The sequence below is a fragment of the Camellia sinensis genome, chromosome 7 (assembly GCF_055761805.1).
Source record: "Camellia sinensis isolate YWXY chromosome 7, ASM5576180v1, whole genome shotgun sequence".
NCBI lineage: Eukaryota > Viridiplantae > Streptophyta > Magnoliopsida > Ericales > Theaceae > Camellia > Camellia sinensis.
The window spans coordinates 151,060,963-151,637,678 of NC_138967.1; the positions used below are offsets into that span (position 1 = coordinate 151,060,963).

The 576,716-nt window shown below is 40.9% G+C and overlaps 4 protein-coding genes, 2 long non-coding RNA genes and 1 pseudogene across 57 annotated transcripts in view; 5 read left to right on the forward strand and 2 right to left on the reverse strand.

Moving 5' to 3' along the window:
* The first annotated feature begins 123,236 nt into the window (after positions 1-123,236).
* Positions 123,237-138,652, forward strand: LOC145795381 (mediator of RNA polymerase II transcription subunit 14-like). 14 transcript variants are annotated; one of them, XR_014336187.1, is made up of 9 exons: positions 123,237-123,644; positions 124,309-125,020; positions 125,123-125,873; positions 126,958-127,054; positions 127,225-127,272; positions 127,523-127,607; positions 128,889-129,035; positions 135,348-135,423; positions 137,586-137,814. XR_014336187.1 is itself a non-coding variant. In XM_082879569.1 (7 exons), exons 3-6 carry the CDS (start codon positions 125,718-125,720, stop codon positions 129,026-129,028), a joined length of 441 nt encoding a protein of 146 aa, XP_082735695.1. In that variant the 5' UTR covers positions 123,237-123,644; positions 124,309-125,020; positions 125,123-125,717; the 3' UTR covers positions 129,029-129,035; positions 138,518-138,652. The 14 variants fall into 14 exon arrangements, 5 of the variants coding, with proteins under 5 accessions (XP_082735695.1, XP_082735694.1, XP_082735693.1 ...); XR_014336188.1 differs by lacking the exons at positions 135,348-135,423; positions 137,586-137,814 and adding an exon at positions 138,518-138,652; XR_014336186.1 differs by lacking the exon at positions 135,348-135,423.
* Positions 137,595-138,742, reverse strand: LOC114265579 (uncharacterized). Its single transcript, XM_082879572.1, has 3 exons — positions 138,618-138,742; positions 137,809-138,079; positions 137,595-137,712 (listed from the first exon to the last, which is right to left on the reverse strand). The coding sequence occupies exons 1-3, from the start codon at positions 138,639-138,641 to the stop codon at positions 137,663-137,665; spliced, it is 345 nt and encodes a 114-aa protein (XP_082735698.1). The 5' UTR covers positions 138,642-138,742; the 3' UTR covers positions 137,595-137,662.
* A 50,148-nt stretch (positions 138,743-188,890) lies between these two features.
* On the forward strand, positions 188,891-210,087 carry LOC114320722 (putative leucine-rich repeat receptor-like serine/threonine-protein kinase At3g14840; annotated as a pseudogene).
* Positions 210,088-227,387: 17,300 nt separating this feature from the next.
* Positions 227,388-478,391, forward strand: LOC114320718 (putative leucine-rich repeat receptor-like serine/threonine-protein kinase At3g14840). 12 transcript variants are annotated; one of them, XM_082879575.1, is made up of 24 exons: positions 227,388-227,630; positions 228,112-228,259; positions 237,843-237,914; positions 240,273-240,344; positions 247,739-247,810; positions 247,914-247,985; positions 249,889-249,960; positions 250,062-250,133; positions 250,225-250,296; positions 250,374-250,445; positions 454,625-454,696; positions 455,008-455,079; positions 455,552-455,617; positions 455,945-456,001; positions 456,088-456,141; positions 456,281-456,321; positions 457,327-457,700; positions 457,856-458,054; positions 475,823-475,963; positions 476,230-476,348; positions 476,442-476,652; positions 476,776-477,013; positions 477,245-477,395; positions 477,796-478,391. In XM_082879575.1, exons 1-24 carry the CDS (start codon positions 227,480-227,482, stop codon positions 478,171-478,173), a joined length of 3,048 nt encoding a protein of 1,015 aa, XP_082735701.1. In that variant the 5' UTR covers positions 227,388-227,479; the 3' UTR covers positions 478,174-478,391. The 12 variants fall into 12 exon arrangements, with proteins under 12 accessions (XP_082735701.1, XP_082735708.1, XP_082735709.1 ...); XM_082879574.1 differs by lacking the exons at positions 227,388-227,630; positions 228,112-228,259; positions 237,843-237,914; ... (5 more) ...; positions 250,225-250,296; positions 250,374-250,445 and adding exons at positions 424,065-424,320; positions 424,781-424,928; positions 450,286-450,357; ... (5 more) ...; positions 454,306-454,377; positions 454,455-454,526; XM_082879573.1 differs by lacking the exons at positions 227,388-227,630; positions 228,112-228,259; positions 237,843-237,914; ... (5 more) ...; positions 250,225-250,296; positions 250,374-250,445 and adding exons at positions 424,065-424,320; positions 424,781-424,928; positions 450,286-450,352; ... (5 more) ...; positions 454,306-454,377; positions 454,455-454,526.
* LOC145795382 (putative leucine-rich repeat receptor-like serine/threonine-protein kinase At3g14840) lies at positions 252,053-257,761 on the forward strand. Its single transcript, XM_082879586.1, has 8 exons — positions 252,053-252,817; positions 253,506-253,562; positions 253,648-253,701; positions 253,840-253,880; positions 255,629-256,002; positions 256,096-256,342; positions 257,185-257,334; positions 257,420-257,761. The coding sequence occupies exons 1-8, from the start codon at positions 252,729-252,731 to the stop codon at positions 257,482-257,484; spliced, it is 1,077 nt and encodes a 358-aa protein (XP_082735712.1). The 5' UTR covers positions 252,053-252,728; the 3' UTR covers positions 257,485-257,761.
* A 21,947-nt stretch (positions 478,392-500,338) lies between the features above and the next one.
* Positions 500,339-504,106, reverse strand: LOC114293317 (uncharacterized). The gene is made up of 3 exons (XR_003640026.2): positions 503,557-504,106; positions 503,351-503,413; positions 500,339-500,673 (listed from the first exon to the last, which is right to left on the reverse strand). It is a non-coding gene; the product is annotated as an uncharacterized LOC114293317 (long non-coding RNA).
* Positions 504,107-576,467: 72,361 nt separating this feature from the next.
* The window catches only part of LOC114280145 (uncharacterized), a 9,435-nt gene continuing 9,186 nt past the window's right edge, over positions 576,468-576,716 (forward strand). For 15 of the 28 annotated variants that reach the window (XR_014336203.1, XR_014336201.1, XR_014336199.1 and 12 more), the window contains exon 1: positions 576,468-576,716. This exon is cut by the window's right edge and continues 5 nt beyond it. This is a non-coding gene — a long non-coding RNA (uncharacterized LOC114280145). The other 13 variants (XR_014336200.1, XR_014336196.1, XR_014336220.1 and 10 more) reach the window with 4 other exon arrangements.

Here is a 576,716-nt window from a genome sequence, read left to right on the forward strand (position 1 = left end):
GTGCAATTTCGGTTGAGCTCCGGGACCATTGTGTTTGGGCCTCCTCACCATTGAAATCTTGAGGGATTTCAGAGGTGAGGATGGTGCCTTGAGGTCCTAGGAAGGAGAGGGCCACCCCCTCTCCTCGTTGTCCTTGAAAATGGTCATTTTAGCCTCTTGAGAGAGCATATTGTTTAGGTTCATGTTGGCCATGCCTTAGCTGATTTTCATGCTTATTATGTCATAATATGCCTCTATTTTTAGTTGGTTTTGGTACACCATGCTTGCTTAGCATACATGCCTTGTAATGCCCTATTGTAGCCTTAACATGCATCTAGGTTTTAACCCTTGTTCAAGCATGCTTTTGGCCTAGCTTTGTGAAGCTTTCGTACTTGTTTTGCCATGTTTAAGGTCTGTTTTTGGTTGTTTTGGTCAACCATAACATGTATTGCATAGCTCCTTTGCATTGTTAGCTTGTAGGCTTTAAGTATGTGAAGTGTTGAGCATGCATTGTTTGATTTATTTCAGTGGTTTGGCACCACTTATAGCATCATTTCAGTCCTCTTAGCATGCTTGTATGCTTGCATTTCATGGCCCCTTTGATGCTTCAAGAGGTTGTGTCCTATGCTCCATGTTTGGTCTTTGTGTATGTTTCCATGTGTAAGTCATTTAGATGCCATCTAAGTGGTCTTTTGGCTTTGTTTTAGCATGCTAAAACTCTGGTTTTAGTCATTTAATCCATGCCATGTGTGGTTGCATTAAGTGTAGTTCAATCCCCCTTGGGCTTGCCTTGAATCTTGGACCATTGTTGCATGCCATGCTTGTTTGCCTTGTTTTCTTAGGTTGCGTACCTAGTTTACATTGCATGTTTGCATGCTCCCCTCCATATCATATAGCATACTAGTTTGCATGCCTAGGTTGCATTCCATCTAGCATGCATGCCTTGTCCCTTGATCTAGTGATAGGGATTGGGCCTTTGTTTGTGTGTGTGCATTGCATTTGAAATCAAAATGCATACTTGGTCTCTTGGGCCATCATGCATCGAAATGTGCGATTGATGGTCCGAGAATCAAGGAGCACACCCCTTTGAGTCATACATATGATAAGAAGTGTGGTTGGTGCATACATTACTTGAAATGCATTGCTGTGCTATGTTTTGCCCTCTGCTGCTGTCAGCTGCAGGTTTCAGCAGGAAAAATTGGCCGGCCGGCAGTGTTGGGTGCCGACCGGCAAAACATGTTTGGCCGAGAACATAAGTTTGTGGCCGGTGACCGTTCTCCATGGCCGGTAGTGTTCCCACTTGGTCGGTGGTGCTCCACAACACTCAGAGAAGCAACCTTGTGAGTTGTGAAATTTTCAGAGAAGCAGAACAGTCAAAGCAGAGGCAACTTGTGCATGGCAGTGACTTTCCGAGTGGAACCGAGCGCGCATTGCATTGCCCCCCCGTTTCTCGAGGCTGTTTACTGCTTTCATTAGATTAGTCAATTTGTTAATTAATTAATTGGTCTGTAATATTTAATTATCTTGTAGGTTAATTAACTTGTATTATTCTTTCGGTCCCTCCGAGCGAGGGCAAATCTGTAATAAGTGTGGGTGCGTGTGTGCATGTCTTCCAACCCCCTCTTCTTTCTCTCTTTTACTTACCTGCTTTTGATGGTTAGTATTAGGACATGTTTACTTTAGCATACCTTATGCTATGCATGCGTGCATCATTCATTAGTATTGCATGCACCAGGGTGGGCGCATCATGCTAACTGCATAAAGTATTTCAAATCTAACTTGAATACATGCTACTTGTGCATTTTCACATGTCATTTATAGACTAGCCGAGCCTACTCTAGTGACATTCCGTATGCGTTGCATTAGGCATTTAAACATGGACTTGGATCATGCATGATTGCTAACATGTTCTTGTTTTGGCACGGAGTACTAGGTGAGCTCTTTATGCTTTAGCATCTCACATGCGTGTGAGTGTTGCCATAATAGCATGATTACCATGAGACTAGATGCTTATGTGATATAAACTGCTTGAATGCCTGTGGGTGAAGGTTGGATTGTTTGAGTTGGAACATCTCGTTGAAGTCCGTGCTTTAGCCTACTTGCGAGTAGGAAATTTCAAACTGTTTTTCAAACAAACAGATATGCAATGCTTCGTTCCAATTTAGGCAATTTGGTCTATACTTGTTTGTTGGGCGCATAACATAGTAATTCTAGGCTAATAACCGGAATAAGAACACATAACATTTTCAACAACGGATATCACGGTTAGTAGAGGCCGATCTTCGGATCGGGCAAGAGGGGGTGCTCATAGCTGACCTTCCCCAATCGTACCCAAGCTCCCGAGCCGAGGCAACTTTGGTGATGACGGACACGTGGCCTTTGGCACCGAGTCAGGGTTTCCTAAATTTCCCAAAATAAAATATTTAGGTGGCGACTCTGTATCTGGCAAAGCAGTCCATGTTTGGCACTTCTTTTCAAAAATCTATTTCTCAAAATGATTTGCCGGAGTTGGACTCTTTGGTTCAGATTAAGAACCGTGACAATTTGAGAGTCCTGAATTGTAGTGAACCCAAAACGAACAGAATGGGGGGGGATTCCCTCCCGGGGCGTTCGGGGACATCTACACATGTTCACAGCCGAGCCTATTAAAATTACATAACGTGTGCGTTGTATTTAGTCATATTGCATTAGTTAGGAGCATGCATGTTTTCTAATCATTTTGCTTTGTTTGGCTTGCCTTGGAGTACTCAGTGAGAATTTATTGTTTTAGCATCTTGCATCGAATGTTTGTGTTGCCATGTCGAGCATGTTTTTCATGAGGCTAATTGCTTAAATGATAAACTATTTGAATTCTGGTGGATAAAGGCTAATTGCTAAAATTGGGATGTATTGATTAAAATGTGCATACAGACTTACTTTTTCAAGTGATGGGCATTCAAAACAATCTTCAAAACAAACATGAAATCAAAGAATTCCAACTTTTGCAAATTATTGTATACTTGTATGCAACACATAGTAATGTTAGCCTAATAACCGGAACAAGAGCATATAATGTAAATAAAAAATCACACCATGATTAGTAGAGGCAGATCTTTGATCGGGCGAGTGGGGTGCTCAATTCATGACTTTCCCCTCTTGTACCTAAATTCTTGAGTCGAGACACTTTGGTGATGACGGATAAGTGGCCTTTGGCATGAGTCATAGGTTTCCTAAATCTCCCAAAAATATTTAGGTGGCGACTCTAGAATTTGGCAAAGTAGTCCATTTTTGGCATTTGATTCAAACATCGATTTTCCAAAAGAATTGTCGAATTTTGACTCTTTTTGTATTTTCATTGTTTCACATTGCACTTTGTGAAATCAGATTCAGAACCACGGGAGTCCGAACTGTAGCTAGTCGTATCCGAAAGAAGCACGAAAAGGAAGCAACACTATCTTAGAAGAGTCTACAGTTACTCTTTCTCTTGATACAACATGCCCCAAAACTTTACTTCAGTCAGCCAAAACTTGCATTTCTCAAATTTAGCATACAATTGGTGCACCCCAAGCAAGTCAAGCATTATCTGTAAGTGTTTCTCGTGTTCCTCCTCAAATGTTGAATAAATCAAAATATCGTCCACAAAGATGATCACGGACAACTCAGTTCATCGTGTCCATAAAGGAAGCAAGAGCGTTGGTTAAACCGAAAGGCATTACTAAAAATTCATAATGGTCATAATGCGTGCGAAATGTCATTTTTTGGATATCCTCCTCCCGAACTCTCAACTGATGGTACCCCGATCTCAAGTCTATCTTCGAAAAGCAATGAGACCCCCTAAGTTGGTCAAATAAATCATCTATTTTGGGTAGATGATACTTGTTCTTAATGGCAACTTAATTTAATTTACGGTAATTAATACATAACTACAACGAACTATCCTTCTTCTTCGCAAAGAGAATTGGTGCTCCCCAAAGTAAAGTACTAGGGTGAATGAAGCCCTTGTCTAAAAGTTCTTGGAGTTGAATCTTCAACTCATGCAATTCTACGGGTGCAAATCTATACGGTGCAATATAAATTGGTGCCATGCCAGGCACTAAGTCAATGGAGAACTCGATTTCCCGGTGGGGTGGCAAACTAGTAAGATTCTTGGGAAAATTATCAGCGTATTCACAAACTACCCTTGGTAATTCAACTCGGACCCCATCACTCACACTATCCAAGAGAGTTGTAAGAAGACAACTATGCTCGCCCCTACCATGAGGGTCGTAAACTGGCAATAAGACTCTATTAGCTCAGTCTCCCAGAAAATAAAAATAGCTACCACTCGAGGTGTACATCATAACCCTCTGACGGTAACAATCAATAATAGCACGATATGAGGACAACCAGTCCATGCCTAAAATGACATCAAAACCTGACGTGTCTAACAACACAAATGCTAAAGGAAGTCGGTGCCCGACAACCTCTATCTCACAACCACAACATCCCCGGTCCAAGTCAACCTTACTCCCAACTGGTGACTGTACCCTAAGTGGAGATGCTAACTAAGCCACCTCTAACCCCAATGTAGAAGCAAAAACAGAAGATATAAATGAATTAGGTTCACCCGTATCAATCAACCCATTAGCTAATGAATTAAACACAACAAAAATACCTCTCATAACAGAGGATTCTAGCAACTGCTTTGGTGCTCTAACAACATACAAACACTTCTGTGGCCTCTGATCAATCTGCTTGTCTCTCAGAGCATAGGCCTGCTGTACTGACTGAGCAGCTCCCGGATTAGCTCGTGAGGCCTAAACTGAATAAGCTTGTTGATGGTTCTAAGTCTACCTTGACTTGATGTGCTAGATACACCTCTCAACTATGGGTAAGCTCTCCTCAAGTGCCCCGATTAACCACACTAAAAGTAAGTAGGTCCTTGCCCCCTACTTTGGGACTGACTCTGAGATCGATTGGGTGGTGGTGGTGGTAACATTTGCTGCCCTCCTTCCTTCTGTGGGTATGAATTGGTCATGTAACTTGGTTGGCCACACTTAAAACAAGTAAAGCTCCCTTGAGCATTCCTCCCCGAGCCTACACTCGGCAATGGAAAAGTAGAGCTAGATTTGCTGTGATTGGGGTTGGGATAAAGAGGTGTCCCTATTCTTCTTGCTAGGTCTAAAGTTCCCCTACGACTCCTGTCCCCTAAACCTCGAACCCCAAAGTCTATCCTCCTCGGCCTGCACTGTAATATCCACATGCGTTGCCGCCTCCACAAGACTGTCATAGTTTCAGATCATATTTCTGGCAACCTTGAAAAAAGTATGCGTTCTCAATCTCTTCTCGAATTTTATGCAACGACGCTCCTCCATTTCCAACAACTCCAGTGCAAACCAGGATAAACTAGTGAAAGCCGCCTTAAACTCAGCCGTAGACAGGTTAAGTTGCTTGAGGTTTTAGAATTCTTGCCTCAATCTCTCCCTAGCAGTGGGAGGTAGGTACTTGTCTTGGAAAGCAATGACAAAAGCTTTCCATATCGGTTCCACTCTACCTTTGGCATACTTCCACCATTGGCCCGCATCTCCTTTGACATAGTAACTCGCTGGAGTCACCTTTAGCTCATTATCATCAATGTGAAACATCTCAAATGTCTTCACCGTTTGCTTGAGCCACTTATCCGTCTACTGGGGCTCAAGGCCACCATGAAAATCATTCGGCTTGGCCAGTAAAAACTCCCGAGTAAGAAAACTCGCCATTGACTCCACGACATTCTCTCAGGCTTGGTTATTTTCCCTCAAAATGTTCATTGATTCTCTCAAAACACCCGCCATCTCTTGGGCTAGGGCACCCATTGCGGCTTGACCCGCTTGTTCTAGGACTCCTACTCGTCCTATTTGCTCAGCCATATTAGCTTGGCTTGCTTGCTCGGCCTCATTAGCTTGGCCGAACCCTTCCTCTTGTACCGAAACCTCATGAACCGGTATTTCATGCACTCCTCGGCGAGGCCTACCGTGCTTCCTGCCTCTACCACCATGTGCTTGACCTCTCCTTGACATACTAATTGAGGATAAAAGAAAACAATTTAGCACACAAACTCATATGTGCTTGCAACTTATCTCACATGTCTTATCACAACAATTCTATACATTTCCATATCACAAAAACACTTAGTTTCACTCCACATAAGTACGTAATCATATAAACATATATGGTTACTCCTTCACGATGAAATTTGTCGCACGAAATGCCAAGAATTCTTATTAGAATGAGTATTGATCAAGTACCTTTCTAATAATACCTCAAGGAATTTAACAGCTGCAAATCATATCCCCAAAGTTCAATCCCATACCCATCTAGTCATATAAACATGTTATCACATAACACCTAAAGCGTGGAACATCTCCTAATTAAGCAAAATGAACTTATTGTGGATAAACAACCACTTCCCATGTGCCACAAGTATTCAAACCCGGTAGCTCTGATACGAAGTTGTCACGCCCCAAAAATTAACACAATATAATTCATCACTTCCATTGTTCAATGTAAACAGAAATAAAGTCTCAATATTGACATCATCCCCAAATCTCCAACATTTGTATTCATTAACCATCAAGAGATTTACAAAAGATATTCCACATGCGAAAATAAATTCAACATTTCTAAAACATGAATCTATAGCATATGGCACAATAAGTCAAGTACAAATTAATGCCCCCAAGGGCTACAAATTCCAAGGCTTATGCCCGGTTACACAAAATGGTTTTTCGAACTCATACATGTAAAGCCCTTGGCGTGTCAAAATAAATACAACAAAAGAATAGAGCCTTGTGCTCTTAAAATATATTCCACACCTCTAACTTGGCGAGATCACCACATCATTTCCTGCACAAAATCCCATATGGTGAATGTAGCTTGATTTTTCGTGCTCCTTTCGGAAGACGAATAGCCCTACAGTTCGGACTCCTACGGCTCTGAATCTGATCTCACAAGTGCAGTGTGAAATAGATAAACATCAAAGAGTCCAAATCCAGCAAATCTTTTGAAAAATCGATTTTGAATCAAAATACCAAAAATGGACTGCTTTGCTAGATATAGAGTCGCCACCAAAATGTTTTGGGAAATTTAGGAAACCCATGACTCGTGCCAAAGGCCACGTGTCTGTCATCACCAAGATTTTCTCGGCTCGGGAACTTGGGTACGAGAGGGGAAGGTCATGAATTGAGCACCCTTGCTCGCCCAATCAAAGATCGGCCTCTACTAATAATGATGTGAATCTTATTTACATTATATGCTCTTGTTCCGATTATTAGGCTAGCATTACTATGTGATGCACACACACACAAATATAGACTAACTTGCCAAAATTGGGGCATTTTGACTTCATGTTTGTTTTGAAAAAGAGTTTGTGAATATGCCACTTGAAAAAATGGGCTTAAATGTACATGAGTCAAACCATCCCAATTCAAGCAACTAGCCATCATCCACAGGCCTTCAAATAGTTTATCATTTAAGCAATTAGCCTTATGGTGAACATGCTAAACATGGCTGTAGACACCCCATTTTTTACCGTCCTCAAGACTTGGCTGTGCTTGCAGGTACACCCAACAACTAGTTTGATTGCTCGCTGAGTACTTGACTGTCGCGGCGGAACGTCACCGGTTCGAGCTTCTCGGACCCTGTATCCTTTTTGCCCTTTTTTTTGGACCTTGACTAGGTCCTTTCAAAGTGACCTTCTTGGTGCACTGCCGACCATGGCATGGCACAGCCGCCCATTTACTTGTGCCTACCGGCCACTGATGACGCCCTGCTGGCCATCAGTGAGCCACTGCCAGCCATTACTGATGGCTGGTACCCCCCTGTCTCAGCTGGTTTTCCTCCAGATCTTTTGAGCCAGCTGGTTTTTAGTTTTCTGCCCTCCATACACGTGTATGGAGGGATGGAGCTCTTAAAAAAGCTTCTTGAAGAAGCTTCTTCTTGCTCCCTTCTATATAAGCAAGAGGGCTCCCTCTATATAAGAGGTTGAACACTTTGACAAGAGAGATAGCTCTCTCTCTCTCTCTATATATTTCTTGCTCTCTCTATATTATTGTTGTTTTAGTCCCTTTTCCTTGCACTTTTGCACTACACCTCCTAGCACAACACCTCCACCACCTATTCCATCACCTTGGAACTGATTTGCAGAGGTTGAAGACTCACCTCCTTGGTCTAGAAGTTTGCTACAAGGGTAAATCCTTATTTCCCCATTTTTTGCATTATTTTGTTCTATACCTTAGCTCCATTTGCAAGCATTTTTGAGTTTTGTCATGAACTGAAAAGTGTCTTATTTTGAGCCCCTCTTGATGTTTTATTAAGGATACTTTTCTGTTTGAGGTCATCTACCTCCTTGTACGCTCCATCTCTCTTTTAAGGCTTATTTTGCATCATATCCTAGCCTTACTTGCAAGCATTTTCGAGCTTTATCATAAACTGAGAAAAGCCTTATTTTGAACTCCTCTTGAAGTTTGTTTAAGGTCTCTTTTCTGTTGGGGGTCATCTCCCCCCTTGTATGCTTGTTTGCATCTTGTTTTGAGCCTTGCTCGTAGGCCTTTGTTTCATGCTTTGTTTGGCCTTCTAGCCACTGAAATCCAATGGATTTTTAGTGGCTAGCATACTTTTTTCGGAGCCAAAATTAGAGGAGGGTGACCCCCTCTCTCCTTGTCTTGTTTGTTGGCCTTTTTGGCCTTCCAAAGGGGCTCTATTTTGCATGTATTGGATTCATGTTTCAGGTGTTATTTTTTGAGTTTTAAGGTCTGCCTAAGCTCTGTCAAGAGCCCATTTTACCATATTTTGTGCCCCCCATGCATGTTTAGAGCAACCCTCTTCAGGGCCTTTCGAAGGGACCTTTTATTGCATGCTTCATTGACTCCTTTCAGGCTCTTTTTGGTGGGTTTTAAGACCCTCATAAGTCATTTCCAGAGTTGGTTTTTCCATGTTAAGTGTCCTTGTTGCATGTGTAGAGTAACCTCTCTTGTAGCCTTTCAAAGGAACTCATCATTCTTGCATGTGTGGACTTCATTTCAGTGGGTTTTTGGGGTTTATTTGACATGCCATGTTTCTGTTTTGGGCTGATTTGGTGACCTCCCTTGTTCTTCATATACATGTAGTGAAAACCATGCTTACTAGCCTATGTTGCACGTTGTTTTAGCTCTTCATGTTAGCACTTTTTGGCCATGCTTGGAACTGATTTGGTGCATGTTTAGGACTGCCTTGGCTCTGTTTTCATGCTTCATGTCCAAATAATGCTTGCTTTTTATGGTTATAGTTCAATGCATTTGCCTAGTTTTGAGTTTCGGGGCCTATTTCATGCATTGGGTGACATATTTCCATGATTCGGGACCATTGAGCATCATATCTCAGAGCTGGAAATTGGATGTTTGTATGCCATCTTTTATCTCTTGCCATGGTTTGGTAGAGTGGCATTTGATGCCTTAGGATCGGTCCCTTGCATCGTGCATGTTTGCATGTGTCTCGGTTGTCTCATTTCCATCATATGGCCACTGATTTGAGTATGGCTGAGGTCCGCTCATATTGGTGTAAGCCCATCGTGCATTGTGTATGCCATTTTAGTCCATTGCATTGCGTATGCTAGGTTGTTAGTCGCATTGTGTATGCCATATAGTTTATAGCATTGTGTATGCTAGTAGCAAGTTACGTCTCATCCTTGCATGTTTGCATGGTTAGGTCACATTGCATTAGGATTGCATGCTAGTTGCATTTGTGCATGTCATTCATATTGCATTGTGTTCGGATTTAGGGTTAGTCCAAACATGGGAAACAAGGGACGTTTCATACTCCGAGTGATGGAACGTGTCTCAATTCTCAGTCGCCGAAGCTCTTGATGATTCATGATAGAGTTCTAGGCTTTACTTGTTGTACTTGTGCATTCATTTTCATATTGATTTGCACAAGTCGAACCTTTGGCCATCATGCATCGGGATGCGTGATTGATGGTCGTGGATCCGACTATACCTCTCCCTTGATGTTTTGAGGTGATTTGGGGTGGCATAGTGCATATACACCCGTGGGAGACCCTCCCATTTCTCTATTTTGTGCTTTGTTGCGGCTTGGTGTCACAGCACACTAGTGCCCGGCAGTGCACCACTGATGGCCGGCAGGCTCTCATCCTTGGCCGGCAGTGCCCTATTGTTGGCCGGCAGTGCCTCTTTCATGGTGAACCCTCCAGCAGTGTTTTGGTAAGTTTCAGCAACAAACACTGGAAGACACCCTGCAAACAGAGCCTCTAAAGAGCAACCGGAAGGCATTCCGAGGTGAGGAACCGAAGCAAGCATGCATACCTTCCTTCTTCGAACAGAGCTGTAGTATCTTCATTTGTTGCTCTTCATTTGTTGCTCTTCATTTTTTGTTTATTAGTTAATTTGTTAATTAATTAAAGTTGTGTAAATAATTAGTTGTAGCTAGTTATTCATTTGGTTTTGTAATTAATTAGCTTGTTAGTTAGTTAATTAGGCGGCCTGTATTACTTATTCGAACCCTCCGAGAGAGGGCCAATTGTAATAAGTGTGCGTGTGTGTGATGTATGTCTTCCAACCCCACGTCTTTCTCCCTTTTATTTACCAGCTTACGATGGTTAAATTAGGGCATGTTTCAATTAGCATCCTTATGCTATGCATGCGTGCATCCATACATTTGTCTTGCATGCACCGGGCTCGGCGCATCATACTAACTGCATTGTATTTCAATTCCAAGTTGAATGCGTGTTAGTTGTAGCATCATCATATGCCATCCATAGATTAGCTGAGCCTACTGTGGTTGCATTCCTGCATGTGTTGCATTAGCCATCTTAACATGAACGAAGATCATGCATGTGATTACTAACTAGTTTCTGTTTTGGCTCGGAGTACTCGGTAAGTGTTTATGCTTTAGCATCCTTGCATGTGTGTGAGTGACTGCCATGATAGCATGCTTACCATGAGGCTAACTGCTTATGTGATATACCTGCCTGAATGCCTGTGGGTGAAGGTTGGATTGTCTGAGTTGGAATAATGCATTGACTGTGAGTTTTAAGCCCACTTGAGAGTGGCAAATCATCTTGTTTTCTAAGCCCACCCGAGGGTGGCAAATCCACGTCTTAAAATAAACAAACATGAGATGTTTTGTTCTAATTCAAGTGATCCAGTCTATACTTGTATGCTGTGCACACCACATAGTAAATTTAGGCTAATAACTAAAATAAGAACGTATAATGTTTTCAAAACTCGATATCATGGTTAATAGAGGCCGATCTTTGATCGGGCGAGCGGGGGTGCTCACGAAGTGACCTTCCCCAATCGTACCCAAGTTCCCGAGCCGAGGCAACTTTGGTGATGACGGACACGTGGCCTTATGCATGAGTCAGGGTTTCCTAAATTTCCCCCAAAATAAAATATTTAGGTGGCGACTCTGTATCTGGCAAAGTAGTCCATGTTTGGCACTTCTTTCAAAAAAAATCTATTTTCAAAAACGATTTGCCGGATTTGGACTCTTTGACGATTCATCGGTCTTGCATTGTACTCTGCGAGATTAGATACAAGATCGTGACTTTGAGTCCTGAACTGTAGTGAGCCTCAAATGAAAAAAACGGGATTTCCCTCCCGGGACGTTCGGGGACGTCTACAGTTTCTAGCGACTCCGCTGGGGACTTAGAGAACTTGACTCGAACTCATGATATCTAGTTTTTATTACACTTATGTGTTTCTTTGCATTGCATTTGCATTGGTGCGCCTAGGACACCATGTTTGTCGTATGATATGCCTGAACGGTTTGCTAGAGGCTCGCTTCGAGAAGCGTGCCATAAGGCTGACCGGTTGCGGGCTCTGCCACGACGGGATCACAAACCCTGGTTTTATCGGGGCACCCTTTTTGACCATTCGACCTAGTGCATATTCGGAATCCATAGTGACCATTCTAAACTAGGGCAGGTTACTTACCCAATCATAGGTTGTTTGAAACTGCCGCGTACACAGTGTAACCCTAGCTCCTGACAAGGTAGGACAGGGAAACCCTACCCCACCATAGGGGTGTTTTGGCTCTCACTTGTTTGTTATGTGCTTTTAGAGTGCGTCTATATAGGGATGCATGTATCAGTTTACAAGTTTGGGCATCAGGCCTGCGGGCACCAGTTCAGTATTTTCAGAATCAGTTATCTGCGGGTATTCGATTCAGTTTTGGGGGCAGTAATTTGGGAATAATGATTAGTGTCTGAGAACAGTGTATTCAGTTTATCAACTGCGTGTTGATTATACCTGACTGTGTGTTGTGTTTATTTACGCTGTTATGCTGTTCGTTTATCTGGTTGTGTATTTCCTTATTACTGCTTTATTTATCTTTTTGCTAGGGTAGTTTAGCACAATTGCTTCAGACCAAGCAGATATTTCCCAAGCACTCTAGACAAGAGGTTGCCGACTCCATCGATTTGAGGATCTGGTCGACGGACAACTAGTGTATCATTCCCTACCCCCGGTTATCAGACGGAGGTCGAGAAGACGCAGTATATCCGAGCAGAGGTTGCCAGAGCAGTGGTTTGCCCCATCAGTGGACAGTCGGGCTGAGATCCCAATTGTTGCCATAGAGATAGACCTGCCAATAGTTCAGGCAGATCAGGATAGCATGGCAGGAACGCCAGGAGTTGAGGAAATGATGCGTCAGATGCATGAGACCATGAGAGCCATACAGCAGGACGCTGTTCGTCGGGATCAGTTTGCCAAACAACAGGCCGAGATCATGGCCCAACAGGCAGAGTTAATTGCCAGGTTGCATCAACAAACCGGGCCATCTGCTTCACACCCAGCTCCTCTCCCACCAGGAGTTCCAACACCCGGGGAGGCACCAAATGTTCAGGGAGATACAGACATCCCGACGGGGCCGGCTTCGCCCCCGATTCTACCTCAATTATCCAAGGCACCTACGCCTGTCAATCAACTGAACTCTCCCTTTGAGTTCGAGGTGGACCATACAGCATTGAAATTGAGCAAGCTTGAGAAGTTGTTCAAGAAATCACAAGGGGTGAAGTCCATCCCAGACATCGAGGACGGATATACTGGTGTGGCTGTGACGCTGCCAGATAGGTTCAAAATGCCACAAATCGATCGCTTCGACAAATCCGGGGATCCCATGGTCCATCTTCGGTTGTTCTCAGATATACTACGACCGATGGGCCTCACTAGACCACATAAGCTTTCACTATTCGGCCGGACCTTGTCAGGTGTGGCCGGCATCTGGTATGCAAAATTAGAAGATGATGTTAAGCCGAACTGGGACGAGATGGCTGAGGTTTTCATTGCACAGAACTCCTATAACACTCAAATCGAGATTACAACCCGTGATCTTGAGACAATAAGGCAGGAGCCTAAGGAGAGCTTTTCAAATTTTGTGGCCCGGTGGAGGGCCAAGGCCTCAATGATGACAATAAGGCCCACTGACAATGACCAAATTTGGATGATTGTATGCAATCTCCAGCCAAAACTGATGCAAAAAATGATTGTGCTCCCCTTCCCTACCTTTTCAGATTTGCACGAGATGGGGGTACAAATTGAGGATGCTATGAAACAAGGTCTGATTGACCAAGACAGAGAACAACCCCGAAGAACCTTCAACCGCAACAACAACACAGGCACCAGCAATGCCGCAAATGCTAGAGCTTCAGAAGTAAGCATGGTCACCACCATTCCCCCTCCAAGACCTATGGCAGCTACGCCTTTCTCCGGCGTGTCCGGAAGCAACACACAAGCCACCAAATACCAACCCAGAAGCCAAAGAACCTTCACGCCTTTATATATGCCCCTGTCCAAGGTTCTAGGGGTATTAATCAGGAAAGGGCAACTAAAGCCCCTGGAGCCGAGGCCGTTGCCAGAAAAACTTCCCCCTTCCCATAATCCTGCCAAATACTGCATGTACCACCAACAACATGGTCACGACACTGACCAATGTTTTAGATTGCGTCATGAGATCCAAGATCTCGTTGACAAGCAGGTGATTGTGCCTCCAGAAAAACCCAATGTCACAACAAACCCTCTCTCACCGCACAACTAAGCTCCACTTCCCAAAAGAATCAACTTTATCCAGACTGGGGTCCTGTCTTATGATCCTAGCATCTATATCACTCCATCCCACCTACCCAAGCCGGAGGTGCTCCTTCCTGACTGCACTAACTTGTGCATGTTGGACATCTCTAGAACCCAACCCGAACCATTGGGGTGACTGTCGAACACAGAACTAGGGAGATTTCAGGGGAGAATGGGATTGTTGAGTCAGAATTTGAAGAATCTGGGAGTTTTGCTGAGGAGGTATACAGTCCGAGTGACTACATTCTACCAGTAGGCCAGGTTGGGCCAAATGTGGAATTGCCGATAGGGGCAGAGCTTTGTGTGATACAGGGAGATGAATCTGGTCAGAGGGTAGATGACTTGGCAGCTGTGGAAGACGACTTTGCTAACCTCTAATTTTTCAATGAACAAGATGCAGAGGGCATGGTAGTCAACTAGTCAGATTTTGAGGAGTCAGCAGAGGTCGCCGGGTGGCTTGATGACCTACCAGATGTCGTCGACGAAACTCAGTTGGAACAGGGCCTGGCAGGGGCAAGAACATCAGTTGTGGCCGGAAGGGTCGGAAATCAGAATGCATCGCCGGAGGGTGCCGGTGCTAAGAATTTCGCTCAGAACTTGGGCATCGTGAATGCGGGAAGTGTTGAACAGCCAGTTGTACTGACGCAATTGGAACAAGAGAGGTTCGGGGATTCTGAGAGAATCAGGAAAGCTAAGGCCCCTAAGGGGATTGAAAGTGCTGTGTGCATGAGGCCAGAGAATACTGCGAGCATGTGGACGAAGAATACTGCAAGTATAATTGTACCGGAGCCAGAAAGATGTCTGTTGGCTGCCGACAGAACGTGGTGGGAAGACGATGATCTATGTCTTGCCCACACGGATGAGGATTGGGGGAGTAGCCAGCCAGACGATACTTGGTACATCGACGAAGTCGATCATATGACTAGAAGCGGGCGGTATTTTAGGCCCCCACATCTAGATCAGTCAGAGGTGTCTGGGAAGGATAAGGAGGTAGAGAAACAGAAAGAGAAGCAACTCGAAGAAGAAGCTATACTGAAGCAGCTGAAAAAGATACAGGCAGACATCTCCATTTAGGGACTGCTTATGGCATCGCGAGTGCATCGACAAGCCGTCTTATCGGCCATGGACAAGGCCAAGCTCTCGATAGACACCACGCCCGAATAGCTGGTGGGCTTAGTTTTTCCGAGAGGAGTTACCCCGATGTTGACCTTCTCCGATAAAGAATTGCCACCTGAGGGTGCGAACCATAACAAGCCACTCTACATCTCTGTGGAGTGTAGAAACAAATGGATTCCGGTGGTTCTTGTTGATACCGGATCCGCCATCAATGTGTGCCCGGCAAGGACTGGGTATGCAATCGGTTTAAAGACTGCGGACTTTGTGCCGACAACCCAGGTGATTCGGGCGTATGACAATACGAGCAGAAAAGTAATGGGGACAGTGAAAATTCAGACCAAGGTTGGGCCAGGACAGCATGAAATAGACTTTCACGTCTTAGAAGGTCCTGCAACTTTCAATCTGCTGTTGAGGCGGCCATGGCTACACCAGGTGAAGGTAGTGTCGTCCACCTTGCGTCAAATCGTGAAATACCCCCATGGGAAGGGAGTAGCCATTGTCTTTGGAAATTCATCGATCCACCCACTGCCAGAAGCATCTACGCCAGTTTTGGAAATTGAGTACGGTATGGAGGATGTGTTCATGTCGGGTTTTAGCTTAGCCGAGGCTCGGGTTGTGCAAAACATCATGGCTGTTAATGAGGGGTTGTATGTTAGTGCTCAATCAGTATACCTCATGAATAACCTCCAACACATCCCTGGGATGGGATTAGGAAAGAGTGGCCAGAAGGGCGTTACTGTATTGGCCGAAGTGCCACACAACCCACATACCTTTGGCTTGGGTTATCTACCCACCAAAGAGGATTGGATAAGGAAAGGCAAGGAGATGGCTGGGAGAGCCAGAGCGAAGCAGGCAGGGAAGCCTTTTGAGTTGATGCACCGGCCCATCCAGGGTACCCTAAACGGACGCTTCATCTGGGAGGGGGAGAACTTTCCGTTTTGTGGCTTCCCAAAGCTGTGGCTGAACGCGGAGAGGAAGCGCGTACCAGGTTTCGAGATCTTCTTTGACCTGCAGTTATCCGGGGATGATGTTGCCGAAGAGCAGACGGACCCATTAGCTAAGGCTAAGCAGAGCGAGAAAGTGGAATCTGAGGAGGCTTGTCTACTTTCAGATCCTCCGATCGAACAGAAGTGCTTGGGGGATAACTTCTCGGTGTCCATGATCGGGAATGAAACGGCTGCGGGCCTACCAGCAAACATTTTGGATGCATCTATCACACCCTCTCTCATTTGGCAGTATGAAGAGGGATTTTCGTCAAGCAGCACCGGGTCAGGTAGTAGTGCCGAAATCTGATTCCTCCGAATCTGTTGAGTCGGAATCAGGTTCTAGCTCGACTGAGTTTGAGTCCGGTATTCCTAGGGGTGATAACCCGGATACCACAGTCCTGTCTAGGTCATCTTTTTCTTTCTCTTTTGAGTCTGTTGTAACTGAAGAATCAGACGATTTGGATGTACTTAATGAGAATTATATAGCTGTGATTTCTGAGTACTTTTCTGTGCCCTTGATTTATTGCATTAACTCAGACTTTCAAAACTTTGATGAAAACGACGAGGAAGAAATTCCTCCGATTTTGCAACGCTTAATTGAGCAAGAGCAGGAGAGATTTGTTAATCCCTTAGTTGATGAAATCACTACTGTGAATGTGGGTACTGAGGAGGACCCGCGACTGGTCCAGATCGGGTCCACGTTGTCTTCGGAGGAACGCTAGCGCTTAGTCGCTTTATTAAAAGATTTCAAAGATGTTTTTGCGTGGTCCTAAGAAGACATGCCTGGAATCGATGCTAAGATTGTACAGCACCGGATCCCTCTTGACCCCGAGGCCCGACCCATCAAGTAAAAACTCAGAAGAATCCGCCCTGACTGGGCCATCAAGATTAAGAAAGAGGTCACCAAGCAAATCGACGCAGGGTTCCTGCTGGTATCCGAATACCCGACTTGGTTGGCCAACATTGTTTCGGGGCCGAAGAAGGATGGCAGGATCAGGGTATACGTGGATTTCAGGGATTTGAACAGAGCTAGTCCGAAGGATGACTTTCCCTTGCCGCATATCGATGAGTTGGTGGATTTTACGGCGGGGCATGCATTGCTTTCATTCATGGATGGCTTCTCAGGCTATAATCAGATAGTGATGGCACCCGAAGATCGAGAAAAGACTGCTTTCACCACCCCCGTGGGGGACTTACTGTTACAGAGTGATGCCATTTGGGCTGAAGAATGCAAGAGCTACATATCAACGGGCCGCGACCACAATATTGCATGACATGATCCACAAAGAGGTTGAGGTGTACGTGGATGACATGATTGTCAAATGCAAAGAAAGAGAGGGCCACTACACTGGCTTGCAAAAGTTCTTTCAAAGGATCAGAAAATTTCGTTTGCGGTTGAATCCTCAGAAGTGTACGTTTGGCGTTACAGCGAGAAAAATGCTGGGGTTTCTGATTACACAGAGAGGTATCGAAGTCGACCCTTCCAAAATCAAGGCCATCTTAGAAATGGCACCACCAAGGACTGAAAAGGAGGTGCGAGGCTTTCTGGGTAAAGTGCAATTCATAAGGTGGTTTATCTCAAAATTAATCTTGACTTGTGAACCACTTTTTGGTCTCCTGAAGAAAGGAACGAAGTTCTAGTAGGACGGTCGATGCCAAGTTGATTTTGAACGGATCAAAGAACACTTACAGAACCCACCCATGTTGTCACCGCTAGAACCGGGGAGACCGTTGATATTGTACCTTCCAGTAACTGAGACTACAATGGGCTGTATGCTCGCGCAAGAATCAGAGGACAAAGGGGAGAGAGCCATCTACTATCTGAGCAAGAAGATGCTAGAGTATGAGACTCGCTACATACCATTGGAGAAGGCTTGCTTAGCCTTGGTATGGGCTACCAAGAAGCTGCGGCACTACCTGTTAGCTCACGCGGTAATGTTGGTTTCACGACTGGATCTCATCAAATATCTTTTCGAGAAACCGGCACTTACGGGTAGGCTAGCTCGTTGGTTGCTGTTGCTTTCCGAATTCAATCTGAAATATGTGACGCGCGAGTCAGTCAAGGGAAGAGCAGTAGCGGAATTTTTAGTTGATCATCCGGTGGAAGGGGGTGAAGCAGTCGAGTACTTATTTCCAGATGAGACCATTTTACATATCGAAGACGAAACTTGGACGATGTACTTTGACGGAGCGTCAAACCAGTATGGGTATGGGATAGGAGTGTTGCAGATAGCACCTGACAATTCCCGTATCCCTCTAGGCTTCAAACTCCGGTTCAAAGGCTCGAACAACGAAGCAGAATATAAGGCATGCATTGCCGATCTAGAAGCAGCCCTGGAACTAAGGGCAAAACGGTTGGACGTCATCGGGGACTCGAACCTTGTTGTGTCTCACGTAAAAGGAGACTAGAAAGTCAAAGAAGAAAGGATGATAATGTATCACCAGACCTTGGACTTGTTAATTCCTCTGTTTGAGAAGCTAAACTTTGCTCATCTAGTAAGAGAGAACAATAGGTTCGCAGATTCACTAGCAACTCTATCTTCCATGATAGACATCCCTTTCGGAGTCCAGATGCGTCCGATCATCATTGACCAAAAGTTTGCGCCGGCATACGAATCCATTGCTGCCACAGATGAGGTTCAGGACGGGAACCCCTGGTATTGCAACATTTGGAATTTCTTGGAGAAGGAAGCATATTTGCCAGGGGCAAATGCCAAAGATAAAAGGGAAATCAGAAGAATGGCCGTTTAGTTCATCATCTGCGGGGGTAAATTGTATAAGAGAGGTCATCTGGGAATGCATAAGCTGTGTGTGGAAGCTGAAGAATCGAAGCGCCTAATGGAGGCCACCCATGGAGAAGAATGTGGGGCGCATATGAACAGGATAATGTTAGCTCGGAAGATCCTTAGTCAGGGTTACTATTGGTCTACCATGGAAGAGGATTGTATCGGCTTTGTTCGGTGATGCCACAAATGTCAGATCCATGCGAACCACATGAACATCCCGCCGTCGAATCTGTACAACATGACTTCGCCATGGCCATTTTCAGTTTGGGGAATCGATGTGATCGGGGCTGTCACTCCGAAGGGGTCGAATGGGCATGAGTTCATCCTGGTCGCGATAGATTATTTTACAAAGTCGGTCAAGGCCCAATCTTCTGCGGTGTTGAAGGCTTCGCACGTTGCAAAGTTTATCAGGAACAACATCATCTGTTGCTACGGGATTCTGAACAAAATTATTTCAGATAATGGTTCCCACTTCAAGAAGGAAGTGATTGATTTGTTAGAAAAATACAACGTGGCTTTTCATAAGTCATCCCCCTATTGGCCGCAAACCAATGGAGCGGTCGAGGCCGCCAACAAGAATATCAAGCACATACTGAAGAAGATGGTAGAAACCTATCGGGATTGGCCAGATAAGCTGCCGTTTGCTCTGTGGGGCTACCAGACGTCAATTAGGACTTCTACTGGGGTGACTCCGTATTCACTAGTTTATGGGATGGAGGCCGTTCTACCTATTGAAATTGAGGTTCTGTCTTTGCGAGTGCTGGCTGAGTGTCAGGTAGCCGAAGCAGATTGGCAACAGAGCAGATTTGAAGAACTCATGCTCTTTGACGAGCGCAGATTGAAAACACTGTACCATGTTCAAGGTTATCAGCGCAAAATTGCCAGGGCTTTTAACAAGAAAGTTAAGTCCAGGAATCTAAAAGAAGGAGATTTGGTGCTCAAGGACAACCTAGCTCCCATCCACGACCCAAGGGGCAAGTTCAGAGCCAATTGGACTGGTCCCTACATCATTAAGTCTATTTGGTTAGGTGGAGCTGTGGTTCTGATAGATCTAGATGGCCTAGAGTTCTCCCAACCAATCAACATGGACAAGTTGAAGAAATATTACCCCTGAGAGGCTCGCTAGTCCGAAAACCTGAAAGAGCGACCTACGCAAAAGTCAGAGCACAAAAAAATTGAAATTATAAAAACTGAGCTCGCAAGGTTGAAAACCCGCACAGGGCGGCCTTAGCAAAAGTTAGAGCGTAAAATGAGAGTGAAAATACTCGAGTGAACCCGAGCCTGAACTACGTAAGGCTTGATTCCCATCTTTGGGATACGTAGGGAACTTCATCCTGAAGTTCAGCCATAAACTTTTCCCTGATCAACTTTGTCCATTTGATCATCTCGGCCATCTTGTCTATTCGGCATTCAAGAGTTCGGTTACGATCTCCGGTGCAGTGCTCTTCAGACTAGGGGCAACTTTCCGTTGCTGTGCAGTGCCGCGGTATTATTCAGACTAGGGGCAACATTCCAGTTGCTGGGATTCGAGGTTGTGCATCTCAGTGACAGATTTCAGGGGTGTCCAGTTCTGATCCATATCGAAAATGGTTTTGAAAAGTTTTAATAAAAGTTGACTTTGTTCAAAATTAATCTTTTTACAATTTAGACCATTTTTGGACCAAAGCGGAAAATTTTCAGTACTAACAACCTTCAATTTCATTGATTTCAATACAGAGTTCTCCTACTCTTTCATACAAATTGAAGTTGTATTTTATTACATTCATAAGAAAACTTGAAAGTACTAATAAAACAATAAATCCAGGACATAGATAAGTCAGGTGTTCCTGCACCGCCTCCCAGAGCTGGTCGAAGCCTCTGATGCCAAAGTGGACCCTTCCTGTGCCTCTTCATTGAGCCAATCCAAGCACTCATCAGACAAAGTGCAACTGAAAGTAGGAGCGGGGGTCAGGAGCTCTCTAGTCCTCCATGCTGCGGCATACCGGGCAAGCTGTGCGCCTCGAACTGGGAATGCAGCAGGGTACTTTATCTCTTTTGGCGGGCAAGTCTGATCATGTCCGAACTGGCACCGGAATCGGAATGGAAAATAAAAGACACAGTGTGTCATGCCAATCAATTGAATCCCAGGTTGACGGGTCATGTTGTAACTCATTGCCGGCAGATTGAGCCAAGGGCAGTGCAAAGCGATGAGGTTTGCAGACAAACTGCACATCCAGTGGTACCACCACCCCTCATCCAGGGCATCGACCAGGCGTTGTCGAAAAAAGTAGCCGCGAGCTGAGTATGCTGGGCAAGACTCCACAATTTGTAACTTGTCCATTAACCACACCCGGGGAGGGATGAAAAATGAGAGAGTAAAGAATAGAGAGATGTACGATGAGAGAAAAGTAAGAAAAGGGTTTTGTGAGAAAAAACCGAGTATGAGGGCTGAGTGATGTGAGTAATACATATGTGAGATTGGGTGGGAAACATTACCTGTAATAGTAGTGGACTCCCCGCAAGCCTAGCTGTCTCCCGACGATGAAAAGCGTCTAAGCCCATCAATGTTTGAGCCAATATCATGGCAATACAGCTCTTGCCCTGCTTCAAACCTTGGGCAACCCCGATCAACCGGGCACTGAATCCTCATGAGCCTGGGGCAAACAAGAAATGAGATAGCAAGCACGTGTCGCCGATAGCCCTGCCAATAATGGTCGCCGCGGTCGCCAGCATTAGAAAACCGACAAACCAAGCTTGGGATGTCCAGCTCCCCATCATGATTCAATGATCGAGCATCATGCAAAGTGAGGCCGCCCATTTGTCCTAGGGCTTGGACGTGGCCAAATCGGAGTTGAGGCAAGATTTCCTCATTACACTCGGATTCCATCAAAGCTTGGAAATCCTCGAAGGTAGGACACATCTCTTGCCTGCCAAAGCTAAATTGCCGGATTCCAAAACCTTGTCGCGGCATGGAGGAAAGGAAGATGCAGTGGAGTACGGCCCAACGTGAATAGTGCATTCAAGCCGAAGCCCCGGAAGTTTAACTTTTTCGAGCCATCTAGAGAAGCGATCCAATTTGTGAGGTTTTGGGCAAGGAGTGCTTCCATTTGGTGCAAATTTGAGCTGAAATGAGGAGAATCCCGAAGCTAGAACTCATATAGAAGATAAGGAAGTGAATGGAGGACAGATGTCGTCATTTCGGAGAGTCTGCCATCGATGGCCAGCAGTGGCTCATCAGTGGCCGGCAGTGGCACACTGATGGCCGGCAGGGCTCCATTGATGGCCGGCAGTACTTCCCTCTTGCTCATTGGCTCCCTCGCTGAAGACCCAATTGTCCGTTGCAGTGGAGTCCTATCCCTTGTGTCTTTCAAGGTCTTGTTTTGTCCTATTGGACTTTGTCGTGTCTTGTTCAAGGCGTATTATTTAATTTTTCTGTGTCAGGTTGTAATTATCTTCCTTTCATTTATCGAGTTGTTGCAATTTGTTTATCGAGTTGTAACTTGCTAGGCTTTGTTTTGTTTATCAAGTTGTTTTGTTATTAGTCAATTCACTACTTGATTAGTGCAATTTGAGCGTTTGGTTTTCAAAACAAAAACTTTGATTTCATTTACATTGTTGTGTAAAGTAATGCGATGCGATGCGTGTACAAACGAAACAATTTTTCAAGAAAAAGGCTGTTTTCATTCCGTCATAGTTTCTTTTCACAAAAGAGATTGGTTTTAAACTAAATCTGCCTAACGCAGTACAATGTGCAAAACTACTACTAAAAAGGAAAATAAAACAAAAGAGGATCAGCATTTGAAGTAGCAAAATGTCCAGATCAGCGCCAGTGGCCTCAAGTGCGGGAATCTGTCCTGCTCCTCTTCCTGGACGAAGGTCCAGGACCTCCACCATCAGCATCTAACTCTGAATCTGACTGTGGACTGATCACCTCCTCGTCAGACTCATCATCATCAGGGGCAGGCCCCCGTGAACTAGTCCCTCATCCTGGTCCCTCTACTACTCGAGGAGGTGCTGAAGGGCCCACCCCTGCTCCTGCTGGAACACCCGATGGGCCTGGCGGCAAGAAAGGAATCTGAAGGAGGGACAATCCACCAAAATGCATTAGTAATCAAAATGTATCAGATGCAAAAAAAAAAATGATGTACTGTGAATAGTGAATGATTTGCAGTGAATATATGTCGTGAGTGGTGTATGGGAACAATGTATCAGATCAATGCAGTGTGCAAGTCGTACAAATGATGGTGTGTGAAGAAAAGACTTCATGGCACAAAGTGCAGTTTGAATAAATTTACCGGAATGCTGTAGATACTGAGTAGGTCCATGCTCGTCTACAGCATCCCTATCGCTGAAGCCGTCATCGCCAGAGACTGACGAGTGTACTCAATGGGAGCCTGCAAAAATGATTGAAATCATTAGTACTCGGCAGAATATCAAGTGAAATCAAATGACTGTACAAGGGATAACAGTGTAGTATATACCGGAGTCGAGCCATAACCTCCGACAAGCTCGTGACCAGCTGGAGGAGGAGTAAAGGGAACCTGATAAATCTCTCTAGCTCGCCCTCGAAGCGTCACAGTAGCAGGCAACACTTGCCATCCGGACCCCTATCTCTCCTCCGGACCTCTCCTCCTACGAGATCTGGTCGCTCCGCCTCTGCCTCTCGTAGCTGGAGCCCTCGCTCCCTCTCCTCCTCGGACACCAGTCAAAGGCGGCATCAGATGTGTCTGAATGAAGGTTGCGTAGTCGCCCTCGGCATGGAAGTAATCTGTCTCCAGCCCTACCATGAACTGGATCACCTGGTCAGCAGATAACACACGTGCCTCCCTTATCGATGATGGAGGCGGCATCAGTACAAATGGGGCAGGTAACCCTAAAGTCTGACGTACAAAGCGCTCACTCAGAAACCAGGCTCGACAGATCGGCCCCTCGAAGAGGATACGGTACTGAGACATAATCTAGGCAATGCGATACTGATCCCGAAGCCCTGACGGAATCACCTCCCATTGTCGCCACGTAATCTGAGAAAGAGAACTAACAAGATGATCAGTCGTCAAATAACTAAGGCGGGTGCATTGGGTTAATTGAAATAATATTATTGCAGACTTACCTCGCGCGCCGCAACTGTGTCAAAATACTGCCGGAAGAACATGAAGCTCTCCCGGGTCCTACGATGGAGTGGACCGTCATATACATCAGAGAATGGGACCGTCACTGCAGTCTCCTCCACCGGATCTGGAGCAAGCGCCGGGAAGTATGCATATACCCAAAGTTGTTGAACAGATGTGATCAGTACAACGTATGAACAAGAGTGCAGAAAGCATAATGTAGAATGCAGTACAGTACATAACAGATGCAGGCCTAGAAAGGCAGACATTAGATCCTGTGTGCAGTGTGCAGCATGTGTGGTGTACAGAAAATGCAAAGCAGAGAGCATGCAGTGTGACAGTAAGTACGGAGAGTACAAATGTTGAACAAAGCAAAAAGTACAAATGCTAAGCAAAGTAATGAAAAGGGGAATTAGGTTGTGCACCTCCCAAGCTCGCCAGTAGCCTCCAACCACCCTTCCACGCATCCGAGAAGTGGAGCTCATGTATCCATAAAGAGTGGTGAGGCCAGCTGCGCCCCAGTTGTAGGAGCGGACCCACAGAAGCACCACCGGGGCGCTCAAGAAGTACAAACCCACGGTATTCCACCTGTTCGAAAACAAGGTGGTACCAAAAAGGAACAGGAGAAAGCCCCTGGCATACTGCTCCACTCCCTCATCGGTCTCAGGATCCTCCTCGCGGAACTGCTCCTCGAACCAAGAGTATCTAACCATACCCGCTCGAGCAAGGGGTGGATGTGCTCCAAGCAACACATCCCATGCAGCCACCCACTTCCCCATGTCGGGATCTAGGGGAATCGGATCACCTCCCACGTCCAGGCTGGTGACCATAGCAAAATCAAAAGGAGTCATGGTCATCTCCCCTGCTGTGGAAAAATGGAAGGAATTGGTGGTGTCCCACCACCTCTCCACAAGAGCCCCCAGGAGAGGGCGACTCGCTGTAACCCGCGTCAGGCTGCAGCAAAATATACCGAAGCCGGTCTCGTTGACAATCTGGCAGACTGCCGCGGGAAGCACATCGTAACAATCTTGAGCGGTCGTAGCGCCGTAGCCTCAGAAGGAGCGAGATCCCTCCTGTTGAAAATACAGTTCAAATCAGATCCGAAGTGTATTGAAAATACAGTTCAGATCAGATCAGTGATGTATTGAAAATACAGTTGCATCCAGAGCAGTGATGTGTCAAAGATGCATTCGAATTCAGAGTAGTGACGCATGAGATGCGGTTGTGTACAGTACATACAGGGCAGTGATGTGTAAAGTATAGTCAAGTGCAGATCAGCAATGTATGAAATACAGTCAGATCAAAGCATGTGATGCAATCAGATCGAAACAGCGCAAGAAATACAGGCGATCGAAAGTAATATTACAGAAAAGCAAAGATGGTACCTCCACGGCAATGGCCGACAAGTGAGACATCGGCTCTCTCAACAAGAGGTCGTCTGGTACGTCCTCATCAAAATCAGTAAAAGTATGGATGCCTCCCGCCACCAGAATGATGTGAGTCTCCGGATGGTACACCACGGGGTCGAAGGGACGTACGTCCAATGGTAACGGCTGAGGCTCAACCTCTGGCTCAACCGCAAACTCTGCCGCTAACTCTACTGGAGGAAGTGTGGGGGAGCCCTCGCCATGAGGCACATCGTCAGCCATCTGAAATGGATACAAAAGAATGATGCGAAAATAAGCAAAAATGAGCAAAATGTTGAAATTTTGAACAAACTCAAACCCTAAGAGAGAGAAAATTCAAGAAAAGTTGAAAAACCCGGGAAAGTGAACTAACTTTGAGAGAAGATTGGGGGAAATGATCCTTGAATGCGGGAAATGATGAAAGAAGCCTCAGATGCAATTTTTGATCGGTTCAAATCGAAGAAAATCAATAATCCTTAGTGATGCAAGGTTGTATAGGGTGTTGGGAAACGTGTAGAACCCGCGAATCTAGAGAGAAGGCACACCTAGGAAGGAAGAAAATTGATTTCTATGGAAGGGTTTGTGAAGAAATGGGTTGGTTTTGAGCCTATTTAAAGACCCACGGCTTAAAAGCCCCTTTTGCCCAAATCTGCCACCAATGGCCGGCAGGGGCACATTATTGGCCGGCAGCCTGTTGTCGATGGCCGGCAGTGTATGCTGATGGCCGGCGATGGCCGACAGTTGCCCCTAGTGACCAACAGCCTCATATCAGCTTTCTTTGCCTATTTGATCTTGGTATGTGTCCCCGGGCCCCAGCAATCCCGAGGTCTGCTCAAAACTTGATTCGAAATGCCTCTGTGGGAACTCAGGAATCACGTCCTCAATATACGATGGTTTACACCAATCAAGGCGCACGAGGTGTATCCTTTTGACGCATCCTAAATCCTCCGGGAGGTAAACCGGAGGTCTCCTTTTAAGATGTCTTTATTAAGCATCTTTCTCTTCTGTTGGTGTCAATTAGCATTCGTCTGTTACAATAAACACTCATCTAGTTCACATGCGTTGTTTTGCATATCTCCAAAATGCATTGTCATGCGTTTTCTCTATCATGCATTGTCATGCATTCTCCTCATCACGCATCGCCACGCGCACCTTATATGCATTGTCATGCATTTCCTTATGCATTGTCATGCATTTTCTCTATCGTGCATTGTCATGCATTTTCTTGTCACACATCGTTATGCACTTCCTTATCATGAGTTGTCATAATTTCCTGCTACACACATTATTTGCGTTACTGCATGCTTTACTTACATGTGTATATGTATTCTTAGGTGGTTACACATTGTATACGTTTCGACGTGTGCTTTACTTACATGTGTTCATACCTTGCTTGCTTACACATTGCATGCGTTTCCACGTATGCTTTACTTACATGTGTTTATGCATCTCACAAGAGGTTACACATTGTATGCGTTACTGCATACTTTACTTACATGTGTTCGTTCCTGCCGTACACATTGCCTGTGTTAATCCCGCATGGTTTACTTACATGTGTTGATGCATCTCACAGGAGGTTACACATTGCATGCGTTACTGCATACTTTTCTTACATGTGTTCATTCCTGCCATACACATTGCCTGCGACAATCCTGCATGCTTTACTTACATGTGTATATGTATTCTTAGGTGGTTACACATTGTATACGTTTCGACGTGTGCTTTACTTACATGTGTTCATACCTTGCTTGCTTACACATTGCATGCGTTTCCACGTATGCTTTACTTACATGTGTTTATGCATCTCACAGGAGGTAACACATTGTATGTGTTACTGCATACTTTACTTACATGTGTTCATTCCTGCCATACACATTGCCTGCGTTAATCCCGCATGCTTTACTTACATGTGTTAATACCTTGCTTGCTTACATATTGCATGCGTTTCCACGTATGCTTTACTTACATGTGTTTATGCATCTCACAAGAGGTTACACATTGTATGCGTTACTGCATATTTTACTTACATGTGTTCATTCCTGCCACACACATTGCCTGCGTTAATCTCGCATGCTTTACTTACATGTGTTCATACCTTGCTTGCTTACACATTGCATTCGTTTCCACGTATGCTTTACTTACATGTGTTCATGCATCTCACAAGAGGTTACACATTGTATGCGCTACTACATACTTTACTTACCTGTGTTCATTTCTGCCATACATATTGCATGCTTTTCCACGTATGCTTTACTTACATGTGTTTAGGCAACCTCCCGCATTGTTATGCTTGTTTTGAATCGCATTGTTATGCACGCGCCTGTGTCGCATTGTTATGCACCCCCTTCCACCCGCATTGTCATGCATCCCCTCACTTGCGTTGTCACGCACTTTCCATTGCATTGTTATGCACACTTCTAACAAAATTGTACCTGTTAAGTTTTGTTTCTCTTTCAGGCACGATATTGTTTGTACGGTTCATTTGAAGCTGGCACGACCAGATGAGCCGCATAGGTATTATATGCACTCCGCGTGAAACGTGGTAACACTTGCATGAGTTTCTTACATCCTTCCTGTCGGAATATGTAGGACTGTTGTTCACCTGCTTAAAACTGTTGCATGATTTGCTTCATTACAGCATTCTTGGCATAATTATAAGTCATGCTCTTGCATCTTGCATACCATTTGAATTATGCCCCAGTCTCCGAGCACATCTCCGCATGCCCATATTGCTTGATTGTCTGAGTCCTCGGCCTTGTCAAAAATGGGTCGTCTCTGGGCTTTGACACTCACTCCTGTCACTTTGTGACTATCGAGTTCTGTCAAAGAGAGGCAACTGTAGACACCCCAGTTTTGACCGTCCTCGAGACTTGGTTGTGCTTGAAGGTACACCCAACAACTAGTTCGATTGCTCACTGAGTACTTGACTATCGCGGCGGAACGTCACCGGTTCGAGCTTCCCGGACCCTGTATCCTTTTTGTCCTTTTTTTTGGACCTTGACTAGGTCCTTTCAAAGTGACCTTCTTGGTGCACTGTCGGCCATTTACTTGTGCTTGCCGGCCACTGATGAAGCCCTGCCGGCCATCAGTGAGCCACTGCCAGCCATTACTGATGGCCGGTACCCCCCTGTCTCAGCTGGTTTTCCTTCAGATCTTTTGAGCCAGCTGGTTTTTTGTTTTTTGCCCTCCATACACGTGTATGGATGGATGGAGCTCTTAAAAAAGCTTCTTGAAGAAGCTTCTTCTTGCTCTCTTCTATATAAGCAAGAGGGCTCCCTCTATATCAGAGGTTGAGCATTTTGACAAGAGAGATAGCTCTCTTTCTATATTTCTTGCTCTCTCACTATATTATTGTTGTTTTAGTCCCTTTTTCTTGCACTTTTGCACTACACCTCCTAGCACAACACCTCCACCACCCATTCCATCACCTTGGAACTGATTTGTAGAGGTTGAAGACTCACTTCCTTGGCCCAGAACTTGCGGCATTGCTGTGCTACAAGGGTAAATCCTCATTTTCCCCGTTTTTGCATTATTTTTCTCTATACCTTAGCTCCATTTGCAAGCATTTTTGAGTTTTGGCATGAACTGAAAAGTGTCTTATTTTGAGCCCCTCTTGATGTTTTATTAAGGATACTTTTTTGTTTGAGGTCATCTACCTCGTACGCTCCATCTCTCTTTTAAGGCTTATTTTGCATCATATCTTGACCTTACTTGCAAGCATTTTCGAGCTTTATCATAAACTGAGAAAAGCCTTATTTTGAACTCCTCTTGAAGTTTGTTTAAAGTCTGTTTTCTGTTGGGGGTCATTCCCCCCCCCCCCCTTGTATGCTTGTTTGTATCTTGTTTTGAGCCTTGCTCCTAGGCCTTTGTTTCATGCTTTGTTTGGCCTTCTAGCCACTGAAATCCAGTGGATTTTCAGTGGCCATCATACTGTTTTGAGAGCCAAAATTAGAGGGGGGTGACCCTCTCTCTCCTTGTCCTGTTTGTTGGCCTTTTTGGCCTTCCAAATGGGCTCTATTTTGCATGTATTGGATTCATGTTTCAGGCCTTATTCTGTGAGTTTTAAGGTCTGCCTAAGCTCTGTCAAGAGCCCATTTTACCATATTTTGTGTCCCCCATGCATGTTTAGAGCAACCCTCTTCAAGGCCTTTCAAAGGGACCTTTCATTGAATGCTTCATTGACTCCTTTCAGGCTCTTTTTGATAGGTTTTAGGACCCTCATAAGTCATTTCCAGAGTTGGTTTTGCCATGTTATGTGTCCTTGTTGCATGTGTAGAGTAACCTCTCTTGTAGCCTTTCAAAGGAACTCATCATTCTTGTATGTGTGGACTTCATTTCAGTGGGTTTTTGGGGTTTATTTGACATGCCATGTTTCTATTTTGGGCTGATTTGGTGACCTCCCTTGTGCTTCATATACATGTAGTGAAAACCATGCTTACTAGCCTGTGTTGCATGTTGTTTTAGCTCTTCATGTTAGCACTTTTTGGCCATGCTTGGAACTGATTTGGTGCATGTTTAGGACGGCCTTGGCTCTGTTTTCATGCTTCATGTCCAAATAATGCTTGCTTTGTATGGTTATAGTTCAATGCATTTGCCTAGTTTTGAGTTTCGGGGCCTACTTCATGCATTGGGTGACATATTTCCATGATTCAGGACCATTGAGAATCATATCTCAGAGCTGGAAATTGCATGTTTGTATGCCATCTTTTATCCCTTGCCATGGTTTGATAGAGTGGCATTTGATGCCTTAGGATCGGTCCCTTGCATCGTGCATGTTTGCATGTGTCTCGGTTGTCTCATTTCCATCATATGGCCACTGATTTGAGTGTGGCTGAGGTCCGCTCATATTGGTGTAAGCCCATTGTGCATTGTGTATGCCATTTTAGTCCATTGCATTGCGTATGCTAGGTTGTTAGTCGCATTGTGTATGCCATATAGTTTATAATATTGTGTATGCTAGTAGCACGTTACGTCTCATCCTTGCATGTTTGCATGGTTAGGTTGCATTGCATTAGGATTGCATGCTAGTTGCATTTGTGCATGTCATGCATATTGCATTGTGTTTGGATTTAGGGTTAGTCCAAACATGGGAAACAAGGGACGTTTCATACTTCGAGTGATGGAACATGTCTCAATTCTTGGTCGTCGAAGCTCTTGATGATTCATAATAGAGTTCTAGGCTTGTTGTATTTGTGCATTCATTTTCATATTGATTTGAACAAGTCAGATCTTTGGCCATCATGCATCGGGATGCGTGATTGATGGTCGTGGATCTGACTATACCCCTCCCTTGATGTTTTGAGGTGATTTGGGGTGGCATAGTGCATATACACCCTTGGGAGACCCTCCCATTTCTCTATTTTGTGCTTTATTGTAGTTTGGTGTCACAGCACACCAGTGGCCGGCAATGCACCACTGATGGCCAGCAGGCTCTCATCCTTGGCCGGCAGTGCCCTATTGTTGGCCGACAGTGCCTCTTTCATGGCCGGCAGGCCACTGGTGAACCCTCCAGCAGTGTTTTGGTAAGTTTCAGCAACAAACACTGGAAGACACCCTGCAAACAAAGCCTCTAAAGAGCAACCGGAAGGCGTTCCGAGGCGAGGAATCAAAGCAAGCATGCATACCTTCCTTCTTCGAACAGAGCTGGAGCATCTTCATTTGTTGCTCTTTATTTGTTGTTTATTAGTTAATTTGTTAATTAATTAAAGTTGTGTAAATAATTAGTTGTAGCTAGTTATTCATTTGGTTTTGTAATTAATTAGCTTGTTAGTTAGTTAATTAGGCGGCCTGTATTACTTATTCGAACCCTCCGAGAGAGGGCCAATTGTAAAAAGTGTGCGTGTGTGTGATGTATGTCTTCCAACCCCACGTCTTTCTCCCTTTTTATTTACCAGCTTACGATGGTTAGATTAGGGCATGTTTCAATTAGCATCCTTATGCTATGCATGCGTGCATCCATACATTTGTCTTGCATGCACCGGGCTCGGCGCATCATACTAACTGCATTGTATTTCAATTCCAAGTTGAATGCGTGTTAGTTGTAGCATCATCATATTCCATCCATAGATTAGCTGAGCCTATTGTAGTTGCATTCCTGCATGTGTTGCATTAGCCATCTTAACATGAACGAAGATCATGCATGTGATTACTAACTAGTTTCTGTTTTGGCTCGGAGTACTCGGTAAGTGTTTATGCTTTAGCATCCTTGCATGTGTGTGAGTGACTGCCATGATAGCATGCTTACCATGAGGCTAACTGCTTATGTGATATACCTGCCTGAATGCCTGTGGGTGAAGGTTGGATTATCTAAGTTGGAATAATGCATTGACTGTGAGTTTTACGCCCACTTGAGAGTGGCAAATCATCTTGTTTTCTAAGCCCACCCGAGGGTGGCAAATCCACGTCTTAGCCTCCTTACGAGTAGCACCATCAAACCATTTTCAAATAAACAAACATGAGATATTTTGTTCCAATTCAGGTGATCCAGTCTATACTTGTATGATGTGCGCATCACATAGTAAATCTAGGCTAATAACCGAAATAAGAACGCATAACGTTTTCAAAACTCGATATCATGGTTAGTAGAGGCCGATCTTTGATTGGGCGAGTGGGGGTGCTCACGAAGTGACCAAGGCAACTTTGGTGATGACGGACACGTGGCCTTAGGCACGAGTCAGGGTTTCCAAAATTTCTCCCAAAATAAAATATTTAGGTGGCGACTCTGTATCTTTCAAAGCAGTCCATGTTTGGCACTTCTTTAAAAAAAAAATCTATTTTCAAAAACGATTTGCCGAATTTGGACTCTTTGACGATTCATCGGTCTTGCATTGTACTCTGCGAGATTAGATACAAGACCATGACTTTGAGTCCTGAATTGTAGTGAGCCTCAAATAAACAAAACGGGATTTCCCTCCAGGGACGTTTGGGGACGTCTACAATGGCAACATCAACATACAATGCAATATGCTAAAGCAAAGAAAAGCTCACCTAGTACTCCTTGCCAAAAAGATGAAAGAGTTAGAAGAAAAAAAAAATGATCCTAACTAATGCAATATGACTAATGCAACACATGCAATATGCAATCTAAATAGGCTCGGCTACTTAACATGGCATATGAATCAATTTGGTAGCATGCGGTCTAAGCACGTATTCAAAGAAGTATTGACTAACAGTGCAAGTTAGAATGATGCGTCGAGCTCAATGCATGCAAGACAGTGGATGTAAGGAATGAGAGATGCTAAACAAAACATGATGCTTTAATCTAACCATCATAAGCAAGTAAATAAAAGGGAGAAAGACATGGGGTTGGAAGACATACACGTTATTACAATTGCTTGCCCTCGCGCATGAGGGTTTGAATAAACTAACTAGCTAAGCTAAAGCTAATTAACTAGCTATTACAAAATGAAGTAACTAACTATTCTAGCTAATTAATAATTACAACACAACACTAATTAACCTAACTAATTATTAATTACAACAAACTAACTAGCTATGCTAATTAATTAAGTACAACACAAATTAACTAATTGGCTAACTATTACAAGTCTAGAAGCGGACGAGCCTCGATAAGTAAATGAAATGCTTATGCATGCATGGATTTCCCCCCAAAAAGCCCACCGTTCTGCTGTTGGAATGCTTCTGTTGCACAGTAGAACATCTTTTCACCTCAGACACTGCTCTGTTTTGCTCCAGAAAGTCACTACTTAATTTGACAAAAGTGGCTGGCAGCCAGAACTTGTGGCCTATCAGCCACAAAAGTTTGGTTCCTCCTGCTATAACCGAAAGCATACAGAGCAAGAACAGGGTATTCTCAAGGTATGTTTGTACACCTTACGCCTCCTTATCATCAAACAGCTCAAAGGAGTGGTAAACTTGATTCACAAACCATCAATTGATGCAATTTCATTGCGTGATGGCCTATGAACCAAAGTGTACAAGTTCAATAAATGCAACAAATAAAGACTCTCAAACCCCCTCCCTATCATGGATTGATCAAGGGAAGTGGTTGACAATGACTCTTGAACCATTCTTATCACGAACAAGTATGAAACGATTCAAGACTCAAGGATTCAATTAACGTCCGATTGAACACAAACCAAGTTATTATCTTGCATCATTTTTAGTTCTCATTTTAATACTCCATTTTAATTACCAACCATTCCTTAGTCAATTAAGTCCAAGAGTGAGCTTTAAGTCCTCTAATGGAAAGGAGTACCAAACCAAGAGTTGTTTTAGGCATGAGAGAAGTGTCATGCCGTTGGTAATGAACCCCCAAAGGAATTAAACCATTAAGCACAATACTTCAATCTCAAGCTTTAAACAAGCAACTAGTTTGAACCAACTTTCAAAGCAATGCAAAAGCCAAGAAAGGAGGGAGGTTGCAGAAGTGATTAGGGGTGAAAACAAGTATGAAAAGCCATAAACAAATGCTATTGACTCAAATAGGTTGGTGGGTAAGGCCTAAACCACCAACCTAGGAGGACTATTACACTACAAGCATGCAATACAAGGCTCAAATGCAATGAACACTTAAAGCAGTCCTAAAACATGCTGGAATTAAGACAAAAATAGCTAGAACAATAAGCTGAAACATTGAGCTATGTAAGCTGGTACACAAAGCATAAGAATGGGAGGCTACCCCCTCCATTTTTGGACTTCAAAACAACATTTTAGCAACTGAAATAACTCTGAAATTCAGTATCAAAAAGCTCAAAAGAAGTTGACAACAAGGTGGGAAACACAAGGGCAAAGGCTAGAGAAGTGAGGTACAAAGAAGGGTGATCCACCCCTCCACCCTCAATAGCCTTAAACCCCAAGTTTTAGCCCAAAAATACAGAGTTTAACCAACCCAAAAATAGTCTAAAACAATACGCAAAAATAGCAAATAAACCAAAGCAAAAAGTCAAGACTTATACCCCTTGAAAAGGAGCACACTTTCCAAGTGTTAAACCAACACTTACACACCCTCAAGAGCTCAATGTAGGCTTAAAAGTACCTCAGCTCAAAGATCACAAGGTTTGGTTTAGAGTGTATAGGAAAAAGCATGCAAAAGCTTAAGAATTTGCAAGAGAGAGAGAGAGAGAGAGAGATAATTTTGCTCCAAAAATGTTCAGCCTCTAAAATGGAAAGGCAAGTCTCCTATATATAGAAAAACATCAAACTCCGTAGAAATATCAATACATACACGTGTAAGTAAGTGCATGCATCTGTGCCAACAGTTGGCACAACTGGCAAAAATATCTGCCAAAACACACTCGTGGCCGGCAGCCAATAGTGGTGGCCGGTAGGTCCCAAGGTTGTTAGGCTTGAAAAACTAGGGTCTTGGTCCAAAACAAGGCAAGAGGTATATAGGGTTTGAAGGCTCAAAGCTGTGGCATTCTGCTGAGGACTTCGAGCACTTGACAAGCATATACAACTTCAACATTAGGTGTGGAAGTGGTGACGTCCAAGTCGTAAGGGCAGTCAAAAATGGGGTGTCTACAGTTGCCCCTCTATGACAGAACTCAAAGTCATGAAATGATGTGAGTGAATGTCAAAGTCCAAAGGCGACCCATTTTGACAAGGCCGTAAGACTTGGACAAACAATCAAGACATAAATTCAATGGTTACGCCCGCAAGCTGCCTACGCATCCCTTTGCAAGCAATCAAACCAGCGCAGTTCTAGGGCAAGATACAAATGATAAGAACGAAAAAAACTTTGAAAGCCGGACTCACATGCTTTGCGAAGCTAGCTATTTTGAAAACTCATGATCATGCAAGATGATGCAAAAAACAACAACAAATATAGTAAATAATAACAAGATAACAACATATGAATGAGCAGCTTCAAGCTTAAAAACAAACATGTTTGATACAAAAAGACCGAAAACACAGTTTAACCATGCCAAAATGTGAGACTAGGAAAGAAAACAGAGCAGGGTTGCGTTTCATGCATCCTGAGAAATTGAGAGACGAACATCGCTCGAGGTCACGCTTCACGTGTCCCGAGATAAAAATGACTCAAGGTCGCGCTTCACGCATCCTGAGATAGAAGAAAAATTGCTCGGGCTCGTGTTTCATGCGTTTCGAGATAAAACATGCCTAGGGCAACGAGTTACGCATCCCGAGATAAAAGAAAAATTGCTCGGTCTTGTGTTTCATGCGTCTCGAGATAAAACACGCCTAGGATTGCTCTTCACGCATCTTGAGATAGAAGAAAAACTACTCAGGCTCGCGTTTCACACGTCCTGAGATGAAACACGCCCAGGGCAGCGGCTCACGCATCGTAAGATAAAAGAAAAATCCTTGGGCTCGCATTTCATGCGTCCCGAGATACAAACACGCCCAGGGCCGCGCTTTATGCATCCTGAGATAGAAGAAAAAAGACGCACAAAGTGAACGAGTGTGATAGATGGACAAAGTGAACGAGTGCAATAGATGCACAAAGTGAATGAGTGCGATAAATGCACAAAGTGAACAAGTGCGATAGATGCACAAAGTGAACAAGCTTACAAATCAATATAGTGACAACACATATTCCATGCAAGATGGATAACCGACGTATGATATTAATTGGAAGCATGTTCTGTGTAAGAAACAAAAGTATATTCTATGCGAAATTGAAAGCATGTTCTATGCACGAGTCAAAAGCATATTCTATGCAAAATTGAAAGCATGTTCTATGCATGAATCATGAGCATATTCTATGCAAAATTGAAAGCATGTTCTATGCACGAGTCAAAAGCATATTGTATGCAAAATTGAAAGCATGTTCTATGCATGAATCATGAGCATATTCTATGCAAAATTGAAAGCATGTTCTATGCATGAATCAAAAGCATATTGTATGCAAAATTGAAAGCATGTTCTATGCATGAATCATGAATGATGCAGGACATGCGTGCAACATAAGTATATGTGAAAATGCATATTCTATGCAATAGAAGAGAACAACTATGCGATTTTGACAGAACGAGCAAAAATGATATTCGGTGACAACCTCCGATTTACCTCTCGGAGGCTTTGGAACATGTTCAAAAATGATACACCTTGTTGATATTGGCATGTCGAGAATGTTTGCGCACCAAAATGCAGTTTCGAGATCCCTTAGAATCAATCCAGACCCAACAGTGAACCTCCAATACACATCTTGGGTAATAGAGGCCCAAAACATCACTAGGAGACATATGAGAACCACCGGCCACCTTTTAGCTACAAAGGAAGACCACCAGCCACTAGTTGGACTTGGTGGCCACAAATGTGGCCTGCCGGCCACCCATGCACAAATCGGGGCAGAAAGGTCTTTTTGCCTTGGGTCATTAAATATACACATTCACACACACACACTCGAAATCTTCACCCTCTCTCTCTAGGTGCTTCCTCTCTCTAGATTTACGCTTTATACGCGTTTTGCAATGCCCTACCCAAACTTTTTTTTCGTAAAACCCTCTTGATTCTTTACACTTTGAACTGATCAGATTTTGATTTCGTCGCTTTTCTTGTAGTTTCACCTCTTTGGGCTTATTCTCCTCGAGTTTCTCTCGGGTTTTACAAACTTTCCCAGGTTTTGACTTTTTTTGCCATTTTCTCTTTCCTATGGTTGACTTATTTTCTCTATTTTTCTTTAGTTCTCACCAATTTTTCACCCACTTTTCAGATGGCAGATAATATTTCTCATGACAGGACTCCTCCTGAAGTTTCACCTCCATTATCACCCCATGCCGAGGTTGAGGAGTCGGTGGTTGTAGGGGCCGGTGAGGCGGCAGAGGACATTGCTGCCGATCTTGAGGCAGAGTTCGCTCCAAAGCTCAAGCCAAAGCCATTACCACTGAGGATGCGACCCTTTGATCCGACAATGTATCATCCTCGGACACATATAGTATGGCTCGGAGGCATTAGGCATTTCAGTGACTTTACTCGTGGCGTGCCAGAGGACCTCCTACCGAGGGAGCCAATCTCCCACCTTTCTTCGAGCGCTACCGAGGTATGAACTCTATTTTCATGCATTCCTGCCTTTCCTTTAACTGCATTTCTTGCACTACCTTTTATCCGAATGCTCTTTTATCACCGTCTTATTCACTTTTTCTCTGCCACAGGGGGACTCCCGCTCTTATAGAGGATATGGAACGACGACGGCGAGAGACTGGTATGATGAGCTCCCTGCCAGGGTCCGCGACATTATTGACGAGGCTGACTTTGGCCTATTCTGCTCTGAGCTCTCACGGTACATAGTGAGCCGGACTCTTCTCAGGGCATTGGTAGAGAGGTGGCGGGACACCACCAACTCTTTCCACATTTCTTCCGCTAGGGAGATGACGATGACTCCTTACGACGTCGCCATGCTCACAAGCATAGGAGTATGGGGTGATCCGATCTCCTTTGACACGGACATGGGCGAGTGGGAGGCAGCATAGATTCACCTACTCGGAATGCGCCCACCTCTATACCGGCCGACCATGGTGAGGTACAATTGGTTTGCCAAGCAGTTTTGCAGGAGCGAGCTTGAGACACCAGAGGAGATATAGTAGTACGCCTGGGACTTCTTGATGTTTCTCCTCGGCACCACCTTGTTTTCAAACAAGTGGAACACCTGAGGCTTATCTCTACTGCGCACCTCGGTGACACTGCCCCAGGTGTGATTTTATGATTGGGGTGGAGTTGGCGTCGCTAACCTCTACGGCTACATGAGCTCCATTTCCTGGATGAGGGGAGAGCGAGTTAGAGGTTACTAGAGAGCCTGGGAGGTATGCACCACACCTTTCTGACTTTTGTACTTTCTGTCAATACCTGTTCATGACTTGCACTTTCTGCTTTATACTTCTGCTTTAATATATGTTCATGCATTGTGCTTTCTGCTTTAATATCTATTCATGCATTATCGATAACACTGCTGCTCTTTCCTTGCAGTTGTGGGTTTATGCCTACTTCCCAACTCTGGCTCCAGAGCCTATGGAGGAGATTCTCCCCGTGGTACTGTATTCACGATGGTTTTGACAACGGGTGTCAGTGTCGGAGCCGCGACAACACGACTTTCTTCCGTCAATACTTCAACACGGTAGGGACTGACGAGGTAACCCAAAACTCACAGCCAATTTTGCTTTACTACTGCTCTGATTCATACTTCGGCAACTGACGACAACTAACAATTTGTACATTCTCTGTTTGTAGATCACATAGCAGCCCTGGGTGACGATGCCGACTGGTGTGAAGGACCAGTACGTTGGGGCTTAGGCCACATCTCACTTTCGGATTTTGCTGGAGGGTCCAGTCTGTCAGGCCTGGTTCCTGAGCGAGCGATTTATACGCCAGATCGTGGGCTCACCAGATCTGGTTGTTCCGATGCCACTCCCAGCATCTATAAGTACAATAGATAGCCTGCCGGTTGATGCGATCATCTAGTTTATGGTGGGCCTAGATGCTGACTTCTTTAGAGGAAAGGGCGACTATGCAACATTCATCCAGACGTATCTTATGCCCCCTCTGACGGGTGTTCACATTGGCAAGGGAGTAAGAGCTCCTGTGGTGGGTAAGGTGACTCGGGTGACCAGGGCCCATACTAGAGGGGCCCCTCCTATTGGGCAGATGACCGGCTGGAGATTTCCACTGTGTTCACATGTTGGCGGCCGACCGGGACAACCTACCAGATTCCGGTCGGGTTGGTAGAGGCAGGACACGGATATATCAGAACTAGAGGTGCACCTCAGGTATGGACTACACTTCATAATTTACACCCCACACTTTCTATTTCAAATATGTTTATTCTAGATATTGATTAGTCAAATGCACTTGTAGGCACCTATTGAGTATATAGAGAGCCTCCTCGAGCTAGTTGCCTCTCTGATCGGCATGGTGCAGAGGAGAGAGACGTTGCTTGGTCGCCACGGTATTCAGGTAATTTCCTTTATTTCAGCATGCATTTCACTACTAACTCTGTTGTGCACCACATTATCATATTCCCACTGATACATCGACACTCCCACTGTAGTCTTCCCCAAACTTCACTAATACACTGCATTGGCATACTGTACTCATACACTATACTCATATTGTACCAGGTTTCTGCATGACGCTCATTCTGCATTCTATGCATGTACCTGATACACACACTGTAGATGATATGTTGACAACTATTTTTCTAGGTTTCGAGGGCACCAGCGGCAGCAACAACGCCTCCTCTAGTAGCAGGGAGGAGAGAGAGAGGAAAACCCCATCACACGACCGAGATGTGCGCCGTGGTCGAGGCAAAGATAGGGGTATCTAAGGTCGGAGCAATCTTTTGGAGCCTGTTTTGAGTGATGATGATGCTGAGACTAGCGACTCTAAGAAGGCAGCGAGTCGACATTCTGAGTCATCTAAGAGCGGAGATGATAATGCTGGCTCTGGGTCAAAGAGCGGAGATGGCGCTGAAACGGGCTCTGAGGCAGGGAGCGGAGATGATACCGACTCTAGCTTAGAGTCTGATTCTAATAGCGGTGCTGATGGAGACAGTGCCCCCGAGTCCCCTTCGAGGAAGAGGACGAAGAGGGCCTCTTGAGCTTGAGATGACTAGCATCGATTTTTGTATTTTTTGCTTAGTTTCTTTTTGTTTAGTAGCATAGCACATGTATAGCTTCAGATAGGCTTTACTTTTGCTTTTGAAACTTGTACTCCTTTTTGTTAAAAGAAAACATGATCAGAATAAAACCTCACAGTTTTTACGAAAAGTGTTATTGTTTTTGCATCATGAGCACCATATTTGCATGAAATGGACATGGAATTGAATTTGAAAATAAAAGCTTGCAATGGCACGATGTTCTTAATCGGGTAATGAGTAGACCAACGACCAAAATACAAAATACAACTCGATAAGCAAAGCAAAAAACAACTCAAATACAAATATACACACTTGCTAAGACCAAAAGACTCAAAACACAAAGATCAAGACAAAAACCAAGCTGCCAACACTACCCAGCACACAAGTGGACGGCAGGCAAGAAAAGGGGGGGCCAGTCACAAAAGGTGGGTTGCCGGCCATAATTAGTGGCCTGTCGGCCACAAATGTGAGTGTAGACACCCCATTAGTGAGTTGGACGTCATCGTTTGAACACTCGATGATCATCCATGCTCGTGTTTATTTTGAGTTTCTGAAGGTCTCGGCTGCGCGCCTTGCCATGAAGCCTCTCAACTTATCTGTTTTATGCTTGGTGGTGGACCAAGAGCTTCTGGTTTTGTTTATGAGCGAAGAGGGTGGCTTGTTGGCCAGCCCGACAACCCATCGGCCAGGCCTCATGCCTATCGGCCTTTCCTTCTTTCCATCAGCCATCAGTGGCGGTCGGTCGGCACCCTTTTTGGCTGAGACCTTTTTATTTGCTTTTGCAGATATTTTTGTGCCAGCTCTGACAGTTGGTGAGCACAGAGCTCATCCTTCATACACGTGTATAGAGGGATTGAACCAAGCCTCAAGCTTGCTCAACAAGCTTAAGACTTGGATTTCTAGAAGAAGGGAGGTCCCTCTCCCTTTCCAGAGGTTCTAAAAATTGGAGATACAAAACATATATATATATATCTCTATATTTCTCTCTGTCTCTCTATATTTGCACTTGTTTGTGCTCAAAAGTGTAATTTCTTCACACTTTTGCACTAAAGTACCTAGTGAAACACCTTCACTACTGAGTTGAGGTTCTTGGAGGTTGCATTTGGGTGGTTTGAGCTTGGTTTTTGCCTCTTAAGTTGCTATTCTAAAGAGGTTCTTCAAGGGTGAGTCTCTTACCTCTTTAAAGCTTTGTTTTCATAGCTTGTTTGGCCCTACTTGCATGCTTCTGTTGGCTTAACTTTCAACTGTAAAAAGTTTCATATTTAAGTGCTTAAAGTGTTGGTTTGAGGCACCTTTGGTGTTAGGGGTGGTCTACTCCCTTTTGTGCCTTGTTTGGCCTTGTTTTGTGCCCTCCTTTTAGGCCTTCTAGATCACCCTCTCTTGGCCATTTAGCCACTGAAATCCAGTGGGTTTTCAGTGGTAGAAAGTGTGTTTTGAGGCACTAAATAGGTGGGGATTGTCCCCTCTCCTCTTCCTTTGTTTGCTTGTGTTAATGGCTCATCAAAGTAGCATGTCTTTCTAGCACGTTTTGGCTCCATCTCATCATGCCTTAGGCCTTATTTTAACGTCATATAGCTCTATTTTGGCTTGGTTTGATTACCTCTTGCATGCTCCTTGTACTTGTAGTGAAATCCTCTTTATGGCCTTAACATGCATCATGCTTTGGACCATCATTCTAGCATGTTTTTTGCTCAACTCCAGCAAGCTTTTCTTCATGTTTTTCCATGCTTAAGCTCTATTTGAAGTTGTTTTGATGATGCATGACTTGCTTTGAATAGCTACAATGCAATCTTGCTCACTAGCTTTGAGGTTCCAAGCCACTAGCATGCATTGCTTGGGCTATTTTCATGATTTAGCATCATTTGCTATGTGATTTCAGTGTGCGTAGTGTGGCCATGCCTTCACATCTTTCACTCTTTCAATGCTTTGGAGGGTTGGTACTTTATGCCTTAAACATGAGCCAATATGCATGCCATCTTGCCTAAGCTTTTGGGCTACCATTTCAGTGTGTTTTGAGTGTTATTTTGCCATAATACAACTCTGATTTTAGTTGGTGAAGTCATCTCATGCTTGGCTTTGGTAGGTGTAGTGTAACCATGCTCATTGGCCTAGCTTTACTTGATGTTGTGGCCCTTCATGCTAGCTTGTCTTGGCTATACTCCATACATTGTTTTAGCATTATTTTGACATGCTTTAGGACTATTTTGGTTGTTCTTGGCCTTTTGAGGCTCGCTTTGTATAGCTGTGGTGTTAATGCCTTGACTAGCTTTGAGTTTTGAGGCATCTTGCATACTTGACTTGAGGTATTTGCATGTTTTGGCATCATTTGGGATGATATTTCAGAGCATTTAGTATTGTCGTACTTCCATGTTTGTCACTCTTTACGTGCTCTTTAGAGTTGCACCTTTATGCCTTGTTGATGAGCCGTTGCATGAGCACATGTTCTTTGCCCTTTTGTGCCTAAGTTTTGGTACTTATTGGCCACTATTTTTGGAGTGTCTTAGGTCTGTCCATATGTGGTTTGAACATTTGAGCATTGTAGTGTAGGCTTCATGTGTGATGCACTTCATTTGCCTTGAGGCCTTAGCTTCTAAAATTGTCATGCATGCATTGTCCGCATGATAGAATCTTGTGCATGTCATTAACATTGGTAGATAGCATGTTGTTTGCATGTTGTTGAATTACATTGTGTCTAGAATCTTGTTGCATTGCATTGCGTTTGGATTTGACGTTAATCCAAACACGAGGAACGAGGGATGTTTCATACTCAAAGTGATGAAACGTGCCTCATTCCTTAGGTCACCAACACCTTTGATCATGCATGATAAGGTGGAGGTTCATCGAGTCCTTATGTGTTATTTGCATGCATTCATTGACATTGACTTGTGTAACTTGGCCTCTTTGGCCATCATTCATTGAGATGTGTGATTGATGGCTTGAGAGTCGAGCACTACACTCCTTTGAGCTTAAGACATGATAAGGAGTGTGGTTGCACACACATTTTCTTTCAAATACACTTCCATGCCTCTGTTTGTGCTCTGCTACAGCAAAAGGAGAAACTGCAGGAAGCAGTGGCCGACCGGCCATCAAGGCTGCCGACCGGCCAAAACGTTTGTCGATCGGCTATCAAAAGTGTTCGATGACCATTATCTTTGGCCAATGGCCATTCCTCTTGGCCGACCATCTCTCAGCATATTCTTAAGGTGGATCAGAAGCATCTGGGAAGTTGGCAAAATTTTCAGAAGTCCAGAAGTGTCCAAACAGAGGCATTAGAGGCATGGTAGTGGATTTGATAGCGAAACCGACCGAGCATGCATATCATCCTTGCTTCCCGAGGCCGTTTGCTTAAATTGACTAATTGCTTAGGTCAGTAGCTTAATTGTTTTGTAATTAATTAGTTAAGTATTTAATTAATTATAATTAATTCGATTTGTAAATAATTAGCTTAGAATAGCTAGTTTCAATTCGGTTTGTAAATAATTAGCTTGGAATAGCTAGTTTCAATTCAGTTTGTAATTAATTAGCTTAGCGTAGCTAGTTAGGTTATTATTCGGACCCTCCGTCGAGAGGGCACAACTGTTGTAACAAGTGTGCGTGTGTGGGATGCATGTCTTCCAACCCCCACTTCTTTCTCCCTTTTACTTAACCGCTTTCGATGGTTAGTTTAGGGTCATTTTCAATTAGCATCCTTATGCTTCGCATGTTTGTTTTCATTCATTTGTCTTGCACGCACTGGGCTAGGCACATCATACTAACTGCATTGTATTTCAATACTAATTTGAATACATGTTATCAAGTTGCATTCACATGACATCTTAGAATAGTCGAGCCTATCTTAGTTACATTTTTTGCATGTGTTGCATTAGGCATTGTTGACATAGCTAGGATCATGCATGATTACTAACTGGCTTCTGTTTTGGTTCAGAGTACACTTTGAGTGTTTATGCTTTAGCATCCTTGCATGTATGTAGGTGACTGCCATGATAGCATGCTTGCCATGAGGCTATTTGCCTAACTGCTATAACTGCATGAATGCCTATGGGTGAAGGTTTGATTATCTGAAATGGAACAACTCGATGATTGTGAGTTTTAAGCCCACTTGAAGTGGCAAAATCATGTTTTTCTAAGCCCACTTGAGAGTGGCAAATCCGCATCTTAGCCTACTTGCGAGTAGCACTTTCAAACCACTTTCAAAAAAAACAAACATGAGTTGTTTTGTTCCAATCCATGTGATTGAGTCAATACTTTTATGATGTGCGCATCACATAGTAAGTTAGCTAATAAATCGGAATAAGAACACATGTGTTTTCAAAAACAACATATCTTGTTAGTAGAGACCGATCCTTTGATCGGGCGAGCAGGGGTGCTCATTTCATGACCTTTCCCCCTCGTACCCAAGTTCGGGAGGCAAGGCAACTTTGGTGATGACGGACACGTGGCTTTAGGCATGAGTCAAGGTTTCTTAAATTTCCCAAAACAAAATATTTAGGTGGCAACTCTGAAATCTGGCAAAACGGTCCATGTTTGGCGCTTTTCATTCAAAATTGATTTTTCAAAACCAATTGTCGGATTTAGACTCTTTGGTGATTTATCATTCTTACATTGCACTTTGTGAGATTAGATTCAGAACCGTGATAGGAGTTCGAGCTGTAGTAGCTAGAACCACGATTCACGCCCTCGCACACGGAGCGGTGTTCGGGCGGTCTACAGTTTCTAGCGACTCTGCTGGGATTTAGAGAAATTGACTCGAACTCATGATATGTTGTTTTGTTTACACTAATGTGCTTATTTGCATTGCAATTGCATTGGTGCGCCTAGGACACCATGTTTGCCGTATGCTATTCCTGAACGGTTTGCCAGAGGCTTGCTTGGAAAAGCGTGCCATAAGGCTGACTGGTTGCGGGCTTTACCACGACAAACCTCGATTTTCATCGAGACACCCTTTTTGACCATTCGACCTAATGCATATCTGAATCCATAGTGACCATTCCAAACTAGGACAAGTTGCTCACCCGATTATAGGTTGTTTGAAACCGCTGCGTGCGTAGTGAAACCCTAGCTCTTGACCAGATAGGATAGGGAAACCCTACCCCTCCATACGGGTGTTTTGGCTCTCACTTGCTTGCTATGTGCTTGTAGAGTGTGTCTCTACAGGAACGCATGTATCAGTTCGCAAGTCTAGGTATCAGGCCTGAGGGCATCAGTATTTGGGAAATCAGTTTTACCTGAGGGTATCAGATCTGGGGCAGTGATTTGGGAACAACGATAAGTGTTGAGAAACAGTGTGTTTAACTTACAAATATCAACTGTGTGTTGTGTTTATTTAAGCCGTTATGCTGTTCATTTTTTTGGTTGTTTGTTTCCTTATTATGCTTTATTTATCTTTTTGCAAGGTTAGGTTTAGCATCATTGCTTGTGACTAGGCAGATATTCCCTAAAGCACTTTGGATCAGAGGTTGAAGACTTCATCGATCCGAGGATCTGATAGACAGACAACTAGTGTTCCTTTCATTACTCCTGGTTAGTAGACGGAGGTTAGTAAGGCGCAGTTCATCAGTACAGCGGTTACCAGATCAGTGGTCTTTATCCACCCCACCAGTGAGTAGTCGGGCTGAGGTTTTCGTTTTTGCTGCAGAGAGAGACATACCTGTTGTTCAGTTAGATCAGAACCTTATGGCAACTATGGAGGAGATGATGCGCCAGCTCCAAGAGACTATGCAAGCCATGCAGTGGGATGATGCCCGCCAGGCAGAGTTTGCTATGCGTCAGGCCGAGGTTGTAGCCCAGCAAACAGAGTTGATTGCCAGACTTCAGCAACAACAACAACCGCAACCACAGCCAGTCGGAGCATCTGCTTCGCATCCACCCCCGCCCCCACCTTGAGTTCCAATACTCCGGGATACCGCAAACGTCCAGGACGATACGGACGCTCCAATAGGGCAAGTTCCGTCACCAGCTCTACCGCAGATTTCAAAGACACTAGCCTTCTCCATGGATACACCTTTTGAATTTGAGATGGACCCAACCACCTAGAAGGTCAGTAAGCTTGAAAAGCTATTCAAGAGGGCTCAAGGTGTGAATTCCATTCCAGACATAGAGGATGGTTACACCGATTCGGCGGTGACTTTGCCGGACCGATTTAAGATGCCCCACGTAGACCGTTTTGACGGTTCGGGCGACCCCATGGTTCATCTGAGGCTATTCTCGGACATTTTGCACCTGATGGGCTTAACGAGACTCCAAAAACTATCACTCTTCGGCCGGACCCTGTCGGGTGTTGCGGTCATTTGGTATGCAAAGCTAGAGGACTCTGTCAAGGGAAGCTGGGAGGAGATGGCTGAGGCCTTTATAGCTCAATACTCCTACAACACACAAATTGAGATCACAACTCGTGATCTTGAGATGACGAGGCAGGGGCCAAAAGAGAGCTTCTCTGACTTTGTAACTCGTTGGAGGGCCAAAGCTTCTATGATGACTACGAGGCCGGTCGACAAAGATCAGATACGGATGGTTGTGCGCAACCTCCAACTGAAACTGATGCAAAAGATTATCGTCTTACCCATCCCTACCTTTGTTGATTCACACGAGATTGGGGTACAGATTGAGGACCCCATGAAGCAGGGTCTGATTGACCACGACAGAGAGCAGCCCAAGAGGGCATTTTCCCATAGTACGAATGCAGACACGAGTAATGCTGTAGCTGCCAGAACTTCAGATGTGGGCATGGTCACCACCACCACTCCAAAAACACTTACAGTTACCCTCTTCACCGGTGCATCTGGAAGTAGCTCACAAAGAGCCAGATATCCACTCCAAGGCCAAAGAACCTTTACTCCACTATACATGCCCCTATCCAAAGCTCTGGGGGTCTTAATCACGAAAGGGCATTTGAAGCCCCTGGAGCCGCGGCCACTACCAGACAAACTTTTTGCTTCCCATAACCCAGCCAAGTATTGTGCCTTTCACCAACAGCATGGTCATGACACCGACCAGTGCTACAGAATGCATTATGAGATCTAGGATCTCATTGACAATAAGGTGATTGGGCCTCCAGAGAAGCTGAATGTCACCACCAACCCACTCCCACCGCATAACAAAGCTCTGCCTCCCAAACACATCAACCTGATCCAAACCTCGGCCATTCCATATGACCCGAGCATATACATCACACCCTTTCACCTACCCAAGCCTGAGGTGTTCATCCCAGACAGCACGAACTTGTGCATGTTGAGCACCTCCCAAACCCAATCTGAACCGGTGGTGGTGACTATCGAAGATAAAATTTGGTCGACTTTGGAAGCAGATGGGAATGTTGATTTAGAGCCTGAGGGGTGTGCGAACTTTGCATACAACCCAAGTGGTTATATCACATCAACAGATCAGGTTAAATTGGAGGTAGAGTTGCCAGTTAGGGCAGAGATTAGTATGGTTCAGGAGGATGGACCTATTCAGGGGTTGGATGATCTAACAAAGCTGGAAGAGGGCATTGCAGATCTGTAGTTCTCCAATGAGCAGGACTCAGGGGATGTAAACTTCAATTGGTTCGATTTGGACGGATCGGCAAAAAATACTGGGTGGTTCAGCGACGAGCCAGCTATTGTTAGGGTGTCTTAGCCAGAACAGGGGCAATTAGAAACCAGAACATCAGTAGTGGACGGAATGGCTGAGAATCAGGGGGAATCGCCAGAGAGCACCAGTGTTAAGAATTTTGCTCGGGATCCGGGCAGTGTGAGTACAGAAGCTACTGAACAGCAAGCTGTACTGAAGCAGTTTGAGCAGGAAAAGATCGAAGATCTTAAGAGGGCTAGGAAGGCCAAAGCCCCTGTGAGGACAGAACGTGTTGTGAGCACAAAAATAGTTACAACGGGACGGGACAGCTGTCTGTCGATTGCCGACGGTATGTGGTGGGAAGACGATGATTTACGTCTTGCCCACACCGACAAAGATAAGGGACGAAACCAACCGGAAGATACCTGGTATATGGAGGAGGTTGACAACATGACTAGAAGTGGGTGGTATTTTAAGCCCCCACATTTGGATCAACTAGAACCGTCCGGAAAGGACAAAGAGGCGGAGAGGCAGAAGGAAAAACTGTTAGAAGAGGAGGCCGTACTGAAACAACTTAAGAAGATCCAAGCAGACATCTCTATCTGGGGACTGCTTATGGCCTCAAGAGTTCATAGACAAGCTGTCCTTTCTGCCATGGACAAGGCGAAACTTTCAATTGACATTACACCCGAGCAGTTGGTAGGGTTGGTTTTCCTGGGAGGAGCTTCCCCAACATTGATCTTCACTGACAAGGAACTACCGCCTGAGGGCTCAAATCATAACAAACCCCTCAATATCTCTATCGAGTGTAGAGAGAAGTGGGTACCGGTGGTCCATGTTGACACAAGATCTGCTATCAACGTGTGTCCGTTGAGAACGGCATATGCTATCGGGTTGAAGCCCGCAGATTTTGTGCCTACGGCCCAGATGATATGGGCATATGACATTACCAGCAGAGAGGTGATGAGGACTGTACAGATTCAGACTCAGGTTGGTCCGGGGCAATGGGACATTGATTTTCATGTCTTGGATGTTCCCGCAACCTTCAATCTACTCCTGGGGCGGCCATGACTGCACCAGGTGAAGAAGGTCTCTTCCACCCTGCACCAAATGCTGAAATAGCCCACGGGAAGGGGGTGGCAATCGTTTTTGGGAATTCTTCAATCCATCCGCCGCCAGACATTTCTGAACCAATTCTGGAGATTGAGCATTGCGCGGAGGATGTGTTTTTGTCAAGATTCACCCTAGCCGAGGCTCGAGTTATACAGAACATTCTAGTTGGTGATGGGGGGCTATACGTCAGCGCACAGTCTGTTTACCTTATGAACAAGCTACAGCACATGCCCAGGATGGGCTTAGGGCCAAGTGGCCAGAAAGGCATCACAGCATCGGCCGAAGTGCCGCATAACCCACACACCTTTGGTTTAGGTTATCTGCCTACCAAGGAGGATTTGATGAAGAAAGGAAGAGAGATGGCCTGGAGAGCCAAAGCCAAGCAGGCCTAGAAGCATGATGAGTTGATGCACCGACCTATACAGGGTACCCTGAATGGATGCTTTGTCCAGGAGGGGGAAGACTTCCCGTTCAGCGGCTTCCCAAAGCCATGGCTAAATGCAGAGAGGCAGCGCTTGTCGGGATTTGAGATTTTCTTTCACTTACAATTGTCCGAGGATGACGTTGCCGAAGAGCAAGCATACCCACCAACTGAGGCTGAGCAGTGCAAGAAGGAGGGTTTCGAGAGCACAGAAATCGAGATAGGGGTAGCACTGGCTTGTCTACTCTCAGATCCTCAGATCGTACAAGAGTGCTTGAGGGATAACTTCTCAGTGTCCATGATTGGGAATGAAGCGGCTGTGGGCCCATCTTCAGACATTCTTGATGCATCCATCACACCCTCCCTCGTCTGGCAATACGAGGAGGGCTTTTTATCGAGCAGCACCGGGTCAGGTAGTGAGCAAGAATCTGATTCCACGGAGTCTGTGGAGTCGGAATCAGGTTCCATCACGTCTGAGTCTGAGTCCGGTATTCTTGGGAGTGATAACCCGGATGCCACTGTCCTATCCAGGTCATTTTTTTCTTTTTCCTTTGAGTTTGTTGTAACAGAGGAATCAGGCGGACTTGATGTTATTAATGAGAATGGTACAACTGTGGCTTCCGAGTACTTTTCTGTGCTTTTAATTTATTGCATTATCAAGACTTTCAAAATTTTGATGAAAACGACGAGGAAGAAATTCCTCCAGTTTTACAACGTTTGATTGATCAAGAGCAGGTGAGGTTTGTAAATCCTTTGGTTGATGAAATCACCACAATTAATGTTCGTACTGAGAAGGACCTGCGGCTGGTCCAGATCGGGTCCGCGTTGTCTTCGGAGGAGTGCGAGTGCTGAGTCGCTTTATTAAAAGATTTAAAAGATGTTTTTCCGTGGTCCTACAAAGACATGCCTGGAATTGATCCTGAGATTGTACAGCACCGGATCCCTTTTGACCCACAGGCCCGACCTATTAAGTAGAAGCTCTGAAGGATCCGCCCAGACTGGGCTCTAAAGATCAAAGAAGAGGTCACCAAGCAGATTGACGCAGGGTTCTTGTTGGTATCTGAATACCCTACTTGGTTGGCCAATATAGTTCCGGTGCCGAAGAAGGATGAAAGAATTTGGGTATGTGTGGACTTCAGGGATATGAATAAAGCCAGTTCGAAGGACGACTTTCCTCTACCGCATATCGACGAATTAGTGGACTTCACTGCTGGGCATGCGGTGCTCTCGTTCATGGATGGGTTTTAAGGCAACAATCAGATTTTGATGGCCTTTAAAGACAGGGAGAAGATTGTTTTCACCACCCCGTGGAGAACCTATTGTTATAGGGTGATGCCGTTTGGGCTGAAGAACGCTAGGGCTACGTATCAACGGGCTGCGACCATAATTTTGCATGATATGATCCATAAAGAGGTTGAGGTGTACGTGGATGACATGATTGTCAAGTCCAAGGAAAGAGAGGGCCACTACATCACCCTGTAGAAATTCTTCTAACGGATCAGAGAGTATCGGTTGCGGCTGAATCCTCATAAATGTTCATTTGGTGTTATAGCAGGGAAAATGCTGGGGTTCTTGATCACACAGAGAGGTATCGAGGTCAATCCTTCTAAAATCAAGGCCATCTTAGAAATGCCACCACCGAGGACTAAAAAGGAGGTGTGAGGCTTTCTGGGTAAAGTGCAATTCATAAGATGGTTTGTTGTAAAATTAACCTTGACTTGTGAACCACTCTTTGGTCTCCTGAAGAAAGGAAAGAAGTTCCAATGGGACGACTGATGCCAAGTTGCTTTTGAGCAGATCAAACAATATTTACAGAACCCACCTGTGTTGTCACCGCCTGAGCCGGGGAAACCGTTGATTCTGTACGTATCAGTAACTGAAATGACAATGGGCTGCATGCTTGCAGAAGAGTCTGAGGACAAAGTGGAGAAGGCTATCTACTACCTGAGCAAGAAAATACTGGATTACGAGACCCGCTACACTCTGCTGGAGAAGGCTTGTCTGGCCTTGGTATGGGCTACCATGAAACTGAGGCACTACCTGTTAGCTCACTCTGTAATACTGGTTTCAAGATTAGATCCCATCAAATATCTCTTCGAGAAACCAGCACTTACGGGTAGACTAGCCCGTTGGTTGCTTCTGCTTTCCGAATTTGATCTGAAGTACATGACGCACAAGTCAGTGAAATGGAGAGCGGTAGCGGAGTTCCTAGCCGATCACCCAATTGAAGGGGATGAAGCAGTTGAGTATATGTTTCCAAACGAGGCCATTCTGCATGTCGAAGAAGAGACTTGGACGATGTACTTTGACGGAGCGTCAAACCAATATAGGTATGGGATAGGGGTGTTGCTGATAGCACCCGACAATTCCCGCATACCTCTAGCATTCAAACTCCGGTTCAAAGTGTCAAACGATGAGGCAGAATATGAGGCATGTATTATTGGATTGGAAGCCGCCCTAGAACTAAGGGCAAAACGGTTGGATGTCATCGGGGACTCGAACCTTGTTGTATCTCAAGTTAAAGGAGATTGGAAAGTTAAAGAATAAAAGATGAGAATTTATCACCAGACCTTGGACGTTCTGATTCCTCGGTTTGAGAAATTGAATTTCACTCATCTGTTAAGAGAGAACAACAGGTTCGCTGATTCATTAGCAACTCTATCTTCTATGATAGACATCCATTTCGGAGTCCAGATGCGTTCGATCATCATCGAACAGAAATTCGTGCCGGCCTACGAGCTGATTGCTGCCATAGATGAGGTACAAGATGAGAACCCCTGGTATTACGACGTCTGGAACTTCTTCGAAAAGGAAGTGTATCCACCAGGGGCAAATGCCAAAGATAAGAAGGCAATTTGAAGAATGGCCGCTCAGTTCATTGTTTGCAGAGGTAAACTGTACAAAAGGGGTCATCTCAGGATGCATAAACTGTGTGTTGATGCTGAAGAATCCAAATGCCTGATGGAGGCCATCCATGGAGGAGAGTGCGGAGCGCACATGAGTGGGGTGATGCTAGCCTAGAAGATCCATAGACAGGGTTATTATTGGTCAACCATGGAGGAGGATTGTATTGGCTTTGTTCGGCGATGCCACAAATGTCAGATCCATGCAAACCGCATGAACATTCCGCCGTCGAAGTTGTACAACATGACTTCGCCATGGTTGTTTTCAGTCTGGGCAATTGATGTAATTGGGGCTGTCACTCTGAAGGGGTCCAATGGGCATGAGTATATTCTAGTAGCGATAGACTACTTCACGAAATGGGTTGAGTCCTAATCTTACGCGGTGTTGAAGGCATCACATATCGCTAAGTTCATCAGAAACAACATCATCTGTCGCTACGGGGTCCCGAATGAGATTGTTTCGGATAATGGTTCCCACTTCAAGAAGGAGGTGATCAACTTGATGGAGAAGTACAACGTGGCTTTTCATAAGTCATCTACATATCGGCCGCAAAACCAGCAGAGCTGTTGAGGCCGCCAACAGGAACATCAAGCACATTTTGCAGAAGATGGTGGAAATCTACAGGGACTGGCCAGATAAACTGCCATTGGCTCTTTGTGGCTACCGGACTTCAATTCGAACTTCTGCTGGGGTGACTCTGTATTCCTTGGTTTATGGGATGGAGGCTATTCTGCCTATCGAAGTTGAGGTTCCATCATTACGGGTATTGGCTGAGTGTCAGATAGCTAAGGCAGATTGGCAGCAAAACAGGTTCGAAGAACTCATGCTCTTTGATGAAAGAAGGCCGAAAGCAGTATATCACGTCCAGGGTTATCAACGAAGAATTGCCAGGGCTTTCAACAAGAAGGTTAAGTCCAGGAATTTGAAGGAAGAGGATCTAGTGCTCAAAGACAACTGAGCTCCCATCCACGATCCAAGGGGCAAGTTCAGACCCAATTGGACTGGTCCCTACATCATCAAGTCTATTAGGTCGGGTGGAGCAGTCGTTCTGATGGACCTAGATGGCCTTGAGTTCTCCCAACCAATCAACATGGACAAGTTGAAAAAATACTATCCTTGAGTGGCTCGCTAGGCCGAAAACTCGAAAGGGTGACCTAGGCAAAAGTTAGAGCATGAAAAATTTGAAATAATAAAAACTAAGCTCACAAGGTTGAAAACCTAGAAAGGGCGGCCTTGGCAAAAGTTAGAGCGCAAAAGGAGAGGGTTAATACACGAATGAACCTAAGCCGAACTACGTAAGGCTTGATTCCCATCTTTGGGATACGTAGGCAACTTCATCCTGAAGTCCAGCCATAAACACTTTCCCAAATCAACTTTGTCCATGTGATCATGTTGGTCGTCTTTGTCTATTCTGCATTCAATAGCTCGGTCGTGATCTCCAGTGCAGTGCTGTTCAGAGTAGGGGCAACTTTCCAGTTGATGGGATCCAGGGTTGCACATCTCAGTGATACATCTCGGACGTGTCTAGGTTTGATCCATATCGAAAATGGTTTTGAAAAGTTTTAATAAAAGTTGATTTTGCTCAAATTAATCTTTTTACGGCTTAGACCATTTTTGGACCAAACGAAAAAATTTTAGTACCCACCACCTTCAATTACATTGATTTCAGTACAGAGTTCTCCTACTCTTGAATACAAATTGAAGTTGCTTTTTATTACATTCACAAAGAAAACTTGAAAGTACTGATTAAAGCAATAAATCCGGGGCATAGTCAAGTCAGGTGTTCCTGCGTCCCCTCCCAGAGCTTGCGGAAGCCTCTGATGCCAAAGAAGACCCAACCTGCGCCTCTTCTTCAAGCCAAGCTATGCACTCATCAGAAAGGGTGCAACTGAAAGTGGGAGCGGGGGCCAAAAGCTCTCTCGTCCTCCATGCTGTGGCATATTGAGCTAGCTGTGCGCCTCGAACTGGAAATGCAGTAGGGTACTCTATCCCCTCCTCCGGGCAAGTCTGATAATGTCCAAATTGGCGCTAGAATCGAAATGGGAAATAAAGGACAGAGTGTGTCAGGCCAATCCACTGAATCTCGGACTAGCGGGACATGCTGTAACTCATCACCAGTAGATTAAACCAGTGGCAGTGCCAAGCAATGTTGATAGCGGACAGACTGCACATCCATTTGCACCATCATCCCTCATCAGAGGCATCGACATGATGTCGCCGGAAGAAATAGTCGTGAGCTGAATATGCTGGGCATGAGTCCACAATCTTCAACTTATACATCAACCATATCTGGGGACGGATGAGAAATGAGAGATTAATGAATAGAGAGGTGTACATGGAGAGAAAAGTGAGAAAAAGGTTTTAAAAAAAAAAATGAGCCTGAGGGCCGAGTGATGTGAGGAATATATGTGAGATAGGGTGGGAAACATTACCTGTAGCAGTAGTGGACTCCCCGCGAATCTAGTCATCTCCTGGTGACAGAAAGCATCCAAGCCCATCAATGTCTCAGCTAGTGTCATGGCAGTGCAGCTCTTGCCCTCTTTCATGCCCTGGGCAACCTCAATCAAGCGAACGCTAGAGCCACCGGTGCCTGGGGCAAGCAAGAAATGAGACAACATGCACAAGCAAAGGGCGTGTTGCCAAAAACCCTGCCAGTCATGATCGCCACGGCCATCGGCATCAGAAAACCAACGAATCAAGCTCGGAAAGTCCAGCTCCCCATCGCGAATCAATGACCGAGCGTCATGAAAAGTGAGCCCACACATCCGTCCTAAGGCTTGGATATGGCCGAAACGGAGTTGGGACAAGATCTCTTCCTCGCGTTCGAACTCCATCAAAGCTTGGAAGTCTTCGAAAGTGGGACATATCTCTTGTCCGCCAAAGCTAAAAACGTGCGTAATCGGGTTCCAACACCTTGCCCCGCATGAAAGAACGGAAGACGCAGTGGGGTGCGGCTTAGCGTGAGTAGTGCATTTATGCCGAAGCCCCAAAAATTCATCTTTTCCGAGCCATCCAAGTTAGCAATCCAATTTGTGAGATTTTGGACAAGAAATGCCTCCATTTGGTGCAAAAACAGTGTTGAAATGAAGAAACTACGAAGCTAGGGGTTTTGTAGAAGATAAGGTGTTAAGTGGAGGACAGGTGTCAACAATCTGGGCACTTTCAACATTTATGGTCGACTGACCATCTTTAGTAGCCAATCAGCTAGTGTTGGCGGCCGATGGCCATTTCTTGTGGCCGATGGCCTCCCCTTTTGTTCTCTGAGCTATTCATGCCTTGGGAGTGTTGGGAACTTATGTCTTGTTCCACTTCAAGTGCCTTTTTGTGACAATTTTGCGAAGTCGTGCCTGTGTTACTTCGATTTGTGTATCGAGTTGTTGTATTTTTGTTTATCGAGTTGTATTTTACGTTGATTGTTAAGTTCTTGTCTTGCTTATGGAGTTGTATTTACATTTGATTGGCATGTCAAGTCCATGTTTTACTTATCGAGTTGTTTTATCCTTTCAGTTGTTAGTTGGTTCACTACCTGATTAAGGCAATGGAATTGGAGTGTGCAATTTTCAAACAAGGTTCAATCTCATTTACATGTTGTGTGATGTGATGCGATGCGATGCTTAGAATGTAAAGCGTAACACTTTTTCAATCAAAAGTTGTTTTCATTCCATCATGATTTCGTTTTGCAAAATTATAAAGCTTTAAAGAAAATAAACCTGCCTGAGGCAGTACAATGTACAAAAAACTACAAGTAAAAGGAGAAATAAAGCAAAAACAAAACATTTGAAATCGGCGCCAGTCGCCTCAAGAGTGGGAACCCATCCTCGCCCTCTTCCTCGATGAAGGTCCGGAACCACCGGCGTCAGCTCCGCTACCAGCGTCTGAACCCGAGCCATCTCCAGCCTCATCTCCAGCTTGAGAAGACTCAGACTGTGGACTTACTGCCTCCTCATCAGACTTGTCATCATTTGGGATAGGTGCTTGTGAACTACTCCCAGTATGAGCACGCCCAGCTCTGCTATGGCTGCGTGCTGAAGTCCGTCGTCCCGCTCTCCCTACTGTTCGGGGAGGTACTGAAGGTCCCGCTGAGGCACCCGCTATGGCTGGTATCTGGAATGGGGCCTGAAAAGAACAATTTGGCAAATGCATCAGTTATGCTATGCGAAGCTGAGTATGGTGTCAAATGCAGTGTAGGATTGCAGTTTGTGAATGTTGTGAGCAGTATATGAACGCCGTGAGCAGTGAATGATTGCTGTGTATGAAGGCCGTGGCTAGTATATGAGATGCAGTGTATCAGAGCCATGAGTGGTGTATGAAGGTGGTGTATCAAATGCAGTATTGATAATTTGATGCGTTAGATCAATATGGAACAGATTACAGAGGGTTTCGGGACAGAAGTTGGAAGAACTTACCGGAATACCATAAATACTGAGCAGGTCCATGCTCCTCTGCAGCATCTCTATCATCGAAGCTGACACCTCCAGAGCCTGCCCAATGTACTCTATCGAAGCCTGCAAAAGTGTTGAGGTAATTAGTAATCTGCAGGATATCAATGGAAATGAAATGAATGATCAGGATGCAAAGTATAGCATATACCGAGGTCGAGCCTCGAACTCCAACAAGCCCATGATCAGCCAGGGGAGGAGTGATAGGTATCTGATAAGTCTCTCCAGCCCATCCTCGGCATGTCATGGTAGTGGAAAGGTCTGGCCATTCCGCCCTCTGTCCTCTCCAGGAACCCCTCTTGCCATGGGCCTGGGTCGCCCTCGGTTCTCCCACTCCTCCCGCTGGAGCTACAGGTCTCTCTCTCACACCTCGGAGAACACTGGCCAAAGGCACATGAGATATGTCTCGATGAAGACGGTGTAGTCGCCCTCGAGCCTGAAGAAGTCAGTATCCCAGCCGATCGTATAATCAATCATCTCCTGCGGGGTGTACGTCACTGTATGCCTCATGTGCGAGGGAGGCGGCATCGGGACTATCTGCTCAGGCAAACCGAGGCTCTGCCCAAAGAAACGCTCTCCCAAGTACCACGCTCGGCAGACCGGACCCTCAAGCAAAACCCAGAATCGGGCAGTCTCCCGAGCGCCTATGTACTGGTCTCTAACTGCGTCAGGCAACACTGCCCAGGGCTGCCAGGTGATCTGCAAATGACAGGATATACAGGTTGTTATCTACTATCAAAAGTGCAATATGAAGTAAAGCTCAAATGAACTGTAAGGTTTGAAGTACCTCTATTGCGCCTACGGTGTCAAAATATTTGCGAAAGAACAAGAAAGACTCTCGCGGGCTCCGCTCGCATCTCCCATCATACCGATGTGAATATGGAACCATGAGGGGCATCTTTACCTCCGGCTCTGGAGCAAGCCTAGGGAAGTAAGCATATACCCACAACTACAGAATGTGAAAGGGCAATAGTGAGTATGTTTATCAGTAAAATAGTATACAGATAAAATAGAAATCAGATAATGGTTTATGGTGTATTGTGTAGTGTGTGCAGTGTATAACCAGTGTAAAGCAGATTGCATGTTACGCAGTGTGTGCAGTGTACAGATAAAGCAAAGTAGAAATGTAAAGCAGAAGGGAAAGATGTACCTCCCAGGCTCACCAGTAGCCTCTCAGCAGGTGCCCGCTCCGGCGAGATGAGGAACTCATATATCCATACAGTGTGGCCAGGCCTGCGCCGCCCCAGTCATAGCGCCGGATGTGAGTAGTGCCCAGCAAGAACATGAAGAACCCCCGGGCGTAGTGCTCGACCTCCTCTCGGGTAGTCGGTATCTGCTCCCTGAACTGGTCCTCGAACCATGAATATCTCATATACCCTGGTCGGGAGAGAGGTGGGCGAATGCCGAGCAAAAAGATCTGGGCAGCATTCCACTCGTCCATGTCGGTGTCGAAAGGGATCGGATCACCCCCTACTCCGATGCCAGTGAGCATGGAGAAGTCAAAGGAAGTCATCGTCATCTCCCCGGCTGTAGAAAGGTGGAAGGAATCGGTGGTGTCCCACCACCTCTCCACTAGCGCGCTTAGAAGAGGCCGACTCGCAGTGAGGCGTGAAAGTCCCATGCATAATATGCCAAAATCGGCCTCGTCGACGATGTGACAAACCTCATCGGGTAACTCCATATACCAGTCGCGTGCAATGGTGTTCCCATACCCACGGAAGGCATGGGAATCTCCATGTGTTCAAAGACAAACAGATGTGAAGCAGTGTCAGTAATACAGTGTATGCATGTGTTCAGAATTGACAGAAATGCAGTGTGTGCATATGTTCGGGTCGACACAGGTATCATATATGAATGTGCTCAGGGTGAACTAGACATGTGATCTACAAGTGTGTTTAGGATGATCAGATAAAGAGTAGTATTGGCTATCCAAGAATATATGACCTACATTACAGAAAGTAGAGGGGAAGAGTATACCTCAACGGCGCCAACGGATAAGTGCAACTCCGGCTCGTATAGCAGGAGGCCCTCCGGAGCACCTCGTGCAAAGCTCATGAACTAACAAATGCTGTCGGGAGGCAACACATGTACCCCGGGCTGGTATGTCGCCGGGTCAAAAGGCCGATCACTGAGCGGCAAGGGCTCAAACTCGGGATCCATCTCCATCTCTAGAGGAGCCCCACCCTGTGGAATGTCATCTGCCATCTCGAGAAGAGTGAGAAAATGGTCGAAGGTATGGAAAATGGGCAAGAATGCAAAAAGTCAACCGAAAGTCAACTCCAAGGAGCGAAAAATGGAAGAAAAGGTCGAAGTGCGGAAGAAGGCACGAAAACCAAGGGTAACTTGGGGGAAACAAACCCCAAGTGAAGGAAATCAAGAATGAGGCACCGGATACACTTTCCAATCGGTTCAAAGTGTTCGAAAAAATGAGGGTTTTGCGAATCGAAAGTTGTGGGAGGTTTGAAAACTTGTGTAAAGCTTGGATCGAAGGGAGGAAAACGATCTAGAGAGAGAAGAGGAAGGATTTCGGCAAAGAGGAAGTGAAAGAATAGGATTTGGAACCCTATACTTAAAGACCCAAGGAAAATGGACAAAACTGCCCCAAATCTGCCACTTTTAGCCGATCGGCCAAATTGTTGGCCGATGAGCTTGTTTGATGGCCGATGGGTGGCTGATGGCTCCCCCTTGTGGTCGATGGACCTTCAATGCCCTTGTTTAGGTTTCTTCTGTTGATTGTTACCTTTATCTCTCAAGGAAATGCAAGAAAATACACTTCTGAAGCTTGAGTGACCTCTGTGGTGACCTCGAACCGTGTCTTCCGTACGCGGCACTCGATACGCACAAGGTGTATCCTTTTTTTTTCCGTATCCTTTTGTATATTACAAGATTCGAAAATTGCTTTTGAATATGTTGCATTACAGTGTTTTTGTCATGTTTGCAAGGTGCGCATTTGTTATACGCCTTTTTCACTCTTACATTGAGCATGCTTCATCTCATTTTGAGGTCGTATCTCAACATTGCGGAGAACATGCCTTTACCATGCTTACATTGAGTATGTGCATCCCCATGTCGTTGCATGGAACATGCGTTTTGCGTCGTCGCCTGGAATATGCATCGTCACGCTTGCATAGCATATGCATGTTGTATTAGATATGTATCCACGATTACATTGCATAGAGCATGCACATTGCATTGAACATGCATTTTTGTTGTTTTGCATAGAATATGCATTTCTCCCTCTTGCATAGAATATGCGCCATAATATTGCATGGAGCATACATGTCACGCACAGTCGTTGCATTGTCATGCGCCTCCTTACCTGCGTTGTCACGAACACTTGTTGCATTGTCATGCACCTCCTTACTTATGTAGTCACGCACACTCGTTGCATTGTCATGCACCTCCTTACTTGCGTTGTCACGGACACTCGTTGCATTGTCATGCACCTCCTTACTTGCGTTGTCACGGACACTCGTTGCATTGTCATGCACCTCCTTACTTGCCTTCTCACGCACACTCGTTGCATTGTCATGCACCTCTTTACTTACGTTGTCATGCACACTTGTTGCATTGTCATGCACCTCCTTACTTGCGTTGTCATGCACGCTCGTTGCATTGTCAAGCACCTCTTTACTTGCATTGTCATGCACACTCGTATTGTCATGCACCTCCTTACTTGCGTTGTCACGCACGCTCATTGCATTGTCATGCACCTCTTTACTTGCGTTGTCACGCACGTTACTTGCATTGTTATGCACACTTTACTTACGTTGTCACGCACATTACTTGCATTGTTATGTACACTCATTGCGTTGTCACACACGTTACTTGCATTATTATGCACTTTTCGGTTGCATTGCTATTCACCCTTCCATCGGCATCATATGCACACATGTTTATCTTGTATTAAAATTGTATCTTGATATAACGTTGAACATGTGTTTCTACTGTATTGTACCTGTTAAGTTTCTTTTTGTGCAGGCACGATATTGTGTGTACGGTTCATTCAGAGAAGTTCTAGTTAAGTTTGACTGCTACCCTTTTCCATTCGCGTTTGACATGCGTTTCGACATACCCTTTCTCCTCTCGCGTTTGACACGCATTTAGATGACTGCGCTTTCTTGCATAGTCCTTCCCCTTTTGCGTTTGATACGCTAGAAAGTCTTTCGTTTGTGACTTTGGGTATTCCCAGTAGTTGCTTTTAGCCTTCTCCGTGTAAGACGCAGTGAGAATTGTATAATTTTCTTACATCCTTTCTGCGTGAGATGTAGTTTGGTTCGTATTTAATTGCTTATGTATGAGTTTGCTGTAGCATTTCTTTGCATAACATCTGCATCTAGATGTTTCATTACAACCCTCTTTGCATAATCATAAGTTATGTTCTGCATCGTGCATGTCATTTGCATCTTGCCCCTGCCTGCGGGCGCCTCTTATTATCTTGTATGTTTGTCCAAGTCTTCAGCCTTGTCAAAAATGGGTCGTCTCTGGGCTTTGACATTCACTCCCATCACTTCTTGACTTTCGAGTTATGTCAAAGAGGGGCAACTGTAGGCACCCCATTTTTGACCGTCCCCAAGACTTGGACGTCATCCTTTGAACACTCGATAATCGTCCATGCTCGTGTTCGTTTTGAGTTTCTGAAGGTCTCGGTTGCGCCCTTGCCGTGAAGCCTCTCAACTTATTTGTTTAATGCTTGGTTGTGGACCAGGAGCTTCTTGTTTGTTTCTGAGGGAAGAGGATGGCTTGTTGGCTAGCCCTACAACCCATCGGCCAGGCCTCAATTCTATCGGCCTTTCCTTCTTTCCATCGGCCATCAGTGGTGGCCGGTCGGCACCATTTTTGGCCGGTCGACACCTTTTTTGCCCGGTCGGCCATACCTTTTGGCCGAGACCTTTTTATTTGCTTTTGCAGATATTTTTGTGCTGTGACAGCTGGTGAGCACAGAACTCATCCTCCATACACGTGTGTAGAGGGATTGAACCAAGCCTCAAGCTTGCTCAACAAGCTTGAAACTTGGATTTCTATAAGAAGGGAGGTCCCTCTCCCTTTCTAGAGGTTCTGAAAATTGGAGATACAAAACATATATCTCTTTCTATATTTCTCCCTCTCTCTATATATTTGCCCTCTCTCTCTATATTTGCACTTGTTTGTGCTCAAAAGTGTCATTCCTTCACACTTTTGCACTAAAGCACCTAGTGAAACACCTTCAATACTGAGCTGAGGTTCTTGGAGATTGCATTTGGGTGGTTTAAGCTTGGTTTTTGCCTCTGAAGTTGCTGTTCTAAAGAGGTTCTTCACGGGTGAGTCTCTTACCTCTTTAAAGCTTTGTTTTCATAGCTTGTTTGGCCCTACTTGCATGCTTCTCTTGGCTTAACTTTCAACTATAAAAAGTTTCATATTTATGTGCTTAAAGTATTGGTTTGAGGCACCTTTGGTGTTGGGGGTGGTCTACTCCCTTTTGTGCCTTGTTTGGCCTTATTTTCTGCCCTCTTTTTAGGCCTTCGAGATCACCCTCTCTTGGCCTTTTGACCACTGAAATCCAATGGATTTTCAGTGGTAGAAAGTGTGTTTTGAGGCCCCAAATAGGTGGGGGTTGTCCCCCCTCCTCTTCATTTGTTTGCTTGTGTTAATGGCTCATCAAAGTTGCATGTCTTTCTAGCATGTTTCGGCTTTATCTCATAATGCCTTAGGCCCTATTTTAACATGATATAGCTCTTTTTTGGCTTGGTTTGATTACCTCTTGCATGCTCCTTGCACTTGTAGTGCAATCCTCTTTATAGCCTTAACGTGCATCATGCTTTGGACCATCATTCTAGCATGTTTTTGGCTCAGCTCCATCAAGTTTTTCTTCATGTTTTGCCATGCTTAAGCTCTGTTTGAAGTTGTTTTGATCATGCATGACTTGCTTTGAATAGCTACAATGCAATCTTGCTCACTAGCTTTGAGGTTCCAAGCCACTAGTATGCATTGCTTGGGCTATTTTCATGATTTAGCATCATTTGCTATGTGATTTCAGTGTGTGTAGTGTGGTCATGCCTTCACATCTTTCACTCTTTCAATACTTTGGAGGGTTGGTACTTTATGCCTTAAACATGAGCCAATATGCATGCCATCTTGCCTAAGCTTTTGGGCTACCATTTCAGTGTGTTTTGAGTGTTATTTTGCCATAATACAACTCTGATTTTAGTTGGTGAAGTCATCTCATGCTTGGCTTTGGTTGGTGTAGTGTAACCATGCTCATTGGCCTAGCTTTACTTGATGTTTTGGCCCTTCATTCTAGCTTGTCTTGGCTATACTCCATACATTGTTTTAGCATTATTTTGACATGCTTTAGGACTGTTTTGGTTGTTCTTCGCCTTTTGAGGCTCGCTGTGTATAGTTGTGGTGTTAATGCCTTGACTAGCTTTGAGTTTTGAGGCATATTGCATACTTGACTTAAGGTATTTGCATGTTTTGGCATCATTTTGGATGATATTTCAGAGCATTTGGTGTTGCCGTACTTCCATGTTTGTCACTCTTTAGGTGCTCTTGAGAGTTCCACCTTTATGCCTTGTTGATGAGCCATTGCATGAGCACATGTTCTTTGCCCTTTTGTGCCTAAGTTTTGTTATGAATTGGCCACTGTTTTAGGAGCATCTTAGGTCTGTTCATATGTGGTTTGAACATTTGTGCATTGTAGTGTAGGCTTCATGTGTGATGCACTTCATTTTCCTTGAGGCCTTAGCTTCTAAGATTGCCCTGCATGCATTGTCTGCATGATAAAATCTTGTGCATGTCATTAACATTGGTAGATAGCATGTTGTTTGTATGTTGTTGCATTGCATTGTGTCTAGAATGTTGTTGCATTGCATTGCGTTTGGATTAGACATTAATCCAAACACGAGGAACGAGTGACGTTTCATACTCAAAGTGATGAAACGTGCTTCATTCCTTAGGTCACCAACACCTTTGATCATGCATGATAAGGTGGAGGTTCATCGAGTCCTTATGTATTATTTGCGTGCATTCATTGACATTGACTTGTGAAACTTGGCCTCTTTGGCCATCATGCATTGGGATGTGTGATTGATTCCTCGAGAGTCGAGCACTACACTCCTTTGAGCTTAAGACATGATAAGGAGTGTGGTTACACACACTTTTTCTTGCAAATACACTTCCATGCCTCTGTTTGTGCTCTGCTGCAGCAAAAGGAGAAACTGCAGGAAGTAGTGGCCGACTGGCCATCAAGGCTGCCGACCGGCCACAAAGTCTGCCGATCGGCTATCAAAAGTGGTCGATGACCATTATCTTTGGCCGATGGCCATTCCTCTTGGCCGACCATCTCTAAGCATATTCTTAAGGTGGATCAGAAGCATCTGGGAAGTTGGCACAATTTTCAGAAGTCCAGAAGTGTGCAAACAGAGGCATTAGAGGCACGGTAGTGGATTTCATAGCGAAGCTGACCGAGCATGCATATCATCCTCGCTTCCCGAGGCCATTTGCTTAAATTGACTAACTGCTTAGTTTAGTAGCTTAATTGTTTTGTAATTATTTAGTTAAGTATTTAATTAATTATAATTAATTCGATTTGTAAATAATTAGCTTAGAATAGCTAGTTTCAATTCGATTTATAAATAATTAGCTTAGAATAGCTAGTTTCAATTCGGTTTGTAATTAATTAGCTTAGTGTAGCTAGTTAGGTTATTATTCAGACCCTCCGTCGAGGGGGCACAACTGTTGTAATAAGTGTGCGTGTGTGTGATCCATGTCTTCTAGCCCCCACTTCTTTCTCCCTTTTACTTAACCGCTTTCGATGGTTAGTTTGGGGTCATTTTCAATTAGCATCATTATGCTTCACATGTTTGCATTCATTCATTTGTCTTGCACCCACCAGGCTCGGCGCATCATACTAACTGCATTGTATTTCAATACTAATTTGAATACATGTTTTCAAGTTGCATTCAGATGACATCTTAGAATAGCCGAGCCTATCTTAGTTGTATTTTTGTATTTGTTGCATTACGCATTGTTGACATAGCTAGGATCATGCATGATTACTAACTAGCTTCTGTTTTGGCTCGGAGTACACTGTGAGTGTTTATGCTTTAGCATCCTTGCATGTGTGTAGGTGACTGCTATGATAGCATACTTGCCATGAGGCTATTTGCTTAACTGTTGTAACTGCATGAATGTCTGTGGGTGAAGGTTTGATTACCTGAATTGGAACAACTCGATGATTGTGAGTTTTAAGCCCACTTGTAATGGCAAAATCATGTTTTTCTAAGCCCACTTGAGAGTGGCAAATCCGCGTCTTAGCTTACTTGTTAGTAGCACTTTCAATCCACTTTCAAAAAAAAACAAACATGAGTTGTTTTGTTCCAATCCGCGTGATTGAGTCTATACTTGTATGTTGTGCGCATCACATAGTAAGTTAGCTAATAAACCGGAATAAGAACACATGTGTTTTCAAAAACAACATATGTTGTTAGTAGAGGTCGATCCTTTGATCGGGCGAGCGGGGGTGCTCATTTCATGACCTTCCCCCCTCGTACCCAAGTTTCCAAGCCGAGGCAACTTTGGTGATGATGGACACATGGCCCTAGGCATGAGTCAGGATTTCTTAAATTTCCCAAAACAAAATATTTAGTTGGCGACTCTGAAATCTGGCAAAGTAGTCCATGTTTGGCGCTTTTGATTCAAAATTGACTTTTCAAAACCAATTGCCAGATTTGAACTCTTTGGTGATTTATCAGTCTTACATTGTACTTTGTGAGATTAGATTCAGAACCGTGACAGGAGTCCGAACTGTAGTAGCTAGAACCACGATTTGCGCCCTCGTGCGTGAAGCAGAGTTCGGGCAGTCTACAGTGAGGATCACTAGATTGCTGACCGCTGGCCTCCACTCACAGCCTTATCTTGTACAAAAGGTCCTCATTCGGGATTTCTTTTCTAGAAACTCATTTTCGCTGTTGTTTCTTCCATAAATGGAGATATGCCTTGTTGAGAAGCTCATGAATTGGATAGCCACTTTAGACGGCATGGAAAAGGTAAATTTCTAGGGTTTTGGAGTAAATGCTCTTTTTCCGTTGAGCCATACCCCACTTTGCTTTCTATTCCTCCATGTCATGGCCCGATGTTGGGACCCAATTACGTATGTATTTCGCTTCGGAACACAAGAAATGTGCCCGACTCTTGAAGAATTTCGGGCATTGATGGAAACCCGGCGCAATGAGAAAATCATACCTTAACCAGTTTTGGCCACGCCCAAGCTTTAGGACAAATGCGTGGGCTCACTTTACACAAGGCTCGATCTTTGGCCCATGACGGAGAGCTAGACATACTCAGCTTGATCCATCGATTTTTTGACATTGGTGACAGGGGCGACTTCCTCTAGTGAGGTTTTCGTCAACATTCCCTCTGTTTATGTATGCTTGCGCATTTCCTTCTTGTCCCTAGTTATGGAGGAACTAGCATTCAGTTGATCGAAATGGCCCAATGTGTGAAAGAAGGTAAAAGCTGCATCAGTTTGGCCCTGGCCAAGAGCCTAATGGGCTTGGGTGATTTTCATCGGTGAAAGACCACCAGTTTTGCGGGGAGTCCACTACTTCTTTAGGTATTGTTTCCCACCTTTTCTCATATGTGTTTCTCACATCATTCGGCACTAAAGCTCTATTTTCTCTCAAAGCCTTTTCCTTACTTTTCTCTCAACGTACATCTCTTTATTCTTTAATCTCTCTTATTTTTCATCCCTTCCCAGGTATGGCTTATATATAAGCTGAAGGTAGTGGACTCTTGCCCTGAGTACTCAGTTCGAGCTTATTTCTTCTGCTAACAACTAGCAGATTTTCCTAACAAGGGATAGTGGTGTAACTGGATGTGAAACAGGTCTGCAGCTAACATTGCTTGGCACTGCCCCTGGCTTCATCTGATTGAGATGAGTTACTGCCTAACTCGGCAGCCTGGCATACAGTTAATTGGCCTCACGCATTGCGTGTTCTATTTTTCCTCCGGTTTAGACGCTAGTTCGGGCATGATTAGACCTGCCCAGAGGAGGGGGTAGAATACCCGGCTTCATTCCCGATTCGTGTTTCACTCTTGGCTAGGTACCTCACTGCTTGGAAGACGAGAGAGCTTCTGGCCTTTGTCCCTATTTTCAGTTATGCCCTTTCTTGCGAGTGCTTGGCTTGAGGCAAACATGGCATGGCAATGCATTTCAAGCAAATGTTTGCACAAACATCATGTTCATGACTCAAAGGAGGATGGTCCTCGACCCTTGGGCCACCAATTGGGCATTTCAATGCGTGATGGCCAAAGAGGCCAAGTTATGCATTTTGATGTCAAATGAAATGCAAACCAAATAAACACATAAGGCCTAACCTCTATCACTTGATCAAGAGACAAGGCATGCATGCTCAATGCAATGCAACCTAGACATGTGAGCTAAGGGTGCAATCATGAGCATGAAAGCAAGTTATGTCTACTAAGAACACAACCTAAACAAAGAAACATGCAAGGCATTTAACAACATGTGCAAGCCAACAAGCATGCAATATGCAATACGAACATGCAAACATGCAAGACACGTAACATATTAAGCAACCAAGACAAAAGGAAGAAAACATGCTAAATGCAATGTGATTCAAGCATGCAACACATGCGATAGGCCAAGTATGCAACAACACACAACGCGAGCATGCAACAACATGCGAATGATAGACTTACACCAAGATGGACAGCTCTCTACTAGGCCCAAAACAGTGGCCAAATGCTAAGGAAATGAAGGCCAAAACACATACAAACATGCATGCACACATGGTCTAACTCTTAGGCATAAATGTGGGAGCCGAATAAATAGAAGAGTCGGAGGATGCGCGCTCCAGAAATTAGATACTATCCGGCTTCATATTGCGTGACCAGGACGCCGAATACGTGAGTAAAACTGAATAGATGGAGATCAGTAGCTCTGAATGAAAGAAAAGGGCAATGATCAAAAAGTAGGCCCTGGCCCTGAGGATAAAAAAGAACAGGTATAAATACAGGAACAACGGTTATAGAAAGGTATGTAAGAATCACTTCACAAAACTGGTAAATAAGTTATCCTGAGCATCTGAACTAACTTGTCCGTCGGAGTGCTAATTCCGGCACCCCCGACCGAAGTGCTTGTACCTTTTCAGGTGGCTAGCTGAGGATCACTAGCGTCTCCCAGGATCCGAAGAGTATTTCCAAACCACTTCCCCACAATTGGCGTCGTCTGTGGCAATACTGAAACACATCCATGGCAGGCGTGACTGAAGATCCTCCGCTAGCCACTGATGAAACCGCACAGAGAGTTGACCTCATTCTAGCAAACTCGTTTGGACCAAAAACCATTGCGGCAAGACTTGCCTCAGACCTCTGCTCATCTTCAAACCCAACGCAAACGACAATACAAGCGACCATGGCACAAGCTAGGCAAACCCAACAGATGTTGGCCAACATCATCGCTGAGAATGAACGTCTTCGTCGCGATCTAGCCTCGGAAATAGCAAAATCCAAACAAACGGTGCCCAAGGCTTCTGAGCGACCCCTGAGGGCAGATCATCTCGAGGAGTTGGCAAAGGATGAACGTCTCCACTAATGCGTTCGAAGGAGTATGGTCGAAACACCTGCCCGTCCGGAGGATGCATCTTCGCTTGACACTGTTCACATGATATACAGCTTTCCGGCAGCCCCGGCCGTGCATGCGGTCCAATCACATCCAGGCCCCCAACAGCAACTCACGCTAGCAAAGCAGCCCTGAGAAACGCCAAGTATCACCTTCGACGATTCTGACTTGATCGGTGTAACACTCCTCCACATCGATCCGTTAGTTGTTGAGCTGCGCATAAACCGGTTCACCGTCGAACGCGTTCTTATCGACCAGGGCAGTACCTCGGAGGTTATGTATTATAAAACCTTCACCAAACTCAGATTCAATGAGTCAGACCTAACTCTGTCTCCTTATCCACTATTCAACTTCAATGCCATTCCAGAGTACCCATTGGATTAGCTTACCCGTTCGAGCAAGTTCCAGAACGGTGGACGTGGAATTCTTGGTCGTCAGGCTGCCATTGCCATACAATCTCAGCATGGGGCGATCGTGGTTGCATACCTTGAAGGCCGTCCCAAGCACCTATCATCAACTGCTACGTTTCCCAATAGAACACGGCATTGAGCAAATCCGCGGATCCCAAAAATCGGCACAAGCATGTTATCTCCTTGCCGCCAGAACGCCAAAGGAACTGCCAGTAAACTCCATTGGGGTGCTGAATCGGGAGATCTTGGACGATGTTGGGCGGTATCGAAATGAGAAGGCCACGGAAGATTTGGACTGAGTTGACATTGATGGCAGCCCAGAAAAGTTCTTCATGATCGGCGCCTCTCTGAATCAGGCCGACAGGCAGCAGCTTATCTCTTTCTTGCACAACAACCTTGACGTCTTTGCGTGGACTCCGTATGAAATGCCGGGAATAGATCCGTCAGTTTCACAGCACCATTTGAATGTCGATCTGAAATGTAAGCCGATCATTTAGAAAGGTCGACGGTCAGCCGCGGAGCACACTGCCGCCGTTGTTGAGGAGGTAGACAGATTGCTTGACACCGGGATAATTAGAGAAGTCACTTACCCTACGTGGCTCTCCAATACAGTGGTGGTGAAGAAGAAAAATGAGACTTGGCGAGTGTGCGTCGACTTCACGGATCTGAACAAAGCTTGCCCCAAAGACTGTTTTCCTCTACCCAGAATCGACCAGCTCGTCGATGCGACGGCACGCCACCAACGTATAAGCTTCCTCGATGCTTACAGAGGCTACCATCAAATCGCCATGCATCCAGATGACCAGGATAAAACTGCCTTCCTCACCCCAAGAGGAACCTATTGCTAAAAGTTATGCCCTTTGGGCTGAAGAATGCAGGGGCAACCTACCAAAGATTGGTCACCGCCATGTTCAAAGAGCAACTCGGCCACACTATGGAAGTATACATCGACGATATGGTGGTCAAGTCCAAAGAAGAACAGAGTCATATAGCCGATCTAGAAAAGACATTCAGCATCTTACGCAAATACAGAATGAAACTGAACGCTTCCAAGTGTGCGTTCGGAATCGACTCTGGCAAATTCCTGGGTTACATCGTCAATCACTGAGGAATCGAAGCCAACCCAAGGCAAGTCACAGCAATCTCGGAACTCGGCTCCCCCCACTCAGTATAAGTAGTCCAAAAGTTGATGGAGATGGCTGCTACACTCAACAGGTTTATCAGCCGGTCTACAAATCGCTGCCGACAATTCTTTCAGACACTACGGCAGGGTAAGGCTTTTGAATGGTCTGCCGAATGTGAAACAGCTTTCAACGGACTCAAGACCTACCTCTGCTCAGTACCTCTCTTGACAACACCCGCCGCTGGTGACCCACTCATCCTATATTTGGCAGTTTTCGATAGGGCCGTCAGCGCCGTACTGTTAAAAGAAGAGGAGGGGGAGCAACAGCCAGTGTATTATGTGAGCAGGGCAATGGATGACGCCGAAACTCACTACCTTCCGCTGGAAAAACTCATCTTAGCCCTAGTCATGGCGGCAAGAAAACTGATGCATTACTTCCAGGGACATAGCATTGGGGTGCGAACAGATTATCCCCTCCAATCAGTACTACGAAGTGCAGAAGCATCAGGACGTGTTTCAAAATGGGCTCTTGAACTCGGCCAATACGACATTCAATTTTTACCTAAAACTGCAATCAAGGGGCAGGTGTTAGCCGACTTTGTTGCCGAATTCACCGACGAGCTCGCCAACCTCAAACCTGATGAAGCTCGACCAAAGGCTGAAGTTCTACCAAAGCCGAACTGGAGAATTTATGTCGGGGATATTTGGCAATTGTACTGTGATGGATCATCTAACCAAAGGGGCAGTGGCGCCGGAGTTGTAATCATGTCTCCAGACGGCGCAGTAATTGAGCAGGCCGTCAAGCTTGGCTTCGAAGCATCAAATAATGAAGCCGAATACGAAGCCCTTCTAGCCGGTCTGCAAAATGCGCACCTTCTGGGCGCTCGGCGTCTGCTTGTGTTTTGTGATTCAAAATTGGTAATCAATCAGCTAAAGGGGGAATACGCGGCAAGAAACGACCGTATGGCGGCTTACGTGAAAACGGCCAATTCCTTGCTGGCAAAATTTGACCATCTCGAATTGAACCAAATAACACGTGACCAGAACACACACACGGATGCCTTGGCGTGCCTAGCCTCCGCCATCAATTCTGAGATCAAGCGGACTATCGAAGTAAGTTTTGTCCCGGAGCAGAGCATTAACCCTCCGAATGAAATCCATGTCAATGTTATAGAATCCGCACCAAGCTGGATGGACCCCATTGCTGCATTCCTCTCCTCTAAACAACTCCCAAAGGACAAAAAAGAAGCACACAAGCTACGAAATAAAGCCTTGCGATACTATCTGGATCCGCAATGAGGGATTCACAAAAAGTCCCTCTCTGGTCCATATTTGGAATGCGTGCACCCTGACAAAGTGGAGGGGCTTCTGACAGAGATACATGAGGGCAGTTGTGGTGCCCATTCTGGCGGACGCTCCCTGGCCCATCGAGCTATAACGCAGGGATACTATTGGCCGACAATGAGAGCTGACGCGGAGAGTTATGTAAAAAAATGCGAACAGTGACAAAAGTTCTCCCCATTAACCCATCTTCCTGCCGAAGAGTTGAATTCTATCACCAGTCCCTGGCCGTTTGCTCAGTGAGGACTTGATATCGTAGGACCGTTGCCCAAGGCCCCAGGGAACAAGCGATTCTTAATTGTCGCGACAGACTACTTCACAAAATGGGTCGAAGCGGAGGTTTTGACACATATACGAGATGCCGACATTGAACGCTTTGTATGGAGAACATCATAACATGATTTGGCATTCTGAGAGCTCTCATCTTAGACAATGGCACCCAGTTCGATTGTGGCGTATATCGAGAGCTATGCAGCAAATATGGCATTCGGCCTTACTTCTCGACACCGGTCTACCCCCAAAGCAATGGTCAAGCAGAAGCCTCTAACAAATCCATCTTGGACGACATCAAAAAGAGGCTGGAAAAAGCTAAAGGCAAATGGGTGGAAGAATTGCCGAGTATATTTTGGACTCATCGTACTACGCCGAGGAGATCCACTGGAGAAACGACGTTTGCTCTATGCTTCGGAACCCAGGCAATCTTACCCATGGAAATCGGCCTCCCAACTCTGAAATCGCAAGTTTTTGACACGGGCCGAAACGACATGATGCTTGCCCTGGATCTGATCCTCATTGAGGAACGAAGGGACCACGCCCTAGCATCCATGGCACGGTACCAGCAGCAGCTCGCCAAGTCGTATAATCAGCGAGTTCAGTTGCGCCGATACACGCCAAGAGAGCTTGTCCTGAAGAAGGTACTTCCAGCCGACCGGAGACCGGCCGATGGAAAATTGGGTCGAAACTGGGACGGCCCCTATTAGATAGAATCCATCGCAGGAACAGAGGCATATCGGCTCTCAGATATGTCAGGAAGAAGCCTGCCACAGCCTTGGAATTCAACACATTTACGTAAATTCTATCATTGACCCGACTTGTGGGCTTGATACTTGTACATGTTCCACCTTTGCAATACAAAGTTTCTTGCTTTCGCCAGCCCGCTCCCAAGCCTTGATTAATTAGGGCCGACCATGCCTATTAAGGCCAATTAAGTCTCCGAATTCAGAGCCCCTTCTGGTGCATGACACCTTAGGGCCGATTAAAGTCTCTGAATTCGGAGCGCCTTTCGTGGATTTCACGATTGGCCAAATTAAAGTCTACAGATTCGGAGCCCCTTTCGGTGCATGACACCTCAGGGCCGATTAAGTCTCCGGATTCGGAGCCCCTTTCGGTGCATGACACCTTAGGGCTGACTAAGTCTCCAGACTCGGAGCGCCCTTCGTGGATATCACGATTGCCCAAATTAAAGTCACCGGGTTCGGAGCCACTTTCGGTGCATGACACCTTAGGGCCGACTAAGTCTCCAGATTCGAAGCGCCCTTCGTGGACATCACGATTGGCCAAATTAAAGTCCCCGGATTCGGAGCCCCTTTCGGTGCATGACACCTTAGGGCCGATTAAGTCTCTGGATTCGGAGCCCCTTTCGGTGCATGACACCTTAGGACCGACTAAGTCTCCGGATTCAGAGCGCCCTTCGTGAATATCACGATTGGCCATATTGAGGTCTCCAAATTCGAAGCCCCTTTCGGTGCATGACACCTTAGGGCCGACTAAGTCTCCGGATTCGGAGCGCCCTTCGTGGATATCACGATCGGCCAAATTAAAGTCTCCGGATTCGGAGCCCCTTTCGGTGCATGACATCTTAGGGCCGACTAAGTCTCCGGATTTGGAGCGCCCTTCGTGGATATCACGATTGGCCAAATTAAAGTCTCCAGATTCGGAGCCCCTTTCGATGCATGACACCTTAGGGCCGATTAAGTCTCCGGATTCGGAGCCCCTTTCGGTGCATGACACCTTAGGGCCGACTAAGTCTCTAGATTCGGAGCGCCCTTCGTGGATATCACGATTGGCCAAATTCAAGTTTCCGGATTCGGTGCCCTTTTCGGTGCATGACACCTTAGGGCCGATTAAGTCTCCGGATTCGGAGCCCCTTTCGGTCCATGACACCTTAGGCCCGACTAAGTCTTCGGATTCGGAGCACCCTTCGTAGATATCACGATTGGCCAAATTGAAGCCTCCGAATTCGGAGCTCCATTCGGTGCATGACACCTTAGGGCCGACTAAGTCTCCAGATTCGAAGCGCCCTTCGTGGATATCACGATTGGCCAAACTAAAGTCTACGGATTCGGAGCCCCTTTTGGTGCATGACACCTTAGGGCCGACTAAGTCTCCGGATTTGAAGCGCCCTTCGTGGATATCACGATTGGCCAAATTAAAGTCTCCGGATTCGGAGCCCCTTTCAGTGCATGACACCTCAGGGCCGATTAAGTCTCCGGATTCGGAGCCCCTTTCGGTGCATGGCACCTTAGGGCCGACTAAGTCTCCCGATTCGGAGCGCCCTTCGTGGATATCACGATTGGCCAAATTAAAGTCTCCGAATTCGGAGCCCCTTTCGGTGCATGACACCTTAGGGCCGATTAAGTCTCTGGATTCGGAGCCCCTTTCGGTGCATGACACCTTAGGACGGACTAAGTCTCCGGTTTCAGAGCGCCCTTCGTGGATATCACGATTGGCCATATTAAAGTCTCTGAATTCAGAGCCCCTTTCGGTGCATGACACCTTAGGACCGACTAAGTCTCCGGATTCGGAGCACCCTTCGTGGATATCACGATCAGCCAAAGTAAAATCTCCAGATTCGGAGCCCCTTTCAGTGCATGACACCTTAGGGCCGACTAAGTCTCCGGATTTGGAGTGCCCTTCGTGGATATCACGATTGGCCAAATTAAAGTCTTCGGATTCGGAGCCCCTTTCGGTGCATGACATCTTAGGGCCGATTAAGTCTCCGGATTGGGAGCCCCTTTCGGTGCATGACACTTTAGGGCCGATTAAGTCTCCGGATTCGGAGCCCCTTTCAGTGCATGACACCTTAGGGCCGACTAAGTCTTTGGATTTGGAGCGCCCTTGGTGGATATCACGATTGGCCAAATTAAAGTCTCCGGTTTCGGTGCCCTTTTTGGTGCATGACACCTTAGGGCCGATTAAGTCTCCGGATTTGGAGCGCCCTTCGTGGATATCACGATTGGCCAAATTAAAGTCTCCAAATTCGGAGCCCCTTTCGGTGCATGACACCTTAGCGCCGACTAAGTCTCTAGATTCGAAGCGCCCTTCGTGGATATCACGATTGGTCAAACTAAAGTCTACGGATTCGGAGCCCCTTTTGGTGCATGACACCTTAGGGCCGACTAAGTCTCCGGATTCGGAGCGCCCTTCGTGGATATCACGATTGGCCAAATTAAAGTCTCCGGATTCGGAGCCCCTTTCAGTGCATGACACCTCAGTGCCGATTAAGTCTCCGGATTCGGAGCCCCTTTCGGTGCATGACACCTTAGGGCCGACTAAGTATCCAGAGTCGGAGCGCCCTTCGTGGATATCACGATTGGCCAAATTAAAGTCTCCGAATTCGGAGCCCCTTTCGGTGCATGACACCTTAGGACCGATTAAGTCTCTGGATTCGGAGCCCCTTTCGGTGCATGACACCTTAGGACCGACTAAGTCTCCGGTTTCAGAGCGCCCTTCGTGGATATCACGATTGGCCATATTAAAGTCTCCGAATTCGGAGCCCCTTTCGGTGCATGACACCTTAGGGCCGACTAAGTCTCCGGATTCGGAGCAACCTTCGTGGATATCACGATCGGCCAAATTAAAGTCTCCAGATTCGGAGCCCCTTTCGGTGCATGACACCTTAGGGCCGACTAAGTCTCCGGATTTGGAGCGCCCTTTGTGGATATCAGGATTGGCCAAATTAAAGTCTCCGGATTCAGAGCCCCTTTCGGTGCATGACATCTTAGGGCCGATTAAGTCTCCGGATTGGGAGCCCCTTTCGGTGCATGACACCTTAGGGCCGATTAAGTCTCCGGATTCGGAGCCCCTTTCAGTGCCTGACACCTTTGGGCCGACTAAGTCTCTGGATTCGGAGCGCCCTTCATGGATATCACGATTGGCCAAATTAAAATCTCTGATTTCGGTGCCCTTTTCGGTGCATGACACCTTAGGGCCGATTAAGTCTCCGGATTTGGAGCGCCCTTCGTGGATATCACGATTGACCAAATTATAGTCTCCAAATTCGGAGCCCCTTTCGGTGCATGACACCTTAGGGCCGACTAAGTCTCCGGATTCGAAGCGCCCCTTGTGGATATCACGATCGGCCAAATTAAAGTCTCCGGATTCGGAGCGCCCTTCGTGGATATCACGATTGGCCATATTAAAGTCTCTGAATTCGGAGCCCCTTTCGGTGCATGACACCTTGGGGCCGACTAAGTCTCTAGATTCGGAGTGCCCTTCGTGAATATCACGATCGGCCAAATTAAAGTCTCCGGATTCGGAGCCCCTTTCGGTGCATGACACCTTAGGGCCGACTAAGTCTCCGGATTTGGAGCCCCCTTCGTGGATATCACGATTGGCCAAATTAAAGTCTCCGGATTCAGAGCCCCTTTCGGTGCATGACACCTTAGGGCCGATTAAGTCTCTGGATTCGGAGCCCCTTTCGGTGCATGACACCTTAGGGCCGACTAAGTCTCTGGATTCGGAGCGCCCTTCGTGGATATCGTGATTGGCCAAATTAAAGTCTCCGGATTCAGTGCCCTTTTCGGTGCATGACACCTTAGGGCCGATTAAGTCTCCGGATTCGGAGCCTCTGTCGGTGCATGACACCTTTGGGCCGACTAAGTCTCTAGATTCGAAGCACCCTTCGTAGATATCACGATTGGCCAAATTGAAGTCTCCGAATTCGGAGCCCCTTTCGGTGCATGACACCTTAGGGCCGACTAAGTCTCCGGATTCAGAGCTCCTTTCGGTGCATGACACCTTAGGGCCGACTAAGTCTCCGGATTCGGAGCGCCCTACGTGGATATCACGATTGGCCAAATTAAAGTGTCCAGATTCGGAGCCCCTTTCTGTGCCTGACACCTCAGGGCCGATTAAGTCTCCGTATTCGGAGCCCCTTTTTGGTTCATGACACCTTAGGGCCGACTAAGTCTCCGGATTCGGAGCGCCCTTCGTGGATATCACGATTGGCCAAATTAAAGTCTCCGGATTCGAAGCGCCTTTCGGTGTATGACACCTTAGGGCCGATTAAGTCTCCGGATTGGGAGCCCCTTTCGGTGCACGACACCTTAGGGCCGATTAAGTCTCCTGATTCGAAGCCCCTTTCGGTGCATAACAGGATAGGGCTGTCACGATCCAAACCCGCCCTTGTGGGTTTGGCACCGTAACCGGCCAGTAATCTGAGATTACCGAAGGCCTGCTTAACAGTAATACAATAATACAGAGTATAGGGGCTGGAGGATGCCAAAACAGTAAATAGACAGTATCCAATGAGCTGTGATAATTTGTATGCAAAAAGACTTTTCATTCATATATATTCAGTCAGACAAAACAGTATGTACATATTTACAATCATTCAGTACAGTACAGTCTATACAGTCGTACAAATCAGATACAGAGACAGACAGGGAAAATTAAAAACACCCCTAAGCCGTAACTTGACAGGCTCGGAACCTCGCATTGAGGCACATAGGTTGGCTTGACAAAACTGGAGTTTACCCCGACGCTTCTAGTTGCGGTCTGGTGCCTGTACACCTACATATATATATAAGCAGTGAGCTAAAGCCCAGTGAATAACACAATGCGTAAAGGGGTTAAGAATGAATGTCCTTACAGTAATGAAAACAGTTCATTAAACCAGTATTTCAGTCATTTAGTCGGTACAGTCATATGTGGTACATCCATTAGCATAACAGTACATGAACAATAGGTCTTAAAAGACCAAGCAGTAAATGATGGCCATCAATCGGTAAACAGTAGTGGTACCAGCAAGGGAACCGACAGAGATCTCTGTAACAGTAACAGTAAACAGTAGGTGCCAAGGATGCCACAATACAGTTCAGAATATAGGGCATACATTCATTCAATTAACAGTATCAGTTCAGAAAGCAATACGGTTCAATTGTTCAGAAGATAGTCATTTTGAACATATCTTTACACAGTTGTTACTCACAGAGTTCTGGGCTACAGTAAAGCTAGAGCGCGTCCCCAGTCGCCAACCCTACACAGTTACAGATTGAACACACACTAAGCTACACAGTTGGGAATTAATAACTTAATCCCTAATTGCCTCGGTGTGTTCTACATCTATATCCTCATTAAGATGCCTTAAACTAGGCCTAAGAATGCCTAGGATGAGATGAGGATGCAAAGATGCACTTTAAAAGCATTTTCAGACTTTTCAGAAAACAGGGGTCACGCTCGAGCGTAGGTTACTCCGCTCGAGCGGACATGCAGACAAAGGTTTCCGCTCGAGCGTAGACTTACTCGCTCGAGCGTTCTGCAAAACAGTCAAAAGTGCTGGATAGGCGAAAATCACGCTCGATTGGGCGCTCGACATCTGCTCGAGCGTGAGACACAATGCCCCGCTCGAGTGTCAAATATTCCGCTCGAGCAGACTTCAAAACAGAACAAAATGCTGGGAGCACGATTTCCATGCTCGAGCGCCAGTCACCTCGCTCGAGCGTGAGTCCAAATTTTGGAAATTCCAGATTTGAACCTCAAGCTCAAAACCAAGTTTTAAACCATAAATTTCGATCCTCTTGGGCCAATTTTCCAGAAAACACATCAAAACTCATACTTTAACATGATTCAAAGCTCAATTTGTAAAATCAAAGCCCAATGGTATTTCAAATAAATCCAATTCAAACCAATTTCCATGAATATGAAGAACGTGCAAACATGCATGAATTTAAACACTTCAAAGCTTCAAATGCTAGCTCAATTGAGCCAATTCTTTCTAAAAACATGATGAAATCATGGACTACTCTTAAAACATGGACATGCATGTGAGGAATGTGAACTACAACCTCAAAACTTCAATATATATACATGCATGCAACAATTAAGCTTCAAGACAACAATTTGAGCCATAAGTTGGCTCTAGTCTCCAACCTAGGTCTAAACCATGCAAGAAACAATTTAAACACAAGAATGAGAAGATGAATTTCTACCTTAAGTCTCCAATTCAAGGAAGGGAAGCTCAAATATGCAATTTCTTCTTCAATTCCAAGCAATTCACAAGCTAAAGTGAGATGAAATCCGACTCTCTCCCTTATCTCCCTCTCTTTAGTCGGCAAAGGCAAGGAATGATCTGAGCAAAAGTGTGCCTAGGTGTATACTAAGGCTCAAATATTGATCATGGTGTAGGCCACTCATGTGGCAAAATGGTAAATAAGGCCAACTATGCAATTTAGCTCATTTTAATCTAATTTAATCGTACCTAATCAGTTTTCAGGTAACTACACCATAAAATCACATAAATTACGATGATCATAAAACACTAATCGGTTTTCGGTTCGGCCGTCGATAAGGCCTTCAATTAGCAGTTTAAACATAAAACTGAACAGATAATTAAACAGTCAACCGATAGACATACAGTTAAACAGATATACTTAGTCAATTCAATTCCATATTTCAGTCAGTCAGTTCAGTAGTTTATTCAGTTCACTTATCAGTCATAATCAGTTTCAGTTTAACGGTAATCAGTGGTTATTCGGTAAACAGTGACGAGGGCTGTTACAAGGGCCGACTAAGTCTCCGAATTCGGAGCGCCCTTCGTGCATATCACGATTGGCCAAATTGAAGTCTCCGGATTCGGAGCCCCTTTCGGTGCATGACACCTCAGGGCCGACTAAGTCTCCGGATTCGGAGCGCCCTTCGTGGATATCACGATTGGCCAAATTGAAGTCTCCGGATTCGGAGCCCCTTTCGGTGCATGACACCTTAGGGCTGACCAAGTCTCCGGATTGGGAGCGCCCTTCGTGGATATCACGATTAGCCAAATTAAAGTCTCCGGATTCGGAACCCCTTTCGGTGCACGACACCTCAAGGCCGATTAAGTCTCCGGATTCGGAGCCCCTTTCAGTGCATGACACCTTCGGGCCGACTAAGTCTCCGGATTCGGAGCGCCCTTCGTGGATATCACGATTGGCCAAATTAAAGTCTCCGGATTCGGAGCCCCTTTCGGTGCATGACACCTTAGGGCCGACTAAGTCTCCGGATTCGAAGCGCCCTTCGTGGATATCACAATTGGCCAAATTAAAGTCTCCGGATTCGGAGCCCCTTTCGGTGCATGACACCTTAGGGCCGATTAAGTCTCCGAATTCGGAGCCCCTTTCGGTGCATGACACCTTAGGGCCGATTAAGTCTCCGGATTCGGAGCCCCTCTTGGTGCATGACACCATAGGGCCAACTAAGTCTTCGGATTCGAAGCGCCCTTCGTGGATATCGCGATTGGCCATATTGAAGTCTCCGGATTCAGAGCCCCTTTCGGTGCATGACACCTCAGGGCCGACTAAGTCTCCAGATTCAGAGCGCCCTTCGTGAATATCACAATTGGCCAAATTTAAGTCTCCGGATTCAGAGCCCCTTTTGGTGCATGACACCTTAGGGCCAAATTAAACTCACCGGATTCGGAGCCCCTTTCGGTGCATGACACCATAGGGCCGACTAAGTCTCCGGATTCGGAGTGCCCTTCGTGGATATCATGATTGGCCAAATTAAAGTCTCCGAATTCGGAGCCCCTTTCGGTGCATTACACCTTAGGGCCGATCAAGTCTCTGGATTCGGAGCCCCTTTCAGTGCATGACACCTTAGGGCCGAATAGATATTCACAGAATCGTTCTTAATTCAAGTCGGTCAATCCATGTTTAAATATTTACGCCACGCAACACAAACCCTGGTAGAAAGTTGAAATAATACGATTAATTAAACACAACACTTTAAGACCGAATACAAACGTTGAAAATAAAAGAAATTCTATTTATTCGGCGCGAAGTCTATTCATTCGGCGCCCTCATCATCGCTCTTCTCAATTTCAAAATCGGAATAAGGAAAGTAGTGGCGATGATACAGGGGCGAGGCCGAATCAATGCCCACGGCTTCGGGAGCTTCCTCGGTTTGAAGGGCCTTGATCCAGCCGTGCTTGAATCCACGATTTTCACTTCGGCAGACCTCCTCGGCAAGGTCTCGATTGGTCTTCTCTATCCCAAGCTTCAGGCTGTCCTGAAACCCCTTTTCATAACTCGAGGTCCGTTGGGTCACTCTCTCAACGACCAATTTAGATTGACCGACTGCCACCGATGCGCTCGTTTGAACATTCTTCAGCTCTCGAAGCTCATGCTTAGCCTTTTCCGCGCGAATCTCCAAACTGCGATTCCTTTCGTCCCTTTTCTCACTCTCACGTCGCGCTTCCCGCAGACGCATGCCGACTTCATGAGCAGTATATAGTCCTTTCACGGCCCCATGTATGCCGTCTCGAAATAGTTCGAAATCTTGACGTCCGACCATCGATTGTTGGACCTCCGGCGGGAAGATCTGTTGAGCAAACTCGACTGCTACACCTGGGTCTTTAATGATAGAATCCGCATTCGTCATTGGTCTATTCCTCACAAAAATCGCAAAACTCAACGATCGTGGCGTCGGATCAGGCTCGATTCTCGGTCGCGGGCGCGGAGAATTTCCCCGTTGTTGCCAGTCCTTTCGGGGCGATACGCTTCGACGACTAAAGGGCTGCTATGTTTCCCGATCCTTGGACGTTCCTCTTCCCATACACATAGGCTCGCTACTGCGACTCATTGCGGCGTCTAATTCAGCCAATCTTCGTCCCTCCCAAGTTGCCTGAATGGAAATAAGTAGGGCCTCTGGCGTGCACCCGCGCCACTTATCCTTCAATGTATGTAGCTCTCCCGAGGCAACGTCAGTAATCCCAAACGTCAAAAGTCGGGGGGCAATTGTCCAGCCCACGAGTTCCGCCATTCGGCTTCCCAACTCCAAAAGCTCGCGCCCGGGCTAAGGCGAGGGCAGATTCACTAAGCTGGTCGGCCATGTTTTCAAGCGCAAGCGCCGATCAATGTGTGCCTCAGCCAGCCCACGAGTTATGCCATTCGGCTTCTCAAGCTCGTGCCCTGCCCAAGGCAAGGGCAGATTTACTAATCTGGTCCACCATGTTTTCAAGTGCAAGCGCCGATCAATGTGTGCCTCAGCCAGCCCACGAGTTCCACCATTCGGCTTCCCAACTCCAAAAGCTCGCGCCCGGACTAAGGCGACGGCAGATTCACTAATCTGGTCAGCCATGTTTTTAAGAGCAAGTGCCGATCAATGTGTGCCTCAGCCAGCCCACGAGTTACGCCATTTGGCTTCCCAAACTCGTGCCCTGGCTAAGGCAAGGGCAGATCTTATCGGCCAAATACCTAAGCTAAGCAGCCGATCTAACCATAACCAAAAGCAATAACATTCATCAACGTCTTCCTTAGCCAGTTGAGCACAACTCTGGAAATTTTATATATTCAAGTTACCGAACAGAAAGCTACAAGATGAAAAATACTAAATTAAAACCGTAAAAATACATTCAAAAAACAAACACTAACTGTTGCAAAAGATGAAAAATACTAAATTAAAACTGTAAAAATACATGAGACATCCTAAAAACTGTCAGTCGGCTGGATCAGCCATCGGAATCAGACTCCAATGGCTCAACATCCACTTGCTCATATGGTATTGGCACAATTAATGAAGCGTTAGCAGCAGCAAGGGCTTTGTGCCAGCCATGTTTGAATCCCTCATTTTCAAACTTGCGGACTCGGTTCACGTACTCGGCGAGCCCAGCATTTTTCCCGGCCTCGAATACTTTGGAAGACTCCAATTCAGCTGATTCCTTCGCCGTCTTCATTTCAGCCAACTCAGCCTCCAGTTTGGAGATCGCTTTCTGGGCCAACTTGAGCGCATCTTCACTCACGTCCGCCTTCCTCTCGACATCCGACCTCAATTGATCCACGCAACGAGCCTTCTCCGTCTCGGCGTCGGCCCTTGAGGCTTCCTTGTCCGCCCTCAACGCTTCGACCTCGGCCCTCCTCCTCTGGCCTTCAACTTCCTCGCGTAAATGACCAATCTGTTTGACGACGTCGCGATGGCGACGGCCCATATCGGCTATCCATCCGACGGTCTGTAGAACAAGAATTTAGAACCATAACTTCAACAGTATTTGGATTAAGTGAAGCTAAGTTCGAATATGTACCAAAAGTGCCGATTGGGCGGCCAGTGCTGTCGCATCTAGATCCGTTTCCACCCGGAAAGCCTCCTTGTCAGATGACAAAGACACGGACGTAGCCAAGCTGAATGCGACTTCTGGATCTTTAAGCGCCGAAGCATCAGAAGAAACTGGCACGTTTTTTATCATCGGCTGAATGACAAAAGGAACGATCACGTCCGATCCCTCTAATCGAGGACGTTTGCCATGTTCTTCTACGCCGGCTTCAAACTCGGCGGAGCATTTCTCTGCCTCGACTTCTTGGCCGGCCAGCACGATCAAGGTAGATTCGGCATCCGAATTTTCCGTCGTCTCCACCTCAATAATGCGGAAGGACTCTGATTCGCTAGCAGGCAGGGAAAATTGAGATGTGGTGGCGGGTGGTGCTTCAGATGGAAGGGCCTCCGCTCTTCGCTGCGCGGCCAACCTTTCCGCATTGAGAGAATCTTCACCCTCCAGAACCGGGATACTTTCCGCCGCCAAGAAGGTCGTATAAGTCAGCTCGTAATGAAGCAGAATGTGGGCCGCCCTGCCCTGTTTCTGAAGACTTCGATGGCCAAAATATTTGAGCGCGACTTCGATATCCGAAAGAATGGCGCCATCAGTTGAAGACAGAACTTTCTTCAAATTTCTCCCTACACAAGCCAAGCCATAACATTTCAAAAAAGAAGCTTTACAACAAAAACGAACAAATAATAAAAGCGAGAAAGCAATCAGCCACCTGGCTCGCTCCTCCGTCTAGGAATAGGGTTGACGTGATCCTCCCTTTCGCCAAATTCCCAGTTACCTTGGACAACAACTATAACATCATCAACTCGTTTTCCAGAACTAGAAAGCATAGTTATCAGCTGATGGTCGACATCCTTGGCCCTAAGGAAGAAACGCCCATGCCGACCAGAAGACTTAGCCAAGGCATAACAATGCCGGATGGCTGGAATGCCAAGGTTAATTCTTAGGCAACGGTTGAGCGCTATAACCCCCATTATGACTCTAAAGAAATGCACATTAGGTTGGGAAGGGATTAAACCCTAATGGCGAAGCACAGCCCTAAGAAACGGGTGAAGGGGGAAACGGACTCCACCCTCTGCAATTGACAAAATAGGAAAGACAATCGTGGTTTCATCCTCCCTCTCCATATCAAGAGTGTCGTCTGCCACAAGTGACAAACGGACATCATCAGGAATGGAGAAATGGCGTTTAAAGCTAGCATTACGATCTGACGAGAGGAGGTCTTTTAAATGTTTCACCATATCCTAGTCTATGAGAATATGCCGAGGAAGGAATAAATCAGAAAGAGTCCTCGAAGCAAGAGAGGAGAGAACTTACAAAGGACGAAGAGGATATCGGAGGAGAGTTTCGGGGATGATCCAGAAGGCAAATCAACGATGAGCATCATAAAATATATACTGGAGAGGACCTCAAAATTTTAAATTGCAATAAATAGACACGTACGAGGGGGCGGGGAGTCGACACGACAATCGAAAAGGGTGCGCTTAGATGTCCGCGGGAGAATGAGGCCAACCGCCGAATTTTGGCTCCAACTTTTAGGAATTCAAAACCAAGCACTCCAGCCAACTGTCGTCGGTGAAATGCTTGGGGGGCAATTGTGGGAGCCGAATAAATAGAAGAGTCGGAGGATGCGCGCTCCAGAAATTAGATACTATCCGGCTTCATATTGCGTGACCAGGACGCCGAATATGTGAGTAAAGCCGAATAGATGGAGATCAGTACCTTTGAATGAAAGAAAGGGCAATGATAAAAAAAGTAAGCCCTGGCCCCAAGGATCAAAAAGAATAGGTATAAATACAGGAACAACGGTTATCGAAAGGCATGTAAGAATCACTTCACAAAACTGGTAAATAAGCTATCCTGAGCATCTGAACTAACTTGTCCGTCGGAGTGTTAATTCCGGCACCCCCGACTAGAGTGCTTGTATTTTTTCAGGTGGCTAGCTGAGGATCACTAGCGTCTCCCAGGATCCGAAGAGTATTTCCAAACCACTTCCCCACAATAAAGAAGCAACTTTTAAGCACACTTGAAAGAGGATAAACATGGACTAATGGAAAGCATAGCAAGCTCTGAAAATACATGAGGAATGATGCCAAATCAACCTATCAATGCAAGCAAGGCATGCAACTATGTCCAAAACTCAAGGTAAGCCAAGGGCCTTAAACCATAGCTACATGAAGTAAGTCCCAAAGGGCCATGGGGACTCAAAACCACCCTAAGGCAGATCAAAACAAGGTCAAAGGCACACCTAGATGGCATCTAAATGGCCTAAGTCTAAGGGCATGCAAAACCATCCAAACATGGAGCATAAGACACCAACCTCTTGAAGCATTAAAGGAGCATCAAATGCAAGCAAACAAGCATACCACAAGGACTGAAATGATGTTATAAGTGGTGTCAAACCACTGAAACAAGCCAAGTAATGTATGCTCAACACTCACACACCCAAGGCTAACAAGCCAAAATGTAAGGTGGCTATGCTAAGCATGTCATGGATGGCCAAAAAAACTCCAAACAGACCTTAAGCATACTAAGACATGCATAAAAGCTTCACAAAGCTAGGCCAAAAACATGCTAGAAACAAGGCTCAAAGCACAAAGCATGTTAAGGCAATTCATGGCATTACAAGACAAGTATGCAAAGCAAGCATGGTGTGTCTAAACCAACTTTAAAAAGTGCTATATCATGGCAAAATAAGCACAAATACTAGCTAAGACATGGCCAACATGAACTCAACAATGGTGCTCACACATGAGGCTAAAATGACAACTTTTGAAGACAACAAGGAGAGGGGATGGCCCTCTCCTTCTTAGGACCTCAAAGCACCATCCCCACCACTGAAATCCCTCTGGATTTTAGTGGTGAGGAGGCCCAAACAAGGTGGTCCCGGAGCTCACCAAAATAGTACAAAATGGGGGCCAAACAAGGCCTAAGAGGTGTCAAACAACCCCAACCACCAAAACAACCTTAAACAACTATTTTAAGAACTTAAAATTAGAACTTTTATATGTTATAAGTTAAGCTTAAAAACAGACGCAAGGATGGATAAAAGCCTATGCAAAAATGGGGAATAAAGGGGTAAAGTTCTTACCCTTGAAGACCTTCTTCAGAAGGACCGCTCCAGCCCCTTCTCTAAGCTTAGATCAACTCAAGAACTTTGAAAATCACTCCTTAGTACCTTAGTAGCTAAAGGAAAGTGTAACTCTAGGTGTTTGTGTGCAAAACTATGAACAAAACACTAAATACACACACAAAGAGCAAAAGAGAGGGAGATATAGAGATAGATAGATACGCAAGACCTAACACCAATTCAGACCTCTGGAACTCATTTTTGTAACCCTTAAGGAGGGAGGAAAAGGCCTCCCTTTATAGAGGATCACTCCTGCAAAGCTTACAAAACAAGCTAAGCAAGAGTGCACCCCCTCCATACAAGAAGGCCTCCCTTTATAGAGGATCACTCCTGCAAAGCTTACAAAACAAGCTAAGCAAGAGTGAAATCCCTCTATACACGTGTATGGAGGGGGTGCAAAGTAGGTGCCAGCTAGCACAGCTGGCACAAAATATCTTCCAAAAACAGATGCACAGTGGTCAGCCAGCCAAAAATGCCAAATTGACCAAATAAATGGTCGACCGACCAAACAAAGTGCCGACCGACCAAACATTTGGCCGATGAAAACAAAACAATGGACGATGGCCTCAAGCCATGGCCGGTGAGATGTGGGGATGGCCAACAAGCCATTCCCTGCTCCTCAAAAGCAAAACACAAGTGTTTGGTGCAAAACCAAACACAAAACAGGCAAGTCGAGAGGTCTTAAGGCAAGGCGCGTGGCCGAGACCTCCGAGAACTCAAGACGAACACGAACATGGATGATCATCGAGTGTTCAAACGGTGACGTCCAAGTCTTGATGACGGTCAAAAATGGGGTGTCTACAGTTGCCCCTCTTTGACAGAACTCGAAAGTCATAACAATGATGGGAGTGAGTGTCAAAGCCCAAAGACGACCCATTTTTGACAAGGCCGAAGACTTAGACAAACACGCTAGACAATAAAGATATGCGCCTGAAGGCGGGGGCAAAATGCAACTGACAATGCAAGAAGCCGAACATAACTCATGATCATGCAAAGAAAGCTGTAACGAAGCATAACATGCAACAGTTTTAAGCAAGAACCAAGCTACATTACAATGCAGAAAGGATGTAAGAGAATTATTCAATTCTCGATACGTCTCACACGAAGAATACAACACCTGTGCGGCTCGTCTGGTTGCACCAGCTTCAAATGAACCGTACATACAATATCGTGCCTGAAAGAGAAAGAAAACTTAACAGGTACGATACCGTTAGCAACATGCATAACAACGCAATCTAAGCGGCGTAACAACGCAAGTGAAGGAGTGTATGACAATGCAACTTATGTGTGACAACGCATAACAATGCGGAATGAATGCAAAATGATAATGCAATATATACAAAACTATGTATAAACAATGCAAATGATATGCAATGCAATTGAAACATGATCAAACCATAAGCAGTTCAAAACCACACAAATATCATAAAGATGATGGAGATACAAAATTCGTCTACCATAGAAAAGGTGCCGACACCCTCAAACCATAATACCAGCAGTGGAATAGGCGCATACACATGCAGAACTATGAGTGTGTAGACGGAACACAAGATACAAGTAATTGGGTGGGATGATATAAGTGGGGAATGACCTGCTGAGGAAAGACTATGATCCTAAATGCTGGATGTAAAACACTACACTAAAATGCAATGAATGAAATGGATATGGCGCGCGACCAAAACATATCTTGCCTAGGAAAGGCATGGACACAAACAAACCACGTTTAACATAGAAACGGTGCCGTCACCCTCATCACTAGGTGCGTACACATAATATCATAACTGTGCTTCAACGCAAAAAGTATGGGCACATACCAGACCAAGCTCAACATGGAAAGGCACAAGCCGTAGATGGAGGTGATGCAGTGAATGCATGCAACTACAATGCAATATATACAATATGCAATGTAATATTTACGATGGATAAGGCCTGCGGTCGAACCGTATCTTGCCTAGGAAAGGCATGGACACATACAAACCACGTTTAACACAGAAACGGTGTCGTCACCCACAACACTAGGTGTGTACACATAATATCATAACTGTGCTTCAATGCAAAGAGTACGGGCACATACCAGACCAGGCTCAACATGAAAAGGCGCAAGTCGTAGATGGAGGTGATGCAATGAATGCACGCAAGCTACAATGCAATATATACAATATGCAATGTAATATTTACGATGGATAAGGCCTGTGGCCGAACCGTATCTTGCCTAGGAAAGGCATGGACACATACAAACCACGTTTAACACAGAAACGGTGCCGTCACCCACAACACTAGGTGCGTACACATAATATCATAACTGTGCTTCAACGCGAAGAGTACGGGCACATACCAGACCAGGCTCAACATGGAAAGGCGCAAGCCGTAGATGGAGGTGATGCAATGAATGCACGCAAGCTACAATGCAATATATACAATATGCAATTGAATGTAATATTTACAATGAAATGCATGACAATGCACTATTTACAATGATGCATGACAATGCATGTTTGTTTTTTGGTTTTTTTTGTTTTTATCTTTTTTGTGTTTTTTTTTTTTTTTTTTTTTTTTTTGAAATGCAAATGATAATGCATTTTTTTTTGTTTTTGTCTTTTGAAATGCGGATGAAAAATGCATGATAATGACAATGCACATGAGACACGTATGACAATGCAAATGAACTGCACATGACAATGCGAGGTAAGGAAGATGCACGACAATGCATGTAAGGTGCGTATGACAACACGTGATATGCATGACAATGCGAGTCAAGGGATGCATGACAATGCAACCTAAGATAAAAACTACCAAAAGCTGTTTGGGTACGACAAACACCAAAGGATTTGCACCTTCAGAGGATTTAAGGTCTCCTAGACCGATATTAAAATGCATAACAATGCAAGTATGATAAGCATGACAATGTGAGTGAAATGACGTATAACTCAACCGGCGTTCACGACAAAATGTTGTAATGTAACGTATGTAAAGCAATTTCCAAGTTTCTCAAGAGACAAAAGGATACAAAAAGGATACACCTTGCACATATTCGAGTGCTACGCACAGAAGACACGGCACAGAGATCGGTTAAGCATCAGAAATGCATTTTCTTGCACTGTGTTGAGCAATGGAGGCCCCAAACCACATAAAAGACCCAAACAAAGGTGTAGGAGACTCACTGGCCATCGGGGGAGGTCACCGGCCATCCGCCAGCCACAAAAAAGTCCATCAGTCATCTATTTGGCCGACCGGCCAACAATGTGGTCGACCGGCCAAAAGTGCCTGTGTCGGGCAGTTTGGTCAATTCGGCACGGGTCTTTAAATATAGGGCTTTTAGCCCTATATTTTCACTTTCCTCTTGGTTAAAAAATAGCCCTCTCTCTCTCTAGGTCATTTCCCAATCTTCTATCCCCATCTTTCGTTGGTTTTCGGGCCCGTTTCGACATTTGATTCGCGAAACCCTCGTCGTTTCGAACATTTTGAACCGAACAAATCTTTGTTTCGGTGTCTTTTTCTCGATTTCTGCCACTTGGGGCATGTTTTTCTCGATTTTTCCTTGATCTCTGTGCCTTTTCCGCACCTCGACCTTTCCGGCCATTTTTCACCCTCCCGGGGTTGACTTTTCAGTTGACTTTTCATATTTTTGCCCAATTTTCACTCTTTCGGCTATTTTCACACCATTCTCGGCATGGCGGATGGTATTCCACAAGGCGGGACTCCTCCAGAGCACGAGATGGACCCTGAGGCCGAGCTCTTGCCTCTCAGTGTCCGACCATTCGACCCGGCGACCTACAGGCCGGCGATTCACGTGCTACCTCCTGATGGTCTTTGCCAGTTCAGGACTTTCGATAGGGGCGTGCCACGAGAGCTTCTTCTGCGCGAGCCAGAGTCACATCTGTCTTATGGCGCTTCTGAGGTACAGTCTTCCCTCTGTTTTATTTTCCGCAATGTAGAACATAACTGCAATAATTGATTATGTTCTTTAACTACTTAGCCCGGATACACCGATATATTACACACTGTAATTCATCTGTGAGCACACTGATACCCGATATCTGTTTGAACCTAAAAGTGTGCACACACACTGTATTTACGCTGAACCACTCAAACACACTAATACATCATATGCTGTAGTTCACTTCGAGCACACCGGCACTCGATATTTGTTTGAATTTGAAAACGTGCACACACGCTGTATTTACGCTGAACCACTCAAACACACTGATACATCATATGCTATAGTTCACTTCGAGCACACTGGCACTCGATATCTGTTTGAATCTGAAAACCTGCACACACGTTGTATTTGCATCAATTTTGACTGTTCTTCAAAACTGTACATTTAATATTGCTTCGCAACTGTTTGCTTTTGAATACAGGGGGTTTCCTATGCCTTCCAAGGGTATGGGAATGTTGCCGCCAGAGGATGGTATATGGAGCTACCGGACGCGGTCTGCCATATTTTTGATCTGGCCAGCTTCAGCACTTTCTACAGGGGACTATCGCGCCTTACTATGAGTAGGTCTCTTCTTGCCGCTCTGGTGGAGAGGTGGTGGGACACTACCGATTCCTTCCACTTTTCCGCCACGGGAGACATGACGATGACTCCCTTCGACTTCTCGATGCTCACCGGCATCGGGGTAAGGGGTGATCCGATCCCCTTCGATACAGACATGGACGAGTGGGAGGCCACTCAGATGTACTTGCTTGGTGACCTACCGCCTCTTGCCCGTCCAGGATTTGTCAGGTATTTGTGGTTCGAGGACCACTTCAGGATTCAGCCAGCCTTAGCTGAGGAGGCGCCGATGGCTCAGGAGGAGGCGGAGCAGTATGCACGCGGCTTCCTTATGTTCTTGCTGGGGACGACCCTCTTCGCCGACCGGGCGAACACTGTGCCCCTCTGTCTGCTAAGCGCTTTAGTGGACGTCACGCGGATCCGCCGTTATGACTGGGGTGGCGCAGGCTTGGCCACACTGTACGGCTACATGAGTTCATCCTCTCGCCTCAGCGGACAATTGCTCGGAGGCTACTGGCGGGCTTGGGAGGTACATCTTCTTTTCTGTTTTACATTTCTGCTTTACATTTTTTGTACTCTGTACACTGCACACACTGCGGTCTACTACACGCTGGTCATATACTGCACACACGGCACACATATAATCTGCTTTACACACTGCACACATTGCACCATACACTTCATATACTGCATAATCTGTTGCCAACTGACTGTACACTGCACACACTGCAAACATGTAATCTGCTTTACACTGACTGTATACTGCACACACTGTACACTCTGCACAATACATGGTTCTACAATTTTTGCTTTATCCTACATTCTGCTTCGTCTGCATTCTGCTTTATCTGATAAGCATACTGATATTTGCTGTGCAGTTGTGGGTCTATGCCTACTTCCCGAGGCTTGCCCCAGTGCCAGATGAGGAGACCCCGCTCGGCATTCTATTCTCCCGCCACTTTGAAGTGAGATGCGTGCGGAGACCCCGGGAGTCATTTATACTCTTCCGCCGCTACTTCGACACCATCACCGCCGCAGAGGTATTTTAGAATTTGCAGTTCATTTAACCTTTGCTTTACATTATTCTTTCGATAACAGTAGATAACAAACTGCATATCATTTACAGATCACCTGGCAACCTTGGGCTCCATTGCCAGCCGTAGTTCGGGAGCGGTATACAGGCGCTAAGGAGTCCGCCCGATTCAGGCTTCTATTGGAGGGCCCGATCTGTCAGGCTTGGTACCTAGGCAAGCACTTCCTGCGCCAGACCTTAGGTTTACCAGAGCAGATAGTTCCAGGTCCACCTCCTATCGACATGAGGCAGACAGAGAGATACCCCCCACATGAGATGGCCGATTACACGATCGGATGGGAGGTGGAGGGCTTTAGATGCGAGGGCGACTATGCAAAGTACGTCTAGACCTACATCATACGGCCTCTGAGCAGTGGCCGTTGAGCTAGAGAGAGAGGCCTGCGGCGCTAGTGGCTGGAGCGGGAGCGAGAGCAGGGACAGGAGCACCTAGGATGGCTCGGGCCCGTGGCAGGAGTGGGCCTCGGAGAGGGCGGAGAGCTAGATGGCCGGCGTTGCCCACGATGATAACATATAGAGGGCAGAGTGGGGAGACTTATCAAATCCCCATTGCTCCTCTCCCGGCTGATCAGGAGCTAGTCGGTTTCTACGACTTGCCCCTGGTATGTACTACTGCATTTTGTACAGTCATTTCATTTCATTTCTCTTGATATTCTGCAGAATACTGATACTTCTAACACTTTTGCAGGCTTCCTCTGAGTACACTCGCCAGTCCCTGGAGTTGAATGCCTCCATGATGGGGATGCTGCAGCGGAGCTTAGACCAGCTGGCCCTTTACAGTATCCCAGTAAGTCTTTCTGACCACCGACTCAAACTTTACACAAACTGTTGTGTCGCACTTATCAACACAGCACTTGATACACGGCCCTCACAGCATTCGTACACTGCACTCAGTCACTGCATTCTGTATTCATACACTATACTCATACACTGCATTCTGTACTGATACACTGCTCACAGCATTCATACTTTGCTTTTGCGTAGCATACTGATGCGTTTGCCATTTGTGCTTTTCAGCCTCCGTTCCAGATTCCTACTGTAGGAGGTGCTCCAGCTGGGCCTTCTGTTCCTGCTCGAGGAGGAGGGCGAGGTGGCACAGTATTCCACTGTACCAAAGTGGGGCGCACTCATGTTGGGAGTAGCTCTCGAGCACCGATCCCAGATGATGACGAGTCCGAGGCAGAGACGGAGGCGGAGGCATCTGAGGAGGAGACCGAAGATGACTCGAACTTGGGCTCAGACTATGGAGGTGGCGATAATGCTCCTGGACCTTCGTCCAGGAAGAGGACGAGGACAGACTCTCAAGCCTGAGACCACTTGACATTGATCTAAACTTTTGTTGCTTTTCTTCTTTTTGTTTTATTTTTTTATTTTTGCTGGTAGCTTGAGTACCTTGTACTGCCGCAGGCAGGTTTTATTTTCTTCGAAACTTTGTACTTGAAAAGATGATGAAATGAAACAAACTTTTTGCCTGAAAAAGTGTTACATTTGTGTATTTCATACATCGCGTCGCATCATATTACACAACAATGTAAATGAGATTGATCTTTTGTCTGAAAATCAAACACTTGTATTGTAATAACCAGGTAGTGAACCAGCTAATGACAAAACAACTCATACAACCCACTGCTCATTCTGAACACACAGCCCATTCTGAACACTGCTCATTCTGAACTCATAGCCCACAGCAGTATATTGCTCATTCTGAATACACGGTTCATTCTGAACTCTGCAAAAGTTGAAACACACTCAGATGCTCCAAAATTTCTTGCTTCGCAATCCGGAACCCAAAAGCTTCAGATAGGTCTAGGTTTTTCTATTCACACTTATCGGGGGTGGACCCTGCAGTTTTATGAAAGAACCAAATCATGTTTTGCACAAATGTGGGGAATGGCACAGCACTCTGAGCACAAAACGATTTGAAGAAAGGGTTTTCAACCAGGTATTGAGTCTACGGCTGAACACAGCGAAAAAGGACTCAACAGAGAAAACAAAAAGGCACTCAACCTAAACAAATCAAGTAACACTCGAGGCGACTCAAGACAAGAATCGAGACAGTCAAAACAAAAGACATGACACACAGACGTGTTATAAAAGACAAGAGACCTCTTAGTTTGCAAGGAGCCAGTTTCTCCGGGTATTATTTCCCACCCTTTCTTATTTGTGATTCTCACATCACTCGGCCCTCAGGCTCTATTTTTCTGAAAAAGCCCTTTTCTCACTTTTTCTCTCAACGCATATCTCTCTATTCTTTAATCTCTCATTTTTCATCCCTCTCCTGGGTGGTTGATGGATAAACAAGAGGTTGTGGGTTCATGTCCAACACTGTTAGCTCACAGCTACTTCTTCCGGCGACTTCTAGTCAATGCTCCGAATGAGGGAGTAGAGTATCTTGATCCATTCCGACTCGTGCTTCGCGCTTGGCTTGATACCTCGTTGCTCGGAGGGTGAGAGAGCTTTCAGCCCTTTACTGTTTGCTTCAGTTGTGCCCTTTCTGGCAAGTATGCTGGCGATGGGGGAAAGACAAGAAGCCTGACTCAACTGTGCCCCTTAGTTCATCATTTTGACCATTTTTTTTATTTTCTACTAAAACAATTTTGACCAAAGTGAGAGTTAGATTAACATACTTGTTCGATTTTTTATTTGAAAATCATGCAAAGCAGGCAACGAGCACTGAAAATTTTCCTTTTTTGGGTCCAAGAAAATGGTCCAGTTTTGGAAAAGATGGAATAATTTTTGAGAAAATAGTCAACCTCAGTAAAAAAAAATCTCAAAAACTATTTTTGCAAATGGTCACTGCTTAACGAGCACAGAACGTACTCTCGAGATGCACAACCTCAGATCGGAGGCAATGGAAAATTGCCCCTTGTTCCAAAGGGCACAGCACGGCAACGGAAAGTTGTCCCTGGTTTGGATGGCGACTCATGGCAACGAAAAGTTGCCCCTTGTCCGAATAACGCCGCAGCATACTGTAGTCAGTCTTCATTAGTGATTATCGCAACCGAACTCTCGGATACAGAGAAGACGAAGATGGTCAAAACCAATATATGGACACAGTCACTTTGAAAGTGCGTGGGGCTGCACTTCAGGATGAAGTTGCCTACGTATCCCAAACATGGGAATCAAGCCTTATATAGTTCCGGTTAAGGTACACTCGTGTATTAACCCTCACTTTTTAGACTCTAACTTTTGCCAAGGTCGCCCTTTGCGGGTTTTCAACCTTGCGAGCTTTATTCATCTTTTCTTTACAATTCTTTTTTTTTTTTTTTTGTCTTTTCTTTTTCAAATCTTTCATTCTCTTTTTTTTTGCATTTTTTTTTTTGTATTCTTTTCTTTTCTTTTTTCTTGCTCTAACTTTTGCCTGGGTTGCCCTTCCGGGTTTTCGGCCCAGCGAGCCTCTCAAAGGATAAAAGTGTAACAAGTCTATGCCAACTGGTTTTAGGATTTTGAAGCCATCTGAATCCAGGAGAACGGCCATTGTATTGATTTGCAGAAGGATCCATCTTCGGCTCTTCGAGCACATCGAACATTTTTGCCCCTAGTTCGAGGGGTGCATCTATTCTAGCTTCGCAAGCTTCTTTTGATGAGGTTTGATCTTCTTGATCTGACTTTCTTGGCCTCTTGTTCGAGGGCTGCTTCAAATTTAGCCACGCAGGCCTCATATTGTAGTTGACCGTTGAACATTCTGAACTAAGGTCCAAGGTTTGAAAGCAAGGGCTCAAGTCTTGAGGCTAAGAGCGATCCTAAGCTGCACAATCTCAAGAGTGATTCCACACAGGTCTTCGCAGGACTGCGCAAAACATTTTGTTTTTAAATTTTTTTTAAGAAAGCGACAAATCGCTCGCGTTGAAGATAGTGCGGAACCAATCTGGATCAAGCCAGGGTCCTTCTCAGTACTCACGTTAACAAACATGATTTCAATCATTAAGGGCTTTGTCACGCCCCAAAATTTGGACAATTAAATATTAAATTAGGACTAAACCCCAATCAATATTCCATCATCCAAATCCTAGGGGTGAAACAAAAAAAAACTAAAACGCCAACTAAGCCATCCACCATAATCTCATTATTAACAAATACCTCAACATTAAGTGCCAACAACTAGTCCAAACAACTTAAATAAAGTACGGTTACAAACCAATCTAAATTATTCCAATGCTAAAGTCATAAAGAGAATAATAAATACATAGACTAATATCAATCCTTAACTCAATAAAACAAAAGAAGTCCAAACGGCAGGTCCAACACTATCGTAAATCCAAGTCACCACCGTAGCCCCAACTAATCCTGAAAATGAAGCTCAGCTGCGCTCAAACAGAACGCACCCGAGTTGCCAAGAGACAAAACGGGTCAGTATACAGGTATACTGGTATGAGTACAAGAATTGACACCCACGTGTCCACCAGACACAAACAAAAAGTATATTATTTCTTGTTACCGAACAAGACAAGTAGTTCCAACCGTACCGAGACGAATGAGTAGTTTCTCGAGATACGGTGGCATTTAGCTTCTTGTCCGTATACAACGAAATATAAATTGCTTATAGAATAGACAATATAGAAATAAAAATATGGTGGGTCAGCCCTGCATAAAAAGTTAGTAAGACCCACCATCCTGCAAAACAAATAAAATTAGTATAATTTAATCATAAGTAACTTGTTGAAACAAATATAAAATTACATCGTTTCATACTTAAATAATTCAAATTGATCAAAACTCAAAGAACGAAAGTTGTACAGAATCAAATTTCCTAAAAGACATCGTGAACGAATTTAACAGAAACTAAACAGGTTAAGATAAAAACTTGATCTAGAAAAATCTAGACGGAATTCAATCGAAAAATATGAAGCTGAAAACGAACAAAAACTGCCATAAGATGATTTTTTTTCCGAAAAAGTTCAAAACATGAAAAGTGTGCAGAATAATGTTTTACTTCAGTTTACGTGAAACCAATAAAAATGAGCTCGTTTCATGGGTTAAAACAGCCTATAAAATCTGCATTACCAGAGTGAATCAAACCGACAATAGCCAAGGTCATCCGATTATAAGTTCTAATTGATCTTTTTAATAAAAAGTTACAACACAAAAGTTGTCCAAAATCACGAATACATGCTTCTCCTCAAATTTCATAATTTATCAAGATCGTTTCCTCGGTACGGTTGGAACTACTTATCTTTTTCGGTAACAAGAAATAATATACTTTTTGTTTGTGTCTGGTGGACACGTGGGTGTCAATTCTTGTACTCATAGCAGTATACCTGTATACTGACCCGTTTTGTCTCTTGGTAACTCGGGTGCATTCTGCTTGAGCGCAGCTGAGCTTCATTTTCAGGATTAGTTGGGGCTACGGTGGTGACTTGGATTTACGATAGTGTTGGACCTGCCGTTTGGACTTCTTTTGTTTTATTGAGTTAAGGATTGATATTAGTCTATGTATTTATTATTCTCTTTATGACTTTAGCATTGGAATAATTTAGATTGGTTTGTAACCGTACTTTATTTAAGTTGTTGGAACTAGTTGTTGGCACTTAATGTTGAGGTATTTGTTAATAATGAGATTATGGTGGATGGCTTAGTTGGCGTTTTAGTTTTTTTTTGTTTCACCCCTAGGATTTGGATGATGGAATATTGATTGGGGTTTAGTCCTAATTTAATATTTAATTGTCCAAATTTTGGGGCGTGACAGGCTTAGCATGCCTCTCTTTCTCTCAATTTGATCAAAGTTTTACAAATTTCGAGGAATTCCTTCCTCTTCATTTTCATCACCACAGTGTTAAAAAAGTTTTGAAAAACTTAGGTCAATGCAATGAATTTGAGGTGCAGAAGAGTAAGTGAGATGCTCCGCCATTTCATTCAAATTTTCTGGCACAACTAGCTCAAAGTAGCAATAGGCACGGAAAACATGATAGCCGCAGTTGTTTCATTCAGATTTCCTGGTTGCAACTGGCTCCACAGCAGAGACAGACTCAAAAGAAAGCAAAAGGATAATTACAAAACATAATAATGATATCCGAGGCAACAACCCTAGAATCACCTGGTTTCTATACAATGGGACTGACTCGACATAACAAGACAGACCCTTAAGCAAAAAGACTGACTGAAGACAATGAGATAGACCCAAAACAAAACAAAGAACTGACTCGACACCCAAGCCAGAAATTACAAAACTGCATTCGCAAATGCTCCCAACAGTGCGTGCCAAACGCCACATCTGAAATACACCGAGCGCCGCCCGCAGGTGGTCCAACCCCTGATCACATACTTGCAGTATCCTCGAAGTCCAATAACTCGGCGGTGACAGACTTTGCTGAGGTAGGTGGGAGGATGACCTCATTGTCGATCAAATCTTGCACTTCGTACCGAAGGCAGAAACAACCGTCGGTGCTGTGACCGGTTTGCTGGTGGTACGCGTAGTACAAGGCAGCATCATGTGTGAGAGGGAGATTCTTTGGGAGAGGTCGAGGCTCGAGGGGTTTAAGATGCCCCTTTTTAGCCAAAATTTGAAATGCCCTAGACAAAGGCATGTAGAGGGCATGAAAGACTCTACGCCCTAGAGGCAGATACTTCGAAGTCTGAGGGTTCTTGCCAGACGCACTAGCGAAAGGGTCGGCAGGCACTGCCTTGGCTTTCTGATCTTTTCTCGGTGTAGGGTTGGGAGCGGAAGGAACTGTTCTGGCATGACGGGGCATATCCCGATTTTCCGCCTGGCTTGAACTGCTTTCGCTTGGAATCGGGAAAGCATCAGCTATAGTTTTAGTCACAACTGTGAATACTTGCTGTTTATTGAACCCCTCGACTTTCAAAGCCTCGACTGCCCACAGCAGTTGTTCAACGGAATCAGCATTTGTTCCCACTTTGTTCTTACCTCTAGCCTCAGCTTGATCGAGGGTTTGGGTTGCTATATCAAAGCGAAACCCGGTGGTTGTTGACATGTCATTGCTATAGCTTGAAACAACCTCAGGTTGGCTAAGCTAGATCACAATTCACCCCAGTAGCGGGGGCTCTTGCGGTATGACATTCCCGGCATATGATGTAGCTGGTGGCGAAGCCGACATTCCGTAAGCGAGGTCAGCCATAGACCTCTGAAGGTCACCAATCATTCCCATCAACTCAAACGTGGTGGGCTCACGAGCTTGAAACAACTAGAGTGTCCAGATCGGGTGTGCGACAGGCGACCTGGGCGGATGCGGTACATCAACATTGGTCTCATCCTACAAGATGATTCCTTGGTCTAATGCGGCTGCCATAACCACAATTTCCTCTAAACTTTGCGTCATCATATGTCCACTGAACTAAACGGTGACTGACGGATCAGACGTCTATCTTGCCTCAGCAAAGAAGAATACCAAATCTCTTACCCCAAATCTCTGAACTGAAAGGGAAAACAGGCAACATTTCAGCCCCAACGGAACAGACACAGGTGTAGCTGAATAACTGTACTCTACTACTGATCACTGTTCCCTAAAAATCACTGCCCAAAAACTGAATCTGATACCCGCAGATATAATCGATTCCCTAAAACACTGATACTGATGCCGTCAGGCCTGGTACTAAACTTGCAAACTGATATGTGCATTCCTATAGAAATACACTCTAAAAGCACATAGCAAGTAAAGTAGAGCCAAAACACCCCTATATTAAGGTAGGGTTTCCCTGTCCTATTTTGTCAGGAGCTAGGGTTTCACTACGCACGCAGCAGTTTCAAACAACCTATAATCGGGTAAACAACCTGCCCTAGTTTGGAATGGTCACTATGGATTCCGAATATGCACTAGGTCGAATGGTCAAGAGGGGGCCCGGTAACAACCGAGGTTTGTGTTCCCATCATGGCAGAGCCCGTAATCGGTCAGCCTTATGGCACGCTTCTCAAAGCGAGCCTCCGGCAAACCGTTCAGCAATAGCAGATGGCAAACACTGTGACTTAGGCGCACCAATGTGCATGCAATGCAAAGAAACACATGAGTGTAGTCAAAACAAGATATCATAAGTTCAAGTCAAGTTCTCTAAACTCCCCAACAGAGTCGCCAGAAACTGTAGACGTCCCCTGAACGTCCCGGGAGGAATGAATCCCCCCCGTTCTGTTCGTTTGTAGGTTCACTACAGTTCGGACTCAAATTGTCACGGTTCTAAATCTGAACCAAAGAGTCCAAATCCGGCAAATCGTTTTGAGAAAATAGATTTTTGGAAAGAAGTGCCAAACATGGACTGCTTTGACAGATACAGAGTCGCCACCTAAATATTTTTTATTGGGGAATTTAGGAAACCCTGACTCGTTTGCCTAAGGCCACGTGTCCGTCATCACCAAAGTTGCCTCGGCTCGGGAACTTGGGTATGATTGGGGAAGGTCAGCTATGAGCACCCCCGCTCTCCCGATCCAAAGATCGGCCTATACTAATCATGATATCTAGTTTTGAAAACGTTATGTGTTCTTATTCCGATTAATTAGCTAATCTTACTATGTGATGCGCACAACAAAAAAGCATAGACGAGATCGCCTAATTTGGAACAAAGCATTGCATATCCGTTTGTTCGAAAAATGGTTTGAAATTTGCTACTCGCAAGTAGGCTAAAATACGGATTTCAACGAGTTGTTCCAACTCAAGCAATCCAACATTCACCCACATGCATTCAGGCAGTAATATCACATAAGCACATAACCACATGGTAAGCATGCTGTCATGTTAACATTCACACTCATGCGAGATGCTAAAGCATAAATACTTACAGCGTACTCCGAGCCAAGACAAAGAACATGTTAGCAATCAAATGTATGATCCAAGTCCATGTTAAATGGAAAATGCATCACAGGCAAAACGCAATCTGGAATAGGCTCGGCTAATCCTAGGATGGCATGTGAAATGCAACAAGTAACATGTATTCAAGTTAGATTTGAAATACTATGCAGTTAGCATGATGTGCCGAGCCTGGTGCATGCAATACTGATGAATGAATGCACGCATGCATAGCATAAGGTATGCTAAATTAAGTATGCCCTAGTACTAACCATCAAAAGCAGGTAAGTAAAAGGGAGAAAGAAATGGGGGTTGGAAGACATGCACACACGCACCCACACTTATTACACATTCGCCCTCGCTCGGAGGGACCAAAAGAATAACACAAATTAATTAACCTACAAGCAAATTAATTATTACAGACCACTTAACTAGTTAAGCAAATTAACTAAGCTAAGAAAGCAATAAAATAGCCTCGGGAAGAGGGTCCAATGCATGCGTGCTCGGGTTTGCTTAAAAATTTGTCACCATGCAAAAGCTGCCTCTGTTTACCCTGCTCTGCTCTTCTAAAAATTGCACAAGTCCCAAGGAACACTCTCTGAACACTGTGGAGCATCACCGACCAAGGGGAAACATCACCGACCATGGTAGAAGGGTCATCAACCAATTATTCAGCTCTCGGCCATCCATCATTGGTCGATCAGCACTTTATGCAGTCGACCAGCCATATTTATCTGCAGAATCCTATTTTGACAGCAGCAGAGGGCAAACATGGCATGGCAATGCATTTCAATCAAATGTTTGCACAAACACCCTCCTTATCATGTTCATGACTAAAAGGAGGATGGTCCTCAACCCTCGGGCCACCAATCGCGCATTTCAATGCGTGATGGCCAAAGAGGCCATGTTATGCATTTTTATGTCAAATGAAATGCATACCAAATAAACACATAAGGCCTAACCTCTATCACTTGATCAAGAGACAAGGCATGCATGCTCAATGCAATGCAACCTAGACATGTGAGCTAAGTACGCAATCATGTGCATGAAAGCAAGTAATGTGTACTAAGCACACAATCTAAACAAACAAACATGCAAGACATATAACAACATGTGCAAGCCAACAAGCATGAAATATATAATGCGAACATGCAAACATGCAAGACACAAAACATGTTAAGCAACCAAGACAAAAGGAAGAAAACATGCTAAATGCAATGTGATTCAAGCATGCAACACGTGCGATAGGCCAAGTATGCAACAACACACAAGGCGAGCATGCAACAACATGCGAATGATGGACTTAAACCAAGATGGACAGCTCTCTACTAGGCCCAAAATAGTGGCCAAATGCTAAGGAAATGAAGGCCAAAACACATACAAACATGCATGCACACATGGCCCAACTCTTAGGCATAAAGAAGCAACTTTTAAGCACACTTGAAAGAGGATAAACATGGACTAATGGCAAGCATAGCAAGCTCTGAAAATACATGAGGAATGATGCCAAATCAACCTATCAATGCAAGCAAGGCATGCGACTATGTCCAAAACTCAAGGTAAGCCAAGGGGCTTAAACCATAGCTATATGAAGCAAGTCCCAAAGGGCCATGGGGACTCAAAACCACCCCAAGACAGATCAAAACAAGGTCAAAGGCACACCTAGATGGCATCTAAATGGCCTAAGTCTAAAGGCATGCAAAAGGGTCCAAACATGGAGCATAAGACACCAACCTCTTGAAGCATTAAAGGAGCATCAAATGCAAGCATACAAGCATACCACAAGGACTGAAATGATGTTATAAGTGGTGCCAAACCACTGAAACAAGCCAAGTAATGCATGCTCAACACTCACACACCCAAGGCTAACAAGTCAAAATGCAAGGTAGCTATGCAAAGCATGTCATGGATGGCCAAAACAACTCCAAACAAACCTTAAGCATACTAAGACATGCATAAAAGCTTCACAAAGCTAGGCCAAAAACATGCTAGAAACAAGGCTCAAAGCACAAAGCATGTTAAGGCAATTCATGGCATTACAAGACAAGTATGCAAAGCAAGCATGGTGTGTCTAAACCAACTTAAAATAGTGCTATATCATGGAAAAATAAGCACAAATACTAGCTAAGACATGGCCAACATGAACTCAACAATGGTGCTCACATATGAGGCTAAAATGACAACTTTTGAAGACAACAAGGAGAAGGGGAGCTCACCAAAATAGCACAAAATAGGGGCCAAACAAGGCCTAAGAGGGGTCAAACAACCCCAAACACCAAAACAACCTTAAACAACTATTTTAAGCACTTAAAATCAGAACTTTTATATGTTATAAGTTAAGCTTAAAAATAGATGCAAGGATGGCTAAAAGCCTATTTAAAAATGGGGAATAAAGGGGTAAAGTTCTTACCCTTGAAGACCTTCTTCACAAGGACCACGCCAGCCCCTTCTCCAAGCTTAGATCAACTCAAGAACTTTGAAAATCACTCCTTAGTACCTCAGTAGCTAAAGGAAAGTGTAACTTTAGGTGTTTGTGTGCAAACTATGAACAAAACACCTTAATACACACACAAAGAGCAAAAGAGAGAGAGATATAGAGATAGATAGATACACAAGACCTAACACTAATTCAGACCTCTAGAACTCTTTTTTGTAACCCTTGAGGAGGGAGGAGAAGGCCTCCCTTTATAGAGGATCACTCTTGCAAGGCTTACAAAACAAGCTAAGCAAGAGTGAAATCCCTCCATACACGTGTATGGAGGGGGTGCAAAGTGGGTGCTAGCTAGCACAGCTGGCACAAAATATCTGCCAAAAGCAGATGCACAGTGGTCGGCCAGCCAAAAATGCCAAACTGACCAAATAAATGGCCGACCGACCAAACAGAGTGCCGACCAACCAAATATTTAGCAACAAAACAATGGCCGGTGGCCTCAAGCCATGGCCGGTGAGATGTGGGGATGGCCAACAAGCCATTCCCTACTCCTCAAAAGCAAAACACAAGTGTTTGGTGCAAAATCAAACACAAAACAGGCAAGTCGAGAGGTCTTGAGGCAAGGCGCGTGGCCGAGACCTCCGAGAACTCAAGACGAACACGAACATGGATGATCACCGAGTGTTCAAACGGTGACGTCCAAGTCTTGAGGATGGTCAAAAATTGGGTGTCTACAACATGCGATATGCTAAAGTGAGTAAAGGCTCACCTAGTACTTCAAGCCAAAAACAATGATAGAGTTAGAATAAAAATGATTGATCCTAACTTATGCAATATAGCTAATACAACACATGCGATATGCAATTTACTAGGCTTGGCTACTAATATGACATATGAATCGATTAAATAGTATGCGGTCTAAGCACGTATTCAAAGAATGTTTAACTAACAATGCAAGCTAGAATGATGAACCGAGCTTGGGTACATGCAATGCAAGTGGATGCAAACATGGAGAATGCTAAACAAAACATGATGCCTAATCTAACCATCATAAATTAATAAATAAAAGGGAGAAAGACGTAGGGTTGGAAGATATACACATTTTTACAACATATCGCCCTCACGTAGGAGGGTCTCAATGAATAAACGAGGTAACTAATTAAAGTTAAGCTAATTAACTAACTATTATAGCAACAAATGAATAATTTAGCTAAACTACTTAACTAATTATTACAAACCGAATGAACTAATTAACTAATCTAGCTAATTAAAATAATTATAACATGAGACGAATTAGCTATTCTAACTAATTAAGTATGAAGCCACTATTTTAACAACAATAACATATTTACAACATGGATCCCAAGGATTGATGGACAGCTCATGCATGAATGCGGTTTCCACTCGAAAAAGCTATTGTTTCCATTACTGAATGCCTCTATTGCACAGTAGAATGCTTGCATTGATTTCCACCTCCAGATTATCTCTGTTCTACTGGGGGAGTATACTGGTGGATTTTACACTGGTGGCCGACAGAGGGCCTGCCATCCCCTGATGGTGGCCTGCCGGCCATTGCTGACTAACTTCCCTGCTGCAACAGAGAGCAAATAGAGTAGGGATAGTGTATTCTCAAGGGTTTGTTTGCACAATTTGCCCCTCCTTATCATTTGAACGGCTCAAAGGAGTAGTAAGCTTGGTTCACAAACCATCAATGGATGTAATTTCATGGCATGATGGTCTATGAATCAATGTGTGCAAGTTCAATAAATGCAATAAAACAAGACTCTCAAAACCACCTCTGTATCATGAAAGATCAAGGGAAGTAGTTGACAATGAATCTTGAACCATTTTCATCACTAATGAGTATGAAACGACCCAAGACTCAAGAGTTCAATTAACGTCCGATTGAACACAAACAAGTTATTATCTTTCTCTTTTTTTTAGCCTTAATTTTATTACTCCATTTTAGATTACCATCCATTCTTTAATCAATTTAGTTCAGAGGTGAATTTTAAGTCCTCTAAAGGAAAGAGTGCTCAAACCAAGAGTTGTTTTGGGCATGAAAGACACATCATACCGATGGTAATGAACCCCCTAAGAGATTAAACCATTAAGCATGACATCTCAATCTCATGCTTAAACAAACAAGTAGTTTGAAACCACTTTCAAAGTAAAAGAAAAGCCAAGAAAGGAGGGAGGCTGCAGAGGTGATTAAGAGTGATTACAAGTATGGAAAGCCATAAATAAATGCAATCAACTCAAATAAGATGGTGTCTAAGGCCTAAAACACCAAACTCATGAGGACAATTACACTACAAGCATGCAAAACAAAGCTCAAAGTAACAAACACTTAGAACCAGCCCTAAAACAGTATAAAAATAGTCCTAAAACATCTTGGAATTAAGCTAACAAAAGCTAGAATAATAAGCTAAAACATAGATCATGCTAGAATAGTAAGCAAGACACAAGGAGGGGAGGCTAACCCCTCCAATTTTGGACTTCAAACCATGATTTTAGCCACTGAAATGACTCTAAAAATCAGTGTTTAAAAGCTCAAAAAATGATAGTGCAAACGTGTGAAACACAAGGTAAAGGCCTTGAGAGCAAGGTGTAAAGAAGGGTGAACCACCCCTCAACCTTTATTGGCCTTAAAACCTAAGTTTTAGCCCAAAAAAACAAAGTTTTTACAGCCCAAAAACAGTGGGAAAAGATGGAGAACAAATGGTGTAGAGATGGTGCAAAAGCAAGAGAAGGTATACCTCTTGGAGAGGAATGAACCCTTAAGTCATAAACCACCAATTTTACACTCTCAAGTGCTTCAAGAGCTCAAATTCAAGCTCAAATCACCTCAGCAAGAAGCTCTCTAGGTTTGGTTTAGAGTTTTTGGGCAAAGGCTATGCAAGTTGCAAGAGAGAGAGAGAGAATTGTAGAAAGACAGAGTACATTTTTGCTCCCAAAATTTCTTATCCCTGAAATATGAGAGGGAGCTCATCTATATATAGAAAAACATGTTAGTATCTCGGAAATATCAAGATAAAAACAACTGGAGCCGTTTGGAAACAGCTGGCCAAAATATCTACAAAAATCTTCCTTTTGACACCGGTGGCCAGCAAAACACTCAAAATGGCCAAATTTTGCACCAATGGCCTGCCACAAAAATCTGTTTTTAGGCCTGACTTCAAACAGGCATATCTCCCTCATTCGAACTCGATTTTAGGTCATTCTTGAGTCTAAATTGAATCCTCGGAAGTCTAGTTTCCAATGGTAGTGTCCTCACATCAAAATTCTAAATGTGAAAAGAGATATGCCTATTTTAGTAAAGGCTTCTTAGTTTTGTTCTAACGGATTGATGCCTAACTTCTCCCCCAACTAGGTTTCTATTCTTCCCTCTTATTTTCTTCAACTCCAAACCTCTAAATAAGATGTTTTAAATATTTTTGAAAGAGTTCACCTCTCTACCATTTATTTCCACTTTGTTCTTACTCGGTTTATCGAAAAGTGCAATATTTTCAATGAAATGCGAGCCTCAGAATACCGTAGATATATTTGGAAAAATATTTTGAAAAAAGAGGGTTTTGTGGTCTAAAATAATTTTGGCCAAAATAGTTTTGGTCCAAAATGGGGTGTAAGGTTGGGATTTAGAACCTCTTCTTGCTGAAGAAATTGAACATTTGTACAACATAACTTTCATCATCGAGTGATCAATCAGTGGCGCCCAAGTCCTAAGGGCGGTCCAAAATGGGGTGTCTAAAGTTGCCCCTCTTTGACAGAGCTTGAAGTCATGAAATGACGTGAGTGAATGTCAAAACCTAAAGACTACCCATTTTGACAAGGCCGTAAGACTTGGGCAAACAAACAAAATGCAGATGTAGTTGGTTAAACCCGAGGGTTGCCTATGTATCCCATTGCAAGGATTCAAACTAGTTTAGTTTAGTGGCAGGATGCAAATGATACACAACTGTAATGAAATCATGCGAATGATATACAATGTAACGAAATAATCAAACCACAAGCAGTGCAAAACCACACAAATACCATAAAGGGATGGAGATGCAAAATCAAACTACGTTTTATGTAGAAAAAAAGTGGGCACAGCCAAATGATGCCTGACACAGGCTAAGTCCTTACATCCTCAATATTGGCCTCAACGCAACATGGATGCATACACATAAGAGAACCATGTTTCAACGTGAAAGGGGTGCGAGCACATACAAAGCTATGTTTTTCGCAGAAAGAGTACAAGTAATTTGGTGGTGTCGATGTCCATTGTTTTAGACCGAGATCCGAAGTTTGTTTCTAGATTTTGGTAAAATCTACAAAGAGCTTTGGGAGCAGAGTTGAGGTTTAGCGCAGCTTTTCATCCCCAGATCGATGGGAAAACAGAGAGAACAATTCAAACACTTGAAGATATGCTTAGACTATGTGTATTGGACTTCAAGGGAAGTTGGGAAGTGCATTTGCCATTAGTGGAATTCGCTTACAACAACAGTTATCAAACTAGCATTGGCATGGCGCCGTATGAAGCCTTGTATGGAAGGAAGTGCAGATCGCCGATATGTTGGACCGAGGTAGGAGACAAAGCTTTGATTGGTCCCGAACTGGTTCAAGTGACAATTGAGAAGATTAAGCTTATCCAGCAAAGAATCAGAACTGCTCAGAGTCGACAAAAAAGTTACGCCGACCAGAGGAGAAGAGAATTAGAATTTGAAGTTGGGGATCATGTATTCCTGAAGATTTTGCCGATGAAAGGAGTTTCAAGATTTGGGAAGAAAGGTAAATTAGCGCCTCGTTACATTGAACCATTTGAAATTCTTGAGAAAGTTAACCCCGTCGCTTACAGACTTGCTTTGCCGCCAGAACTAAGTCAAGTCCACAATGTGTTTCATATTTCGATGTTGAGGAAGTATATTCGGAATCCATTGCATGTGATTGATCATTTCGAGATTGTGATTAATGAAGATTTGGGTTATGAGGAGAAGCCGATATGGATTCTTGATAGGCAAGTGAAGCAGTTGAGGAACAAGTCGATAACGATGGTGAAGGTTGAATGGAAAGAGCATTACGACAAGGATGCTACATGGGAAATGGAAGAATGAATGAGAATCCGACATCCAGAGTTGTTTGTGGGGCAAGGTAACTCAAGTTTGGGGACCAAACTTCTTTAAGGGGGGTAGGATGTAACAACCCTCACTTTATCTTAGTCATGCTCATGTGCATTTGCAAGATCTTTGTCTTGATTAAACTTTCATTTTTCCAGACCTTGATTTTGTTCTGTTTAAGTGTTGCTTGCATGCTTTGTTTCTTGCTTGGTGCGTGTTAAGCCGAGGTCATCTTAAGCCTAGGTCACACCCTTGAACCTCTTATACGTAGGACCATCTTGGAACCACTATGGTTGACATCCACCTTCGCCCTGACATATTGGCCGAGATGTCATCATATAGGCCAAGGTGTGCATCACCTAGGCCAAGGTGTGCATCACCTAGGCCGAGATGTATATCATCTAGGCCGAGATGTTATCATCTAGACATCCTAGATCTTTGATCCCAGCGCTTAGTGATCTTGTTCTTGGACTGGAATGCCCTAGACCGAGGTGTGGCACATCTAGGCCGAGGTGTGGCACAGCTAGGCCAAGTGCTATCCTTCCTAGCCGAGATCATTGAAACCTTCTTGCCAAACCCTGTGACTTGACCCGAGGTCATTGCATGCCGGAGTGCCCTTATCACCTTACTTGTTGTATACACTTTGTCATACACTTGTCTTGTCATTCTGTCACCTTTTTTAGGAAAGCTAACCAGTCGCTGCCACGTGTCCTAGCGGGGGGTTAAGTCAGCCGGCAGAGTTAGAAACATATCATTTGTTATATCTTCGGCTTTGAAGAGAAAGAAGCTCTAGGAAGAGGAGAAGAAGTTCTTAGAGAGAGAAGTAGATTTCCAAGCTTGATCCTTAGAGTTTGAACCGTTAGATTCGTATTCTGAGGTTAGATTCTTGATCCGCTCTTATTGTTCTTTATGTTCATCTAACCACATTACATGACCTAGCATGATTCATGAGCCATGCATTGCTTTAAAGTCCGGTTTTAGAAAGAGAAAATGATGTTTTTGTGTTCTTTAAATAAAACCATGTTTTGATCCGGAAGTTTGTATCAAGATCCATTTTTTTTTTGTTTGTTTTCTTAAGATCTTCAAGTATGGGTACCTAGGTCCATGTTTTCGAACTCATCTCACGAAATCTCAGATTTTGAATAAGGAAGTTGTGATTTTAGCATTCATGTTCTTCATGTTCTTGTCCTTCACGTTCTTCATGTTCATCAAGAGGGAAACCTAGATTTTCCCAACTTCATGTCCCTGAATGTGGTCATCGGGATCATACCTTGGCCGAGAGGTGTGGGACCTCGGCCTAGACCTGGTTGGTACCCAGCATGTTTTCTCGAGATGAGAAACAGAGTTTTAACTCCCCAGCATACGTTTTGCTTTGCCTTGACTTAGTTTTGAAAGAGGTGCCGAGATCATTTGCACTCATGCAAAGTTTGTTTTAGGAATGCATTTCATATCCATCTTTGGGCATCCCTTCCTGTCCTCTTGAAGTGCATTCAATGGGATTTATTATGTGCTTGTAGGCCTTGGATCTTTGCTTGAAATCCCCACACCCGAAGAGCTATGTGAGTGGTATTTTTAATAAAGCTATGTTATAAAGTTTTGATAAAGCTTTGCTTCGTTTTGAAAAAGTATTTGATCAAGCATGAATAATTATCCCTAATTTTTGTATCAAGTATTATATTTGTTTTGATGACATTCTTGAAAAGTCCTTAGTGCTAGGGGACTATAATGCAACTAGTACCCTTGTTTTGAAAGTCCTTAGTGCTAGGGGACTATAATGCAACTACCACCCTCGTTTGAGACATCTCCCTTGTCTTGCCACCGACGGTTTACCGCGTGGGTTTGTCCGGAATGTCATTCCTTGTATTATATTGATGTTCATCTTTTCTCAACCACGAGAGAGTTGTTATGTCAAGTAAAATAACAGGATTTTTAATCTTTCTTATTGCTCTCTTCACCACCTCTACTGCCGGTGGATACTTCCCTGCATATGTCGAGCCTACCACTGGTGCTGTTTGCCCTAAGCATTTGTTTGCTTTGGGTTCATTCTAATCCGAGCCACTAGTTTATACCATCAGAGGAACACAATGAAGATAATGTGTATACGGTTAGTACTCTAAATGTACTCAAGTATTTTTGACTCTTCAAATGAGTAAGATTTCAATTTGTGTTTTAAGATTGAGAGTAGAGGTTCCTCCCCTCTTTAAAAATATGGGGCAATATCAAATAATTTTACTTTTTGTATAAAATTTTCATTGACTCCAAAAAAAATTTATAATAATTATGAGATAAATAAGACGTATTGAAAAAAAAATTGTACCAATTTACAACATGTTGACTGATTTTCTTTGGTATACATCTTGCACTTCAATTTTGTATTTGTGATGGAAAGTGTGAGATGGTCGAGAAATTATAACTTGTTCCGCGCTTCAGAACCCTCACATTCAATTACAAAATATCCACTTATATTAATGGGATCGCGACTATTACATAGTAGATAGTCCCACCAATAAGGTGGTCATCTTACATTTGAGTAAAAGTTCTAAGAGCAATATACAAAATTAGTCCCAAAAGAAAAAAAATTGTATGGATAAAATAATTTTTTTATTAATGCAAAATAAAAGTACAAAAGAGTAGAAAGAGCTTACAAGTAATGAGATGGAGAAATGCCTTGAAAGAAAACCATAGTTTTGATTGGATCAGTGTCAGTGTTAGTGTCATAGCGATCCCGGATTTACCCTTATTGTACAGTGATCCGGACATGTGTCCGTGGATGTTGGTAGTTGATTATTATCTTGTTTACATCCTTTTTACTTTGTATTTGAGTTATAGGATGTGTTGGGCAGGTTTGTTACAGGTTGGTTGAATTTAGAAACCAAAACTAGTTGCCTAGATTTTGACCTGTCCGCTCGAGCGGGGGTTTGGGCGCTCGAGCGGGAATTGCACCCATCTAGTATTTCCTGTGTAGTGTTGGATGCTCGAGCGTGGAGTTGGCCGCTCGAGCGGGGTTGTGTGAGTGACGCTCGAGCGGGGAGTTGGAAGCTCGAGCGGAGACCTGGTTCTATAAAAGTTCTGGGAGTGTGCATCCGCCGCTCGAGCAGGATTGTTGACGCTCGAGCGGGAGTCTGTGAGTGACGCTCGAGCGGGGTGTTTGACGCTCGAGCGGGTCGACTGGGTTTAAGTTCTGTGTTTTCACTTTTCAAATCACTTTTTCACTTTCTCTTCTCTCTCATACTTTTCCAAAAACACCATTGTTGAGCCTCTCACTCTAGAACTCTACCTTCTCTCTAGGTTTTGATCTAGTAGGAGTGATTTGCTCATCTTTGGCCTTTACAAAAAAGTTGTTGATCGTCAAGGGCTACTTTTTAATCTGAAAATTTCGGGATTTGGAGCACGTTGGGTTTTGTCATCTTCTCCCTTGGAGCTCCGAATTTGAGGTAGGGATATCCTACTCCTCTCTATGGATTTTGTCTTTAAATTTTAGTATTTTGAGATGTTGGGGTTGGTTTGGTAATTTGGTGAAAGTTTAGGCTTTTGTGTTATTTTACAAAAGTTGAGGTTTTATTTATAATAAACCTAGATGCATGTTTGGCATAGAGAAATGGAATAAATGTTGAATCATTGATGAAAATGGGACCTAAGGGTTGTAATGTTAATTATGGAAAATGACCTAATTACATTGATTGATTAAATGAGATAATTAATTGTGAGAAATGAGGAAATGAAATGGAATTGTTGAGATTGGGAGTGCATGGGGTTAAAGGGTGTAGTTGAATTGTTTATCACTCACCGAAATGAAATGTTGATTGAATATCCAATTGTGCATTTATTTTCTGTTTAGAAATAATTGCTTTGGGCTATCGGTGGAGGATAGTCGTGATTGTTGTAGACAATGCATGATGATTAGGCAAACGGAAACTAATCAATGGAATGTGTCATGGAATTTGACGATTGATAGAATACATTAACTGTATGTATTGAGTGATAGTATATAGAACCAATGTGTTTGTATACGTTATGTGTAGAGGAGGAGATGGGGGATGTACTCCGCGGTTTAGGGGAAGATAGGGGATGTACCTCTAAACCGGATAGTGTTGGGAGAAGATAGGGGATGAACTCCGTAGATACAGCTCATATGCTTGTCTAGAGAAGTGAAGATAGAGCTCATATGCTTATCTTTGTGAAGTGTGGATACAGCTTATATGCTTATCTGTGAATGTGGGATATTGTCGTTATACATATCTGTTGAGAATGTGGATATAGCTTATATGCTTATCTGTGAATGTGGGATATAGTTTTTATACATATCTGTTGAAATAATGATAGAGCTAACATGCTTATCTGTTGAAAAAGGGAAAATGAAAAGTAACTTGGACTCATAAGTCGTATGACATAAATATGTGATTTATGTGAATGTATCAGTGTTGGCCATCTATCAATTGCTAATCTTTTAGTCATTGTTCATGGTTGGTTTAGTGTATTTCTACTGGGCTGTGGCTCACCCTATATGGGAATATCATTTTCGGGTACAGGTTGCATGCCACCTCCAAGGACATAGCTTTGGAGGCTAGAGGCGGACATACTTTTGTCGTTTTATTTTTGATGTATTACATGTAAATTCAAGCCAAGGGCTTAATGTGTAAATGAGTTAGTACTCTTTTGTTGTAACCAAGTGTTAACTTGGAAAGCTATAAGCCCGTAGGGCATTTTGCTTTTGTTGTTAACATGTAATACTTTTGTAATGAAACTCTGATGAATAGAAGAATGTGGTTATTTCATATGTCAATGAATGTCTTATTTGATGGGTTTAATGTTATTATTTTGAGGGCATTACAACTTGGTATCAGAGCGTACCGGGTTCGAATACTTTGGGTACGTGGGAAGTGATTAGTATCACAATGGGTTTGTCTCGCTTGATAGAGACCTAGATGTAGTGTCATATGCTATGTGCTTAATTGATAACATGCTTATGTGACTATGTGGGTATGGGATTTAATTTCTAGGATGTTGATTGGATCCTTGGGTTTCTGGGAGTCTTGTCGGAAAAGCACTTGATCAATGCTATTTCTAACCGGAACTCTAGTAACGCCTCGGGACTATCATTATCCGGAAATGAAATTCGTAAGTGCTTATGTGTTTATGTGCTTACGTGGAGTGAATTACAGTTGTCCATGCATTAGGATGTGAGTGTTTAGTTTCGGCACATTTATGAATGTGCTAACGTTCTGCATTACCTTTATTAGGATGCCAGGACGAGGAAGAGGTGCTAGGCGTGGTATACCTGCGAGGCAGGAAATACCGTTACCGGAGGAGGTTCCGGCAGTGCAGGAGGGAGTTGGTCAGGCCAATGTGGCCGAGCCAGCGGGTCAGCAGGCCATGGGTGCCTTGGCCAGAGAGATAGCGGGAGCTTTGGGTATTCTTAGAGCTGGGAATCAAGCAGTTGAGGCAGGGCCTTCTTTCTTGAAGAGGGAGTTTTTCCGGTCTAACCCGGATGAGTTTATCGGGGATCCGAAGGAGCCACTGAAGGCTGATGAGTGGCTAGAGCAAATGAGTAAGACGTTCAAGATGCTTGGCATCGAGGACGGAGCACTGAAAGTGACCTTGGCATCCTTCCAGCTGAAGGGAGATGCGGGTCAATGGTGGAAGTACGAGAAGGCTCGTGTTGGTGGTACTTGGGAGGCGTTTGTGAATGCTTTTCAGGAGAGGTTTTTGTCTGCAGCAGCTAGGGAGAAGCTGAGGGATCAGTTTAGCCGGCTTAAACAGCAGGGCTTGTCAATGGCCGAGTTTGAGGCTACTTTTACCAGTCTGTCCAGGTTTGCACCTGAACTGGTGGCGTCTGAGGAACGCCGTTGCTATGAGTTTGAGAGGAAGTTGAGGCGGGGCCTCAAGTTGAGAGTTGGTGGGTCTTACATCCGAGAGTATAGGCACCTGGTAGATGCCGCTGCTCATATGGAAATTATGATGTAGGAAGAGGAGGAAGAGCAGAGGGGCTCCAAGAGGGGCCAGGATGGCCAGGGTGATGGCAGGAGGCAGAGGGGTTATAACCCTCAGCAGCCTCAGGGTGCAGTTTCTAGATCGACCTTTCCAGTGCCGAGTGCAGGCTCAGGGAGAGGCAATCAGGGGGAGTTTGCTTGTTACAAGTGTGGCCAGCTGGGTCACAAGGTTTCAGTTTGCCCGCAGAAGGGTGGGGGTCAGAGAGCTGCTTCTTCCTCAACTAGACCGCAGAGTCAGTGTTTGGGCAGGGGGCAGCCCTTGTCTTGTTATCAGTGTGGACAGCCTGGGCACCTGAAGAGGTTTTGCCTGCAGTTGAGTGCCACGTCGGGAGCGTCTGGTTCCAGGCAGACGCAGAGTTTTCAGCCAGCTCAGTCTGTGCAGGCCTCGAGGGCCAATCCGGGGGCTTCGTCGTCCCAGTCTGTGCAGCAGTCTTTTGCTCCTAGAGGTGAGCAGGTAGACCAGGGGCCTACGGGGCGCGTGTATGCTGTTACCGCGCAGGATTTAGTACCAGCTCCATCGGTGGTGAGAGGTACTTTTCTGTTTTGCAACTCGGTTGCTAATGTGTTGATAGACACGGGTGCATCTCATTCTTTTGTATCTGCTGCATTTGCATCTGTTTTGGAATTGGAGTTAGCACAGTTAGCATCTCCTATTTGTGTAGTGTCACCTCTTGGTGGTGAGTTGATCCTGAAACAGGGTGTTAGAGGTTGTGATATAGAGGTCGCCGACCATAGGCTTCCTTTTCCGTTTGTTGTCATGCCCATGAAGGGTTTTGATGTTATTTTAGGTATGGACTGGCTATCGTCATACCGGGCTGTTATCGATTGCTACCGCCAGAGGGTCACGTTATGTACCTTGAGCGGGGAGTGGTTCCATTTCTTGGGAGACCGGGTTGGTAGAGTTTTTCCACCGGGGTATGATTCGCGAGGGCGAAGCGAGCTTAGTGGTCTACTTGCTAGCTTTGAGAGTGGTGAGTGTGATGAGACCCAGCTTGTATTGCCGAGGGTGGTTTGTGAGTATTCGGATGTCTTTCCCGAAGATCTTGTTAGTTTGCCAACTCACCGAGAGATAGAGTTCTCTATAGATTTGGTGCCCGGCACGGCACCGATTTCTATGGCACCCTACCATTTTGCTCCAGCAGAGTTGGTTGAGTTGAAAGTTCAGCTCCAGGAATTGCTAGATAAGGGTTTTGTTCGCCCTAGTGTTTCATCGTGGGGAGCACCGGCCCTCTTTGCTAAAAAGAAAGATGGTGCCTTGAGATTGTGTATAGACTACCGGAAGTTGAATCGGGCTACGGTTAAGAATAAGTACCCTATGCCCCGTATAGATGATTTGTTTGACCAATTGAAGGGTTCCCGTTGTTTCTCTAAGATAGACTTGAGATCGGGTTACCACCAGTTGAGGGTCAGGGAGGAGGATATTCCTAAGACGGCATTCCGTACGCAGTATGGCCATTATGAGTTTCTAGTGATGCCATTTGAGCTTACCAATGCACCGGCAGTCTTTATGGACTTGATGAACCGAATCTTCCGGGAATTCTTGGATCGATTTGTAGTCGTTTTCGTGGACGACATTCTTATCTATTCACCTTCAGAGGAGGAGCACGAGGAACACTTGAGAGTGGTGCTTGAGTTGCTTAGAGCCCATAAGTTGTATGCCAAGTTTGGGAAGTGTGAGTTCTGGCTGAGGGAAGTCAAATTCTTAGGCCACGTGGTATCCGGGAAAGGGGTGTCTGTTGATGCATCCAAGGTTGAGGCAGTGCAAGATTGGGCACAGCCTAAGAGTGTGTTTGAGATCCGCAGTTTTCTGGGATTGGCTGGGTATTACCGCCGGTTTGTGAAAGATTTCTCCAGGTTAGCGTCACCGTTGACTAGGCTGACTCGGAAGGGAGTCAAGTTTGTGTGGAGTGAGACTTGTGAAAAGTCGTTCCAAGAGCTGAAAGTTAGATTGACCACCGCTCCGGTGTTGATTATTCCGGAGAGAGGGTTGGGTTATGCGGTTTATTGTGATGCCTCACGAGAGGGTTTGGGTTGTGTGTTGATGCAAGAGGGGAAAGTGGTTGCGTATGGCTCACGTTAGTTGAAAATACACGAGAAGAATTACCCTACACACGACCTAGAGTTAGCGGCTGTGATCTTTGCCTTGAAAATCTGGAGGCATTACCTTTACGGTGAGAGGTTCGAGGTGTTCTCGGACCACAAGAGTTTGAAATATCTGTTTACACAGAGAGACTTGAATTTGAGGTAGAGGAGGTGGATGAAGTTCATCGAGGACTACGATTTTGAGTTGCATTATCATCCGGGAAAGGCCAATGTTGTGGCCGATGCCCTTAGTAGGAAATCCATTAGTGATGTAGCTTGTATAGCCATCCGGGAATGGGAGATGTTGGGAGCACTTGGCGAGTTTGATTTGCTACTGGGCGAATCCGTTGAGGCTGCGACCTTGTTTTCTGTTGTTGCGCAGCCTACACTTGTGACACGAGTGTTAGAGGCACAGAGAGGTGACCTTGAGGTAGAATCCCTCCGAGAGAAGATCTCCAGTGGGAAAGTGGAGAAGGGTTTGACGGTGTATCCCAACCTGAGTGTGAGATACCGAGACTATTTGTTTGTGCCGGAGTCTTGCCGAGAGGAAGTACTCCGAGAGTTTCATCATTCGCGCCTTGCGGTGCATCCGGGAGGTACTAAGATGTATCGGGATTTGGGTCGCCAGTTTTGGTGGCGGGGTATGAAGAGAGATGTGGTTGTTTTCGTATCGAAGTGCCTTACTTGCCAGCAAGTGAAGGCCGAGCATCAGAGGCCAGCGGGTTTGTTGCAACCCTTGCCTATTGCCGAGTGGAAATGGGAGCATGTCACTATGGACTTCGTTGTAGGTCTTCCGAGGACTCAGCGGGGTAGTGATGCTATTTGGGTGGTTGTAGACCGGTTGACTAAGTCGGCGTACTTCATTCCTATGCGCGTGAGAGATTTGGTAGATCATCTTGCCGACTTGTATATTCGGGACATAGTGAGATTGCACGGGGTCCCAGTGACGATCGTCTCAGATAGAGATCCTCGTTTTACTGCTAGGTTGTGGCAGAGTTTGCAGAGTGCCTTGGGCACTAAGTTGACCTTTAGTACGGCTTTCCATCCTCAGACTGACGGGCAGTCCGAGCATACTATTCAGATCCTCGAGGATATGCTTTAGGGTTATGTCCTGGACTTCAGTGGGACGTGGGAGAGGCACTTACCCTTGGTAGAGTTTGCCTACAACAACAGTTTTCAGTCTAGCATCGGTATGGCACCGTTTGAGGCCTTGTATGGCCGACCGTATAGGTCTCCAGTGTGTTGGGCCGAGGTGGGTGATGCACCTTTGTTGGGTCCGAAGTTGGTTAGGGAGACGACGGAGAAAGTTGAGCTTATCCGTAGGAGGCTTGTTACAGCCCAGAGTCGTCAGAAATCTTATGCTGACCATAGGAGGAGGCCTTTGGCGTTTGAGGTAGGTGATCATGTCTTTCTGAAGATATCACCTAGGCGAGGCTTGATGAGGTTTGGGAAGAGTGGGAAGTTATCCCCTCGGTTTATTGGTCCTTTTGAGACCCTTGAGAGGATTGGCGAGGTTGCTTATCGGTTAGCCTTACCGCCGCAGTTGTCCGGGGTGCATGACGTGTTTCATGTGAGTATGCTTCGGAAGTATGAGCCGGATCCATCGCATGTGTTGGATTGGACCGATTTAGAGGTAGATGAGGATGCCTCGTATGAGGAGAGACCGGTTCGGGTCTTGGATAGGCGGGAACAGGTCCTGCGTGGTAAGACCATTCCTTTGGTGAAAGTCTTGTGGAAACATCACGGAGTGGAGGAAGCCACTTGGGAACATGAGTTGGAAGTCCGCGAAAAATATCCGGACTTGTTTGTTGATATGTAATCTTGTATTTAGATTTTGAACTATTGTTGAACTTAAGAGCTTTTATATATGTCTTAAGTTGTGAAACATTGAAAATGTTTGGTTTATTGGAACTTGCCTCATATGGAAGTTGAATGGAACATTATATATGTTGAATATGTTGTTGAAATTGGAAAGGAAATGCGTAATGTTGATGCATGTTGAAAGTACATATGTTGTTTACATATTGTGAAATGCCTCTTGTTAAAGGGAGGGGGTGACCGGTAATGGGTCGGATTGTTGAATGTTAAAATGTAACATTGTTTAAAATGGAGGAAAACCTGTTTTTGAAAACTTATGCTTAATTTCGGGGACGAAATTCTTTAAGGGGGGGAGGTTATAGCGATTCCGAATTTACCCTTATTGTACAGTGATCCGGACATGTGTCCGTGGATGTTGGTAGTTGATTATTATCTTGTTTACATCCTTTTTACTTTGTATTTGAGTTACAGGATGTGTTGGGCAGGTTTGTTACAGGTTGGTTGAATTTAGAAACCAAAACTAGTTGTTCAGATTTTGACCTGTCCGCCCGAGCGGGGGTTTGGGCGCTCGAGCGGGAATTGCACCCATCCAGTATTTCCTGTGCAGTGTTGGACGCTCGAGCATGGAGTTGGCCGCTTCGAGCGGGGTTGTGTGAGTGACGCTCGAGTGGGGAGTTGGAAGCTCGAGCGGAGACCTGGTTCTGTAAAAGTTCTGGGAGTGTGCATCCGTCGCTCGAGCAGGATTGTTGACGCTCGAGTGGGAGTCTGTGAGTGACGCTCGAGCGGGGTGTTTGACGCTCGAACGGGTCGACTGGGTTTAAGTTCCGTGTTTTGACTTTTCAAATCACTTTTTCACTTCTCTTCTCTCTCATACTTTTCTAAAAACACCATTGTTGAGCCTCTCACTCTAGAACTCTACCTTCTCTCTAGGTTTTGATCTAGTAGGAGTGATTTGCTCATCTTTGGCCTTTACAAAAAAGTTGTTGATCGTCGAGGGCTACTTTTTAATCTGAAAATTTCGGGATTTGGAGCACGTTGGGTTTTGTCATCTTCTCCCTTGGAGCTCCAAATTTGAGGTAGGGATATCCTACTCCTCTCTATGGATTTTGTCTTTAAATTTTAGTATTTTGAGATGTTGGGGTTGGTTTGGTAATTTGGTGAAAGTTTGGGCTTTTGTGTTATTTTACAAAAGTTGGGGTTTTATTTATAACAAACCTAGATGCATGTTTGGCATAGAGAAATGGAATAAATGTTGAATCATTGATGAAAATGGGACCTAAGGGTTGTAATGTTAATTATGGAAAATGACCTAATTACATTGATTGATTAAATGGGATAATTAATTGTGAGAAATGAGGAAATGAAATGGAATTGTTGAGATTGGGAGTGCATGGGATTAAAGGGTGTAGTTGAATTGTTTATCACTCATCGAAATGAAATGTTGATTGAATATCCAATTGTGCATTTATTTTCTGTTTAGAAATAATTGCTTTGGGCTATCGGTGGAGGATAGTCGTGATTGTTGTAGACAATGCATGATGATTAGGCAAACGGAAACTAATCAATGGAATGTGTCATGGAATTTGACGATTGATAGAATACATTAACTGTATGTATTGAGTGATAGTATATAGAACCAATGTGTTTGTATACGTTATGTGTAGAGGAGGAGATGGGGGATGTACTCCGCGGTTTAGGGGAAGATAGGGGATATACCTCTAAACCAGATAGTGTTGGGAGAAGATAGGGGATGAACTCCGTAGATACAGCTCATATGCTTGTCTAGAGAAGTGAAGATAGAGCTCATATGCTTATCTTTGTGAAGTGTGGATACAGCTTATATGCTTATCTGTGAATGTGGGATATTGTCGTTATACATATCTGTTGAGAATGTGGATATAGCTTATATGCTTATCTGTGAATGTGGGATATAGTTTTTATACATATCTGTTGAAATGATGATAGAGCTAACATGCTTATCTGTTGAAAAAGGGAAAATGAAAAGTAACTTGGACTCATAAGTCGTATGACATAAATATGTGATTTATGTGAATGTATCAGTGTTGGCCATCTATCAATTGCTAATCTTTTAGTCATTGTTCATGGTTGGTTTAGTGTATTTCTACTGGGCTGTGGCTCACCCTATATGGAAATATCATTTTCAGGTACAGGTAGCATGCCACCTCCAAGGACATAGCTTGGGAGGCTAGAGGCGGACATATTTTTGTCGTTTTATTTTTGATGTATTACATGTAAATTCAAGCCAAGAGCTTAATGTGTAAATGAGTTAGTACTCTTTTGTTGTAACCAAGTGTTAACTTGGAAAGTTGTAAGCCCGTAGGGCATTTTGCTTTTGTTGTTAACATGTAATACTTTTGTAATAAAACTCTGATGAATAGAAGAATGTGGTTATTTCATATGTCAATGAATGTCTTATTTGATGGGTTTAATGTAATTATTTTGAGGGCGTTACAACCCAACCACCCCATGTATTCAGTGCCCTCTCAAATGCAGCCATTCTATCCATGTCCTTCATGACTTGGTTCCCTACTTGAATATAATCCCATCTGCAAATCAAATCCAAATCTGCAAATTAAATCCAAACAACTAGATAATTTTGGCCATATTTGTTTCAAGATTATTTGTCTTGGGACTAATGTGAATTTTCACTTTTTTTGGATCATGTTTCCTATCACATGTTTCAAATGTTGTAAGATTAAGAATGCGATTTTTAAATTTTAGAGTACATGGTATAATAATCACAATTTGAGGATATTTTGGTATGTTCCCTCTAATCCAAACCCTCTTAATCTTTTATTTTGTGTCACACCTCCCTATGTTACTCAAATATTACCCTTTATGGGGGATATACAATCTAGAGTGACTGTCAATCTAGAGGTTCATTTTTTATCTGAACATGGATTTCAGAATTGACCATACAAAGTCCAATCCCATAACTTAATCCCAAACAAACACAAGCTTAAGGTTAAAATTACACTTTATACCTCTAAATTATCACTCAAAAGTCAATATCACTTTACCTTCTTCTACTAAAAAATGCTACACTTTCTCACGTTGGACTATCAATTTTGTATCAATATGAATCTTTTGTTAAGGGTCTGACACATAAATTTGCACATGACATCTAAAATATTTTTGAAAGGGAGCAGCTTGTCTCCAGTTCAAAATCGGACTGAACGGTACTGTTCAGCCTATGGGGGCTCACCACGGGTCCTGTTTTGATAATCTGAACTGTCACGACCCCATTTCGCCCCTAGTAGAATGGTGCCATGATGCCTAGTAATTCGTGATTACCAAAGGCCAACTTACAAGGATTCACACACAATCAGAGTATACATATGGGGCTTACATGTGCGGAAGCAATAAATTTAAATCTAATTGGTCCATAAGAGTTGTGCATAGATCAAATGAAATGACATACATCTCAACAAGGTCTTACAACTTGAATACAAATAAAATAAGTACATAATACATCTTAATCAAAAGGCTTCTCAAGCTGACATATACAAAAGAAATAAACTACCAAATCAAGAAGCATAATCTTCAAGATGCTACAAAATATGAATCCAAAAACGTCTTGCAAATAATCATTTAGGCGTCACCGTCTTCTTGCTCGTCATCTACATATATATAAGGAGAGGGTGAGCTTGGATACTCAGTGACTGATATTAGTAATAAAGGTTTGAATGAATGATATCCGAGATCTTTATCAAAACAACACATATAATAACTTGTACAAAATCAAGGGATGAACCAGGTTCAAATAGCAAATGGTGGATGAATGGCTGTTTCTAGGGGCATTATGCTGGTTGGTCTGTCTTGATGATTGGCTGTTTGTCTGAGTTGGGTGGCTACTTGGTGATTTGGCCTTGATTTAATTGCTGAATAGTTTAGAAGTCAACAACTTGTGGACCAATGAAATCCAAGAGAGTGGCTTATGGATATGGGATAACTTGGTGATGGCAGATCTGATATGCTCTGCTGCTGGTATGCTCAGCTGGTGCTATGCTGTTGTTGTGCTATTGTTTGTTGAGGTTGCATCTTGACTGAAGGTGATCTGAGCATGGCAGCTGTTGGTTGTTTTATCTCAGGTCTGGGTGTGTTGATCTGTTTGATATGTTTGCTTTGGCTACTCAACTAGCAGCAGCATTGGTTTGGGGTCTAGCAGCAGTAGTGGTTCAGTGGGTTGAGCTTTTTGGTGTGGTTTAGTGGGATTAGCAGCAGTAGTGTCTCGGCTAGCAGCAGTAGTGACTCTGTGGTGTTTTGGTTTGTTTTCTTTCGTTGGTTTTTCACCAACCCTGGGGTGCTAGCAAATGATAGGATGAGTTTTTTGGTGCCAACCTTGTTGGGATGATTTAGCTCATTGTGATGCTCGTGCATTTCTCTTTTCTTTATTGGTGTAATTATTTTGTACCTTGTACTTGATCCTTACATCAATAAAGTATTTTTTTGCCGATAAAAAAAAAAAAAAAAACTACAAGAGGGGAAAAAAAATCATGGGATGAGAATATTAAAAAAAAAAAAGAAGCTAAAATGTAATCATTATTATATATATACATATTATAATACACTATATTTATAACCTTTATTATTTTCCATTATTAATACATTTTTAATAAGTATCCTAACAAAACCTTTACAATATTTATCATTTATTTATAATCATTTCTTATAAACACCATTGTCCTGTTATTTGCCCTACTAATGATATTACCTTATTAATGATATTACGGACTTCAAATGAATCAACCAAGGAGAGAAGAGTCAACTCATGGGTTAAAATGAATCCATCAACGGCACTATTAATCATATAAATATTATTCTCACAATATTTTTGTGACTGTTTCTGTATAATTTTTTTGTAAAAATATATTTTCCCTTCATTTACTCGCAAAAGAAAAAACTAAAGCCAGTGAAATGATATAACAAACCAATCATAACTTACTATGTAAATGCATTTTACTTCGCTATGCATATGAAAAAGGCCTAACAATACATATGAGTAATCTCTAAGATTAGACTTTAAGAAACCGAGACTCTGAAGGTCACTCTTAACTGATACTACATAGTAGAGCCACTTAATTATGTAGTAGTAAGTCACGGAATCACGCACAGGTGGGGATTCAAACTCACACTCCCGACACTGAATATGATTTGCCAAGGTTTAAAAGATTCATCCTACCAACTGTATGTGCTCACTCGAATGGCTGACCCAAGGAGAGTCTAACTTGGGACATCAATATTTATGCCTTGCATTATCAAATTGCCACACCCCTTTGGGTTCCACTAAGCATATGTGTTAGTTAGGGTCCGTTTGAGAAGGGCTTTTTCGGGCTTTTTTGGCTATTTTAGCCACAAAAGACAAAATAGGCTATTTTAGCCACAAAAAACAAAACATCACATTTAACCCATAATCATTACACTCTTCTCTCACAAAAAAAGTCAAAAAAGTCAAAAAGCCAAAAAGCTCTTCCCAAACCAAGCTTTTTAGCCCAGGCTAAAATAACCAAAAAAGCCAAAAAATCAAAAAGTCAACCCACTTCCCAAACGGAGGCTTAATAGAATGAATTGGATAAGGTGGTAGTAGGTGAGGTTCACCTTCTTGGATGATGCTTTATTATTAGATGGTAATACCACTTGTCAACAATAACATGATACCACCATTACATTGGAAATTTCTCACAAGAAGAAAAAATGACCAGAAAAAATTGTTCCGAATTGCAAATCAAAGTGTAGATTTAATTGGAAAAATTACCCAAAAAAAAAAAACCTAGAATTTGACCCTATAACAAAATAAACTTGAGTTTTTACTTTTCACAATCTAAATTAATCTTTTGATTTATTTTCAATCTAAATCATCTGCCTATTTTTGTTAGATTCAAACTAACAAAAATTGTATTAACTCATTAAACTCAATAGAAAATGATATTTTAGACATTTTATGTATATCTATATTGAGTTTAATGACTAAAATATTATTTTTTTGAGTCAATTTTACTTGATAAAAATAGGCATACAGTTTGAATTGAAAACAAATTAACATATTAGAGTTTAAATTATCAAAATTAAAACTCAAGATTTACGGTGTTATAAGAGTTAAACATATATATAAATATATATTTTCTATTTAATTTTCTTGGAACGGGACTACTGTGCGATTGATTTTCCGTCTTGGATTTAAATTCGGATGTATTTATGAGAGTTCTATCCTCCAATCTCCTACCTATTATATCAATGTCAATTGACTATGAATCAATGTTATTAGCTGTGAATTTCAACTTATGTGTCATCTTCAAGTTCTCTCTCACTCATGATAAACCAATAGGAACCCTTCATCAGCTATTTGTAATGCAGCAATAGAATGGATGTTCAAATGCATGAGAAGCTCTTTTTTCTCTCATCCTTATCATCATCATCTCTCAACATGTTTTTCCCACATATCTGCATTTCACTTCTCTTCATTTACTTAGCAACTTTTGCCTCTGCAGCCACTCTTCTCCTCCTCTTAGGGTTTACAATCTTGAATCTCCTCCTAGGGTTTACCCCTTGCGATTTCAAGCGGTAAATTATCTCTCTGATCTTGAAGTTCATTTTTAATTACAAATTTGTTGTGAGAGATTTGAATTTGAATCCATGTGTTCATTTGATTTGAATATGAATATGAATATGAATTTATAGTTGTCAAATCGTGAAATTCAATTTGTGATGCTATGATGTTGAACTTGAGTGATTGCTTCCTCATGAATTTACTTGAGTTGTTATGTGCTTGTGATCTCTAAGTTTATATTGCAAGGCTTCCTATTCTTGACCAAAACAATGTAGATAGATTTTCATAGTAGTGACTGAAAGTCAGTCACTGCTGAATTTGTTCATAGCAGTGACAGATTTTCTTGCAAGAAACAAGCTTTGTGGCAAATTTGCAACAAATCTTTCTTGCTGGAAATAAGCTCTCTGACAAAGTCATGTGTAAAGCTAATATTTTAGTGAATAAAATTCAGATTTTCAATGCCTAGATAAGCCTCGTTGTTGCTGTTTTTATTATTTGTTTTTGGATAGAAATTGCTTGCATGAAGTTGAATATTTGTGTAGAAAAAATCAAATTTACATGTGTTGTGTTTGTGCCCTGTTTGTGGCTCTTTTTTTTTTTTTTTGTATTATTAACTATTTTGTTTTTGTTATGTTTTTCCCCTGTGTCACCCGTGTAAAAAATGTTGACATTGATCAGATTCAGATGATTGAAGATGTACTTAATTTGAGCTTTATTGACTGTGGAAAACTACTTTCACTTTCACCCAATGCTGTGGGTGCTAATCAGACATCTGAACATGGTCTTCTCTCTGAGCTCAACATCGATGGTTCTATGCATAGTTCTGGAAATCTGCTATCAAGTTTCTCTTCTATTGTTGATGAAGTGTTTGAGCTTGAGAGAGGGTCATCTGCACCTTCTTTTTCTAGTCAGAGTCTCTATTCATCATTTAATGCATCTGCTGCAGCGCATCATGACTCTGTTCCAATGAATTTTCAGAGTATGAAAGTTGGAACCTCCTCACCTAAGCGGAAGGGAGGAACACAAATAGCACAGATCAATAATGCTCCTAAAGTTTCTGGTGGATCTCCCCATTATAAGAATGGCTCTATTTATTCAACTAGCAATTTGAAGGGCATCATGTAGTCTAGCTCTGTGAGTTCACCACCTTCTGGTTTAGGAAGGAGCACAAATTTGAAGAAACTGTCTGCTTCAAAATCTGACCAGGATTTGGCTTCTCTTAGATCTCCACATTCTGCTGATTCTTGTGCTACAGTGGATTTGTCTTCCCTACCAAAACTGACTGGCCCCCGAGTTTCTGCACCAATTATAAAACCTAACGGGCCTAGAACCTCAGCAATTGGATCTTTTAAAGTTTCTGGATCTAGCCCTTGGGCTACAGCTACCATATGTAAGTTACAATGATTTTATCTGTATTAGCTGCGACTTATAAATTTCAATTAAATAGTATTTTTGTAGTCAATTGTATTTGTGACAAATGTGTTACTTTCAGTCGAAGCACCAGATTTTGCAATTGATCCTAGCTCAAATCTTGATGCTGTTACTAGACATGATAGAAGATCAAGAAAGCGTACAGTTTCAGATATGTTGAATGTAATTCCATCACTTCAATGTTTAGAGCTCCAGTTAGGATTTAGTAAGAGAAGAAAAATCATGGATTCGGGATTCAGTCGTTAGACTTCACCACAGTCACTCATTTCATCGGAGATGATTGGCAAAACTGAAGGTTACAGTTATGCAAGTCTCATTGCTGAAGCAAGTAAAGGAAATGCACCCTCTAGCATATGTGCTTCATCTCTTCATGTGGTCAGGCACTGCTCACTTTGTATCAAGCATGCTCGACTATCTAGCCAGATGGATGCACTTGACATTCCATATGTTATCATTCTGTGGAGGCAGATAGCATCAAGAAGTTAGTGGCAAATATCCAAAGGCTCTCCAATGCTAGAATGTTTGCACTTGGAATGCAAAAGCTGCTTGGAGTAAGACCAGATGAGAAACTAGAAGAAGACAGTGCAAACTCCGATGGTAAAGCAACAGCTGGAGCAAAAAGTGCTCTCTAGGCATCTGATAAATTTTTGGAACAGATGAGGAGGGCTTTTCGCATTGAGGCAGTTGGGCTCATGAGTTTGTGGTTTAGTTTTGGTTCGGGAGTACTTGCTTACTTTGTTGTCGAGTGGAAGCCTGGTAAAGAGGGATCTATGATGCATGTTTCTCCCGACCAGCTTTGGCCTCATACCAAGGTTTGTCTGTTTTATTTTCTATGTTTATTGTGTTGCCATTGTTCGAATTTGACTTAATCTCCAACCCCAGAACCAAATACTTCCCTAGAGCTTGGCCATCCCAGATGGACTGAACTGCTTTTCTTTTTCTTTTTTTGTTTGTTTTTGACTTTCTGTTCTTTCCCCCCCTAAATATTTAGTCTAATGGAAATCAACCTACTTCAATTATTTTCCTTTTTTGTTTTTTGAAATGTTACAGTGGTATTTTTTGTATATATATACACTGCAAGATTGTTATAAGGTAGGGTTAAACTTGTGATATGCTTCACAGTAGCCACATGTTAGCTATAGGTTAAGACATTTGCAGTCAGAGTCAGTAAGGAAGCTACTTATGGCCTAAGGTCTCCAAAATTCATCCAATAACCCTCTATTTTGGAGTATTTCTATAATGTATATGACATGGTCCCTAAATTTTTCCAAAATTCTTTTGGTTTTCCTATATTTCATGAGTATTTTTACAGTGTATATGGGATGACTATTCACATATTAATATTATATAATAGCATCAGTGTGTACTGTGGCACCTAAAAAAATATATATATAATATGTAAAAGCATTTTTTTTTTCAAATACAAAAGTCATAGAGGTATTTTTTTTTCATTCGTTGAGGTATTTCTTTTTAAATAAAGCAGCTACTGTGAAAATACTACAACAAAAATGAGGAACAAGGTAAGTTGTAGTTTCCTAATCAGTTAGTTGACCTACCTAAGCAATGCAACTCTCCTCCAAGGAGCCTACTTCTTTACCTCTCAATTTCCCAAATGACCCTTTGGATGTTGTCATTTGTGACAGATTATACTCCAATGGGTGTGAATGATCTAAACATCACTTTGGATAAAGTTATGCCAATGAACCTTATGTAGTAATGCCATTTTATTAAGATATTCTCACCCATTTGGGTTCACCAGTTAAGTTCAAACTAAATCTGGCCAGCCTTATCAGATTGTTTTCGGGTAGCTTTTGCCACCATATAAAATTAATTATCACAGTTTCATGTGGTTAGCACCCAATTTTGGTTAGCTTTTGTCAATTTTGAATTTTTCAGAGCGATGGGTTGTTTCTTTGGCTTCTTTCAAATCAGAGACGAACATCGCCACCCCCAGACTCATCTCGTCTCAGAACCACTCCCTTCGAAGCTCAGAGTACTCCTCTCTCTCTGTCTCTCTGTCTCTCTCTCTCTCTCTCTCTCTCTCTCTCTCTCTCTCTCTCTATCTATCTATCTATCTATCTATCTATGTGTGTGTGTTAAATTCTCTGTTTTCTTGTTCTGAATTGTGAGTTTTGATGTTCGTTTTTCTGTTTCTAAATCAAGAACCTGTTGTATCTCGGAATCCTCTATCATCTCTTCTACTCGCTGATGGTAATTTGTTTTTATTGTATGTTGATTCAATGTTAATTTGATTCTCTCAGATCTTGTTTCATTCCAAAGAATTGTAGTATATATTGAGTTTTTTTTCAGCTTTAAATGGATAATTTCATCATTTGGGGAGAAATTTTTTATTTTTATGTGTTTATATGTTATATTATATGTATACAAAGTAGTCATTTATTTCCTGAATTCTAACTAGTATTTATTTTTATTTTTATTTTGTTCATTGTTAAAATTGAAGATAAAGATGGATTGCCATGTAAGGATACGGAAAATCCTGCCTTGAGGACTCCAGAGCATGGCAACAACAACAACAGGGAGCTCAAGTTGTTATTTGCTATCGGTTTTTTTTTTTTTTTTTTTTTTTTTTTTTTTTTTAAGTAGTTTGAGGAGGTATGATTAGGTAACTAGGGGACACATCTATTCAATATTAAAAGCACACAACTCAGAAAGAGAAATGTTGTCATGCCTTTTTGATTTTCCAAAAATACTGCTGAAATTGTTTACTACAAATTCCATATCAAATTACTGCTCTAAATCAGTTTCAAATTCATGCCATTTTCATCATCATTTATTTAACCAACCAAAACCACCAAAAAATTAGACCTACACTTGCAAATGCTGTGTTTGCACCAACTGCTAGTATTTGATATGCAAGGCCATATCCATGCTTGTGTTCACTGGCTCTTGGTATGCTATTACTTGCTGGGTTTTAGCTCACCCTATTCCTCATATATGTATAGACGTGATGAGGTTTGAACAGTGGGCTTCCTGTTTTGGTTGTGTATACATGTTGTGTGAATACTAGTGCCTGCTCTTAGACTTGTTGGCTTGGAACTTTTTGTTTTGTTTTAGAGCATTGTATATATTGAGACATGTCGTCTCTTTCGATTTGTACTTAATTTATAGATGTTATCATTTGAATTTGTGCCACAAGTTGGTAAATTTAATGTATGAAAGTTCATTTCACATGAGTTAAGCACTTGCTTTGATGGGTTTATTGTATTAGGAATTGGGGATTGTACACGTTTTATATCGGTATACTTTTGCTTTGAATTTGCTTTTCTTCTCTCTCTCTCTCTCTCTCTCTCTATATATATATATATATATATATTAAAAATAACCTTCTGCGGCATACAAAATTATGTCGTGAAAAGTGTAGTAATTTATGACATGTAAGAAAATACTATAAAAGATTATATACGACATACAAAATTATGTTATGAAAAGTGTAATGATTTATGACATGCAAGAAAATGTCGTAAAAGATTATATACGACATACGTAATATGTCATAAACATATTAAAAATAGCATTTTACGACATACAAAATTATGTCATGGGAAGTATGATGATTTATGGCATGACAAAAATGTCGTAAAAAATTATATACGACATACAAAGTATGTCATTAATATTTAATTTATTACTTTTTACAACTTTATCTTCATGCCGTAAATGACGCTCAACTTTCCACGGCATGTCATATAACGGCATTTGTGTGCATGTCGTGAAAGAGTTTTTACAGCATACATTGCAAGTCGTAAAAATTCAATTTTATTGTAGTGATTTATTTATTTGTTATTAATATTATTATTTTACTACAGTGGAAGCTTTGAAGCAAATTGGGAAGACATTGGGAAAGAAGGATTGGAACTTCAGTGGAGAAGCAGATCCATTCAGTTGGGCTAAAGGGACTAGAATAATGTCACCTGTGATCATTGCTCCTCCACCATCTGCCACATAACTATGATGTATGTCTTACTATTCCCTCTCACCCTTTTCATACCTTTTAAAATTTATTTATTTATTTTATTTTATTTTCCTTCCGAAAAATTCTAAACAAGCCATAAACTTGGTAATTCGGGTAACACCACAGGAAAGAATAAGAGTGTTGCCTCTTTTTTTGTAATCAAAATTTATATCTATAGAATAAATTATATTTCTTATTTAAAATTAGAGTGTTAGAGGTTATGGCTTCTTCAACTAATTTCTAAATATATATATATATATATATATATGTATAAATTAATAAATACGTTAAACTTAAAATAACTTATGTCATTTGGTATTTTTGTTACTTTTTGACTTTTGTAATTGTTAAAGTAAAAATCATGTTATTTGATAATTTATTGATTTTTTTTTTTACTTTTAAATAAATTTTCTTTAAAATCTAGCTTTTCAACTTTTTTTTGGGACTTATTTTTGTTTTAGTGAGCCTTTTGGGAAAAAAAGAAAAAAAAAAACGAAAGTCAAATTTTGAACTGAAGCCAAAGGAATTAAGTTATTTGTTTTGATTTTTTGAATTATTTTTTGTATAAAAAAAATTAATATTTAACAAATGACAAAATTAACTTTTAAATTTTTTATTAAGAAAACCAAACTTAATACAACAATATGAATGCAAAAAGAGGGCTTTACCAGTAGGGCCCACGGAAGGTTTTCAGTGAATTAATTCTTGTGGAGAGGGCCGTCCGAGTCCAATCCGCCATTTAAAGATGATTGGAGTTGGTACATGATCCACCATGGCCACACATATTTTTTCTTAAAGGATTAGTGATTTTTTTGTATTATTGAAATTTAATTTTATAAAAATTAAAAATACAATAATACTACAAAGTATTGATTGTCACTTTAATGGCTTATCATAAGTCTCGTTTAAATGATCTGAATAACTGTTTTTTGTAAGTTTTTCATGTATGTCATTAATAAATAATTAAAAAAAAAAAATCGATTTGATATTCGGAATTTATTCATTTTAATTGTTTGTCTCTAAAAAATAAATGATTTATTTTAAAAAAAATACTTATTGTTCATTTTTTAAAGACGCGTGCAATAAAAATATAAATGTTATGATTATCGAATGGTCTTAATTGTTTTTCATAAATGATATATACTAAATATCCTACAAAATTAATGACTTACATTATCGACTTATGGTGAACACCACAAATCCTTCAAATTCAAATTTTAATTTAAAAAAAAAAAACAAATAAAAATGTATAAGAGCACCTTCTTCGACTTGAATGGCTAATAAAAGTAGCCCTTAATCCCATTCTTGATATTAAAAGCCGTACTTGAAAATGTCCATCTAAAAAAATCAAAAGCAAAAAAGCTTTGATGGCCATGGGTCAGATTTGTAGTAATCCGTTCCTCTCCCGTATCATATTAAGGAGAGGACAAATCTGGAGTGGCGGTGGTTGGGCGGAAAGTAGGTTATATTTGCAAGTTAAAGAATGAAAAAATTAATAAAAATTATAAATAATATAATATATTATGAATAATGATTTATATTTAATAAGAATTATAAAATATAAAATAAAAAATAAATGAGTAAAAATTAATATTAAGTATAATATTTTAGTATTTTCATTTTATTATAATAAAAAAAATTAAAGAGTTAATAAATTAAAAGTCTTATTTACAAATGTTATGGTAACTCAAGTCATATTTACGATTTTTTGAACCAATAAGTCCTATTTAGTAAAATTGAGAATATTATCATTCTTTTTCAAATTTTAAAACTAAAAACATTATCAATTTTGCAGAGTATTGTTCGAGATAATTATTTCATTAACTGATAAAAAAAACAAAGTATGAGATTAAACGTTTTTACCTTTCTACTTATTAGTTTAATTCAACTATCCAATAAAATCGAATACATTATCAGTTTTTTTTTTTTTAATTTTAAAACTGAAAACATTATCAGGCTTTTAATTTTTAAAGTTTTTTTTAATCCAGTTTTGCATATCAATGTTCCACCATCATACTCTTTTATAGCCACAAAATTTTTAGTTTTGCAAAAAAAAATAATTTAGTTTTATCAAAAAAAATTAAAAAAAAAAAATTGCACATATTTTATTTTATTTTTTAGTTTTTTTCAATTTGAAAGTTGATATTTTAAAGTTTTGACAATCAAAATAAATGTCAAATTATCATGTTCCTTTGTAAATAATCATAAATGATGAACAATCATTGTTTGAATGGTAATTCCGTCTATTAAAAATTTAATGGGACTTGAAGGTTAAAAGAAATCTTAGTTAGGACTTAATAGAATATCTATATAATAAAGCAGGATGGTTTTTGAATTTATCCTACACATATTTGTCTCACTACGACATTTGGACGACTCAGATTTATTCAAATTATAAAATAACGGTTGAGATATATTTTTCAAAAAATGTCCTACATGTACATTTTATATTTTCCCGTTTCTCTCTCTTACTTTTTCTTTTTCTCACCCGTCATTCTATGATCTCATGATCCCACCTTCATCTCTCTTTTCTTTTTATTTTTTTTTTATTTGCTCCCGTTTTTATTTTTCTCCCTAATTGTTTTTTTTTTTTTTTAATTTTCTTCTTTTTGTTCAATATACTTTACACATATTTCCATATAATGTTTGCATGCCTGTAATACACTAGGACATTACGGGCATACATACAATTTCCATATCTATATAATAAAGCAGGATGGTTTTTGAATTTGTCCTACACACATTTGTTCTATTAGGACATTTGGACGGCTTAGATCTATTCAAATTATAAAATAACGGTTGAAATATATTTTTCAAAAAATATCCTACATGTACATTTTCTATTTTTCCCTTCTCTCTCTTACTTTTTTCATTTTCTCACCCACCCTTCCATGATTCTATGATCCCACCTTCCTCTCTCTTTTCTTTTTCTTTCTTTATTTTCTCCCATTTTTATTTCTCTCTCTATTTGTTTATTTTTTTATTTTCTCATTTTTGTTCACTTATTTTTATTCATATTATATGAAAAAGTCTACGATCCCAGAATTTGGAGCCAGATTTTACTGTGTGTAATAGAGATTAGATTAATGAATTTTATACTCCACAAATTAAATGAATTTGAACAATTAATTATTATTTTTAAATATATTGAATACTTGATAGACTTCATAAATTTAGACCTCGTATGAATCTTCAACATCTATATAATAAAGTAAGATAATTTTTGAATTTGTTTTACACACATTTGTCTTATTAGGACATTTAGATAGTTCAGATATGATTAAATTATAAAACAATGGCTGAGATATATTTTTACAAAAATGTCATACATTACATTTTCTACTTTCCCGCTTCTCTCTCTTACTTTTTCCTTTTCTCACTCATCCTTCCATGATCCCACATTCCTCCGTCTTTTCTTTTTCTTTCTTTATTTTCTCCCATTTTTATTTTTCTCTATTTATTTTTTTTTATTTTGTCATTTTTGTTCACTTTTTTTTATTAATATTATATGAAAAAATCTGCGATACCAGAAATAGGAGCCAGATTTTACTGTGTATAGTGGAGATTCAATTAATGAATTTTACAGTCCACAAATATAATGAATTTTAATAATTAATTATTATTTTTAAATATATTGAATATTTGATAGACTTCATAAATTTAAACCTCCTATGAATCTTCAACATTTATATAATAAAGCATGATGATTTTTGAATTTGTCCTACATACATTTATCCTACTAAGACATTTGGACGGATTAGATATATTCAAATTATAAATCAACATCTAAGACATATTTTCCAAAAAATATCTTACATGTACATTTTCTATTTTCCCGCTTTTCTATCTTACTTTTTCATTTTCTCACATATCCTTTCATGATCCCATGATCCCACATTCCTCTCTCTTTTCTTTTTTATTTTTTTTTATTTTCTCCCATTTTTATTTTTCTCTCTATTTGTTTTATTTTTTTATTTTTTTATTTTCTCCTTTTTGTTCACCTATTTTTTTCATACTATATGGAAAAGTCTACGATCTCAGAATTAGGAGTTAGGTTTTATTGTGTGTAATGGAGATTAAATTAATGAATTTTATAGTCCACAAATTAAATGAATTTGAGCAATTAATTATTATTTTCAAATATATTGAATATCTGATGAACTTCACAAATTTAGACCTTATATGAATCTTCAACATCTATATAATAAAGCAGGATGGTTTTGGAATTTATCCTATACACATTTGTCCCATTAGGACATTTGGATGGCTCATATTTATTCAAATTATAAAACAACGGCTGAGATATATTTTTCAAAAAATGTCCTACATATACATTTTATATTTTCCCGCTTCTCTATCTTACTTTTTCTTTTTCTCACCCGTCCTTCTATGATCACATGATCCCACCTTCATCTCTCTTTTCTTTTTATTTATTTTATTTGCTCCCCGCTTTTATTTTTCTCCCTATTTGTTTTTTTTTTCTTTTTTTTTGTTCAACATATTTTACACATATTTCCATATAATGTTTGTATGCCTGTAATACACTAGGACATTACGGGCATACATACAATTTCCATATCTATATAATAAAGCAGGATGATTTTTTGAATTTGTCCCACACACATTTGTCTTACTAGGACTTTTGGACGGCTTAAATCTATTCAAATTATAAAACAACGGCAGATATATATTTTTCAAAAAATATCCTACATATACATTTTCTATTTTCCCCATTCTCTCTCTTACTTTTTCCTTTTCTCACCCACCCTTCCATGATTCCATGTTCCCACCTTTCTCTCTATTTTCTTTTTATTTTTTTTATTTTCTCCCAAATTTATTTTTCTCTCTATTTGTTTATTTTTTTATTTTCTCCTTTTTGTTCAATTATTTTTATTCATATTATATGGAAAAGTCTACGATCCCCGAATTTGGAGCCAGATTTTACTGTGTATAGTGGAGATTAGATTAATGAATTTTATAGTCCACAAATTAAATGAATTTGAACAATTAATTATTATTTTTAAATATATTGAATACTTGATAGACTTCATAAATTTAGACCTTATATGAATCTTCAACATCTATATAATAAAGCAGGACGGTTTTTGAATCTTCAACATATTTTGTCCTACTAGGATATTTAGATGGCTCAGATCTGATCAAATTATAAAATAATGGCTGAGATATATTTTTCAAAAAATGTCCTACATTACATTTTCTACTTTTCTGCTTCTCTCTCGTACTTTTTCCTTTTCTCACCCATCCTTCCATGATCCCATGATCCCACATTCCTCCCTCTTCTCTTTTTATTTTTCTCTCTGTTTGTTTTTTTTTTTTCTCTCATTTTTGTTCACTTGTTTTTATTCATATTATATGGAAAAGTCTACGATACCAGAAGTTAGAGCCAGATTTTACTGTGTGTAGTGGAGATTAAATTAATGAATTTTATAGCCCACAAATTAAAAGAATTTTAATAATTAATTGTTATTTTTAAATATATTGAATATTTGATAGGCTTCATAAATTTAGATCTCCTATGAATCTTCAACATCTATATAATAACGCAGGACGGTTTTTGAATCTTGAACATATTTTTGTCCTACTATGACATCTGGATGGCTCAGATCTGTTCAAATTGTAAAACAATGGCTGAGATATATTTTTCAAAAAATATCCTACATGTACATTTTTTACTTTTCCGCTTCTCTCTCTTACTTTTTCCTTTTGTCACCCATTATTTCATGATTCCATGATCCCACCTTCCTCCCTCTTTTCTTTTTATTTGTTTTTATTTTCTTCCGTTTTTATTTTTCTCTCTATTTTTTTATTTTTTTTATTTTCTTCTTTTTGTTCAATATATTTTACGCATATTTTCATACAATGTATGTATGCCCTGTAATACATTAGGACATTACGGGCATACATATAATTTTCATATAATTATATAAGCAAAAGCAATATTGTATGTATGGCAGGCACATCTATCTGTCTAGTTATATATTATATAAGCAAAAACGAATTTTCATGAGTTTTGTGGGAATTCAAAAATTTTATAATAAATTTGTGATTTTATCAAATTAAAAAATAAATTTAAATAGTATTGAAATTACAATTATATTCTAATCCTAACACTATTTACACCGTGCCTGCAGGTACGGGCATGCACTAATAAGTTTATAAATTAGAACTTATGTGTAAATGCCTTAAAATTAAATTATATATATAAATATATTTAATAACTATAATCAAGGCAGGCATTGGGTAGAATAGGCTGGGGGAAGTAAAACTTGTTCCTGCTTCACTTCTTTATCAGGACACAAAAAACTCCTGCAAGGCGAGGTAAGAGATGCGGGAGCAGAGCGAGATGGGGGAAATGAATATCCCTAAGCGTTAGTATCCCTTTCTTTATGGCTCACATTAGTAAACTATACCGTGTTTGTCATCGAGTTAAAAAAATTATATATATTTAAACATTTTGTTTTAGTAATCTTTTTTTTTTTTAAATTATGTTAAATTTTTTACTTTTTAGGTCTACTTTGTGTAGACGAATCTAAAAAGTAAAAAATTTTTAAAAAAAATACTGAAGACTAAAAAAAGGCTAAAAAGCCAACTATTTTTTTGTTTTTTTATTCTCTCATTATTGGAGTTTTTATGAAGGGTTTTGATTTTTTTGGGTCTATCTAGTTGAATAGAACGTATAAGTACAAAACTTTTTGAATTCTTTTAAAAGAACTTCACTAATGATGAAAAAAATTAACAAAAAAAAACTAACAAAATAAAATTACGAAAATAGTCAACCTCAACCATCTACTAAATCAAAATGACAATGTGTGGTTTGGTAAGGTGAGTGAGTTGGGTTAGATTGGTTGGGTGATAAAATTGACTAATCAGTTAGGCTGTACAAAACTATATGGAATTAACAAATTTTAACCAACAACCTAACTGATCAATCAATTTTATCACCCAACCAGTCTAACATAACTCACTTACCTTATCAAACCACACATGCTAAATTGATGCGAGATGTCTAGTTTTTTAGCACACTCCTACACATAACCACCCTTGCCAAAAAAAAAAAAAACAATTTCAAGACATTCAAGCCTCAAAATTTTGAGGCCTGAAGCATTTTTCATATACATAAAGTACTATTATTTGCCCCTACCTACACTGCAGGAAAATCGAGAATTAGTGGCGTTTCTAAAACGCCGCAATAGGCTGAAAAAACGCCGCAAAAAGATAAAACAACGTTTTTAAAATTCGTTGCTGTATCTTTGTGGCGTTTCAAAAACGCCACTAAAGATTTTAAACGACGTTTTTTAAAACGCCACTAATTCTTTGCCGCTGTTAACTATGCACGCTAGAGGGGTTATCCATGACGTAATGATGACGACATTTTGCGACGTTTTTAAGAAAAATGCCACGATTGCTCCTTTTTTTATAAAAAAAAGTCAAAATCATAAATAATGATCTTTTCACTTTTGTTCAAACCAAACCTATATCATCCATCACCATTTTCAAAATATATAACCATAATGTGAGTGAGCATTCATTTTTCAATTTTTCATAAAAAAATAAAATAAAATAAAATAAAATAAAATCCCTTAAAACACAAATGACAATACAAAAAAATAAAAATAAAAATTGTTAATATTTTCTCATTTTAATAAAAAAATAAAATAATATTTAGTGTGCTCTCCAAATTCTCTAAAAATAACTTCAAAACTCTCGTCAGCTTCATCAAGTCATCCCATCATCTTCACCAAAATAATGATTGTATACCTGAATCATCCAATTCCATTAACACAACTTCAATAAACTTGAATGGTTGGAAAATCTACATACTCTTGCATACCATGTCAAGAAGGCTAGAAAGATAAGAAACTATGGACCAGCATGACCAGACTAAGAAAGGTAAGAAATTATACTTAAAAAAAAAATCTGGCAAATAGAGAGAGTTGTACCACACCTTTATAAAGAAAGGTAACAGACAAACCTGAAGCATAAATAGAGGATGCTATGAACCTGAACCATGTGCACAACTGCTAAATCTCATTAGTAAATCTTTGAAAAGCATGCTATGAACAGTAACAGAAACCACAGCATTTTAAACGAATCAGCATGCTATGAATGTATACATGTATACGGATCGGTTTCAAACGAATCAGCACCGCATCATCATCAAATCAATCGGTAACTAAATAGAAATTAGATCCCTAGGTGTCGATAAGATGGTAAGATGAGAGGATTTGATATAACTTAAATCTACCTAATAGCTATATGATGTAATATAGCAGTATATGTATATACTTCCTCCACACTGTTCTTCCCAAGCCCTACCAAAAACATTTAGTATCTTAAGGTAGACACCAAATCACAGTACCAAATCATAGTACCTAGTTTTGTACTGGTCTTGCGATTGGCTTAGAGTCCAAATCATAGCAGACTAGAGCCCTACCCTCAATAAAATAAATGAACCCATAATAAGCTTATAAATGTTTTGACAGTAGTAAAACAAACAACTAAACAATGGTATATGATTATTTATTGGCAGATTTGGGTACATCGGTAGACCAAACTCACCTCCCATCAGAACTCCCAGTAGCCAGTAAGAGCTGAGGATCTGAGGCATCAGAAGCAAACAAGGCCCAACCAATGGCAGTGATCCAAGCACCATGTGCCTGGAGAAGTCCAACAAGAAATGCAGCAGTTGAATCCTTGTTTGCTCATAACAGAGAAGCATTGCGGTTCAAGGATTCTCCAAAATGAAATTTTACCAGACTTCCCTCCAACTACAAGTATAGAACAATGATCGAATGAGTAATCCGTAGAAACTGACCCAGTTTCAGACATCCAGTGCATAACTGGTGACCAAGCAACAACAAGTGATGATAGCATTGCACTGCGAGAGGCATATCTATCTGCAGTTATTTGTTGGAGACTGGATCTTTCTGGTATTTTCTTTAGAGGTTTTGCTTTCAAATTAGGCACAGAAACAATTTGACTCAGATTATTTGCTTTCTTATTGTTAGATTTGATCCCAACTACCTGAAGGAAGGTAACAAAAATCAAAAAAACGCAGAATGGAACAAAAGTATACTAATAAGCCAAAGAAAGCAAATTATTAACCCTGTGAAAATATCAGGAACCCTTTGAATAGATGTGGATTTGAAATCAACGGATTTGACCTTAATCATTAAAGGACAACAACTTAAATTTAGATATGATTGTCTACTTATGAATTTCAAGATTGAGTTAAATAGTTTTATCATGATGGATTTGAAATAACTATAAAATTAGTTATTTAAAATAATGCTAAGAATTCTCATTCTAGCTACAAGGATCCTACTAATATATATATATATATATATATATATATATATATATATATATATCTTGTATCTTAACTTATCTTCTTCCATTGTTTTTCTATCTATTTAACCTCAAATCCCTTGATTTTATTTATTTTTTGTGTGACAATTACAGGAATTGAAATCCACAGCTATCCAAATGGACCCTTAAAAGAAGGGTGCTAAATCAATACGAAACAAAGGAAAAGATAAACAATCTTGATAAAAAGCAGTACCTTACGCAACTCCTGATCGTTCATTTCAATCTTGACTAGAGTAACTTTCCATGACTTCTACTCATTAATCCATAATGGTGCCAATCTGACTGAGCTAGCATCTAATGTGACTGATCTAGTATCCCCTGTCATTCAGAATATGCGATGAAACACATGAAGCAAATCATGAATCCACCGGGACATTATATGATGCATGATAAGTACATCAGGATTTGCATTCAAGTGCTAAGGATAAATTATATGAGCACAAATGTTTCATCTTCTTGTTTGCCTACCAGATCAAAACAGAGAAAGAGAGGAACCATTGTATATGCCTAAGAACCAGTCTGGGTCATACTTGATACATACTGCGATATTGTTATGTGCTTTCATAAAAAAAATATCTAAGCCTTTATGTGCTTTCAGTATTGTTATGCTTTACAAGGGCACCAGCTTGAACATCTGCCCATGGTTGAGAGTTAAAAGTGTCTTTATTTGCATATAATTACATTAAATATATATTCCATATTGGATTTACATCTGAAGATCAATGAAGAATACAATACTGAAGTAAATGATAACTTCATGTTAGAAAAAAGAAGGCATAAGCTTATTGATATCTGTAAAATAGAGTAAGTAGAGAAGCATTCTTCAATATGTTTCAGAAGTGCCAAGTTGTCAACACAGTTGGGCATGGGTACACCATGCAAAAAATGTCCAACGTGATGATTACTTCAGGGTATGTTGTACTACATATCACAGATTGTAGCCAATTTTTCCGTTGGGCTTCCCTTTACACTTCATTTCATGGAACCAATCATGTAGATTCTCCTAAATAGAAACAATATTCTTCTCAGCTGGTTTTCCACTAAAAAAGCTTACTTCGTAGTTCATGGCAAGAACAATATCTCTTAAGCAATCATTTTTCCTAACAAAGGCACGCGACACACCTAGATAGGGGTGTGGATTGTGGACACGCTAATTCTTTAATCTACAAACTTGAGAATCTGTAAAATTTAATCAAGAGACACAATACATCATATATTACTCATTCAAAGGGCCATAAAGGTGAGAGCGCACCATGAAGTTTCACCAAAAGACCACTTTCATTTAAACCCATAAATATGGCTTCACCCCACCTGCAGAGTCATATCACAAGCTTGTATATAAGTGACATAGACACCAAAATAAACATAAAAGATAGAATTGAAAGCTTGTTTCCAATAATAACTGCAATCTTAATGACATGGAAATTGATAAAAATAAAAATAAAAATAGGAACCAAATGCATTAATATAAAGGAAACAAGCATGTTCATGATCATGCTTAGAATATTAATTTTGAGACCACACTCAGAATTTGCAGAAGATTCATCACCATTTCACATTCACAGAGATTTGCTCACAGTAAACTCTTTAACTCACCAGATCCACTTCCTAAAATATGTTTTTAAAACAATAAAATATGGGGGCAATATAATCGCTTCCACGCCCCTTGCTATCTCGAATTCTGAATTATCCAATTGTAATCCTCACAACACATTTGGAGAGCCAGTTTCCTTAGGGTGAATAATAATAAACCTTTTTCCAAACCTGATCTACCATGAAATTTACAGATCTATAAAAGCATAAAACTTTTCTCATACCTGATCTACCACGTATCTAATTTCAACCAGATCTAGCAAAAAATAGAATAAAAAAAACGAAGAAAAAAAATTATGAAATCAGAGATCTAGAGAACAGATTTGATACCTTAAGGGCCTGAGGAGCAACGTCCCAACCCAAACCCGGCCTCATTCTGGGACGACGATCCATGTACGCGTGTGGAAACTCGATCATACGTTCCATCTCCATGATCGAACACAGATAGACCAAACAGAGTTTGGAGAGAGATAGAGATTTGCAAAGAGATCGAAGAGAGAAGAAGAGAATCGAAGAATGATAATGATCTGATCTGAAGAACAGATCGAGATCGAGTTCGAGTTCGATGAAGAACAGCTAGAGAAAAGCCCTCAAGCGACAGAGATCGATGAAGAACAGCTAGAGAGTTTGATTGCAAGAGAGAAGAGCGGTGTGTGAAAGAGTGAGATTAGTAAAAGGGGGTGAGATCTGTGAGAATGAGATATGAGTGTAAGAATGAGAGAGACGGACCATGACGGAGATATGAGTGTGAGAGAGTGAGATCTGTTATGTGACTTCTTTTTCTTTTTTCTTTTTTTCTTTTTTAAGTACAACACGGAAACCCCTAAAAAAAATGGCGTTTTTTTGAAACGATGTTGTATAAATGCTGTGGTATGCCAATTTTCTTGTAGTGCTACTTATGTAGATACCCACCCTCCATTTTTTAATTACAATTTCACTATATCATAAAATACCAATTTTATCATTATTCTTAACTTTCCAAAACCCTAACCTTATCCCATATTTACCCAAAGCACCATATACCTCCGCAACTTTAGCCCCTCGTTTTGTTTAATCATATCTTCGACCGCCCTCACCATCCCTCCCTTCTTGTTCACCACCCCTTGCCCCTCCTCGCCACCTCCTCAAGCTCTCACTTCCTACTCTCTCTCTTTATGGTTGAGAAGGGAACGTGATTATCGAAGGTGGGGAGGTAGCAAGGAGATGTGGTGGTCGTTAGGAAGTTGCTATCGAATATGGGGATGGTAAAGGTGGGGTCCAAAGAAATGGGGGTAATGATTAGGATTATGATAGATGTTAAAAAATATATATATATTGAAAAACCATTTTTGATAAGTAAGGGTCTAAAAAAATAAGATGAGTGCAAATAACATCACTCATATATATGCTATAGTTTACATTAAAAAATTACTGCAATATACCATTAATATTCAAAAATAATTTGCCACCACATGGTCAAATAGGCTTCACAAACCCAATCCTCCTTCCGCTTACCTTCACATCTAATGCACCAAAAAAAAAAAGAAGAAAAAAGAAAATTCTATCTAATGAAACACTAAATAGGCATCTTGTTTTTACTTCAGAGAAAACAAAAAAATGTTTCTTTTTAGTAAAAATAAAAATCATGTTTGGTTCACACATTTAAATATATATATATATATATATATATTTGATGAATTGTCAAGATGTGGGGCTGTTAGGGGTGGGGGGCGACGAGTAAGTATAGCCAAATATGGCCATAGATGTGGAAAAGGAAGGAGGGAATACAAATTAGTTTTCAAAACAAGTGAAAGCACTTTTTTTCCATAACTTTTGAAAATTTCATTTTTATTTTGTTGGAAACAAAATCAGCTGTCAAACCTATTTTAATTTTCATTTACAATTACTAACCATATTATAATTAATTTGATTACAATTATGTTAAAACTTTGGATGGAGTTACTTATGGAGAGGGAGTTATATTCAGAACTAGGAATGGAAGAAAAATTGATTAAATCGATTGAATCGGATCAAATTGGTTTGGTTTTATAATTTTATTTTTTTTTTCAATTTTCTGTTCGGTATCAGTTCAAACATCTTGTACACCGAATTAAATTGAAATCGACAACTTCAACATATATTATATTTATATAATATATGTAATAATCTAATAATATAATGATATTAATAAGTATAATAAATTATTAACCTCAATTAATTAACTTTATTATCTCTGTAACCTAAGTTAATAAACTTGTATTATATATAATCTTAATTCTAACTCACTATTCGTGAAATTTTAGTATTTATTAATTTTTTTTGTTTGTTAGTAGTTTTATTAATCTAAGAATTGGAAAGTATTTATTAAATGGATAGATTGAAAATGTTTGAAGTGGTAGACAACTAGCTAAACTGATCAAATCGGATTTGGGGCTGCGTAGCAACATCTGCTGCACACCCAAAATAACGTCGTTTTGGGCTCCAAGGTTATTTCAAAAAATTCCAACGATATTGAGATTTGATCCCTGAATCACTCCAACAAGTGCAACGCTCTTACCACTACACCACTTTGTGTCCTCGTTATTATTAAGGACACATATATTATTTATACCCTATAAATATATAGTACGCAACAATTCCATTTTGGAATTTTTATTGCAGTTCCGTTTTGGAATTTTGTTTTTTTAAAAAATCTTAAAAAACAAAACTACACCATTTAAGATCTTACCATTTATTTTACTCTAATTTATTTTTATAATCTCAAATAAACTCTCAACTATCAATTTTTCAAAACCCTAAAAAGTTTGTTCTCATCAGCCAACCGTCTATCTACCTTCGCCGAACACTTTTTATTACCTTCGTCGGAGACTCTCTATCTCTCTTGCACCATGCTATTCAGGTTTGTACGAATACAACATATTTTCTCTTTGAATGTTGGTAGGCCTCAAGAAAAAAACATATAATTTTCTTCAATATTGTGATTGTGATTGGTTGGTTTTTTTTTTCCTACAGAATGTTATGAGTTATTTTTTTTTTCTCTCTCTTTAGAACTATTGCTTTGGTTATTAATACTAGATGCTAGATGTGTCTACCTTTATTGTTGCCCCTTTGTGCATTGCTTTGTTTAGTCTCTACAGTTTATTTATTATTATTTTTTTGACATCAATGATGTGAACAATAAAATATATAAATAAATTAATATGAAATATTCTAAAATTAATGAATGACTAGATTTAAGATTTTTTATTGTTTAACTTTTATTTCATCTTTTCAAAACTAAGAACAATAATGTTACATCTATCATATTGCTATACCGTAGTATATTTATCATTTTATTTGTCAACAACATATTGTTGTAATGATGAATTTTGTGGAATAAAAAAAGGTGAATCTTAATTCTTTCAATTGGTCAATTGGTGATTGCACTTTGTCAATTTGTTCTCTGCCATTAAATGTTACGTTGTTTTGAGGTTAGAAACATTGTTTTTTTTTTTTAATCAGAAGGCATTATATTCTAGAGAATATGTTATGCTACTTCAAAATTAGATAAGATAATTCTAAAAATTTTAATACTAAAACTTGGCATCTTATTAGATAAGTGGAATAAAAAATAATAAAAATTATAAACAAAGACTAATATTTTATTTTGTTATTATTATTATTTTTTTTACGGTGACATCTATATAAATTTTATGTCATGACAATCTCAAAAAAGCGTACTTTACTTTTATATTTGTTCTCAATTTTTTAGATTTGTTGGTGTTAGAATAGAGAATGGTGGACATGAGGGTTGTAGCAAAGATATGAGGGAGTTGACCAAAGATAAAACACCATGTCTTGGCATGGAATTTCATTCAGAGGAAGTCGCATATCAATTCCTATAATGAATATGGAAGGATTATTGGGTTTGGCATTGTAACAAGCCCGCGGGGGACCTCGCTACAGCTCGGACTCGATTTTTGTCACGGTTCTTAATCTGAACCAAAGAGTCCAAATCCGGCAAATCGTTTTGAGAAAACTGATTTTTGAAAGAAGTGCCAAACATGGACTGCTTTGCCAGATACAGAGTCGCCACCTAAATATTTTATTTTGGGAAATTTAGGAAACCCTGACTCGGTGCCAAAAGGCCACGTATCCATCATCACCAAAGTTGCCTCGGCTCGGGAACTTGGGTACGATTGGGGAAGGTCACTTCGTGAGCACCCCCGCTCGCCCAATCAAAGATCGGCCTCTACTAACCATGATATCTATTTTTGAAAACATTGTATGTTCTTATTCCGGTTATTAGCCTAGGTTACTATGTGATGCACACAGCATATAAGTATGGACTGGGTCGCCCGAATTGGAACAAAACGTTTCATGCTTGTTTATTTGAAAGATGGTTTGCTACTCGCAAGTAGGCTTAAAATGCAGATTTTGCCACCCTCGGGTGGGCTTAGAAAAGATGGTTTTGCCACTATCTAGTGGGCTTAAAACAAATAGTTAATGATTTATTCCAATCCAAATAACCCAACCTTCACCTACAGGCATTCAGGCAGTTATATCATATAAGCACATAGCCTCATGGTAAGCATGCTATTCATGGCATTCACTCACACGCATGCAAGGATGCTAAAGCATAAAACTTACCGAGTACTCCAAGCCAAAACAGAAACTTTATTAGAAATCATGCATGATCCTAAGTATACAGAAATGCCTAATGCAACACATGCAAAAATGCAACTATAGCAGGCTCGGCTATTCTAAGATGGCATATGAAATGCTACAACTATCATATATTCAATTTGGAATTGAAAATACGATGCAGTTAGTATGATGCGCCGAGCCCGGTGCATGCAAAACAGATGAATAATGCAAACATGCTGTCATACTGTATGCTAATTGAAATATGCCCTAATCTAACCATCATAAGCGGATAAATAAAAGGGAGAAAGACGTGGGGTTGGAAGACATACATCACACTCACGCACACTTATTACAGTTATGCCCTCACTTGGAGGGTCCGAATAAATATACAGTCCCGAATAAAAGAATATTACAGTTTTAAATATTACAGTCCGAATAATATACAAATTCTTAATTAATTAATGAATTAACTAAGAAAGCAAATAAAACTGGCGTGCAAGCCAGGGACTGCCTTGCTTCTGATGGATGATGCATGTCCGGATTGCCTTGCGCGGAAATCCACCGGAATGCCCCAATTAGCCTCTGTTTACACCTGTTCTTGAAATGCGTGCCAAGTCCCAAAAAGTTGTTGATTCTTCATTTTGCTGCAACAGAGAGCAGGAAAGGGGCATAGCAATGTATTTGCACAGATATATGCATGTCTCGATCCTCGGGCCACCAATCACGCATACCGAGGCATGATGGCCGAGGAGTCAAAATGCACAACTCAATATAGAATGAATGCACATGAAACTACAGCTAAAACCTAACTCCATCATGGATAATCCGGAGTGTCGGTGACTGGGGAATTGAGACACATTCCGTCACTTGGAGTACGGAATGTACCTCGTTTCCCGTGCCCGGGCTAACTCCTATTCCGAACACGATGCAATATGCATGATATGCATGAAATGCGACTAAGATACAATCCTAACATACACCGTGCTATGAAAATGAGATGCCTCGAAATGCGTGCACACGGGCACCCAAATCGAGAAAATGACAGAATGCAATCTAAGATACAACCTAATATGCACTATGCCATGAAAATGATATGCCTCGAAATGCGTGCACACGGGCACGCAAATCGAGGCGACGGTATATGCAATGCAAGTGTCTAAAATGGCATGGAAAAGGTAACATGGACTTATACTAACATGAGAGAGCCTCAGCCACACTCACATAAGAAGCCGGTTAATGAAAATGAAGTACCTTGAAATGCGTGCACACGGGCACGCAAACCGAGGCAATGGCATACGCAATGCAATGACATGGAAACATGATATGGGCTTATACCAACATGAGTGAGCCTTAGCCACACTCACATAGGATGCCGGTGGATGAAAATGAGGTGCCTCGAAATGCGTGCATACGGGCACGCAAACCGAGGCAATGGCAGAATGCAATGCAATGACATGAAAACATGATATGGGCTTGTGACACCCCTGTTCCGTAGTATGTTAATTGGTCCTTAACATGATGTGATTATGTATTTTGATATGATTTTGTGTTCCACTATGTGAAAATATGTGGTTTGAAATTTTATCTGTTCATCGTAGGAATATCTGTTTGAGTAGTCTGTTTTGGAAATTTAATTGAGGGCCTTATCGGCCACGGAACCCGAAATTGACTACGCCATTGTGGTTGGCATAATTTTTAGGGCCTACGGTGAAATTTAATTGAAATTTGATTCTGGTCAATTTAAACTGATTAAATTGATAAATTAAGTACCCCATTATTTTATATTAAAATATTTGTTAGTGGGGCTTGTTGTATATTTGCATTGCACTCCCCTTTAGCTCTCTTAAAACTCAAAAATCTGAGTTAGACAATTGAGAGGGAGAGAGAGGCCGGCCATGGAGAGAAAAAGGGAGAGATTTGTGTAATTTGGGCTCAAGGCTTGGGAATTTGAAGATCTAGCTCAAGATTTGGCTAGAGCTTGAGTGTTGAAGCTCTTAGGTAAGTGATTTCTTGAACTCTTACTTGTAATTTGTAAGTTCAAGGGTTGTTTGTGATCAAGAACATGTAATGAGTCGATTTTGTTGAGATTGAAGTCTTAGAACTCATGCATGTAAGAAATTACTTTGAATTAGCATGTTTGAGCTTGAAACACATGATTCATGTGGAGTTTTGGGTAAAGCTCATGTTGTAGTCACCAATTGTACCATCTAAGTTGAGAATGATGAGCATCTCCCACATGCATGTACAAATCATGGGAGTATAAGTCTTGAATGTTTGAATTTGAGCATGTTGATGATGGGTTTGAGACAATTTGGGACATGCATGTAGATAATTCATGTAATTGAGCTTCCTAATGTTGTAATCTGCATTAGTAGCATGTTAGCATGTGTAAATGTGTAATTTGAACCATTGCATGCAAGAAATGTAGATGGAAAACTGATTTGGAGCTCAAGAACACGATCTGGGAAACCCAGATTTTTGAGGTCCGCTCGAGCGGGGTAATGGCCGCTCGAGCGGGAAAATCGTGCTCCCAGCATTTTTGCAGAGCTGGATGCCCGCTCGAGCGGGACATTTCACGCTCGAGCGTGGATCTTTGTAGACGGACCTTCAGCTCGAGCGCATCTTTTGTGCAACCAGTACCTTGCAGGCCTTAAGGGTCCGCTCGAGCGGAGAAGCTTACGCTCGAGCGGGGACCCTGTTTTCTGGAATTTTGTTCATGCATTCTGTGATTCGTTTTCCGTTCTCTTTCACTTGTAAGCACTCTTAGGCATGTGTTAAGCATTGTAAATGAGTTAATGAGATAAGAACAAAGCCTAAAGAGGAATATGTGAATTAAAGAACGGATTGAACTGTTAGTGACCCTTTTGTATTCATGAAATGTGTAGGGTCAAGCTCCAGGGCGCATCCACAAACCGATCACTGTGAGTAATATCAATATTTGAAAACTTGTCAATGTCCAATTGTTATTCCCCTATAAATATTATGAGTTGTTAATTGGGATTGTGGACAAAAGTTTGACATGAACGAATGGGCCAAAGGCCGTTTGACATGAATGAATGGGCCAAAGGCCGTTTGACATGAATGAATGGGCCGAAGGCTGTTTTGCCATGAATAGAAACCCGGATGGGCCAAAGGCCAGAATGTCTGGAACTACAGTTACTTGACTTGCATTTCGTATAGTTATATATATTTTGCTGTTAAACAGAAGTATGAATTGGGCCCAAGGCCGTTTGGAGCATGTTGTTCTACATATTGTTATGTAACTGTTATATTTGATATTATTCACTGGGCTATCGCTCACGCTCATTCATGTATTTGTAGGTGAGCCAAGGGAAGTCCAAACCCAGCCCCAGTGAAGTCTGCTAGGAACAACAGGAGTTTTGGGAGAGTCAGCCTTGTGCCTCGCGCATGAGACCATCCTTGCCCTTTTACTATGTACCTATGTTTTGTCTTGTTGGCAAGGACCTAGTGCATGTCTGTACATAGTCTGTTATAGGTTGACTCGTTTTGGACGATCCTGTCTGTAATGAATTTTGTGAAACTGTACTTTTGCTGTGAGTTATTAACGTATCTGAGTATGGTTTGTTTGATGTGCATATAAGCACGGCTCTATGGACAAAGTTTTTAATTTTGCTTCCGTTTGGCCCCCATTAACTCTGTTAGAATACGTTTAGAACAGTTTGAGGCCGTAGGTAATCTCATGATTACTGGCCGGTTACGTCCTTAACCCACGGGGGCGGGTTCGGGTCGTGACAGAGTGGTATCAGAGCACGAGTTAATAACTCACACACTTGTCCAAAAAGAGCAATAAGCGTCTAGATAAGATCTAGGATGCATTCATGTGATAAATACGAGTTTGGAAGCATTGATTATATGCTTAAATGTTTTGTTATGAATAATTATATGTGTAAGTTGTGAACTACTTGCATTACGAATTATCTGGAAATATGCGCTCCTTAGTGTATGTGTACTTGTGTACCTTTGGTATGGAATATAATGCAAGTTTAATTAGATGGTGAGAACCAGAGGTGATGAGTTAGAGGAATCCTCTGCTGCCAGACTGGACAGAATGGAAAGACTGATTCAGGAAATGGCAGAAGCTTTGAGACAGCAACAGGAGTGGCAACAACAGTGGCAGCAACCACATCCGCCACCTCCACCTCCGGCACCACCTGTGCCAGATAATCAAAATGATGATCGGATAATCGCCCTCACCAAGGAATTCAAGAAAATGAAACCACCACAGTTCCATGGTGGACTAGATCCCTTAAAAGCCGAAGCTTGGGTACTTGGGATTGAAAAACTGTTTGAGGTGTTTCCGTGCTCGGATACACAGAAAGTGCTTCTAGCCACCTTTATGCTAGAAGATGAAGCGAGAAGATGGTGGATGTTGATGAGGGAAAGCCACAGAGATATTGATTGGGCGAAATTTTTGGAAATCTTCTATGACAAGTACTTCCCGCAGTGTGTCCGGGACAGGAAAGTGGCAGAGTTCATGGAACTCAAACAAGACAGTATGACTGTAGCTGAGTATGAGGCCAAATTTACTGAGTTGGCCAGGTTTGCACCACACGTAATTGACACTGATTATAAGAAGGCAAGGCATTTTGAAGGTGGGCTCCGAAGTGACATCCTAGAGCGGGTGAATGTCCTGAAATTGGAGACCTACATTGGAGTGCTTGACCGGGCCATCATATCAGAGGCTAATATAGCTAGACAAGCTAAGCCAACAACCGAATGGAGAGGCAACAAAAGACAAGGCTTCTTTTCGAAGAAGAAATTTCTGAAAAAGCAAAACACGGGCTCCTCAACTACCTCAAGTTCTTCCCGAGACACGACTCCCATGTGCAACACTTGTAGCAAAAGGCACCGTGGAGTTTGTTACCGTGCATCGGGAGCCTGTTTTAAGTGTGGGAAACAAGGGCATATAGCCCGAGATTGTAATCAGAATAGTGGGAAGATAGCTGCTAGCTCCACTGCATCGATCCCGAAGCCGGGAAACACTTTGAGATCTGCTACTACTGAGGATACAGTGAGACAAGGGAGAGTCTTTGCACTCGTTCCGGGTGATACACGGAATGCCAATGCCGTTGTCTCAGGTACTATCTCGATATGTAATCAGGATGCTTTTGTGTTAATTGATTCTGGATCAACGCATTCATTTGTGACATATGCATTTGCATCTAGACTGAAAAGACCCCTAGAATTGTTGCCATATTTGTTATGTGTGTCTGCTCCATCGGGGGAATCTGTGTTATGTGACTATATATATCGGTTTTGTGACATGCATATTGAGGATGCTACCTTGTATGTAGATTTGTTGCCCTTAAACTTTAGACACTTTGATGTAATTTTGGGCATGGATTGGTTGACCAAATACTGTGCCACTATAGATTGTGTGACAAAGAGGGTTGTATTTAAACCACCAGAACAGGAAGAAATTGTATTTGTGGGAAATGGGGTAGTACCTCCACCATATTTGATATCTGCAATGAAAGCATGTAAATTGATCAGGAAGGGATGCCAGGGTTATTTGTGTTATGTATTGACTGAACAATCCGTGAATGTTGAATTGAATGATATTCCCATCGTTAGAGAATTCCCAGATGTGTTTCCAAATGAATTACCAGGGGAATTGGTAGACAGGGAGATAGAGTTTACTATTGAAACTGTGCCAGGCACCCAACCTATTTCTAAAACTCCCTACAGGATGGCTACGGCCGAAATGAAAGAATTAAAAGAACAGTTGCAAGACCTTCTTGATAAAGGGTTTATCCGGCCCAGTACTTCGCCTTGGGGCGCACCAGTGTTATTCGTAAAGAAAAAGGATGGTACCTTACGCCTATGTATTGATTACCGGGAATTGAACAAGGTAACGATAAAGAATAAATATCCTTTACCCCGTATTGATGACTTATTTGACCAGTTGCAGGGATCACAGGTGTTTTCTAAGATTGATTTGAGATCTGGGTATCATCAGCTGAAGGTTAAGGCAGAAGATGTTGAGAAAACCGCATTCAGAACGAGGTATGGTCATTTTGAATTCCTTGTCATGCCATTTGGAGTGACTAACGCTCCGGCAGCGTTTATGGACCTAATGAATAGAATTTTTAAAACCTACCTTGATGAGTTTGTTGTAGTCTTCATCGATGATATTTTGATTTACTCTAAAGATAAACTTGAACATGAACATCATTTGAGGATTGTTTTACAAATACTTCGGGAAAGAAAACTATTTGCTAAGTTAAAGAAATGTGAGTTTTGGTTAGATGAGGTTATTTTCTTAGGGCACGTGGTCAACAAGGAAGGAATTTCAGTGGACCCGCAGAAAATAGAAGCAATTGTGAATTGGCCTACACCAACTAATGTGACAGAAGTTCGCAGTTTCATGGGCTTAGCCGGGTACTACAGAAGGTTTGTAAAGGACTTTTCGAAATTAGCTGTGCCTCTTACCCAATTGACACGTAAAGGACAACCATTTGAGTGGAATAGTGAAAGAGAATCAGCCTTTCATGAATTGAAGACAAGATTGACCACTGCGCCAATTTTGACACTACCTTCAGGTACGGAAAATTTTGTGATTTTCAGTGACGCATCTTATAAGGGTTTGGGTTGTGTGTTAATGCAGAACGGAAAGGTTATTGCTTACGCCTCCCGACAGTTGAGGCCACATGAGAAGAATTATCCAACACATGACCTAGAATTGGCCGCAGTTGTTTTTGCTTTGAAAATCTGGCGGCATTATTTGTATGGGGCAAAGTGTGAAGTCTACACAGATCATAAAAGCCTAAAATACTTCTTCACGCAGAAAGAGTTGAATATGCGTCAGAGAAGATGGCTGGAATTGATAAAAGATTACGACCTAAAAATTCAGTATCACCCCGGAAAAGCTAATACAGTGGCTGATGCCCTGAGCAGGAAATCAACGGGAAGTATGGCTTGTTTGCTTACTGAACAAAGGGAGATTTTGCAAGACTTTGAGAAGTCTGAAATTGAAGTGGTAGTGTGTGAACAGGGCGGATTGATAGCCGCTATTACAGCCGAGCCGGCAATTGTTGATGAAATCAAGCAAAAACAGAAAGAGGATGAGTTCCTCAGAAAGGTAATTGATGAATTTGAAGTCAGCCCAAAAGCAGAGTTCAGCATCGAGAATGGAATGTTGAAATTTCGAAACCGAATATGTGTTCCAGTTATTCCGGAGCTAAAGAAGAGGGTCTTAGATGAAGCCCACAGATCCGTATTTGCTATGCATCCGGGTAACAATAAAATGTATCGGGATTTGAAACAAACCTATTGGTGGCCTAAAATGAAGAAAGAGATTGCAGAACATGTGTCCAAGTGCCTTCAGTGTCAGCAAGTTAAGGCTGAACATCAGAAACCAGGCGGTCTACTTCAACCTCTCCCCATTCCTGAGTGGAAGTGGGAACATGTGACTATGGATTTCGTTGTTGGCCTACCTCGGACTTCCCGCGGTATGGATTCTGTTTGGGTTGTAGTTGATAGACTGACTAAATCTGCACATTTTCTGCCTGTCAAAACTACATTTACTGCTTACAGGTTGGCTACTATTTATGTTGATGAAATTGTCCGCTTACATGGAGTTCCAGTAACCATTGTGTCGGATAGAGATCCGAAGTTTGTATCTAGATTGTGGAAGAGTTTGCAGGAAGCTATGGGAACAGAACTAAGGTTCAGTACTGCATTCCACCCACAGACAGATGGGCAGTCAGAACGAACAATACAGACTTTGGAAGATATGCTTCGCATGTGTGCTTTGGATTTTCAGGGGAGTTGGGAAGATTACCTGCCACTTGCAGAATTTGCCTATAATAATAGCTTCCACTCCAGCATCGGTATGGCACCATACGAGGCTTTGTATGGTAGGAGGTGTAGATCACCTATTTGTTGGACAGAGGTCGGGGACAGAGCTTTGCTCGGGCCTGAAATTGTACAAGACACCTCTGAAAAGATCAAGACTATTCGGCAAAGGCTCAAAACAGCTCAAGACCGACAGAAGAGTTACGCAGATGTCCGGAGAAGACCTCTTGAGTATGAGGTCGGCGACCATGTGTTCATCCGTGTTTCTCCAATGAAAGGCCAAGTCAGGTTTGGGAAAAAGGGCAAGTTGACGCCCCGTTATATTGGCCCGTTTCAAATTTTGGAGAAACTTGGTCCAGTTGCTTATAGAGTTGCTTTGCCACCGGGATTTGAGCAAATCCACAATGTGTTTCATGTGTCAATGTTGAGGGGTTACCTCCGAGACCCGTTGCATGTGATTGATTATCACCGGATTGCTATTGATGAAAATATGGAATATGCTGAATGGCCAGAAAGAATTGTTGACCGACAAGTGAAAGAATTGAGAAACAAATCCATTCCAATGGTGAAAGTGGAATGGAAGGAACACTATGGGACAGATGCTACATGGGAAAAAGAGGAGGAAATGCGTCTACGCTATCCACATTTGTTTCCCGACGAAGGTAAGTTAAGTTTGGAGGACCAAACTTCCTAAAGGGGGGAAGACTGTGACACCCCTGTTCCGTAGTATGTTAATTGGTCCTTAACATGATGTGATTATGTATTTTGATATGATTTTGTGTTCCACTATGTGAAAATATGTGGTTTGAAATTTTATCTGTTCATCGTAGGAATATCTGTTTGAGTAGTCTGTTTTGGAAATTTAATTGAGGGCCTTATCGGCCACGGAACCCGAAATTGACTACGCCATTGTGGTTGGCATAATTTTTAGGGCCTACGGTGAAATTTAATTGAAATTTGATTCTGGTCAATTTAAACTGATTAAATTGATAAATTAAGTACCCCATTATTTTATATTAAAATATTTGTTAGTGGGGCTTGTTGTATATTTGCATTGCACTCCCCTTTAGCTCTCTTAAAACTCAAAAATCTGAGTTAGACAATTGAGAGGGAGAGAGAGGCCGGCCATGGAGAGAAAAAGGGAGAGATTTGTGTAATTTGGGCTCAAGGCTTGGGAATTTGAAGATCTAGCTCAAGATTTGGCTAGAGCTTGAGTGTTGAAGCTCTTAGGTAAGTGATTTCTTGAACTCTTACTTGTAATTTGTAAGTTCAAGGGTTGTTTGTGATCAAGAACATGTAATGAGTCGATTTTGTTGAGATTGAAGTCTTAGAACTCATGCATGTAAGAAATTACTTTGAATTAGCATGTTTGAGCTTGAAACACATGATTCATGTGGAGTTTTGGGTAAAGCTCATGTTGTAGTCACCAATTGTACCATCTAAGTTGAGAATGATGAGCATCTCCCACATGCATGTACAAATCATGGGAGTATAAGTCTTGAATGTTTGAATTTGAGCATGTTGATGATGGGTTTGAGACAATTTGGGACATGCATGTAGATAATTCATGTAATTGAGCTTCCTAATGTTGTAATCTGCATTAGTAGCATGTTAGCATGTGTAAATGTGTAATTTGAACCATTGCATGCAAGAAATGTAGATGGAAAACTGATTTGGAGCTCAAGAACACGATCTGGGAAACCCAGATTTTTGAGGTCCGCTCGAGCGGGGTAATGGCCGCTCGAGCGGGAAAATCGTGCTCCCAGCATTTTTGCAGAGCTGGATGCCCGCTCGAGCAGGACATTTCACGCTCGAGCGTGGATCTTTGTAGACGGACCTTCAGCTCGAGCGCATCTTTTGTGCAACCAGTACCTTGCAGGCCTTAAGGGTCCGCTCGAGCGGAGAAGCTTACGCTCGAGCGGGGACCCTGTTTTCTGGAATTTTGTTCATGCATTCTGTGATTCGTTTTCCGTTCTCTTTCACTTGTAAGCACTCTTAGGCATGTGTTAAGCATTGTAAATGAGTTAATGAGATAAGAACAAAGCCTAAAGAGGAATATGTGAATTAAAGAACGGATTGAACTGTTAGTGACCCTTTTGTATTCATGAAATGTGTAGGGTCAAGCTCCAGGGCGCATCCACAAACCGATCACTGTGAGTAATATCAATATTTGAAAACTTGTCAATGTCCAATTGTTATTCCCCTATAAATATTATGAGTTGTTAATTGGGATTGTGGACAAAAGTTTGACATGAACGAATGGGCCAAAGGCCGTTTGACATGAATGAATGGGCCAAAGGCCGTTTGACATGAATGAATGGGCCGAAGGCTGTTTTGCCATGAATAGAAACCCGGATGGGCCAAAGGCCAGAATGTCTGGAACTACAGTTACTTGACTTGCATTTCGTATAGTTATATATATTTTGCTGTTAAACAGAAGTATGAATTGGGCCCAAGGCCGTTTGGAGCATGTTGTTCTACATATTGTTATGTAACTGTTATATTTGATATTATTCACTGGGCTATCGCTCACGCTCATTCATGTATTTGTAGGTGAGCCAAGGGAAGTCCAAACCCAGCCCCAGTGAAGTCTGCTAGGAACAACAGGAGTTTTGGGAGAGTCAGCCTTGTGCCTCGCGCATGAGACCATCCTTGCCCTTTTACTATGTACCTATGTTTTGTCTTGTTGGCAAGGACCTAGTGCATGTCTGTACATAGTCTGTTATAGGTTGACTCGTTTTGGACGATCCTGTCTGTAATGAATTTTGTGAAACTGTACTTTTGCTGTGAGTTATTAACGTATCTGAGTATGGTTTGTTTGATGTGCATATAAGCACGGCTCTATGGACAAAGTTTTTAATTTTGCTTCCGTTTGGCCCCCATTAACTCTGTTAGAATACGTTTAGAACAGTTTGAGGCCGTAGGTAATCTCATGATTACTGGCCGGTTACGTCCTTAACCCACGGGGGCGGGTTCGGGTCGTGACAGGGCTTATACCAACATGAGTGAGCCTCAGCCACACTCACATAGGATGCCGGTGGATGAAAATGAGGTGCCTCGAAATGCGTGCACACGGGCACGCAAACCGAGGCAATGGCAGAATGCAATGCAAATGACATGAAATGGATAGCAATCATTCTAACGGAATTTCAGCACTAAAATATGGGGGAAAACAGTCCCGAAATGAGGCGAAATGACATGAAATGCAAGGAATTGCCCCGAAATGCGAATTTAGGCACCCGAAATGGCCTATAGCTATGCCAAACATGCACAATATGGACATGCAATGCAAAGACAGAAGCTAGACAGTCCCAAAAAAGGCACTTTCACAGTTATAAACATGGCCAAACAGCAAGTATAGATATGGCAAAAATGGTATGCAAGAATAGGGGCCAAGAGAGGGGTAATGAAGCAAGTGATATAAGCAAAATCCAAACTGAAAAATTTCCTTCTACAACACTGAAGAGGGACCAAAAATATGCACATTTACAGTTTATGACAGCCTCAAAATCAGTATACAAACATGCTAGAAATGTGATGCAAAATGGGGCTCAAAAGTGGCTATAACATGAGGTATGCAAAATATTCACCAAACAGCCAAAGACCCTTAATAAAACATGTAGAATGGACCAAAATAGGACTATTTCCAGAACTGTAAAATGGCCAAAAACAAAAGCATGATAGGCTAACTAAACATGCAAGAATGGGGAATAAAAGAGAGATATAACATGAAGTGGCATATGGAGGTCCCAAACCATGAAAGGACCTAAATGAAACATGAAGAATGGATCAAAATAAGCACTTTTTCAGAACTGTAAAATGGCCAAAAACAAAAGCATGGTAGGCTTCCATTGCATGCAAGAATGGGGAATAAAAGAGGAGTATAAAGGTAAGTATAACATGGAAGTCCCAAATGGTGTTGAGCCCTTCTTCAATGTTGACGAGGGGCTCAAAATAAGCCCAATATCAGTTTACAACATGCTCAAAAACAGATTACTCATGAGCCAAAAATAGCATGCAAGATTATGACATATAAGAGGATCAATGAAGCAAGTGTATCATGGAGGGTTCAAACAGGGTTGAGCCCTTAATGAAAAGTGAAAATGAGCTCAAAAGAGGGCCCTTTTCAGTTAGGGCCGGAGCTTGAAACAAAAAGCATGTGGGGCTTACAAATAGATCAAGAAAAATGGTCAAAGAAGAGAAATGTTACTCACCCTTGAAGACTAAGACTTTTGTTGCTTCTTGGATCAATTTGCAGCTCCTTTTGCCTTTGAGAAACCTTCCTTGTTGCTGGAAATGAAGTGGTAATGGTAGAGCTTGGTGGTGTAGAAGAAATGGTGCTTAGGGACTTGGAGATTTTCAAGGAAATGAGAGGTCTAGAGATGGAGTTGTGTATGGAAGCCTCAAGACAAATTTTTCTAACCCTCATAACAAACAATGGCAGCTGGTATTAAGGACCAAAAGGAGGGTGTAAAGGTGGGGGAAAAGGAGGCAAGCTTTCCCCACAAAATATCCCCCGGATTGGGATCTTTTCTGGGGGAAACAGCTGCACAGCTGTAAAGTGTGCATTGAGAGGATCATGGCCGGCCCTTTGCTTTTTCTCCAGGTGGCCGGCCGGCCACACCCCCTAGCCGGCCGGCTAGGGGTCAAAAGGGTCAATCAGATTTAGTGGCCGGCCACCAACAGATGGTGTCCTCCTATGTATGTACAACACAACCCTGTGGTTAAAAGTCCAAGAAAGTGGGTCCAAGGGGTTCAACATTAGCTCGGAAAGAGGGGTTCAAAAGGGTCAAACTGAATTACTGGCCGGCCACCCTTTTTTAGGGTCCTCTCATGTGTGTACATCACAAATATGTGGTTCAAAGTTCAAGAAAATGGGTCCAAGGGGTTCAACATTAGCCCGGAAGTGTGAAAAACGGGTGTCGGAGGGCGTCGGAGGATATATAACTGGTTGCTGCAACAATTACTGGCCTCCCACCCTTCAGTGACCTTCCCGGTGATAAAACAGAGGTACCTGCCAAAAATAAACAAAAACCGTCGCAAAACGAATGTTCGGGGGCCAAAACGCGCAGTTCGGGGTCCCGAAAATGGGCTGTTAAGCACCGAAAGTGGCATTCGGCCACGAAGTGGGTTTCTCAGACCCCAGTGTCCCTCAAAAGGGAGAAAATAAGATGTATGCCAAAAACCGAGGCAAACGGAGATGGTTAAGCGGTCCCGAACCGAGGCACACGGCCAACGGTCCCGAAAAACCGAAAACCGGACTCCGAAATGGGCAAAATGGCCTGTGGCCACAAAATGTAGCCTACGGCCACTGAGAGATGGTCTACGGGACCTCTCCCTTCCCTCAGGAAAAGAAACAAAGAAAACCGAGCCTGGTTCGCAAACCGAGGCAAAGCACAAAAGAGGGTTCGGGAGTCCGGAGGTAGGGCTCACGGCCGCGACTCTGAAACTTCTGAACAAGCACATTATGCAACATCACCAAGCACTCAATCGGTGACGTCTGAGTCTTAAGGTCGGTCAAAAATGGGGTGTCTACAGGCATTAGAAGAGATTACCATAGCAAAAGTAAAAAAGATGGTGCTATGATTAACAGGAAGTTTGTTTGTTGTAAGTAGGGAGAAAAAGAAAAAGATAAACGGTACATGATTGTAAATCATCCTAAACATGAGACAAGAGCAAAGTGCAATGCATTTATGTATGTATCTTTGGATCGAGACTTGTCGAAGTGGATAGTGAAAAAGTTTGATGACAACCACAACCATCCTTTGCATCTTCCTCAGTGCACACATTTGATACCATCTCAAAGAAAGTTATGTCAGGCTCAGGCTTTGAATGTTGATATAGTTGATGGCACTGGTATCTCTTTTAAAGCATCACATGATCTCATTAGTGCCTTAGCAGGGGAAAAACAAAATTTGGGATTCACAAGAGAAGACCAAAAAAGCTACTTGTGTGGAAAAAGACAACGAAATTTGCAATACGGAGAAGCTGGGAGTTTATTAAGATATTTTCAGCAACAAGCAGCTGAAAATCCATATTTTTACTATGCAATTCAATTGGATGTGGATGAGATGATTACTAATGTTTTTGGGCTGACCATGAGATGATTACAAATTATGAACTTTTTGGTGATGTTGTATCATTTGACACAACATTTCGCACAAACAAGGAGTATTAACCACTAGCTTTATTTACTGGCTTTAACCACTTTAGAAAGATATGATTTTTGGTGCCTCATTATTATATGATGAAACTACAGATTCATTTGAGTGGTTATTTGAAACCTTCTTGCATGCAATGTTGGGGAAAAAGCCTACCAGTTTTTTCACAGACCAAGATCAGGCAATTACTAAGGCAATATTTGAAGTCATGCTTAAGGTTTTCCATGGATTATGCACTTTTCACCTAATGCAAAATGCTTTGAAGCATTTAGGGTACTTGTATAAGAGTGGTTCAAAATTTGGTAGTGGTTTCAAAGCTTGTATTTTTAGATGCGAGGATGAACATGAGTTAATTGAAGCTTGGGATTCTTTGCTTGATAAATTCAACTTGTATGAGAATGCGTGGATGAAGAAGACTTGAGAAAAAAGAGAGCAATGGGCGCACGCATACATGAAATACTTGTTCACTGCAGGAATGCGAAGCACCCAACTCAGTGAAAGCCTGAACGCAACATTAAAGAGGTATTTGCAAGCTAATCATAATATTGTTCAATTTTTTACCCACTTCAATCAGATTGTTGTAGATAAGCGGTACGAAGAAGCAAAAGCTATATATAATTCTAGACAACAACTGCCGAGAATGAAATTGAAAAGGTCTCCAATTTTGAACCAAGTTGCGAATTTGTACACCTCTCCTATCTTTGACTTATTTCATAATGAGTTTGACATGTCTCTTTCTTGTCAAGTGAAGCAATGCCATGAGTTAGAAGGAGAAGTTTGATATGTGATTAGCTTGTATGGTGATGATAGAGAGTATATTGTGAAGGGTAATATGGAAGTTAATGAGTTAGGAGGAGAAAAAATTTGTCGAAAAATTCATTGCACTTGTCAAAAGTTTGAAAACATTGGAATTTTATGTGGTCATGCAATTAAAGCACTTAATAGAATGAATGTTATGGAAATTTCTGAGAAATACATATTAGGTTGATGGAGATTAGATGCCAAGAGTGGTGAAATTAAGGAGGAAAAGTTGAAGTGGGTGAGAATGATCCCAAGTTAGAGATATCAGCACGTTACAGGAATCTTTGTCCTAGGATGGTAAAGCTAGCAACTCAAGCATTTGTGTATTAGCCTGCTTATCAATTGGTTGATGAATGGATTAAGGAACTGTGTACAAAAGTGAATAAAATGATGGTATCATTTGATGATTTGGGTGATTGTGGTAGTGGAAGCAACATTGATATGAGTTCTAATCCTAGCTTTGCACGAGTTAAAGGCTTAAAGAAAAAAAAAGGTGGACAAAAGGGTAGGGGTAGATTAAAACCTTGGCATGAGAAGACTAATAAGAGGACAAAAATTATTTCACAACCTACCGGCCTTAGTAAGGTATTGTTCACCTATTTGATTCTAATTTTTGCTTTCTTTTTGACTCATGCAATGTATTGATAAATGTTATAATTTGTTTAGAAAATTGGCCAATCAAGCAACACATTAATTGTTCAAAGTTCCTCTTTATGCCACTCACAGGTTAGATTTTATATTTTATATTTAAATTTTCTTATAATAGTATATTTACTTCTAACAGTATTTTATGAATTAGGATGTTGGGATACCCTATTGGTCACAATTGATGAATTATGGTCACAATCTTTTCAAGCTTGACGATACTAACATTGCGTGCTCATCAAGTTACCCACAGTCTACCCTTTTATCTTCACAACTATCAGTTAATCCACAAACTTCTCAAGTATACAATTTAATCTTGTAATGTAGTTTGTTTTTAATAAAAAAATAAATTGATTCCAATATATTCTCTAACACTTATTCATTTTTATTTTTTTACGGGATGTCATTTGATGAAGGAGAGCTCAATCCCACGGGGGGCAAGTCATTCTTAGATAATGAAACTTTTTTTAAATTTTGTAGTCATTCACAACCTCCCCCACAGAATTGAAATGTAGTATTTTTATTATAATGGTTTTTTTTTTTTTTTTTTTTTTTTTTTTTTTTTTTTTTCCTTGAGACATATTTTGAATATTTCAAATGGGTTTTATAGAATTTTGTTTGAGCCTTGGAATTTTTTTTAGTGTTCTTTTGGATGGACATATTGTAGTTTTTGGCATAACTTGATAATTATTATTTTTTAATTATTGATTTGATGAATTATATTGTTTATTCTTGAAGTAGTCATTTTGTAGTCATTTTGCTTCTTGTTTAGATGAATAAGTGCAAATATATATTGACTTGAGTGGCGTCATCAATTCATAAAAAAATATAAATTAAATTAAATGGACATTATTTATTCTCTCGCTATGAAATTAAGAACCACAAAATAAAGTGAGATGATGACATCCACCTAGTTAGATTTATATACATATAGTTTTTTTTTTTTTTTTTTTTTTTTTTTTTTTTTTTTTTTTTTTAACACTGCACTTGGGTATACATTTGAATAATATAATAAATAGTATATGTGTCCTTAATAATAATGAGGACACAAAGTGGCACCTTGGAGTGGTTCAGGGATCAAACCTCAATACTGTTGGAATTTTTTGAAATAACCTTGGAGCCCAAAACGACGTCGTTTTGGGCGTGTAGCAGATGCTGCTGTGCGAGCTGCACAGTAGCATCTCCAAATCTGACATGCACCTAGTTAGATTTATATATATAGTTTTTTTTTTTTTGGATGACACTGCACTTGGGTATACATTTGAATAATATAATAAATAATATATGTGTCCTTAATAATAATGAGGACACAAAGTGGTGCAGTGGTAAGAGCGTTGCACCTGTTGGAGTGGTCCAGGGATCAAACCTCAATACCATTGGAATTTTTTGAAATAACCTTGGAGCCCAAAATGACGTCGTTTTGGACGTGCAGCAGATGCTGCTGTGTGGGCTGCGCAGCAGCATCCCCAAATTTGATTAAACTGCGCCGAACCGAACAATTTCAATTGGTGCAGTTTGATAGGAGAAATGGTCTATAGCGGTGCTCAAAATAATAAAACCAATATTATCGGTTTGATGAAAAATTTTACCTAAATACTGTCTATACTAAACTGATTACATCCCTATTCACAACCCTCATTGTTCTCAAATGATATATGGCCAATAATTTAGGCCTCTTTGGGAAATATGAAAAAAAGACAGATTATTGACTTATTGACTTATTTAGATTATACCATCTCTCTTCTTTTTAAAAATATTTTTGAAAATAAATAAATAAATAAATTTTTTTTCCTACTTCCCAAAACAAGCGCATACCTATATTTGATAAAAAATATTATAACAAAGCCCACTAAAAGGTGTTTGGTAACCCAAACAAAGAAAAAGAAAAAAAGATAACTTTTTAGGAATATTTACCAATAAATCCCATCTCATAAACAACTATACCAACTAGTCACACTTTTGAAATGTTTATCGGATTAGTCGCACTGGTGGAGAGATTTAGATCTATCTGATCCTATTTTTCAACTTTAGAAGTGAGGCGTTGACACTCATGCCCTTTCCTATTTCATTGGGTTATTTTTGGTGGGATCACCTTCATTTTTGGTAAGTTCATTGATTTGGTGATACACATTTCCACAATTTGACTATTAGGGTTTTGGGTTTTCTGGGGAGGGGTTTGGTGCGCCGTCTGTGTGACGTCGCAGCAGGGGTAGCATTTTCTAGTCATCAAACTCACCATCATGCAGGTATGTATTTTTTTCCCTTCATAATAATGCAGAGTTGTTTTGTTTTGTGGGTAGTCTCAGTTTTTGTGATGGGGTTCTTTGTATCCATGTCAGGGTGTCATCGTTTTTGTTTTCCAAGTGGTTGAGTGGGTTTGAAAGTGTTGTAGTCGATGAACTGAGGGGGGGGGGGGAGGGGGGAAGGGGGGGACTCATTGGATGGGTTGCGTGTATGTTATTAGTAAGGGATTTGTGCCACTGGTTGAGGTCGGGGTTGTCGTAGTCGGGGGAAGTTGTGTGACATTGTCTGGTATGGGTTATGTTGGTGATGTTGTGTTAAATGTATACAGGTAATGGACATGCATGTCATGCTGGTTTGTTGTTACGGTAATACAAATGCCGCCGTCAATTTGCAAGCCCCGTTTCGTTACCATGATCTGGTGAACCATGTGTGTGGCAATTTTTTGGGGTTGACGGCCGATAATGTGTGTTTGTTTTTCAAAATATCAGGTTACAATAACTACACATTGAAGAACGATGTTGATATGGAGAACATGGTCTCACTTGGACGGTCTTTTCGCCTACAATGTCTTGACGTCATCATTCAGTTGTGAGATGTCGAAGATGCCAATAACATTGATAGCCCGCCTCACAATGCACAGACTGTCCCATGTCAGACGTATAGTCCATTGACGAATCAGATGTGGATGATGAGCAAGATTTACTAGCCAAATTTTGTCCTCATGTAGGAAAGGTTTTTTTGTCTGCTTCGTGGGCTAATGGGATTCAATATGTTGGGCAAAGTTTTGAGGGGGGAGCTGCTAAGTTCCGAACGGTTCTTCGCAAGTATGCCGTTGAGTGTGGATTTCGGTTCAAATATGTAAAGAATGATTCCGTTCGGATAACAGTGGTATGCATGATGAGGGAAACCAAAGGATGCATGTGGTCTATACACGCACATGTCTTAAATGGCAATGGATTTTTTTACATTCGTAACTGGAATAGCGAGCACATTTGTGGTGTCGCTGTGAAGACACCCACTTATCCGCATGCTGGGTCTGATTTAGTGTGTGATGTTATATCTGAGAGGGTACGTGACAAACCACTGACATGGCCTACCGACGCTCTCTACGACTTGAAGAAAGATTACGGTTTAGAGGTTAGTTACAGGGTCGCATGGTTAGGTGTTGAGAAAGCTCGCGGGGAAATGTTTGATGCACATTCAATTTTGTTTGACCAATTACGATGGTATAGTAACGTAGTTATGGAGAACAACCTGGTAAGTTATATCAACATTGACTACGACGATCAAAATAATCGTTTCATAAGGTATTTCATATCATTCAAAGCATGCATTGATGGATTCAACCATTGCAGACCGTTACTTTTCTTGGATGGCACGTTTCTAAAAGGGAAATTCAACGGGAACTTGTTAGCCGCCACTACAAAAGATGGTAACAAATATATGTTGTTGCACATTATGATTTTTCTTTTCATTATTTAATATCATATCCACACTTTTGGTCTGTTTCCACACACTTCGGGTGTGGGGAGGCTGTTATGGGTTTGTTTGTGCCATGACCTTTGTAGGCGGGGGTGTGTGTTATGCCACCTGATTGTGTGTTCTCCCATTAAATTTGTTAACATGTTTTAATCAACATTGCTTGTTTTGTTCTTAATTGGGAAAAAAAAGGATTGTTTCCTTTAGTTATCGCGATCGTTGATTCGGAGAACACTGCCAACTGGTTTTGGTTTTGGGACACCTTGCGAATGTGGTGAATGGACATAGAACATTTAAGTTTGTTTCAGACCGACATACTGGATTGATAGAATCAGTACCCATCATATTCCCCACTGCCCGTCATGCATTCTGCTTACAACATTTGCAATGCAGCTTGCAAGACAAAATGCATTACGTGTACAGTTTGTATCGGGCTGGGTTGTTGGCTAAATTCCGAGGGTGCGCAGATTCCTTCCTTTTGAGTAGGCGCCGCCATCAGATTCAACCACATGCTCCAACTGTGGCTGCATTCAACCATAGCTTAGGGAAGTTCATGAAATCCGGATGTAATGTCGCACCGGCATTTTCGAAGGATTTGCCCCCGTATATTGGGCGAATGCTTATTTCTGGTAACTTTTGGGGAACCATTTTCATTCATGCCTATAGCATATGCAAGTTGCTTTTTATCACAACCTGCGTGTCTGTTTCACATTGTTAATTGTTTTCAAATGTTTTTCATTTTTTAATCCACTAGCGGTGCACGTTACGGCGAAATGAGTTCCAACGCAGTTTAGTCATTTAACTCATGGATACGAGATGCACGACATCTTCTAATAACTTAAATGGTAGATAGTATTCGGACTTAGATTATGCAGCAAAGGGCCAAACGTCAATGCAAGGCAGAAGCGTGGCATGGTGTTGTATGCCCGAAGATGGAAGCACATTTGGTTAAAGCGTATAATAAAGGCAAATCGTGGCTTGTGAGCCACTGCAGTTCATATACACACAACATTATCCCTATTCCAACTATTGAAAAACCACCGTTTAACATAGATAATTTTGTCATTCAACCACCAATTGTCAAAAGACCACCAGGCAAGCCCAAGAAGAAATGGATGCTTTCTAGGGGGAACAAGTTCAACAAATTCGATGTGGTCGGTGCCAACGTTTGGGGAATCATAATAGGAAGACGTGCAAGGAACCAATCTAGCATTCAAGGCACCGAAAAAGTTTCCAAACATTTATTTCTAGCTTTCAAATTTTTTCCACACAAATAAAGGAGTGTAACAAACACACCCATTCGGACATGTATGATGCTTACATACCTCATACAGAACAATTTTAATTTCCATATGAACAATTATGGCTTTCCATGTTTCCCTTCAATCTGGTTATACCAATTACCACGTCTTTTCATAGCTTATTTTTAAATTTTGTCCATCCAAATCTGTGTAAACTATTACACATTTATACTGGCACAACTATCGTAAGGTTAACCCGCAATATACATTACCACATCTAACACTGTATTGTCGAATGTATTGTCCCTAAGGAGATCACCACACCTGTAGCATTAGCACATGCACCATCATCCATCCAAAAATTCACTAAACAGCATGCTCCATAAATTTCCTATTTGCTTTTAAGTAAATTATTGTAATAAGGAAATACGTATATACAACAAACTCATAAAACAACTGCAACAAACGCAAACAACATTTTCCCATCCAACAATGCTTATTCAATTTTCATGACGCTGTAACTGTTACACACCCACAACTACACAATTCCCAATAAGGTGCGTACATAATGCCCAAAAAAAAGTACGACATGTATTGCCACGTATAACTGGATGAAACAATAACAACACAAAAACCTAAACAAAAATAAACAACCTTCAAATCCAACACAAAAAAAACTACGGCATAGTGTTCATCCTTTTTTCTAACCAACATGACGCTATAACACAAAAACTTCAATTACAGTCCTTGATTTCATTCACTGGATTATTAACAAAACCATTAACCATGTTTACACGTAAGACGCTGCAGTTAGTGCCTTGCAAAGATCGAGCCACGTCACACTGGTGCACATACTGCCACATTATTGCACAAACAATCACCCCGCAATCAAGCCTGCGTACAAAGCCATTACGTGCAATAAGACATGTTTGCACAATTAACATTATACAAAAACCAAATTCCAACAACTCCTAAAACACCTTGCACTTACGTGTCTGGTTTCTGCTACAGGCATTGTGAGATAGCTTCTAGTGGCTGACTAAAATCGACTTCACTACCTGTCTCATCCATTCCAAACTCACATAAGGACTTCTTCATCACTTTGGACACCCGTTCGTTTTTCCATACATATTACAAAAACAGAAACACAAACCACCAAAAAAAAAAAAAAATCATTATTCAACCACCCCATGCAACACATTATCATCAAAGCGTGTACTCTTTTTTACCAGAAATACAGCTTCATTGTAATGCACGTCTGTCCGCACTGAACGTTGCCTTACTGGATTAAAATGCTTCCAACTACCATCTTCAGTATCATAAACGACAAGCGTCCAGTGTGCGTCATGACAGATGGGGAAATGAATGTATCTGCATGTGCTTCCCTCTGTGACATTCCATGTAACATACTTCTCCATCGCACGAACGTTGTTTTTTTCCACCATTTCCTGCCACACATATGCTAGCCATGTCACAATAAAATCATACACAAATTAAACATACAACATTCGTCCACCCCAAACTTACTAGGCAGATGCTACTAAAAAAATAGGACTTATCCGCGGTCTCATCATTTGCATACATTCTATGTTGTTCAGTTTTAAGCAACTCCGCATAAGCATCAATAACCTAACATGCACCAAAATCAAATCGACCATATTAAAAACATACAGCATACAGTAACCAGCTGCCACTATTTTTAAACATTTACAAATAAGCAAAACAAAACCATCTAAAATTTAATATTTTCTTTAAAAAATAAAAAATAAAAATAAAAGCTTACATTGCCATGGATAGAACTTAGCCTAACAAGGGCCTTCACATCGGTGAAATACACGAACACTCCATTAGTATGGTCCCCCCACATGACGGCCCTACAGAACAACACAGTTGACACACATTAGTCTACCCATGTTTACATAAATGACAACGTAATATAGTACTAACCCATCTCCGTGACGCTCATAAGCAGTTGTGATCTTCGCCTTCTCTACGACCTTCATCATTTTCCAAACACCCAAACGGTTGTTTATACCAAACCCGGACCACTTATTTCCATGTACAACAACTGCATCCACATCAATAATATCATCTCCATCAACAGATGTGTCTTCTCCTCCAACATTGCCTACAACTGAGCCCATTCTTATCCCATGGCTAGCTAATAATGGGTACTCGAACTCAGGCATCTTCCACTCTTTTCTCACTTTACTCTTAATGTTACGCACATAAGACTTCTGGACACCAAACCCCAGAGTTGTCTGCAACACTTATGGTACCACTTTTGTTTTAGAATCATACATGTTCAAATCACAAGGACCATGCACTTGCACCATCCTATCATCCATTCCCAAGTTCAAATCACTCTCCCCAAAAGTATTTACACACAATCCAACTGCACGTAACGATGTCACATCGCTAAAACCTTCACCTCCAACGCCGTTACTACCTGCACCAAACCCCCCAACTTTACAATCAACTTTCACCGTACGAAATACTTGTGTCACATCATGAACATCACGATCTGCCAATTGGTCTTCAAGAATCGCAATTTGTTTACGCAATTCCATGTTCTCCTTCTTTAACTTCTCAACCTCTTCGTCCTTGATTTTCAGAACACACCTAAACCCACCTACTATATGAACAACTTGCATCTCATTCTATCTCTTCAACCTAGATGCTTCAGCTTCAAGCATTGCAATCTTGCTGTCTTTCATTTTGTTATCATTTTCCAGTGCTGATATTACATTGCGTTCCTTTTCGGTAATGGCACCATCCACACCGTCGCACTTTCCCTCTTCATAGGAGCCACGCACAACATTTTTAGAAACATGAACCACATCACCATGCGGCCAATGAACATTCTCCCTATAGTTATCACCATCCTCTTCCCTGCTTTCAATTTTATCCTTCACACTAGACACAACACGATCACTTGTTTTATTTTTCTGGTTCCCCTCTTCAACAAAACTATCACTACCACCTGCCTCTTCCGAAATCCTGTCAACAACATCAGTCACGTCTCCCCCACCCACTTTAATGTCCAATCCCATCACCTCTTGTTCATACTCGAAAGATCTCAACTTGTCGACCTTCACCTATGGAAATCAAACCTAAAATTACATGTCACATTTCTACTTTCACTAACAAGAAACATCCACCGCACACATACCACAAGACTGAACACAAATAACATACCTGAAAACTCACAAGCCTCGACAGATCCACCCCTTGACAACTACTAAGCAATTCCGCAATGTCCCACTTTAAAAACCTGGGAAACATGTTCTCGCTTTTTGGCTGCACTATGTTCGAATGTTCACAAAGCCAGAACTATGTGACAAACAACACATAATGCATACGTTATTCTAACCACGTCCAAAATTTAACAACACATTACCCACAAAAAAAAAAAAAAAAAAAAAACAAAACAAAACAAAACCCAAAAACATAACAATATTTTCCATACAAATCATACCAGCAATACAACCACGCAGCCAGTCACCCTCCCAGGCATGCAATGGAACTCTTTTACTGATCCCATCAATGTTGTTAGTATCGTGCCAGTCCAGTCATGCATTATGACTATAGTCAGGTTGTTGAGGTAGCGAACAAACGCCCAGCTTATAGTTTCCCCCAAGTTGGAAAAAAAGAGTTTCCCAAACATGCACAAAGCTAACAGCTTTGCCGTGTCCTCATCATCGTGTCTTGTGTGGCCACTAGCTGCCTCTAAGAACAAAGTCTTCACCAATTTCGACGTTAGTCGCGAAATGCCACGCGCCCTACGTTGCACAAAATCTAAGATTGGCCTTTGCCCGGGTGACAGATCAATTCGCCTCTTCCCGTATTGTAATCGAAATAGTAGCCTTATGTCGCAGCTACCAAGCTTCAAATTTGACACACCAATGTTGAACGCATTTTCCCAGGGATTATATGCGTATATAATTTTGAAAATAAGGTCGTCACACTTTCTAAAATCGTTGTGATTTAAGTTATTCACATGAATTGCCTCTATCATGATCCAGAACGGCATCCTTTTCAATTTTCGTAAATGTGCCTCCCGCAAATTTACCGAGTTGATAACCTTAACTATCCCAGCTATATTTGACCGAAAGTTCAACCTTGCTTGAGGCTGACGTTGCACACCAGCAGCCACCTTCCCACATTACGCCCAACCCCTTGCGTGACAACTTTAGCCTATTTGAAGAGTATACAACCTTGCATTTTCAGCCCAAGTTTGTTTGACTTCGAACCAATACCCTGCTCAGCTAGCTTCCTTTCACATGAACGCGTCCATGGACTCGTTCCCTCTAGAGACCCTGAAATAAAAATAACACAAACTTTTCAGTTTCATTGCAATTTTCAACATTACAAAACACAAATACAGTGTCACATGACACACATACATCATGTAACACCCACCCACATCAACACATTCCACAAAAATAGAAAAAAAAAAAACACACACACACACACACACACACACACCACATACACTTCAAACCAAACAAGTCCAGCTCACTACCCCCAACCCATTACCACCTCACCCATGACCTGACCCACACAACCCAACACCATTTAACCCAAACCATTCACAACAATCAACATACATTACAGAAATCCACACTACCTACCAACAAATAAAATAAATAAATGGGACCCCAAACATGAAAAATAATTAAAAATGCATACACATCTACACCCTACATCAACAAATAAAGTCATAACATTGGACCCCAAACATCAACAGCAAATGGCATCACACACACTCCACAAATGTCACCCCAAATAGCGACATTAAAAGACAACACATAATCTATTCAAATGGGTCCCCACATACCCATTTCATACAGGAAACAAAACAAATTTGTCACACTACCCCACCCCCCAAATTTGAAGTTCACACAAAAAAAGAAAAAAAAGAAAAAAGAAAAACATAAAAAATTCCACTTCATAACCACTACACACAACACATACACACTTCTACTCAAACAAATCCAAATCACTACCCCCATCCCATTACCACCTCACAACTGACCTCACCCACACAACCCACCACCATTTAACAACAACCAACATACATTACATAAATCCACACTACGTACCAAAAACTAAAGTAAATAAATAAATGGGACCCCAAACATGAAAACCAACTACAAAAACACATACACATCTAAACCCTACAGCAACAAATGAAGTGATAACATGGGACCCCAAACATCAGTAACAAATGACATCACACAGTCCACAAACATGACCCCAAACTGCAACAACAAATCACAACACATAAATTGCACAACTGGGTCCACACAGATGCTTCTAACACATGAAAAAAAAAACAATTATGACTTGTCACATACCTTTACCAACTATAGACACCCCATTTTTGACCGTCCTCAAGACTTGGACGTCATCGTTTGAACACTCAATGATCATCCATGCTCGTGTTCATTTTGAGTTCTCGGAGGTCTCAGCTATGCGCCTTGCCTCAAGATCTCTCAACTTGTCTGTTTTGTGCTTGGTTGTGAACCAAACACTTGTGTTTTTGCTTCTAAGGGAAGATGGAGGCTTTTTTTTCATGCCCTCAACCCACCGGCCAAGGCTTGAGACTATCGGCCCTGTTTTCTTGCCATCGGCCAAGTGTGTTGGCCGATCGGCAATTTTTTTTGGTCGGCCGGCACTTATGTTGGTCGATCGGCCATCTTTCGTGGCCGAACCCTGTTCATCTGCTTTATGCAGATATTTTGTGCCAACTGGCACAGTTGGCATCCATAATTAACCCCCTCCATACACGTGTATGGAGGGATTTGCCCTTTGCTTAGCTTCTCCAAGAAGCTTTGCAGATTGGATTTCTATAAGAGGGGAGGCCCTCCTCCCTTCTCAGAGGTTCTGAAATTAGGGTTAGAAAGCCTTATCTCTCTCTATCTCTATATCTCCTTATCTCTATCATTTGTGTGTGTATTTGTGACCTAAAGTGAGTTTTGTTCACATTATTGCACATAAACACCTAGCATTACACCATCCTTGGTTGCTGAGGCTCTAAGGAGTTGTTGTTAGGGTTCTTGGAGTGGTTTTGATTAGAGAAAAGCGCTGGTGTTGTGTTCTTGAAGGTGTTCTTCAAGGGTGAGCATTCTTGCTTTAGATATCCCATTCTTGCTTAAGCTTTTAGCCCTTCTTTCTTATTGTTTCAATCTTAGCTATTAACTGATAAAAGTTCTTTTTTTACTTGCTTTTGAACTTTGTTTAAGGTCATCTTGAGGTTTGGGGTTGTTTACCCCCCTTAAGGCCCTGTCAGGCCTTGTTTTAGGCCATCCCTTTTGGCCCTTGCTTTGAGCTTTGCATGACCTTTCCACCACTGAAATCCAGAGGATTTTCAGTGGTGGAAAGGTGGTTTTGGTGTTTTAAATAGGAGAGGGTCATCCCCTCTCCTTGTTGTCTTGAAAGCTTGTATAAATGGCTTATGTTGGTAGCTTGTATGCTTAGCTTGTTTTAGCTTCATTTCAGTATATATTAAGCTTTGTTTTGCCATGATATAGCACTATTTTAAGTTGATTTAGACATACCATGCATGCTTCATGTACTTGTCCTGTAATCCCATGATTTGCCTGAACATGCATCATGCTTTAAACCATACTTCTAGCATGATTTTGGCTCGACTCCATGAAGCTTTTAGTCTTGTTGTAACATGCTCAAGCTCTGATTTGAGTTATTTTAACCATGTATGCCATGCTTTGTATAGCCACCATACATTTTAGCTTGTTAGCTTTGGGTGTCCAAGTCATTAGCATGCTTTACTTGGGCCATTTTAGGGATTTGGAGTCACTTACTATGTCATTTCAATCCACATAGTATGCTCATATACTTGCACTTATCACTCCTTTAATGTTTTAAGGAGTTGATGTTTTATGCCTCATGAATGTATCATTGTGTATGTCATCATGCTTAGGCATTTGGGATGCCATCTAAGTGGGTTTTCGGGCTCATTTTGACATGCCATAACTCTGTTTTTGGTTGCTTAGGTCATGCCATGTTTGGCTTTCATAGGTGTAGTGCAACACCTCTTTTGTGGCCTTTTTCCTTCATGCTTTTGGTCCTTTGTTCTAGCATGTTTTAACTTCATTCCTTGCATGTTTTAGGATCATCTTGACATGACTTAGGACTGTTTTGGGTTATGTTTGCCATATGCTCCTTGTTTTGTGTAGCTTTGGTTCAAGTCCCTTCACAAGCCTTAGGCTTTGAGCCTTATGCATGCTATGCTTGATTTGTTTATGTGATTTGGCATCACCCCTAGCATCATTTCAGAGCATGTAATGTTGTCACATTTGCATGCTTTTCACCTCTTTTAAGTGTGCTTAAAAGTTACCCTTTTATGCCTTAGTCTTTAGGCCAATTAGTATGCATGTTTGTATGAGCTATTGTTCTCATTTCCATAGCATTTTGGCCACTGATTTGGACCTATTTGAGAGCTGTCCATTTTGGTTTAAGTGCATCCCTGCATGTTGTTGCATGCTTGCCTTGCATGTTGTCGCATGCTTGTTGCATATTTGGTAAATTGCATGTTGTAACATGCTAGTTCAATTGTGCCTTGTTGCATACTTTGTCCATAACATGTTGTTGCATGTTTAAGTGGTATTGCATTTGGCATGCTTTTGTTAAGTAGCTTTGCATGTTTGCATATCTTGTCCCTTTACATGTTGTCACATGTTTGCCTTGCATGCTTGAATGTCCATGTTGCATTTTGCATGCTTGTCTAAGTTGCATTGCATTTGGCATGCTTGTTACCATTAGCCATGTATGGCATTGTCATTAACATGCTCATGTTGCATTAGTCTTGCTTGCATGCATGCATCTTTTGCCTCTTGATCAATCATGATAGAGGTTTGGGGGCCCATTATGTGTTATGTGCATTTCATTTGATATTGAATTGCACATTCGGCACCATTGGCCATCATGCATTGAAATGCGTGATTGATGGCCCGAGGGTCAAAAATCATACTTCCTTGAGTTCATGACATGATAGGAAGGGTGGTTGTGCACACATTGCCTTGAAAATGCATTGCCATGCTCTGTTTGTCCTCTGCTGCAGCAAAACAGCATTCTGCAGGAAGAGATGGCCGGCCGGCCATCTTCAGTGCCGGTCGGCTACAAATTTATGGCCGAGAGCTCCATTATTGGTCGATGACCAATTCCACATGGCCGGTGTTCCCATACCTTGGCCGGTGACATCCCACAGTGCTCAGGGAGTAATTCAGAAGCATCCTTGAGACTTGCACAGTTTTCAGAGGTGCAGAGCAGTGTAAACAGAGGCAGCATGAGCATGGCGATAGATTTTCGAGCGGAGTCGAGCATGCATGCATTTGTCCTTCGTTCCGAGGCCTCTTTACCGCTTTAGTAGCTCAATTAATTTGCTTAATTAGTTAAGTGTTGTGTAATAATTAATTAGCTAGGATAGTTGATTAATCATTTGGTTTGTATTATTTATTCGGACCCTCCGTCGAGAGGGCGAATTTTGTAATAAGTGTGCGTGCGTGTGTACATTTCTTCCAACCCCACGTCTTTCTCCCTTTTACTTAACCGCTTTCAATGGTTAGTTTTAGGACATGTTTCAGTTAGCATCCTTATGCTCTGCATATTTGCATCATTCATCTGTATTGCATGCACCGGGCTCGGCGCATCATACTAACTGCATTGTATTTCAATTCCAACTTGAATACATGTATCAATTGCTGCATCTTATATGCCATTTTAGGATAGCCGAGCCTATTTCTAGTTGCATTTTGCATGCGTTACATTAGCCATCTTAACATGAACTAGGATCATGCATTGGTTACTAACTAGTTTCTGTTTTTGCTCGAAGTACTAGGTAAACTTTTATGCTTTTGCATCTTGCATGAGTGTGAATGTTGCCATGACAGCATGCTTGCCATGAGGCTAATTGCTTATGTGAGATAACTGCCTGAATGCCTCTGGGTGAAGGTTGGATTACTTGAATTGGAATAATTCATAAAAATTGCGAGTTTTAAGCCCACTTGAGGTGGCAAAATCATGTTTTCTAAGCCCACTCGAGAGTGGCAAATCCACGTCTTAGCCTACTTGCGAGCAGCACCATCAAACCATTTTCAAACAAACAAACATGAGATGATTTGTTCCAACTTAGGCGATCTAGTCTATACTTGTGTGTTGTGCGCATCACCTAGTGATTCTAGCTAATTAACCAGAATAAGAACGCATGTGTTTTCAAAAATGAGATATCATGTTTAGTAGTGGCCGATATTTGATCGGGCGAGCGGGGGTGCTCATAGCTGACCTTCCTCAATCGTACCCAAGTTCCCGAGCCGAGGCAACTTTGGTGATAACAGACACGTGGCCTTAGGCACGAGTCAGGGTTTCCTAAATTCCGCCAAAATAAAATATTTAGGTGGCGACTCTGTATCTGGCAAAGCAGTCTATGTTTGGCACTTCTTTACAAAAATCAGTTTTCCAAAACGATTTGCCGGATTTGGACTCTTTGGTGATTTATCAATCTCACATCGCACATTGTGAGATCAGATTAAGAACCGTGACATTCGAGTCCGAATTGTAGCATGAGGCCCTCAGGGCGCATCTACAGTTTCTGGCGACTCTGCTGGAGAGTTAGAGAACTTGACTTGAACTCATGATATCTTGTTTTTATTACACTTATGTGTTTCTTTGCATTACATGTGCATTGGTGTGCCTAGGACACCGTGTTTTTCGTATGCTATTCCTGAACGATTTGCCGGAGGCTTGCTTTGAGAAGTGTGCCATAAGGCTGACCAGTTGCGGGCTCTGCCACGACGGGAACACAAGCTTTTCTTTTTTACCGGGGCACCCCTTGTGACCATTCGACTTAGTGCATATCGGAATCCATAGTGACTATCCCAAACTAGGACAGGTTGCTCACCCAATTATAGGTTGTTTGAAATCGCTGTGTGCATTGGCTCTCACTTGTTTGCTATGTGCTTTTAGAGTGTGCCTCTACAAGAACGCATGTATCAGTTTGCAAGTCTGGGTATCAGGCCTGAGGGCATCAGTATTTTGGGGGAATCAGTTTTACCTGAGGGTATCAGTTTACAGGCAGTGTTTTGGGCAGATTTCAGTAAATAGTCTTTCAGCTGTGCTCGTATTTGTTCAGGGGAAATCAGGCTGAGATGCTGTTTGTTTTCTTCTTTTGCAAGGTAATCATGGAACTATAGCTTCAGAAGGCTCCAATATCCCCTGGGTACATTGGATTTGTGCTGATAGACTTTGTCAGGTCAGAGATTCAGTTCAAGGGCAATCAGTGTTCCTTCGCCAGAGGTAGGGTAAAAAGGCCAGTCAGGCACAGATCACCAGTTCAACAGTCTCCAGACCAGCGGTCATTATCCACTTCACCTATGCGCAGTTGGGCTAAGATATCTGCTTCCACCTCAGAGAGGGAATACACACCTATTCAGTCAGATCCACAGTTTTCAGTTAATATGGAGGATATGATGTGTCAACTCCAAGAGACCATGCAGGTCATGCAGTGGGATGTTGCCCGCCAGGTAGAATTTACCGCCCGTCAGGCGGAGGTTGTGGCTCAACAAACAGATTTAATTGCCAGGCTTCAGCAGTAATAGCCATCCCAACAAAATGGAGCGTCTGCTTCGTATCCACCCCCACCCCCACCTATGATTCCAACACTCGGGAAGGCAGCTCATGTCTGGGAAAATACGGACGTTCCGACAGGGCCAATCCCACTGCCAATCCCACCTTAACTGTCCAAAGCACCATCTATTCCAGTGGACACGCCGTTTGAATTTGAGGACACGCCATTTGAATTTGAGGTTGATCCAACCGCCTTGAAGGTCAGCGAGCTTGAAAAGCTATTCAAAAGGGCTCAAGGCATGAAATCCATTCTGGACATAGAGGATGGATACACCGATTCAGCCGTGCCCCTGTCGGACTGGTTCAAGATGCCACATATCGACCGCTTCGATGGCTCTGGAGACCCAATGGTGCACCTCCACCTGTTTTCTGATATCCTGAGGCCAATGGGCTTGACCACAGCCCAAAAAGCTATCACTATTCGGCCGAACCATGTCTGGGATAGCCGCAATCTGGTATACGAAATTGGAGAACTTTGTGAAACAGAACTGGAAAGAGATGGCTGAGGCCTTCATTGCTTAATACTCCTATAACACACAGATCGAGGTCACAACTCGTGATGTTGAAGTCACCCGCCAAGAGCCAAAGGCGAGTTTCTCCGATTTTGTAACTTGTTGGAGGGCCAAGGCCTCGATGATGACCATCGAGCCAGTTGACAAAGACCAGATAAGGATGGTTATGCACAACCTCCAATCCAGACTGATGCAAAAGATGATCGTCTTACCCCTTCCCACCTTTGCGGACCTACACGAGATAGGGGTACGATTGAAGACGCAATGAAACAAGGTCTGATTGACCACGAAAGGGAGTCACCCAAGAAGGGTTACACACGCAGTTCGAATGCGACCGTCAGTGGTGACGTAGCTGCAAGATCTTTTGAAGTTGGAATGGTAACCACCACTTCGAAAATAGCCACCCCCTTTGTTGGTGCATCCAATCCAAACCCCCGAACTTCAGACTATCTGCCCCGAGGCAAGAGGGTTTTCACCCCGCTTTATATGCCTCTGTCTAAAGCTCTAGGGGTCCTACTCAGGAAAGGACATCTAAAACCGTTAGAACAACGACCTCTACCCGATCCTCTCCCTCCAAAGCATGACCTGGCTAAGTGCTGCACTTTCCATCAACAAACCGGTCATGACACTGACAGTTGCGTCCGTCTTCGCCACGAGATACAAAATTTGATTGACAATAAGGTCATCGCCGCCCCAGTCTTGCAAAGTCTATCGGCACTGGATTAGTGAACTTGGGGGATAATGTGATGTGATTGGGGGATGAACCACTTACGGGCGGCGCTCAGTTTACTCCAGATGTAGCGTATGGCACGCACTGTTTTGAGCATTTTGTGAATGCTAGTTTTTGTGCTTTCTGACTTGGGTATTGGGTCAGTCTTGTTGTTTTGTATTGAGTCGGTCTTTTCATACTGAGTCAGTCGAGTTTGTCTTGTTGTATCGAGTCAGTCCTGTTTTGTTAGAGTCAGGTGATTTCTGGGGTGTTACCTCAGACATCACTATCTTGTCTTGTGTTTGTCTTTTACACTCTTTTGAGTCTGTTTCTGCCTTTGGAGCCAGTTACGCCAGAAGATCTGAATGGAATAGTAGTGATTTTCACTCTTTTGTGTTTATTTCTGACTTGAGCCAGTTGTGCCAGCAAATTTGAATGAAACGACAGTGTTTTTCACTTACTTTTCTGTGCCTTGAAATCGTTGCATCGACCTAAGTTTTTCAAAACTTTTTGAGCATTGTGATGAAAACAAAGAGGAAGGAATTCCTCGGGTTTTGCAAAATTTGATCATCTGAGAGAAAGAGAGGCATGCTAAGCCCTTAATGAATGAGATCATGTTTGTTAATGTGAGTACTAAGAAGGATCCTGGCTTGATCTAGATTGGTTCTACATTGTCTTCCGCGCAAGCGATTAGTCGTTTTCTTAAAAGATTTCAAAAAATATTTTGCGTGGTCCCGCGAAGACCTGTGTGGAATTGATTTTGAGATTGTGCAGCTTAGGATCTCTCTCAGCCTCAAGACTCAACCCCTTTGCTTTCAAACCTTGAACTTTGATTCAAAATGTTCAACGGTCAACCACAATGTGAGGCTTGTATGGCCAGATTTGAAGCAACCCATGAACTAGGGGCAAGAAAGTCAGATCACGAAGGTCAGACATCGTCAAAAGAAGCTTGCAAAGCTCGATCAGAAGCAGCCCTTGAACTGGGGGCAAAAAATGTCAGATGTGCTCGAAGAGTAAAATATCGGGACATTTCTCAAGCTAACGAAGATCGGCAAGAATGCCAAATCCCAGAAGGGAGGAAAGAAGAAAATATTGCTGAAAGACAACTAAGTTCCTATCTACAACACTAGGGGCAAATTCAGCCCCCATTGGATGGACTTCTATATCATCAGCGAACATCAGCCATTCTTCTGGATTCAGATGGCTTTGAGATCTCAAAACCATTTGACATGGACAAAGCTACACTTTTACCCTTGAGAGGCTCGCTGGGCCGAAAACCCAGAAGAGTGACCCAGGCAAAACTTAGAGCAAATGAAAAAAAAAAAAAAAGGAAAAAGATAAAAAAAAAGAGAGAAAAGGAAAAATGAAGAAAATGAAAAATTCTAAAAAAGCAAAAGAATTGAAAAGAAATGAAAAGAAAAGAAGAACATAGCTCGCAAGGTTGAAAACCCGAAAGAGCGGCCTTGGCAAAAGTCAGAGCGTAAAAGGAGAGATTAAATACCCAAGTGTACCTTAACTGGAACTACGTACGGCTTGATTCCCATCTTTGGGATACGTAGGCAACTTCATTCTGAGGTCCAGCCATAAACACTTCTAAAATCAATTGTGTCCATGTAATGGTTTTGATCATCTTTCTTATTTTTGTATCCAAGAGTTCGGTTGTGACCTTCATTATGAGAACTAGTTACAGTGTGCTGCGGTACTATTCAAACAAGGGGCAACTTTCTGTTGCCATTCAGTGTGCTGCGGTGCTATTCAAACAAGGGGCAACTTTCAGTTGCGATGCAGTGCCATTGAGACAAGGGGCAATTTTCCATTATTTTGGATCTGAGGTTGTGCATCTCAAGAGTAAATTCTGCGTTGGTCGAGCAGTGGCCATTTGCAAAAATAGTTTTTGAGAATTTTTAATGAAGTTGACTAATTTCTCTCAAAAATTATTCTATTTTTCCAAAACTGGAACCAGTTCTTGGACCCAAAAAAGGAAAATTTTCAGTGCTCATAGCCTGACTTGCATGATTTCAAATCAGAAAATTGAACAATCATGTTAATCAAACTCTTATATTGATCAAAATTGTTTTAGTAGAAAGCCAAAACAAAAAATGGTCAAAATGAAGAACTAGGGGCACAGTTAAGTCAGGTGTTCTGTCTTTTTCCCATTGTCACCACACTTGCCAGAAAGGGCACTCTACCTGCTAGAAAAGGGCACAACTAAAGCCAAGAACAAAGGGCTGAAAGCTCTCTCATCCTCTGAGCAACGAGGTATCAAGCCAAGTGCGAAGCACGAATTGGAATGGATCAAGATATTCCATTCCCTCATCTAGACAGATCTGATCATGTTCAAGCTCCCCAGCAGAGCATCGTCAACCGATGTCAATTGCAGATCTGCTGCACATCTAGCCACATCACAACCCCTTTGTAGGAAAGCTCACTATTGTGAGCAAAAGAATGAGAATCTAGCAGAATGCTAGGGGCAAGAGCCCGCAACTTCTTGTTTATCCATCGACCACCCAGGGGAGGGATAAAAAATGAGAGATTGAAGAATAGAGAGATGTGCGCTGAGAGAAAAGTGAGAAAATGGCTTTTTCAGAAAACAGAGCCTGAGGGCCGAGTGATGTGAGAATCACAAATAAAGAAGGGTGGGAAACAATACCCAGAGAAACAGGCTCCCTGTGCACATTTGAGTCTTGTGTTTTATTGTGTTTTGTCTGTCTCGATTTTTGTTTCGAGTCGTTTCGAGTGTCAATAGATGTGTTTAGGTTGTTTTACCTTTGTTTTCCGCTGTTGAGTCATTTTTGCTGTGGTCAGTCGCAGGCTCAATACCCAGTTGAGAGCCCTTTTCTCATTTCAATTTCAAAAATAAATCGTTTTGTGCTCAGAGTGCTGTGCCATTCTCCACATTTGTGCAAAACAGTATTTGCTCTTTCATAAAACTGCAGGGTCCACCCCTGATAAGTGTGAACAGTAAGACAAGGACCTATCTGAAGCTATGTGGGTTCCAGACTGCAAAGCAAAAGAAAAGAGGGAAAATGTGGAGCATCTTAGTGTGTTTTAACTCTAGCAAATTCCGAGACTGCATTCTAGGTGCACCTTCTCAGGCCTCGCCGTTTCTTTGGAGTATGAGTGTATCTCGACCCTAAGTGTAAGCTTGCTTCAAGCCAGAATGGCAATTCAGGCAGCACCTGAGGGTTTCACATGCAGATGTTACCTCTCGCCAATATGAACAGGGTATACCCTTTTGAGCTGAACGTGTTGCCAAGTCCTCTGAGAGGTAAATCGGAGGTTGCGTTTGAATTGGTCTCGTTAAGGCGTGTATTTCCTTATTCAGTAGTTTACTTCAAACATGCTGTTGATGTTGTACTGAAAATGCATTGTTATGCACCGTTCTGCTTACATTGTTATGCACACTCTGCCTGCATTGCTATGTACCCTTTCAGTTGCATTATTATGCATACTCCACCTGCATTGTTATGCACGTTCCAGTTGCATTGTTATGCACCTTTTCACTTGCATTGTTATGCACCTTTTCTATCTTGCGCTGTCATGCACTATACCTGCATTGTTATGCACACCTCCACACTTGCGTTGTCACGCACTTTCCACTTGCATTGTTTTGCACGCTCCTTTTTCGAAACATCGGGATACGTCTCTATGTTTTTCTTTCTTTTTGAAACACCGAGATACGTCCCTATGTTTCTCCTTCTTTTTGAAACATCAGGATACGTCCCTATGTTTCTCCTTCTTTTCGAAACACCGGGATATGTCCCTATGTTTCTCCTTTTTCGGTTAAGAGCATTTGGAATACGTTCCAATGCTTGAGCCATTCCGAAACACCATGATACGTCTCTATGTTTCTCTTTCTTTCTGAAACACCGGGATACATCTCTATGTTTCTCTTTCTTTCTGAAACACCGGGATACATCCCTATGTTTCTCCCTTTTCGGTTAAGAGCATTTGGAATACGTTCCAATGCTTGAGCCATTCTGAAACACCGGGATACGTCCCTATGTTTCTCCCTTTTCGGTTAAGAGCATTTGGAATACGTTCCAATGCTTGAGCCATTCCGAAACACCGGGATACGTCCCTATGTTTCTCCTTCTTTCTGAAACACCGGGATACGTCCCTATGTTTCTCCCTTTTTCGGTTAAGAGCATTTGGAATACGTTCCAATGCTTAAGCCATTCCGAAACACCGGGATACGTCCCTATGTTTCTCCTTCTTTTTCCGAAACACTGGGATACGTCCCTATGTTTCTTCTCTTTTTTCGAAACACCAGGATACGTCCCTATGTTTCTCCCTCTTATTCCGAAACACCGGGACACATCCCTATGTTTCTCCTGCTTATTCTGAAACACCGAGATATGTCCCTATGTTTCCCTTTCTTTGGTTAAGAGCATTCGGAACATGTTCCAATGCTTATACCACCCTTTTTCCACTCGCGTGCCGCGTTTGGACGTAACCCTTTCTCTACTCGCGTGCCGCGTTTGGACGTACCCTTTCTCCACTCGCATGCCGCGTTTGGACAGAACCCTTTCTCCACTCGCATGCCGCGTTTGGACGTGCCCTTTCTTCACTCGCGTGCCACGTTTGGACGTACCCTTTCTCCACTCGCGTGCCGCGTTTGGACGTAACCCTTTCTCCTCTCGCGTGCCGCATTTGGACGTACCTGCACTGATTATGCGCATCGCGCCTTCTTGCACAGTCCTTTCCTCTCATGCGTGTGCCACGCTGAGAGATGCTCTCTTTCCTCTCATGCGTATGCCACACCGAGAGATGCTTCCTTTCCTCTCTTGCATGTGCTACGCTGAGAGATGTTCTGTTTGGGACTCCGGGTGTCCTCGGAAGTCGCTTATAGCCTTCTCCGCGTGAGACGCAGCGAGAATTGCATGATTTTCTTACATCCTTTCTGTTGGAATGTGTAGGACCGTTATCTCTTATTCGCTTGCTTAAAATTGTTGTATTTATTTTGCATAAATGCTTCATTACAACTCTCTTTGCATGATCATAAGTTATGCTTGGCATCTTGCATGCCATTTTCATCTTGCCCCTGCCCTCGGGCGCATATTTTTGTTATCTCGAATGCATGTCTAAGTCTTCGACCTCGTCAAAAATGGGTCATCTCTGGGCTTTGACATTTACTCCTGTCATTGTTATGACTTTCGAGTTCTGTAAAAGAGGGGCAACTGTAGACACCCCATTTTTGACCGTCCTCAAGACTTGGACGTCATCGTTTGAACACTCGATGATCATCTATGCTCGTGTTCGTTTTGAGTTCTCGGAGGTCTTGGCTACGCGCCTTGCCTCAAGATCTCTCAACTTGTCTGTTTTGTGCTTGGTTGTGAACCAAACACTTGTGTTTTTGCTTCTAAGGGAAGAGGGAGGCTTTTTTGCCATGCCCTCAACCCACTGGCCAAGGCTTGAGACCACCAGCCCTGTTTTCTTGCCATCGGCCAAGTGTGTTAGCCCGATCGGCAATTTTTTTGGTCGGCCGACACTTATGTTGGTCGATCGGCCATTTTTCGTGGCCGAACCCTGTTCATCTACTTTATGCAGATGTTTTGTGCCAATTGGCACAACTGGCATCCACAATTAACCCCCTCTATACACGTGTATGAAGGGATTTGCCCTTTGCTTAGCTTCTCCAAGAAGCTTTGCAAATTGGATTTCTATAAGAGGGGAGGCCCTCCTCCCTTCTCAGAGGTTCTAAAATTAGGGTTGGAAAGTTGTATCTCTCTCTATCTCTATATCTCCCTATCTCTATCATTTGTGTGTGTATTTGTGACCTAAAGTGAGTTTTGTTCACATTATTGCACACAAACACCTAGCAATACACCATCCTTCGTTGCTGAGGCTCTAAGGAGTTGTTGTTAGGGTTCTTGGAGTGGTTTTGATCAAAGAAAAGTGCTGGTGTTGTGTTCTTGAAGGTGTTCTTCAAGGGTGAGCATTCTTGCTTTAGATATCCCTTTCTTGCTTAGGCTTTTAGCCCTTCTTGCTTATTGTTTTAAGCTTAGCTATTAACTGATAAAATTTCTATTTTTACTTGCTTTTGAACTTTGTTTACGGTCACTTTCAGGTTTGGGGTTGTTTACCCCCTTTAAGGCCTTATTAGGCCTTGTTTTAGGCCATCCTTTTTGGCCCTTGCTTTGAGCTTTGCATGACCTTTCCACCACTGAAATCCAAAGGAATTTCAGTGGTGAAAAGGTGGTTTTGGTGTCTTAAATAGGAGAGGGTCATCCCCTATCCTTGTTGTCTTGAAAGCTTGCATAAATGGCTTATGTTGGTAGCTTGTATGCTTAGCTTGTTTTAGCTTCATTTCAATATATATTAAGCTTTGCTTTGCCATGATATAGCACTGTTTTAAGTTGGTTTAGACATACCATGCATGCTTCATGTACTTGTCCTGTAATCCCATGATTTGCCTGAACATGCATCATGCTTTAAACCATACTTCTAGCATGATTTTGGCTCGACTCCATGAAGCTTTTAGTCTTGTTGTAACATGCTCAAGCTCTGATTTGAGTTATTTTAACCATGTATGCCATGCTTTGTATAGCCACCATACATTTTAGCTTGTTAGCTTTGGGTGTCCAAGTCATTAGCATGCTTTACTTGGGCCATTTCAGGGATTTGGAGTCACTTGCTATGTCATTTCAATCCATATAGTATGCTCATATACTTGCACTTATCACTCCTTTAATGTTTTAAGGAGTTGATGTTTTATGCCTCATGAATGTATCATTGTGTATGTCATCATGCTTAGGCATTTGGGATGCCATCTAAGTGGGTTTTCAGGCTCATTTTGACATGCCATAACTCTGTTTTTGGTTGCTTAAGTCATGCCATGTTTGGCTTTGATAGGTGTAGTGTAACACCTCTTTTGTGGCCTTGTTTCCTTCATGCTTTTGGTCCTTTATTCTAGCATGTTTTGGCTTCATTCCTTGCATGTTTTAGGATCATCTTGACTTGATTTAGGACTGTTTTGGGTTATGTTTGCCATATGCTCCTTGTTTTGTGTAGCTTTGGTTCAAGTCCCTTCACAAGCCTTAGGCTTTGAGCCTTATGCATGCTATGCTTGATTTGTTTATGTGATTTGGCATCACCCCTAGCATTATTTCAGAGCATGTAATGTTGTCACATTTGCATGCTTTTCACCTCTTTTAAGTGTGCTTAAAAGTTACCCTTTTATGCCTTAGTCTTTAGGCCAATTAGTATGCATGTTTGTATGAGCTTTTGTCCTTATTTCCATAGCATTTTGGCCACTGATTTGGACCTATTTGAGAGCTGCCCATTTTGGTTTAAGTCCATCCCCGGATGTTGTCGCATGCTTGTTGCATATTTGGTAAATTGCATGTTGTAACATGCTAGTTCAATTGTGCCTTGTTGCATACTTGGTCCATAACATGTTGTTGAATGTTTAAGTGGTATTGCATTTGGCATGCTTTTGTTAAGTAGCTTTGCATGTTTGCATATCTTGTCCCTTTACATGTTGTCACATGTTTGCCTTGCATGCTTGAATGTCCATGTTGCATTTGGCATGCTTGTCTAAGTTGCATTGCATTTGGCATGCTTGTTACCATTATCCATGTATGGCATTGTCATTAACATGCTCATGTTGCATTAGTCCTGCTTGCATGCATGCATCTTTTGCCTCTTGATCAATCATGATAGAGGTTTGGGGGCCCATTATGTGTTATGTGCATTTCATTTGATATTGAATTGCACATTCGGCACCATTGGCCATCATGCATTGAAATGCGTGATTGATGGCCCGAGGGTCGAAAATCATACTTCCTTGAGTTCATGACATGATAGGAAGGGTGGTTGTGCACACATTGCCTTGAAAATGCATTGCCATGCTCTGTTTGTCCTCTGCTGCAGCAAAACAGCATTCTGCAGGAAGAGATGGCCGGCCAGCCATCTTTAGTGCCGGTCGGCTACAAATTTATGGCCGAGAGCCCCATTATTGGTCGCGGACCAATTCCACATGGCCGGTGTTCCCATACCTTGGCCGGTGACATCCCACAGTGCTCAGGGAGTAATTCAGAAGCATCCTTGAGACTTGCACAGTTTTCAGAGGTGTAGAGCAGTGTAAACAGAGGCAGCATGAGCATGGCGATAGATTTCCGAGCGGAGCCGAGCATGCATGCATTTGTCCTTCGTTCCGAGGCCTCTTTACCGCTTTAGTAGCTCAATTAATTTGTTTAATTAGTTAAGTGTTGTGTAATAATTAATTAGCTAGGATAGTTGATTAATCATTTGGTTTGTATTATTTATTCAGACCCTCTGTCGAGAGGGCGAATTTTGTAATAAGTGTGCGTGCGTGTGTGCATTTCTTCCAACCCCACGTCTTTCTCCCTTTTACTTAACCGTTTTCAATGGTTAGTTTTAGGACATGTTTCAATTAGCATTCTTATGCTATGCATGTTTTCATCATTCATCTGTATTGCATGCACCGGGCTCGGCGCATCATACTAACTGCATTGTATTTCAATTCCAACTTGAATACATGTATCAATTGCTGCATCTTATATGCCATTTTAGGATAGCCGAGCTTATTTCTAGTTGCATTTTGCATGCGTTACATTAGCCATCTTAACATGAACTAGGATCATGCATTGGTTACTAACTAGTTTCTGTTTTGGCTCTGAGTACTAGGTAAGCTTTTATGCTTTAGCATCTTGCATGAGTGTGAATGTTGCCATGACAGCATGCTTGCCATGAGATTGTTTGCTTATGTGATATAACTGCCTGATTGCCTCTGGGTGAAGGTTGGATTACTTGAATTGGAACAATTCATAAAAAATGCGAGTTTTAAGCCCACTTGAGGTGGCAAAATCATGTTTTCTAAGCCCACTCGAGAGTGGCAAATCCACGTCTTAGCCTACTTGCGAGCAGCACCATCAAACCATTTTCAAACAAACAAACATGAGATGATTTGTTCCAACTTAGGCGATCTAGTCTATACTTGTGTGTTGTGCGCATCACCTAGTGATTTTAGCTAATTAACCGGAATAAGAACGCATGTATTTTCAAAAATGAGATATCATGTTTAGTAGTGGCCGATCTTTGATCGGGCGAGCGGGGGTGCTCATAGCTGACCTTCCCAATCATACCCAAGTTCCCGAGCCGAGGCAACTTTGGTGATGACAGAAATGTGGCCTTAGGCTCGAGTCAGGGTTTCCTAAATTCCGCCAAAATAAAATGTTTAGGTGGCGACTCTGTATCTGGCAAAGCAGTCCATGTTTGGCACTTCTTTACAATAATCAATTTTCCAAAACGATTTTCCAGATTTGGACTCTTTGGTGATTTATCAATCTCACATTGCACATTGTGAGATCAGATTAAGAACTGTGACATTCGAGTCCGAACTGTAGCATGAGGCCCTCAGGGTGCGTTTACACCAACCATCAATTCAGTCGACAGGGTTGATCACTGAAAGTTAGACGATTTCGATTCACCCTCGTCCTCCCCGATCGCCTCAAGTGTGACGATCAAATCGGAAAAATTTTAGAATGTGTCGTCCTAACACTATCTCAGCTTCAGTACATTCCTAGCATCCCCTCTCCCCAAATCACGCACAAAATCTCATTTCAAATTTTTTCCAATTCCGTGATTTAGGGTTTCACACAAATCTGAAATCCTCTCATTCAAAAAGGGATTCGGGTTGTGGGTGTGGGTTGCAGGTGTGGTACAAACAATCTTTCCTGGTGGGTTGTGTGCCATGCCACAACAACCCCACTAAGGCAATAAGCACCAAAAAACATTTAGTGCACTCCTCCGTTATGTGACACCCACAATGTGCCACGTGATTAACCCAACCCAAACATAACATACGTGCACTACACCCCTAATACACATAAGTCATGTGTGGCACACGCACGCTTCCCCAAAACAAACCAACCCACCCCAACACATACTTCAAACGTTCAAAAAAATGGCAAATATGCAATTTACAAAATAAAATGACCAAATAGATCATTACAAAACAAATAGGACTAATTGGTCTACAAGTATAACTTATAGGATTGAATCTTGACTTTGACTTGTATTTTTTTTCATTGCCAACTCAATTTTTTGCAAGTATGGAATATTCTTCATCATTTTAGACGAAATTAACAACGTCAAAGAAGTAAAATGCAAAAATGGTCAAAACCATGTTGGGATTCTTTGCCTATTATTAAACCATAAGAATAAAGTGTTCCAGTCCTTAAACATGAGGGGATAAAATGAATTTTTCCCTTAAAAAAAACCTAACACCCACTAAATTTGATTAGGATAGTCAAATTATTTTAGCCTTTGTTAGGGCGTGTGATAGCATCATAAAGGAGTTGTAGTCATTGTTGTGCAGCTTGCACAACAATAACTATTGTGTAGTGCGTGAGAATTATTTTGGATTTTATTCTAATAATCCGAACCGTTCAATTTTTAAATAACATTGAGTAGAACATACATGTTAAAAATCAAGTTGATCGGATATTGATAGACCCTTCATCGACTTACATTTGTATTCACTTTAAGACTTATATATTTATTTTCTGATATATACAAATGCGTGTTGATGAAATGCCTATCGATATTGGATCAACTTGATTTTTTACAAGTATGTTCTACTCAATGTTCTTTAAAAATTGAACGGTTCGGATCATGAAAATAAAGTCTGAAATAATTCCCATGAGCTACACAACAGTCATTGCTGTGCAAACCGCACAGCAGTGAGTGACCCCTGATCTGAAAAACTGCTCATTCATTACTTGACAACTAGGGAGAATTTAAGGGTTAATTACATATTGTCTCATTTTAGTTCCTAATAGTTAAATTGTATTAATTTGGTTTCTAATGTACAAAAGTATTTTAATTTGGTCCTCAATGTTTAAATTGTGCCAATCTAATTTCTAATGTATAAAATTTTACAATTTAGTCCCCCAATTTAATTCTGTTAATAGACATAAAGATATGGACAAAACTTCAAGTATTATGAATTTAAATTTATATATGCTGCCAAAAAACCTCAAGTTAAAAAATATTTCCCAGTGTAATGTTTTGCTAGTAAACATTCTTTATTTTTTGGGTCCAAATATAACTTAATTTTTGTTGAAATGCAGAGCCCTCAAATCACAGAATCGTCCAGGGACCCTCCCTATAGAGTTTGTCAAGCTCCCCTTCCTAAAAGTGATGTAAGTAAAGGCCTTGTTTGGTTAACATTTGAAAAAGTCACTTTTGAGGTATTAATAAAAAGAAAAGCTTTAGCTGATTTCATTTAATTTGTTTAGCTAACAATTGAGCAGAAGAAAAATTATAAGATACATCCCATATTGAAAGTTGTTAAAAAAATTAAGGAAAAAAAAAATAGAGTTTGACCATTGTAATAAAATGAATCTTGAGTTTTAATTTTATCAATTTAAATTCTAATACTTTGATTTGTTTTTAATCTAAACCATTCACATATATATATATATATATATATATATATATATATTATGTAAAACATGGACATATAGGTTGGTTAGGTGAAAAGATAGGTGACAGATGAACAAATAGTGGGATAACACATGAACAGGTTGATAGCAGGGACACATAGGTGGATAGATAGATAATGGATATATAAGGGTAAAATGATATTTCAATTTATAATTATCTTTCGATTTCAAAATATTAGGATTTATGCATATTGGCCTAAAAAATTTAAATTTGGATTTTTGGTTTAAATGCACAACAACAACAACAACAACAACAACAACAACAATAATAACATAAAATTGATGTTCAAAATAAATAATGGTCCCATCCCATGTTCATAATAGGACTGAAGAGACGAATTCTCATAAAATTAACCATAAATTAAATGGGTGTATTTAAAACGAAAAAAACCTATTTCTTGGCCTCATCTTCTTTTACCACCCATTTTTAGTGCTTTAGTTTTGCAAATCCATCATTGAATTGAAAAAATAGTTTAAACTCTTTTCTTCCTACAGTGACCTCACTCGTAACTACCTTAATAGTACGATCCCTCCACAATGGGGTTCCCTGCAACAAGTAACGCATATGTCTCTCTCTCTCTCTCTCTATATATATATATATGTATGTATATATACACACTCTAGATGTAGGGTGTAAAAGGTTTGGTTCAGTCGGTCGGTGTTGAGGGTAAATTTAGCACTAAACCAATTCTTTCAGTTTTGACAGTTGTGAAACTGATACAAACCCTCTACTACGGTTTGGTTTATCGTTTTTGTTGGTTTGATGTAGAAGACCGATTTATTTGAATTTTTAAAGCGTTTTATAAAAGTTTGTAAAATTTTATATTAAAAATAAATGAAGAAAATGTGTGAAAATTGCTCTAAATATTTCTTTCTCTAGTTTTTATCACAAAAGTATATTATATTAATCAATTATATGATAATGCTCGTAGAATTAAAATATAAAAGGATTTAATTATAATATTTGGTCGGTTCGGTTTGTTTTGGTACAATTTTTTTTAAAAGCGAAACAGACCGTATATTATGAAAAGCAGACCTTTTAGGTTGGTTTCGATTGGTTGGTTTGGTGTCATCAATTTTTCTTACACCCTAACTAAAGGTTCAGCACACCCACATGGGTGTGCTTGAAATTTCCATGCTTTGAAATTTTCATGTGGGTTGAAATTGGTAGTTATAGATTGCATAGCTAGTTACCAAAAAAGAAAAAAAAAATGGGCTTTAATTCTTAGTTACAGAGTGGTAATTGGAGGGTAAAATGTCAAACACCAACTTAGCCTTTTACATATATAGTAGAATAGATAATAGAGTATATAGGTGTGCTTGAAATTTCCATGCTTTGTGGGTTGAAATTGGTCGTTATAGATTGAATAGAGAGTTCCAAAGACGAAGGAAAAAAAAAAGGTTCTTTAATTCTTAGTTACATAAAAGTCATTTGAGAATACATTTCTATGACACGAAAGTGTCGTACACCAACTTAGGCCTTTACCTTCACTACTACCCTATTCTTTCCTATATATGCATATGCACATGGTTTTTGTTTTTGTTTTTTTTTTTTCAATCACTTTTTGTTTTTAAAGGTTTGAATATTGATGTTTTTAGTTCCTTGAAGTTCAATCAGCTATCAGGAGCCCTTCCTCTAGAGCTTGGGAATCTTTCTTAGATAAACAAAATGTAAGACCCCATTTTTGTTCAATCATTTACGAGTTCCATGAACAGAAATAGTCCCTCCACATATAGGGATAAGAATGCGTACATTAACCCTTTCCAGATCCTATAGTGACTAGAGTCCCTTGCACTAGGTTAACTTTTTTCATTTACAAGTTCCATGTCTTTTGGAATATATAATTAGGTTAAAGTTTTGAATAATCTATCAAAACGAAACAATTTTGTGCTAGAATCATGTTGCGTTCTTAATAATATACAACTTTGGCCAACTAAAAGGCTTATTTGCTAGATCTAAACATGAAACTAATGTTTTGAGAATTATCTTCATATCCACCTCTCTCCAACAACTAAAGCTTTTGGGAAAAATTTACCTTGGCACCGAAGTTTAAGGTCAATTGATTTATTAGTTGAGTGCATTTTAATGTTGAAGACGTTTGACATCAAACTATTTTAATGGAAAGCTTCCGGGAACACTTGCAAAGCTTATCACTTTGACGGACTTGTAAGTTTCTTTTCCTATGGGTGATTTTAATATTATGAAAATTGGTTACCCTTTTCCATTTTTGATGAATTGTCAATTAATTAGTCGGAATAATGTAGTTGGGTCGGTGATAACCAGTTTACTGGAAAGATACTAAGTTTAATCCAAAAATGGACAAATCTCAATAAATTGTGAGAGCTTGACCTGCTTTGTTATATTCAATTGTTGTTTAATTTTATAATTTTTTTTGCATTTACATTTCAATTTCTGCTGTGCAGAGTGATTCAGGGTAGTGGTTTTGATGGTCCAATTCCTCTTGAGATTGCTTCTTTGACAAAAATGACTGACTTGTAAGTAAAACCTTCTAATTCCATGGCTTCTACCTATTTCACAATAGTGTATGATTAGTTTTCTTCTTTTCTTGCAGGAGAATTAGTGATTTAAACGGAATAGAAGCAACTTTTCCACCTCTTAATAATATGAAAAACATGAAGACACTGTAAGTTGAGTTGGTTGCTTCTGTAGAACTGTCTTTTAAAGAATATATGATTGTGTTCTTGTTGACTTGAAGTGGCATTTATTTAATTGCATTGCAGGCTATTGAGGAATTGCAATATTACTGGACCCTTACCTGAATATCTTGCAAATTTCACAAACCTACAAACCTTGTTAGTAGATTTATATCTCTTTCCCCCCTTTTCTAGCTGCAATTAAACTGGTAACTAAAGGTTTGCCAATAGTGATGTGACAAATCAATTTAATTATTAAATATTTCTAAAGTTTATCACAACATGTTAATAGAGGGTGTACATATCTCTCCATTTGTGGACAATGCTCTTAAAAATTACTAAGCTAAACAATGGAGGCAATTGATGTGGTGTGATCATTTGAACATGACTATAAACACTTCTCAGTTGGAAGAGTTACGAAAATATCATAGCTTTGTTTGAATTTAAGTCAATTTTAAAGCTTCTTACTTCTTATCTCTCTTGTAGAGACCTCAGCTTCAAAAAACTCAATGGAGAAATACCAAGCAACTTCGAGAATCTATCAACCGTAGAATTCATGTATGGATACCGGTATTTTATACAATTTTTTAAGTTTTAGTTGCTACTTTCACTTGCTGATTGGTACTATTCAAGCTGGATCACCAGCAACATAAATTATGCCAATGAGATATTGAAGTAGAGAACCAATCAATGGCCCAAAGCAACCTAAGCATCCTTAGAAACTAGCAAATTAGATTAATCCAGTGCTAAACCTTCAAAGATAGTTATCTCAAATAAGATAAATAAAGGCTAAGCTAATGGTCAAAGGAGAGGAATATGTTATAGTAGTTTAAATTACATAGGCCAAAAGCAGGATTCCATTTTGCAAGGTCAAGCTGGGATTTAAATTTCAATGAGATAATATTTGAGTTTGAGGGTGCATATATTAAGTTTTCTCTTTTGGAGATGCTTGAATTAGTGTCATTGCTATATATTTGTGTAAGATTGTTGGATGTACGTTTGGGGAAAAAAAGAGGACTAATTCAGTGATATTGGTGTTGTTTAGTTTTATAACTGGAAACTTCCTAAGTGGACATGTGCCTGACTGGATGCTGAAACATGGATTAAACATGTAAGTTATCTTTTAAAACCACAATTTGGTACCAAGTTATCTTTTAAAACCCTAGTTTTATTATGTAATATTTATTTCTTCTCATCCTGTCCTCAAAAAAAGAATTACAATTGTACTCTTATAATTCAGCAAAAGAAACATTGCTGACCCTACTAGCTAATCATTTCAAAACAAAAGGATTGGATCTTATCCTTGATCCCAATACTCGTAGCTGTGTTGGGTCGTGTCACGGTGGGTATTGAAGAGTCCATGTAACATAGATAATCATCTAGAATGCACGAAATATAATTCCTTTATAAATCATGGTGTGAATTTTACATTCAGTGATCTTTCATATAACAACTTTAGCTCTGGGCCTCCAGGTTGTCAACAGAAGAATGTGTAAGATAATTCAAGAATCATTGTAATATTTTAAAAATCTCATGTGCAACTAGCTGGACTCTTCACTTTATGTGTTTTTTTTTCCCAGGAACTTGTTTGCAAGCTCTTCAAACGATAATCTGTCGCAAGTTTCTAAACCTCTGTAAGATTCTTGATCATAATATTTTGCTTCTTTCATAATCTCTTTGAACGTTGCTTTGGTTTCTTTCTTTATTAAATCACTCAAATTATCATATGACATGATGTTGACTAGTTCATGATCTCACAATGTTTTTCCAATGGAACCGTGTCCTTCTTGCAAAGCTTTCAATGCCAACAAAGTAAGATAAATATTGTTATTTCTTTTACATTTCTATTTTGATGTAATAGCTCTGAATAATTTATACTGTTATGAACTATAAAGAAAAATTGTTAGAGCGTGCATTCATACACAAGACATTCAATGGACTTCACATGAAAATGGGAAAACAACAAAATCCTAAAAAGTAGATGCCATACATGGTGAACACACAAAAGTGCTATATATAATATATATTTTTATATCTGTATGTGTAACGCCCCAAAATAAATAGGATAAACCCGTCTCATAACAGGAGATAAAGTTGAAACAAGATACTTTCATTAATTAGAGTTGGTATACAAAAGGTGACACATGCATTATACATTCATAAATGATTCATCCTGAATCTAGAGCATGTGTTATAAACAGTAATGAGAAATGAAAGCTAAACAGATATTCAAATGCCCTAAGGGCTTACATCTTTCCAAGACCATGCTTGGTTATAACAGAATGAGTCAGAAGCTCGATACACACAAAGCCCTAGGCTTGAAAAGAAAATAAATACAAAATGAACAAAAGTGAGCTTCAGCTCCACAGTCCTTCTAAGCTAGGTCCTTGGCGGAGGCATATCACCGGTACCTGAAAATGGTTTTTCCCAAGTAGGGTGAGCCAACACAATATATGAATGTTAACAAAGATATAAATATGATGTGTATATACAATGCTTGTGACTAAATCATTCACAACTCTTTTACAAACCATGTCAAGTTTTATATCACAATTCATGCTATCTTAATTCCTTTTCCAATTCAATTCATTTTATCTCAATTCATGAATTATTTCCATCTATTACAAATAACCAAACTGAGGATACAACTCCAAGGTTCTCAAATCCATATAATCATCACACAAACACTTCCATTTGCCATTTTATAGAAATGTCATCTACGGGATCGGGACCCATGTATACACAATATTTTCGAGACTTTCACCCTAGACAAACATACCAACTTAATTCAATGGAGTCCATCATTTTTCTTCTTCCAAACATGGAGTACATCCCCTTTCTCCTCCCAAACATCATACATATACAATGTACTAAAAATACAGTCATATTCAATGACAACCAATTAAGAGATTAGTTTCATTTCACCTAATCCTCATGCAATTTCTACAATAATCATGGCTATCCTTCACCAATAGCCCAAAACAGATATTTCTAAACAGATGTACAACCTCTAAGCAAATAAATTATCCAAGTTTCCATAGGTGAGAGGTGATACACATCCAACTCAACCATTCATATAAACATTCATCCAATTCCATGTTTCCAATATCAATATCATTATTTATACAAAATAATTATTTTAAGAAGTTTTTAGGGCAAAACCCTATTTTGGTCCAAAATTCCTCCCAAGTACCAAAATCACTAAAATTTTCACAATACACCCAATCTCTATCCACATAATCATCCTTTTGTATTTACATTACAAAACCCCTCATTGACTCCATATCCTAAACCCTAGGTTTGCTCAACATCATTCCAAGTTTCAATATTTGTTACACAATAACAAATAACCATCTCAAAACTCATAGAAAAGTGTAGAAGGTCCCTACCTCAAGTTTAGAAACCTAGAGAGAGAACGGAGACACTTCAAACACGTCGAAATCCAACTCTAATGAGATGAGAATGTAACCCTTGAGATGCTCTATCTTTTTCCCAAAGGCACTAGGGTAGAGAAATCAACGGATCTAGGTGAAAATGTAGAGAGAAGGTGAATCCTAAAGAGATAGGCTCTAGATCTAGGGTTTTGAGAGAAAATAAGATGAAAAAGTGATGTAGAAGGAGGCTACTACGAACTGATATACGCACAGTCCGCTCGAGCGCAAGAAGTGACACTCGAGCACAGAATGCACACTTCCAGTAGTTTTGCAGACGACAGACCAATCGCTCGAGCGCAAGAATGGCAGCTCGAGTTGAACCCGCTCAAGTGCAGAAAGGACCGCTTGAGCCCAGAATACACTCTCCCAGTAGTTTTGCAGACTTGCAAAAGTACTTCAAAACTACTGGGAGTTTACAAAGCCCGCTTGAGCATAAGAAGTACTGCTCGAGCAGAGGAGCAAAATTATGAGCAACAAGAGTTTGGAAACTAAGCAACCAACCTGTCCCAAACGCAACCACAACAATTTCAAAGCCAAATTTAAGGAGATACGACAGACGCAAGATGTAAACAACAATATGAAACCATTAGACCCGAGTCCAGGATACAACAAGAGCCAGGTCAAAACCAGAATCGCTATAACCTCCCATCCATAAACAATTTCGTCCCCGAAATTTCAAATCATGTTTTAAAACTAAGTTAAAACCAATTACAACCATAATGATAACCATTCAATTCCATCACCATGACCCATTCTCCTGTCATTCAATCCCATCAACATGATAAATGAATTCCCAATACTGGATACACAATTCATATTTCCAAAACATATACAATGTTTATAATAAACTCGCATTTCCAAAACATAAACACATATACAATGTTTCCATATTTCATTTACATAACAACAATACAGTACATGATCAAACATTAACAAACAAGTCTGGATATTTTTCACAGACTTCCAACTCACGTTTCCAATGTAACGCCCCCCCCAAAAAAAAACTACAACGAACCCATCTCATAAGAGGAAATATAATTGAATCAACATACCTCCATTCGTCATAATTTAATATACATGAGGGACATATATAAGAAAGAATGAAAGTGTAATGCCCCAATTTTCATGCTCAAATGATAATACAATAGTCATGGCTCTTTAAAGTAAAACTGATAATAAATCCTCGTACTTGCATTACATGATGTAAATAGTCTTCATGCGATAATACAATTAATCCAACAACAATTAGTTAAACCACAAATACCCCTAAGAGTTTACAAGTTTCCGAGGCTTGAGCCTGGTTACACAAAATGGTTATTCAAACCCACACATAAAAAGCCCTTGGCTTGCAATTAGAGTCACAGCAAATGAGCACATTAGGCTCTCTGCACACACTTCCACACCTTCAGTTAGGCGGAATCACCACATCTTTTCCTGCACAAAAATCTCGTAGGGTGAGCATAAAACCTAGTAGAGAATTCTTAACAAAGTATATACATTTTACACAAGTCTCAAGAGATGGAATGCTTATGTCATGCCATGCCTTTTTGAAAGTAAAACACAACTTCATCTTTTGAAAACCAACATGTTCAATGATGTCATGCCATTTCAATTGCTCAACATTTATTCAATTTTATTCGAGGGGCGGTAAATACAACTCTAGTAACCCCTAGGTCAGTGTCTGCAAGTAGACTATACAAGTACTACTAATTTGTCATTTTTACCAGTATCAACTAGAAGGCTCGACACCTATCATCTTCAGCACCTTTCAATTCCTAGGTTGGTGTCTGCAAGTAGACTATATAAGTACTACCAATTTGTCATTTTTACCAGTATTAACTGGAAGGCTCGACACCTATAATCCACACTACCTGTCAAGACTTACCACCGTATTTACCCCAAAACCATTTCATGACAACTTGTTTCTCAACATTCTTTTCTAAATGCAAAGTTTTCAAATCAAATTTCAAAGCTCTTCATTATCAAATGAATTGATATGCCAATGCAATGATTAATAATATAATGCAATATTTCTTCCACTTTCAATACTCCCACACAATATTCCCATTGTGATCAAAATTCTCATTTCAATGCAATTTCACAAGATGAATAAATACTTTTGTTTCAATTCATCCAAGGGATAACCTAATTCCCACATTTCAAACAATCTTAACAATTTAGTCATCTCAAGACTATATTAATACTTTTAAACACAATTTCCAAAACTTCAACAATTCCCATATTCCATGAAAGCATCATTTCTATGTAAATAAATAAACAATTTTCAAACATCATTTATTTTGGCACACCAAATAAATATAACAACATATTCTAAAAATTTTCAACATCTTTCTTAAAAATCCCCAATTTCTAAGTTTTCTCACCAAAAACCATTCATCTTCAAATATTTGAGAAGATCACACCAAAAACATCTTTCTTTCATTAACATAGTTCAAAAATATAAATTTCTATTTTTAGAAGGAAAAATAAACTAAACCCACTTTCAAAATCATTCACCTTCTTGAATCAACAATCCATTTTTCAAAACAAATCAAAGGATGGTTTCGAAAATCATTTAGATCTTGCAAAAATATATATATATATATATATATAACTCAAAGAAAATCCCTACTTCAAGTTTGAAGAAGAAACAAGTTGAAACCCCAAAATCAACGATGCCTAAACTCGATCTCCACCGCACACAACGTAGCCCCTGCCTAAACAACCAACTTTGATAAAGGACTTGGATGTAAATCCCAATGGATTTGGAGAAATCAAAGATCTTGTGAGGTTTTTGGTAGGAAATGTAGAGAGAAGGGAGAGGAAATGTTTTTAGAGAGAGAGATATATACAAAAAAGTGACATTCAATCAGCCCAAAGAGAGAAAAAAAGGAAAAATTCTAGATCTACCTAATTTCCCGCACGTGCGGCCAACACCCCTGCACGTGCAGCCCTTCTTTCCTTGCACGTGCGGCCCCTCTTCCCCCGCACCTCCAACCGTACCTGCCTTTTTAGCAGTGTGCTTCAGTCCCCTGTCCTGTTTTCTACACATGCAGCCTCATCCCCGCGCATGTGCGGCTCTCTCCCACACATGCGGCCCAAGGCCCCGCACATGCGGCCCTGGTTCTCAGCCTGAAATTTTCTCGGTTCAACTCCCGACACTGGACAAACAACTTCGAATGAATTTTGCATTTTTGTTTTGAGGGGCACTGCCCCTCAACCCCGCTAAAGGGCGCTGCCCCCCGGACCCTCGCGAGCTGACTGGGCAGCTCGACCCCCGACCGACCCAGTCGAAGTGGCAAACACATAAAAGAAGGATCGAAACCGAGATCGCTACAGAAAGCTACATAGATCATTATTTGCCCTAGGGGCTTACATCTTTCCAAGTTGTTGCTTGGTAACAACAAAAGTGAGCTTAGCTCAACATAATTTAAAGCCCTGAGCTATACAAAATAGATACAACAAAATAGAAGCTCTTGCTCCTAATCCCTCCAAGCTACTACCTTGGCGGAGGCATATCACCGGCACCTGAAAATGGTTTTTCCCAAAGAAGTTGAGCCAAAACCCAGTAGAAACAATCTAACATAATATATGAACTTTAACAAATTTATAAATATGATGCACATGATCAATGCTCAAAGATAAAATCATTTACAACTCTTTTTCCAAAACCATATAATGCCAAGTATTATATCCTAATCCGTTTTATATCAAATCATTTCATGTCATTTCATATATCCTCAATTCATGAGTCATATCCATTGTTGTCCAGACAATCCAACTGAGACAACAACTTAGTGGCTTTTTTACCACATAACCATTATACACAAGCACTTCAATTTGCTATTTTACAGAAATTTTGTCCGCGGGATCGGCAACCATGTATACGAGCAGTTTTCGGGACTTGCACCCAGGACACACAGGCCAACTTAATTTAATGGAAAAAATAAACTATAGCACTAAAGTGCTAAAAGAAAAGCAAATGTTCGCAAGCAAGGCACCAAAGTGTTAAAAAGAAAGATAGAGCTCAAGTGGAAATTGGGGACAACGTCTACACGTCAAGCACCTTCAAGACGAGTAAAGCATTTTCGTTAAACCACTGTGAGTATTTTTCCCTTTGGGCTTTCATAACTCAGTGCATAGAGTCGAAACTTAGTGTGTGTGTGTGTGTGTGTATGTGTGTGTGCATGGTTGCCGTTCTTGTTGCCCTAAATTGTGGAAATTGGAACTTGAACTAGAAAGGACTCTTACGAACCTTAGAGCCTCTTCCCGTGTTCTTAGACTTGAATATCCATATCCATATCTTGAACCATTAGAGATGGCAAACCCAAATGTCCCGAATGGGCCCAACATGACCCTTAAGGATTACTTCACACCCATTGCATATACATCACCATCATGCATTCAATTACTAGACAACACTACTACTCATTATGAGATTAAGTCCAGCACAATCCAAAGCTCCCATCATTTCATGGACTAGCTCATGATGACCCTCATAAACATCTGTATGAATTTTGGGAAATTTACTTTGCAGTGAGGATCCAGAATTTCACCATGAAGCCCTAATGTTGCGATTATTCCCCTTTTCACTGAAAATAATGATAAATAAGCTCTGCTCTACTTGCCTTAAGCACAGTAATGGTACCTCTGCCAAGTTCTCTAGGTGTTAGCTGGAAGGTGCTAGTACCTCTCATTCTAAGCACAACCAGTTCTTCAAGCGCTAGCTGGAAAGTAATGGTATCTGTCATTCTCAGCGTAGTATACATTTCCAATCATCACAACATGTCAAAAACATAAATAACACAAGTGTAATACATACACATAACATATTCAACTCGACAATGTCATCTTCTACCGATGACCAAGGACAAAACCTCCAAACACTTGTATTTAATACACGTAATATCATACTCCAATTCTCATGAGACTTTAAGTCCAACAACACAACAGATAATAAATAACGTGTTCATAATCCAACCTCATGTTCATTTCCAAAATTCACAAGTGTTATGATTTCCTTCCTTTTTTTTTTTCTTTTTTTTTTTCCAAAAATCAATTATCTTATTTTCCAAGTTAATATACTCCAATCTTTATCCAAAATCCATTCTTTCATTTCACAAAACTAAATCCATGGATATCAAATCCACAACCCAACTCAACTCAACTTAAAATGATCAATCCAAAATAATTTCAATGACAAAGTTAATTCTCCTTTTTGGCTATTAACACATTTACACAATCCATATTAACTAAAAACAAACATTATTCAACTTTACCCCTTTTTTATTTCACCAAGCCAAAATATTAAATTAGGGATTTTTCTCCCTTTCAACATAAACATGTTAGACTACTCCCCAATTAGCCCAAACAACAATCAATTTAACAATCTCATTCACAAAATATCAAACCCTAGATCCCTTTTCATGACTTTCAAAGAAATCCATAATGGATATGATTTTTATGCAATAAAATCTACCACATATTTATCTATAGATGAGGTATTCAAAAGGAGCAAATAAATCCCTACATCAAGCAATGAAGAGAAAAAGCACGAAAATACAACTTCAACGAAAACACGATCCGCTCAGATTAAATGGAAGCCCTTGTCGAGCTCTACGTTTTGGTATGTGGAACTCTAGGGGTCAAAGATGTGTAGAAATAGACGAAATCAAGGCTAAAAAGCTTGAAAACTCAAAAATGGCGGAAGGAGAGAGAAAATGGAGTGAAATGTGAAGAGATTTGACCCAAAAAGTGACTTTTAAAGATATGATTCTGAACAGTTTGCTTGAACGATGAATCGAGGCTTCTAGTATCTCAGGAAATTTTGAAAAACAAACCTGGAAGGGTCTATGGTCCGCTCGAGCGGTGAAATTTGCGCTCGAGCGTACTATGCACCCAACATAAATTTGTAAACTTCAAACAAGCATAACTCTCTCGTCTAGACTCCGTTTAGGGTTGTTCTTGTGTCTAAATTGAAACCCCAGAAGTAAGCTTTCCAGTGGTTCAAACCTTACACAAATATTCAAACTGTGGAGATAAAAAATGATAAAAGAGTGATGACTACTCAATAATAACTATTCGAATTTGAAGTTTTTGATCCAATCTCGCCCAACCACTATTGTAACACCTTAACTAAGGCTCAAATATCGACTAAGAAGGTTCTCCAACAAGATAATCAAAGAGTAAAATATAATTCCATTATAACAGGAAGTACAGAGTGCTACAGGAGAGGTTTGACATAGCAATGCATTAACAGTCTTACTAAAATTAAAGTATATCTCAAATTGAATTTGTGACTACTAATGTTAGGGTAGAGGGGGAAAGGTGTTTGTTAGGCTTATTTTTTATTTATTTATTTTTATTTCTTATAAGTTAGGTTTTGGACCTAATCCACTCCTTCCAGACCCCATCCAATAGGGACTAAATTGGATGTATTTTTTACTCATCCTAGTAACACAAAAAGTTCATTGAACAGACAACCATCCTATGTGTGTCTTTTTTGCGTGTTCTTTCTATGCCTCTAGAGTTTCTATTTTTTTTTTATTCAACTCACCTACTTTTTGATCTTTTTATTTTTACTTTTTACCTACATTTAATGAAGGATAGTATTGTTATACTTTGTGTTAGATCAGTCTTCCTTTTACATAAATTGTGGTGGAAAAGAAACTTTTACTAGAAGTACCAAATATGAAGATGTTTTGGATTCAGGCAGGCCTGTACAGTTTGTCCAACATGGAAGTAGCTGGGCATATAGTAGCACTGGTTGATGACAATAGCTCTAATTCCTTTATAGTGTAAACTACATCAAGGCTCTCTATTAGAAATTTCGAGTTGTATATGGATGCACGACTTTCTCTTATCTCATACTTATTATGGGTTTTGTCTGATAAATGAAAATTACACTGCAAAGCTTCACTTTGCAGAGATCATGTTTACTGATGACAAAACATATAGCAACCTTGGAAGGCGTATATTTGATATTTACATTCAGGTGATTTTAACACCCATATAACTGTAGAAATCTATTTTCACGTGATTTAGAATTTTAGTTTTCATCAATGCTCGAACACCATTTGATATTTTTCATAATTTTTGAAGGCTTACCAAAGTAAAATCATGGCCTTCTAAGCAAATTGTTATAGGGAAAGGTTGAGCATAAGGATTTCAACATTGAGAAAGCAATAGGTGGGGTTAATAAGGAAACCACACAAACATTTACTGTAGTTGTGACTAATAGTACATTGGAGATCTGCTTGTATTGGGCGGGTATAGGGATAACTAGTATCCCCATTAGAGAAGTATATGGTCCTTTGATTTCAGCTATTTTTGTTGGTAAACTGTCCTCTTTTGTACTTCATGTTTCTTCTGTTAATAATTGGAAGTCGAGACACCAAATGTATTTGTAGTTTTTTCTGTGTTAAGATTTTATTGCTGTAAAGGAAATTGATATAGTATGTGCGTAATCTGGCCCGAACACGCAGTTATCAAAAAAAGAAAAAAGAAAAGGAAATCAATATAGATGTTGCAAGACCTATTTCTGCGTCTGTTTTCATTTTCTTTTCAAATGTTTGGGACATCAAAAAAATACCAAAATTCAAAGTTAAAATTGTTCGATTTTATTGATTACTCTCTTCATTTCATAATGAATTACAAGCATTCATAGTTATGTTATTTCTAGAGTATTAGTCCCTAGAAATCATTAAGCAAATCATAGTACAACTCTTCTTCCTTTTTCTTTTTTTTTTTTTAATTTTATTCATGGTCTCTTGTGATATTCTATCAATTGAACAAATTATTATTATTATTTTTGGTAAGGAAAAATTTATTAGAGAAGTTACATGAAAATGATGTCATGCAAGAAGGAACCGGCTTTTTTAATTTACAGAGTTTATAACCTCATAATTGTTTTTTTGTTTAGGTCATCTTACACTAAACCATAAAATTTAAATTAGGTATTCAATCGGGCATGGTTTCGAAGGTTTTAAGAGGTTTCATTAGCAAACAATTGTTTTATTTGTGATGAGAGGTTCCACCTTGTTTTCATGTCCATTGAAACAGTAAAAAATATAGTTTAGTGTTAAATTGGATGCAAGCTAAAATGGTTTTGCATGTCTTTTGTAGAATAGTTTTTACTGAGACTATTAATAATAATGATTAATTCATTTATTTCAACTGTTACAAATTATCAATTTATTCATTTCTTGTCAATTAATTGGGTTCAAATGTTATGCAGATCATGTATCAAAAAATGAAAACAACATATCTATGGGTGTTGTGGTTAGGATTGTGGCTGCTGTAGCTTTTGTTATCATCTTGCTTCTAGGCATTCTTTGGTGGAGGGGCTACCTACTACGTAAAGATACAATGGAACATGGTATTTGCAAACCTTAAAATTGTAGACAAATTCAACTCTTTTACAATCCCTATTTTCATATTTATTATGAGTGCTATGCAATATTATATTCATGTCATAATGTGTCTCAAATTCTTAAAAAATATTTTATTGTTCAGAATTTTGTTTAGATGTCAAACTGTTTAACATACAATACAAGGCATGGCTTCTTTAGTCTCTCTGCTAGGATGCGAAGTGCAGATATTCATTTTGTGGATTAGGTGTTTAAATCCTTCTTGTCTAACTTGGTTTCTTCCATGGATCTGAAGGGTCTTGATTTGAAGATTGGTTCACTTACCTTGCGGCAACTTAAAGCTGCCACAAACAATTTTGATGTCGCTAATAAGATTGGAGAAAGCGGTTTTGGTTCTGCATACAAGGTACTCTACACATGGATTACTTAAACTATCATAATAATGCATGTCGTTTCGTAAAAAAATCCTTCTAATGTACATTTTATCTTAAATTCTAGGGATTTCTGTTAGATGAAACTATAATCAGTATAAAGCAGCTTTCTTCTAAATCGAAGCAAGGAAATCATGAGTTTCCGAATGAAATAGGAATGATTTTTGCTTTGCAACACCCTCATGTTGTAAAGTTTAATGGATGTTGTGTTGAAGGAAATCAATTGCTGCTAGTATATGAGTACATGGAAAATAATAGCCTTGCTTGTGCCTTGTTTGCTAAACTTCAAAGCTTTATGCAACTGCTTTGCATATTAGAGTATCTATGCACACATATTTAAACATGTATTATTTAACTGACTAGTACTTCTACATGGGTTGTTCATTTTGTGGTTTGAAGGCCTAGAAGAGTGCCAGTTGAAACTGCATTGGGCAACAAGGTACAAGATCTGCATTGGTATTGCTAGAGGTTTGGCTTATCTCCATGAAGAATCAAGACTTAAGATTGTTCATAGAGATATCAATGCCACTAATGTGTTGCATGATAAGAATCTCAACCCTAAGATTTCCGACTTTGGTCTAGCCAAACTTGATGAAGAAGATAATACCCATATAAGCACCAGAATAGTTAGAACATAGTGAGTCCCCATGCTTCACATTCACATTCATTATCATTATTTTCATAGTTTTCGTTGTTTTATTTTTCCTCCTTTTTTTCCCATTATTATTGTTTGTAATTACACCAACCTTTGCCATGGGAAACCTTATGGAAATAAAGCTGAGCTATCATGTTTTTAACTAAATTAGAATGAATATGACAACATTTCATTCATATAGCAAATGTGATGTGATCATTGTAAATATGCAGTGGATATATGGCACCTAAATAGGCAATGCGTGGTTACTTGACTGACAAAGTAGGCGTTTATAGTTTTGGACTTGTCGCATAGGAAATTATTAGTGGGAGAAATAACACTAGCAGTAGGCGAAATGAAGACTCACTTTATCTTCTTGATTGGGTATGTTGAACTCGTCCCTTTCTTGTTGTTCTTGTTACTCCTACATCTCCTTTTCATCTATCAAATCAAGCTTGATTTTGGGCCAAAAAAGTAAATGAAAAAAAAATCAAAATGCTACTAATTGCAACTCTATAACATGAGATTGATTAATTTGTGAAATAACAGATACTAATTGTCAAAACTAGAGGAGCATAATTTATGGCATACACTTCTAATTGATGCAACATAACACTGAAAATCTTAAACAAGTTGGGATGTGAACCCAATTTTTTTTATTTTTAATAATATACTAATATAGATCTGTGAAGTCCTCAATTTCCTTTGAAGCAACAAATCTTGTTCAAATCAAAATTCATAGATATAGATACTTCAATTCAATGGTAACAATGTGTTTCTTTTGCTATAGGCACTTGAGTTAAAGGAGAAAGGGAAATTGATGGAGCTAGTGGATCCGAAGTTGGGACTAGACTTCATCGAAAAAGAGGTCATTGTGATGATTAATATAACTATTCTGTGCACAAATGTCACACCAACAATTAGACCAACTATGTCTTCAGTTGTGAGCATGCTCGAAGGCAGAGCTGTCGTTGAGGAGTTGGTTCCAGATTCAACTATTTTTAATCACAAGATGGCGGTCAAGGGAATGATGGTCAATTTGCAGCATAGGCATGAAATAGACATGAATGACAGCTTTTTGAAATGCCGTTGACTGCTTCTTCTACTTCTACTACTCATCTCTACCCGCTCGATTCGAATTCTGATTATTGGGCATACAGTGAATAGAGAAATGGTACAAATTGTCTTGGTTGGTTTTCACTTCCATATTATCATTGCAATATAACAGTGTGCATTTTATTTATTTCTTTTTTCTTTTTGGAATATCTTTACAATAGATGAATGCTTAATACATCTAAAGAATTGTTCATACATTTAAAACCATGTGTTCGAAGTACATTGAAAAATCCTATGTTTTATGCAGTTTTGGACTTTTGGATGTTTTCTTTGTTGTACAAATTATGTGATGGAACAAAACAAATAAATTCATATTTGATAAATTAAATTATAGAACATGAAACATGAAATCATTATGGACATAAATACATATCAAATAAAATATCGAAAGACAAGGAATCAAACCGAAGCCTGTGTGGTACCATAGTCTCCTTAAAACAAATTCACCGCCTCACCGTGGGTGCTGGAGGTATGTCGGCGTCTGTCTCCTAGAATACGACGGTCTAGACCCGCTAATGTAGATGAACTGACAACAATAGCACTCTCTCACACAGGAAGAATATATTATAGGAGCAGACTAACTTGACTATAATATAAGAGCAAAAATTTCCATATTGAACCTAAGGAAGATGGTCTCCTTTTATACACAATGGGGAAGAGATGAGGAGCCTTCCAGCCATGAAGGCTGGCAACAAATGCAGGCAAAACTGCCTAATAACTTCTACAAACTGATGGGACTTAAGTGTGTGAGTTACACACAATATACACATGTGTGTACATATATATCAGTAACCACTTTACAGATTTGGCCCAAAAAGATTAGGTTGGTGGACCACCAATCCAACCCAGCCCAAACCTAACCCGTTCTTTCAAGCCTCAAGCCCAACTCCAAGTCTTAGCCCAAATCCAAGTCCAAGTCCAAGTCCCACGATCTAAGATCCATAATCCACGGACCGCGGACCACAGATCATGGACCCCAGACCCAACCTCAGCAAGGTCCGGTTCGGTCCGGGCGGGAAGGCAACGCTTGGATGTGTGGCAATTTTTGCATAACAAACTTGGACCATAGTTTGGGTCCAAGCCCATCCTTGAAGCATCCATAACTCTCTTCCTTCGAAAAATTTGGATGCTCCAAAGGGCTCATACCCTTTTCAAAATCTTGAGATTTAAATACCCATCAATGCTTTCCTCTGCAATCAATGTGGGATTGGTAGTTATACACAATTCTTAATACCTCATTCATGAGGCCAACTTTATGAGACAAATTTTTATTCAATTCTTATTATTTTTTGTCATTCTTTTTGCGGTGTAAAGATCTTGTTCCAAAGAATCTAAACCCATTTGATCCCACCTCAACTGGTGGTTAGGACCTACTTTATTTTCACGTTAAAGTTACCATAAAACCTTTTTTTTTTCTAACAATCCTAACATGAATAAAAATTGACCGAATAAAGAAAACGGGCAACGTTTAACAGTAATGACTCGGAGAGAGAGTACACAGACTAACTATGCATCAGAAAAGGTAACTGTTGGCCTTGAACCTTTTGTAGCGAAAGCTTATCAGATTTACTGGTTGATTAGTGAACGTGATGTCTTGAATTGTTTTGCCGCTTATGTAAACTGAGACAATAGACCTCACACAGGAGTTAGTCCAATCATTGTTCTTGTTCTCACTGGTGTGTCCGGTATGGCCCTGAACACTAACCTGGTTCAGTGAGTGTTTTTAAAGAATTCGACCTTACCAATTCTTAAAGAAACTGCCCAATTCACACTCACATAGGTGACCTATATGAGGTGTTTCACTATACCAGGTCATTAAAAGCATTAGCTTAACCTTCCAACCCCATAGGAAATCACTGTATAAAGTAATGGGCAAGAGGATTTACCCCTTCGGTGACTCACCCGTTACACGCAGTTAGGTTGTCCCTTGGAATATATATCTTGGGATCTCCAGTCAACTAGGTTGGGTTCTCCATTCTGGTAACATTTACTAAAGGCCTTAGCCCCATTCCTCATGACGACGTTTCTTCTAACTCTTGAGTAAACCCTTTGGTTAGTGGATTTGCAATGTTATCCTTAGACTTTACATAGTCTAGATAGACAACTCCATTAGAGAGTAGTTGTCGTATGGAATTATGTTTACGATGGATATGTCTAGACTTTCCATTATACATATTACTTTATGCCCGACCAATCACTGATTGGCTATCACAATGAATACATATAGCTGGCACAGGTTTCGGTCAACGTGGAATATCTTCAACAAACTGGTGAAGCCATTCAACTTCTTCAATTGCTTTATCCAAAGCAATAAACTCAGATTCCATCGTTGATCTCGATATACACGTTTGCTTAGAAGATTTCCAAGACACGTCTGCCCCTTCGAGGGTAAACACATACCCATTAGTGGATTTGGAGTCTTTTATATCAGATGTCCAATTTGTGTCACTATACCCTTCTAGTACCACTGGGTATCTGATATAATGCAATCTATAATCTCGAGTGTAGCGGAGATATCCCAACACCTGCATAATGAACTTCCAATAAGTAGCATTAGGATTACTCGTATATCTACTAAGCTTGTTAACAGAGTAGGCTATATCTCGCCTTATACAACTCATCAAATACATCAAACTACCAATGACCCGAGAATATTCTAGCTAAGAGACACTCTCACCATTATTCTTGGTCAAATGTGGAATCAAATCTACCGATGTTCTAGACACACTTGTATCTAACTTTCCAAATCTCTCAAATATCTTCTCAATATAATGAGTTTGAGAAAGTATAATTCCACCAGATGTTCTGGTAATCTTAACATCCAGAATCACATCTGTAAGGCTCATATCTTTCATGTCAAACTTAGAGTTTAACAAACTTTTGGTAGTTCTAACCATTTCATCATTACTACCAACAATGAGTATGTCATCAACGTATAAACACAAAATGACATAATCTTTGTCAGTGTATTTAACATATATGCAGTTGTCACACTCATTGATTCTAAACCCGTTTGACAACGTAGCGTTGTCAAATTTCTCATGCCATTGCTTAGGAGCTTGCTTCAAACCATACAATGATTTAACAAGCTTACAGACTTTCTTATTTTGTCCTAGAGCTGAAAACCCCTCGGGTTGCTCCATGTAGATTTCTTTATCTAAATATCCATTTAAGAAAGTTGTCTTTACATCCATCTAATGTATTTCCAGACCACGTAAAACTACTATCACAATCACCATGCAAATGGCTGTTATCCTTGTCACAGGTGAATATGTATCAAAGTAATCCAGGCCTTCTCGCTGCCTGTATCCTTTGATAACTAGCCTAGCTTTATACTTATCAATTGACCTATCAACCTTCATCTTTCTTCTAAAGATCCACTTACTCCCCAAGGCCTTATTGCTTGGGAGTAGATCAACTAACTCCCAAGTATGGTTTTGTAAGATGGAGTCAATTTCACTCTTAATTGCTTCTTTCCACAAAGGACTTTCAGGTAAAGTCACAACTTCATGGAAAGTTCGAGGTTCTCCCTCTAACATATAAGTCAAGAAGTCCATACCAAAAGGACTTTTAGGTGCTAGCCCTTTTACTTCTTCTTGGCTCATCTACTTCCTGAGCTTGATCATCTACTTGATCATATTGTTGATGGTTTTCAAGTTCCTTCTTAGACCTTTGATCCTCTCCCTGGGTTCAATAAGGAAATACGTCCTCAAAGAAGGACGCATTCCTTGACTCCATTATGGTATTCTTGTGTATATCTGAAATTTCAGACTTGTGCACAAGAAACCTATATGCACTATTATTCTGTGCATAACCAATGAATATACAATCCACGATTTTTGGACCTATCCTAACTCGCTTCAATGTAGGTACCACCACTTTAGCAAGACACCCACACATTCGTAGGAAATTATAAGAAGGCTTACTGCCTTTCCATAATTCATATGGAGTTTTGTCTACTTTCTTCTGAGGTATTCTATTTAGAATGTAATTCGCGAAGAGAATTGCTTCTCATCAAAAGTTATGTGGCAACCCAGAACTTATTAACATTGCATTCATCATTTCTTTTAACATTCTATTCTTTTGCTCAACAACACCATTTGATTGAGGGGAGTAAAGCATTGTGGTTTGGTGAATAATCCCAAATTGAACACAAATCTCAGCAAATGGGGATTTATACTCATCACCACGATCACTTCTCAAAGCCTTAATATTTCGGCTCAGTTGATTCTCAATTTCATTCTTAAAAAGAAAAAATTTGTCAATTACCTCATCTTTGCTTTTAAGCAAATACACATAACAATACTTAGTGCAATCATCATCAAAAGTGATGAAGTCCTTGTTGCCACTACGTGATTGTATGACTTTCAAGTCACACTCATCACTATGCACTAAATCTAAAGGCTCTGTGCTTCTTTCTATAGAATGAAAAGAAATCCTTGTTAATTTTGCTACTACAGATTTGGATTAATCTTGAAAGATGGTATGTGATCTAACTTGATTAATCTACGCAAAAAGTCAAAATTTACATGACCAAGTCTACCATGCCATAATTGAGGGGACTGAAGCATATAAGTAGAAGAAGAAGCTTTCTCATTAATTTTTGGGATAAAAGTCATTACATTGAGCTTAAACATACCGCCCCACAGATACCCCTTACCCACATAGACTCCGCTCTTGGTCAACATGACCTTATCAAACTTAAACACCATACGAAAGCCATGCTTACTTAAGAGCAACCTGGACAAGGTTCTTATGAATGTCCAGCAAAACTAGGACATCATTAAGAGTCAACTCTTTTCCTGAAGTCATCTTCAGGACTACCACGCCTTTTCCCTCAAGAGTTGAGGTTGCAGAATTCCCCATGAACAACTTCTTACCATTTCAAACCAGTTCAAAAGTTATGAACTTCTTCTTCTTAGCACAGATGTAGCGAGTGGCCCCAGTGTCCACCCACAATTCCTTCGGATTTGACCCCACCATGTTCACCTCTGTGACGACAGCTAACAGATACATGTCGTCCACATCTTGTGACAGATCATCCATTTCAGCCATGTGGGCACAACTTTTGTTCTATGGAGGGTACTTTTTGTAAGGTTTCTTCTTCTTGCGGTAGTCAACCGTCCGATACCCTTTGCTTCCACAGATGAAGCACTTTCCATTTAACCTAAAAGTCGGTTCTTGTGGCTTGTAGACCGGCCTTTTGGAGACTCCACCTCTAGCCCCTAGCTTTGAGCTTTTTCCTATTGGTGGCTTCTTCTACACCTCCGAGGACTGGCCATGCTCAACCACAATCGCTTTCATATTGGAGCTACTCCATCATTTCTTCATGTTGTCTTCCTTAATACGGAGCCTGACAATGAGCTCTTCGAGTTCTTGAAGTCTTTCCAGCCGTAGGTAGCTTCTTAATCAACGTAGCTGCCTTGAATGATTCACTCAGAAACATTCCCTCTACATGAATCTCATGCAGAATTACTTGGAAATCTTGGACTTGACTAATGACGTTTTTTAAGTCCACCATTTTGAAGTCCAGAAACCGGCCAACAACAAGTTTCTTTGCCCCAGCATCCTCGATCTTATACTTTTTGTCCAAAGCATCTCACAGCTTCTTTGCTGACTTCTTGGCATAAAACATGTTAAATAGTGTATCTGCCAAGCCATTCAAAATATAATTCCGGCAAAGAAAAGTCCGACTGCTTCCAAGCATCCAGAGCCATAAGCTTCTGCTTGTCTTGCTCATTCTCTTCCACGGTTGGTAGATCTTCACCCAAAAACCTCACAAGGATTAGGGTAGTCAGGTAGAACAATATCTTCTACTGCCACCTCTTGAAATTCACTCCCGCGAACTTCTCCGGGCGCTCATGATGATTGAGCGGTCCTCCTAGAACATCAGTTGCAATAGGGTTGACCATAGAGGTCACAACAGCTAGATTGACCATAGAGGTCACAGTAGGGCTTGCCAAGCCAGTAGTCCCGGGCTTCTAATCCCCTCCAATATTAGCAGCATCAGCATCAGCATCAACATTAGTGACAGTTGCCATTTTTGAAAATAACAACAGAATGTCACTATTCTATGTTTTCAGAAATCAAACATAACACAAGAAAATTCCAAAGTTGGAAACTTAATTCAAAACTAGTCTCACCACTTGACCTAGAATCGAACATGGTTAGGAATGTTTCTAGGAAGACTGGAGGGGTCACACCGGTCCCACTTAAAACCCATTTAACCTTAGAGAAAACTTTCAAGAGCATGTTGACTCCTAGTCCATAGGGCACAATTTTTAGAATTAAATTTTCCAATGTATGAACTAGGTTAAAACAAACCAAGTTCCAAACTTACATACAATTTAAAAATTGTTGACCAAATTACAAGTAATGTAAAAAATTGCTACAACAATTACGAGCAAATAAATCTTGCTTCTACAAATAGGTAAATGAATCATAACTAAAACTCAAGCAAAAACTTGCTTTACATATAAGACGAGCAAACCAATCCAATTGAGGATTCTAATTAGTCCAAAAAAATCGTTTCCATGCTTAGGTATTTCTGTTCAACAAAAAGGCTAGGAGTCCAATTTTTTTTTTTTTTATTGCACTCCCAAATTCTATTAATTTGGATTTGTATTTGTTCCATTCCCTTTCGCACAGGTATTCCTACAACGAAAGTGAGTAGAAAACCACAACATAATACAAAGTAACTAATTGAAAGAAGCTTGTATTTAACCCTTCTAGCCCTATCATGAATAGCACAATTGAGTAAAAATTAAAACTCTAAATAAGTTACACAAAAAAAAAAAAAAAACTTAAAACTCCAAAATTAAATTTAAAATTTAATTCACACAATATACATGTAAATAAAATCACAAAACCTTTATAACTCCATATAGCGATTCCGGTTTTCCCTCCATTGTTTATTGTATTCCGGACTTGGTTCCGTGGATGATTGTTGTTGTCTGTGTCGCATTTCCGTCCTTTAATTCTTTGTATTTGAGTTTTGGGATGTGTTGGGCAGGTTTGAAACCGGGTGGTTGTGATTAGAAACAAATAACTACTACCCAGATTTTGGTTTCCCCGCTCGCGCGGGACTTTTCACGCTCGAGCGGGACCTTTTGCATTTGCTCCTCCGCTCGAGCTGCCAGTCAGACGCTCGAGCGGGATTCTTCAGCCTTCAGAATTTTTTTCGCAGGTCTGCAGAAACTGGAAGTGTGCTTTCGATGCTTGAGCGTCCATTTTCACGCTCAAGCGGGAGTCTGTGTCTGACGCTCGAGCGGACTGTATGTATTTCAGTCCGAGAAGAAGCCATTTTGAATCATTTTTCGGCTCTCTCTCTCTCTCTAAAGCATTCCAAAACCCTAGGTTGAGAGCTTCTCACTCTAGAATACTTTGTCTCTCTCTCTCTCTCTATATTTTGACCTTGAATTAGTGAGACCCAACTCTTGTGCCTTCATTAAAGTGTTGGAGCTTCTCAAGACCTCCATTTTCATCCGAATAGAAGTTGATTTCCCCATCTTTGGAGTTCACCACTTGCTTGGTTCATCTTCTCCTTTGAGCTCCGAAATTCGAGGTAGGAATATTATAATCTCCTCTATGAGTTTTAACATAAGTATTGGTCATTTTGTATAAATGGTGGTATTTGGGATTTTTGGGTGAAGTTAGGGTTTGGAATTGAAATCATAAAAGAGGGGTTTTCTATTTTTTGGGTTCCAAGTGTATGTGTGGTCCCTAAAATGAGGTTATTATGTATGATTGATGAAATTTGGCCTTGGAAACAATAATAGAGAAATGGGAAAAATGCCCTAGTTAGGATTTATTGAACCAATTATAAAAATGACAAAATCATTATGGAAATATGAAATTCAATTGAGAATCATGAAATTGGGGGAGATTGTGAATAAATGGTGTAGTTTGGTTGATAAACCGCTCACCTATGGAAAATGTAATACTTTAGCTGCTTGATAGATTTATTTATCTGTCTAGATATAACTGTTTTGGGCTATCGGTGGAGGATAGTCATGATTGTTGTAGAATTACATGATAATTAGGTAAATTGAAACTAATCAATTATGATATGTCATTGAATATGACGGTTGGATTATCACATTGAATATGTGGTTTGATTGATCATTGTATTTGATAACGCGTTTAAATACATTGCATATGTATCTTTGTTTGGGAGAAGAAAGGGGATGTACTCCATTGTGTGGGAGCAGATAGGGGATGTACTCCATTATTTGGGAGGAGATAGGGGATGGACTCCATTGATAATTAAGTTGGCCGCAGTGTCCAGGGTGAAAGTCCCGAAGCCTTTTATACATCTGAATGATGTTGATGAATTGAAGTGTTGATAATATGAGTTGGAGTCTCATTTTGAATTGTTGGTGAATTGAAGTTTTGCCTATAGGAGTTGTAGTCCCATTTAGAATTGTTAATGATTGAAGGGTTGATAATATGAGTCGTAGTCTCATTTTGAAATATTTGAGTGAATAGTGACCCATGCTCATGAATTAACTTGGGTGGATGAATAGAGATAGATTTGAAATATGGATGTACTTGTTGATAGTTTTGGTAAAGGGTGTAATTTGGCTTATAAGTGTTAACCATTTTTCGGATGCTAATGCTTTAGTTATTTCTCATAATTGGTTTAGCATATCTCTACTGGACTTTGGCTCACCCTTCTAGGAACATCATTTTCAGGTGCAGGTGATATGCCGCCTCCAAGGTTGTAGCTTGGGAGGTTTAGAAGGCTGGAAGTGTATTTCTGTATTGTTATTTTTGGTGTTCAATGTAAATCAAGCCAAGGGCTTAATATGTAAAGAGTTAGAACTCTCTTCATTTGTAACCAAGTGTTGACTTGGAAAGTTGTAAACCCGTAGGGCATTTACTTTTGTTGTCAACATGTAATACTTTTGTACTAAATACTCTGATGAATGCAATATGTAATCTTCTATTTTGCTTTATGGATTATTTGAATAGTTGGACTATGTCTTTTTTTTTGAGGGCGTGACACTCCAATACCTTAAATTAAAATTTAATAGGCTAGAATTATGTGGAATTTTATAAAACAGTAATCATACAATAAACATGTGAATGTTTCTAGCAATTAACATGTAAATTATTTTAGAAATAAGATCATGTAAATAATTCTAGAAACATAAACTAAAATCTAGAAAATTTTAAAACATGCAAATCTAGGATCTAACAAACATGTGAAGTAAACCAGAATGTAAAAATATTGAACATGTTGATTATACTAGAAAACTAGAGAATAATTAGCATGTCAATATTAACAAAAAATTTAAGCACTCATGAGCATGCCAGTTATATTATAAAATTATAAAATAAAAAGACATGTAAAGTATGGTAAAAAATGATGAATCATACTCATAAAATAAAATTATACTAGCAACAAATAAGTGTGCAAACTATATGTAGACACCCCATTTTTGACCATCCTCAAGACTTGGACGTCACCGTTCGAACACTCGGTGATCATCCATGTTCGTGTTCGTTTTGAGTTCCCGGAGGCCTTGGCCGCGCACCTTGCCTCAGGATCTCTTAACTTGCCTGTTCTGTGCTTGGTTTTGCACCAGGGACTTGTGTTTTGTGCTTCTGAGGATGGAAAGAGGCTTTTTAGCCATCCTTGAAACCCACCGACTGTGGCATGAAGCCACCGGCCTTTCATTTTTTCTACCGACCAAATGTTTGGTCGGTCGGCACTTATTTGAGGTGTATCGGCATTTTGTGTGGTCGGCCGACCATGAATTTGGCCGGTGGTCTCTTTTTTTGGCCAGCACCCCCTTTTCGCCTTTCTCAGGCATTGTGCATGCCGGCTGTGCCAGCTGGAGTGCACGGACCTGTCCTCCAAACACGTGTATGGAGGAATTGCACCCTTTGCATCCTTTTGGTCTAGCTTCTTGGGGAAGCTTGGACCTTTGTCTTAGCTTCCTCAAGAAGCTTAGACACATGTCTCAGCTTCCTAAGAAAGCCTTGGCCCCTTTGCCTTAGCTTCTTTAAGAAGCCTTGACCCCTTTTGTTAGCTTCTCTTGGAAGCTTAGGCCTCTATCTTGCTCTATATAATGAGACCTTCCCTCTCCTTTGGAGGGTTCAGTAAAACCAGAGATAATACATATATATCTGGTATATACTCCACTCTCTCTCTATATCTCCCTCTCTCTCTTCATTTGTGTGTGTTTGAGGGCCAAAAAGTGTGTTTTGTTCTTAGTTTTGCACTAAGTCACCTAGCATTGCACCATACTTCGACTTTGGAGGTGTTGAGGGTTTGTTCTTGAAGTTTTGAGCTGGTTTTGATCAGAAGAAGGGGGCTGGACTTGCTGTTCTTGAAGTGTTCTTCAAGGGTAACACTATTGCTTTATATTCCCCAATCTTGCATTAGCTTTTACCCTCCCCCCCCCCTTTGCATGCTGTTTTGAACCTTGTGTATAACTAAAAAAAAGTCTTGTATTTGCATGCTTAAGATGTTTCATTAAGGTCATTTCGGTGTTGGGGGTCGACCTGCCCCTCTTAGGCCTTGTTTGGCCCTTTTGTGCCTTCTTTGGTCGAGCTTTGAATACCTTCGTGTGTTGGTCTTCTCACCACTGAAATCCAGAGGATTTTTAGTGGTCAAGAAGAGGTTTTGAGGTCTTGCATAGGGGAGGGACACCCCTCTCCCTTTGTGTCTCTTTTGTCCATGTTTTTTGCTCATAATGGTAGCATGCATGAGAAGTTGTCTTTGGCTCCATTTCAGAGGTTTTTGGGTGTTGTTAGGTCATAATATGCCTCTGTTTTTGGTCGAATTAATGGTCCATTTCATGCATTATACACTTGCCTTGTATTCCCCCATTTTGCCTAGAAGTGCATCTTGCCATTAGACCATCATGCTTGCATGTTTTTGCCTAGCTTTGTGAAGCTTTTGGTCATGTTTCATCATGCTTGAAGTCTGTTGGATGTTGATTTGGTCATGCCTTTCATGCTTTGTATAGTCTCTTTGCATTCTAGCATGTTGGCATCGGGTGTGTGAGTCATTAGCATGCACTATCTTGGCTATTTTAGTGATTTGGAATCACTTATTAGGTTATTTCAGTCCATGTTTTATGCTTACATGTTTGCATTTTGTTATCCTTTCAATGCTTTGAAGAGATGTGATCCTATGCTCCATATATAATCCATTGTGCATACATATGTGTTTAAGTCTTTGGGGCTGCCATATCAGTGGGTTTTGGGGCATATTTTGATGCATAGAAACTCTGTTTTTGGTTACTTAGTCCATGTCATGAGTGGTCATGATAGTTGTAGTAGAATGCTCCTTTTTATGCCTTAGTCTTAGGCCCATTGGTATGCATGTTTGCATGAGCATTTGTCCACCATTTCCACCACTTTCGGCCACTGTTTTGGGGCATGGCTGAGGCCTCCCATTTCAGTTTATGACCACCCTTGTATATAGTTGCATGCTTAGCATGATGCATGTTGCATTACATTAGTTACATGCTTGCATTATATCTTGTTTGCATGTTTGGATATTGTTTAGCTGAGTGCATCACATAGTCTTGTTGTATGCTTGACATGTTCATATTGCATTAGTTTAGCTTGCATGAGTAAGTAGTGTCATGTTGCATTGGCTTAGCATGCTCATATTGCCTTGCATGAGTTGCATCACTTTGCATTGTATATGGCATACATGCATTGCATCTTGTTTGGTTTGGGGTGTCAAACCAAATTTGAGGAATGAGGCGCATTCGTACTTAAAGTGACGAAACACGTCTCACTTCTCGGTCGCCAATGCCCCTGACCTCAACATGATAGGGCATGAGGCATTCATTTCTTTTGTGCATGCATTTACCTTGAATGGCAAACTTGGCCTCTTAGGCCATCATGCATCAAAATGCATAATTGATGGCCCGAGGGTCGAAAGCCACGCTCCCTTGAGTCCATTGCATGATAGGGAGTGTGGCCATGCTCACATTTGCTTGAAAATTCCATGCCATACACTGCTTGCCCTCTGCTGCTGCCAACTGCAGGATTCTGCAGGAAGAAATAGCCGGCCGGCCATTTGTAGTGCCGACCGACCATCAGTGTCCAACTGATGGCCCAATATTTAGCCGATGAGCATATTCCCATGGCCGGTGATCATATTCCTTGGCCGGTGGAAATCCAAAACACTCAGGAGGAAGTACAAAGCAGTTTTGGAAACTTTCATATCTTTCAGAGGAGTAAGGCAGTGTAAACAGAGGCAACAGTGGCATGGTATCGGGTTTCCGGGCGCGGCAAATCGAGCATGCATCATCCCATCATTCCGAGGCGGGGCTACGGCCACCTTCTTTCTGTAATTAATTTGTTGATTAATTAGAAGTTTTGTAATTAATTAGTTAGTTAGTCAGGTAGTTAATTAGTTAAATCTGTATTATTTATTCGGACCCTTCGAGTGACGGCAATTGTGTATTAAGTGTGCGTGAGTGTGTGTATGTCTTCCAACCCCACGTCTTTCTTCCCTTTTATTTACTAGCTTTCGATGGTTAGTTTAGGGCATGTTTAATTTAGCATACCTTATGCTATGCATGCGTGTATCATTCATCAGTCCTGCACGCACCGGGCTCGGCGCATCATACTAACTGCATAGTATTTCCATTCCAACTTGAATACGTGTATCGAGTTGTCGCATCTCACATGCCATTCTTATATTAGTCGACCCCATTCTAGTTGCATTCTGTATGTGTTGCATTAGCCATCTTAACATAAACTAGGATCATGCATTTGATTACTAACTAGTTTCTGTTTTGACTTGGAGTACTAGGTAAGCTCTTATGCTTTAGCATCTTGCATGTGTGTGAGTGTTGCCATATTAGCATGCTTACCATGAGGCTATATGCTTATGTGATATATCTGCCTGAATGCCTGTGGGTGAAGGTTGGATTGTTTGAGTTGGAACAACTCGTCGAAATCCATGTTTTAGCCTACTTGCGAGTAGCAAATTTCAAACCGATTTCCAAACAAACGGATATGCGATGCTTTGTCCCAATTCAGGCGACTCAATCTATATTTGTCATGCTGTGCGCATCACATAGTAAATCTAGGCTAATAACCGGAATAAGAATGCATAATGTTTTCAAAACAAGATATGATGGTTAGTAGAGGCCGGTCTTCGGATCGGGCGAGAGGGGGTGCTCATAGCTGACCTTTCCCAATCGTACCCAAGTTCCCGAGCCGAGGCAACTTTGGTGATGACGGACACGTGGCCTTAGGCAAACGAGTCAAGGTTTCCTAAATTCCCCCAAAATAAAATATTTAGGTGGTGACTCTGTATCTGGCAAAGCAGTCCATGTTTGGCACTTCTTTTCAAAAATCTGTTTTCCAAAACGATTTGCCGGATTTAGACTCTTTGGTTCAGATTAAGAATCGTGACAATTTGAGTCTGAACTGTAGTAAGCCCAAATGAATAGAATGGGATTCCCTCCCGGGGCATTCGGGGGACGTCTACACTATACATGAATTTACTAAACGAAATATGTATTCCTAATTGGCACACCGTCAGAGAACAGATTCATTTTTTTTTCCCCCCTTAAATTAAATAAGACATACAAAGCAAAGAACTAATAGGCACCCTAAGGGAGATATATCTATATCTTATTGGTCAAAGCAATCAAGAATTCGGGAAAGAGAGGCAGAAATAACATATTAGTCTACACAATATTGTGTGTAATAACCAACCTTTGTTTTTTTCTTTTTTCGAACATAAGCCACAAACAGAAGCTTTTTTTTTTTTTAATTATTAAATGATCAACAGAAGCACCAACATTGTAATATACAAAGGACAATTAGAATGTATGACCCGGAGTTCTATTTAGGTGCAGCAGTGGCCAAACAATTTCCTGCAGTGAAGATCTCGGCTCACGGAAAAAATTAAACAGGTGCTATTTTATTGTTTTTATTGTTAGGATCAAACACATCCATAAAATAGTCTCACACACACAGAGCACACAATGTTTACGTGGTTCGGCCCAATGCCTACATCCACGGACAGAAATGAGAATTTTCACTAAAATGGAGCAAAATACAAATACAGAGGAGGAGATAAAATTCTCACTCAACTCACAGCTCTCTCTCTCTCTCTCAAATTTCTGATACAACACAGAGTATACACTACTCTTCACACACTCACTGCTTGCCTTTGCTCTTCACTTCTCTTCTCTATTTATACACAAAGAGAGTGAGAGAGAGGAGACAAACTCACCACCATTTTCTACCTTCTTTAATGGTGAGAGTCACCAATGGCTACAACGGGAAGAGAAGGGAGAAGTGCCCAGCTTAGACCTTCCCTTCACCTGTGGTGGAAGTCCTTTCATGCCATCCTTCATTGACTTTCTCCTTTGCTTGCATGGAGTTGGAACAATAATTGGCCTGCAATATGAAATGAGGATCACCCCTTTCACATGGGGTGATCCAACATTTATAATAGGAAAAACCGAAGTCTATATAGTACTATAGTCTCCTTAAAATAAATTTGCCTTCTCACTGTGGGTGTTGGAGATATGTCGGCGTCTGTCTCCCAGGATACGACAGTCTAGACCTGCTAACGCAGAAGCATCTTCTGTTAGCTTCGACGAACTAACAACAGAAGCACTCTCTCACACAAGAAGAATATATTATAGGGGCAGACTGACTTGACTATAATATGAGAGCAAAAATTTTTGTGTTGAACCCAAGGAAAATGGTCTCCTTTTTATACACAATGGAAGAGAGATGAGGAGCCTCCCAGCCATGAAGGTTGGCAACAAATGCAAGCAAAACTACCCAATAACTTTTGCAAACTAATGGGACTTAAGTGTGTGAGTTACACACAATATACACGTGTGTATATATATTAGTAGCCACTTTACAGATTCGGCCCAAAAAGATTAGGTTAGTGGACCACCAATTTGGCCCATCCCAAACCTCACCCATTCCAACTAGCCTCAACCCCCAAGCCCCAAGATCCACAATCCACAGACCCAATCCGGTCCGGTCCAGGCAGACAGGCGGTGTATGCGTGTGGCAATTTTCGCATGACTAACTTGGACTATAGTTTTGGCCCAAACCCATCTTTAAAGCATCCATGGCTCCCTTCCTTCAAAAAATTTAGATGCCCCAAAGGGCTCATGCGCTCTTCCAAATCTTGAGGTTTAATTACCCATCAATGTTTTCCTCTACAATCAATGTGGGATTGGCAGTTATATACAATTTTCAATACTACATTCATGAGGCCAACTTTATGAAACAATTTTTCATTCAATTCTTAATGATTTTTTGTCTTCTTCTTCTTTTTTTTTTTTTTTTTTTTTTTTTTTTTTTTGTGGTATAAAGACTTTGTTCTAAAGAATCTAAACCCATTGGATCTCACCTCAACCGATAAAACTTTGATTTTTTTTTTCCTCCTCCGTGGATACAAGCATATTATCAAAAGACGTAGAGATTGTGTTGTGTGTGTTTATTTTTTATTTACTTATTTTCTTTACTGTTTTATGAATTGGAATTCGCATAAAAAATGTTACGTATTTTAATAAGATAAATTATAAATACAACTCTTGATATTTGTTGACAATATAAATTTCTTTATTACGTTTAAAAAATTACATTTCACTTTTGATATAACTATTAATTATTAATAAATAAAACAACTTGGAGCCTCGAAGTTCAACCAAATTCCAAATTATAAAAATAGCAATCCTGCCTCTAGGCACTTCAGTTGAGTTTGACCCTATGAGCCAACTGCAAGACTTATTTGGATGATTTCATTTTTTAATATTCTATTCTAAACCGTTATATGTTAATCATCAACGATGAGAGTCGCATTGATTCAATAACGCAGTTATAATAGAATAATACTATGAACACATCCTTATCCACTCATAAATTATTTTAAATTATTATTTTGTTATTAAGATTTATTTTGTACATGGACCTCATATAATCATATTACATAAATTTAATTTTCACCACACAATCACCCATCCAAAAAATTCTAGATGAATAAGTCTGGGATCACTTATCCGTTATAATATCAATGACAAGACTCGTACTGACTTAATAACTGAAATTAGAAGTTTCAACAAATTTATTTAAAAAATATACTACACAATAAATATAAGGGAGAATTATAACTCGGTATATTTTAAAAAAAAAAATTAAATCAATGTTAAAGTTTATAAATATTGATAATTAAATTCATAAACTTTTTCATTGATACGTAATTTTTTGTAAAAAATTCACTAATGTGTAATTTTTTATAAAAATTTCACTGGTATGCAATTTTTCATAAATATAATTTGGAGAATGTACTATATATTTTTAAAACACAAATACATGGTTAAAATTATCTATTTGATTTATTTTTTTATTATTATGACTAATTTATATACAAAGAATTATAAAATGACTGGGTTAAATTATTAAAATGATTATGTAATGGGCCCACAAAACTAAACTGGACAATCTAATTGCATAGTGTTCCCATGAAAATATAAAGGATAAATTATACTGATCTTGTCTAAAATATAGAGAAAGAGCATTGCTAAAGTCACAGAAACTAATGAGAATATTTTGAAATCACAATAATAAACAAAGAAAATTATGAGTTCGGATTTGTTAAAGCTTGAGATCTCAACTTCATGGTAAAGTTGACCCATTATCGAATTGGACGGGGAACAAATATTTTTTGTCTCCGTACTCCTTTCGTCCAAGCTTTGCATTACTCCGAGTGGTGTCGTACAACCTGAAAGCACAGCGACGGTGAGCTGCTCGACGGGTGTGTTGTCGGAAAACTCCTCCGGCGGTCAAGCTAGCACCCTTAGAGAGAGAGAAAGAAGACAAAAGAACAGATAGCTCTAAGGTAACAAGAATTCTGACCTATTGCATAGAGGCGCCGCAGGGTTTATATAGTTTATGCACTCACTTCCTTGCTCATCCTTTCTTGGATACGTGAAAGTACTGTCCTCTCGTCTCCTTACACGTGTATGTATCAATACTGTCAAACAGCGTCGACAAAACAGCCAAACAGTATTGACACGTACGAGTGGTGGGATCTTTCCTTTGCATTCAAATTGGGCCACGTAGCAATTCCTATCGAGCTATACTCAACACATGGCTATTATCCACCCTCATGGTCGTGCTACTCTCAGCAGGTTTAGGTCCGGGGCGTCTAGCTGGTTTCCAATCCAAATCGGCAATGTCAAATCATCTGTACCAACCTCGCCAGATCCTGGCACGCGTCCAGGACCATTAGCTTGGCTGGGCTCTTTAACTTCGATTGTTCTCCTGCTTGGCTGAGCCTAGCTCACTGCGGACAAGTCCCGTCCAATCCATGAGCTCGGTCGATGGCATGACCTTAATTTGACCGAGCTAGAACTTTGGCCCAAACCATGTTCAGCTATCCCAGCTCGGTCCTACAATCCCAGAATTTGGCCCAAGCCCAAGCTAGCTTGACCCATTTACTCGGTGTAAATCCCCCTCTCACGAATACACTTGAACTCGCTTCTATGATCTAAACCGTTCATCTTATATAACTAACTAAGAAAATTATCTATATAAAAAATCAAATTAATGTAATATTGATTGTCGTACCATTAGATCATTTTTATCTATACGACCTACATGTTCTTAAGAATAGATCACTCATGTGATTATTTATATTTGATCAACCTATTTTTTACATGCATGTTTTTCTGAACTTGTCATATGAAATGAATGGTTAAGATCATTGACATGAGTATAGATTAGTCCCATATTAGACCAACTTTGCGTATGAAGTTGAGATTTTCAACTTAACAAATCCTACACTGAACCATAAAATTTTAATTACGTATTCAATTGGGTAACCCACACTTTCAAGGGTTTTAAGGGATTGCATTAGGCATACAATTCATTTATTTTGATGAGAGGTTCTACCTTGTTTTCATGTCCATCAAAAAAGTAAAAAATACAATTTAGTGTTAAATCGGATGTAGAGCTAAAATGGTTTTGGAGGTCTTTTGTAAAACAATTCCTTCTAGGATTAATAATAATGATGATCAGTTCATTTATTTAAAGTGTTACAAATTATCAATTCATTCATTTCTTGTCAATTAATTGGGTTCAAATGTTTTTCTTTTTCCTATCTCCATGCAGATTATTTACCTCAGCCATCAAAAAAGTAGAAACATATATGTGGGTGTTGTGGTTGGAATCGTGGCTGCAGTAGCTTTTGTTATCATCTTACTTCTAGGTATTCTTTGGTGGAGATGCTACCTACTACGCAAAAATACAATGGAATGTGGTATTTGCAAACCTTAAAATTGTAGTACATTCAATTCTTTTACTATCTCCATTTTCATATTTCTAATTTAACAGTTAATTAACAAACATGAATGTCGGTTTAATTGAATTGCCATCAATTGCTTCTTCTACTTCTACTGTTGATCGCTAGTTTCTCAATTTGAATTCTGATTATTGGGAAAACAAAGAATAGAGAAATGGGTACAAATTCTCTTGGTTGGTTTTCATTTTAATATTGTCCTTGCAATATAACAGTCTACGTTTGCTTACTTTCTTTTTTCTTTTTGGAATCGATTTACAACAGATGAATGCTTAGTACATCTAGAGAATTTTTCAAATATTTGTGTTGCAAAATGCACATATAGTATATACTTGTATTTCTAAAACCATGTGTTTCAACTATATTGGCAAATCTTATATTTTATCCAGTTTTGGTCTTTTAGATGTTTTTTGGTCTCTTAGTTTCTCAAACTAGGATTGAAGATTATTGTAAGGTGTCTTGCATTTTTATTGTATTATAATTAGCCTTTTGTAGAGGAGGCATGGCTTACCAAACAGAGCTTATCATAAGTGCATTCTACCCCACTATCACTATGCATATGTGTCAGTTAATAGGATAAGTTAGGTAAGGTGATTATATTTAGAAGGGGAGGTTCAGTTCTGTCACACCCTCAATTTCATTACTCGTATAATTTACCAAATTTCCTTATAAAAATTCATTTCCAATATTATTTATAGAACACAAACTGAATAGAATAAATGAGGTTCATTCTCGCATAAATACAATGATACTAAATATGTTCACAACAATATTCATAGTACATGCCAAAAAGGCTTACATAAAAGATTTCAAAATAAATAATTACATAGAAAGAACCACCTTAATACAACTATCCTTAATCTTTCATTCAAAATTTACATAAGACAAACTCATAATATAATAAATAGCTTCTTGATCTTCCAACTATTGTACCCGACTCTGTCCTTGAAAATAATTAAGCAATATGGGATGAACACGAGATCTAGTAGGGATCTACAGTGATTCTCAATAATAATAATCAATAGATAAATGTAATCATGAATGCTATCAAATGATACATATATAAATAACGTGTCCTCTTATATGCAAAATAGATTTCCTAAATAGATACTCTTTTCACAAAATCCCACTTGACATTTCATAGAGACCTCCTTTGTTAACTCTTTATCTCTTCAAAATTCATTAGAATAATTTCCTTAAGCCTCGTTTCCTTAGATATAGGTTGTAAGCCAATTAATCATTTACTCCTTCTAATTCATATTTTACACTCATTAATAATGCCACAACTCGTCACCTTACCAATACACACAAAACACCAAAAGCATACACAACACAACAAATTTCGCAATCACATAAGGGAATTGTTACACACTTCAAATCTACATCTAACAATTATCACAATCACATAAGGGAATTGTTACAAGAATTCTCAACAATATTCACATGCCAACAACAGGCTTCACCAAACCCTACCAACAAACCACGTACTTTTCTGGGCTTTACGCCGGAAGAAAAGCAGAACCTCTATCAAGCACCACGCTTTACCTGTCATAAGTCGGAAGGAAATGGACCCTTATTCCAACATCACAACCCATCAATTCGTCATGTCACTCATTATTACAACTCATAGATTAAATCAACAACATAATTGCATGACAATGGTAAGAGTTCATCTTTAGAAATAATTACAATTTATTTCCCACGACATTCTTTACTTCTCAACACTAACACCAACTCTTTATATTCAATTACACTACACAATTGGTATCATACACTCCCCAAAGTTTATTAATTTTAATTTTCATTATCAATTCCTCCAACACAACCCTCATACACCATAATCATTCTCACAACAATTAATTATCATCATTTATACTCATCTTAGCCAATCATAAACTTAATTTCAAGAATTTAAGGCCAATTGAAATAATTCATTATTTTAAAAATAAAATCCATAACTGCGGCTTGACCAAAATTAGGGCTTTTTCCTTTAAGGCGCAAAATCATATCTCAATTTGTCCAAAACTTCATTAAGTCTCGTAAATCATAAAGTTAACTCTCTTTATGTGGAAACCCTTAATTCATCTCTATGCTTTTAAAAAAATCCCTCAACATGAGGTTTTTATGCAATACCAACATAACACTCATCTATCTATAAGAACATAGCGAAGAGAAGAAAAGAAATCCCTACCGTTATCAAGAAGAGGAAGAACCCCGAAATTCCAATGTCGATGAAAACACGATACGCTCAAATTGATAGGAAGCCCTCATTGTGCTCTACGTTTTTATATAAGAAACATGGGTGAGAATCTTACTGTAAGGAGATGAAATCTAGGGTTTAATGAGCTTAGAGCTCAACAATGGCTGAAAAAGAGGGAGGGGAGGGAGAAGAATCTGGAAAGAACGAAGAAAAGTGGCCCAAAATGACTTTTCAAAGTGCTGATCCTGAACAGATCGGTTGAGCGAACATTTCATCGCACGAATAGTGAATACAATCTCTCACAAGTTTTGCAGGTCTACAGTGAAAATACTAGGAGCCTCACATCTCCGCTCGAGCGACCACTTGACCTCTCAAGCAGTCACCCTAGACACAGCTAGTCACCCAGTACATTTCCTAAGGTACTCCCAGCACCTCAACCTTATTTCCATTTGTAACCATTTAAGTAAATACTTTCATTTAGCCTCTTACATTTATATTTCATTTACCAAAGTTTACAATGTAAATAAGGAAATACCTCCCATTTGAATTCAAGGAAAAATAAATTAAAAAAAAAATCAAAATCCAATGAAATCAAAAAGTGACTCCCTCAGTTTAGTACAAAATAATTTTCCGACTAAAATTTATAAGTTTGACATTGAAATAAAGTGATTAATACTTCATAGAAAAATTTCATAAAATCAAATTAGACTATGTAATGTATAAGGAACAATTACCACCAAATATTATTTTCAAAATCATAAGTTTTGAAAATTCCAATTTTTAATTTTTCAGACTAAGTCCAATTTTTGACAGAAAACTTGGATCTCGACCCAAAGCGTTACAAGTTCTATTATTCAATGGTGATATCATGTATCAACGATGACATGGTACCACTATTACATTGAAATTTCTCACAGTGAGAAAAAATGACCAAAAAATTGTTTAGAATTTCAAATCAAAGTGTAGATTTTAGGGTAAAGTATGACGATAGTCCATATACTTTATGGGGTCATTTTAGTCCATGTACTTTCAATTGTCTCAATTTTGGTCATGAATTTGTGATTTTGTCTCAATTTGGTTCAATTAATTACAACTCTTAGCATATTTTTTTATATAGAAAATACGCACATATGTATCACGTGCCGTATTTTTAAGAGCAAAACTATAAACTTACTCAACTCAGTTAGTTAACCTTAACCAATTTAGTAATAATTTTCCTAAAAAAATACTAACGATAATATTAATTGGACCAATTTGAAATAAAAATATAAAATTAATGGTCAAAATTGAACTAGTTGAGAGTGTAGGAATCAAAATGACATAAAGGGTACAATAGAGGGACCTCCGGTGTAATTTGTCATAAATTTTATTCACAAAATTTACCAAAAAAATTCCAAAGTTTCATCCCTATAATAAAATAAACCCCGGGCTTTTAATTTTGTCAACTTAAGTCATAGTCTTTTAATTTATTTTCAATCTAAACTATCTTCTTATATTCATTAAACAAAACTGACAAAAAATTATATTTGAGTCATTAAACTAAACAAAAAATAATGTTTTAGACATGTTATGTATATTTGACATTGAATTTAATGATTAAAATATCATTTTTTGGGGGGTCAATTTTACTTAATAAAAATAAAGAGATAGTTTGAATTGAAAACAAATCAAAATATTAAGATTTAAATTGACAAAATTAAAATTCAAAATTTATGTTGCCATACGAGTTAAATCCTAAATTTAAAAAGAAAAATAAATTTTCTTTTTAATGTTTTTTTTTTTTTGGCACGAGACACCTTATGAATGATTATTGGTCTTAGTCTCTTAAATTTAAATTGGAGTGTATTTATTAAATTTCTACCCTCCAATTCTATGTATGTGTCATCTTCAAGCTCTCTCTCTCTCTCGCTCTCTCATGATAAAACAATAGGGACCTTCTTAATCAGCTATTTGTAATGCAGCAATAGAATGGATGTTCAAATCCATAAGAAACTCTCTTTCGTCTCATCATCAACATCATCTCTCAACATGTTTTTCCCACATATCTTCACTTCACTTATTCTCTTCATTTACTTAGCAACTTTTGCCTCAGCAGCCACTCTTCTCCCCCTTGATGAAGGTATGATATATATATATATATATATATATATATATATGTTTATGTGTATCAAAAATATGCTAGATGCACATAATTAAAACACAGAAAGTATACCCAAAAAAATAATAATAATAGAAGAAAATTTGGTGTGATAAAAATTTATTTTTAGTGTGTTTCATACTCTACACTATTTTTTATTTATTTATATTTTTCTGTGCTTAATTGTGTGAATTTAACATTTCCCTGTCTCTCTCTCTGTATATATATATATATATATATATATATATATATGCATATAGATAAATAATAAAAAAAAACTATACAAGTACACAGATTGTGTAGACTAGATTTAAATTTAATTCACTCATTTTAATTTCTAAATTATTTTTTCTTCAGTGTATCAGTATGGAGAAAAGAAGAAATAAAAATAATAAAAAAATTTGTATATGCTTTTTGATTTGTTTTATTGATTTGCTTTATTTATTATTATTATTTACTACAGTGGAAGCTTTGAAGCAAATTGGGAAGACATTGGGAAAGTATGATTGGAACTTCAGTGGAGAAGCAGATCCATGCAGTTGGGCTGAAGGGACTGATAATAATGTCACCTGTAATTGCACCTCCTCCACCCTCTGCCATATTACCATGATGTACGTCTTTCTCTCCCCTCTCACCCTTTTCATAACTTTTTAAATTTTATTTATTTTATTTATACCTTGCGGAGAATTCTAAGTCAGTATAGCCCCTGTTTGGTAGGACTATAGAAAAGTGTTTATAACTTATGCCTAAACAGCTTATAACTTATAACTATGAATATAAGTTGATATCTGACTTATAAATTAAGCATCTCCTGCTCCACTCAAAGAATAAGTTAATTTTTTACTTTCAAAAAGCTATAAACTAAGGCCTCGTTTGGGAACAGACTAATTTAGTAACTTTTTGACTATTTGGCTAAAAAGGTAGGTAAAAAAAACTTGTATGTTTGGGATGACTTTTTAACTAATTACGAAAAGATGTGCAAAAAGTAGAGAGAAAAGAGAATCTTTGACTTTTTGGTATGGGTTGTTGACTTTTTGGCTAATTTAGTAACTTTTTGGCTAATTGGCTAAAATAGCCTCTTGCCAAACGAGGCCTAAACCAAACACATCAAAATAACTTAAATTAAGCTGAAAGCTGAAACAAGCGGCTTTTAAGCTGCACCAAACAGGCATATGAACTTGCTAACTTGAGTGAGTACCATCAGAAAGAATGAGAGGGTTCCATCTAATTCTATAATTAAATTTTATATTTATAGAATTATTTATTTTAGAAAATAATGTGTTATGAGTTATGAAACGCGGCTTGTAACAGACTTCATAAACCCCTTAAATTCAAATTTAAATTTTTAAGAAAAAAATAAAAAATCAACCAAATAAAATTATGTAAGAACACGTTCTTTGACTTGAATGGTCAATAAAAGTAGGCATCAATCCCATTCTTGATATTAAAAGCCCACTCTCTTTTCACAATCAAGTCTTACTGGAAAATATCTATCTTGAAAAACAAAAACAAAAACAAAAATAAAAAAGCCGCAATGGTCATGGGCTAAGTTTGGAGTGAATTTGTAGTAACTCGCTCCGTGTCAGTCAAACGATTCACTTGACCATTTATGATATCAATAAAAAAAATTATACAGTAGTTTTACATCATTTATTATGTCTTTTTATATTTCTTAATTACCTAATACAAATAATCAATCAATACTCCATCTTTTTTATCAATTATACTATCATGAAGTATCATGTGACCGTACTCCTACACTACTGAATAATCATACGATACCAAGGACTAGGTCAAAGATAAACAAAATATCATTGGATAAATTCATTTAAGAAAACATGTTTTATTACCCTATAAAAATCATCCCAACATATTTAGAATTCGCATTATAATATATAAGAGTTTTAAAAAACAAATATTTTGGTCCCTAAAAGTGAAAATTTTGTTACAAATACATTTAGGGACTAATTTCTATCGTTATGAGAATAGTCTCTAAAAGGTCGTTCCGAAAGTCAAAAATAAGGTTTTTTGTGACAAAATTTTGAAAATATCACTAATAAATAGACTTTCAAGGATAAAATAATTTAGTCTCAAAATAGTTTATTTTTTGGGACAAAAAATTTGCTTCCAAAAGGATAATAATTCATCACTAATGTCTAATTTTTGTTGCTAAAAATATAATAATGACGCTTTTCTCAACAAAATTATTGAGTCCTTAAAAAATAATTTTATTCCTAAATTTTGGTTTCTAAAATCTTAATTTTTTTATAGTGTCAGTAGGTGCACATGTTATTATTTAAGATAAAAATAATTTTTTTTTTTTTTTTTTTTATATTTCATTTTAAGACAAGATAATTTGAGTAAGTACAATACTTTGTATTTATTATCATGGATTTATTTTCTTTTCAAATTTGCAGAGAAATGATCATGGATTAAAAAAAAAAAATGAAGTGAAAGAAGCTTTTTTTTTTTTTTTTTGGTTGTGTTAATGGAAAAATGAATTAGATAATTGTCAATATATATATATATATATATATATATATATATCCATTTAGTTTAGTTAATTTTATTTTGCTTTCCCTAGATTCATTATCTAAAAGTAGCATAAATATTATACACGAAACTTATTGCGAAGTTTAAATTTTATACAATTATCCTAAATATACGTGTATAAAATATATAACTTAAAATAGTTATTATTTTCAGTTATTTTTCAAATAAAGTTTTTATTTATACACAATTGATTGAAAATACAAAATTTATATTTTTTTAGGTAAATTTTAAGATACAAAATCTAATTATTATCTAAGTAAATTATAAGAATACGCAATTCTTTAATGCTAACTGTAAATCAATCCATTCATCTGGTCCAAGCTGTTCAATTAACAAATGTCAAGGCCAAATTAGAGTTCTCAACTACTAAATATCTCCTTACGTTTGAGAAATGTTTATAGATAGCATTAGGTAGGCCAACCGACTTTGTTCCTCACCAACAAAGTCTTGGTATGGTGCTGTCATTTGATTTTGTGAGCGTCTTAGTGCCAACTGAGTTGGGATTGGACCGTTTTATTATGATGGCTTTTACATCATCTCCCCTCCCCCCCTCCCCCTCCCCCTCCCTCTCCCTTTATTGTTGTGTTTATACCTTTATTTTCCTCATCAATAAAATTCTTTTGGTTGATCAAAAAAAAAAAAAAAAAAAAGACAGCATTAGATAGGCTTGAGCCAAGAGAAGATGGCCCAAATTTGTACTATTTAGTTTGTGCCAAACTAAAGTTATGTCTGGCGTTTGATTTATAATTTATAATTATTGACCTAATTTCGACCTTGCCTCTACGTGTAGTCTAACTATTTCATACTATTTTGTAAATTACATAAACAATTTTTTAGATTAACCATTCAATCCAATGATATTATTTATAAAGAGTTAGTTTAGTTAATTGGAGCACTACAAGAAAAAACACTTTTGGCGACTACCTATTTTTTTTGGTCGCAAATAGTCCACTTTCTGCGACTAAAATTTAACTTTTGGCGACCACAATTTTTTGGTCGCGGAAAATCACCTTTTGGAGACCAAAAAAAAAAGTTGGTCACGGAAAGTATACTATTGGCGACCAAAGGGTTTTTTGGTCGCGGAAGATCACCTTTTGGCGACCAAAAAAAAAGTTGGTCACGGAAAGTATACCCTTTGGCGACCAAAAAAAAAAGTTGGTCGCGGAAAGTATGCTATTGGCGACCAAAGGCTTTTTTGGTCGCGGAAGATCACCTTTTGGCGACCAAAAAAAAAAGTTGGTCGCGGAAAGTATACTATTGGCGACCAGAGGCTTTTTTTGTTGCGGAAGATTACCCTTTGGCGACCAAAAAAAAAAGTTGGTCACGGAAAGTTATGACGGGATAAATTTTAAAAAAAAATGATACTACAGTAATTACATGCTATTTTTCTATTTAGGCATTAAAAGTTTTATAAAATAATATATAACCCAATTTTTATGGGTTATATATTTTTTTTTGCTAAATATAAACAAGAAGTATGTTATTGTCAGAGTGGCAGAATGGATTGGGTGCATGGTGACTCCTTGGTCAGGAGTTCAAGTCCCAGGGAGCAGAAAAGAATTATTTTTTTTGGGTCAAGGCGCTGACTTTTGGCGACCAACTTATCTTTGGTCGCTAAAAGTTTACTTTTGGCTAATATGAATTGGACTTTCCGCGACCAAAACAGTTGGTCGCGAATGGTCACTTTTAGCAACCAAAGGCTTTTTTGGTCGCAAAAAACTATCTGTGACGAGGCTTTAGCGACCAACTCGCGACCAACATATTTTGGTTGCGAAAAGGTTTTAGCGACCAAATATGATACTTTTCGCGACCAAAATGTTGGTCACGAAAAGTGTTTTTTCTTGTAGTGGGGATAGATATTGGAGAAGTAGGGAAACTAACAAAGTACATTACAGGTCGATCGTATGGTTGGAAGGCTTAAGGGTGGTTGGGGGAGGGAATTAAAATTGACAATTGGAGATGGTTAGCAGGGGAGAGTGAAAAGATTTTGCAATGGTGCATGATATGGGGCATGAAGGACTTGATTTGGGATAGCTCGGAGAAGAGTATCAGTGATGCTTCCTCTAAATTTTTTCCATATTGTTCTTCAATTTGTTTTATATTGTGACAAATTTTGATTGGGTTTCAATATAAAATTAAAAATTGGTAGTTTTAGGTTCTTATATCATTTGAGAAACTCTAACCTCTAATAATTGTAAGTGTAATTTTTGTAATTCACGCAAATTTTTTCCTCCTAATGTCTACTAATCACATGATGTCACACATAGTTGTTAGTTAATGTTGAAAATAAAACATTAAGGACAACATAATGAAAACATCACTTCAGCATATTTTAAATGAAGATAACTTAATTTTTATAATTTTAATTTTATCGTCTAAATTTTAAAAGTGTTACTATTTAAGTTTAAATTTATTTATTTATTTATTTGTGACCATAAATACCAATTTTATCACTATTTCTAACCTCCCAAAACCCTAACCTTACCCAATGCTTACCCTTGGCACCACCCACTTCTGCCAACTTTAGCCCCACTTTTGTCGATCTCTATCTCCGACTACCCTTACCATCCCTCCCCAACCCTTGAGCTCCCACTCCCTCCTCTCATTCTCTCTATGGTTGAGAAGGGAAAGGGATCGTCAGACATACAGAAATAGCAGGGAGATGTGGTGGTGGCCAGGAAGTGGCTACCAAATATGGGAGTGGCAAGGGTGGGGTCTGAAGTTGGGGCATTAGGATGGTCCTTTTAGTCTGATCCACGGGGACATGCCCATATCTGCCCGAATGTGATGGATTTATCCGACCCGACACTTATGTGGGGCGAAGGTGGATAATATTTTGGTCACTCGCAATGGGGGTGGGGTGGGGGCTGGTATCACCTCCTTGATCCAAACCTGACCCGATATAATTAATGATATATATAATATAATTAGATATAAGAAAAAAAAAAACTAAAAATCTGTGCTTCTGTTTAAATATAAATAAATAATAATCCTAAATGTCACGTCCCCAAAATAATACAATAAAGATAACTTATATGCGGAATAAATATGAGAAACAACATACTTTCATATACCAGAGTTCACTGTTTAACAACCAGTTAAATGCCATGTAGGCTTATATATTTCCAAGTCATTGCTTGGTTACACAAATCGAGTCTCGCTCATTACATCTTAAACCATTGGCTTTACAAATAACAAACATACACATATAAGGAATAATTAAGAAGCTCTTGCTTCCCAAAACTCCATCCACGCTATTTCCTTGGATGAAGCATCTCACCTGTACCTAAAAATGGTATTCTCATATAGGGTGAGCCAACAGCCCAGCGAAAATTATCTAACACAATTTATGAGGTTTAGCAAAAGTATAAATACTACGTACATAAACAATACTGATCTTGAAAACATCCACACGACTTGCATATCCATATGCCACTAAGACCAACCTTATTTCATTTTCCTTTAATTTCATTTCCAGTTCATATATACTACTCAATTCATAAGTGAAATTCGTTATCTTTCAATAATCAAAATGAGACTTCAACTCAATGATTTTTCAATTATGCAAAACTCACATAAATACTTCAAACCTGCCATTTTACGGATATTTCATCCAAAGGAATCGACACCCATTTACATATATAATTTTGGATCTTTCACCCAAGACACTCCAGCCAACTTGCTTTAAATGGAGTCCATCCCCTTTCTCCTCCCAAACAAATATACATATGCAATGTATTTATAAACATAATCACATATGGAGTACATCCCCTTTCTCCTCCTAATAAACATACATATATAATGTATCTATAACATGATTATATTCAATGACACCAACAATGGATTAGCATTAAATTGTCTAATCTTCATATAATTTCTACAACAATCATAGTTATCCTCCACCGATAGCCCAATGTAATTATTTCTAAAGAGATGTTAAATATCAAAATAAATAGTTTATTCAAAACTTCCATAGGTGAGATAATACATATCCCATATCACTATTTATAATCACAACCTTCTAATTTCACGTTTTCAATGTTAATCCAAATTATTTATGCAAAATAATAATTTAATCAAAATTAGGGCAGAATCCCCCTTTTACCAAATATCAACCCAAACACCAAAATCAACCATTTTTGCACAACATAATCTTATATTCAAGCCTCATACTTGTTTACCTCATATTCATCAAAACCCATTTTTTCATTTCACACCCAAATCCTAGATTTGTCCAAACCATAACCAAATCTCATCATCTATACACAATAGCAAATAACTAAGATAAAAACCATTTTAGAGTGTAGAAAATCCCTACCTCAAGTTTTGAAGAGAATCTGAGATGAAACCCCGAATTCTACGGTGTCGAAACTCGATCTCTACCGCACACAAGGAAGCCCTCAAAGTGATAACCAACTTTGGTGAAGAACTTAGGCCTAAATCCCAATGGATTTGGAGAAATCAAAGAGAGAAGATGACTTCTAGAGAGAGAAGCTCTAGACCTGGAAATTTAGAGAGTTTTAGAGGGAGAGGGGGCTGCAAAAAGTAATCTGAAACCCTAATTTATGGACTGATATAACAAGGTCACTCGAGCGTGAAATACACTTTCCCATAAACAATTTCGAATACATTTTTCATTTTTGCTTTCGGCGAGCTGACCAGGTCAAAATCGGGATCGCTATACTAAAAGTCTCACTGTTTATATATATGAAAACAAGAAAAACTTTTTAATGTGTTAAGGATTTAAATGGTTCTCAATTTTTTTGACTATTTGAAATGCGGTTGGGTATCCGTAGGTATCAAGTATTTGCGGGTATCCGTAAGGGCAAGGATGGGGTTGAAAAATTTCACTCGTGGCACGATTGGGGTGGGGCGGCGGTGGGGATCACCAACCCGCTCCAATTTATATTAAAAAATTATAAATTATATGCTACAACATGATCATGATAGGTGATCATGATAGCATCACTCATATATATGCTTTAATTTATATTAAAAAAAAGTGCTACGATATATCCTTAATACCCAAAAATAATTTGCTACCACATGATCAGGTAGGCTCCACCAACTCAGTCCTCCATCTCTTACCCTTCACCTCTAATGCACCCCAAAAAAGCATCTATCTATCTAATAAAACACTAATAGGTATCTTGTTTTTTCTTTGAAAAAAACATAAATGTTTTTTTTTTAAATAAAAACAAAACCCATGTTTGGTGCGCACATATATTAAAAATATATATATTTGATAAATTGTCAAGATGTGGGGTTGTTAGGAGTGGTGCGCAACGGGTAGGGATAATGTGGCCATAGATGGTGGGAAAGGAAGGAGTACAAATTTTTGCCAAAAAAAAAAAAGCACATTTTTTATTTTTATTTTTATGTATTTCGTTGGAATCAAAATCAGTTGTCAAATCTATTTTCATTTACAATTTTTAAAAACAAAAATAGATAATTGTAAACATAACTGTTAGGTTTTATTTCTTGGCAATCCCGTTTGACAAAACTCCTTTGAGTTGTAATTTTATTCGCATTTTTATTTCAGTGAGGCTGTGAGTTGTTAGATGCGAATCCAACCCGAATCAAGCCTTTCAGAGAAGTTTGTGATGTTAATGCTTTCAAGATTGCCATTTCGCTGATTATGACGGGGATCGAGCTGCCCGGTCAGCTCGCGGGGGTCCAGGGGGCAGCGCCACGGCGGGGTCGAGGGGCAGCGCCCCCGAAGCAAAATGCAAAAATGCATTCCAAGTTGCCTGTCCGTTCGAGCGGACATTACCCCGCTCGCGCGGAGAATCCCTGGTTCCAGCAGTTTTGGTCGCCTGCAAAAGTACTGAGATGTGTGATTTCGCGCTCGAGCGGGTTCTATAGCGCTCGAGCGGACCTCTGTTATATCACGCGCATATTTTGCTGAAGACGCTCGAGCGGAGATCGCGGGACAGATTCTATAAATTCGCGTGTTGGGTCAGATTTTAGGATTACTACTCCAGATCTTCTTTTTGGGTTCTAGGGTTTATATCTGGGGATACTTTGTGAGTTTTCTTTGATGTTTTGATGAGTATTCAACTCATGTTTTAAAGAATATACATCAAAGGTTTGGTTAGTTCTACAAATTCTACAAAAGAGAGAGAGTTGTTCTTCGGTGGATTCTGAAGAATTCGAGCCTGAAGCTTTGGTGGATTCCGGAGTGGCTCATCGTAAAGACAATTCCGAGGTGAAGACGGGGTTGGAAGAGGCACATAGAGGTTGGTTCAATTAGGCGTGGATTCGCTAGGTAATTGAGAGTATACCTGTGTAATTCCTTTAAATCTTCTTAGTGGATTGTTTTGTAGCTGTTGCCCGTGGTTTTTTTATCACAGTTGGAGGTGTCCAATTGTGATTTTTTCCACGTAAAATCGTTGTGTCTCTTTGTCTTGATTGTTTGATTGGAATTGTTATATACTGTTTAAAATTGTTACATTATCACAAATCAATATCTAGAGGGGATTTCTAGATTTTTCAATAACAATTACTAAACATATTATAATTAATTTGATTATAACTATGTTAAAACTATGGATGGAGTTACTTATGGGTAGGGGGTTATATTCACATTCACAACCTTCATGTTCTCAAATGACCTATGGCCAATAATTTAGTTCTTGTCCATTATTTAGTTTTGTTAGTTCTTTTTTTTATTTGATAAAAATATTCAATAAAGTCCACAAAAACAGTGTTTGGGAATTAGTTAAAAAAAGGTAAAAGGTCACTAAGATGTTTGCCACCAGCTAAAAAAGTTCAATTTCACTTGCAAAAAATAACTTTTTAACTGCTAAAAGGGCCAACAAATCAATTTAAAAAAACACATAAATTTGATAAGGATAGTCAAATTATTCTAGCCTTTTTTAAGGCGTGGGAAAGCATCATACATGGAGGGCATTAACCCTGAAAAATGTTCATTCATTACTTGACAACTAGGAGAATTTAAGAGTTAATTACAATTTTAGTTTTCAAATTATGGGTCGTGTATTATTTTAATCCTTAATATTTAAATTGTATCAGTTTGGTCTCTAATGTATAAAAGTATTTTAATTTGGTCCCCAATATTTAAATTATGCCAACCTGATCTCCAATGTATAAAAAATATTTCAATTTAGTCTCCCAATTTAATTTTGTTAATAGATACAAAAAATATGGAGAAAATTTAAGTATTATAAATTTAAATTTATGGGAAATTCTCTGGTGTGCATCCCAACCTCCCACAAAAATGTGCAACTTTATTACAAAATTTCGTAACATCAATTATAAAATACGTAAATTCACCGCAAACTGGCTTAACAAAAATGTCGTAATCAAGCCACAAACTTTTGCAAAATCAACCATAAATTTTTAACATTTTTGTTACACTAATTTGTGGCAAGGTTACTCATTTTGTGGTTGATGTTACAAAATTTTATGGTAAAATTACATATTTTTATGGTAAGTTGCAAATAATATGCACCCTAAAAGGACTCACACCGGAGCATTTTCCTTAATTTATACATGATGCCAAAAAAAAAAAAAAAAAAAACCTGCAATTTGAAAAATATTTTTCAGTGTAATGTTTTGCTATTAAACATTCTTTATTTTTTTGGGTGCAAATATAACTCAATTTCTGTTGAAGTGCAGAAGTCTCAAATCACAGAATCTTCCAGGGACCCTCCCAACAGAATTTGTCAAGCTCCCCTTCCTAAAAGTAATGTAAGTAAGGCCTTGTTTGGTTAACACTCATTTGAGAATTTGCTATTTTAATTAGTTTTTTTTTTTTTTTTAACAAAAAGTATGTGATAATTTGTATTTTTTTGGCTTTTTGGTTATTTTCTTCCCTTCCCAAGGAAGTAAAAAGAAAAGCTTTAGCTGATTAGTTTTAATTTGTTTAGCCAACAATAGAGAAGGAAAAAAAATTTATAAGATACATCCCAATATGAAAATTAGATTTTTTATTTTGTCAATTTAAATCTTAATATTTTGATTTATTTTCATTCTAAGCCATTCACCAAAATTTTTTTAAGTAATACCGACGGAAAAATAATATTTTAGCGATTAAACTGAATGTAGGTGTACATAAAATGTCAGAAATATATTTTTTGTTGAGTTTAATGACTAAAATATTATTTTTTTATGTCGGTTAATAGGCAAATTGTTTAGATTCAAAACAAATAAAAATATTAAGATTTAAATTGATAAAATTTAAAAGTCGTGATTTATTTTATTACAAGAGTCTAATCGTATTTTTTTTTCATATAATAATTTCCCCAAAAGTTAAACTTTTTTTTTTTTTTTAAATTTTTGAATAACAACAAAGCTAACTTTTTTAACATTTATCAAATGTATCAACTTTTTAACAACAATTTTTACTCTAAAAAAATTTTTTAAAAAGAAGGAAAGAAATACAATTAAAATGCAACGCAGTTGCCAAACCAACCCTAAATATCTTTGTATTAATTTGTATAATATTTTTTAAATAAAAAATATTATAATATATAGTGGATGGAATGAGAAATTTAAGAAATATATTTAGAAATCCCCTAATCGCTCCATATGTACAAGTATTTCTCTAGAATATAAGAATAATAATGTATATGCTATTTTTTTTTTTTTTCACTAGTTAAAGTACAAAAATATATGCATTTTATGTTCCTAAAATATACAAATTATCATTTTATTTAATTTTTATGAATGATTGGATGATAAAAAAATATGAATAATTGGAGAAAAATCGATACCCATGGAGTCGTACGTTATTTAGTCCAATAGTTAATCTTTTTATTGGTGATAAGGACATATTTAATGAAAGGGCAATTCTATTTGCATTCCATGCAAACTCTCAATACATACTATAAATGGAGTTTGAATATAAATTTTTGAACAATAATAAATGTTTGAACATAATTTTATAAATATAAATCAATTGTTCGGAAAAAAGCAACTGATCAATGAAATTTATATTTGAACAATTTATGTTTCTTCATAACTTTAAATTTGAACATTTGACTTTTATTCAGAAGTTTATATTTGAATACCATTTGTGGTATGTATTGAAAGTTTGAACGGTGTACAAATAGAATTTCCCTTAATGAAATTGATTAGTGCGAAAAACAAATTATTTTTTTGAAGAATTTTTTGTCCAATTATATCTCCACTGTGAAACACTGCCGGACCACCATTGGACCGCCGAAAAATTTTCCAATGCTAGAAAGTGCATTGAAAAAGTCAACAGTAGTGGTTGGTGATAATATGGACAAATAGTGGGATGACACGTAAACATATAGGTGGATAAACAGAGCAAGGATCCTCTAGAGTGATTTTTTTCTAAAATTTCCTAGAGTGTTGCACTGTGTGGTTGAGATTTACTGGCAAGTCACATCAATTTTTCTGATGTGACTTGCCAGTAAATCTCAACCACACAATGTATCACTCTAGGAAACTTTAGAGAAATTTCACTCTAGAGGATCCTTGGTGTAACGTTGACAAATAGGTGACACATGGACAAATAGTGGGATGACGCGTGGACACATAGGTGGATAGACTTCTAACGTAAACAAATAGATAGATAGGTAGGCAATAAACAGATAGACAAGTAGATAGTGGTAAAATTATTTTTTAAATTATAATTATCTTTTTGACCCTAAAAGAATAAATTTTAAGTATATTAGCCCAAACTTTTTAGAATTAGACTTTAGGGTTTGAATACCCCAAAAAAAAATAAAAATAAATGAAATAGATGTTCAAAATAAAACTCAATGGTGCCATGTTCATAAAATCACTAAATTAAATGGGTAAAAAAATAATTGAAATAGATGTTCAAAATAAAACTCAAATGGCGCCATGTTCATAAAATCCGTAAATTAATGGCCAAAAAATAATTGAAATAGGTGTTCAAAATAAAACTCAAGATGGTGCTATTCTCATAAAATCTCTAAATTAAATGGGTGTATTTAAAAAGAAAAACCTCTATTTCTTGCCATCATCAGTTTTCATTTTGCCCACTTTTAGTCCTCAGTTTTGCAAATCCATCATTGAATTGAAAACATACTTTAAACTATTTTCTTCCTACAGTGACCTCACTCGTAACTACCTTAACGGTACAATCCCTCCACAATGGGGTTCCCTGCAACAAGTAACGCATATGTATGTCTCTCTCTCTCTACATATTTATATACACTAGAGGTTTTGCACTCCCAAATGACTATGCTTGAAATTTCCATGCTTTAAAATTTTCATGTGGGTTGAACATTGAAATTGGTTGTTATAGATTGAATAGGTAGTTTTACAAAAAAATAAAAAATAAATTGTGTTCCAATTCTTAGTTACAGAAGGATAATTTGAGAATAAAATTCTGTGACACAAAATGTCAAACACCAACTTAGCCCTTTACATATATAATAGAATAGCTAATAGCATAGATATACGGACCCATAGATATGATTGAATTTAGCATTCGCAGTGGCAGTTGGAGAATTTTGGGAAAGCAAAAACCGTGACATCCACGCCAATTCCAGTGTTTGATTTATATATATTAGCGGGTGGTACACATGATGTGTGTGTAATTCATATAACTAATAATAAAAATAAATAATAAATAATTTAATATCATAATATGTATGTTGTGCCTATCTAAAAAAAATTAATAATATGTATATTGTTTGCGCTGTATATAATAATTTTATATATATATATAAAGTTGCCACATGGCATGAGGAGAATAAAGTTTCACTAAACTAATTGGGGCCTTCACTTAATAATAGTATAGATTAGTTGTCCACATAAGCGATGTGTGTGCAACTCAACAAAAAACAATAGTATAAGTGTCACGACCCCAAACCGCCCCCAGTAGGATGGTGCCGTGATGGCCAGTAATCCGAGATTACCGAAAGTCAATTTTCAAAAATTCACACACAATCAGAGTATTACATATGGGGCTAACAAGTGCGGAAGCAATAATTTACAATACAAGTGGTCCATAAGAGCAGTGCATAAGTCAAATGGAATGGCATACATCTTTACATAGCTTTAAAACTTGAATACAACAAAATAAAGTGCATATTACATCTTGACTAAAAGGCTTCTTGAGCCGACATGTTCAAAATACATGGAATACAACTAAGAAGCATAATCTTCAAGATTGCCGACATCCTCACTGCCGACATAACATACATGCAAAACGCACATCTCGGTGTAGCCAACTTCTTACTTGTTACCTACATATATACATAGGGAGGGTGAGCTTGGATACTCAGTGAATGGTATAAGTAATAAAGGGGTTAAATGAATGATACCCGAGGTCTTTGCAAAACATACATATGTTATAGTTTGTTCAAAACATGGGATGAATCTAGTTCATCAACCTGATCTTACAAAACTTACTTACTTACTTTGGATGTTAATAACATCTACATAATACAAGGGATGACATTCCGGACTTACAAGACCCACGCGGTAAACCGTCAGTGGCAAAACAAGACAAAACAAGGGAGATATCTCAAACAAGGGTGCTACAAAAGTTTAGAGTCCTCTAGCACTAAGGACCTATGTTACGAAGGCCCGTAGCCCCCTAACACGAGAGTACTGCGAAAGTTAAGAGTCCTCCAGCACAAGGGACTTTCAAAACAAGATGTGTAGTTGCATTATAGTCTCCTGGCACTCAGGACTTTCAAGACAAGATGTGCAGTTGCATTATAGTGCCCTGGCACTAAGGACTTTCCGAGAATGTCATCAAAATAAGATAATACTTTATACATAAAATAGGGGTAATCATTCATGCTTGATCAAATGCTTTTATAAAAACAAAACAAGGCTTTATCAAATCTTTATAACCTAACTTTATTAAAAATACCACTAACATAGTTCTTCGCACATCGGGATCAAGGCAAAGGTCCAAGTCCTACAAACACATGGCAAAGTCTACTGAACATACTTCTCAAAACAAGTCTTACATGCATGCAAATGATCTCGGGAAAACATGCTGGAAGTCAAAACACTGTTTTACATGTCAAGAAGACATGCTGGGTACCAACCAGGTCTTTGCCCAGGTCCCACACCTCCTGGCCGAGGTGTGGTTACCTAAGCTTCGGCGTGCGGCTGCATGCCGAGGTGTGCACAAGACAAACTAAAGGTGTAAGTGATCATGCAAGGTAGGCCAAGGTGAGATACGATGCTTGGCCTAAGTGTGTGATCTAAGCAAGAGTGATCTCGGCGACTACACTTAGGGAAGTGAGGTCTGGAGATCTGGGTTTCCACCCGTGAAGAACAGGAAGAACATGAAGATGAAGATCATGAAGAACATAAATGCTAAAATCATAACTTCTTTATTACAAAAATCTGGGATTTCATGCTATGAGTTCGAAAACATGGACCTGGGTACCCATACTTGAAGATCATGTGAAAACAAACACAAAAACATGGATCTTGGCATGAGCTTTCGGATCAAAACATGACTTTTCCTGAAGAACATATGAATACTATTTTCTCTTTCTAAAATCGAACTTCAAAGCAATGCGTGGCTTACAAATCATATTCAATCATGCAATGCAATAACATGAACATAAAGAACAACATGAGCAGATCAAGAATCTAACCTTAGAACACGGATCTAACAGCTCGATCTCTAGGGATCAAGCTTGGAAATCTACTCTCCCTCAATAACTCCTTTCCCTCTTCTAGAGCGTCTCTCTCTTCTTCAAAACAAGGATATAGAAATGATAGGTTTTCTCCCTCTGTCGGCTGACTTAACACTCAGCTCGGACATGTGGCAACGGCTGGTTGGTTCTTCTAAAAAAGGTGATAGATTGACAAGACAAGACTATGACAAAGTGTATCTAACAAGCTACTCGGTAAGGCACTCCGGCAAGTGATGACATCGGCTAAGGACAAAGTTTCGGCAACTAAGGTGACAATGACCTCGGTTAGGAAGGACAATACTTGACTAAGCTGTGCCACACCTTGGCCTAGATGTGCCACACCTCGGTCTAGGTCATACCACTCTAGGACAAGATCACTTGGGTGCAAAGGTAACATCTCGGCCTAGATAATACACATCTCGGCCTTGGTGATGAACACCTCGGCCTAGATAATGACATCTCGGCCAATATGTCAGGGCAAAGGTGGAGGTCAAACAAAGTGGTTCCAAGACAATTCTAGACTGAAGATGACTTCGGCTTGGAATGATCTAGGCTTGGCATGACCTAGGCTTGGCATGACCTAGGCTTAACATAGCAGGGAAGGGACAAAGCATGCAAGCAACACTTAAGCAAAACAAGACATGATTCATGAATGCAAACTTAACATGGCAAAACATATAAATGCATGCAAACATGACTAGGACATGAATGTGGGTTGTTACATCCTTCCCCCCTTAAAGAAGTTTGGTCCCCAAACTTCACTTACCTTGTTCCCAAAACGACTCCGGATGTCGAGTTCTCATCTCTTCTTATCATCTCTAGCTTTTACCTTGGGACAATCCTTAATACGATGACCTCTCTCACCGCATCTGAAACATGCTTCAGTTGCCCGAAGACAAACTCCAAGATGTAGCTTCCCGCAACTTGCACATGTCGGCCAAGTGCCACCTTCCGGATTCATGTTATTGGGACTATCCTCCTTTGTCTTCTCCTCGACATCATTCGGGTCTGCCTCTTCTTTGCGATTGTCATAGGTCTGCCTCTTCCTCTGATTCTTTCCCGAACTTTAACTTCTGTTCAGGTTGGCTTCTGCAAGGATGGCTTTATCTAACACTCCAGCATACGTCGGCATGTTGAGCAAATTAACCTGATCTTGTATTGGCCCTCGAAGTCCACTCTCAAACTTCCTAGCTTTCCTGTATTCGTTGTCGACCATGTGAGGTGCATACCTTGCCAACTCGGTGAAAGCACGATCATACTCTGCCACTGTTTTGCTACCCTGTGTCAACATCTGAAATTCTGTGGTCTTGCGATCTCGGACTCTGTGGTCTTGCGATCTCGGACACTGAGTGAGAAATGCTTGTCATAGAACAACTCCAAAAATCTGGCCCAAGTCAAGTCTGGATTACCTTCTCGGATCATCATCCACCATCTACGAGCGTCATCTTCCAATGTGAATGCTGCTAATGACACCTTCTGAGCGTCGGTGCTGGGAAAAACCTCGAATAACTTCTCCATCTCAAGAACCCATGCTTCTGCCTTCATCGGTTCTATACCTCCATGGAACTTCGGCGGTTTCATCTTCTTGAATTCTCTGATCAGGGTCAATGTGTCATCTCCATACAAAGCTGGCTGCGGTGGCACTTGTGGTACTGGCAGTGGTGGAACTGCATGTCGGCCATCTGTCTGCTCAGCCTGGGTGGAGGTGGTACCGGTGTTCTGCTGCCTTGCTTGCCTTAACTCATCGGCCAAACTTTCAACAATCCTTTTTAATCTGTCCAACCTGTCTTCGGATTGATCTCGGCCAACTGGGGGTCTACCTCTTCTCATAATGCTAGGAGTATGCAGGATGTGACTCTTAGAACAAAACGAACAAATGAACATGTATGCAAGTGAACATGATCATGCCGATGTAACAAATGTTCATGCCGAGATGATGCACACCTTGTCAAGTAGCAAGCAATATGATGCAATCCTAAGATCATTCTAAGAGACATCCTATGCTCTTTAGGACTCAAAGTGTGTGAATAACGTACTATAAGGAACGCGTGCTCTGATATCATTCTGTCACGACCCCAAACTACCCCTAGTAGGGATGGTGCCGTGATGGCCAGTAATCCGAGATTACCGAAGGCCAACTTTCAAAAATTCACACACAATCAGAGTATTACATATGGGGCTAACAAGTGCGGAAGCAATAATTTACAATACAAGTGGTCCATAAGAGCAGTGCATAAGTCAAATGGAATGGCATACATCTTTACATAGCTTTAAAACTTGAATACAACAAAATAAAGTACATATTACATCTTGACTAAAAGGCTTCTCGAGCCGACATGTTCAAAATACATGGAATACAACTAAGAAGCATAATCTTCAAGATTGCCGACATCCTCACTGCCGACATAACATACATGCAAAACACACATCTCGGCATAGCCGACTTCTTGCTTGTTACCTACATATATACATAGGGAGGGTGAGCTTGGATACTCAGTGAATGGTATAAGTAATAAAGGGGTTAAATGAATGATACGCGAGGTCTTTGCAAAACATACATATGTTATAGTTTGTTCAAAACATGGGATGAATCTAGTTCACCAACCTGATCTTGCAAAACTTACTTACTTACTTTGGATGTTAATAACATCTACATAATACAAGAGATAACATTCCAGACTTACAAGACCCACGCGATAAACCGTCAGTGGAAAAACAAGACAAAACAAGGGAGATATCTCAAACAAGGGTGCTACAAAAGTTTAGAGTCTTCTAGCACTAAGGACCTATGTTACGAAGGCCCGTAGCCCCTTAACACGAGAGTACTGCGAAAGTTTAGAGTCCTCCAGCACAAGGGACTTTCAAAACAAGATGTGCAGTTGCATTATAGTTCCCTGGCACTAAGAACTTTCAAGACAAGATGTGCAGTTGCATTATAGTCCCCTGGCACTAAGGACTTTCCGAGAATGTCATCAAAACAAGATAATACTTGATACATAAAATAGGGGTAATCATTCATGCTTGATCAAATGCTTTATCAAAATGAAACAAGGTTTTATCAAATCTTTATAACATAACTTTATCAAAAATACCACTCACATAGCTCTTCGGACGTCAAGATCAAGGCAAAGGTCCAAGTCCTACAAACACATGGCAAAGTCTACTGAACATACTTCTCAAAACAAGTCTTACATGCATGCAAATGATCTCGGGAAAACATGCTAGAAGTCAAAAGACTGTTTTACATGTCAGGAAGACATGCTGGGTACCAACCAGGTCTTTGCCGAGGTCCCACACCTCCTGGCCGAGGTGTGGTTACCTAAGCTTCGGCGTGCGGCTGCATGCCGAGGTGCACACAAGACAAACTAAAGGTATAAGTGATCATGCAAGACAGGCCAAGGTGAGATACGATGCTTGGCCTAAGTGTGTGATCTAGGCATGAGTGATCTCGGCGACTACACTTAGGGAAGTGAGGTCTGGAGATCTGGGTTTCCACCCGTGAAGAACAGGAAGAACGTGAAGATGAAGATCATGAAGAACATGAATGCTAAAATCATAACTTCTTTATTACAAAAATCTGGGATTTCATGCTATGAGTTCGAAAACATGGACCTGGGTACGCATACTTGAAGATCATGTGAAAACAAACACAAAAATATGGATCTTGGCATGAGCTTTCGGATCAAAACATAACTTTTCTTGAAGAACACATGAATACTATTTTCTCTTTCTAAAACCGAACTTCAAAGCAATGCATGGCTTACAAATCATATTCAATCATGCAATGCAATAACATGAACATAAAGAACAACATGAGCAGATCAAGAATCTAACCTTAGAACACAGATCTAACGGCTCGATCTCTAGGGATCAAGCTTGGAAATCTACTCTCCCTCAAGAACTCCTCTCCCTCTTCTAGAGCTTCTCTTTCTTCTTCAAAACAAGGATATAGAAATGATAGGTTTTCTCCCTCTGCCGGCTGACTTAACACTCAGCTCGGACACGTGGCAACGGCTGGTTGGTTCTCCTAAAAAAGGTGATAGATTGACAAGACAAGACTATGACAAAGTGTATCTAACAAGCTACTCGGTAAGGCACTCCGACAAGTGATGACATCGGCTAAGGACAAAGCTTCGGCAACTAAGGTGACAATGACCTTGGCTAGGAAGGACAACACTTGACTAAGCTGTGCCACACCTTGGCCTAGATGTGCCACACCTCGGTCTAGGTCATACCACTCTAGGACAAGATCACTTGGGTGCAAAGGTAACATCTCGGCCTAGATAATACACATCTCGGCCTTGGTGATGAACACCTCGGCCTAGATAATGACATCTCGGCCAATATGTCAGGGCAAAGGTGGAGGTCAAACAAAGTGGTTTCAAGACAATTCTAGACTGAAGATGACTTTGGCTTGGAATGATCTAGGCTTAACACAACCTAGGCTTGGAATGACCTAGGCTTAACATAGCAGGGAAGGGACAAAGCATGCAAGCAACACTTAAGCAAAACAAGACAAGATTCATGAATGTAAACTTAACATGGAAAAACATATAAATGCATGCAAACATGACTAGGACATGAATGTGGGTTGTTACAATAAGAATAATGACAAAGAAGAATACACACATAGTATGTGTTGCTCAAGTGATCAGGATCTTCTTTGCCAAATCCATGCTCTTGGTTTCAAGTCCTACCCTCCACTGAATTTTAATTTTTACATAAATACCAACTATAGGGGTATTTTGGAAAACTCAAAATATGAGACATTTTATGTCAACACCATCTTAATGTTTCACATATATATAATAGTATAGAGTATAGATAGATAGAAGATTAGTATAGATATGCCATCTTCGAGATTTTATTGTTCTTAGTTCCTTATGGATAATGATGTCACTGCAGTTCCCTCCTTGGAAATCGATTAACGGGTTCAATCCCGAAAGAAATTGGAAACATCAGCACACTTCGGCATATGTAAAATTACTACTATCCTATTCTTTTCTGTATATGCATCTGATTTTTGTTTTTTTTCTTAATCACTTTTTGTCATTAAGGGTTTGAATATTGATGTTTTTAGTACCTTGGAGTTCAATCAGCTATCAGGAACCCTTCCTTCAGAGCTTGGGAATCTTTCTCAGATAAACGACATGTAAGACCCTGTTTTTGTTGAATCATTTACGAGTTCCATGAATAGAAACAATCCCTCCACATATACGGATAAGACTGTGTACATTTAACCTTTCCAGATCCTATAGTGACTAGAGTCCCTTCCATTGGGATACGTTTTTTCATTTACAAAAGTTCCATGTCTTTTGGAATATATAAGAGGAAATATCATTTTACCCCTCAAACTATCACGCATTTTTCAATTTGACCCTCATACTTCGATTTATTCAATCTAGTACTTGAACTTTCAACAAATTGATCAATTTAACTGCTACCGTTATATTCCATCTACAATTGGACGGAATTGCTAACGTGGCACCAAAGTTCATTTGAAATTTCATTTTATCCCCAAACTATACCTTAAAAATCAATTTTCCTTCCAAATATAAAAACAATTAAATTTAAATATTTAATAAATAATTTTTTATCTCAATAATGAAAAAAATAAATTTTCCATAATATATACTTTGCAAAAAAAAAAATAAATAAATATATATATATATATATATATTTATAAAAATTCTCGTTTTGAATTATTTTGAGACTATGAAGTATGGATAATTCGACAAACATGACGTACCCGTACTAGGTACTTACCGACGTATGATATTTCTACATACATGTCGGGTACACAAAATATGTACTCAAATTTTTCTTTCTTAATTTTTGGCCTACCCAGACATATCTAATAAATATCCAAGTTGTGCCATACCTCAGTCGAAAATAATATATTTCTTCTACTACAAGGATAAAATTCATTTTACTAAACTTCTTTTTCATTTTTAGTTTTGTGCTTAGCATGGTTTTAAAATTAAGTTATGATTTATAAGTTATTTAATACAATAATATTTAATTTTATCTTATACCTATGCTTTTGGCATTAAATGTCAATTGTATGTTGGATTTAACATATTAAACCATTTAATCAAACGGTAATCATACATGTACTCGTACCCTACTTTTTGAAGATTTTACCATGTCCATGTACTCATATCGTACCAATACCAGCAATCATACCCATACTTGTGCTTCATAGGTCTCAAATTATCTTGAGTTGATCATAGAGAAACTTATTGAGCTGAAAATTTCTTGACTACTCTGTGTGTGTGTGCACGCAATTGTAACTAGTTTATTATCCAAATTAATTTCAATAGAATTGATCGACTAATAGTAATTTCAAAATTGAGTGGAAATTTTTTTTTCAAAATTCAGTAAGTAACCGGTATGGGTACGACATATTTGTCGAAGTATCTATGCTTCATAGTATCAAGATAATTCTAAATGAGGACTTATATATATATATATATATATATTTTGCAAAGTATGTATTATTTAAAATTTAATTATTTCATTATTGAGATAAAAAAATATTGATTAAATATTAAATTTAAATTTTTTATATTTGGGGGGCAAATTGATTTTTAAGGTATAGTTTGGGGGGGTAAAATGACTCTAAATGAACTTTGGTGGGACGTCAGAACATTCCATTCAATTGTAGACGGAATGCGATGGCAGGGGTTAAATTGATCAATTTGTTGAAAGTTCAGGTACTAAATTGAAATAAATCGAAGTATAGGGGTCAAATTGAAAAACACATGATAGTTTGGGACAAAATGATATTTCCTCGAATATATAATTACGTTAAAGTTTTGGATAGTCAATCAAAGCAAGACAATTTTGTGCTTGAATCATGTTGCATTCCTAAATATATACAATTTTGGTCAAGTGGAAGGCTTATTTACTAGATCTAAACATGAAACTAATGCCTTGGGAATCATCTTCATATCCATCTTTCTCCAACAACTAAAGCTTTTGGGAAAAATTTACCTTGGCACCAAAGTTTAAGGCCAGCTGATTTATTAGTTGGGTGCATTTTATTGTTGAAGACATTTGACATCAAACTATTTTACTGGGGAGCTTCCGGGAACACTTGCAAAGCTGATCACTTTGACGGAATTGTAAGTTTCTTTTCCTTTTATGGGTGATTTTAATATTACTAGAATTAGTTACCCTTTTCCATTTTCAGTGAATTATCAATTAATTAGTTTGAATAATGCAGTCGGGTTAGTGGGAACCAATTTATTGGAAAGATACCCAATTTCATCCAAAAATGGACAAATCTCAAGAAATTGTGAGAGCTTGACCTATTTTTTTTATACTCAATTGTTGTTTAATTTTATAATATATTTTTTAGCATTTACATTTCAATTTATGTTGTGCAGAGGGATTCAGGCTAGTGGTTTAGATGGCCCAATTCCTCAAGGGATTGCTTCTTTGACAAAAATGATTGACTTGTCAGTAAAACCTTCTAATTCCATGGCTTTTAACTATTTCACAATAGTGTATGATTGATTTTGTTCTTTTCTTGCAGGAGAATTAGTGATTTAAATGGAATGGAAGCAACTTTTCCACTTCTTAATAGTATGACAAACATGAATAGACTGTAAGTTGAGTTGATTACTTCTGTAGTACTATATTTTGAAGAATATATTAATGTGTTACTTGCTGACTTGAAGTGGCATGTATTTATTTGCGTCACAGGATACTGAGAAGTTGCAATATTACTGGACCCTTACCTAACTATCTTGCAAATTTGACAAAGTTGAAAACCTTGTTAGTAGATTTGTATCTCTTTCCCCTTGTCTAGTTGCATTTAAACTGGTAACTTTCTATTTAAAGGTTTTCCCATAGTGATGTGACAAATCAATTTAATCATTAAATATTTCTAAACTACATCACAAAGTGTTGGTAGATGGTGTATATTGCTCCCCATTTGTGGACAATGCTCTTAAAAATTACTAGGTGAAACAATGGAGGTAATTGATGTGCTATGATCATTTGAACATGACTATAAACACTTCTTAGTTGGAAGAGTTAAAATTTAAGTCATTTTGAAATCTTCTTACTTATTATTTCTCTTGCAGAGACCTTAGCTTCAACAAACTCAATGGAGAAATACCAAGCAACTTTGTCAATCTGTCAACCGTAGAATTCATGTATGGATACTAATATTTTATACATTTTTTAAAGTTTTAGTTGCTACTTTTCACTTGCTGATTGGTACTATTCAAGCTAGATCACAAACAACATAAATTATCCCAATGAGATATTGAAGTAAAGAACCAATCAATGGCCCAAAGTAACCAAAGCACTCTTCGAAACTAGCAAATTAGATTAATCCAATGCTAAACCTTCGAAGATAGTTGTCTCAAATAAGATAAATAAAGGCTAAGCTAATGGTCAAAGGAGAGGAATATGTTTTATTAGTTTAAATTCCATAGACCAAAAGTAGGATTCCATTTTACAATGTCAAGCAGGGATTCAAATTTCAATGAGATAATATTTTAGTTTGATGCATGTATCAAGTTTTCTCTTTTGGAAATGTTTGAATTAGTGTCATTGCTATATATTTGTGTAAGATTGTTGGCTGTATGTTTGGGGGGAAAAAGAGGACTAATTTCGTGATATTGGTGTTGTTTAGTTTTCTAACTGGAAACTGCCTAAGTGGACCTGTGCCTGATTGGATACTGAAACATGGAATAATCATGTAAGTTATCTTCTAAAACCACATTTTTGTACCAAGTTATCTTCTAAAACCCTAGTTTTATTATGTATGTTAAAATTTTTAATCCTAATTCTTTGTTGCATCAATTTATTTTGGCAAATTCCATGACAAAGCAATTTGATTTTATTTCTTGTTTTCTTTGTTTGGTAAGTTCTCATTAATGGCTGGGAGTTTCAAAATCAAGTTGCAAATCTAGACAATTTTGACTTTTGTTGGCTCAAAGATTTTGTGAACAAATTGATTATTAGTTTGTGAACTCAAACAACATGTCAAAATTTCCTCAAAGATAAATCATGATCCTTCTTGAAATTGTCATGCATGTGTGTTGTAACATTGACAGTTCGTGTTTTTGGTGGCTCAAAGTTGAGTTGGAAATATTGGCATGTGGGTTAAAGATTTTGATTTCCTTTCTTGATTTTCTTGATTGCGAACTTGTGGCAATTTGTAATCGAGCATGTGACGCCAACCTCAAAGGATGTGTGTGATTGATGAAATGTTTTCCACATAAAAAGATGTGTTTGTATTGGGAGAAGATGGAGACAAAGTGTGGCTAAAATTGTGGAACAAATATGGAGATCGTAAGAAACAAAAAGTCTGCAAAAATAGCCTATCCAGTTCACTTTATCACACCTGCGACTAGGACGCATTTCGGCCGCGACCAAATTAGCTTCCAAAGTCTCCACTCTTGGACAGATGAGCTTGGACTATGGTTCCTTTGATAACGGATCATGGTGGTGTCAATGCCAATCTACATCTTGTGAAGGCCGATCGTGCTTGTGACCACCTTGACCGCGCCCACAACCAATTGGTCTGCGGTCACGAGGAAGTCCTGTCTAGTCTTATTTAAGGCAAGCTTGGCATGAGTATTTTGTATCTCTTTCCCTCCTTTTCTGAGCACTCTCTCTCAAGCTCTTTTGAGTATTTTTATCTTTTGAGAGATCATTTTCATGAGTGAAATACATTTTTGTAGAGAGATTTTGAGAGTGAACTTTATAGTGAGGATTACTTGTAATACTGTCATTTTCTTGATGATTCTTAAGTCCATAGGAGTTTCAAAGCTAATCATCAAGTTGTAATAAGTCCTTTACTCCTTTCAATTGTGAACCTTCTTCATGGATTCCAAGATTGTAGACTTCGGTGGATTCTGAAGTCATTGATGTCATGGCGATTCGACAACCGTTGCGGAGATCCAGGGAAGGAAGAAGTGTTACTCGTAGGTTGAGCAAACGCGTGTGCCCAGAGTGGCCTTTGTAAGATATCTCTTGTACTCTTTTGTTTCATAGTGGATTGTTCGCTTGGCTGAGGGCCTGTGGTTTTTTATCACAAGTTGGTGGATTCCAATTGTGATTTTTCCACGTAAAAAAATTTTGTGTCGTAGATTAATTTTTCTCTTACTCGCTCTCTTTTCTACATTGATCGTGGTTCTATAAGTTTTAATTTGGATTATCTAAATCAACAATCACTTATCACGAGACAAATCTAGATTTTCAAAAGGATTTTTAGATAAAACTTAGATTTTTCAATGCAATACTTATTTCTTCTCATCTTGTCCTCAAAAAATGAATTACAATTGTACTTTTATAATTCAGCAAAAGAAACATCACTGACCTTACTAGATCATTTCAAAACAAAAGGATTGGATCTAATCCCTTATCCCAATACCCATAGTTGTGTCAGGTTGTGTCAACGCGAGTACTTAAGCGAAACTAAAGAGTCCATGTTGTTAGATTTCTGAATGATAATTTGTATATTCAATTGTGTATAATGCAAAGAGTAGACCTAATCTACAATAGGAAATAAGAATAAACCTATATTCTTACAATAAATCTAAAATATATACATAATAACATAATATTCTTACACATGTAATACAGATCATCATCTAAAATGCATGAACTATAGTTCCTATATAAATTATGGTGTGAATTTTGCATGCAGTGATCTTTCATATAACAACTTTAGCTCTGGGCCTCCAGGTTGTCAACAGAAGACTGTGTAAGATAACTCAAGAATCATTGTAATATTTTAAAAATCTCACGTGTAACCTGTTGAACTCTTCACTTTATTTATTTTTTTACAGGAACTTGTTTGCAAGCTCTTCAAACGATAATCTGTCGCAAGTTTCTAAACCTCTGTAAGATTCTTGATCATAATATTTTTGCTTCTTTCAGAATCTGTTTGAACATTGCTTTGGTTTCTTTCTTTGTTAAATCGATCAAATTATCATATGATATCATGTTGACTAGTTTATGATCTCACAATGTTTTGCCAGTGGAATTGTGTCTTGCTTGCGAAGCTTTCAATGCCCACAAAGTAAGATAAATATTGTTATTACCTTTACATTTCTATTTTGATGTAATAGCTTTGAACAATTTATACTGGTATGAATTGTAAAGAAAAATTGTTAGAGTGTGCATACATACACAAAACATCCATCGGACTTCACATGAATGTGGGAAAACAACAAAATCCTAAAAAGTATATGTCGTACATGGTGAACACACAAAAATACTATATATAATATGTATTTTTATATCAATATGTAATATGTATTACAAGTACAAAAGGTAACAAATACTATACTACTAAATTTTCAACCGGCGGTGCATATTGTAGAAGATAAAGTTCCCAAATTATCTTATTGATAAAGTTACCAATTTATCTTATTTATATCTTTCTCTGGACAATTTAGAATCTTGACATACAAAAATAATCTTTGTATCATGCTTAACTTGTGGTGGCCATGTGAACATCATACTCTCTCTCACGCTTTCTCTATTATTTTTGAAGGAAATATTATACACATTAAGGGGTAAGATTCCCATTTCCAATGAATGGCTAGATACTATTCTGGCTATGATGTGTATATGTAGGTCATGTGTTGCAATCCCTCGGAGTTTCTCCAATGCATCAAACAAATGTCCAAATTAAGAAATCTCTTTATAAATTGAAGCTATATACCTATTTCTTGGAGTATTCGAGAAGTGTAGTTGTCTGACATAGTGAAGAAAAAAAAAAAAGATTGTATAAATTAGGAAATGTGTAAGCCTATTGGAGATGATTTGAAATGTAAGCTAAACTACAAAAGTTAATTGTTGAAATGTTTTATTTTGTTTTTTTCCTTGTTTTTTTGCTTAATTCATGGATACTTGTAATTTAGTCCAGAGATTATTGAACAAATTTTTTTTTGAAAGTTAATGTGTCTTGCGTGATCACTGTGTTTTGGATGCCATGTTATCTGGTAATAATGGAAAACAAAAAAAACTTTATGAAGTTTGTATCTTCATATCTTAGTTGTTGATATTCATTGTAGTTGAACAAATTTTGCTCAAAAACTTGAAATGGTTATTGGTGGTGATGATAGAATTGAAATTCGGCTATCTGCACTCGCCTGCCCAGTCTTTTGTGGACCTACATGAGGTCTTGTGATTAAAATTATGGTGCTTAATGCTTTCATGTGTGTAAAAAACATCTCTGGTGTAGATAATTTCTCATTTTTCTTGTCAATTTGAATTATCTCTGTTCTAGAACTTTTGTAGATGAATATATGATTTAGACATTGGAAAAAAAAAATTAGAGTAATGGCAAGCCATTTGAAGCTGAAAATATGATGTCAGAATTTTATTTGGCTTACAATGTATCTAGAATGTGCTTCACAATGGGTGCCTTAAGGGAGAGGTCTGACATAGCAATGCATTGATAGTCTTACTAAAATTAAAGTATATCTCAAATTGAATTTGCGACTACTGATGTTGGGGTAGAAGGGAAAAGGTGCTTGTTAGGCTATTTTATTATTATTTTTTTATAGGTTAGGTTTTGGACGTAATCTACTCCTTCCAGACCCCATCAATAGGGTAAATTGGATATATTTTTTACTCATCCTAGTGACATAAAAAATGCACAGAGCAGAAAACCGTCTTATGTGTGTCTTTTATATGCGTTCTTTTTGTGCCCCTAGAGTTTCTATGTTTTTTTTCTTCAACTCGTCTACTTTTTGATCTCTTTATTTTTTCTTTTTCCCTACATTTAATGATGGATAATATGGCTATACTTTGTGACAGGTTGGTCTTCATTTTATATAAATTGTGGTGGAAAAGAAACTTTTAATGGAAGTACCAAATATGAAGATGATTTGGATTTAGGTGGGCCTGCAAAGTTCGTCCAACATGGAACTAACTGGGCATTTAGTACCACTGGTCTCTTCTTGGATGACAATAGTGTTGATTCCTTGATTTCGACAAATACGTCAAGGCTCTCTATGAGAAATTCCGAGTTGTATATGGATGCACGACTGTCTCCTACATCTCTGACTTATTATGGGTTTTGTCTGATAAATGGAAACTACATAGTAAAGCTTCACTTTGCAGAGATCATGTTTACTAATGACGAAACATTTAGCAGCCTTGGAAGGCGTATATTTGATATTTACATTCAGGTGATTTTAACACCAACAAAGTTGTTGTAGAAAATAAATTTTATGTGATTTAGAATTTCATTTTTCATCTGTGTGATACTTATCAAATTTTAGGAAGGATTACCAATGCAAAATCATGACCTTCTAAGGAAATTGTTGCAGAGAAAGCTTGAGCGTAAGGATTTCAACATTGAGAAAGTAGCAGGTGGGGTTGGTAAGGAAACCATACAAACATTCACTACAGTTGTGACTAATAGTACATTGGAGATTCGTTTGTATTGGGCAGGTCAAGGGACAACTGGTATGCCTCGTAGAGGAGTATATGGTCCTCTAATTTCAGCCATTTCTGTGTACAAACCTGGTAAGTTGTCCTCCTTTGAACTCCATGTTTCTTGTCTTAATGATTGGGACTCGAGACACAAATTGTATTCACAGTTTTTTGTGTGTTACGCTTTTATTGCTGTTAAGGAAATCAATATAGATGTTGTAAGACCTGTTTCTGTATCTGCTCTCATTTTCTTTTCAAATGTTTGAGACATCAAAAAGCTACCTCAATTCACAGAAAAAACTGTCTTCTTTTGGTGATTACTCTCTTCATTTCATAATGAATTATAAACAAAATTGAACACATTCATAGTTATGTTATTTCTGGAGTTTGTCTCCAGAAATAGTTAGGCTAATCATAATATACCTCCTCTATTTTTTTCACGGTCTCTTGTGATACTTTGTCAATTGAACAAACTCACTCTTTTTTTTTTTTTGGTAACACAAAATTTATTAGAAAGGCTACATGAAAATGATGTCGTGTCGGAACGGGCTTTTCTAATTTACAGAGCTGATAACCCCATTATTATTTTTCAGTTATGTCATCTTACACAGAATCATAAAATTTAAATTACTTATTCAATTGGGTAACCCACAGTTTCAAGGGTTTTAAGAGATTGCATTAGGCATACAATTCGTTTAGTTTGATGAGTGGTTCTACCTTGTTTTCATGTCCGTTAAAAAAGTAAAAAATACAATTTAGTGTTAAATCGGATACAAGGGTAAAATGGTTTGATAGGTCTTTTGTAAAATAATTTCTTCTAGGACTAATAATAATGATGATCAATTCATTTATTTAAAGTGTTACAAATTATCAATTCATTCATTTCTTGTCAATTAATTGGGTTCAAATGTTTTTTTTTTTCTATCTCCATGCAGATTATTTACGTCAGCTATCAAAAAATAGAAACAACATATCTGTGGGTGTTGTGCTTGGGATCGTGGCAGCAGTGGCTTTTGTTATGATCTTGCTTCTAGGTATTCTTTGGTGGAGATGCTGCCTACCATGCAAAGATACAACGGAACATGGTATTTGGAAACCTCAAAATTGCAGTAAATTCAATTCTTTTACCATCTCCATTTTCATATTTCTAATTTAATAGTTAATTAACAGACATGAATGACGGCTTAATTGAATTGACGTCAACTGCTTCTTCTACTTTTGCTGGTGATCACTAGCCACTCAATTTGAATTCCGATTATTGGGCAAACAGAGAATAGTGAAATGGGTACAAATTCTCTTGGTTGGTTTTCATTTTAATATTGTCCTTGCAATATAACAGTCTACATTTTCTTACTTTCTTTTTTCTTTTTGGAATCGATTTACAAGAGATGAATGCTTTGTACATCTAGAGAAATTTTCAAATATTTGTCTTTCGAAATGCACATAAAGTATATACTTGTATTTGTAAAACCATATGTTTCAACTATATGGGCAAATCCTATGTTTTATCCAGTTTTGGCCTTTTAGATGTTTTTTGGTCTCTTAATTTGTCAAACTAGAATTGAAGATTATTGTAAATAGCAATTCCGGTTTAGACCCGACCCATTTGTTATTCTGGACTCAGGTTTCATGGTTTCGTATTGTTGCTCATATCTTATTTCCCTTATACCTCCTTGAGTTTGGCTATTGGGTTATATTAGTTGCGTTTGGAACAGGTTGGTAGCTTGGTTTTCAAATTTTTGTTGCCTAGAATTTCACTACTCCAGTTAAGCATCACTTCTTGCGCTCGAGCGGGTTTTGTGAATTTTCAATACTTTTGCAGGACAGCAAAACTATTGGGAGAGTGTATTCTACACTTGAGCGATGCTTCTTGCGCTCGAGTGGGCTTAGCTCAAGCATCCTTTCTTGCGCTTGAGCATTGGTCTGCTGTCTGCAAAACTACAAAGAGTGTGTATTCTGTGCTCGAGCGAACTTTCTTGCGGTCGAGCAGAATAACTTATTGTGTCTGGACGCTCGAGTGGACTGTGCGTATATTAATTCATAAAAGTCACTTTTTATATCACTTTTTCATGTCTTTCTCTCTGTGAACATTTCAAAACCCTAAAGTTGAGACCTTCTCTCTCTAGAACTTACTCTCTCTCTACAAATACACCAAGATCTACCCATTTCTCCACCATACTCCCTTTGTTAAAAGGGTAGATCTCACCTAGACCTTTGGTTCATCCGAATAGAGTTGGATTTTGGTTTCTTTGAGGTTTTTCCACTCTCTCCTTGGTCTTCTACCTTCGAGGTAGGGATTTTCTATATTCTTTTATGATTTTTAACTTAGCTATTTGTTTTTCATTAACAATCTTGTTGCTTTGGAGGATTTTGAACAAACTTAGTGTTTTGGCTTAAAATCAAAAGTAGGAGTTTTCAAATGGATGTATGGAAAATGGTTGTGGGAGTGGAAATGAGGTTGAGTTGTGATAAAATTGTTGATTTTGATACTTGGATTGGATTTTGGAAGAAAAAGAGGTTTTGCTCTAAATGTTTCAAATATTTATTTTGTATAAATAAATGAAATTACTATTGGAAATGTGAAATTGGATGGACATTGATATGTATTATCATTCACCTTGAAATTTGGAAAGTTTATCTGCATTTGAGATTTCATATCTGTTTAGAAATATCTGTTTTGGGCTATCAGTAAAGGATAGTTATGGTTGTTGTAGAAAATGCATTGTAGACGCGCTCTCGGGAACTCTCTGATATTCGCGCTTCTTGCGAAGGCGCAAATCTCGTTTTGTTCTGAGCTACTACAGTTCGGACTCAATGTCACGGTTCCGAATCTGATCTCGCAAAGTGCAATGCAAGACCGATGAATCACCAAAGAGTCCAAATCCGACAAATCGTTTTGGAAAACTGATTTTTAAGAAAGAAGTGCCAAACATGGACTGCTTTGCCAGATACAGAGTCGCTACCTAAATATTTTATTTTTTGGGAAAATTTAGGAAACCCTGACTCGTTGCCTAAGGCCACGTGTCCGTCATCACCAAAGTTTCCTCGGTCCGGGAACTTGGGTACGATTGGGGAAGGTCATCTATGAGCACCCCCACTCGCTCGATCAAAGATTGGCCTGTACTAAGCATGATATCTTATTTTTGAAAACACATGCGTTCTTATTCCTGTTATTAGCTAGAATTACTATGTGATGTGCACAACACACAAGTATAGACTAGATTGCCTAATTTGGACCAAAGCATTGCATACTTGTTTATTTTGAAAAACGGTTTGAAGTTTGCTACTCGCAAGTAGGCTAAAACAAGGGTTTGATGAATTGTTCCAATTCAGGTAATCCAACCTTCACCCACAGGCATTCAGGCAGTTATATCAACTAAGCAGTTAGCCTCATGACAGGCATGCTATCATGGCAATCAACAACACACATGCAGTATGCTAAAGCGTAAAAGCTTACCTAGTACTCCGAGCCAAAACAATAGCTAGTTAGAAATCATGCATGATCCTAGCTATGTTAAGATGGCTAATGCAACGCATGAAAAATGCAACTAGAAATAGGCTCGGCTATTCTAAAATGGCGTATAAGTGCGACAATTCGATACATGTATTCAAGTAGGGATTGAAATACAATGTGGTTAGTATGATGAGCCGAGCCCGGTGCATGCAATACAGATGAATGGATGCACGCATGCGAAGCATATGGTACGCTAAACAAAATATGCCCTAAAACTAACCACTGTAAGCGGGTAAGTAAAAGGAAGAAAGACATGGGGTTGGAAGACATGCACACACTCACGCACACTTATTACAAAATTCGCCGTCTCGACGGAGGGTCCGAATAAATAATACAAATCAACTAACTAACTAACTAACAAGCTAATTAATTATTACATAACTGAATGAATAACTAGCTACAACTAATTATTACAGCACTTAATTAATTAACAAATTAATTAATTATTACAAAACCAAATGCTAACTAACAAGTAAGCATTAAAATGAGATTGTTAGGCCGCCTCAGCTCTGCCTTGAAGAAGTTGGAGATGCATGCTCGGTTCCCATCCCGGAAAGCTCTCCGGTTGCTCTCAAGAGGCTCTGTCTGCAGGGTGTCCTCAAGGAATTCCTGCTGAACATTACCAAAACCAATCTGTACATCAGTGGCCTGTCGGCCATGGGGAGCCACTGCAGACCATCCTGCCGACCAAGAGTGAGCACTGCCGGCCAAGAATGAGGGACTGCCGGCCATTTGCAAGGCACTTCCGGCCACTGATGTGTTGGTACACCAAGCTGCAACAGAGCACAAAATAGAGAAAATGGAGGGTCTCCCAAGGGAATGTACGCACTATGCCACCCCATATCACCTCGAAACATCAAGGAAGAGGCATAATTGGATCCACGACCATCAATCACGCATCCATGTGCATGATGGCCAAAGATCCAACTTGTGTAAATCAATGAGAAATGACTGCACAAGAAAAACACATAAGTGCCTAGAACTCTATCATGGATCGTCAAGAGCGTCGGCGACCGAGACTTGAGGCACGTTTCATCACTTGAAGTATGAAATATCCCTCGTTTCTTATGCTCAGATTAACACTTAACCCAAGCAACAATGCAATATAAGCATGACATACACAAAGTGACTCAAGCATGCAAACATGCAACATGACTTAAACTTGTAATGCGATATGAACAACCTAATAAGGCTAATGGCATGTTCAATGCCAATGCTTGCACAATGCAAATGACGACATACTCAGTGCAATGTAACCTAAACATGTAAACAACATGGCATGCAACAAGTATGCAACAATGTACCAAGCACGCAACAACATGTGATGTAACAAGCATGCAACAACATACAAAATGGATAAGCATGCAACAACATGCAAACATGCAAGCATACAACAACATGCAAGGTGACAAGCATGCAACAACATGCAAAGATGGACTTAAACCAGAATGGACAGACCTCAGCTATGCCCAAATCAGTGGCCATAAGTGTTGGAAGAGGGCACAAAAGCAAGGTATGCATGGACAATGCATTAGCCCAAGAATTAAAGCATAAGGACACAACTCTCAAACACGAGCAAAGAGTGATAATCATGAAAATGTGGAAATGAGGTAATCTCTGAAATCATGCAAGGAGTGATGCCAAACCGCCCAAACAAGTCAAACATAGCATGTAAGAAAGCTCAAAGTACTAAGCCAACAAAGGGATTTAAACCATGGCCATGCAAGGCAAGCCCCTAAGGACTAAGGGCATCTAAAACAGTCCCAAGGCAGGTCAAGGTGAGACTAGAAACATGCTTGAACCTAGCCAATACGAGCTAGAACAAAGGTCAAAAACAAAGAGCATGCAAGGCTACAAAAGGGGTATTACATTACACCTACTAAAACCAAACATGGCATGACTTGGACAACATAAAACAGAGTTACATCATGGTACAATAAGACCAAATATGCATTGATATGATGACCCAAAGGCGTAGGCTTAATGCCATGCACAATGATCCATTCATGAGGCATAAAACACAAACTCTTCAAGGCATTTAAAGCGTGACAAATGCAGGTGTCTGACCACATTTCATGGACTGAAATAACATTCGAAATGATGGCAAAGCATGCAAACATCACATGTATGGCATGATAGGGGCCTCAAAACCTAAGGCTAGTCAAAGCATTTACACTATAGCTATACAAAACATGAGTGATATGACCATGGAAGCCCAAAATAGTCTTAGAATAGCCCAAAATAAGAATAAAATCATGCTAGAGCAAAGCCAAAATATGCTGGAATGATGAGTCAAATCAACATGCACATAAGGCTAGTGAGCAAGATTTGTTCTACAAGTATATGGAGCATGCAAAAGATGACCAAACCCACTTTAGATAGAGTTATGTCATGGAAAAACATCACCAAAAACATGCTAAAATTGACTCAACATAAGCTAGGAAAACATGCTACTTTGATGAGCCACAAATGGGATTACACTACACATATAAGAAGCATGCAAAAGATAACCAAACTAGCCATGGACAGAGTCAAGCCAGGTCCTAAAAGTCACAAAAAAGGGCTGAACCAAGCCTCAAAAGTATAGGGATACATGCTCCTTTGATTGGCCAAAAACTCAAGCAAACAAAAACAAAAAGAGAGGGGGTCACCCCCCTCTGGTTTGAGGCTTCAAAACTACATGCCTACCATTGAAAATCTACTGGATTTCAGTGGCTAAAAGGCCAAACCAAAACTACCTCGAAGGCCTTAAGGCATGGCTCAAAACAAGGCCAAACAAGGCATACAAGAGGGTAGAACACCCTTAACACCAAAAAGACCTTAAACAACCACCAAAAACACTTAAATACAAAACTTTTTTCAGTTAAAAGTAAGGCCTAAAGTAACATGCAAGGATGGCCAAAATGAGATACAAAAAAAAAAAAAAAAAAAGCTAAAAAGGGAAAAATACTCACCCTTGAAGATCAACATTGAAACCAGCAACCTCAGGGGAAAAAAACCAAGTTTCAGAGCTCAAGTAACACTCCCAAGAACCTCAGCTCAAAGATGGTGGTGTAACACTATGTGTTGTAGTGTAAAAGTGCAAGAAAAATAGACTTTAGAACACTATTCTATGCAATATAGAGAGAGAGAGTGAGAAATATATAGAGAGAGATATATCTTCTCTTCGAAATGGCTGAACCCCTGCTAAGGAGAGAGGGCCTCTCCTTATATAGAAGAAAAACAATGCAAAGCTTGTTAAACAAGCTTGGCAAGAGTTTCATCCCTCCACACATGTGTATGGAGGGAAAAGGAGTGAAAACCAGCAGCCTTAAAAGATTTGACGTGAAACCTACTGAGGCAAGGGTTCTGCCAGCCATCCGCAGTGGCCGACAGTGGCTCATTGATGGCCGACATGCTTCATTAATGACCGGCAGTAACAAAGGCATGGCCGGCAGTGGCAGGCAGTGGCCGGCAGTGCCTCATGAGAATCAAGCTGGAAGGGCCAATACATGGTCCAAAAAAGGGGCAGAAAGGATACAGGGTTTGGAAAGCTCAAACCTGTGACGTTCTGCCGCGACAGGCAAGTACTAGACGAGCAATCGAACTTATTGTTGGATGTACCTGCAAGCACAACCAAGTCTTGAAGACGATCAAAAATGGGGTGTCTATAGTTGCCTCTCTTTGACAGAACTCGAAAGTTACAAATTGACGGGAGTGAATGTCAAAGCCCAGAGACGACCCATTTTTGACAAGGCCGAAGACTTGGGAAAACATTCAAAATAAACATATAGAGATGTGCCCGTAGGCTGGGGAAAAATGCAAATGACATGCACGATGCAAGAGCATTACTTATGATTATGCAAAGAAAGCTGTAATGAAACAATTATATACAATAAATGCAATAGTTTTAAGCAAGCGAATACAAATCAAACTACATTACAATGCAGAAAGGATGCAAGAGAATTGTTCAATTCTCGCCATGTCTTATGCAGAGTAAATACAATACCTATCTGGTTTGTCTGGTTGCGTCAGTTTCAAATGAACCGTACATACAATATCATGCCTGCAAGAGAAAGGAACTCAATAGGTACAATATCGTTAGAAACATGCATAGCAATGCAAGTGAAAAGTGCGTGACAACGCATATGAAGTAGTGCATAAAAATGCAAGTAACATACGTGACAGCGCATGTGAAGATCTGTATGACAATGCAAGTAACTTGCGTGACAGCGCAAGTGAAGATATGCAAAACAATGCAAGTAACAAGCGTAACAGCGCAAGTTAAAGAAATGTGTAACAGCGCAAGTAACGAGCGTAACAGCGCAAGTTAAAAAGGGGGCGTGCGAAACAATGCATGTAAAAGAAATAAAACATGCGTAACAGTGCAAGTTAGAGAAATGCGCAACAACGCAAATAACGAACGTAACAGCGCAAGTTAAAGATAGGTGCGAAACAACGTAAACAATGAGCGTAACAACGCAAGTTAAAGAGGGGGGGAAGGGTGCAAGACAAGGCAACCTAAATGTGACGCATAACAATGCAGAAGGGGAAACAAGCACAACAATGCAAGTGAAGTATATAATAATGCAATGCACTAACAAGTGTAGGTGAAATGCGCAAGATAGCGCGACGCGCAAAATAGCACGAGCAATGCACTAACAGGTGAAGGTGAGGTGCGCAAAATAGCATGAACAATGCATTAACAGGTACAGGTGGGGTGCATAAAATAGCGCAAACAATGTATTAACAGGTGCAGGAGAGGTGTGCAAAATAGCACGAACAATGCAGTAATAGGTGCAGGTGAGGTGCGCCAAATAGCACGAACAATGCACTAACAGGTGCAGGTGAGGTGCACAAAATAGCGCGAACAATGCACTAACAGGTGCAGGTGGGGTGCGCAAAATAGCGCGAACAATGCACTAACAGGTGCAGGTGGAGGATAATACAGTAGATACAAAAGTAGACAAACTCCAACTATGCTGGAATCATGAGAGGAGGAAAAACAAACAATTAGGCGCGTATACAACGCAACCTAAGATAAATTCCAAACACGCTGAAATCGTGTGGGGAAGAGGGACACTCAAACCACACTGAATTCATGAGAAGAGGTCAACAATTCCAAACATGCTGCAATCGTGTGAGGAAGGAGCAACTCTAACCACGATGAATTCGTGAGAAGAGGTCAAAAATAATTCCAAACACACTGAAATCGTGTGAGGAAGGAACAACTCTAACCACGCTGAATTCGTAAGAAGAGGTCAAAACTAATTCCAAACACACTGAAATCATGTGAGGAAGGAACAACTCTAACCACGCTGAAATCGTGAGAAGAGGTCAACAATTCCAGACACGCTGCAATCGTGTGAGGAACGAACAACTCTAACAACGCTAAATTCGTAAGAAGAGGTCAAAAACAATTCCAAACACGCTAAAATCGTGTGAGGAAGGAACAACTCTAACCACGCTAAAATCGTGAGAAGAGGTCAACAATTCCCGACACGCTACAATCGTGTGAGGAAGAAACAACTCTAACCACGCTGAATTTGTGAGAAGAGGTCAAAAATAATTCGAAACATGCTGAAATTGTGTGAGGAAGGAACAACTCTAACCATGCTGAATTCGTGAGAAGAGGTCAACAATTCCAAACACGCTGTAATCGTGTGAGGAAGGAACAACTCTAACCACGCTGAATTCGTGAGAAGAGGTCAAAAACAATTCCAAACACGTTGAAATCGTGTGAGGAAGGAACAACTCTAACCACGCTGAAATCGTGAGAAGAAGTCAACAATTCCAAACACGCTGCATTCGTGTGAGGAAGAAAAACTCTAACCACGCTGAATTCGTGAGAAGAGGTCAAAAACAATTCCAAACACGCTGAAATCGTTTAAGGAAGGAACAACTCTAACCACGCTGAAATCGTGAGAAGAGGTCAACAATTCCAAACACGCTGCAATCGTGTGAGGAAGGAACTACTCTAACCACGCTAAAATCGTGAGAAGAGGTCAAAAAAAATTCCAAACACGCTGAAATCGTGTGAGCAAGGAAGGAGAAGAAGAAACATAGGGACGTATCCCATGTTTCGAAAAGAGGGGGGAAACATGGGGACATATCCTCGTGTTCCCTGAAGGAAAGAGAAACATAGGGACGTATCCCGGTATTCCCCGAAAAAAAGAGAATGCAAAACAATGCAACAAAAGGAAAGGCACACCTCTCAGCGTATCACACACCAGAGAGGGAAGAGAAAATCTCTCAATGTATCACACGCGAGAAAGGGAAGGTAAACTTCTCAGCGTATCACACGCAAGAGAAGAAAGGATTGCGTAAGAAAGCGCAGTGATCCAAACACGTGTCAAACACGAGAGGAGAAAGATAGGTCCAAACGCATGAGGAGAAAGGTACCAGTTAAACTGAACCGGAACGTCCCTAAATGAACAGTACATACAATACTATGCAAGAATGGGAAAGAGACTAGATAGGTAAAAATGCAACACGATACATGATGTTTAAGGAATGCAATAAACACACAAAGCGGTGCTTCACCAAGCACCTCGCATGGTGAGTGGCGATGAACCGCTCTACTCTGATGGGGATCCCCTCCTCGTGTTCCTCGAAAACTTATCTTCAACTCACAGTACAAAGGCGCTGGAATTCTGACAAGGAGCGACATCTGCTGGGGAAACCACGGATGCCGCTTTTCTTCTAGACCAAACTAACAACTTTCCGTATTCTTTAACGGGATGACAGACTAGGTTGGCTCAATATCCGGAATCGAGATGCATACCCGCTACCTCGACCTATGGGGCTTCCATACAGATTTCAAGCCGGGGATATACCCCTGGGTATTCAAACCAGATTTTAGTCTCGGAAATTCCAAACCTTTGTGTTCTAGGAAACAACCATTCGAACCGTAGTTTCCATTATCGCAATTGATCTTCTAGGAACTCATTGTGAACACAACCAAGATTCCTCTGGCAGGGACTGGCACTTAGGGAGAGCACTTCTAATCATGATTCTGATACTGAAATAGTTAACTCAGTATTTGATTCACTTTGAACACATAGTTCGTACAGCACACGGCTCATTCTAAACATACAGCCCATAACACAGTACTCTATTTCTCTGAACACACAGCCCACTCTGAACACTGCTCATTCTAAACACACAGCTCATTCTGATCATACGGGATGTAGTGACGAAACATGCAGAAGTTGAAACAAAAACAAATGCTCCAAACTTTCTGTCTTTTCTTTTGCTTTGCAGCTTGGAACCTATACAGCTTCAGATAGGTCCTGATTTTACTGTTCTCACATGACCTGGACTGAACCCTGCGGTTTTCATGAAAGAACAAATCCAGTTTTGCACAAATGTGGAGAATGGCACAGCACTCTGAGCGCAAAACAAATTATTTTTACATTGAGAAATGAATTCTTGACCGGGTATTGAGCCCACGACTGAACGCAGCACAACACGACTCTACAAAGAAAAACAAAAGGTAAACAACCTAAACACATCTATTGACACTCGAAACGACTCAAAACAAGAAACGAGATAGACAAAACACAACAAAAACACAAGACTGAAATGTGCACAGGGAGCCTGTTTCTCCGGGTACTGTTTCCCACCCTTCCTCATTTGTGATTCTCACATCACTCGGCCCTTAGGCTCTATTTTTTTGAAAAAGCCCTTTTCTCACTTTTTCTCTCAGCGCACATCTCTCTATTCTTCAATCTCTCTTTTTTTATCCCTTCCCTGGGTGGTTGATGGATAAACAAGAAGTTGCGGGCTCTTGCCCCTAGCATTCAATTAGATGCTTCTTCTACTCACAACGACGAACTTTCCCACAGAGGGGTTGCGGTACAATTGGGTGTGTAGCGAATCTGCAGCTGACATTGGTTGGCGATGTCCTGCTGGGGAATTTGGAAAAGACAAAACACCTGACACAACTGCGCCCATAGTTCATCATTTTGACCATTTTTTGTTTTGGTTTTCTACTAAAACAATTTTGACCAATATGACAGTTAGACTAACATACTTGTTCGACTTTTCTGATTTGAAATCATGCAGGTCAGGCTATGAGCACTGAAAATTTTCCTTTTTTGGGTCCAAGATGTGGTCCAGTTTTTGGGAAAAATCGAGCAAATTTTTGAGAAAATTAGTCAATCTCAGTAAAAATTCTCGAAAACTATTTTTGCAAATGACCACTGCTCAACGAGCACAGAACCTACCCTTGAGATGCACATCCTTAGATCCAAGGACAATGGAAAATTGCCCCTTGTATGGGCGGCGCTGTATGGCAATGGAAAATTGCCCCTTGTTTGAATAGCCCTGCAGTACATTGGAATCAATTCTCATGGTGACGATCACAACCGAACTCTCGGATACAGAGAAGACAAAGATGATCAAAACCATTACATGGACACAATCAATTTGGAGGTGTTTATGTCTGGACTTCAGAATGAAGTTGCCTACGTATCCCAAAGATAGGAATCAAGCTGTACGTAGTTCCGGTTAAGGTACACTCATGTATTAACCCTCATCTTTTACGCTCTAACTTTTGCCAAGACCGCCCTTCCTGGTTTTCAACCTTGTGAGCTTTGTTTTTCTTTTCTTTTCTTCTTTTCTTTTCTTTTCATCTTTGCATTTTTTCTTTTTTTCTTTTTTTGTTTGTTTTTTTTTTCTTTCATTTCTTTTTTCTTTTTTTCCATTTGCTCTAACTTTTGCCTGGGTCGCCCTTCCGGGTTTTCGGCCCAGCGAGCCTCTCAACGGTAAAAGTGTAGCTTTGTCCATGTCAAATTATTTTGAGATCTTGAAGCCATCGGAATCCAGGAGAGTAGCCGTTGTTCACTGACGATGTAAAAGTCCATCCGATAGGGGCTGGATTTCCCCCAGTGTTGTGGAGAGGAGCTCGGTTGTCCTTCAGCGGTACCTTCTTCTTTCTCCCATTTTGGGATTTGGCATTCTTACCGATCTTCGTTAGATTGAGAAATGTCCCGATTTTTTTTTTACTCTTCAAGCACATCTGATATTTTTTGCCCCTAGTTCAAGGGTCTATTTGTTATCCAGCTTTGCAAGCTTCTTTTGACGACATCTGACCTTCTTGATCTGACTTTCTTGCCCCTAGTTCATGGGCAGCTTCAAATCTGGCCACACAGGCCTTACATTGTGGTTGATCGTTGAACATTCTGAATCCAAGTTCAAGGTTTTGAAAGCAAAGGGGTTGAATCTCGAGGCTGAGAGCGATCCTAGGCTGCACAATCTCAAGAGCGATTCCACACAGGTCTTCGCAGGACCGCGCAAAATATTTTTAGAAATCTATTAAGAAAGCGACAAATCGCTCGCGCTGAAGACAATGTAGAACCAATCTGGATCAAGCCAGGATCCTTCTCAGTACTCATATTAACAGGCATGATCACATTCATTAAGGGCTTAGCATGCCTCTCTCTCTCTCTCAATTTGATCAAATTTTACAAATCCCAAGGAATTCCTTCCTCTTCGTTTTCGTCACAATGCTCAAAAAGTTTTAAAAAGCTTAGGTCAATGCAATAATTTAAAGGCACAGAAAAGAGCAGGTGAAATGCACTGCCGTTTCATTCAAAACTTCTAGCACAACTGGCGCAAGGCAGAAACAAACACCAAAGCGTGAAATTTTACTACTGTTTTATTCAGATTTTCTGGTGTAACTGGCTCCAAGCCAGAAATAGACTCAAAAGGAAAGCGAAAAGACAAACACAAAACAAGCAAGTGATATTCGAGGCAACACCCTCGGAATCACCCGACTCCTATACAACAGGACTGACTCAATATAACAAGACAGACCCAACTGACTTAGTACAAACAGAATGACTATAGACAACACAACAAGACAGACCCAAATACCCGAGTCAGAAAGTACAAAACTAGTATTCGTAAATGCTCAAAACAGTGCGTGCCATACGCCACATCTAGAGTAAACTGAGCGCCGCTCGTAGGTGGTTCATCCCCTAATCACATCTCATTATCCTCCAAGTTCACTGATCCAATGACGATAGACTTTGTTGAGCTTGGTGGGAGGATAACCCCGTTGTCAAACAAATCCTGTACTTCGTGGTGAAGATGGAAGCAATTGTCAGTGTTATGACCAGTTTGTTGATGGTACGCACAGTACTGGGTAGGGTCATGACTAGGTGGAAGACGGCTAGGGAGAGGCTGAGGCTCGAGGGGTTTGAGATGCCCCTTTTCAGCAAGGATTTGAAGAGCCTTGGACAAAGGCATATAGAGGGCATGGAAGACCCTGCGCCCTCGGGGTAAATACTTCGAGGTTTGTGGATTTTTGCTGGATGCACTAGCGAAGGGATCAGCAGGTGCTGGATTGGTTTTCTAATCTTTTACGGGTGCAGGATTAGATCTGACAGGGTTGTTTCTAGTATGACGGCCCTTCTCTCGGTTCTCCCTTCGGCTTGAATTGCCCTTAGTTTGAGTGGGGAAAGTGTCATTCATAGTTTTTGCAACAACAGCGAGCACTTGTTGTTTGTTCTGTCCTCCGGCTTTCAAAGCCTCAACAGCTTGCAGAAGTTGTTCGTAGGGATCAATGTCTACCCCCATCTTGTTCTTTCCACTAGCCTCAGCTTGGTCGAAGGTTTGGGTTGCTACATCAGAGCGGAACCCAGTTGTTGTTGACATGCCATTGCCTATACTTAGGATGGGTTCAGGTTGGTTGAGTTCAATTACAATCCGCCCCAAGAGTGGAGGCTCTTCTGACATGAAGTTCCCGACATGTGACATGGTCGAAGGCGGAGCCGATATTCCGTAGGCTAGATCAACAATAGATCTCTGAAGATCACCGATCATTCCCATCAGCTCAAAAGTGATGGGGTCACGGGTTTGAAATAATTGAGGTTCCCAGATTGGATGTGCGGCATGTGAGCTGGGCAGACGTTGCATCTCAACATCGGTCTCACCTTGCATGGCGATTTCTTGGTTTAATGTTGTTGCCATGACCACAATTTCTTCTGAATTCTGTGTCATCGTGAGTTTGCTGAACTGAGCAGACGTGATGTGACTGGTGGCTGACGGATCTGATGAACCGGTGAGCCTTGAGTGGACCTTTTCTGCCTTGCCTCAGTGAAGGAGAATACTGGTTGCTCTGAACCGAATCTCTGAGCTGAAAGAGAAAACATGCAGCATCTCAGCCCAATTTCACCAGAACAGACATAAGCATAGCTGAATAATTGTATTCGACCACTGATCACTGTTCCCCAAATTACTGTCCCGAATCTGAATCTGATATCCGCAGATATGACTGACTCTCAAAATACTGATGCTCGCAGGCCTGATTCCCAGACTTGCAAACTGATATGTGCATTCCCTGTAGAGACACACTCTAAAAGCACATAGCAAGCAAATGAGAGCCAAAACACCCCTATGTTGGGGTAGGGTTTCCCTGTCCTATTTTGTCAGGAGCTAGGGTTTCACTATGCACACAGCGGTTTCAAACAACCTATAATCAGGTAAGCAACCTGTCCTAGTTTGGAATAGTCGCTGTAGATTCCGATATGCACTAGGTCGAATGGTCAAAAAGGGGGCCCTGGTAAAATCGGGGTTTGTGTTCCCGTTGTGGAAGAGTCCGCAACCGGTCAGCCTTATGGCACGCTTCTCAAAGCGAACCTCCAGCAAATCGTTCAGGAATGACATATGGAAAACACGGTGTCCTAGGCACACCAATGCAAATGCAATGCAAAGAAACACATAAGTGTAGTCAAAACAAGATATCATGAGTTTGAGTCAAGCTCTCTAAATCCCCAGCAGAGTCGCAAGAAACTATAGACGCGCTCCTAGGAACTCTCCGATATCCGCGCTTCTTACGAAGGCGCGAATCTCGTTTTGTTATGAGCTCACGGTTCTGATTCTAATCTCACAAAGTGCAATGCAAGACCAATGAATCACCAAAGAGTCCAAATCTAACAAATCATTTTGGAAAACTGATTTTTAAGAAAGAAGTGCCAAACATGGACTGCTTTGCCAGATACAGAGTCACCACCTAAATATTTTATTTTTTAAAAAAATTTAGGAAACCCTGACTCGTTGCCTAAGGCCACGTGTCCGTCATCACCAAAGTTGCTGTAGACGTCCCCAGGAAAGATCCCATTTTGTTCATTTGGGCTCACTACAGCTTGGACTCAAATGTCACGGTTTTGAATCTAATCCCGCAAAGTGCAATGCGAGGCCGATAAATCACCAAAGAGTCCAAATTCGGCAAATTGTTTTGAAAAATAGATTTTTTGAAAGAAGTGCCAAACATGGACTGCTTTGCCAGATACAGAGTCGCCACCTAAATATTTTGTTTTGGGGGAATTTAGGAAACCCTGACTCGTGCCTAAGGCCACGTGTCCGTCATCACCAAAGTTGCCTCGGCTCGGGAACTTGGGTATAATTGGGGAAGGTCATTTCATGAGCACCCCCGCTTGCCCGATCGAAGATCGGCCACTACTAAGCATGATATCAAGTTTTTGAAAACACATGTGCTCTTATTCCAGTTTATTAGCTTAGAATTACTATGTGATGCGCACAGCATACACTGGATTGCCTAAGTTGGAACAAAGCATCGCATATCCGTTTGTTTTGAAAATGGATTGAAGTTTGCTACTCGCAAGTAAGCTAAAACATGGGTTTCGACGAATTACTCCAACTCAAGCAACCCAACCTTCACCCACAGGCATTTAGGCAGTTATATCACATAAGCACATAGCCTCATGGTAAGCATGCTATCATGGCGGTCACTCACACACATGCAAGGATGCTAAAGCATAAACACTTACCGAGTACTCCGAGCCAAAGAAAGAAGCTAATTAGAAATCATGCATGAATCCTAACTATGCTAAGAATGCCTAATACAACACATGCAAAAATGCAACTACAATAGGCTCTGCTATTCTAAGATGACATATGAGATGCAACAATCGATACATGTATTCAACTTGGAATTGAAATACAATGCAGTTAGCATGATGCGCTGAGCCCGGTGCATGCAATATAGATGAATGAATGCAAACATGCAAACGTATAGATGCTAATTGAAACATGCCTTAAAACTAACCATCATAAGCTGTTAAATAAAAGGGAGAAAGACGTGGGGTTGGAAGACATGCATCACACACACGCACACTTATTACAAAGTTTGCCCTCTCGCGGAGGGTCCGAATAAATAATACAGAACCAACTAGCTAATCTAAGCTAATTAAACTAGCTATTACATAACCCAAATGAATAACGAATTACGGCTAAATATTACGCAACATTAATTAATTAACAAATTAAACTAAGGAAGCAAATAAATTAGCATGCAAGCTACATGAAATAGACTGCCTCAGCTCTGTTCCAAATGACAAAGGATGCTTGCATGCTCGAGTCGCCTTGTCGGGAAATCCATCGCGATGTCTCAACTCGCCTTTGTTTGCAATTGAACTCAGAATCTTGCACAAAGCTCCAAGGAGATGAAACTCCACCCTGGAAATCTAGGGGAAGGCTAACGACCAGTTATAGGCATTGGAGACCACCTACCGACCACCCTTGGTGGTGAAAACCAGAAAAGGTGGTCGGCCTGCCAGAAAACCTGGTCGGCCAGCCAGTTTCTTCTCGTGGTTTCTGCATTTTCTACAACAAAGGCAAGAGAGAGAGAGAAGGCAAAGTATTTTCAACATATGTGTGCCCGACCACTCTCCCCATTATTGCATAAGCTCTAGGGAGTGTAATCCTCGATCCTCGTGCCATCAATCGTGCATCCTGATGCATGATGGCCGAGGAGTCGAATTGCACGACTCAATGTGAAATGAATGCACATGTAAACACCTAAAGCCAACAACTCTATCATGGATAGTCAAGAGTGTCGGTGACCAAGAATCGAGGCACGTTTCGTCACTTTGAGTACAAAACGTCCCTCGTTTCCCGTGTTTGGACTAACCCCTACTCCAAACACAATGCAACAAACAATGTGTGGACAAATGCAACTCTAGCATGCGATCTAAATGCATTGCAACTAAGTGATGTAAAGATGAACGGAATGACATGCAAGCATGCAAATGGCATGCACAATGCTATGAACTAATCAATGGCATACACAATGCACTAACACACGCAACGTTATGAACGAGACATACGCAATGCAATGATCAAACATGCGATAACATGGACTATAGGGCATACACAATGCAAGATGGACTTAAACCAAGATGGATGGGCCCCGGCCACACCCAAATCGGTGGCCAATATGATGAAAATGAGGCAACAAGGTACATGCAAACATGCACAAATGCAAGGGACCAAACCTAAGGAACAAAGTGCAACTCTACCAAAGCATGACAAGGATAAAATATGGCATATAATGACACATGTTTCAGCTCTGAAATGACATATAAGATGATCCCGAATCATGCAAACAACTCACCCGATGCATGTTGGATGGCACAATTATTGAAACTAGTGAAGTGCATTACACTAGAGTTATGCAAAGCGATGCCCAAATGACCAAACCAACCCCAAACAGTCCCTATGCAGAACAAAACAGTGACAAAATGGACTAAAATGATGGTTTGCAATGCACAAAAATGAAGCTCATGCAATAGCCCAAAAATGAGGCATACAAGCACAACTCTCAAACGCATTTAAAGAGTGAAAAACCTGGGAATATGGCACAAGTATAAGCTCTGAAATAACATGTTCAATGATGCCAAAACATGAAAACAACTCAAGTTAAGCATGCAAGAGGCTTCAAAACTCTAAGCTAGGCAAAGGTATTACACTACAAGCATGCATGGCAAGCATCATTCGACCATGGGACCTCAAAATAGAGCTAAGGCAGTCCAAATCATGAACAAAATCAGTTTAGAACATGGCCAAAATATGCTAGAATCAAGGGCCAAAACAACATGCAATGTGAGCTAGTGAACATGGATTACACTACAAGCATATGAAGCATTCAAGAGGCCACTAAACCAGCAAAATTCAGAGACATGACATGCCAAATAAAGCCTAAAAACCCACTGAAACATGATCAATGCATGCAAGAATGTTATGCTCCTTTGATAGGCTATAAGAGGGGTTATTCTACACATGTAAGAGACACACCCAAGGTGACAAAACCAACTATGGACAGAGCCTAGGAAGGCTCTAAAAGTCACTAAAAAGGGCCTAAAACAAGGCTTGGAGCTGTGCAAATGAAGGCTCCTTTGATAGGCCAAAATCCAAGCAAACAAGATCAAAAAGAGAGAGGGTCACCCCTCTCTGATTTAGGACCTCAAAACCACATGCCAACCACTGAAAATCCGCTAGATTTCAGTGGCTAAAAGGCCAAGCAAGGACTAGCTCAAAGGCCCTATGGCATGGCACAAAACAAGGCCAAATGAGTCATACAAGAGGGTAGAAGACCCTCAACACCAAAAGGGCCTTAAACAAACATCAAAAGGACCTCAAAAAAAGACTTTTTTTAGTTGACAACAAAGCTCAAATATGCATGCAAATAAGTCTAAGAGATGGATCAAAATAAAGCTTAAAAAAGGAAAAACGTGTGTTACCCTTGAAGCTCAGCAAGACAGCAACTTCTGGACCAAAACCCAACTCCTTAACCTCTGAAAATGGCCTCCAAGAAGCTCCAAGCAATGGTGGAAGGGTTAGGCTATGAGGTGGTGTGCAAAGGTGCAAGAACAATACACTTTTTGAGCCAAAATAGAGAGATATAGAGGGAGATGTATTGTATGCCTTCAACCAACTTTTGAACCCTCACAAAGGAGGGGGAGGCCCTCCTTTATAGCAAAAAGGGACCAAATCTTCTCAAAGAAACTAAAAACCAAGGTTGAAGATCCTCCATACACTATGGAGGATCCAGTCTGTGCCTTCTAGCTGGTACAGCTGGCAACAACTCACAGAGACAAAACTGGGGGAGGCAGGCTGACCAGTTCAGGTGGTTGGCCGACCACTTCCCCTAGTCGGCCGACCAGTTCAAAAGGTTCAACTCAATGAAAGGTGCTCGGTAGCCCCATTTGATGGTCTCCACATTGAATGCAAGCTAGTGGTATGGTGGGAGACCAGTAAATGTGGCTCAAAGACCAAGGAGACCAGCTTCTTGACAAGAAAAATGGCTGGCGGGAGAAAAGGTGGTCTCCCACCCTTGTACCACCACCCAAACAAAGAAAACAAGGTCCATGCTAAAAATGAACCAAGACGGATGCAAAATGAGGTTCGGGGGTCAAAACGCGCAGCCGGGTGCCCCGAAAACAGGCTGTTAAGCATCGAAAGTGGCGTGCAACCACAAAGGTGGTCTCTTGGGCCACAGTGTCCCTCTAAAGAGAGGAAGCAAGGTGTATGCCAAAAACCGTGCCAAATGGAGAAAGTTAAGCGGTCTTGAACCGAGACGCACGGCTGACGGCTCTGAAAACTGGAAACTAGTCTCCAAACGGGAACAGTGGCCTACGACCACGAGAAGTAGTCTACGACCACGAGAAGTAGTCTACGACCACTGAGAGATGGTTTTCAAGACCTCTCCCTCCCTTTGGGAAGAGAAAACAAGACTTGGTCCGCGGTCCGAGTCAAAGCACAAAAAAGTCTCGAGGCTCGGAGGCAAGGCTCTCTGCCAAAACTTCGAAACCTCGAAATGAGCATAACATGCGCAATCACCGAGCGCTCAATCGATGACGTCTGAGTCTTAGGTCGGTCAAAAATGGGGTGTCTATAGTTGCCCCTCTTTGACAGAACTCGAAAGTCATAAGTGACGGTAGTGAATGTCAAAGCCCAGAGACGACCCATTTTTTACAAGGCCGAAGAGTTAGACAAACATGCAAGATAATCAAAGAGATGTGCCCGCAGGTAAGGGCAGAATGCAAAAGACATGCACGAGGCTGAACATAACTTATGATCATGCGAAGAAAACTATAATGAAGCAAATATACACGATAAATGCAACAACTTTAAGCAAGAATGCAAATCAAACTACATTTCATGCAGTAAGAATGTAAGAGAATTATACAATTCTCGCTACGTCTCACACGGAGAATACAATACCTATCCGGTTTGTCTGGTCGCACCGGTTTCGAATGAACCGTACATACAATATCGTGCCTGAAAGAGGAAGAAACTCAACAGGTACAATATTGCTAGAAACAATGCATGGCAATGCAAGCGAAAAGTGTGTAACAATGCAAGTTGAGGGATGCATGACAATGCAACCTAAGTGTGATGCATAACAATGCGGAATACAATGCAATGCACTAACAAGTGCTGATAAGATGCGCAAGATAGCGCGATGCAATGCACTAACAAGTGCAGGTAAGGGTGCGCAAAATAGCGCGAGCAATGCAAAATGACATACAATATTATGAAAAGAATGCAAATGATATGCAATGCATTTGAGATGATCAAACAACAAGTAGTACAAAACCACAAAAATATCATGAAGGGATGGAGATGCAAGATTGAACTTCGTGCCTACCATAGAAAAGGTGCTGACACCCTCAAACCACAATCTCCTTAGTGGAATAGGCGCGTACACATGCGGAACTATGTGTGTCGTAGACAGAACACAAAATACAAGTAAGTGGGTAGCATGATATAAGTGAGGAATGATCTGCTGAGGAAAGATCGTGATCCTAAATGCTGGATGCAACAGACTAAAATACAATGCAATGGATGCAATGGATGAATTGAATACGGCGCGCGGCCAAACCATACTTTGCCTAGAACAGGCATGGACACAAACAAAACATGTTTTAACACGGAAATGGTGCCGTCACCCTCAAACAATAGGTGCGTACACATAATCACATAACCATGCTTCAACGCGAAAAGTATGGGCACATACCAGTCCAAGCTTAACATGAAAAGGCGCAAGCGATACAATGGATATGCAATGAATGCATGCACTAAATGCTATGTACAATGCAATGCAATATACTAGATGATGTAGTATTTAGGGAGCAAAGGTACCTTAAAGCGGCAATTGGTAATGACCTACCTCGGCAATGTCCTACCTCATGCTGATGTGGGAATTTTTCCCTTCTTCTCGATTGAACCGCAGGTACTACTTTTCTCCCTGGCTATGGTCACAGCTTTCCCTATTCTCCAACAAGATGACAGACTAGGTTGGTTCAGTATCCAGAAATGAGGCGCATACACATGTTATCTCAATCTATGGGGCTGCTGTATAGATTTCAAGCCGAGGATATAACCCTGGGTATTTAAACCAGACTTTAGTCTCAAAAATCCCGAACCTTTGTGTTCTAGGCATGAGCCATTCGAACTCTAGTTTCCACCGTCTCAGGTGGTCTCCTAGGAGCTCACCGCAAACACAGGCAGGTGGCTATACCAGACCACCGTAAGTCGTTCGGGCACGACAAACACCAAAGGAATTGCACCTTTAGAGGATTTAAGGTCTCCTAGACCAGAGAGTGCAGAAGATAGTGCGAACTAAAGTGAAGGATTTAAGGTCTCCTAGACCAGAAAGTCGTTCGGGCATGACAAACACCGAAAGAATTGCACCTTCAGAGGATTTAAGGTCTCTTAGACCAGAGAGTGCGCAAGACAGTGTGAAGTAGGGTGGACACACAAGACAGTGCGATGTAAGTGTGTGCACAAGACAGTGCTAAGACAAAGGATGCGCAAGACAGTGTGAGCAATGCGATGTACTAACAAGTGTAGGTAAGATGCGCATGAAAGCGTGAACAATGCAATGCACTAACAAGTGCTGGTAAGATGCGCACAATAGCGCGAACACGTTCAATGCAAAAGATACAAGCATTTTCTATGCAAGATGAGAGCCTGTAATGAAACGCATAGGATAGTGCGATGCGCAGGAAAGCGCGAGTGATAAACTGCACAAAACAGTGTGATGGCGAAATAGCGTAATAAAATGCATGCACAATGCAAGTAAGGTGCACAAAATAGTGCGATGCATAAAATAGCGCGATAAAATGCATGCACAACGTAAGTAAGATGCATAACAATGCAAGGTAGATGTGCGTGATAATGCGACAAGTAGTGTGCATAACAATGCGGTTAAAATGTGCATAACAGTGCGAGAAAGGTGTGCATAATGATGAATCTTGCATTCCTTGCACACTCCATGCTTTTGCTATGTATTATATCTGCTCATTCTGAACACATTCCTATGCACAGTACTTTTGCTCATTCTGGCATAGGGCTCGCACATAGCACAATATTGATTTGGCATGCAACTTATACGATACTGGCTTGGCACACAGCTCACAGCACAATATTCTGTTAATTCGGCACGCAGCTCGAAACATAGCACTCTGTTTATCTGGGCACACAGCTCTTTTGGGCTCACAGCTCATTCGGGAACGCAGCTCATTTTGGGCACATAGCACATTTCGGGGTACACAGCACATTTTGGGCACACAGCAGATCTCGGGCACACAACTCATCTTAGGGGCACACAGCTCATTTTTCGGGCACATGGCTCATTTCGGGCACACAGCTCATTTCGGGCACACGACTCATTTTTCGAGCACACAGCTCATTTCGGGCACACGGCTCATTTCAGGCACATGGCTCATTTTAGGGCACACAGCACATTTGGGGCACGCAGCTCATTCTGAACACATAGTTCATTTCGGGCACACAGCTCATTCCGGGCACACGGCTCATTTCGGGCACACGGCTCATTTTTCAAGCACACATCTCATTTCGGGCACACGGCTCATTGCAGGGCACACAACACATTTGGGGCACGCAACTCATTCTGAACACATAGTTCATGTCGGGCACACAGCTCATTTTTTTCAATTTTGAACACCCAGCTCAGCGTTTTTTCATTCTGAACACACAACTCATTCACTTTACTTTGAACACGCAGCTCACACATTTCAATTCTGAACATGCAGCTCATACATTTTTATTTGCACGCAGCTCATTCTTAATTCTGAACACGCAGCTCATTTTGGGCACACAGCACATTTTGGGGTACACAACACATTTTGGGCACATAGCAGATCTCGGGCACACAGCTTATCTTAGGGGCACACAGCTCACCTTTCGGGCGCATAGCTCATTTTTCAGGCGCACGGCTCATTTCGGGCACAGCTCATTTCGGGCACACGGCTCATTTTTCGAGCACGCAGCTCATTTCGGGCACACGGCTCATTTTAGACACACGGCTCATTTTAGGACACACAGCACATTTGGGGCGTGCAGCTCATTTTGAACACACAGTTCATTTCGGGCACACAACTCATTTTTCGAGCACACAGCTCATCTTAGGGACACATAGCTCACCTTTCGGGCACACAGCTCATTTTTCGGGCACACGGCTCATTTTTCGGGCACACAGCTCATTTTTCGGGCACACAGCTCATTCTTCGGGGACACAGCTCGTTTGGGGCACACGGCTCGTTTGGGGGCACACGGCTTCTTTTTCGAGAACACAACTCATTTTTGGACATACAAGATGCGATGATGGAACTTGCAGAAGTTGAAACAAACTCAGATGCCCGACATTTTCCCTTTTTTTTCTTTTGCTTCGAAGTCTAGAACCTATATAGCTTCAGATAGGCCCTGGTTTTACTGTTCCGACATGACCAGGGTTGAACCCTGCAGTTTTTGAAAGAACAAAATCTTGTTTTGCACAAATATGGAGAACGAAACGGCACTCTGAGCATGGAACGATTTTTTGAAATTGAGAGTGAGAATAAGTTCTCAACTGGGTATTGAGCCTACGACTGAACATAGCACACCGCGACTCAACAACAAAGAGAAAGACAAGGTAAGACAACCTAAACACATCTATAGACACAAGAAACGACTCAAAACAAAAATCGAGACAAACAAAATGACTGACACGACGCATAGACGTGTTCCAATGGAAAGAGACCTCTCAGTGCACGAGGAGCCAGTTTCTTCGGGTATTATTCCCCACCCTTTCTTATTTGTGATTCTCACATCACTCGGCCCTCAAGCTCGGTTTTTCTCTCAAAACCCTTTCCTCGCTTTTCTTCTCAGCGCATATCTCTCTATTCTTTAATCTCTCATTTTTCATCCCTCCCCAGGGTGGTTGTTAGATAAACAGGAAGTTGCGGGCTCTTGCCCCTAGCATTCTGCTAGATTCTCTTCTTCTGCTCACAGCAGTGAACTTTTCTGTAGAGGGGTTGCGCTACAACTGGGTGTGCAGCAAATCTGCAGCTGACATCGGTTGACGATGTTCTGCTGGGGAGTTTGGACATGATCATATGTGTCCAGACGAGGGAGTGGAATATCTTGATCCATTCCAGTTTATGCTTCTCACTTGGCTCGATACCTCATTGCTTGGACGATGCTAAGAGCTTTCAGCTCTTTGTTGTTAGCTTCAGTTGTGCCCTTTTCTGGCAGGTAGAGTGCCCTTTCTAGCAAGTAGAGTGCCCTTTTCTGGCAAGTATGTTGACAACGGGGAAAAGATAGAACACTTGACACAACTGTGCCCCTAGTTCATTATTTTGACCATTTTTGTTTTTGCTTTCTACTAAAACAATTTTGACCAATATGAGGGTTAGATTAACACACTTGTTCGATTTTCTGATTTGAAATCATGCAAGTTAGGTTATGAGCACTGAAAATTTTCCTTTTTGGGTCCAAAAAATGGTCTAGTTTTGGAAAAGTGGAATAATTTTCAAGAGAATTAGTCAACCTCAGTAAAAATTCTCAAAACTATTTTTGCAAACGGCCATTGCTCAACGAGCACGGAACCTACTCTCTAGATGCACAACCTCAGATCCGAAGGAGAATTGCCCCTTGTCTGAACGGCACTACATGGCAACGGAAAGTTGCCCCTTGTTTGGATGGCACCACAGCGCATCGTATGGCAACAGAAAGTTGCCCCTTTGTTTAAATAGCACCGCAGCACACTGTAACTAGTTTTCAAGGTGACGGTCACAATCGAACTCTTGGATACAGGGAAGACAACGATGATCAGAACCATTACATGGACATAGTCGATTTGGAAGTGTTTGTGGCTGGACTTCAAAATGAAGTTGCCCACGTATCCCAAACATGGGAATCTAGCCTTACGTAGTTCGGGGTGGTGGTACACTCGAGTATTAACCTCTCCTTTTACGGTCTAACTTTTGCCAAGGCTACCCTTTCTGGGTTTTCAACCTTGTGAGCTTTGTTCTTCTTTTCTTTTCATTTCTTTTCTTCTTTTTTCTTTTTCATCTTTTCCTTTCATTTTCTTCATTTTTCTTCTTTTTCTTTTTTTTTCATTCTTTGCATTTTTCTTTTTTTTTTTTGTTCTTTTTCTTGCTCTAACTTTTGCTTGGGTCGCCCTTCCGGGTTTTCGGCCCAGCGAGTCTCTCAAGGGTAAAAGTGTAGCTTTGTCCATGTCAAATGGCTTTGAGATCCTGAAGTCATCTGAATCCAGGAGAGTGGCTGTTGTTCGCTGATGATAGTGGAGTCCATCCAATGGGGGCTGAATTTGCCCCTAGTGTTGTGGATAGGAACTCGGTTATTCTTCAACAAAACTTTCTTCTTTCCTCCCCTCTGGGATTTGGCATTCTTGTCGATCTTCATTGATTTGCGGAATGATCCATCTCGGGCTCTTCGAGCGCAATGGACATTTTTTCCCCTAGTTCTAGGGGTACTTCTGATCTAGCTTTGCAAGCTTTTTTTGATGGCATCTGATCTTCTCGATCTGACTTTCTTGCCGCTAATTCATGGGTTGCTTCAAATCTGGCCACACAGGCCTCCTTCGATGGTTGACCATTGAACACTCTGAATTTTAAATTCAAGGTTTGAAAGCAAAGGGGGTGAGTCTCGAGGCTGAGAGCGATCCTAGACTGTGCAATCTCAAGAGCGATTCCACACAGGTCTTCGCAAGACGACGCAAACCATTTTTTTTTTTTTTTGAAATCTTTTAAGAAAGCGATCAATCGCTCGCGCTGAAGACAATGTAGAACCAATCTGGATCAAGCCAGGATCTTTCTCAGTACTCACATTAACAAACATGATCTCATTCATTAAGGGCTTAGCATGCCTCTCTTTCTCTCAATTGATCAAATTTTTGCAAATCCCAAGGAATTCCTTCCTCTTGGCTTTCAATACATTGTTCAAAAAGTTTTGAAAAAGCTTAGGTCAATGCAGTGACTTAAAGGCACTGGAGAAGTAGGTGAAAATGCACTGTCGTTTCGTTCAAATCTGTTGGCACAACTGGCTTGAAGCAGAAATAAGCAAAAAACATGAAAACCACTGCTGTTTTATTCAGATCTTCTGGTGTAACTAGCTCCATGACAGAAACAGACGTAAAAGAAAGTGAAAAGACAAACACAAAACAAAATAGTGATGTTCGAGGTAACACTCCCGGAATCACCCGACTCCTATACAACAAGACTGACTCGATACGACAAGACAGACCCTTAATCAAAAAGACTAACTCAAAACAATGAGACTGACTCAACACAAAACCCCAGAACTAACTCAACACCCAAGTCAGAAACTACAAAACTAGCATTCACAAATGCTTAAAACAGTGCGTGCTATACGCCATAGCTGAAGTAAACCGAGCGCCGCCCGCAGGTGGTTCATCCCCTGATCACATTCTTGTATTATCCTCAAAGTTCACTGATCCAGTGACAATAGACTTTGCTGAGCTAGGTGGGAGGACAACCCTGTTATCAAACAAATCCTGTACTTCATGGCAAAGACGGAAGCAATTGTCGATGCAATGGCCGGTCTGCTGATGGTACGCGTAGTACTGGGTGGCATCATGACTAGATGGAAGACGACTAGGGAGAGGTCGAGGCTCGAGAGGTTTGAGATGCCCCTTTTCAGCAAGGATTTAAAGAGCCTTGGACAAAGGCATATAGAGGGCATGGAAAACCCTGCGACCTCTGGGTAGATACTTCGAGGTTTGTGGATTTTTGCTGGATGCACTAGTAAAGGGGTCGGCAGGTGCAGGCCTGGCCTGTTGATCTTTCCTGGATACAGAATTAGGGTTGGAGGGAACGGTTCTAGTATGATGACCCTTCTCTCGATTTTTCCCTTAACTTGAACTGCCCTCGGTCTGAGTGACGAAAGTATCCTCCACAATTTTTGTAGCAATTGCGAGCACTTGCTGTCTGTTCAATCCCTTGGCTTTCAAAGCCTCAACAGCCTGCAGAAGTTGTTCATAGGGGTCAGTGTCTGCCCCCGCCTTGTTCTTACCACTAGCCTCAGCTTGGTTGAAGGTTTGGGTTGCTACCTCGGAGCGGAGCCCGGTTGTTGTCGACCTGTCATTGCCGGAACTTGGGATGGCTTCAGGTTGGCTGAGTTCGATTACAATCCGCCCCAATAGTGGGGGCTCTTCTAGCATGAAGTTTTCGGCATACGATGTGGTCGGTGGCGGGGCTGACATTCCGTAGGCTAGATCAGCCACATATCTCTGAAGATCGCCAATCATTCCCATTAGCTCAAAAGTGGTGGGCTCACGGGTTTGAAATAGTTGGGGTTCCCAGATCGAATGTGCGGTAGGTGACCTGGGCGGGTGTGGCATGTCAACATCGGTCTCACCCTGCATGGTGATTCCCTGGTTCAATGCTGTTGCCATGACCACAATTTCTTCTGAATTCTGCGTCATCACTAGTCTGCTGAACTAAACAGAGGTGATGTGACTGGTGACTAACAGATCAGATAAACTGGTGAGCCTTGACTGGCCTTTCTCTGCCATGCCTCAGTGAAGGAAAATACTGGCTGCTCTGAATTGAATCTCTGAACCTTGAAAGAGAAAACAAGCAGCATCTTAGCCCAATTTCACCAGAACAGATATAAGCATAACTAAATAACTGTATTCGATCGCTGATCATTGCTACCTAAATTACTGCCCCAAAACTAAATCTGATACTCGCAAATATAACTGATTCTCAAATACCGATGCCCTCAGGCCGGATACCTAGACTTGCAAAATGATACGTGCAATTTGTAAAGACACACTCTAACAGCACATAGCAAGCAAGTGAGAACCAAAAACACCCCTATGGAGGGGTAGGGTTTCCCTGTCCTATTTTGTCAGGAGCTAGGGTTTCACTATGCACGCAGCAGTTTTCAAACAACCTACAATCGGGTAAGCAACCTGTCCTAATTTGGAATAGTCACTATGGATTCCGAATATGCACTAGGTCGAATGGTCAAAAAGGGTGCTCCAGTAAAAACCAGGGTTTGTGTTCCCATCGTGGTAGAGCCCGTAACCGGTCAGCCTTATGGCACGCTTCTCAAAGTGAGCCTCCGACAAACCGTTCAGCAATAGCAGATGGCGAACATGGTGTCCTAGGCGCACCAATGCAAAGGCAATGCAAAGAAACACATAAGTGTAATCAAAACAAGGTATCATGAGTTCGAGTCAAGTTCTCTAAATCCCCAGCAGAGTCACCAGAAACTGTAGACATCCCCGAACTTCCCCGGGAAAGATCCGGTTTTGTTCGTTTGGGCTCACTACAGCTCAGACTCAAATGTCACGGTTCTGAATCTAATTCCGTAAAGTGCAATGCGAGACCGATAAATCACCAAAGAGTCCAAATCCGGCAAATCGTTTTGAAAAATAGATTTTTAGAAAGAAATGCCAAACATGGACTGCTTTGCCAGATACAGAGTCGCCACCTAAATATTTTGTTTTGGGGAAATTTAGGAAACCCTGACTCGTGCCTAAGGCCACGTGTTCGTCATCACCAAAGTTGTCTCGGCTCGGGAGCTTGGGTACGATTGGGGAAGGTCATTTCATGAGCACCCCCCGCTCGCCTAATCGAAGATCGGTCACTACTAAGCATGATATTGAGTTTTTTAAAACACATGTGCTCTTATTCCGGTTTACTAGCCTAGAATTACTATGTGATGCGCACAACACACAAGTATAGACTGGATTGCCTAAGTTGGAACAAAGCATCGCATATTCGTTTGTTTTGAAAATGGACTGAAGTTTGCTACTCGCAAGTAGGCTAAAACACGGGTTTCGACGAATTACTCCAACTCAAGCAACCCAACCTTCACCCACAAGCATTCAGGCAGTTGTATCACATAAGCACATAGCCTCATGGTCAGCATGTTATCATGGCAGTCACTCACACACATGTAAGGATGCTAAAGCATAAACACTTACCGAGTACTTCGAGCCAAAGAAAGAAGCTAATTAGAAATCATGCATGAATCCTAATTATACTAAGAATGCCTAATGCAACACATGCAAAAATGCAACTACAATAGGCTCGGCTATTCTAAGATGGAATATGAGATGCAACAATCGATACATGTATTCAACTTGGAATTGAAATACAACGCAGTCAGCATGATGCGTCGAGCCCGGTGCATGCAATATAGATGAATGAATGCAAACATGCGAACGTATAGATGCTAATTGAAACATGCCTTAAAACTAACCATCATAAGCTGGTAAATAAAAGGGAGAAAGACGTGGGGTTTGAAGACATGCATCACACACACGCACACTTATTACAAAGTCCGCCCTCTCGCGGAGGGTCTGAATAAATAATATAGAACCAACAAGCTAATCTAAGCTAATTAAACTAGTTATTACATAACCGAAGTGAATAACGAATTACAGCTAAATATTACACAACATTAATTAATTAACAAATTAAACTAAGGAAGCAAATAAATTAGCATGCAAGCTACATGAAATGGACTGCCTCAGCTCTGTTCCGAATGATAAAGGATGCATGTATGCTCGAGTCGCCTTGTCGGGAAATCTATCGCGATGTCTCAACTCGCCTTTGTTTGCAATTGAACTCAGAAACTTGCACAAAGCTCCAAGGAGATGAAACTCCACCCTGGGAATCTAGGGGAAGGATAACGACCAACTATAGGCATTGGAGACCACTTACCGACCACCCTTGGTGTTGAAAACCAGAAAAGGTGGTCGGCCTGCCAGAAAACCTGGTCGGCTGGCCAGTTTCATCTCGTGGTTTCTGCATTTTCTGCAACAAAGGTAAGAGAGAGAGAAGGGAAAGTATTTTCAACATATGTGTGCCCGACCACTCTCCCTGTCATTGCATACTCAATGCACATGGATTATATGGCATGCATACAGAATGCTCTAACATACGCAATGTTACGAATGAGGCATACGCAATGCAATGATCAAACATGCGATAACATGGACTATAGGGCATACACAATGCAAGATGGACTTAAACCAAGATGGATGGGCCTCGACCACACCCAAATCAGTGGCCAATATGATGAAAATGAGGCAACAAGGTACATGCAAACATGCACAAATGCAAGGGATCAAACCTAAGGAACAAAGTGCAACTCTACCAAAGCATGACACGGATAAAATATAGCATACAATGACACATGTTCCAGCTCTGAAAAGACATACAAGATGGTCCCGAATCATGCAAACAACTCACCCGATGCATGTTGGATGGCACAATTACCGAAACTAGTGAAGTGCATTACACTAGAGTCATGCAAAGCGATGCCCAAATGACCAAACCAACCCCAAACAGTCCCTATATAGACCAAAACAAAGACAAAATGGACTAAAATGATGGTTTGCAATGCACAAAAATGAAGCTCATGCAATAGCCCAAAAACGAGGCATACAAGCACAACTCTCAAACGCATTTAAAGAGTGAAAAACCTGGGAATATGGTACAAGTATAAGCTCTGAAATAACATGTTCAATGATGCCAAAACATGAAAACAACTCAAGTTAAGCATGCAAGAGGCTTCAAAACTCTAAGCTAGGCAAGCGTATTACACTACAAGCATGCATGGAAAGTATCATTCGACCATGGGACCTCAAAATAGAGCTAAGGCAGTCCAAATCATAAATAAAATCAGTTTAGAACATAGCCAAAATATGCTAGAATCAAGGTCCAAAACAACATGCAATGTGAGTTAGTGAACATGGATTACACTACAAGCATATGAAGCATTCAAGAGGCCACTAAACCAGCAAAATTCAGAGACATGACATGCCAAACAAAGCCCAAAAACCCACTGAAACATGATCAATGCATGCAAGAATGTTATGCTCCTTTGATAGGCTATAAGAGGGGTTATTCTACACATGAAAGAGACACACCCAAGGTGACAAAACCAACTCTGGACAGAGCTTAGGCAGGCCCTAAAAGTCATTGAAAAGGGCCTAAAACAAGGCTTGGAGGTGTGCAAGTGAAGGCTCCTTTGATAGGCCAAAATCCAAGCAAACAAGATCAAAAAGAGAGAGGGTCACCCCTTTCTGATTTAGGACCTCAAAACCACATGCCAACCACTAAAAATCTGCTAGATTTCAGTGGCTAAAAGGCCAAGCAAGGACTAGCTCAAAGGCCCTATGGCATGGCACAAAACAAGGCCAAATGAGTCATGCAAGAGGGTAGAAGACCCTCAACACCAAAAGGGCCTTAAACAAACATCAAAAGGACCTCAAAACAAGACTTTTTTCAGTTGACAATAAAGCTCAAATATGCATGCAAATAAGGCTAAGAGATGGATCAAAATAAAGCTTAAAAGAGGGAAAAAGTGTGTTACCCTTGAAGCTCAGCAAGACCGCAACTTCTGGACCCAAAACCCAACTCCTTAACCTCTGAAAATGGCCTCCAAGAAGCTCCAAGCAATGGTGGAAGGGTTAGGCTATGAGGTGGTGTGCAAAGATGCAAGAACAATACACTTTTTGAGCCAAAATAGAGAGATGTAGAGGGAGATGTATTGTATGCCTTCAACCAACTTCTGAAACCTCACAAAGGAGGGGGAGGCCCTCCTTTATAGCCAAAAGGGACCAAAGCTTGTCAAAGAAGCTAAAAGCCAAGGTTGAAGATCCTCCATACACACGTGTATGGAGGATCCATTCTGTGCCTTCCAGCTGGAACAGCTGGCAACAACTCACAGAGACAAAACTGGGAGAGGCAGGCCGACCAGTTCAGGTGGTCAGCCGACCACTTCCCCTGGTCGACAGACCAGTTCAAATGGTTCAACTCAATGAATGGTGGACGGCACCCCCATTTGATGGTCTCCATATTGAATGCAAGCTAGTGGTATGGTGGGAGACCAGTAAATGTGGCTCAAAGACCCAAAAGACCAGCTTCTTGACAAGAAAATCGGCTGGCGAGAGAAAAGTGGTCTGCAAGGAGAAAGGGTGGTCTCCCACCCTTGTACCACCTCCCAAACAAAGAAAACAAGGTCCATGCCAAAAAGGAACCAAGACGGATGTAAAATGAGGGTTCGGGGGTCAAAACGCGCAGCCGGGTGCCCCAAAAACAGGCTGTTAAGCATCGAAAGTGGCGTGTGTCCATAAAGATGGTCTCCCGAGCCACAGTGTCCCTCTAGAGGGAGGTAGCAAGGTGTGTGCCAAAAACCGTGCAAATGGAGAAAGTTAAGTGGTCCCGAACAGAGATGCACGGTCGATGACTCCGAAAATCAGAAACTAGTCTCCAAACGGGAACAATGGCCTACGACCACAAGAAGTAGTCTACGACCACTGAGAGATGGTCTTCAAGACCTCTCCCTCCCTCTAGGAAGAGAAAACAAGACTTGGTCCGCGGTCCGAGTCAAAGCACAAAAAAGTCTCAAGGCTCGGAGGCAAGGCTCTCGGCCGAAACTTCAAAACCTCGAAACGAGCACAACATGCGGAATCACTGAGCACTCAATCGGTGATGTCTGAGTCTTAAGTTCGGTCGAAAATGGAGTGTCTATAGTTGCCTAGGCTCGAGAACTTGGGTACGATTGGGGAAGGTCATCTATGAGCACCCCACTCGCCCGATCAAAGATCGGCCTGCACTAAGCATGATATCTTTTTTTTGAAAACACATGCGTTCTTATTCCGGTTATTTGCTAGAATTACTATGTGATGCGCACAACATACAAGTATAGACTAGATCGCCTAATTTGGAACAAAGAATTGCATACTTGTTTATTTTGAAAAACGGTTTAAAGTTTACTACTCACAAGTAGGCTAAAACAAGGGTTTGATAAATTGTCCCAATTCAGGTAATCCATCCTTCACCCACAGGCATTCAGGCAGTTATATCAACTAAGCAGTTAGCCTAATGGCAAGCATGCTATCATGGCAATCAACAACACACATGTAGTATGCTAAAGAGTAAAAGCTTACCTAATACTCCGAGCCAAAACAATAGCTAGTTAGAGATGATGCATGATCCTAGCTATGTTAAGATGGCTAATGCAACGCATGCAAAATGCAACTAGAAATAGGCTTGGATATTCTAAAGTGGCATATAAGTGCGATAATTCGATACATGTATTCAAGTAGGGATTGAAATACAATGCGGTTAGTATGATGCGCCGAGCCTGGTGCATGCAATACAGATGGATGGATGCACGCATGCGAAGCATAAGGTATGCTAAACAAAATATGCCCTAAAACTAACCACTGTAAGCGGGTAAGTAAAAGGAAGAAAGATGTGTGGTTGGAAGACATGCACTCACTCACGCACACTTATTACAAAATTCGCCCTCTCGACGGAGGGTCCGAATAAATAATACAAATCAACTAACTAACTAACTAACAAGCTAATTAATTATTACATAACTGAATGAATAACTAGTTACAACTAATTATTACAACACTTAATTAATTAACAAATTAATTAATTATTACAAGACCAAATGCTAACTAACAAGTAAGCATTAAAATGAGATTGTTAGGGCGCCTCAGCTCTGCCTTGAAGAAGTTGGAGATGCATGCTCGGTTCCCATCCCAGAAAGCTCTCTGGTTGCTCTCAAGAGGCTCTGTCTGCAGGGTGTCCTCAAGGAATTCCTGCTGAACATTACCAAAACCAATCTGGGGAATACATCAGTGGCCTGTTGGCCAAGGGGAGTCACTGCAGACCATCCTACCGACCAAGAGTGAGCACTGTCGGCCAAGAATGAGGGACTGCCGGCCATTTGCAATGCACTGTCGGCCACTGATGTGTTGGTACACCAAGCTACAGTAGAGCACAAAATAGAGAAAATGGAGGGTCTCCCAAGGGTATGTACGCACTATGCCACCCCATATCGCTTCGAAACATCAAGGGAGAGGCATAATTGGATCCACGACCATCAATCACGCATCCCGATGCATGATGGCCAAAGATCCAACTTGTGCAAATCAATGAGAAATCAATGCACAAGAAAAACACATAAGTGCCTAGAACTCTATCATGGATCGTCAAGAGTGTCGGCGACCGAGACTTGAGGCACGTTTCATCACTTGAAGTATGAAATATCCCTCGTTTCTCGTGCTCAGATTAACACTTAACCCAAACAACAATGCAATACAAGCATGACATACACAAAGTGACTCAAGCATGCAAACACGCAACATGACTTAAACATGCAAACATGTAATGCGATATGAACAACCTAACAAGGCTAATGGCATGTTCAATGCTAATGCTTGCACAATGCAAATGATGGCATACTCAGTGCAATTTAACCTAAACATGTAAAAAACATGGCATGCAACAAGTATGCAACAATGTACCAAGCATGCAACAACATGTGATGTAACAAGCATGCAACAACGTGCAAAATGGATAAGCATGCAACAACATGCAAGGTGACAGGCATGCAACAACATGCAAGGTGACAAGCATGCAACAACATGCAAAGATGGACTTAAACCAGAATGGATAGACCTCAGCTATGCCCAAATCAGTGGCCATAAGTGTTGGAATGAAGGCACAAAAGCAAGGTATGCATGCACAATGCAGTAGCCCAAGAATTAAAGCATAAGGGCACAACTCTCAAACATGAGCACAGAGTGATAATCATGATAATGTGGCAATGAAGTAATCTCTGAAATCATGCAAGGAGTGATGCCAAACCACCCAAACAAGTCAAACATAGGATGTAAGAAAGCTCAAAGTACCAAGCCAACAAAGGGACTTAAACCATGGCCATGCAAGGCAAGCCCCGAAGGACTAAGGGCATCTAAAACAGTCCCAAGGCAGGTTAAGGTGAGACTAAAAACATGCTTAAACCTAGCCAATACGAGCTAGAACAAAGGTCAAAAACAAAGAGCATGCAAGGCTACAAAAGGGGTATTACATTACACATATTAAAACCAAACATGGCATGACTTGGACAACATAAAACAGAGTTACATCATGGTATAATAAGACCAAATATGCACTGATATGATGACCCAAAGGCCTAGGCTTAATGGCATGCACAATGATCCATTCATGAGGCATAAAACACAAACTCTTTGAGGCATTTAAAGCATGCCAAATGCAGGTGTATGACCACATTTCATGGACTGAAATAACATTCGAAATGATGGCAAAGCATGCAAACATCACATGTATGGCATGATAGGGGCCTCAAAACCCAAGGCTAAGCAAAGCATTTACACTATAGCTATACAAAACATGAGTGAAATGACCATGGAAGCCCAAAATAGTCCTAGAACAGCCCAAAATAAGAATAAAATCATGCTGGAGCAAAGCCAAAATATGCTGGAATGATGAGTCAAATCAACATGCACATAAGGCTAGTGAGCAAGATTTGTTCTACAAGTATATGGAGCATGCAAAAGATGACCAAACCCACTTTAGACAGAGTTATGTCATGGAAAAACATCACCAAAAACATGCTGAAATGGACTCAACATAAGCTAGGCAAGCATGCTACTTTGATGAGCCACAAATAGGATTACAGTACACATATAAGAAGCATGCAAAAGATGACCAAACTAGCCATGGATAGAGTCAAGGCCGGCCCTAAAATTCACAAAAAAAGGGCCTGAACCAAGCCTCAAAATTATAGGGATACATGCTCCTTTGATAGACCAAAAACTCAAGCAAACAAAAACAAAAAGAGAGGGGGTCACCCCCCTCTGGTTTGAGGCCTCAAAACCACATGCCTACCACTGAAAATACACTGGATTTCAGTGGCTAAAAGGCCAAACCAAGACTACCTCAAAGGCCTTAAGGCATGGCTCAAAACAAGGCCAAACAAGGCATACAAGAGGGTAAAACACCCTTAACACCAAAAAGACCTTAAACAACCACCAAAAACGCTTAAATATAGAACTTTTTTTTTCAGTTAAAAGTAAGGCCTAAAACAACATGCAAGGATGGGCAAAATGAGATACAAAAAAAATGCTAAAAAGGGGGAAATACTCACCCTTGAAGATCAACTTCGACACCAGCAACCTCAGGGGCCAAAAACCAAGTTTCAGAGCTCAAGTAACACTTCCAAGAACCTCAGCTCAAAGATGGTGGTGTAACACTATGTGTTGTAGTGTAAAAGTGAAAGAAAAATGGACTTTAGAACACTATTCTATGCAATATATATATATATATATATATAGAGAGAGAGAGAGAGAGAGAGAAATATATAGAGAGATATATCTTCTCTTCAAAATGGCTGAACCCCTGCTAAGGAGAGAGGGCCTCTCCTTATATAGAAGAAAAACAATACAAAGCTTGTTCAACAAGCTTGGCAAGAGCTTCATCCCTCCATACACGTGTGTGAAGGGGAAAGGAGTGAAAACCAGCTGGCTCAAAAGATCTGGCGTGAAACCTCCTGAGACAAGGGTTCTGCCGGCCATCAACAGTGGCCAGCAGTGGCTCATTGATGGCCGACAGGCTTCATTAATGGCCGGCAGTAACAAAGGCATGGCAGGCAGTGGCAGGCAGTGGCCAACAGTGCCTCATGAGGACCAAGCTGGAAGGGCCAATACATGGTCCAAAAAAGGGGGGCAGAAAGGATACAGGGTTTGGAAAGCGCAAACCTGTGACGTTCCGCCGCGACAGTCGAGTACTAGACGAGCAATCGAACTTTTTGTTGGATATACGGCAAGCACAACCAAGTCTTGAAGACGGTCAAAAACGGGGTGTCTATAGTTGCCCCTCTTTGACAGAACTCGAAAGTCACAAAGTGACGGGAGTGAATGTCAAAGCCCAGAGACGACCCATTTTTGACAAGGCCGAAGACTTGGGCAAACATTGAAAATAAACATACAGAGATGTGCCCGTAGGCTGGGGCAAATTGCAAATGACATGCACGATGCAAGAGCATAACTTATGATTATGCAAAGAAAGCTGTAATGAAGCAATTACATACAATAAATGTAACAGTTTTAAGCAAGCGAATACAAATCAAACTACATTACAATGCAGAAAGGATGTAAGAGAATTATACAATTCTCGCCGCGTCTCACGCAGAGTAAATACAATACCAATCTGGTTCATCTGGTCGTGTCAGCGTCAAATGAACCGTACATACAATATCATGCCTGCATGAGAAAGGAACTCAACCGGTACAATATCGTTAGAAACATGCATAGCAATGCAAGTGAAAAGTGCGTGACAACGTGTGGACGCGCCCTCGGGGGGCCTATGCTTTTCCACAGTTCGGACTCATTTGTGTTACGGTTCTTAATCTGATCTCACAACGTGTGATGTGAGATTGATAAATCACCAAAGAGTCCAAATCCGGAAAATCGTTTTGGAAAACTGATTTTTAAGAAAGAAGTGCCAAACATGGACTGCTTTGCCAGAAACAGAGTCGCCACCTAAATATTTTATTTTGGGGAATTTAGGAAACCCTGACTCGTTGCCTAAGGCCATGTGTTCGTCCTCACCAAAGTTGCCTCAGCTCGGGAACTTGGGTACGATTGGGAAATGTCATCTATGAGCACCCCCGCTCGCCCGATCAAAGATCAGCCTGTACTAAGCATGATATCTAGTTTTTGAAAACACATACGTTCTTATTCCGGTTAATTAGCTAGAATTACTATGTGATGTGCATAGTAAAATAAGTATAGACTAGATCGCCTAATTTGGAACAAAGCATCACATATCCGTTTGTTTGGAATGGTTTGAAGTTTGCTACTCGCAAGTAGGCTAAAATGCGGATTTCGATGAATTATTCCAATTCAAGCAATCCAACCTTCACTCACAGGCATTCAGGCAGTTATATCACATAAGCAATTAGCCTCATGGCAAGCATGCTGTCATGTTAACACTCACATACATGCAAGATGCTAAAGCATAAAAGCTTACCTAGTACTCCGAGCCAAAACAATAGCTAGTTAGAAATCAATGCATGATCTTAGCTATGTTAAGATGGCTAATACAACACATGCAAAATGCGACTAGAAATAGGCTCGGCTATTCTAAGATGGCATATGAAATGCAATAATCGATACATGTATCAACTTGCTATTGAAATACAATGCAGTTTGTATGATGCGCCGAGCCCGGTGCATGCAAGACAGATGAATGATGCAAACATGCGAGCATAAGGATGATAATTGAAACATAACCTAAAACTAACCATTGAAAGCAGGTAAGTGAAAGGGAGAAAGACGTGGGGTTGGAAGACATTCATACACTCTCGACGGAGGGTCTGAAAGAATAATACAAATAAACTAATTAACTAACTAACAAGCCAATTAATTATTACACAACCCTTAACTAATTAAACAAATTAATTAAGCTATAAAAAATAGTAAAGCGGCCTCGATAAGAGGGACAAATGCACGCTCGATCGGCTTCGCTTGAAAATCCGTTGCCATGCCTCATGTTGCCTCTGTTTGCACTATTTTACACCTCTGAAAACTGTGGAAAGTCCTATGGTGCTCTAGAACCACTTCATGGACATGCTGAGAGTCCATCGGCCAATTGGTGAAGCCATTGGCCAAAGGGAAGGTGTCATCGACCATTTGTGAGGTCATCGGTCAAACACTTTTAGCCGATCGGCACACCAGATAGCCGATCGGCTATCTTTTCCTGCAAAATGTTGTTTTGCTGCAACAGAGGGCAGACAGAGCATGGTAATGTATTTACAAGACAATGTATGCACAACTACCCTCCCTGTCATGTAATGGACTCAAGGGAGTATGGTTCTCGACCCTCGGACCATCAATCGTGCATTCCAATGCATGATGGCCAAAGAAGCCAAGTGTGCAACTTCAATATCAAATGAAATGTACACAAAACACATAAAGGGGTCCCCAACCTCTATCGTGGTTGATCAAGGGGCAAGGGATGCATGCATAATGCTATGCAACCGAAGCATGCAAGCAAACTAATGCAACATAAGCATGCAAACCAAAATGCTATACAAGGCAATTAGCATATAATAATATGCAAAGGCAAGCATGCAAACAAGCATGTAACTTAACAAGCACGCAAACATGCATGGTGTGTGACAACATTCAAGCATGTAACAACATGTTAAGCAACTTAAAAAAGAGAATGCATGCTAAATGCATTATAACTTAAGCATGCAACATGTCATGGACCAAGTATACAACAAGGCACAATTGAACTAGCATGCTACAACATGCAATTTACCAAATATGCAACAAGCATGTGACAACATGCAAGGCAAGCAGGCAACAACATGCGGGGATGGTCTTAAACCAAAATAGACAGCTCACAAATAGGTCCAAATCAGTGGCCAAGAAGTAATGGAAATGACGACAAATGCACATACAAACATGCATGCCAATTGGCCTAAAGACTAAGGCATAAAAGGGCAACTTTTAAGCACACTTAAAAGGAGTGAAAAGCATGCAAATGTGACAACATTACATGCTCTGAAATGATGCTAAGAGTGATGCCAAATCACATAAACGAGTCAAGCATGGCATGCTTAAGGCTTAAGGCCTAAGACTAGTCAAGGGACTTGAACCAAAGCTACACAAAACAAAGAGCATATGGCAAGCATAGCCCAAAACAGCCCTAAATCATGGCAAAGTGAGCCTAGAACAAGCAATGACCGAAGCCAAAACAAGCTAAAACAAATGGGCAAAACATGAGGCATGCAAGGCCACAAAAGAGGTGTTACACTACACCTAATACAACCAAACATCGTATGATTTAACCAATGAAAATCAGAGTTATGGCATGTCAAAATAAGCCCAAAACCCCACTGAGATGACATCCTAAAGGCCTAAGCATAAAGGCATGCACAATGGTCCATTCTTGAAACACAAAACAACAACTCTTCAAAGCAATGAAGAAGTGACAAATGCAAGTGTATGACCATGAAATATGCACTGATATATCATATGGAATGATGCCAAATCATAAGAATAGTCCTAGCAATGCATACTAATGACTTGGACATTCAAAGCCAACAAGCTATGCTGAACCATGGCTATACAAAACAATGCAAGCATGACCAAAACAACACCAAACAGACCTTAAGCATGGTAAAACAAGGCTAAAATCTTCTTTGGGTCAAGCCAAAATATGCTAAAAACAAGGCTCAAAGCACAAAGCATGTTAGGACAATTTCATGGAAATACACTACAAGTGCATGGTGTATGTAAGGGGCTATTAAACCAACTTTAGACAGAGTCATGACATGCTAAAAAAACCCCAAAAATCCACTGAAATGAGGTCAACATGAGCTAGAAGGACATGCTCAAACATGAAGCATACATGACTAGTTTGCAAAATTTACACTACGAGTGTATAAACCAAGCATGGAATGACCAAGATAGGAAAAAATAGTGGCATATGACAGAAAAATAACCACAAATACCAGCTACGACATGGCCAACATGAACTTAACAAAGGTGCTCACATGTGAGGCAAACATGACAAGTATTGAAGACAACAGGGAGAGGGGATGGCCCACTCCTTCTTAGGACCTCAAAACACTATCCCCACCACTGAAATCCAAAGGGACTTTGGATTTCAGTGGTGAGAAGGCCAATACAAGGTGGTCCCGAAGCTCACAAAAAAGGCACAAAAATGAGGCCAAACAAGGCCTAAGAGGGGATAAACAATCCCAAACACAAAAGTGATCTTAAACAAAGATCAAAAGCATGAAAAATCAGAACATTTATCAATTATAAGTTAAGCTCAAAACAGCATGCAAGATAGGCTAAAAGCTTGTGCAAAAATGGGGAATAAAGAGGGTAGTTTTTCACCCTTGAAGAACCTTGAAGGACAGCAGCAAAACAATCACTTTTTTGAGCCAAACAACCTTCAATCAACCCAAAAATAGGTTCCAAGGAACCTCAAGCCAATGGTGATTAACTTTGATGAAGGAAGTATATGCAAACAAGAAGTATTTCTTTACTTCTATGGACTTCTATGCACAAAAGGGCAATGGAGAGAGGCTCCAGAGAGAGAGGCAGAGGTTTTTGTCTGAAAACTCTAGAGAGAAAGGAGTTTTTAGAGAGAGAGAGGCTCCCAAACATGCCCAAGAAGTTCTACCTTGAAAAATGGGAGATATAGGTTCATATATAGCACAGATGAGCTTTTGGTTGAAAATATCTGATTATAGGATAGCTAGAGCTTGCTAGAAATAGCTGGAGATGAAATGTCTTCAAAAAAAATGAATTTGGGTCACTTTTGGCTAATCGGCCATCTTTAGTGCCGGTCTGCTACTTGTGATGGCCGGTCTGCTACTTATTTGGCCGATCTGCTACTTTTGTGGCCGACAGGAAATTCTACTCTGCAGGTCCAACTTCAAATGGGCATAACTCCTCATATGGACTCCTTTTTAGGTCATTCTTGAGCGTAAACTGTAGCCCCGGAAGTCTTCTTTCCAAATATGCAAGCCTCACCTTAAAATTCCAACTTTGAAAAAAGTTATTCCTCTTTTGGTGAAGCCACTCAGTTTCGGTCCAACCGGAATGATGTCCAACTTCAACCAATCATATCCCCCCCGTCCGGACTCGGCTTTAGGAGATTCTTGAGTGTAAAATGAATCCTCAGAAGTATTCTTTCCAACGGTGGTGGTCTCATATTTTAAATCCAAGTGCATAGATAGATAAGCCTGATTTAGCGAGGACCGTTCGAGACTCTCTTAGCGATTCATGCCCAACTTCTTCCTCAGCTAGGTTTCTTCCCTCTTCTCCTCTTTTCTTCAACTCCAAACTCCCGAACAAGGTGTTTTGAAAGATTTTTCCAAGATTTCATCTCTCTTTCATTCATTTCCCTTTTGTCCTTGCTCGGTTTACCGAAAAGTGCAACATTTTACAAAATGCGAGCCTCGAAATATCGTAGGAACTTTATTTCAAAAATATTTTGAAAGAGAGGGTTTTAAGGTCTAAAAACCATTCAAAATAGCTTTGATCCAAAATGGAGTGTGAGGTTAGGATTTGACTTACCTTTTGCCGAAGAAATCGAACCTTTGCCCTGCGCATCTTTCACCACCAAGTAAACCATCAGTAGCGCCCAAGTCTTAAGGGCGGTCAAAAATGGGGTGTCTACATAACGCAAATGAAGTAGTGCATAACAATGCAAGTAACATGTGTGATAGCGCATGTGAAGATCTGCATGACAATGCAAGCAACGTGCGTGACAGCGCAAGTGAAGATATGCAAAACAATGCAAGTAACAAGCATAACAGCGCAAGTTAAAGAAATGTGTAACAGTGCAAGTAACAAGCATAACAGTAGAAGTTAAAAAGGGGGGGGGGTGCGAAACAATGCAAGTAAAAGAAATAAAAACATGCGTAAAAGCGCAAGTTAGAGAAATGCGAAACAACGCAAATAACGAACGTAATAGCGCAAGTTAAAGACAGGTGCGAAACAACGCAAATAATGAGCGTAACAGTGCAAGTTAAAGAGGGGGGGAAGGGTGCAAGACAATGCAACCTAAATGTGACGCATAACAATGCGGAAGGGGAAACAAGAATAACAATGCAAGTGAAGTATATAATAATGAAATGCACTAACAAATGCAGGTGAAATGCCCAAGATAGCGCGACGTGCAAAATAGCACAAGCAATGCACTAACAGGTGCAGGTGAGGTGCGCAAAAATAGCGTGAACAATGCACTAACAGGTACAGGTAGGGTGCGCAAAATAGTGCAAACAATGCACTAACAGGTGCAGGTGAGGTGCGCAAAATAGCACGAACAATGCACTAACAGGTGCAGGTGATGTGGGCAAAATAGCACGAACAATGCACTAACAGGTGCAGGTGGGGTGCGCAAAATAGCGTGAACAATGCGCTAACAGGTGCAGATGGAGGATAGTACAGTAGATACAAAAGGGGACAAACTCCAACCATGCTGGAATCATGAAAGGAGGAAAAACAAACAATCAGGCGCGTATACAACGCAACCTGAGAAAAATTCCAAACACGCTGAAATCATGTGAGGAAGGACACTCAAACCACACTGAATTCGTGAGAAGAGGTTAACAATTCCAAACATGCTGCAATCATGTGAGGAAGGAACAACTCTAACCACGCTCAATTCGTGAGAAGAGGTCAAAAACAATTCCAAACATGCTGAAATCGTGTGAGGAAGGAACAACTCTAACCACGCTGAATTCATGAGAAGAGGTCAAAAACAATTCCAAACACGCTGAAATCGTGTGAGGAAGGAACAACTCTAACCACGCCAAAATCGTGAGAAGATGTCAACAATTCCAAACACGCTGCAATCGTGTGAGGAAAGAACAACTCTAACAACGCTGAATTCGTAAGAAGAGGTCAAAAACAATTCCAAACATGCTGAAATCGTGTGAGGAAGGAACAACTCTAACCACGCTGAAATCATGAGAAGAGGTCAATAATTCCAACACGCTACAATCGTGTGAGGAAGAAACAACTCTAACCACACTGAATTCGTGAGAAGAGGTCAAAAACAATTCCAAACATGCTGAAATCGTGTGAGGAAAGAACAACTCTAACTACGCTGAATTCGTGAGAAGAGGTCAAAATAAATTCCAAACACGCTAAAATCATGTGAGGAAAGAACAACTCTAACCACGTTGAAATCGTGAGAAGATGTCAACAATTCCAAACACGCTGCAATCGTGTGAGGAAGGAATAACTCTAACCACGCTGAATTCGTTAGAACAGGTCAAAAACAATTCCGAACACGCTGAAATCGTATGAGGAAGGAACAACTCTAACCTTGCTGAAATCGTGAGAAGAGGTCAATAATTCCAAACACGCTGTAATCGTGTGAGGAAGGAACAACTCTAACCATGCTGAATTCGTTAGAAGAGGTCAAAAACAATTCTGAACACGCTGAAATCGTATGAGGAAGGAACAACTCCAACCTTGCTTAAATCGTGAGAAGAGATCAATAATTCCAAACACGCTGCAATCGTGTGAGGAAGGAACAAATCTAACCACGCTGAAATCATGAGAAGAGGTCAAAAACAATTCCAAACACGCTTAAATCGTGTGAGGAAGGAAGGAGAAAAAGAAACATAGGGACGTATCCCGTGTTTCGAAAAGAGGGGAGAAACATAGGGACATATCCCTGTGTTCCCCGAAGGAAAGAGAAACATAGGGACGTATCCCGGTATTCCCCCAAAGAAAGAGAATGCAAAACAATGCAACAAAAGAAAAGGCACACCTCTCAGCGTATCACACACCAGAGAGGGAAGGGAAAATCTCTCAACGTATCACACGCGAGAGAGGGAAGGTAAACTTCTCATCGTATCACACGCAAGAGAAGAAAGGATTGCGTAAGAAAGCGCAGTGAACCAAACGCGTGTCAAACGCGAGAGTAGAAGGATAGGTCCAAACGCATGCTAAATGCGAGAGGAGAAAGGTACCAATTAAACTAAACCGGAACGTCCCTGAGTGAACAGTACATACAATACTGTGCAAGAATGGGAAAGAGACTAGATAGGTAAAAATGCAACACAATGCATGATGTTTAAGGAACACAATAAACACACAAAGCGGTGCTTCAGCAAGCACCTCGCATGGTGAGTGGCGATAAACCGCTCTACTCTGACTGGGATCCCCCTCTCGTGTTCCTCGAACACTTATCTTCAACTCACAGTACAAAGGCGCTGAAATTCTGACAAGGAGCGACATCTGCTGGGGAAACCACGGATGCCGCTTTTCTTCCTGACCAAACTCACAACTTTCCCTATTCTTCAACGGGGTGACAGACTAGGTTGGCTCAGTATCCAGAATCGAGATGCATACCCGCTACCTCGACCTATGGGGCTTCCATACAGATTTCAAGCCGGGGATATACCTGTAGACACCCCATTTTTGACAGCCCATAAGACTTGGGCATTACTGATGGTTTACTTGGTGATAAAAGGTGTGCAGGGCAAAGATCCAATTTCTTCGGCAAGGGGAGAGACAAGTCTCAAATTCACACCCCATTTTGGACCAAAGCTATTTTGGATGGTTTTTAAGACCTTAAAACCCTCTCTTTCAAAACTTTTTTGAAATCAAGTTTCTGCGATGTTCCGAGGCTCGCATTTTGTCAAACGTTGCGCTTTTCGGTAAACCGAGCAGGGACAAAGTGGAAATGAAGGAAAGAGATATGAAATCTTTGAAAAATCTTTCAAAACACCTTGCTTAGGGGTTTGAAGTTGAAGAAAGGAGGGGAAGAGAGAAGAAACCAAGTTGGAGGAGAAGACAGGCATGAATCCGGGTAGAAGGAAGTCGAGCAGTCCTCGCTGAATCGGGCTTATTAATCTGCATACTTGGATTTTAGATATGGGTCCACCACCGTCGGAAAGCTCACTTCCGGGGCTTCATTTTCCAGTCAAGAATCTCCTCAGGCCGAGTCCGGGTGGGGGAGAAATGATTGGTTGAAGTTGGGCATCATCCCGGTTGGACAGAAACTAAGCATCCTTCACGAAAACAAGCATAACTTTTTGTACAGTTGGAATTTTGATGCAATACTGCTTCCATTGGAAAGCTTACTTCTGGGACTTCAATTTTGACACAAGATTGACCTGAAAAGGAGTTCATATGAAGAAGTTATGGCCGTTTGAAGTTGGACCTGCAGAGTAGATTTTTCCTGCTGACCGACCAGAACAGATGGCCGACCGACCAAATAGATGGCCGACCGGCCAGAACAGATAGCCGACCGGCCAAATAGATTGCCGACCGACTAGTTAAAGTAGCTGACTGACCAATTTTGCTAGCCGGCGACCTTCCGGAGTATTCTACAGATTGAATGGATGCCAGCTGTGCCAGCTATTCTCCACTCAACCCACTGTCCAAGGGGCTGCCTTTTGGGGGGGAAATTTTAATTTCCCCCCCCCTTTCCTTGGCCTCTCTCCCTCTTTAAAACCAGCACCCTACCTCATTTTCTAAGAGTTAGAAAAACCAGCTGGAGCATTGCATACAATCCTCCATATATCTATCTCTTCCAAGCCTCAAAACACCTTTGTTCTTGGACCATTTCTACACCACCTCATAGCACCACACCTCCATACTCCATTCCAGCAACTTGGAGGTTATTTCCAGAGGTTAGAAGCGCCATTTCTTCAACCAAAAGCTGCTGGTTCATTGGTCTTCAAGGGTGAGTCCCTATTTCCTCTTCTCTTGCCTTATTTTGATTTGTATCTAAGCCATACTTGCTAGCATTTTTGGGCTCCGACCCAAACTGTAAATAGTCATATTTTGAGCCCCTTTCATGTTTTATTAAGGGTCTTTCTCTGTTTGAGGCCAGTTTCTATTACTTTCTTCTTTATCTCTCTTTTAGGCTTATTTTTGCATAGTATTTTAGGCCTATTTGTGAGCTATTTTGGATCTTTCTATAAACTATAAAATATCTTATTTTGAGCCCCTCTTCAACATTGTTGAAGGGCTCTCCTTTGTTTGAGAACAGCAGCTGCCACTTGCCTCTTTACCCCTCTTTTAGGCCTTTTCTTGCATGATAGTTTGGCCTTATTTATTATTATTTTCGTGGCTTGATGTAAACTATAAAGTGCCTTGTTTTGAGCACCTCTTAAACTTTGTTGAAGGGATCTTTTCCATTTGGGGCCAGCTGCTGTCCCTTTGTGTTTAATCTCTCTTTTAGGGCCATTTTTGCATGATAGATTAGCCCTATTTGTATTCATTTTTGGGACTTGTTATAAACTGGAAATATGCATGTTTTGGGACTTTCTTGCATCTGTCTTCATGCTTCATGATCAAATAATGCATGCTTTGTATAGCTATAGGCCAATGCGTATGCCTAGTTTTTTGTTTCGGGGCCATTCCATGCATCGGGTGCCATGTTTCCATGATTCGGGGCTGTTTTGTATCACATTTTAGTGCTGGAATTACATGCTTGTATGCCATATTTCATGCCTTGCCATGCCTTGTTAGAGTTGCATACTATGCCTTAGGTATGGTCCTCGGTTTGCGTGCATGCGTGCACGCATTTCGAGAGTCCCATTTTCATCTAATGGCCACTGATGTGAGTGTGGCTGAGGTCCACTCACATTGGTATAAGCCCATCCTGCATTGTGTATGCCATGTTTCAATGCGTTGTGCATGTTATGTTGTTAGCATTGTGTGTGCCATGTAGTTGCATTGCATGTTTGTATGTTTGCTTGTATGCTTAGGTCGCATGTGCATTGTTGTGCATTGCCTCGCCTCTTGATCAACCATGATTGAGGTTGGATCCCTTTGATGTGTTTTGTGCTTGCATTTCATTTGATATCGAAGTTGCATACTTGGCTTTTGGGCCATCATGCATTGAAATACGTGATTGATGGCCCGAGGGTCGAGGGCCATGCTCCCTTAAGTCCATTACATGATAGGGAGTGTGTCCATGCATACATTTGCCTAAAAATTTCATGACATACACTGCTTGCCCTCTACTGCTGTCAATTGCAGGTTCTGTAGGAAGTTTTGGCCGGTCGGCTATATATAGTGCCGACCGGCCAGGAATCTGTGGCTGATAGATCAAAAGGCAGCCGGTGATCATCTCTTCTGGCCGGTGATCATTTCTCCTAGCCGGTGGTGCTCCAAAGTGTGCAGAGAACCTATCCCAAGTCTTTGGCAGTCCCCAGAGGAGCAGGGCAGTGTTAACGGGGGCAACAGTGCTATGGCAGCGAGTTTCCGGGCGAGACGAGTCAAACATGCATCATTTGCGCATCCCGAGCCGGGGCTGTGGCCATTTTAATTCTGCATTTAATTTGTTAATTAAATAGGAATTCTGTAATAATTAATTAAGTAGTTAGTTATTTATTCGGACTGTAATATTTATTCGGTCCCTCCGAGTGAGGGCGTATTTGTAATAAGTGTGGGTGCGTGTGTGTATGTCTTCCAATCCCACGTCTTTCTTCCCTTTTATTTACCCGCTTATGATGGTAGACTAGGGCATATTTAAATTAGCATACCTTATGCTATGCATGCGTGCATTCATACATTTGTCTTGCATGCACCGGGCTCGGCGCATCATTCTAACTGCATTTGTATTTCAATTCCAAATTGAATACGTGATTAGTTGAAGCATTTCACATGCCACGTGTAGATTAGCTGAGCTTGTCTAGATTGCATCCTTGCATGTGTTACATTAGCCATCTTAACATGAACTAGGATCATGCATATGATCACTAACTAGTTTCTGTTTTGGCTTGGAGTACTCGGTAAGCATTTATGCTTTAGCATACCGCATGCGTGTGAGTGTTGCCATAACAATATGATTACCATGAGGCTAGCTGCTTATGTGATATAACTGCTTGAATGCCTGTGGATGGAGGTTATATTACCTAAATTGGGATAACGCATTAAAACTGTGAGTTTTAACTCACTAGATAGTGGCAAAACCATCTTTTCTAAAAGCCCACTTGAGGGTGGCAAAACCTGCATTTTAGCCTACTTGCGAGTAGCAAACCATTTTCAAAACAAACATGAAATGTTTTGTTCCAATTTAGGCGATTTGGTCTATACTTGTTTGCTGTGCGCATAACATAGAGGCCGATCTTTGATCGGGCGAGAGGGGATACTCATAGCTGACCTTCCCCAATCGTACCCATGTTCCCGAGCCGAGGCAACTTTGGTGATGACGGACACGTGGCCTTTGGCACCGAGTCAGGGTTTCCTAAATTCCCCAAAATAAAATATTTAGGTGGCGACTTTGTATCTGGCAAAGCAGTCCATGTTTGGCACTTCTTTTTCTAAAAATCTGTTTTCTCAAAACGATTTGCCAGATTTGGACTCTTTGGTTCAGATTAAGAACCGTGACAATTTGAGTCGGAACAGGACCTCACCCTCCCGGGGCGTTCGGGGACGTCTACAATACCCTTGGGTATTCAAATCAGACTTTAGTCTCGGAAATTCCAAACCTTTGTGTTCTAGGCAACAACCATTGGAACTCTAGTTTCCACCATCCCATTTGATCTCCTAGGAACTCATTGCGAAGACAACCAAGATTCTTCTAGTAGGGACTGGCACTCAGAAAGAGCACTTCTAATCGTGATTCTGATACTGAAATAATTAACTCAGTATTTGATTCACTTTGAACACACAGTTTGTACAACACACTGCTCATTCTGAACATACAGCCCATAAAATAGTACTCTGTTTCTCTGAACACACAGCCAACTCTGAACACTGCTCATTCTGAACACACAGCTCATTTTGATCATAACGGATGTAGTGACGAAACTTGCAGAAGTTGAAACAAAAATAAATGCCCCAAACTTTCTCTCTTTTCTTTTGCTTTGCAGCCTGGAACCTATACAGCTTCAGATAAGTCCTGATTTTACTGTTCTCACAAGACTTGGGTTGAACCTTGCGGTTTTTATGAAAGAACAAATAATATTTTGCACAAATGTGGAGAATGGCACAGCACTTTGAGCGCAAAACAAATTATTTTGAAATTGAGAAATGAATTCTCGACTGGGTATTGAGCCCAGGACTGAACACAGCACACCACGACTCAACAAAGAAAAACAAAAGGTAAACAACCTAAACACATCTATTAACACTCGAAACGACTCAAAACAAGAAACGAGACAGATCAAACACAACAAAAACACAAGACTCAAATGTGCACAGGGAGCCTGTTTCTTCGGGTATTGTTTCCCATCCTTCCTCATTTGTGATTCTCACATCACTCGGCCCTCAAGCTTTGTTTTTCTAAAAAAGCCCTTTTCTCACTTTTTCTCTTAGCGCACATATCTCTATTCTTCAATCTCTCTTTTTTTATCCCTCGCCTGGGTGGTTGATGGATAAACAAGAAGTTGCGGGCTCTTGCCCCTAGCATTCAATTAGATGCTTCTTCTACTCACAACAACGCACTTTCCCATAGAGGGGTTGCGGTACAATTGGGTGTGTAGTGAATCTGCAGTTGACATTGGTTAGCGATGTCCTGCTGGGGAATTTGGACATGGTCAGACATGTCCAGGAGTGGAATATCCTGATCCATTCTAATTCGTGCTTCGCACTTGGCTTGATACCTTGCTGTTCGGAGGATACGAGAGCTTTCAGCCCTTTGTTGTTAGCTTCAGCTGCGCCCTTTTCTGGCTGGTATAGTGCCCTCTCTGGCAAGTATGTTAACAATGCGGAAAAGACAAAACACTTGACTCAACTGCGCCCCTAGTATTTTGACCATTTTTTGTTTTGGTTTTCTACTAAAACAATTTTGACCAATATGAGAGTTAGATTAACATACTTGTTCGACTTTTCTGATTTGAAATCATGCAGGTCAGGCTATGAGCACTGAAAATTTTCTTTTTTTGGGTCCAAGATATGGTCCAGTTTTTCGGAAAAATAGAGCAAATTTTTGAGAAAATTAGTCAACCTCAGTAAAAATTCTCAAAAACTATTTTTGCAAATGGCCACTACTCAACGAGCATAGAACCTACCCTTGAGATGCACAACCTCAGATCCGAAAACAATGGAAAATTGCCCCTTGTATGGGCGGCGTTGTATGGCAATGGAAAACTGCCCCTTGTTTGAATAGCACCGCAGTACATTGTAATCAATTCTCATGGTGATGATCACAACCAAACTCTCAGATACAGAGAAGACAAAGATGATCAAAATCATTACATGGACACAATCGATTTGGAAGTGTGTATGGCTGGACTTCAGAATGAAGTTGCCTACGTATCCTAAAGATGGGAATCAAGCTGTATGTAGTTTCGGTTAAGGTACACTCATGTATTAACCCTCACCTTTTACGCTCTAACTTTTGCCAAGGCCACCCTTCCGGGTTTTCAACCTTGCGAGCTTTGTTTTTCTTTTCTTTTCATTCTTTTCTTTTTTTCGCTTCTTTTCATCTTTGCATTTTTTCTTTTTTTATTTGTTTTTTTTTCTTTCAATTCTTTTTTTTTTTTTTTTTTTCATTTGCTCTAACTTTTGCCTGGGTCGCCCTTTCGGGTTTTCGGCCCAGCGACCCTCTCAAGGGTAAAAGTGTAGCTTTGTCCATGTCAAATGGTTTTGAGATCTTGAAGCCATTTGAATCCAGGAGAGTGGCCGTTGTTTGCTAACGATATAAAAGTCCATCCGATAGGGGCTGGATTTCCCCTAGTGTTGTGGAGAGGAGCTCGGTTGTCCTTCAGCGATACCTTCTTCTTTCTCCCATTCTGGGATTTGGCATTCTTGCCAATCTTCGAGCTTGAGAAATGTCCTGATTTTTTTGACTCTTCGAGCACATCTGATATTTTTGCCCGTAGTTCAAGGGTCTATTTGTCATCCAGCTTTGCAAGCTTCTTTTGATGATATCTGACCTTCTTGATCTGACTTTCTTGCCCCTAGTTCATGGGCTGCTTCAAATCTAGCCACACAGGCCTTACATTGTGGTTGACCGTTAAACATTCTGAATCCAAGTTCAAGGTTTTGAAAGCAAAGGGGTTGAATCTCGAGGCTGAGAGCGATCCTAGGCTACACAATCTCAAGAGCGATTCTACACAGGTCTTCGCAGGACCGCGCAAAACATTTTTAGAAATCTTTTAAGAAAGCGACAAATCGCTCACGCTAAAGACAATGTAGAACCAATCCGGATCAAGCCAGGATCCTTCTCAGTTCTCATATTAACACGCATGATCTCATTCATTAAGGGCTTAGCATGCCTCTTTCTCTCTCTCAATTTGATCAAATTTTACAAATCCTGAGAAATTCCTTCCTCTTCGTTTTCGTCACAATGTTCAAAAAGTTTTGAAAAGCTTAGGTCAATGCAATGATTTAAAGCACAGAAAAGAGCAGGTCAAATGCACTGCCGTTTCATTCAAAACTTCTGGCACAACTGGTGCAAGGCAGAAACAAACACCAAAGCGTGAAATTTTACTGCTGTTTCATTCAGATCTTCTAGTGTAAATGGCTCCAAGGTAGAAACAGACTCAAAAGGAAAGCAAAAAGACAAACACAAAACAAACAAGTGATATCCGAGGTAACACCCCCGGAATCACCCGACTCCTATACAATAGGATTGACTCGATACAACAAGACAGACCCAACTGACTTAGTACAAAAAGACTGACTATATACAACACAACAAGATAGACTCAAATACCCAAGTCAGAAAGTACAAAACTAGCATTCGCAAATGCTCAAAACAGTGCGTGCCATGCGCCACATCTGGAGTAAACTGAGCGTCGCTCGCAGGTGGTTCATCCCCTGATCACATCACATTATCCTCTAGGTTCACTGATCCAGTGGTGATAGACTTTGTTGAGCTTGGTGGGAGTACGACCCTGTTGTCAAACAAATACTATACTTCGTGGTGAAGATGGAAGCAATTGTCAGTGTTATGACTAGTTTGTTGATGGTACGCACAGCACTGGGTAGCGTCATGACTAGGTAGAAGACGACTAGGGAGAGGCCGAGGCTCGAGGGGTTTTAGATGCCCCTTTTTAGCAAGGATTAGAAGAGCCTTGGACAAAGGCATATAGAGGGCATGGAAGACCCTGCGCCCTTGGGGTAAATACTTCGAGGTTTGTGGAATTTTGTTGGATGCACTAGCGAAGGGGTCAACAGGTGCTGGCTTGGTTTTTTGATCTTTTTTGGGTGTAGAATTAGATCTGACAGGGTTGCTTCCAGTATGAGGCCCTTCTCCCGGTTCTCCCCTCGGCTTGAACTGCCCTCAGTCTGAGTGGGGAAAGTGTCATTCATAGTTTTTGCAACAACAGCGAGCACTTGCTATTTGTTCAGTCCTCCAGTTTTCAAAGCCTTCACAGCCTGCAGAAGTTGTTCGTAGGGATCAATGTCTGCCCCCATCTTGTTCTTTCCACTAGCCTCAACTTGGTCGAAGGTTTGTGTTGCTATATCAGAGCGGAACCCGGTTGTTGTTGACATGCCATTGCCTATACTTAGGATGGGTTCAGATTAGCTGAGTTCAATTACATTTCGCCCCAAGAGCGGAGGCTCTTCCGACATGAAGTTCCCGGCATGTGACATGGTCGACGGCGGAGCCGATATTTCGTAGGCTAGATCAGTAACAGATCTCTGAAGATCACCAATCAATTCCCATCAACTCAAAAGTGGTGGGTTCATGGGTTTGAAATTATTAAGGTTCCCAGATTGGATGTGCGGCAGGCGACCTGGGCAGGTGTTGCATCTCAACATGGGTCTCACCTTGCATGGCGATTCCTTGGTTTAATATCGTTGCCATGACCAAAATTCCTTCTAAATTTTGTGTCATCGTGAGTCAGCTGAACTGAGCAGAGGTGATGTGACTGGTGGCTGACGGATCTGATGAACCGGTAATCCTTGACTGGACCTTTTCTACCTTGCCTCAGCGAAGGAGAACACTGGTTGCTCTGAACTAAATCTCTGAATTGAAAGAGAAAACAGGCAGTATCTCAGCCCAATTTCACCAGAACCGACATAAGCATAGCTGAATAACTGTATTCGACCACTGATCACTGTTCCCCAAATTACTACCCCGAATCTGAATCTGATACCTGCAGATATGACTGACTCTCAAAATACTGATGCCCGCAGGCCAGATACCCAGACTTGCAAACTGATACATGCATTCCCTGTCGAGACACACTCTAAATGCACATAGCAAGCAAATGAGAGCCAAAATACCCCTATGTTGGGGTAGCGTTTCCCTGTCCTATTTTGTCAAGAGCTAGGGTTTCACTATGCACACAGTGGTTTCAAACAACCAATAATCGGGTAAACAACCTGTCCTAGTTTGGAATAGTCACTGTGGATTCCGATATGCACTAGCTCGAATGGTCAAAAAGGATACCCCGATAAAATCGGGATGTGTTCCCGTCGTGGCAGAGCCCACAATCGGTCAGTCTTATGGCACGCTTCTCGAAGCGAGCCTCCAACAAATCATTTAGGAATAGCATAGGGCAAACACGGTGTCCTAGGCACACCAATGCAAATGTAATGCAAACAAACACATACGTGTAGTAAAAACAAGATATCATGAGTTCGAGTCAAGCTCTCTAAATCCCCAGCAGAGTCGCCAGAAACTGTAGACGCGCTCTCGGGAACTCTCCGATATCTGGGCTTCTTGCGAAGGCACGAATCTCGTTTTGTTCTGAGCTACTACGGTTCGGAATCAGTGTCACGTTTTTGAATCTGATCTCGCAAAGTGCAATGCAAGACCGATGAATCACCAAAGAGTCCAAATCTGGCAAATCGTTTTGGAAAACTAATTTTTAAGAAAGAAGTGCCAAACATGGACTGTTTTGCCAGATATAGAGTCGTCACCTAAATATTTTATTTTTGGGAAAAATTTGGGAAACCTTGACTCGTTGCCTAAGGCCACGTGTCCGTCATCACCAAAGTTGCCTCGGCTCGGGAACTTGGGTATGATTGGGGAAGGTCATTTATGCGCACCCCACTCGCCCGATCAAAGATTGGCCTGTACTAAGCATGATATCTTGTTTTTGAAAACACATGCGTTCTTATTCCGGTTATTAGCTAGAATTACTATGTGATGCGCACAACACATAAGTATAGACTAGATCGCCTAATTTGGAACAAAGCATTGCATACTTGTTTATTTTGAAAAACGGTTTGAAGTTTGCTACTCGCAAGTAGGCTAAAACAAGGGTTTGATGAATTGTTCCAATTCAGGTAATCCAACCTTCACCCACAGGCATTCAGGCAGTTATATTAACTAAGTAGTTAGCCTAATGGCAAGCATGCTATCATGGCAATCAACAATACACATGCAGTATGCTAAAGCGTAAAAGCTTACCTAGTACTCCAAGCCAAAACAGTAGCTAGTTAGAAATCATGCATGATCCTAGCTATGTTATGATGGCTAATGCAACGCATGCCAAATGCAACTAGAAATAGGCGCGGCTATTCTAAAATGGCATATAAGATGCGACAATTCGATACATGTATTCAAGTAGGGATTGAAATAAATGCGATTAGTATGATGCGCCGAGCCCGGTGCATGCAATACAGATGAATGGATGCATGCATGCGAAGCATAAGGTATGCTAGACAAAATATGCCCTAAAACTAACCACTGTAAGCGGGTAAGAAAGACATGGGGTTGGAAGACATGCACACACTCACACACACTTATTAAAAAATTTGCCCTCTCGATGAAGGGTCCGAATAAATAAAACAAATCAACTAACTAACAAGCTAATTAATTATTACATAACCGAATGAATAACTAGCTACAACTAATTATTGCAACAATTAATCAATTAACAAATTAATTAATTATTACAAAACCAAATGCTAACTAACAAGTAACCATTAAAATGAGATTGATAGGCTGCCTCAGCTCTGCCTTGAAGAAGTTGGAGATGCATGCTCGGTTCTCGTCCTGAAAATCTCTCCGGTTGCTCTCAAGAGGCTCTGTCTGCAGGGTGTCCTCAAGGAATTCCTGCTGAACCTTACCAAAACCAGTATGGGGAATACATCAGTGGCCTACTGGCCATGGGGAGCAACTGCTGACCATCCTGCCGACCAAGAGTGAGCACTGCCGGCCAAGAATGAGGGACTGCTGGCCATCTACAAGGCACCGCCAGCCACTGATGTGCTGGGACACCCAGCTGCAGGAGAGCACAAAATAGAGAAAATGGAGGGTCTCACAAGGGTATGTACGTACTATGCCACCCCATATCACCTCGAAACATCAAGGGAGAGGCATAATTGGATCCACGACCATCAATCACGCATCCCGATGCATGATGGCCAAAGATTCAACTTGTGCAAATCAATGAGAAATGAATGCACAAGAAAAACACATAAGTGCCTAGAACTCTATCATGGATCGTCAAGAACATCGGCGATCGAGACTTGAGGCACATTTCATCACTTGAAGTATGAAATATCCCTCATTTCTCAGGCTCAAATTAACGCTTAACCCAAGCAGCAATGCAATACAAGCATGACATACACAAAGTGACTCAAGCATGCAAACATGCAACATGACTTAAACATGCAAACATGTAATGCGATATGAACAACCTAACAAGGCTAATGACATGTTCAATGCTAGTGCTTGCACAATGCAAATGACGGCATACTCAATGCAATGTAACCTAAACAAGTAAATAACATGGCATGCAACAAGTATGCAGCAATGTACCAAGTATGCAACAACATGTGATGTAACAAGCATGCAACAACATGCAAAATGGATAAGCATGCAACAACATGCAAGGTGACAGGCATGCAACAACATGCAAAGATGGACTTAAACATGAATGGACAAACCTCAGATATGCCCAAACCAGTGGCCATAAGTGTTGGAATGAGAGCACAAAAGCAAGGTATGCATGCACAATGCATTAGCCCAAGAATTAAAGCATAAGGACACAACTCTCAAACATGAGTAAAGAGTGATAATCATGATAATGCGGCAATGAGGTAATCTCTGAAATCATGCAAGGAGTGATGCCAAACCACCCAAACAAGTCAAACATAGCATGCAAAAAAGCTCAAAGTACCAAGCCAACAAAGGGACTTAAACCATGGCCATGCAAGGCAAGCCCCGAAGGACTAAGGGCATCTAAAATAGTCCCAAGGCAGGTCAAGGTGAGACTAAAAACATGCTTAAACCTAGCCAATACGAACTAGAACGAAGGTCAAAAACAAAGAGCATGCAAGGCTACAAAAGGGGTGTTACAATACACCTATTAAAACCAAACATGGCATGACTTGGACAGCATAAAACAGAGTTACATCATGGTATAATAAGACCAAAAATGCACTGATATGATGGCCCAAAGGCCTAGGCTTAATGGCATGCACAATGATCCATTCATGAGGCATAAAACAAAAACTCTTCAGGGCATTTAAAGCATGCCAAATGCAGGTGTATAACCACATTTCATGGACTGAAATAACATTTGAAATGATGGCAAAGCATGCAAACATCACATGTATGGCATGATATGGGCCTCAAAACCCAAGGCTAGTCAAAACATTTACATTATAGCTATACAAAACATAAGTGATATGACTGTGGAAGCCAAAAACAGTCCTAGAACAACCCAAAATAAGAATAAAATCATGCTGGAGCAAAGCCAAAATATGCTGGAATGATGAGTCAAATCAAGATGCGCATAAGGCTAGTGAGCAAGATTTGTTCTACAAGTATATGGAGCATGCAAAAGATGACCAAACCTAAAAACATGCTGAAATGGACTCAACATAAGCTAGGTAAACATAATACTTTGATGAGCCACAAATGGGATTACACTACACATATAAGAAGCATGCAAAAGCTGACCAAACCAGCCATGGCCAGAGTCAAGGCAGGTTCTAAAAGTCACAAAAAGGGCCTGAACCAAGCCTCAAAAGTATAGGGATACATGCTCCTTTGATAGGCCAAAAACTCAAGCAAACAAAAACAAAAAGAGAGGGGGTCAGCCCTCTCTGGTTTAAGGCCTCAAAACCATATGCCTACCACTGAAAATCCACTAGATTTCAGTGGCTAAAAGGCCAAACCAAGACTACATCAAAGGCCTTCAGGCATGGCTCAAAACAAGGCCAAAACAAGGCATGCAAGAGGGTAGAACACCCTTAACACCAAAAAGACCTTGAACAACCACCAAAATCACTTAAATACACAAGTTTTTTCAGTTGAAAGCAAGGCCTAAAACAACATGCAAGGATGGCCAAAATGAAACACAAAAAAAAAAAAAAAAATGCTAAAAAGGGGGAAATACTCACCCTTGAAGATCAACTTCAAAACCAGCAACCTCAGGGGCCAAAAACCAAGTTTAGAGCTGAAGTAACACTCCCAAGAACCTCAGCTCAAAGATGGTGGTGTAACGCTATGTGTTGTAGTGTAAAAGTGCAAGAAAAATGGACTTTAGAACACTATTCTATGCAATATAGAGAGAGAGAGAGCGAGAAATACAGAGAGAGATATATCTTCTCTTCAAAATGGCTGAACCCCTGCTAAGGAGAGAGGGCCTCTCCTTATATAGAAGAAAAACAATGCAAAGCTTGTTAAACAAGCTTGGCAAGAGCTTCATCCCTCTATACACACGTGTATGGAGGGGGAAAGGAGTGAAAACTAGCTGGCTCAAAAGATCTGGCATGAAACCTGCTGAAACAAGGATTCTGCCGGCCATCAGCAGTGGCCGACAGTGGCTCATTGATGGCCGGCAGGCTTCATTAATGGCCGACAATAACAAAGGCATGTCCGACAGTGGCAGGCAGTGGCCGGCAGTGCCTCATGAGAATCAAGCTGGAAGGGCCAATACATGGTCCAAAAAAGAGGCAGAAAGGATACAGGGTTTGGAAAGCTCAAACCTGTGACGTTCCGCCGCGACAGTCGAGTACTCGACGAGCAATCGAACTTATTGTTGGATGTATTTGCAAGCACAACCAAGTCTTGAAGACGGTCAAAAATGGGGTGTCTACAATGAGGATTAGGTGAATTGAAACTAATTTCTCATCCATGTGCATTGAACATTGTTCTTCATTTAATACATTGCATATGTATATGAATTCGAGAAAAATGGGTGAATGATGGAAAGATGTATGTATCACCAAATTAAGTTGATCTGTGTGTCTAGGGTGAAAGTCTCGAAAAACGTGCGTATACATGGATGTTGATTCCCGTGGACGAAATATCCGTAAAATGGAAATAGTAGTGCTTGTACAGACTACGTTTATACGGGTGTCATTTGACGGTTTTCCGCAGACGAAGTATCCGTGAAAGGTTGTACCGGTTTGAGAATTCCCCCTTGTTTTCTATGGTAAAGGACATTATTTGAGAATTGTGATATAAATTGAGCATGACATGATTTTGAGAAATGAATGTAAACCGTTTTGACATGTGCATTTCATCCTTATATCTTTGTTAAGATTCATATATAGTGTTAGATTATTACTACTGGGCTTTGGCTCACCCTATTTGGGGAAAACCATTTTCAAGTGCTGGTGATATGCCTCCACCAAGGACTTAGTTTGGGAGGACTATGGAGCTTATGGCTCAGTTTTGTTATTTTGTATTCACTTTTGTACAAACTTGGGGCTTTATTTGTATTGAGCTTAAAACTCACTTTTGATGTACCAAAGCTTTGACTTGGAAAGATGTAAGACATTAGAGCATATGATTATTTGTATAGCTTTTATTTCTTTTTACTATTTCGTAACACATGATGTAGATTCAGGATGTACTATTTATGAATGTATATAGCATGTGTCACTCTTTTGTACAACCGAATCTTGTATAATAGAAGGACATCATACTCTGATTCATATTGTTATTTACTTATCGTCTTGGATGGTTTATTGAATTTATTTCAAGGCGTTACAACTTGGTATCAGAGCGTACAAGGTTTGAATACCATGGGTGCATGCGAAGTGGTTATTACCACAATGAATTTGTCTCGCTTAGCAGAGATGTTCGTATGTATAGTACGCTTACGTGATGACATTCTGATATGATTATATGGGTATGAGATTTAATTCCTAAGATATTGATTGGGTCTACAGGTTTCTACAGAGCACTTGATCACTGTTATTTCTAATTGGAACTTTGGCAATGTGGGACGGTCATTATCAGTGAAGGAAATTCATATGTGTTTGCATGACTATGTACTTATGTGGAGTGAGTTATTGTTGTCCACCGCATTAGGACGCGAGTAAGTTTGTTTCGACACATTTGTGAATGTGCTAATCTCTTTTGTTGCCTTCATTAGGATGTCAGGACATAGACATGGTGTTGGTAGGCGTGGTAAGCCTAGGAAGCATGATATGCCTTTACCAGATGATATTCCGGCGCAAGAGGAGGGAGTTGGTTAGGCCAATGTGGCCGAACCAGTTGGTCAACAGGCCATGGGTGTCTTAGCCCTAGAAATGGCCCGAGCATTGCGGAAATCTATGGACGTTCTCAAGGCTGAGAATCAAGTCCAGGCCCAAGTAGCTGAGGTAGGGCTGTCATTCTTGAAGAGGGAGTTCTTTCGGTCTAACCCGGATGAGTTTTTCGACGATCCCAAAAAGCCTTTGCAAGCGGATGAATGGCTCAAACAAATGGTGAAGACGTTTGAGATGCTTGGCATCGAAGACGGTGGTTTGAGAGTGACCTTAGCATCCTTCCAGTTCAAGGGAGATATTGGTCAATGGTGTGGGCGCATTGGGATAACTTTGGAGGCATTCATCGACGCCTTTCAGGACAAGTTTTTGCTTCCCACTGTGAGGGAGTAGTTGAGGGACCAATTTTCTCAGCTCAAGCAGTTGAGCACACATGTGGCCGACTTTGAGGTCGCATTTACTAGTTTGTCGAGGTTTGCAAAGGAACTCATGGCGATTGAAGAGCGCCGCTGTTTAGAGTTCGAGAAGAGATTGAGGATCGAGCTCATGTTCAAAGTGGTCTGGTAGATTATAGACGCCATGTAGAGGTGGCGACTCATCTTGAGACTGTGATGCAGATGGAAGAGGAGTCAGGATGCTCAGGGGGATAGTAAGAAGCATAGGGGTTTTAACCCATAACTATCCCAGGGAGCTCAATCAGGGTCCACTTTTCCAATATTGAGTTCAGATTCTGGGAGAGGTGGTCAAGGTCAGTTGGGCCACAAGTCTCCGGCTTGCCCGTAGAGAGGAGGAGGGCAGCGATCTACATTGTCTTCGGCTCATTCTCAGAGCCAGAGTCAGGAGAGAGGGCAGCCTCTTACTTGTTATCAGTGTGGGCAGGTTGGGCACATGAAGAGGTTTTGCCCTTAGTTGGGTGGCATACCTGGTGCGTCTGGTTCGAGGCAAACATCGAGCCACCAGCCTGCATAGTTATCACAAGCCTCGAGGGCCAACCAGGGAGCCTCTTCGACTCAGTCAATACATCAGGCTTATGCTCTGTGGGGTGAGTAGGTAAAGCAGAGACCTTTAGGGCGTATGTATACTATTACTGCGCCACACCTAGTGCCAGCGCCTTCGGTTGTGAGAGGTACTTTCTTGTTATGCAATTCTATTGCTAATGTGTTGATCGATACGAATACATCCCATTCATTTATCTCTTCTACAATTGCATCGGCTTTGGGGTTAGAGTTGGCTTGGTTAGCATCTCCTCTTAGTGTAGAGTCACTTATTGGTGGTGAGATTGTTTTGGAGCAGGGGTGTCGGGGTTGTGACATAGAGGCTGCTGGTCACCGACATCCTTTTGCATTTGTGTTGATTGACATGTCGAGTTTTGATGCTATATTGGGTATGGATTGGTTGTCATTGTATCAGACTGTCATAGATTGTTACCATCAGAGGGTTATTGTATGTACCTTGAGCAGTGATTGCTTTTATTTCTTGAGGGATTGAGTTGATAGAGTATTATCACCAGTTTATGATCCACGTGGTCGGAGTGAGCTTAGTTGTCTTCTTGCAAACTTCATGGCTAGTGAGTGCGAGGAGGTCCAAGTTGAATTACCAAGGATAGTTTGTAAATACCCAGAGGTTTTTCTCGAGAATCTTACTAGTTTACCACCTCAGCGAGAGATCGAGTTCTCTATTGATTTAGTGCCTGGCACGGCATCAATTTCTATGGCACCATATAGATTTGCACCCGCTGAGTTGAGTGAGTTAAAGATTCGACTCCAAGAACGGTTAGATAAGAGTTTTATCTGCCCTAGTACTTCACCTTGGGGAGTGACGACTCTCTTTGCCGAAAAGAAAGATGGTGCGTTGTGACTTTGTATTGATTACAGGAAGTTGAACAGGGTAACTGTTAAAAACAAGTACCCAATGCCTCGTATAGATGATCTGTTTGATCAGTTGAAAGGGTGTTATTGTTTTCCAAGACCTAAAATTGGGTTATCATCGGTTGAGGGCAAGGGAGGAGCATATCTAGAAAATGGTATTCCATATGCAATATGGTCATTATGAGTTCCTACTGATGCCTTTTAGGCTAACCAATGTACCGGCTGTGTTTATGGATTTGATGAATTAGATTTTCCATGAGTTCGTAGACTGCTTTGTAGTCATCTTTATAGACGACATCTTGATTTACTCCCCTTCTGAGAAGGAGCACGAGGAACACTTGCGAGTGGTGCTTAAGTTACTTAGAGCCCACAAACTGTATGCTAAGTTTGGGAAATGTAAATTTTGGTTGAAAGAAGTTAAGTTTGTAGGCCATGTTGTATCCAGGGAAGGGGTGAATGTAGATTTATCCAAGATAGAGGTAGTGCAAGATTGGGAACAACCTAAGAATGCTTTTAAGATCTGTAGTTTCTTGGGATTGGCCAGGTATTACCGGAAGTTTGTGAAAGACTTCTCTAAATTAGCTTCACTGTTAACTAGACTGACGAGGAATGGCATTAAGTTCGTGTGGAGTAAGACTTGTGAAAAGTCTTTTCAAGAGCTTAAGGTTGGACTTACCACTATTCTAGTATTGATTATTCCGAAGAGGGGTTTGGGCTATTTTGTGTATTGTGATGCCTCACGGGAAGGTTTGGGTTGTGTATTAATGCAAGAGGGAAAGGTAGTAGCTTACGGCTTGCGGCAGTTGAAAACACATGAGATGAACTACCCTACTCATGATTTAGAGTTAGCAGCGGTGATATTTGCATTGAAGATTTGGAGGCATTATTTGTATGGTGAGAAGTTTGAGATATTTTCTGATCGCAAGAGTCTGAAATATCTGTTTACATAAAAGGACTTGAATCTAAGGCAGAGGAGGTAGATGGAGTTTATAAAAGATTATGACTTTGAGTTGTATTATCACCCGAGGAAGGCCAACGTTGTGGCTGATGCCTTGAGTAAGAAATCTAATAATAGTGTAGTTAGTATTGCCATCTGGGAATGGGAGATATGGGCACTATTGGTGAATTTGACTTGCATCTTGGCAAGTTCGTTGAGGTTGTAGCCTTGTTTTTGGTAGTTGCACAAGCTACACTTGTGAACCAAGTGATAGAAGCGCAGAAGAATGACCTTGAGGTAGAATCCCTTCGGGAGAAGATCCCTAGTGAGAAGGTAGAGAAAGGCTTGAATTTGTATCCCAATTCGAGTGTTAGATACCGTGACCGTCTTTTCGTGTCGGAGTCTTATCGAGAGGAAGTACTTCGAGAGTTTCACCATTAACGCCTTGCAGTGCATCCGGGAGGCACAAAGATGTATCACAACCTTAGTTGCCAATTTTGGTGGTGGGGAATGAAGAAGGATGTAGCCGTGTTTGTATCGAGGTGCCTTACTTGTCAACAAGTGAAGGCCGAACATCAGAGGCCAACGGGCTTGTTGCAACCCTTGCCTATAGCCGAATGGAAGTGGGAGCATATTACAATGGATTTTGTTGTAGGTTTTCCGAGGACTCAACGGGGTAGTGATACGATTTTGGTGGTAGTTGACCTATTAACCAAGTTGGCGCACTTTATACCTACGTGCGTGTAACGCCCCAACCCTTCACAGGTCAACGATATTGTCTGCTTTCGGCTACACTCGCACGGATTTGTTCTTCCCAATGGGTTACCCATCCCAGAACTATTCCAGTCTAAGCACGCTTAACTAGGGAGTTCTACTAAGGATTTCACCACCCGGGAAAAGGCCTCGATGCTATATAAAAGTCTAGGTTTTTACTTTTATAGCATCGGGACCTTTTCCCGGGTGGTGAAATCCCTAGTAGAATTCCCCAGTTAATCGTGCTTGGACTGGAGTAGTTTTGGGATGGGTGACCCATTGGGAAGAACAAATCCGTGCGGGTGTGGCCCAAAGCGGACAATATCGATGGCATGTGAAGGGTTGGGGCATTACGAATTGTATCAGAGCTGACTCTCAAGAGTACTGAATGTGGGCCCTGGCATCTCTTGGTGCATGCAGGCGGTCTTGTAAGCTAGCAGGCTACTGCATAGGGATCTGTAACCTTAAGGGGGGTGGATTATAAGGTCCCAGTGTCCCACATTGGGAACAAGGGGGGAGTTCCAAGGCTATAAAAGTAAAAACCTAGACCCTTATATAGCATCGAGCCCTTTTCCCGAGTGGTGAAATCCCTAGTAGAACTCCCCAGTTAAGCGTGCTTAGACTGGAGTAGTTCTGGGATGGGTGACCCACTAGGAAGAACAAATCCATGCGAGCTTGGCCCAAAGCGGACAATATCGATGACATGTGAAGGGTTGGGGCGTTACAAATCCCAATGTGGAACACCAAGACCTTATAGTGCGTGAGTGAAACGGTAGATTGTCTTGCTCACCTTTATGTTAGGGACATAGTAAGGCTTTATGGGGTCCCTATGACTATTGTTTTGGATAGAGATTTGCGTTTTATGGCTCGATTGTGGCAGAGCCTACAGAGTGCCTTGGGCATAAGATTGGCTTTTAGCATTGTGTATCATCCTCAGATTGACGGACAGTCTGAGTGTACTATTTAGATCCTTGAAAATATGCTTCGAGATTGTGTTCTTGACTTTAAGGGATCGTGGGAGAGGCACTTGCCCTTAGTGGAGTTTGCCTATAATAATAGCCTCCAGTCAAGTATTGGCATGTAACCGTTTAAGGCATTGTATGGCCGACTGTGTAGATCCTCTATGTGTTAAGCCGAGGTAGGTGATGCACCGATGTTGGGTCTAGAGTTGGTCTGGGAAACGAAGAAGAAAGTTGCACTTATTCGTAAGAGGTTAGTTACGGCCTAAAGTGGCTAGAAAAGTTATGTTGAGCGTAGGAGGAGACCTTTATATTTTGAGATAGGGGATCATGTTTTCTTGAAGATATCCCCCAGGTGGGGTTTGATGATGTTTGGGAAGAGTGGGAAGTTGTTCCCTAGGTTTATTGGGCCTTTTGAGATCCTTGAACAGATTAGGGAGGTAGCCCATCGCTTGGCCTTGTCGCCACAGCTTTCCAGGGTTCATGATGTGTTTCATATTTGTATGCTTCGAAAGTATGAGCCAAATCCGTCGCACGTGTTCGATTGGACCGACTTAGAGGTAGATGTGGATGCCTTGTATGAGGAGAGACCGGTAAGGGTCTTAGATACTCGAGACCAAGTCTTGCGAGGCAAGACAATTCCCTTCGTTAAGGTTTTATGGCGACATCACGAAGTTAAGGAAGCAACTTGGGAATGTGAGTTTTAAGTCTATGAGAAGTATCTGGACCTATTTGTTAACGTTTGAGCATGTAATGAAAATTTTGTTATGTTGATTTAATATAAACATTGTATATATTTTGAAAATGTTAATTGTACATTTAGTATTGAGAACTTGTTTATCATGTTGAGGGGAACGAATGACCGGAGGATGGATCATGGTATTGGAATCGATTGATTATCATTGTAATTGGTTTAAACATGGTTTTAAAGTTTGATTTGTAATTTCGGGAACGAAATTCTTTAAGGGGGGAGATTATAGAGATTTTTTGTTGAGACCCGGCCCATTTTTTATTCTGGACTCGGGTTTCATGGTTTCGTATTGTTGTTTATGTCTTATTTTCCTCATGCCTTCTTAAGTTTGGCTATTGGGTTGTACTGGTTGTGTTTGGAACATGTTGGTAGCTTAGTTTTCAAACTTTTATTGCCCAGAATTTTACTCCTCCACTCGAGCGTCACTTCTTGCGCTCAAGCGAGCTTTGTGAATTCTCAGTACTTCTGCAGGTCTGCAAAACTACAGGGAGAGTGTATTCTATACTCGAGCAGTGCTTCCTGCGCTCAAACGATCTTGACTCGAGCATCCTTTCTTGAGCTCGAGCGTTGGTCCGCTGTGTACAAAACTACTGAAGTGTGTATTCTGTGTTCGAGGGATGTTTCTTGCGGTTGAGCGGGAACAACTTATTCTGTCAGGACACTCAAGTGTCACTTCTTGCGCTCAAGTGGACTTTGCGTATATCAGTTCGTAAAAGTCACTTTTTACATCACTTTCTCATCTCTTTCTCTCTAAATATTTCAAAACCTTAAAGTTGAGACATTCTCTCTCTAGAACTTACTCTCTCTCTATAAATAAGCCAAGATCTACCCATTTCTCCACTCTACTCCCTTTGTTAAAGGGGTAGAGGTTGCCTAAAGCTTTGTTTTCATCCGAATAGAGTTGGATTTCGGCTTCCTTGAGGTTTCTCTACTCTCTCTTTGGTCTTCTAGCTTCGAGGTAGGGATTTTCTGCACTCTTTTATGATTTTTAACTTAGCTCTTTGTTTTTCATAAACAATATTGTTGTTTTGGAGGATTTTTGTAGCTCGGCTTTCTCGCGCCCCCTTTCGGAATGTTTGAAAGAAAGCCCTACAGTTCGTACTCCCGCGGTTCTGAATCTAATCTCAGAAGTGCAATGGGAAATTAATAAACACCAAAGAGTCCAAATCCGGAAAATCGTTTGGAAAATTGATTTTGAATGAAATTGCGAAAAGTGGACTGTTTTGCCAGATATAGAGTAGCCACCTAAATGTTTTATTTTGGGAAAATTAAGAAAACCCATGACTCATTCCAAAGGCCCCATGTCCGTCGTCACCAAAGTTACCTCGGCTCGGGAACTTAGGTTCAAGAGGGGAAGGTCATGAATTGAGCACCCCCGATCACCCGATCAAATATTGGCATCTACTAATCATGATACGATTTTTATCAACATTATGTGCTCTTGTTCCGGTTATTAAGCTAGCATTTACTATGTGATGCGCATAAGCAAGTATAGACTAGTTTGCTCAAATTTGAATAACTCAATTTCATGTTTGTTTTATGAAAAGGGTTTGATTTTGCCACCTTAGGTGGGCTTAACGTTTACGAATTTGCCACTTAACAAAGTGGGCTTAAACATACATTCATTGAATCGTTCCAATTCAAGCAACAAGCCTTCATCCATAATCATTCAAACAGTTTAGCAAGTAAGCATTTAGCCTCATGGCAAGCATGCTAGACATGGAAACATTCACACACATGCAAGTATGCTAAAGTGTTAAAAACTCACCTAGTACTCCAAGCTAAGAAGATATGAGTTAGAAAAATATGCATGATTCTTAACTGTGCAATTATGACTAATGCAACGCATGCAATATGCAACTAATAGGCTCGACTGCTAATATGACATATCATTCAATTTGATAACATGTGGTCTAAACATGTATTGAAAGAAGTATTGAAATGACAATTGCAATTTGAATGATGGGCCAAGCCTCGGTGCATGCAATACAAGATGAATGGATGCAAGCATTAGGTATGCTAATTGAAACGTATCCTTAATCTAACCATCGTAAGCAGTTAAATAAAAGAGAGAAAGACGTGGGGTAGGAAGACATACACATTATTACATTACGCTCTCACGAAGGAAAGTTCGAATGAATAAGCTAACTAGCTAATTAAGCTAAACTACTTAAGCTAATTATTACAAAACTTGAATAATTTACTATCTAAGCTAATTAATTAAGAATTTAACTAGGCTAAGCTAATTAAATATTACAACACAAACTAATTTAATTAATCTAAACTAATAAATTAGCTACAACTAAAACTTACCATTGTCATCCACATCATTGTTTTTTTATTATATTGTTACTTACAAATAGAAGAAAGTTTGAACAAAATCAAATAATTGATGACAATAATAATCAAAATAGTTTTTTGAAGGAACCTATCAAAGAGGTAAGTATTCAGATAAATATCAAAATACAATTATTGATTTATGTGTGTGTTGTTTTATTTATTTATTTTTATTTCTTATTTTTTAACATAAATGCGAATATTTAACATACTTTTTGTCATTATTATTTGGACTTCGAGAACTAGTCAAATTCACTTTATTCGCCAGTGTATAACTAAACAAAGTGAAATTGTTCGATTCTTAAAATCCGAATAAATTCACTTTGTTTGGTTCTGGAGGTCCGAACACGAAATTCACCCCCTCTTTCTCCTTTTCCGTTCTCCTTCGCCACCTGGTCGTGTTCTCTATGTACGTGAACAAAAGAAAGATTTTCAAAGTGTTTTTCAAAAGTAATTTAAATTTTTTAATTTGTTTTATTTTGATGTATCTCAAAAAGATAATTTGAGAGAAAAAAAATAGGATGTTCAGAGAAAAAAATAGGATGCCCACAGGCCTGATACCCAGACTTGCAAACTGATACATGCAGTCTGGTAGAAACACACTCTAAAAGTACATAGCAAGCAAGTGAGAGCCAAAACACCCCTATGTTCAGGCAGGGTTTCCCTGTCCTATTTTGTCAGGAACTAGGGTTTCACTATGCATGCAGTGGTTTCAAACAACCTATGATCGGGTAAGCAACCTTCCCTAGTTTGGAATGGTCACTATGGATTCCGAATATGCACTAGGTCGAATGGTCAAAAAGGGTGCCCCGGTAAAATCGGGATTTGTGTTCCCGTCGTGGCGGAGCCCGCAACCGGTCAGCCTTATGGCACGTTTATCGAAGCGAGCCTCCGGCAAACTGTTCAGGAATAGCATACGGCAAACACGGTGTCCTAGGCGCACCAACGTAAATGCAATGCAAAGAAACACATAAGTGTAATCAAAACAATATATCATGAGTTCGAGTCAAGTTCTTTAACTCCCCAGCAGAGTCGCCAGAAACTGTAGACGTCCCCAAACGTCCCAGGAGGGAAATCCTGTTCTGTTCATATGAGCTCACTACAGTTCGGACTCAAAAGTCATGGTCCTGTATCTAATCTCACAGAGTGCGATGCAAGACCGATGAATCATCAAAGAGTCCAAATCTGGTAAATCATTTTGGAAAATAGATTTTTAGAAAGAAGTGCCAAACATGGACTGCTTTGCCAGATATAGAGTCGCCACCTAAATATTTTATTTTAGGGGAATTTAGGAAACCCTGACTCGTGCCGAAGGCCATGTGTCCGTCATCACGAAAGTTGCCTCGACTCGGGAACTTGGGTATGATTAGGGAAGGTCATTTCGTGAGCACCCCCGCTCGCCCGATCAATGATCGACCTCTATTAACCATGATATCGAGTTTTGAAAATATTATGCTTTCTTATTCTGGTTATTAGCCTAGATTTACTACGTGATGCGCACAGCATACAAGTATAGACCGGATCCCCTGAATTGGAACAAAACATTTCATGTTTGTTTTTGAAAACGGCTTGCTACTCGCAAGTAGGCTTAAGATGCAGATTTTGCCACCCTCGGGTGGGCTTAGAAAATATGGTTTTGCCACTATCTAGTGGGCTTAAAACTCGCAATGAATGAATTGTTCCAATCCAAGTAATCCAACCTTCATCCACAGGCATTCAGGTAGTTATATCACATAAGCACATAGCCTCATGGTAAGCATGCTATCATGGCAGTCACTCACACACATGCAAGGATGCTAAAGCATAAACACTTACCGAGTACTCCAAGCCAAAACAGAAGCTATGTTAGAAATCCATGCATGATCCTAACTATGCTGAAATGCCTAATGCAGCACATGCAGGAATGCAACTACAATAGGCTCGGCTATTCTAAATATGGCATGTGAAATGCTACAACTAACAAGTATTCAACTCGGAATTGTAATACAATGCAGTTAGAATGATGCGCCGAGCCCGGTGCATGCAAGACAGATGAATGAATGCAAACATGCGAGCATAAGTATGCTAATTGAAATATGCCCTAATCTAACCATCATAAGCTGATAAATAAAAGGGAGAAAGACGTGGGGTTGGAAGACATACATCACACACACGCACACTTATTACAACATTGGCCCCCTCGAGGGGTCCGAATAAATAATACAGTCCGAAGAAATAACAGCTATAGCTAATTATTACACAACATTAACTAATTAACAGACTAGCTAAGTAAGCATGTAAACTACATGAATGTGACTGCCTCGGCTCTGTTTTGGGTGACGATGGATGCCTGCATGCTCGAGTTGCCTCGTCGGGAAATTCCATCGCGATGCCTCGTCTCGCCTTTGTTTGCAATTGATCTCATAAACTTGCACAAAGCTCCAGAAGGCTGAAACTCCACCTTGGGAAGGCTGCCGACCAGATATTGGCTTGGGAAACACCTACCGACCACCCTTTGTGGTAGAAACCAAAAAAGGTGGTCGGCCTGCCAGAAAACCTGGTCGGCCGACCACTTTCTGCCTCTGGATTCTGGTTTTTCTACAACAAAGGCAAGAGGGAGAGAAAGCAAGGTATTTCCAACATATGTGTGCAAGACCACTCTTCCCGTCCTTGTGCAAGCTCAAGGGAGTGTAGACCTCGATCCTCGTGCCACCAATCACGCATCTCGATGCATGATGGCCGAGGAGTCGAATTGCACGACTCAATGGAATGAATGCAAGTATGAACACATGAAGGCAACAATTCTATCATGGGTAATCAAGAATGCCGACGACCAGTGATCGAGACACATTTCATCACTTGGAGTATGAAACGTCTCTCATTTCCCGTGTTTGGACTAACTCCTACTCCAAACACAATACAATGTGCATGACATGCACAAATGCAACTAGCATGCAATCCTGATGCAATGCAACCTAACCATGCAAACATGCAAGGATTAGATACAAACATGCTACTAGCATACGCAATGCTATAAACTATATGGCATACACAATGCGACTAACAACCTAGCATACGCAATGCACGCACGAAGATGGACATACACAAAGGCATAATCAAAACATAAACAATGCGATGGTCAAACATGCAACAATATGAATCGAATGGCATACAGAATGCAAGATGGACTTCAACCAATATGAGTGGATCTCAGCCACACTCACATCAGTGGCCATGTGATGAAAATGAGACAACCGAGATACATGCAAATATGCACGAATGCAAAGGACCGACCTTAAGGCACAACATGCAACTCTAACTAAGCATGGTAAAGGATGAAATATGGCATAGAATGGCACATGATATAGCTCTGAAATGGCACAAGGGATGGCCCCGAAACATGCAAGTATGTCAACTAATGCATGCTAGAGGGCCCGGGTACCGAAACTAGTGAAGTGCGTTACACTAGAGGTACCCAAAGCAATGTACCAATGGCAAAACCAACCCCAAACAGACCCTAGGCAGGTCTGAAACAATGGGGAAATGACCTAAAATGATGGTTTGGAATGCAAAGAAATGGAGCTCATTCAATGGTCGGTAAATAAGGCATACAAGCCCGACTCTCAAACGCATTTAAAGAGTATAAAACCTGGCAATACGGCATTGATACAAGCTCTGAAATATGATGTATAATGGGTCCAAAACAAGAAAATACCTCAGTATAAGCATGCAATGGACCCCGAAACCCAAAGCTAAGCAAGTGGGTTGAACCACAAGCCTGCAAAACAAACACCATTCGACCATGAGACCCAAAATCGGAGCTAGGGCAGTCCAAAATATGCAGAAAATCAGTTTAAGGCAAGGCCAAAATGTGCTAGAATCAAGGGTCAACAAAGCTTGTAAAGAAAGCTAGTGAACCATGAGTTGTACCACAGCTATATGAAGCATATGAGGGCTCACTAAACCAGCCAAAAATAGAAGTATGCCATGCTAAAATATTACCAAAAATCCACTGAAACTCAGTCAATGCATGCAAGAATGAAGTGCTCCTTTGAAGGGTCATGCAAGAGGTTATTCTACGCATGTATGATGGACACAGAAAATGGCAAATTGGCCTCTGGACAGAGGTTATGAGGGTCCTAAACCCCACCAAAAAGACCTTGAAATTAGTCTAGGAAGCATGCAAATGAAAGCCCTTTTGAAAGGGCTCGGATAGGATTGCTCTACACATGCAAAATAGACATTTCGTATGGAAAAATGGGCTTCGGAAAGGGCCAAGGTAGACCTTAAAACTCAGCAAATAGGGCCTGAAATATGACTTCACAACATGCAAGTAGGAGCCCCTTTGGAAGGCCAAAAGGGCCAACAAACAAGACAAGGAGAGAGGGGGTCACCCCCCTCTAATTTTGGCTCTCAAAATAGTGTGCTAGCCACTGAAAATCCACTGGATTTTAGTGGCTAGAAGGCCAAACAAAGCATGAAACAAAGGCCTAGATGCAAGGCTCAAAACAAGATGCAAACAAGCATACAAGGGGGTAGATGACCCCCAACAGAAAAATGCACTTAATCAAACTTCAAAAGGGACTCAAAATAAGACTCTTTTCAGTTTATGACAAATCTCGAAAATGCTTGCAAGTAAGGCTAAGATAGGAAGCAAAATATGCCTACAAAGAGGGATGGAGCATACAAGGAGGTAGATGACCTCAAACAGAAAAGTGCCCTTAACAAAACATCAAGAGGAGCTCAAAATAAGACACTTTTCAGTTTAAGACAAAACCCAGAAATGCTTGCAAATAAGGCTAAAGAATGAAGCAAAATAATGTCAAAATGGGGGAAATAGAGACTTACCCTAGTAGAGAAGACCTCCAGCAACTTCTGGAGCAAGATGGTGAGCCTTCAACCTCTGCAAATCAGTTCCAAGATGCTTGGATGGATGGTGGAGGTGTTGTGCTAAGGGTTGGTGTGCAAATGGCCAAGAATAATGGAGTTTAGAGCTTGGGATGGAGAGATATGGAGAGTTGTATACAAAGTGTCTTAACCAAATTCTTCAACCCTTGCAAATGGAGAAAAGGGTTTGTTTTATAGAGGGAGAGGGCCACGGCTTCTTGGAGAAGCCTCAAGTAAAAAGGCCAAGCTTCTAAAAGAAGCTAAGCAAAAGGGTCATGCTTCTTGAGAAAGCTAGACCAAAAGGGTCAAGCTTTGTCAAGAAGCTTGGCAAAAGAGTCAAGTTTCTCTTAGAAGCTAAGCAAAAGGGTCAAAACCTCCTTAAGAAAACAAACAAGAGGATCAAAATCTCGGAGAATGGGTCAAATGCTTCACAGCTGGCACCGCTGTGTTGCACACAGGAAGGCCAAAAAGCAAAAGGTAGGCTGACCAGTTCAAGTGGTCGGCCGACCCCTTGCCCTGGTCGGCCGACCAGGGTCCAAAATGGTCAAGGTGAAATGCTGGTCGGCCATACCAGAAAGGTGGCCTCCCAGATGAGTACAACACAGCTGTATGGTGGGAGACCAGAAATTGTGGCCCAAGAGAGAGGAAAACCAGCTTTCTAGCAAGGTTTAAAAGGGTCAGGAAGAGAAGCTGGTCGGCCTACCCATATTGGAGGCCTCCCAGATGAGTACAATACAGTTGTATGGTGGGAGACCAGAAATTATGGCCCAAAAGTGAGGAAAACCAGCTTTCTGTCAAGAAAATCGGCTGGAGGAGAGAGAAAATGATTTCCAAAAGAATTGCCGGTCTCCCACTATAGTACCACCTTTCAAATAATGAAAATAGGGTCCATACCAAAAATGAACCCTAGCTGATGCAAAACTAGGGTTCGTGGGCCAAAACACGTGGCCCGGGGCCTCGAAAACAGGCTGTTAGGTACCTGAAGTGGCATACAACCACGAAGGTGGTCTCTCGGGCCACAGTGTCCCTCAAAAGAGAGGAAACAATGTGTGTACCAAAAACTGGAGCAAACGGAGGTAGTTAAGCGGTCCCGAACCGAGGCACACAGCCGACGACTCTGAAAACCGGAAACTAATCTCCAAACGGGAAAAATGGCCTACGACCACGAAACGTAGCCTACGACCACTGAGAGATGGTCTACGAGACCTCTCCTTCCCTTCAGGAAGAGAAAACAGAGAAAATAGGACCTGATTCGCAAACCGAGGCGAAACATAAAAGAGCCCCGAAGTCCGGAGACAAGGCTCACAGTTGAGACTCTGAAACCTCAGAATGAGCACAATATGCATCATCACCGAGCGCTCAATCGGTGATGTCTGAGTCTTAAGGTCGGCCAAAAATGGGGTGTCTACAGTTGCCCCTCTTTGACAGAACTCGGAAGTCATAAGTGACGGGAGTGAATGTCAAAGCCCAGAGATGACCCATTTTTGACAAGGCCGAAGACTTAGACAAACAGGCGAGATAAACAAAGATGTGCCCTCAGGCATGCCCGCAGGCAGGGGGCAAAATGCAAAATGATATGCAAGAAGATTTTGACAATTGGACTTATACGCTACGCGAAGTCGATTTGATAATTCAGGATTTATGCAATGCAATGCAATGTAATAGCTAAGAAGTGAAGGTACCTTACAGGGACAATTGGCAATGATGTACCTCATGCTGCTGTTGATCTCTCGCTTCTTCTCAGTTGAACCGCAGGTACTACTTTTCTCCCTGACTATGGTTGTAGCTTTCCCTATTCTCCAACAGGGTGACAGACTAGGTTGGTTCAATATCCAGAATTGAGGTGCATACACATGCTATCTCAATCTATGGGGCTGCCATGCGGATTTCAAGCCAAGGATATACCTCTGGGTATTTAAACCAGACTTTAGTCTCGGAAATCCTGAACCTTTGCGTTCTAGGCATAAGCCATTCGAACTCTAGTTTCGACCATCTCAATTGATCTCCTAGGAACTCATCGCTAACACAGGCAGGTGGCCATACCAGACCACTAGAAGTCGGTCAGGCACGACAAACACCAAAGGAATTGCACCTTTAGAGGATTTAAGGTCTCTTAGACCGGAGGGTGCACAAGACAATGCGAATAAAGATGCAGGATTTAAGGTCTCCTAGACTAGAGGATTTAAGGTCTCCCGGACCAGAAAGTGCACAAGATAGTGCGAATGATACAAAAATACAATGTGCACAAGACAGTGCGATGCAGAGCGAATGCACAAAACAGTGCTAAACATATGCACAAAATAGTGCGATGCTAAAAGTGTACAAAACAGTACGAGCAGGGTGAATGCACAAAACAGTGCGATACAAATAAGGTGCGCAAGATAGCGTGATACAATGCACTAACAAGTGCAGGTAAGGTGCACAGGATAGCGCGATGTAATGCACTAACAAGTGTGGAGAGGTGTGCAAAATAGCGCGATGTGATATGCAAAGCACAAGACAGTGCGATTGAGGTGTGCAAAATAGCGCGAATGAATGTAATGCACAGGATAGTGCGATGCGCAAAATAGCGCGAATGTAAACTGCAGAAAATAGTGCGATTGAGGTGCGCAAAATAGCGCGAATGATAAACTGCACAAAACAGTGCGATGCGCAAAACAACGCGAATGTAAACTGCACAAAACAGTGCAATGAGGTGCGCAAAATAGTGTGAATGATAAACTGCACAAAACAGTGCGATGGAGGTGCGTAAAATAGCGCGAATGATAAATTGCACAAAACAGTGCGATGCGCAAAATAACGCGAATGTAACCTGCACAAAACAGTGCAATGAGGTGCGCAAAATAGCGTGAATGGTAAACTGCACAAAACAGTGCGATGGAGGTGCGCAAAATAGCGCGAATGATAAACTGCACAAAACAGTGCGATGCGCAAAATAGCGCGAATGTAAACTGCACAAAACAGTGCAATGCGCAAAATAACGCGAATGATAAACTGCAAAAAACAGTGCGATGCGCAAAATAGCGCGAATGCAAACTGCACAAAATAGTGCAATGCGCAAAATAGCGTGAATGTAAACTGCACAAAACAGTGCAATGCGCAAAACAGCGCGATGCGTTAGACAACGCAAGTGCATATGACAATGTGAGTGAAATACAATGTACAAAAAGTGTGAGGAAGGTGAACAAAAGAAGTGCGATAAAATGCATGAACAATGCAAGTAAAGTGCACAAAACAGTGCGATGCGCAAAATAGCGCAATAAAATGTATACACAATGCAACTAATAGCACACGGCTTACGGCATAGCACTCCATTCATTCGGCATACAGCTCATTACACAACACTTTGTTTGTTTGGCACGCGGCTCACAACACAATATTCTGTTCATTTGGCATGCAGCTCGAAACATAACACTCTGTTTATTTGGGCACACGGCTCTTTTGGGCACACAGCTCATTTGGGCACACAGCTCATTTCGGACACGCAGCTCATTTTGGGCACACAGCTTATTTCGGGAACACAGCTCATTTTGGGGGCACACAGTTCATTTTTCGGGCACATAGCTCGTTTGGGGGCGCACAGCTCGTTTTTGGGCACACAGCTCATTTTTTTGGGCACACGGCAGATCTCGGGCACACAACTCGTTTGGGGGCACACGGCTCGTTTTTCGGGCACACAGCTCGTTTTTGGGTACATAGCTCATTTTTCGGGCACACAGCTCGTTTTTCGGGCACACGGCTCATCTTTCGAGCACAAAGCTCGTTTTCGGGCACACAACTCGTTCTCGGGCACACAGCTCGTTTTCAGGCACACAGCCCATTTTTTGGGCACACAGCTCGTTCTTTGGGCACGCAGCTCATTCTTTGGGCACGCAGCTCATTCTTAATTCTTAACACGCAGCTCATAAATTTTCATTTCTGAACACACAGCTTATTCACTTCACTTTGAACACGTGGCTCACTCATTTCAATTCTGAACACGCAGCTCATTCATTTTCATTTGCACGCAGCTCATTCTTAATTCTGAACACGTAGCTCGTAAATTTTCATGTCTGAACACACAGCTCATTCACTTCACTTTGAACACACAGCTCACACATTTCAATTCTGAACACACAGCTCATACATTTTCATTTGCACGCAGCTCATTCTTAATTCTGAACACGCAGCTCGTAAATTTTGATGTCTGAACACACAGCTCATTCACTTCATTTTGAGCACGCAGCTCACACATTTCAATTCTGAACACGCAGCTCACACATTTTTATTTGCACGCAACTCATTCTTAATTCTGAACACGCAGCTTGTAAATTTTCATGTCTGAACACACAGCTCATTCACTTCACTTTGAACACGCAGCTCACACATTTCAATTCTGAACACGCAGCTCATACATTTTCAATTTTGAACACGCAGCTCACAACACAACACTGCTCGATCTGAACACATGGCTCAGAACACATTAGTCTTTTAATTTTGAACACACAGCTCATTTTGAACATACAGGATGCGACGACGGAACTTGCAGAAGTTGAAACCAACTCAGATGCCCGACATTTTCCCTTTTTCTTTTGCTTCGAAGTCTGGAACCTTTATAGCTTCAGATAGGTCCTGTTTTACTATTCCCGCATGACCTGGGTTGAACCCTGTGGTTTTATGAAAGAACAAATTTTGGTTTGCACAAATATGAAGAATGGCACGGCACTCTGAGCACAAAACAATTTTTTGAAAGTGAAATGGGAAAAGGGTTCTCAACCGGGTATTGAGCCTATAACTGACCACAGCCAAAACGACTCAATAACGGGAAACAAAGGTAGAACAACCTAAACACAACACAACAAAGGAAAAACAAGGTAAAACAACCTAATCACATCTATAGGCACCCGAAACGACTCAAAACAAGAATCGAGACAAACAAAACGACTGACACGACACACAGACATGTTGCAATGGCAAGAGACCTCTCAGTGCACGAGGAGCCAGTTTCTCCGGGTATTGTTTCCCACCCTTTCTCATTTGTGATTCTCACATCACTCGACCCTTAGGCTCTATTTTTCTCTGAAAACCCTTTCCTCTCTTTTCCTCTCAGCGCACATCTCTCTATTCTTCAATCTCTCATTTTTTAATCCCTCCCCTGGGTGGTTGATGGGTAAACAAGAAGTTGCGGGCTCTTGCCCCTAGCATTCTGCTAGATTCTCTTTCTTCTACTCACAATAGTGAACTTCCCCCACAGAGGGGTTGTGATGCAGTTAGATGTGCAGCAGATCTGCAATTGACATCGGTTGATGATGCTCTGCTGGGGAGTTCGGACATGATCAGATCTGTCCAGATGAGGGAATGGAATGTCCTGCTCTATTCCAGTTCATGCTTCACACTTGGCTTGATACCTCGTTGCTTGGAGGATGAGAGAGCTTTTCGGCCTTTTGTTGTTAGCTTCAGTTGTGCCCTTTTCTGGCAGGCAGAGTACCCTTTTCTGGCAAGTATGTTGACAATGGGGAAAAACAGAACACTTGACTTAACTGTGCCCCTAGTTCATTATTTTGACCATTTTTTTTTTTGGTTTCGATTTTCTACTAAAGCAATTTTGACCAACATGAGAGTTAGATTAACATACTTGTTCAATTTTCTGATTTTAAATCATGCAAGTTAGGTTATGAGCATTGAACATTTTCCTTTTTGTGTCCAAGAAATGGTCCAGTTGTTAGAATAAAAAATGGAATAATTTTCGAGAGAATTAGTCAACCTCGGTAAAAATTCTCAAAAATTATTTTTGCAAACGACCACTGCTCAATGAGCACGAAACCTACTCTTGAGATGCACAACCTCAGATATGAAGGAAAATTGCCCCTTGCTTGAAGGACACTGCATGGCAACGGAAAGTTGCCCCTTGTTTGAATAGCACCGTGGCACACTATATGGCAACGGAAAGTTGCCCCTAGTCTGAATAGCGCCGCAACACATGGCAACCAGTCCTCACTAGCGCTGCAGCACATGGCAACCAGTCCTCACAGTGACAATTACAACCAAATTCTCGGATATAGAGAAGACAAAGATGACCAGAACCATCACATGGACACAGTCGGATTTGAAGTGTTTCACTGCTGGACTTCAGAGTGAAGTTGCCTACGTATCCCAAAGATGGGAATCAAGCCTTACGTAGTTCGGGGTTAAGGTACACTCGTGTATTTAACCTCTCATTTTGCGCTCTAACTTTTGCCAAGGCCGCCCTTCCGGGGTTTCAACCTTGCGAGCTCTGTTCTTCTTTTCTTTTCATTTCTTTTCCTCTTTCTTCATCTTTTCTTTTTATTTTCTTCATTTCTTTTCTTTTCTTTTCTTCATTCTTTGTATTTTTCTTTTTTCTTTTCTTTTTTGTTCTTTTTCTTCTTTTTCTTGCTCTAACTTTTGCCTGGATCGCCCTTCCGGGTTTTCGGCCCAGCGAGCCTCTAAAGGATAAAAGTGTAGCTTTGTCCATGTCAAATGGTTTTGAGATCCTGAAGTCATCTGAAACTAGGAGAATGGCTGCTGTTTGCTACCGATGCAGGAGTCCATCCAAAGGGAGGCTGAATTTGCCCCTAGTGTCGTGGGTAAGAACTCAGTTATCCTTCAGCAATACTTTCTTCTTTCCTCCCTTCTAAGATTTGGCATTCTTCCCGATCTTTGTTAGCTTCAGAAACATCCCAATTTTTTGACTCTTCAAGCACATTTGACATCTTTGCCCCTAGTTCGAGTGCTTTTGATCTAGCTTCACAAGCTTCCTTTTGACAACGTTCGACCTTCTTGATCTGACCTTCTTGCCCCTAGTTCAAGGGTTGCTTCTAATCTGGCCACACAAGCCTCACATTGTGGTTGACCGTTGAACATTCTGAATCCAAGTTCAAGGTTTGAAAGTGAGGGGGTCGAGTCTCGAGGCTAAGAGCGATCCTAGGCTGCACAATCTCAAGAGCGATTCCACATAGATCTTCGCAGGACTGCGCAAAACATTTTTTGAAATCTTTTAAGAAAGCGACTAATCGCTCGCGCGGAAGACAATGTGAAACCAATCTAGATCAAGCCAAGATCCTCCTCAGTGCTCACATTAACAAGCATGATCTCATTCATTAAGAGCTTAGCATGCCTCTCTTTCTCTCAATTGATCAAATTTTTGCAAATCCCGAGGAATTCCTTCCTTTTCATTTTCATCACAATGTTCAAAAAGTTTTGAAAAACTCAGGTCAATATAATGATTTAAAGGTGCAGAAGAGTGTGAAAATCACAACTGGCGCAAGACAGAAGCAAACACAAGAGTGTGAAAATCACTGCTGTTTCATTTAGATCTGTTGGCGTAACTGGCTCCATGGCAGAAACAGACTAAAAAGAAAGCGAAACGATAAGCACAAAACAAACTAGTGATGCCCGAGGTAACACCCCCAGAATCACCCAACTCCTATACAACAGGACTAACTCGATACGACAAGACAGACCTCAACTGACTCAGTATGAAAAGACTGACTCAAAACAAAGAGACAGACTCGAAACAAAACAACAGAACTGACTTAATACCCAAGCCAGAACGTACAAAAACCAGCATTCACAAATGCTCAAAACAGTGCGTGCCATATACCACATCTGAAATAAACTGAATGCCGCCCACAGGTGGTTCATCCCCCGATCACATACTTGCATTATCCTCGAAATCCACCAAACCGGTGGTGACAGACTTTGCTGAGCTTGGCGGGAGGATGACTTCATTGTCAATCAAATCTTACACTTCGTGGCGAAGACGGAAGCAGTTGTCGGTGCTATGACCAGTTTGTTGATGGTATGCACAGTACTGGGTACCATCATGCTTAGCTGGAAGGGGACTTAGGAGAGGCCGAGGCTTAAGGGGTTTGAGATGCCCTTTTTCGACGAGGATTTGAAGGCCCTTAGACAAAGGCATGTAGAGGGCATGGAAGACCCTGCGACCTCGGGGCGGATACTTTAAGGTTTGCTTACTTTTGCTGGACGCACTAGCGAAAGGGTCAGCAGGTGCTGGCTTGGTTTGCCAGTCTCTTCCGAGTGCAGGATTAAAGCTCAAAGGATCGTTTCTGTACGATGGCCCTTCTCCCAGTTTTCCCCTTTGCTTGAACTGCTCTCACTCTGAGTGGGGAAAGTGCCATCCATAGTCTTTACAGTAACAGCGAGCACCTGCTGTTTATTTAGTCCTCCGGCTTTCAAAGCCTCAACAGCCCACAGGAGTTGTTTGTAGGGATCGGTGTCCACCTTCACCTCGTTCTTACCACTCGCCTCGGCTTGGTAGAAGGTTTGAGTTGCTACATCAGAGTGGAGCCCCGTTGTTGTCGATACGCCATTGTCGAAACTTGGGATGGCTTCAGGTTGGCTGAGTTCGATTACAATTCACCCCAGTAGCGGGGGCTCCTCCGGTATGAAGTTCCCGGCATACGATGTGGTTAGTAGCGAAGCCGACATTCCGTAGGCTAGATCAACCACAGATCTCTGAAGATCGCCAATCATTCCCATCAACTCGAAAGTGGTGGGCTCACGGGTTTGAAATAACTGGGGTTCCCAGATCGGATGTGCGGCAGGTGACCTGGGTGGGTGTGGCACTTCAACGTCGGTATCACCTTGTATGATGATTTCCTGGTTTAATGCGGCTTCCATAACCACTATTTCCTCTGAATTCTGTGTCATCACGAGTCCGCTGAACTGATCGGAGGTGATGTGACTGGTGACTGACGGATCAGATAAACCGGTGCGCACTAACTGGCCTTTCTCTGTTTTGCCTCAGCGAAGGAAGATACTGACTGCTTTGAACTGAATTCTCCAAACTGAAAGAGAAAACAGGCAGCAGCTCAGCCCAATTTCACTAGGACAAATATAGGCATGGCTGGATAACTGTATTCAACCATTGATCCCTGTTTCCCAAATTACTACCCCCAAAATTGAATCTGATACCCGCAGATAAATGATTCCCAAAATACTGAACTGGTGATGCCCACAGGCTTGATACCCAGACTTGCAAACTGATACATGCATTCCAGTGAGACACACTCTAAAAGCACATAGCAAGCAAGTGAGAGCCAAAACACCCCTATGTTCAGGTAGGGTTTCCCTGTCCTATTTTGTCAGGAACTAGGGTTTCACTACACACGCAGCGGTTTCAAACAACCTATGATCGGGTAAGCAACCTGCCCTAGTTTGGAATGGTCACTATGGATTCCGAATATGCACTAGGTCGAATGGTCAAAAAGGGTGCCCCGGTAAAATCGGGGTTTGTGTTCCCGTCATGGCAGAGCCCGCAACCGGTCAGCCTTATGGCACGCTTCTCGAAGCGAGCCTCCGGCAAACCGTTCAGGAATAGCATACGACAAACACGGTGTCCTAGGCGCACCAATGCAAATGCAATGTAAAGAAACACATAAGTGTAATCAAAACAAGATATCATGAGTTCGAGTCAAGTTCTCTAACTCCCCAGCAGAGTCGCTAGAAACTGTAGACGTCCCCAAACGTCCCGGGAGGAAAATCCTGTTCTGTTCATATGGGCTCACTACAGTTCGGACTCAAAAGTCACGGTCCTGTATCTAATCTCACAGAGTGCGATGCAAGACCGATGAATCATCAAAGAGTCCAAATCTGGCAAATTGTTTTGGAAAACAGATTTTTAGAAAGAAGTGCCAAACATGGACTACTTTGCCAGATACAGAGTCGCCACCTAAATATTTTATTTTGGGGGAATTTAGGAAACCCTAACTCGTGCCGAAGGCCACGTGTCCGTTATCACCAAAGTTGCCTCAGCTCGGGAACTTGGGTACGATTGGGAAAGGTCACTTCGTGAGCACCCCCGCTCGCCCGGTCAAAGATTGGCCTCTACTAACCATGATATCGAGTTTTGAAAACATTATGCATTCTTATTCCGATTATTAGCCTAGATTTACTGCGTGATGCGCACAGTATACAAGTATAGACCGGATCGCCTGAATTGGAACAAAACATTTCATGTTTGTTTTTGAAAGCGGCTTGCTACTCGCAAGTAGGCTTAAGATGCAGATTTTGCCATCCTCGGGTGGGCTTAGAAAACATGATTTTGCCACTATCTAGTGGGCTTAAAGCTCACAATCAATGAATTGTTCAAATCCAAGTAATCCAAACTTCACCCATAGGCATTCAGGCAGTTATATCACATAAGCACATAGCCTCATGGTAAGCATGCTATCATGTCAGTCACTCACACACATGCAAGGATGCTAAAGCATAAACACTTACCGAGTACTCCAAGCCAAAACAAAAGCTATGTTAGAAATCCATGCATGATCCTAACTATGCTGAAATGCCTAATGCAACACATGCAGGAATGCAACTACAATAGGCTCGGCTATTCTAAAGATGGCATGTGAAATGCCACAACTAACAAGTTTTCAACTCAGAATTGTAATATAATGCAGTTAGTAAAATGCACCGAGCCCGGTGCATGCAAGACAGATGAATGAATGCAAACATGCGAGCATAAGTATGCTAATTGAAACATGCCCTAATCTAACCATCATAAGCTAATAAATAAAAGGGAGAAAGACGTGGGGTTGGAAGACATACATCACACACACGCACACTTATTACAACATTGCCCCCCTCGAGGGGTCCGAATAAATAATACAGTCCGAATAAATAACAGCTACTGCCAATTGTTACACAACATTAACAAATTAACAAACTAGCTAAGTAAGCATGTAAACTACATGAATATGACTGCCTCAGCTCTGTTTTGGGTGATGATGGATGCCTGCATGCTCGAGTTGCCTCGTCGGGAAATTCCATCGCGATGCCTCATCTCGCCTTTGTTTGCAATTGATCTCAAAAACTTACACAAAGCTCCAGAAGGCTGAAACTCCACCTTGGGAAGGCTGCCGACCAGATATTGGCTTGGGAAACACCTACCGACCACCCTTTGTGGTGGAAACCAAAAAAGGTGGTCGGCCTGCCAGAAAACCTGGTCGGCCGACCACTTTCTGCCCCTAGATTCTGGTTTTTCTGCAACAAAGGCAAGAGGGAGAGAAAGCAAGGTATTTCCAACATATGTGTGCAAGACCACTCTCCCCGTCCTTGCGCAAGCTCAAGGGAGTGTAGACCTCGATCCTCGTGCCACCAATCACGCATCTCGATGTGTGATGGCCGAGGAGTCGAGTTGCACGACTCAATGGAATGAATGCAAGTATGAACACATCAAGCCAACAATTCTATCATGGGTAATCAAGAATGCCGACGATCAGGGATCGATGCACATTTCATCACTTGAAGTATGAAACGTCCCTCATTTCCCGTGTTTGGACTAACTCCTACTCCAAACACAATGCAATATGCATGACATGCACAAATGCAACTAGCATGCAATCCTGATGCAATGCGACCTAACCATGCAAACATGCAAGGATGAGATGTAAACATGCTACTAGCATACGCAATGCTATAAACTATATGGCATACCCAGTGCGACTAACAACCTAGCATACGCAATGTACACACGAAGATGGACATACACAAAGGCATAATCAAAACATACACAATGCGATGGTCAAACATGCAACAACATGAACCGAATGGCATACACAATGCAAGGTGGACTTAAACCAATATGAGTGGACCTCAGCCACACTCACATCAGTGGCCATGTGATGAAAATGAGACAACCGAGACAGATACAAATATGCACGAATGCAAAGGACCGACCTTAAGGCACAAAATGCAACTCTAACTAAACATGGCAAATGATGAAATATGGCATAGAATGGCACATGGTATAGCTCTGAAATGGCACAAGGGATGGTCCCGAAACATGCAAGTATGTCAACTGATGCATGCTAGAGGGCCCGGGTACCAAAACTAGTGAAGTGCGTTACACTAGAGGTACCCAAAGCAATGCACCAATGGAAAAACCAACCCCAAGCAGACCCTAGGCAGGTCTGAAACAGTGGGGAAATGACCTAAAATGATGGTTCGGAATGCAAAGAAATAGAGCTCATTCAATGGTCGGTAAATGAGGCATACAAGCCCGGCTCTCAAACACATTTAAAGAGTATAAAACATGGCAATACGGCATTGATACAAGCTCTAAAATATGATGTATAGTGGGCCCAAAACAAGAAAATACCTCAGTATATGCATGCAATGGACCCCGAAACCCAAAGCTAAGCAAGTGGGTTGAACCACAAGCATGCAAAACAAACACCATTCGACCATGAGACCCAAAAATAGAGCTAGGGCAGTCCAAAATATGCACAAAATCAATTTAAGGCAAGGCCAAAATGTGCTAGAATCAAGGGTCAACAAAGCATGCAAAGAAAGCTAGTGAACCATGAGTTGTACCACAGCTATATGAAGCATATGAGGGCTCACTAAACCAGTCAAAAACAGAAGTGTACCATGCTAAAATATGTCCAAAAACCCACTGAAACTCAGTCAATGCATGCAAGAATGAAGTGCTCCTTTGAAGGGCCATGCAAGAGGTTATTCTACACGTGTATAATGGACACACAAAATGGCAAAATGGCCTCTGTATAGAGGTTATGAGGGTCCTAAAGCCCACCAAAAAGACACTAAAATTAGTCTAAGAAGCATGCAAATGAAAGTCCCTTTGAAAGGGCTCGGATAGGATTACTCTACACATGCAAAATAGACACTTCATATGGAAAAATGGGCTCCGGGCAGGACCAAGGAAGACCTAAAAACTCACCAAATAGGGCCTAAAATATGACTTCACAACATGCAAGTAGGAGCCCCTTTGGAAGGCCAAAAGGGCCAACAAACAAGACAATGAGAGAGGGGGTCAACCCCCTCTGATTTTGGCTCTCAAAATAGTGTGATAGTCACTAAAAATCCATTGGATTTCAGTGGCTAGAAGGCCAAATAAAGCATGAAACAAAGGCCTAGATGCAAGGCTCAAAACAAGATGCAAACAAGCATACAAGGGGGTAGATGACCCCCAACAGAAAAATGCCCTTAATCAAACTTCAAGAGGGGCTCAAAATAAGACTCTTTTCAGTTTATGACAAATCTAGAAAATGCTTTCAAGTAAGACCAAGATAGGAAGCAAAATAAGCCTACAAAGAGGGATGGAGCATACAAGGAGGTAGATGACCTCAAACAGAAAAGTGTCCTTAATCAAACGTCAAGAGGAGCTCAAAATAAGGCACTTTTCAGTTTAAGAAGAAACCCAGAAATGCTTGCAAATAAGGCTAAAGAATGAAGCAAAACAATGTCAAAATGGGGGAAATAGAGACTTACCCTTGTAGAGAAGACCTCCAACAACTTCTAGACCAAGATGGTGAGCCTTCAACCTCTGAAAATCAGTTCCAAGATTCTTGGATGGATGGTGGAGGTGTTGTGCTAAGGGTTGGTGTGCAAATGGCCAAGAATAATGGAGTTTAGAGCTTGGGATGGAGAGATATGGAGAGTTGTATGCAAAGTGTCTTAACCAAATTCTTCAACCCTTGCAAATGGAGAGGAGGGTTTGTTTTATAGAGGGATAGGGCCAAGGCATCTTGGAGAAACCTCAAGTAAAAAAGGCCAAGCTTCTAAAAGAAGCTAAGCAAAAGGGTCAAGCTTCTCTTAGAAGCTAAGCAAAAGGGTCAAAACCTCCTTAAGAACACAAACAAGAGGGTCAAAATCTCAAAGGATGGGTCAAATGCTTCACAGCTGGCACAGCTGTGTTGCACTTAGGAAGGCCAAAGAGCAGAAGGTAGGCTGACCAGTTCAAGTGGTCGGCCGACCACTTGCCCTGGTCAGCCAACCAGGGTCCAAAAGGGTCAAGGTGAAATGCTGGTCGGCCATACCAGAAAGGTGGCCTCCCAAATGAGTACAACACAGTTGTATGGTGGGAGACCAGAAATTGTGGCCTATGAGAGAGAAAAACCAGCTTTCTAGCAAGGTTCAAAAGGGTCAGGAAGAAAAGTTGGTCGACCTACCCATATTGGTGACCTCCCAGATGAGTACAACACAGTTGTACAGTGGGAGACCAGAAATTATGGCCCAAAAGGGAGGAAAACTAGCTTTCGGTCAAGAAAACCGGCTGGAGGATAGAGAAAATGATTTCCAATAGAATTGCTGGTCTCCCACTATAGTACCACCTTCCAAACAATGAAAATAGGGTCCATACCAAAAATGAACCCTAACCGATGCAAAACGAGGGTTCGGGGACCAAAACACGCGGCCTGGGGCCCCAAAAATTGGCTGTTAGGTACCGGAATTGGCGTGCAACCACGAAGGTGGTCTCTCGGGCCATAGTATCCCTCAAAAGAGAGGAAACAAGGTGTGTGCCAAAAATCGGAGCAAACGGAGGTACTTAAGCGGTCCCGAACCGAGGCACACGACCGACGACTCCGAAAACCGAAAACTGGTCTCCAAATGGAAAAAATGGCCTACGACCACGAAACGTATCCTACGGCCACTGAGAGATGGTCTACGAGACCTCTCCCTCCCTTCGGGAAGAGAAAATAGAGAAAACAGGACCTGGTTCGCAAATCGAGGCAAAGCACAAAAGAGCCCCAAAGTCCGGAGGCAAGGCTCGCAGCCGAGACTTTGAAACCTCAGAACGAGCACAATATGCATCACCACCAAGCGCTCAATCGGTGACGTCTGAGTCTTAACGTCGGTCAAAAATGGGGTGTCTACAATCATATAAAAAATTAGATCACTTTCGAACATGAAGGCTATATATGGATTGAGATTCTCTCAAGTTTAAATATGAACTTGAGGAGCCCTTGTGGCTTGCCACCGATCTTGTTCAAATAATTTGAATCGTTTATTTTATAGGACATTCCGTGTATGTCATCCATAAAAAAAATTAAGCTGATTTGATAATCGTATTTTTTTTCTTCATTTTATTGTGTTTGTCTTTAAAAAATGAATGATTTATTTTAAAAAATATACTTATTGTTATTTTTCAAAAACAGGTGCGATCAAATAAAAATATTATGATTATCGGATGGTCTTAATTTTTTTAGAATAATATATTCTAAGATCTCTTTGAAATGAACATTTTAAATCATTGAAATGAGACTTGTGGTAGATTCTATGAGCCCCTCAAATTCAATTTTAAATTTAAAAAAAAATGACAAAATAAAGTTATGTAAAGAACACCTTCTTTGACTTGAATTGTCAATAAAAGTAGGCATCAATCTTATTCTTGATATTAAAAGCCCCCTCTCTTTTCACAATCAAGCCCTACTTGAAAATATCTATCTAAAAATGCAAAAACAAAAAAGCCTTAATGGTCCCCACTCTCTTTTCACAATCAAGCCCTACTTGAAAATATCTATCCAAAAATACAAAAACAAAAAAGCCTTAATGGTCCCCACTCTCTTTTCACAATCAAGCCCTACTTGAAAATATCTATCCAAAAATACAAAAACAAAAAAGCCTTAATGGTCCCCACTCTCTTTTCATAATCAAGCCCTACTTGAAAATATCTATCCAAAAATATAAAAACAAAAAAGCCTTAATGGTCCTAGGCTAAGCTTGGAGCGAATTTGTATTACTCCTATTCCGCATGGAGCCAAATGACTCACTTGACCATTTATGATATGAAAAAAAAATTATACAATAGTTCTAGACTATCACGTGGTCATACTCACTGACTAATCATCATTTATTATGTCATTCATGTTTCTCAATCTCCCAATACAAACACTCCACATTCTCCATTAATCATGCTACTGTGACAACCCTCACCACTGTTTAGTGCTAATTTAGGATTAAGCATGTTAAATGGCTGATTGACTGAAATCCTGAACTGATTGATTGAGGGTATAGCTTAAGTGCATTTCTATCTGTTGACTGTTGAATGATATGTTCATGTTTTGCGCTTTAAACTGTAAATTGAAAGCCTTATCGGCGGCTGAATCTGAAATCGAGTAATGTTTTATTCTAGTTAGAATTTATGTGATTTTATGGTATGTTTAATTGAAATTTGATTTAGAATGATTAAATTAGATTAAAAAGTTGTATTACATCAAATTGAGTTATTTACCAACTTGCCACTTAGTGGACAATCCTAGACCTACACTCCCTATAGCTCATACATGTTGATACACCATAATTCAGCCTTTGTTTTCTAGACCAAACCATTTGAGAGAGGGAGAGTAGGAGAACAAGTTGATTTCTTCAAATTTAACTTGGGAACTAGAAGAAATTGAAGAGTAGATCGTATAGTTGAGCCTCTAGACTTGAAATTGAGGAACCTAGGTAAGGATTTCATCCTTTTAATTGTGAAATCAAGTTAGTTCTTGCATGGTTCTTGGAAGATTAGAGTTTTAAAGCTAAGAATTGGTTTGAATGTTGAATTGAGTTGCAATTCATGCATGCATGTACACATTGTTAAGTTTTGAGGTTGTTTTCATGAAAATTTCTACATGCATGTTTACATTTTGGTTGAAGTCCATGAATTCATCATGTTTTCTAGGGAATTGGCTCTTTGGAGCATGTATTAGAAGTTTTGAACTCATTAGAACACATGCATGTCTTATGTTCTTCATGTTCCTGAATTTTGAGTTGAAGTTTGTATTTAATTGACCTACCTTTGGGCTTTGATTTTGCAAACTCATCTTTGAAACATGTCATATTATGAGTTTACAAGTGTTTTCCAGAAAATTAGCCCAAAAGGATTGAATTGGATGCTTTAAAGTTGAGTTTTGAGCTTGAGGTTCAAATCTGGAAATTCCAGATTTTGGACTCACGCTCGAGCGGGAAACTCCATGCTCGAGCATGAACACTGAGTTCATGTAGTCCACTCGAGCGGGTAAAGTGACGCTCGAGCAGGAAATGCGTGTATCCAATACTTTGCATGTGTTTACAGTTCGCTCGAGCGGGGGAATCCACGCTCGAGGGAGGACTTGTGTCTCATGCTCAAGCGGGTATCGAGTGCCCATCGAGCATGAATTTCGTGCATCCAGTACTTTTACAGTCCGCTTGTGCGGAGGAATCCACACTCGAGCGAAGCCTTTTTGTCTGCATGTCCGCTCGAGCGTATAAAGCCACGCTCGAGCGAGACCCCTATTTTCTGAAAATTCTGAAAAGTGTTTTAAAGTGCATTTTTGCATCCTTCTTCCATCCTAGGCATTCTTAGGCCTATTTAAGGCATCTTAATGAGGATATTGATGTAGAACCACACCGAATCAAGTTAGGGACTAAGTTATTGTTTCCCAAATGTGCAACTTAGTGTGTGTTCATCCTGTAACTGTGTAGGGTTGGCATCCGAGGACGCTAACTAGCCTATCTGTAGCCCAGAACTCTGTGAGTAACTATGTTGTAAAGATATGTTCAATTGAGATTATTTTATGAACAAATGACTGTACTGTTTTATGAAATGACACTGTTTACTGAATGAATGTTTGTCCTATTTATGAACTGTATTCGTGGCATCCATAGCAATTTACTGTTACTGAACTGTTACTGCTACTGTTACAGAGATCTCTGTCGGTTCCCATGTTGGAACCACTACTGTTTGCTGATATGATGGCCATCAACTGACTGTTCGGTCTGTTAAGACCTACTGTACTGTTTGCTATTGGATGTACCACATATGACTATTATGGTTTATGAATGACTGTTATGGCATGAAATATGAGCCACAGACTGAATGACTGATATACTATTATAACCGACTGTTTTACAAACTAAAAGGACATTCATTCTTAACCTCTTTACGCATATGTTATTCACTGGGCTTTAGCTCACTGTTTATATATATATATATATAGGTGTTCAGGCACTGGGGCAGAGTTAGGAGCATCGGGTTAAACTCCCTTTTTGTCCAAACCAACCAACGTGCCTCACTGCGAGGTTCCAAGTGTGTTCAAGCCAAAGCTGCTTAGGGGTGTTTTAGATTCTCCCTTTCTGTTTCTGCTTTGTATAGACTGTATAGACTTGTATTGTACTGTTCTAACAGGGATTATGTCCCTGTCCTGGATGATCGTATATGTATGTATATACTGTTTTGGTTCTAAATGTGTATATGTTATGAAAGTCTTTTGCATACAGATTGTCACAGCTCATTGGACATCTTTTATTACTATTTTGGCTTCCGCCAGCCCCTGTACTCTATATTACTGTTATTACTATCAAGCAGGCCTTCGGTAATCACGGATTACTGGCCGGTTACGGTGCTAAACCCATAGGGGCGGGTTTGGATCGTGACAGAGTTGTATCAGAGCGATACTAAACCACGAGTCATACCGCACACACGTGTCCAAATGAGCTATAGGATGTCCTAGAAAAGTAAATAGGGCATTACATGAGCACGAAAAGTGTGTGTGGCCTTGACTTGAATATCTGTGCAAATGTGTTAATATGTTAAGTATGCAACTGCCTATGTTTATTATTGCTATAATTGCCTATAGTGAAATGTATAACTCAAGGGTTGCTGATGAATCCGAATCTTCTGAGGCAAGAATGGCAAGTCTGGAGAGAATGGTAGAACTATTAACTGAAAATCTAAGGCAACAACAGAACCAATAGCCCGCACCTCCTCCAGTACAGCCAGAGCCACCTGTTAATGATGATATAATAACTCTGACACAGAAGTTTAGCAAGATGAAACCACCATCCTTTCAAGGAGGCCTTGAACCCTTAAAGGCCGAAGCATGGGTTCTTGAAACAGAGAAATTATTTGAAGTCTTTCCGTGTTCTGAAGGACACAAAGTGCTACTGGCTACCTTCACCTAACAAGAAGAGGCCAGAAGGTGGTGGATGCTCGTCCGTGACACCAATACTGCCATGAATTGGACTCAGTTTAAGGGAGCCTTCTTTGAGAAATACTTCCCTCAGTGTGTCAGGGATCGCAAGGTGACCGAGTTTGAACGGTTGAAGCAAGGCACCATGTCTGTAGCAGAGTATGAGTCTAAATTCACTGAACTTGCCCTATATGCACCACACATGATGGACACCGACTACAAGAAGGCCAGGAAGTTTGAAGGGGGCCTTAATGTTGAAATACTTGACAGGATCAATGTTTTGAAATTACTGAAGTATGTGGATGTTCTTGATCGAGCAGTCATGGCTGAGTCGAACATCGAGGCACTGAAACGGACTGAAATACCAGGAACTGAATGGCGCGGTAAGAGACGAGGCTTTAAGTTCAAGAAAGGCCAAAATAACTCACTGAACAAAAAGCAAAATACAGGGTCAACGACCAACTCCAGCCAGGGAAGTGGTTCCATACCGTCCTGTTCTGAATGTGGTAAGAAACATAAGGGAGTTTGCTATAAAATATCTGGTGCTTGTTACAGGTGTGGCAAGGTCGGCCACATGGTTAAAGATTGCCCTTCCACTCCTCCGGGCAATAGTAAAGCTGCACCAAGTGCAGCAGCATCAACTGCTACACCAAGACCCAACCCTAAAGCCACCGAAAAAGAGCCTATAAGGCAAGGCCGAGTGTTCGCGCTCGTACCGGGAGATGTGCAGAATACTGAGACCGTTGTGTCAGGTATACTCTCAATTTGTGCACAAAATGCATTTGTTCTGATTGATTCGGGGTCTACATATTCATAGGTATCGCATACTTTTTCGCGAAAATTAAATAGACCACTGGAACCTATGAACTATCTGTTAGCTGTATCTTCACCTGTTGGGGGATCCATGGCTTGTGCTTATATGTACCCTGGAGATGCACATTTGTATATTGATTTACTGCCATTGAATATCGATCATTTTCATGTGATATTGGGAATGGACTAGTTAACAAAATATCATGCTACCATAGACTGTGTAACAAAACAAGTTGTTTTCCGTCCACTTGGTTTACCTGAATTTGTGTTTAACGGGGCTAGAGTAGTACCTCCCCCATACCTGATTTCATCCATGAAAGCTTTTAAACTGATTAAAAAGTGGTGTAACGGGTATCTGTGTTGTGTATTGACTGTGCCTACTGATGCTAAAACTGATGTGAACAGTATTCCTATAGTTAGAGAATTCCCATATGTTTTTCCAGATGATTTGCTAGGGGATTTGATTGATAGGGAGATTGAATTCACCATTGATGTGATTCTGGGTACACAGCCAGTATCTAAAGCTCCTTACAAAATGGCACCAACTGAATTGAAAGAGTTGAAAGTTCAGCTACAAGAACTGCTAGATAAGAAGTTCATCAGGCCCAATACCGCATCGTGGGGCGCACCGATCTTATTTATGAAAAAGAAAGACGGCTCATTGAGACTCTACATTGGCTATCGTGAATTGAACAAGGTAACAGTGAAAAATAAATACCCACTGCCTCGTATTGATGATTTATTTGATCAATTACAGGGTGCCCAAGTTTTCTCCAAAATTGACCTTAGATCTGGATACCACCAGTTGAAAGTCAAGACATGGGACATTGAAAACACTGCCTTTCGAACGAGGTATGGACACTACGAGTTTCTGGTTATGCCTTTCAGAGTTACTAATGCACCAGCTGCATTTATGGACCTTATGAACTAAATTTTTAAACCATTCCTCGATGACTTTATTGTTGTATTCATAGATGACATTTTAATTTATTCCAAAAGCATGGAGGAACATGAACATCATTTGAGAATTGCCCTGCAGACCTTAAGAGAACATAAACTGTATGCTAAACTGACTAAATGTGAATTTTGGCTCGACAATGTTATGTTTTTGGGGCATGTGATCAGTAAGGATGGAATTTCAGTTGATCCGTAGAAAATTGAAGCAGTAATAAGTTGGCCTAGACCGACAAATGTTACCGAAGTCCGAAGTTTTCTAGGTTTAGCCGGGTATTACAGAAGGTTTGTCAAAGATTTCTCCAAAATTGCCCTACCACTGACACAGTTGACTCAAAAGGGGTTTGACTGGACCGATCAGAGAGAATCCGCTTTTCAAGAGTTGAAGACTCGACTAGTGACTGCACCAATTCTTACCCTACCCTCAGGTACGGATGGTTATACTATATTTAGTGATGCTTCTCATAAGGGTTTGGGATGTGTTTTAATGCAGAATGGGAAAGTTATTGCGTATGCTTCCCGACAACTGAGACCGCATGAAAAGAACTACCCGACCAATGATTTGGAACTTCCTGCAGTAGTGTTTGCACTGAAAATTTGACGTCACTACCTTTATGGGGCTACATGTGAGGTATACACAGACTACAAGAGTTTAAAGTACTTCTTCACACAGAAAGAACTGAATATGAGGCAGCGGAGATGGTTAGAACTGATTAAAGACTATGATTTGTAAATTTTGTACCATCCAAGGAAAGCTAACACTGTTGCCGATGCACTGAGTCAGAAATCAATTGGAAATTTAGCCTGTTTACTCACCGGACGGAAATAATTGCTATGTGACCTTGAAAATTTTGAAGTTAAGATTGTTTTGCGTGAACAAGGTGGAACCTTGGCCGCTATTTCTGCTCAACCTGCACTTATCGAAGAGATCAAAGAGAAACAGCAACATGATGACTTCTTGAAGAAGATCATTGATGAACGAGAATCCAAACCGAGGCCGGGTTTCAAATTTGAAAACAATGTACTGAAATTTCAGGGAAGGTTATGTGTACCAAGTGATTTTGAACTGAAAAGAAGAATCCTACATGAGGGCCACAATTCAAAACTGTCTATCCATCCATGAAACACAAAAATGTATCAAGACTTGAAATTGAATTTCTGGTGGCCGGGAATGAAGAAAGAAATTGCTGACTTTGTATTGAAATGTCTTCATTGCCAACAAGTCAAAGCCGAACATCAACGACCCGCAGGCTTACTACAGCCCTTACCGATACCGGAGTGGAAATGAAAACATATCACTATAGATTTTATTGTTGGTTTACCTTGCTCCAGTAAATGTATGGACTCAATTTGGGTTATTGTTGATAGATTGACTAAATCTGCTCACTTCTTGCCTGTCAAAACAATTTATAATGCGGACAAATTGGCTATGCTCTATATCAATGAGATTGTTAGATTGCATGGAGTGCCTGTGTCCATTGTTTCTGACAGGGACTCGAAGTTTACATTGAGATTCTGGCAAAGCCTACAGACAGCATTGGGTACTGAACTGAGACTGAGCAGTGCATACCATCCTCAGACAGATGGCCAGTCAGAAAGAACCATGTAGACTCTGGAGGATTTACTGAGAATGTGTGTCCTTGATTTTCAGGGAAATTGGCTGAATTCGCCTACAACAACAGTTTTCATTCAAGCATTGGTATGGCGCCTTTCGAGGCTTTGTATGGCAGAAAATGTCGATCTCCGATTTGCTGGGCAGAAGTTGGAGATGGGCCTTTGCTTGGGCCCGAAATTGTACAAGAAACTACTGAAAAAGTGAAACTGATCCAACAGAGACTGAAAACCACACAAAGTGGACAGAAAAGTTATGCGGATGTTCGAAGGCGAGACATAGAATATGAAGTAGGTGATCATGTTTTTGTTAAAGTGACACCGATGAAAGGCCAGACCCGTTTTGGGGTTAAAGGCAAACTAGCGCCGAGATATGTCAGACCGTATGAGATTATTGAGAAAATCAATCCGATGGCGTATCAAGTAGCGCTTCCTCCTGAAATGGAGCATATGCATAAGGTTTTCCATATTTCAATGTTGAGGGAATATCTTCGGGATCCCTTTCATGTTATCGAGCCTACTCATGTAGTGCTAAGTGATGACTACACTTATGAAGAACAACCTATTCGGATTGTAAACAGACGGATCAAGAAGTTGAGGAACAAAGAGATTCCGTTAGTGAAAGTTCATTGGCAAAACCATGGTGACGTTTATGCCACTTGGGAAAAGGAAGACGATATGGTGAAGAGATATCCTAAACTGTTCCCATTGAATCCTGTTTTCTTCCAAAATGAAGGTAATTCGAGTTTGGGAGACCGAACTCTTTATAAGGAGGGGAGACTGTGACAACCCTCACCACTGTTTAGTGCTAATCTATGATTAAGCATGTTAAATGACTGATTGACTGAAATCCTGAACTGATTGACTGAGGGTATAGCTTAAGTGCATTTCTATCTGTTGACTGTTGAATGATCTGTTCATGTTTTGCGCTTTAAACTATAAATTGAAGGCCTTATCGGCGGCCGAATCTGAAATCAAGTAATGTTTTATGCTAGTTAGAATTTATGTGATTTTATGGTATATTTAATTGAAATTTGATTTAGAATGATTAAATTAGATTAAAAAGTTGTATTACATCAAATTGAGTTATTTACCAACTTGCCACTTAGTGGACAATCCTAGACCTACACTCTCTATACCTCATACATGTTGATACACCATAATTCATTCTTTGTTTTCTAGACCAAACCGTTTGAGAGAGGGAGAGTAGGAGAACAAGTTGATTACTTCAAATTTAACTTGGGAACTAGAAGAAATTGAAGAGTAGATCGTATAGTTGAGCCTCTAGACCTGAAATTGAGGAACCTAGGTAAGGATTTCATCCTTTTAATTGTGAAATCAAGTTAGTTCTTGCATGGTTCTTGGAAGATTAGAGTTTTAAAGCTAAGAATTGGTTTGAATGTTGAATTGAGTTGCAATTCATGCATGCATGTACACATTGTTAAGTTTTGAGGTTGTTTTCATGAAAATTTCTACATGCATGTTTACATTTTGGTTGAAGTCCATGAATTCATCATGCTTTTGAGGGAATTGGCTCTTTGGAGCATGTATTAGAAGCTTTGAACTCATTAGAACACATGCATGTCTTATGTTCTTCATGTTCTTGAATTTTGAGTTTAAGTTTGTATTTAATTGACCCATCTTTGGGCTTTGATTTTGCAAATTGCTAATTGAAACATGTCATATTATGAGTTTACAACTGTTTTTCAGAAAATTAGCCCAAAAGGATTGAATTGAATGCTTTAAAGTTGAGTTTTGAGCTTGAGGTTCAAATTTGGAAATTCTAGATTTTGGACTCACGCTCGAATGGGGAACTCCACGCTCGAGCGTGAACACTGAGTTCATGCAGTCCGCTCGAGCAGGTAAAGTGATGCTCGAGCGAGAAATGCGTGTATCCAGTACTTTGCATGTGTTTACAGTCTGCTCGAGCGGGGGAATGCACGCTCGAGCGAAGACTTGTGTCTCACGCTCGAGCGGGTATCGAGCGCCCATCGAGCATGAATTTCGTGCATCCAGTACTTTTATAGTCCGCTCGAGCGGAGGAATCCACGCTCGAGCGGAGCCCTTTTGTCTGCATGTCCGCTCGAGCATATAAAGCCACGCTCGAGTGAGACCCTTATTTTCTGAAAATTCTGAAAAGTGTTTTAAAGTGCATCTTTGCATCCTTATTCCATCTTAGGCATTCTTAGGCCTAGTTAAGGCATCTTAATGAGGATATTGATGTAGAACCACCCCGAATCAAGTTAGGGACTGAGTTATTGTTTTCCAAATGTGCAACTTAGTGTGTGTTCATCCTGTAACTGTGTAGGGTTGGCATCCGAGGACGCTCACTAGCCTATCTGTAGCCCAGAACTCTGTGAGTAACTATGTTGTAAAGATATGTTCAATTGAGATTATTTTCTGAACAAATGACTGTACTACTTTATGAAATGACACTGTTTATTGAATGAATGTTTGTCCTATTTGTGAACTGTATTCGTGGCATCCATAGCAATTTACTGTTACTGCTACTGTTATAGAGATCTCTGTCGGTTCCCATGTTGGAATCACTACTGTTTTCTTATATGATGGCCATTAACTGACTGTTTGGTCTGTTAAGACCTATTGTACTGTTTGCTATTGGATGTACCACATATGACTATTATGGTTTATGAATAACTGTTATGGCATGAAATACGAGCCACAGACTAAATGACTGATATACTGTTATGACTAACTGTTTTACAAACTAAAAGGACATTCCTTCTTAACCTCTTTACGCATATGTTATTCACTAGCTTTTAGCTCACTGTTTATATATATGTATATATATGTAAGTGTCCAGGCACCAGAGCAGAGTTAGGAGCATCGGGTTAAACTCTCTTTTTGTCCAAGCCAACCAATGTGCCTCACTGCGAGGTTCCAAGTGTGTTCAAGCCAAGGCTGCTTTGGGGTGTTTGAGATTCCCTCTTTCTGTTTCTGTTTTGTATAGACTATATAGATTGTATAGACTGGTACTGTACTGTTCTAACAGGGATTATGTCCATGTCTTGGATGATCGTATATGTATGTATATACTGTTTTGGTTCTAAATGTGTATATGTTATGAAAGTCTTTTGCATACAGACTGTCACAGCTCATTGGACATCTTTTATAACTGTTTTGGCTTCCGCCAGCCCCTGTACTCTGTATTACTGTTATCACTGTTAAGCAAGCCTTCGGTAATCACGGATTACTGGCCGGTTATGGTGCTAAACCCATAGGGGCGGGTTTGGGTCGTGACGGACCATGAAGTACCATGTAACCGTACTCCCGGATTACTAAATAATCACCCAATACAAAGGGCTAGGTCAAAGATGAACGAAATATCACTGGATAAATTAATTTAAGAAAATAAGTTTTATTAACATATAAAAATCATCCCAACCTATTCAGAATTTAGTAGGTGCAAATGTTATTATTTAAGACAAAAATAATGTCATTTTTATATTTTATCTTAAGACAAGATAATTTGAGTAAGTACAATACTTTGGATTTTTATTTTTATTTTTTTGGTTTAATGGAAAAATGAATTAGATAATTGTCAAAAGAAATATATCCATTTTGTTTACTTAATTTTATTTTGCTGTCCCTAGATTTGTTATCCAAAAGTAGCATAATATGGTTGCACAAAACTTAATGCAAAGTTTAAATTTTATATAATTATCATAAATATACGTGTATAAAATATATAACTTGAAATAGTCATTATTTAACTTATTTTTCAAATAAAATTTTTATTTATGCACAACTGATTGAAAATACAAAATTTATATATTTATAGGTACATTATAAGATACAAAATCTAATTATTATCTAGGTAAATTATAAGTATACTTAATTCTTTAATGCTAATTGTGAATCAATCCATTCATCCTGTTCAAGCTGGTCAATTAACAAATATTAAGGCCAAATTGGAGTTTTTATCTACAAATCATCTCCTTAGGTTTGAGAAATGTTTATAGATAGCATTAGATAGGCTTGAGCCAAGAGAAGATTATTTAGTTTGTGCCAAACTAAAGTTATGTCTCACGTTGGTTTATATTTTTAATTATTGACTTAATTTTCTCCTTGTCTCTACATGTAGTCTAACTGTTTCATACTATTTTGTAAATCACATACGTGCCGACCGACCACCATGTTTGGCCGATCGGCTAGTTATAATGGCCGGTGGCCATTTATTGTGGCCGGTGACCTCTTTATTTGGCCGGTGGCTTTCCCTCCTATCCTCGGAGTTGTCCATCTACTGAAAATGCTGAAAACTTGTGACTAGTTCCATTTCCAGTGTCTTTAGTGATTGATTTTGCGGAGTCACGCCTATTGGCTTATCGAGTTGTTGTATATTTGCTTATCGAGTTGTATTTCACTCTCTTTAAGTCTTTGCTTTGCTTATCGAGTTGTACTAGCACTTGGTTAGCTTATAGAGTTTCTTTGTTTTGCTTATCGAGTTGTAAGTCGATTCACTACCTAATTATTACGATGCAAGTGCTTAATTTTCAAACGAAGTTCAATTTCATTCACATTGTTATGTGATGCCACGCGATGCGATGCGTAGAAAGTACAAATGTAACACCTTTTGGAACAAAATAGTTGTTTCATTTCCATCATGTCTTTGCAAAAATACACAGTCTTGAAAAAGTAAAAGCTGCCTGAGGCAGTGCAGTGTGCTTAAAACTAACAGTGGTAAAGGAAAGTAAAGCAAAAGGAGAGCAGGGCAGGAGAGTGTCTGGATTGATACCGGTGGCCTCCTCTTGTGATTGATGCACCTCTCGCGCCTTTGTTCGGGTCAATTATACGGTTTGGCACCTTCATTACTCGAGATAGTGCAAGAAAGTGCGCTTTGGAAACAGATGTCTAAAGGTTAGCTTCTCAAACTTCGGAATCAGAACGTCTAGGGTTTGGTGATAGATTTTCATCCTTTCTTCCTCAACCTTTCAATCTCCTTTCGATTGATACACAACTAGGTTCGAGTCTCCAATGATGTCTAACTGTTTTGCCCCTAGTTCTAGGGCGGCTTCAAAGCCAGCAATGCATGCCTCGTATTCTGCTTCGTTGTTTGATATCGTGAACTGGAGTTTGAAAGCTAAAGGTATATGGGAATTTTCGGGTGCTATCAGCAACACCCCTATCCCATAATCGTACAAGTTAGACGCTCCGTCAAAGTACATGGTCCAAATTTCTTCTTCAACTTACAGAAGTGCCTCATCTGGGAACAAATACGCTACTACTTTGTCTCCCTCCACTGGGTGGTCGGCTAGGAACTCCGCTAACACTCTCCCCTTCACAGACTTGCAAGTCATATACTTCAAATCAAATTCGGAGAAAAGAAGCAGGCAACGGGCTAACATACCCGTAAGTGCTGGTTTCTCGAAGAGATATTTGATAGGATCTAATCTTGAAACCAGAATTACGGAGTGAGCTAACAGGTAGTGCCTCAACTTCCTGGTAGTCCATACCAAGGCAAAGCAAGCCTTCTCCAGCGGGGTGTAACGGGCCTCATATTCCAGCATCTTCTTGCTCAAGTAATAGATGGCTTTCTCCAGTCTATCCTCAGATTCCTGCGCAAGCATGCAGCCCATTGTCGTGTCGGTTACTGACAGACACAAAATCAACAGCTTCCCCAACTTCGACGGTGACAACACAGGTGGGTTTTGTAGATACTATTTGATCAGCTCAAAAGCAACCTGGCATCAGTCATCCCATTGAAATTTCTTTCCTTTTCTTTAGGAGACCAAATAGTGGTTCACAAGTCAAGGTTAATTTTGCAATAAACCGTCCTACGAATTATACTTTACCTAGAAAGCCTCGCACCTCTTTTTCAGTTCTTGGTGGTGACATTTCTAAGATGGCCTTGATTTTGGAAGGATCAACCTCAATGCCCCTCTGCAAGATCAAGAACCCTAGCATTTTCCCTAATGTGACACCAAAAGTGCATTTCTGGGGTTTAGCCTCAACCGATATTCTCTGATCCGTTGAAAAAAAAATTTCAAGGAGGTGCAATGGCCTTCTCTTTCCTTGGACTTGACAATCATGTCATCCACATACACCTGAACCTCCTTGTGGATCATATCATGTAAGATCGTGGTTGCAGCCCGTTAATAGGTAGCCCTAGCATTTTTCAGACCGAACGGCATCACCCTGTAGTAGTAGGCTCCCTACGGCGTGGTGAAGGCAGTCTTCTCTCCATCTTCAAGTGCCATCAAGATCTGGTTATACCCGGAAAACCCATCCATAAAGGAGAGCAACGCATAGCCTGTGGTGAAGCCCACCAATTCATCAATGTGCAGTAGAGGAAAGTCGTCCTTCAGACTAGCTTTGTTCAGATCTCTGAAATCCACACACACCCAAATTCTGTCTTCCTTCTTCGGCACTGGAACAATGTTGGCCAACTAAGTAGGATACTCAGATACTAGCAAGAACCCGCATCTATCTACTTGGTGACCTTTTCCTTGATTTTCAAAGCCCAATCCGGGCGTATTCTCCAAAGCTTCTGATTAACAGGTCGGGCTCAGGGTCAAAATGGATCCGATGATGTACAATCTCAGGATCGATTCCAGGCATGTCTTCATAGGACCACGTGAAAACATCTTTGAAATCTTTTAATAAAGTGACTAAGTGCTCGCGTTCCTCCGAAGACAACATGGACCTGATCTGGACCAGACGCGGATCCTTCTCAGTACCCACATTAATTGAAATGATGTCATCAACTAAGCGTTTTACAAACCTCTCCTCCTCTTGATTAATCAAATGTTTCAAAACCAGAGGAATTCCTTCCTCATCATTTTTATCAAAATTTTGAAAGTTATTATCAATGCAATATACAAGTGGCACAAAAAAGTACTCAGAAACAGCAGTGGTACCATTCTCATTCAAAGCTTCCAGCTCGTCCAATTCTTCGGTTACAACCGACTCAAAAGAAAATGAAAAAGACAATTTGGACAAAACAACGTCATCCGGGTTATCAACCCCAGGAATACCGGACTTCGACTCAGAAGAACTGGAATCTGATTCCGACTCCATAGACTCTGTGGAATCAGATTCCGATCCACTACCTGATTCAGAACTATTTGATAAAAAACCCTCCTCGAACTGCCAAACGAGGGGGGGTGCGATAGATGCATCCAGAATACCACCGGAAGGGTCCACAGCTGAGTGATCTCCGATCACGAAAACAGTGAAGTCATCCCCCAAGCCCTCTGGTTGGATCTGAGGATTTGAAAGGAGACAAGCCCACGCTGCTCCCAACTCAAGTTCACTGCCATTGGACTCATCCTTTGTACTCCATTCAGCCTCAACTGGTAAGACAGTCCGTTCTTTTGCAACTTCATCCCCTTGCAGGTGTAGGTCAAAGAAGATCTCAAAGCTAGGCAAACGCCACTTCTCAGAGTTCAGCCATGGCTCCGGAAAGCTACAAAATGGGAAATCTTCCCCCTCCCGAACAAAGTGGTCGTTCAGGGTTCCTTGAATGGGTGTATGCACCAGCTCATAATGCTTCCCACTTTGCTTTGCCTTGGCTCTTCCTGCCATTTCCCTCCCATTTCTTACCCAGTCTTCTTTGGTAGGCGTGTAACCTAGACCAAAGGTATAAGGGTTATGTGGCACTTCGACCAATGCAACAATGCCCTTCCGGCCGCTCCTTCCCAATCCCATTCTGGGTACATGCTGTAGCTTACTCATGAGGTAGACTGATTGAGCACTAACGTACAACCTCTCACCAATAGCCAAGATATCTTGCACCACCCGGGCCTCAGCCAAGGTGAACCCAGACATGAAAACATCCTCACCGCCGTGTACAATTTCAAGTACCAATGTAGTGACTTCTAGCAGGAGATGTATAGAAGAATTCCCAAAAACAATAGCTACCCCCTTCCCATGGGGGTACTTCAACATCTGATGCAGAGTGGAAGAGACAGCTTTCACTTGGTACAGCCACGGCCGTCCAAGGAGTAAGTTAAAAGTGGTCGGGACATTCAGGACGTGAAACTCAACATCCTGTTGTGTCGGGCCAACCTACGTTCTGATCCGAACTGTCCTCATCACTTCCCAACTTGTATTGTCATAAGCCCAAATCACCTGGACCGTTGGTACAAAGTCTACTGGCTTCAAGCCAATAGCATAGGCCGTGCGTGATAGACACCCATTAATTGCAGACCCGGTATCAACCAAGACGACTGGTATCCACTTCTCTTTACATTCAACAAAGATGTATAGTGGTTTGTTATGCTCAGAGCCCTTAGGCGGCAATTCCTTATCTATAAAGGTCAAAGTCAGCGAAACCCCTCCTGGGAAGACCAATCCCACTAACTGCTTAGGGGTTGTGTCGATAAAGAGCTTAGCCTTATGCATTGCTAATAGGACGGCTTGTTTGTGCACTCGTGAAGCCATGAGCAATCCCCAAATGGATATGTCTGCTTGACTCTTCTTTAGCTGCTTCAGTACAGCTTCTTCTTCTAGCAATTTATTGTTCTGTTTCTCAGCTTCCTTATCTTTCCCAAATGCTACTGGTTGGTCCAGGTGTAGGGGCTTAATATACCGCCCGCTTCGAGTCATGTGATCAACTTTCTCAGAATACCATGTATCATCTAGTAGATTCTGTTCCCAATCTTCGTCCGTGTGGGCATGATGCAAATCGTCATCTTCCCACTACATTACTCCGGCAACCGACAAGCAACTATCTGGTTCTGTTGTAAGTATTCCCGCATCCACAATAGAATCAGTCCCCATAGGGCCTTTAGCCTTTTTGGCCTTCTAATCATTCTCAATTCTTTCATGTTCGAACCGTTTCAGCGCAACCTCCTATTCTGTATCGGCTATACAAATGCTATCCAATTCCTGAGCACAATTCTCAGTACCAGTGTTCTCTGGAACTTTCCCTTGTCATTGACCGTTCTGGCCATCGCAGCAATTCCCATTTCCAACTGTTCCTACTTTGATTGAGACCCTTCATCAACATCCGGTTTATCATTGAGCCACCCCGTATTATCCGTTGATCCGTTCATATCAAGCCAGTCGATCTGTAGACTCCCCAGATCTTGTTTATCGAAGAACTAAAGATTACTAATGTCCTCCTCGAGCTCGGCTATGTCATCCAGTATCGGACTACAGTAACCTTCATTTCCGTCGACAATTCCACCCCTGGTCTGGCCTGACTGGTTGGCACAATGTAACGGCACGAGTTGTATTCCTCTTTAGTTAAGCTCACGGAGCCCTCAGGCATACCTTCTTCTACCACAATCACCACAACAAGTTCGGGTTAGGATATGGACGCGCTCATCATGCACAAGTCTGTGCTTTCTTGGATGAACAGCACTGGTTTAGGTAGGTAGGTAGGAGGGGGTGATGTATGTACTGGGGTCGTAAGGGACGACTAGTGTTTGGATAATGTTTATTTGCCTGGATAGAGGGGTTTGGTTATGTGGTGGGAGGGGATTTGTAGTGATGTTAGGCTTTTGAGGAGGCGCTATCACCTTATTGTCAATGAGTTCTTGAATCTCATGACGTAATCTAAAACATAGGTCGGTATCATGACCATGTTGTTGGTGGAAGGCGTAGTATTTGGTCAGGTTGTGTATAGAAGGGAGAGGATTAGGCAATGGGCATGGCTCTAGGGGTTTCAGATGCCCCTTTTTAATTAGGACCCTCAAGGCCGCAGATAGAGACATGTAGAGTAGGGTGAAAACCCTCTAGCCACAGGGTTGGTGTTTCATGGTTTGTGGGGTCATGTCGGATGTACTGGCAAATGAGGTGGTTGTTTTCGGTGTGGTGGTGACCATACTAACATCAGAGGTTCTTGTAGCTGCATTACTACTCGTAGCAGCATTGGAAGTTTGTGTGAAAGCCCTCTTGGGCTACTCTTTCTCATGGTCTATCGGACCCTGTTTCATTGCATCCTCTATCTGCACCCCTATTTCATGGAGGTCAGCAAATGTAGGTAGTGGTAAGATTATCATCTTCTATAGTAGCCTCAGTTACAGATTACGGACGACTATTCTGATCTGGTCCTTTTCAGTTGGCCGGGTGGTCATCATGGAGACCTTGGCCCTCCACCAAGTGACGAAATCGGAGAAGCCTTCATTCGGCTCTTGATGAGTTGCCTCGAGATCACAAGTTCTGACCTCAATTTGAGTGTTATAGGAGTATTGAGCAATAAAGACCTCGGCCATCTCTTCCCAGTTCCTCTTTACAGAATCCTCAAGTTTAGCATACCAAATGGCCACGATACTTGATAAGGTCCGGCCAAAAAGCGACAACTTCTACAGTCTACTTAGGCCCGTCGGCCGGAGAATATCTGAAAATAGCCGCAAGTGGACCATAGGATCACCCGAGCCATCAAAGCGGTCTATATGTGGCATTTTAAACCTATCTGGCAAGCTCACCGCTACATCGGTATAGCCATCCTCTATATCTGGGATTGAATTGACACCCTGAGCTCGTTTGAAAAGCTTTTCAAGCTTGCTCACTTTTAGTGTAGTAGGGTCGACCTCAAACTCAAATGGTGCCTCTGTTGGGTAAACCGGTGCTTTGGAAGTCTGGGGTGGAATCGGATCCACTGGGATGTCCGTATTTTCCTGGGCATTGGCTGTCGGAGCAAGAGCTCTAGGTGCTGGAATGTTTGCAAGAGGCGGATGGGATGCAGAAGTTGTTGCTTGTTGTGGCTATTGTTGTTGTAGCCTAGCAATCAACTCAACCTACTAGGCTGTAATTTTAGCTTGGCGGGCAGCATCCAATTGCATATTCTCGATAGTCTGTTGAAGTTCACGCATCATATCCTCCATGTTGACTGAGGGGTGCTGATTTATCAGAATTGGTGCATACTCTCTTTCTGAAGTGAAAGCAAAAAACTGGACTTCGCTGAAGGAAGGTAACTGCCGAACCGGTGAATTATTCTTGACTCTCCTCCGTCTTGTAATCGGGGGTAGTGAAGCAAACACTGGTTGTCCTCTTACAAGATCCCCAGATTGGTAAAGTCGCCTTACTCAAGTTCAGAGTGCTTAGGGGGTAACTGCCTCGTCTGACGCAATTTTGAAACACTACCTTGCGTAAAGAAAAAGAAAAAAAAAGCAAAAGAAACAAAATCAAAAAACGCGCAGCACCTCGGCATAGATAGAGACAACACACAGTTGAAATCATAAGCTGGACAACTGTACTCAGACACTGATTTATGTGCCAAATTTCTGCCCCAAAACTGATACCTTCAAACTGGTATCCAAACTTGCAACTGATGCATACATTCCTACAGAGTTTCACTCTAAAAGCACATATCAAGCAAGTGAGAGCCAAAACACCCCCATGATGGGTTAGGGTTACCATATCCTAATTTCGTTAGGAGCTAGGGATTCACTATGCAAAACAAGTGGTTTCAAACAATTCCTGCATTCAAGTAAGCAACCTGTCCTAGTTTGGAACAGTCTCTATGGCGTCCGATATGCAACTAAGTCGATTGGTCAAAAAGGGTACCTCAGCAAGACTACCTAATATACCTCTCGCACCTAACACCGAGAAGTGAAAGGAAGATCAAATGGTACAGTGGTACTCCAGATCCAAGGGTTACGTTCCCATTGTGGCAGAGCCCGCAGCCGGTTAGCCTTTTGGCAAGCTTTTCTAAGCAAGCCTCCAACAAACCGCTAAGGAATAGCAAATGGCAAACACTGTGACTTAGGCGCACCAATGCAAATGCAATGCAAAGAAACACGTAAGTGTAGATAAAATAACATATCACAAGTTTGAGTCAATTTCTCTAAATCCCCAAGCAGAGTCGCCAGAAACTGTGGGCTCGCCTTTTTCCACGCCCCGCCTTTCGGAAAGGGTTTGAAAAGAAGGCCTCACAGTTGGGACTCTACCTGTGGTTCTGAATCTAATCTCACAAAGGGCAATGTGAAACTAATAATCACCAAAGAGTTCAAATCTGGCAAACCTTTTCGAAAAATCGATTTTAAATCAAATAATGCCAAAATTGGACTACTTTGCCAGATTACAGAGTCGCCACCTAAAAATTTTATTTTGGGAAAATTTAGGAAACCCTGACTCATGCCAAAAGCCACGTGTCCGTCATCACCAAAGTTGCCTCGGCTCGGGAACTTAGGTACGAGAGGGGAAGGTCCTGAAATGAGCACCCCCGCTCGTCCGATCAAAAATCGGCCTCTACTAATCATGATATAATGTTTTATAAACCTTATGTGTTCTTATTCCGGTTATTAGCTAACTTTACTATGTGATGCACACACACACAAGTATAGACTACATCGCAAGAATTGGAATAATTCAACTCATGTTTGCTTTCGAAAATGGTTTGAATTTGCCACCCTCAAGTGGGCTTAAAAGATGCGGTTTTGCCACCTCAAGTGGGCTTAAAACATGATTTGCCACAACAAAGTCGGCTTAAAACTCACATTCGTTGAATCGTACCAATTCAAACAACAAAGCCTCCATCTACAGGCATTCAAGCAGTTTAGAAAATAAGCACATAGCCTCATGGCAAGCATGCGAAACATGGCAATATGGCAATCACACTCATGCAAGTATGCTAAAGCATAAAAGCTTACCCAGTTCTCTAAGCCAAAACAAAAACTAGTTAAAAACAATGCATGATCCTAACTATACAAGATGTCTAATGCAACGCATGCAATAATGCAATTAATAAGTTCAACTACTAAACATGGCATATGCAACACTTTAATAGCATGCTTTGAAACACGTATTCAAAGAAGTATTGAAATTTGCAATGTAGTTTGAATGATGCGCCGAGCCTTGGTGCGTGCAAGGAAATTGAATGGATGCAAACATGCGAGCATAAGGTATGCTAATTGAAAATGATCCCTAATCTAACCATCGAAAGCGATTAAATAAAAGGGAGAAAGACGTGGGGTTGGAAGACATACACGCACGCACACTTAATACAACATTATGCCCTCGCGAAGGAGGGTCCGAATGAATAAGAGCTAAGCTAAGCTAATTAAACTAATCTAATTAAACTAATTAGACTAATTATTACAAACCAATGAATAACTAGGAAACTAATCACTAATTATTACAACACTTTAACTAATTAGAAAACTAATTAATTAACACTACCTAATCATGCATGGCACTAAACTATGCTACCACTGCTCCGCCTCGGGAAGTAGAAGATGCATGAACTCAGTTTTCGCCCCGAAATACCCTCTGTTTTGCTCTCGAAGGCCCTATTTGCAGGGTTGACCATATTCCAGAATCTTTCTGTTCCACCTTACCAAAAACTTGCTGAGGATTGCACTAGTGGTTATAGACGTCCCCGAACGCCCCGGGAGGACGAGTCCCGTTCTGTTCGTTTTGGGTTCACTACAGTTCGGACTCTTAAATTGTCACGGTTCAATATCTAAACCAAAGAGTCCAAATCCGGCAAATCGTTTTGAGAAATAGATTTCTGAAAGAAGTGCCAAACATGGACTGCTTTGCCAGATACAGAGTCGCCACCTAAATATTTTATTTTGGAAAATTTAGGAAACCCTGACTCGGTGCCAAAGGCCACGTGTCCGTCATCACCAAAGTTGCTTGGCTCGGGAACTTGGGTACGATTGGGGAAGGTCAGCTATGAGCACCCCCTCTCGCCCGATCTGAAGATCGGCCTCTACTAACCGTGATATCCATTTTTGAAAACGTTATGTGTTCTTATTCTGATTATTAGCCTAGAATTACTATGTTATGCGCACAGCAAACCAGTATAGACCAGATTGCCTAAATTGGAACAAAACATTGCATGTCCGTTTGTTTGAATAACGCTTTAGAATTTGCTACTCGCAAGTAGGCTAAAATACGAATTTCAGTGAGTTGTTCCAACTCAAATAATCCAACCTTCACCCACAGGCATTCAGGTAGTGTATATCACATAAGCATCTAGCCACATGGTAAGCATGCTGTCATGTTGACATTCACACTCATGCGAGATGCTAAAGCATAAAAATACTTACAATGTACTCCGAGCCAAGACAAGAACATGTTAGCAATCAATGCATGATCCAAGTCCATGTTAAGTGGCTAATGCAACGCATACAGAATGCAATCTAGAATAGGCTCGGCTAATCTAAGGATGACATGTGAAAATGCGCAGATAGCATGTATTCGAGTTAGATTTGAAATACTTTATGCAGTTAGCATGATGCACCGAGCCTGGTGCATGCAAGACTAATGAATGATGCACGCATACATAGCATAAGGTATGCTAAAGTAATCGTGTCCTAATTCTAACCATCAAAAGTAGGTAAGTAAAAGGGAGAAAGAAGTAGGGGTTGGAAGACATGCACACACGCACCCACACTTATTACAAATTTGTCCTCGCTCGGAGGGATTGAAAGAATAATACAATTTAATTAACCTATAAGCTAATTAAATATTACAGACCAATTAATTAATTAACAAACTAACTAATCTAATTTAAGCAGTAATAGCCTCGGGAAGAGGATCCAATGCGATACGTGCTCGATTCCGCTCGGATGTCACTGCCATGCACAAGCTGCCTCTACTTTGACTGTTCTGCTTCTCTGAAGACTGCACAAGTCCCAGGGTTGCTTCTTTGAGTGCTGTGGAGCACCACTGGCTGAGGGAATTGGTCACCGGCCATGGAGAATGGTCACCGGCCACAAACTAATCCATCGACTGCTTATGAATGGCCGGTCGGTATTTCAGATGGCCGGTCGGCCAAATCTTCCTGCAGAATCTGTTTGACAGCAGCAGAGGACAGAACTTGGCATGGCAATGCATTTCAAGAAATGTATGCACCAACCACACTCCTTATCATATGTATGACTCAAAGGAGGATGGGCCTCGATTCTCGGACCACCAATCGCGCATTTCCATGCATGATGGCCCAAAGAATCAAGTGTGCATTTCGATTTCAAATGAAATGCAATGCACATAAACAAGCCAAGGGGCTTTCAACCTCTATCATGGCTTGATCAAGAGGTGAAGCATGTATGCTAATGCAATGCAATCCTAAGCATGTAAGCCTAAGTGTGCAATATGGGCATGCAAGCAAGTAATGCAAAGATGCAATTAACCAAGCATGCAAAGTGTAACAACAACATGCACACATGCAAGGTGCAATATGGACAACATGTTAGATACAAAGCATGCCAAATGCAACAACACAAAAGTGTGCAACAATGTGTCATGAGCCAAGTATCTACATATATAAGCATGCGTGCAAACATGGCTTAAAACTTTAAACATCAAAAGTAACTCTCAAGCACACTTAAGAGGATGCAATCATGGACAAATGGCATGCACCTTAAGCTTTGAAATTGCATAGAAAAGAGGTGCTAAACAACTAATCAAAGCAAGCAAAGCATGTAATTGGTCCAAGGACCTAAAGCATGATCATATGACACATGAAGCAAATGACCAAAATAGATCAAAACAATCCTAAATCATGTGAAGGCAAGTCCTAAAAACCAACTAGATGGCATCTAAATGATCTACACATGGAGGCATGCAGAAATGCTTAAACATAGAGCATACAACACAACCTCTTAAAGCATCAAAGGAGCATTAAATGCAAGCATGCAAGCAGATTATAAGGACTGAAATAACATGGTAAGTGGTTCCAAACCACTGAAACACTGCAAGTAATGCATGCTACACACTCACACACCCAAGGCTAACAAGTCAAAATGCAAGGTGGCTATACTAAGCATGTGATGGTCGACCAAAACAACCAAAAACAGAGCTTAAGCATGCTAAAACAAACACAAAAGCTTCACAAAGCTTTGCAAAAATCATGCTAGAACACGGATCAAAACCAAAAGCATGTTAAGACCTAAACATGGCATTACAAGGCATGTATGCTAAGCAAGCATGGTGTACCAAAACCAACTAAAAATAGAGGCATATTATGAAATAATAAGCATGAAAATCAACTAAGGCATGACCAACACACACTTAGACTAGATGCTCCCTCAAGAGGCAAAAAGGGCCCTTTTCAAGGACAACAAGGAGAGGGGGTGGCCTTCTCCTTCTTAGGACCTCAAGGCACCATCCTCACCTCTGAAATCCCTCAAGATATCAGTGGTGAGGAGGCCCAAACACAATGGTCCTGGAGCTCAACCAAAATGGCACAAAACAAAGGCCAAACAAGCCTTAAGAGGGGCCAAACGACCCCAAAGCTTGAAACACCCTTAAGAAACTATTTAAAGCAAGTAAAAACACAACTTTTATATGTTATGCACTAAGCTCAAAAATAGATGCAAGATAGGTAAATAAGCTATGCAAAAATGGGGTAAAAAGGGACAAAAGTCTTACCCTTGTAGACCTCTTTCAAAAATGGTGGACCAGCTGGTTCTTTGAGCTCAAAACCAGCTCCAAGACTTCAAAACAACCCTCAAGGGCCTCAACTCCAAGAGAAGGTATGATGGTGAGTGTTTGTGTGTAAAACTAAGGTTAAATACACACACAAAACACAAAAGGAAGAGAGATATGGATATAGGATAGATACAAATCCTAACCTAAAACCGGAGCTCTCTAACAATGTTCTCTAAGTTGTCTAACCCTTAAAAGAGGGAGAGGAGGCCTCCTCTTATAGAGCTTTAATCTTGTAAGCTTACAAGACAAGCTAGCTAAGGTGGAAATTCCTCCATACACGTTTGTGGAGGGGAGCCAAGTGCATGCCAGCTGCATGAAAATATCTTCAAAAGCAGATGCACAGTAGTCGGCCGCCCAAAAATGCAATTGACCAAAAAAAGATAGCCGGCCGGCCATCTATAGTGCCGGCCGGCCAAGAATTTGGCCGGTGGCAACAAAACACAGCGGTGGCCTCAAGCCATGGCCGGTGGAGTGTGGGGATGGCCCATAAGCCATTCCCTGCCCCTCCAAGGCAAAGCACAAGTGTTTGGTGCAAAACCAGACACAAAACAGTCGAGTCGGGAGATCCTGAGGCAAGGCGCATAGCCGAGACCTCCGGGAACTCAAGACGAACACAAACATGGATGATCACCGACTGTTCAAGTGGTGACGTCCAAGTCTTGAGGACGGTCAAAAATGGGGTGTCTACAGTTGCCCCTCTTTGACAGAACTCGAAAGTCATAACAATGATGGGAGTGAATGTCAAAGCCCAGAGACGACCCATTTTTAACAAGGCCGAAGACTTAGAAAAACATGCAAGACAAACAAGATATGCGCCCGAAGGCAGGGGCAAAATACAAGACAATGCACAAAGCCGAACATAACTTATGATCATGCAAAGAAAGCTGTAACGAAGCATAACATGCGATAGTTTTAAGCTAGCATACACCAAACTACACTACAATGCAGAAAGGATGTAAGAGAATTATGCAATTCTCCACTACGTTTAATGCGGAGAATACAATACCTGTCCGGCTCATCTGGTTGCACTAGCCTCAAATGAACCATACTGTAGACACCCCATTTTTGACCGTCCTTAAGGCTTGGACGTCATCGTTTGAACACGCGATGATTATCCATGCTTGTGTTTGTTTTGAGTTTCGAAAAGTCTTGGCTGCACGCCTTGCCTTAGAATCTCTTAACTTCTCTGTTTTGTGCTTGGTTGCACCAAGAGCTTATGGATGTGTTCCTGAGGGATGGAGGGTAGCCTGTCGACCAAGTCTCCTGCCCACCGGTGTAGACGCGCCCGCCTGAGGCCCTCGCGCTACAGTTCGGACTCGATTTGTGACACGGTTCTTAATCTGAACCAAAGAGTCCAAATCCGGCAAATCGTTTTGAGAAACAGATTTTTGAAAAGAAGTGTCAAACATGGACTGCTTTGCCAGATACAGAGTCGCCACCTAAATATTTTTTATGGGAGAATTTAGGAAACCCTGACTCGGTGCCAAAGGCCACGTGTCCGTCATCACCAAAGTTGCCTCGGCTCGAGAGCTTGGGTACGATCGGGGAAGGTCAGCTATGAGCACCCCCTCTCGCCCAATCCAAAGATCGGCCTCTACTAACCGTGATATCCGTTTTTGAAAACATTATGTGTTCTTATCCCGACAATTAGCCTAGAATTACTATGTTATGCGCACAGCACAAAAGTATAGACTAGATTGCCTAATTTGGGAATAAGCATTGCATATCCGTTTGTTTTGGAAAAATGTTTTGGAATTTGCTACTCGCAAGTAGGCCACAACACGGATTTCAATGAGCTATTCCAACTCAGACAATCCAACCTTCACCCACAGGCATTCAAGCAGTTATATCACATAAGCAGCTAGCCTCATGGTAATCATGCTATCATGGCAACACTCACACGCATGCAAGGATGCTAAAGCATAAATACTTACATCGTACTCCGTGTCAAAACAAAGAACTCGTTAGCAATCAATGCGTGATCCAAGTCCATGTTTAAATGTCTAATGCAATGCATACGGAATGTCACTAGAGTAGGCTCGGCTAGTCTATGAATGACATGTGAAAATGCACAAGTAGCATGTATTCAAGTTAGATTTGAAATACTAATGCAGTTAGCATGATGCGCCGAGCCCGGTGCATTCAATACTGATGAATGATGCACGCATGTGTAGCATAAGGTATGCTAAATTAAACATGACCTATTACTAACCATCAAAGCAAGTAAGTAAAAGGGAGAAAGAAGTAGGGGTTGGAAGACATGCACACACTCACCCACACTTATTACAAATTCGCCCTCGCTCGGAGGGACCAAACGAATAATACAATTCGAATAATAAATTAACTATCCTAGCTAATTAATTATTACAGACCAACTAAATCAATTAAACAAATTAATTAATTTAAGAAAGCAAGAAAAAGGGCCTCGGGAAGAGGGCTCAATGCACGCATGCTCGGGTCTTGCTCAGAAGTCCACTGCCATGCACAAGCTGCCTCTGTTTTCCCTGCTCTGCTTCTCTGAAGACTGCCAAAGTCTCAGGATGTGCTCACTGGATGTTGGGGAATGCCACCGGCTGGAGGGAATCATCATCGGCTGTGATTTGGTGTCGATCGGCCAAAAATGGATCCATCGGCCACATATGGATTGCCGATCGACACTCTGTTCAGTCGATCGGCAAAAAGTTCCTGCAGAATCTGTTTGACAGCAGCAGAGGACAGGGCTTTGCATGGCAATGCAATTCAAGCAATATATGCACCAACCATATCCCTTATCATGTTTATGACTCAAAGGGACATGGTCCTTGGTTCTCGGACCATCAATCGCGCATTTCAATGCGTGATGGCCCAAAGCATCAAGTGTGCATTTCAATTTCAAATGAGATGCAATGCACATAAACAAACCAAGGGGGATTTCAACCTCTATCATGGCTTGATCAAGAGGTGAAGAATGCACGCCAATGCAACGCAATACTAAGCATGTTAACTAGGCATGCAACATGGTAATGCAAACAAGCATACAAGGCATGTGACAACTATGCTAGTTACTCAAGCATGCAAGTATGTAAAGCATGCAACATGTTAGGCAATTCCAACTAAGAGAAATGCATGCCAAATGCAAAGTCACTTAAACATGCCACAACACGCGATAGGCCAAGCATGTAATCAACACACAAGGTAAGCATGTCATAACATCAAGAATGGACTTAGACTAATTTAGGCAGCCCTAAAACTAACCTAAAACAGTGGCCAAAATGCTATGGAATGAGGGGCAAATACACATACAAACATGCATGCAAATAGACCAATACTTAAGCATTGAAGAGACAACTTTTAAGCACACATAAAAGAAGATAAACATGGACATATGGCATACATACCAAGCTCTGAAAATCATGTTAAGGATGGTGCCAAACCAACTAAACAAGGCAAGCCAAACATGCAACAATGGTCCAAGATTTAAGGCAAACCAAAGGGGAGGTAAACCAAGGCTAGGTCAACCAAGCCTCACAAGGCCAAAGGGACTTAAAATAGGTCTAATGCAGACCTAAACCAAAAGCTAAGAATGTACTTAGATGGCATCTAAGTGGTCTAAAAAGTGCAAGCATATTCCGAGGCCTAAACAAGGGGCATAAGGTAACAACCTTTAAACATATTGGAGGAGGATTAAATGCAAGCATATAAGCATGTCAAGTGGACTGAAATGACATGGAAAATGGTCCCAACTCACTAAATCAAAGCAAGTAGTGCATGCTATACACTCACATACTTGAAGCCTACAAGCTAGGATGCAAAGAGACTATGCAATGCATGCTAAAGTTGACCCAAACAACTAAGGACAGACCTTAAACATGGCAAAATAAACATGAAAGCTTCATGAAGCCAAGCCTAAAACATGCTAGAACAATGGTTTACAACCTAAGGCATGTTAAGGCAACAAAATGGCATTACAAGGCATGTATGCTAAGCAGGCATGGTGTACCAAAACCAACTTAAAACAATGCTATTTCATGGCAAAATAAGCATAAATAATAGCTAAGGCATGGTCAACAAGAGCCTAAACTAGGTGCTCCCTCAAGAGGCAAAAAATGGTCCTTTTCAAGGACAACAAGGAGAGGGGGTGGCCCTTTCCTTCTTGGGACCTCAAGGCACCATCCTTACCTCTGAAATCCCTCAAGATTTCAGTGGTGAGGAGGCCCAAACACCAAGGTCTTGGAGCTCTCCCAAAATGGCACAAAATGGAGCCTTACAAGGCTTAAGAGGGGTCAAACAACCCCAAAGCTTCAAGCAACCTTAAACAACTATTTAGAGGGCCTAAAAATATAATTTTTTTATGTTATACACTAAGCTCAAAAACAGATGCAAGATAGGCTAAAAAGCTATGCAAAAAAGGGGTAAAAAGGGACAAAAGTCTTACCCTTGTAGACCCTCTTCAACAATGGAGCTCCAGCAGCTTCTTGAGGTTGAAATCAACTTCAAAACTCTAAAAACAACCCTCAAGGGCCTCAGCTCCAAGGAAAGGTGTGGTAATGTGTGTTTGTGTACAAAACTAAAGCTTAAACACACACAATACAAGAGAATGAGAAGTATAGATATAGGATAGATACAAAACCCTAAACCTAGAACCAGAACTTCTCTCACAATTTTTCTAGCCCTCATGCCAAGAGAGGAGCCCTCTTCTTATAGGCAACTCCCCCTTGAAAGGCTTCCGAAACAAGCCATCCAAGAGGGAAATCCCTCCATACACGTGTATGGAGGGGAGCAGAGTGGGTGCCAGCTATCACCGCTGGCACAAAATATCTACTAAAAGTAGATGAACAGTGATCGGCCATTCAAAATTGCCATTTTGGCAAAATAAATGGCCGACCGGCAACAAAGAGTGCCGACCGGCAATATACATTGCCGATGGCATAAAATCACTGGCCGGTGGCCTCAAGCCATGGCCGGTGATGTGTGGGGATGCCTCACAAGGCATTCCCTGCCCCTTCAAGGCAAAACACAAGTGTTTGGTGCAAAACCAGAAACAACACAGTCGAGTCAAGAGATCCTGAGGCAAGGCGCGCAACCGAGACCTCCGGGAACTCAAGACGAACACAAACAAGGGTAATCACCAAGTGTTCCAATGGTGACGTCCAAGTCTTGAGGACGGTCAAAAATGGGGTGTCTACAACCGGCCACCTTGGTTTTCAATCGGCCAAATGTGATGGCCAGCCGGCCAATTTGACTGCTGGTCGACCACTTTGATAGCCGGCCGGCCAAGTGTGGTTTTCAACAGAAATTTTTGTAGACAGCTGGCAGCTGTCATTCTAGGCCATACCCCAGCGCATGCCTGGACGTGGGTGTTCTGGGGAGCTGCAGATTGATACATATCTATATCAATCAAGCTCTCTCATATAGGAAAAAAAGAAGGAAGAGATATACAACTTGGAGCAAAAAAATCTCTCTCTCTACATTTTCTGCCTCTCTCTCTAAGGTTTAGGGCTTGTTTGTGCTCAAAAGTGCATTTTCTTTCCACTTTTGCATACAAACACCTAGTTCTCTACTCCCTTTATTGAGCTGAGGTCCTTGGAGGTGATTTTTGGGGTGATTTGAAGCCTTTTCTTGCTCCAAAAGTTGCTGATTTGCTGCTGTGCTTCAAGGGTGAGCTTTTACCTCTTTTAAGCCTTTTTTTCATAGCTTGTTTTTCCATATTTGCAACTGTTTTTGAGCTTAACATATAACATAGAAAACTCTTGTTTTTATCTGCCCTAAATAGTTTCTTAAGGGTGTTTTAAGCTTTGGGGTTGTTTGACCCCTCTTAAGGCTTGTTTGGCCCTTGTTTCGTGCCATTTCGGTTGAGCTCCGGGACCATTGTGTTTGGGCCTCCTCACCACTGAAATCTTGAGGGATTTCAGTGATGAGGATGGTGCCTTGAGGTCCTAAGAAGGAGAGGGCCACCCCCTCACCTTGTTGTCCTTGAAAAGGGCCATTTTTGCCTCTTGAGGGAGCATCTTGTTTAAGTGTATGTTGGCCATGCTTTAACTGATTTTTGTGCTTATTATGTCATAATATATCTCTATTTTCAGTTGGTTTGGACACACCTTGCATGCCTTGCATACATGTCTTGTAATGCCACATTTTTGCCTTAACATGCTTTAGTTATAGACCCTTGTTCTAGCATGATTTAGGCTTAGCTTTGTGAAGCTTACATGCATATTTTGATGTGCTAAGGGACTATTTTAGGTCATTTGAGTCATTCATGTCTTGCTTTGTATAGCTACCATGCAATCCCTCTTGAATGCCTTAAGTTGTGGCCTCTCTAGCATGCATTACTTGCATTGTTTCAGTGGTTTGGAACCACTTACCATGTTATTTCAGTCCTTATAACATGCTTGTATGCTTGCCTTTGATGCCTCTTTGATGCCTTATGAGGTTGTGCCTTGTGCTCCATGTTTGGTCATTGTGCATGCCCTTGAATTTAAGTCATTTAAAGGCCATCTAAGTGGTCTTTAGGCTTTGTTTTAATATGTTGAAACTCTGTTTTGATCATTTAATTCATGCCATGTTTGGTTTTGCTAAGGGTAGTTCAATACCTCCTTAGCTTTCCTTAAGTACTTTGACCATTATTGCATGCTTTGCTTGTTTCGATTACTTGGTTTGGCACCTCTTTTTCATGCAATTTCAAAGCTTATGACACATGCCATGTGCCCATATTTGTCTTCCTTTAAGTGTACTTAAAGGTTGCTTATTTGATGTTCAAGTGTTAGCCCGTTTGCATGCACGTGTGTGTATTGGTTATCATTTCCGTAGCATTGGCCACTATTTTAGGCTTGTTTAAGGGCTACCTAATTTAGTTTAAGTCCACCCTTTGGTATGTTGTTGCATGCTTAGCTTATGACATGTTGTTGCATATTGAAATGATGTTGCATTTGGCACGTATTCTCCTCCTTGTTTTGGTTGCTTAACATGCCATATGTTTTGCATGCTTGTCTGTTGACATTGTGCCTTGTATACTCATTTACTTGCATGCTTGTTATATGCCTTGCATGCTTCCCATATGCTCATGTTGCATGCCTAGTTAACATACTTAGGTTGCATTGCATTTGCATGCATCTTTCACCTCTTGATCCAGCCATGATAGAGGTTGAAAGCCCCTTTGTTTGCTTATTTGCATTGCATTTCATTTAAAATCAAAGTGCATACTTGGTTTCTTGAGCCATCATGCATTGAAATGCGCGATTGATGGTCCAAGAATCGAGAATCATATCTCTTTGAGTCATGAATATGATAAGGGGTGTAATTGGTGCATACATTGCTTGAAATGCATCGTCATGCTTTGTTTTGCCCTCTGCTGCTGTCAAAAACAGATTCAGCAGGAAGATTTGGCCGGCCGGCAGTTTTTAGTGCCGACCGGCAAAGAATTTTTGGCCGAGAGCGTAATGTCTAGCCGATGACCATTCTCCATGGGCGGTGACCAATTCCTTCAACCGGTGGTGTTCCACAGCATCCAGAGAGCACACTCTGGGATTTTGGCAGTCTTCAAAGGAGTATAGCAGGGCAAAACAGAGGCAACTTGTGCATGGCGGTGACTTTCCGAGCGGAGCCGAGCGCGCATTGCATTGGGCCCTCTTCCCGAGGCTGTTTGCTGCTTTCATTAGATTAGTTAATTTTGTTAATTAATTAATTGGTCTGTAATATCTAATTACCTTGTAGGTTAATTAACTTGTATTATTCTTTCGGTCCCTCCAAGCGAGGGTGAATTTGTAATAAGTGTGGGTGCATGTGTACATGTCTCCCAACCCCCACTTCTTTCTCCCTTTTACGTACCTGCTTTGACGGTTAGTATTAGGACATGTTTACTTTAGCATACCTTATGCTATACATGCGTGCATCATTCATCGGTATTGCATGCACCAGGCTCGGCGCATCATACTAACTGCATTAGTATTTCAAATCTAACTTGAATACATGCTACTTGTGCATTTTCACATGTCATTTATAGACTAGCCGAGCCTACTCTAGTGACATTCCGTATGCGTTGCATTAGGTATTTAAACATGGACTTGGATCATGCATGATTGCTAACATGTTCTTGTTTTGGCACGGAGTACTCGGTAAGCATTTATGCTTTAGCATACCGCATGCGTATGAGTGTTGCCATAACAGCATGATTACCATGAGGCTAGTTGCTTATGTGATATAACTGCTTGAATGCCTGTGGATGGAGGTTGAATTACCTAAATTGGAATAATGCATTAAAACTGTGAGTTTTAAGCCCACTAGATAATGGCAAAACCATCTTTTCTATAAGCCCACTCAAGGGTGGCAAAACCTGCATTTTAGCCTACTTGCGAGTAGCAAACCATCTTCAAAACGAACATGCAATGTTTTGTTCCAATTTAGGCGATTTGGTCTATACTTGTTTGCTGCGCGCATAACATAGTAATTCTAGGCTAATAAATGGAATAAGAACACATAACGTTTTCAAAACTGGATATCATGGTTAGTAGAGGCCAATCTTCAGATCGGGCAAGAGGGGGTGCTCATAGCTGTCCTTCCCCAATCATACCCAAGCTCCCGAGTCAAGGCAACTTTGGTGATGACGGACACGTGGCCTTCAGCACTGAGTCAGGGTTTCCTAAATTTCCCAAAATAAAATATTTAGGTGGCGACTCTGTATCTGGCAAAGCAGTCCATGTTTGGCACTTCTTTTCTAAAAATCTGTTTTTCTCAAAACGATTTGCCGGATCTGGACTCTTTGGTTCAGATTAAGAACCGTGACAATTTGAGAGTCCTGAACTGTAGTGACTCACAAAATGAACAGAACCGGGGGGGGAGGGGGGACTCGTCCTCCCGGGGTGTTCGGGGACGTCTACAGTTTCTGGCGACTCTACTGGGGATTTAGAGAGCTTGACTCGAACTCGTGATATCCTGTTTTGATTTCATTTATGTGTCTCTTTGCATTGCATGTGCATTGGTGCGCCTAGGACACTGTGTTTGCCATCTGCCATTCATGAACGGTTTGCCGGAGGCTTGACTTTGTCAAAGCATGCCATAAGGCTGACCGGTTGTGGGCTCTGACAGTATGGGAACACAAACCCCGATTTTACCGAGGCACCCTTTTCAACCATTCGACCTAGTGCATATCGAAATCCATAGTGACCATTCCGAACTAGGACAGGTTGCCTACCCAATGTTAGGTTGTTTGAAAACTGCTGCATGCATAGTGAAACCCTAGCTCCTAACAAAAATAGGACAGGGAAACCCTACCCCTCCATAGGGGTGTTTTGCCTCTCTTTACTTGCTATGTGCTTTTAGAATGCATCTCTACAGGGAACGTACATATCAGTTTGCAAGTTTGAGTATCAGACCTGAGGGCACCAGTATCAGTTTATGATAATCAGTTATATCTGTGGGTATCCGATTCAGTATTTTGGGGGCAGTAATTTTGGGCAAAAGTGATCAGTAGTAGAGTACAGTTATTCAGCTATACTAGCGTCTGTTCTGATTGGTCTGAAATGCTGTGTGTTTTCTCTTTCAAGGTTCAGAGAGTTGATACAGAATAGCCAGTGTTCCCCCTTGCTGAGACAAGACAGATATCTAATCCGTCAGTCACCGTTCAGTACAGCGGGCTTATCATGACACAGAATTCAGAGGAGATTGTGGTTATGACAGCCGCATCAGATCAAGGAATCACTCTGCAAAGCGAGACCAATGTCGATGTACCGCATCCACCTAGGTCGCCTGTCGCGCACCCGGTCTGGACCCCCCAGTTGTATCAGGCTCGTGAGCCCACCACATTCGAATTGATAGGAATGATAGGTGACCTCCAGAGATCCGTGGTCGATCTGGCCTATGGAATGTCGGCTTCGCCACCAGCTGCACCGTATGCCGGGAATTTCATACCACAGGAGCCCCCGCTACTGGGGCAGATTGTGATCGAGCTCAGCCAACCAGAGGTTGCCTCCAGCTACAGCAACGGCGTGTCAGCAACAACCGGGCTTCGCTCTGATAAAGTAACCCAAACCCCCGATCCGGCTGAGGCCAGAGACAAGAACAAAATGAAGGCAGATGCCGATCCCATTGAACAACTGCTGTGGACAGCCGAGGCTTTGAAAGCCAGGGGGATGAATAAGCAACAAGTATTTGCAGTCATGATTAAAGCTGTGGATCATGCTTTCCCCACTCCAACCGAAGGCTGTTCAAGCCGAGCGGAAAATCGGGATGGGCCCCGTCATGCCAAGTGTAGACACCCCATTTTTGACCATCCTCAAGACTTGGACGTCACCATTGGAATACTCGGTGATCCTCTTTGTTTGTGTTTCGTCTTGAGTTCCCGAAAGTCTTGACTGCGCACCTTGCCTCAGGATCTCTCGACTCGACTGTTCCGTGCTTAGTTTTGGCACCAAACACTCGTGTTTCTGCCTTGAAGGGCGGGGAATGGCTTGTTGGCCATCCCCACATTCCACCGGCTTTCCCCTAGCATCACCGGCTGACTATGGGTGCCACCGGCCATGGTTTCTTAAAACAAATGGCCGGTCGGCACTATATTTGTCTGGCCGGCACTTTATTTTGCCGGCGACCTCTTTTGCTGGCCGGTGTGACTCCTTTGCACCCTTGAGGCATGGTGCATGCCAGCTGTGCCAGCTGGAATGCACCATCACTCCTCCCCGTGCAGTTTTTGGCTGGTGTGAACCTTTGACCCCCCCTTTCCTTCTAGAAGCTTGAACCCTTTGGCCAAGCTTCTTGGGGAAGCTTGGCCAACTGTATTAGCTTCTCCAAGAAGCCAAGAACCCTTTGCACCTTTTTGCCCCTTTCATCTAGCTTCTTGGAGAAGCCTAGAACCTTGGCCTTTGCCTATTTAAGCACTCAACCTCTCCCTTTGTTAGGGGTTAGAGTTTTTGAATCAAAAAACCAGAGCTTCTATATCTATATATCTGATATATCATCCTCTCTCTCTATATCTCCCTCTCTCTCATCCTTAGGGTGTGTTTGGAAGCCTAAAAGTGCATTTTGACCTTACTTTTGCACTAACACACACACCATTACACCTTGCTCCAAGATTGAGAGGCATTGAGGGTTGTTTGTTGAGGTTTTGGACTAATTTTGATCAGTAGGGAGTGGCTGGATCATCTGTTCTTCAAGGTTTCTTCAAGGGTGAGACATGTGCTTTAGTTTCCCCAATCTTGCACTAGTTTTCTACCTGTCTTGCATGCTGATTTAGGCTTTGTGTATAACATGAAAAAGTCTTGTTTTCTTGTGCTTAACATCTTTCATTAAGGGTGTTTTGGCATTGGGGGTCGAACTCCTCCCCTTAGGCCTCTTTTGGCCTATTTTGGTGCCCTTTTCTTTAAGTTTTGATTACTTTGTTGTGTTGGTCTTCTCACCACTGAAATCCAGTGGATTTTTAGTGGTGAGGGAGTGATTTTGAAGTCTTGTGTAGGGGAGGGACACCCCTCTCCCCTTTGTCCTTCTTTTACCTTTGTTTTGGCTTAAAAGGGCAACATGCATGCTTGGTTGTCTTTGGTCCCATCTCAGAGGTTTTTGGGTGCCTATTAGTCATGTTATATCTCTGTCTTTGGTCGGATTTGTAGCCCTTAGCATGCATCTTGTATTTGCTTTGTAATTCCTTATCTTGCCTAGAAATGTGCCATGTGTTTAGCCTAGTATATCTTCATGATTTGGCTTAGCTAATTGAAGCTTTTGGTCATGATTTGTCATGCTTTAGGTCTGTTGGCCACTATTTTTGTCATATTCGTCGTGTTTTGCATAGCTCATTTGCATTCTAGAACTTTGGCCTTGAGCAAATGAGTCATTAGCATGATTTGGAGTCACCTCTCATGCTATTTCAGTCCCTATATCATGCTTGTATGATAGCATTTATCATCCTTTTATGCCTTGAGGTGTTGTAGTTTTGTGCCTTGAAATGGGCATTGTGCATGCTTGTATGTTTAAGTCACTTGGGTTGCCATTCATGAGGGTTTTGGGGTGTGTTTTAATGCATTAAAACTCTGTCTTTTTGGTTGTTTCATTTATGCCATGTGTGGTTATGATAGTTGTGGTAGAAGGCTTCTTTTATGCCTTAGCCTTATGCTCTTTGGTATGCAAGTTTGCATGAGTATTTGCCCATCATTCCATCACTTTTGGCCATTGTTTTGGGGTGTGGCTGAGGGTCCTCCATCTTAGTGTAAGTCCATGGATCATATATTTGCATCTTGTGCTATGTTCATGACATTGCATGTTGTGGTATCCTTATGGTTTGTGCATTGTTGCATGCCCACCTCTTTACATACTTGCCTATCTAGTATGCATTGTAGTATTGCTTGTAGTGTTGCATGCTAGTGACATTACCATGTTGTTTGCATGATAGTTTGCATTGCATCACATTTGACATGTTTTGCATCTTTGCTTCTTGTTGCATTTTTGAGCCATGTTTGCACAACATGCATTGCATTGCTTGGTTTGGGGTGTCAAACTTAGTGTGGGGGTGAGAGGTGTTCATACTACAAGTGATGAAACACATCCCAACCCTTGGTCACCGAGGCCCTTGACTTTGACATGATAGGGTCTTGGTCCTCATTTGTGTGTTGCATGCATTTTACATTGAATGGCAAGTTTGGTCCCTTAAGCTATCATGCGCAATTGATGGCCCAAGGATCAAGGACCATGCTCTCCTGAGTTCAATACATGATAGGGAACATGACCATGCTTACATGTGCTTGAAATTCTATGCCATGCACTACCTGTCCTCTACTGCTGTCAAAACTGTTTTCTGCAGGAAGTTTCTGCCGACCGGCAACATTTAGTGCCGACCGGCCATTAGCGAGTGGCCGATAATTTTATCAGAAGCCGACGGCATTTCACCATGGCCGGTGGTTATTTCACTTAGCCGGTGGTGTTATGCAGTGCTCATTGAAGATACCCTGGGACTTTGGCAGTTTTCAGAGAAGCGAGAGGCAGTAGTGCTATGGCTATGGGTTTCCGGGCAAGATGGATTGAGCATGCATCATTCGCGCATCCCGAGGCACGGCTGCGGCCACCTTCTTTCTGCATTTATTTTGTTAATTAATTAAGGGTCTGTAATAATTAATTAGCTAGGATAGTTGATTTGTTATTCGGACTGTAATTATTCTTTTGGACCCCCCCGAGCGGGGGCAATGGTGTAATAAGTGTGCGTGAGTGTGTGTATGTCTTCCAACCCCACGTCTTTCTTCCCTTTTATTTACCCGCTTATGATGGTAGACTAAGGCATATTTAAATTAGCATACCTTATGCTATGCATGCGTGCATTCGTATATTTGTCTTGCATGCACCGGGCTCGGCGCATCATTTTAACTGCATTTGTATTTCAATCCCAAATTGAATATGTGTTAGTTGTAGCATTTCACATGTCATTGTAGATTAGCCGAGCCTGTCTTAGTTGCATTTTGCATGTGTTGCATTTGCCATCTTAACATGAACTAGGATCATGCATATGATTACTAACTAGTTTTTGTTTTGGCTCGGAGTACTCGGTAAGTATTTATGCTTTAGCATCCTTGTATGCGTGTGAGTGTTGCCATGATAGCATGATTACCATGAGGCTAGCTGCTTATGTGATATAACTGCTTGAATGCTTGTGGGTGAAGGTTGGATTGTCTGAGCTGGAAGAGCTCATTGAAATCCGTGTTTTAGCCTACTTGCGAGTAGCAAATTCCAAAATATTTTTCCAAAACAAACGGATATGCAATGCTTATTCCCAAATTAGGCAATCTAGTCTATACTTTTGTGTTGTGCGCATAACATAGTAATTCGAGGCTAATAACCGGAATAAGAACACATAACGTTTTCAAAATTGGATATCATGGTTAGTAGCGGCCGATCTTCGGATTAGGCGAGAGGGGGTGCTCATAGTTGACCTTCCCCAATCGTACCCAAGTTCCCGAGCCGAGGCAACTTTGGTGATGATGGACACGTGGCCTTTGGCACCGAGTCAGGGTTTCCTAAATTCCCCCAAAATAAAATATTTAGGTGGCGACTCTGTATCTGGCAAAGCAGTCCATGTTTGGCACTTCTTTTCTAAAAATCTGTTTTCTCAAAGCGATTTGCCGGATTTGGACTCTTTGGTTCAGATTAAGGACCGTGACACAAATCAAGTCCGAACTGTAGCGAGGGCCCCTCGCGGGCGCGTGCTACACCAAGACAGTCCCTGTCATCCCTAACCCTGTACCAGGAAAAGATCAGAAAGCCAAGGCAGTGCCTGCCGACCCTTTCGCTAGTGCGTCTAGCAAGAACCCTTAGACTTCAAAGTACCTACCTCGAGGGCGCAGAGCCTTTCACGCCCTCTACATGCCTCTGTCTAGGGCATTTCAAATATTGGCTAAAAAAGGGGCATCTTAAACCCCTCGAGCCTCGGCCCCTCCTGAAGAATCTCCCTCTCTCGCATGATGCTACCTTATACTGCGCGTACCACTAACAGTTCGGTCACAGTACCGATGGTTGTTTGTGCCTTCGTCATGAAGTGCAAGATTTGATCGACAATGAGGTCATCCTCCCGCCTACCTCAGCAAAGTCTGTTACCACTGAGCTATTGGACTTCGAGGATACTGCAAATTTGTGATCAGGGGTTGGACCACCTGCGGGCGGTGCTCGGTGTATTTTGGATGTGGCGTCTGGCACGCATTTTTGGAGCATCTGTGAATGCTAGTTTTGTAAATCCTGGCTTGCATGTCGAGTCAGTCTTTTGTTTTGTTTTGAGTCTGTCTCATTGTCTTGAGTCAGTCCTTTTGCTTATGGGTCTGTCTTGTTATAGCGAGTCAGTCCCCTTTGTATAGAATGTCGGGTGATTCCGGAACTGTTGCCTCAAACACCGTTTTGTTTTGTAATTATCCTTTTTGTTTTCTTTTGAGTCTGTCTCTATCGTGGAGCCAGTTATAACCAGGGAATCTGAATGAAACAACTGCGGCTATCATGTTTCCAAGCTTACTACTATTCTGAATTAGTTGTGCCAGGGGACTTGAATGGAACAACAGTACATTCCACCTGTTCTCTTGTGCCCTGAAAATCATTGCATTGACCTAAGTTTTTTTATTCAAAACTTTTTGAACATTGCGGTGAAAACAAAGAGGAAGGAATTCCTCGGGTTTTGCAAACTTTGATCAAATTGAGAGAAAGAGAGGCGTGTTAAGCCCTTAATGATTGAAATCATACTTGTCAGCGTGAGTACTGAGAAGGACCCTGGCTTGATCCAGACTGGTTCCACACTATCTTCAGCGCGAGCGATTCGTCGCTTCTTTAAAAACTTTCAAAAACAAAATGTTTTGCGTAGTCCTGCAAAGACTTGTGTGGAATCGCTCTTGAGATTGTGCAGCTTAGGATCACTCTCAGCCTCAAGACTCGAGCCCTTGTTTTAAAGCCTTGAACCACAATTCGGAGTGTTCAACGATCGACCATCAAGAGAGACCTGTGTGGCCAGATTGGAAGCAGCCCTCGAGCAAGAGACGTCAAAGCCAGATCAAGAAGATCAGATCTCATCAGAAGAAGCCTGTAAAGCTAGAACAGAAGCATCCCTCCAAACTAGGGGCAAAAATGTCCGATTTGCTCGAAGAGCCGAAGATGGGTCCTTCAGTAAGTCAATGCAACAACCACTCTCCTGGATACGGATGGCTTCAAAACCCTAAAACCATTTGGCATGGACTTGTTACACTTTTACCCTTTGAGCGGCTCGCTGGGCTGAAAACCCGGAAGGGCGACCCAGGCAAAAGTTAGAGCAAAAGAAAAAATATATATACAAAAGAGAGAAAAATACAAAAAAAAAAAAGGGAGAAAAAAATATACAAAAGAGAGAAAAAATACAAAAGAGAAAAAAAAAATAATAATATACAAAAGAGAGAAAAAAAGAAAGGGAGGAAAGAAAAAGGAAAGAAAAGCTCGCAAGGTCGAAAACCCGCATCGGGCGCCTTGGCAAAAGTTAGAGCCTAAAAGGTGAAGGTTAAAATACCCGAGTGTACCTTAACCGGAACTACGTAAGGCTTGATTCCCATGTTTGGGATACGTAGGCAACTTCGTCCTAAAGTCCAGCCCCCAACACTTTCATAGCACCTCAGTCCATGTAATGGTTTTGATTATTCTTGCCCTCCCCGAATCCGATAGTTCGGTTGTAATAACCGGATACCTAGGCAGCTTCGCCCTGAAGTCCAGCCACCAACACTTTCAAAGTGACTGTGTCCATATATTGGTTTTGACCATCTTCGTCTTCTCTGTATCCAAGGAAGTCCCGTACGGATCATCACTGGTGAGGACTGTTTACAATAGGCTGCGGCATCATCCAGACAAGGGGCAACTTTCCGTTGCCATGAGTCGCCGTTCAAACCAGGGGCAACTTTCCGTTGCCGTGCAGCGTCCTTCAAACAAGGGGCAATTTTCCATTGCCTCCGAACCGAGGTTGCGCATCTCGAGGGTAAGTTCCGTGCTTGTTTAGCACCGGCCATTTGCGAAAATAGTTTTTGAAAATTTGTACTGAGGTTCACTATTTTCTCGAAAACTATTTCATTTCTCCAAAACTTAGACCGTTTTGGACCCAAAAAAGGAAAATTTTCAGTGCTCATGGCCTGACTTGCATAATTTTCAAATCAAAAATCGAACAAGTGTGTTAATCTAACTCTCATATTGGTCAAAATTGTTTTAGTAGAAAACCAAAACAAAAATGGTCATAATGATGAACTAGGGGCACAGTTGAGTCAGGCGTTCTGTCTTTCCCCCATCGCCAACATACTTGCCAAGAAGGGCACAACTCAAGCTGTCATTAAAGGGCTGAAAGCTCTCTCAGCCTCCAAGCAACAAGGTATCGAACCAAGTGCGAAGCACGAATCTGAAGGGATCAAGGTACTCCGTTCCCTTACCTGGGGCATCGACCGAGCGCCACCGGAAGAAATAGCTGTGAGCTAACCATGTTGGGCATGAACCCACAACTTCCTATTCATCCATTAAACACCCCGGGGAGGGATAAAAAAAATGAATGAGAGAATAAAGAATAGAGAGGTGTAAGTTTAGAGAAAAAGCGAGCCAAAGGGTCTTGAGAGAAAAACCGAGCTTGAGTGCCAGAGGGATATGAGAATTACAAATGAGAAAAGGGTGGGAAACAATACCCAAAGAAACTGGCTCCTCATGATCTGAGGTCCCCCATCTTCGTTAACGCGTCTGTATGTCGTGTCTTTTGTCTTGTTTACTTCAACCTTTGTTTTGAGTCTTTTCTGAGTGTGTCTCGTTGTGTTTAGGTCGTTTACCTCTTTGTCTCCGCTGTTGAGTCATTCTTGCTATGTCCAGTTGTAGGCTCACTACCCCAGTTTTTTTTTTTAAAAAAAAAAAAAAAACCCCTTCTTCAATTTCAAAAATTAATCGTTTTGTGCTCAGAATGCTGTGCCATTCTCCACATTTGTGCAAAAACATGATTTGGTTCTTTCATACAACTGCAGGGTCCACCCCCGATAAGTGTGAACAGGAAAACCTGGGCCTCTTTGAAGCTTCAGGATTTCAGATCGCATCTGAGTATGCTTCAACTTCAGTAGATTCAACCTTCATGGTCCGTCTTGTCAGATTTGGGCTGTTTGTTCAGGATCCGCTGTGTGCAAAATGAACCAAGCGCTGTGTTATGAGCTGTATGCAGATTAATCCCCAGTAGAGTATGAGCCGAGTGTTCAGAATGTACAGTGGTTAGTATGGGTTGTTTTGCTGTTGGCTGGTTCGTTATCTGATTATTACAATGCAAATGTTCAATTTTCAGACAACAGATCAATTTCATTTGAGATGTAACATGATTCAATGCGATGCAATATATGAAATATACAAATGCAACACTTTTTCAGACAAAAAGTTTGTTTCATTTCATCATCTTTTTCAAGTACATGGTTTTGGAAATAAAAATCTGCCTGCGGCAGTACAAGGTACTCTAGCTACCAGCAAAAGGTACAAAAGGAAAAGAAAAAGAAAAAAGAAGCAAAAATCTGGATCACTGACAAAGGATCTCAGGCCTGGGAGTCTGTCCTAGTCCTCTTCCTGGACGAAGGTCCAGGAGCATCATCAGCGCTGTTATCTGAGTCCGAGCCGTCTCCGGTCTCCTCCGACGACGACTCTGCCTCTGCCTCCGCCTCCGCCTCCGACTCCTCGTCATCGTCATCAGGGATTGGAGCCCGCGAGCTACTCCCGACGTGAGTGCGCCCCGCCTTGATGCAGGGGAATACTCTGCCCTCTCCATCTCCTCTGGCAGGAACAGAAGGCCTGGCTGGAACACCTCCCACAGTGGGAATCTGGAAAGGAGGCTGAAAAGTATAAGAGGCAAACGCATCAGTATGTTGTGAGCAGTGTATCAGTGCAGAATGCAGTGTGTGAATACTATGAGCAGTATATCAGTGCAGAATGCAGTGTATGAATGCAGTGTGCGAATGCCGTGAGCAGTTTGTCAGTGCAGAATGCAGTGTATGAGTACAGTGTGCGAATACCGTGAGCAGTTTATCAGTGCAGAATGCAATGTATGAGTACAGTGGATGAATGCCATGAGCAGTTTATCAAGTGTTGTGTTGTGCACCAGATTATGTGAAGCAGCTTATGAGTATGGTTTGAGACCGTGATCAGAAGAACATACCGGAATGCTGTAGAGGGCCAGGAGGTCGAAAGTCCAGTGCAACATCCCCATCATGGAGGCATTCAGCTCCAAAGACTGCCGGGTGTACTCGGAAGAAGCCTGCAAAAGTATCAAATGCATCAGTATTCTGCAGAATATCAAATAAACTGAAATGAAGTGCCAATACAAGATGCATAAAATGTAGTAATACATACCGGAGGCAAGTCATGGAAACCGACCAACTCATGGTCAGCCGGAGGAGAAGCAAAGGGGATCTGGTAGGTCGCCCCACCCTGCCCTCGGCATGTCATCATCATGGGTAGCGCTGGTCAGCTAACCCCCTGACCCCTCCGAGCTCCGCTCCTGCCACGGACACGAGCTGTCCTCAACGTCCCTGCCCCTGCTTCTGCTCCGGCTACTGGCGCTGCATGTCCCCCTCTCTCTGCTCGACGACCACCGCTCAGAGGCCGCATAATGTAGGTCTGGACGTACTCTCTATAGTCGCCCTCGCCCCTGAAGTCCTCCGCGTCCCAGCCAATCGTGTAATCGGCCATCTCCTCAGCGGTGAACCTCTCGGTGTCCCTCATGTGGGTAGGAGGCGGACCCGGAACTATCTGCTCTGGCAAGCCCAGGGTCTGGCATAGGAAACGCTCACCCAAGTACCAAGCCCGACAGACCAGGCCTTCCAGCAAAATCCAAAAACGTGCAGTCTCCTCTGCACCGGCAAACCGATCCCGAGTCACGGCTGGCAGTGGAGCCCAAGGCTGCCAGGTGATCTGAAAATGAAATATAGATTGTTATCTACTATTGTTGACAATACAGTGTAAAGCGAAGCTTAAATGAACTGCAAGTAAAACATACCTCTGCGGGGGTAATAGTGTCGAAGTAGCGGCGGAAAAAGATGAATGTCTCTCGGGGCCTCCGCACACACCTCACGTCAAAGCGACGTGAAAATGGGACAACGAGAGGGGTCTCTACGTCTGGCACTGGGGCGAGTCTAGGGAAGTAGGCGTAGACCCACAACTGCAGAGCAAATACCAGAAGGGTTATCAGATAAAGCAGAACACAAAATAAAGTATAAATTACAGGACCGTGTATTGTGCAGTGTATTGAGCAGAGTGTACAGTGTGTGCAGTGTACAGTCAGTGTAAAGCAGAGTATGTGTGTGCCATGTGTGCAGTATACGATCAGTATGAAGCAGACCACAGTGTGTGCAGTGTACAGAGTACAGAAAATGTAAAGCAAAAATGAAAAGCAGAGGAGAAAACGTACCCCCAAGCTCGCCAGTAGCCCCCGAGCAGCTGTCCGCTGCAACGGGAGGCTGAGCTCATGTACCCGTATAGAGTGGCCAAGGCAATGCCACCCCAGTCATAGCGCAAGATCTGGGTGACGTCCACTAGAGCGCTAAGCAGGCAGAGGGGCACAGTGTTCGCCCGGTCGGCGAAAATAGTCTTCCCCAGCAGGAACATGAGAAAGCCGCACGCATATCACTCCACCGCCTCCTGAGTCATCGGAGCCTCTTCGACTAAGGCTGGCTGGACTCTAAATTGGACCTCGAACCATGAATATCGAACGAAGCCGGGACGTGCAAGAGGCGGCACCTCACCGAGCAGGTAGATCTGAGTAGCCTCCCACTCGTCCATGTCGGTGTCGAAGGGGATCGGATCACCCCCTACTCCGATGCTGGTGAGCTTCGAGAAATCATAGGGAGTCATCGTCATGTCTCCCGCGATGGAGAAGTGGAAAGAGTCGGTAGTGTCCCACCACCTCTCCATTAAAGCAGCAAGGAGAGGCCTGCTCGCCATAAGGCGCGAGAGTCCCCTGTAGAATGCGCCAAATCCGGCCTGGTCAACAATGTGACGGACTGCGTCCGGTAACTCCATGTACCAGTCCCTGGAAGCAACATTCCCATACCCACGGACAGTATGGGAATCTCCCTGTTCAAAAGCAAATAGTTGCGAAGAATGTAAAATGTACAGTTTTGAAAAGTATTCAGAATTGGTGGCAATATAGCGTGTGTGCATATTTTCCAGATTCAAACAGATATCGGTGCCGGTGTGCTCGCAGTGGAATACAGTGTGTACTATGTCAGTGTGTCTGAGTGATTCAGGGCCAGTGCAGTGTGTGTGCACGTGTCAGTTTCGAACAGAAATCAGTTGCAAGTGTGTTCACAGTTAACTACAGTGTATCTGAGATAAGCAGTTAAATAATATAATCAACTATGGCAGTTAAGTGTTCTACATTGCGGAAAATGACACGGGGGAGAGTATACCTCGAAAGCACCATGTGATAAATGTGACTCCGGCTCACACAGAAGCGGCTCTAGTGGCACCCTCCGGTCAAAACTCTGGAACTGGTGAAGCCCGTCAGGAGGAAGTACATGAATCGCCGGCTGGTAGGTCGCCAGGTCGAACGGGCGAACGCTCAAGGGGAGGAGCTCGGCCTCTGGGTCCATCTCGTGATCCGGGGGAGTCCCGCCCCTTGGAACATCACCCGCCATGTCAAAAGTGGTGTGAAGACGGCCGAAAAAGTGGAAACCGGATGAGAATATGAAAGGTCAACCGAAAACTCAACCCCGGGAGGGCGGAAAATGGCCGGAAAAGCCGGAATGTGAAAAATATACGGAAATCAAGAAAAACTTGGGGGAAACAAACCCCAAAAGGCGGAAATCGAAAAAACTACACCGAAACGAAGTTTCGATTGGATGAAAGTGTTCGAAACGTGATGAACTTCGCAAATCAAACGTCGAAAAGGGCGCGAGAATCAAGGAAAACGAGGAAATGAAAAGAAGAAAATACTCTAGAGAGAGGGAGGAGAGAATTTCGGCTAAGTGGAAGTAAGAAAAATAGGGTTTGGAACCCTATTTTAAAAGACCCGAGCCAAAAAGACAAAATTACCCCGATTCAGGCATTTTTGGCCGGTCGGCTACATTTTTGGCCGGTGAGTTGTTTCGATAGCCGGTGCATAGCTGGTGACATCTCCTGATGGCCTGTGAGCCTCCTACAGCCTTGTTTGGGTCAAATGAGTGGTTTGGGACCTTCATTGCTCAAGTCAGTGCAAGAAAAGTGCATTTTCGAAGCTCGACTGGCCCCTGTTTTGACCTCGGGCTGTGTCTTCTGTGCATGGCACTCGAATATGTGCAAGGTGTATCCTTTTGTATCCTTTTGTCTCTTTTAAGATTCGAAAGTTGCCCCGCATGCATTGCTTTACAACACTTTGGTATGAACGCATGTTGAGTTATATATCATTATGCTTGCATTGTTATGCATATTACCGGTCTGGCGAGACCTTAAACCCGCTCGGTTGCATTGTCATGCATCTCAAAAGCCGCGCGTTGTCACGCATGTCATAATCATGCATAATCATGCATTCAAAATAACAAAATTCATGTATTTTCCCGATCTGGCGAGACCTTAAACCCGCTCAGTTGCATTGTCATGAATTTCAAACGACGCGCGTGGTTGCACATTCGGGTTCACATGCATTGTCATGCATATCAAAAGACGTGCATTGTCACGCGCTTACATCATCTGCATTGTCATGCATCTCAAAAGCCGCACGTTGTCGCGCATTTCAAAATCATGCATCATCACGCATTTGCATTTCAAAAACAAAACAAAACAAAAAAAGTGCATATGTCATGCATCATTGTAAATAGTGCATATGTCATACATCATTGTAAATAGTGCATATGTCATGCATCATTGTTAAATAGTGCATATGTCATGCATACCACTGTAAATAATGCATATGTCATGCATCTAACTGCAAATATTACATTTACGCCCATCCATTGCATATTGTAGATATTGCATTGTAACTTGCATGCATTCACTGCATCACTTCCATCTAGGGTTTGCGCCTTTCCTTGTTGAGCTTGGTCTGGTATGTGCTCATACTTTTCACGTCTATACATTCATAGTTCTGTATGACCGTTCTATGTTAGTCGTGACTTGTTCGTGTCCATGCCTTTCCTAGGCAAGATACGGCTTGGCCGTAGGCCTTAATCCACTGTATCCATTCCATTGCATACTTGTAAACAGTGCATCGTAGCTTGCATGCATCGACTGCACCCCCCCCCCCATCTATGGCTTGCGCCTTTCCATGTTGAGCTTGGTCTGGTTTGTGCCCATACCTTTCATGTCTATACACTCATAGTTCTGAATGACCGCTCTATGTTAGACGTGGTTTATGTGTGTCCATGCCTTTCCTAGGCATGATTTGGTTTGGCTGCTTGCCATATCCATTGTATATATATTACATTATAGTGTAATTTTCGCATCCAGCATTAGGATCATTGTTCTTTCTTCAGCGGGTCATTTTCCCACTTATGTCATTCCACCCAATTACTTGTTCTTGTGTCCGTCTACATCACTCATAGTTCTGCATGTGTACGCGCTTATTCCACGTTGGTATGTTGGTTTGAGGGTTGCGGCACCTTTTCTATGGTAGACAGACTTTGCATCTCCATCAATCTATTTGACATTTGTGTGGTTTTGAACCACTCAGGATTTGATCATGATTCAATAGCATTGCATTTTCATTTACATTGTTTATACATAGTTTTGTATATATTGCATATCATTTTGCATTCATTTTGCATGTTATGTATGTTGCTAACGATATTGTACCTGTTAAGTTTGCTTTCTTTTCAGGCATGATATTGTATATACGATTCATTTGAGGCTGGTGCAACCAGACAAACCGTACAGGTATTGTATTCTCCGAGTGAGACGTATCGAGAATTGCATAATTCTCTTACATCCTTTCTGCATTGTAGTGTAGTTTGGTGTATGCTAGCTTAAAACTGTCGCATGTCATGCTTCGTTACAGCTTTCTTTGCATGATCATAAGTTATGTTCGGCTCCTTGCATTGTCAGTTGCATTTTGCCCCTGCCTTCGGGCGCATATCTTTGCTTGTCTTGCATGTTTGTCTAAGTCTTCGGCCTTGTCAAAAATGGGTCGTCTCTAGGCTTTGACATTCACTCCCGTCATTGTTATGACTTTCGAGTTCTGTCAAAGAGGGGCAACTGTAGACACCCCATATTTGACCATCCACAAGGCTAAGACGTCATCGTTTGAACACGCGAAGATTATCCATGCTTGTGTTTGTTTTGTGTTTCGAAAAGTCTTGGCTGCGCGCCTTGCCTTAGAATCTCTTAACTTCTTTGTTTTGTGCTTGGTTGCACCAAGAGCTTGTGGATGTGTTCCTGAGGGAAAGGGGGTAGCCTGTCGACCAAGTCTCCTGCCCACCAGCCACCTTGATTTTCAATCGGCCAAATGTGATGGCCGGCCGGCCAATTTGACTGCCGGTCGACCACTTTGATAGCCGGCCGGCCAAGTGTGGTTTTCAACAGATATTTCTGTAGACAGCTGGCAGCTGTCATTCTAGGCCATACCCCAGCCCATGCCTGGACGTGGGTGTTCTGGGGAGCTTCAGATTGATACATATCTATATCAATCAAGCTCTCTCATATAGGAAAAAAAGAAGGAAGAGATATACAACTTGGAGCAAAAAAATCTCTCTCTCTCTCTAAGGTTTAGGGCTTGTTTATGCTCAAAAGTGCATTTTCTTTGCACTTTTGCATACAAACACCTAGATTTCTACTCCCTTTATTGAGCTGAGGTCCTTGGAGGCGATTTTTGGGGTGATTTGAAGCCTTTTCTTGGTCCAAAAGTTGCTGATTTGCTGTTGTGCTTCAAGGGTGAGCTTTTACCTCTTTTAAGCCTTGTTTTCATAGCTTGTTTTGCCATATTTGCAACCGTTTTTGAGCTTACATATAACATAGAAAAGTCTTGTTTCTATCTTCCCTAAATAGTTTCTTAAGGGTGTTTTAATCTTTGGGGTTGTTTGACCCCTCTTAAGGCTTGTTTGGCCCTTGTTTTGTGCCATTTTGGTTGAGCTCCGGGACCATTGTGTTTGGGCCTCCTCACCACTGAAATCTTGAGAGATTTCAGTGATGAGGATGGTGCCTTGAGGTCCTAAGAAGGAGAGGGCCACCCCCTCTCCTTGTTGTCCTTGAAAATGGCCATTTTTGCCTCTTGAGGGAGCATCTTGTTTAAGTGTATGTTGGCCATGCTTTAACTGATTTTTGTGCTTATTATGTCATAATATAGCTCTGTTTTCAGTTGGTTTGGACACACCTTGCATGCCTTGCATACATGTCTTGTAATGCCACATTTTTGCCTTAACATGCTTTAGGTGTAAACCCTTGTTCTAGCATGATTTAGGCTTAGCTTTGTGAAGCTTACGTGCATATTTTGATGTGCTAAGGGACTGTTTTAGGTCATTTGAGTCATTCATGTCTTGCTTTGTATAGCTACCATGCAATCCCTCTTGAATGCCTTAAGTTTTGGCCTCTCTAGCATGCATTACTTGCATTGTTTCAGTGGTTTGGAACCACTTACCATGTTATTTCAGTCCTTATAACATGCTTGTATGCTTGCCTTTGATGCCTCTTTGATGCCTTATGAGGTTGTGCCTTGTGTTCCATGTTTGGTCATTGTGCATGCCCTTGAATTTAAGTCATTTAGAGGCCATCTAAGTGGTCTTTAGGCTTTGTTTTAATATGTTGAAACTCTGTTTTGATCATTTAATTCATGCCATGTTTGGTTTTGCCAAGGGTAGTTCAATACCTCCTTAGCTTGCCTCAAGTACTCGGACCATTATTACATGCTTTGCTTGTTTCGATTACTTGGTTTGGCACCTCTTTTTCATGCAATTTCAGAGCTTATGACACATGCCATGTGCCCATGTTTGTCTTCCTTTAAGTGTACTTAAAGGTTGCTTATTTGATGTTCAAGTGTTAGCCCATTTGCATGCACGTGTGTGTGTATTGGTTATCATTTCCGTAGCATTGGCCACTGTTTTAGGCTTGTTTAAGGGCTACCTAATTTAGTTTAAGTCCACCCTTTGGTATGTTGTTGCATGCTTAGCTTATGACATGTTGCATGTTGAAATGATGTTGCATTTGGCACGTATTCTCCTCCTTGTTTTGATTGCTTAACATGCCATATGTTTTGCATGCTTGTGTGTTGACATTGTGCCTTGTATACTCATTTAACTTGCATGCTTCCCATATGCTCATGTTGCATGCCTAGTTAACATACTTAGGTTGCATTGCATTTGCATGCATCTTTCACCTCTTGATCAAGCCATGATAGAGGTTGAAAGTCCCTTTGTTTGCTTATTTGCATTGCATTTCATTTAAAATCAAAGTGCATACTTGGTTTCTTGAGCCATCATGCATTGAAATGCGCGATTGATGGTCCAAGAATCGAGAATCATATCCCTTTGAGTCATGAATATGATAAGGGGTATGATTGGTGCATACATTGCTTGAAATGCATCGCCATGCTATGTTTTGCCCTCTGCTGCTGTCAAAAACAGATTCAGCAGGAAGATTTGGCCGGCCGGCAGTTTTTAGTGCCGACCAGCAAAGAATTTTTGGCCGAGAGCGTAATGTCTAGCCGATGACCATTCTCCATGGCCGGTGACCAATTCCTTCAGCCGGTGGTGTTCCACAGCATCCAGAGAGCACACTCTGGGATTTTGGCAGTCTTCAAAGGAGTATAGCAGGGCAAAACAGAGGCAACTTGCGCATGGCGGTGACTTTCCGAGCAGAGCCGAGCGCGCATTGCATTGGGCCCTCTTCCCGATGCTGTTTACTGCTTTCATTAGATTAGTTAATTTTATTAATTAATTAATTGGTCTGTAATATCTAATTAGCTTGTAGGTTAATTAACTTGTATTATTCTTTCGGTCCCTCCAAGCGAGGGTGAATTTGTAATAAGTGTGGGTGCGTGTGTGCATGTCTCCCAACCCCCACTTCTTTCTCCCTTTTACTTACCTGCTTTGACGGTTAGTATTAGGACATGTTTACTTTAGCATACCTTATGCTATACATGCGTGCATCATTCATCGGTATTGCATGCACCAGGCTCGGCGCATCATACTAACTGCATTAGTATTTCAAATCTAACTTGAATACATGCTACTTGTGCATTTTCACATGTCATTTATAGACTAGCCGAGCCTACTCTAGTGACATTCCGTATGCGTTGCATTAGGCATTTAAACATGGACTTGGATCATGCATGATTGCTAACATGTTCTTGTTTTGGCACGGAGTACTCGGTAAGCATTTATGCTTTAGCATACCGCATGCGTGTGAGTGTTGCCATAACAGCATGATTACCATGAGGCTAGCTGCTTATGTGATATAACTGCTTGAATGCCTGTGGATGGAGGTTGAATTACCTAAATTGGAATAATGCATTAAAACTGTGAGTTTTAAGCCCACTAGATAATGGCAAAACCATCTTTTCTCAAAACCCACTCAATGGTGGCAAAACCTGCATTTTAAACCATCTTCAAAACGAACATGCAATGTTTTGTTCCAATTTGGGCGATTTGGTCTATACTCTTTTGCTGCGCGCATAACATAGTAATTCTAGGCTAATAAATGGAATAAGAACACGTAACGTTTTCCAAACTGGATATCATGGGTAGTAGAGGCCGATCTTCGGATCGGGCGAGAGGGGGTGCTCATAGCTGACATTCCCCAATCGTACCCAAGCTCCCGAGCCGAGGCAACTTTGGTGATGACGGACACATGGCCTTCGGCACCGAGTCAGGGTTTCCTAAATTTCCCAAAATAAAATATTTAGGTGGCGACTCTGTATCTGGCAAAGCAGTCCATGTTTGGCACTTCTTTTATAAAAATCTGTTTTTCTCAAAATGATTTGTCGGATCTGGACTCTTTGGTTTAGATTAAGAACCATGACAATTTGAGAGTCCTGAACTGTAGTGACTCACAAAATGAACAGAACGGGGGGGGGGGGGAGGGGGGGACTCGTCCTCCCGGGGCGTTCGGGGACGTCTACACGTACATACAATATCGTGCCTGAAAAAAAAAAGCAAACTTAACATATACAATATTGTTAGCAACATGCATAACAATGCAAAATGAATGCAAAATGATATGCAATATATATAAAACTATGTATAATAATGCAAATGAAAACGCAATGCAATTGAAATGCAATGCAATTGAAACAATGCAAATGAAATGCAATGCAATTGAATCATGATCCAATCATGAGCGGTTCAAAACCACACAAATGTCAAATAGATTGATGGAAGTAACAAGTCCGTCTACCATAGAAAAGGTCACACAAAACTATGAGTGATGTAGATGGACACAAGAACAAGTAATTGGGTGGAATGACACAAGTGGGGAATGATCCGCTAACGAAAGAACATGATCCTAATGCAGGATGCAAAAATTACACTACAATGTAATATGTATGATGGATATGGCGCGCGGGCCAAACCAAATCTTGCCTAGGAAAGGCATGGACACAAACAAACCACGTCTAACATAGAACGGTCATACAGAACTATGAGTGTATAGACATTAAAAGTATGGGCACATACCAGTCCAAGCTCAACAAGGAAAGGCGCAAACCCTAGATGGAAGTGATGCAGTGGATGCATGCAAGCTATAATGCAATATCTACGATATGCAATGGAATGGATATATACAATGGATAAAGCACGTGGGCCAAACCAAATCTTGCCTAGGAAAGGCATGGACACAAACAAACCACGTCTAACATAGAACGGTCATACAGAACTATGAGTGTATAGACGTGAAAAGTATGGGCACATACCAGACCAAGCTCAACAAGGAAAGGTGCAAACCCTAAATGGAGGTGATGCAATGAATGCATGCAAGCTACAATGCAACATCTACAATGTGCAATGGATGGGTGTAAATGCGATATTTACAGTGATGCATGACATATGCACTATTGGTAATGAAATGCATGACATATGCAATGTATACAAGGGATGCATGACATATGCACTATATACAATGAATGCATGACATATGCACTACTTACAATGCAACGCAAGACATATGCACTACTTGTTTTGGTTTTGTTTTTTGAAATGCATGTAAAGTGCATGAAAGGGAAAATGCATGGCAATCTCTTTTTTTTGTTTTTCTTTTGAAAATGCATGATTGTGTTTTTTTTGTTTTGTTTTGTTTTTGTAATGCAAATGATGCATGTTGATGCATACTGATGCAAATGCATTGCAATACACGTCTTGTGATATGCATGACAATGCATATGATCTTGAATGTGCGACCACGCGTGTCGCTCGAAATGCTTATGAACTCGAATGAGCGACGACGCGCATTGCTTGAAATGCATGATAATGCATGTGAACTTAAATATGCGACGACATGAGTCGCTTGAAATACATGTACAATGCAACTTACCAAAAGTCATTCGGGCACGACAAACACCGAAGGACTTGCACCTTCAGATGATTTAAGGTCTCCTAGACCGAGCGTATTTAAGGTCTCGCCAGACCAAGCGTATTTAAGGTCTCGCCAGACCGTAGCGAATGCATAACAATGCAAGCATAATGACGTATAACTCAACACGTGTTTGCAAAACAACGTATGTGGGGCAACTTTCGAATCTTAAAAGAGACAAAAGGATACAAAAAGGATACACCTTGCACATATTCGAGTGCCATGCACAGAAGACACGGTCCGAGGTCAAAATGGAGGCTGGTTGAGCTTCGGAAAGGCACTGTCTTGCACTATCTTGAGAAATAAATGCCCCAAACTATACATCTGACCCAAACAAGGTTGTAGGGGGCTCACCGGCCATCGGGGGAGGTCACCGGCCAACAAAACATCTCACCGGCCAAATATTTGGCCGACCAGACAAAGATATAGCCGACCGGACAAATGTTGCTGAATCGGGGCAGTTTTGTCCTTTCGCCTTGGGTTTTATAAAATAGGGCCTCTAACCCTATTCTTTTCACTTTCTCTTGGCCGAAATTCCTTCCCCCCTCTCTCTAGAGTATTTTCCTCTCTCCCATTTGCCGCTTTCCTCGGTTTTAGGGCCCATTTAGTTGTTTGATTCGCGAAGTTCATCGCGTTTCGAACACTTTCATTAGATCGAAACTACGTTTCGGTGTAGTTTTTTTCGATTTCCACCTCTTGGAGTTTGTTTCTCCCAAGCTTTTCTTGATTTCATCACATTTTCCACATTTCGGCTTTTCCGGCCATTTTCCACCCTCCTAGGGTTGACTTTTTGTTGACTTTTCCCATTCTAGCCCTGTTTTCACTTTCCCAGTCATTTTCACACCACCTTTGACATGGCGGATGATATTCCATGGGGCGGGACTCCCCCGGATCATGAGGTGGACCCAGAGGCCGAGCTCCTTCCCTTGAGCGTCCGCCCGTTCGACTCGGCGACTTACCGGCCGACGGTTCACGTGCTTCCTCCTGACGGACTTCGTCAGTTCCGAAGTTTTGCGAGAGGCGTGCCATCAGAGCTCCTTCTACGCGAGTCGGAGTCACACCTATCATACGGCGCTTCCGAGGTATATTCTTCCCCGTTTCGTTTTTCGCAATGTAGAACACTTCACTGCAATGGTTGATTTTGTTCTCTAACTGCTTAACCCGGATACATCGATACACTTTATGTTGTAGTTGATTGTGAACGCACTTGCACTTGATGTCTGTTTGAATCTGAACACGTGCACACACGTTGCATTATCACTGAACCACCCAAACACACTGGCACATCGCGTGTTGTAGTTCACTATAAGCACACCGTCACCCGATGTTTGCTCGAACCTGAAAACGCGTACTCACGCTGTATTTATATTGGACCACTTGGAAATACTGACATGTCATATGCCGTAATTCACTTCGAGTACACCGACACCTGATATCTGTTTGAATCTGAAAACGTGCGCACACGCTATATTTGCATCAATTTTTTACTGTTCTTCAAAACTGTACATTGAATATTGCTTCGCAACTATTTGCTTTTGAACAGGGAGATTCCCATACTATCCGCGGGTATGGGAATGTCGCCGCCAGGGATTGGTACATGGAGCTACCTGACGCAGTTCGCCACATCGTGGATCAGGCCGATTTCGGCGCATTCTGCAGGGGACTCTCCCGGCTTACTGCGAGCAGGTCTCTCCTCGCCGCTCTGGTGGAGAGGTGGTGGGACACCATCGACTCATTCCACTTTTCTGTCGCGGGAGACATGACGATGACTTCCTATGATTTCTCAATGCTCACTGGCATTGGGGTAGGGGGTGATCCGATCCCTTTCGACACAGACATGGACGAGTGGGAGGCCGCTCAGATCTACTTACTTGGCGAGGTGCCGCCTCTCGCGCATCCTGGCTTCGTCAGGTATTCATGGTTCGAGGTCCAGTTCAGAGTTCAGTCGGCCTTAGTTGAGGAGGCTCCGATGACTCAGGAGGCAGTGGAGCGATATGCACGCGGCTTCCTCATGTTTCTGCTGGGGACGACTATCTTCGCCGATCGGGCGAACACCGTGCCCTTCTGTTTGTTGAGCGCACTGGTGGACGTCACACGGATTCTGCGCTTCAACTGCGGGGGCGCTGCTCTAGCTACTCTATATGGATACATGAGCTCAGCCTCCCGTTGTAGCGGGCAGTTACTCGGGGGTTACTGGCAGGCTTGGGAGGTACACCTCTTTCTCTGTTTTACATTTCTGCCTTTCATTTTCTATACTCTGTACACTGCACACACTACGGTCTACTTCACACCAAATGTACACTGCACACACGGTGCACATATACCCTGCTTTACACTAACTGTACACTGCACACACTGTACACACTGCACAATACACTGCACAATACGCGGTTCTGCAATTTCTGCTTTATTCTGTATTCTGCTTTATCTAATAAGCATACTGGTATTTATTCTGCAGTTGTGGATCTACGCCTACTTTCCGAGACTTGCCCCAGTGCCAGACGTGGAGACCCCTCTCGTCGTTCCGTTCTCGCGCCGCTTTGACGTGAGGTGCGTACGGAGGCCCCGGGAGACGGTTATTTTCTTCTACCGCTACTTCGACACCATCACCCCCGCAGAGGTATGTTCAACTTTTAGAGTTTTATTTGGCTTGGCTTTACACTGTATTTTCAATAACAGTAGATAACAAACTGCATTTCATTTTCAGATCACCTGGCAGCCTTGGGCTCCATTGCCTATGATGATTCGAGATCGATTTGTTGGTGCAGAGGAGACTGCACGTTTCAGGATTTTGCTGGAGGGCCCGGTCTGTCGGGCTTGGTACCTGGGTGAGCGTTTCCTACGCCAGACCTTGGGTTTGCCGGAGCAGATAGTTCCGGGTCCGCCTCCTACCCACATGAGGGACACCGAGAGATGCACTGCCGAGGAGATGGCCGATTACACGATCAGCTGGGACGCGGAGGGCTTTAGGGGCGAGGGTGACTACTCAGAGTACGTCCAGACGTACATTATGCGGCCTCTGAGCGGCGGCCGTCGAGTTGAGGGAGAGAGGCCCGCTGCGCCGGCAACTAGGGCAAGAGCGGGGGCTGGGGCAGGAGCATCGAGGAGAGCTCGGGTCCGCGGCAGGGGTGGAGTTCAGAGAGGGCGGGGGGGTGGTTGGCCTGCACTGCCCACTTCACTGACATACAGAGGGCAGGGTGGGGCGACCTACCAGATCCCCTTTGCTCCTCCTCCGGCTGACCACGAGTTGGTCAGTTCCCATGACTTGTCTCCGGTATGTATTACTACATTTTATGCATCTTGTATTGGCATTTCATTTAAGTTCATTTGATATTTCGCAGAATACTAATGCATTTGATACTTTTGCAAGCTTCTTCCGAGTATACCCGGCAGTCCTTGGAGCTGAATGCCTCCATGATGGGGATGTTGCAGCGGACTTTCGACCTCCTGGCCCTCTATAGCATTCCAGTATGTTCTTCTGATCACGGTCTCAAACCATACACATAAGCTGCTTCACATAATCTGGTGCACAACACAACACTTGTTAAGCTGCTCACGACATTCATACACTGTACTCATACACTGCATTCTGCACTGATAAACTGCTCACAGCATTCGCACATTGTACTCATACACTGCATTCTGCACTGATAAACTACTCAGGGCATTCGCACACTGTACTCATACACTGCATTCTACACTGATAAACTGCTCACGGCATTCGCACACTGTACTCATACACTGCATTCTGCACTGATAAACTGCTCACGGCATACTGATGCGTTTGCCTCTTATACTTTTCAGCCTCCTTTCCAGATTCCCACTGTGGGAGGTGTTCCAGCCAGGCCTTTTGTGCCTGCCAGAGGAGATGGAGAGGGCAGAGTATTCCCTCGCACCAAGGCGGGGCGCACTCACGTCGGGAGTAGCTCACGGGCTCCAGTCCCTGATGACGATGACGAGGAGTCGGAGGCGGAGGCAGAGGCAGAGTCGTCGGAGGAGGAGACCGGAGACGGCTCGGACTTGGGCTCAGATGACAGCGCTGATGATGCTCCTAGGCCTTCGTCTAGGAAGAGGACTAGGACGGACTCCTAGGCCTGAGATCCTTTGTCATTGATCCAGATTTTTGCTGTTTTTCTGTTTTCTTTTTCTTTTGTACCTTTTGCTGGTAGCTAGAGTACCTTGTACTACCACAGGCAGATTTTTATTTCCAAAAACCATGTACTTGAAAAAGATGATGAAATGAAACAAACTTTTTGTCTGAAAAAGTGTTGCATTTGTACATTTCATATATTGCATCGCATTGCATCATGTTGCACCTCAATGTAAATGAAATTGATCTGTTGTCTAAAAATTGAACACTTGCATTGTAATAATCAGATAACGAACCAACCAACAGCAAAACAACCCATACCAACCACTGCTCATTCCGAACACTCGGCTCATACTCTAATGGGGATTAATCTGCATACAACTCACAACACAGCGCTTGGTTCATTTTACACACAGCGGATCCTGAACAAACAGCCCAAATCTGACAAGACGGACCATGAAGGTTGAATCTACTAAAGTTGAAGCACACTCAGATGCGATCTGAATCCCAGAAGCTTCAAAGAGGCCCAGGTTATCCTGTTCGCACTTATCGGGGGCGGACCCTGCAGTTGTATGAAAGAACCAAATCATGTTTTTGCACAAATGTGGAGAATGGCACAGCATTCTGAGCACAAAACGATTAATCTTTGAAATTAAAGAAGGGTTTTTATTTTTTTTTTTAACCGGGGTAGTGAGCCTACAACTGGACATAGCAAGAATGACTCAACAGCGGAGACAAAAAAGGTAAACAACCTAAACACAACGAGACACACTCGGAAAAGACTCAAAACAAAGGTTGAGGTAAACAAAACAAAAGACATGACATACAGACGTGTTGACGAAGACGGGGGACCTCAGATCACGAGGAGCCAGTTTCTCTGGGTATTGCTTCCCACCCTTTTCTCATTTGTGATTCTCACATCACTCTGGCCCTCAAGCTCGGTTTTTCTCTCAAAACCCTTTTCTCGCTTTTCCTCTCAACTTACGCCTCTCTATTCTTTATTCTCTCATTTTTATCCCTCCCCGGGGTGTTTAATGGATGAATAGGAAGTTGTGGGTTCACGCCCAACATGGTTAGCTCACGGCTGTTTCTTCCGGTGGCGCTTGGTCGATGCCCCAGGTAAGGGAACGGAGTACCTTGACCCCTTCAGATTCGTGCTTCGCACTTGGTTCGATACCTCGTTGCTCGGAGGTTGAGAGAGCTTTCAGCCCTTTAATAACAGCTTGAGTTGTGCCCTTCTTGGAAAGTATGTTGGCGATGGGGGAAAGACAGGAAGCGTGACTCAACCGTGCCCCTAGTTCATCATTTTGACCATTTTTTGTTTTGGTTCTCTACTGAAACAATTTTGACCAATATGAGAGTTAGATTAACATACTTGTGCGATTTTTGATTTGAAAATCATGCAAGTCAGGCTATGAGCACTGAAAATTTTCCTTTTTTGGGTCCAAGAAAGTGGTCCAGTTTTAGAAAATGAAACAATTTTCGAGAAAATGGTCAACCTCAGTAAAAATTCTCAAAAACTATTTTTGCAAACGGTCACTGCTCAACGAGCGTGGAGCTTACTCTTGAGATGCGCAACCTTGGTTCGGAGGCAATGGAAAATTGTCCCTTGTTTGAAGGGGTGGATGGCAACGGAAAGTCGCCCCTGGTTTAAAAGGTGACTCGTGGCAACTCATGGCAACGGAAAGTTGCCCCTTGTCTGGATAGTGCCGCAGCATTTTACAAGCAGTCATCATTAGTGACGATCACGACCAAACTCTCAGACACGGAAAAGACGAAGATGGTCAAAACTATTATATGGACACAGTCACTTTGAAGGTGTTAGGGGCTGGACTTCGAGATGAAGTTGCCTACGTATCCGGTTGTCACAACCGAACTATTGGATTCGGGGAGGGCAAGAATAATCAAAACCATTACATGGACTGAGGCGCTATGAGAGCGTTGGGGGCTGGACTTTAGGATGAAGTTGCCTACGTATCCCAAACATGGGAATCAAGCCTTACGTAGTTCTGGTTAAGGTACACTTGGGTATTTTAACCTTCACCTTTTAGGCTCTAACTTTTGCCAAGGCGCCCGATGCGGGTTTTCGACCTTGCGAGCTTTTCTTTACTTTTCCTTTCTTCCCTTTCTTTTTTTTTCTCTTTTGTATATTTTATTTTTTTCTTTTTTGTATTTTTCTCTCTTTTGTATATTTTTTCTCTTTTTTCTCTCTTTTGTATATTTTTTCTTTTTTTTCTCTTTTGTATATTTTTTTCTTCTGCTCTAACTTTTGCTTGGGTCGCCCTTCCGAGTTTTCGGCCCAGCGAGCCGCTCAAAGGGTAAAAGTGTAACAAGTCCATGCCAAACGGTTTTAGGGTTTTGAAGCCATCCGTATCCAGGAGAGTGGCTGTTGCATTGACTTACTGAAGGACCCATCTTTGGCTCTTCGAGCAAATCGGACATTTTTGCCCCTAGTTTGGAGGGATGCTTCTGTTCTACCTTTACAGGCTTCTTCTGATGAGATCTGATCTTCTTGATCTGACTTTGGTGCCTCTTGTTCGAGGGCTGCTTCCAATCTGGCCACACAGGCCTCTCTTGATGGTCGATCGTTGAACACTTCGAATTGTGGTTCAAGGCTTTAAAACAGGGGCTCGAGTCTTGAGGCTGAGAGCGATCCTAAGCTGCACAATCTCAAGAGTGATCCCACACAGGTCTTCGCAGGACCGCGCAAAACATTTTATTTTTGAATGTTTTTTAAAGAAGCGACAAATCGCTTGCGCTGAAGATAGTGTGGAACCAGTCTAGATCAAGCCAGGGTCCTTCTCAGTACTCACGCTGACAAGCATGATTTCAATCATTAAGGGCTTAGCACGCCTCTCTTTCTCTCAATTTGATCAAAGTTTTGCAAATCCCGAGGAATTCCTTCCTCTTTGTTTTCACCGCAGTGTTCAAAAAGTTTTGAAAAACTTAGGTCAATGCACTGATTTTCAGGGCACAAGAGAACAGGTGGAATGTACTGCTGTTTCATTCAAGTCCCTAGGCACAACTAATTCAGAATAGTAGTAAGCATGGAAACATGATAGCCGCAGCTGTTTCATTTAGATTCCCTAGTTGCAACTGGCTCCACGACAGAGACTGACTTAAAAGAAAGCAAAAGGGTAATTACAAAACAAAACGGTGTTCGAGGCAACAGCTTCGGAATCACTCGACATTTTATACAAAGGGGACTGACTCGCTACAACAAGACAGACCCATAAGCAAAAGGACTGACACAAGACAATGAGACAGACTCAAAACAAAACAAAAGACTGACTCGACACCCAAGCCAGAATTTACAAAACTAGCATTCACAGATGCTCCAAAAATGCGTGCCAGACACCACATCCAAAATATGCCGAGCGCCGCCCGCAGGTGGTTCACTTCCTGATTACATACTCGCAGTATCAGTATCCTCAAAATTCAATAACTAGGTTGTAACGGACTTGGCTGAGGTGGGCGGGAGGATAACTTCGTTGCCGATCAAGTCTTGCACCTCATGACGGAGGCGAAAACAATTGTCGGTAGCATGACCGGTTTGCTGGTGGTACACACAGTACAAGGCAACATCATGTGTAGTAGGGAGATTCTTTGGGAGAGGCCGAGGCTCCAAGGGTTTAAGATGCCCCCTTTCGGCAAGGATCTGAAGTGCCTTTGACAATGGCATATAGAGAGCGTGAAAGACCCTGCGCCCTCGGGGCAGGTACTTTGAAGGTTGAGTATTCTTGCTAGACACACTAGCGAAAGGGTCGGCAGGCACCGCCTTGGCTTTTTGATCTTTCCCAGGTGCAGGGTTGGGAATGGAAGGAACTGTTCTGGCATGACGGGGCCTATCCCGATTTTTTAACTAGCTTGTACTGCCTTCGGTTGGAGTGGGGAAAACATCATCCACAGCCTTAGCTACGACTGCGAATACCTGTTGTTTACTCATCCCCTCGACTTTCAAAGCCTCGACTGCCCACAGCAGTTGTTCAATGGGATCGGCATCTGCCTTCATTTCGTTCTTGCCTCTGGCCTCATCCTGATCGAGGGTTTGGGTTGATGTTGATACGTCATTGTTATAGTTGGAGGCCACATCGGGTTGGCTAAGTTCGATCACAATCCGTCCCAACAGTGAGGGCTCCTGTGGTACAAAATTCCCAGCATACGGTGCGACTGGTGGCGAAGCTGACATTCCGTAAGCGAGATTCGCCACGGACATCTGGAGGTCACCTATCATTCCCATCAATTCGAATGTGGTGGGCTCACGAGCCTGATACAACTGGGGGGTCCAGACCGGGTGCGCGACAGGTGACCTGGGTGGATGCGGTACGTCGACATTGGTCTCGCTTTGTAGAGTGATTCCTTGATCTAATGCGGCCGTCATAACCACAATCTCCTCTGAATTCTGCGTCATGATAAGTCCACTGTACTGAACGGTGACTGACGGATCAGATATGTGTCTTGCCTCAGCAAGGGAGAACACTAGCTATTCTGTATCAACTCTCTGAACTGAAAGGAAAAACAAGCAGCGTTTCAGCCCAAATGGATCAAACACAGATGTAGCCGAACAACTGTACTCTACTGCTGACCATTGTTGCCCGAAATCACTGCCCCCAAAATACTGAATCAGATACCCACAGATGTAACTGATTCTCATAAGTTGATACTGGTGCCCTTAGGCCTGATACTCAAACTTGCAAACTGATATGTACGTTCCCTGTAGAGATGCACTCTAAAAGCACATTGCAAGTAAAGAGAGCCAAAACACCCCTATGGAGGGGTAGGGTTTCCCTGTCCTATTTTTGTCAGGAGCTAGGGTTTCACTATGCACGCAGCAGTTTTCAAACAACCTAACATCGGGTAAGCAACCTGTCCTAGTTTGGAATAGTCACTATGGATTTCGATATGCACTAGGTCGAATGGTCGAAAAGGGTGCCTCGGTAAAACCGAGGTTTGTGTTCCCATACTGTCAGAGCCCACAACCGGTCAGCCTTATGGCATGCTTTGACAAAGTCAAGCCTCTGGCAAACCGTTCAGGAATGGCATATGGCAAACACGGTGTCCTAGGCGCACCAATGCACATGCAATGCAAAGAGACACATAAATGAAATCAAAACAGGATATCACGAGTTCGAGTCAAGCTCTCCAAACTCCCCAGCAGAGTCGCCAGAAACTGTAGACGTCCCTGAACGCCCCGGGAGGACGAGTCCCGTTCTGTTCGTTTTGGGTTCACTGCAGTTCGGACTCTTAAATTGTCACGGTTCTTAATCTAAACCAAAGAGTCCAAATCTGGCAAATCGTTTTGAGAAACAGATTTTTGAAAAGAAATGCCAAACATGGACTGCTTTGCCAGATACAGAGTCGCCACCTAAATATTTTATTTTGGGAAATTTAGGAAACCCTGACTCGGTGCCAAAGGCCACGTGTCCGTCATCACCAAAGTTGTCTCGGCTCGGGAACTTGGGTACGATTGGGAAAGGTCAGCTATGAGCACCCTCTCTCACTCGATCCAAAGATCGGCCTCTACTAACCGTGATATCCGTTTTTGAAAACGTTATGTGTTCTTATTCCGGTTATTAGCCTAGAATTACTATGTTATGCGCACAGAAACAAGTATAGACCAGATTGCCTAAATTGGAACAAAACATTGCATGTCCGTTTGTTTGGAAAATGCTTTAGAATTTGCTACTCGCAAGTAGGCTAAAATACGGATTTCAGTGAGTTGTTCCAACTCAAACAATCCAACCTTCACCCACAGGTATTCAGGCAGTTTATATCACATAAGCATCTAGCCACATGGTAAGCATGCTGTCATGTTGACATTCACACTCATGCGAGATGCTAAAGCATAAAAATACTTACAATGTACTCTGAACCAAGACAAGAACATGTTAGCAATCAATGCATGATCCAAGTCCATGTTAAGTGGCTAATGCAACGCATACAGAATGCAATCTAGAATAGGCTCGGCTAATCTAAGGATGACATGTGAAAATGCGCAGATAGCATGTATTCAAGTTAGATTTGAAATACTTTATGCAGTTAGCATGATGCGCCGAGCCTAGTGCATGCAAGACTAATGAATGATGCGCGCATGCATAGCATAAGGTATGCTAAAGTAAACGTGTCCTAATACTAACCATCAAAAGCAGGTAAGTAAAAGGGAGAAAGAAGTGGGGGTTGCAAGACATGCACACACGCACCCACACTTATTACAAATTTGTCCTTACTCGGAGGGACCGAAAGAATAATACAATTTAATTAACCTACAAGCTAATTAAATATTACAAACCAATTAATTAATTAGCAAACTAACTAATCTAATTTAAGCAATAACAGCCTCGGGAAGAGGATCCAATGCGATACGTGCTCGATTCTGCTCGGATGACACAAGAAGCAAATGACCAAAATAGATCAGAACAGTCCTAAATCATGTTAAGGCAAGTCCTAAAAACCACCTAGATGGCATCTAAATGATCTACACATGGAGGCATGCACAAATGCTTAAACATGGAGCATACAACACAACCTCTTAAAGCATCAAAGGAGCATTAAATGCAAGCATGCAAGCATATTATAAGGACTGAAATAACATGGTAAGTGGTTCCAAACCACTGAAACACTGCAAGTAACGCATGCTACACACTCACACACCCAAGGCTAACAAGCCAAAATGCAAGGTGGCTCTACTAAGCATGTGATAGTCGACCAAAACAACCAAAAACAGAGCTTAAGCATGCTAAAAAAAACACAAAAGCTTCACAAAGCTTGGCCAAAATCATGCTAGAACAAGGATCAAAACCAAAAGCATGTTAAGACCTAAACATGGCATTACAAGGCATGTATGCTAAGCAAGCATGGTGTACCAAAACCAACTAAAAACAGAGGCATATTATGACATAATAAGCATGAAAATCAACTAAGGCATGACCAACACACACTTAGACTAGATGCTCCCTCAAGAGGCAAAAAGGGCCCTTTTCAAGGACAACAAGGAGAGGGGGTGGCCCTCTCCTTCTTAGGACCTCAAGGCACCATCCTCACCTCTGAAATCCCTCAAGATTTCAGTAGTGAGGAGGCCCAAACACAATGATCCCGGAGTTCAACCAAAATGGCATAAAACAAATGTCAAACAAGCCTTAAGAGGGGTCAAACGACCCCAAAGCTTGAAACACCCTTATGAAACTATTTAAAGTAAGTAAAAACACAACTTTTATATGTTATACAGTAAGCTCAAAAACATATGCAAGATAGGTAAATAAGCTATGCAAAAATGGGGGAAAAATGGACAAAAGTCTTACCCTTGTAGACCTCCTTCAAAAATGGTGGACCAGCTGGTTCTTTGAGATCAAAACCAGCTCCAAGACTTCAAAACAACCCTCAAGGGCCTCAGATCCAAGAGAAGGTGTGATGGTGAGTGTTTGTGTGTAAAACTAAGGCTAAATACACACACAAAACACAAAAGGAAGAGAGATATAGATATAGGATAGATACAAATCCTAACTTAAAACCAGAGCTCTCTAACAATGTTCTCTAAGTTGTCTAACCCTTAAAAGAGGGAGAGGAGACCTCCTCTTATAGAGCTTTAATCTTGTAAGCTTACAAGACAAGCTAGCTGAGGGGGAAATCCCTCCACACATGTGTATGGAGGGGAGCCAAGTGCATGCCAGCTGCATGAAAATATCTGCAAAAGCAGATGCACAGTAGTCGGCCGGCCAAAAATGCAATTGACCAAGAAAAGATAGTCGGCCAAGAATTTGGCCGGTGGCAACAAAACACAGCCGGTGGCCTCAAGCCATGGCCGGTGGAGTGTGGGGATGGCCCACAAGCCATTCCCTGCCCCTCCAAGGCAAAGCACAAGTGTTTGGTGCAAAATCAAACACAAAACAGTCGAGTCGAGAGATCCTGAGGCAAGGCGCGTAGCCGAGACCTCCGGGAACTCAAAACGAACACAAACATGGATGATCACCGAGTGTTCAAGTGGTGACGTCCAAGTCTTGAGGACGGTCAAAAATGGGGTGTCTACAGTGGCATGTCGGCCATGGGAGGTTGCTACCAGCCATTTGCCAGCCAAAAGTGTACCTTGCCGGCCAAGAATGAGGCACTGTCGGCCACTGGTGAGGCATTGCCAACCACTGGTGCTCTGAGTCACCACACTGCAACAGAGCACAGAGAGAGGAAAATGAAGGTTGTTCCAGGGGTTTATTTGTACTGTCCCTCTCCTTATCATCTCAAATCCTCAAAGGAGTGCACACTTGGATCTAAAACCACCAACCAAGCATCTTCGATGCAAGATGGTCAAAGAACCAAGGAGTACAATTTCATTGTATGCAAAAACAAGACTCAAGACAACCACCTTATCATGTGTGATCAAAGACAAAGGAGACTAAGGAGATTGGCTCATGTCATCACTTTGAGTATGAAATGCTCTAATCTTCCATGTGTTCAATATAACGTCCAATTGAACACATGCAATGCAACACAACATGCTTAGCTTGCTCAAGTTTTACTTGTTCATTTTGTTTACTCATTTTAACTTACCAACTCATTCTTTAATTGATTTAGTCCAATGGTGAGAGTCCTCTAAAGAGAAAGAAGCATCAACGAAAGGATGATGTAAGGTAAGAGCGAGTTCATGCTGTGGGTTTGTAGAAACCCTCAAAAGAGGATTAAAACCATTAAGCACAAACTCTATCTCAAGCTTAAAAGATCCCAAGCGTGAAACAACTCTCAAAAGAAATTTAAAGAGTGAAACAAATGAGAACATGACAGAGCAATATATGTTGAAATTACATGCAAAATGACACTACAACATGCTTTCAACTCAAAATAATGATGCTCAAAGCTTTAATACACCAAGCTAGTGAAGGAATTAGCCCTACAACTATGCAATACAAGCCTCAAATGAATTAACCAGCCCAAAACAAAGCCAAAATAGGTCAAAATAGTGGCAAAAACATGTTGGACAAAAGCTAAGTTAAGCTACAAAAATATGCTAACACGCAAAGCTACCTAGGCATGCAAACAAGACACAAGGAGGGAAGGCTAACCCCTCTTATTTTGGACTTCAAAACATGGTTTTTTCCGCTGAAAATCCTCTGAAATTCAGTGGTTAGAAGGGTTGAAAAGGTTGATTTGAAAGTGTTAGAAGACAGCACAAAAGCTTTAACAAACCAAGGAACAAAAAGGGCGAACCACCCATAACTCAAAAAGAACCTCAAACCATCATTTTTAAACCATAAAAGCAGAGATTTTAAGAGGTCAAAACCAGCCTTAAAATAGTACGTAAAGATGGAAAAACAAGTATTTAAATAAAGCTCAAAATACAAGTGTTCTACCTCTTGAAGACAAGATGCAATTTAGGCACCAAAACCGAGCTAAACCAAGCTAAAATCCTCTTCTAAACCTCAAAGAGGGCCTCAAGTAACGTAACCTCAACTCAATGGTGATCAAGTTTGATCGAGGGTTCATATGCAACAGTGTAGAGAATTTAGGCTACAAGGCACAAAATATCAAGAGAGAGAGAGAATTCTAGAGAGAGAGAGAGACAAATTTTTTGTCTTCAAAATTTTCTAACCCCTCCACATGCAAGAGAAGGCTTCTATATATAGACAATGTAAAATCCCCTCATAAAGATCCAGCCACACATGTATTGGAAGATGCTTCAATCTGTGCAAACAGCTGGAACAAAATATCAGAAAATATCTGCTGATACACTGGTGGCTGGTCAGCCATCAGTGATGGCCGGTAGGGCACATCAATGGCCATCAAGCACGAACAGACGATCATGGTATCTAACACTCGAGTCAGTATATACATTCAAGCCTTTCTCTACCTTTTCACTAGAGATCTTTTCCCAAAGGATTTCTATATACACATTCAAGCCTTTCTTTACCTTTTCACTAGAGATCTTTTCCCAGAGGATTTCTACCTCAAGATTACTCTTCTGCGCTTCTATCACTCGGTTCACAACTGTAGGTTGCACAACTACCAAAAACAAAGCTGCGGTTCCACGGACTCGCCAAGATACAAGTCAAACTCACCAATGGCACCCAACATCTCCCATTCTCGAATGGCAATACTAGCCACAACATTGGCCTTCCCTAAATGATAATATAACTCAAAATCATAATCTTCTATAAATTCCATCCATCTCCTCTGCCTCTAATTCAAGTCCTTCTGTGTGAACAGATATTTCAGACTCTTATGATTAGAAAACACTTCAAACTTCTCACCATACAAGCATTGCCTCCAATTCTTCAAGGCAAAGATCACTACTGCCAACTTTAGGTCATGAGCAGGGTAATTCCTCTCATGTGTTTTCAACTTTAGTGAGCCATAGGCTGCTACCTTCCGCTCTTGCATCAATACATAACCTAAACCTTCCCGTGAGGCATCATAATACACTGAATAGCCCAAACCCCTCTCCGGAATAATCAACACTAGAGTGGTGATAAGTTAATCTACAGTCACCCTCTCCCGGATACCATATGGCCTAAAAACTTAACTTCTTTCAACCCGAATTCACACTTTCCAAATTTAGCATAAAATTTATGGCTCTAAATATCTCAAGTACTACCCTCAAATGTTCCACGTGTTCCTCCTTAGAAGATGAGTAGATCAAAATGTCATCAACAAAGACAACACAAAACGGCTTAGGAACTCACGAAAAATTTGGTTCGTCAAATCCATAAACACGGCTAGTGCATTGGTTAGCCCAAAGGGCATCCCTAGGAACTCATAATGGCCATACTGCATACGGAATGCCGTTTTCTGGATACCCTCTTCCTTCACCCTCAACTGGTGATAACCCGATATCAGGTCTATCTTAGAAAAGCAACAAGACCGCTTTAATTGATCAAACAAATCATCTATACAAGGCGTTGGGTACTTGTTTTTAACAGTTACCCGGTTTAATTCTCAGTAATCGATACACAATCGCAAAATGCCATCCTTCTTTTGGCAAAGAGAGCCGGTGCTCCCCAAGCCAAAGTACTAGGACAGATAAAACCCTTATCTAACAATTCTTGGAGTTGAATCTTCAATTCACTCAACTCGACTGGTGCAAATCTATACGGTTCCATAGAAATCAATGTCGTGCCAAGTACTAAATCAATAGAGAACTCGATCACTCAATGAGGTGATAAACTTGTAAGATCCTAGGGAAAAACGTCCGAGTATTCATAAACCACCCTTGGCAACTCAACTCGGACTTTATCACACTCTTTACTCAAGAAGTTGGCAAGAAGGAAACTAAGTTCACTTCGCCCACACGGATCATACACCGGTAATAAGACTCTATTAACCCGATTCCCCAGGAAATAAAAGCAATCACCACTCAAGGTACATACAATAACCCCCGGACGGTAGCAATCTATGATAGCCCGATACGATGACAACCAATCCATACCCAGAATAACATCAAAACTAGACATGTCAATCAACACAAATGCAAAAGGAAGTCGGTGACCGGCAACCGTCAACCTCTATGTCACAACCCCGACACCCCTACTTCAAAACAATCCCACCACTAATAGGTGACTCCACACAGAGAGGAGATGCTAACCGAGCCAACTCTAATCCCAAAACTGATACAAATGCAGACGAGATAAATGAATGTGATGCACCCGTATCAATCAACACATTAGCAACTAAATTACAAAACAAGAAAGTACCTCTCACTACTGAAAAGCCCGGTACAAGATCTGGCACGGTAACAGCATACACACACTCTGTAGGTTTCTACTCAACCTGCGCACCCCTCAAAGCATAAGCCAGATGTACTGACTAAGCCGAAAAGGCCCCCTGATTGGCCCTCGAGGCCTATGGTAACTATGCTAGCTTGTGGCTCTATGTCTACCTCGAACCAAACGCACTAGGTGTGCCGCCCAACTAAGGGAAAAACCTCCTCATGTGCCCTGCCTGCCCACACTAATAACAAGTGAGCGGCTGGGCCTCTCCCCTAACTCTGGCTCTGAGAACGAGCCAGAGACGATGCAGACCGCTGCTCTCCTCCTCTTTGTGGGCAAGCTAGAGACTTATGGCCCAACTAATCACATTTGACACAAGTGACATCTCCCTGACCACCTCTCCTAGAACCCAACTTGGTACTGGGAAAGTGGACCTCGATTGAGCTCCCTGGGACTGTTGTGGGTTAGAACCCCTCTTTCTCTTACTGTCTCCTTGAATATCCTGACTCCTCCTGGAGCCCTTCATTCTCTCCTCCTCCATCTGCATTACGGTCTCCAGATGAGCCGCTGCCTCCACAATGCGTCATAGTCTCTAATCATTGCCCCGACCACTTTGAACATGAGCCCGGTCCTTAATCTCTTCTCGAACTCTAAACAATGGTGCTCCTTAGTCGCCACGAGTTCTGGGGCAAACCTTGACAAGCTAGTAAATGTGGCCTCAAACTCGGCCACTAGAGTGTTCAACTGCACAAGATTGGATAACTGATCTCTCGATTTCTCCCAAACTGTGGAAGGCAAGAACTTATCTTAGAGGGCATAAACAAAAGCCTCCCAGATCATCCCAATGCCCCCAAGCGCATACTTCCACCACTGACCCCCGTATGTCCCTTTAGTTGAAAGGATGCCAAGGTCACTCTCAACTAGTCCTCCTCAATGCCAAGCATCTTGAACGTCTTCACTATTTGTTCTAGCCACTCATCCACCTTCAGTGGCTCCTTGGGATCACCCAAAAACTTATCTGGATTCGATTGGAAAAACTCCCGCTTCAAGAAAGACGGCCTTGCCTCACCTACTTGGGTCTGGACATGATTCTTAGCTCTAAGAATATCCATAGAATCCCGCAATGCTCCAACGATTTTGCGGGCTAAGGTGCCTATGGCCTGCTGACCCACTAGTTCAGCCACATTGGCCTAACCAACCCCTTCTTCTTGCGCTGGAATATCATCCAATAAAGGCACCTCATGCCTCCTAAGCCTACCATGCCTACCACCACCACGTCGACATCCTAACATCCTAATGAAGGTAACACAAACATTTACAAATGTGCAGAAGCTAACTCACTCGCGTTCTAATGCGATGGACAACATTAATTCACTCCGCATAAGCATGTTGTCACATAAACACATACGAATTTCATTTCCAGCCAATGACCGTCCCACGGCGTTGCCAGAGTTCCAATTAGAAACAGCAGTGATCAAGCGCTCTTCTAATAGGACTTTTACAAACCCGTAGACTCAATCAACATCCTAGAAACTAAATTCCATACACATATAACCACATAAGCATGTTATCATGTAAGCACATCATACATAGTAAAGTCTCTATAAAGTGAGACAAACCCATTGTAGCAATGACCACTTCCCACGTACCCAAAGTATTCAAACCTGGTACGCTTTGATATCAAGTTGTAACGCACCGAAATAATTATAATGATTCAACCCGAGATAACTAGTATAAGGTAACATAAATGAAACGATAAGCTTCCATTAATCAAAGTTAATGTAAAAAAGGTGACACATGCAATATACATTTATAAATAGCTCATCCTGGGTCTACAGCATGTGTTACCAGTAGTAAAATGAATGAAAACTAAACAGATGTTCATATGCCCTGAAGGCTTACATCTTTCCAAGTCATTGCTTGGTTATAGCAAAAATAAGTCTAGCTCAACACAATTAAAGCCGTTGGCTACACAAAATAAATACAACAAAAAAGAAGCTCTTGCTCCAAAGCCCTCAAAGCTACTGTTTTGGAGGAGGCATATCACCGACACCTGAAAATGATTTTTCCCAAATAGGGAGAGTCAAAACCCAGTAAAAGCAATCTAACACAATGCATGAATCTTAACAAAGATATAAGTATGATATGCATATCCAATGTCCATGATAAAATCATTTCTAACTCTTTTACAAAACCACGCCATGCCAAACTTTGTATCTTAATTCATAAGCCATTCAACATTTCATTCAGACAACCAAACTGAGGGTACAAATCAATGGGTCTCTAACCCACATAGCCATTATATAAATACTTCCATTTTTCCATTTTACGGATATTTTGTCTACAGGAATTGGCACTCATGTATATGCACAATTTTCAGGACTTTCACCCTGGACACACAAGCCAACCTAATTCAATGGAGTCCATCCCCTTTCTTCTCCCAAACATGGAGTACATCCCCTTTCTCCTCCCAAACATCATACATTTAAAATGTATCAAAGACATAGTTATATTCAATGACAACAGATAAGATATTAGTTTCAATTCACCTAATCCTCATGCAATTTCTACAACAAACATAGCTATCCTCCACCAATAGGCCAAATAGATATACAATCTCCAAGACAAATAAATTATCCAAATTTCCATGGGTGAGACGTAACACATATCCAACTCCACCATTTATATAAACATTCATCCAATTTCATGTTCCCAATACCAATTTCATTTATTTACACGAAACAGCTATTTGGGACAATTTAGGGCAAAACTCGATTTTCTTCCAAAATCCATCCCGGGTATCAAAATCAACAAATTTATCACAACACAACCTCACATCTACTCCCATAACCATTTTTAATACATACATTTGCAAACCCCTCTTTTGATTTTAAACCAAAACCCTAGGTTTGCTCAAAATCATCCCAAATTCCAATGTTATTTACACACCAACAAATAACGAAGTTAAAACTCATAGAAGAGTGTAGAAAGTCCCTACCTCGAAGCTAGAGATCAAGTAAGCAATGGAGGAACTTCAAAGATGCCGAAACCAAATTTTGTTCAGACCAGAATAGAGCTCTTAAGATGCTCTATTTTTTTACAAAGACACATGGGTAGAGAAACTACTAGATCTAGTTGAAAATGTAAAGAGAGTGTGAGTTTTAGAAGGATGAGCTCTAGATCTATGATTTTGTGGGAGAAAGATATGAGAAAGCGATGTAAAAAGTGTTCTTCTTGGACAAATATACGCACAGTCCGCTCAAGTGCAAGAAGCAACGGTCGAGCGTCAAAGACAATAAGTTGTTCTGTTCAAGGGCAAGAAGTGACGCTGAAGCGTAGATTACACACTTCCATTAGTTTTGCAAACAGCAGACCAACGCTCAAGCGCAAGAAAGGCCGCTCGAGCATAGAAAGCACTGCTCGAGTGTAGAATACATTTTTCTAGTAGTTTTGCAAACCTGTAAAAGTACTGAGAGTTCACAAATCTTGCTCGAGCGTAAGAAGCAACGCTCGAGCGCCAAGACACAAAAAGATTACCGCTCAAGTGCAAGAAGTGACACTCGAGCAAAGGAGTAAAATTCTAGGCAACAAACCAAGCAACCAACATGTTCCAAACGCAACCTATACAACCCAATAGCCAACTCAAGGAGGGAAAGGAGAAATAAGACAAGAACAACAATACAAAATCATGAAACCTGTGTCTAGAATATCAAATAGGTCGGGTCTATGACCAAAATCGCTATAGTTACAAATTATCAATTCATTCATTTTCCTATCAATTAATTGGGTTCAAATGTTTTTCTTTTTTCTATCTCCACGCAGATTATTTACCTCAGCCATCACAAAATAGAAACAGCATATCTGTGGGTGTTGTGCTTGGAATCGTCCCTGCAGTAGCGTTTGTTATCGTCTTGCTTTTAGGTATTCTTTGGTGGAGATTCTTCCTACTATGCAAAGACACAATGGAACACGGTCTTTGGAAACCTTAAAATTGTAGTAAATTCAATTATTTTACCATCTCCATTTTCATATTTCTAATTTAACAATTAATTAACAGACATGAATGAAGGCTTAATTGAATTATTGTCGACTGTTTCTTCTACTTCTGCTATTGATTGCTGGCCGCTCAATTTGAATTATGACTATTGTGCAAATAGAGAATAGAGAAATGGGTACAAATTCTCTTGTTTGGTTTTCATTTTAATATTGTCCCTGCAATATAACAGTCTACATTTTCTTACTTTCTTTTTTCTTTTTGGAATCGATTTACAACAAATGAACGCTTAGTACATCTAGAGGATTTTTCAAATATTTGTGTTGCAAAATGCATATATAGTAGATACTGTTAGGTATGCCTCCTTAGTAGAGTATGGGACCTAATTGGTTTATTAAAATATTTAATTTGGTTTGGTATTGGTTATAATATATTTTCCATTTCTTATATCTAGCTTTTGGAGGCCTAATGGGTATTTAATAATCTATTTGGTAACAGATAGGGCTTTGATAAAAAGCCCAAGAATCAATAATATTTTCATAACTGGGATTGTTTTGCTTTCTTCGGGGGAGTGTTGCGGTTGTTACAAAATGAATTGGTGATTATTTGAGGCTGCTACAAATTGAATTGGTGATTTTTTTCAGTGGGTTTTGGTTTGTGTGGTAGCATATTTGGTGAAAGTTCAATTGGTGGTTTTCATTGGCATAGTGGCTATGTATTTTGCTTTGCTTTGCTGTGTTTGGGCATTTTGACAACTTCGATTCTAGTTTGAAGGTACTGGTTTGGTTTAGATTTGTGGTCTTCTACAACTTTGTTTCGAAGATTTTTGTTCATCTATTTAGTGAGGTCTTTCCTCTTGATTATTTGTGATTATTTGGAATTCATCTAAGGGTGGTTTTGTGAGACCATTCGTGCCTCGTTTGAAAACTCTTGGTTGATAATGGAATCGAATTTTGATGCTGTGGATGTACCTCACATTGAGGGAACCACGTAAAAATTCTTGTGTCGTCGTTGATTTAATTTTTTTGCATTAGTTTTTATTCCCAATGATTGATTTACGTGTGAGAAATTATCTATTTTTCCTAATAGATGGTATCAGAGCTTACGGTTTATTTAGATATGTTTATTTGTGTAAATCACTGTAAGGGAATGTGGGTCATATGTCTAGCTTCAGTGAAAGAAATTGGGTAACTTGGAAAACTAAAATAGAGGACCTATTATTTTGTAAAGATTTGTATGGACCCATTGAGGGTGATAGTGGCAAACCCAAGGGTATGAAAGATGATAAATGGAAAAGTCTTAATCGAAAAGACTTCGGTGTTATCTGTCAATGGATTAATGACTATGTGTTTCATCATGTTCCTACTGAAACTTCGACACGTGATTTCTGGAAAAAATTAAAAGGCCTTTATGACAAAAAATCAGCCACAATAACGCCTTCCTGTTTCGAAATTTGGTTAATTTAAAATATAAAGATGGCAGCCCTATTCCGAAACATTTGAATGAAATAAAGAGTATTGTTAACCAATTTGTTTCTATGAAAATTATTTGGATGATGAGTTGCAGGCTTTGATGCTACTTAGTTCGTTGCCAAAAGTTTGGAGACTTTGGTTGTGACAATTAGTAATTCAGCACGTGATGGAATTGTCACAATACGCCGAGTCACTAGTATCTTGTTGAATGAAGAAACTAGAAGAAAATTAGCGGGTTCTTCTCATTCGGATTCATTTGTTATGAGAGGCCGAAGCAAAACAAAGGGAAGGAGTAAGACTCCTTATGGTTGTGATCAAAGCCGTAACAAATCAATAGATGGTTCTTTTTTAAAAAAATACATTGAGCGCCATTATTGCTATGCAAAAAGGCACATGAAGCGAGAATGCTGAAAGCTTAAGAACAAGGAGAAAAGGCATGACAAAAGTGTGGATAAGAAGCAAAAAGACACAATGGCGATTACTACCAATGGTGATCTCATGGTCGTTTATGAAGATGATTGTGTAAATTTTGTGGGCCAAGAGAGCAATTGGGTGATTAATTTCGATGTTTCTTTTCATGTGACTTCTCGAGTTAATTTCTTCACTACCTACACCAAAGGAGATTATGGGTGTGTTCGAATGGGTAATGAAGGTTTGTCCAAGATTGTTGGCATGGATAATGTTTGCTTGGAAACAAATTTGGGCTGCAAGTTGCTTAAAGATGTGAGGCATGTTCCTGACATTCGCCTCAATTTGATCTCTACCGAGAAGGTAGATGATAAAGGCTACAACAACAAATTTGGTGATAGAATATGGAAGCTCACAAAGGGTTCTTTGGTGGTGGCTAAGTGCAAGAAAACTCATACACTTTATTCGATGCAATTAAATATTTGTAAAGGTGTTGTCAATGCACTTGAAGATAATACTTCTACCAAATTGTGGCACAAGTGGCTTTAGCACATGAGCGAAAAAGGGCTGCAAGTTTTATTCAAGAAAGAGCTTCTACCTGGTTTGAAAGGTACACATCTTAAAACTTGTGTTCATCATTTGGTAGGTAAACAACATAGAGTTTCTTTTTATAAAAATGTTGCTTCTAGAAAAGAAAATATTTTGGAGTTGATTCATTCGGATGTTTGTGGTCCTTTAAAAGTTAGAACACATAGTGGTGCTCTTTATTTTGGTACTTTCAAGGAAAGTTTGGGATTTTGCACTAAAAACTAAAGATCAAGTTCTAGATGTGTTTAAGCATTTTCAAGCCATGGTTGAAAGAGAAACAGGGCAGAAATTGAGATGCATCCGAACAGACAATGGTGGCGAATACATTGGGTCATTCAATAAGTATTATTGCAACCAAGGTATTCAGCATCAAAAGACAGTTAAAAAGGCTTCTCAACAAAATGATGTTGTTGAGAGGTTGAATCGCACCATTGTGGAAAGAACAAGGTGTTTACTTTCACATGCTAAATTGCCAAGATCCTTTTGGGGTAAGGCAGTGAGGAGCGGTTGACGTGATCGATTTGTCTCCTTCCTATCCTTTGAATGGTGATGTTCTCGAAAGAGTTTGGACTGGCAAAGATGTATCTTATAAGCACTTAAGAGTGTTTGGTTGCCGAGCTTTTGTTCACATTCCAATGGATGAAAGGTCCAAGCTTGATAGCAAGTCAAGATAAAGTATTTTTCTTGGCTATGGGCATGATGAATTTGGTTATAGATTGTGGGATCCAGTCGATAAGAAAGTTATTAAAAGTCGTGATATTGTACTTCTTGAAGACCAAACAATTGAAGACTTTGGCAAAGGTGATCAACCGAAGCCAAAATCTAGTGATCTTATTGACATGGATCTGTCTCCTTTATCTTCAGTTAATGATGAAAATGGGGGAGATGTGCAGCCACCTATTGAAGATGTGGAGGATGATGCTATGCCAAATAAAGTTGAGCCCGAAATTGAGGAAAAGCATCCAACTCAATGACTGCCCCCACAACTTGAGTTGAGGAAATCTACAAGGAATCGACAACCTTCAAAAAGTTATCCTTTCAATGAATTTGTGTTGATATCCGATCAAGGAGAGCCCGAGAGCTACCAAGAAGCAATTGAGCATGCAAAGAAAGGTGATTGGAAGAAGGCCACGGAAGAGGAAATGAATTCCTTATTTGAAAATCGCACTTACGGTTTGGTGAAATTGCCTAAGGAGAGGAAAATTCTAAAAAATAAGTGGGTCTTCAAATTGAAGATTGATGGCAAGAATTTAAGGTACAAGACACGCCTTGTTGTGAAAGGCTTTGGGCAAAAGAAAGGTGTTCACTTTGATGAAATTTTCTCACCGATTATGAAGATGTCTTCTATTCAGGTTGTACTTGGCATGGCTGCAAGTATGAACTTGAAGTTGAACAACTTGATGCAAAGACCGCATTTCTTCATGGTGATCTTGAAAAAGAAATTTACATGGAGCAACCGGAGGGTTTTGTGGAAAAAGGAAGCAGAAATTTGTTTACAAATTGAATAAAAGTTTATATGGCCTCAAGCAAGCGTCGCAACAATGGTATAAAAAATTTGACTCTTTCATGAAGAATAATGGTTTTTCTGAAGCCACTTTGGATCACTGTGTGTTTGTGAAAATTTTTCCAGATGGCAAATTTATTATTCTTTTGCTTTATGTTGATGACATGTTAATTGTGGGTCAAAATACTACCATGATTAACAAGTTCCGGTTAGAGTTGAGCAATTCTTTTGCTATGAAAGATTTGGGACCGACAAAACAAATATTTGGTATGGAAATTGTTCTTGATCTCAAAAAAGGGTTGATTTGTTTGTCTCAAGAAAGCTACATTGAAAAAGTTCTTAAGAGGTTCAACATGGATAAAGCAAAGCCGGTTGGTTGTCCACTTGCGGGTCACTTCAAGCTTAGTTTAGATCAATGTCCTGCAAGTGAGAAAGAAAAGGAAGAGATCTGAAAATACCTTATGCTTCAGCGGTTGGTTTTTTGATGTATACCCTGGTTTGTACAAGGCCGGAAATTGCTCACTCTGTTGGTATGGTGAGTCGTTTTCTCTCTAATTCGAGTAAAGAACATTGGGCAGCAATAAAATGAATTCTAAGGTACCTTCGAGGGACTTTGAAGGTGTGTTTATGTTTTGGGAATGGTAAGCCGATGCTTGATGGGTTCACAGATTCCGACATGGCCGGTGATGTTGATTCTAGGAAATCTACTTCAGGGTAAGTGATGAGTTTTGCAGTGGGAACTGTGGCATGGCAGTCTAAATTACAAAAATGGGTTGCTCTCTTAACTACCAAAGCTGAATTTATCGTCATTACGGAGGTTTGCAAGGAAAAGCTATGGTTGAAGAAATTTTTGCAATAGTTGGGTTTGAGGCAAGAAATGTATGTACTTTATTGTGATAGTCAAACTGCTATTTAGTTGAGTAAAAATCCACTTTTTATTCGATATTGAAACATATTGATGTGAGATACCATTGGATTCATGATGTGTTAGATTTGAAACTGTTACAACTCGAAAAGGTTTACACATATGATAATATTTCGGATATATTGAGTAAGACTTTGTCGAGAGACAAACATTTGAAATGTCAAACTTTCGCAGGTATGGTTGATGTCTCCAGCTAAGTCGATAGGGGAGAATTGTTGGGTATATCTTCTTAGTGGAGTATGGGACCCAATTGGTTTATTAAAATATTTAATTTGGTTTGGCGTTGGTTATAATATATTTTCAATAAATTATATCTAAGTTTTGGAGGCCTAATGGGTATCTAATAATCTATTTGGTAACAGCTAGGGCTTTGATAAAAAGCCCAGGAATCAAAAATATTTTCACAACTTGCATTATTTTGTTTTCTCCGAGGAAGTGTTGCGACTGCTACAAATTGAATTGATGATTATTTTTGGTAGGTTTTGGTTTATGTGGCAGCATAGTTGGTGAAAGTTCAATTGGTTGTTTTCATTGGCATAGTGGTTGTATATTTTGCTTTGCTTTGCTTCACTGTGTTTGGTCATTTTGACAAATTCGATTATACCTTGAAAGTGCTAGTTTGGTTCAGATTTGTGGTCTTCTACAACTCTGTTTTAAAGACTTTTGTTCATTTATTTGGTGAGGTCTATCCTCTTGATTATTTGTGATTATTTGGAATTCCGCTAAGGGTGGTTTTGTGAGACCATTCGTGTCTCGTTTGTAATCGTTTGAAAACTCTTAGTTGATAGTGGAATCAAATTTCGATCTCGTGGACGTACCTCACATTAAGGGAATTATGTAAAAATTCTTGTGTCATCGTTGATTTAAATTTTCTGCATTAGTTTTTATTCTCATTGATTGATTTTATTTGTGAGAAACAATCTATTTTCCCCAACATATACTTGTATTTCTAAAACCAAGTGTTTCAACTATATTGGCAAATCCTATGTTTTATCCAGTTTTGGCCTTTTAGATGTTTTTTGGTCTCCTAGTTTCTCAAACTGGGTTGAAGATTATTGTAAAGTGTCTTGCATTTTTATTGTATTATAATTAGGCCTCGTTTGGGATGCTACCTTTTTAGCCAATTAGCCAAAAAGTTACTCAATTAGCCAATTAGCCAATTAGTCATACCAAAAAGTCAACAATTACGGCTTTTCTCTACTTTTTGCACAGCTTTTCGTAATTAGTCAAAAAGTCATCCCAAACATACAAGTTTTTTTTACCTACCTTTTTAGCTAATTAGCTAAAAAATTACTAAATTAACCTGTTCCCAAACGAGGCCTTAGTCTTTTTGTGGAGGAGGCATGGCTTACCCCACTATCACTATAACTATGCATATGTGTCATTTAATATGATGAGTCAGAAAAGGTGATTATATTTAAAAGGAAGGGTTCAATTCTATTATTGAAGGATGATATTATATATTAACGATAATATGGTACCATTGTTACATTGAAATTTTTCATAGTAAGAAAAAATTATCAGAAAATTGTTTAGAATTTCAAATCAAAGTGTAGATTTTAGGACAAATTACAGTAGTTCCTGTACTTTACTTCTTATGTTATTTTTGTTCCTGTATTTTCAATTGGCCTGATTTTGATCTTGAATTTATGATTTTGTCTCAATTTAATCTAATTAATTATAACTCTTAGCATTTTTTATAAAAAATACGCACATAAGTATCACGTGTCATATTTTTAAGAACAAAATTATAAAGTTACTCAACTCAGTTAGTTAACCTCAACCAATCTAGTAATAATCTTCCTTAAAAAATACTGACAATATTATTAATTGAACCAAACTGAAACAAAATATAAAATTAAAGGTCAAAATTGAGCCAATTGCGAGTGTATTGATCGAAATGACACAAGGGATAAAATAAAGGGACCACCGGTATAATTTTCCCTATATTTTATTTGCAAAAAATATTTAGAGTTTCATCCCTATAATAAAATAAAGGGACCAATAAGTCTCATATTTTGGACTTGTATTTTATATGGTCCCATATTTTTTATTGTGATTCATTTAGTTTTTTTGGATGTGTAATGACTCATTTGCCCACCATATTAGAGTGTCACATTTGAAAAAAGTAGACTAAAGAGTTTGTTAGTATCACATCATACTCGTCACGTTAGAATCACATTTAGGAAAAGTACACTAAAGAGTTTTTAATACTAAGGAGTTTTATTTTTATTTTTTTAAGTGTCACATCATACCTGTCACGTTATCACATTTGAAAAAAGTACATTCAGAAATTTTTGATTTTTTTGGAGTGTCACATCATACTCGCCACGTTGTCACATTTGGAAAAACTACACTACGAAATTTTTAGTTTTTTTGGAGTGTCCTATCGTTGGAGTGTCACATTAATACCTATCACATTGGAGTATCATATCATACCTGTCACATTAATAAAATGATATAACTGTCCACCAAAATACTATCAAAATAAAAAATAGAACCACATGAAAAGAAACTCTCCACTAATAAAGACTTAACAAATTATAATAGAAAAAACTTGGAACTAATTGTAGTATTTGTTTATGAGATGAGATTTATTGGTAAATATCCCTAAAATGGACCCTCCGCTTTTAATTTTATCAATTTAAGTCATAATCTTTCGATTTATTTTCGATTTAAACCGTTTGATTATTTTCGTTAAATAAAACTGATAAAAAATTATATTTTAGTCATTAAACTGAACAAAAAATGGTATTTTAAATATTTTATGTATATTTTATATTGAATTTAATGACTAAAATATCTTCTTCTTTTTTTTCTTTTTTTTTGTCAGATTTACTTAATAAAAATAGGGAGATAGTTTGAATTGAAAACAAATTAAAATATTAAGGTTTAAATTGGTAAAATTAAAATTCAAAATTTATGTTATTATATGAGTTAAATCCTAATTTTTTTAAAAAAAATAAATTTTCTTTTTAATATTTTTGGCACGAGACGATTTTATGAATGATTCTTGGTCTTAGTCTCTTAGATTTAATTATAGTGTATTTATGAAATTTCTGTCCCCCAATTCTATGTTTGTGTCATCTTCAAGCTCTCTCTCTCTCTCTCTCTCTCATGATAAAAACAATAGGAGCCCCCCTTCATCAGCCATTTGTAATGCAATAGAATGGATGTTCAAATGCATAAGAAGCTCTCTTTCCTCTCATCATTATCATCATCATCTCTCAACATGTTTTTCCCACATATCTTCACTCCACTTATTCTCTTCATTTACTTAGCAACTTTTGCCTCGGCAGCTACTCTTCTCCCCCCTGATGAAGGTATGATATATATGTTCATGTGTATCAAAAATATGCTATATACACATAATTAAAACACAGAAAGTATACCCAAAAATAATAATAATAAAAGAAAATTTTGTGTGGTAAAAATTTATAATAATAATAATAATTAAACCCCTACTGTATTTTTATTTTTATTTTTTTGCTTAATGGTGTGAATTTAACATTATACTGTCTCTCTCTCTCTCTATATGTATATGCATATAGATAAACAATAAAAAAAAACAAGAAATTCTTTGTGTCATACAAGTACATAGACTGTGTGGTGTAGATTTAAGTACCATCCACTCATTTTAATTATTATTTTTTCATTAATGTAACATTGCCGAGAAAAGAAGAAATAAAAATAATAAAAAAAATTGTATGTGCTTTTTGATTTGTTTTCTTGATTTGCTTTATTATTATTTTGATTTATTATTGTTATTATTATTTACTACAGTGGAAGCTTTGAAGCAAATTGGGAAGACATTGGGAAATAATGATTGGAACTTCAGTGGAGAAGCAAATCCATGCAATTGGGCTGAGGGGACTGATAATAATGTCACCTGTAATTGCACCTCCTCCACCTTCTGCCATATTACCATGATGTATGTCTTTCTCTCCCCCCTCACCCTTTTCATAACTTATTAAATTTTTTTATTATTATTTCTTTATTTTTACCTTCTGAAAAATTCTAAACAATAAACTTGTTAATGCGGGTGAGTACCACCAGAAAGATTCAATGGCGTGGCCACAAATTTTGTTCAGCGAGGTCAATTATTAAATTTTACATAGCCTACAAATATGACGCATGAACATCCCTTCACAGATCATGTACTAGTGTTTGATACGTGTTTGACATAGTCATGCAATAGGACATGTTAGTAGAAGTGTTCTATTTTTATTTTTATTTTTCAATCCGTCATGCTAAGGAGGACTGATGTCTCATTTATTATTATTATTATTCTTATTATTGTTATTATTATTATTATTTATTTATTATTTGAAGTAGCATACTCATGGTTAATAAATTTAGTAAAAATAAATATATATAATATTCAAATATATGACATTAACATTTACAAGAAACTTTCTAAATTTTATATATTGTCAATTACATTGACAAAACTAATTACAAGTAATTTACTGGGGTCCATTTATGAACAAATAAGAATTTAACAAAATTAGCATATCGTTTCACTGGGGTCAATTTATAAAAATCCCAACTTCTTGGTAAAGTCCTATATATACTCTACAAAATTTTGAAACTTCACTGGTGTCAACTGACCCCAGCACATTAGGCGTAGCTCCGGCCCCGAAAAGAATGAGAGGATTCCGTCTAGTTCTGTTCAAATTTTATATTTATAGAATTAGTTATTTATTTATTTATTTTAGATAATAGAGTGTTATGAGTTATGACTTTTTCATTTAAATTATGAATATATATAGTACTTCGGGCTATAAAAAATAAGTTGAGGTTAAAATAAATTATGCCATTTGGTATTTTTGTTACTTTTTGAGTTTTGTAATTATTCAAGTAAATCATGTTATTTGATAATTTTACCGATTTTTTTGAATTTTTAATAAATTTTCTTTAAAATCTAGATGTTTAACCTTTTTGTTACAACTTATTTTTAGTGAGCTTTCTAAAATAAAGAGAAAAAAAATAAGTCAAATTTTGAATTGAAGCCAAATGAATAAAGTATTTTTAGTTAAAACATGTTATTCGTTTTTAATTTTTTGAATTATTTTTAGAATTTATTGATTTTTTATGAGATTTTTATTAATAAATCATATTTAGAAGTGTTCTAATTCAAGAAGCCCATGAATGAGTTTTTTAAACCACTTAGGTCTTGTTTGTCATAACCTAAAAAAGTCAAAAAATCAAAAAGTCACTATCCTATTTAAGTCACATCACTTTTCTACTACATCACTTCAAACCCAACCTATACCCAATCTATATTTCATAAAAAGTCAAAAAGTGTACTTAATTAGATCATTTCAAACTACCCCTTAGCCCCATGTATTTATACTTTTATTCCATAAAATCTTTTTTTTTTCTTCTTAATTTACACTATTTTCTTAGACTCTTATGCCCTTATATTAAATATTGATATTTAATATTGGGGGAGGAGAGAGAAGGGAAAGAAGCAAGGCATAGGAAATTCTATACACAAATTAAAAAACATTGATGCTATTATTTTATATTATTGTATAATGTGAATATATTTTTAATTGACAACACATTAAAAATAATGTGAACGTTTTCTTTCATCTGATGTGAACCTTAACATTAGGGGTGGGCGCGGGTCGGTTGCGGCCACAGAACCTCCAATCCGCCATCTGTCTGCCAGATTGGCGGATTGGAGAAAATCAATCCGCATCCGTTCGCCAATTCAGCGGATGTGGATTGAGCGGTTTCGCGATTTGGCGGATGGATGCAAATCGGTTTGGTGGTTTAAAATTTTATAAATTTTCAACATAATTCAACTTGTGCACTTACAGTCAATGACTTAAAAAAATATTACAATCATTGCATGTCTCATCCAAAGCAAGAAAGTTTAAACTTTAAAATATCACAATCACTGCATGTCTCATCCACATACCACAATCACTGCATGCCTCATCCACATACTACAATCACAGCATGCCTCATCCCCATAAAGTATTACAATCTATGGTTCTTAAAATGTAAAAACAATTCAAACCACCAAAACCATGAACATAGCAGTAGTAGAGATTATATGTCTTTTTATTGTTACATCTATATCTATTTTTGAAAATAAAAATCAACCACCATATATCATATTTTCTATTTATTATTTTTAGAGATAGATTTAAAAACCAAAAAGTATAGATAAATAATACGTTTATTTTTTTCAATTCAAAAAAGATATTCAAGTTGAAAACTTTTTTTCAACAGAATATTTAAATTCTTTTTTAATTGAAAACACAAACAAAATATTTAAACAAACTGAAAACACAAAGTCTTATAAATTATTAGGGATGCTCGCAGTTTGGCGGTTCGGTTGCAGCCAAAGGAATCTCAAATCCGCTATCCATCCACCAGATTGGCGGATTGGAGAAAATCAATCAGCAACCGTCCGCTCGTCATCACGCATCCGTCCAAAATATGGCGGATCGGATCACTTCGGTTCGGTTGGTTTTGACGGATCGGTATATCCGCTGCTCACCCCTACTTAACATCACCTTTATCACAACGCCATCTGATGTGAACATTCACATTCACGTCATCACGTAAAGTCTTGTTTTATATTCAAATAAAAGTTGAGACTTGTGGTTGTGTAATTTGATGCAATGCTGATGTGAACTTTAATATCACATTTATCACAACGTCATCTGATATAAACATTCACATTCACGTCATCACGTACAGTCAACATTTTGATGCATGGGAACTATCAAAACATAATGACAATCAATAAATAACCATGTTTAATTTTTTGTGTGTAATATATCAACATTAAATAGTGGTGTGTAGTTCATACATTTTTTGGAGTGAAGATATTGGGAATAGAAATGGTCATGGGAAGAACCAAAACATAATGGCAGTCAACATTAAATATCCACCAACTAGGCCTAGTCTAGTTGGTCATCATATCTTCCTTAGGACTTAATTCAAAGGAAGTCATGGGTTTAATTTCCCTTAAGATGATTGAATTAAGGTAGTGCAAGCGCTTAGGTGCTTTGCCGAGGGTGGGGAAATTTTTTTCATAAGTACTAATCTAACAACTAACAAGCAACATTTGTCGATCCAAAAAAAAAAAAAAAATCAACATTAAATATCAAAATTAATGGAGGCATGAGAAATTTAGAGTGTTTTGGCCTTCTTACCTCAAATAAGACTCAATGGAATCGGAAATGATTTTTTCTCTCCCCCGAACAGCCCGAAAAACAGATAGAGAAGAGAGGGAGAAGAGAAAGATGGAGAAAGAGAGAGAAGAGGAGAGAGGGAAACAGAGAGAGAGAGAGGCCCCTCCATTCCGCCGATCGTCGTTGCAGCTCGTCCGATCGTCGCAGCTCGTCGCAGATCGCCCGGCCGATCGTTGCAGATCGCTCGGCCGATCGTCGCAGCTCGTCCGCCTCGGCCTCTGCCCGGCCGCCGTCGCCTCGGCTTCTGCCTTCTTCTCTTCTTCTTTCTTTCTTCTTCTTCTGATTTTCTGATTGAAAAGAAAAAAAATTTAAAACGACGAAACGACGTCGTTTTTCAATTCAGGGGATTCGAGCTCCTTGATTTCGAACTACCAATCACTACTGTAATGGAATAGTAAAAAAAAATATGAATTTGATGGAATAAAACTCTTAAAAAGAAATTTACCAAAAAAGCTCCCATTTTTTATATGAACCGTGCTAAAGGCCTCGAAATTGGAGGCGCGAATTTGCCTCGAAAAGTTTTGTCTTTTTTTTTTTTTTTTTTTTTCTATGTTGGTTTGGTTTTGTGTTTGATTTTTTTTTTTTTGGAAAGGTTTTTATGTGTATCTTAAAACCTAAACCCTAATAAAAAAAATAAATAAATCAACACAGTCCAACAAATAAAATAAAATAAAATAAAACCAACATAGCCCAACAAATAGAAAAGAAAAAAAAAACAATTGGGTTAGATTGATTGGGTGATAAAATTGACTGATCAACTAGACTACTAGTTAAAATTTATTAATTTCATATAATTTTGTACGAGTCCTTACTATATTTTTATTTCAAATAAGAAAGACTCAGAAGAAATAAAAACCTAAACCTTAAATCCTAAACTCTAAACCCACCCCTACACATAACCATCCTTTAAAAATAAATAAATAAATAAATAAAATTACAGCAGCCCAATAAATAAATAAATAAATAAAAACAACCAAACTAACACAATCCAACAAATTAAAAAAAAAAAAAAAAAAAAAGAAGAAGAAGAAGAAGAAGAAGAAAGAAGAAGAGCGATTCGAGCCACATTCGAGGCCTTAATCTTTTTCCTTTTTATATTAAAAAAATTGATATTTAACAAATGACAAAATTAACATTTGAATTTTTTTTTTATTAAGAGAGCCAAACACAAGAATGTAAAAAGAGAGCTTTACCAGTAGGGCCCACGAAAGGGAGGAAGTACCTCTCCCAGTTCAATCAACCTTTTAAGGATTCTTGAATTCAAAAATTATCTATTATATTTTAAAAGGAACTACGTGTAGATGGAAAAAAAAGAAAAAAATAACACCCACAACTTTTTATTTCATTTTATTATAGACAAATTTGTATTTTTATGTGTTGTTAATTTTTTTCTCATTCTCTCACTTGTATTTAATTTTTTTATATTTTAATATAAATTTATTAATAAAAAGAACACATATTAAATTTTAAAATAAAATATTTTTTTTTTCGTAATACAACCTAATCAATTATACATATTCTTCTATTCAAATTTCTTTATCTTATTTCTCAAGTTCAATTATTTTCTCTTCTTCTTCCTTACTCTAAAATTTTAATTCACCACATCAAAACTCACAATTATATTCAACATCACTATTTTTTGTTATATTGTTACCTGCAAATAAAAGAAAGTTTGAACAAAATTAAATAATGGATGACAATAATAATCCAAATAGTTTTTTGAAGGAACCCATCAAAGAGGAGGTAAGTATTCACATAAATATCAAAGTACAATTATTGATTTCTGTTTTCTTTTTTTTTTTCTTTTTTTTTTTTACATAAAAGTGAATATTTAACATATTTTTTTGTCTTTATTGTTCGGACTTTCAAAACTGATCAAATTCACCTTGCTCGCCAGTGTATAGCCGAACAAATGGTTCTTGAAATACGAACAAATTCACATTGTTCAGTTTTGGAAGTCTTAACGCAAAGTTCACCCTCTCCTTCTTCTTTGTTGTTCTCTCTTTCCAGAGTCGGATTCCCTGATCGTATTCCAGTATGTACCTGAAAAAAAAATTCAAAGTGTTTTTCAAAAGTAATTTGAATTTTTTAATTTATTTTATTTGAGTGTATCTCAAAAACATAATTTTGAAAAAAGAAAAAAAAAAGGAATACTCCCAAAATAAATTATAACTTTAAATAATTTAATAAAGTGTGGTGAAAAATTAGGCACACTTAAAAAAAAAATTCAAAAAAAAAAAAAAAAATTGGATATAAATAGAGTTATCCCTTAAGGATGATTTGAGTTGGTCCAAGAGCCACCATGGCCACGCAATTAAAAGCGTTGACTTTTTTTGTACAATTGAAATTTTATAAAGATTAAAAGTACAATAATACTAAAAAGTATTGATGGTCACTTTATAATTAAATCTTACTCATATAAAAAATTAGATCCCTTTTGAACATGAGACTGTATAAGAGTTGGGATTCTCTTAAAAGGAAAATGATTGGTGGCCCTAAAAAAATTGCCCCTAATACCCCTAATTTCCATTTTTAGAAACTGTTTTTTTTTTCTTTCTTTTTTCCTTTTTTTTTTTTTTTTTTTACTTGAAATGGAATTTCGGGGCATTCGAGCCCCGAATTCTCGGGCCCTCAAGCACTGCCGCTCTTAAAAATATAAATTTAAGGGACCCTTGTGGCTTGTCATAGGTCATATTTAGATGATGTGAATTATTTATTTTATAGGACATTTTGTATATGTCATTTATAAAAAATTTAAGCTAATTTAATAATCGTAATTTTTTTATTTTATCATGTTTGTCTCTAAAAAATAAATAATTTGTTTTAAAAAATATATTTATTATTTATTTTTTGAAGACAAGTGCGATCCAATAAAAATGTTACGATTATTTGATGGTCTTAAATTTTTTTCAAAGTGTTATACATTAAGATTCTTATAAAATAAACAATTTAAATTATCAAAACAAGACTTGGGTGTCCTCCATGAACCCTCAAATTCAAATTTAAATTAAAAAAAAAAATCAACCAAATAAAATTACGCAAGCACACCTTCTTTGACTTGAATTGTCAACAAATGTAGGCACCAATCCCATTCTTGATATTAAAAGCCCACCCACTTTTCACAATCACTCCCATTCTTCATATTAAAAGCCCACCCACTTTTCACAATCACTTCCATTCTTCATATTAAAAGCCCACCCACTTTTCACAATCAAACCCTACTTGAAAATCTCTATCTGAAAAAACAAAAATAAAAAAGGCTTAGCCTCCGTTTGGGAAGTGGATTGGCTTTTTAGTTTTTTGGCTTTTTTGGCTATTTTAGCCTGGGCTAAAAAGCTTGGTTTGGGAAGGACTTTTTGGCTTTTTGGCTTTTTTGACTTTTTTTGTGAGAGAAGAGTGTAATGATTATGGGTTGGATGTGATGTTTTGTTTGTTATGGCTAAAATAGCATATTTTGTCTTTTGTGGCTAAAATAGCCAAAAAAGCCCATAAACTTACTTCCCAAACGGTGCCTAATGGTCTTGGGCTAAGTTTGGAGTGAATTTGTAGTAACTCACCCCTATCCCGTACAAGCCAACTGACTCACTCGACCATTTATAATATTAAGAAAAAAATTACACAATAATTTTAGCATATCATGTGGTCATACTCACTTATTAATCACCATTTATTATGTCTCTCTATATTTCTCAATCGCCCAGTATAAATAGTTTATACTCCACTTTCTCCACCAATCATACTATCATAGAGTACCATGTAGCCGTACTTCCAAACTTTCGAATAATTACCGGATACCAAGGGCTAGGTCAAAGATAAACAAAATATCATTAGACAAATTAATTTAAGAAAATATGTTTTATTACCCTATAAAAATCATCCCAACCTACTCAGAATTCAGTAGGTGCAAATGTTATTATTTAAGATAAAAATAATTTGTCATTTTTATATTTCATTTTAAGAGAAGGTAATTTGAGTAAGTATAATACTTTGTATTTATTATCATGGATTTATTTATTTATTTATGTTTTCGTCTTTTGAATTTGCAGAGAAAAGATCGTAGATAAAAAATGAAGTGAAAGCAATTTTTTTTTTTTTTTTTTTTTTTTGTGTTGATGGAAAAATGAATTAGATAATTGTCAAAAAATATATCCATTTTGTTTAGTTAATTTTATTTTACTTTCCCTAGATTCATTATCGAAAAGTAGCATAAATATGGTACACAAAACTTATTGTGAAGTTATTTATACAATTATTTTAAGTATACGTGTATAAAATATATAACTTAAAATAGTTGTTATTTTCACTTATCTTTCAAATAAATTTTTTATTTATGCACAATTGATTGAAAATACAAAATTTATAAATTTTTAGGTAAATTTTAAGATACAAAATATAATTATTATCTAGGTAAATTATAAGGATACTTAATGCTAACTGTGAATCAATCCATTCATCCGGTCCAAGCTGTTCAATTAACAAATATTAAGGTCAAATTAGAGTTCTTATCTACTAAACATCTCCTTAAGTTTGAGAAATGTTTATAGATAGCATTAGATAGACTTGAGCCAAGAGAAGATGGCTTAAATTTATACCATTTAGTTTTTGCCAAACTAAAGTAATGTCTGACATTTGATTTATATTATTAATTACTAACAAAGTACATTATAGGTCGACTCTAGGGTTAGAAGGCATAAGGGTGGCTGAGGGAGGGAATTGAAAATGACACTTGGAGATAGTCAGTAGGGCAGAGTGAAAAGATTTTGCAACGGTGCATGATATAGAGGATGAAGGACTTGATTTGAGATAGCTCGTTGAAGACTGTCAGTGTTACTCCCTCTAAATTTTTTCCATTTTTTTCTTCAATTTGTTTTTTGATTTTAACAAATTTTGATGGAGTTTCAATATAAAATTAAAATTGGTAGTTTTAGGTTCTTATATAATTTGACAAACTCTAACATGAAATAATTGTAAGTGTAATTTTTGTAATTCACACAAATTTTTTTCTTCTAATATCTACTAATCACATGATGTCACACATATTTGTTAGTTAATATTTAAAATAAAACATTAATGACAACATAATGAAAACATCACTTCAATATATTTTAAATGAAGACAACTTAATTTACATAATTTTAATTTTATCCTCTAAATTTTAAAATTGTTACTATTTAATTTTAAAAGTTATTTATTTATTTATTTGAGGCCATGCATAGCACGAGTGTTATGCTAGTTTTAGTATATCATAAAATACCAATTGTATCACTATTCCTAACCTCCCAAAACCTTAACCTTACACCATGCTTAGCCAAGGCACCGCCCACTTCTGGCAACTTTAGCCCCTCTTTTGTCCATCTCTATCTCCGCCCTTACTATCCCTCCCCAACCTTGAGCCCCCACTTCCTCGTCTCTTTCTTTCTATGGTTGAGAATGGAAAGGGATTGTCGGAGGTGGGGAAATAGCAGGGAGGTGTGGTGGTTGCCAGGAAATGGCCACCAAATATAGGAGTGGCAGGGGTGGGGTCTAAAGAAGCAGGGGTATAATCAAAATTATGATAGGTGTTCAAAGCAAAATGAGAAACCAATTTTGATAGGAGAGAGTCCAAAGAAATAAAATGAGTGCAAATAGCATCACTCATATATATGCTATAATTTACAATAAAAAATTACTACTATATATCCTCAATACTCAAAAATAATTTGCTACCACATGATCAACTAGGGTCCACCAACTCAATCCTCCTTCCTCTTACCCTTCACCTCTAATGCACCCCCATAGAGCATCTATCTGTCTAATAAAACACTAGTAGGTATCTTGCTTTTTCTTTAGAGAAAACATAAATGTTTTTTTTTTTTTTTTTTTTTTTTTTTTTTTTTTTTTTTAAGTAAAAACAAAAACCATGTTTGGTTCACACATATATTCAATATATATATATATATATATTTGATAAATTGTCAAGATGTGAGGTTCTTAGGAGTGGTGAGCAACGGCTAGGGATAGCCAAATGTGGCCATAGATGATGGCAAAAGAAGTAGGGAATACAAATTTTTCAAAAAAAAAAAAAAAAAAAACACATTTTTTCCCTTTACTTTTGATTTTTTTTTTTTTTTTTTGGTTCAAATTAAAATCAGTTGTCAAAACTATTTTCATTTACAATTTTTACTTTGATTGCAACTATGTTGAAACTTTCGATGGAGTTACTTATGGGTAGGGGGTTATAGTCACATTCACAACCCTTCTTGTTCTCAATTGACAAATGGCCAATAATTTAGTTCTTGTCTATTATTTTGTTTTGTAGTTCTTTTCTTTACTTGATAAAAATATTTAATAAAGTCCACGAAAAGGATGTTTGGGAACTAGTAAAAACAGTTAAAAAGTCACTAAGATGTCAGCCACCAGTTAAAAAAGTTTAATATCATATCAATTTTTTCACTCAAAAAAAAGAAAAAAAAAAGTTGTACAATTTTCAAACACAATTTTTTGAAGGGTGAAGCACCAAGAAACTCAAAATAGTGATCTTATGAACTGTTTAGTTCTATTTTTTTTTCTTATGGACCCAAATGTTTCATTCTAGTGTGAATTATATAAAGGACCAAATATATAAACGCACGTATATTTTGTGTTGAGGAACAAATATGAGTTTTCTCATAATGTTGAAATTACTAAATGTAACATTTCAAAAAAACTCCTCAATGTATTTTTTCTAAATGTAATATTGCAATATAGCACACTAAAAAACTCCTTAGTGTACTTTTTTCAAACATTATAACACAACAATCCACAAAAACTCTTTACTGTATTTTTTTCAAATGTAATACTCCAATTAATATAACACACAAAAACTCCTTAGTATACTTTTTTCAAATAGCACTCTAATGTAACACTCCAATGTAACACCAGAAAATCACACTAACATAAATGTAGATTTTCACGCTCGATAACCAACATCTTAGCCACCAATCCCTTCAAAAAGAATCTTCCATATCTCACATTTCCATTCTCATCCAAAAAACAAATCAAAAAATTGAAAAAATGGATCATAAAAGGGCATTCTTTTTTTTTTTTTTTTTTTCTTTTTGAGTGATTATAAAAGGGCATTCACTTAATCTCAAATGGCCCCAAATCAAATAAGTACAATTTTCCAAAATAAAAGATACTAATTGATTCATAAGAAAACTCTTAGGACTAAATAGATTAATATTCCTCCATATGGGATTTATGAGTAAATTTTTCTTTTTTGAACTGTTAAAAGGGCCAAAAAACTATTTGAAAAAACACCTAAATTTGATAAGGATAGTGTATGAGAGGGTCCGAGGATGTCGTGGAAAATTCGAAGGTCGTCGGAATTTTCGAATATCCGTTGGAAAATTTTAATGTCACCTGAATATTCGAATTCTCTAGAAATGTGATGCAGAACAGGTTCAAGTTCAAAGGAAAATTAATTAATGGATACATTGGATACATTTCATTCCTTGTATTCATGGATACATTGGATTGTATTCATGTCTTTCATACTCTTCAAGGGCTAAAGGTTAGGTTCTTTGTATTTAATACATTGTATTTGGTACAAGAGTTTAAAGGAGTGTTTTAGTATTTATTTCTATATTAGGAAATTCACAGTTTGAGTATCTAGTAGTTAGTATAAATATGTTTGTAAGCCCTGTGGCAAAAATATAGAAAGAAAAAGAATTTTTTTTTTTTAAGAATATAACTAGAATTCTCTCCATTTGCCTTGTGCGCAAGGTTGTTTATCTTTGCTCGTGAATTCGAGTTGTTACCGTCCGAAGAACGATATCTTCCCCTTCGTCTACTAGAACGATATCTAGTCATTCATTCCATTACAATGCTGCGTCAAGTGGTATCAGAGCGAGGTCCTCTCTTGTCTCAATGGCCAACGATGGTGAGACTTCACCAAAATCTAACAATGAAGCTGTGAGGGGTGCAATCGAGAGGCAACAACAACAGTTGGACCAGATTCTTGGTCTTCTCAATAGATTGAATCTCAACGTTGATAGAGCAACAACATAGGATCCTATTGCGCCTCACGACCAGCATGTTCGTGAACCAAGGGTAGGCAATAATCCTGGACGCTTAGGGGTTCCTCCTAGACGTGTTGTAAACAACCCAGTTTACGATAGTGATTCAACAGATGATGATCTTGAGCAGATCGCAATGTACGAGGAGCCCAAAGAAGATGTTCAGTATAACAACAATAACTACCGTATGGGGATGGACCTCCCTTCCTTCAATGGGTAGTTAAACATTGAAGATTTTCTGGATTGGTTGAATGAAGTAGAATGGTTCTTCGATTACATGGATATCGAAAAAGAGAAGAAGGTGAAACTTGTTGCGTACAAACTGAAAAGCGGTGCTTCTGCATGGTGGGAGCAATTGCAATTGTCTAGGATGCGACAAGGCAAGAGTAAGATTCGGGCTTGGCACCGAATGAAGCAATTGATGAGAGCACGTTTTCTTCCTCCAGATTATGATCAGGTTCTGTTCCATCAGTACCAACAATGTCAACAAGGTGCCAGATCAGTCCATGAGTATTCTATTGAGTTCCAGCGACTTTCCTCCCGTAACGACTTACCGAAAACGGAAGGACAATTAGCGGCGCGATTTGTGGATGGATTGCGTACAAATCTACAGGATGTGGTTAACATGTAACCGGTTCATACGTTGCTGGATGCCATTCAATTGGCAACAAGGGCCGAATTGCTATTAGCCAGAAGAATGGGTTTTCGAAATCAGCCCTCTACCAGGATAGTCATGCCTTCACCAGTACAAAATCAGTCCGAGCAGGTTAAAGGAAAAGCAGTCACTGAAGCGGGTCAGAGTCAAGCTTCTCAGAATCAAAATAAGGCCCCATGGAAAGGTTAGACTCATACAAAGACGAGTACAAGTAGTTCAAGAACACAGAGTAACCCTTACGGTCCATCACGAGGTGATAAGTGTTACCGTTGCGGAGAAGTTGGACACTATTTTAATCGTTGTCCCCAACGACGTACCGCCAACATAGTTGAGCATGAGGAAGAAGAAGGCAGACAAGAGGTGGAGAATTTTGAAGTAGAAAATCCAGCATAATGGACCCATGAAGATGAGGGTGTATCGCTTGTTGTACAACATTTGATGTACACACCACGGAAAGAGGATGTTCAGAGGCATAATATCTTTAAAACTCGTTGTACCGTCAACCAGCGAGTCTGTGATTTGATTATTGATGGAGGTAGTAGTGAAAATATCGTGTCTAGGACTATGGTTGATAAGTTGAATCTTCCAACAAAGAAACATCTGTCTCCTTATAGTATTGGCTGGATCACAAATGTCGATGAAACAAAAGTAACAGAACAATGTGTTTTTCCTTTCTCTATTGGGCCAAATTATAAAGATAAGGTTTTGTGCGATGTGGTCGACATGAATGCTTGTCATATGTTATTGGGTAGGCCGTGGCAGTTTGATTTGAACACTGTGCATAGGGGAAAGGAGAATACTTATACCTTTTACAAGGATAAAGTAAAAGTTGTCTTGGCTCCTATGAAGCGTGAAATTCGAGTAACAACCTCTCCAACCAAGGTAGAATCTTTTCTTATAATACTAGATTTTATAAAAGAAATCAAGGAAACGCAGTTGGCTTATGTTTTAGTGGTCTGGGGTGAAGAATAAGAAAAAGTTATCATTGCGATACCAGAGCGAGTTAAGCCATTAATTACTGAGTTTCAGGGACTTGTGCCAGACGAGCTGCCAGCAGGGTACCTCCTATGCGGAATATCCAGCATGAGATTGATTTTGTTCTCGAAACAAGTTCACTGAACCTGCCACATTACAGAATGAGTCCGAAAGAGTTTCAGATTTTGCAGGACCAGGTTAATGATTTGCTGCAGAAAGGTCTAATTAGAGAGATTATGAGTCCGTGTGCAGTGCCAGCCTTGCTAACTCCGAAGAAAGATGGAAGTTGGAGGATGTGCATTGACAGTAAAGCCGTCAACAAGATCACGGTAAAGTACAGATTTCCTATACCAAGGTTAAATGATATGCTGGATAAATTGAATGGTTCGAAAGTGTTTTCAAAGATCAATTTGAAAAGTGGTTACCATCAGATTTGTATCCGCTCCGATGATGAGTGGAAAACAGTATTCAAGACAAGAGAAGGGTTGTATGAGTGGCTTGTTATGCCATTCAGATTGTCTAACGCGCCGAGTACATTCATTCGATTAATGAATCAAGTATTCCAGCCTCTTGGAAAGTTCGTGGTTCTATTTCGATCATATCCTTATTTATAGTCATGATGAAGAAGACCATATGCAACACTTGAGGAAAGTTTTCAATGTTTTGCATGAGAACAATTTATATGTGAATTTGAAGAAGTGCAGCTTTTTGACAGACAGCTTGATCTTCCTGGGCTATGTTATGAGTGCCGAAGGGATCAAGGTTGATGAGGCTAAGGTTGAAGCCATTCGAGAGTGGCTAACCCCAAAGTCCATTACCGACGTACGCAGCTTTCATGGTTTGGCAACTCTTTATAGACGTTTTGTGTAGAATTTCAGTACCATTGCTGCCCCACTCACAGATTGTATGAAGCATAAGCAATTTGTGTGGACTGATGCTGCAGAACAGAGCTTTGCGGTTTTGAAAGAGAGGTTGACCACAACACTGGCTTTAGCCATGCCAGACTTTGATAAGTTGTTTGAGGTTGATTGTGATGCTTCCGGTATTGGCATTGGAGCTGTTCTTTCTCAAGAAGGCCGACCCATAGCCTTCTTCAACAAGAAACTTAGTGATGCTTGACAAAAGTAGACGACGTATGAGCAAGAGCTATATGTAGTAGTACGAAGTTTGTACCATTGGGAGCCATATCTGATTCAACGGGAATTTGTGTTAAACAGTGATCACCAAGGTCTCAAGTATCTTCAGAATGCTACCAAGCCAAACCGAATGCATACTAGGTGGATTGCTTATATACAAAAGTTTACCTTTTCTCTTAAGCACAAATCTGGTCAATTAAATAAAGTAGCTGATGCGTTGAGTCGACGAGCTTCTTTACTTATCATTGTGAAAAATGAGATTTTTGGTTTTGAATATTTGAAAGAGCTTTATGCTGATGATGGGGATTTTAAAGATGCATGGGCACAGTGCAATTCAGGTTTTCAAGAATCTAGCAAATACCTGCTACTTGAGGGATTTTTATTCTTCGATGATCGTCTTTGTATTCCTCGCGGGTCTTTGCCAGAGCACATTATTCGAGAAACTCATGGTGGAGGCTTGGGAGGGCACTTGGAGCGAGACAAGAACATCGCTATGGTAGAATCTTGATATTATTGGCCTCAGTTGAAAAGAGATGTGGAGAGGTATGTGAAGCGTTGTTACACATGTCAGACTGCAAAGGGTCAAACACAAAATACTGGATTATATACGCCTCTTCCTATTCCACAATTTCCTTGGGAGGATCTGTCCATGGATTTTGTTCTTGGTCTTCCGTGAACACAGCGTGGTGCGGATTCTATTTTTGTTGTTGTTGATAGGTTTTCGAAGATGGCACATTTTATTCCTTGCAGGAAAACACATGATGCCAACAATATTGCTCAACTATTCTTTCGCGAGGTAGTTCATCTCCATGGTGTGCCAAAGTCTATAGTTTCCGATCGCGATAGCAAGTTTCTGAGTTATTTCTGGAAGTCTCTTTGGAAGCGGCTCGATACAACTTTGCAGTATAGTACTACTTGTCATCCCCAAACCGATGGTCAAACAAAGGTAGGGAATCGTACATTGGGAAATATTTTGCGGAGTTTGTGTCAAGAAAGTCCAAGGCAGTGGGATTTTGTTATTTCTCAAGCGGAGTTTGCTTATAACAATGTGCCAAACCGTTCGATTGGAAAGTCTCCGTTCGAGATTGTTTATGTTCGATCCCCGCTGTATACCTTAGATTTCGTTCCTTTTCCCAAGCTTCCAGGAATGAGCATCATTGCTGATCATATGGTGGAAAAGGTGGCCAACATTCATGCAGATGTTCGAAAGAAATTGGAAGAATCAGCTGCGAAGTATAAAGCCGCTGCAGATGTACATCAACGAGTGAAGACTTTTGAAGTTGGTGATATGGTAATGGTTCACTTGCGCAAACAGAGGTTTCTAGTGGGCACATACAGTAAGCTTAAACAGAAGAAGATTGGTCCTGTTCGCATTTTGAAGAAGATCAATGATAATGCTTATGTGGTGGATCTTCCAGAAGATTTAGCCATCTCCAAAACTTTCAATGTCCAAGACTTATTTGCATATCCTACGACTCCAAATATCTCAATTCGTTTAGTTAACTCGGGGACAAGTTCTTTCAAAGAAGGGGAGACTGATGCAGAACAGGTTCAAGTTCAAAGGAAAATTAATTAATGGATACATTGGATACATTTCATTCCTTGTATTCATGGATACATTGGATTGTATTCATGTCTTTCAAACTCTTCAAGGTCTAAAGGTTAGGTTCTTTGTATTTGATACATTGTATTTGGTACAAGAGTTTAAAGGAGTGTTTTAGTATTTATTTCTGTATTAGGAAATTCACAGTTTGAGTATCTAGTAGTTAGTATAAATATGTTTGTAAGCCCTGTGGCAAAAATATAGAAAGAAAAAGAGTTTTTTTTTTTTAGAATATAACCAGAATTTTCTCCATTTGCCTTGTGCGCAAGGTTGTTTATCTTTGCTCGTGAATTCGAGTTGTTACCGTCCGAAGAATGATATCTTCCCCATCGTCTACTAGAATGATATCCAGTCATTCATTCCATTACAACGCTACGTCAAAATGATAAGAGATTTAGATTCTGGAATGGTTGCAACTAGAAGCACAATGTCAAAGAGATGATAGAGATAAGAGATTGGGTGAAGAAGAAGGCAAAATAGTTAGAGAGAGAATAATGGTAAGACTCTCCCATGGATCTACCACTTTCACTCTCAAGGTAGATAATTGAGAAGGGAAATTAGTTCTTTCCCAAAAATTGTCTCTCCAAAATCCATCTCTTGTAAAGTTAAAGTTATGGGTAGGTGCTATTATATGGGAATGTCATGATTTAGGATGGATCCCATGTGTAAAGCACATGAGGAATATTTCCTCTAACTGCCTTGTCCAAGGAAGTGACCTCTCCAAGGATGAGGCAAACCACCAAAGAGGAGATCAACCTCTCGGCGAACCCTTCTTCTTAGCTACGCCTAACCAATGATCCCCAATCATCCCAAACGGTTAGGGGTAGTCCTAGAGGATGCCCTATCGCAGAAGGGTCAGGGGTATTTCAAGAAAATATCTTGCCGTAAATATTGCCGAGCCTCAAGAACCCTCTAGACCGTGCCACATTGACTCGGGTATAGACTAGTTTACCCGAAGAGTGAATTTATCTCCACTCACCATCTTCGGGATCAAGTCCTTTGTTCGAACTCTGTCCCACCCCTGGTTTGGGTGTGCAGATCCCAGAAAGCTCTGAGCCTGCATGTGTTCTAGGACTCATTAATGGAGCAACTTCTAGATTGCGTTCGAATCTATTCGAAGCCAAGCACTTCAGATCTCTATATTCGTGGATCCAACCTTTTTGAGTTTGAGCTCAAATAGGTCTCTAGGTTCATGGTTCCGAACCCTTTTGAGACTAAGCAAATATCTCGGAGAATGGATCTCCTCCGAGGGTTTCATCTCTTCTGAAAGCAACGATCAACTTTCTTGGATGCCCCTATGATCTAGACCTCCTCAGATGGGCTTGTTGGACTTTGTCTAGAGATACAAGCCCAATAGGTTTTCCTTGGCCCAATTTGCTGACTTTCCCGCGAGTCCATTCAATAGAATTCATTTGAGGCCACTTGGTGATAATTTCTCCGAACCCATTAATTTGTAGGCTTTTCGATTGGGCTCCGATTGGACCGAATTAATTTAATGGGCCCAAGTTAACCCCTCTTATATTTTGTACCTTGCATGTGTGGAAAATTTTGAATTTATCAGACATTCATATTTTCACTTCTTCAGCCATGCTTTGCTTCACTTCCTTGGGCATGTCTTGTCTCATTCCATCAGAAATATTTTGTCTCCATGCGATTTATGGATAAGATTGTCAACTTATAATTATTTATGGATAAAGTTGACAACTAATAAAGATAAGAAGATTTTTTTTTTTTTTTTTTTTGCTCTTATGCCATGTTTGGTCAACACACTTTTGTACCTTTCGATTTATTTATTTATTTCTTTTGGTATTATCCTGTACCTTGCTTGGGCGTATGCAACCTTTCTTCACTATTTTGATTTTAGCTTTTCTTTTGAAAACAAATAAATAAACCTCAATAGCCTTGATCCCTTTTTTTTATTCTGAAAAGGTCCAACAAACTAGAGGCTCATTTCTTTTTCTTTATTGCTAGAATATTTGAGGGTTGTCCTTATCCTTTTTCTAGCAAAGTGTGAACCCATTTCTTTGCTCTGAAGAAGACTCAAATTGTTTTTCTGTCTCTAGAAAAGTGGAGGGAAAAATGTTTGGGACCTCTGCAAAAGAGGATCTCGTGACCTCCATTGATGTATTAGTCATTGATGTGTTTGAATTTTTTTTTGAGAATTGTGTCTAACAGTGACATGAATGGTTGAAATAATTTTAAGGGTTATGGGGGTTGTGTCTTGTGAGAGTCCCTATCGTTACTAAAAGTGAAGGCCGGTTTGTTTTGTTTTGGTTAAAACGTGGAAACCCACTTCTTCTCTCTAGAAAATTGAAAAAAAATAAGGATCCAAACTTCAAAGACTTTTCCTTAACTACAAAAAAAAAATGAACCAGAGCTCCTGCAGCAACTCCAGACACGCCGACACTGCAACCCAAGTCACCACTAGGTCACACCAACACCATTCCAGCTCGCCAATCATCACTGTCTTTGCCAACCCACTTGTCGACAGCGCGTAACTCGGCGATGCAGCCTACTAGCCTCATCAACTCGCCCACGACAATTAGTACACTGGGCCGCTAAGCTACTCCAGTTGCTACTGCGTTATGATTCAGCTCACACCTTCGTGCGCCTCATAGTTTGCATCGCTTTGCCACTTTCAGCTCGGTCAGGGGTCATCTACACCGACCTCAGACCACACCAATGCTCACCGGTGCTACTTTTCACCCAGCTCCCTCGTGCTGATTTTAGTTTGTGCTTATTCAAACCCTTCATTAATTAGCTCCATTTTCCTTTTGTTGCTTGTAATTCTGTGCGTAAGTACTTAAAACCCCCTGTCTTAAACTCTACATCTTTACTCAGAAATAATTCTTGATCTTATGAAATCCCTGCTCTGGTACACTCTAACTTTGTGAACTCTGGTGGTAATTTTGATTTCAGTCATGAACTAGTGCTCTTTGTTAAATCTGGTCTTATGCCTATCTGATTCGTTTTGAGGATATATATTTTGAAACCCTTGCTTGAGATTTGTGCCTCTTGGAATTTTCTGATAGTACGATCCATGAATCTTTGTTGTTGACCGTTTCATGAAACAAATCGTAGTTGTTAATCTCATATAAGTTTAGCCATTGATGTTTGGGATTGTTGTTTGAATATTATATCCCTTGAATTTGATGTTCAAAAAAGAAGAGACCTATGCTGAATCTTGTTGATTCCTTCGAAGAAATCTGGGTTTTGTTGTCTTGAAATCCATGCAATTGAATCTTGAACCTGTGTTGATAATCTTGACATAGATAAAGGCTTGATGTTGAAAATAAAGGATTGGTGTTGAGAGAGAGAATGTAATCATAATTCGAACTTTGTAGCTTTCGTTGTTGATAATTTTTTTTATCGCTCCATGTTGATAGTATCGAAAGGAATAGAACAAACAAAGATTTTGTTGTTGTTGATGCCCGAGGGAGTGATTTCAGTAATGAAACTCATAATGTTGACCATAAATTTTGTTGTTGGGCATTTGATCATTGTAGTTTCAAGGAAGATATTGCTATACTCAAGCCATGTATATTTGATAAATAATACCCCTATACTTTGGACTTTGTGAACACTTTACTTGAGAGAATCAAAAGCCATAGTATAGAATAGGGCTTTGTATTGTTGTTTATTGATCTTGTGAATGCTTGAGGAAATGAATTGTTGATGCTAAAATTTCATTTGAAAATTTGTTGATATTATGTTGACTTGCGAGAGACAAACCCGGAAAGACCAAATTCTTGCTCGTTATAAATTATGAATTGGGTTAGAGAAATAAAACTGTAGTAGTATAGACAAATCATTACCACTTGTTTGATGTTGACTCAACTTTGATAATCTGAATTTGATATTGTCCTCATTGCTTGCTGGTTTTATTATTTTAGCTAAATAGCTTCCCGTAAGAAGTCCACCACCTCTGGGCCCTCAAAACTCGCTTCCCATAAGAAGTTCACCACCCTGGAGCCCTCGAAACTCGCTCTAATAAAGACAAGAGTTCTTCTTCGGAAGTTTGAGTGGAAGCACACACTTTACTTCGGTGAGAAATATTCTTGAAACTCGCACTATCGGAAGCAAAGGTTGTCTTTTGAAAGTCTAAGTGAAAGCACACACTCTACTTCAGTAAGAAAGATCCTTGAAGCTCGTACTATCAGAAGCAAGGGCTGTCTCTCAGAAGTCCGAGTGAAAACACACACTCTACTTCAGCAAGAAAGATCCTCGAAGCTCACACTATTAGGAGCAAGGGATGTCCCTCAGAATTCCGGATGGAAGCACACTCCCTTCTTCGGCAAGAAAGGTCCCTTATGGTTGGCAACTGAGTCTACTACTCCTCTTTTTTCTTCGAGGGGTGACAAAAATTGAAAACTGTCTCAAGCAACATAACACAATGGAGATACACAATATAGAGAAAATAAACTTCTAATGGAGATACACAATATGGAGGAAATAAATTTGTTCATAACATTAGAAAAATAGAACTTCTTAGACAATGCAGTAAATACAAATTGTAAATGTCATAGATAGACTTCTTCTACGGAATGTCGACCCTTTCCCTTAGAGTTGCGAGGTCATTTGGAAAGCTTTCACTAGTTGCTCGGGTTATGGCTTTGGTCCATCTTCCATACATTACTGGAGCCATTTCGGGCTTTATCACTATGTCCTCGTCGGGAGGCTCTTCCTTCACCTTGGGGCCAACTATGGGAGAAATTGACCCCCCACACCTTCATGAGTAGTACAGTGTCTTGTCTCCCCCTCGGACCTTTATCACCTTCCGAGGGACAGGAGAGTTTTTGGTCAAGGAAAAAAGCTAGGACAACGGTCATTTGCTTGACTTGGCCTTTGGTTTGGCATCCGAGTAATAAGGCTCGTATGTATCAAAGAGTCTTTTCGAAGCCTCTATAGTCACTGCCTCATTTCCCCACTTGGCTTTGACACATTGATGATAACTTGAAGGTAAGACACCATACTTGGCTTTGATATGAAATCTGGTGTCCAAGCGAATCACCCCTACAGCCAAATCAACTGTCACATACCCCAGAGTAACTCTCTCTTCTCCTTCGAAACCTGTGATGACTATTGGTTGTTTCACGATGTGGTCTTTAGAGATCTTGGCTTTCTCTAGAGTTTCTTGGGTCATGATATTGATGGAAGTTTCATTATCTAGTAAAGCCCTCTTGAATTCAATCTCATTGATGTAAGTTGCAACATAGAATGATCGATTGTGTGAAAAAGGGTACATCCGATCTGCCTCGAAAAAGATTATAGCACTAGCTTGCTCCTTTGCTTTTATCGGAATAGATCCCTCAACTATCATACCCCCATCATGGTGTGCCTCAGCAATGTTGATAATGGACTTGGTAATTTCAATTCTCATCTCCTTGAAAAGCCCCAAGCTAATCGAAGAACTGTTTAAACTTAATGTTAGTTTGGAGAGTCTTTGCATAGTGATCCGGATCTTTCTCTACCCTTTGGTGGCTCATAGTTGACCAACTCTTCGGTCTTATTGAAGTATGATAGCATACAAACATAATGATTTCTTTTTGGATTGAAAGGTGATTCGTAACCAACTCCTCCTTCTAGATCGAAGGGTTCACCATAAGAAACTTCCTTGCCATTTGGCTCAAGGACTTCTTCAAAGAAGTGCTCCTTATCCTCTGGTTTGGGGGTGTCCTCGGGGGAACACACCTCACCCTCTGGCTCGAGGACGTCTTCAAGGGAGTGCTCTTTATCCTCTGGCTCGAGGGCATCTTCAAGGAAGTGTTTCTCATCCTCTGAGTTTTCAATTGTTTCAATCATTGGCCCGTTATATGCCATCATAGCCACGTTTTCTAAAAAAACCTAGGGCCCCTATTCTTAGAACCTTAGCTCATCTGCTTCAACTTTCTTTCTAAAGATCTTCTTAAGTGTCTGACACTTTTTTGTAGCGGGTCCTAGTAATTGGTGACAAACACGATAATTAGGGCCCTCACATCCTTTTTCGGAAAAAGCTCTTCGATATGAGATAACTTCAATTCCCCGCCTGTCACCCATTCCTTGACTAAAGGCTTCACCTCCTCAATACTACATGGAAAATGAGTGTCGTTTTCGCAACTCTTCCTCTTCTGACCTTTGAATCCCTTCCCTTGCGACTTTCGGGTAGAAAATGCGAAAATCGCAGTGACAGAAGGTCCTCGGGGATGACTTAAAGTTGGTTTTATAACTAGTCTTGAACCCAATCTCTTAAGACTGAGTTATGTTGATATTTTAAGCTACTACAATTAGTACCGAGAAGGTGGGTAGCTTGTGATTAACAAGAAGCATCTTGTACCCTTCAATGCTGCTTCAACATAGATTTGGACCAAGTAGCTTTCTTCCATAGCCTCATGACAGTCCACGGCTTTGTCTTAGAACCACTTGACATATTCGAGGATGTCTTCACCTTCCTATTGCTTTTTCTTATAGAGTGAGAGTGGTGACCCTCTCGGCTACTTGAAAGAATTTAGCATGAAATTTGTTGGTTATCTCCTCCCAACTCTTGACAGGGCTAAGTTGACATACCAGTTGTACTCTCGCTCAGTAAAAGACTTAGAGAAATCAATCAGCCAGAGGACGTGATTTGAACCATATATGCCCAGAGTCTTGATGAACCGAACATGTTCCCGAGCATTTCCTTGTTTACCGTCATACTTGGTGAACTTTGGAATGATATTCCCCTCCATGTATAGGCAATTCAACACTTTGACTGGGTACGGAGATTTGATGTCCAAGTTGGGCAAGGAAGGTAGAGTTCTCTTGCTTCATTCTAGCTCGAACATGGCTTTCACATCTGCAAGGTTGAGAAATTGTTGAGGGAAATAACTTGAAGGTGGCACCCCCGGGACTTGACCTATAGGCCCATAGATCGAGCCCGAAGCAACTTGACCATTTTGGTGTAGAGAATTAATCACTGGTGCAAGTATGTGGTGACATTGACCATTGGCATATATGGATATGACATTTGGTGATGAAGTGTTGAATTGATTTCCAAAAACTCCGTTACACGCCATGGATATGCCGGATTAGGCTTGGAAAGCCGTTATTGGAGCCAAATGAGGCCCACTCGGTACATGGGTTGAAGTTACAATTGGTGGAACAAAATTAGGCATGGGTAGAGCACCATTTTGTAGAGAAATTTTTGTGGCCCTTTCGTGAACACCTACTATCATCAGAACACCATTCATTGCATCAGACACTCCTCCAACCACCACTAGACCGTGGCTCGATCCATTAGGTGTGTGATTCTGCGCTTCATGGGCAAAATGTTGGCCATGGCTTGTTCCTCCTAGTGCTTGATTTTGCACACCATTTTGAGCAACTTCAAGGTGAATTGGGGGTGGGCCTTGATGGTTTTGACCATTCCCAACATCATCATGAAGTTGTTGATGCTTGTCTATACCGGTTTGACCTCTATTTGCTGCCGGTGGTGCAAACCTCGAACCTATCACCAACATGGTGCGGGTGAGATTTTGAAGGGTCGTGGGAATCACTTGTTGAGTGTGTTGGAGTCCCTGAATTGCTTCGAGGATGAGAGGTGGGTCTTGAGCTTGAGTCCTTTTATCGCTACCATTGGAAGAACCTTGCTGGTGAGTTTCATTATCTACCGTTTTTGCCAATGTTATATGTGTTTCGGATCATGTTGCCACCATTAACCAATCTGCGTCCCCAGCAGAGTCACCAAAACTATATGAGAGGATCCGAGGATGTTGCTGGAAAATTCGAAGGTCGTCGGAATCTTCGAATGTTCACTAGAAAATTCAAATGTCACCGGAATATTCGAATTCTCTAGAAATAATGAGAGGTTTAGATTCTTCAATGGTTGCAACTAGCACAATAGCAAAGAGATGATGGAGATAAGAGATTGGGTGAAGAAGAAAAAGGCAAAGCAGTTAAAGAGAGAGAATAATGGCAAGACTCCCCTATGGATCTTCCATTTTCACGCTCAAGGTGGATAATGGAGAAGGGAGATTAATTCATTCTCAAAAATTCTCTCCAAAATCCATCCCTTGTAAAGCTATGGGTGGGTGTTATTTATAGGTACCTCATGATATAGGATGGAAGGCACATGGGGAATATTCTCTCTAACTATCTTGTCCGAGAAGGTAACCTCTCCGAGGATGAGAAAAACTCCTGAAGAGGAGATCAACCTCTCGGCAAACCCTTCTTCTTAATCACACTTAACCAATGATCCCCAATCATCCCAAAGGGTCAGGGGTAATCCTAGAGGACGCCCTATTGTAGAAGGGTCACGAACAATTCAAGAGAAGGTCCTGCCACAAATATCGCCGAGTCTCAAGGACCCCCTCAATCGTGCCACATTGACCCGGGTATAGACTAGTTTAACCGACAAGTGAATGTCTCCACTCACCGTCCTCGGAATTAGGTCCTTTGTGCGGAATCCATCGCGCCCATGGTTCTGGTGCGTAGATCCTGGAAAGCTCTGAATTTGCAAGTGTTCTGGGACTCATTAATGGAGCGACATGCACTTTGGATCTCTAGGTTCGTGGATCCGAACTCTTTCGATTCCAAGCTTAAATAGGTCTCTAGGTTCATGGTTCCGAGCCCTTTCGAGACTAAGCAAATACCTCAGAGAATGGATCTCCAAGGGTTTCATCTCTTCTGAAAGCAACGATCAACCTTCTTGGATGCCCGTATATTTGGGCCTCCTCATATGGGCTTGTTGGACTTTCTCTAGAGATATAAGCCCGATGGGTCTTCCTCAGCCAAATTTGTTGACTTTCCCGCGAGTCCGTTCAATAGAATTCATTTGAGATTACTTGGTGATAATTTCTCTAGACTCATTAATTTTTAGGCTTTCCAATTGGGCACCAATTTGACCTAATTAATTTAATGGGCTCAGGCTAACCCCTCTTACAGATAGTTAAATTAGTCTCACCTTTGTGAAGGCGTGGGATAGCATCATACATGGACAGCATTAACCATGAAAAATGTTCATTCATTACTTGACAACTAGGAGAATTTAAGACTTAATTACAATTTTTGTTTCAAATTATGGGTCATGTATTATTTTAGTCCTTAATATTTAAATTGTATAACTTCGGTCTCAAATGTATAAAAGTATTTTCATTTGGTCCCCAATATTTAAATTATGTCAATCTGATCTCCAATGTATAAAAAATGTTTCTATTTAGTCTCCCAATTTAATTATGTTAATAGACACCAAGATATGGACAAAATTTAAGTATTTATGGGAAATTCTCCAATGTGCGCCCCAACCCATCACAAAAATGTGTAATTTTATCACAAAATTTTGTAATATCAATTACAAAATACACAACTTCACCACAAATTGGAGTAACAAAAATGTTGTAACCAAGCCACAAATTTTTGCAAAATTCACCACAAATTTTGAACATTTTTGTTAAGCCAATTTCTGACGATGTTACTCATTTTATTGTTGATGTTACAAAATTTTATGATAAAATTACATATTTTTATAGTAAGTTGCACATATTATGCACCCTAAAAGCACGCACACAGGAGCATTTCCCTAAATTTATACATGCTTCCAAAAACAAAAAAAGACAACCGCAATTTAAAAAATATTTTTCAGTGTAATGTTTTGCTAGTATACATTCTTTATTTTTTGGGTGCAAATATAACTCGATTTCTATTGAAGTGCAGAAGCCTCAAATCACGGAATCTTTCAGGGACCCTCCCAACAGAATTTGTCAAGCTCCCCTTCCTAAAAGTAATGTAAGGCCTTGTTTGGTTAACACTCATTTGAGAATTCACTATTTTAATTGATTTTTGTTTTTACAAAAAGACATTTAAAAAAGTAAAGAGAGTGATGTAACAACTTATAGTATTTTTTTGGCTTTTTGGATATTTTCTCCCCTTCCCAAACAAGGAAGTAAAAAGAAAAGCCTTAGCTGATTAGTTTAAATTTGTTTAGCTAACAATTGAGAAGGGGAAAAAAAAAAATTATAAGATACATCCCAGTTTGAAAATTGTTTAAAAAAATTTTAGAAAACAATTACAAAAAAAGAAAAAAAAAAATCAAAGTTTGACCCTTGTAATAAAATGAATCTTAGATTTTTAATTTCGTCAATTTAAATCTTAATATTTTGATTTATTTTCAATCAAAACAATTCATTTATTTTTTTAAGTGATACTGACGGAAAAATAATATTTTATCCATTAAACTAAATGTAAATGTACACAAAATGTCTAAAATACATTTTGTTGAGTTTAATGACAAAAATATCATTTTTCTGTCGGTTAGTAGGCAAATTATTTAGATTGAAAACAAATAAAAGGATTAGGGTTTAAATTGATAAAATTTAAAAGTCATGATTTATTTTGTTACAAAAATCAAATTCTATTTTTGTTTAATATAATAATTTCCCCCCAAATTAAACTTTTTCTTTTTTCAAATTTTGAATAACAACAAAGCTAACTTTTTTGACATTTATCAAATGTATCAACTTTTTTAACAACAATTTTTACTCTATAAAAAGTTTTTAAAAAGAAGGAAAGAAAGACAATTAAAATGCAACACAGTTGCCAAACCAATCCTAAATATCTTTATATTAATTTGTATAAGATTTTTTAAATAGAAAATATTATAATATATAGTGGATGGAATGAGAAATTTAAGAAATATATTTAGAAATCCCCTAACCCCTACATATGCACAAGTATTTCTCTAAAATATAAGAATAATAATGTATATGCTACTTTTTATTTTTCACTAGTTAAAGTATAAAAGATATACACATTTTATGGTACTAAAATACACAAATTATTGTTTTATTTAATTTTTATGAGGATCAAATGTTAAAAAAATATGAATAATTGGTGAAAAGTCCATACCCATGGAGTCGTATGTTATTTAGTCCAATGTTTGATAATTTTTTTTTTTTTTTTTTGTGGTGATAAAGACATATTTAATGAAAGGGTAATTCTATTTGAATTCTATACAAACTCTTAGTACATACTACAAATATTGTTCGAATGTAATTTTTTGAGCAATAATAAAATGTTCGGATATAATTTTATAAACATAAAGAAGTTGTTCGGATAAAAACAATTGAATGGAATTTATATTTGAACAATTTATGCTTGTTCAAAACTTTAAATTTGAACATCTCACTTTTGTTTAGGAGTTTATATCTGAATACTATTTGTGATATGTACTGAAAGTTTGTATGGTGTACAAATAGAACTTTCCTTAATGAAATTGATTAGTGTGAAAAATAAATTATTATTTTTTTTGAAGAATTTTTTTCCAATTATATCTCCATTGTCGGACACCGCCGGACCACCATTGGACAGTAGAAAAAATTTTCTACAAAAAATGCATTTGAAAAGTCAACAGTAGTGGATGGTGATAATATGGACAAATAAGTGACATATGGACAAATAGTGGGATGACACATGGACACATATGTGGATAAATAAGAAACGTTGACAGATAGGTGACACATGGACACATAGGTGGACAAATAAGTACCGTTAATAGATAGGTGACACATGGACAAATAGTGGGATGCCACATGGACACATGGGTGGATAAACAAGTAACGTGGACAAATAGATAGATAGGTAGGCAATGAACAGATAGACAAGTACATAGTGGTAAAATGAATTTTTAAATTATAATTATCTTTTTGACCCTAAATGAAAAGATTTTAAGTATATTAGCCCAAAATTTTTAGAATTAGACTTTAGAGTTTGAATACCCAAAAAATAAAAATAAATGAAATAGATGTTGAAAATAAAACTCAAGATGGTGCCATGTTCGTAAAATCCCTAAATTAAATGGGTAAAAAATAATTTAAATAGATGTTGAAAAGAAAACTCAAGATGGTGCCACGCTCATAAAATCCCTAAATTAAATAGGTGTGTTTAAAAAGAAAAACCTCTATTTCTTGCCCTCATCAGTTTTCATTTTGCCTACTTTCAGGTTTGCAAATCCATCATTAAATTGATAAAATATTTTAAACTATTTTCTTCCAACAGTGACCTCACTCGTAACTACCTTAACGGTACAATCCCTCCACAATGGGGTTGCCTGCCACAAGTAACGCATATGTATGTCTCTCTCTCTCTCTCTCTCTCTCTCTCTCTCTATATATATATATATATATATACACACACTAGAGGTTCTGCACACCCAAATGGGTGTGCTTGAAATTTCCATGCTTTTAAAATTTTCATGTGGGTTGAAAATTGAAATTGGTTGTTATAGATTGAATAGGTAGTTTTATAAAAAAATAATAAAATTTTTTAAAAAAAAAATTGTGTTTCAATTCTTAGTTACAAAAGGATAATTTGAGAATAAAATTTTGTGACACAAAAGTGTCAAACACCAACTTAGCCCTTTACATGTATAATAAAATAGGTAATAGAATTGATATACTGACCTATAGATATGATTGAATTTAGCAGATACAATGGCAGGCAGTTAGAGAATTTTGGGAAAGTAAAACTGTGACATTCATGCCAATTCTAGTGTTTGATTTATATATATTAACGATCCGCACAAGCGACGCATGTGCAACTCAACAAAAAACAATAGTATAAGAACTTAAGAATAATGACAAAGAAGAATGCACACATAGTATGTGTTGCTCAAGTGGTTAGGATCTTATTTGGCAAATCCATGCTCTTGGTTTCAAGTCCCGTCCTCCACTTAATTATAATTTTTACATAAATATCAACTATAGGGGCATTTTAGAAAACTCAAAATATGAGACATTTTACGTCAATACCATCTCAAGGCTTTAGTATAGATAGGGCATCTTGGAGATTTTATTGTTCTTAGTTCCTTATGGCTAATGATGTCACTGCAGTTCCCTCCTTGGAAACCGATTAACGGGTTCAATCCCAAAAGAAATTGGAAACATTAGCACACTTCAGCATATGTAAAATTACTACTACCCTATTCTTTCCTATATATGCATATGATTTTTGTTTTTGTTTTAATCACTTTTTGTCATTAAGGGTTTGAATATTGATGTTTTTAGTACCCTGGAGTTCAATCAGCTATCAGGAGCCCTTCCTCCAGAGCTTGGGAATCTTTCTCAAATAAACCACATGTAAGACCCGCTTTTGTTGAATCATTTACGAGTTCCATGAATAGAAACAATCCCTCCACATATAGGGATACGATTGTGTACATTTAACCATTCCCATATCCTATAGTGATTAGAGTCCTTGCATTGGGATACTTTCAAAACTATTGTTGAGAATTATCTCCATATCCACCTCTCTCTAACAACTTAAGCTTTTGGAGAAAATGTACCTTGACACCAAAGTTTAAGGTCAATTGATTTATTAGTTGTGTGCATTTTATTGTTGAAGACATTTGACATCAAACTATTTTACTGGGGAGCTTCCGGGAACACTTGCAAAGCTGATCACTTTGACGGAATTGTAAGTTTCTTTTCCCTTTATGGGTGGTTTTAATATTATTAGAATTAGTTACCCTTTTCCATTTTCGGTGAATTATCAATTAATTAGTTTGAATAATGCAGTCGGGTCAGTGGGAACCAATTTATTGGAAAGATACCCAATTTCATCCAAAAATGGACAAATCTCAAGAAATTGTGAGAGCTTCACATGTTTTGTTGTACTCAATTGTTATTTAATTCTATAATATATTTTTTTATCATTTACATTTCAATTTCTGTTGTACAGAGGGATTCAGGCTAGTGGTTTAGATGGCCCAATTCCTCAAGAGATTGCTTCTTTGACAAACATGACTGACTTGTTAGTAAAGCCTTCTAATTCCATGGCTTTTAACTATTTCACAATAATGTATGTTTAATTTTGTTCTTTTCTTGCAGGAGAATTAGTGATTTAAATGGAATGGAATCAACTTTTCCACGTCTTAATAATATGACAAACATAAATAGACTGTAAGTTAAGTTGATTGCTTCTGTAATACTATATTTTAAAGAATATATGAATGTGTTACTTGCTGACTTGAAGTGGCATGTATTTAATTGCGTCACAGGATACTGAGGAGTTGCAATATTACTGGACCCTTACCTAAGTATCTTGCAGATTTGACAAAGTTGCAAACCTTGTTAGTAGATTTATATCTCTTTCCCCTTGTCTAGTTGCATTTACATTGGTAACTTTCTGTTTAAAAGTTTTCCCATAGTGATGTGACAAGTCAATTCAATCATTAAATATTTTTGAAGTACATCATAAAGTGTTGATAGATGGTGTACATCACTCTCCATTTGTGGACAATGCTCATAAAAATTACTAGGTGAAACAATGGAGGCAACTGACGTGTTGTGATCATTTGAACATGACTATAAACACTTCTTAGTTGGAAGAGTTAGAATTTAAGTCATTTTGAAATCTTCTTACTTATTATTTCTCTTGCAGAGACCTCAGCTTCAACAAACTCGATGGAGACATACCAAGCAATTTTGTCAATCTGTCAACCGTAGAATACATGTATGGATACTAGTATTTTATACAATTTTTTAAGTTTTAGTTACTACTTTTCACTTGCTGATTGGTACTATTCTAGTTGGATCACCAGTAACATAAATTATCCCAATGAGATATTGAAATAGAGAACCAATCAATGGCCCAAAGCACCCTTAGAAAACTAGCAAATTAGATTTAATCAAGTGCTAAACCTTTAAAGATAGTTATCTCAAATAAGATAAATAAAAGTTAAGCTAAATGGCCAAAGGAGAGGAATATGTTTCACAGTTTAGGGCAAAAAGTAGGATTCCATTTAACGATGTCAAGTCGGGATTTAAATTTCAATGAGATAATATTTGAGTTTGTGGGTGCGCGTATTAAGTTTTTTCGTTTTGGAATGCTTGAATTAGTGTCATTGCTATATATTTGTGTAAGATTGTTGGCTGTGTTTGAAAATAAAAAACAAGACTAATTCAGTGATATTGGTGTTGTTTAGTTTTCTAACTGGGAACTTCCTAAGTGGACTTGTGCCTAAATCGATGCTGCAATATGGAAAAAACATGTAAGTTATCTTCTAAAACCACAGTTTTGTACCAAGTTATCTTCTAAAACCATAGTTTTATTACGTAATATTTATTTCTTCTCATCCTGTCCTCAAAAAATAAATTATAATTGTACTCTTATAATTCATCAAAAGAAACATCGTTGACACTACTAGATCATTTCAAAACAAAAGGATTGGATCTTATCCCCTGTCCAGTATCGGTAGCTGTGTCAAGTCGTGTTGACATGGGTACTTCAGAAAAAACGGATGCATGAAGTATATATAATTCCTATAATGTGTGATATTCAAGAATAGGGAAAATCATGATGTGAATTTTGCATGCAGTGATCTTTCATATAACAACTTCAATCCTGGGCCTCCAGGTTGTCAACAGAAGAATGTGTAAGATAACTAAATTTATTGTTGTAATATTTTAAAAATCTCTTGTATAATCGACTGAACTCTTCACCTTATGATTTTTTTTATAGGAACTTGTTTGCAAGCTCTTCAAATGGTAATCCGTCGCAAGTTTCTAAACCTCTGTAAGATTCTTGATCATAATATTTTTGTTGCTTTCATAATCTGTTTGAATATTGCTTTTGTTTCATTCCTTGTTAAATGACTTAAATTATCGTATGATATGATGTTGACTAGTTCATGATCTCACAATGTTTTTGCCAGTGGAATTGTGTCCTGCATGCGAAGCTTTCAATGCCCACAAAGTAAGATAAATAGTTTTCTTTTCTTTACATTTCTATTTTGGTGTAATAGCTCTAAGTAATTTATGCTGCTATGAACTATAATAAAAATGTTGGAGCATGCATACATAAACAAGACATCCACTTGGCTTCAGATAAATATATGGAAACAACAAAATCCTAAAAGTAGATGTCGTACACAGTGCTCTCGTCGCCGCTTCATGCAACTAAGGTCTTGCTTGATTACTATGGTTTGGATGTCATGCTATCTACTAATAATGTAAAAAAATAAAATTATGAAGTTTGTATATTCATATCTTAGTTATCGGTATTCATTGCAGTTTAACAAATTTTGCTCAAAAACTTGAAATGGTTTTTGGTGGTGATGATAGAATTGAAATCCAACTATACAGTCGCCTGCCCAGTCTCTTATGGACCTACATGAGGTCCTACAATCAAAATTATGGTGCTTAATGCTTTCATGTGTGTAAAACCATGTTTGTTATGGATAATTTCTCATTTTTCTTATTAAAATTGTCTCTTTTCTAGAACTTTTGTAGATGAATATATGATTTAGACATTGGGGAAAAAAAAAATTAGAGTAATGCTAAGCCATCACAATGGGTACCTTAAGGGAGAGGTCTGACGTAGCAATGCATTGATAGTCTCTCTAAAATTAAAGTATATCTCAAATTGGATTGGCGACTATTGATGTTCGGGTGGAGGGGGAAAGGTGTTTGTTAGGATTCTTTTTAATTTATATTTCTTATAGGTTAGGTTTTGGACCTAATCTATTCCTTCCAGACCCCATTCAATAGGGACTAAATTGGATATATTTTTTATTCTTCCTAGTAACACAAAAAGTGCACCGAACAGACAACTGTCCCGTGTGTGTCTTTTCTATGCGTTTTTTTTCTATGCCCCTAGAGTTTTTTTTTTTTTTCCTTCAAATCGTTTACTTTCTGATCTTTTTATTTTTTCTTTTTCCCTACATTTAATGATGGATAATATCGCTATACTTTGTGACAGATTGGTCTTCATTTTATATAAATTGTGGTGGACAAGAAACTTTTAATGGAAGTACCAAATTTGAAGATGATTTGGATTTAGGCGGGGCTGCAAAGTTCATCCAACATGGAACTAACTGGGCATTTAGTAGCACTGGTCGCTTCTTCGATGACGATAGTCAGGATTCCTGGATTTCGACAAATATATCAAGGCTCTCTATGAGAAATTTCGAGTTGTATATGACAGCACGACTTTCTCCTATATCTCTGACTTATTATGGGTTTTGTTTGCTAAATGGAAAATACATTGTAAAGCTTCACTTCGCAGAGATCATGTTTACTGATAACGAAACATTTAGCAGCCTTGGAAGGCGTATATTTGATATTTATATTCAGGTGATTTTAACACCCATGTAACTGTTGTAGGAAATTGATTTCCATGTGATTTAGAATTTTAGTTTTCATCAATGCTCAGACACCATTTGATATTTTTCAAATTTTATGAAGGCTTACCAAAGCAAAATCATGACTTTCTAAGGAAATTGTTGCAGGGAAAGCTTGAGTATAAGAATTTCAACATTGAGAAAGCAGCAGGTGGGGTTAATAAGGAAACAATACAAACATTTACTGCTGTTGTGACTAATAGTACACTGGAGATCCGCTTGTATTGGGCGGGTCAAGGGACAACTGGTATCCCTAGTAGAGGAGTATATGGTCCTCTGATTTCAGCTATTTCTGTGTACAATCCTGGTAAGTTGTTCTCCTTCAAACTCCTTGTTTCTTGCATTAATGATTGGAAGTAAAGAGACCAAATGTATTCACTGTTTTTTATGCGTTACACTTTTATTGTTGTTAAGGAAATCGATATAGATGTTGCAAGACCTATGCAACGCCCTCAAAATAAAGAGGATAAACCGACCCAGGAGATTCATAAATATGATAGAAAATGTTATACATACATTCATTCATTAGAGTTTATATTATAAGAGACATTACATGCATTATACTTTCATAAATGTTCATTCAGAAACTACAGTATGTAAAACTAGTTGATTACAACAAAATAAACACCCTACGGGCTTACATTTTTCCAAGATATCACTTGGTTACAACAAAAGGAAGAGTCCTAGCTCTATACATATAAAGCCCTCGGCTTGAATAAACACTTAACACAAAACAAAATAACAAAATGGAGCCTTCATTCCCTAAACCTCCCAAGCTATGTCCTTGGAAGTGGCATATCACCTGTACCTGAAAATGATTTCCTAAGTAGGGAGAGCCAAAGCCCAATAGAGATATGCTAAAACAGTATATGAGATTTAACTAAGATATAAGCATCAAATAAATGTGCAATATTCATAACCAACACATATTCTTCCCAAGACCATTCAATATAAATAACCATACCTCAATCCATTTCCATTCATACATTTCGGATTAATCTATTTACCAAATTCATTATCATCTAATCAACCGAAATGAGACTACAACTCAAGGGTTTACAATTCAATACATTCATCAATCCAACACTTCTATTTTCTTGCCATTTTACGGAATTCACATCCGAGGGAATCGGTACCCATATATATATATAAAATTTCAGGACTTTCACCCTAGACACTCCGACTAACTTAGTTTTCAGTGGAGTCCATCCCCTATCTCCTCCCAAACAATGGAGTACAACCCCTATCTCCTTCCAAACAATGATACATATACAATGTATTTAAAAGCGTTGTCATATTCAATGACTAACCAAATCACATATTCAATAGTTTAATCAAACCGTCATATTCAATGACATAATTCAAATGATTAGTTTCAATTCACCTAATCCTCATGCAGTTTCTATGACAATCATAGCTATCCTCCGCCGATAGCCCAAAATAGATATACAATCCATTAAACAGATAATTTATCAAATTTTCATAGGCGAGTGATTTAACAAATCCAATTACATCATTCAATTATACACCCTTCCAATTTCATATTTCCCACATCAATTTCATTATTTATTCAAAATAGTTCTTTGACACAAAATTAGGCTAAGTTTCCCCTTTTTCCAAATATTAACCTCAAGACCCAATCTCACCATTTATTTTCATATAACATCATAATCAAGTCCTCGCCTACATATATGGAGCCAACTATAGAAAACCCCTCTTTCAAAATTCAAATCCAAACCCTAGCTTCACCCAAAACCTTCTAACTCCACCATTTATACCAAATGACCAATACTTAGGTTAAAAACCATATCAAAGAGTAGAATATCCCTACCTCAAGTGTAGAAGCTCGAAGAGGAAGAAGGAGAATCTAAAAAATGCATAAAATCAAGCTTTACTCGGATAGAATGGAAGCCCAAAAGATGCTCTACCTTTTTCTCAAAGGGAGTAGAGTATAGACCCTTAGATTCTAGGGAATTTGTAGAGAGAAGTCGGATTTTTAGAGAGAGAGGGAGCCGGATTAGGGTTTTTTTGTAAAAAGGAAATCATAAAGTGAAGTAAAATGACCCAGCTGCAAACTGATATACACAACCGTCGCTCGAGCAAAAGAATTGTCGCTCAAACGATCAGACACAACAAATGGCCTCGCTTGAGTGCAAGAAGCCTCATTCGAGCGTAAAATGAAAAGCTTCAGAAGTTTTACAAATGCACACGCTCGCTCGAGAGCAAGAAGCCTCGCTCGAGCGAAGCACTTCACCTTCCTAGAAATTCTGCGTCTGGGATAGAAACTTGAGGACTCTAAATTCTCGCTCGAGCACAAGAAACCTCGCTCGAGTGAAGAAGCAAATTACAAAAAGCTCACTTGAGTGCAGGAAGCCTCGCTCGAGCGAAGAGGCCAAAATCTAGACAATAACAATCTAAACCAACTAACAACCAACCTATTCCAAACTCGCCCAACAAGTTCCAAAACTCAATTACAAAGAGTTAAAGGAGGAAAAACAAGACATGGATACAATATTAAACCACGAAACTCGAGTCCAGAATACAATAAAGGTCGGGACAAAATCGGGATCGCTATAACCTTCCCCTCTTTAAAGAATTTCGTCCCCGAAATTTTAGTATAAGTTTCAAAACCAAGATTATCTAATTTTCAAAATGATTGCAATTCAACTCTCATCATCATGACCCACCCACCGGTCATGGAATCTCTTCACAATCGGACAATTCCACAATATGTAATTCAACATGTTTTATCAATATGCATTTTCCATAATTCAACTACTTCCAAGACGTATATCTCATATTTCCAAAACATATTCAATGTTTATGATAAATTTGCATTTCCAAAACTTGAACAACATATACAATGTTCAAATTAAACTTGCGTTTTCAAAACATATTCAACATTTACAATGCTTTCATAATCCAAAACATATACAATGTTTTTATAGTTCATAAACAAAACTAAATTTTCAACATATACTCAAACATCAACAAATAAGTCCGGATATTTCTCTCAGACTTCTAATTCACGCTCCCCTGTTGGTTCCTCAACCCTATGATGTTTCCATAATACTTTGACCAAGGAAATTGTCTTGCCTCACAAGACTTGGTCTCGCCCTATTTGAAGACTCTCACTGGTCTCTCCTCATATGTGGCATCCTTGTCTACCTCTAAGTCGCTCCAATCCAACACATGCGATGGATCTGGCTCATATTTTCGAAGCATACTAATATGAAACACGTCATGCACTCCGGAAAGTTGCGGCGGCAATGCCAAACGATAGGCAACCTCCCAAATCCGCTCAAGGATCTTAAAAGGGCCAATAAACCGAGGGGATAACTTCCCATTCTTCCCGAATCTCATCAAACCCCGTCTAGGTGATATTTTCAAAAAGACATGATCACCCACCTTGAATGACAAAGGTCTCCTTCTACGGTCAGCATAACTCTTTTGGCAACTCTGGGCGGTAACCAACCTCTTACGGATAAGTGCCATTTTCTCCGTCGTTTCCTGAACCAACTCTGGACCTAACAAAGGTGCATCACCCACCTCGGCCCAACACACTAGAGATCTACATGATCGGCCACACAAGGCCTCAAACGATGCCATGCCAATACCTGATTGGAAATTGTTATTGTAGGCAAACTCCACTAAGGGTAAGTGTCTCTCCCATGGCCCTTTAAAGTCAAGGACACAGTGTCGAACCATATCCTCAAGGATCTGAATAGTACACTCAGACTGCCCGTCAGTCTGAGGATAGCATGCAGTACTAAAGGTCAATCTAGTGCCTAAGGCACTTTGCAAACTTTGCCACAACCGAGCTGTGAAACGCGGATCTCTATCCGAAACAATCATCACAGGCACCCCGGTAACCTCACTATGTCCCTAATATACAAGTCAGCAAGGTAATCTACCGAATCTCTTACGCACATAGGAATAAAATACGCTGACTTCGTCAACCAGTCAACTATCACCCAAATGGCATCACTAGCCCGTTGAGTCCTTGGAAGGCCCATAACAAAATCCATTGTGACATGCTCCCACTTTCACTCAACTATAGGCAAGGGTTGCAACAAACTCGCCAGCCTCTGATGATCGACTTTCACTTGCTGGCAAGTAAGGCACTTCGATACAAACACTGCCACATCCTTCTTTATACCCCTCCACTAAAACTAGCGACTCAGATCATGGTACATCTTTGTGCCTCCCGGATGCACCACAAGGCATGAATGGTGAAACTCTCGGAGTACTTCCTTTCGGCAAGACTCCATCACAAACAAGCGATCGCGGTATCTCACACTCAGGTCGGGATACACAATCAAACCCTTTTCTACCTTCCCACTGGAGATCTTCTCCCAGAGGCATGCTACCTTAAAGTCACCCTTTTGTGCTTCTAACACTCGGTTCACAAGTGTAGGTTGTGCAACCACTGAAAACAAGGCTGCAGACTGAACAGACTCGCCCAGATGCAAGTCAAACTTCCCAAGAGCACCCAACATCTCCCATTCTCCGATGGCAATACAAGCTACACTGCTGATGGATTTCCTACTTAGGACATCGACCACAACATTGGCCTTCCCCCCCGAATGGTAATGTAACTCGAAGTCATAATCCTCTATGAACTCCATCTACCTTTTTAGCCTCAAATTCAAGTCCTTCTGTGTAAATGGATTCTTCAGACTCTTATGATCAGAAAATACCTCAAATCTCTCGCCATACAGATGGTGCCTCCAAATCTTCAAGGAAAAAATCACAGCTGCTAACTCTAAGTCGTGAGTAGGATAATTCCTCTTGTGGGTTTTCAACTGCCCCGAGCCATAGGCTACTACCTTCCCTTCTTGCATCAATACACAACCCAAACCTTCCCGTGAAGCATCACAATACACCGAATAGCCTAAACCCCTCTCCAGAATAATCAAGACTGGAGCGATGGTAAGTCTAACCTTAAGTTCTTGAAACGACTTTTCACAAGTCTCACTCCACATAAATTTGACCCCTTTCCTTGTCAATCTAGTTAAAGGCGATGCTAATTTGGAGAAATCCTTCACAAACCGACCGTAATACCCAGCCAAACTGAAGAAACTACGAATCTCGAAAGCATTCTTAGGCTATACCCAATCCTGCATTGCATCTATCTTGGATGAATCTATAGTCACCCCTTCTACGGATACCACATGGCCTAAAAACTTAACTTCTTTTAGCCAAAACTCACACTTACCAAACTTAGCATACAGCTTATGGACTCTAAGCAACTCAAGTACTACTCGTAAGTGTGTCTCATGCTTCTCCTCAAAGGGTGAGTAAATCAAGATGTCATCCACGAAAACGACCACAGAGTGATCTAAGAACTCTCGGAAGATTCGGTTCATCAAGTCCATAAACACAGTTGGGGCATTGGTTAGCCCAGAAGGCATCACAAGAAACTCATAGTGGCCATACCGCGTACAGAATGCCGTCTTCGGGATATCCTCTTCCCTGACCCTTAACTGGTGGTAACCCGATCTTAGGTCTATCTTGGAGAAACAATGAGACCCTTTCAATTGATCAAATAGGTCATCTATACGAGGCATTGGGTACTTGTTCTTAACCATAACCCGGTTTAACTTTTGGTAATCAATACAAAGTCACAAGGCTCCATATTTCTTTTTAGCAAAGAGAGCCGGTGCTCCCTAAGGCGAAGTACTAGGGAGAATAAAACCCTTACCTAGTAATTCCTGGAGTTGAATCTTCAGCTAACTCAACTCTGCTGGCACAAACCGATACGGTGCCATGAAAATCGATGTTGTGCCAAGCACTAAATCAATAGAGAACTAGATCTCTCGGTGAGGTGGTAAACTAATAAGATCCTCAGGAAAGACATCTGAGTACTCACAAACCACTCTTGGCAACTAAACTTGAACTTCATCACACTCACTACTCGTAAAGCTAGCAAGAAGACAACTAAGCCCGCTCCGCCCACGCAGATCATATGCCGGTGATAAGACTCTATCCACCATGTCTCCAAAGAAATTAAAGCAGTCACCGCTCAAGGTACATACAGTAACCCTCTGACGGTAGCAATCTATAACAGCCTGGTATGACGATAACCAGTCCATACTCAAAATAATATTGAAACTAGTCATATCAAGCAAAACAAATGCAAAAGGTAATCAACGACTTGCAACCTTGATGTCACAACCCCGACACCCTTGTTTCAGAATAACCTCATTACCAATAGGTGACTCTACACAAATAGGAGATACTAACTGTGCCAACTCCAATCCCAAAACTGATGCAAATGCAAAAGAAATAAAGGAATGGGATGCACTCGTATCAATCAACACATTAGCGATCGAATTGCAAAACAGAAAGGTACCTCTCACTACTATGGAGCCAGTACAGGATCTGGCACATTAACAGCATACACGCACCCCGTAGGTCTCTGATCTACTTACACACCCCTCGAAGCATAAGACTGCTGCACTGACTAAGCCAAAGAGGATCCCTGATTGGCCCTCGAGGCCTATATTAACTGCGCTGGCTTGTGACTCTGTGTTTGCCTCGAACCAGACACACCAGGTGTACCACCCAACGGTGACCAAAACCTCTTCAAGTGCCCCGCCTGCCCACACTGATAACAAGTGAGCGGATGGCCCCTGTCTTGACTCTGGCCCTGAGAACGAGCCGAAGATGAAGCTGCTCACTGCCCTCCTCCCCTCTGTGGGCAAGCTGGAGACTTGTGGCCCAAATGACCACATTTGAAATGAGTGATGTCTCCCTGACCACCTCTTCTAGAACCCGAACTTAGCACTGGAAAGGTAGATCTCGAATGCGCTCTCTGGGACTACTGAGGGTTAGAACCCCTCTGCCTCTTACTGTCCCCCTATCCATCCTGACTCTTCCTAGAGCCCCTCATCCTCTCTTCCTCCGCATGCACGATAGTCTCAAGATGGGCTGCAGCCACCACAAGGCGCCCATAATCCCTAATCATGGATCCGGCCACTCTAAACATGAGCCCAGTCTACAATTTTTTCTCGAACTCCAAACATCAACGCTCCTCAGTCGCTACCAACTTCGGTGCAAACCTAGACAAGCCAGTGAAAGTGGCTTCAAACTCAGCCACCGGTGTGCTCAACTATTTGAGTTGAGAAAACTAATCCCTCAACTTCTCCCTGACCATAGCCGGTAAGAACTTGTCCTAGAAGGCATCAACAAAAGCTTCCCAAGTCCCTCCAATGCGCCTCCGGTGCATACTTCCACCACTGACCTGCGTCTCTCTTCAGCTGGAAGGACGCCAAGGTCACTCACAAGCCCCCATCCTTGATGCCAAGTATCTTAAACATCTTCACCATCTGTTTCAATCACTCATTAGCCTTCAGTGGCTCCTTAGGATCACCCAAAGACACGTCCGGATTCGATCGGAAGAACTCCCTCTTTAAGAACGATGGCCCAGTTTCAGCTACATGGGCCTGGACTTAATTCTCAGCCCTGAGAATGTCCATCGATTCCCTCAATGCTCTTTCCATTTCACGGGCTAAGGCGCCCATGTCCTGTTGATTTACTGGCTCGGCCACATTGGCCTGACCAACTCCTTCCTTGTGCACCAAAATCTCATCTGGTATAGGCACCTCATGCCTCCTAGGCCTACCACGCCTGCCACCCTGACCTCTTCCTAACATCCCAATGAAGGTAACAAGGAGATTAGCACATTTACAAATATACCAAAGCTAATTCACTCACGTCCTAATACGATGGACAACTGTAATTCACTCCACATAAGCACATAATCACGTAAAAACATACGAATTTCATTTTCGGATAATGACCGTCCCGTGGCGTTGCTAGAGTTCCAGCTAAAAACGACAATGATAAAGTGCCTTTCCAACTGGACTACCTGAAACCCATGAACCCAATCAACATCCTAGAAATTAAATTCCATACCCATATAATCGCATAAGCATATTATCATATAAGCACATAACATCATACATACGTCTCTAACAAGCGAGACAAACTCATTGTGGTACTAACCAATTCCCACGTCCCCAAAGTATTCAAACCCAGTATGCTCTGATACCAAGTTGTAACGCCCTCAAAATAAAGAGCATAAACCAACTCAGGAGATTCATAAATATGATAGAAAATGTTATACATTCATTCATTAGAGTTTATATTATAAGAGACATTACATGCATTATACTTTCATAAATGTTCATTCAGAAACTATAGTATGTAAAACTAGTTGATTACAACAAAATAAACACCCTACGGGCTTACACCTTTCCAAAATATCACTTGGTTACAACAAAAGGAAGAGTCATATCTCTATATATATAAAGCCCTCGGCTTGAATAAACATTTAACACCAAACAAAATAACAAAATGGAGCCTTCAATCCCTAAACCTCCGAAGCTATATCCTTGGAGGTGGCATATCTCCTGTACCTGAAAATGATTTCCCAAGTAGGGTGAGTCAAAGCCCAGTAGAGATATGCTAAAACAGTATATGAGATTTAACTAAGATATAAGCATCAGATAAATATGCAATATTCATAACCAACCCATATTCTTTCCAAAACCATTCAATATAGATAACCATACGTCAATCCATTTCCATTTATCCATTTCGGATTAATCTATTTACCAAATTCGCTATCATCTAATCAACCGAAATGAGACTACAACTCAAGAGTTTACAATTCAATACATTCATCAATCCAACACTTCTATTTTCTTGCCATTTTACAAAATTCACATCCGAGGGAATCGGCACCCATATATACATAAGATTTCGAGACTTTCACCTTGGACACTCCGGCCAACTTAGTTTTCAATGGAGTCTATCCCCTAGCTCCTCCCAAACAATGATACATATACAATGTATTTAAAAGCGTTGTCATATACAATGACTAACCAAATCACATATTTAATAGCTTAATCAAACCGTCATAGTCAATGACATAATTCAAATGATTAGTTTCAATTCACCTAATCCTCATGGAATTTCTACAACAAGCATAGCTATCCTTCACCGATAGTCCAAAATAGATATACAATCCATCAAATAGATAATTTATCAAATTTCCATAGGCGAGTGATTTAATAAATCCAACTACATCATTCAATTATACACCCTTCCAATTTCATATTTCCTACATCAATTTCATTATTTATTCTAAATAGTTCTTTGACACAAAATTAGGGCAAGTTTCCCCTTTTTCCAAATATTAACCCTAAGACCCAATCTCACCATTTATTTTCATATAGCATCATAGTCAAGTCCTCACCTACATATATGGAGCCAACTATAGAAAACCCCTCTTTCAAAATTCAAACCCAAACCCTAGCTTCACCCAAAACATTCCAACTCCACCATTTATACCAAATGACCAATACCTAGGTTAAAAACCACATCGAAGAGTAGAATATCCCTACCTCAAGTGTAGAAGCTCAAAGAGGATATAGGAGAATCTCGCAAATGCATAAAATCAAGCTTTACTCAGATGGAATGGAAGCCCACAAGATGCTCTACCTTTTTCTCAAAGGAAGTAGAGTAGAAACCCTTAGATTGTAGGGAATTTGTAGAGAGAAGTTGGATTTTTAGAGAAAGAGGGAGCCAGATTAGGGTTTCTAGTAAAAAGGAAATCAAAAAGTGAAGTAAAATGACCCAACTGCTAACTGATATACACGACCTTCACTTGAGTGAAGGAGTTATCGCTCGAGCGACCAGACACAACAAGTGGCCTTGCTCGAGCGCAAGAAGTGTCATTCGAGCGTAAAATGAAAAGCTTCAGAAGTTTTACAGATGCACACGCTCGCTCGAGCGCAAGAAGCCTCGCTCGAGCGAAGCACTTCACTTTCCCAGAAATTCTGCAGCTAGGAAAGAAACCTAAGGACTCTCAATTCTCGCTCGAGCACAAGAAACCTCGCTCGAGCGAAGAAGCAAATTACAAAAAGCTCGCTCGAGTGAAGAAGCCAAAATCTAGGCAACAACAATCTAAACCAACTGACAACCAACATGTTCCAAACTCGCCCAACAACTTCCAAAACTCAAATACAAAGAGTTAAAGGAGGAAAAACATGACATGGATACAATATTAAATCACGAAACCCAAGTCCATAATACAATAAAGGTTGGGGCAAATCGGGATCGCTATAACCTGTTTCTACGTTTGTTTTCATTTTCTCTTCAAATGTTTAAGACATCACCCAAAAAAAAAAAAAAAACCTTAATTCACAGTAAAAATTGTCTGCTTTTGGTGATTACACTTTTCCTTTCGTAAGGAATTACAAACATTCATATATATGTTATTTCTGGAGTATTAGTCTCTAGAAATATTTAAGCAAATCATAGTACAATTCTATTTTATTTTATTTTTTCATGGTCTCCTGTGATACTCTGTCAATTGAACAAATTATTATTATTTTTTGGGAAGGCAAAATTTAATAGAAAAGCTACATGAAAATGATTTCATGTAGGAACCGACTTTTTAATTTTCAAAGTTGATAACCTCGTTTTTGTTTTTCATTTATGTCATCTTACATTGAACCATAAAATTTAAATTAGGTATTCAATTGGGCAAAGTTTCAAAGGTTTTAAGGGGTTTCATTAGCAAACAATTGTTTTATTTTGATGAGAGGTTTCACCTTGTTTGCATGTCCATTAAAACGTTAAAAAATACAATTTAGTGTTAAATAGGATGTTGTTGAATATAAAAACTAGAATATTATGTTTAGAATAGAATTAGAATATTTTTTATATCGATTGTAGGAATCTCTCTTCTTGTCTATATTGTTTCCTAAAGTTGTATCATGAATATGTTATATATATATACATGGCCTCTACCTCATTCAAAGTTAAGCCAACTAATTCTCTCTATCCTTTTTGGTATCAAAGCCATGAAACCCTAGCCACCCACCCTTCTCTTTATTTTGGCAGCCCTTCTCACCGATAGCCACCTTTCTCCCTCCCTAGCCACCCAACAGCCCTTCTTTCTTTTTCTACCCTAGCCAATAGCCACCCTTCTCCCTTCCCAACTCCTTGGCAACTTTTCAAAACTGTTGCCACCAGATTTTTAGGTGCCGACTAGACCCCCTCTAGCTTGGGTCTAGTGCGGCTGTCCCTTTTGGGTAGTTTTACCACTTTCTTACCCTTCTAGGGCTCTTGTTTTGATGTGGTAAGCACTTTTCTGTGTTTACTTTGCTCATTGGGCTACCGAGTTTGTTCAATAGAATTTATTTGGATAAGCTGTTGAGTTTTTTCCGCCTTCTTATTTTTTCTTGGACTGTGTTGCTATCTCTGTGTCCTTTCAGCCCCTCTTCTCCCACCATAACTGATCCATCCTTTGTTGTTTCATCCAATATACCCACCAAACCTATCCCAATTTGTTCTACTTTTTCTTTCTCATTAGACCCACGTTTATCGTATTACTAGAGTGGTGTTGAATGGGAAAGATTTTGCTGCTTGGAGCCGCTCCCTTAAACTCTATTTAGGGGGCAAGGGAAAAGCTTTGGTTTTTATCTTCTGTTACCCAACCTGTTGTAACAGATCCTACCCGTGCACAGTGGGATATTGATAACTGTACTATTTTGGGATGGATGTTCAACCACATGGAAGACCGTGTTTATCACATGTGTCGCTATTGTGACACTGTTCCTAATTCATGACATGCATTGTCATAGATGTATGCTCATGCTCATATAAATGCTTGCATCTTTGAGCTCTATCAGGATATTACTCTGGCTTCCCAACCTACCTTGGGTCTTTCTATGTCAAAGTTCTTTGGATACCTTCAAGCCCATTGGGAAGAATTGGCTCAATATGAGCCCTTGACTAAGTTACCAGCAGATACTGCCTCTCTTGTGTCCAAACGCCTTGCTTGCCAGCACACTTATTAGTTTCTGATGGGTTTAAACTCTGAGTTTGAATCCCTTCGAACTTAGATTTTAAACACATCACCCATGCCATCTCTCTATAAGGCCTTTGTTACCATTGATAGTGATAAGCGTCGTAGGCATCTGGTTTAGCTGAATCCTTCTCTTCTGTCTCCAGTTTTATCTAATCAGATGTCTTTTGCTACAAAGTTAAGTTCTCGGGGTTCTACTAGTCTAGTTACTTGTCATCATTGTGGAGTTTCTGGTCATGTTAAGGCTTGTTGCTTTAAACTTCATCCTGAGTTACGGCTACGTTCTTCTGACCCTTGTGGTGTTGGCACCCCTCGGACTACGACTCTAGTGGATTTCGCTACTCTTGCTCTTGGGTCTCCTCATCTCCCTAATTTACATTAGTTACATACTCAGATTGGTCAGCTTTAGGCTCAACTTGGATCGCTTACTGCCAATTCCCATGGCCCATCATCTTTCCCTGCTGTCATCCTTGCAACAGGTACTTCCACTGCTTCCATGTTTGGTCTACTAGTCCCTCATGGGTTCTGGGGCTAATGATCATATGACGGATGAGTTTTCCTTTCTTTCTTCGCCAGCCCCTACTACTATTACCTAATCTATGTGTCTTGCTGTTGGTTCTTTATCCTCTGTTCGTCATAAGGGTGTAGTGTCTTTATCCCTACCATAACTTTGTCCTATGTTTTACATGTTCCCAAAATTTGCATATAATCTCTTATCTGTTAGTCATCTTACCAAACAATTTAATTGTTCTTTCATCTTATTACCCTCTCTTTGCCTTTTACAAGACTTGAGTTCGAAAAGGATTTTTGGCAAGGACCATGAGCGTGATAAGTTGTACTACTTTAGGGATCCATCGGACAAGCCTTCATCTTCTTCTTTAGCTAGTTTTCAGGCCCCTGTTTTGCTTGCTTCCATGTCTTGTGTTTTTACTATTCAGACTTTAGAATTATGGCACGCTCATATGGGTCATGTTAATTTTCAGTATTTATGTCAACTTTTTCTTTTATTTAATAAAGCTTGCAAAGATTCTAAGTTTCATTGTGTAGTTTGTGAGTCATTTAAGCATACCCGTACTAGTTATATCCCTCATATGACTCGTGCTCCTAGTGCTTTTGATCTTATATATTCTGATGTTTGGGGCCCTACCACTGTCACCGCTCTTTCTGGTCATAGATATTATGTGACTTTTATTGATGATCACACAAGGTGTACTTGGGTTAATCTACTTCATCATAAGTCTGAATTTTTTTCCATTTTCTCCAGTTTTTACAAATGGTTAAAACTTAGTTTCATACAGTTGTTAGGACTATTCATTTTGATAGTGGTTGGGAATATATTTCTAGTGTTTTTCATTCTCATCTTAATCAAACCAGTATTCTTCAACAACTTATTTGTCCTCGGACCCCTAAACAAAATGGTGTCTCCTTCGAGGTATGGGTGTTCTGAAGTCTTATTGGCATATGGCTATCCTTACTGTTGTTTACCTTATTAATAGGACTCTTAGTCGTGTATTACATGGTCTTACTCTGTTTCATACCGTTATGCCCACTGCCACTTTGTTTCCACTCTTACCTCGGGCCTTTGTGTAACGCCCTCAAAATAAAGAGGATAAACCAACCCATGAGGTTCACGAACATAATAGAAAATGTTATACTTTCATTCATCAAAGATTATATTACAAGAGATATTACATGCATTATACTTTCATAAAATGTTCATTCTGAAACTACAGCATGTAACACTAGTTAATAGTAAAAATAAATAAATGCCCTACGGGCTTACATCTTTCCAAGATATCACTTGGTTTCAACAAAAGAAAGAGTCCTAGCTTTATACATATAAAGCCCTCGACTTTAATAAACATTTAAGCATAAATGTAACAAAAACAGAGCCTTCAGCCCCTAGTCCTCCCAAGCTATGTCCTTGGAGGTGGCATATCACCACTACCTGAAAATGATTTCCCAAGTAGGATGAGCCAAAGCCCAATAAAGATAAACTAACACGATATATGAGATTTAACTAAGATATAAATGTCAGATAAAAGTCCAATACTCAAAGCAGACTTACATTCTCCCCATTACCATTCAATATTGATAACTATAACTTAATCCATTTCCATTCATTCATTTCAAATCAATGCATAAGTATAGTTCCTTATCATCTAAACAATCCCAAATGTGACTGCAACACATTTATTCACATTTCAATAACATTCATTATTCAAACACTTCAAACTTCTTGCCATTTTACGGATTCTCGTCCAAGGGAATCGGCACCCAAATATACACATATAAGGTTTCAGGACTTTCACCCTGGACACTCCGACCAACTTAATTTAAAATGGAGTCCATCCCCTATCTGCTACAAAACAATAGAGTACATCTCCTATCTCCTCCCAAACAATGATACATATACAATGTATTTAAAAGCGTCATATACAATGACTATTCAAATCCCATATTCAATGGTTTTATCAAACCGTCATATTCAATGACATAATTCAAATGACCAGTTTCAATTCACCTAGTCCTCATATAGTTTCTACAACAATCATAACTATCCTCCACCGATAGCCCAAAACAGATATTTCTAAACAGATATACAATCTATCAATAGATAATTTATCAAATTTTCCATAGGTGAATGATTTATCAAATCCAACTACACCATTCATTCACACATCCTCCCAATTTCATATTTCCTATATCAATTTCATTATTTATACAAAATAATTATTTAACACAAATTAGGGCAATTTCCCTGCATTTTCCAAAAATCAATCCCAAGTTCAGATTTCATCATTTTAACCCACATAATCTCATATTCAATACCCCATATATATAAAATCCCTCTTTTAAATTTTGGACCCAAACCCTAACTTCACCCAACTCCTCCCAAATCCCACCATTTATACAAAATGACAAATACCTAGGTTAAAAACTATAACAAGGTGTGGAATATCCCTACCTCAAGTGTAGAAGCTCAAAGGAGATGAAGAAGAACCTCAAAGGTGTCAAAACTCGATTTTGTTCGGATCAAGAGGAAGCCCACAAGATGCTCTAACTCTTTATCAAAGGGAGTGGAGAGACCCTTAGATCATGGAGTATTTGTAGAGAGAGAGTGTGTTTTAGAGAGAGAGGGTGTTGGATTAGGGTTTTTAGGAGAAAGGAAATCAAAAAGTGATGTAAAAATTCTCTGTTGCGAACTGATATATGCTACCCTCGCTCGAGTGAAGGAGTTGTCGTTCAAGCGACCAGACACAACAAGTGACCTCGCTCGAGCGAAAAATGCAAATCTTTAAAAGTTTTTACAGATGCATACGCTTGATCGAGTGCAAGAAGCCTCGCTCGAGCGAAGCACTTCACCTTCCCAGAAATTTTGCATCTGGGAAAGAAACCTGAGGACTCTCAATTCTTGCTCGAGCTTAAGAAACCTCACCCGAGCGAAGAAGTAAATTACATAAGGCTCGCTCGAGTGCACGAAGCCTCGCTCGAGCGAAGGAGCCAAAATCTGGGCAATAACAACCAAGACTAATTAACAACCAACCTGTTTCTAACACGCCCAAGACAACCCACTACTTAAACCCAAAGACAAATGAGGGAAATAAGATATGGATAACAATATTTAACCACAACCCAATACTTAAACCCAAAGACAAATGACGGAAATAAGATATGGATAACAATATTTAACCACGGAACCCGAGTCCGAAATATAACAAAGGTCGGGTCAAAACCAGAATCGCTATATTTGGGGTGTACTTGTTTTGTTCAAAATTGGAGTCCCACTTACACAAAGTTAGATGACAAATCTATTCATTGTGTCTTCTTAGGGTACTCTTCCATGTCCAAAGGGTATAGGTGTTATGATCCTATGTCTCATCACTTTCACGACACTTTGGATGTTACTTTTTGTGAGGATCTTCCTTTCTTTAGTACTAACCCTACTTTGTAGGCTTCTCATCCCGTTATTTCCACTATTCCCCCGATGACCATTTTGGACGAGGTTGAGACTGAGGTTGTCCCTCTCCCTCCTTCTCAACCTTCGTCCCTTCCCCTATTGCAAGTATACTCCCATTGCCCACGAACTCAACCCCCCTACTGCCTCTCTGATCTTTGGGTTAGGTAACTCTTCTCCTTTAGCTCCTCTTTCACCTCCTCGTCATAACTCACCTCAGGATCAACATCCTCCAAATCGTTTGAGTTATTTAAGTAGTACTAATCGTCATATTTCCCAGTATCTTTCTTTTGATAGGGTTTTCACCTCTTACCGTTCTTTCCTTGGCAAGCTTGAGTTCGAGTCCATTCCTCATTCTGTGTCTGAGGCCATTCAGAATCTTAAATGGGTAGCCAGCTATGTAGACTAAGATGGTAGCCTTATAATAGAATCATGTTTGGGATCTTGTCCCTTTACCTCCTAGGGAAAGCACGGTTTGTTGCAAATGGGTGTTCACCATAAAGTACCTTGCTAATGGCTCAGTTGACTGTTATAAAGCCAGCCTGGTGGCTAAAGGTTTCACACAGATTTCCGGCAAGAATTTTGGTTTGACTTTTGCCCTTGTCGCCAAGTTTACTTCTGTGCGTCTCCTTATCTCCCTTGCAATATCCCATTCTTGGCCTTTTCATTGGCTTAATGTCAAGAATGTGTTTCTTTATAGGAATCTTCTTAAGACGATTTACATGGCTCATCTACTCGATTTTTGGGTTAAGGGAGAGTACTCAGGGAAAGTGTGCCAGTTACACAAATCCTTGTATGGTCTGAAATAGTCTCCATGAGCATGGTTTGGTCGCTTCAGTTCTGTTATTATATCTATGGGCTTTGTTCAGTGCCACTCAGATCACATTTGTTTCATTCGCCAGAATTCTGCGGGAGAGTGTATAGTCTTATTAGTGTATGTGGATGATATTATTCTCATAGGTGATGACTCTGCCAGCATTGGTCAAGCAAAAAAGGACTTGGGCCAAACTTTTGATATTAAGGATCAGAGATGCCTCAAATATTTTCTGGGAATTAAGGTGGCTCGTTCAAGGGAGGAGATCTCCTTATCTCAAAGAAAGTACACCCTTGACTTGCTTAAGGATACTAGTATGTTAGCGTGTAAACTTGCTTCTACTCCTATGGATCCTAATGTCAAGCTCACATTAGAATCTAGTGAGTTGCTGGATGACCCAGACATGTATCAACATCTTGTTCGATGCCTCATTTATTTGACCAATACTAGATTTGACTTGACATTTGCAGTTAGTGTTGTGAGTTAGTTCATGCATGCACCTCGTAAAGAGCACCTTGAGGCAGTTCATCATATTTTGAGGTATCTAAAGACTTCTCCTAGCTTAGGGTTATTCTTTACAGCTGGTCTCCAATCTGGGCTCTCCTGTTTCATCAATGTAGACTATGTAGGATCTAGGATTAATCGGCGTTCCACTTCTGGTTTCTTTACTTTCTATGGTGATCATCTTATCTCATGGAAAAGTAAGAAACACACAGTTGTTTCTAGGCCTTCTGCAAAGGCTGAGTATCGGGCTATGGCACATGGGACATGTGAGATTCTTTGGCTTTGCTCTATTCTGGCAGAGTTGGGTTTTAAACAGATTGTTCATTCCTCTTTATTTTGTAATAACAAATCTGCCATTATGTTATCTTCTGATTCTATACTTCATGAGCGTACAAAGCATATCGAGGTTGACATACATTTCATTTGAGAAAATGTTCGGACTGGCATTATACGTCCATCTTTTGTCTCTTCTTCTCAACAGTTGGCAGAGATGTTCACAAAGTTTGTGGGACCAACTTTGCTCTAGTCTTTCATTGACAAGCTGCGCTTGTTAAATATCTTCAAGCCAGTTTGAGGGGGAAGGGGGGGTTGGATATAGAAACTAGAATATTATGTTTAGAATAGGAATTAAATATTTTTTATGTTGATTATAGGAATCTCTCTTCTTGTCTATATTGTTTCCTAAAGTTGTATCATGAATATGTTATATATATACATGGCCTCTACCTTATTCAAAGGTAAGCCAACTAATTCTCTCCATCCTATTGATGAAGGCTAAAATGGTTTTGCATGTCTTTTGTAAAACAAATTTTACTGGGACTATTAATGATAATGATCAATTCATTTATTTTCAAGTGTTACAAATTATCAATTTATTCATTTCTTGTCAATTAATTGGGTTCAAATTTTATGCAGATTATGTATCAAAAAACAAAAAAAACATATCTGTGGGTGCTGTGGTTTGGATTGTGGCTACTGTAGCTTTTGTTATCATCTTGCTTCTAGGTATTCTTTGGTGGAGAGGCTACCTACTACGTAAAGATACAATGGAACATGGTATTTGCAAACCTTAAAATTGTAGAAACATTGAACTCTCTTTCGATCCTCATTTTCATATTTATTATGAGCGCTATACAATATTATATTCATGTCATAATGCGTCTCAATTTCTTAAAAAATATTTTCTTGTTCAAAATTTTTTTTAGATATCAAACTGTTTAACATACATTACAAGGCATTCTCTGCTGGGACACGAAGTGCAGATATTCACTTCGTGGATTAGGTGTTTAAATCCTTCTTATCTAACTTGGTTTCTTCCACAGATCTGAAGGGTCTTGACCTGCAAACTGGTTCATTTACCTTGCGGCAACTTAAAGCTGCCACAAACAATTTTGATGTCGCTAATAAGATTGGAGAAGGTGGTTTTGGCTCTGTTTACAAGGTACTCTACACATGGATTACTTAAATTATCATAATAATGCATGTTGTTCCATAAAAAACATCCTTCTAATGTACATTTTATCTTAAATTCTAGGGACTTTTGTCAGATGGGACTATAATTGCTGTAAAGCAGCTTTCTTCCAAATCAAAGCAAGGAAATCGTGAGTTTGTGAATGAAATAGGAATGATTTCTGCTTTGCAACACCCTCATCTTGTAAAGTTGTATGGATGTTGTGTTGAAGGAGATCAATTGTTACTAGTATATGAGTACATGGAAAATAATAGCCTTGCCCGTGCCTTGTTTGGTAAACTTCAAAGCTTTATGCAACTACTTTGCATATTAGAGCATCTATGCCCACACATATTTAAGCATGTATGATTTAACTGACTAGTACTTCTACATGGGTTGTTCATTTCGTGATTTGAAGGCCTAGAAGAGTGCCAGTTGAAATTGGATTGGGCGACAAGGTACAAGATCTGCATTGGTATTGCTAGAGGTTTGGCTTACCTCCATGAAGAATCAAGACTTAAGATTGTTCACAGAGACATCAAGGCCACTAATGTGCTGCTTGATAAGAATCTCAACCCTAAAATTTCGGACTTTGGTCTGGCCAAACTTGGTGAAGAGGATGATACCCACATAAGCACTAGAATAGCTGGAACCTAGTGAGTCCCCATGCTTCACATTCACAGTCATTATCATTATTTTCATAGTTTTCGTTGTTTAATTGTTTTTTCTCTTTTTCTCCATTATTATTGTTCATAATTACACCGGTCTTTACCATGGGCAACCTTATGGAAATAAAGTTGAGCTATCATGTTTTCAACTAAACTAGAATGAATATGACAACATTTCATTCATATAGCAAATGTGATGTGATCATTGTGAATATGCAGTGGATATATGGCACCTGAATATGCAATGCGTGGTTACTTGACTGACAAAGCAGACGTTTATAGTTTCGGAATTGTTGCATTGGAAATTGTTAGTGGGAGAAATAACACTACCTACAGACGAAAGATAGACTCACTTTATCTCCTTGATTGGGTACGTTGAACACCTTCCTTTCTTGCTCTTCTTGTTAGTCCTACATCTGCTTTTCATCTATCAAATCGAGCTTGATTTTGGGACAAAAAAGTAAAAGAAAAAAAAAATCAAAATGCTACTAATTGCGACTTTATAAATGTTATTGATTATTCTGTGAAATAACAAATAATAATTGTCAAAACTAGAGGAGTGTAATTTATGGCATACATCTCGAATTGACACAACATAAGACTAAAAATCTTAAACAAGTTGGCATGCGAACCCAAAAAAATTTATACTATACTAATACAGATCTATAAAGTACTCAATTTTCTTTGAAGCAAACAAATCTTGTTCAAATTAATATTCATGGATATTGATACTTGAATTCAATGGTAGCAATGTGTTTCTTTTGCTGTAGGCACTTGAGTTAAAGGAGAAAGGGAAATTGTTGGAGCTAGTGGATCCGAAGTTGGGACCAGACTTCGTCGAAAAAGAGGTCATTGTCATGATTAATGTAGCTTTTCTGTGCGCAAATGTTACACCAACAGTTAGACCTACTATGTCTTCAGTTGTGAGCATGCTCGAAGGCAGAGTTGTCTTCGAGGAGTTGGTTTCAGATTCAACTGTTTTTAGTCACAAGATGACGCTCAAAGGAATGATGGCCGATCTGCAACATAGCCATGAAACAGATATGAATGACAACTTAATTGAAATGCCGTTGACTGCTTCTTCTAGTTCCGTTGCTGATCTCTACCCACTAAATTTGAATTCTGATTATTGGGCAAACAGAGAATAGAGAAATGGTACAAATTGTCTTGCTTGGTTTACGTGACAATATTATCCTTGCAATATAACAGTGTGCATTTTATTTCTTTTTTTTTTTTTTTTCTCTTTTTGGAATATCTTCACAATAGATGAATGCTTAGTACATCTAGAGAATTGTTCAAATATTTGTGTTGCTAAATGCATATATATATATATATATACATATATATATATACATATATTTAAAACCATGTGTTTGAAGTATATTGGAAAATCCTATGTTTTATTCAGTTTTGGCCTTTTAGATGTTTTCTTAAACAAGAATATTTATTGTATTATAATTTTCCTTTTGTGGAGGAATGATCAAGGTAGTTAAGCATGTGACGTTATTTTTAAGTAGCCAAGTTGAGAGGTTCGAAGTGTTGATGGTATGCTCTGATACCACTTTTGAGTAGTGGGAAAGGAGTTTATACCGGTTGTGATAGTATACAAAGAGAGGAAAACAATTGAATAAACACTTCTTTTATTCAATCACAAACAAATTATAAAAATAGAGTTATCTCTCTGTAAACTCTCAAATTCTCTTAACTTTCTTAGAATTCTCTTTATCTGGTGTCACGACCTAACTCCCGAATGCTTAGGGCTGGAATCTCAACTTATTAATTCTGATTGAACAAATTAAGTGGCGCAAGAAGAAGCAAAATAAAAGCAAGGAAATAATTAAATAGATAATTAACTTCATTAATTATCCTACTATTTAAATGAAAAAGAAATTCATTGATCGACTTTTATTATTTTATTATTCGATGACCGACAATAACAAAGAAAAAGTAAGAAAAGAAAAAAAAATTAAAAATATCGGCAACAAGTTCCATACTGGTCCACTACATGAGGTCATAATCCTTCCTTATATTTTATCATCTAAAAGGGGTAACAACTATAAGCACACAGCAGAGTAAGAGATATTATGCCAACAGTATAGGGGTACAAAACAATCATGGATAGTTATTTAAACTAAAACATTAAACATGACTTAATTTGAATAAAAAATATTTAAATGGCAGAAACTGAAATCTAGAAATTATGTAGGCAAATAACCATAACCATGGTACAGAACAAAACAGAGGTTACTAGAGTGACAATCAGAACAGTGGTCAATGGATCCATGACGAACAGAAGGCCACAAAGTGACCAACCAGAGGCTAATGGTTATTTAAGTCCCCCAAAGCATGGGACTTCGTTGGTGGTACTTACCAAAAATAAATATTTATATAATCATTATCAAATAATTTTTAAAATTTAAACAAACATATCCATAGGTTTCAGTTTAAGCAAATGGAGTTCAGAAAATAATTAACGTACTTGAAATCTGAATATAAGTTATAAAACATAAATTGTATAAAATAAATTATGGTAATTCAAAACATCCGTAAAATATGTTATAGTAACTCAAGGTGTAATACAACTCACCTTAACTTGTTTGTAATGTATCGAGCATCCAAATACTATTTGATGTCATTAACTTATTTGTAATGTCATTGCCCATTATTGGTTGGATAAATAACATTATCCTCAATCACAGTTGTCACACGATCAGGCCTTTTGTTGACATATTTGTACAAATATTTCATCAACTTCGAGTGCGCACATCGTTCAATATTAATGTGGCAATCATATCGCACTAAAAGATCACAATTATATGGAATGACCCATCTGTTAGCAACTATAAATCCATTTATGTTTATTATGTTGCCCTCATCCCATCTGCACCTGTATGATGCAAATCCATTATCATCAATTGTTGTTTCATTACAAAATTTCTTTGGATAATGTTTTGTACACTTTTTATCTACCGTGCATGGAGCATTGGGATTAGTAGCACCATAAGGTCCATGCATCTGACAAAGGTCTCATATGCCAATGGGTTTATATTTTTGTCAGGCAATTCAGCACATATAAAATCATCAATTTGTCCAAGCGTAATTGGTTTATTCTCCGATGCCAATGTGATTGCAATATAAGAATGCGGCAATCCCTGTTTTTGAAACTCGATGACGTAAATAACTGTTCATAAAAATAATTATTAATACATTAGACATTTAAGAGTATTTGCTATATCATAAATGCATAGGTGTTAGAATAATAATATCTGAAAGTACTTCTCCAAATATTTTATTTTCCTTCAAGTTGGTTAGTAGTTGTTTAAACTTAATCCGAAAAACTCTAGCAACGATACCAGGTCTATCTTCTGTACATTGATTCGGTAGTCTTGGAAGATCAACTTTTATTTCTGGCTATATAGGAATGGATATGAACATGACAAACAAATTAGGAGCTCCAATAGTTCTACAAATTGCCATAGCATCTTGATAACTTTGGATCATACTACGTGGCCCCTCAAAGAATGACGAAGGCAACACAAATCTTCTCCCTACTGCTGATGCATCTACATCTCCAGCAACTACAACATCTTCTATTATATTATATAGATCAGCGCGCAACTCAACTTGATGGGTCTTGATGTAATTCAATCTAGTTTACTCAATAGCAGCATAACAGTCAACGACAAATTGTGAAACAAACGCCCTTCTCTTAAAAGTGTTTTACCTTCAAATTCTCTATGTTGGAGTCTAAATGCATGAAATTGTCTAATTGACACATTGTTTTGAGATTTGCTTGAGGATGTATTAAAAGGGATGCCGATCCTCCATCTATCTGTACCATATTCAAATAGTAATGGGTACTGTAATGGTACATATGATGGATGTATTTCACTAATTCTTCTTAATATGCCATCATTTTGCCCTAAATGTCTCAAATATTTATTTTGTATAAATAAATAGAATTGATATTGGAAATGTGAAATTGGATGGATATTGACATGGATGGTGGAGTTGGATATGTATTATCGCTCACATCTTGAATTTTGAAAAGTTTATCTATATTAGGGATTTTATATCTGTTTAGAAATATCTATTTTGGGCTATCGCTAGAGGATATCTATGATTGTTGTAGAAATTGCATGAGAATTAGGTGAATTGAAACTAATTTCTCACCATGTACTATATTGCAAATGTATATGATTTAAAAAAAAAAAAAAGGGTGAATGTGGGAAAGATGTGTGTATCACCAAATCAAATTAGCCTGTGTGTCCAGGGTAAAAGTCCCGAAAAACACGCCTATACATGGTTGCCAGTTCCCGCGGATGAAATATCTATAAAATGGCAATAGTAGAGCTTGTATAGGCTACGTTTACATGGGTGTTGTTTGACAATTTCCTACGGACAAAATATCCGTGAAAGGTTGTACCCGCTTGAGAATTACCCCTTGTTTTCTATTGTAAATGTCATGATTTGATAATTGTGATATAAACTAAGCATGGCATGGTTTTTGGGAAAGAAATGTAAGACGTTTTAGTCATAAGTATTGCATATGCATTTCACCCTTATATCTTTATTAAGATTCATATATTGTTTTGGATTATTTCTACTAGATTTTAGCTCACCCAACATGGGAAAATCATTTTCAGGTATTGGTGAAATGCCTCCGCCAAGGCAGTAGCTTACGAGAATTGGAGCAAGAGCTTCATTTTGTTTACTTGTTGATATTATTTTGTACAAGCCTAGGGCTTTATCTGTATTGGATTTAAATCCATTTTGATGTAACCAAGTACATTCTTGGGAAATTGTAGCCTTCAGGGCATTTCAATTATCTGTTTAACTTCTATTTCATACTTTTGTTGTTGACACATGCTATAGATTCAGGGTTAGGACTTATGAATGTATATTCGCATGTGTCACCCTTTTATACAACTGAGGCTTATGTAATGGAAGGATATTATACTCTGATTTATATCGTTATTTCTTTATCATCATGGATGGTTTATTGTATTTATTTTGGAGTGTTACAAAAAAGTACATTGGGGGGGCAAAAATGCAAAATAATCTCGAACCACTCTAGGAATTGTACAGGTAGCTTCCTCATGCGTAATAGAACATATGGGGACATACGGCCTGTGAGTAGGACACATAGGTTGGGAGCTAAAGCTGAAAATGCCTTAAACTTAACTGAAAAATTGCATTTCGGGTGGGGAATACTTGGGAGAAACTTGTCCGGACATTTAACATATGATTAGGACTATAATTATACAATTTTGAAAAGATTATATACATTCAAGTTTTATATAATTTTCATTTATAATTTGAAAGTATAATGTTATTCAATCAATACTAATGGTTAATTTTATTTTTACAGATGATTTTTGGCGTGAAAATGTGAATATTCCTTATTTGTATGCGAATGATATTATTTTTTATATAATCCATTATTATGCTGTCTTTTGTTTTTTGTGGATTACTATTGTTTGTATAGATAACTATTGTGAACATATTACAAATTACTTTTGGCATAGAACATATTACAGTTGGTGTGGTATAGATTACCATTTGACATTGTGAAAAATCTAAATCCCCGAGATATTGATTTGCGATTATGTATCAATTTAAGTAGTAAATAACAATTCCAATCAAACAATCAAGACAAATTGACACAACAATTTTAACGTGGAAAAACCACAATTGGAGTGCCTCTAATTATGAAAAGAAACTGCGGGCAAAAGCCATAAAACAATCCACTAAGAAGACATAAAGGAATTATACAAGTGTACTCTCAATTACCTGGGGAATCCACGCCCCTAATCAAACTGACCCCTATGTGCCTCTTCCAGGCCCGTCTTCACCTCGGAATTGTCTTGCCCCACGTTGAATCCACAATGCCGATGTCAAATCCACGATGATGAACCACTCTGGAATCCACCAAAGCTTCAGGCTCAAGTTCTATGGAACCCATAGAAGAACAACTCTCTCTTTTGTGAATAAATCAAACTAAACAAACCCTTTGATATAATCCACTCAATTCACTATTAAACTCTCATAGATATCAAAGGAAACAAGCAAAAAAGCTCCAGATAAAAACCCAAATACCCAAGAAGAAGATCTAGAAGCTGTAACCCTAAACTCTGATAGAACCACATATTTATAGAAAACAGATCCGTGATCTCCGCTCGAGCGCAAGAATGGCCGCTTAAGCGGACTGACGCTCGAGCGGAGAAATAGAGTGGGAAAAAAATTTCATAATTTGGTAACTACCTGGTACGAAGATGACTGTAGATACCCCATTTTCGACCGTCCTCAAGACTTGGACGTCACCGTTTGAACACTCGGTGATTATCCATGTTTGTGTTCGTTTGGAGTTCCCGGAGGTCTCGGCTACGCGCCCTGCCTCAGGATCTCCGAACTCGACCGTTTTGTGTCTGGTTTTGCACCAAACACTTGTGTTTTGCCTTGGAGGGGCAGGGAATGCCTTGTGAGGCATCCCCACACACCACCGGCAGTGGCTAGAGGCCACCGGCTGGTTTTTGTTGCCATCGGCAATGTATGTTGTCGGTCGGCAGTCATTTTTGTCAAAATGACATTTTTGGCCAGCCGACTACTGTTCATCTGCTTTTGCAGATATTTTAGGACAGCTGTATGGCTTTTTGTTCCCCTCCATACACGTGTATGGAGAGATGGCTTCCTTGTTAGCTTACCTTGTAAGCTTTACAAGATTGGCTCCTCTATAAGAGGAGCCCTCCCCTCTTGGCTTTAGGGTTGGACATTTTAGAGATAAAAAATATAGAGAAGTGCTCTAGTTTTAGGGTTAGGGTTTGATACACATTCTCTCTCTCTTTTTCCCTCTTGTGTGTGTCTAGGTGCATTTGTGTCTTACTATTGCACACAAGCACATAGTATTACACCTTCCCTTGGATACTGAGGTTCCAAGAGGTTGCTCTTGAAGTTCTTGGGTGGTTTTGAGCTTGAAGAACCAGCTGGTCCACCATTTTTGAAGAAAGTCTTCAAGGGAAAGAAATTTGCCTTTATATTCCCCATTTTTGCATTGTTTTTTTACCTATCTTAGAACTATTTTTGTGCTTAGTGTATAGTACAAAAAAGTTCTGTTTTTAGGCCCTCTAAATAGTTTTTTTAGAGTGTTTTGTGGTTTGGAGGAGTTTGACCCCTCTTAGGCCTTGAAAGGCCCCATTTTGTGCTATTTTGAGTGAGCTCCGGGACCTTGATGTTTGGGCCTCCTCACCACTGAAATCTTGAGGGATTTCAGAGGTGAGGATGGTGCCTTAAGGTCCTAGGGAGGAGAGGGCCACCCCCTCTCCTTGTTGTCCTTGAAAAGGACCATTTTTGGCCTCTTGAGGGAGTACCTAGCTAAGCTTCATGTTGATCATGCCTTGGCTGTTTTTTGTGCCTATTATGCCATAATATGCCTCTATTTTTCGTTGGTTTTGGTACACCATGCATGCTTAGCATACCTACCTTGTAATGCCATGTTTAGGCCCTAACATGCCTTAGGTTGTAAACCCTTGTTCAAGCATGTTTTAGGCTTAGCCTTGTGAAGCTTGTGTGCTTATTTTGCCATGCTAGAGGTCTGTCCATAGTTGTTTGGGTCGACCATGGCATGCATTATATGCCCCCTTTGCATTTTGGCTTGTTGGCCTCAAGTGTGTGACTATGTAGCATGCACTGCTTGCTTTATTCTAATGATTTGGCATCATTTATAGCATAATTTCAGTCCCTTTGACATACTTGTATGCTTGCTTTGGACACCTCTTTGAAGCTTTGGAAGCTTGACTTGCATGCTCCATGTTTTGGTCATTGTGCATGCTTTTGATTTTGAGCCATTTAGATGCCATCTAGGTGTCCCTTGGGTGTTGTTTAGGTTTGCACTAGACCTATTTTAAGTCCTCTTAGCCTTGTAAGGCTTGGTTGATTTAGTCTTGGTTTAAGCCTCTTGGCTTGCCTTGGGTTTTTGGTTTCGTTTGCATGCCTTGTTTGTCTTGTTTAATTGGCTTAATACCCTTTGTAACATGATTTTCAATGCTTACCTTGCATGCTAATTGTCCATGATATCTCTTTTCAAGTGTTCTTGAGAGTTGTCCCATTTGTGCCTAAGTGTTGGCCCTTTAACATGTGCATGTGTGTATGTGTCTTTAGTCCTTTGTTTTGGTCACTTTGGCCACTGTTTTAGGCCTATTTAGAGTTGCCTAAATCATGTATAAGTCCACCTTTTCATCAGTTTGCATTGCCTCATGTTTGCTTGTATGCTTGCATAAGTGTCTTGCCATGCCATGTTGCATCCTTAGCTTGCATGCCTAGGTTGTATTGCATCTTGCATGTATGCCTTGTTCCTTGACTTGGTGATAGGAATTGGGCCTTGGTTCGTTTGTTTGGTTTGCATTTCATTTGACATGAAAGTTGCACACTTGATTCCTTGGGCCGTGGTGCATGGAAATGCGCGATTGGCGGTCCGAGAATCGAGACACATGCCCTTTTGAGTCACAAACATGATAGGGGACATGATTGGTGCATACATTGCTTGAATTGTATTGCCATGCAAGTTCTGTCCTCTGCTGCTGTGAGTTGCAGGTTCTGCAGGCATTCTTTGCCGACCGGCAGTATACATTGCCGACCGGCAGTAAATCACCAGCCGATGGATTCATTTTGTGTCGGTGACCACAATTCACTGCCGGTGGTAATCCTACTCAGCCAGTGGTGATTCCCAGTATCTAGAGAGCCATCCTTGAGACTTTGGCAGTCTTCAGAGAGGCAGAGCTGGGAAAACAGAGGCAGACTATGCATGGCCATGCACTTCCGAGCGGGACCCGAGCACGTGCTGCATCTGGCTCTCCTCCCGAGACGGTTTACTGCTTTTCCTAGTTTAAATTAGTTTGTTAACTGATTAGAAAATTTGTAATATTTAATTAGCTTGCGTAGTTAATTAATTTGTATTATTTATTTGGTCCCTCCGGGCGAGGGCAAATCTGTAATAAGTGTGTGTGAGTGGTGTGTATGTCTTCAAATCCCCACTTCTTTCTTCCCTTTTATTTACCTGCATTGATGGTTAGTATTAGGGCACGTTTAAATTAGCATACCTCATGCAATGCATGCGTGCATTCATTCATTTGTCCTGCATGCACCGGGCTCGGTACATCATGCTAACTGCATTTGTATTTCAATCCCAAATTGAATACGTGCATTAATTGATTGCATTTCACATGTCATGTTTAGATTAGCCGAGCCCATTCTAGTAACATTTTGTATGCGATGCATTAGGCACTTAACATGAACTAGGATCACGCATGTTTGCTAACTAGTTTATTGTTTTGGCACGGAGTACGATGTAAGTATTTATGCTTTAGCATCTCGCATGCGTGTGAATGTTAACATGATAGCATGCTTACCATGTGGCTAGATGCTAATGTGATAAACTGTTTGAATGCCTGTGGGTGAAGGTTGGATTGTTTGAGTTGGAAAAACTCGTTGAAATCCGTATTTTAGCCTACTTGCGAGTAGCAAATTCCAAAGTACTTTTTTTTAAGACAAACGGATATGCAATGCTCATTTCTAAATTAGACAATCTAGTCTATACTTGTTCGCCGTGTGCATAACATACTAATGCTAGGCTAATAATTGGTTTAAGAACACATAACATTTTCAAAAACGGATATCATGGTTAGTAGAGGCTGATCTTCGGACCGGGCGAGAGGGGGTGCTCATAGCTGACCTTCCCCAATCGTACCCTAGCTCCCGAATCGAGACAACTCCGGTGATGACGGACATGTGGCCTTTGGCACCGAGTCAGGGTTTCTTAAATTCCCCCATAAAAAATATTTAGGTGGCGACTCTGTATCTGGCAAAGCAGTCCATGTTTGGCACTTCTTTTCAAAATCTGTTTCTCAAAACGATTTGCCAGATTTGGACTCTTTGGTTCAAGATTAAGAACCGAGACACAAATCGAGTCCGATCTGTAGTGACCCCAAAATGAACAGAACGGGAGCTCACCCTCCCGGGGCGTTCGGGGACGTCTACAGTTTCTCGCGACTCTGCTGGGGAATTAGAGAGCTTGACTCGAACTCGTGATATCCTGTTTTGATCTCATTTATGTGTCTCTTTGCATTGCATGTGCATTGGTGCGCCTAGGACACAGTGTTTGCCATCTGCCATTCCTGAACGGTTTGCCGGAGGCTTGTCTTGTCAAGGCATGACCATAAGGCTGACCGGTTATGGGCTCCGACAGTATGGGAACACAAACCCCGGTTTTACCAGGGCACCCTTTTCGACCATTCGACCTAGTGCATATTCGGATCCATAGTGACCATTCTAAGTTAGGACAGGTTGCTTACCCGATTATAGGTTGTTTGAAACCGCTGCGTGCATAGTGAAACCCTAGCTCCTGACAAGATAAGACAGGGAAACCCTACCCCAACATAGGGGTGTTTTGGCTCTCACTTATCTGTTATGTGCTTTAGAGTGCGTCTCTACAGGGAATGCATGTATCAGTTTGCAAGTTTGAGTGTCAGGCTTGCGGGCATCAGCATCAGTATTTGGGGAATCAGTTTTACCCGAGGGTATCAATTTTGGGACAGATATTTGGGGAACAGTTATCAGTATTGAGTACAGTCGTTCTGCTATCCGTTCCAGTAAAATTGAGCTGAGATGCTGTCTGTTTTCTCTTTTGCAGGGGGGTAGTCCTGGAACTATAGTTTCAGAAGGCTCCAATATCCCCCGAGGTTCATTGGATTTGTACTGATAGACTTTGTCAGGTCAGAGAGTTAGTTCAAGGGTAATCAGGGCCAGAGAAGGCTAGTCAGGCACAGACCGCCAGTACAACAGCTACCAGATCAGTGATCCTTGAGCAGTCGGGCTGAGATTTTTGAGCCTATTGCCGACACAGATATACCGGTTGCTCAGTTAGATTAGAACAGTATGTCGAGTCTGGAAGAGATGGTGCGCCAACTCCAGGATAGTATGAAAGCCATGCAGCAAGACACTGTCCGTCAAGCAGAATTCGCCAAGCAACAGGCTGTGGTCATAGCCCAACAGGCAGAGACAATTGCCAGGTTAGAGCAGCAAACTGGAGTATCTACTTCACACCAGGCTCCTTTCCCACCAAGAGTTCCAACACTTGGGGAGGCAACCCACGTCCAGGATGATACGGACATTCCAGTCGGGCCACCTCCGCCCCCGGTTCTACCCCAGCTACCCAAGACACCCATCAACCTACCGGACTCCCCTTTTGAGTTAGAGACGGATCCAACGGCGCTAAAGATGAGCAAGCATGAAAGGTTGTTCAAGAAGGCTCAAGGCATGAAATCCGCCCCAGACATCGAGGATGGGTATACCGATTCAGCTGTGACGCTGCCAGACAGATTCAAGATGCCACATATTGACTGTTTCGATGGGTCCGGGGATCCCATGGTGCACTTGCGGCTGTTTTCAGACATTCTAAGGCCGATGGGCCTCACTAGATTACAGAAGCTATCATTGTTTGGCCGGACCCTGTTTGGGATAGCCGCAATCTGGTATACAAAATTGGATAACTCTGTGAAACAGAATTGGGAAGAGATGGCTGAGGCCTTCAGTGTTCAATACTCCTACAACACACAGATTGAGGTCACAACTCGTGATCTTGAAGTCACCCGCCAAGAGCCAAAGGAGGGTTTTTCAGAGTTTGTGGCGAGGTGGAGAGCAAAGGCCTCGATGATGGCTACAAGGCCTTCCGACAAAGACCAGATAAGGATGGTCGTGCGCAACCTCCAACCCAAACTGATGCAGAAAATGATCGTGCTCCCCTTCCCTACCTTTTCAGATCTTCATGAGATGGGGGTACAGATCGAGGATGCTGTGAAGCAGGGCCTCATTGACCAAGAGAAAGAGCAGCCCAGGAGGGCGTTCACCCGCAGTTCGAATGTGACCACCAGCGGTGATGCAGCTTCTAGGACTTCAGACGTGGGCATGATCGCCACCACCACACCGAGAGCAGCCACCCCTTTGTTGGTGCATCCACTTCAAACCCCCAAACTTCGAACTATCTACCCCGAGACAAAAGGGTTTTCACCCCACTCTTTATGCCTTTGTCTAAAGCTCTAGGGGTCTTACTCAGGAAAGGGCATCTGAAACCGTTAGAAAAATGGCCCCTACCCGATCCTCTCCCTGCAAAGCATGACCCGACCAAGTACTGTGCTTTTCATCAACAAACCGGTCATGACACCGACATTTGCGTCCGTCTCCGCCACGAGATACAAAATTTGATTGACAGCAAGGTCATTCCCGCACCAGGTCCTGCAAAGTCTATCGACACTTAATCAGTGAACTTGTGGGGGATAATGTGATGTGATCGAGGGATGAACAACCTGCGGGCGGTGTTCAGCTTATTCCAAGATGTGGCGTTTGGCACGCATTGTTTTGAGCATTGGCGAATGTTAGTTTTGTACGTTCTGGCTTGGGTATTGAGTCAGTTCTGTTGTTTTGAGTCTGTCTCTTTGTTTTGAGTCAGTCTTTTCATATCGAGTCAGTCCTGTTGAGTCTGTCTCGTTGTACTAAGTCGGTCAGGTCTGTCTTGTCGAATCGAGTCAGTCCTGTTTTGTTAGAGTCAGGTGATTCCGGGGGTGTTACCTCGGGCATCACTATTTTGTTTTGTGTTTGTCTTTTCGCTTTCTTTTGAGTCTGTTTCTGCCATGGAGCCAGTTACACCAACAGTTATGAATGAAACAACAGTGATTTTCACACTCTTGTGTTTGCTTCTGCCGTGTGCTAGTTGTGCCAGAAGTTTGAATGAAATGACAGTGCTTTTCACCTGCCTTTTCTGTGCCTTTGAAGTCATTGTAATGACCTAAGTTTTTCAAAACTTTTTTCAAAACATTGTGATAAAAACGAAGAGGAAGGAATTCCTCAGGTTTTGCAAAACTTGATCATCTTAAGAGAAAGAGAGGCATGCTAAGCCCTTTTAATGAATGAAATCATGCTTGTTGGCGTGAGTACTGAGAAGGATCCTGGCTGGATCCAGATTGGTCCCACACTATCTTCGGCGCGAGCAATTTATCGCTTTCTTAAAAACTTTCAAAAAATATTTTGCGCGGTCCTACGAAGACCTGTGTGGAATCACTCTTGAGATCGCGCAGCCTAGGATCGCTCTCAGCCTCAAGATTCAACCCGTCCGTTTCGAACCTTGAACCCGTTCAGAAAGTTCAACGGTCAAACGTCATGCAAGGTCTATATGGCCAGATCAGAAACAGCCTTCGAGCGAGAGGCGCCGAAGCCGAATCAAAGAGTAGATCTCACCAGAAGGAGTTTGTAGAGCAACCATGATGGATTCTTCGGCGAATCAGTGCAACAGCCGTTCTCCTAGACACAGAGAGGCTTCAACTCCAAAAACCATTTGGCATGGACTTGTTACACTTTTACCCTTTGAGATGCTCGCTGGGCCGAAAACCCGGAAGGGCAACCCAGGCAAAAGTGAGAGAAAGAGAAAAATACAAAAAAAAAAAGAAAAGAAAAGCAAAGAAAAAAATGCAAAAAAAGAAAAGAAAAGAAAAGAAAGAAAAAAAATGTGAAAAAGAAAAGGAAAAGAAATGAACAAAAGAAAATGAAAAGAAGCTCGCAAGGTCGAAAACCTGCATCAGGCGCCTTGGCAAAAGTTAGAGCCTGAAAAAGTGAAGGTTAAAATACCCGAGTGTACCATAACCGGAACTACGTAAGGCTTGATTCCCATGTTTGGGATACGTAGGCAATTTCATCATGAAGTCCAGCCCCCAACGCTTTCATAGCGTCTCAGTCCATACAATGGTTTCAACTTCATCCGAAAGTCCAGTCACCAACACCTTCCAAGGCGACTGTGTCCATATATTTGTTGTGACCGTCTTCGTCATCTCTGTGTCCAAGAGTTCGACCACTACCAATGAAGACTATTTGCGGACGGCTGCGGCACCATCCAAACAAGGGGCAACTTTCCGTTGCCACGAGTCGCCATGAGCTGCCATTCAAACCAGGGGCAACTTTCCGTTGCCATCCACCCCTTTCAAGCCAGGGTCAATTTTCCTCCAAATCCGAGGTTGTGCCTCTCAAAAGTAGGTTCTGTGCTTGTTAAGCATTGGTCGTTTGCACATTGGCCGTTTGCAAAAATAGTTTTTGAGAACTTTTACTGAGGCTGACTAATTTTCTCGAAAATTGTTTCATCTTTTCCAAAAACTGGACCATTTCTTGGACCCAAAAAAGGAAAATTTTCAGTGCTCATAGCCTGACTTGGGTGATTTCAAATCAAAAATTGAACAAGTATATTAATCTGACTCTCATATTGGTCAAAATTGTTTCAGTAGAAAGCAAAAACAAAAAAAATGGTCAAAATAATGAACAAGGGGCACAGTTGAGTCAGGTGTTCTGTCTTTCTCCCGTTGTCAACATACTTGCCAGAAAGGGCACTCTACTTGCCGAAAGGGCACCGTATTCGCAAGAAAAGGGCACCACTGAAGCTGACCGCAAAAGGGCAGAAAGCTCTCACATCCTCCAAGCAACGAGGCATCAAGCCAAGTGCAAAGCACGAACCGGAATGGGACAAGATATATCATTACCTCCTCTGGGCAGATCTAATCACGTCCAAACTCCCTAGCAGAGCATCATCAACTGATGTCAGCTGCAGATTTGCTACACACCCAATTGTAGCGCAACTCCTCTGTAGAAGAAATTCACTGTTGTGAACAAGAATCAAAAGCTGGTAGAATACCAGGGGCAAGGGCCCACGACTTCCTGTTTATCCATCAACCGCCCAGGGGAGGGATTGAAAAAAACGAGAGATTGAAGAATAGAGAGATGTGCGATGAGAGAAAAAGTGAGAAAAGGGCTTTTTCAGAAAAATAGAGCTTGAGGGCCGAGTGATGTGAGGATCACAAATGAGAAAGGGTGAGAAACAATACCCGGTGAAACAGGCTCCCTGTGCACGTCTGTGTGTCGTGTCTTTTGTTTTGTTTGTCTCGATTCTTGCTTTGAGTCATTCCGAGCGTGTCTCGATGTGTTTAGGTTGTTTACCTTTTGTTTTCCGTTGTTGAGTCGTAGTGCGCTGTGTTCAGTCGTAGGCTCAAATACCCGGTTAAGAACTCATTTCTTAACTTCAAAAATAAAATCGCTTTGTGCTTAGAGTGCTGTGCCATTCTTCACGTTTGTGCAAAACAAGATTCGTTCTTTCATAAAACTGCAGGGTTCAACCCAAGTCATGTCAGAACAGTAAAACCAGGACCTATTTGAATCTATATGGGTTCCAGACTACAAAACAAAAGCAAAAGAGGAAAATATCGGGTATCTGAGTGTGCTTCAACTTCGGCAAATTCCGTGATTGTGCTTCGGATGTACCTCTTCAGGCCTTGTCAGTGCTCCGAAGAATGAGTGTGCCTCTACTCCAAGCTTAAGCCTGCTTCAAGTCAGAATGGCAATTAAAGCAGCAGCAGATGTTATCTCTCGCCAATGTAAACAAGGTGTTCCTTTTTCGAGCAGAGTTGTGTTGCCAAGTCCTCCGAAAGGTAAATCGGAGGCACCAGAGTACATGTTTGATGCCCTTCCATTGCATAGAATGTGAACTTTCATATACACTTCGGTTGCATGCGTGCAGCGCATCGTTATGTTTCTGCATAGAATATGCTTTCAATGTTGCATAGAAAATGCCCCCATACTTGCATAGAAATTGCATTTTATCGCATTATCTTGTGCACCTGCATTGCACTGTTTTGCGCGCTCCTTTGTTTGAAAACGCTGGGATACGTCCTTTTGTTTCTTATACTTTTCTGAAACACCGGGATATGTCCCTATGTTTCTCTCTCCTTCCGAAACTCCGGGATACGTCCCTATGTTTCTTTCTCTTTTTTTGAAACACCGGGATACGTCCCTATGTTTCTTTCTCTTTTTCCGAAACACCGGGATACGTCCCTATGTTTCTACTTTTCTGAAACACCGGGATACGTCCCTATGTTTCTCTCTCCTTCCGAAACTCTAGGATACGTCCCTATGTTTCTTTCTCTTTTTCTGAAACACCGGGATACGTCCCTATGTTTCTCTTTTTCTGAAACTCCGGGATACGTCCCTATGTTTCTACTTTTCTGAAACTCTGGGATATGTCCCTATGTTTCTTTCTCTTTTTCCGAAACACCGGGATACGTCCCTATGTTTCTCATTCCTTCCGAAACTCCGGGATACGTCCCTATGTTTCTCTTTTTCTGAAACTCCGGGATACGTCTCTATGTTTCTACTTTTCTGAAACTCCGGGATATGTCCCTATGTTTCTTTCTCTTTTTCCGAAACTCCGGGATACGTCCCTATGTTTCTCTCTCCTTCCGAAACTCCGGGATATGTCCCTATGTTTCTTTCTCTTTTTCCGAAACACCGGGATACGTCCCTATGTTTCTCATTCCTTCCGAAACTCCGGGATACGTCCCTATGTTTCTCTTTCGTTCCGAAACTTCGGGATACGTCCCTATGTTTCTCTTTCCTTCCGAAACACTGGGATACGTCCCTATTTTTCTCCTTCGTTTTGAAACACCAGGATACGTCCCTACGTTTCTTTTCTTTTCTAAAACATCGGGATACATCCCTACGTTTCTTTTCCTTTCTGAAACACCGGGATACGTCCCTACGTTTCTTCTCTCTTTTTCGAAACACCGGGATACGTCCTTACGTTTCTTTTCTTTTCTGAAACACCGGGATACGTACCTATGTTTCTCTCTCCTTTCTGAAACACCGGGATACGTCCCTACGTTTCTTCTCTCTTTTCGAAACACCGGGATACATCCCTACGTTTCTTTTCCTTTCTGAAACATCGGGATACGTCCCTACGTTTCTTTTCCTTTCTGAAACACCAGGATACATCCCTACGTTTTTCTCTCTTTTTGAAACACCGAGATACGTCCCTACGTTTCTTCTCTCTTTTCGAAACACCGGGATACGTCCCTACGTTTCTTTTCTCTTCTTTCGAAACACCGGGGTACGTCCCTCTGTTTCTCCTACCTTTCCGGAGCGCCGGGATGCGTCCCTATGTTTCTTCTTCCATTCCGAAACAACGGGATACGTCCTTATGTTTCTTCCTTCTCTCCGAAACACTGGGATGCGTCCCTATGTTTCTCCTGCCATTCCGAAACAACAGGATACGTCCCTATGTTTCTTCCTTCTCTCCGAAACACTGGGATACGTCCCTATGTTTCTCTTTCGTTCCGAAACAACGGGATACGTCCCTATGTTTCTCTTTCCATTCCGAAACAATGGGATATGTCCCTACGTTTCTTTTCTTTTCTCTCCGAAACACCGGGATACGTCCTTATGTTTCTTCTCCTTTGTCGAAACACCGGGATACGTCCCTACGTTTCTCCTCCTTGTTCGTAACACTAGGATGCGTCCCTAATCCTTGGGATACGTCCCTAATCTTTGGGATACGTCCCTAATCCTTGGGATACGTCCCTAACCTTTGGGATACGTCTCTAATCCTTGGGATACGTCCCTAACCTTTGGGATACGTCCCTAACCTTTGGGATACGTCCCTAACCTTTGGGGTACATCCCTTTGTTTCTCCCTCTTCGGTTAAAAGCGTTCGGAATACGTTCCAATGCTCACACCATTTCGAAACACCGGGATACGTCCCTATGTTCCTTGCTTGATTATAAGTAATGCTCGGCTTCGTGCATTGTCTTGCATTTTGCCCCTGCCTTCGGGCGCATACCTTGTTTGTCTTGCATGTCTGTCTAAGTCTTCGGCCTTGTCAAAAATGGGTCGTCTCTGGGCTTTGACATTCACTCACATCATTGTTATGACTTTTGAGTTCTGTCAAAGAGGGGCAACTGTAGACACCCCGTTTTCGACCGTCCTCAAGACTTGGACGTCACCGTTTGAACACTCGGTGATTATCCATGTTTGTGTTCGTTTGGAGTTCCCGATGGTCTCGGCTACGCGCCCTGCCTCAGGATCTCCGCACTCGACCGTTTTGTGTCTGGTTTTGCACCAAACACTTGTGTTTTGCCTTGGAGGGGCAGGGAATGCCTCGTGAGGCATCCTCACACACCACCGGCAGTGGCTAGAGGCCACCGGCTGGTTTTTGTTGCCATCGGCAATGTATGTGGCCGGTCGGCACTCTTTGTTGCCGGTCGGCAGTCATTTTTGTCAAAATGACATTTTTGGCCAGCCGACTACTGTTCATCTGCTTTTGCAGATATTTTAGGACAGCTGTATGGCTTTTTGTTCCCCTCCATACACGTGTATGGAGGGATGGCTTCCTTGTTAGCTTACCTGTAAGCTTTACAAGATTGGCTCCTCTATAAGAGAAGCCCTCCCCTCTTGGCTTTAGGGTTGGACATTTTAGAGATAAAAAATATAGAGAAGAGCTCTAGTTTTAGGGTTAGGGTTTGATACACATTCTCTCTCTCTTTTTCCCTCTTGTGTGTGTCTAGGTGCATTTGTGTCTTACTATTGCACACAAGCACATAATATTACACCTTCCCTTGGCTACTGAGGTTCCAAGAGGTTGTTCTTGAAGTTCTTGGGTGGTTTTGAGCTTGAAGAACCAGCTGGTCCACCATTTTTGAAAAAAGTCTTCAAGGGTAAGAAATTTGCCTTTATATTCCCCATTTTTGCATTGTTTTTTTACCTATCTTAGAACTATTTTTGTGCTTAGTGTATAATACAAAAACGTTCTGTTTTTAGTCCCTCTAAATAGTTTGTTTAGAGTGTTTTGTGGTTTGGAGGAGTTTGACCCCTCTTAGGCCTTGAAAGGCCCCATTTTGTGCTATTTTGAGTGAGCTCCGGGACCTTGATGTTTGGACCTCCTCACCACTGAAATCTTGAGGGATTTCAGAGGTGAGGATGGTTCCTTGAGGTCCTAGGGAGGAGAGGGCCACCCCCTCTCCTTGTTGTCCTTGAAAAGGACCATTTTTGGCCTCTTGATGGAGTACCTAGCTAAGCTTCATGTTGATCATGCCTTGGCTATTTTTTGTGCCTATTATGTCATAATATGCCTCTGTTTTTCGTTGGTTTTGGTACACCATGCATGCTTAGCATACCTACCTTGTAATGCCATGTTTAGGCCCTAACATGCCTTAGGTTGTAAACCCTTGTTCAAGGATGTTTTAGGCTTAGCCTTGTGAAGCTTGTGTGCTTATTTTGCCATGCTAGAGGTCTGTCCATAGTTGTTTGGGTCGACCATGGCATGCATTATATGCCCCCTTTGCATTTTGGCTTGTTGGCCTCAAGTGTGTAAGTATGTAGCATGCACTACTTGCTTTATTCTAATGATTTGGCATCATTTATAGCATAATTTCAACCCCTGTGACATACTTGTATGCTTGCTTTGGACACCTCTTTGAAGCTTTGGAAGCTTGACTTGCATGCTCCATGTTTTGGTCATTGTGCATGCTTTTGATTTTTAGCCATTTAGATGCCATCTAGGTGTCCCTTGGGTGTTGTTTAGGTCTGCACTAGACCTATTTTAAGTCCTCTTAGCCTTGTAAGGCTTGGTTGATTTAGTCTTGGTTTAAGCCTCTTGGCTTGCCTTGGGTTTTTGGTTTCGTTTGCATGGCTTGTTTGTCTTGTTTAATTGGCTTAATACTCTTTGTAACATGATTTTCAATGCTTACCTTGCATGCTAATTGTCCATGATATCTCTTTTGAAGTGTGCTTGAGAGTTGTCCCATTTGTGCCTAAGTGTTGGCCCTTTAACATGTGCATGTGTGTATGTGTCTTTAGTCCTTTGTTTTGGTCACTTTGGCCGCTGTTTTAGGCCTATTTAGAGTTGCCTAAATCATGTATAAGTCCACATTTTCATCAGTTTGCATTGCCTCATGTTTGCTTGTATGCTTGCATAAGTGTCTTGCCATGCCATGTTGCATCCTTAGCTTGCATGCCTAGGTTGTATTGCATCTTGCATGCATGCCTTGTTCCTTGACTTGGTGATAGGAATTGGGCCTTGGTTCGTTTGTTTGGTTTGCATTTTATTTGACATGAAAGTTGCACACTTGATTCCTTGGGCCGTGATGCATGGAAATGCGCGATTGGCGGTCCGAGAATCGAGACACATGCCCTTTTGAGTCACAAACATGATAGGGGACATGATTGGTGCATACATTGCTTGAATTGTATTGCCATGCAAGTTCTGTCCTCTGCTGCTGTGAGTTGCAGGTTCTGCAGGCATTCTTTGCCGACCGGCAGTATACATTGCATACCGGCAGTAAATCACCAGCCGATGGATTCATTTGTGCCGGTGACCACAATTCACTGCCGGTGGTAATCCTACTCAGCCGGTGGTGATTCCCAGTATCCAGAGAGGCATCCTTGAGACTTTAAATACCACAAATTGTCTTCAGAGAGGCAGAGCAGGGAAAACAGAGGCAGACTATGCATGGCCGTGCACTTCCGAGTGGGACCCGAGCACGCGCTGCATCTGGCTCTCCTCCCGAGACGGTTTTCTGCTTTTCCTAGTTTAAATTAGTTTGTTAACTGATTAGGCAATTTGTGGTATTTAATTAGCTTGCGTAGTTAATTAATTTGTATTATTTATTTGGTCCCTCCGGGCGAGGGCAAATCTGTAATAAGTGTGTGTGAGTGGTGTGTATGTCTTCCAATCCCCAATTCTTTCATCCCTTTTATTTACCTGCTTTGATGATTAGTATTAGGGCACGTTTAAATTAGCATACCTCATGCAATGCATGCGTGCATTCATTCATTTGTCCTGCATGCACCGGGCTCGGTACATCATGCTAACTGCATTTGTATTTCAATCCCAAATTGAATACGTGCATTAATTGATTGCATTTCACATGTCATGTTTAGATTAGCCGAGCCCATTCTAGTAACATTTTGTATGCGATGCATTAGGCACTTAACATGAACTAGGATCACGCATGTTTGCTAACTAATTTATTGTTTTGGTACGGAGTACGATGTAAGTATTTATGCTTTAGCATCTCGCATGCGTGTGAATGTTAACATGATAGCATGCTTACCATGTGGCTAGATGCTAATGTGATAAACTGTTTGAATGCCTGTGGGTGAAGGTTTGATTGTTTGAGTTGGAAAAACTCGTTGAAATCCGTATTTTAGCCTACTTGCGAGTAGCAAATTCCAAAGTACTTTTTTTTAAGACAAACGGATATGCAATGCTCATTTCCAAATTAGACAATCTAGTCTATACTTGTTTGCCGTGCGCATAACATAGTAATGCTAGGCTAATAATTGGTTTAAGAACACATAACGTTTTCAAAAACGGATATCATGGTTAGTAGAGGCCGATCTTCGGACCAGGCGAGAGGGGGTGCTCATAGCTGACCTTCCCCAATCGTACCCTAGCTCCCGAACCGAGACAACTCCGGTGATGACGGACATGTGGCTTTCGGCACCGAGTCAGGGTTTCCTAAATTCCCCCTTAAAAAATATTTAGGTGACAACTTTGTATCTGGCAAAGCAGTCCATGTTTGGCACTTCTTTTCAAAATCTGTTTCTCAAAACGATTTGCCAGATTTGGACTCTTTGGTTCAAGATTAAGAACCGAGACACAAATCGAGTCCGAGCTGTAGTGACCCCAAAATGAACAGAACGGGAGCTCACCCTCCTGGGGTGTTCGGGGACGTCTACAATGACATGTTTATCGACATACCCATGCTTCATAGTGTCAAGATAACTAGGTGAGATTATTGTTGAATTTTTTTGTTACGAAAGATAGAAATACAAAATTAGAAACGGAATAAGTTCAGCAAAAAAGAAGTCTTGTTCGATATAGATTTTTGACATCAGCTAGTTCAGGTAATAAATTTTTTTATAACTTTAACAAGTTTTACACTTGGCTTACCATTGCAATACTCAACTAATTTCACAATACAAAATTAGACTACAAGCATGAGAACACACATTCAAGTCAGAAACCATTTTGTTCCACCCCTGTTTCTCTGATCTCTACTAATATGAATGAACCACTTTGATTATTTTCTTTCCTTTGTTTTGATTGCTAGATTTCTATAAATCATTTTATAATATTTCATTTCCTCTTGCTGCAGTTCATCAATTTTTGCTACAAGTGGTGTCTTGATATGATTGGATGGCGAGTGATGTGTTGGTATGACTGGATAGCAAGTGATGTCTTGATATGTACTGCATCATGTGGACAACAAACATTAGTTAGTAGATTGTCCACAAATGTTGAGCTTAAAACTTGTATTCTTAGTAGTGAACAAACAATATTGAATTTTAGATGTTAAATTGAGTGGGTTTGTGGCTTGGAAATAGTTTGAGGGAGTATTTGAATTCAATAGAGTTAATAATAAATTGTGACTATTTTGGTTTGGCTTAGATTTTTGCATCTTTTTGTAAGTTGAATGAATGATAATAAATAAAAGTTAAAAATACTTCTCTCCACTTTGAAGATAATTTATTTATTTACAACTTAATGGATTTATTATTCTCTAGTAAGTTGCAAGTAAAATTGCACTAAATTGTTGAAACATAGATTTGAAAATAAAGAATAATAAATTGCACCAAACAGTCTTTATATTGGGAAGTGTCATTATTTGCTAGTTATATATATATATATATATATATATATTAGCCCTATATCTTTTCTTCTTCATCTTCTTTTTCTTCTTCTTTTCTTTTGTTAAGAACTTAATGCATTTTGCTCTTGATACCTAAGGGGTATTACTTTTGGATTGGCCATTTGGCCAAACATGCATAACCTCAATCAGAGCAACTCCAATGGTTCTGCTAAATGCCTTGCCAAAGCCAAAAAATTAGCTTCAGTTCACAAAATCACTCTAATGGTGAGGATCGCGGTTTTGTTGGTGAGTAAGATACCTTTAGGTTCTATCATTGTATTTAAAGTTCTCTTATTTCTTGCTGCTACAAAATTTTTTCTTTGGAATGATTTTGACATTTATATTGGGAAGTACCATTATTAGCTAATTTTTTTTTTTATATAAATTAGCCCTAGATTTTTTTTCCTTTTCAAATTTTTTTTTTTCATTCAAAACTTAATGCATTTTGCTTTTGATACCAAACGGGTATTACTTTTGGATTGGCCATCTAGCCAAACTTGCATAACCTCAATCAGAGCAACTCCAATGGTTCTGTCAAATGCCTTGCCAAAGCCAAAAAAATTGGCTTTGGTTCACAAAATCACTCCTCTGATGGTGAGGTTCTGTCATTGCATTTGAAGTTCTCTTATATTTAAAATTTTCTTATTTCCTACTCTTGCAAAAAAATTTCTTTGGGAAGGATTTCCTCCTGTGGATCATCCTTCAAATTAATGGACCAACCAAATCTAATAAAGAGAGATTATTTGGAGAACATTGTGCATAATGCTTTAGATCAAATGAACTCACTCAATCATCTACATTGCATAATTACAAAATGATAACTTAGACTGAACCCCAGTTTTGCAATATCATTTTGCAACATTTTAACAATTTTGCTAAACCAGTAACAACATTCATAACTAGATTTCTTCCTTCAGAAACACTATCATTTTGATCTGCACCAACATTAAAATAAAAAAATTAAAAAGAATTTTAAAAAAAAAAACCTATCAAATTTACAGCGACCCCAGATTATAAGACACCACTAAAGGCATGATTCACCGTTCTGCGGTTCCCTGACAATCTAGATCTCTTGTATTTAGCAGGTCTCTAGAAAGGGATCTGCAAACAAAACAAAATTTCAAACATAATCGTTGCCATTTAAAAAATTGCATAGCTTAGTTCCAATAGCAGTTTAATTTACATAATTCAACAAACAAATTGAAAAGGTAGGTAAGGAAAGAAGCTCTTCATATGAAAAAAAAAACCCAATTGATAATAGAGACCAACCAAAATACTCTTGTTTATCTTCTTCCCATAAGTAGTAGGTACGCTTGTAAACTATGCCTATACTTTGATATAAAAATCAAGCAGCATGATAAACACTATAAAATGTAGAACAAGGCTAATAGTTTAAAAAGACAAGTTCAAATAATCAAATGAAAATAGCAGTATCGTAATACAACAAAATGCACTCACAGATGTCCTGTAGATTTCTACACACAGGCAACTAGACAAGCATTGCACCAACCAAAAGAGTAACTACTTGGGGGCCAACTACACAAACTCTTTCGACAGTTTAGCTCAATGTGCCCATACTATTCATTAAATCATTGCCTATTACCTTTTCTAAAAGTCCAAATGCAAATTTCTATTGGATTTCCTATAGTCTATATCAACCCATCCTTTCCAGAGTATATGCAACCTCAATTTGAAATTAAAATAAATAAATAAAGAAAATGTGCTTTCCTGCTGGTTTCCTATGGCATTATCTTTGCTATCTTTTCGACCATTTGGTTGGAAAGAATGGATAGAATTTTTAATGAAAAGGAATCTGAAGTTGATGCTTTGTTGGACAAGGTTAGGCATCTCACATCAGTTTGGGCCTATGTGTCTCCCTCTTTCAAGGACATACCCTTTTTTCGATTACTAGGGATTGGGTTGTTGTTTGTTAGATATAGGTGGTTTATTTTATGTTTTAGTTGATGCTTCTTAGGTTTTTGTATAGATCTCTCGACTTTGTACAAGGGCATTTTGTCCACCCCTTGTTTTCATCTTTTAGTTTAATAATATTGTTTTGTTATTGTTCAAAAAATAAAAAATAAAAAAAAGGACAAAAAAAGAAGAAAAAAAAGTGCTTTGTAAGTAAATTTTGAAACATCTATGACCTAACTTTTTAGTTTTAGTAAGATAATGTATAGGATGCAACTGCAAATCAATTCAATCTCCAAATTTGTTTCACTGTTTCCATACTTGTTCATATTATTCAACAACCACATAATAGAAAAAGAATCAAAATCTCATAGCCCTCAATATATATGGGGACTACTAGAAATTATTTATAAAAAAACAAATTCATAATTAAAATTGGAACAAGAATGATTTTTCTTTTTAATAATTAAAGGACACACGCAACTAAAAAGAGTGGGAATATATCGCCATGACAAGGTTAACATGGTTCCTGAAAAATAGAATCAAGAGTATTCTCAGCAATCTTAAACCACTTCTAACTAATCCATCAGGCTTCTATCAGAATTCCTTGTGAAGAAAAACAAGAAAAATAAACTTCTAGTATCTGTGATTAGGGGAAAAACTAACAAACAAAAATCTTAAAGGTTATAGCACATTCATCAGTTGACATATATACTTAATGTGGGAATTGAAAATATCCTAAGACATCTAGGTTGTACAATACATTCATCAATTGCACCACATGCACACATGAATGGATTTGTTGAATAATAATCTAGTTAACAAACACTTGGACTAAGTTTCCAATGTAAAAAGACAAACACTAAAAAAAAAAAAAAAATCTAATAATAAGCAAAAAATGATACCCCAACTACGTAGGTCGCATTACCTTAATAAACAGACTAAAGTTTGAATCTCCCTACCTTACCTAACACAAACATGACAAAGGAAAAGAAAATACTATCAAAATATTTTATAAAAAATTAAAAAAGAAAGAAAGAAAAAGAAAAAGAAAAAAATGAAGCAAGAAGAGAATAGAGACAGAGGACAATATTTCATGCAACACTAAACTCAAGCTGCTACCCAGCTCAATTTCCCCAAGGTTTAGTTTGGAAAGCAAAGAGCATGCAGGTCAAGCCTCCACCAAGGAAACACACAGGCACTATGGCACTTGTTTATCTATCCTAATAGATGTACTTATCAAAAAATTAAATAAAATTTAATTTCATGAAGGCAGTGTCATCTTACTAAGTGAACAACCTCAACCTCATCATAGGGCACAATCAATGCTAGAAACTATCTAGTTGTCCTAGATACAGTTTAATTTATGAATTCAATTTTACCTTTCATATGGACTAATAAAAATTCATAAAAATTTAAATTGAATTGCCCATTTACCATTGCTCCACGAGCATTGAATAATTTCTCCAATTTACCAACTGAATCAAAATCAAAATCAAGTTACACAGACAATTTAATCAATTAAAAATATAATAAGTTAACTACAATGGATACAGAAATAATCCCAACCCCAAACCTAAATTTTTCAACCCTTATTTTTCAATTGAAACCCCAGGCCATGAAACACATATTACATTCAAACTATAAATAGGCAAGAGACGAGATAAAATATAGAAAACAAAAATTAAAAAAAAGAACAAGAAAGACAGTAACCAACTAGGCAAAGAATCCATTATTAGATATGATGTATCAAATTCTACCAACAAATTTCACCCAATATATCTTATAATCAAGTTGTGCAATACAATTTGATTCATATAATTGCCTATTTATCGAGAAATGAGGCTTTAGGGATATCAAGCCATACCTCTTCAATGAGAACTCTTTTGAACCAATAAGCTACTTGAGAAGACAGAGATCTTCAAGAAGCCTTCAAAAGCAAGAGATAAGAGTAAGAGATGATAACAAGCAAGAGAATTGACAGGCAAATCGGAGAGAGAGAGAGATAGAAAGAGAGAGAAACCATCGATTCGGAGCAAGGAGGAGAAAATTTTAGGGATTTTAGAGCCATACCTCTTCAATCCTTGCAGAGACTACGACTTCGATCTCCATTTGTGGAAGACGGCTAGAGAAGAGAGAGAGGGGAGTCCTGTTTAGCCAAACCACAGACACACACACACACACAGAGGGGGGTGACTGATGAAAGTAGAGAGAATGGCTAGGAAAGTTTCAACAGGTTTAGCAGGTAAATGGTATAAACTGTATAAAATATTAAAGGGTTTAGATTAATTTGATCAAATCTAAGGGCTAAGAGTTAACTTGCATATGGTATGCAAGTTTCAAGCCTTGCACACTACAACACTTTAATAAGATAAATTACAAATATACCTCCTGACATTTGTTAAAATAACAAATTTTTTCATTAGGTTTGAGAAATTGCATCCCACCATTTGATATAACTAGTAATTATTAATAAATAAAACAACTAGGAGCCTCCAAGTGTAACCAAATTCCAAATTATGAAAATAGTAATATGACTGTCTCTAGTGTTTTGAAAGCGAACTAGGCAGTGCAGGCGAGCTTGACCCTATGAGCCAACTGTAAGACTTATTTGGATAATTTCATTTTTTAATATTCTATTCTAAACCCTTATATGTAAATCATCAATGACAAGACTAACATTCATTCAACAACCGCTATTATAATAGAGTAACACTACGAACCCACCTTATCAACTCATAAATTATTTAGAATTATTACTTTATGGTTACAATTTATTTCAAATATAAACCTTTTATTACATAAATTTAATCTACACTACACAACCGTTAATCCCAAAAATTCTAGGTTGATAAATTTGGAATCACGTATCTATTATAATATCAATTACAAGACTCGTCCTGATATAATAACTGAAATTAGAAGTTTCAACATATTTATTTACAAAAGTATTAAATGATAAATATAAGAAAGAATTATAATTTAGTGTATTTTTTCAAAAAAAAAAAAAAAAACATTCAAATCATTGATAAAGTTTACAAATATTAATAATTAAATTCATAATTTTTTTTACTAATTTGTAATTTTTTTATAAAAATTTCACTGATGTGTAATTTTTCACAAATATAATTTGGAGATTTTTCAAAAAATATATATATGGTTAAAATTATCTATTTGATTTATTTTTTATTATCTTTATGAATAATTTATATGTAGTATAGCGATCCCGGTTTTACCCCGACCTTTATTGTGTTCAGGACTTGGGTTCCGTGTTTGTATACTGTTCTTTATGTCTTGTTTCCTTTCTGTAACTCTTTGTATTTGAGTTTTGGAACTTGTTGGGCATGTTTGGAACAGGTTGGTTGGTAGTTGGTCTAGAGTGTTCCTGCCCAGATTTTAGTCTCTTCGCTCGAGCGAGACTTCTTGCACTCGAGCGAGCCATGGGTAACTTGCTTCTTCGCTCGAGCGAGGTTTCTTGTGCTCGATCAAGAATTGAGAGTCCTCAGGTTTCTTTCCCAAACGCAGCTTTTCTAGGAAGGTGGAGTGATTCACTCGAGCGAGACTTTTGCGCTCAAGCGAGCCTTGCGAAATTGTTTCTCCGCTCGAGCGAGATTTCTCATGCTCGAGCATACGTGTGTGTCTATGGCAGACCTGAAGCTTTGCATTTTGTGCTCGAGTGACGTTTCTTCCGCTCGAGCGAGGTCACTTGTTGTGTTTGGTCGCTCGAGCGACAACTCCTTCGCTCGAGTGAGCCTCGCATATATCAGTTTGCAGTAGAGAGTTTTTACATCACTTTTAATTTCATCCCATCTCCAAACCCTAATCTAGTGCCTCCTCTCTCTAAAACTCTCTCTCTCTCTCTCTCTCCACAAATCTTCCATGATCTAGGGTCTTTCTACCCTGCTCCCTTTGTTAAAGAGTTAGAGTTTTACGTGGGCTTTCATTTGATCCCGAAAAGGTGGAGTTTGGTCATTTTCAAAGTTTCTTCCTTCTTCTCCTTTGAACTCTATACTTGAGGTAGGGATATTCTACTCCTTAATATGAGTTTTAGCCTAGGTAGTTGTCATTTTGTATGAATAAAGAGATTTGGGAGTGATTTGGGTAAAGTTAAGGTTTGGGCTCTAAACTAAAAAGGGGTTTTCATGTTGATTTACAAAATAACTTTGGGGGTTTATGTACGAGGTTCTTTATTGTTGAAATGGTGAGATTTAGACCTATGGGTTGATGTTTTGGAATAGGGAGAGAATTACCCTAATTTGTGTTAAATAATTATTTTGTATTAATAATGAAATTGGTATGGAAAATATGAAATTGGGAGAATGCGTAAATGAATGGTGTAGTTGGATTTGATAAATCACTCACTTATGGGAATTCGATAAATTATCTGTTGATAGATTTATTTATCTATTTAGAAATATCTGTTTTGGGCTATCGGTGGAGGATAGCCATGATTGTTGTAGAAACTGCATGAGGATTAGGCAGATTGAAACTAATTAATTAAATTATGTCATTGAATATGACAGTTTGATTAAACCACTGAATATGTGATTTGATTAGTCATTGTATATGACAACGTGTTTAAATACATTGTATATGTATCATTGTGTGGGAGGAGATAGGGGATGGACTCCGTTGAGAATTAAGTTGGCCAGAGTGTCCAGGGTGAAAGTCCCGAAATCTTATATATATTTGTGGGTGCCGGTTCCCTTAGATGTGATTCCGTAAAATGGCAAGAAATAGAAGTGTTAGATTGATGAATGTATTGAATTGTGAACCTTTGAGTTGTAGTCTCATTTTGGTTGTTTTGATAATAATGAATTTGGTTAATAGATTTACCCGAAATGGATGAATAGAAATGAATTGAGGTATTGGTTATCTATATTGAATGGCCTTGGAAAGAATACGTCTTGGTTAAGGATATTACACATTTATCTGATGCTTATATCTTAGTTAAATCTCATATGTTGTTTTAGCATATCTCTACTTGGTTTTGGCTCACCCTACTTGGGAAACCATTTTCAGGTACATGTGACATGCTACCTCCAAGGACATAGCGTGGGAGGTTTAGGGGCTGAAGGCTCTGTTTTGCTATTACGTTTTGTGTTTATATGTTTTCTTTTTAAGCTGGGGGCTTTAATTGTAAAGAGCTTATGACTCTCTTTTGTTGTAACCAAGTTATCTCTTGAAAATATGTAAACTCGTAGGGCATTTATAGTGTTGATATTGACTAGTGTTACATGCTATAGTTTCATGATAAACATTTATGAAAGTGTAATGCATGTAATATCTTTTGTAATATAGATTCTGATGAATGAAAATATAACTTTTGTATCACGTGTATAGATCTTACGAATGATCGATTTATGTCATGTTTTGAGGGCGTTACATGTAGAGAATTATAAAAATGGCTTGATTAAATTATTAAAATGATACATGTAATGTAATGGGCCCACAAAACTAAACTGGACAATTAATTGCATAGTGTTCCCATGAAAATATAAAGGATAAATTATACTGACTTTGTCTAAGATATTGAGAAAGGGCATTGCTAAAGTCACAAAAACTAATAAAAATAGTTTTAAATCACAATAATAAATAAAGAAAATTATGAGTTCCGATTTATTAAAGTTTGAGAGTCCGTTTGTTTTGGGTTATAGGAGATGTGATTGAATTATGATGGATGTATGGTCTACTAATATTATATTTATTTACAAAATGAGAAAAGAGATTCACAATACATTGGGACTATAATAGGCCTCCATGAATGGAATTAGTAGTCTCCCATAGGGGAAATTCTATTTTCGCACACTTAATTAGCTCAGGGCACATACTTAATAAAATATTAATTTAATGACAATTATATCCTAAAACAAAATGACGATAATAGACATCTAACAATATTCATAATATTATATGAAAAAATTCTCTATACATATCTTTTAAGAACAAATAATCATACATAATAATGAAACCCACTAATTTAGATTCAATAAATCCAAATAAACTAATTCAGTTCAATTAATTTTTAAATCTATTTAATTTATATATATACATGAGCAATTCTTCCATGTCCAAGACACCCACTGCCTATGCAAGCACTCAAAAGGCTAGTTAGCGTAAACTCATTCTGTTTCGCAATTGAATTTCTCATTTGATGGTAGAGTTCCAAACACAAATCAATCTTCCACTCTTGTGCAAACCCAGTAATCATTCTTGTCCATGAGACTACATTTCTCACAGGTGTAGACACCCCATTTTTGACCGTCCTCGAGACTTGGTTATGCTTGCAGGTACACCCAACAACTAGTTCGATTGCTCGCTGAGTACTCGGCTGTCGCGGCGGAACGGCACCGGTTCGAGCTTCTCAGACCCTGTATCCTTTCTGCCTTTTTCTTTGGACCTTGACTAGGTCCTGTCAGAGTGGACCCAGTGGTGCACTGCCGGCCATGGCATGGCACTACCGGCCATGGACTTGTTCCTGCCGGGCAGCAATGAGCCACTGCCGGCCATTGCTGATGGCCAGCACCCCCCCTATTTCAGCTGCTTTTCCTCCAGATCTTTTGAGCCAGCTGGATTTTCATTTGCTCCCCTCCATACATGTGTATGGAGGGATGGAGGCCTTGCAAAGCTTCTTGAAAAAGCTTTGGCTTTTCATTCCTCTATATAAGGAAGAAACCTCTTCCTTAGCCAGGGGTTCTGCAACTTTGAAGAGAAAAACTTCTCTTTCTCTCTATATTGTGTGTGTTTTATGCCTTGAAGTTGGATTTCCTTGCACTTTTACACTACAACACCTAGATATACACCACCACCATTGAACCAAGCTTCTTGGGAGGTCTTCTTGAGGTCTGAAAACGAGCTTCCACCCCCTGAAATTGCTGGTTTCGAAGAGGGTCTTCAAGGGTGAGCATTTCCCTCATTTTTGCACTTCCTTGTACCTTGCTTTAGCCCTCTTTGCATATTGATTTAGTCTTTTCTTATAACTAGAAAAAGTCTTTTTTTTAAGTGCTTTTTAAGTTTGGTTAAGGTCATTTTGCTGTTTGGGGTGTGTAGCCCCCTTGCATGCTTTGTTTGGCTTTGTTTTATGACATATCTTGAGGCCCCCGAGCTAGCCTTGGTTTGGCCTTCCTACCACTGAAATCCAGTGGGATTTTGGTGATAGAGGTGTGGTTTTGAGGTCCTAAATCAGAGGGGGTAGTCCCCTCTCTTTGTATTCCTCTTTACCTGCATTTTTGGCCTTCCAAAGGACCATCCCTCCAGGCATCTTTGAGGCTTGGTTAAGGCCTATTTTTGTGACTTCTAGGACCTTCCTTGGCCTTATCCATGGCTGGTTTGGTCACGTCTTGCTTGCATCTAGCATGTGTAGTGTAACTCCATCCGTAGCTCATCAAAGTAGCATGTGTGCTTGGCTTTTGTTGAGTCCATTTCAGTCCATTTTTGGTGATGTTTTACTATACCATGAACCTATTTTGGGTTGTTTTGTCACTCCATGCTTGTATAATACACTTGTAGTGTAATTTTGCTCCCCAGCCATAGCTTGTTTCATGTTTTAGCCTATCTTCCTAACATGTGCTAGCTTAACTTTGGCCTGCAATAGTCCGTATTTTGCTATGATTAAGCTCTATTTTGACGTGTTAAGGTAGCTTGTGAATTGCGTTGCATGGTTGTGGTTTAAATGCTTAGAATGGCCTAAAGGAGAGCATGCTTTACTAGTTTGTTTTGACTATTTTCCAGCATGTTTTAGGCCCTAAATTAACATGTAGAAACTCTGTTTTGGGCTGGATAAAACTCTCATGCATTGCATTACATAGTTGTAGTTCATGTGCTTCAAGAGTCCATTGTTTGGGCATATCATTTGAGCTTGTTTTGGTGTATGATCATGGCATTTTCAGCATCAATATGGCATGTGGGGTGATTATTTTGAGGTGTTTGAGACCTGCAAGCATTGTATCATATAGCTCTAGTTTATGTGCTTGATTGGCCTCTTGCATGAACATGCTTAATCAGCTTGTTTTGGCCTTGCTTCCTTGCACTTTGGCCACTGTTTAGGGATGGGCTGAGGTCTGCCCCTTTATGGTTTAAGCCCACCAATGCATATTTGACATGTTGCATTACATTGGTCGCATGCTTGCATCATATCACGTTCGCACGTTTGCACGTCATTTAGCTAGTTGCATTGTGTATCCTTGTTGCATACTTAGTGTGTTTGCGTTACATTAGCTTAGTTTGCACACTCGCATGCTTAGTTGCATAGCATTTGGCATGCCTTGCATATTTGAGCCTGATTTTGCATATTTGAGCTACATAAAGCATACATGCATTGCATTGTTCGGATTAAGTGTTAATTCGAGCACGGGAAACGAGGGACGTTTCATACTCCGAGTGATGAAACGTGTCTCAATTCTCGGTCGCCGAAGCTCTTGATGATTCATGATAGAGTTCTAGTCTTTACTTACTTTATTTGTGCATTCATTTTCATATTGATTTGCACAAGTTGGATCTTTGGCCATCATGCATCGGGATGCGTGATTGATGGTCGTGGATCCGACTAGGCCTCTCCCTTAATGTTTTGAGGTGATTTGGAGTGCCACGATGCGTACATATCCTTGGGAAACCCTCTATTTTCTCTATTTTGTGCTTCGTTGCAGTTTGGTGTCACAGCACACCAGTGGCCGGTAGCCTGTCACTGATGGCCGGCAGTGTGCCACCCTTGGCTGGCAGTAGACCACCTTTGGCCGGCAGTGATCCTTCCATGGCCGGCAGGCCACTGGTGACTTCCCCTGCAGTGTTTTGGTAAGGTCCAGTAACAAGCACTGGAAGACACCCTGCAAACAGAGCTTCTAAAGAGCAACCGGAAGGCGTTTCGAGGCGAAGAACCGAAGCAAGCATGCATGCCTCCCTTCTTCAAACAGAGCTGGAATAGCACCGTTTACTGCTTTCCCTATTTGTTTGTTGTCTTTCATTTGATAGTTAATTAATTTGATAATTAATTAAGTTGTGTAATAATTAGTTGTAGCTAGTTATTCAATTCGATTCTGTAATAATTAATTAGCTTGTGAGTTACTTAATTAGGTGGCTTGTATTATTCATTCGGACCCTCCGAGCAAGGGCAATGTTGTAATAAGTGTGCGTGCGTGTGTGCATGTCTTCCAACCCCATTTCTTTCTCCCTTTTATTTAGCCGCTTACAATGGTTAGATTTAGGACATACTTCAATTAGCATACCTTATGCTAGCATGTTTGCATCATTCATCTGTATTGCATGCACCAGGCTCAGCGTATCATACTAACTACATAGTATTTCAATTCCAATTTGAATACATGTTATCTGTTGCATTTCACATGCCATCCTTAGATTAGCCGAGCCTATTCTAGTTTCATTTTGCCTGCGATGCATTAGCCATTCTAACATGGACTTGGATCATACATTTGATTACTAACAAGTTCTTTGTTTTAGCACGGAGTATACTGTAAGTATTTATGCTTTAGCATCTCGCATGAATGTGAATGTTAACATGACAACATGCTTACCATGAGGCTAATTGCTTATGTGATATAATTGCCTGAGTGCCTGTGGGTGAAGGTTGGGTTATTTGGATTGGAACAATTCATTAAATACGAGTTTTAAGCCCACTTGAGAGTGGCAAAATCATTTTTTTCTAAGCCCACCCGAGGGTGGCAAATCCACGTCTTAGCCTACGTACGAGTAGCACCATCAAACCATTTTCAAATAAACAAACATGAGATGTTTTGTTCCAATTCAGGCGATCCAGTCTATACTTGTATGCTGTGCGCATCACATAGTAAATCTAGGCTAATAACCGGAATAAGAACGCATAATGTTTTCAAAACTAGATATCATGGTTGGTAGAGGCTGATCTTTGATCGGGCGAGCGGGGGTGCTCACGAAGTGACTTTCCCCAATCGTACCCAAGTTCCCGAGCCGAGGCAACTTTGGTGATGACGGACACGTGGCCTTAGGCAACGAGTCAGGGTTTCCTAAATTTTCCAAAATAAAATATTTAGGTGGCGACTCTGTATCTGGCAAAGCAGTCCATGTTTGGCACTTCTTTCAAGAAAATCTGTTTTCAAAAAATGATTTGTCGGATCTGGACTCTTTGTTGATTCATCGGTCTTGCATTGCACTCTGCGAGATTAGATACAGGACCGTGACATTTGAGTCTTGAACTGTAATAAGCCCATGTGAACAAAACGGGACGGGATTTCCCTCCCGGGGCGTTCGGGGACGTCTACAGTTTCTGGTGACTCTGCTGGGGAGTTTAGAGAACTTGACTCGAACTCATGATATCTTGTTTTGACTACACTATGTGTTTCTTTGCATTGCATGTGCATTGGTGCGCCTAGGACACTGTGTTTGGCATCTGCTATTCTTGAACGATTTGCCGGAGGCTTGCTTTGTCAAAGCATGCCATAAGGCTGACCAGTTGTGGGCTCTGCCAGTGTGGGAACACAAACCCCGGTTTTACCGGGGCACCCTTTTTGACCATTCGACCTAGTGCATATCAGAATCCATAGTGACCATTCTAAACTAGGACAGGTTGCTTACCCGATCATAGGTTGTTTGAAACCGCTATGTGCGTAGTGAAACCCTAGCTTCTGACAAAATAGGACAGGGAAACCCTATCCCAACATAGGGGTTTTTTTGGCTCTCACTTGCCTGCTATGTGCTGTCAGAGTGTGTCTCTGCAGGGCTGTGTAATAGTTTGTAAGTCTGGGTATCAGGCCTGAGGGCATCAGTATTTGGGGATTCAGTTTTACCTGAGGGTAGCAGTTTACAGGCAGAATTTTGGAGCAGAATTCAGTAGAAGGCACAGTCATCCTGTTATGCTCATATCTGTTTTGGTGAAATTGGGCTAAGATGCTGCATGTTTTCTCTTTTGCTAGGGTAGTTCAGGAACCATAGCTTCAGAGGGCTCCAATATCCCCCGAGGTTCATTGGACTTGTGCTGATAGACTTTGTCAGGTCAGAGATCAGTTCAAGGGCAATCAGTGTTCCTTTGCCAGAGGCAGGGTAGAAGGGCCGGTCAGGCACAGATCACCAGTTCGGCAGTTACCAGATCAGTAGCCCTGATCCACCCCACCAGTGAACAGTCAGGCTGAGGTTTTAGTCTCTACTGCAGGGGTAGATATACCAGTCATTCAGCCGGATCAGCAGAACATGGCAGGAATGGAGGAAATGATGCGTCAACTCCAAGAAAGCATGAAAGCTATGCAGCAGGACGCTGCCCGCCGAACGGAATTTTCCAAACAGCAGGCCGAGATCATGGCCCAGCAGGCAGAAATAATCACCCGGCTGCAGCAGCAAACCGGAGCCTCCGCTTCACATCAGGCTCCTCCCCCATCCAGAGTTCCAACACTCGGGGAGACAACTAATGCCCATGAAGATACGGACATTCCAGTAGGACCAGCTCCATCCCCGATCCTACCCCAACTATGTAAAGCACCGATCAACTCGCCAGGTTCACCTTTTAAGTTCGAGATAGACCCTACAGCACTGAAGGTCAACAAGCTGGAGAGGATGTTCAAAAAATCTCAGGGAGTGAAGTCCATCCCACATATTGAGGACGGGTACACCGACGCGGCTGTGACGCTGCCGGACCGTTTCAAGATGCCACAAATTGACCGCTTTGACGGATCCGGGGATCCCTTGGTGCATCTTTGGTTGTTCTCAGATATACTAAGGCCGATGGGCCTCACTAGACTACAGAAGCTTTCATTATTTGGCCGGACCTTGTCAGGGGTGGCGGCCATCTGGTACGCAAAATTAGAAGATGATGTCAAGAGGAATTGGGATGAGATGGCCGAGGCCTTCGTTGCACAATACTCGTATAACACGCAAATTGAGATTACGACCCGTGATCTCGAGACGACTAGGCAGGAGCCTAAGGAGAGTTTTTCTGACTTCGTAACCCGGTGGAGGGCCAAGGCCTCAATGATGACCACTAGGCCCACTGACAAAGATCAGATTAGGATGATTGTGCGCAATCTCCAGCCCAAGCTTATGCAAAAAATGATCGTGCTCCCCTTCCCCACCTTTTTCAGATTTACATGAGATGGGGGTACAAATTGAGGATGCTATGAAGCAGGGCCTCATTGACCAGGAGAAGGAGCAGCCCAGGAGGGCATTTTCCCGCAGTTTGAATGCGACCACCAGTGGTGATGCAGCTGCAAGATCTTCTGAAGTGGGCATGGTTACCACCTCCGCATCAAAAACAGCTACCCCATTCACCGGTGCGTCCGGAAGTAGCTCACAAGAAACCAAATATCCACCTCGAGTCAAGAGGGTTTTCACCCCACTTCATATGCCTTTGTCAAAGGCTCTAGAGGTCTTAATCCGGAAAGGACATCTGAAACTGTTGGAACAACGGCCCCTACCTGATCCTATCCCTGCAAAGCATGACCAGACTAAATACTGTGCTTGCCATCAACAAATCGGTCATGACACCGACAGTTGCTTTCGTCTGCGCCATGATGTACAAGATCTGTTTGACAACGGGGTCATTGCCGCACCAGGTCCTGCAAAGTCTATAGGCACTTGATCAGTGAACTTGTGGGGGATAATGTGATTATGTGATCGGGGGATGAACCAGCTGCGGGTGACGCTCGATTTACTCCAGATGTGGCGTATGGCACGCACTGTTTTGAGCATTTGCGAATGCTAGTTTCTGACTAGGGTATTTAGGTCAGTTTTGTTGTGTTGTTTTGAGTCTGTCTCTTTGTTTTGAGTCAGTCTTTTTGTTTCGGGTCTGTCTTGTTATATCGAGTCAGTCCTGTTGTGTTAGAGTCAGATGATTCCGGGGGTGTTACCTCGGGCATCACTATTTTGTGTTTGTCTTTTTGCTTTCTTTTGAGTCTGTTTCTGCCAGGGAGCCAGTTGTGCCAACAGATTTCGAATGAAACAGTAAGTGATTTTTCACACCCTTGTATTTGCTTCTGCCTTGCACCAGTTGTGCCAGAAGTTTGAATAAGCGGCAGTACTTTTCACCTGCTCTTCTGTGCCTTGAAATTGTTGCATTGACCTAAGTTTTTCAAAACCTTTTTGAACATTGTGATGAAAACGAAGAAGAAGGAATTCCTCGGGGTTTGCAAAATTTGATCAATTGAGAGAAAGAGAGGCATGCTAAGCCCTTAATGAATGAAATCATGTTTGTTAATGTGAGTACTGAGAAGGACTGACTTGATCCAGATTGGTTCCACACTATCTTTAGCGCAAGCGATTTGTCGCTTTCTTAAAAAATTTCAAAAACAAAATATTTTTGCGCAGTCCTGCGAAGACTTGTGCGGAATCACTCTTGAGATTGTGTAGCCTAGGATCGCTCTCAGCCTTAAGATTTAACCCTTTTGCTCTCAAAACCTTGAACTTGGGATCGGAATGATCAATGGTCAACCATCAATGTAAGGCCTGTGTGGCCAGATTTAAAGCAGCCCTCGAACAAGAGGCACCAAAGTCAGATTAAGAAGATCAGTTGTGATCAAAGGAAGCTTGCGAAGCTCAATCAAAAGCACCCCTCGAACTAGGGGCAAAAGAATTTCAAATGTGCTCGAAGAGTTAAAGATGAAGAACGACAAGAATGCCAAATCCCAAAAGGGAGGAAAGAAGAAAGCATTACTGAAGAACAACTGAGTTCCTATCCACAACACTAGGGGCAAATTCACCCCCCAGATGGACGTCTACATCATCAACGAACAGCGGCCACTCTCCTGGATACGGATGGCTTCAAAACCCTAAAACCATTTGGCATGGACTTGTTACACTTTTACCCTTTGAGAGGCTCGCTGGGCCGAAAACCCAGAAGGGCGACCCAGGCAAAAGTTAGAGCAAGAAAAAGAAGAAAAAGAGAAAAAAGAAAGAAAAAATGCAAAGATAAAAAAATGAAAAAAGAAAAAAAGAAAAAAGAAAAAAGAAAAAAATGAAAAAAAATGAGAAGAATTGAAAAGAAAAGAAAAACAAAGCTCACAAGGTTGAAAACCCAGAATGGACGGCCTTGGCAAAAGTTAGAGTGTAAAATGAGAGGTTAATACCCAAGTGTACGTTAACCCCGAACTACGTAAGGCTTGATTCCCATGTTTGGGATACGTAGGCAACTTCATTCTGAAGTCCAGCCGTAAAACACTTCAAATTCGATTGTGTTCATGTGATGGTTTTGGTCATCTTTGTCATTTCTATATCCAAGAGTTCGGCTGTGATCGTCACCTTGAAAACTGGTTACAGTGTGCTGCGGTGCTATTCAAACAAGGGGCAATTTTTCGTTGCCATACGGCGCGTTGCAGTGCCATTCAGACAAGGGGCAACTTTCCGTTGCCGTGCAGTGCCATTTAGACAAAGGGCAATTTTCCATTGCTATGGATCGAGGTTGTGCATCTCAAGAGTAGGTTCTGTGCTTGTTGAGCATTGGCCGTTTGCAAAAATAGTTTTTGAGAATTTTTACAGAGGTTGACTGATTTTCTCAAAAAGTATTCATTTTTTCAAAACTGGACCATTTCTTGGACCCAAAAAAAGAAAATTTTCAGTGCTCATAGCCTAACTTGCATGATTTCAAATCAAAAAGTTGAACAAGTATGTTAATCCAACTCTCATCTTGGTCAAGATTGTTTTAGTAGAAAACCAAAACAAAAATTGGTCAAAATGATGAACTAGGGGCACAGTTAAGTCAAGCTTCCTGTTTTTTCCCTGTTATCAATGCATTTGGCAGAATGGGCACCATACTTGCCCAGAAGGACACCTTGTTCGACAGAAAGGGCACCACTGAAGCTAACAGAAAAGGGCTGAAAGCTCTCATATCCCCCGAGCAGTGAGGTATCAAGCCAAGTACGAAGCACGAATGGGATTGGAGCAAGGTATTCCACTCCCTCATCCAGACAGATCTGATCACGTCCAAACTTCCCAGCGGAGCATCGTCAACCGATGTCAATTGCAGATCTGCTGCGCGTCTGGTCGCATTGCAACCCCTCTGTGGGAGAAACTCACTGTTGTGAACAAGAAAAAGAATCTAGTAGAATGCTAGGGGCAAGAGCCCGCAACTTCTTGTTTATCCATCAACCACCCAGGGGAGGGATAAAAAATGAGAGATTGAAGAATAGAGAGATGTGTGTTGAAAGAAAAAGTGAGGAAAAGGGTTTTGTGAGAAAAGCCGAGCCTGAGGGCCGAGTGATGTGAGAATCACATATGAGAGAGGGTGGGAAACAATACCCAAAGAAACAGGCTCCCTGTGCACGTCTGAGTGTCGTGTCTTTTTGTTTTATCTCGATTCTTGTCTTGAGTCATTTTCAAGTGTCTGTGTTTATGTTTAGGTCGTCTTACCTTGTCTTTCTCTTTGTTGTTGAGTCGTGGTGTGCTGTGTTCAGTCGTAGGCTCAATACCTAGTTGAGAACTTATTCTCACTCTCAATTTCAAAAAAATCATTTTGTGCTCAAAGTGCCGTGCCGTTCTCTACATCTGTACAAAACAAGATTTTGTTCTTTCAAAAACCGCAGGGTTCAACCCGGGTCAAGTGGGAACAGTAAAACCAGGACCTATCCGAAGCTATATGGGTTCCAGACTACAAAGCAAAAGAAAAGAGGGAAAATTTCAGGTACCTGAGTTTGTTTCAACTTCAGTAAGTTCCGAGACTACATTCCGTGTGTACCTCTTCAGGTCTTGCCAATGCTCCGAAATATGAGTGTGCCTCTTCCTCAAGCTCAAGATCAAGTCTGCTTTAAGCCAGAATGGCGTTCAGAAGTGCTCTCATCGAGTACCATTTCGTGCCAGGGACATCTTGGCCATGTTTGCAATGAGTTCCTAAGAGACCAATTGCGACGGTGGAAACTAGAGTTCGAATGGCTAAGGCCTAGAACGTAAAGGTTCGGGATTTCCAAGACTAAAGTCTGGTTTAAATACCCAGGGGTGTATCCCTGGTTTGAAATCTATATGGAAGCCGCATAGGTTGAGATAGCGTGTATGCACCTCAATTCTGGATATTAAACCAACCTAGTCTGTCACCCCGTTGGAGAATAGGGAAAGTTGTGAATATGATCAGAAAGAAAGGCAGCATCCAAAGTGTTCTACGTGAAGAACCCTTGTCAGTATTTCAGAGCCTTTGTACTGTAAGAAAGGTAGGTGTTCGAAGAGCACAAGGGGAGATCCTTATTAGAGTAGAGCGGTTCATCGCCACTCACCCCATGAGGTGTTTTCTAAAGCGCCGCTATGCTTGTTTATTGCACATCATGCATTGTATTGCATTGTACCTATCAAGTTTCTTTCTCATTCATGCACGATATTGTATGTACGGTTCATTCAAAGAAGTTCCGTTTAAAATCATTCACTTAGTGTATCAATTACACTCTCACACTTCATTCATTGTGTATCTATCACACACATTCTCATTTTGTGTATCTATCACACACATTCTCATTTTCAGTATCTATCGCATACATTCTCATTTTCTGTATCTATCACACTCCATTCAGTTAGTGTATCAATCACACTTCATTTATTTAGTGTATCAATCACACCTCATTCACCCTTAGTGTATCTATCACAATTTCTTCATTCGCTTAGTGTATCAATCACACTTCATTTATTTAGTGTATCAATCACACTCTCTTCACTTAGTGTATCAATCATAGTTCTTTCATTTTCTGTACCTATCACACACATTCTCATTTTGTGTATCTATCACACACATTCTCATTTTGTGTATCTATCACACACCTTCTCATTTTCTGTATCTATCACACTCCATTCAGTTAGTGTATCAATCGCACTTCATTCATTTTGTGTATCTATTACACACATTCTCATTTTGTGTATCTATCACGCACATATTCACTTTTGTGTATCTATCACACACCTTCTCATTTTCTGTATCTATCACACTCCATTCAGTTAGTGTATCAATCACACTTCATTTATTTAGTGTATCAATCACACCTCATTCACCCTTAGTGTATCAGTCACACTTTCTTCATTCGTTTAGTGTATCAATCACACTTCATTTATTTAGTGTATCAATCACACTCTCTTCACTTAGTGTATCAATCACACATTCTCACTTTGTGTATCTATCATACACATTCTCATTTTCTGTATCTATCACACATATTCTCATTTTCTATATCTATCACACGCATCCTCATTTTGTGTATCTATCATGCATATATTCACTTCATTATCTTTTGTGTATCCATCACACCTGTTCACTACGTGCATCTATCACACTTCGTGTTCACATTTAGTATATCAATCATACTCTGTTCATTAAGTGCATCTATCACACTTCGTGTTCACATTTAGTATATCAATCATACTTTGTTCACTAAGTGCATCTATCACACTTCGTGTTCACATTTAGTATATCAATCATACTCTGTTCACTAAGTGCATCTATCACACTTCGTGTTCACCTTTAGTATATCAATCATACTCTGTTCACTTAGTGCATCTATCACACTTTGTGTTCATCTTTTAGTATATCAATCATACTCTGTTCACTAAGTGCATCTATCACACTTCGTGTTCACCTTTAGTATATCAATCATACTTTGTTCACTTAGTGCATCTATCACACTTTGTGTTCATCTTTTAGTATATCAATCATACTCTGTTCACTAAGTGCATCTATCACACTTCGTGTTCACATTTAGTATATCAATCGTACTTTGTTCACTAAGTGCATCTATCACACTTCGTGTTCACCTTTAATATATCAATCATACTCTGTTCACTAAGTGCATCTATCACACTTCGTGTTCACCTTTAGGATATCAATCATACTTTGTTCACTAAGTGCATCTATCACACTTCGTGTTCACATTTAGTATATCAATCATACTCTGTTCACTTAGTGCATTTATCACACTTTGTGTTCATCTTTTAGTATATCAATCATACTTTGTTCACTAAGTGCATCTATCACACTTCGTGTTCACATTTAGTATATCAATCATACTTTGTTCACCAAGTGCATCTATCACACTTCGTGTTCACATTTAGTGTATCAATCATACTTTGTTCACTAAGTACATCTATCACACTTTGTGTTCACCTTTAGTGTATCCATCACACTTCATTATCTTTAGTATATCAATCATACTTTGTTCACTAAGTGCATCTATCACACTTCGTGTTCACATTTAGTATATCAATCATACCTTGTTCACTAAGTGCATCTGTCACACTTCGTGTTCACCTATTATATATCTATCATACTTTGTTCACTAAGTTCATCTATCACACTTTGTGTTTTCCTTTTGTGTATCCATCACACTTTGCTCACTTCACCCTTTGTGTATCAATCACACACTCTCGCTTTGGGTATCAATGACACACGCTTGCCTTGTGTATCCATCACACGTTTACTTTGTGTATCCATCACACGCTCGCTTTGTGTATCCATCACACGCTCGCTTTGTGTATCCATCACACGTTCGCTTTGTGTATCCATCACATGTTTACTTTGTGTATCAATCACACACTCTCGCTTTGTGTATCTATCATACCTTGTTCACTTAGTGCATCTATCACACTTTGTGTTCACCTTTTTGTGTATCCATCACACTACGTTCGCTTTGTGTATCTATCACACATTCACTTTGTGTATCCATCACACACGTTCGTTTCGTGTATCTATCACACATGCATACTATATTCGCAGTGAGAATTGCAATAATTCTCTTACATCCTTTTTGCATTGTAATATAGCTTAGTCTCTACTTGCTTAAAACTGTTGCATTGTTATGCTTCATTACAACATTCTTTGCATGATCATAAGTCATGCTCTTGCATCTTGCATACCGTTTGCATTTTGCCCCAGCCTCCGGGCGCATCTCTGCATGCCTATATTGATTGATTGCCTGAGTCTTCGGCCTTGTCAAAAATGGGTCGTCTCTGGGCTTTGACACTCACTCCTGTCACTTTGTGACTGTCGAGTTCTATCAAAGAAGGGCAACTGTAGACACCCCATTTTTGACCGTCCTCGAGACTTGGTTGTGCTTGCAGGTACACCCAACAACTAGTTCGATTGCTCGCTGAGTACTCGGCTGTCGCGGCGGAACGTCACCAGTTCGAGCTTCCCGAACCCTGTATCCTTTCTGCCTTTTTCTTTGGACCTTGACTAGGTCCTGTTAGAGTGCACCCTGTGGTGCACTGCTGGCCATGGACTTGTTCCTGCCAGCCATTGATGAGGCCCTGCCGGCCATCAATGAGCCACTGTCGACCATTGCTGATGGCTGGCACCTCCCCTATCTCAGCTGGTTTTCCTCTAGATCTTTTGAGCCAGCTAGATTTTCATTTGCTCCCCTCCATACACGTGTATGGAGGAATGGAGGCCTTGAAAAGCTTCTTGAAGAAGCTTTGGCTTTTCATTCCTCTATATAAGGAAAAAACCTCTTCCTTAGCCAGGGGTTCTGCAACTTTGAAGAGAAAAACTTCTCTCTCTCTATATTGTGTGTGTTTTGTGCCTTGAAGTTGGATTTCCTTGCACTTTTACACTACAACACCTAGATATACGCCACCACCATTGAACCAAGCTTCTTGGGAGGTCTTCTTGAGGTCTAAAAGCAAGCTTCCTCCCCCTGAAATTGCTGGTTTCGAAGAGGGTCTTCAAGGGTGAGCATTTCCCCAATTTTTGCACTTTCTTGTACCTTGCTTTAGCCCTCTTTGCATATTGATTTAGGCTTTTCTTATAACTGGAAAAAGTCTTGTTTTTAAGTGCTTTTTAAGTTTGGTTAAGGTCATTTTGCTGTTTGGGGTGTGTAGCCCCCTTGCATGCTTTGTTTGGCTTTGTTTTATGACATATCTTGAGGCCTCTGAGCTAGCCTTGGTTTGGCCTTCCTACCACTGAAATCCAGTGGGATTTTGGTGATAGAGGTGTGGTTTTGAGGTCCTAAATCAGAGGGGGTAGTCCCCTCTCTTTGTGTTCCTCTTTGCTTGCACTTTTGGCCTTCCAAAGGACCGTCCCTCCATGCATCTTTGAGGCTTGGTTCAGGCCTATTTTTGTGACTTCTAGGACCTACCTTGGCCCTATCCATGGCTGGTTTGGTCACGTCTTGCTTGCATCTAGCATGTGTAATGTAACTCCATCCGTAGCTCATCAAAGTAGCATGTGTGCTTGGCTTTTGTTGAGTCCATTTCAGTCCATTTTTGGTGATGTTTTACCATACCATGAACCTGTTTTGGGTTGGTTTTGTCACTTCATGCTTGTATAATACACTTGTAGTGTAATTTTGCTCCCTAACCATAGCTTGTTTCATGTTTTAGCCTATCTTCCTAACATGTGCTAGCTAAACTTTGGCCTGCAATAGTCCGTATTTCGCTGTGATTAAGCTCTGTTTTGACGTGTTAAGGTAGCTTGTGCATTGCTTTGCATGATTGTGGTTTAAATGCTTAGAATGGCCTAAAGGAGAGCATGCTTTACTAGTTTGTTTTGACTATTTTCCAGCATGTTTTAGGCCCTAAATTAACATGTAGAAACTCTGTTTTGGGCTGGATAAAACTCTCATGCATTGCATTACATAGTTGTAGTTCATGTGCTTCAAGAGTCCATTGTTTGGGCATATCATTTGAGCTTGTTTTGGTGTATGATCATCGCATTTTCAGCATCAATATGGCATGTGGGGTGATTATTTTGAGGTGTTTGAGACCTGCAAGCATTGTATCATATAGCTCTAGTTTATGTGCTTGATTGGCCTCTTGCATGAACATGCTTAATCAGCTTGTTTTGGCCTTGCTTCCTTGCACTTTGGCCACTGTTTAGGGATGGGCTGAGGTCTGCCCCTTTATGGTTTAAACCCACCAATGTATATTTGACATGTTGCATTACATTGGTCGCATGCTTGCATCATATCGCGTTCGCACGTTTGCACGTCATTTAGCTAGTTGCATTGTGTATCCTTGTTGCATACTTAGTGTGTTTGCATTACATTAGCTTAGTTTGCACACTCGCATGCTTAGTTGCATAACATTTGGCATGCCTTGCATATTTGAGCCTCATATTGCATATTTTAGCTACATAAAGCATACATGCATTGCATTGTTCGGATTAAGTGTTAATTTGAGCACGGGAAACGAGGGACGTTTCATACTCTGAGTGATGAAACGTGTCTCAATTCTCGGTCGCCGAAGCTCTTGATGATTCATGATAGAGTTCTAGGCTTTACTTACTTTATTTGTGCATTCATTCTCATATTGATTTGCACAAGTTGGATCTTTGGCCATCATGCATCGAGATGTGTGATTGATGGTCGTGGATCCGACTAGGCCTCTCCTTTAATGTTTTGAGGTGATTTGGAGTGCCACGATGCGTACATATCCTTGGGAAACCCTCCATTTTCTCTATTTTGTGCTTCGTTGTAGTTTGGTGTCACAGCACACCAGTGGCCGGTAGCCTGTCACTGATGGCCGGCAGTGTGCCACCCTGGGCCGACAGTGGACCACCTTTGGCCGGCAGTGATCCTTCCATGGCCGGCAGGCCACTGGTGACTTCCTCTGCAGTGTTTTGGTAAGGTCCAGCAACAAGCACTGGAAGACACCCTGGAAACAGAGCTTCTAAAGAGCAACCAGAAGGCGTTTCGAGACGAAGAACCGAAGTGAGCATGCATGCCTCCCTTCTTCAAACAGAGCTGGAATAGCACCGTTTACTGCTTTCCCTATTTGTTTGTTGTCTTTCATTTGATAGTTAATTAATTTGTTAATTAATTAAGTTGTGTAATAATTAGTTGTAGCTAGTTATTCAATTCGGTTCTGTAATAATTAATTGGCTTGTGAGTTAGTTAATTAGGTGGCTTGCATTATTCATTCGGACTCTCCGAGCAAGGGCAATGTTGTAATAAGTGTGCGTGCGTGTGTGCATGTCTTCCAACCCTATTTCTTTCTCCCTTTTATTTAGCCGCTTACAATGGTTAGATTTAGGACATACTTCAATTAGCATACCTTATGCTAGCATGTTTGCATCATTCATCTATATTGCATGCACCAGGCTCGGCGCATCATACTAACTGCATAGTATTTCAATTCCAATTTGAATACATGTTATCTGTTGCATTTCACATGCCATCCATAGATTAGCCAAGCCTATTCTAGTTTCATTTTGCATGCGATGCATTAGCCATTCTAACATGGACTTGGATCATACATTTGATTACTAACAAGTTTTTTGTTTTGGCTCGGAGTATACTGTAAGTATTTGTGCTTTAGCATCTCGCATGAATGTGAATGTTAACATGACAACATGCTTACCATGAGGCTAATTGCTTATGTGATATAACTGCCTGAATGCCTGTGGGTGAAGGTTGGGTTATTTGGATTGGAACAATTCATTAAATACGAGTTTTAAGCCCACTTGAGAGTGGCAAAATCATTTCTTTCTTAGCCCACCCGAGGGTGAATAAACAAACATGAGATGTTTTGTTCCAATTTAGGCGATCCAGTCTATACTTGTATGCTGTACGCATCACATAGTAAATCTAGGCTAATAACCGGAATAAGAACGCATAATGTTTTCAAAATTAGATATCATGGTTAGTAGAGGCCGATCTTTGATCGGGCAAGCGGGGGTGCTCACGAAGTGACCTTCCCTAATCATACCCAAGTTCCCGAGCCGAGGCAACTTTGGTGATGACGGACATGTGGCCTTAGGCAACGAGTCAGGTTTCCTAAATTTCCTAAAATAAAATATTTAGGTGGGACTCTGTATCTGGAAAAGCAGTCCATGTTTGGCACTTCTTTCAAAAAAATCTATTTTCAAAAAATTATTTGCCGGTTCTGGACTCTTTGATGATTCATCGGTCTTGCATTGCACTCTGCGAGATTAGATACAGGACCGTGACATTTGAGTCCTGAACTGTAATAAGCCCATATGAACAAAACGGGACGGGATTTCCCTCCCGGGGCGTTCGGGGACGTCTACAACAGGTATTTTGTTGAACACTTGATATGCACTACCTAACTCGCTGCATTTGCAGTAAAAACTGATCAAAGAACTCCTAATATAGAATATTGGTGAAAACCCCAGTTTTAATTGCCAAACAATGAACTTGAATTTCACAAAAGATAGTGTTTGGACACCCATAAGAACTTAAAGCGTGAGACAGAGCAATTAGGTTGGCTCTCAATCCTTCCCGTTTCAACCTAAACAGCGTCGAAATAGGACCCTCTTTTGAGTTCTAATCAATTGGTTCATGTGAATTTGTTCGTAAAATGTTTTGAATAAGATGAAGATGGATTTGGCGACCACCGTGAATAACACTTGGTTCAGACCCATCTGTCAATCTTCCCTCAAAAGGTTACGATTTTTCTAGCGCAAAGAGACCAAAGTACCAGTAAGAGGAAAAGCCTTGATTTCAACAGATCTAAGCATAGCAATTTATAAGTTTTTGTTTTGAATCGTGGGTTATCGTCAATGGTTTTCAATAGAGGTCTTCGATACAAGTCTTCAATGGAGCAAATTTCACTTCTGACTAAAGTCTTTTAGGTGTGGGGGTCTACAAATGTGAAAGTAAGGTTAATCAAAAGTGTGTGGAAAGGAAGGTTAGTAGTGTGTATACAATGGTTAAGAGTGAATGGTATAAATGTAATTTTAAGTGTGTGAATTGAGAAAATTAATTAATAATCAAATTAATAAGTCTATGTATTAAGAAAAGATGTGCCCTGAGCTAATTAGGTGCATGGAAATAGAATTTCCCCTCCCATAGTAGATGGTATTAGAAAAACAATTCCTTGGGATTAGAGGTGGATTTACTATTTTGCTCTCTATTATCTACCCAATTTATTCACTCAACTTGATTAGTATGATCTTTTCTCTTATCATTTTTTTAAATTATTTCATCATTTTTTACTGCACTATCCTTTATGTCAAAATAATTTAACATAAAAATATAATTGTATAATAATATTTAAAAGAAATTATATTCAAAAAATAAAATAGTACCAAAAAATATATATTTATGAAATATAATTTTAATATTTATAAAATATATTTTTTTAATATTAAAATATGTAATGCATTTATTACTTTGTATAAGTCCAAATTCGATAGTAATGCAATAAATGTATTTGTGTAATTTTACATCCTTAATTCCACTCATATCTCTCAAAATAAACATGAACTATTATTAATTCACTAATTATCAATCAAACACAATTTTTTTTAGTCCCCTCACTAAAGTTGACCCATTATCGAACAAACTTGAACTCACAAAGAATGTTTGGCATTTGCTAAAATAGCACATGTTATTTTTAGCACATTATCCTATTTGAGTTACAATCATTTTATTTAGTTCACATTACATCACCTCTACCACATCACTTCAAATCCAACACATATTTTATTTATTTTTTTCGTAAAAATTTAAAAAGTATACTTATTTAGATTATTCCAAATACTCTCTCACTTTTATGATCTAAATCGTTCATCTTATACAGCTAATTAAAAAAATTATCTATATAAAAATCAAGTTAATCTAATATCGATTGTCATACTATTAGATCATTTTTATCTATATGACTTATATGTTCTTAAGAATGGATCACTCACGTAATTACTTATATTTGATCAACTTATTTTTTTACGTGTATGTTTTTTCCTAACTTGTCATATGTGATGAACAGTTAAGATCATTGACATGAGTACGGATTAATCACATATTAGACCAACTTTGCATATGAAGTGAGATTTTCAACTTAACAAATCTAAACTCGAAAAATATACGTTTTAGTGTAAAAAGTTATGACATTTATTTTTCATTTATATGACTAACAAATATTAGTGAACTAGGCTTAAGCATTTTGTCGATTAAAAATTTAAAAAAGATCAATACAATTATGTTAATACTGCGAGACTTGCTATATTTTCACCACATTCTAAGAAATACAGTATAATTTATCTAAAAATAAAATATGTCAAACTTTTTAATAGGACAATTATTTTCATAATCTTTGATGATCTGTTACTCAATTATGAGGAGATCAAATTGGTCAACTTACCAATAAAAATACACACGCCACCTTTAATAATTATTATTGGCATATTATCACTAGTAATTTTCTATGGCAAATAGCATTGGTTTCCAATTTTAATGTGGAGCCCTAGAAATAATCACATGCATCCAGGATTATGATATGTCGCACAGGTCCCACTTATCTAACGATCAAGATTTGATCTACAGATTGTGAAGGTGAGTAAATCAATCCAGTTGGCAAAATCCCCATGATCTCCAGTGGCATGTGAAGTAGATGATAATATCCACAGCGTTACCAGTTTAGCAAATGAAAAGTATATCCTAGCAGCAAGATTTCACAACCCAAAATTAGGACCTCAAAAGTTCTACAAAAAAATTTAACAAAACACTCCTAGTGTGGGTTCTTTATAGGTATATGATCCCACACTACAAGAAAAAGCAGAATTGGCGACTAAAAATAGAATTTCCGTCGTTGGAAGTAGCAGAATTGGCGACTAAAATGAAATTAGTAGCCACAAGTGAAGACTTTTGGCGACTAAAATAGTTCAGTAGCCAAATGTATAGTTATTGGTGACTAAAAATCAGTTTAGTCGCCGATTATATGGGTTTTGGAGACTAAAAAAATTTTAGTAGCCAAAAGTAAAGGTTTTTGGCGACTAAAAACATTTAGTAGCCAAAAGTATAGGTTTTGGCGACTAAAAAATAGTTTGGTCGCCGATTATACGTGTTTTACCGACAAAAATAAATTTTGTAGCCAAAAGTGAAGGTTTTTGGCTACTAAAAAAAATTTAGTAGCTAAAAGTATACAATTGGCGACTAAAATTCAGTTTAGTCGCCAAAAGTGGAGGTTTTGGCGACTAAAAATAAGTTTAGTCGCCAAAAGTGGTTATTTTTAGGCGGGAATGAATTTTTTTAGCGACTAAAATATAATTAGTAGCCAAAACTATAGAATTGGCGACTAAAAAACAAATTTAGTCGCCAAAAGTGGTCTCATTTTTTTTTTAGTAAATAATTTATTTTTTACATAAATTATATTTGAATAAAAATAATTATGTTTATATATATAGTTTTATATTAATACGGGTCAATATACTATATAAATAATATATGTTGCATATATATTTATGTGGTGTTGTAGTGGCATAGTGGAGAGAGTGTGTTGCTAAAGGTTTAGAATGTAGGAGGTTGGTGGTTCGAATCTCAGAAAAAATAGAAAAGTTAGCATTTTTTTTTTTCAACGGAATAACCTTTGGCGACTAAAATTATTAGTTGCCAAAAGTGTTTGTTTTGGTGACTAAACGGTTTGATCGGCGATTCATTGACTATTGGCGACTAAAAGATTAGTCGCTAAATGTATAATTTTAAAAAGTGTAATTCACTATTGGCGACCAAAATTTTGGTCGCTAAAAATCTGTTTTTTGCCAACTAAAACTTTTTTAATCGCCAATACCTTCCCCCGACCGTGTTTTCACGACAAAACCGACGACTTAAAAATTTAGTCGGAGAAACTAAAAAGTCGACTTTTGGTGACTAAAAATGAACTTTTGAGTGGTTTTTCTTGTAGTGCGACACGAGTAATATTAGAAATCACAAAATGATTTATTGAAATTTTTGTCAAATCATTCATATGGGTGTGTGTTGTGGGATCCACACCTATGTGGCTGCCATACCTATGTGGCTGATTTGATTTGGTAGAAATTTTATTTTATGAAAGATTTGATAAAAATTTTGATAAACTATTTGAAACCTCAACATTTTTGGTCCCACACCCATGAGTGCTGGTCAATTTTTTAGTAGAATTTTTTGTAATTCTCATATTTATTGTTTTTATATATTTATAAGAAACATAAATGTTATCTACTCACCAGAAATATTTTTAAAAGGTCTAGAATTTAAAATTATAAAGTAAATTTAATACTGGTCATAATCAAAAACTAATTTTTAATGAGATTTTAAGAAAATATAACCATTCTTATAATTTTAGAATAATTATATAAAGTAACACACAAAAATAAATAAAGTAAAATATAAATTTCAGTGTAAAAAAGATGAAAGTATCATTTTTTTTTATCATATATGACTAAGGAATTACTGATAAAAAAAGTTAAGTGTTGTATAAATTAAAACTTTTAAGAGTTTCTAATATAATTATATTAAACTTGTGAAGATTATATATTTATATATTTTTTCAAATCTAAATATATATATATACACAAGATAATTTATCCAAACAAATTTAGTTTACATATTTTATATTACATTTTCTCATAATATTTCAATATAAGTAATACAATAACTGGACGTGCACAGAAGGCACACCCAGAATGAGACATAGATATTTCGTAAAAGAGTGAAGCTCACATAACGTGGAACCTACATGTAGGACCCACCATTGGAAGGCATGTACCATTAATCTCTAATTTTTTTCTAATTTTTTTAGTCATTAATTTCTCTCTAAACATATATCTTAGTATATATATATATATATACACATATGTAAGTGTAGGGGGTTCAAGGTTAGAGAGGTGATTAGAGAGGCAAAACTATGTTAATGTTCCAATAGTGGTGGAAGTGGTTGAAGGATGAGTAGCAGCAACTATCTGGGAGTTGAAGAGTGTGTAGCTAGGTGAGGGTGAAGCAAGTGGCTCAAGAACAAATGCATGGCAGTACCAAAATAGGCAGCATCTCTCCCAAATCTCCAAAATTCTTCCTTGTTGAACCTTGGAAAATGGGTCCTATTTATAGACTTTTCCTTGGTACCAAGAGGACACCAAGTGGCCAAATAGAGGGAAGACATGTGTCTCAGGGGATCACATGGAATATTTTTCCTCGAGCCACCAGACTGAAGGTGCCACGTGTCCCTCTGCATGTACTGTGTACTGTCTGTTTGCCTCCGTAACTACCTTTTGAGCCCCAGCAAGTGTAGTTGCGACGGGAGTGTTTGGCACTGCAACTCCCTTTTGAGCCTCAACAAGTGCAGTTACAACAGGGGTGTTTGCCTTTGCACTTGCCTTCTCAGCTTGAACCTCAACAAGTGCACTTGCAGCGGTGAACCTCGCCGCTGCACTTGCCTTCTTCATTCTATTTGGTCAGTACATGCATTCTCAGGACTTCATCAGCCTGCTATCGGCTATGTTCGTGTTCACCTCAGGGAAACCTCCACCCTTAGCCACCTAACCACAAACTCCCCAGCTTCTCAGGGTGAAGAATACAGCCAAGGCTGCTATCGGCCATGTTGTGCCTTAGCACCAAGCCCAAGGGCACTTCCTTAGTCCTGCCTGTGCGATTAAGGCAGGTCCATGACCGGGTAAATGGAAAGGGAGTCCCTTATGTTCGGGCCACCCTGCTCCTATCTTCGCAGGTTGCTGCGGTAAACTAGTATTTCTGGGCCTGCTATCAGCTCCAACCAGTAAGTCTTGGGGCTTGCTATCAGCGCCAAGTTAATAAACTATGAGGCCTACTATCAGCCCTAGGCTAGTAATGTCTTGGGGCTTGCTATCGGCACCAAGCATTAGCCTCTACTTGCAGATGGAAGCCTCTCTCAAAGGCTGTTATCACCTTCGTAGGATATTCCCTTTGCAACTTAGTTGCTGCAGTAGTAGTTGTTGCGGTAGTCATTTCCCGTGTAGACACCCCATTTTTGACCGTCCTCAAGACTTGGACGTCACCGCTTGAACACTCGGTGATCATCCATGTTTGTGTTCGTTTGGAATTCCCGGAGGTCTCGGCTACGCGCCCTGCCTCAGGATCTCCGAACTTGACCGTTTTGTGTCTGGTTTTGTACCGAACACTTGTGTTTTGCCTTGGAGGGGCAGGGAATGCCTGTGAGGCATCCCCACACACCACCGGCAGTGGCTAGAGGCCACCGGATGGTTTTTGTTGTCATCGGCAATCTTTTCTGCCGGTCGGCACTTTTTGTTGCCGGTCGGCACCTTTTTTTGTCAAAATGACATTTTTGGGCAGCCGACCACTGTTCATCTACTTTATGTAGATATTTTGTGCCAGCTGTGATAGCTGGCACCAACTCTGCCTCCCTCCATACACGTGTATGGAGGGATCTCCCTCTAAGCAAGCTTGTTGTATAAGCTTTGCAAGAGGGAGTTCTATAAGAGGAGAGGCCTTCTCTTTGCTCTAGGTTAGAGATTTTGAAGGAAAAACCAGAGCTTCCATATATAGATACACCCTATCTCTATATCTCCCTCTCTCTCCTCCTTTGTGTGTGTTTCTTGGCCTAAAAGTGTGATTTTACCTTACTTTTGCACCAATACACACACTATTACACCTTGCTCCGAGATTGAGGACTTTGGGGGTTGATTCTTGAGTTTTTGGGCTATTTTTGATCAAGAGAAGGAGGCTGTTTTGGCTGTTCTTGAAGTGTGCTTCAAGGGTGAGCATTTTACTTTAGTTTCCCCAAACTTGCACTAGCTTTTTACCTATCTTACTTACTGATTTAGTTTTTGTGTATAACATAAAAAAGGCTTGTATTTTCATGCTTAAGAACTTTCATTAAGAGTCTTTCATGGTTTGAGTTCAAACTCACCCTCTTAGGCCTTATTTGGCCTTTTTGTTGCCTCTTTGGTAAGGCTTTGTTTGCTTAAGTGTTTTGGTCTTCTCACCATTGAAAACCAGTGGATTTTCAGTGGTGAGGAAGGTGGTTTGAAGTCTTGCATAGGGGAGGGACACCCCTCTCCCTTCATTGTCTTGTTTCCTTGTATTTTGTCTTAAAAGGGTAACATGCATGCTTGATCATTTTTGGCCTCATTTCAGAAGTTTTTTGGGTGTTTTGGGTCATATGTGATCTCTGTTTTTGGCCGGATTTGTACCCATTTGCATGCTTAATATACTTGCTTTACATTCCTCCATTTGGCCTAGAATTGTATCTTGTGTTTAGGCCATGATTCTTGCATGTGTTGGCTTGATTCCATGAAGATGTTGGCATTATTTTACCATGTTTAAGGTCTGTTGGCCATTCATTTCAGTCATACTTGCCTTGTTTGGTGTCATCTCTTTGTGTTTTGGCTTGTAAGCCTTGAGCATATTGACCTCTAGCATGCATAACTATGATCATCCTCATGATTTGGCACCATTTAGGACCATATTTCAGTCCATAAATCATGTTTATATGCGTACATGTGTGACCACTTTTATGCCTTGAGGGTGTGCCCTTTTATGCCTAGATGAGCCTTGATGCACACACACATTTTGGAGTCACTTTAGCTACCATATTAATGAGTTTTGAAGTCCATTTTTGCATGTTTAATTTCTATTTCGGCTTGTCTTATTCATGCCATGAGTGGTCTTGTTGGTGGAAGTGAAGTGCCTCCTTTTTGTGCCGTAACCTTAGGATCATTGGTTTGCTTGTTAGCATGAGTATTGGTCCACCTTTCTAGGCATTTTTGGCCACTGTTTTGGGGTGGATCAAGGTCTGCCCCTTTACGGTTTAAGGCCCTCTTGCATGCTTGTCTCATGTCCATTGCATGATTGCTTCACTAAGTGTTGTAATATGTTGATCCCATTCCTTAAATGGTCCATGTTTACATTGCATTTGCATCTTGCATGCCTAGCATTACATTCTTGCCATATTAGTTGCATGACATTTAGTATGCCTTGTATAATTAGTACCATGTTGCATTTTGAGCCATGTGAGTATAACATGCATTGCATTACTTGGTTTGGGGTGTCAAACCAAGTGTGAGAGTCAAGGAACATTCATACTATGAGTGATGTAATGTGCCTTGATTCTCGGTCACCGGGACCCTTGACTTCGGCATGATAGGGTCTTGGTCCTCATTTGTGTGGTTGCATGCATCTTTACATCAAGTGGCAAACTTGATCCCTTGGGCCATCATGCACCATTGATGGCTCGAGGATCGAGGGCCATGCTTCCCTGAGCTCAAAGCATGATGGGAAGCATGACCATGCTCACATGTGCCTGAAATCCCATGCCATATACTGTCTGTTCTCTGTTGCTGTCAAATCTGTCTTCTGCAGGAAGCTTCTGCCGACCGGCATAATTCAGTGCCGACTGGCCATTGATGAATGGCCGATAAACCCAAAAACAGCCGATGGAAATTCTGCACTGCCGGTGGGAATTTCCCCTAGCCGGTGGTACTCTGCAGTATGCAAGGAGCTTGTCCTAGGGCTTTGGCAATTTTCAGAGAGACAGGGCAGTATAAACAGAGGTGGTAGGGGTATGGTACGGGTTTTCCAGGCGAGCCGGGTTTCGAGCATGCATCACACGCGCATCCCGAGGCAGGGGGCTGTGGCCACCTTTCTTCCTTTTGCATTCATCCTATTAAGTAAATTAGAAGTTTTGTAATAATTTGTTTGTTTATTATTCGGACTGTAATATTCATTTGGCCCCTCCGAGTGAGGGCAATTATGTAATAAGTGTGCGTGAGTGTGTGTATGTCTTCCAACCTCACGTCTTTCTTCCCTTTTATTTACCTGCTTATGATGGTAGACTAGGGCATGTTTAAAATTAGCATACCTTATGCAATGCATGCGTGCATTCATACATTTGTCCTGCATGCACCGGGCTCGGTACATCATGCTAACTGCATTCGTATTTCAAATTCCAAATTGAATACGTGCATCAATTGGTTGCATTTCACATGCCTTGTTTAGGTTAGCCGAGCCTACTCTAATTGCATCTTGCATGTGTTGCATTAGTCAACTTGACATGAACTAGGATCACGCATGTTTGCTAACTAGTTTATTGTTTTGGCACAGAGTACGATGTAAGTATTTATGCTTTAGCATACCGCATGCGTGTGAGTGTTGCCATAACAGTATGTTTGCCATGCGGCTAGATGCTTATGTGTTATAAACTGTTTGAATGCCTGTGGGTGAAGGTTGGATTGTTCGAGTTAGAAAAACTCATTGAAATCCGTGTTTTAGCCTACTCGTGAGTAGCAAATTCCGAAGCGCTTTTCAAAACAAACGGATACGCAATGCTTGTTTCCAAATTAGGCAATCTAGTCTATACTTGTTTGCTGTGCGCATAACATAGTAATTCTAGACTAATAAATGGAATAAGAACACACAAAGTTTTCAAAAATGGATATCACGGTTAGTAGAGGCCGGTCTTCGGACCGGGCGAAAGGGGGTGCTCATAGCTGACCTTCCCCGATCGTACCCAAGCTCCCGAGCCGAGACAACTCCGGTGATGACGGACATGTGGCACCGAGTCAGGGTTTCCTAAATTCCCCCATAAAAAATATTTAGGTGGCCACTCTGTATCTGGCAAAGCAGTCCATGTTTGGCACTTCTTTCAAAAAAAATCTGTTTCTCAAAACGATTTGCCGGATTTGGACTCTTTGGTTCAAGATTAAGAACCGTGACACAAATCGAGTCCGAACTGTAGCGGGGCCCCTCGCGGGCGCGTCTACAGTTTCTGGCGACTCCGCTGGGGAAAATTAGAGAGCTTGACTCGAACTCGTGATATCCCATTTTGATTTCATTTATGTGTCTCTTTGCATTGCATGTGCATTGGTGCGCCTAGGAACACAGTGTTTGCCATCTGCCATTCCTGAACGGTTTGCCGGAGGCTTGTCTTGTCAAGGCATGACCACAAGGCTGACCGGTTATGGGCTCTGACAGCATGGGAACACAAACCCCGGTTTTTACCGGGGCACCCTTTTCGACCATTCGACCTAGTGCATATTCGGATCCATAGTGACCATTCCAAATTAAGACAGGTTGCTTACCCGATGTTAGGTTGTTTGAAAACTGCTGCGTGCATAGTGAAACCCTAGCTCCTGACAAAATAGGACAGGGAAACCCTACCCCAACATAGGGGTGTTTTGGCTCTCTTTACTTGCTATGTGCTTTTAGAGTGTTGCTCTACAGGAACGTGCATATCGGTTTACGAGATTGAGTATTAGGCCTGAGGGTATCAGTATCAGTTTATGAGAATCAGTTATCTGCGGGTATCAGGGTTCAGTTTTGGGAACAGAGATTTTGGGGAACAGTGATCAGTATCGAGGAACAGTGTGTTCGGCTTACCGACTATGTATTATGGATGCCCAACTGTGTATTGTGTGTTTATTTTATGTCGTTATGCTGTCCGGTTGTTAGTTTATTTACTGCTTTATTTATCTTTTTGCTAGGTAGTTTAGCATCAATGCTTCCAACCCGGTAGATATTCCCCAAGCACTCTGGATCAGAGGTCGTCGGCTCCATCGATCTGAGGATCTGGTAGACGGACAACCAGTGTACCACTCTCTACCCCCGGTTACTAAATTGAGGGTAACTAGGCAGAGGGCATCGGTTCAACAGTCAGTACAGAGGGCTTTATCTACCCCACCTGTGTACAGTAGGGATCAGGATCCTGTTTCACCCGCAGAAAGGGAACATATACCGACAATTCAGTCAGAACAGAGCAGCATGGCTAGTTTAGAAGAGATGGTGCGCCAACTCCAAGAAAGCATGAAAATGATGCAGCAAGATGCTGTCCGACAGGCAGAATTCGCCAAACAACAAGCCACAGTTATGAGTGAGCAAGCAGAGTTAATTGTGAGATTGCAACAGCAAACTGGGGCGTCAGCTTCACAGCAAGTCCCTCCCCCACTAAGGGTTCCGATACCCGAAGAGACGCCAAACGCCCGGAATGTCCAAGAAGATACAGACATCCCAACGGGGCCGACTCCACCCCCGATTCTGCCTCAACAATCCAAGGCACCCACTCCTATCAATCAATCGGATTCTCTCTTCCAGTCCGAGGTAGATCCCGTGACATTAAAAATGCGTAAGCTTGAAAAGCTGTTCAAGAAATCTCAAGGTGTGAAGTCCATTCCGAACATTGGAGACGGATACACTGACGCAGCCGTGACGCTACCAGATCAGTTTAAGATGCCACAAATTGATCGTTTTGACAGATCTGAGGATCCCATGGTACACCTACGACTATTTTCAGACGTCCTAAGGCCAATGGGCCTCACTAGACTGCAGAAGCTGTCTTTATTTGGCCGGACCCTGTCGGGTGTAGCGGCTGCAAAATTGGAGGATGACGTCAAGAGAAGTTGGGACGAGATGGCTGAGGCCTTCATCCTACAGTACTCGTATAACACACAAATCGAGATCACGACCCGGGATCTCGAGACAACGAGGCAAGAACCCAAGGAGAGCTTCTCAGAATTCGTAACCAGATGGCGGGCTAAGGCTTCGATGATGACCTTAAGACCCACGAACAAAGACCAGATTCGGATGATTGTCCGCAATCTTCAGCCGAAGCTAATGCAAAAGATGATTGTAATCCCCTTCCCTACCTTTGCTGATCTGCATGAAATGGGGGTGCAGATCAAGGATGCCTTAAAACAAGGCCTGATTGATAACGACCGGGAGCAACCCCGCAGAACTTTCAATCGTAATACTAATGCAGGCCCGAGTGGCGCTACAACTACCAGGACTTCCGAAGTATGGTCACCACCAACCCTTCCCCGAGAACTATGGCAGCCACACCATTCTCCGGTGCATCCGGAAGCAACCCACAAACAGCCAAATACCCTCCCAAAAATACCAGAACCTTCGCTCCGCTTTATATGCCCCTGTCCAAAGCTTTGGGGGTTTTGATCAGAAAAGGGCATCTGAAGCCCCTAGAGCCGCGGCCCTTACCGGAAAGACTCCCCGCTGCCCACAATCCAGCCAAGTATTGTGCGTTCCACCAGCAGCACGGTCACGACACCGACCTGTGCTTTCGATTGCGTCATGAGATTCAAGATCTCATTGATAATGGGGTGATTTTACCCCCTGAGAAACCCAATGTTACTACAAATCCTCTCCCCACACATAACCAAGCTCCACCACCCAAAAGAATCAATTTCATCCACACTGGGGTCGCGTCCTACGATCCTAGTATCTATATCACACCCTCCTACCTGCCTAAGCCGGAGGTTTTCCTTCCTGATTGCACCGATTTGTGCATGATGGACGTCTCCATAACCCAACCCAAGCCGGTGGTGGTGACCATCGAGAACAGGAGAGAGAAGACTCCAAAGGAGAAGGGGGTTGTTGAGCCAGAGCCTGCGGAGTCTGGGAGTGATGTTGGGAATGCTTATAGTCCGAGTGACTACATTTCACCAATGGACCAGAATAGACCAGATGTGGAATTTCCAGCAGAAGGAGAGCTGTGTGCAATCCAAGGGGACAGTCCAGGACAGGGAACGGATGATTTGACAGCTGTGGAAGAGGATCTTGCCAAGTTCCAGTTTTACGATAACCAAGATCCAGAAGACTCAGCCATCAACTGGTTCGATTATGAGGAATCGGCAGAGGCCACGGGATGGTTGGACGATCAGCCAGATGTGGTAGGAGAGTTTCAGTCAGAACAAGGCCGGGCAGGGGCAGGAATGTCAATAACGGCCGGGAAGGTCGAAGAACAGAATACATCGCCGGAGAGCGCCGGTGTCGAGAGTTTCGCTCGGGAATGGAGCATTTTGAGTACAGGGATCATTGAACAATCTACTGCATTGACACAGTCAGAACGGGAAAGATTCGAAGACTCTAAGAGGATCAGGAAGGCAAAAGCCCACGTGGGGGTTGAGACTGCCACAAATACAGAAAGAGAGAATGCTGCGGGCATAGGAATAGAAGGTACTGCAGGTATCGGGACAGTTATGCCAGAACCGGACAGGTGCCTGTCAGCTGCAGATGGCATGTGGTGGGAAGACGATGATCTATGTCTTACCCACACGGACGAGGATTGGGGAGGTAACCAACCAGATGATACCTGGTATATCGGTGAAGTCGATCACATGACTAGGAGTGGACGGTACTTCAAGCCCCCACACCTAGATCAACCGGAGGCGTCTGGAAAAGATAAGGAGGCAGAGAAGCAAAAGGAAACGCAACTCGAAGATGAGGCCGTATTGAGACAATTAAAGAAGATACAAGCAGACATCTCCATCTGGGGACTGCTTATGGCTTCTCGGGTACATAGACAAGCTGTCCTTACAACCATGGACAAAGCCAAGCTTTCTATAGACACCACGCCCGAACAGCTGGTGGGCTTAGTCTTTTCGGGAGGAAGTTCCCCGGCATTAAGCTTTTCTGACAAAGAACTGCCACCTGAGGGTGCGAACCATAACAAGCCACTCTACATCTCTGTCGAGTGCAGAGATAAATGGATACCCGTGGTGCTTGTTGACACGGGGTCCGCCATCAACGTCTGCCCGGCAAGGACAGCCTATGCGATCGGTTTGAAAGTCGCGGATTTTGTGCCAACGGCCCAGGTGATCCGGGCGTATGACAACACAAGCCGGGAAGTAATGGGAACAGTTAAGATTCAAACAAAGGTTGGGTCGGGACAGCATGGGATAGATTTCCATGTCCTGGAGGTCCCTGTGACTTTCAACCTGCTTCTAGGGCGGCCGTGGCTGCATCAGGCAAAGACAGTCTCCTCCACCCTACATCAAGTGGTGAAATACCCCTATGGGAAGGGAGTAGCCATCGTCTTCGAAAATTCATCGATTCATCTGTCGCCAGAAGTATCCACGCCTGTTCTAGAAATTGAACACGGTATGGAAGATGTGTTCATATCGGGTTTTACCTTGGCTGAGGCTCGGGTTGTTCAGGACATTATGGCTGCTAGTGAAGGGGTATATGTCAGTGCTCAGGCAGTCTATCTCATGAACAAGCTCCAACATATCCCCGGGATGGGATTGGGCAAGAGCGGCCGGAAAGGCGTTGCAGCATTGGCCGAAGTGCCGCACAACCCTCATACCTTTGGATTGGGTTATCTACCCACCAAAGAGGACTGGATAAGGAAAGGAAAGGAAATGGCTGGAAGAGCCAGAGCAAAGAAGACTGGGAAGCCTTTCGAGTTGATGCATAGGCCCATTCAGGGTACCCTAAACGGACACTTCGTCCGGGAGGGGGAGGACTTTCCGTTTTGCGGTTTCCCAGAACCATGGCTGAACGCGGAAAAGAAGTGCGTGTCGGGTTTTGAGATTTTCTTCGACCTGCAGCTACCTGAAAGTGACATCCCCGAAGGGCAAACAAATCTATCAGATGAGGCTGAACAAAATAGGGAAGTGCAGTCTGAGGATGCTGAAAATGAAATGGGGGTAGCACTGGCCTGTCTGCTTTCAGATCCTCCAATCGAACAGAAGTGCTTGGGGAATAGCTCCTCGGTATGTGTGATCGGGGACGAAACGGCCGTGAGCCTACCAACAATTATTTTGGATGCATCCATCGCACCCTCTCTCATCTGGCAATATGAAGAAGGATTTTTGTCCAGCAGAACCGGGTCAGGTAGTGAGCCGGAATCTGATTCCACCGAGTCCTGTGAGTCGGAATCAGGTTCCAGCTCGACTGAGTCTGAGTCCGGTATTCCTGGGGGTGATAACCCGGATGCCACAGTCCTGTCTAGGTCGTCGTTTTCTTTCTCTTTTGAGTCTGTTGTAATAGAAGAATCAGACGGCTTGGAAGTATTTAATGAGAACGATGTGGATGTGGTTTCTGAGTATTTTTCTGTGCCTTTGATTTATTGCTTAAATCAGGATTTTCAAAATTTTGATGAAAACGACGAGGAAGAAATTCCTCCGATTTTGCAACGGTTAATTGATCAAGAGCAGGAAAGATTTGTTAAACCCTTAATGGATGAAATCACTACCGTGAATGTTGGTACTGAGAAGGACCCTCGGCTGGTCCAGATCGGGTCCATGTTGTCTTCGGAGGAACGCAAGCGCTTAGTCGCTTTATTAAAAGATTTCAAAGATGTTTTCGCGTGGTCCTACGAAGACATGCCTGGAATCGATCCTGAGATTGTACAGCACCGGATCCCTCTTGATCCCGAGGCCCAACCTGTCAAGCAGAAGCTCAAAAGGATCCGCCCTGATTGGGCCATTAAGATCAAGGAAGAGGTCACCAAGCAAATCAATGCAGACTTCCTGCTAGTATCCGAATACCCGACTTGGTTGGCCAACATTGTTCCGGTGCCGAAGAAGGATGGAAGAATTCGGGTATGTGTAGACTTCAGAGATTTGAACAGGGCCAGTCCGAAGGACGACTTTCCCTTGCCACACATTGATGAATTGGTAGATTTCACGGCAGGACACGCCTTGCTTTCATTTATGGATGGCTTTTCAGGCTATAATCAGATAGTAATGGCACCCGAAGACCGGGAGAAGACTGCATTCACTACCCCGTGGGGTACATATTGCTACAGAGTGATGCCATTTGGGTTGAAGAACGCTGGAGCTACTTATCAACGGGCAGCAACCACAATATTACATGATATGATCCATAAAGAGGTCGAGGTGTATGTGGACGACATGATTGTCAAGTCCAAAGAAAGAGAGGGCCACTACACCGCCTTACAAAAGTTTTTTCAAAGGATCAGAGAGTTTCGGCTGCGGTTGAATCCCCAGAAGTGTACTTTCGGTGTTACAGCGGGAAAAATGCTAGGGTTTCTGATTACACAAAGGGGCATCGAGGTCGTCCCTTCCAAAATCAAGGCCATCTTAGAAATGCCACCACCAAGGACTGAAAAGGAGGTGCGAGGCTTTCTGGGTAAAGTGCAATTCATAAGACGGTTTATCTCAAAATTAACCTTGACTTGTGAACCACTTTTTGGTCTCCTGAAGAAAGGGAAGAAGTTCCAATGGGACGGCCGATGTCAAGCAGCTTTTGAACAGATCAAAGAATATCTACAGAACCAGCCCGTGTTGTCACCACCAGAGCCGGGGAGACCGTTGATATTGTATCTTTCAGTAACTGAGACTACCATGGGCTGCATGCTCGCACAAGAGTCAGAAGACAAAGTGGAAAGGGCCATCTACTATCTGAGCAAGAAGATGCTGGATTACGAGACCCGCTATACTCCGCTGGAGAAGGCTTGTTTGGCCTTGGTGTGGGCTACCAGGAAGCTGCGGCACTACTTGTTAGCTCACTCTGTAATGTTGGTTTCACGTTTGGATCCCATCAAATATCTTTTCGAGAAACCGGCACTTACGGGTAGGCTAGCTCGTTGGCTGCTATTGTTCTCTGAATTCGATCTGAAGTATGTAACACACAAGTCAGTAAAAGGAAGAGCAGTAGCGGAGTTCCTTGCCGACCACCCGGTTGAAGGGGATGAAGCGGTTGAGTACCTGTTCCCAGATGAGGCCATTCTGCACATCGAAGATGAAACTTAGACGATGTACTTCGACGGAGCGTCAAACCAATACAGGTATGGGATAGGAGTGTTGCTGATAGCGCCGGACGATTCCCGTATCCCTTTAGCGTTCAAGCTCCAGTTCAAAGTCTCGAACAACGAAGCAGAGTATGAGGCATGCATTGCTGGCCTAGAAACAGCCCTAGAACTAGGGGCAAGACGGTTGGACGTCATTGGGGACTCAAACCTTGTTGTATCTCAAGCAAAAGGAGACTGGAAAGTCAAAGAGGAAAGGATGATAATTTACCACCAAACCTTGGACTTGTTAATTCCTCGATTTGAGAAGCTAAATTTCACCCACCTAGTAAGAGAGAACAACAGGTTCGCAGATTCACTAGCAACTCTGTTTTCCATGATAGACATCCCGTCCAGAGTCCGGATGCGTCCAGTCATTATTGATCAGAAGTTTGCGCCAGCATACGAGTCAATTTCCGTCATAGATGAGGCTCAGGACGACAACCCCTGGTATTGCAACATTTGGAACTTCTTGGAAAAGGAGACGTATCCACTAGGGGCAAATGCCAAGGATAAGAGGGCAATCAGAAGAATGGCTGTTCAGTTCATCATCTGCGGGGGTAAGCTGTACAAGAGAGGTCATCTGGGAATGCATAAGCTCTGTGTAGAAGCTGAAGAATCAAAGCGCCTGATGGAGGCCATCCATGGAGGAGAGTGCGGTGCGCACATGAATGGAGTAATGCTGGCCAGAAAGATCCTCAGACAGGGCTACTACTAGTCTACCATGGAGGAGGATTGTATCGGCTTTGTGAGGAGGATTGTATCGGCTTTGTTCGGCGATGCCACAAATGCCAGATCCATGCAAACCGTATGAACATCCCACCGTCCAAGCTGTACAACATGACGTCCCCATGGCCATTTTCCGTTTGGGGAATTGATGTGATCGGAGCTGTTACCCCGAAGGGATCGAATGGGCATGAGTTTATCTTGGTAGCGATAGATTATTTCACGAAGTGGGTCGAGGCCCAATCATACGCGGTGTTGAAAGCGTCGCACGTCGCAAAGTTCATCAGAAACAACATCATCTGTCGCTACGGGGTGCCAAACGAGATTATTTCGGATAATGGATCCCACTTTAAGAAAGAAGTGATTGACTTGTTGGAGAAATATAACGTGGCTTTTCATAAGTCATCCACATACCGGCCGCAAACCAACGGAGCAGTTGAGGCCGCCAGCAAGAACATCAAGCACATACTGCGGAAGATGGTGGAAACCTACCGGGATTGGCCAGATAAGTTGCCGTTTGCTCTGTGGGGCTACAGGACTTCAATTAGAACTTCTACCGGAGCGACTTCGTATTCATTAGTTTATGGAATGGAGGCCGTTCTACCTATCGAAATTGAAGTTCCGTCCTTACGGGTATTGGCTGAGTGTCAGATAGCTGAGGCAGATTGGCAGCAGAGCAGGTTTGAGGAACTCATGCTCTTTGACGAGAGAAGACTGAAAGCACTGTATCACGTTCAAAGTTATCAGCGCAGAATTGCCCGGGCTTTCAACAAGAAGGTTAAGTCCAGAAATCTAAAGGAAGGGGATTTGGTGCTCAAGGACAACCGAGCTCCCATCCACGACCCAAGGGGCAAGTTCAGACCCAATTGGACCGGTCCCTACATCATCAAAGCTATCTGGTCAGGTGGAGCTGTGGTTCTGATGGACCTAGATGGCCTGGAGTTCTCCCAACCGATCAACATGGACAAGATGAAGAAATATTACCCTTGAGAGGCTCGCTAGGCCGAAAACCCGAAAGGGCGACCTAGGCAAAAGTTAGAGCACAAAAAATTAGAAAATATAAAAACTTAGCTCGCAAGGCTGAAAACCCGCAAAGAGCGGCTTTGGCAAAAGTTAGAGCGCAAAAGGAGAGCGAAAATACCTCAGTGAACCTAAGCCTGAACTACGTAAGGCTTGATTCCCATCTTTGGGATACGTAGGCAACTTCATCCTGAAGTTCAGCCATAACACTTCCCCGATCAACTTTGTCCATTCGATCGTCTCGGCCATCTTTGTCTATTCAGCATGCAAGGGTTCGGTTATGACCTCCAACGCAGTGCTACTCAGACTAGGGGCAACTTTCCGTTGCTGTGCAGTGTTGCGGCGCTCTTTCAGACTAGGGGCAACTTTCCAGTTGCAGGGATCTGGGGTTGTGCATCTCAGTAACAGATCTCAGGCGTGTCTAGTTCTGATCCACATCAAAAATGATTTTTGAGAAGTTTTAATAAAAGCCGACTTTGTTCAAATAATCTTTTTACAACTTTGACCATTTTTGGACCAAAGCGGAAAATTTTCAGTACCACAACCTTCAATTTCATTGATTTCAAAACAGAGTTCTCCTGCTCTTGCATACAATCGAAGTTGCTTTTTTATTACATTCATAAAGAAAACTTGAAAGTACTAATAAAGCAATAAATCTGGGGCATAGTCAAGTCAGGTGCTCCTGCGCCCCCTCCCAAAGCTGGTCGAAGCCTCTGATGCCAAACTGGGCCCAATCTGTGCTTCTTCGTTGAGCCAATCCACGCACTCGTCAGACAAAGTGCAACTGAAAGTAGGAGCGGGGGCCAGGAGTTCTCTCATCCTCCACGCGGTGGCCTGCCAAGCAAGCTGTGCGCCTCGGGCTGGGAATGCGGCAGGATACTCTATCCCCTCTGGCGGGCAGGTCTGATCATGGCCAAATTGGCGTCGAATCTGAAATGGGAAGTAGAATACGCAGTGAGTGAGGCCAACCAGTTGAATCCCAGTCTGCCGGGGCATATTGTAACTCATTGCCGGAAGGCTCAGCCAAGGGCACCGCCAAGCAATACGGTCTGCGGACAAGCGGCACATCCAAGCGAACCACCATCCCTCATCCAAGGCATTGACTAGACGGTGCCAGAAGAAGTAGCCGCGAGCTGAATATGCTGGGCAAGAGTCCACAACCTACAGTTTATGCATCAACCATACTTGGGGAGGGATGAAAAATAAGAGAGTAAAGAATAGAGAGATGTACGAGGAGGGAAAAGTGAGAATAGGGCTTTGTGAGAAAAGACCGAGCTTGAGGGCCGAGTGATGTGAGCAAATACATATGCGAGATTGGGTGGGAAACATTACCTGTAATAGTAGTGGACTCCCTGCTAATCTGGTCGTCTCACGACGATAAAAGGCGTCTAAGCCCATCAACGTCTCGACCAGAGTCATGGCAATACAGCTCTTGCCCTCCTTCAAGCCTTGGGCAACCTCAATCAACCGGACACTAGCCCCTCCAGAACCTGAGACGAATAGAAAATGAGATAGCATGCACAAACAGAGGGCATGTCACCGGAAGCCTTGCCGTTGATGGTTGTTGCGATCACCAGCATTAGAAAATTGATTGGTCAAACTCGGAATGTCCAGCATCCCGTCACCAATCAGAGACCGAGCGTCACACATGCTGAGTCCACACATTCGCCCTAGGGATTGGGCATGGCCAAAATTAAGTTGGGGCAGGAGCTCCTCGTCGCGCTCGGACTCCATTAACGCTCGGAAATCTTCAAAGGTAGGACATATCTCTTGCCCAGCGAAGCTAAAGACATGCGTTACCGGATTCCAAAACCTTGCCGCAGCTTGAAGAAACGGGAGGTGCAGCGGGGTACGACTGTAGACACCCCATTTTTGACCGACCTTAAGACTCAGACATCACCGATTGAGCGCTTGGTGACGTTACATATTGTGCTCGTTCAGAAGTTTCAGAGTCGCGGCCGTGAGCCCCGCCTCCGGACTTCCGAACCCTCTCTTGTGCCTTGTCTCGGTTTGCGAACCAGACTCGGTTTTCTCTGTTTCTTTTCTTGAGGAGAGGGAGAGGTCCTGTAGACCATCTCTCAGTGGCCGTTGGCTACGTTTTGTGGTCATAGGCCATTTTGCCCATTTTGGAGCCCGGTTTCCGGTTTTCGGGACCGTAGGCCGTGTGCCTCGGTTCGGGACCGCTTAACCATCTCCGTTTGCTCTAAATTTTGGCATACATCTTTTTTTTCTCCCTTTTGAGGGACACTGGGGTCAGAGAAACCCACTTCGTGGCTGAACGCCACTTTCGATGCTTAACAGCCCATTTTCGGGACCCCGAACTGCGTGTTTTGGCCCCCGAGCATTCGTTTTGCATTAGTTTTCGTTCATTTTTGGCAGGTGCCTCTGTTTCATCACCGGGAAGGTCACTGGAGGGTGGGAGGCCAGCATTTATCTTGGCAACCAGTTATATTCCATTTTCGCCCACCGACACCCGTTTTTCGCACTTCCGAGCCAATGTTGAACACCTTGGAGCCACTTTCTTCAACCCCAAACCACATATTTGTGATGTACACACTTGGGAGGATCCTAAAAAGTGGTGGCCGGCCATTAATTCAATTTGACCCTTTTGAACCCCTCCTTCCGAGCCAATGTTGAACAACCTGGGCCTTTTTTCTTGAACTTTGAACCACATATTTGTGTTGTACACACATGGGAGGACCCTAAAAGTTTATGGCCGGCCACTAATTCCTTTTGAACCTTTTGAACCCCTCCTCAAAATGGCTTGTTCTCTCTCCTGTTTCAGAGTTTCCAAATTCGAACCACAGGGTTGTGAAGAGGAAACCTGGGAGGCCACCAATATGTGGTGGCCGGCCACTAATTATTCTTGACCCTTTTGACCCCTATCCGGCCGGCTAGGGGGGGTGGCCGGCCGGCCACTTCCAAGCCCAATACATGGCCGGCCATGTTCCTCTCAACATACACTTTACAGCTGTGTAGCCTTTTCCCCCAGAAAAGATCTGTATCCGGGGGATATTTTGTGGGGGAAAGTCTTGGTCCTTTTCCCCCACCCTTTCCTTCCATGCTCCCTCTCCTTTTGGTCCATATAACCAGCAGGTGATATCACATTTAGGGGTTAGAAAATTTGCTCTTCAAGCCTTGATACACTTATCTCACTCCATCTTTCTCATTTTCCTTGAAAAGTCCTAAGCTACACCTCATTTTCTTCATCACCACCAAGCTCTACCACCACCACTCCATTCCAGCAGCAAGGAGGGGGATTCCAGCAGCTAAGAGGCAACAAATTTGGTCTAAGAAGCAACAAAAGCATTGGTCTTCAAAGGTAAGTCCACTTTCCCTCTTTTCTAGCTCATTTTTGCAACATTTGTAAGCCATACATGCTTATTGATTTGAGCTCCGACCAAAACTGAAAAGGTCATTTTTTTGAGCTCATTTTCTTGTTCCATTAAGGGCTCAACCCTGTTTGAGCCCTCCATATTGCACTTGCTTTAATATCCTCCTTAAATACCGTTTTCTTGCATGCTTTGGCAGCCCATTATGCTTCCATTTTTGGACGATTTACAGGCCTATAGATGGCCTTATTTTGACCTTCTTAACATGTTTCATTAAGGGTCTTTGGCTGTTTGGTGAATGCTTTGCATACCTCATGTTATAGCCTCTTTTGAGCCTTATTTTGCATTGCATTTCTAGCATGTTTGTATATTGTTTTTGGGTTTTTACAGTTCTGTAAATATGCTTATTTTTTGTCCCTCTTCAATGTTGTAGAAGGGAATTTTTCAGTTTGGGCATTGCATATACCACTTGCCTCTTTGGCCACCTTTTGGTCCATTTTCTTGCGTGAGAACTTAGCCTTATCTATGTTCGTTTTTGAGGTTTTTACAGTTCTGTGAAAGTGCTTATTTTTGGTCCCTCTTCAATGTTGTTGAAGGGTCCTAACCCATTTGGAGTTAGCAGCTGTGAGTTGCTTCATAACCTCATGTTTAGGGCCATTTTCGCATGCTAATTTTGCCCTATCTTTGCTTGCTGTTTAGCCATGATTTGTACTGGTAAAATGCTTATTTTGGGGCTTCCTTGCTTCTGTATTTTCATTCCATGTGCCAATTATGCATGTTTGGTATAGCTATAGGCCATTTCGGGTGCCTAATTTTGCATTTCGGGAGAAATTCCATGCATCGGGTGTGCTTTCGCCCCATTTCGGGGCTGTTTTCCCCCTCATTTTGCTGCTGAAATTCTATTAGCATGTTTGCATATCATTTCCCATGCCATAGTTTACATTTTTGCATTGCCTCGGTTTGCGTGTCTGAGTGCACGCATTTCGAGGCACTTCATTTTCATTCATCGGCCTCTTATGTGAGTGTGGCTGAGGCTCTCTCATGTTAGTATAAGTCCATATTGCATTCTATATGCCATTTTAGCCACATTATTGCATTGCGTATGCCATTGCCTCGGTTTGCGTGCCCGTGTGCACGCATTTCGAGGCACTTCATTTTCATCCATCGGCCTCTTATGTGAGTGCGGCTGAGGCTCTCTCATGTTAGTATAAGTCCATATTGCATTCTATATGCCATTTTAGCCATATTATTACATTGCGTATGCCATTGCCTCGGTTTGCGTGCCCGTGTGCACGCATTTTGAGGCACTTCATTTTCATCCATCGGCCTCTTATGTGAGTGTGGCTGAGGCTCTCTCATGTTAGTGTAAGTCCATGTTGCATTTCCATGTCATTTGCATCGCGTATGTCATTTTCTCGGTTTGCGTGCCCGTGTGCACGCATTTCGAGGCATCTCATTTTTACAGCATAGTGCATACTAGGTTGTATCTTAGATCGCATTCTGTCATTTTCTCGGTTTGCGTGCCCGTGTGCACGTATTTCGAGATATCTCATTTTCATAGCATTGTGCATGCTAGGCTGTATCTTAGTTGCATTCATGCATATCATGCATATTGCATCGTGTTCGAGATAGGAGTTAGCCCGGGCACGGGAAACGAGGTACGTTTCGTACTCCGAGTGACGGAACGTGTCTCATTCCCCAGTCACCGACACTCCGGATTACCCATGATGGAGTTAGGTTTTATTGTGTTTACACGTGCATTCATTCTATATTGAATTGTGCAATTCGACTCCTCGGCCATCATGCCTCGGTATGCGTGATTGGTGGCACGAGGATCGAGGCATGCATATATTTGTGAAAATACACTACTATGCCCCTTTCCTGCTCTCTGTTGCAGCAAAATCAGGAATCAGCAGTCTTCCGGGGCTCGGCACGCTTTCCAAGAATAAACTTCTAAACAGAGGCTAATTGGGGCATCCCAGTGGATTTTCGCGCAAGGCAGCCCAGACATGCATCATTCATCAGGAGCAAGGCAATCCCTGGCTTGCACGCCAGTTTTACAGCTTTCTTAGTTGATTTGATAAATTAATTAGGAATTTGTACATTATTCGGACTGTAACATTTGGACTGTAATATTCTTTTATTCGGGACTGTATTATTTATTCGGACCCTCTGCGTGAGGGCATAACTGTAATAAGTGTGCGTGTGTGTGTTGTATGTCTTCCAACCCCACGTCTTTCTCCCTTTTATTTATCCGCTTATGATGGTTAGATTAGGGCATATTTCAATTAGCATACAGTATGACAGCATGTTTGCATCATTCATCTGTTTTGCATGCACCGGGCTCGGCGCATCATACTAACTGCATTGTATTTTCAATTCCAAATTGAATACATGTAAGTTGTTGCATCTCATATGCCATGTTTAGAAAAGCCGAGCCTGCTATAGTTGCATTTTGCATGTGTTGCATTAGGCATTTCTGTATACTTAGGATCATGCATGATTTCTAATGTAGTCTCTTTTTTTTTTGGCTTGGAGTACCCGGTGAGCTTTATGCTTTAGCATCCTTGCATGCGTGTGAGTGCTGCCATGAATAGCATGCTTACCATGAGGCTATATGCTTATATGATATATCTGCCTGAATGCCTGTGGGTGAAGGTTGGGTTATTTGAATTGGGATAATTCATCAAATGTTTGTTTTAAGCCCACTAGATAGTGGCAAAACCATCTTTTCTAAGCCCACCCGAGGGTGGCAAAATCTGCATTTTAAGCCTACTTGCGAGTAGCAAACCATCTTTCAAATAAACAAGCATGAAATGTTTTGTTCCAATTCGGGCGACCCAGTCTATACTTATATGCTGTGTGCATCACATAGTAACCTAGGCTAATAACCGGGATAAGAACATACTATGTTTTCAAAAATAGATATCATGGTTAGTAGAGGCCGATCTTTGATCGGGCGAGCGGGGGTGCTCATGAAGTGACCTTCCCCAATCGTACCCAAGTTCCCGAGCCGAGGCAACTTTGGTGATGACGGACACGTGGCCTTTGGCACCGAGTCTGGGTTTCCTAAATTTCCCATTAAAAAACATTTAGGTGGCGACTCTGTATCTGGCAAAGCAGTCCATGTTTGGCACTTCTTTCAAAAAATCTGTTTTCTCAAAACGATTTGCCGGATTTGGACTCTTTGGTTCAGAATTAGAACCGTGACAAATTTGAGAGTCCTGAGTTGTAGTGAACCCCAAAATGAACAAAACGGGAGCTCGTTCCTCCCGGGGCGTTCGGGGACGTCTACAACAACCCAGAGTGAATAGTGCATTTATGCCGAAACTCCGGAAATTCAACTTTTCCGAGCCATCCAAGCTAGCAATCCAAGCTGTGAGATTTAGAGCAAGAAACTCTTCCATTAGAGCAAATCAGTGTGGAATTGAGAAAAACTACGAAGTTGGGGTCTTTTGTAGGAGATAAGGTTGGGTGGAGGACAGGTGTCAACATTCTGGTGATTCCCTCATTCATAGCCGACCGGCCAAATATTCTGCCGACCGGCCATCATATTTTGCCGACCAAAAAATTTTTGGCCGATGGCCTCTCCCCCTGGCCGATGGACTTCCTCCTGGTTCCCTGAGCTGTTTATGCTAGGGATTGGGGAACTCCATCACCTCCGATCCCTCCCCCGGTGATCGATTCTTGCGAAGTCACGCCTGTCTGCTTGTCGAGTTTTTGAACATTTGCTTATCGAGCTGTATTTCACTCTCTTTGAGTTTTTGATTTATTTATCGAGTTGTATTCACGCTTGTTTGGTCCTATCATGCCTTTGTACATTTGCTTATCGAGTTGTAAGTTGGTTCACTGCTTGGTTATTACGATGCGAATACTCGGTGTTCAAAACGAGTTCGATTTCGTTCATATTGTGGTGTGATACCTTGCGATGCGATGCATAGAAAGTTTACGAATACAACATCTTTCAAATAAAATGGTTGTTTCATTCCCGTCACGTGCTTTGCAAAATGCGTAATTTTGAGAAAAAAATAAAACCTGCCCGAGGCAGTGCAATGTACTTAAACTACTAGTAAAAAGGAAAGTAAAGCATAGAATGACAGGGTAGCCAAGTGTCGGAATGGATACCAGCAAAACTCCCCTTGCGGTCAACGCACCTTCCATGCCTTTGTTCAGGACAATGACGTGGTTTCGCACCTTCGTTACTTGAAACCATGCGGGGAAGCGCACTTTTGAAACGTGGACCTTCGAGTTAACCTCAGGCCACAACCTCTGCCAATGATGCTCGATACGTACGAAGAACGCTCCTTCCCGTGTCCTTTTCATGTCTTGAGGATTCCCACAAATCGCTTCAATTACGCTGTGTTACAGTGTCTTACATCCCTGCATTATGAATGATGTGTCCGCTATTAATTACATTGCTTGCGTAGACCGCATGTTTGTAATCAATTTTTTTACTTGCGTAGACCGCATGATTAATCAATTTCATTACCTGCGTAGACCGTGTGTTTTGCTTGCGTAGACCGCATGATTAATCAATTTCATTACCTGCGTAGACCGCATGCTTTACTTGCGTAGACCGCATAATTAATCAATTTCATTACCTGCGTAGACCACATGTTTTGCTTACGTAGACCGCATGATTAATCAATTTCATTACCTGCGTAGACCGCATGTTTGTAATCAATTTCTTTACTTGCGTAGACCGCATGATTAATCAATTTCATTACCTGCGTAGACCGCATGTTTTGCTTGCGTAGACCGCATGATTAATTTCATTACCTGCGTAGACCGCATGTTTTGCTTGCGTAGACCGCATGATTAATCAATTTCATTACCTGCGTAGACCGCATGTTTTGCTTGCGTAGACCGCATGATTAATCAATTTCATTACCTGCGTAGACCGCATGTTTTGCTTGCGTAGACCGCATGATTAATCAATTTCATTACTTGCGTAGACCGCGTATTCTACTTGCGTAGACCACATTCTTATGTCCAAATTCATTGTTTGTGTAGACCGCATACTCATGATCAAATTCGTTGCCTGCATAGACCGTATGCTCCACTTACACATCTGTACCTTCACAGCATTGTTACACTCCCCACTTGCTTTGCGTAGTCACGCATTTCGAGTACACTATTATGCATGTTGTTAACGATATTGTACCTGTTAAGTTTGTTTTCTTTGCAGGCACGATATTGTATGTACGGTTCATTTGAGGCTGGTGCAACCAGACGAGCCGCACAGGTATTATATCCTCCGAGTGAGACGTATTGAGAATTACGTAATTCTCTTACATCCCTTCTATATTGTAGTGTAGTTCGGTGTATGCTAACTTAAAATTGTCGCATGAGTGCTTCGTTACAGTTTTCTTTGCATGATCGTGAGTTATGCTCGGCTTCGTGCATTGTCTTGCATTTTGGCCCCTGCCTTCGGGCGCATACCTTGTTTGTCCTGCATGTTTGTCTGAGTCTTCGGCCTTGTCAAAAATGGGTCGTCTCTGGGCTTTGACATTCACTCCCGTCATTCTTATGACTTTCGAGTTCTGTCAAAGAGGGGCAACAGTAGACACCCCATTTTTGACCGTCCTCAAGACTTGGACGTCACCGCTTGAACACTCGGTGATCATCCATGTTTGTGTTCGTTTGGAATTCCCGGAGGTCTCGGCTACGCGCCCTGCCTCAGGATCTCCGAACTTGACTGTTTTGTGTCTGGTTTTGTACCGAACACTTGTGTTTTGCCTTGGAGGGGCAGGGAATGCCTTGTAAGGCATCCCCACACACCACCGGCAGTAGCTAGAGGCCACCGGCTGGTTTTTGTTGCCATCGGCAATCTTTTCTGCCGGTCGGCACTTTTTGTTGCCGGTCGGCACCTTTTTTTGTCAAAATGACATTTTTGGGCAGTCGACCACTGTTCATCTACTTTATGTAGATATTTTGTGCCAGCTGTGATAGCTGGCACCAACTCTGCCTCCCTCCATACACATGTATGGAGGGATCTCCCTCTAAGCAAGCTTGTTGTGTAAGCTTTGCAAGAGGGAGTTCTATAAGAGGAGAGGCCTTCTCTTTGCTCTAGGTTAGAGATTTTGAAGGCAAAACCAGAGCTTCCATATATAGATACACCCTATCTCTATATCTCCCTCTCTCTCCTCCTTTGTGTGTGTTTATTGGCCTAAAAGTGTGATTTTACCTTACTTTTGCACCAATACACACACTATTACACCTTGCTCCGAGATTGAGGACTTTGGGGGTTGATTCTTGAGTTTTTGGGCTGTTTTTGATCAAGAGAAGGAGGCTGCTTTGGCTGTTCTTGAAGTGTGCTTCAAGGGTGAGCATTTTACTTTAGTTTCCCCAAACTTGCACTAGCTTTTTACCTATCTTACTTGCTGATTTAGTTATTGTGTATAACATAAAAAAGGCTTGTATTTTCATGCTTAAGAACTTTCATTAAGAGTCTTTCATGGTTTGAGTTCAAACTCACCCTCTTAGGCCTTATTTGGCCTTTTTGTTGCCTCTTTGGCAAGGCTTTGTTTGCTTAAGTGTTTTGGTCTTCTCACCACTGAAAACCAGTGGATTTTCAGTGGTGAGGAAGGTGGTTTGAAGTCTTGCATAGGGGAGGGACACCCCTCTCCCTTCATTGTCTTGTTTCCTTGTATTTTGGCTTAAAAGGGTAACATGCATGCTTGATCATTTTTGGCCTCATTTCAGAAGTTTTTTGGGTGTTTTGGGTCATATGTGATCTCTGTTTTTGGCCAGATTTGTACCCATTTGCATGCTTAATATACTTTCTTTACATTCCTCCATTTGGCCTAGAATTGTATCTTGTGTTTAGGCCATGATTCTTGCATGTGTTGGCTTGATTCCATGAAGATGTTGGCATTATTTTACCATGTTTAAGGTCTGTTGGCCATTCATTTCAGTCACACTTGCCTTGTTTGGTGTCATCTCTTTGTGTTTTGGCTTGTAAGCCTTGAGCATATTGACCTCTAGCATGCATAACTATGATCATCCTCATGATTTGGCACCATTTAGGACCATATTTCAGTCCATAAATCATGTTTATATGCGTACATGTGTGACCTCTTTTATGCCTTGAGGGTGTGCCCTTTTATGCCTAGATGAGCCTTGATGCACACACACCTCTTTGGAGTCACTTTAGCTACCATATTAATGAGTTTTGAAGTCCATTTTTGCATGTTTAATTTCTATTTTGGCTTGTCTTAGTCATGCCATGAGTGGTCTTGTTGGTGGGAGTGAAGTGCCTCCTTTTTGTGCCTTAACCTTAGGATCATTGGTTTGCTTGTTAGCATAAGTATTGGTCCACCTTTCTAGGCATTTTTGGCCACTGTTTTGGGGTGGATCAAGGTCTGCCCCTTTACGGTTTAAGGCCCTCTTGCATGCTTGTCTCATGTCCATTGCATGATTGCTTCACTAAGTGTTGTAATATGTTGATCCCATTCCTTAAATGGTCCATGTTTACATTGCATTTGCATCTTGCATGCCTAGCATTACATTCTTGCCATATTAGTTGCATGAAATTTAGTATGCCTTGTATAATTAGTACCATGTTGCATTTTGAGCCATGTGAGTATAACATGCATTGCATTACTTGGTTTGGGGTGTCAAACCAAGTGTGAGAGTCAAGGAACATTCATACTATGAGTGATGTAATGTGCCTTGATTCTCGGTCACCGGGACCCTTGACTTCGGCATGATAGGGTCTTGGTCCTCATTTGTGTGGTTGCATGCATCTTTACATCAAGTGGCAAACTTGATCCCTTGGGCCATCATGCACCATTGATGGCTCGAGGATCGAGGGCCATGCTTCCCTGAGCTCAAAGCATGATGAGAAGCATGACCATGCTCACATGTGCCTGAAATCCCATGCCATATACTGTCTGTTCTCTGTTGCTGTCAAATTTGTCTTCTGCAGGAAGCTTTTGCCGACCGGCATAATTCAGTGCCAACCGGCCATTGATGAATGGCAGATAAACCCAAAAACAGCCGATGGAAATTCTGCACTGCCGGTAGGAATTTTCCCTAGCCGGTGGTACTCTGCAGCATGTAAGGAGCTTGTCCTAGGGCTTTGGCAATTTTCAGAGAGACAGGGCAGTATAAACAGAGGTGGCAGGGGTATGGTACGGGTTTTCCAGGCGAGCCGGGTTTCGAGCATGCATCACACGCGCATCCCGAGGCAGGGGGCTGTGGCCACCTTTCTTCCTTTTGCATTCATCCTATTAAGTAAATTAGAAGTTCTGTAATAATTTGTTTGTTTATTATTCGGACTGTAATATTCATTTGGCCCCTCCGAGTGAGGGCAATTATGTAATAAGTGTGCGTGAGTGTGTGTATGTCTTCCAACCTCACGTCTTTCTTCCCTTTTATTTACCTGCTTATGATGGTAGAACTAGGGCATGTTTAAAATTAGCATACCTTATGCAATGCATGCGTGCATTCATACATTTGTCCTGCATGCACCGGACTCGGTACATCATGCTAACTGCATTCGTATTTCAAATTCCAAATTGAATATGTGCATCAATTGGTTGCATTTCACATGCCTTGTTTAGGTTAGCCGAGCCTACTCTAATTGCATCTTGCATGTGTTGCATTAGTTAACTTGACATGAAATAGGATCACGCATGTTTGCTAACTAGTTTATTGTTTTGGCACAGAGTACGATGTAAGTATTTATGCTTTAGCATACCGCATGCGTGTGAGTGTTGCCATAACAGTATGTTTGCCATGCGGCTAGATGCTTATGTGTTATAAACTGTTTGAATGCCTGTGGGTGAAGGTTGGATTGTTCGAGTTGGAAAAACTCATTGAAATCCGTGTTTTAGCCTACTCGCGAGTAGCAAATTCCGAAGCGCTTTTCAAAACAAACGGATACGCAATGCTTGTTTCCAAATTAGGCAATCTAGTCTATACTTGTTTGTTGTGCGCATAACATAGTAATTCTAGACTAATAAATGGAATAAGAACACACAAAGTTTTCAAAAATGGATATCACGGTTAGTAGAGGCCGGTCTTCGGACCGGGCGAAAGGGGGTGCTCATAGCTGACCTTCCCCGATCGTACCCAAGCTCCCGAGCCGAGACAACTCCGGTGATGACGGACATGTAGCCTTCGGCACCGAGTCAGGGTTTCCTAAATTCCCCCATAAAAAATATTTAGGTGGCGACTCTGTATCTGGCAAAGCAGTCCATGTTTGGCACTTCTTTCAAAAAAAATCTGTTTCTCAAAACGATTTGCCGGATTTGGACTCTTTGGTTCAAGATTAAGAACCGTGACACAAATCGAGTCCGAACTGTAGCGGGGCCCCTCGCGGGTGCGTCTACACCCGTGCCAAGCTTAGACGGCAGGACCGAAGATATTAGAGATGATAGCACCGACAGAATGCCTTCGCAACTTGGGCGCTGCAAGTATTGCCTCGGCAACTTAGTAGCTTCGATTTTATCTTTCCCTCAGCAATTTCAAATGGCGGCGGAATCGAAAATATTAAGAATGGCGGCACTGAGGCAATGTGCCTCAGCAACTTTGTCGTTGCATATGTTCCCTCTGCAATTTCACCGTTGCAGGTGTTACCCTGCAACTTGACTTGGGGATCTTTCTTCGTAGAGTCCATCTGGAGCCCTGGTGGGTCGGACCTGCCTCGGCCCACTTGTTGGCCCACTTCTCTTAGGCTTTGGACCATGCTCCTTTTTATCCCCGGTCGCCTCTTTGGGGCGATCTCAGTGCTTAGGTCCATACTTAGTTTGGGTTTAATTTCTAACCGTCTACATTTTGCCCTTGTGTGTGTGGAGGACACGCTCCTTGTTTTCCATGCGTGCATGATGCCAGCAAGCAACCCACGGGTTGCGTTGATTTGGTCAAAAGTTGCGTTAGCTCTGAAAAGGTGCCTCTTTGACTGCCAGGTCATAATGGCCTAGGGAAGCGTGTTAGCACCCTTTGCTAATTTTTCTTTATAAATAATGCCCTTGGGTCCCACTGGTTCCCCACTTCTTCCCAACACACCTTCCTGTCTCCTTTGTCTTCTTCTCTTCCTTGTCTCCACTTTCCAAAGCCCTTTTTACCATTCTTTATTCTTCCTCATGGCCAGGACGAGATTTCTTCCTGATAGGGCTGCCCCACTCCCTACTGAGTGAAGGAGGGCCCCATACTTCGAAGGACTGGCTGACCCCTTCTGGAAGGTAGTTGACTCCTTCATTCCTGATGCCCTTCCTCTGGAAGAGCCTCTGCTTCCTTTTGGGGAGGCTACTTTAGATGAAGCGAACAAGGTGAACCTAGTCTCTGTGCTGCGATTTCGCGTGGAGCGGGGCGACTTTCCATATTCCTACATCTACTATAGCACTCATTCGGGCCCTCCAGCAGATTGGTCACTTTGGGTTGATGACTGTAGAGGGTCAAAAATTAAAGTCCAAAATTAAGTATGGACCTAAGTGCGAAGGTCGCCTCTGTTAGGTGACTACGAATGATTAAAGGAGCATGGGCTAAAGCCCAAGAGAAGTTGGCCAACAGTGGGCCGAAACAGGTCTGACCCGCCAAAGGTCCAAGCAGACTCCAGGAAGAAAAATGCCTAAGTCAAGTTGCGAAGGCAACAACTACGGTGGTCAAGTTGCAAAGGCAACACCTGTAGTGCTCAAGTTGCAGAGGTAACACCTATAGTGGTAAAGTTGCAGAAGGAACATGTGCAGTGGGAAAGTTGCTGAGGCACTTTGCCTTAGTGCCGCCATTCCTAATATCTTCGGTTCTGCCACCATTCGAAATTGCTGAGGGAAAAAGAAAGCCAAAGCAACTAAGTTACCGAGGCAACACTTGCAGCGACCGAGTTGTGGAGGCCAAGTTGCGGAGGCACTTTGACTCAGTGCCACCATTCCTAATAGCTTCGGTTCCACTGCCATCTGAAGTTGCTAAGGGAAAGAGAAAGCCAAAGCAACTAAGTTGCAGAGGCAACACTTACAGCGACCAAGTTGTGGAGGCACTACGTCTCAGTGCTGCCATTCCAAGTAATGTCGGTACCACAACCATCTGGAATTGCTGAGGAAAGGAGAAAACAGAAGCAACTAAGTTGCAAAGGCAGTACTTGCAGCGCCCAAGTTGCAGAGGCATTCTGTCAGCGCCGCCATCTCTAATATCTTCGGTCATGCCGTCTGAACTTGCTGCGGGAAATGATTACCTCAGCAACTACTACCACAGCAACTAAGTTGCAAAGGGGATACCTTGCCAAGGTGATAGTAGCCTTTGAGAGAGGCTTCCCTTTGCAAGTAGAGGCTAATGCTTGGCAATGATAGCAAACCCTGAGGCATTACTAGGCTAATAACAAGCCCCACAGTTTATTAACTTGGCACTGATAGCAGGTCCCAAGGCTTACTGGTTGGAGCTAATAGCAAGCCCTGAAATACCAGCCTACTGCGGTAACCCTGCGAAGATAGGAGCAAGGTAGCCTGAACATAAGGGACTCCTTTTCCATTACCTAGGTTATGAACCTACCTTAGTCGCATAGCCAGGACTAAGGAAGCCCCTTTGGGCTTGGTACTAAGGCACGGCATGGCTGATAGCTGGTTTGGCTGTGGCCTTCACCCTAGGAAGCTGGGGAGTTTGTGGTTAGATGGCTAAGGGCGGAGGTTTCGCTAAGGTGAACATGAACATAGCTGAAAGCAAGTTGATGGAGTCCTGAGAATGCATGTACTAACCAAATAGAACCGAAAATGCAAGTATAGCGGCAAGGTTCACCGCTGCAAGTGCACTTGCTGAGAAGGCAAGTACAGAGGCAAACACTCCCGGTGTAACTACACTTGCTGAGGCACAAAACGGAGTTGTAGCGCCAAACACTCCCATCGCAACTACACTTGCTGAGGCTCAAAAAGGTAGTTACTGAGGCAAATAGATAGTATACAGTACATGCAGAGGGACACGTGGCACCTTCAGCCTGGTGGCTCAAGGAAGAATATTCCATGTGATCCCCTAGGACACATGTCTTCTCTCTATTTGGCCACTTGGTGTCCTCTTGGCACCAAGGAAAAGCCTATAAATATGACCCATTTCCCAAGGTTCAGAAGAAGAATTTTGGGGATTTGGGGGAGATGCTGCCCATTTTGGTACTGCCACATTTCTTCTTAAGCCACTTGTTTCACCCTTACTCGGCTACACACTCTCCAACTCCCATACAATTGCTGCCACTCATTCTTCAGCCACTTCAACCACTATTGGACCATTAATATAGTTTTGCCTCTGTAATCACCTCTCTAACCATGAACCCCCCTACATTTCTGGCGACTCCACTGGGAAGGCTACTTTGTTGATGGTTCACACCCACAGTGGCTTACACACTTTGCTGGAAAAGATGACAGAAGATGAAGTTCAGCAACCCCCACGGCAGCAAGGCTCTTCCAATGGCAGAGCAGCACATGTGGAGAACCGTGACCGCAGTATTGTGATTGAGGTAGTTCAGTCACTCCAGGATACGTAGAGGGGGATCCTGGCAGCTTTGCGAACCCTCACTGAGGCTATTATGACCATGGCTTCTCAACCGACTCTAGTGCAAGCACCTTCGCCTGTAGTAGTCCCAAACCCAGTGCCTAACCCGTTCCCTGAGGTTCAGGCTCCAATCCAGGTGCCCCTGGTGGTACCCCAGGTGAACGATACGGCCACTGGTTCAACTACCCAAGAGCAGACTGAAGCCCACTCACTTTGTTACTCTTGCCGATGTATAAGCTATGCTCTAGCAAGAGTGTAGCAAGAAGCAGCTGCCATCTCTCCCAGACCCAGATGTGAAGCCCCCATACTTTCAAGAGATATTGACCATGCCATACCCAACTGGGTATACAGTGCCCAAGTTTACTAAGTTTGATGGAAAGCAAGGCAATGCCAAAGAGCATGTGTTGAGGTTCATTAAAACTCTCGGTGTCCATGGCAATGACCACTCTCTGCATCTTCGGGAGTTCTCCAAATCACTCACTGAAAGGGCTTACAGTTGGTATGTGAACTTGGCTCCCAACTCGATCAAGAGTTGGGAGGAGATGGTGAACAAGTTCCACACAAAGTTCTTCTAAGTCCAGGAGAAAGTTACAATCCACACACTTGGGCAAGATGTCCAAAAAGAAGGCGAAGATATACTGGACTATGTTAGGCGGTTCCAAGATAAGGCTACTAACTGTCATGAACCAGTGGATGAGGCTCACTTAGTCAGCATATGTGCAGAGGGTGCCATGCGCGACTACAAAATTTTCTTGGTGAACCACAATCTACCAACCTTTTTAGCCTTGATTGAGGCAGCTAGGAACCTCAGTACCACTGGTCCTTTACACAGATCTCGTGATAGCCATCGTAACTCCTGCAGTAGCAGAGTTGCTACGGTAACCTCCATAGAAGGGAGCCACTCGCAAGCAGAGGCCTCGTCCTCTCAAAAGAAAAAGAGTTATGAGGACAGAAATCCATATCCTTGTAGCCTTGAGAATGTTAAGGCCTTGGTTAAATAATGGGTCGCTGATGGTGAACTTACTTTGCCTCTGGTTGATGTCACTCCAACCATGAAGGACAAAGAAATCCCAGATTATTGTGTCTATCACAGAACCACCAGACACCTTACTAGGGACTATTGGACGATGAAAAGTATCTTCAAGAAGAAAGTTGACGCAAATGAGTTGAAGTTCAAAGATGCTGGTAATCGCGATATAAGGAAGGATCCCTATCCTAATTATAAGGAGAAGGGGAAAAATGTACACATGATTGACTATCTTGGGCCTATGCACGATCAAGGGCACGTGGCATCCTACTATGATGAGTTAGATGAAATCGCCAGCAGCCAGCTCCCTGAGACAGCACCTACAGAGGCAAAATTCGCAGAGGATACTCATGCTCAAGCCTTGCAAGACTCTATTAAGTTTCGCACCTTCTTTGACTAGCTGGGGCTGAGCCAAGCCGCCAAGTTGGAAGCAACAAAGGCCCTCATTAACATCTCTGAAGTGCACCATGATGAAGTTGCAGATGCTAAGGAGTATGTACCTTGGCACATCCAGAAAGATTATGGGGTCATTACTTTTTTAGAAGCAGACAGAGCATACCCATTTCCTCATAATCGTCCTTTCTTTGTCATAGCTTACATCAATGATGTAGAATTCAAGCGTGCTTTCCTCAATGGTGGGGCATCCATAAACATCATCACTACTAACACCTTTGCAAAGGCTGGCATCCTAGAGTCTAGAATAATTCGCCAACCGATCATTGTAACGGGTTTTGGTGGTGAGAAAAAAGTTACTAGGGGCCATGTTCTCATAGACTTAGCAGTTGGTGAGATCCGTTCCGCAACTAAGTTCTGTGTGATTGAAGCATACACAAATTACCATATGATACTTGGCAGAGCTTGAATGCACCGATATGGGGCTATCCCGTCCAGTTATCATCAATGCGTGAAAAGTAAAGTTGGGAAAGTGCACAGTGATCATAAATGTGTCTGAAAAGCCATTCGGAGTGGAAGAGGCACACTATTTAGATGCATTTTTCCTTACTGAGTTGTCAACAAATGAAACTCCAAGGACTGGTAAAGTTGTAGGGGTAAAATTACCGAAGTGGGAAGACATTTGAGATGAAGAGGCTGCTCTAGAAAGCAGTAGATAGAAAAGGAGTAGCAAATCCACAAGTCCTCTGCCCAAGATTGTTAAAGTGTGTGAGGGCGACAAGACAGTTTACTACTTATGACGGTCTTGGGGGCCAGACTTCATACCTTGGGAGGATGGCCCTGAGACGAATAAATGTAATGGTGAGGAGTCCTAAGAAAGGTTGGTGAATACACGTGAGCCCGCCCTTGAATGCATACAAGATAGGCCTAAACCCCAGCAAGAGGTACTTGCTGAGGTCAACCTCAGTGACTTACCTGGGCAGAGCAAGCCGGTGTTTATCAGTCATATAATGGCTCCAGCAGCTAAGGCAGAATTGTTAACACTACTAAAGTAGTACAGTGATGTCTTTGCTTGGACATATGACGAGATGCCTGGTCTTGACCCATCCCTTATCACTCATCATCTGGACACTTTTCCCAACTCTAAACCAATCAAGTAGCATGCTCGAAAGTATCACCTCAATCTTGAAGCAAAGATTAAGGCAGAGGTAGAAAAGTTGCAGAGGGCCAAGTTCATTGAGCGTATACAGTACCCAACTTGGCTTGTAAATATTGTGCCTATGCAGAAGAAGAATGGTCAGATTAGGGTCTGCGTAGACTTTCGTGCCCTGAATAAGGCCTGCCCAAAAGATGAGTTTCCATTGCCTCATGTTGACACACTTGTCGATTCCACTGCGGGCCATCAGATGTTCTCCTTCATGGATGGGTTCAGTGGTTATGACCAAATCAAAATGACACCAGAATATGCAGAAAAGATGGCTTTCAGAACACCCTTGGGAAATTTTTTCTATACGGTGAAGCCCTTCGATTTAAAAAATGCGGGGGAAACCTACCAACGAGCTATGACTGTAGTGTTCCACGACATGTTGCATCACGAAGTGGAAGTATATGTGGATGATCTGGTGGCCAAGTCTACTGAGGCAAACCGCCACCTCTGTGACTTGGAAAAAGTTTTCAGCGTTGCCACAAATTCTGCCTCAAGATGAACCCTCTCAAGTGTGCCTTTAGAGTTATCGCCGGCAAGTTCCTTGGCTTTCTTGTACACCAGCGGGGGATCGAAGTAGATGGGGATAAGATCAAGTCAATCATGGAGATGCCACCGCAACACTCTCAAAAGGCCTTGACGAAATTCCTAGGCAAAGTGTCATACTTTAGGAGGTTCATTCCAGCCCTTGCTAAGATAACCTTTTCCTTTGGGACACTGCTAAAAGGGAATCACAAGTTTGAATGGTTGTAAGAACACCAATAGGCGTGTGATATGTGGTGAAGAAAGCACTTACCTCTCCACTTACAATAATTGCCCCACAGCCCAAAAAGCCTCTATTACTGTACCTGACCTCTACTACTTGGTCTATCAGAGCTCTACTTGTCCAAAACATAGATGGCATTGAGAAGCCAATATATTACATCAGTCACAAAGTCAATGGTGCCGAGTTACGATATACCCCAATTGAGAGGCATTGTTTAGCCTTAATCTTCACGGCGCAGAAGTTGTGCCACTACTTTTTAGCACACCTAATCTAGGTTGTGACCCAGAGTGATCCAGTCTGCTACTTGCTGAGCAAGCCCACTTTGACTGGAAGAATGGCAAGATGGCTCTTGGCTCTAGCAGAATATGATATCACTTGTGTTACTCCCAAGGCTATTAAGAGCCAAGCACTTGCAAACTTATTAGCCCAGTTCCCATCTGGTGAACATGAACCTGTGGAGGTGCCTCTACCAGGTGAAGTCCATGTCTCAACAGCTACAATTGAGACTTATTGGGACTTAAAATGTGATGGAGCTTACAGAGGTGAGAAAGGTGGAGCTGGCATAACACTAACCAGTCAAGAAGGACAGAAGTTTCAGCTATCATATAAGCTTGACTTTGAGTGTTCAAACAACAATGCTGAATATGAGGCGTTGATACTAGGTCTAATAGTTGCCCAAAAGAAGGGTCTCCGCAAGTTGAAAATTTGGGGCAACTCCAAGTTAGTTGTCAAGCAAACGATGGTTGATTTCGCCTTGAAGGAGCCTCTGTTGGCCCTATATTGTACTGTAGTTCAAAGGTTGCTCAATCAGTTTGATGATGTCCAAATCCAGTATACCCCTCAAACACATAACCATTTCCCCGATGCCTTGGCTACATTGGGGGCAAAAGTGGAGATACCAGATGATAGTATAGCCATCGTCATCGAGAAAAAAACAACGCCAACAGTGCTAGCTGAAGAACATACAAAGCAAGATGCTGAGGGATGGAAAACAGATATAATCCAGCAGTTGAAAACAGGCCAGGGAATAATCAGACCAAAAAAACTTGCATCATTTCTACTCCTCAAAGAAGAGTTTTATTTTCATGGTCCCAACAACTTGCTGGCAAGATGCGTCGGTGGACAAGAAGCAACTTACAGACTTAAGCAGATCCATGCTAAGTCCTATGGAGATGGAGATATCAATCTATACCAATAGATACAGAGGCAAGGGTATTACTGGCCAAAGATAGAAAAGGAAAATACTGAGTTGCAAAGGCAATGTGCAAAGTGTCAGTCTTATCCTAAGGAAGAGGAAGCCCATTTCTTAAGTAGTGAAGAATAGAGGCAGCCATATATTGACTACCTTGGAAGGGGTACATTACCCAAGAACAAAGTCGATGCAATTAGAGTTAAGAGGCGAGCCCTTCGTTTCTTCCTTGACTAAGGCAAGCTATACCGAAGAAGTTTCAAAGGGGAACCTTTGGCGTGTTTATTAAAAGATGAGGCAAATGAGGTGTTAAGGGAAGCCCACAAGACAGAGCATCAAGGAGGGCAGCGATTATATAGACATCTCATTTACCTCGGCTATTACTGGCCAACAATGGAAGAAGATGCTAAGAACTTTGTGAGGAGATGCCAATCCTGCCAGAAGTTTAGGAATTTGGTACATGCATCGACAGTTGAACTGCACAACATCAAGACTCCTTACCCGTTCCATACTTGGACATTTGATCTGGTAGGTCCTATAACGTAACAATCTAAAGGCTACAGATGCATACTTGCTGCAACTGAAGTTAGCACCAAGTGGGTAGAGGCTATACTGATGAGGAAGGCAGATGGGGTAGGAGTAGCCAACTTCATCAGAGAGAACATAATCTGTAGGTTTGGCATGCCCAAAGTAATGTTGTCTAACAATGGAACTTCTTTTGTAGATCGCCATGCTGGAAGACTATTGGATGCCTACCAGATCAAGCACCACAAGTCTAGTCCATACTACCCCCAAGGGAACGGACAAGCTGAGGTGACCAACAAAACCCTCATTCGAATACTGAGTCAAATGATGGATGAAGCAGAGGGCACACGGTCTGAACAACTCCCCGTAGCACTCTGGGCATATAGAACGTCAAAGAGAAAACCAACTCAAGCAACCCCATTTTCCCTAATATATGGGTCCAAAGCTGTATTACCAGTTGAGTTGGCAGTACCCTTAGCAAGAATGGCTATGTCAGCACACTTACTTTTAGAGAGCATGAAGAATGACATAGAGGCAACTGAAGAAAGAAGAGATCAGGCCTCGCGGGCAATGGAAAAGTATCATCAATCCATAGCCCGTGCCTACAATCAATCTGTTCAACACAAAAAGTTCAAAGAGGGGGACTTGGTATGGAAGATAGTGGACGCAATCATGCGGGGGCAACCAATCCCCATGTTCTCACCCAGATGGGAAGGCCCCTACAAAGTTGCTGAGGCAAGTAGCAACGGGTACTACAAGTTGACAAGAGTAGATGATGGGTTCAGAACTGGCCTTATCAACGCCAAGTATATCAAAGAATATTTTCCTTAATTTCTTTTGTCCAGGAAAAAGAGTTCTAAGTTTCTTTGTCAATACTTCCAAAGCAAAGTGTAAAGAAAGTGTCATACACTTAGTAAACCTGTTACTCTCATATACACTTAGTGTGAGGAAAGTTTTCCATACTTAGTGAAATTTTATCCTTGTAAAAGCTCAGTCGTGTTGAAGTTTTGTTCACTGCAAGAGTTTGGCTTATCTTTAGAAACTGTATAAAAGCAATGTAAGGAGGGCAAAGAAATGAAACTCAAAAGTACTACCAAACATCCATACTTTTCATAAAAGTCAAACTTCCAGAACATGATTACAATGTTTGAAAAGTTGTGATAGAGAAAAGAAAAAGCAAAAAGACAACTACATCATATTAGACCCTTCATCAAGGAGTCTATCAAACCAACATCTTGAGGCAGCTGAGCAATAAGAGAAGAATCTTTCTTCTTGAACCGAGCCAAGTTTTGGCGATGTCACTCCAAGGCGCTCTCTCAATCTCTGATGGTCTCCTCCAAAGAAGCATTCAAGGCTAGCGTGCTCAAGGAACCCATCAATCATCTGGAGCCTTGCCTTCATTCAGGACAAGTTCAGGCCATTTCCCTCAAGCTCGCTGAGGTTGGCCTTAGCACCTTCCATAAGCTTGCCCAAAGTCATTTTTAGCTCGGCACTAATAGCAGGCCTCGAAGCTCACTAGCTTGGTGCTGATAGCAGGCCCCAAGGCTCACTGGTTAGAGCTGATAACAGGCCCGGAGATACCGGTATACCACACAGAAGTTGCAGAGGCAATGGGATCAGAAGTTTCAATGGTAGCAACGACAGCCTCTAAGTTCATAGCCAACTCCACCAGGCGAGCCAAGCATAGATTAGTAATACTAAACTCAGCCGTGTTGTTTTCTTCTGCAGCAATTTGGGTTCCAACAACCACAACATGTGAAACTAGTGAAGACTGGCAGGAGAAGAACCCACAAGCAACCTCCACATTGAGCAGTTCTAACCCAAGAGATATGTTCACCCTATGATTAGCTCTAGGGGTCCCAAGAATGAAGTCTCCACCACCACCTTCTACTACCTCAGCATCTTCATTAAGGAAGCTCCTTATGACCACTATTATTACCCCTTTCGGTTCCAGAAGTCATTATGCTTTGAGTTTTGGACTGATGAAGCAACAAGCCAAGGGGTACATCATGACCATCATTGAAGTCTAAAGAAAGTTCCTCAATACTGGATGAGCTATCTGAGCCTAAGGGAGTAATAGTAGAGACATTGTGTCTCTCTGAGATGAACAGACCCTAGACAAAGAAAGACACACTTATGCAACCAAAGTTAAAGGAGTACTAAGTGAAGAAACAATACTGGTGAGGTTTGCTTCAAGCCTAACATTATGCACATGCAGAAAAGCACATGTTCTCCATACGCGCAGGGGGAAATGTAGAGGGTCAGAAATTAAAGTCCAAATGAAGTATGGTCCTATGTGCGGAGGTGTAGACACCCCATTTTTGACCGACCTTAAGACTTAGACGTCACCGATTGAGCTCTTGGTGATGTTGCATATCGTGATCGTTCAGAAGTTTCAGAGTCTCGGCTGCGAGCCCTGCCTCCGGACTTCCGGACTCTTTCATGCTTTGCCTCGGTTTGCGAACCAAGCTCGGTTTTCTTTATTTTCTCTTCCCGAAGGGAGGGAGAGGTCTCGTAGATCTTCTCTCAGTAGCCGTAGGCTACGTTTCGTGGTCGTAGGCTATTTTGCCCATTTGGAGTCCGGTTTCCGATTTTTTGGAGCCGTTGGCCGTGTGCCTCGGTTCGGGACTGCTTAACCATCTCCGTTTGCTCCGGTCTTTGGCATATATCTTATTTGCTCCCTTTTGAGGGACACTATGGTCCGAGAGACCAACTTCGTGGTCGAACACCAGTTCCGGTGCCTAACAGTCAGTTTTCGGGGCCTCGGGCTGTGCGTTTCGGCCCCCGAACCTTCATTTTGCATCGGTTTGGGTTCATTTTTGGCAGGGACCTCTGTTTCATTGGTAGGAAGGCCGTAGAAGGGTGGGAGGCCAGTAATTGTTCTGTCAGTCAATTTTATCCCTTCATCGCCCTCCGTCGCCCGATTTTCCTCACTTCAAAACCAATATTGAACACCCTTGGGCCATTTTCTTGAACCCTAAACCACATATTTGTGATGTACACACCTGGGAGGCCACCAATATTTGGTGGCCGGCCAGTAATTGTTGTTGACCCTTTTGAACCCCTCCTTGGAGTGGGTTGTTCTCTCTCCTGGTTCACTTTTTCCAGTGTTTAACCACAGGGTTGTGTTGTGCACACTTGGGAGGCCCTCTTTCTGTGGTGGCCGGCCATTAATCACACTTGAACCTTTGGACCCTTGGCCGGCCGGCCATGGGAAGTAGTCGGCTGGCCACCTGCAACCTAGATAACTGGCCGGCCATGATTCTTACATCAGCTACAGTGCAGATGTGTATCTGTTTTCCCCCCAGATTCTGTATGGCTGCATTTTGGAGGGAAACTTGGCATGTTTTCCCTCCATTTTTTTCCCCCCTTTTTCCCCCCATTTTTGCCTATATAACAGAGGCTCCATCTCTGATATTAGGGTTGGAAAATTTTGCCTCAAGCCCTTGACATTATATCTCTCTCCCTCTCTATTCCAAACTCAAAACCTTCCAAGTCCTATACCCCTCTTCATACCACCACCAAGCCCCCACCCTTCCATCCTCCATTCCAGCAGCTGGAGGTTGCTCTTCAAGGCCTAAGAGTGCTGCAACTCAAGCCAAAAGGGTGCCAAAGTGTAGTCTACAAGGGTAAGCTCTATTTCCCTCTTTTTGGTCCATATCTTGCATCCTTTCTAAGTCATTCTTGCTTACTGTTTTGGGCTCCGACCCTAACTGAAGTTAAGCTTATTTTGAGCCATTTTTCATGTTTCATTAAGGGCCTCTCACTGTTTGAGGCCTCCTTGGTGCACTTACTTCATTATCCCTCTTGTATGCCATTTTCTTGTGTAATATTTTTGGCCTGTGTATAAACTGTTTTGAGCTCTGTCATGAACTGAAAAGTTTCTTATTTTGAGCCCTTCTTCAACATTGTTGAAGGTCTCATCATTTTTTGAGGCTTTCATTTATTACTTGCCTTTATATCTCTCTTTTGGCCATATTTTTGCATGATTTATTAGCCTCTTTTGATTCTGTTTTTGGGCTGTGGTCCGAACTACAAATGGCCTCATTTTGACCCCATATTCATGTTTCATTAAGGGTCTTTCACTGTTTGAGGCATCTTTTATATACTTTGTGTTATATCTCTCTTTTTGGCCTCATTTTGCATAGTATGTTAGGCTTGCATGCATACTGTTTTGGGTCCGGTCATCAACTGTAAAGTGTATTATTTTTGGCCCCTCTTCAACATTGTTGAAGGGCCCCTTTGTGTTTAAGGCCAGAAACCACCACTTGCTTCTTTGACCCTCTTTTGGCCCATTTCTTGCATGTGAGCTTATCTGTACCTGTGTTGGTTTTTGTGGTTTGTTGTGTACTGTAAAATATCATATTTTGGGTCCCTCTTCAACATTGTTGAAGGGCCCTAATCTGTTTGGGATCAGCAGCTGTGAGTTGCTTCTTTATCTCACATTTAGGGCCATTTTTGCATGCTAGTTTTGCCCTATTTGTGTTTGCTGTTTGACCTTTCTTAAAACTTAAAATGTGCTTTTTTTGGGGCTGCCTTGAATCTTTCTTCACATTTCATAATCAAATAATGCATGTTTTGTATAGCTATAGGCCAATGTATGGGCCTAATTTTGCATTTCGGTTTCATTCCATGCATCGGGAGCCATGCTTTTATGATTCGGGACTGTTTTGGGGCATATTTTAGCGCTGAAATTTGCATGCTCGTATGCCATATTCCATGCCTTGCCATGTCTTGTTAGAGTGGCATTCCGCGCCTTAGGTTCGGTCCTCGATTTGCGTGCACGCGTGCACGCATTTCGAGTTGTCTCATTTTCATCTAATGGCTTCTTATGTGAGTGTGGCTGAGGTCCACTTGTGTTTAGTGCAAGTCCATTTGTGCATTGTGTATGCCATTTCATTTCATAGCATTGTGTATGCTAGGTTGTATGTTAGCGCATTGTGTATGCCATGTTATTTCGTGCATCGTGTATGCCATTTCATAGCATTGTGTATGCTAGGTTGTATCTTAGTCTCATTTCATGCATGTCATGCATATTGCATTGTGCTTGGGGTAGGAGTTAGCCCGAGCACGGGAAACGAGGTACGTTTCGTACTCCGAGTGACAGAACGTGTCTCAATTCCCTAGTCACCGACACTCCGGATTATCCATGATGGAGTTAGGTTTTTGTTTTGTTTTCATGCGCATTCATTCCATATTGAGTTGTGCAATTCGACTCCTCGGCCATCATGTATCGATATGTGTGATTGGTGGCACGAGGATCGAGGCATGCATACATTTATGAAAATACATTGCTATGCCCCTTTCCTGCTCTCTGTTGCAACAAATCAAGAATTAGCAACCTTCCGGAGCTTGGCACGCTTTCCAAGAAAAATTACAAAAACAGAGGCTAATCGGGGCATCCCAGTGGATTTCCGCGCAAGGCAGCCCAGACATGCATCATTCATCAGAGTCAAGGCAATCCCTCTCTTGCATGCCAGTTTCTAGCTTTCTTAGTTAATTTGTAGATTAATTAGGAATTTGTTTATATTCGGAGTGTATCATTTGGACTGTACTATTCATTCAGACCCTCTGCGCGAGGGCACAACTGTAATAAGTGTGCGTGTGTGTGATGTATGTCTTCTAACCCCACGTCTTTCTTCCCTTTTATTTACCTGCTTATGATGGTTAGATTAGGGCATGTTTCAATTAGCATACAGTATGATAGCATGTTTGCATTCATTCATCTGTCTTGCACGCACCAGGCTCGGCGTATCATACTAACTGCATTGTATTTTCAATTCCAAATTGAATACATGTTAGCTGTAGCATTTCATATGCCATGTTTAGAATAGCCGAGCCTGCTATAGTTGCATTTTTGCATGTGTTGCATTAGGCATTTCTGTATAATTAAGATCATGCATGGATTTCTAATGAGCTTCTGTTTTGGCTTGGAGTACTCGGTGAGTTTTATGCTTTAGCATCCTTGCATGCGTGTAAGTGGCTGCCATGAATAACATGCTTACCATGAGGCTAATTGCTTATGTGATATAACTGCCTGAATGCCTGTGGGTAAAGGTTGGGTTACTTAGATTGGAATAAATCATCAATTGTTTGTTTTGAGCCCACTAGATAGTGGCAAAACCATCTTTTCTAAGCCCACCTGAGGGTGGCAAAATCTGCATTTTAAGCCTACTTGCGAGTAGCAAACCATCTTTCAAAAACAAACATGAAATGTTTTGTTCCAATTCAGGCGATCCAGTCTATACTTGTATGCTGTGCGCATCACATAGTAAATCTAGGCTAATAACCGGAATAAGAACACACAATGTTTTCAAAACTTGATATCATGGTTAGTAGAGGCCGATCTTTGATCGGGCGAGCGGGGGTGCTCACGACGTGACCTTTCCCAATCGTACCCAAGTTCCCGAGCTGAGGCAACTTTGGTGATAACGGACACGTGGCCTTAGGCAAACGAGTCAGGGTTTCCTAAATTTCCCCCAAAATAAAATATTTAGGTGGTGACTTTGTATCTGGAAAAGCAGTCCATGTTTGGCACTTCTTTCAAAAATCTGTTTTCTCAAAACGATTTGCCGGATTTGGACTCTTTGGTTCAGACTTAGAACCGTGACAATTTGAGAGTCCTGAGCTGTAGTGACCCCAAATGAACAGAACGGGAGCTCATCCCTCCCGGGACGTTCGGGGACGTCTACAGAAGGTCGCCTCTGTTAGGTCACTAGGAATGATTAAAGGAGCATGGGCTAAACCCCACGGGAAATGGACCGAAGTAGGTCCGACCCGCCAAGGGTCGAAGCAGACTTCACGAAGAAAAATGCCTAAGTCAAGTTGAGGAGGCAACACTTACAGAGGTCAAGTTGCAGAGGCAACACCTGCAGCGGTCAAGTTACGAAGGGAACATGTGCAGCGAGAAAGTTGTTGAGGCATTTTGCCTCAGCACCGCCATTCGTAATATCTTTGGTTCCGTCGCCATCCGAAGTTGCTAAGGGAAAGAGAAAGTTGAAGTAACTAAGTTGTTGAGGCAAAACTTGCAGTAACCAAGTTGTAGAGGCCAAGTTGTGGAGGCACTTTGACTCAACGCTGCCATTCCTAATATCTTTGGTTCTGCCACAATCCGAAGTTGCTGAGGGAAAGAGAAAGCCGAAGGAACTAGGTTGCAGAGGTAACACTTGCAGCGACCAAATTGCGAAGGCACTTCGTCTCAGTGCCTCCATTTCAAGCAATGTCGGTACCACAGCCATTTGGAATTGCTAAGGAAAGGAGAAAACCGAAGCAGCTAAGTTGTAGAGGCAGTACTTGTAGTGCCCAAGTTGCAGAGGCATTATGTCGGTGCCGCCATCTCTAATATATTCAGTCCTGCCGTCTAAACTTGTTGTGGGAAATGACTACCTCAGCAACTAGTACCGCAGCAACTAAGTTGCAGAGGGGATACACTGCTAAGGTGATAGCAGCCTTTGAGAGAGGCTTCCCCCTGCAAGTGGAGGCTAATACTTGGAGTCGATAGCAGGTCCCAAGGCATTACTAGGCTGATAACAGGCCCTATAGTTTATTAACTTGGCGCTAATAGAAGGCCCTAAGACTTACTGGTTGGAGCTGATAGCAGGCCCAAAAATACCAGTTTACCGCGGCAACCCCACAAAGATGGGAGCAGGGTAGCTCCAACATAAGGGACTCCGTTTCCATTACCTAGGTCATGGACCTGCCTTAGTCACACAAGTAGGACTAAGGAAGCCCCCTTCGGCCTAGTACTAAGGCACGGCATGGCCGATAGTAGGCTTGGCTGTAGCCTTTGGCTTGGGAAGTTGGGGAGTTTGTGGTTAGGTGGCTAAGGGTGGAGGTTTCGTTGAGGTGAACACGAACATAGCCGATAGCAGGTTGATGGAGTCTTGAGAATGCATGTACTGACCAAATATAACCGAAAACGCAAGTGCAACGGCAAGGTTCGCCGCTGCAAGTGCACTTGCTGAGGTTCAAGCTGAGAAGGCAAGTACAGAGGCAAACATTCCTGCTATAACTGCACTTGCTGAGGCATAAAAGGGAGTTGCAGCACCAAACACTCCCGTCGCAACTACACTTGCTAAGGCTCAAAAATGTGGTTATGGAGGCAAATAGATAGTACACAGTCCATGCAGGGGGTCACGTGGCACCTTCAACCTGCTGGCTCAAGGAAGAATATTCCATGTGATCCCCTAGGACACATGTCATCTCTCTATTTGGCCACTTGGTGTCCTCTTGGCACCAAGGAAAAGCCTATAAATATGACCCATTTCCCAAGGTTCAGAAGAAGAATTTTGGGGATTTGGGGGAGATGCTGCCCATTTTGGTACTGCCATACATTTCTTCTTGAGCCATTTGTTTCACCTTCACCCAGCTACACACTCTCCATCTCCCATACACTTGCTGCCACTCATTCTTCAGCCACTTCAACCACTATTGGACCATTAACATAGTTTTGCCTCTCTAATCACCTTTCTAACCTTGAACCCCCCCTACAATGACATCATTGCAGATGGCAGTTTCAAGCAGCGTCTGCGTGATGTCCGTATTTTCATTGCCATTTTGATCTTGAGGGAGTTATCGGTGCGTAAGGTGAAGACCAACACTGATATGGTTGTCTCTCGCTGGAGCCACGACACTCATAATTTTGCCTTGGCATGGGAGGAGATAACCCCAACCCTGGAAGATGTCGCTGTCCTTCTGTGCCTGAGCACTCTTGGAGATCATCCCTTTGATCTAGCGTCCCTGACTCTTGCAGAACAGGTTGCCGTCACCGCTCTCAAAGGCGCCTTTCGGCAGACGTGAAAATTTGGTTCCTAGTATGACCTCAGAACTGAGGAATTGCTCCAGGAGAGACCTAAAAGGAACCAAACCACCTATCTTTCTTGGCTAAAACACTTCTTCAAGGACCTGCAACCAGTTGTAGGCGACATCACCGAGGAGAGCCGCAACTTCGTAGTTGGGCCGGGCTACCGAGGTGACTTGTACTTGGCCGCATTCGTCAGTTATTTCATCTCCTTCTTTGTTTTACCTAGTAACCCTGCTGAAAGCATTAATCCTCTAATGTTTCCTTTGGCTGTCAAGCTCTGTAGCGACAGTCATATTCCTCCGGCTCCTCTCTTCTAGGGGAACCAGTACTTCCGTCTTGATCTCATCCATTAGGCCATGGAGCGGTCTGTGGGCCGCTATGATGTGTGGAGTTTTGTACACACTCAATTTCTGACTGCTTTTTTCTACGAGAGATGTCCTACAATAGGCCCTATCCTTAAGGAACATGAACCCTTCATCACCGATGAAGTCTTTGATGAGAAGGGCCGCCTTGTTTTAGATGCAGATGGTCGGCCTGTCACAAGGCAAGTGCGTCAATCCCTCCCTCGCATCTCTCGGTGGCCTGGTCTTGGCACCAATAGACCCTTTGCAGACTATGTTGACCGTATGGAGGAGTGCGTATTCCGCCTTTTCAGTCAGCCTCTTCTAGGCATTTCTGTTGTCCCTTTTTATTTTTCAGAGGCCCGTCGCGTTGATTTTTCTCTCGATAATGTCTAGGCCAATTCCCTCCTTATTGCTACCATGATTCGCCCCGAATTTCTACCAGTGTGGAACGAAGAAGACATGTGCAGTATCGCCTATTGGCCAGATGGGGTCCTTAGACAATTCGGGATGGATCAGGGTGTCCCATATGCTTCCCCACCTCAGACTGATTTTCACTAGAGTTTTCAACGGTTTGCCTGTGATTATACTGCTCTACTTGTGGAGGGCTTAGGCTTCACGAAGCTTCCCTCACTTGGGAGAGAGGGCGTCTTTACTCCTAATAATAGGTTGTTCTGGCATCGCAACCTCAATTCTTTCTTCAATTTTTGCAATAGTGCTTCGGTTGTCCCTGCAACTGAACCTATCCCGCAGCCTGACCTATCCCTTCATCTGCCTTCTGGTCGAGGGAAACAATCCAGCATATTCTGCCGCTTTAAGCTTCTATCCTTGCCCATTGTGGAGGAGCCTCACCCGTCTAGGGAAACGTCTATTCGACCCTTGCAGATTGCTCCTCCCCAAGTTGGCACAACAGTACGCATGACCCACTCCCAACTGAGGGCAGCTCAAGCAGCAGTGGCAACAGATACTGAGGCACATGCCTCACCAAACAGGAAGAGACTCCGAAGGGTATCCATACTTAGAAAACATTTTGTATTACTTCCTTAGACTTCCTATATTTACTTTAATAACCACATGATCTTCTCCTTCTTTTTAGGGCCCATTGACCATACTACCCTTTGGTCCAGGAGGTTCTTTTGCTGCCATTGGCATTTCTTCATACTCAGACAACGATGACAACCTTCGCATTGCTACTAGGGTCACAAGATTCAGGACCCATCGGACAGTTCTTCCAGATATTGAAGAGGAACCAAGTGTGAGAGCCGAACCGAGTACTGAGGTCGACCTAGTTGCAAAGGCTAAGCCAGTTGTCGAGGCTGCAGGCAATGTACAAGTTCCCCCTGCTGTGGAAGTTGTAGCGAGTGATATAGCTGCTAAGGCTTTAGAGCCTTTACACTCTTCTGACTCTATGCACTCCGGTCGTTCCTCTGTTAGCAGAGATGATTTCGTAATTGAGACCCCTAGGGAAGATCGCAGCATGAGAGAGCCGCTAGAAGTTGTACCACCTCCCCTTAGAGTTGCATCTGGCAGTTCCTCCAGTCTACCGAGTCTCTGTTAATTAAGTAGACTCCACTTCCAAACGTTCAAGTGGCTAAGGGGAGTGCAGGTGTAGCAGCTACTACCACTGTTCCAACTGTGGCCCCCCTAAATTTGGACCGACTTGTACAGGTAGCTGTCACCTTAGCTGCCCACACTGTCACTATTGCCGCTGGGACCTCTAACCCAGTTGTTTAGGCAACCTCTGAACAGCTGGCAGACTTGTATCCCACTCACTTCCCAGAAGTGCCAACTGACCTTGGGGTGTCCTAGAATTTTTATACTGGAATGGATACCACTGTTGTTCCAGATCTGAATGTTGGAGATTATCAAATGGACGACCTCTTTTCGGAGTGACACGACGGTGCAGGCAGTTTTGGCCTTTCTCGTGAGGCCAGTTCACCCGGCTGCCAGCTAGTATCTACTCACTCTAATGCTGCTGGGCAATCATCTTCAAGAGAAGTGCGCCGCCCTCGGACCTTTGGTTGTTGTATCAGTCTCCCTCCAGTGATTAAAGCTAGCGGTGGTGTCAAAGAGTCCCCCTAATCCTCAGAGAAAGTTTCCTTCCTAAGTTACTAGGTCTCTTCTGAAGCTGCTTCCACTCTTGCTCATATCCAAGCATTGCATTCGGACACCTTTACTGCCTTTAATGTTCCTGGATCTATAGTACAGACGACGTTACTAGAGTCACTTGTTGGCTTTATTCATGACCTTGCTACCATGCAAATCCTGACGACTCCCAATAAGTTCATGGGGAGTGCCGAGGCCAATCTGAGCGGCTTTGAGAGGAATGGTTTGAACTTGTCATGGATGAGGGACAGGCTTCAGGCAGTTGATGGTTTCCTTGAGCACGCCGACAATGTGGCGATGATTGCGTCCTTGGAGGAGACTATCAATGAGTGTGAGGGTATCCTGGAGCAACACAGACAGAACCTGGCTCAGTTCAAAGAGAAGGACTTTGCATTGGTTGCCTAGTTGTCTCAAGATGTGACTCTAATGGACTCCCTTTTGAAGGGTTTGATTTGATTTGATGTAACTCTGTGACTTTGTTATGATTTCTTCCATTTTCTTTTCTTTATTTTGTTGTTTCATCGCGCTTGGTGTGCCTTTTCTTTTCATCTTCTCTGTCATTACTTCTTTTCAAATATTGTAATCATGTTTTGTCTTGTGGGCTTCCATCAGCACCTCATTTGCCTCATCTTTTGATAAGCACACTAAAAGTTCCCCTTTGAAGCTTCCTTGGTACAGCTTGCCTTGGTCAAGGAAGAAGTGGAGGGCTCGCCTCTTAACTTTGATTGCATCGGCTTTGTTCTCGGGCAATGTGCCCTTTCCAAGGTAGTCTATAGATGGCTACCTCTATTCTTCACTGCTTAAGAAATGGGCTTCTTCTTCCTTAGGGTAAGACTAACACTTTGCACATTGCCTATGCAACTCAGTACTTTCCTTTTCCATCTCTGGCTAGTAATACCTTTGCCTCTGTAGCCGTCAGTATAGACTGATATCTCTCTCTCCACAGGACTTAGCATGGATTTGCTTAAGTCTGTAAGTTGTTTCTTGTCTACCGATGTATCTTGCCAGCAAGTTGTTAGGACCTCGAAAATACAACTCTCCTCTGAGGAGCAGAAATGATGCAAGTTCTGTTGGTCTGATTATTCCCTAGCCTGTTTTCAACTGCCAGATTATATCTACTTTCCATCCTTTAGTATCTTGCTTTGTATGTTCTTTGGCTAGCACTGCTGGTGTTGTTCTTTTGTCGATGACGATGGCTATAGTATCATCTGGTATCTCCACCTTTGCCCCTAGTGTAGCCAAGGCATCAGGGAAATGGTTATGTGTTCGAGGGGTATGCTGGATTTGGACATCATCAAACTGAGTGAGAAACCTTTGAACTACAGTGCGATATAGGGCCAATAGAGGCTCCTTCAAGGCAAAATCACCCATCGTTTGCTTGACAACTAACTTGGAGTCGCCTTAAATTTTTAACTTGCGGAGGCACTTCTTTTGGGCAGCTATTAGACCTAGTATCAGCGCCTCATATTCAGCCTCGTTGTTTATACTAAAACAAAACTGGGTTTTCACAGCTTCATATCAACAGCATACAGTAAATGCAAGTCGTGATTTCTCATTTTTATGACTTGTTTTTTTTGAATTTTGTAAATAATTTTCCAACTATGACATGTCTATTGTGTAGGTCGTGAATGCTAATAACGATGATTTTTTTATGGCTTGCAATATTAGTCGTAAATAATAAAACTTTCTATGGCTTGCATATGACATATCGTTAATAGATCAACTATACACGACACGCGCAAATCAGCTATTAAAAATATTAAACATTTCACGACACATAAAAAATCAACCGTTAAAAAATAGACTTTCCAAAACGCACATATATTAGTCATTAAAAATATTTTACTTTTCAAGAGACACAATTTCTATCGTGACTAGTATGACCGAAACAAAAATAAAATACTATAGCGCCAAGCCCCCAATAAAATACTATAGCGCCAAGCCCCCCAAACCCAAAAATATATTAGACAAAAATAAATATATCAAAATACACCAACTATTTCGCTTCACATAGAAACTGAGAATGGGGAGAAGAGAGAGGGTTCGAAGAAGATGCTTGGGCAAAATCAAGAAGAGAGGGTTAACCCAGAAGGCTTTGGCTTTGGCTTCTAATCAAAAGGAACCCAGAAGGTTTCATCAAAAGGGAGAAAGGTTCGGAGGGAGCTCAATCTCATCTCTCTGAATCGTCTCATCGAAGAAGGGTT

Coding starts and splice junctions, on each gene's coding strand:
- LOC145795381 (XM_082879567.1), top strand. CDS start 125,718: ATGAGGAGGGCTTTTCGCATTGAGGCAGTTGGGCTCATGAGTTTGTGG. Junction 125,874..126,957: donor AGCTTTGGCCTCATACCAAG/GTTTGTCTGTTT, acceptor TGAATTTTTCAG/AGCGATGGGTTGTTTCTTTG. Junction 127,608..128,888: donor AACAACAACAGGGAGCTCAA/GTTGTTATTTGC, acceptor ATTTTACTACAG/TGGAAGCTTTGAAGCAAATT.
- LOC114265579 (XM_082879572.1), bottom strand. CDS start 138,641: ATGAACGATCAGGAGTTGCGTAAG. Junction 138,080..138,617: donor ACGATCAGGAGTTGCGTAAG/GTACTGCTTTTT, acceptor ACCTTCCTTCAG/GTAGTTGGGATCAAATCTAA. Junction 137,713..137,808: donor TGTAGTTGGAGGGAAGTCTG/GTAAAATTTCAT, acceptor GGACTTCTCCAG/GCACATGGTGCTTGGATCAC.
- LOC145795382 (XM_082879586.1), top strand. CDS start 252,729: ATGGCGATTCGACAACCGTTGCGGAGATCCAGGGAAGGAAGAAGTGTT. Junction 253,563..253,647: donor GGTTGTCAACAGAAGACTGT/GTAAGATAACTC, acceptor ATTTTTTTACAG/GAACTTGTTTGCAAGCTCTT. Junction 253,881..255,628: donor AAGCTTTCAATGCCCACAAA/GTAAGATAAATA, acceptor ACTTTGTGACAG/GTTGGTCTTCATTTTATATA.
- LOC114320718 (XM_082879573.1), top strand. CDS start 424,167: ATGGATGTTCAAATGCATAAGAAGCTCTCTTTCCTCTCATCATTATCA. Junction 453,705..453,969: donor CTTTCTCAAATAAACCACAT/GTAAGACCCGCT, acceptor TTATTGTTGAAG/ACATTTGACATCAAACTATT. Junction 477,396..477,795: donor CACTTTATCTCCTTGATTGG/GTACGTTGAACA, acceptor CTTTTGCTGTAG/GCACTTGAGTTAAAGGAGAA.